We start from the raw sequence: 454,924 nt of genomic DNA on the forward strand, positions 1-454,924 counted from the left end.
CCTGCCTTGCACAGGACATTCTTCTGCAGAGTCCGGTGTGATGCTTTAGTGATTTGCATACCTTACTTTTCTTTTGCTTCTTTTTAAAGATAGTGTTGTTTGTTCAGTATCCATCCACACTGTTTACAGATGGCAAACAGGCAGATGAAGGACAAAGTGCTTGTGGAGGGGGCAATGGTAAGAATATTGTTACACACCACTGCAATCCCTGAGCAGTGAGAGACTCTGCAGGTTCCAAGCACTTACCCAGTGTTCATTTTCTGGGGAATGAGGGTCAGTGGAGACTGTGGTGTCTTTAGGATATATGGTTTTATTAACCCATGTATATAACCTGAGCATAGGATGGTGGGGCTCACAGCATTAACACTGCCATAGATATTGCTTTCCCCTTAGGTTTCCAGGGGAGCCCCAGCACAGAGCAAGACCTGTCTCTCTGTAGCTACTGTTTTCATATACAGTGGTATCTCGGGTTAAGTACTTGATTCGTTCCGGAGGTCCGTTCTTAACCTGAAACTGTTTTTAACCTGAAGCACCACTTTAGCTAATGGGGCCTCCTGCTGCTGATGCGCTGCCGGTGCCCGATTTCTGTTCTCATCCTGAAGCAAAGTTCTTAACCCGAGGTACTATTTCTGGGTTAGTGGAGCCTTTAACCTGAAGTGTATGTAACCCAAGGTACCACTGTATATACGTATCTATATATATGTATCACACACAAAGACTACTGGTATATTTTTCTCCTATAGTCTGCTTAGGTGAGGGGTGCAGGAAAGGCTCACCTATTTGTTCTGTGAGCAACTTTTTTGGTTATGCTAAATTGTGCTATTTAACTAGTCAGTCCAAACCATTACCTTGAAAGAAGGAAATGGTTTGGCTGGTTTCCCCTTGTACATTCTACCTTCACAGATACAGGATTGCAGATTCTGGAGGGGCACCCAAGGTCCCATCCAGGCTGACCCTGCAAACTCATAACATTATGGAAGGTCTTGGTGGAGGAGAGAACTGTTGCAAAGTTGGCAATTGAGAAAGGTGAAGACAAAGGTTGCTCCCTTCCACACCAAACCCCTTTGGAGTCACTGTCACTGCTCTTCTGCAATTAGTTGGGAGCAGAACTCAAGGCCAAGATCCTTTTGTAATGCTTACTCACAAGCCAAGTCTTGTTCAACAGAGATCCCTGGCAACATCACTTCACAGTTTATTGCTTTCTGTGTTTGTTGGGGACTTTGCTTCACTAGAAGGATTTCAGAATGGAACCAATTTCCCAATAAATGCTTTTTGGGGTGTGGAGTGGGATTGCAGACTGAGTGTGGACTACAAAGAAAAATTAAGTACTCTGTGTCTACTGATTCCAAAATAAAATGTGTGAATGCAGCCTAAGAATGTCTTAAGAACTGGGGCCTCAATTTGCTTGTTTTCCTTCCCCACCTCACCTTCCTTTTCTCTCATGTATCTTAGATTATAAACTTGATGGAAAGGACAATTTTATTTTTTTTAACCTTTGTACAGCGCCTGGGAAACTTTGGCACCTTATAAATTTTATATTTTTTTATTAATAATACACATGTAATGTTTTGAACTGTCACAATCTGCTATACATTCACTCATGCTATATAAAATTTTTAACTGTTTATGACAAGATTTCTCATCTATCTTTTTCTGCTCTATATCTGGAGACCTGCTATAGGTTAAACGAGAAATTTTTACAGATGAACATGTGTGATTTTTTGACCTCTTTACATGGGGCAACCTTTGCACTGACCCTTTGCAAAACTGTGTGCACAGAGAGTTAATTTTTTACATTAAATTGGTGTTCCCCCGCAGGGGTACGCATGCCCCCTAAACATTTTTTGAATCTAAGTTTGGCCTCATTGAGGGACGGTATTTCAATATAAGTAGGAAAACGAGAGTGTCCCTAAACATTTTTTAAAAAGAAAAAAAGCACTGCCTTAAATTATACACTGGGTATATAGAATTCGCTTTGAATAATAATATTTAAAAATGCCTTGAACTGATAAATGAGGTTATGGACAGTGTTTGTCAAACACTGATTTGCTTGGGAAAAGCAGAGAATCCCAGGGCCCTGCCATGGTTGACAGAAACTTAAAACATCAACCAATCTAGTATGGCATAATACATGTGGAGGAATAAAATCTACATGAAGTGTTATTTGCAGTTATTAGGTGTAGAAGTTGGAGGGACCTTATAAGTTTCTGTAGATGAGAGTTCCCATCAATAGATATGTGAACTGTTATTTTCATGAAGTGGACTGTAGCCCATGAAAGGTTATGCTGAATTGTTAGCCTTTTATGATGCCACATACAGTGGTACCTCAGGTTAAGTACTTAATTCGTTCCAGAGGTCCTTACTTAACCTGAAACTGTTCTTAACCTGAAGCACCACTTTAGCTAATGGGGCCTCCTGCTGCTGCCGCGCTGCTGGAGCACCATTTCCGTTCTCATCCTGAAGCAAAGTTCTTAACCTAAGCACTATTTCTGGGTTAGCGGAGTCTGTAACCTGAAGCGTATGTAACCTGAAGCGTATGTAACCTGAGGTACCACTGTAGTTCCCCCTCTCTCTGAATTTGTAACCAGTGAGGCCAAAAGACAATGAATCACAATGGAAAGCTGCAGTTCAGTTACATTTGTATACATAATTCAACATACGCACCAGCTGTCCCAGTTTACCAGAAACAGTACCCTTTTCTTGCTACACTTGCCTTGCAAATTACTATCCCTGTTCTGGCCATTTGCAGATGCCATTTCAATTATTATTATTTTGCATGAGATACCACGCTTCCAGCTCCAGCTCTTTACCTAGGATCTCTAGTTACACCCACAACCTACATTTACAGCACATGGCTTCTCCTGAATAATCCTGGGAACTGTAGTTTCTTAAATGTGCTGGGTATTTAGTTGTGTGAGGGGTAAACCATAGTTCCCTGGAGTGTTTTTTTGGGGGGGCGGGCAACCATGTGCTTCAGATGAATGGCACTGGATGTGGTGCTGCTATCCTAGTGAGATTTACTTCTTGAGTAAACATGAGTAAGAGTGTGCTGCCTATAGACACATGGCTAGACAATTTGTCTACCTGGCTTTGTCAATGCCTTAGAGATTTTTATGTATTTATTTATTTTATTAAGTGGTCTATAAGTCTGGTTAAATAAGCAAATAAAATAAAAACAGAATGGTATTTGTACAAAAGCTCACGTTGGACTAAATTGGTTCACCTTTAAGGTGCTACAAGATAAATTATTTTGCTTTCGTACTGACCAGCACCAGCTTTCCAGGTTTTCAGACAGGAGCCTTTCCCAGCCCTGGGACCTTTTGCATGTAAAGTAGGTGCTCTGTCACAGAGCTAGACCTTCTTCCACATTTCTGACTGGTTTTAACACCAAGCCAGTTCCTCCATGTTGTTCAATGTATAGGACTAAGATATGGGAGACTATGATTCCAGTCTAACCTACCTCACAGGGTTGTTGTGCAGATAAAATGGGAAGAGGGAGAACAGTGAATGCCAGCTTGAGGCCCTTGGAAGAAAGGCAGGGTATTAATGTGATAAAATGAAAATAATTATGTCTCTCTCCCTGTATATGTAATGTATCGGTCTCTGTCTATGTGTTTGAGCCACACACACATCATATATACAAAATCACGCTACATGCTTATTGAGGCTTTGAGCAATATTTGCCGGGAATGACAATCCGTGAAAACATGACCTAACCATCGCTCTGCTTTATTTCTGCCGCCTGGTGGCCTTAAGCTTTCAAACTCTGAGCCCAAAGCATCATTGAGCTTTACAACTACACTCCCCAGCGTCCACTTCTTCTTTCCCTGGTTACTACAACTCCCAGCATGCCTCGGGAGAAGCGGGCTTCACGGGAGTCCCCCGCGCGCAAGGCCCTCCGGGACGTGTAGTCCACCCATTCGCCGGCTGGAGGCTCTGGCGTTGGGTTGGCTGCCGTGGACCAAAGGTGGGAGCCCTTCAGCGCGCGTGCGCGGCGCCTCGAGGCAGTCGAAGGGGAGCGGCGGGGCTTTGTGGCGCCTGCGCAGTGGCGACTCTGGAGGATCTCTCGCGAGGAAGGACGCCATTATCGCAGCCGCCCGACCAAACACCACGAGAATTCGGCAAGGCAAACGGTAACCTCGCTCTCCCCCGCGGCTGGGCGGCTGGCTCGGGCTGGAGCTCCTCGGCGCGGGCCTCGCGCGGCTCCCTCACGACGCCGGAAAACCCGCTCGGTTTCCCTCACAGCGCCTCGGCCGCTGGGCCGCGAGGGGGAGGCGGGAGGAGGGCGAGCGAGGGGCGGGGCTTCACTCTCAGCCTCTCACTCCCCCCCCCGCGCCGCCGCCGCGAGCCGCTTGGCCCCTCCCCTCCTGGAACGGGAGGCGGGATTTCCCTCCTGATCTCTTTCACCGCCCCACCGCCTTGCACGAATTTAGATGATAAGACACCATTTATTTAGGATTATAAATGTTAAATATGTGTGCGTGTATCTGTCTGTTAGCTTCCTGATTTGCATATATTTGCATACCTCAATTATTCGCATTTAACTCGCATTTAAACGAGTAAAACTACTCGTTTAAAAACGTAGGGTTGCAACTTTTTGATTTTCTAGATAATATTGATTGATCCTTATGGTTTCATCAGCGCGTGTGCTGGTGCCTTTTAAAAAAACGAACAACAGCAACAAAATACAGATCCTTGCCCGGAAGGGCATGCATACCTACTAGACACAACACAGAGATAAGGTTATAATCTAATCTGCTTTCCCACAGAAGAACAGCGTTCAAGGTGGATTGTAGTATAGGAAGTGAAAAACCACAACAAGCATGTGTGATTGAGTAAAAACAAATTTGAATAGGTTGAAAATGTGTTCTTAATTTGGTGGGAAGCCACTTAAATATATGTATTTACATATCAATGGGGTATTTTAGCCTATGGAAGCCAGGTGTCAGTCCTGCCACCAAGGTTTTCCTCTGTTGCTGTGCCTAGGCTCTGGAGTATCAGCTACCTCCCTGACAAAATTTGTCATCACTTGAAGATTGCTCTGTTCTGAGAAGCATTTGGCTTGTTTTTGATTATTTTTTGATTATTTGCTGTTTCTGTTGTATTTCTGTTTTTCAGTATGTGTTTACACACACACACACACACACACACACACACGGGATCTCCCAACCTTAGAACTTAATAATAATGATAATAGGATGCTTAATTAATCTTGTCATGATGGAGTCTGAGTGGATAATGTTTAGAAACACATTCAAACTACCTCTTGTTTTGTAGTCATCCTCTTATTAACTCCCAGATTCCTCCTTTGCTACCAAAGTTTAATTGCCAGTTTCGTTCATTTTAACCTGATGAATTTTTTTTACACTTGTTCAGTTATTGTCAAAAGGCTAATTGAACGTTACAATTTCAGTAATGCGCACATGTTGGAACAACAACCACATGAAATTTTGATTGTGACACTATGCAAAGAAAAATCCAATGAAAACATGTTTAATATTTTGGAACCATATTTATCCTTGGCTGGACTTGAAGTGAATGCACTCCTTTTGATTAAGCTTGACGTGAATACAATACATAATCTAGTTTTAGGACAAGGATAGGGAATCTGTGGCCCTCTGGATGTTCATTTGGGAGGATGGAAGTTGTAGTCCAACAAAATCTCCTGGAGGGCCACAGGTTCCCTATGCTTGCTGTAGGGCAAGCACATGTTTTCTAGGCTCTCACTCCCCATTGTTGATATAAGCTAAACTTCAGTGATCTCCAGGCTACTTTACAATTTTGCAAAGTTGTAACCGGCAAGCTTTGCATATAACTGGGATAGGCAACTTGTTTAGTGCTATTAGAAAGTGAGATGGGCCACAATGGAGCTTGCTGCAAGTTTATTATAGGTAACATTATTAATACATAATATTATTTAGATAATTTCTCACAACCTAGTTAAATGCCAGGCGTGGCATGTAAATGTGTTGTATTTCTGTTTTCTATAATGCAGAACTTGTTTATACTGTGCTCTCAGTATGCATGAAGATATGATAATAGAGAAAAAGGGAGCTTACAATTTATCCAACCAGAGCAGGAGAAGCAACAGAATAAGTCTGGAAATGGAAGTGACAAGTGTTGCAAACAGTAGCCCTTAAGGCATCCTCATGGGTCATAATATGGGATTACAGTGGTACCTCTAGATGTGAACGGGGTCCGTTCTGGAGCGCTGTTCGCATCTAGAAGCAAACATAACTAGTGATGGCACGTCTGCGCGTGTCGCTTTTCGCCATTTCTGCGCATGCGCGTGACATCATTTTGAGCATCTGCGCATGCACAAGCGGCGAAACACGGAAGTAACGTGCTCCGTTACTTCCAGGTTGCCGCGGAGCGCAACTCGAACGCGCTCATCCCAAAGCACATTCAACCCGAGGTATGACTGTACAAGTGAATTGTTGCACCCTGTTTACATTTCTTAAGTGCCATAACATTTGCCCTCAAACTACACGTTGCCAGGGAGTGAAGTCAGTTGCATGAAACTGTTTAAATTCTTAACCCCAAACACACGAACAATGAAATGAGATTTGAAAGCAAGAAAATTAGTTCAGTTGCCATTGCAAAACCTTCTTGGAACCAGGGTTTGTGGGAAATTCAAATACTATTTATTGTACATATATTTATGGTCTAAAAAGGAACATGAAACTGCCCTCCCTGCTGGAGCCATGCAGGTCTGGGTCAGATCAGTACCTGCAAACCACACGTCTGCCACTTGGAGTTCTATGATGGAAGAAAGACAGGCTATAAATATAAGAAAAATAAATTAGGGGGAAGGAGGCAGATTACTGTTCTTTGAATATTGATGAATTGGGAGGTATACAGAAGAATAGCTCAGAGGTAGTTTTTGCCTGCTTTGTGTGCAGACAGGCCCAGCTTCAATCGCTGAGGAATCTGATTGAATCGGGGTCAGTGGGAATGCTGGTGGGAATGACTCTTCTGATTGCCTGAAACCACCCAGAGAGCTTCTGGTCACACAAGACCAGAGTGTACTAAATGGACAAATAATCTGGCCTAATAAAAGGCAACTTCCTACATTCCTGTGAAAACTAGTCTGTCCATCCTTGCTGAAATAATATTTCTTTTTTCCTTGGATCCATTCCTCCTTTTCACTGGTTTAGGGTCAAGATAATCTGCCTTATGTTGTTGCTTCTTATTCACTGCTTCTTTCTGTTCACACCATTATCCTTTACCATCTTAAACAGAAAAAGTGTAACAAAAGAGTGCTATTTGGATTTGCAGCTGCATAGTTCACCTGTTTTGTTTGTTTGGTTTGCTGCTCAAGACACTTGTGATGCATTCTGCAAGGACATACTGGTTTTTCACCAGATGGCGCTCTTCCCTTGAAAATTATGAGCAGCAAATGTATTACTGTACAGTATATTCAGTGCTATTTTTCTAGAAAAAGAGGTGCTGGAACCATGAACACCTCCCTCATTCCCTTAGAATGGCAAATGGCGCCCACCTGAGTGGTGCCGGAACTGAGTTCCTGAGTTCCCCCTGAAAAAAATCCCTGATTATATTGATAATGCAATACAAATTTGACATACTAGCCAATCATTGGATCTAGCAATTGCTTTCAAACAGCTTCAGTCTTGTGGGTTCTTTTTTAAACTGTTGGAAACCTTCCGAAGGATATTTAAAGCACAACCTTTGTTAAAATAAATATTTAAACTCAGAACTGTTATGTTGTGTAATTTGTTTTGATGATGTCAATCCAATCAGTTTGGCAAAGTTACTCCATAATCTGTGTTCGGAATCCCTGAAGTGGATTTAGAAGTACAAGCAATTTCTGTTCTCCCTGCTCAGTGATCTGCATTGTTAAAATAACTATGCAGAATCCAAGTGTGACTTTTGCAATTGGATCTTGTCCTTTCTAACTTATACGTAAATTTCTGAGAAAAACAAAAACTGCTCCCTATAGGTGTGTTAAGGATTGCAGCCTTAGTTTTTCTTCTTTGTTCCTTCTTTTTGTACTGTTCATTAACTTGGGGTGAAAGGGGGTTAGACATATGGTTTAAAGTGTTGAAACAGTATATTGGAAATGTGTGAGAGCACGCCCTTGGCAGCCTAAATCAGTAATGGCATATAGTGCTTGGGTTTGTTTTAGATGGCTGAAGGCTGTGAAGCAGGCTGAAGTACTGGAACTCAGCTCTCTCTCTCCATGTGGGGCTGGGTTCCAGTCCCACAAGATTCCCTACAGCTGTGCTTCCCAAACTTAGAATAACCGCATAATGCTTTTGAGAGTTTAGTCTCACTGGCATACCCTTTCTCTGGCAAAGATAACTTGGAGGTAGTTTTAATAATACTATTTTATCTAGACCAGAACAAATTCTGCCATATACCCTTTGAAAGCCTTTTGAATATGCCTGAGAGTATACCACACTTTGCGGAACTTCACTACAGGATAGGAGCTTGCCCTCTCTGCTCTCCTCCCCACGAAAGGTGTATTGCGGGGGGGGGGGGCTTTTGCTGTCTCTAGATACTGTGTGCTCCCAGCCCCATCTATATATGTGGGTCAGGGTTTGGAGTATGCAAATACCATTGGGGAAAAGTTAAGCAGAGTTCCATTGTGGGACTTGCTTCGTCATTCTCCCAGTCCATTGGTTTAATCTTCATAACACAGATGGACAGTGATACTCTTGAGTGCAGCAAACACAATACCATCTTCTCGCTCCTATTAATTGATAACGTGTGTCAGATGGTCACACTTTTTAGTAAAAAACTAAAAAAGAATACACCGAATTCTATTTTAAAGTGGCAATCTTCTTATATTTGTTTAAAGTTTCTACAGTTCTCTCCCAAGCACTGCCCACCCCCATATATGGCAAGCACCCATATCCCCCCAAAGTATTAGTTTTCTGCAGCATTCTAAAAAGAGGTCCTTTATTTAAAGAGTTAGTGTAAATTCTTTGGATAATTTGAAGTAAGATGTATCCAGGTTGTTTGCACTTCAATCAGCATGTACAAATATTTTGATTTACAGGCAAGTTGACTGCCGAGAAATGTTTCTTTGCCTTTGCTGTAAACATCTAAATAGTCAAGAACATTTGGTAAATATAAACCATTTGTCCACCACAACTCCTTCCCTTTCTGCACCAGTCATACAATCTTATTTTCTGCTAATATTTTGTAGGCACTTCTGTTTGAAGGCTGTTCACATTAAAGGCTAATGAGGCAGCCTCTGTAAAGGGTTGAGATGGAGCAGGAGTTTTGTTTGTGTTCTTCCTATGTACCTGTGACCCTGTGCCTGTGATGATACTGCGTGACGTTGCCCTGTGTCCATGGGCTGGTGTGGTGCCAGGAAGAGAGACTTATCAAATCATGAGGCCATGTAGATTCACAGTATACCATATTTTTCTGTGTATAACATGCCCCCATGTATGACACCTCCTATTTTTGGGGACTCCAAATTAAGAAAATGGGAGATTGCCCAGAGTTGGGGGGGGGGCTCAGACTTGTTGAGATTTTTTGTGGGGGGAATGCCAAATTTTGCTCACCTAACTGCTACTTGCACATGGTGCAAAAGCTGCCTATCGTCTGTCCCCTCGCCGGCAGAAGCCGGCAGCCACCCAACCAATTGCCGTAGCGACAGCCAGTAAAAACTAGCCCTTGATGCAACCACCAACAATAGCATGCCCAATAGCTGCTGATAATCTCCAGCTCATGGCAGCAACCAATCCTAAGTCCCCCCATGCACATTCCGTGTATAAGACAACCCCCAATTTTTAACATTTTAAAATAAACCTCGTCTTATACACAGAAAAGTACAGTAGTTTAAAACTGCAGTTTGGGTTCCTAAGAAAATTACAATGATGTTTGCCCTTTTAGACCTCCCCAGTGCCAGAGAAGCACAAGTGACCTTACAAAGGGAGCATAACATGGAGTGGATAATGCACGTTTAGATTTCTGCATAGGAGTGAAATAGCATTACACTTTGCACAAATGAATGTATAGGGTAGATGTATTTTACCCTTAAAGCAAAATGAGGTAATGAGTGCAAAGGCTATGGTTGTTGATAAATGGTTTCTTTTAATTGCCATTTATCAACTTGGAGAGGTTGAGGGTTCTTGACCACTTCAAAGGCCACACAGTAAGCTTTGTGACTGAATGGGGAGCAGTGTAGAACATGACTCTGAAACTTTGTTCAGTGTCTCAGTCTCCCCTAGTGCAGAGAGAAGAAATGCCTTAGTGCACCTGCAGCAGCGAAACCCGACTCCTTCATCTACCCCACCTGCAAAACATACATTTTTCTCATATCGGTCTCTACAGCTGCATCAGACGCTGTAACTCTCCTAATGGTTTGACTTCACTCTTGAATGCACACTCTACCATAGTCTCCTGAGACAGATGCCAACAACCATGTACATATTCCGCAGCAGTCCTACAAACACTTACTTGGGAATAGGTTCTGTTGAACTTTATGGGAATATCTTCCATGTAGGCTACATCTATGTAAGCCAAAAGAGGCATTGGTTGCCTCTTGGTATCTTTTTGGCATATCAAGGCCTGTAAATGGAAGCTTCCAAAAGCACAGCTGTAGTTTCACATGACAACTCTGTCAGATCAGGCCAAGGCCCTTCCAGTATGGCATTCTGGTCTCAGACTAAATGTCGATTTATGTTCTGCACCATGCAGGCCTTTGATGAATTTTTGATGATTATAGTTGTGATTAAAATTAGTAAGAATCTGAAGTAGGCAAATGAGGATTGGAAGAACACATTAAATTCTGAAGAGCCAACATTTAGGGGAAAATGCTTCATGGAACTGAGAAAACATCAACATGAATGACTAGTTGCCTAGGGTTTTCCCAGTCCAGATGCAAGCAATTTGAAAAATAGCTCTATATGGAGGCAAGAAGGAAGGCAAAAACTAAGAAGAACTGCAGTTCTGTAATCTTGAGACTGGACACGTTTGGGTTCCCTTTGTAGTTTTATGAGGGTGCCTGTGTAGCATGAAATCTCTCTTTCCAATGAGAATCCTTTTGAGGTTCTACATCTTAATTCTACCCTTAAAAGTCATGCAGAAAAGGCCCTCGGAGAGCTGGCAGGGCTCCTGCTTACAATGCGGTTGACCTTCTTTTACTAAAGGGCTGCTTTTTATTATGTTATGCCTATTAATCAATGTTACAATATGTTGACATATGATGTAATTGGTTAGGGAGCAATGGGCTAGCATGAGATGACTAAGATCTAGCTGCCAACAGGTCTGCCGATAGGAGCCAAGTGTAAGGTTTATAAAGTTAGAACAAATCACAGAGGTGACTGGGTTTGTAAAATAGCGTTCTTAGCTGTTTATGTCAGAGCTGGATGAAGGGCAAGTGGGCTACTAAAGGAAGAATTGGCTGTCATTTGGTGCCTGGGAAAGGAAAAATGATGCATTGAATAACCATGACAGCTATGTGTTAGAATGTTCGTAAATTCTCACTTCACACTGGACTTATTTAATCTTAAGTTTTTGGGTTTTTTTTAATACCAGGAAAGAATTTCTGTTTGTGCAGTAAATTACTACAGTACCACAAACATGCATGATAGAAGAAAATTGGTTCGGAAGGCAGTTAGTTATGTGACTAGAAAAGCCAAGAATTACACTTCAATTAAATACCCTTTAAGTACTGGAAAAACCTTTGTATCTTGACACGTAGCTTCTTTTTATTAATTTTAGTTTATTTTGTATGTTTTAGAATAACTGTGACAGGTTTCAAATGCTGAGTATAGTTTTTTGGATTAAGATGTTGACAGAATGTTATGATTGTACTTTGTAAGCTGTAAAAATGTTTGGGCAGTTCTATTTTTAAACTGATACGGCTTTTGATACCTAGTTTTATTTTGGAATAGGAAATAATTACAGATTCTTAGATGACATTATCAAGTATTTAGGTGCCCACACTGAAAAAGCAGAGGCCATTGTTCCTAGGTGCCCGGGATCTCTCTCTACTCATGTTTTTTGCCCTTAAAACAGCAAAGGATGGCAGCTGTGAAGGATGTACAGGATTTATTAGAGTTTCCCCCTATATTTCTATTACTGTTATAGCTGTCACTTGGAACCAAAGTTAATAGACAGAGACATTGTTGTAAATATGGATCCCGACCCAGATTTTTAAAGCCGCCAAAAATATGACAGCATGAGTATTCATTGACCTTTTCTGCTTTTGTGAAATATATTGTGGGCTTTAGCCCACATATGTTTACACCGTGCTAACTATGAAACCTTAAACATGCTTCTTCAGAAGTAAATCCCACAGAACAGACATACAGTGGTGCCTCGCAAGACGAAATTAATCCGTTCCACGAGTCTCTTCGTCTAGCGGTTTTTTCATCTTGCAACCCTATTAGCGGATTAGCGCTATTAGCGGTTTAGCGGCTATTAAAGGCTTAGGGGATTAGCGGCTAAAAGGCTATTAGCAGCTTAGCGGCTTAGAAAAAGGGGGGGAAGCGGGGAAAAATCGGAACACTCGCAAGACGTTTTCGTTTTGCAAAGCAAGCCCATAGGGAAAATCGTCTTGCGAAGCAGCTCAAAAACGGAAAACCCTTTCGTCTAGCGGGTTTTCCGTCTTGCGAGGCATTCGTCTTGCAGGGCACCACTGTACTCCCTATTTGCAGCGGCCAGCAAACTTTTTCAGCAGGGGGCCGGTCCACTGTCCCTCAGACCTTGTGGGGGGCCAGACTATATTTTGAAAAAATAATAATGAACGAGTTCCTATGCCCCACAAATAACCCAGAGATGCAATTTAAATAAAAGCACACATTCTACTCATGTAAAAACACCAGGCAGGTCCCACAAATAACGCAGAGATGCATTTTAAATAAAAGTACACATTCTACTCATGTAAAAACACGCTGATTCCTGGACCGTCCGTGGGCTGGATGTAGAAGGCGATTGGGCTGGATATGGCCCCTGGGCCTTAGTTTGCCCACCCATGCCCTAGTGAATGTATTGGGGATTGAAGCTTACAATTCCTTAAACCTCAATGGTGACACAAGACCCTCTAATTCTCTGCAACAGACTTACATGACTGCCTCTGGGTTCACTGTTAGTGTTCTCTTACCTTAGTATGTAAGCTATTTTTCAGGCTGAGGACTGCATTTCCTTGCAGGTAACCCCCAGGGTAGGGGTGGGAGGCAGAACACGTTAGTAATAGGTGGGGCCAGAGGTGAAGTAGAGTGGACCGACAGGTGCAACTCTCATCTTTGTACAATGGCAAACATTCTGGCCTTGTGAGGGCTCATGGTTTCTACTGAGGGCATGGCACCCAAAATTGGGATGTCACATTTCAACTGGGACAGTTGAGGGTTATGGGACACATTCCAGTTTTGCAAAAGCACTTAAATGCCTGGATAAGGGCTGCTGAGGGGTGGCTTGTTGAAAGAAGTGTGGGGCCTGGGAAGATTTCTTAGGGCCTGGTAGAGAGCCCTAGAGTGTTCATTCTGCTCCTGGGCCAAACATTCTCCATCCCTCATATAAACTGTCGTTTCAGTTTTACAAAATGTGTAGATGGCCAGAAGATGTAAATTGGTAGAATTCTGTGTGATACATCCCAATGATGTCATTTGCCGAATACCTGATGATTTTCATGGATTTTGATTTTTTCTTTTAAACTGTGACCCAAAGCATGCTTGGTTGAAAGTTAGTTCAGTTTAAGAGGTTATTGCCAAGTTGCATATGTTTTTAGGATTGAGGTTCCAGTAAGGAATGGATAACTGACAGCTCACAAATCAACTCAGGCCCAATTTTTCTTGGCCTTCGGACACTTAATGAAATTGAAATAATTTTCAGTTTTCATTAAAATGAAAAGCAAACACCTCAGTACTGCATAGAATAATAAGCTATTTTTGTGGCTTTGGAGCAAAGTGTGGAAAACACATCTGTGACAAAGCCCAAGGCAAGATTTCTTGAATTGGGAAAAAGACTCAGCTGAGTGCTATCCGCATATGGTACCAAGTTGAATTTGAAATGGATAAACCAATCTTATGCATAAAAATCATCTTACCATGAAAAGGAGGGGAAATGCCTTTCTTATAACTAAACAAACAAAACTAAGCATGGGTAACAAAACAATGTAGTGTTTTCAAAATGTTTTGGGAAGTAACCCAAAGCAGTCCCATGCATTGCCCTTCTGGTGGGGGGCTGCCAGGAACTCATTGCCACATTGAGTCCTCTATGTTGGGACAGCTATTGGCAAGGCTGCTATGTGGCATTTCAAAGGCACTCTATCTTGTCTGTGGGCTTTCCATGAGGCATTAGGTTGCATCTTATGGACCTTTAATCTGATCTAGGAAAGCTCTTATGTTCTTAAGTTCTGTTCAAGATATGCTGGCCAAAAAGAGAACCTGCACAAGAGCCCAAATATTCCCCAATTTGTTCCAAAAGTTGTGTAATCAGGCAGGAGACACTTGTGAGTGCACCTATAAAATTGCAAAAGGTACTTGACATGAAGAAGAGCATAAACTGAAAAATGGAGCAGGACCAGCTGGTCTTAATGTGCAGTACTATAATATGCTTTATATGATTCAAACTTTCCATTTTTTATTTTTAAGAAAAGTAGGGGACTAGGCTGATTTCTTCTCCCTTGGCAGGATGCAAAATTGATTCCTAAGCCTGATAATTACCCAGCATTGCTTGAGAACTGTCTGTCTATCTCTCTTAGTGTAGATAATAAAATACCAACCTCTGCATAATAAGCCATTACTAAAACATTTATTATTTTATTTTATTTTATTTTATTTTATTTTATTTTATTTTATTTTATTTTATTTTATTTTATTGCAGAGGAGGAACATATTATAAAATACAAAACATATAGTGGTGTTTGTCACTGCAGAAAAGGCCTTTGATAGGCTGGAATGCAAGTAAGCAGAGAATGCAACTTATCCTAAATAATATAGGGATTATCTTTTAAACATAAATACCTAGGATGAACAGTACATTTTCAAATTGTATTTTAAACTTCAAGCTAAAAAACCCAAGGATAAAAGGACACTGTAAAAATGGGTGTGACCTCTTGGTGAACTGCTCTGCATGTGGAACACTGACTACAACTTTATATGATTTTGGACTCTCTGGTTGGTCACCAGAACCTGCAGTATGGTGATTGTAAAATACACATGCATACATATGTCAATATTACTTTAAATTGTGGGACATGTATTGTGTTAATCTGTGTGAATTTTGATTTTCTTACGAGTAAAGGAAGATGAAAAGCGGGTGGGGGATTTTGACTTGTTCTTTCCCTTTTCTTAATGCATGGATTGAAATATTCTTTCCCTTCAAGTTCAGGGCAGGGCTTCCAATAGCTTGCAGTTAGTGACAATATGAAACAGTAATCCTAGCACAGCTGTTTTATTATGTTACGACTGGCTATTTTCCAGGACTTCTGAGAAATGGCAAACTTAATTTGCCAAAGTGATAGAAATGGCAACCACATGCCCTAAATCTCTTGCTAGGTTACTTGGGCATGCTGCCACAGCGAATGCAATCACAATAGTTTTCACGGTGATCCGAATTTCAAATGAATCTCTTGGCAGCAGAAGTGTTTTGAGTAAATGCCTCCAATACCGTGTAGTGTCCTCATTTGGAAGAATCTAGAATGCATATATTTTTTGTAATGAGCAGCTGCTGCCTTGGCTGGTCCAGGAACCTGGGCGATGCTGTGGTGTTCTCCACCTGCCTGTTTTAATTGCATTCTTATATTTGAGCAGAAGAAGGGAAAAGTCGTTGTGTGCAGTTGGCTTTGATTCAGTGCTAGTGGTTAATGATAAATTGCCATTTCCACTGGCAAATGAAGTTTATTTCCCCAATATTTTTTTTGCTTCAGGTATTGTAAAATCCCCTCAATCTGCCTGTTCTTCTCTCTCTCTCTCTCTCTCTCTCTCTCTCTCTCTCTCTCTCTCCATTTCTCCCCCTCCCCCAAGTGTGGGAAATGCAGATGTGAATTGCTCCAGCAATTTTAATTCAGCTTTTGGAGGCTGGAGATTTCCTTTAATAAGACCTCTAACAATCCCTGACAGGGAACTCCAGGGGGACAGTGCTGAAAAATGTTTGGCTCTAGAACCAGAGCTGAATGCTGGGATTGGAACTGAATATTGCAGGAGCTGAATTGTGGAAACTCTGGAGACTGGAGAGAGAAAACTGATTTAATTCAAACCAAAGCAGCTTCCAAATCTCATTTTGTGCTGACAAAGAGAGCCTATGACAGCCTTCCTCAACCAGGTGCCCTTCAGATGTTTTGGATGCTGCTGCATGATGCTAGGGCTGATGGCAGTCGTAGTCCCAAAAAATCTGGAGAGCACCAGTTTGGAGAAGACTGGTTTATGAGAATGTCTCACTTTTTGGCATAATTCCTCATATATCTGTGTGTACAGATGTACTGGATCAGTCCAGGACAAGGAAAGAGGACTTAGGGAAGGAAGTGGCAGAGTGCAAGCCACTCTATCACTTGATTGCAGTAAAGACTAGTCCCATCCTCTCCTCTTTCCTGCAATCCACCATGCTGCCCCAATCTGCTCTAGAGAGTTGGTATATTCTCCAAGACAGTCCGGGGGGTGGGGTGGAGGGCTGCAGGGGGCGGGGGTGGTGAGGAGAGGAAGGGAGAATCCTATTGTAGAAGTGGAAGTCTGCTTGTGGGACATTTGAGTTCACCTCTTACTTTAATTTTCAATCTTTTGTCTGCTTTGAATATTATTGATTTGTTAGTCTCCCTTGGGGATAAGGTGGGGTAGAATATTAATAAATAAATGCCGTCTTGCTTAGAAGAGAATAATAGAATCATAGAATTATGTCGGTGTTAAGAGTATGCATGTTACAGTGTCTGCATCATCTAAAAACAAAGTTCCTGCTTTAGAACTATTGCTTGCCTCCATATACACATTTAATTTTCTAGAACTCTGCTGACTTACTAGGAAGCAAGCACCATTGAACTTAGTGGGACTTAACGTCTGAGTTGACAAGTATAGAATTTCACTGTTAAGCTAAAAAAAGGAAGACGTCAGCTATCATTTCTTTAACTGTCCTAGAATCTTAATATATAAGCATGAAAATGGTGGGAAAAATATGCCTACCACTATTTACGCACCTCTTATGGTTTACATTAGAAGGCTAATTGTGCAAGTATGTTGTGGTAACTAATTTCAAGATGAAGAGCTTTTGAGACTGTCCTCACAATGAGTCATCCAAGGGTAAGAAAAGGGTAGCTTTTTCTTCCCTTTTCTTCCTTTTTCTTCTTATGAGTGCAGTGGGAAATTCTAACCTTAGCATTTAGTAATTGTGAATATTGAGTTTCTCTTTCTCTCTCTCTCTCTCTTTGTGTGTAGAGAGAGATTTCAGATTGCTATAGTAATATAATTATGTATATGCAGCATGAATTATCTGCCTATTGTTGCTGTTGGAGACAGTGCTGTACTAAATGACCGATGGAAACCTGGTTCTTTATGAGGATCAAGGGGATGTTTTCTAAAAAAAAGAGAAATGAATAAAAATCTTTTTGAAAAAGCTCATAAATATGATTTGAACATACTCTTACCCCCTTGTGACATATGGTGACTCTTGCATCCACTGTGTTTATTACAATTTCTTCTTAACAATGTTTTACAGGATCAGATTTGCATGAACTGATACATCTCTTCAGGACCAGCGCTGCTGCCTGTTTCTGAATGATGACAGAACAGGATTTAGCTGAGGTGGTTCAAATTGCTGTTGAGGACTTGAATCCGGATCATCCAGGTATGCTGTTGGAGGGGACACACAGTGGGAGATGTAACACAGAGAGGAATAAATGCTAAGGCACCCTATATTTTGCTGTTGGTTGCATGTATGTTTTATTATATGACTTGTACAAATGAAGAATGATGAAGAAATGCTCTATAGAATCTCATGTTTCTTTGGGACTAAATAAAATAGTGCTTTAGTAGTACAGGCTACCACACACCCAGAGTTTATGTGCTCTTTTTCCAGTCCCTACTTCCTGTGTCTCATATTGTACTATGCCCTAAACATTTCTTATGATACTGAAGCATGGCAACTGAGACTGAGGTGCTGGCAGCCACCAGCAACAGAATCCATGTTAGGATTCAACATGTCTGAAGATGGTTGGCAAGCCTGATGTAGACTGTGGCTTGGCCTGTTTGGGAGCATGGATCTAGAGCTTATCTCAGTCTGAATCAACCATTGAAACACCCTCGGATAGGAGGTAGCTTCAGCTGTTAAAATAGGATTGGAGAAAGGTATTTCCTTGCATGTACTCAAGTGGCAACTTTGCATTCAAAGGCTGTATTTAATTTGTACTGGTTGTGCAGTGTCCTTTCTGGAAATTCTGAAAATAGCTTCTCTGTTTTTGTTTTGCAGTTGTGTTGGAAAATCATGATGTGACAGAGGAAGATGTAGACCCCCCTATAAAGCGTCAACGGATCGAAATTAATTGCCAGGATCCCTCAATTAAGGTGCCTGTGGACATTTGTTGTTATTTACTACATGTTGTCAATTATTGGATGGACAAGGGTAGGTTCTGTTACTGCAGGGATGGGGACTTTGTGGCCCTCCAGATGTTGTAGCATTCCATTTCCCATCAGTGCCAGCCATCATAACCAATGGTGATGGGAGTTGTAGCTAAGCAACATCTGGAGGTCCACAGGTTCCCCATCTCTGTATTGTGGGCTAAAGACTTCTAAATTGTCTGCAGCTGCAGGTTTCTTGTTCTCCTTAAGACAGAGACAGATGCTTCAGAAGCTAACCCAAGAATCTTGCCACAGCAGATTGACTCCATACTCCTAGTACTAGGTGCTTCTTTATGGGGCTATTGGGCAGATAGTAGAGGTGGTTGCATCAAAAGCCCTCCAGGGGCTAGATTTTATTGTATGCTTTAGCTCCTTCTGTAGGGAAATGGCTTAATATTTTGTTAACTAGTTAATTTAAGCATTGTATTTTTTCCAAGCTGTTTTTTCTATCTTGAATAACTAACCTAACGGGCTAAATTTGCTGCTTCTGTGTAACTTTTAATTAAAGTCCACCAGGGGGCACAATAGAAATTTCTTTAAGTAAATTGCAACAGAGTGAAAATCAAAACAAAAATATTTCATAGTGTGGGGAAGGTTCTTCTTAATGCTGCTCTTTTGTTATTTCTTTAGGAAATTAATCACAGTAATTGCACAAAGGGTGTGTGTATGTATATTTACCAAACTTGCTTCAGAACCCAAAACTTTGGGAATTGATTATAAAATATTTATATCCCTCCTTTGTTTCCAAAAACAACCAAAGTGCCGCTTAGTTTAAAACCTATTGGAACATCAGATTAAAAATTACTTTAGTGGGAGGCGTAGGAGAACAGATCAGATATCAAGCCCTAGGGCCTGCTAGAGCAATATAGAATCTAGATCTTACCTGAGATTCGGGTATCATTAAGAAAAAATATTTCCACAGCCTAGTACAGTGGAAATGGCCTCTCCACATGTCCCCACCACTTGTGTTTCTAGAAGTGGTGGACATGTGTTTTACAAAGACCTAAGTGATCTGCTTAGTTGAATGTTTTATGTTAAAATGAAAAGATTTCATTAATAATAATAGTAATAATAATTTTTATTTATACCCGGCCCTCCCCAGCCAAGACCGGGCTCAGGTCAGCTAACATCAGGTATAATAACAATTGATTCAAATACAACTTAAAAACAGGATTAAAGTACAACTTAAAATGCAGCCTCATTTCAGTGGACGCCCAGATCAAAACTGGGGGAGAAAACGTGAAATCTTCACCAAGGCCAACTATCCAGATTGGTCCTACGTGGGCCAGAAAAAAGCCAGGGAAGTGCCCAAATAGGGGTTTCATCACAGAAGGAAAAGGAAAGAGGGGGAGGGGATCAGGCTGATTCCAAGCCGAAGGCCAGGCGGAACAACTCTGTCTTACAGGCCCTGCGGAAAGAAATCAGATCCCACAGGGCCCTGGTTTCACGAGACAGAGTGTTCCACCAGGCTGGAGCCAGTGTTGAAAAGGCCCTGGCCCTGGTTGAAGCTAATATGACTTCCTTAGGGCCCAGGACCTCTAGAGTGTTGCTATTTATGGACCTTAAGGTCCTCTGCGGGGCATACCAGGAGAGGCGGTCCTGTAGGTACGAGGGTCCAAGGCAGACATAGGTATTATAACCATTTTCTGGAAATCATTGCATCTGATTTGATGACTGCATATCCTCAGAGACACCCATATTAAGGGTAAAGTAATGGCATTGAAAACAAGGTTCTGGAGTTTGACCTCAAATTCAGAGCCTTCTAAACTGAGACTTGCAGGTAAGCCTCAATAATGCTGTGATATTCCATCAACTTTGCGAATGATCATACTTAGAGACTGGGTGGCCTGATAGTGCTCCTTTAGTAAACGGGGCATTTAGTTGAATATTGATGTGTGTGTGTTCTTTGAAGATATATATACCACTGTTTTATTTGGCTGCTTCTCTTCCCTAGTCGTTCCTGTATTCCATTAATCAGACAATATGCCTGCGATTGGATAGTATTGAAGCAAAGCTGCTAGCCCTAGAAGCTACTTGCAAATCACTGGAAGAGAAACTGGACCTTGTCATGAACAAGCAGCATAGCCCTATCCAAGTCCCCATGGTGGCAGGTTCCCCGCTTGGTGCTACACAGACATGCAACAAAGTGAGATGGTAAGACATTAATGTGTGAGGACAGCCTGTGCTGTCTCCAGAGCATCTGCTTGGCATGAACAAGCTGGGCAGCTTTTTGGATAACTCTCAGGAGCTTGGTATGCAGTTTAGAATGACAAATGAATTCCTCTCAGGGGCTATTGCACTGTCAGGTTCACAGTGTTGCTTTCTGTGAGACAGAGACTGAACACGCCCCCTTACTTTGTGAATGACTTGGAAATGCTACCACATTTTGCCTTAGCTTTTGCCTGGGTGTAGGGTACATTACAGATGGAGTGGCTTGGCTTCTGTTTTAGCTTGGTGGCAGATCGCTCCTGGTTTATCCTGGGGCAATTGGCTGGGATTTCATTTTTATCCTTTCAATGAAGAATTCAGCATTCTGAGAATTTATTTATATAACATAAATACAAAGACTAGGGTGATATACAAAAATAAATACCAATAATAAAAGATTACAATCAGTGAAGAACAGTTAATTAACTACATGCTGTGGTCCAGACATATGCATCAAAGGCCTGATGAAAAATATGGTTTCACAATTTGAGCATTTGCTTTTTAAAGCAAACTTCTAGCTCTTAGGGCTCGCTAATGCATCTGTCAACAGCCATGGCCTTTCAGATGTTGGACAACAGCTTGCATCATCCCTCACCAGGGCTGGAGGGACTTGGAGGACCAGATGTTCCCCATCCATAGTGTAATGACTAGCAATCTCTTGGAAGCCTGAGCAGGCAGTGGTTAGAAGGCATGACTTTGGGGCTCTGTATAGATTCTGGCTACTCCACACTAACTTTGTATAAATAGCACAATTAGATTTGCATAATTATTTTTGTCACAGAATTAAGCTTTCTTTGGTGCTGAATTTGGGATGTATTGGTACTGATTTGGTATGTATTTTAGTGTGGTTCACAGCCCCTTTTCCTTTAGTCTCATAGATAATATGGTCCAGTCAGAGGGCAGGAAGCCAAAATGCATCAGACATATAAAATGAAGACATAATATGGGTTGAAGAGAGCATGCTTGCACCTGGAGAGCCAAATGTTTCCCACACCTGTTTTAAAGCAGCCAATGAATTTCTGTTATCCCTTTATTTGAAGGGTTTTCTGTAGTATAATACTTTTGATTCTTAGGGAGGTTCTTCCCAACCAATTCTGAACAATAACCACTTTTTTGCTTTGACCTTTGTACTTCATTTGTTTATACTCTCCTTTGCTTTTACTGTCTTAAATAGCTGCGTTTGAGCAGTTACTTCTTTCTACACCTGGGTGTATTTTCTATCTGTATAATATATCTATATCTATATCTGTATCTGTATCTATATATATCTTTAAAATTCATTGGCGAACTCTGCAAGTTTCTGAATATTTTTCTGGTATGTGATGCTAGAAAGTGATCTCAGTATTGCAGGTGCCCTGGATACTCACAGAAAGAAGCTGTTCTCTTCTGGCTTCATAATGACAGGCTTGCACATCAGTAGCACAGAACATCTTTTGTTGACATACAAATCCTTTCCTATCTGATTTGGCATCCATGTTTAGCCCTAATCCTTTACTGGATGGCTTCTTCTTTGGTTTCTTTCCAACTCACGCTCCTCTCATTTTTTTATATAACATTTCATTCCTTACAGATACTAGCAGATATACTCAGTGGAATCTATATATTTCATGAATGTACAATTCATAGCTTTGCTACTTTTTAATGCACATGTTAAAATGATACTGGACTTTTTACAGTGCTGATCATCTCAGCCATCTCAGTCTATGATTCCATACCCCAAGTATTATATAAACATAATACTAGTAACCATGTATCCCTCTGTGGAAGGATTATTGTGAGTGAATCACTGGTGAAAGCATTCCCCTGCATTGGCAGCAAGACTAGCGTGTGCTGCATTGTGGTCAAGCTGCTGCTGTGCCATAAACTTCAGTTTGTCTCTATCTGCTTACCCTCCTATAGAAAAGGATCTTTCCAAATATTCTGGATGTTTGTCAGGATGGTTTCACCCAACCCTAAGAAAGTCTGCTTGTGTCCCTATTGGAGCTAGAACTGTGAACTTTGGTGTGCCTTCTTATCTTGCATGAAAAACAGAAATTAGGTTGCATTGATCCAGTTCTTACATAATGCTAAGCCAAACCATGGCTTAGTGCAAACGTACAGGTTCTGAAGAGATCACAGGCTTCCATGCCCTGCTGCTGCATTGCTGCGACCTAATCCATGGTTTGTGTAGTATGTAGTCCAAACACAGGCTTGTGGTTTGACTCATTTCAGACAAACTGCAAACTATAACCAAGGGTTGTTCTTAGTTTACAGCTTGTGGTTTGCCTGGAGAAGATTAACCACGAGCCTGGTTTTGGATGACACACTATACTAAACTATTGCTCAGTACATCAGCAGCAGTACATCTGGAGGAGGAACAAAGTGGCTGCAATCTCCTCTCCAGGGATATGCATGCTTGCACATTTGCGCTAAGCCATAGTTTGGGTTAGTGTTACAGGCAAACTTAGCCATTTCCTATCCATAATTTACTAGCAAGAAGCAGTTTTAAATGTGTTGTATTACTACTTGTGTGTATACCCTGTCTTGTATAATCTTTCCTCTTGCGTTGGCCTTTTTGCTGAAAATGCACTATGAAGGAGATTTCTTGAGGCGAATAACTTGGTTAGGAACCCAATAATGCATGTCCAGCGAATGTCACTCTTCACCAGCTTTTACTAATTAGACTCTCTGACAGATTTAGCATGTGCCCCAAGGCTGCGCTTTGCCTTCTGAAGACTTGGGGGCCTTTGATAGGCATTCTGATGGAGCTTCACAATTAATCTCTCACCTGGGGAAGTACTTTTATTGAAAATGTTTTCTTCCCAGGTGGAAAGAACACAGTTTTGTTAGTTGAGATATATGTTATATAGTGATGATATATGGTCTTGCTCTGCTTTCCATTGCCATTAAATGCCAGCGAAATGAGCCTTGCTGTTTTATGGGCTCATCATAAATATCAGCTTCCATAAAAGAAAGTAGAAATTTATGCTCTTCAAGACAGAAGCGGTGCTGTAGGTAGGGAAAGAGCAGGAGAGAGTTGTTATCACTTGCCTTATCTTTAAGAGTCTTTAATTAGATTTGTATGCTTTACTAAATTACTTTTTCCTTTGGGCTTAAAGGAAAACTGGTTCGGGATTTCCCCTTCTAAGAAGCATTTCTCTTTCTAGGTAGCAACCACATTTCTTTTGTTATCTATATTAATGAAATATGAGTGAGAGGTGTAGCATAGAACCTTCTCCAGCCCCTTCCAACCTGGTGACTTTTGACTGCAGGTTAAAAAAAAAGTTGTGCTGTCCCCAGGGTAAAAGAAAAGTAATGAAGGCATTTACTTCCTCTGTTCACCATAGAGGTGATGGAAAGACTCGTGAAAATGATAACTGCAGTCCCATGAGTTGGTGTGCATATGGAAGTTGATGTGCCATTGTTCTTTTCAGTCACTTTGATGGTGAGGGTGAATTCACTTGGGCATCTTCGGATCAAAACCTAGGACTGATAATGTTTAGCATAAGTTTAGAACCTGCAGTTCAATTCTCGGTCTCAGTTTGATGGCTGCTGAAGCAGCACCAGAGCTCTACTCTCCTGTAGTGTAGCCAAATGCCCAGCACCTAGCCTGAGTCTTGTTGCGACTTCCATCTAGCCTGAGCCTGGCCTGAGATCAGTTCTTGCTTCACAATAGTTATTTCTAGTAGAAACCTGACACTGTTGCGTTTGCCTTTTCTCTTTTTGTTCCCATCCTCTGCCTTGAGTGTCGACTGTAGTGGATACGTGCCAATTTCAGTAGGCATTTTTTTCATTTAGGTGCTCAGCTTCTTTACCTGAGTGAGAGGGATCCCTACCTTCTCTGCTGCTTGCCATAATTATGGCGGTTAACGTTCCTCTCCCCCAATCTGTAACACAAACTTTGGGTGTTCTAGTGAGCAAAAAGGTGTAGGACAGATGGTTTTAAGCCCAACAACACTGTCTTGATTGAGTGCCCCAAAAAACAAGCTTGCTCTTTCCCCCCTCAAAAATAAACACTTATACATGTTATGGTATTTTATTTCCAGTGCCTGCAAACTTTGTTGGAGTTATATGTCAGTTAACTGCTTACAATGATGTGACATGCATTTTTCATAATCAAGACCTGAGCCAGTTTTACTGCTTTAGGCTGCTCTTTTTTATTACATTTTTTTTAAAAAAAGTGATACTGTTTAAGTGTATTCCTTTTGGCATATTAGTTTCCCAGTCAGCAGTCTCAATCTCTGGTGGCAGAGCCCTTTTTTAGATGTTGCAATCTAGAAATTTGTGATTCTCAGGTCATAGCATTGTTTAAATTTGCATGAACATCCCCTAGGCAGGATGGGACTGCTCACATGGATGAAAATGTATTATGTAAATTGTCCTTAGAATCATAGGGTTGGATCCAGTCTTAGTTGTACTCGGAGTCGATCTATTGAAGTTTACAAGCAGAACATGAACACAACAGCACTCCCTTTTTAGTTTTCCATAGCATCATGAATTTCAGCATTACACGGTCACTTTCCAAAAAGTTCCTACTACGTTATCTCATTGGTTGAGATTTAGTCAAGGATAGCTGATCTCCTCATTCCTTTCTGCCCCTTACTGAAAGAAAAAGTTGTCAGCAAAGCATGGCAGGAATTTGTTGGAGATTCTGTGCTTAGCGGTGTTCGTTGCCCAACAGATATCAGAGTAGTTGAAGTCCCAGATTGCTACTGACTATCTGAAACATGTGTAATTTGAGACAAGAAAGCGTCATTGACATCCTTACCTTGGCTTTGCAAACTATTGTGGAATGCGGCTACAATGTTGTTTTATTTCTATTTCCATTTATTTTACCCAAATGGGATACCCTGTTCACTCTCTTGAATTTCTGAGAAGGCATACACATTTGACATATAATGTTATGTCCTCTCCTTTTCTTTTGCATCTATATTTTATTTATTTATTGACCAACATGAGTCATCCCCATCAAGTCTGTTATTCCTATCAAAAAATACTTACTGTCCTGAAGTAGTAGTTGCTGCTCATCTTGTTTTCCATACCTGTTAGTGTATAGACACAGAAAGCACTGAATATTCTGCTCTGAGTTTCCCCTACTACGGTATCTTAGTGTTGAGTTTGGCACCTACAGTACCTCCTGGTTTTTGCTGTAGCGTCATAGTCCTTGTCTTTAGTGAACTTACCTTCAGGCTGTTTTCTCTTTCCCTATAGGAATTAGTTTAAAGTCCTCTTGATCAGATTCATCATGCTCTGCCAATCATCTTCATGAGATGCTGCCCATCTCCTGACAAGTAGGAACATATAGACTGTGGTCCTAGAAACTGAACCTCTCTTATTGACATTTTCTTTGTGGGTGGTCATTTGCCTGAAGTACTCTTCTCTCTCTTTGTAGTCCTCTACCTTTTGCAAGAAGAATGGATGAGCACAAGGTCTGAGCTCAATCTCATCAGTTCTTCCTCAGATGATTATCTGTTGGGCATAAGGGTGATTCCTGTATATCTGGGTATGTTTGTTGTAGCAAAACCAGCAAAGAACCTGAGACAAAGCAAGAGCTCAAGAGCCCAAGAAAGAAAGGATAATGATACAATAATTACGTTGATATTTAAAGTGCCGAAGGGCATTGATTTTATTCCACTGTCCACTCCATCTTTCTGTGCCAACTTGGTGTTGCAGTGTGCTGGCTTTAGAAGAACAATTTAATTTACACATCCCAGCTTTTCATTCCTTTTGGATTGTGATATAGAATGTCCGAGTCTTCTGATGCTGCACTTTGCAGTAGAATTTCCTTCCTTTTCAAAATTTTGATTGAGTAATTCTAGACTGTAGAAGCCCCTGCCTGAGAAATGCCCATCCTTTCCTGTATAGTGACAAGGGGCCCATGAGTTTCAAGGTTTTGTGTAGAAAATGAGTGGAATTGAAAGGGGTCCATGCCTTATTGATCAGAAAGTGAGAAGGTGTTACACACAGAGAGACTATCTCCACTCTCATGCACATTCTTTTAAAAAACAGTCACTTAATGGCCCATAACTAAGGAGAGTTGTAATAATGATTAAATAAATAGGTGGGAAATAAATATGTAGCTTTTAGTCTTATCTACCAAGCCAGGCCTGTGGCCCTCTAATACTATGTGGATGTTTTTATGTGCTCTATTTATTTTTGTTGCTAAATTAATATACTAGAGAGGGAGCTGTTTTCAGATTTGTGTTTTACCATGGAGCTTTAAATCAGCCAAGAACTGTGTACTTTTTTTCTCTGGGAAAGAGAGGAAGAGAGAGGTGTGTATCAATAAGAAATATGACTACTATGTTCATCTGCGGCAAAAACAAAGAGTTTTACGGCACCTGAAAGACTTAATTTGTTGGTTGTGAGCTGAGCTTTTGTGGGCATATGCCTGCATCATTGGATGAAGTGCATGTTTTAAATATTTTAATATATTTGGAGTATTCTCAGCCTCACTTAGCTTTCTTCAGCTCTGTTCATCTTTTCATCCTGCCTGTTCCCGACATGCATTATCTGGCCTTGGGCCGCAGTCTCTTTAATTTCCTAAACGTCTGGCTCCAGAATTATCTTATCCTTCAAGGAAATATGCTGACCACAGCTTCCAACATGATAATTGACAGCCATGTTTTCTTTTTACTGCAGTATGACATCAGATTTCATCATATTGTAACCATCATGATTCTGTTAATGTGCTAGAAAATGTGCAGTGGCACACAGAATCAAAGCTCTGATATACCAAGTCCAATGTGTTGGCCATGATCCATCCAGGTGGCACCAGTAGTTCTGCTTGCCCAGCAAGCTTTTATTTCTAGAAGCTTTTGCTCTGTAGTGTAGATTCTTTATCTGTTTTAAAAATGGGTCTAAACTACAAAACACTTAGGAAACGTTGACTTGACTTGTTGTGTGTCTTGGATTTGTTTTCAGCACAGCAGCAAAGGAATAGTTGCCCTTTCAGTTGCCAAATGTAACCAAGCATTTATCATGTGTGTTTCATAAAAGGAATCTGGTGACTGCCACTTTATGTAACCTTGGTATGTGTGCATTTTGTAGGTGTAGCTTTGTGATATGCAATGTGTCTTGCTCTCAGGATTCAGCAGATTTGGATGTGTTAGGTTTTGATTGATGGGATACATCTTGTGCCATATCTCTGGTATGCCAGCTGGAACGGTTCATTGGCTGGTGTACTGGTATAATTCAATAATGCAGGGCGAGGGAAGTTGCTGTGTATATTGCCCTTAGGAAAGTAATATGCAAATATGAACAAGAATATATAGACTCAATAAATAAAATAAATGAAAGTTTAGAATCCTAAGGGGAAAGTAATTAAGTTATACATATATACATTTGCATCAACACCAATACATTAGCTAGGCTATCTTCTGGCTGTCAGCAGCAAACCTTGGTGCGTGTCCTTCCCCCCCTTTTCTTTATATTTGAATCGTAAAGATTTTCATTGATTGCAATAAACTATCCCACAGGCTTGGCCATGTGGTTTAAAATAGGAAAATGGGTTGTAGTTTTAATCACAAAACTTTGATGGCTTAGTCTCTGGGGTGTGCGCTAATCCTCCTTTTCCAGCACTTAAGAGTAGCAGATGTGGAAATTCATTGGATAATGTATTCAGCCCTCAAAAATTTGGTTTACGTATGAATTCTCTTCCTTTTACCCTTTTACCTTCCTTCCTTACTCTAGAGCACCAAGTATGCAGATACAGGTTCTTTTCAACATTCAGGATAGGAGCTTGTTCCCATCCTTGCTGAATCAATGTACTTGAAAATTCTTTGGATGTCTGTCTGCTGCAATTTCTCATAATTCTAACCATTACTATTAGGACTAGCTGATGGTCAATTGCTGACTGCGTGAGTAACAACTTAATTTATATAACACATAGACATTGCAAAGTGCTTTACAGTTAAACTTATTTATGGCAAGCATCCTTGCTCCATTATTAAGCATGCAAAAGGTCAAAGGTTGAGTTATTGGCATCTGCACGTAGAGTTGGGAAGGTTGCTTCCAGTTGTCACTGAAGTCATTTCTGAGCTAAATTGGTTATGGTTTGACTCTGTAAAAGGCAGCTTCCTATGCTCCTACAAGTACAATGGCTTGGGAAGTCATTATTCTTCCCATTTTATCTATGGGGAATTGAGTCTGAGAGTGACCTGCCAAAGACTGTGCTCCAGATTCGTGTGCTCAAGGGAGTGTGTGAGTGTCCCCTGAGAGAAGACTGTAAGCTTCAGACAAGAGGAGAGTTGCCTCCTTAAATTGGTTCAGCACTTGTTCTGTCTGAAATCTCACATTCTTCCATTCTTGCACTTAAAGGTGAAGGAGCCAAGGATTCAATAGTTTGGTGCTGACATATTACAAGTCCTGGAAAAACATAGCCCTTTCCAATATGAGCACTGGTGTTGAGTTTCACAAGGTCAGTTTATAGAATTAAGAATTAAAGCCAATGCTGCTTATGGGACTGATAGTGGAGTCCAATCATTCATGCAAACACATTGCAGAATTACATTTGTCAAACCTTCTTGAACTGACCGAGATCTGAACTGCACTGCATTTACTCCATGTTTTCAAAGCCAGCTGCTATTGTTTTCTAATAAGCCATTTATTTTAGGATTGTTGAAGGCTTCATGTAACAAGTCAAGTGCTTCAAGCAACTGATAGATAAATAATAAGATCAAATGCAACTTGCCAGGTTTTTTTTATACATGGCTTGGGGGGGCGGACTAAAGGGATTGTATCTGAATTTTTAATCACGTATCTTAAGGCAAAGAACAATAACAAGCTTCATGTTGCAAGCGATTACTGTAAAAAGATCTTGTAAAATCTTAACATCTCTGCAAGCCAGAAAACTTTATAAAAGATTTCAAAGAAGAACGTAAATTAACAAGGTGATAACTATAACCAGAAAAGAAGAAATATGAAAGCAACAAAACCAGAGATGTTTGAGTTCTGATGTTCCTTTAGAATGATTGTGATCCATCCTGAACAGTCAGGAATAGCAAATAGTAAGGTGGAAGCAGAATTGATCTAGCTTTCATAAATCAGAATTGGTTTTCAATTTGTGTGATTATCAAACTGTAATCCTATACACTTTCCCAGTAGTGATATAAAGAAGGCTGATCGCCGAAGAATTGATGCTTTTGAATTATGGTGCTGGAGGAGACTCTTGAGAGTCCCATGGACTGCAAGAAGATCAAACCTATCCATTCTTAAGGAAATCAGTCCTGAGTGCTCACTGGAAGGACAGATCCTGAAGCTGAGACTCCAATACTTTGGCCACCTCATGAGAAGAGAAGACTCCCTGGAAAAGACCCTGATGTTGGGAAAGATGGAGGGCACAAGGAGAAGGGGATGACAGAGGACGAGATGGTTGGATAGTGTTCTCGAAGCTACCAACATGAGTTTGACTAAATTGTGGGAGGCAGTGGAAGACAGAAGTGCCTGGCATGCTCTGGTCCATGGGGTCACGAAGAGTCGGACACGACTAAACGACTAAACAACATCAAATCCTATACACATTCCTGTGGAAGGACTGATTGCCACATTATACTCCTTATGAGGGAATTTGTGTATGGGGTGTGTGTGTTTGAGCTCCCTTCTGTCTATTTTGAGGTCCCAAAGAATGGAGCAGATGTTCACTAATTCAGGTTAAGGGGGTTGAAGACAGTTTCTAGAGAGGAGATGGTATCTCTCTTTGCAAAGTATGCAGTGCATTGCCATAGGTTGTGCACATGTTTATAGAAGTGTAACTTTTTGCAGTATATATATATATGAGCAAGGAGGTCTAATCTCTGTTAAGTTGTCATCTCCTTTGTTTTAAAGAGATCTAACACTTTAGCCACTGACTCATGCTGGCTTCCATTTGCTGTGCCCTTTAAAACAAAACACACCATTTTAGGGTACTTAGCAGCTTCGCCACATGTTTGATTTTGGGGTATGATCTAGAAACTTCATGTGCAAGCCATATTATTCTTATGGAACTTGCATCCATATCAGTGAGGTCCATAGTGCAAAGTACAAGTGAAGATACCAGAAACCATCATTTTGGAATTGACCTCTGTGCTGGTAATTCTGGATATCTTAGTAAATGTTTGAAAGCATTTTTCTCAAATTCAATGAGTTGCATGAGATTTTTCTTGGTTTAGTTAATAGTAAACAGAAGGGGGCAGAAAAGTATTATATATAAAGCTGAACCTTTGGCACTTATGAGCTCAAAATACTTGGCATGTATCTAATTTTTGCATATGGGGATCAGGTTGAAAATGCAAGCTTTAAAAGCCACCTTGTAGTAAGTTGGGGTGCATGACAGTAGGGGTGTCCTTTAAGAATAAGACTGAGGAGAACCTGTATGTAAATTATGACTGGAAAGGATGGATGTGGCGTGTTACCTGTATGTGTGTGTGTGCGTGTGCGTGTGTGTGTGCGCGCACACACATACACGTATACCCCCACAGAGTGCTAAATAAGTGGTAAGGTGCTTTGGGTTGTCCTGAGCACGATAAATCAACTAACAAATGTTAAAAACGAAGAAATAAAAAAGCTGACTTACCTCAACATGGACATTGTCCAGGTTTATTTCTCTTCTTTACCAGCTTCATAGCCTGCATTAAAAGCTGGGGCCAAAGGGTTATTTAGAGACCTTTACATTTAGGGATGTAAATTTCATTATCAAAGCTTTTTGGCCATGTTTAAAAATAACAGCTCATAACAGGGAATGTATGAGCAAGTTCCTTTTTTAAAAAAAACCAACTATGTCTAGGTATTGTAAAACAGCAGCAAGCTTCTCTTTCCCAGTCTTGGAATCAGTGAGTCATAGAAGCGTCAGACGGACAATTGCTCCATAAATGAACCTTTTGCAAGTGAATGCAGTATTTTTTTCATGAATGGTTACAGTGGGCAATGCCTCTGTGTTAAATGGCCTCCCCCAGAGGAAAACAAACCGCAACAGACTTTATTTAAACAGGCTTTCCGTATTGGTTGCTGAAGTTGGACTTGAAACCATTAAATCATCCCTATGTGCTTGTCTGCCCATTCAAAGGGACTCTTTGTAGAGCTAGGGCTGAGGGGATAAACCCCAGCATAAATGTCTTCTGTAGCTTAGAGAAAGCCACAGTTTTTTGTGCATATCTGAACTGAAAGGTGCTTTTTTAGAAACATACTCGGAATGTTTTTGCTGTTTTAATAAATGCTGCTTTTTTGCCTGTTCATTTTGCAAATTGACCACAACTTCATAAATCTTTCAAGTTCATGAGTCACATTGGGAGGATGGCTGGTATGTTTTGGCTTCTGACCATAAAGTGACTTTAATAATTAGGCTATCATTATAATGTCTGCCTTGTTGTGATGCTCCAGATACTTGGGACCCAAAGTGAAGTTTCAAGGTGTGAAATTAAGAGCTGCATTTGGCAAACACAAACACTGTTTGCCCCACCTATTCAGTCAGCTGCAACCAGGGAGACCAGTCATGCTAATGAAATCAAGCACTGTGAAGGTTTTTCCAGTGCAGTTGTCCTTCTACCATGACTTGTGCTGCCACTTAAAGGACCCCCTCATTTGTGTGGGGCTTGTATACTTGTGATCCTTTAGAAGGCAATTGTCTCCCTTGGCTTCAGTTTCCCACATCCATAGCCTGGGCATATCTGAAGCATTGCCTCTTTTCTCTGTCCTGTTGCAGCTTGAGGGCCATGGCCAGATAATCTTAATAGATGTGCAACCCCCCCGCACCCCATGTTGGAACATGAAAAGGACCTGCCTCTTAGGGCTGGTCTGTATATGCAACAGAATGAGGTAGTATAGAGGATTGTCTCTCTTCAGAATGCAGGTGTGTGTGGGAAATCTGCCTATAAGTAGAAAGCTAGCTCTTCAGGGAGAGGGCAGGGGTAGAATCTTTTTCTCCTGAGGTGCTGAAAAGTTAAAGGTAAAGGGACCCCTGACAATCAGGTCCAGTCGTGGCCGACTCTGGGGTTGCAGCACTCATTTGCTTTATTGGCTGAGGGAGCTGGCGTACAGCTTCTGAGTCATGTGGCCAGCATGACTAAGCCGCTTCTGGTGAACCAGAGCAGTGCACAGAAACGCTGTTTACCTTCCCGCCGGAGCGGTACCTATTTATCTACTTGCACTTTGACATGCTTTCGAACTGCTAGGTTGGCAGGAGCAGGGACCAAGCAATGGGAGCTTACCCCATTGCGGGGATTCAAACCGCTGACCTTCTGATCGGCAAGTCCTAGGCTCTGTGGTTTAACCCACAGTGCCACCCGCGTCCCCCTGAGATGCTTAGCTTCTTGCTAATGGGGGCCTTTGGTTTGTTTTTACTTGTTTATTAATGCAAGCTTTCAGAAATGGTACTGATTGAAAACTGTGTGGGCAGGTCATAAGAGCCCTGCTGCATCAGACGAAAGGTCTGTCTAGCCTAATATCCTGATTCCCTTAGTGGCCAATCAGATTCCTCTGAGAAGCCCAAAGATGGACATGCAGGCTGTAGCTCTCTTCTGCTGTTGCCACTGCTACTCCCCACAAGTGGTATCTTTTCATATCTTTACATATATGTCAGGACAGTGGGATAACGATATAATAAAATAAATTCCCAGCTCTTGTGCTACCATCTGATTCTGATGCTAATGTCGGCTAGAACTGTGGTCAGTATCGGAGCAAACAAAGTTGGTACTCTACAAGCCTAGCAAAAACAGTTGGCTCAAATTCTATTATCTAGTATTGCATACAGATATCGGCACTGACAACTGGTGCAGACGCTGAGAAGCAATATAGCAAGCCAATTAATTTGTAAGCGTGGTTTAAGTAATGAAACAGTTTCACTGGTCACCCTTGAAAGTGTGTGTGTGTGTGTGTGTGTGTGTGTGTGTGTGTGTGTGTATACAGTCTTGAAAATAGAGACAATGCATGTACTTTTGTAACCCAAGAAATAAAAACAACAGTAAAAAAGGAAAACAGACTGTACTTATAACTGTGTTTAAGGAAAGGCGTGTATCCACTGTACTGCATATTTGATGTGAGTGCATCTAGGATTGTGTTTATAAAGAATGAACAAAGAATACATTTCAAGCCAGGTCCTGGAAATCTCGCTGCCCCTCCTTCATCTCTTTCACCCGGCGAAGTATTTCTATAAATAGCCCATTGATCTGAGCTGTGAGAGGAATCAGCTCCTTGCCCAAAGTGTTCCTGTGTGAGTTTTCCCATAACACCAGTCTGACCCAACTCCTTTGATCATTTACCTTGAGGGAGGTGAAATGTCAGTTGGTTCCTTCTGGTTTCCTTCTGGTTTCCTTCTGCCCCACCCAATTCCTTCTCTTCCAGAGTAATGCAGTCTGGAGGGTGCCAACAGTCCTCTTCTTTTACTGACTGCCTCCTGGGTAAGTGACAGGTTGTTGGCCAAGAAAAGCGAAATGCTGATGGTGATGGATATGAGTCACACATGCTCTTTCCATGTTAAAACTTACCTCTGGCAGGAACTTAATTGTGAAGTACAAACACTTTTTCAAAACAGAGGCCAAAATATGAGAGCCTGAAAAGCCAAGTCCCACAACTTTATTAATGGCATAAATAACTGGTTGAGGCATTTATGCTTTTAATAAACCTGTGCTTTATTTTTCCTCATACTGAGACATAGAAAAATATCCCATATTGTGCAAACCCCTTCCCCTTCTTCTCTTCCCTATTGTAACCCTGTGCCCACCCCACCCCCCTTGGATCTGTAGGGTCCTCCAACTCTCCTGAGCAGATTTAGGAAGTGCATAGAGCAGATGAGAGGAAGAAAAGTCATGTTGCCTGAGCAGAAGTCCATTCCACTTGCACCACTTGGATATCACCCATAAGCAATACAGCTTATTCTAAAAGTGTTTGTAGTTAGTATATCCAGAATAAACAGACGTCTCAAATTTTTCAGTATATACTGAAGGACTGAACAATGTCCTCTGCCTGAATGCAACGTTGTGTGTCTTTCTCTTCCTCCATTCTGTAGTTTGCTTCCAAATGTTTCCAATTCCCAAGTTATTTTGGTGAAGCTATGCTGGCAGCTCTTCTAGGAAGAACCTTCTTACATTGGGTTTGTACAGACAGAAATGTTTTTAGTTGATGCTGATTAGCTCAGATGACAGGCCTTCTGGCTGACCTTCCTATGATCAGTGGAATCTTCTTCTTCTAACTGAGAATTTTTTTAAAAGATCTGATACCACCTGCAATTAACCTTTATTCTGATTCTTTGGGGGGGGGGAGAGGGCTTGTTTGTTTGTTTGTTGTGGTTTTATGCTTTGTTTTGTTAAAAGGTAGAATTGCTTTCACCACATCCTGCTCTCTGATTTAGGTTGTTCCTTCTACCACGTGTGCCATGATATATAATTAATTTTAGCACTCTTAACTATCTACAGGATTTTGTTTAATCAATACATTTTTAGTTTTTTGCTCATGTGTATTAAGTATTTTGGTTGTAGTTTGTAGCTAATTGTGTTTGCCTTTTAATATCTGTTTTACCCCCCCCCCCAAAAAAAAGCATTTGAATGCAAATTGCTTCTTTGGGTCAAGTCCTTTGTGTCCATCAGATAGTACAATTATATGTACAGGAAAAAGAATCTTGGCAGAAGCTTGAGAACCCAACTTAAGCAACTGATATCATGTAGACTTAAGCATTCCTGTCGTCTTAAAAATAGTACCAGGCCCTGTGCAATTAGGATGTGCTTGCTTTCAGACACAATGTTGGCATCTGCCTGTCTCAAGAGACAGTGGAGTGCACCTCCAAGGATGCTCCTTTAGCAGCACAGAAATGACCACAGGGCGCAAGCCTGGGCAGTGTGGATGGAGGACCTGGACTGCCCAGATAACAAAAAGCCCTCTGGGTATCTCTGATGTGGTTCAAAGGAAAGCAGAACAATACGTTTGGCACCAGCTTGGTTGCAGGAACTGCCAGAAGTCCCAAACTCACTGCATGCAACATGTTTAGTTTTATGTCTGAACTACCAAATTGATTTTGTTGCCTACATCTTGGATAGTTCTGTCCCAAATGTTTTATGCATAGTCATAGCTCTGGATTTTGCCTCTGACTAGAGAATGAAACCATCTCAAACTATCCTGTTCTGAACACCTGACCCTGGTAAGTTGGGAGATAAACCTCCAAAGCCACAATGTCCATTTCTGATGGGCCTTCGGGAATAGTTTCCACCAGATGTTATCAAAGAGCTCCTTAACCCAAGAAATAATACTGGTCTCTTGTGCTAACCCTCTCATCTTGCATGTGTCTTCTTGGCACCTGTGCATACCTGAAGCAACACACACACATGAACGCTCCCCCTCTGCATCCCAAGAGCTGCTTCTCAATACCTCCTGCAACTTCCCACTTGAATAGCACATTCAAGCAGTGTACGTGAAGAGCCATTTCAGCTGAAAGAATTTTCCTCCAGATCTGTTAATGAATCCAGCACATGCAGTATCAATGGCTACATTTAGAAGTTCACCCGTTCACGGAACTTCCACACCAACTTGAATCTTGGCACCTCTGTTTGTACAAATGAAGCTGTGAGTAAATGCATCCTGCACGTAGCTCCAGTCGCTTGGAAGTTCCTTTTGCCAGAGATTTTACTGAGTAGAAGAAGGAAAAATGTGGCCTAATTCAGTGTCACTTTGGAAAAGGGCACAGCTAAAGACAGCTGGGGCTGGGGACAAGTGGTACTTGGTGAGACCACGTTCTCTGCAGTGCAGAGGACCCATAACCCTTTGTGCTCGTTAAATTAATTACTAATGGCTTATATCAGGGCATTTCTTCTCCTTTCATTTTTAAGTTGTTTTAAGTTAATTAAATGCCATCAGGCACACTTTAAAATGGTCTACAAAAATGAATTAGTTCTTTTCTTAAAAAAAGGACTTTCCCATTTTATATCAATTTTCATTTTAAAGATTTTTCTATTCAAAGGAAACTACAGAATGAGCAAAAGCCTGAGGTCTCCATAAATGGAAGCTTAATTTTATTGCATTTATCTCTATTGCTGCAATTAATTATTCAGAGTGTTCATTAAAAATTGCAGCCTTGGTAAGTGACACTTTTTAAACAGGCATTCTGAGTTTATTGAAATTGAGGGATGTGGGTGATAAAGAATTGGACATCCAAAGGAATGGCATTAAAGTGTCTCAAAGAAGGTTCAGAATGTCATTTAAAACTCACAAGTCAAATTGTAGAATACCTGAAAAGTTCTGGGGGAACATGAAATAGAGCAGATAAGTGTGGTGTTTTGTTGTGACCCCTTTAAGCCAAAGGGCTTCCTTCGAGCATGCAAATGGATGCATGGTTGGAGTTGACCCTTTTGTTGGAATGAAATGGAGAAGACTGTTTGTGCAAGAGTATCATGTGTACAACAGCACATGCGGGTTCCTGGACGCTGTGTGTAGTGCATCCTTTAGCGTTACCTAAGCTAAATCTGCAAATGCTTTATTCATCTTTTTCTCTCTGCCCCTTAACTTTTCCTACTTCTTTTAGTTAAAGGGACCCACAACTGGAGTTCCTGTGTTGAGCTGAAAAGGAGAAAGGAGAACATCAAGCAGACTCCCCCCCCTTGTGTGTACTTTGAGTTGATAACAAAAATTGAATACTTTTGCTAGAGGTCAGAAAACATTACATAATTCCACAGAAACAGTCAGCCCCTTGAAAGAATTATGAGTTCTAGGAATGGTACAGAGATCAAAATATGATGGATTACAAGCCTTAACAACTGATACATATTAAACAGCCTTGAAACCAAAGAAGGGGAATAACCCAACACATCCGTGGAAGAACTCATTAAAATACCAATTGTGGCTTAATGAATGGCAGAAGAGCTTTTGACTTTCATTCTGTTTATTCTTCTTTCCTCTACATTTATTGTCTTTACAGTGTTGTCCCTCAGACCACAGTAATCCTCAACAATGATCGTCAGAATTCGATTGTAGCCAAGATGGTAGGACAGGAAGAGCCATTGACCAGACCAGCGGATTCACTGGAAAACATCCTTAGCACGTTAGTAATTGCAACTAAGCAATGCTCTTCCCTCAGTGTACATAGGAAATTTCTTTATACTGAGTCAAGCCTTTGGTCCACCTGACTCAATATTGTCTACACTGAACCGGCAGAGGCTCTCCAGGGTGAATTGTTGTGAGGTTGAAAGGAGTGGAAGGGATGTGAGACATACCCTTGCAACTTAATGCCCTGGAATTATTTTAGCTCCCTGTATTGGAGTTCATTTGCTTGCTATTCGCCTGTGGCGCTCAGGGCCATGGACATTACATGAATGTATTTATGTTTGCAGTATTGCAGAGAAAATGCTGTTCTGGATGAGTTGATATATGCATGTGACATACCATGGTATGGTATGTTATGTTATTGATGTATTTTTAAATTATTTCTATACTGTCCTTCGTGAAATATGATTCCAGAGCTGTTTACAACAGTGCAGATATCCCTGTACAATAAAACCAGCATATTAAAATATAGTAATATTCCAACCACAGCAAACCTGTCAGATTTCTAACCATAAGCTCAGTATTAACAACCAACTAATATGGCCCAGATAAAGTGCTTTTTAGACTGAGCTTAAGACTCTGGTTTGCCTAAAGGGAAGTGAGTAAAAAGAGCACAGCAAAGGCAACAGAGCAGCTCACCTCTGGCACAGCTGCTCCCTCTCTGCCCTTGGTCAGTAAAAACACTTGCAGCCTTCAGGCAAAGGAGCAAGGATACCCAGTCAGGCAATGGACCACCTTGATTGCCTGCAGGATGAAAGCTGAAGGGAATAGCTACAAGGATCTACTGAGAGCCAAGGTTTTGGGTGGGAGCATATGCCTTGGGTCGTCTTCAAGATTGAAAGGCAGGATAGATATCTAACAAAATAAAATATATTCAGAGATTTTATTTTGAGTTCCTTTATATAGTATGTTGTTGGCATATGTCTGTCTCAGGAGACAATGGAGGAGTGCGCCTTTTGGGGTGAAGTCAAACTGTTGGAAGGTTGCAGTGCCTTCCGTGGCTGTAGAGACTGATACGGGCTGTGCTGCTACAGATGCACCGCAGTGTTTCTGCTCTTTGCGCTCCTTCTGGTGGTCATTCCTCCTCTGGTCACTGCTTTGGATACATGACCAGTCTCCAGGCATTGCAGTTGTCTGCAAGGGATTCCCACATGTTATGGTTGATGTTGCTAGCTGCCTTGTCACATTTGCAGGCATCTTTGTAACAGAGAGTTGCTAGTGGGCCTGGTGCCTGAAGCCTGTTCCCTGTAGAGCACACCCTTGGGGATCCTCTCATCTTCTGTTCTGTGTGCATCACCAAGCCAGTGCAGACGTCACTGAAACAGAAGTGTGAATGTGCTGGGAATGTGGGCTTGGGAGATAGCCTGTCGGTAGAGCATGAGACTCTCGAGGTTGTGTGTTTGAGCCCCATGTTGAGCAGAAGATTCCTGCATTGCAGAGGGATGGACTAGATGACACTCATGGACCTTCCAACTCTATGATTCTATTATCTGTACTTGAAATTCTGTCCTGCCATGTGATACCCAAAATCATCCTGATACAGCACATGTGGAAGGCATTGAGGCGTACCTGCTTTTCATGCAAAAGGTCCAGATTCAATGCCTGGCATCTCCAGGTAGGGCTGGGAGAGATTCCCTGTCTGAATTCCTGGAGAGTTTTTGGCAGTCAGGGTAGGCAATCTTGAGCCAGATGGACCAATGATCTGATTTGTTATAAGGCAGCTTCCTATAGTCTTGTGTTCCTATACATGTTGCTGTCCTCCTGTTACATAGAAAGCTCACTTGATAAACTTAGTGTTCTGTAGCACCATGCTGAAATCAGTAAAGCTGTGCAAATATGATTTCCTCAAATTGTATGAATTTCTCCCACTTCCTCAGTGCTGTTCCTGGACGGAGGCAGAATACCATTGTTGTGAAGGTGCCGGGGCATGAAGACAGCCATAATGAGGATGGGGAGAGTGGTTCTGAAGCCAGTGACTCAGTTTCCAACAGTGGCCAATTAGGAAGCCAGAATATTGGGAACAATGTTACCCTTATTACACTGAATTCTGAAGGTAAGCAGATAATAGTTAAGTTCTTTGTCCAAATTAGGGTTGATTTGAATGTTGGAGCCGTAACAGTCTGGTACGGTGCAATCTTTCTGTTCTAGGAGAGGCATGCACAAAGTAGTTTTCCTGTTTCAAAAAAACTTTATAGTTGCCTTTCCTCCCTATTTTTGGCTTGTAGTCTACAGCACTCTTGTATTTAGCACACCTGCGGTCCCCACTTGCTCTTTTTCAAATGGCATTAGCATCTAAAGAACTATTTGCTCTGGTTTTGTTCAAGGAGCACTGGGTTAACTGAATAGTACTAAAGTGTATTGATGTGTTCTCTGGTTATTTCTTAAACTGCCAATTGGGGATGTATTGCTTTGTTTTCTTCAAGCAGCAGGTGATGGGCAGCTCCTAAAATGCCAGGGAAATTCACCCCCTTCCACTAGGGTTTGATGTCACCCATACTCTATGTTCTGTAGTTTTTAAAGTGGCAGATATTATAACAAACCAGCTTTTTTTCATTACTTGCTTTTATTGGTCCAAACAGGCGTTGTGTTCCTGGGACATATCCAGAACAGAATAATTTTTTCAAGTGATTCTGGTAGTCTAACAGATCAAGAACACTTGATTTCAAAAAGTATATAAGGCTTTCAGAACTGTGACTTAATTCTGTGGTTGTGCCTAGAGTTGAAACACAGTCCTATGAAAACAGCTTCATTTCTCTAAGAAGCAACATAATGTACCAGCATGCTGCCTCCTGTAACTCATTATGCCCTTCTGTTAATGTGGAACTCTTCTGAAAGTAAACAGTTACTTTGGCAACTCTAAACAATATTTTTAAAAACAGGAAATTCCCATCAAAAATGTATTGTTTATAGGATAGCCTTGTCAGCAATTTCTTAGTTTCCAAAACTCTGTTCTGGTCTTCAAATATCTGAAAATCAACATTGCTGGAATGCAACCATTTGGAATATGTCTCTAATAATCCTTTTTTCCCTTCATTGTATATTGAGTCCATATATAATTCCAAATGAAAAATAGGTGCAGCAATCAATAGACGTGGCAAACAATACAGAGTGTGGCAACTTAGAGGAGCAGCCTTGTGTAATTTGAGGCAGTCAGTCTGTGTCTGGGTTGGGGAGGGGGCCTTCCATGATAGTGTTCCTTCTTCGTACACAAAGTGTTCCTTCATGGATAAAACTCTCGTGTTGAGAAGAAGACTAGGCTTTTACTATTCTTCCTACCATACCCATTTTCTGTATGGAGGAGCCCTTACTGGAGTGGTACAGCCTAGAACAGTTGTGGCAGATGGGCTAGATACAGAGGTATCTCAGGTAACTGGAGAGCCAGCCAGTCATTAGCACTTAATGCAGTTGCTTTATCCCTTGAAGTATTAAGAGGTTGCCAGGGATTGATGCATAGGTGATCTTGTTAGGACTATGATCAGAAGGTGACTCTTGTGGGATTCTAAAGTTAAGAGGTGTGGTGATAAATAACTGCAGCAAGATGTGTTGTGGGTGACAGAGAGGAGGATGGTGGTGAATGAACTGGAGTGAAGAATTTGTCATTAAAGATGTTTCTGAATGGTGGTGTGCCCCCATTCCCATAATGAAGGTGTAACTGCAGAAGCAAAATTCAAATTCTTCATTCCAGTCCATGGGAACATTTTAAAACTCAGAAGTAAATAATACTTAAGAAAATTGGTGGAATGTTTTATGTCTTTTGAAAAAGCTCAAATATGAACAGGATCTCCTCCCCCACTTCCTTATGAGAATTGGGATGTTTGTCACGTTGTAGTCAAATTTTCTAAGCAGTAGACTACAGTTAAAATTTTCTGCCCGCAGTATATATTGGAAAAGGCAATAATTTTGAGTAATTCTCTCAGCTGTTTATTTAAGGGAAGCAATTTCTAATGGAGTAAAAAGAGGTTGTAGCAGTCTGACCTTTTCAACATGATTCTTTGGCACAGATTTTCATGCAGACAGATGTTGGACTTTTAATAGGAATCTTGTATATATAAATGCTGGTGAAACCGCCTTTGGGACATCCATCCAGTAAAGCTCGCACCAAGATTTATGAACGCTTTGAGAACAAAGATTAGTTATAGGAATTGCCCTCCAGGCCCCACCCTTGTGTCTCTTGCCTTAAAAGTCTAGAGGTGACTTTGCTCAGCTGTAGAGAAGGCTCAGAAGATAAATTCACTGCATGTCAAATTACTGGGCATAGCTTAACACACATAATGTGCCGTGTAGTTTACCGTGTCTATCATGACAGAAATGTGAGAGAAACACTACAACAGACCCATCATTCAGAAGGAAAACTGGGACTGACCCTGACCAAACTGAACAAATGGTTGCAGAGAAGTGTAGGTCGGGCCTATTCAGTTTCCTCATTCAGTATACAAGATTTCATTCTCCCTCCTGCCTGGTTTCCTGATTTCCCTTTGCCAGCAGTCAGACAGCTTTCTGGTCCCATGGAACATGCTCAGTCCTCATTTTATTAGGGGTCTCTCTCGTCTAGGTCCCCCTCCCCAGATATTTTTGTATACCTATGCAAACTTCTGGATTTCCCCAAACCTGCTGATATCTCCCTCTTGTGTGTTGGTAGTATGGTTTTAGGCTATAAAAGCCACACCACTTCTGCCTCAGCATTGGAGATAAAGGGAAAGGTATGACTAGCACGCTCTCTCTCTCTCTCCCACCCCCCACCCCACGTGGCCTCCAGTGCTGCATCATAAGTTGCTTTTAAATTTGGGATAGCTATTTGCAAAATGCACCAGGATATGCAAGGAAGAGTTAAGGTTAAAATGGCTGAAGAAAGTTCTGATTTGGTCACAAAATGTTCATTTCTTTGTTAATGAATAGGAAGATGTTGTGGTCCAAATAAACATGTAGGGACACAGAGTACGGAGCACAATCTGTCACGTCAAAGGAATCATGTGCATTTCAGTTGATTTCTGAAACAAGGTTTCAGATTGGTTTTAAGAAGATGAAACAGGTAAAGTCATTTACTAGCCTTGGATTGCTTATACTGAACTCATCAAATGCCCTGTTTATTTTTTGGGGTCTATATCAGTCAACAACTACTTTTTAAAAAGCAGAGTAACACTTAACTGGGGTGCTAGAAGCAGATGAGAATTTTTCTTCTTCTTACTAATCAGTACAAAGCAGTGCTTTTAAAACCAACAGTTCTATAGCATTATTTTATACTGCAGGGGGAGCTCTATGTCAAGTGAACTTGAAAACATTCTCTGTGTATCTGTGTGCGAGTGTGAGTGTGCACATGTGTTAGTGGTATTTTACAGATAAGGGGTCATTTTCTTCACCACTTTGAAACCTGGAAAATGATGTCACTTTAAAAGTGTTTGTAAACCTACCCAATCAACCTATTTTTTATGATTTTTATAGGCATGATACAGCTTAGTACCTTAAAATAGTTTATATCAGAGGTTTTCAACCTTTTTGAGTCCACTGCTTCCTTGACCAGCTACACTCTTGAAGAAACATACAACGAGCCTCAAAAGGCCAGTTATGTCACCCCTTGCCTGCAAAGGCGGCAAGCTCCTCACCCCTTTTTGAACACCCTCCCTTGTGGAGTGTTCCCTCAGCCTCCTCTCCCCTCTCCTTGGCAGTCCCCCCACCTCAAAAAGAGGTGCCTCATCATGCCGCCACACAGGGGCCTGGGAAGAAGATGCCCGCAGCCTTAATGGCCCAACAAGAGGAAGGGAAGGGAAGAGGGATGGAAGCCAGTGTTGCCCGTGGCACCCTTGACCATCTTTCGAGCCACCCCAGGGTGCCACGGCACACTGGTTGAAAACCATTGGTTTATATGTTTCTACTGTAACCTTCACTTTTAAATTTATTCTTATTTTATGTATTTAATACATTTATCACTTACCTCAAGAAGATTTTCCAATGAGGGCTCCGGGTTTTCTAATTTTAATATTAATACACACAAAGAGAAAATGATATATATGTCTCTTGAGAAGTGAATTCTACTAAATTCACTGGGGTTCACTCCCAGGTAAGTGTCTACAAAATTGCAGCCTAAGAAACAAATAAAAAGACCCCCACTTTTTATCCCTCTTGGCAAAATGTCTGGACAACTTAAAATTCTGTGCATTTCTTCTGGCTGTAACTGAAGATTTGGTGAATTCCCAAATTTACAAGCCTCCATTTGTGCTTGGTACATAAAAGGGATCGTGGAGAATGTTGAATTTTAGATTGTAACCTCTTCAAGACAGAGGCCTGACTTCTTGTCATTTCTCTATAAACCACCATGCACCCTGATTGTTCTATATGAACAATAATTTAAGAAGCCACTCTGAACCCGTCACCCCTTGGATGTGTTGGGGCCAAGCTGGAAACTTGTACCTGTGCTTGCATTTCCGTGGCAGAAAGCCACCAATGTAATATTCACATCTTCTCCCCTGAAGTGTTTTTAAGTAAGTGGCAATGTAATGGGCTACAAGACAATAATTCCAAAAGTCTTCATTATCACTACTCTGGGATCACTACTCTAAATGAATAGTTTATGGTTGAAACTCCAGCCGGCAGGAAACTTCCTTGTGTTTTTGATAGAGGTAAAAAGCACTGCCAAACAGAAGCCTGTTGCAACTGAACAACAGTTGAAAACTTTGTTATCTGAGAATTACTTACCTCACACATCGTTTTCCTTGGATGCAGTTGTTGGGTGGAAGCATAACACTTTATCTTCAGGTGAATCTCCTTATAGTTAGTGAATTAGTATGAGTTAGTAAAATGGTTTGTTTGGGGAAAACACTATTGCTTTATAAAACTGAGATCGGTTTTACTTGCCTCATGTTTGCATTTGCATTGAATTCAATCTCCCCCCCATCCCCAGCTGTGTTCTATTTCATTTTCTGTCAGGTGAAACTTTTATAGGCATCAGGGGAACATAGGAAGTGAATCTTGTGAGTGGATCCCTGGGCGCACTTGTGGGTTTTTTGGACCTTCTTATCCCCACATGTCCTCACAATGTTTACTGCAAATGAATTCCATGGTCCCAAGAGTGCCATGGTGCTTCTTCCAGTGGACCTTTGGTGGTAACTCATTCCATATGTTTAGAACCCTTTGGGTGATACTGTTTTGCCAAAATAATTTGCGTTCCCAGTTTCCTAAGGTTGAGATCATTTTCCTTGGATTTGTTTTCTTGATCATTTTTGAAGAGTTTGTCAGTTTCATAAATCTTCTCTACAATGTAAGGAAAAAAACAATTAAGTCACCAGCAATCCATTTGTCTTGGCCAAAGATAATACATTGAACAGACGAGCAGCCAGTGTTACAGTAGAACTTGGAACCAGTGCTTGGTTGGAAATCACGGAAAGGCCTGTATGTGCTGCGTTTGGGATGAACATTTGGGCAAGTTAACTGAAGAATGAGGCTTCGAAGTTAATTCTTTCACAAATAGTAGTAGTTTTGCTGGGGCCAGGAATTTAAAGTTGAACAAGTGGCTGAGATGGGCAACCCTTAGTTTTGTTCAGATATGGAGTTGCTCTTATATCTGACAGGATATGTGTTAAATGAATCTAAGAGTCCCAGATTTGTTTACAGCTAGGCTGTCTTTCATCTTGAACCTTCGGATTAGTTTGCCACTGAATACCAGTTACTAGGAACATAAAACCAAGGAGAACTATTGCCTTCATGCCCTGATTCCCTGAGGCGCCCACTAGGAAGAAGGATGCAGGGCTGTTGTTATGTTTTTAAGCATGTATACATTGACGACAGTACCAATCAAGATAATTATGCATAAAGTACACAGATTAGATGAGGCAATCCAACAGAAATATGTTTTCAAGGTTTTCTTACTAATGGCCTTCAGAGAGAGAGTGAGAGTGTCAAGTGCTTGGAGCCACACCCAGGGCTAGAGCTACTTTCCTGCAGTTTGTTTTCATGCCATTATCCTCCTGATAAGTTTTTCCATTTCCCGATGTACCTGTCAACACCTTACAGGGGAAAGATGCATCATGAGAAGAGAGCTGGATTTTACTGCAATGAAAATAATTTTGGTCACTGTGTCAGGGGAAAGCTTGGGAATATCTCGCTTGTTTAGATTCTCCATCGAGGAATTCTTTTGGTGGAGGGGTTCTCTCCGAATTGCCTTTCTGCTCTTAAAGCACCTGTTTTCCCCTGTCACAGGTATTTTGGTGAGCTTCCAGTCTGAGGAAGAGTCCCCTGTTTCAGTGCTCTCAGCATACAAACTGGGCAGACTAGGTAGTGTTTATATCATCCCGGCTTCAAGTTATATGGATGACATCAGTGGGAGAAAACTGTTGGAAAAGGTTCATAGACTGTACTCAAAATGGCAACACTTGGCTGACCTGCAAGCCCATAATGAATAGGCAGCACTTTTTGTTGAGGAGTCTCCATGGTCTTACGTCTGGCAGCATCTCACCTGCATCAGTTTCTCCGGACCTAGCCACAGGTCTGACCTTTCTGTTCCATGCTAGTGCCTTGATTCATCTGCCCTCCCAAGTTTGTAGCACCTGTTAGAGTCTATCTCCAATTAAGAAGGCAACTGTGGAACCCCCATATTTGTCACAGCCCAATGGTTTGCCTAGCACCAGAGATACTTGTTGCTACAAAGCCCTCCTGTGTGGAACTTTGTTGTGTTGGGGGTTTGGCAATCAACAGCCTTGGGGTTCTGGTTACAAGGCAGCAGCTCATGAATAGTAGGGATTTGTTAATGGCCAGTTCAAGCCTTTGGATATGAATCCTGGGGAAATAGACCGTAGCCGTATGCTGCTGGATTTCTTTGTGCCAAATGTCATATTGCTTAAACTTTTTTATTACCTTAATAAGCATTGTGACATTTCTCTCCCACTTACTCTTCAGTGTTGACTCTTAAAATGAGTTCTATCAACCTGTTTGATAAAATGTTTAGGATGTTGGGATATGTGTACAGTTGACTTCTTGTCTATCCCAAGATATTTCAACTACTTATTGTTAACATTTTGGCGAGTATTTAGCATGCTTTCTGCCTTTTATTTGCAGGTCTTGATTTAAAACTTTATGAAGGGCAGTATGCAGGCAAAGAGGATAATCTGCACACTGAGGAACTGCACTGACTCTTCTTGCCAGTGCTAGCGCAAGCGTCGGAACCTTGGTAGAAACATCAGGTGTACCTGAGTTCCAGCACAAGCCAATCAGCAAAGCAGTTATAGCCCAGGAAACAACATGTTGGTTAAGATTGTTTTATAGAACAGAATGTATGCAGTTAAAGTAGGACTTGTAGTTTGATAGACAAAGAGAGTTGTGCTTTCCTATGTGAGATGCATTATCATTCCATCATTCCTAATGCATAAGTAGTGAGGAGTGACTGCTGCTTATGGGAGGGTCAACACACCCAAACAATCTGGGATGTTGATTTCAGAGACAGAGGGAGCCTGTGCTGCTGTAGCATTTACAGGCCCAGAATGTATGTGAGCAAATGTCTGCCCCATGGGTGTAGCGGGGGGGGGGGAGGGCAGGGAGGGGCAGCTGCCCCCCCAATCAAGAAAAATCAAGAAAAATACATAGAAAACTGAGGTTCTGCCCCCCTAACAAAAATACTGGCTACGCCTATGGTCTGCCACTCTGCCCCCTTAAACATACTGCAATGTCTGGCTGTTAATACAAATTAGGAAATCAGAAACATCAAGAAGTTAAATGAAGAAAACTAAAAGAAGCACTGCATCTGGATTGTTATTGGGTTGTGCTTTCTTTGTCAGTACCAGCTTTCTTTGTTGTGTGGAAATAATTTTGATACCTCCCCCTCCTTGATGAATGAGGATCCAGTATTTGTTGGTCTTATCTCTCTGTGTGTATTTAGATATGTATGTATACATCTACATATTTTTGCCATATCCACTGAAGTGTTTTGGCTGCAGTGTAAAATTTCATGAAACAGTAGTGCTGAATTTGATGCTCCTAAAAAGGTTAGAGTCCATCATGCCTTTTTTCAGAATCTATTTCAATGACAATAAATGGACTTCTTGTTCCCTTGTATATAAGGGATAAAAATCAGCACGACCTATCCTGTTTATACCACACGAGTGTCCCAAAGAAAAACATATCTCTGTTAGTTCTATTATGCTTGATTAAAAGGAGTTTTTAAAAAGTCTAAACAGATTTAAAAGAAGAAGAAGCTGAAAGGAGTTTTACATTTCAAAGAAAGATGATATTGAACTAAAAATGTTTGCTCATGAGGCACTGCACTAAAAATGTGTGTGCATGAATAAAGTGAAGGTGCTGTTTTATTTTTGAAAATCAGCACTATTTATGTAGTTTAGCAGCTCAGGAAAAACCATAGGGAGTTTAAGTTTCAGTTCCATGTGCTTTAAAAGGTTTTCAGAGTGAAACATACTGGAAATGAGCTTCTGAGAACAAAATAAGCTGTGGGGTTTTGGGGGGTAAAGTACTTTGTAAAGCATTTTTGATTTTGCGCATGTGTAAAAGGTTTGGCACAAATTTCATGATCGGTGTCAACCTGAAATAATCCTGCGTGACAAAGGCAGGCTTTGTGTGTGATCTGTTCATACAAATTCAAAATCATGAGCGCTTTGTATTCCTGTAGTATTGTGACTTCTGCTACATCAGAAAAAAGCATCCTCTCCTGATTTCTTAAATATTGGCATTTTGGCTGTCTCTTGCTCCCCTCCCCCTTCGACTCAGCCCCAGATTCTTGTGTCTCAGAAGTGAAGTTCAAGCTAAATCCTAGTTGACATTGGTTTGTGGAATGCAATAAGAACAGCGTTTGTTTTAACTCCTCAGTGACATACAAAAGCCAAATAAAACCAAAGAAACTGAATTCTTCCGGCCAAACTGTTCTCTCAAGATTCCCTTTTTGTTTTTAAATGCATTATGTTTGTTTTCAGATCAAGAGGAACATACAAATTGGTATTGGTTTTAAAGAGGGATTCCTTTCTGTTTGTTTATTTTTAATAACACCTGGAGTAGCAGCATGTGCAAAGGATGATTATCACTGTGCAGGTTAAGCTAGAAAGAGTGAGGGGCTTAGTAGTGGCTGTTCTAAACTTAATATCCTTGAGGGTAGAAAAGGCAGGGTAAAAATAAGTTAAATAAAATAAACCAACTCATGCTTTTATTTGGCTAACCTGCTAGCCTCAAAATCTACCCTTCATACCTTTTAACTCTGTCCTTCCCACCTACATGCCTTTCTATCTGCAGAGTCATGTTATAGACTTGGGAATTCTAGACTGAAATCTTTGCTGAAAATACCCATTAACTCTTTCAGTTCAGGTTTTTCTGGTCTAAGGTTAAAAGGTAAAGGTAACGGGACCCCTGACCATTAGGTCCAGTCACGAACGACTCTGGGGTTGCAGCGCTCATCTTGCTTTATTGGCCGAGGGAGCCGGCGTACAGCTTCCGGGTTATGTGGCCAGCATGACTAAGCCGCTTCTGGCGAACCAGAGCAGCGCACGGAAATGCCGTTTACCTTCCCACCGGAGCGGTACCTATTTATCTACTTGCACGTGCTTTCAAACTGCTAGGTTGGCAGGATAGACATCCTTAATGATCGGTTCTCTCAAACAATATTCAATGTTTTCAACTTTCTCATTGGAAAAAAGAATGGCTGATGGCAGTTTATGTTACATTTAAAAAAGGATCTACAATTTTGCCAAGAGATTATTTAATTGTGTGGTGTTATATTTTTAGTGTTCTGTTTAAGATTATTTCTGTGTTCTGCCTTTCTGGTGCAACTACCAGCTTGACTGCCAGACTTGCACCCAGCTTTGGTTCATCAAATAAATAGCAACTGTTTTGACAAATGGAACCAGTTAATTATCTAAATATTTACATGGGCAAGTGTTTAGTTGGCTTTCCCTTTGTTTTAAAGAGTTGATTGATGGCACCTCAAAGTGAGAAATCTCTGGAATTTTCCTTCTAGATCTTGGTGATGTTCATATGTCAGACAAGTTAAGGGAATGTTTCCTGGTGGATTAAAGCGAGTAGCAAGGCCAGGTCAACAATCTCCTTAGGAGAGGAGAAAATGTGCACATGCAGATGTAGGAAAAGCCTTCTAAAAAGGCTGTTTTTTGGTGATGCAAGTCTTGCATCTATCCAGAATTTAGGCTATCCCTGGTGGTTTTCTTCCACAGCAACAAATTTTCTTTGACTACCCTCATTCCTCCCACCTTTGCAGACATGCGTCACAGCAGGTAGCCACCTGACTTGTGAGTGAGAGCGCAGTAAACTTAATACCTCTTGGAAGGATCGGTTTTGTGAAGCAAATGATTTTCCTCTTTGTGCAGGGTCAGAAATAAAACATCTGACTCAGGATTGAGATTGAGTGGAACCTGTGTGCACGCGTGGGGGTGTGTGGCATAGGCAAGCATTAAAATGATGATTTATGGGTACTTTCCTCCCTCTTTAACTAAATGCTTTAAAGATAGTGGAGCCTGCTGGAATGCCTCGTCTATCTCATGCTTTTCATGAATGCCCTGTGTCTTTTGTACATTCTGGGAGCTTGTGTACTTTAAGCCGAGGAGATCAAGCAATGTGTTCCTTTTACAAAAAGGGAAGAAGTCTTCCCTCCTCTCCTATAATTTGAGCAGCAAGTTCTCACAGAAGTAACTGAGGGCTGGAAAAAAGAAAACCACTTTTATATCAGGCTGCATTATTTTAACTCTAGGCATTTTCCAGCACTGAAGCCCTATTTCAAATGCAGCTCTCTTGATGTGGGAAAATTAAAGAGTGTGACATGTTCAAGCCAATCTTGTTTTAACTGAGCCAAAGAGAGGCTATTGAAAGTTTCAGGATAAAGTAGCAAAGAAGTAGTGGCAGTAATAGTATATTATTGCAGTTATAACTACACTGCAAATGCATACAGGATTTAAACTGGTCTAACTATTATGCTTTCGTCTAGGGAGAAAGTAGGCAAAAGAAGCCAGTGGAAGCCACCTCCATCTCTGTGACCAGTCCAAGTGGTCTGGGGATTCCTTGACTGAGCTAGCAGTTTCAGTGCTGGTCATTTCTGGCTTGGACTGGGGGGAGGGGGAAGCAAAGAACCAGTAGTGTAAATAGCACTCTCCTAGCCTGAAACACCAGTGATTGGTAATGGTTTTTATAATGGTTTGAAGAACATTAGCAGATGTAACTCTCTTCCACTGAAATCAGTGGCTGGCTGAATTTTTTTAAATTCTCCACAACAACCCTTCGAGATTGATTGTTAATATTCTAGTTATCTAGATGGAGAGATGAGATTAAGAGATTTGAACCCAGCATCCCTGTCCAACATACTCCAAACATTGGCTTCCAAAGGTATTGGGGGAGGGATGCTTTTTTTCTTTGGAAAAAACAAAACAAAAAACAATTCCTGCAAAAAAAATCTAGTGGAAGACTTCAAAAGCTGTTTAGCATTTCATGTTATCACAGTTCACCTGTGTTAAACTTGGATCTACTGATAGTTACATCATTATGCCTTTGATGAGGTGTTAGACAAATGATCCTGAGCATCAGGCCTGCCTCTTGGGCTAGACGTTTATTGCTTTCTTCCTGGCATTCTATCTAACAGAATGCAGGCCATTTAACTTGAGCCAATGGCAGGAAATAAAGATCGTGCTTTTTAGGGGTCATGCATGTGCATTCAGCCTGGAAAAGGCTCCTCTATCTGAACTCTGCATGGCTTAGAGCTTTCAAATAGGATAGGCATGAAAAACAGGAATTTGTGACTTGGTGTTTATGGGGTGGTCTGCCTATGTCCAGCCAGATGAAGGATGTTTTTCTCCCCGCTCCTGTTTGCCTCCCGCTACCGCCAGCAGCTGATATTTAGAGGGAAACTACCTGTAAGCTGGGGTGGGGGGGTAGGGGGAGGTTCCATTTTAGCTGTCAGGTCTGTTACCTATAGATAGACCTCTCCGCTTCATTAAATTGACAGTAAGAGCTGTTCGACAGTGGAATTTGCTGCCAAGGAGTGTGGTGGAGTCTCCTTCTTTGGAGGTCTTTGAGCAGAGGCTTGACAACCATATGTCAGGAGTGCTCTGATGGTGTTTCCTGCTTGGCAGGGGGTTGGACTCGATGGCCCTTGTGGTCTCCTTCAACTCTATGATTCTATGAAATTTATCTGAACCCCATTTAAAGCCATTGGCAGCCCACCATATTCTGTTGGCAGTGAATCTCATAAGATACCGTATTTTTCGCCCTATAGGACGCACTTTCCCCCCTCCAAAAATGAAGGGGAAATCTGTGTGCATCCTATGGGGCGAATACAGGCTTTTGCTGAAGCTTGGAGAGCAAGAGGGGTCGGAGTTCCCGCAGGGCTCCCTAGGCTGCGGATAGCAGCCTGCTGTCCGGCGTGCGGGCGCCCTGAAGCAGAGTGCCCATCGCGCCGGGCAGATATCCGCAGCCTGGATAGCAGCCTGCTGTCCGGCGTGCGGGCGCCCTGAAGCAGAGCGCCCATTGCGCCGGGCAGATATCCGCAGCCTGGATAGCAGTCTGCTGTCCAGCGCGCGGGTGCCCTGAAGCAGAGCGCCCCTCGCGCCGGGCAGATATCCGCAGCCTGGGGAGCCCTGCGGGAGTTCCTGCAGGGCTCCTTAGGCTGCAGATAGCAGCCTGCTGCACGGAGCGCGGGGTGCGCTGAAGCAGAGCGCCCCGCGCTTCGGGCAGACATTGGCCAGCCCCACAAGCTCGGGGGACAGCGGAGAGGCGCAGCGCCACCATCCCGCTGTTCCTCGACCTGGTTTGGTTTCCCTGACCTGGTTTTGGGGGGGAAATAAAGGAAAAATTTTTTCCCTTTATTTCCCCCCAAAAAAACTAGGTAGTTCTGTAGCTTGAAGAAATACTTTCCTCTGTCCTGAATTTACTACTGCCAGTCAATTTAATTGGGTGACTCTAAATGTTAGTACTATATTTTTAAAGATGTAGAAAAGTACTTTGATCCTCTTTCTTCACATCATGCATTACTTTGCAAAAAACATGACCATGTCTTTTAATCATCTCCCCCCACCGCCTGTACAAACTTTAGGGGGAAAGACCCCTAAATACTTCAGCCATTCATTGCAAGGAGAACCTCCAGTCTCTTGAGCATTTTGAGCAACCTTTTCTCATCATCAATTTATTGCAGTCAGCTGCAGTCAAATATATTAAGTAGGCATTGGACAGTGTGTGGTATGGAGGTGGCAGGAAAAAGAAGAAAGTGATAATAGCAGGAGCTGTAGGACAGGGAGAGAAAATGGTCCTAGGAGTTTGGCTCTGCCATGGGCCTTCATTCTGCATCTTGGTCTTGACAATATAAAGTTGAAGTAAAAAGACCAGGTTTCCCATGTATACTGCTCCTTTTGTGAAATCGTGACAAACGAAGTAAGCATATTTCTTCAGCTGAGTTACTTATTATATATTAAATATCAGGACTGTATGAAAAATAAGGCAAAAATGGTCTTGAAATAAAAGCCAAGTTGCTGTGCCTGTAGCTTGAGAATAAGCCGTCCTCTTCCTCTGTCCCTGCCACTTATAAGTATTATTTGCCGACATAATAAAATACGCTTTCTGCTCCTTTTGATGACCTCAGCTTTCAGATGCACTTGGGAGATGAACTATGGTGATTCATTTTCAGTGCTGGGGTCTGCCGATTTGGTAAATGACGTGTTTAGGAAATAATGCAGGCTCCCATTCAGTAAGTCTGAAAGAAAATGCAAATCCATTTCCATTTGGGAGCTTTGGTTCCAGTTGAGTGACTTCCTTTAATAAACCCTGCTAGTAATTAATCAAGTAAATTGCCACTTGCTGCTGCTCATGTGCTGCATTTTCCAAGTTGTTCCCAGCTCCTGCTGAGTCAACAGTCCTGTTCCCACAACGGTTGTGACTCATATCTCTACGTTTGCTGACTAAGATTCCATCAGTTTTTTGTAGACAGCTCTGAGCAGTGAGCGACTTCTGTTTATCTCTAAAGTGGTTTTCAGTAGTTGGGATGTTAGTGTATTGTAGACATGTTGTAAATCATTGAACTGGTTGAAGAACGTTTATAAAATGTCACTCTGCAAAGAGTTCAAATTTCTAATGTGTTATGCAGAATTCACCAAGTTTACTTCTGCCCCCGTGTGTCTTATTCTCACTGGTGATAATAATAATAAATAATAAAAAGTGGTTCCCTGAGTTAAGGCAATACAGAAAATACTTTTAAAAGTGAAAGTGGAAACTTTTAATATCCTTGCAACTGCAAGGAGAGGGGGGGGGAGCATGTAAGCTTGCTGTGGTTCTTTCATGTAGCACAGGGCTGGGGAACCTGTGCCCCTATATATGTTGTAGGGCACAATATTTTTTAAAAAATGTTTTAAATATAATTTTACATGGGCGCTTTTTCTTGTTGTTGCCCAGTTTGGGGATCTACAGTTGTGTGGAAAGGAAGGATAGAAATGCGAGAAACAAGAATAATAAATATTAATTAGTTCACATGCTATCATAGCTTCCCAAAAATTCTAGGGGGGAAATGGGAAATACCAAGAGTCTGGCTACTCTCTAATAATGTGATATAAAATATCCTGTATGTGTATTTTTTAGAGGATTATCCCAGTGGGACGTGGCTGGGAGATGAAATCAACCCTGAGATGCGGGTGCGTTGCCCCATCACGCCAGCAGACATGCTGCACATTAGCACCAACTGCCGCACTGCTGAGAAGATGGCGCTGACGCTGCTTGATTACCTCTTTCACCGGGAAATCCAGGCCATCTCCAACCTTTCAGGGCAGGGGAAGCATGGGAAGAAACAACTAGATCCTCTCATGATTTACGGCATCCGTTGTAAGTATACGTTCCCTTAGGAATTTGGAACTCCTTCCATTAGTACATACTTTACAATTTGTTTTTGGGCAGTTCAGAGAGACAGATGAAGTTAGATATGTAGCAAATATAGATTAGAATGTTTTCCTATTTCCTTCTGTTTGTGTGTGTGGTGTATTTGTGTGTAATTATTGTATTGCTCAGTGGGTTCTTTCCAAGTATCATACGGTCCAGGCTTACAGAGGACCTTTGCCAGCAGCCCTGTCATGATGGTGCAGAATGGCTGTTGTCTCCCAGAACCACTCTGATATTTCTGCACCAGTCCCACTGAAATTTGTTTGGAAGATGTATCGGACTTGACTGGGAGGAAGTTTGAGACCAACTCTGTTTTGCGGTGATGTGTGCTCTGGGTTAGCAATTGCGTGGCTGACGTCTAGACCAAAGACTTCATCAGTCTGGGCATACATGACCTATCAGTTTCCCACCTGCCGCTGTGGAAAGCATCAGAAGTTGGTGGCTATGCAGGGGGTTTGCTTTGTAATTTCTGAAATCAGTGAATCACATTTAAAGGATTCAGCTGCCTGAGATGATCAGATTCCAGCTCTGCATTTTTGCAGATGTTGGAAACTGGTTTGTTTCCCCTTACCTCCAGGCAGATGTTTTGCTAGCTTCTTTTAAAGGCAAGTTCCTCAAGGACCAATTAGGGTTGTAATGCACTCAATGGCTCCCCTGTAGCAGCATCTCAAGTCCTGTTTCGGTTCATGCTGTCACTCTGAATTCATTTTAGCTTGGAGTTAGAGAACATACCCAGGTGTAGCACACATTCCTGATGGAGGAGGTGATTGAAAAAATGAAACCTAGTAGTAATAATAGCTGCATCTCAAAACACAGATGTTGCTCAAGTATTCAGGATAGCCACAGATTGGAAACAGCAGCCAAAGCAGTCAAAGCAGATACGTTCTCTGTTTTGAGCTGATCAGAAACAGAGATCCAAACAGGACAAGCTCATTTAATTCTTGTTTTCCACATGCATCATTTCAAAAGATTGAATGTTGATCATGTTGAAATGCACAGAACTAGAGCAAATTTCACTGCTGCTCGTAAAACTATATATTCCTCTGCTTAAGGAAAAACTTAAACTGACATACAACTTCAATAAAACCCTCTTAAGAGCTGAAGTCTGTGTTTTCTGTCCAGCTAGAAATGAATACTTAGGAGGTGGTTAAGTTCTGCTAGTTAGGAAGAATGCAAAGTCAGGTTTGGAAGGTAGGGTTCAGGTTTTTACAGGGGTGCCTGGAATGCCCCCAAGCAATCACAGGAGGAGGAAGATTAAGGCCTGCAAGGAACAGTCCGTTACCTGATAAGGCAACACAGCAGGGATAATACTAAGCAAGGAGAGGGTGAATTTCAAGAGCACGTAGCTCCCACTTCCACCCTGTAATTGTTGTGTGTATTCGTTGGCCCCTTAGCCACTGTATTTCCTCATTCTTTGCTCTTGCTTTTGAGAGGAGAAGTAAAGGTCACTATGGCTTTCTTATCCTAGGACAGAGTGGGGAATGATAGGAGAAATGATGTGAGTTGCAGTCCAGCAATATCTGTAGGGTCATAGGTCCCCTATTCTTGCCCCAGGGAAAAGGGAAACCACTAACTAAATTTGCACATCACACCAAACCATGGTTAATGAAGATTTTTTTTTGTTTTGCTATGATGTCTGAATTGGGAAGCAACAGTTTGTAATTGGGCAGCAAACTAGAATAAAAAAGCATGGTTTGAAGTGGGCTTGTTATCCATGCATTAACTAATGTTTGGTGTGATGCCTCCATTGACAAACTATAATTTCAGCCGTTACAGTGGTACCTCTAGTTACGAACTTAATTCGTTCCGGTGGTCCGTTCTTAACCTGAAACTGTTCTTAACTAGAGGCGTGCTTTCGCTAATGGGGCCTCTTGCTGCCGCTGCGCCACCGGCACACGATTTCTGTTCTCATCCTGGGGCAAAGTTCTCAACTCAAGGTAACTCTTCCAGGTTAGTGGAGTTTGTAACCTGAGGTATTTGTAACCTGAGGCATTTGTAACTCGAGGTACCACTGTACTGAGTGCTGATAGAAGGGAAAATGAAAGCAGACAAGTAGCTCTAAACAATGGTTTATTGTACATCTAGAAGCTCAAAACTATGGTTTGGGTTCTGAATCACAGTCAGCGCAAGCCATGGTTTGGTATGTGGACTCTGTACCCTGCTGTTTCCAGAGTTTCCTTGGAATAAGATAAGACTGTTGGCTTCTAGCAGAGATCTGGCAACATGTGCTGGAAGATTTCTGGTTACAACTTTTGGTTCATATACCATTTTCAAGGGCAGTGGGAGATCCACCAGCAACTCTGAAAATACCACTTGAATATTATGGAAGTCGAAGCATCCAGTGTGGTGTAGTGGTTAAGAGCGGTAGACTCGTAATCTGGTGAACAGGGTTTGCATCTCTGCTCCTCCACATGCAGCTGCTGAGTGACCTTGGGCTAGTCACACTTCTTTGAAGTCTCTCAGCCCCACTCACCTCACAGAGTGTTTGTTGTGGGGGAGGAAGAGAAAGGAGAATGTTAGCCGCTTTGAGACTCCTTCGGGTAGTGATAAAGCAGGATATCAAATCCAAACTACTACTACTACTACTACTACTACTACTACTACTACTACTACTCTTCTTCTTCTTCATCATCATCATCATCATCATCATCATTCCTGGGAACCTCTTTTGTACTGGTCCCTCTCTGGACCTCCTGACCCATAATGGACATGTTCAAGTTGTATGTGGGTCAGTCTGGTCCTACTTTGCACCTTTCTCTAGAATGGCACTCCCACCATGCTATTTTCAGCTTGGATGCTGAATGAATGTCATCACCAAATGCCAGCCACACAGCGTGATTGCCAAAGTCGCCTTTTACTCAAGTCTCTTCTTTCAGCTTGTCAGTGGAAAGATTTTTGTCCCTTTCCTTGTTCTGGGAAAAGAGCCCCCAACCAAATCTGTATTTAATAGAAAATATTTTGAAAAGTATATAGTACTCCGAAGCCACACTTTCCAAACTCAGGGAAATATGCTTATTAAAAATTCTTGATATACTGCATAAGCTTTCCCACAAAGCATTTATCTTCTTGAGGTATATGCTTTCATTTGGTTGTTGCTGTAATGGCAGTGGAGGTTGCAGAGAGAAACTTTGGGGCAATTAATTGATGTCTGTATGATTCAGGCAAACAGTATGGTTTTAGTAACTCGTTACATCAATGCTACTAAAATAAGGGGATTTGGGGATGGGGGTGAAATCTGATAGGCAGCAGTTAGGAGTATATGTGTAATTGAAAATATAGGCTTGGATATTTTGATATTTGACAAGAACCACTGCAAATTTGTGCCTTTAAAAAAGTCCAGCCTCAATGTTTAAAGAAAATGATACATTGCCTATGCAACTTGGGATTGGAGTATCTTAAGGACCACCTGCTCCCAAGTGTAGCTAACCATCCTCTAAGGACTGCATCAGCGGCTCTTTTCCAGGTGCTGGGCTGCCTTTGTGGCAGCACCCCCAATAGAGGCATGGTCTTTCCAGGAATGCTCATCCAGTGTTGACTTTTTATTAGCTTTCAAGCATCAGGTGAAGATAATTTTATTATCCTGACAGTTTAGTATATACTACTTTAATGTTCTCCTTGTTTTATTGCTATTTACAGCTTTTCTGACTGCTGATTATTTTTGGTTGTTTTTTTTTATCGCTTCCCTTTGGTGTATGTTACGTATTTTTGTACTGAAAGGCGGGATAGAAATGTTTTAGATTAAAATAAATAATGCTTAGATAAGTATTCCAGATGCTAGTTAGAAAAGTTGAGGTTGATAAGGAATTGTTGTTGCTTCTGGTACAGGGGAAGTCACTTAACAGATAATGCTGAGATTTTAAATTATCTCCTTGGCAATATAGAGGATGACCGTTCATATTTTTATTGATGGGCCATGGCAAAATGACACAGCTTCCTCTGGACATAAAATGTCACTCATGTTGTACATGGCATACATACTTCAGTGGTCTTCCAAACAAAAAGGGAAAGGGTGGGGGGAGTTTGTGGAGGATCCTGAAATCAGCAGTTGTAAGTTTTACCAAATTCTGAGTAGTTATCTCATGGTGTTGCAGTTTTGCTTTCTTCAGCAATATAACGAAGAAGTAGGAAAGAGTATATTAAAGGAGAGGTTGGGGTGTTACGGGGAGCATGACTTGAGGCACTAAGAGAGAGCATGATAGCCATGCTTGGCATCCTCCCCAGGGGACATTTACAAAAAGTTAAACTCCTTTGGCAAAGGTGCTGAAAAATTCCAGAAGTGGACACCAGAACCACAGAACAGCTATTGTCAGCACAGCAGAAAGAAATAGCAATTTTTAAAATGCATCTTTATAAAATTATTATTAATAATAATAATCTGTATAATGTCAAACAGAGTGTAACAGCCTGGCCCTCTATATTGAACCTGTTATCGGCTTAATTCATCTGCTCTTGGGTGTGTTTCATCTGGAACCCATCAGTGTTTAAAGTAGCCCAGACAGACTGCTGCAACCTAAAACTCAGATTACGCAACCCTATCAAAATAGAACAAGGAAAATAAGCTTCTACGTTCTTCCTGTTAAATCAGAATGAACTTCATCTAAGGGTGTATGATTTGCAGGTACTATAGAACTATTCCTTCTAATGTTGATCTTGTTTAAAACACCAGGATAGCATAAAAAAGAAGAGGGAAAATCTTGGGAGGATCGAACTGTATAGTATAAAGCTTAGAACTGTATAGTATAAAGCTGACAATAGAAAAGATAATGCTTTCACAGATAGGCAAGCTGTCCTAGAGATATGAAAAAAATGTCAAGTGGATTGGGAGTGAGCATTCCTCAGAAGAGGTGTGAGCTGCTCCTGTGTGATGAAGTACCCTACTCCTTTTCTGCTAAGTTGCAGACCACCCAAATGGATTTAATGGGGAACACATTTGAATCCTGCTTGATTTTTCATAGAATATTCACTTCAGTGTTCTCTTCCATCTTGTGAAATTGTCCATCTGTTTATTTGCCCACTGTCCAGGCTTCTTGCATACATTGTAATATAAGAAGCCAGTCAGTCGAAGCTTAGATAACAAATATATGGTCAGTTGTTTTGTTGGAAGCCACCCAGAATTGCTGGAGTAATCTAGTCAGATGGATGGCATATAAAATAATAATAATAATAATAATAATAATAATAATAATAATAATAATAATAATAATAATAATAATATTCATTTCACCCCAAAAAAGGGCTGTTAGGTCAGAGTCCCTTGAGTGCATCACAGTTTCAGTTAGATTCATTTCCAATTACCCAAGTATCAGTCTCATTTTCTGCTCTGCACTTGATGGTAGTTTCTATTAAGTCCTAACATTTGTTGCATGTTCTGCTCAACCAGAGTGCTATTAATAAAAATCTATTTGAGCACATGCTGTAACTCATAATGTTCATATTTCTGCTATTAACCTGGGGAGTTGTTCCTACTCCCTTGCTTTCCACTAAGCATCCCTGGGCCAGGTGTTAAATCTGGAAACTGATGAGGCTCACCACAACAGCCTCTGCTTGATGAACTGTAATAAGAAGCCAAGCTGAGCCAGAGGAAACGGGCGCGCCTGCCATTTCTGAGCCTTACCACTAATAAAACTGTGCACGGAACACTTGGATTCCATCTGCGGAACCAAAAATGAAAGCTGTTCTCATGCTGAACTTGCTATCTTGTTTTACTCAAATGCTCGGTAAGCATCCTTAACCAACTTGTTGAACAAATCTTTATTTTGCTCACACCAGATGAGCTGTTGAAAGTTACTCCCTGTTGGTCTTGGGGACCCCCTGCCCAACTTTCTTTAAAGAACAGGAGTGTATGAAATTATACCTGAGTGCCCAGAAACATGAATGCTGAAAACATACTTAAAATTAATAGTGATTTTTTTAATCGACATTCCAAATCTAGCAAGAGTGGGTTAGCTTCAACAAGGTTTGCTGGATCTGTGTGGAACCATTTCTAATATTACAGACTTAATAAACAATATGTTTTCTTTACAATTCTCTATACATATTCTCAGAAATCTACAATTTTGCTTACCATGGTGAGTGCTCCACCACCTTTTTGCAAGCTTGCCATGCCCTATGTTTACTCCCATCTTTTGGGTTGGGCAGGCGGCAGGGATTTCTCTACTATGCAGTTGGCTGTGTTTTAGAGGCACTGGGTGCAATTGTGGGGACATTCCTACCCTTTCCTGGAAACCTGGGGTTTGTATTGGCACCACACTTCCCTGGTACAGTCATACTTGGGGTTGCGAATGCTGCGGGTTGCGCGTTTTCGGGTTATGGACGCACCGAACCCAGAAGTACCGGAACGGGTTACTTCCAGGTTTCGGCGCTCACACATGCGCAGAAACACTAAATCACGCTTTGCGCATGCGCAGAAGTGTTGAATTGCGTCACACGCGTGCACAGACACAACACCGTGGGTTGCAAACGCTGCGGGTTGCAAACGTGCCTCCCGCACGGATCATGTTTGCAACCCAAGGTTCCACTGTACTTGAAGGTATGAGGTGGAGAGGGAGGTGGGACTTGTTTTTTGCATCTCCACACAGCGCAATTCCAGGAACAAACCAGTGTCCCAACTCCCAGCCCTAAGCTTAGGGTTAGCAATGGTAGCAAGAGAGTGTCACTGCTTCTTTGCTGCATTTTTGGACAAGGTTTTCCCCTTGTCAAGGTCTAGGTGACCACAGATTGGTGTTGGCCACCAAGGTCAGCCAAAATTTGTGAACTCTGCTTTTCTTGAACTTAATTCTTTCAAATATGCAATGTCATAATGAGGCATAAAACAGCCCAAGTGTTTTGTGAATAGCATCTTTGGTGTGTTCAGAAGAGGAAGTCTCCAAGGCTTGCAGGAGTCAGCTGGTCCATATGTCCAGAACTGAAGCATCCAAACTCCCGCCTCCAACATCTGTACAGCCAACTGCCCTGAAGTAGGAGCCTGGATTGCTGTTGTGGTGCTTCTCTGCAAACACTTTCTCCTCTTTATTGAAGCTGCCAGAACCTGGCTTCAATTTCAAACAGCTCTTTGTAAATCAGTTCAGTCCTGCCATATGGAGGGAGGCAGTCACACATTTCAAGGCGAGGGGAAAAGATAGATGCAAATGATGAAGGCCGCAGCCCTCTGCATGCCAAAACCCCTTGGAATCCAACAGGCTTTGCATTTGAGTGAACGTGCTCAGGATTGCGCTGCATGTTCTCTCCAACTGTAGTTCTGTGGAAAACCATATGGACTGACAACTTGATATAAACCATGGGTAGGCAAACTGAGGCCCGGGGACCGGATGCAGCCCAATCGCCTTCTCAATCCGGCCTGTGGACGGTCCAGGAATCGGTGTGTTTTTACAAGAGTAGAGAGTGTCCTTTTATTTAAAATGCATCTCTGGATTATTTGTGGGGCATAGGAATTCGTTCATCCCCCTTCCCCCAATATAGTCCGGCCCCCGACAAGATCTGAGGGACAGTGGACCGGCCCCCTGCTGAAAAAGTTTGCTGACCCCTGTAAACTCATTAAATGTTGCTGTCTGGCATCTTCCCATTTTGCCCCCCTGTTCTTGCTTCCATGTGGTGTCACTGACTAGTTGCAGTTTGAAACAAGTGGAGCAATATAAGGAAATGAATAACTGGCAGTGGTGCATTGTACCCTTGCCTCCCCCAGCACATTTACCACAAGCTGTCCATCATTCAAGAATGCAAAATAAATGAATTTAACTCTCTAGTTATTTCCTACTAGCAGTTTTCTTGGTTGTTGGTCACAAACAGAATATTGTTCCACTCAATCATGCAGAATATTATATCAAGAAGCCCCTCGGTTCCTAGAAAAACAAGAAATGGAAAGAAGTGGTCTTAAACATGGTTTGCTCTAAATCATTTATTATAATTTATATTCATAAAATTTGTATATCACTTTTCACCAGTGAGATTGTCCCAAAGTGGCTTCATTTGCTCTTCAGTGCTCTCTCCCATTTGGTTTTAAATTAGGTTCTCCTCTGTTCCAAGGAGGTAATCAATACAGGTTTAATATAAGTACCACTGTGCTCTTAATAACTTAAAACGTGCCCCTCTGATCAGAGCAGAGTTCATCTAATCCAGTGTTCTCTTGGTAACCAGATTCCTCCAGGGAAAAAACCCACCATCTAGACATGGGGGCAGCAGCACTCTCTTGTTGCTCCCCAGCAATTGCTTCCCAGAGATACTCTGCTTCTAAAAGGAAGGATCCATTTAACCATCACAACTAAGAGCCATGAATAGACCATTCGACTTCCATGAAATTGTCTAAATGTGGCACTCAGTTGGATAAATTAAGTGTATGCTATAGAGCATTTTGTGTGTGCTTTCAATAAGCTTCACTGGATGACCCTGAGTTCTAGTATTTTAAGAGAGGAAGAAAAGCTTACCCAACTCCTATTCATTTCAGTGGTCCTTGTGCTGGAGATCTTCTTAAGGGTTTGAACCCCATTAATACAGAACCTGACCAAAATCTAGGAAGCCATAACAGCATTGTTATGCTTGCCTTGATCTGTTCATCACCATCTCATATCTCTGCAGTTCTGTGAAAACTGCTTTGATGGAAAAGCAGCTAGAGCATGTGGATGTGTTCTGAGGGGTGTCTGTGTAGTTTTGAGTCTCTTATTTTCTGCTTGTCCCACTAGTTGGACACCCACACCAACCTCTTTACAGTGGCTCATTAGCCCATCTGTTTTTACTGCTTGCACAACCTTTTCCTCATTTGCTGGGATTCTCATCCCTTCTCAATCTTCCCAGTGATGTGTGCTGTGCATCTTTTTTTATGGTGATGTTTGCTAACGTACAGTACAACAGTGTGTTCCTTTCAAGCTTTGGAAACCTACTATTTTTTCAGTTGTTTTTGCCATATTCAAAACTTTATCCAGCCACTGACTCTCTGCCTTTTAATTTACAATGAACACTCATACTGCCAAGTGGTGAAATGTCCTTGGCAGTGTAGGCATAGTGATATCTTAAAAGACACTAAGCGGTTGATCATTGGTTCAGAACTGTAACTATTTCTTCCCTTGGAGAGGCAAGAGCCCCTCAAGATATGGGTCCTGGCCAAGAAGCTCATTTTTGCAGGTGGTAGGGGTCACTGTCAAATGCTTTGTGCACCTACAAGAGATCCAAGTGGTTGTATTACAACTCCAGTTTTAATTGCCCAGTTTTCATTTTTGCATACCTATGAGCGGAGCTTGGTGTATATGATTTATAGCAAGTAGCGCTAGGTCCTTCGTAGACTTTGTCATCCTCCTGCTTCTTCCTGTCTTGCCTTCTGTTGCAGCAGAAGGACAGGGACTGAGTTATTGGGTACCTGACAGGATGGGACTCTTCTTATTGCAATTCCTACCTTCCTCTGTGGATGAAAAAGCAGGTGGGAAAAGAGTGGTGGATGAATTTCTTTGCATCCTGGTTTGTTCCAGATCGTTATGGCTGTAGCGTCTGGCATGTGATTTTTCTCTTATAGGATTTAGAAGTCAGAAGGCATCCCTGGAATCACTTAATCCCTGTTGTCATTGAGAGAGGAAAAACAGTCTCGCCGCTGAATGCGAGCTGTTGCCTTGCGTGAGAATTAATGTACAGCTCATCTGGAAAATACATTGCGTGATTCAAGGAAAGTGATGAGTTCATGAACACTCGTAAATTGAATTCCAGAAAGTTGCATTGCCCATTCTTTTCAGACACACTCTCTTTGTCACCCTGAAAGAGTTAAACCATCAAGAGTTGGAGCTGCTGGTACCATTGTTGGCAAAATGTAAATAATTTTATGTATCCATTGGTTTTCTGTCACGCCAGGGCTTTCCAAGGCCGCAAGCTCCTTTGGAAGGGGAGAAATTTGTGTTGTTGATTCCTAAGTTAGTTTTTCTTGGCGGCACATAGGGTGGCTTTTGCCATCCAGCTGGAATTCTGTGATGCTGTGGAAAAGAGCTTATGTAACAGGATGTCTCAAGAAGGCTTTTACATTTTTAAGATATATATTTATGGGGGGGGCGGGAGCAAGAGCACACACAAATTAGTGGGGGGTGGAAATATCTCCCTTCATTTTTTTCCATCTACAGATTCTGAGATGTCAAAATTGAATCAGGTTTCCTTTAAAAATATAAACATTGTTTGTTTACTAATTTATTGCTACAGACTGGAAAGTCAGACATGACAATGTGCAAGTTGCCAGTACATTAGTGATAGGTTTGTTGAGGTACTTGTTTTGTTTTTAAAAGGTGTTTTAGCTTGGTTGAGAATACCATAGTGCAATTAGATGAGACAGCGGGAAATACATGGTAGGATCTCCTGTGATTTGTTTTCAAAAAGAGAAAATCAAGCTGTGGGACACAGATTTGATAGGGAATGATAAACACACACACACACACACACACACACACACACACACACAGTTGGCACAAGAAATTTTGGTGCCTGAGGCGCATCCCCACCCCACCCCACCAGGGAAGAAGGGGTGAAGATCTACATTAGAAATGTGTGTGTGGGGGGGAGATCAAATTAACCTTACTCAATGGTTGAAGTGGAAATCAAAGGCCATTTGGGGGGTGAGGGCTGCTTTGAATCACACTGGATGGGTGCAGTGCCCAGGAGACCCCAGAAGGCAGCCCCCACCATTTTTTCCTTAGGAGTGGGAGGAGAGCAGTAGTGCCTCCTACTTGCCAAGAGGCTGCTCTAGAGGTGGCATTTGGGTGGGGGCTGCTGAGGAGGAGGCAGATCTGACCTCCAAGGAGGATGCTGCAACCGTTGCTGTTACTGTGGCTGCGGCAGCAGCAGTGGATGGTGCATTCCTTAGAGGCCACATCTGCTGCCCCTGTGGATACTACTGCCTGAGATGATCACCCTAACTTGCCTCATGGGTGGGCCGGCCCTGCACGCGCACACACACACACACACACACACAACATTATTGGGTATCCTATGACTATCCGTCTGTTTGGCTGTTTCACCTTTATGTGCAACCACGTGTGCCATTTGAAAAGGGGTGAAAAGCAAAGTTCACACTGCAAGCGTTTATGTACAGATTCAAAAAGTCCTTCCAGTAGCACCTTAGAGACCAGCTAAGTTAGTTATTGGCATGAGCTTTCGTGTGCATGCACACTTCTTCAGATATCTGGGTATCTGAAGAAGTGTGCATGCACACAAAAGCTCATACCAATCTTAGCTGGTCTCTAAGGTGCTACTGGAAGGACTTTTTTATTTTGTTTTGACTACGGCAGGCCAACATGGCTACCTACCTGTGTCTGAAACTGTGGAAGTGCACAGATTGTCTTTAAAAGTGCCAGCTGCAGGTTCAAACAAAGTAAATAAGTTTGCTAGTTTCATATTTCACTTTAGGCTTTGCCCATATTCATCCAGATGCACTTAGGGATGGGAATGCACATACAGTGATATGTACATTCCATTGAAAGTAATGCAGTGTATTCACACAGCTGTGTATTCATGTACAGTCTATGGTTTTTCTCCCTCTCTGCTTAGCTTGCACAAGCGTTTGCACACGTATCTTCCAATGATTACTTCCCCTCACATTCCCCAGAAAGGAAATTTGAGGAGAATTGGACAGAAGGAAGGTTTGGAGTAATTATTCATATCCATAGAGCCACCAAGTGCACCTGATGGATCCCTTGTCAGTGAAGAGCAGCATAGCTTTGGTCAGGTTGGATACATAATAAAAGTTATATAAGTGCTTGAGAACACTTTCAGCCTTCAGAATGATGGGTGGAAACAGGATTCCTCAGATAATTTATGAGTTTTCCCTTCTACCTGCTACCTAAATCCCATTTTGAAACTGCCAAGCATAATATTGATTGGTTGTTGAAGGTCTTCCTTTTCTGTCTTCTGCTATTGGACATTCTGTCTGTTCACCTCGGTTCAGTGATCATATATGCATCTGGAATCTCTCTCTGGTTTTGCTGAAACTTCTGGTTCTTTCTCTTTGCCCTTATACTTGGACTGATGCTACACTTCTTCCCAAAATTGGTACACAAGTCTGCAAGACCGCTAAATGTGGCCAATATGTGCCTTCAAATACTTAATCATATACCAAGAAATCCTAAAATCCCTGGTGGAGCTTACTTTTGAGTCGACATACTTCTGAGTAAGATTGTTCTGTTATGTTCTCTATCATATTCCATTATGACTGGGGGCGGGGAGGACTACACAGGTAATCCATTTTGACACAATGCCCACTCTTTTGAACTTATGACATGTAGAAGAAGCATTCCTGTGAATGTCAAATAATTGCATGAACCTGCTTTTAGACAGCAGATGAGAAGGTCCCTCCCTAGTCTTGATAAGGTCAACAATGTCATGAAGCATAGGTTCATGAGTTTTAGATGGCTATGTTGTTCAGATTCCTTGAAAGAGAATTATGTTCGCGCGCGCGCACACACCCCACACCAGTTTTGGTATAAACTAAGCAACAAATACTTGCAATGCACTAACAATTATTCTCTTCAAAATGATTTCAATATGAGAGTGATGCATGACCAGCACGGAAGAATTGAAGCCTCCAGGCAAAGGACCAGCGTCAGCCGTGTTTATGCCTCTTTGTTTTTTATTATTACTATCTACTGCTCTCTGAATTCTATTGTCAAATGTTATTAGTTTAATATAAGAATTTGTTATTGCCTTCTATGTTCCTTCTTAACGTAATTTTCTGTGTAACAACTGTTGAGCCTGACCAACTGCTGCTTCTGGAAGGATTCTGAGTGTAAAAAAAAAATAATGAGAAAGGCCCTGCAGGATCAGGCCAGTGGCCCATCTAGTCCAGCATCCTGTTCTCACAGTGGCCAATGAGGTGCCTGTGGGAAACCCTCTAGCAGAACCTGAGTGCAATAGTGCTCTCCCTTTCTGTGGTTCCCAGCAAGTGGTCTTCAGAAGCATTACAGCCTCCAACTGTGGAGGACAGAGCATGGCCATTGTGGCTAGTAGCCGCTGATAGCCTTATCCTCCATGAATTTGTCCAGTCCTCCCATAAAGCCATTCGAGTTGGTGGCCATCACTGCCTCCTTTATGTTATCCACCCCAAATCTTCCAATATTCAGCTTCATTAGATGTCCATGTAGTGTTACCTACCTCTATCTACTTTCTCCATGCCATGCATAATGTTAAAAACTTCTCTCACTTGCCTTAATGCAGAATAGCATTTATAGGTGCTATTGTTGTATTGTTCAAGGGAGCATTTTACATTTCATTCAGATGGACAGTATGCTCAATATGGGCATGAGGCCTGGATCTGCCAGCATTTTCTATCCTTTGGAAAGGGTTACCAAAGTGCTATGTAGGACCAGAATATTTATCTCTCTAGCCCATTATTGTTTACAGTGGTACCTCTAGATGCGAACGGGATCCATTCCGGAGCCCTGTTCGCATCTAGAAGAAAACGTAACTAGCGAGGGCACATCTGCGCACACGCACGCTGCTTCTCGCCGCTTCTGCGCATGCGCGTGACGTCATTCTGAATGTCTGCGCATGCGCAAGTGGCGAAACCTGGAAGTAACGTGCTCCGTTACTTCCGGGTTGCCGCGGAGTGCAACTCGAACGCGCTCATCCCGAAGCACATTCAACCCGAGGTATGACTGTACTCTGACTGGCAGCAGTGGGGCTCAGGCAGAGAGAGATTCCTCCCATTGCCTGCTGCCTGATCCTTCTAAATGAAGTCTTGCTGGGCTTTGAACCGGAGACCTTCTGCTGATCCCTGATGCTGGCTTTGCCATCTGCATATAAAGGATATGCTCTACTGAGCATATACAGTCCTTTCCTGAAGGGAGGAAGCTCACCACTCTCGCTATTGCCCTGGGAGTCTCATTCCAACCTCTCCTGCTGTCTAAATCTGCAACAGAAACTGCGTCCCCGTATTTCTCTGGCAGAAAGAAGTACAGAAGTATCTTTTAAAATATGCTTTGCATTCCCTATGTATGGTGTGATGGTGGAATCCAATTCTCGGCCCCTCAGTTCCTGGTGTGATCCTGGCCATTCCAATGTGTAGCTGTGCCACATGTAGCTGAGACATGCCCTGCTGTAATTTCTAGCAAGAAATTGGCCCGCTTATTGTGGGTACTGTGACATGATGCTTTAATTAAAATAGCAAGATGGGTTTTAACTGGGAACTTCTGAAATGCTGACTGTGTCTAATGCATTAGTTTTCCATTTATTTTTTTGATGGTACTCTCCTGGAAGCTTAAGCCATGGGTTCCTTCCACATTTGCTGTGGTCGCTCTCTTTTCAGACTTGGCCTTTGTTTATACTATTGTCAGCCCTGGTGGAGCTGGCTGCAGTCATTGCTGAGGCAAGCATTGCCCAGTGTTGCTGTTCCTTCCTCTCAGTTGCTAAGGACCCCTCAGCTGGTATCAGGATGTAAGACCTGCTTTTGAAAACAAGGGACACTTCCTTGCATTTATCAGTTCTGCAACTGTTGCCTAGTGAGGGCAATATATTTCTCTTTATACTGGGCTAGGATGGGTTGGGTGATCAGTTTGCAGGGACATGGAATCCTTTCTTCTGCCATGTGGAGGCAGCTGCAGTGGAGCAAATGTCATGTGTGCCACAAGTGGTAGCTGCTTTATGTTCACCAGGTAAACTGTGGGAGTATTTTGTGTGGGGCAGTGTTTGGGTACAGGGCCTTGCAAAGCTGTCAGAAGCTCCCTCATCCTCAGTCTGGCCCATCTAGCCCATGCTCTGATTTGCATTTTCTCTCCAGGGTCTCCTTTAACTGGACTAGAGCCTGGGACATTATATATGCAAAACAAATGTTCTGTCACTGAGCTATGAAGTTGCCCAGAAGAGTGGTGAAATTTCCTTCTCTGGAAATTTTGAAGAAGAGACACTATGTGCAGTTCTGACAGGCCTGGTGCTCGTCTAAGGCATCCTGCTGTTGAGGGAAACTGGCTGTAGGCATCATCATGCTTAAACTGGTTTATTAAACATTCCAGAGAACTGTAGTTTAGTTCTTAGTTCATTAACCTGGTAATCTTATGTCCAAGGCCCTTAAGTCTCTTCCATGTCCCTTCCGCAGATCTTCTTCATATTTACACCTGTACTTTACTTTGTCTCCTGGTCCTTTCACTCATGGAAACTCCAACTTGACAGTATTTTTGTCCCTTCTCGACAGATCAGCCCCTTTTCCATAGTCCACACTGAACTCCATGTGGTATTTAAAAGCATGTTTCAAGGTCCCTCCAGAGTTGAGGACCCCCACAACCCCAAACTCCTCACGGCCCATTGCCAGACTTGAAAAGTCAAGACATCCCTGCATAGGGGGGGGTCTATCCAGCCCCCCATCTCCAAGCCAAACAAAACTCTATCTCTCCAAATCTGGCTTTTTCCAAGTTCATTTGTCAGATCCAACAACTCATGTTCCTGCTGGGCCACAGCTCCCTCCATCTCTGCCACCCGAGGTCCAGCAACAACCTTCTCCCTCATCTGATCTGTCAGAGCACACTCCTGAGTTGATTCCTGGGTGGGCTCTATATAGATACCCACTACCTGTCCAAAATTTCTAATCGCAACAGTCATCAAATCCGTCTTCTCATGTAACTGTTCCAGTATGGCACTTGTCTTGCAGAAAGCATGCACCAGAGCCTCTGAATACATTGTTATGCAAGGTCAGAAGTCTGTTCCCACGATCTTAATCTGTTTGCAGCTGCGAAGCTCCCTAGTTCAAATTTAATAACAGTTTCACAAGCTCCCTCTAGGGGAAGAACTTCTATTTGTATCACTCTCTTTTCTTCCCCCCCTTTTTTTAACAGCAGATCTAACAACAAAGTTTCCTTTTTCAGATATTTTGTCAATATTTGTTCCTTTAAAATGCGAAAGAGAACAATGGAATCACTATGTTTCTCTTCTTTTAACTGTCTGTCAAAAACATTTGTCTATAGTCAATGAACTTCCCAAAAACATCTGTCCTGACACCCCGCTCCCAGGTTCAAGGCAGTGGAAAATTACTTTTCTTTACACTCTTTTCTGCAGGTTTAAACAGTCCGGAAAAAATCCCCCCTCTTCTCCTGCTTCCAAAGGGGGTTCAGTAGTTTTAGATGATGAAAGTTGATCCTTTAGAAACAATTTTCTAAACTCTAGTTTGCCATGTCTTTGCTTTAATCTATCTACAAGAAATGGAAAGCTGACTTCCTGTTTAGACCTTCCCACTTCAGTGCCAGATTAAGAGGAATTTCTTAATCCAATTTTCCGTTCTACTCACAGATCGTTGTTTAAAATCCAATTGTCCAAATTTAATCTGCTCACGGGTAGTTGTTTTTGTAGCCAAATTGTCCCAGGAAAAAGGTAGCGCTCTCCGGCAATGGCTGTGCGGCTTCGCTCCACGGAAGAAGCAGTTGACTCTCAGCACCGCGCCACTAGCCCCTCTTCGCTCCGGAGCCCGTAATTGGGTTCCTTTACTAATTGGGGGGGGCGCGAAAGGTGCCCGCCGAGTCCCATGGTCACAGGCTTCATCCGCCTGTGATTTTTTAAAGGGTCCCCGCTTCGCCGTAGTGGAACAGACCCGTTTTCCGTGGAGCCAGTCCCTCCGGATCAGAGGGAATCCGCCATTACTGATGGCGCCACCCCGGAAGTCCCAACATAAGTTTGTTTTCATATGAGCTCTGAGTGCCTTTGTGCTGGGTATGCAGGTATGATCCATATATGTACAAAATGGAAGTGGCAGAAGTTGGCTTAGGTGGCCATCACATGTTTCTAAATCTGCAGCCCATTAATTGAAGCCCACAAACTGTAAAATATGGATTTTGGCATAGTGCATTTTTTTTTGCTTTGCAGGTCACCTTTTCTATAAGTTTGGAATCACAGAGTCTGACTGGTACCGGATCAAGCAGAGCATAGATTCCAAGTGCCGGACAGCTTGGCGGCGAAAGCAGCGAGGCCAGAGTCTGGCAGTGAAAAGCTTTTCAAGACGGACACCTTCCTCATCCTCTTATAGCGGCTCAGGTAAAAAGCATCCTCCTTTGCTGGAAATTAGCAAACTTCTGATCTTCCTTATTTAATTTTATTAGGGTTAACAGTATTCTAAAAAAAACCAAAACCCACTTTCCCTTCAAACAAAACTTAGAATGTGAAAATAATTAAGAACATTGTCAAAACACAATAAAAGAGCACGTAAACAACAGCAATAACAAGACAGCTCCATGCTGCTGATGTATCCACGGCTACTGTTCACTGCGACTTGCCACTATAGACCACCTTTCTCTTCCTGGAGAAAAGAAAAAAATATTGGGAAGCCACATCAGGAAGTGCATTTAGATATGTTTCATTTGCGTTTTCTTCATGCCAAATTTAGGAGCACTTTTTTGTTTGAACAGCCCCTGCTAATATACAGGGGAGGGGGAACTATTATCACTAAAACTAGGATCTTGCAATGTCTAGTAAATACAGGCCACTAGATAAAGGCTGTGAGTGAGTAAAAGTTTTTATCCTAATCGTATGTGTTCCTTTTGTTAAATGTACTGCTGCTCCTGAGGAATTACTCCTGTGGATGAGCCGAGGGTTGAGTGGGGTTGGTGGGGATATCTGAATAAAGGATCCCTTAATACTGCATTCCAATCAAGGAAGCATTTCTATCATGTATTGTTATTTTGACCCCTGATTATTCAATGTCAAGTTTGTTTATACTATTTCTAACTTGCCCTTCTCCAACTCATCCAAAGTTCTGTCATCTGTCTCCGCTCTCTCCTTTCCACAATGTGTTTCTAGAGGGTATTGTGTGTGTTCCTTTTTTGCCCACATCTAGATCATGAATGCTTCTGCCATGATAAATCTGTTAGACTTTGTGTTGCAGGTGTTTCATGGAACAGTTTATATTTATCAGTGGTTTCAGTTTATAATAGGAACCGAGTCAGGCACATTTTATTTATTAGTATATGCTTAATTTCATTCAGAAAAAAACTTTTTCCACTACCACCACCCCTCCAAGAAATGTACACATTCTCACAAATCTTGTGAGCTGCTCAGCTTTCTACATAGATTTAAGCATGAATGATAAATGGCAAAATATTGACCCAAGGAATGTCCTCTCGGGACCCTTCTGGCTCATGCTTATATTAAAAGCAGGGCTGTGGGATGTTTGTATATCATATATTAAAAGCAGGGGTTTGGAATGGAGCCGAAAAGAGAGGAAATAAATTTATTTGCCCACATGAAGGTTTGGGTTACATGTTAACACTAACCACTATATAGTAGGCAAGGAATGACAAAATCTGCTTTTGCTGGAAAATTCTGATATATGATCAACTTGATAGCCTTTACCCAAATGACAGCTAATTAGCACTGTGTCCTCACTGACTATATCTATTGTAATGGTTCTAGGGGTTGCTCGTGCGTAAATCGGCGCCACACCTGGCTGGGTTGCCTGAGTGAACCCTTTCTGTCTGGACAGCCACTCGCCCGTGGCTGTCTCAATCGCTGGCAGAATCCCTCAGTGGGCGTTTCTTGAACTTCTTCCAGCAAAGAAGCTCTTTGACGCCTAGTCTCCGCCTAGTCTCCCTGCGCGGAAGCCTTCTGCACAGGGAGGGTGTGGGCAGCGGAGGACCCGTGCTCTCCCCGCTGGTCCCCGGCAAGGAGTCATGGAGCCACCTCGCCAATTCCCCCATCTGCCCCCCTTCTCCACTGGTGCTACGCTGATTTCCTTCCCCAGAAGATGTGCTGCTTCTCTCCCTCCCGGGACGCTCTCCAGAACCCCTCTGGAGCCCTCCCTCTCCCTCTGGCTCTGATGGCAGTTCCCTGACATCCATGGTGGGGATTTTTCTTCTAAGCTTCTACTTCTTTGCTTTGTGGATCCAATAGGCATGTACTTATTTGTCTGTGCATGCCGATGATACATACACTGGAAAGTCTTTTTATCTGTAGGATGATGTTGGAACCACACACCAATATGGTCCTATTAGAAGTGTACCAAGAAGAAACTCACCTAGGGGTGGCCCTCTCTCCAGCTACAAAAAAGACACCACAAATGTGCCACTGAGACAGTTTGCAAATGGAGCATGTCGGTTTTTCATTTTCTCTTCCTGCTTTTATTTATTTATTTAGTTAGTTAGGTGAAGGCATATTAGACAACTGATAAAAAATGGCAAAATGTGGGAATTAAAACAAAATAACAGCTGCAGAATTAATGCAGCAGCATTAATTTTAAAACAAAAATTTAAAAGGTATGCTTTGCATTTCTCCCTAAAAACTTTAAAGTGCTGTGCACAGGGGTGCTGTCCCTGGGCGTTGGGGCTGTAGTGGGAAAGGCCCTGCTTCTTGCTTGAAGTCTTCTATGGCCTGGTCTAAGCATGTAGCAGAATGGAGTGGTAGAGTGCTGAGAAGAGAGAGTAGACTCTCTGGTTTAAAATGCTGCACCTTCCCCATAACAAAAACGCCCTGCAAATAGAAGGCCCTCTTTCCATAGAAAATACTTACCACACAACTCACAGCTAAACCATGGCATTTATTGCTACATGATGTGGGGATACCAACCATCTGGATGACTTTAAGAGGGGATTCGACCAAATCCACGAAGGAGAATAAGACCCATGATAGCCCATATGGAGCCTCCAGGTTCAGAGATGACATACCTCTGAATCAGTGGCTGGTGGACAGCATGAAAGAAGGCCATTGCCTTCATGCCCAGATTGTGATCTTCTCAGTTGCTGCTGTTTGTCTGCCATAGGAAGTAGGATGCTGGACAAGGTGGACCTTTGGTCTGACACAGCAGAGGTTCTTCCATTTATTAGGAGTGTAGGAAGCTGCTTTCTACCAAGCCAGTCCACTGGTCCATCTAGATTAGTAAACAGCATTGTCTACACTGTATTGGCAGCGGCTCTGCAGACGGGAATCCTTCCTAACCCTACCTGCAGATGTCGTGGACTGAACCCATGACCTACTGAATGCAAGGCAGGTGCTGTACCACTGAGCTACTTGAAGCAAGATATGGTTGCTTCTTGAAGAGCAGGCATCCCATGCCATGTAGCAAACCACTTTTGAAACTACACAAGTAGCTTGTACCATGACTCTGTGTGTGTGTGTTTTCATGGTACTTAAAGAGAAAAAGTAGAAAGTTCCACTGGGTCTGCCTGTACCCAAGGGTGTACCTATAATAGAACTGTAAAACCTAATTGCTGTTTATCAGGTCTCACAATTCACCAGTCAAGTTTGTGAGCCTGCAGGAGACCAATCTGATGGTTGTAGATGTGCCTTGTGAAGTAGAAGCTTCTAGCACTGAAAAAGAAGCTGGGAGCACCTGAGAAACCATGTGAGGGGTACTCCCTGCATTAAACCCGTGTGAGTGAAGCACATCTTTTTCAGGTGCAAAGTCCCAGATTCCATCCCTAGCCATTGCTGCTGGAGGATCCCAGGGTTACATAAGACCTTGAAGAGCTGCTGCAGTCAGAATAGACAACACTGGGCTAGACATGCCAATGATCTGACTCAGTATAAAGCAGCTCCTTTTGTCACAGTGCCAGTGTTCTGTTATAGTCCACTTCAGATCAAAATTTGCCTGCCTCACTCAGTTGGTAAGGCTGCTGCTGACTCTCCTTTTTAGGGCCCATCCTTTTATCTTCCAGCCAACAAACTTGTCTTTCTGATGCTCACACAAGATAAGGGGGGGGGGATGATGGCTGAGTATAGTAGTAGCATTTACTTTCTGTGACCAGTTTTGGTATGGAAAATAGTTGTTGAAACAAGAAATGTTTTGGAAATCTCACTCCACCCTGAAAATGAGCCTGCAGGAGAACAAAAGAAATGGTAGCGATCCAGTTCACAGAACAATTTTAAACCCAATACATAAATAAAAGCAACAAATGAAAATAGTTATTCTGAATGTGCTTCTCTTGATGTGGAGGGATGGCTGGATTGGGCTCTAACCAAATGGACTCCCTGCCATGATTTTAATGGTCTGCTGCTGCCCTATTGTGTAAAGGGGGCCTAGTTTATTCTTTCATAGGACTCTAAATGATCTGTAGCTTGGAACAGCTCTATCCTGTTGACTGGCAGAAAGGAGGATAAATGTGAAAGGATGTACCTAACGGGATGATGGCAAATCTGATAGCCCGAAGCCTGAATCTCAGACCTATAAGATTTTTCAGTACAGTACAGGATCCCCATGTTCTTTCATTCCAAAGGGACAGCCATGTTAGCCTTTACGGTGCAGCAGGACTTGCTTTTTAAACCCTGGCATCAGGCCCTGGCCCTAACCTGTATGACTGGTAGACCTGTGGCAGATTGAGTAACAAAGTGTAGGACTGCTTCCCTACTGGTCCCAATTGGCAGCCATCAATCATGGAACTAAATTGAAGAAAAGCTAATGTGCAATTCCAGGCAGAAAATGCCCAATGAAAATAATGCAACTCCCCACCCGCCTTGCTGTCATGTCCTTCCTCCACCTACCCCACAAAATGTTTATTAAGGTTGCTCTCTGTTTAACTGACTGAGCAAGTTTACAACTGTCACAAGATTTACTAGTTTATTCTCATAGTAACCAGAGCTGGGTTACCCCCCGCTCGCCCATTTCTTTTGGCACAGTTGCTCTAAAAATATTGCTTTTTGTGCTGGAGGTATTGATTACTGTGGTTTGGGCTATGTTCCCCAGAATCAGGCTTCTAGCTTCTGCCTTTCTGTGTGTTTTAGTTTTGTGTTTTTCCTGATGGGGGTGGCAAGAGAGGCTGCTGGAATTATTTCACCAGGTACCCTTTCCAATAGCTCATTTTTAAGAGCCAGGAACAGGGCTCGGATTTGGGATGCTGCTTTCCTCTCCATCTTTTAAAATTTGCTGTTGCAGGCACCCCCAAATTCCCCAGTTAGGTTTGATATAGCTCTATGTTTCCCCGAATTCCCTCTAGTGAGATGTGCTCGTCTCCCACCCAAATTAAAACTGGAGGTACTTTTACCTCTGTAAAAAAAGTGAGGGAGTGTAATAGACTCCCTCCCCTGGTGCCTATATGTGGGATCCTGTGCTGGGAATGCTACCTTCAAGGGCTGGTAATTCTGCAGCATGAAGAGTAATTGGATGACCCAGTCACACCAAATGCACCAGACCCTCCAAGTGTCCCTATTTTCCAGGGACAGTCCTAGATTTACAAAAGCCCTCCCAGTTCCTGATTTGATCCCAGAATTACCCTCTTTTCCTTAGGCCATCCCTATTTTCATAAGAGAAATGTTGGAGGGTATGAATGCACAGATTCAGCATATAAAAAGCCCACTGACAGTGGAAGCTTCTTGAAAGGAGACAAGACTGGAGGAAAGGAGACTTAGACTGAGTCACAGTGGGCAGCCCGGACTCAGAGTCTTTAGTGATGTTCCTAGCACACTTGTCTGCCCCTGTAGAAACGGTAGAAAGAACTGCAATGCCTTAGGGCAGGCTTGTATTTGAGCCATCACCTGGTCACTTTTCGTCAGCCTGAGGATCACAGAGTCAGGCTGTTGCTACAACTCTGTTTCCTTCTTTAACATAGAGGCAGGGTTACAAGAGAGCAGGATGAAGTGACATCAGTGAGTGGAGGAACCTGGGGCAGTGTGCAGGAAGGCAGATGAAGGGCAAGCTGGTGGTAGTTCTTTTGCTAAATTCATTTTTATGAAACATCTGTGTGAATGGAGCTGAACTGCCAGCCAGGACTCATTTTTGCAGCTGAAGACACATAAGTCAGCTATGCACAAAGCTGCTCTTGGTCCAAGAAACCAACTTTACCCGTTTACTAAAAGGAGATGACTTTGAACAGACGTGGGGTTTGCCATGGTTTTGAGCAGCTGATTAATATCAGATGGTCTTGGGAAGACAACTTCTGACCTTTTAGATTTTATGGGGTTCTTTCAGCCCCTACATAAACCTTTAGAACGATTAGGCCTAGATTATTTTAAGAGGCAATGAAGAAATGGAAAAATGGAAAAAGCTATGTGGCAACAGCCAGAGGTTTCGTCTTTGGGGTGAAGAATGTTCATATTTTCACAGTTTGAAAGCTAAAAACACTCACTTTTGAAACAGTTACAAACTACTTTTGTCTGACAAATCTTCCTGTTCTGACTTTTGAAGGAGGTGTACCTTTTGGAGACAGGCCACAGAAGTGTGTCTATGTCTACAATGAATATTTTTCCAAAATGTTTAAAACTAGCTTGATGAGTATCATTTTTTAAATGAAACAAAATATCTTTACCCTGGCTTCGTTCTTCTAATTCATTGGGGCCCTTGTTTTGAAATGAGAATATTTTAAAGAAATCTGACTATTGCAGTTTTTCTCTCTACTTTGTTATCCTCTATCTGTAGAAATTCAGGACCTAGTTTGCTAAAGGGCTGTTTCATTTTTGGCTGTTCCAACACTTTCCTGGAAAGAAGGATGCTGCAGATATAAGCTTGTTACCTGCATTGCCACAACAGTGTTCAGTTGGGTTTTTTTTGACACTGGCCCAATGTAATTTCTGTTTTATAAGCAGCACATTAGAATGTTTTAAATACAACAGCTCTCCTCCAAGCCATGGATTTTTCAGTATATCAAAGCCGCAAAAGAGAGGCCAGATTGCTTACATTTTGACGATCCGTAACTATGGATGTGTCCCTTCCATTCAAGCTGCCTGCAGTATTCATATTCCTTTTTATGTTGAAAATAAATAAATTTTACTTCTGCCTATTCTCACAGGTTTTTTTATGTGGTGGTGCATCCGGCAATTATGCATGACTGATGATTTCAGGGTTTAGATATGGATAAATCCTCTCTTTCCCTTTTCTATCTAGGGCCATGACATTGCTGACAGATGCTGAAATTCTGTTTATAAGCAAACTTGCTTCTTTCGAGATGTAGTTGTGAATGCATGACTTTTTTTTAGTGTTATGTTTGCGGCATTCACCAGTACACTACTTTAACCCGGGAGATGTGAAAATAGTGTTTAAACATCTGTAGAGAAGCAGCTGGCCAGCAACAAATATGGGTCTCTTTGTGTTGTTCCATTACAAACAAATTTCAGTGCTGCTTTAATGTGCTGTAGGTCTTGTTACTCAAGCACATTCATGGATTAATGGGACATTTCTGGTCAGTAAGTAAACCTGTTGGGAGTCTCTTTTCCCAGGCACACAGCACCACCAAAAAATGCAGTTTGAACATGGGTTGGGAGCTAGCTCAATGCCGAGGATAGCTCCATTGTCTGGCTCACACTCATTATGATAAAAACAATGGCTTAAAATGGCATTATAAAACTCAAAACAGGCTATGCTGGTAAATCCAATTTAGAAATATACTTCCAAAATGTAGTCTCATGTCCTGCCACCAATATATGTTTGCCCAAACAGGAAATACTTGCTTTTGGAAGATGCCTGCTGGAGCATTGCAGCTTCATTGCTTATTTTAATGGCATCTGTTTGGTGCATAAATAGCATGACTTAGTATGCTCTTCTGCATTGGTTTGGTAGACTTCAGGTTGTGAGGAACATATTCACACATTTGTGTACATGTATACTGTACACAGAGAGAGAGAGAGGGAGGGAGGGAAGGAGAGAGATGCATGTAGTTATGGGACTTCCCCACAGTACAATTCCACGCTGCTACAGAATGTAGTTCTGAGATAGTAGTAAGTGAATGTGGTGTGGAAACATTTTCTACATGGATTTAGAAACACAGGGGATCTGACCATCTCTCTTTATTTTGGAATCTCTAACAGATTTAGAACCCCATTTTAATAAAAATGAGGAGTCTAATAATATGTCCCATAAGCTGCTTGAAAGCATCTCCTGCTTTGCATGTAGATTATAGGTGATGCATTCCCTTTGCTTCTCCTCTTCCAACTCTGTACTGAGGCAATATTAAATACTTGGGTACTTCCAAACTGGCAATCTTTTTATGCGTGAGACACTTTTTTATGCTATCCTTCAGTTGTGTTGGGAGTTTGGCACCTATTGGGAGGAGGGAAAAGTGGGAACATTTGGGATTATAGATTTGGACATGCAGAACTGGCCAGCTGTTAAGTTGTAGGGTGGGTTTGAACGGCATATTGGAAACATGAAGTCACAACTGGATGGACTCAAAGTAATCAGTGCATTGAAGAAGAAAAAAGGGGGGGGGAATAAAACTTATTTTCCAAATTGGAAACTATGTTAATTAATCTGGAACCATTCATAGGTTAATAAAGCAGAGCTGGTAGAAACGTGAACTTACAGAAAGTTTAAGTTTATGCAGCTGGGTGAAAAAGTGCCTTATAATTTTTATCTCCCCGGGAAGTGTTTTACTCAATCAGTCAGTCTATCAGACATCATCGGCTGCACACATTTTGGTTAGCCCTTTTCATTACAGATGAAGGATCAATCCCTTTCTTTTAACTGTAGTTCTAGAATGACCAACAGCACCTTCCTCATTCTGCTTCCCTGCAGTTTCCAAGTGTTCTTAATGGCCACAAGCAGACAGATTCCTAATGAATAATGCTGAGCTTTGGTTTGTTTTCCAGAGAGTGCTCAGAGTACCACATCGGCACCAAATGAAATTCAGGCCAACCAGCCACAAGCGCTTCACTACGCCCTGGCCAATGCCCAGCAAGTCCAGATCCACCAGATAGGAGAAGATGGCCAAGTCCAAGTAGTATGTACTCATTCTTTACAATCTCTTCTTGTCTCCTGAGCAGCTTTCAGTTTTATGTACTTGCAGCTTAGCTTCAACTTTTCCTTGCTTCCAAAAATACTTTTTTTGTTTTGTTTTTAAATAATGTATATTCTGCTGCTAGTTGTACACATGCAAAATATAGGTGCACCACTGATATGAATAACTAGTGATTTTGTGTGGATATATGAATTTGCAAGCAAATGATCACCTACACTTTCCAGTTCTTCCTTCCACATTCAGGGCACATTCACAGGGGATTATGCATTTGTACCCCCAGCCCCTGAAGTACTAGTAGTCTGGAAATCCATTTTAGATTCATTTAGCCTCATTTTTTCCAAAGTGTGTTCTGAAGCATTTTTCAACATCTGTTAGCTGAATTCCTTACATGTGTATCCATTTAAATTCATGTATATAAGCAAAGCTTATAAACATTGACATTAAATTCTTCTTTCAAAAAGTTTAAATAAAGTTAACACTTTGACCCAAAACCCACAGAAGACAGGAAGTTTAAAAGTTAAGCGTGACACTCTTGCCATTACTCAAGCTTTTGTGTTTCTTTTTTTTAAGATTGCGCTGGTGGGCCATGGAAAAGCTTGCATTGGCTTCTGTAGCTTTGCTTCGTATCATTAAATCAAATGCAATGTTGCATGGAACTTAAATATGATCCCCACAGTTAGGTGGAGGGAATGCATACTTCGCCTACTGATATTTTCATAAGTTTCCAAGTAGTGTAGTTTTCTCCAGCAGTGGCGAATGTGATTGGCAGACAACTAGTTCACTGCGGTTGGCTGAGTACTGTCCCTTCTAGGTCCAGCAGGAAAGCTCTCAATCCTTGTCGATCCCACTTTAGTCTAAAGCAGGGGTCTGCAACCTTTAAGACAAAAAGAGCCACTTGGACCCGTTTCCGAAGGGAAAAAAAACTGGGAGCCGCAAAACCACTGCGACATTTAAAACAAATATATCTCCGGAGCTGCGATCTGACAGCGGGCAGGAAGGTGATGTCGGGACGGTGCGTGACTAACGCATGCACCGCCCCCATGCGACGTCACAGCCAGTACAGTGCCCGCCACAGTGGGGAGTGTCGGGGTGCACAATGCGCCTCCTCCCCTCGCTAGTATCCACCCCGGAGCCACTGCAAAGGTGTAAAAGAGCCACATGCGGCTCCGGAGCCGCGGGTTGCAGACCCCTGGTCTAAAGCTACCAGGCCAGTTCAGTAATCCCCTCACTCATCCACGGACTGCGGGGTGGTTTATCCATTTGCGTGATTTGGGGCTTTATTGTTGTCCACTATATTTACATGTGAGGATTTTTTAATAAAACAACAACCAATAACAACACCTGGGTATATATGACCCACACTTTACTGCTTTTCTGTTTTGAAGTTCATTCATTCTCAGACCTGTGATAGCAGCAGTGCTAGCATCTCCACTTAGAACCAGGAGTGCCAACTTGCCCCCACAACTGTGGGGGCCAGAGATCATGGTGCTATGCAGCGTGCATGGCCCCGGCACCGAAAATTGTGGGTGCCTGGCCCCTTCATGGGGAATTTTGTGGGTGCTTAGGCACCCAGGGTCCCAGGGAGTTGGCACCTATGCTTAGAGCTGAGATGGCCACTTGTTTTCTGATGGCCTAGAGACTGGCAACATCTGAACCTGATGGGAAGGTATGAGTGGCTCACAGTGTGAGGAACATCCCTCAGGTGTGTAGTTTATGTGCAGCCATTTTGAATGAAGCTGGCTTTATATTTACGATGAGCCACTTCAAAAGGCTGTACATTCTAGCCAGAAAATATTCAAGTCAATCCAGTACTTGAAATTGCTTGTACATCACAGCACTAAGAACTGGACTGGAGTATCTTCCCTCTGATTCTTTTACTTGTACATAATATTTGAAGGTGTCCAAGATAACAACAAAATAGGTTTTGCACACATGAATGAACAAATGATTTGAATAAAGAAGACTTTTTTCATGCATACCATGGAAAGCCCTTTTCCATATCCATCATGATCCACTGAGAATGTCATACTGATTATTCCAGTTCTGTGCCATATTCACATCTTAGGGATAAACTAGCCACCTTGAGCACCCTTGGATGGAAAACTGGAGTATAAATTTACCATGTTGAATAATAAACAAACAAACAATATGAAATGGTTGTGAAAAGGACCTCCCATTTAGTTTGCTATTTTTCATAGCAACCTATTTAGTTCAGGACTATGGCACTGAGTGAGGATTAAAAACAAAGAACAGAAGCACATTTTTCACCCTTGCTTGTTTCTCAATGTAAACCACCCCTCAACATTGCTATTTGCCTGGGGTGGGTGGAGGAAGAAACATACAGGTATGGAAACCTTCCTTTTTCCCACCTCCTTTGAAAATTTTGTGTGACTTGCAAACAGCTTAATGAGATTAAAATAATAATAAAAACCAACCAACCAAACGTTTTGAACATTTCCCCCTAGAAGCCAGTAAGAGCTTATCATTGTGAAGGGAAGGCGATTTGATCTCGACATGGATTGGATCTGTGGTCTAATTTTATATACAGTTCTTATTGTCGTTTTGATACTTTCGGCATGCTGCTTCTCCCTATAAATAGACAGTTTCCTTCCAAAGGAAATGAAACTGTTTGAAATAGAAGGGCCTGTGTTTCTTTGAAATTCATGTGCAATTGTTGGTACGTTATAATATAAGGAAGGCCTTTGACAAAATTCCACATGGATATCTTTAATCTTGGTTTCCTACACAGGCATGTGAAAATGAACACAAAAGACTTTTACAAACCAAAGTAGCAGCCAGTTTGCCAGCAGGTAAATTTCTCTTGCAAAGGGCCAGTCAGGATTTGGGAGGAAGTTTCTTTGCCTTCCTTGATCAATTTTTTTCCTTTTTAAATCAAGTGATATGCTTGATTTTATTGCCGAGGTAGTTGTACAGGTCAGTGATGTATAGTAGCGATTTCTTTAATATATTAAAACTCTTCAGGCTAGATTCTCTGCAGTTGTTATCTGGCACAACTTCAATAGAGAATGATTGGACAGCTGCCATTCTACACCAGTGGAAATGTTGTCCTTTAGTGTTTGTGTGTGTGTGGGGGGGGGTGTAGTGCTCTTCTCCTCTCCATACAGAGCAAAGGGCATAGACAATTTATCACATGAATACTATGGCGGTAATTATTCAGTGATGGTGGCAGTGATCTTAAAGGGAAGCTTTCAAGTATACTTCTCACCCTGTGCCAAAGCCATGGTGTTCCTAGTGAGCGTTGCTTTGTGATAATTCTTTGTGGGGTGGGAAATGCCTGAATGGTAACCAGTGTCATTTGCAACATAGGGTTGGAAATACAAGACGGGGCAAACATTTAATTCATTAATTTAAAAACACACACATTCATATCTGGCTTTCAAAGAAATATGAGACTCTGCAGAACAATTAGACAATGGAAAAATGTGACAATAAAAACTATCAATAAGACAGCAAAACATAACTCTTGATTACAGTAACTAAGGGTGCCAGGAGCTGGTATTAACAGCCAGGGTGCTGTGTATCAGTATCAGTATCAAACTTTATTTCGGTCACATATCAGCATAAGATAAAACATATGGATAAACGAAACACATAAGACTTAAAACAGGTAAGGGATAAAAGCTAATAATTAAAAGGTGATAATACCATACATAACTTAAAAAGATAAAAACAAGGACAGATAGTTGAAAGCGACTTTAAGGGAGGGAACCATCTTTCTATCCCTTTAAATAATTTGTCCTGTTTCTCAGCATCCTATTGCAATTAAAATGTTCATGAACATTCCATGGCACCTCTGTAGCTCAGCTTTGTTGAAACAATCCCTCCCTCTCCCTCTCTCTCCCTCCCTCTCTCTCTCTCTCTCTCTGTGTGTGTGTGTGTGTGTGTGTGTGTGTGTTTTGTTGGGGCAGGGGTTGTTTCAATATTGTCAAATCAACTGAGGGCCTGGGATCTATAACCTCTTGTTTTAATACAGTAATTGATACAGGATGACTGTGTGTTCAGGTGCTTGTCCAGTAGTCACATGCCAGGAAAGGTCAGGGTGTACCTGTAGCTTATTCTCTCCTTATGGAGGGATAAAGCTTTCCTAAAGAGCTTGACCTTGCACTTCCCAAACAAGCCATGCCTCAGTGGATATTTTCCAGGCTCTATACCAGGGAGACAACTCTGAATTCTCTTTTGTTGTTGTTTAGTCGTTTAGTCGTGACCGACTCTTCGTGACCCCATGGACTAGAGCACGCCAGGCACTCCTATCTTCCACTGCCTCCCGCAGTTTGGTCAGACTCATGAATTCTCTACAAGCATCTAAATTATACTCTTTCTGTCACCACCAGAGTCGGAAAATCTCTAGATACTGAGAAAATAAAACCTTGGATAATTTAGTCATGTACCACCCAGGGCTCAGCAATCCCATCTGTACTTGAAATGGAATGCTGTTAAAGTGTGCGTGCAGCAAGTATTCCGAAACAAGAGGCATTGACTTCTTCTGTGTCTGCTGAGTTGATTTGCTTTGAGCCTATTGTATTCCACTGATTTTGACTGATGCTTCTTGTGTTTCTTTCCCTCCGCTCATGGATCCCACAGGGTCACCTCCACATAGCCCAGGTGCCACAAGGAGAGCAGGTCCAGATCACGCAAGACAGCGAGGTGAGTCATAGACTGAGTGGCCAGCTGGGTAAAACCTGTCCTGCAGTTGTAGTGATCTTACAATTCTTAGCATGGCTAACATGTTGATAGAAGGAGGCAACAAGGATGAAGTTAAACTTATGGCATTGTAAAGGAAAGCAGCACATTCCAGTCCTAGGCATGCACCATTGAAATGAAGATATGTAGGACATTGCATATGCCCTTAGTTTATTCTCCCCACCCTTGGTTTCCAGCTGTATTAAAAACACAGCAGGATGAACCAAGGATCACATTCCACTTTATACATTTATATACACAGATCCACACTTCTTTATAATGTAATGTATGAGCATTCATGCAGGGGTTTCCTTTTCAGCTCAGTATACATGACTAGAAGCTGATCTGTATTTGTGTCTTCAGCTATTTTTGCTTAAAAGGTGAAAGTAGGAAAGTAGTGCCAGAAGCTGCTCTAAAACTACGGTATGTGTATTCAGAACTAGCCATGTATAGCCTAATGATAGTTACTCTGGATCTCATGTGGTGCTGAGGAAACTCCAGAGAGGCTTTGTCTCTTGCGATGTTAACAAATTACGGGAAGAGTCTGTTCCTGCACGCCCATATGACTTAAGAGGGAGTTGTCTTGGACATGAAGGAAAGCAGGATCAGGTCCTTCTTTCATCCATGTGGATAGAAAACATCTGGATTGGAGTTTATTCCAGTTTATTCTCCATTCCTTTGGATGGAAGCAGAATAGTTGCTGACAGCATGAAAAGGATGACAACTGACTACCCCCCTCTTAGAGGAATACTCATTTTGCCTCTTACATGTGAAAAATCTATGGGAAATTACCTTTCCCCCTTTCCCCTTGCCTTGTTTCAGGCAGCTACTAAGAGCGTAATTGCAGATTGCATTGAAATGTCTTCCTGTGCTTCATTTCTTCCTTTATGCTTCTAGACCCAGAGGCTTCTCCCAAAATCAGCTGCAACATTTAGAATCTTTTATAACTGATGTCTTTTGTGACTTCCATAATGGAGCCCCTGTTTGCCTGTGGAACCGAGTTTTGACAAAAAGAAGAGAAATAGTTGCTAGCTAATAGAAATGACAGCCCCAGTATAGCAAATATTGTATCCATTTAGGAGAGTTGCATTCTGTTCCAGCCAAAGCTGTGCCATATTACTCTGCTAATTTTAGGCTGATAGACATTTTGATTTTAGGTATGTCTGCATGTTTGCAAATCTGAGCAAATAAACAAAGGATGCTATTGCTTAAAAGCTAGAACAAACAACAACAACACCACTGTATGTTGATCAGCCACACTTTCCAGAGAATCACCAGCAGGGCTTTGCATAGTTTGCAAGGCATGAACAGAGAAATTCCTGTTGGGTATAGTTTATAGCACCCTGAAGTTCTCGGCTTTTATTAAAAGCAACAATGAAGTTTCTAGCCCTCATGGCTGCAAATAAAGTTCAAAAACTTATGAGGAATGGTAGATAAAGCCTTAGAAAACAGAAGCAGTCTGAGTAGTTGTGATGCACTCCTTCTAACCTCCCCATAGCAGGTAGCAAAAACTGAACACTTAATTCAGGCAGTGACAAAAGTCTGGTGCCCCCGCTTTGGGGGGGACATGCAGCTGTGCTTGGGAATAGTTGCTTAGAGCTGGGAGATTTGTGGCAGGTTTTTAAAAAAGTATTTTAATTTTCATTGACTACCAAATGCTTGGGAGGAGAGATAGGCTACGGCAGAATAGAGACCCATAAGAGAATGAGCGGGATGGGAAGTTGAGAATTTAAAATTGCATTTAAAATGTTGTATAATACCACTGTAGGGACCTGAGAGTTGAAAAGTGAGTAGGACCTAAATAAATAAATCAGCTCATTTGCTTAGTGTATTTAGAGGCACCATTCTTGGTGCAGAATATACACATTTATAGCCATTAGCCCTGTCCATGGGTTGGATAGCTTTGTGTATATAAAACAAGGGTTTTATATGGTTCTTACTGCCAGGCACGATAATTCACTTCTAAAACTGGGTGAATTTCCTTAAGTAAAGTAATGAAGAACACTAATAAGGTACAGAAATGTGCCCTTTTTGCAGTCTTCCTTCCTCTTAATTCCTGGCTTACATTTAATGTATAATTTTTTCCCCCAGGGTAACTTGCAGATACATCAGGTTCATGTCGGACAAGATGGCCAGGTAGGGATTCACCTCTTGAATGAACTTCTAAGAAGCATTTGTGATTTTGTTGGTGGGAAGCACACTTTTCCTGCATCCTCCTGAGACTAGGCAGTGTGTTTTTTTTTATGTAAACAAATTTGAAATGTAATCCAGCTTGTAGCAAATGTGGCTGCCTGACATCCTTCTGTCAGTATATCTTAAAACTTCCTTGAGTGCTGGTTGCCCTGGTGTTGTGCTGAATGGAAAGGATGTTCCTCCTTCCTTATCATCGGCTGTCAGCATGGCCAGATGTGATCAACAAATTCTCCAGACATGGGGATGTTTGATGCTAAGATGATAACGGACACTTGACTTAATCACCATCGTGAGAAAGAGAAGCCTTTCCACATCTGCTTTCATTTATTTCAGTAACTGCAAACTTTTTTCTGTAATTCTCAGATGCTTGGGGATATGGTTAGGGATTCTGCACATGCTTAAACAGCTCTCTTCTTACTGTTTTATATGTCCCAGAGCAGTTTCATGACTGTGGTGAGTCTTTTTACCATGGGAATTTCCAGTCAATAGCCTAAAATATGAACATACCCTCACAAGGACCTTTGAACCTAGTCCATAAAACTATAATCTGCAGAATTGTCTTAAGATTGCGCAGATGTGTGGCACAAGGTGCTAGAAAATCTTACCTAGGAAATATTAACCCAGAGAAAAGATAGCCAAGCTCTAGTCTGTAGAAGTGCTTGTAGTATCAGCGTCTCTGGTGTCACCAGTTGTGCGTCTTCCTCCATTCTCTCTCTCTCTCTCTCTCTCTCTCTCTCTCTCTCTCTCTCTCTCTCTCTCCCCGCCCCCCGCGCCCTTGTAATTTTTTTGTCCTGGTAGTTGCTTTGGATTTAGGTCTTGTTTTTCTGGCATGATAGTCCATGGAACCAACAAAATCCTGCCAAAAAGAACTCTCTCTACCTCCACATGTGTTCTATTAGCTTAACGTTTCATATTTCAGTGCACGTTTAATAGAAATACCAAACTGCAGAAATAATTAAACGTCGTATTTTAGCTAATGGAGTGTATACAAGTCTTCAGAACAATGGGAGGGTTCAGTTCTTGGCAACAGATATAGATTCTCCCAGAGGTTTCCTCATTGTCTGTCTTTGTTCTTTTTTGACCTCCATCTACTCTTCTGCTGCTGCCCAAACCTCCCCCTCCCCACTCTTCTTCCTAATGCTGAACTTCAGGGAGTGACCAGGCCCCACAGGTATTGGATGTGTCTATCCTACACAAGGCATGTGGAGATAAGCCCTCAATGTCCTGTACAAGGAGGAGAGCAGAGCATGTTAATAAATGCCTTCCACTTATTTTCTCTGCCATTTCCTTTGTGCAGCCCAGCAACAGCCCACCTCTTCTAATAACAGAAAATTTAGCATGACTCTAGAAAAATAGAAGTTGGCTAAAACATTAGATTTTTCAACCTGCTCAGAGTTTGCTTGCAAATTCTGGCTTTTCAGAAATTGGAAATCAATGATAGGGAGACTTAATGCCCACCGGAGCACTCTTCCATTGTCTCCCGAGACAGATGGATGCCAGCCAGCCAACCAACCAACCAACCAACCAACCAGATTTAGTGAGCTCCACCTCTTCAATCTTGAGCAAGAGGTGGAACCTGCATAGAGCTTTCAAAAGGTTTCCTGAGAGCAAGGAGAACAGGGAAGAGAAAAACGTGTTGAAACTGTGTGTCTGGTGTTCCTAGATGGAAGCGCTGAGTGCTTTGAAAAAGATCCCCTTTTGTGGTGTTTGAGGATGGATTGATGCGGGGTGTGTGAATGAGAGAGAGAGAGAGAGTGCGCAAAAGCAAGCATGTGAAGTGGTGATGCATCACCTCAGTTTCTCAGCACTCACAGTGTGGGGTGGGGGGTGAGCAAGAGCAAGGCTCTGTCTCGTCTACTTTCCTCACGCAGTTCCCAGCAGGATACAGAGGTTTGCAAACTTTTCATGTTGGTGACACATTTTAGACATGCATCATTTTGTGACACAGTAATTCAGTTTTACTAGCAAACCAGAGGTTAAGCTAGCCCCTTTGCAGCCCTGGGAGGAGCGTGGGGAGCGTTTGTGCAGCACACCTACACACTGTAGCTGACACACTAACGTGTCGCGACACACAGTTTGGAAAGCTCTGTTCTACACTACAGGAATACACACTTGATTTGAAGTGGGGTGGGGAAATTTTCCCACCTTTCTGTAAACAGCCTGCTGTTAGCATGCAAATAAATGGGAAATCTGGTTGCAGAATCTAATCTTCCTACACTCCAAATTTAGACTCCTTTTCTTCAGAATTAGGAAATGATTTGGTAGAAGTTTCACAGGCCTTTGTTACCCTTGAAAGAAGGCAAAATGTATTGACAAGTCTTGCTAAAACAGCTGCTTGTGGTGCCATAACAGATGCATGCTCCTCTGCAACCTCTTGTTCGTTTTAAGGAGGCTTCTGCAGGATAAGATCCCAGATGATAATTGTCCCTGATGTGATGCTGTGAGGTCTGTGACATTTGGGTCTTCCTGCTGCACACCAGAGCTGAATTTACAGCATCTGTTCCCAGCATGATCTGCCATAGGAAGCTGAACAGTTGCTATGTGAAGTGCAGTGTGGACGAGTTAGTGTGTTCTTGTGACCTCACAGCCTTATCAGGAACTTCCAAATGCAGTTATCTGTGGGAGGACAATCTGTACATCTTAGGGCACGGGTGTCAAACACAAGGCCCCCGGGCCAAATCCGGCCCGCCAGACCTCGTCATGTGGCCCGTGGCATCAAGGGCGAGGAAGCGAGCTTCTCATCCTTTTTACTGGTCCCGACCCAGATTTTAGGGTCTGCACTCCGGCGGAGGCTCTCTGCCTTTCTAAAAAGTGACCCATGCAAACAGCCTTCCCTGCCTGCTTGCAGACAGGGCTCCAACCGAAGCGCCCCGTCGGCGCTGCCTACCGGCCGGTCCCACAACTTTCGCCTGCCTTGCGGGCCGGGCAAAGAGGCTTTCTGCTCACTCGGTCCAGTCCGGGGCTCGCTGCGGAGGAGGCGGTCCCGCGAAGCCGAGCTTGGAGCCGGCTGCCTCCGCCCCTCGAAGCCTCCCAGGCGCGGCTGCTTGAGGGGGCGGGTTGCGCGCGCCACAACTTTTGGAGCGCGAGGGAGCCGCGGAGGCTGGCAGCGAGGGCAGGGAGCGAGAGCCACGCTTGGGACGCCGCTCGCTCACTCGCTCGGGCCGCAAGAAGAGGCCACTGCGGCGCTGCAGCTGGCGAGGAGATGGCTGGGGGCGCGGGCGGCGGGGCCAGGGGCTGGCTGGAGGTCGCCCTGGTGGATAAGTAGCGGGCCGGCAGGCAGGGAAGGGAACGGTGGAGGCGAGTGGAGAGCGGGGACCCAGCACAGGTCTTGCTGCAGGCGGCGCGCCCCCGCTGGGCTGGAAGAGGCGAAGCTGCTGCCGGTTCAGCTGCGCAGAGTGGGGTGGAGGGAGGCGGGCGGGCGGTGTGCCACACCGCAAAGCAGGGGCGCCTCCCACCCCGAAGAGGACCGCGCCAGCATCTGGGCGGCTGGAGCAAAGTGGGAGCCTGCCAGCAACTTGGCTGCGGGAGCCTGGCTACGAAACACCGCCCCCCTCCCCACGCCAACACATCGGCTTTCTCCGGGCCGGAGGACTTGGCAGATAGCCCCCTCCCCGGGAGCAACTGCAGCAGCTCGGGGCCCCAGCAGGACATCCTGGCCACCTGCGCTCGCGGTGCCGCTGGGGCTCCCTTGCAAGGAAGAAACTGCTGCTGCCCAAACTGCAGCTCCGTATCCTCCGACTCCTGAGTGCGGTGGCAGGGCGGGGGGAGGCAACATTTGCTTCTGCTCTGCTCTGTTGGGACAGGCTCCTGTCTCCTCCCCGTTGGAGCTCCAGTCTGCCTGGAAGCCCATCTCGTCATCTTTTTTAAAAATCATTATTATTTCTTCTTCTATTCTTATTTAAAATCGTACTGGAATAGGTATATTAAATAGTGTATAGGTTCAAGACAACACACACCAGTGCCTAAGGAAAAATAACTTTGATAAAGTCCTACAGATACAACCGGCCCTTTGAGGGTGACCAAACTGTTGATGTGGCCCCCGATGAATTTGAGTTTGACACCCCTGTCTTAGGGGAAGACTAAAGGGAAAAAACAAGGGGCCCACAAAGGATGTCTATTTTCTCTGCCAGTCACTGCACTCTAGAAGCTGTTTATTTGCAATTAGCTTATGCCAAGAGGCAAATTTGCTTGTTCACAGAGAGATCCAACTATTCACAGAAAAGTCTCAAACCAGTCCTGTTTTAACATTAGCTTTTCATGATACATGTCCCCTTCCTTCTCTTCAAATAATACTGATTGCATCTTGCATTTGATTCGTATCAAAGAGGCATCTCATTGGTTGGAGTTTGTTTAATATCTAGTTTTATCCTGTAATAGCAAGTTTGTTGCAGATGTTGAAAAAAATAAATATACCAGCCTCACACTGTCATTTTTTAAAAATGAGACTTGCTTTGACTGACCAAGTTTAACATAACCAGTCCATGGGCTAGGAATATCTCCCTGGTTCAGAAAGAAAGCAAAAGCAAAACAACCTTCGCTTTTCTCGTTGAAATAGCTTTCTGGCTTAATATATATGTTTTATTTTTCTGTTTGTGCAATGGTATATGGCTTCCAGGATTAAATGCAGTGTCCTACACAGGAATAATAAAGGGGACATGGGTGGCGCTGTGGGTTAAACCACAGAGTCTAGGACTTGCCGATCAGAAGGTTCGCAGTTTGAATCCCCGCTGCAGGGTGAGCTCCTGTTGTTCGGTCCCAGCTCCTGCCAACCTAGCAGTTCGAAAGTGCTGCTCTGGTTCACCAGAAGCAGCTTAGTCATGCTAGCCACATGACCCGGAGGCTGTCTGCGGACAAATGCCGGCTCCCTCGGCCAATAAAGTGAGATGAGCACCGCAACCCCAGAGTCGGTTACGACTGGACCTAATGGTCAGGGGTCCCTTTATCTTTACCTTTTACACAGGAATAAAAAACAACCAAACAATCAAAACCCCTGTAGCAAATACATGTATTGGTCTTAACCGCAGAGTTGATCAGCACATGAAAAGTGTTAACTTGCATACTCTCTTTACACTGTTCCTGCTTAATTCTGAGATCACCTTACTCCACCCCAAACTCCTTCAGCTACAGAGCCTCTGATTTAAAAATGTCTGTTGTGCTCCTTTTTTATTTTAATATTTTATTTAATATTTTAATGTTTTATTTTAATAAAAGTCTTTGTTTTTCTCTTTTCCCCTGCCCCGGATGACAGAACTCTGTTATGTGTCCCATGCATAGCCAGGTTTAAATAGGGTTAGGGTTGCAGGATAAGAACAAAGAAACCAGATAACTAAACAATAGCCAACACATCTGCTTAAATATAAGCAAGAAGCAGCAGCAGCAGCAGAACAACCTGGAAAAAACCAGTTGCACCAACTAGCTAGGGATGTTGCAAATCATTCAAAGATCCAACAAAACAGACTTAAATTTACAAAGCAGGAGATTGCCTGTAGTATGGGAGTCTCATACAGATCTTCAAGCGGGGCGGCGGGGGGGGGGGTGTTCTATAACTGGGCACTGCTACTGAAAAGGTTTTGTCCAATGGCTCTACTAGCAGCACATCTGGCAGTGGTGGGAAGAAGGCCTCTGCATCCAAACCATACAGCTTGAAAGAGAGTGACCAACGTTTTGAGTTATGCTCAAAAATGAATTGGCAGAAACCCCACACTCATTCACACAATGTAGAGCGATGCCGAAACTACTGAGCTCTAGTTAGCTTCCAGACATTGGCTGAAACATGCGCTCTGTTTTCGTGCATATCTGTTCAATGGAAGATTCTCCCTCATCAAATGTGCAAATTTCTATAAGAAAAGTGAAGCTTGTGAGAATTTGGTTCAGCTTGAAACATTGTATAGTTTCAGCTTTAAAAGACTGCTGCTTGCCCTGATATCTTCTTGATCAGGCAGTTAAAATAAATGCATGCACAACTTTCAAAGTTTTTTTCTTCTTCAGATTATGAAACATAAGGTTGCTAAGCACCCAAATGTAATCCTTTTAATTCTCTTTACTGACAGCTCAAGTTTGGTTTCTCTCGGGATGCAATTAGGTGGGTGCTTTAAATATAGGCCAGTTCAGTAATTTTTGTTTTGTAAATACTATCTTGACACTCACTCGTGGGGATAGTCTTTTATTATAATGTAGGAATGTTAATAATGTTTCTTGTGTTTTGGCCTTTTGTGGCATCCATGCCAAAGAGCTGATTCTGCTGGAATCTCTCTCGCTCTCCTGGGCCCTTCTGTTATTTGCGTGTGACCAACAGAGGGCAGTGCTAGTAAGATCTTTGTTGCACACTTTTCTAAAGGTTTGAAGAAACAGAGAGGAAACGGAGACACTGGACATCTCCTGCATCCTCTAACTCCGTGTTAGGGGGACACAGGCATTCAGAAGGTGGTTGTTCCAGCTCCTCCAATGCCAGAGGCTCTTTCGCTCTTTTGTGTACACGAAAACTGTTTGCCTGTTTCAGCACATCTGCTTTGAATAATCAAGGCGGAGAAACAAACAAGATTGTTAGGAGAAAAACAACAAAATGAAAAACTAAACGCTGTGCAGCTGGAAACAAGAAACTGCTCGCCTTTTTAAAGAAAAAAAATTGAAAAGGAGAAAAATTAGCGTCATTACTGGCAATTCGTTGATAAATGATTGCAAACAGCTTTTCCTGGATTTGCCCTAGTTCTTAGAAACTAAAATATTAATTTGAAGTGAAGAGCTTTAAAACTGTGTTCATAGGAGCTTACAGACAATTCTTTTTTTGATGAAATCTTTTGCAGTTTTCATTCTTGAAAACAGTTTCCACATAAACTTTAGTGGTTTTTAACTTTCCAAAATTGGGAGCTGTCTTATCCCTATGTTCCTGGGATAAAGTATTCCGAACGGGCATCTCCTTGGCACTCACTTTTTTTAGTGAATAATTTTGCAGTGTTTCCATGCACACTTGGAACTCTTTGTGCGGAGCAGCTTTTTGTTTATTTCTCCATTTCAGGAAGGTGGAGCTTGGAGCTCTAAGGGAGCACAGAGCTTATGGCTTCCATCCCTTCCTGACTCAGAAATGGGTCTTGATCTAGGCAGGTCCTTATATGTGTTTTCCCCCAGCTCCTGCATAGCCCCACATCAGCTAGCCAGGAACTTCATCAATAGCCCTGATGTTCCTGCCATGGTTTGCTGTCATTGCTGCAGCCCTGGGGTCGATGAGAGTAAGAGCCAGCCAGAAACCCATGTGGCAGGAGTTGTGCCTCTAGGGTACAGGCCATAACTCAGTGGCAAAGCACCCACTTTGCATGCAGAAGGTCCCTGGTTCTGTCCTCAGTCTTTTCCAGGCAGGACTGGAACCCTGGAGAGCTGCTGCCAAACAGTGCATACAGTACTGCTCCAGATGGACCCAATGGTCTGATTCCATATAAAGCAGCTTTCTATGTTCCATGTTCTTTCCATCTGCTACTGAACTGGGTCTGCCACATCCTTCTTGTTGAAACTCTCCTAAATACAGATGCTAAGGAGTAAGTGTCGCTGAACACAGTAAACGTACTTCAGTCTTTATATGTATAGGATTGAAATGCATGTCTAAGATGTTATATCTCCATTGTAGTTAAGTAGTTTTGATTGATTATCAACCGGTCTTTTAACTGATTATTCAAATCAACACACAAATAAATTTCTGTATCTCCAAAAATTCAGTTTTGGTGCCTTGTTGACATATTGAAGGTAATGCAGAATAACATAAGCAAAAGATTATTTCTCATTGTTAATGTGGGGTTTGTGCAGTAGTTAGTTAAGGGTGGATTGGTTCCTTGTTTTCCCAGCTTATTAGAACCTGAAGTTAATTGTTTAGTATATGATAGATATGCTTCATTATCTGTACGGTCCGTTTTCATACTTCTAAGTTGGGGGGAAGCCATTGCAGAAAGAGCAGCCGTTTAGCATTTTACAAATTGCTGAAACTATTTACAGTTCAGGTTTTAGCAGTTTCTGTTTGAGCATTAAAATAGAACTATAACTGTGCCTCCACAGTGTAAGTTCTTTTTAAGTTTTAGTTTCTTTTTTTAAGGCAAATTATGAAGGCATATCAGATGTACATAACTTCTGTCCAATTTTGCAAGCGAAGGTTGTTGCCGTCCTCCTTTTACATGCTATTTGTCATGGCAGAGAAAGCAGCAAAAAACTCTATCCTCCCGTGAAGTTACTGCTTTGGAATAACAGCTCTGGGTGCTGTATAATGGCTTGTGATATTAAGTTGAATGTAAAATGTCTACTACAGGTTATAAAATTTGATGGCTGCTCTGCAAAATTGTTCATGCTTTAATGGGAAGGGTAAATGCTTAATACTGTGATTGTTATAAGTGTTCCAACACAAGAGAGTGAGTCACACTTCAGCAAATTAGGGCAGGTGCTGGTATTCAAGATAATTTCAGCAGCTGGGCATACTATAAGCTCTCAGAAGTAAGCAGCAGGAATCGGTGTACTCTTCAGTCTGGAGTGTAGTTTGCTAAGTATGCTTTAATGGCAGCTTCACCAGACACAATTCAAAGTAGGTTAAACACATTTAAAGTCCCTTGGAAATAAAATGAGGCTTTCAGCCCTTAACTACGTGCTAAAGCCCTGTTGATTACAATGGCAACTAAATTTGGTTTGATATTTATTTATTTGTGGGGCTGTCACCTGATTAAAGAAATATTGGTCTATGAATCATATAAGGTTTAGTGAATCAAGTGAATTCTGCCTAAGTTTGCACATGAGAAAACCTTAGCTCTGAAGAAAAAGCTTTCTAAGTTTATTTTTAGGTAATGCATATGTGTGCCATAGCAGGCATTGTCTTAGATGTGTCTCCTTTTCTCTGTCACATAAGGAGTCGATGCCTTTTTAAAGATGGTGCATGTACTGTGTTCATAAGTGTTTCTGTTAGAATCATTTTACAGATTTTTAAAATAGGCAGATTAATCAGTGGGCGCCTTTTCAGTCAACCAGAATGGTTTTTAACCAGCTAATGTAACTTGTTGCCATTAAGCATTATAGCCATATTTACTGATCGCTTGTCCCCTCCTGAAAGTGCAGAGTGGGTTGCCATTTTAAAAGCATAAAGTCCATTAGGATACTGTCATGCAGTTGAGCCATTCTTGCCCCCAACCAATCCACTCTCTGAATAAACATTCATGCTGCCTGACTGAGAAGATAAAAAAGTTCAGATGTATACAGCCAGGACTGTATTGATAAGAAAGTGATACTTCCACACCCAATATGTGAAATATTTCAACCCATGCTGGTTGCTCTCTGGCTGCCTGTGATCAGTGCCGGGCCAGTGTATTTCCTGCTGTAAGGGGCAAATATGAAAGTGTCATAAAGAGAAAAGCGCCATCCCCATAAAATAGATGCACTCTATGCTTTATGAGACTGCCCAGAGTACATAGGAAGCTGAGTATTGCTGCATATAGCTCAGTACTATCTACACTGACTAGCAGTGACTCTCCAGGGTTTCAGGCAGGGTTCTCTCCCAGCCCTACCTTGAGATGCCAGGGATTGAATCTGGGACACCTGCATACAAAGCAGATGCACTGCCACTGAGTCATGGCCCTTCCCAAACTGTAGAGGAAACTTGTTGCTTCTTCTGTTGTGGCAGCTAGTCAGAATAGATGAATGCCTTTTCTCTAAGAATATCAGCTCTCTTTTTATCCATCTTTTTATATCTCAAGTAGCAGCATTCGTAGATCACCACACCATTAGTTTAACTGCACTTGTTAATACAATACATGTTTACAATTTTGTAATTGTTCCACACCATTAGTTTAACTGCACTTGTTAATTTAAGTTGCTATTTTTAATCTCATGAATCTTTTTAACATGTATTGTATTTTAATGCCAATGCCATCCTGCTTTTAAGAAACTTGACAGATGGAAGGAACTATTTTAGGAAGGAAGGTATTGAGCAAGTATTATTAACTTCACCTCCCCCAAAAAACTCTCTTATCCTTTCTTTCTCTATTATATCCTCATGGCCATCACTACTTTGTTTAGATTAGTGCTGTTATGGCTCAGTAGCTAAGATGTCTGAGTCAGGAAGCCCCCAGTTTAAATGTTGCCCCAGCTACAAGACCCCAAAAAGGATCAAGGCAAGACACCTGTTTTTTTTTAAAAAATGTTGTTTAAACATTTAAACAACACTTGGCTCACTATGATCCAAAGACCTGCAAGTTGGCTCTGCTGGCTTTGGTTTCAGATGTGCATGCACTAAGGGAAGGTATAGGGGACAGCTTCTTCTTTTGAAATGAACAAGGGGTTCACCAGAGTTCCGCCATGCTCACTGGATCCTATACCATTCATGGTACACATGGACAGTTTCATGGGACCGTACAGCTCATATCCTGCAGGTGCCTGCTTTGGGTGGGGTTTCTGAGTGTCAGAGTCCATGGACTAGTCTCTGGTGAAGCAGAATGAGCTTTCTGGAAAAGGATAATTCCTCTGTCATATTTTTGGCATTCTCCTAAGAGGATGGGTTGTGCCATTAAAATTCCTCTCACGGAGCCGGGAGTATTTACAGTGCTTTAAAGGATCTGTTCTTTACTTGGAGTATATTATGTTCTTTATTCACCCAAATCTTGTTTTAATATTGCTGTAAACGTAATAAGGAGAGATATGATAAGACAGGGTAATCTTTTAAAATGAAGGGGAAATAATTTTCTTTGCTTTCAAAGGTGATGTCTGGGCCTAGAATTCATCTCATTACAATTTTTTTTTTGTAATAAAAACTGTCCTCTGTGTGGAATAGCAATGATTACAAAGCTATCTTTCTAGGGAAATCTATCCCTAATCTATGGAAATAATTCTCTCTCTCTCCCTCCTTTTAAAAAAGCATTCTTCATTTGTGATTCTCTGATTATCTGATGAGAACTCTCCCTTAACACTTTTGTACTTGGCCACATGCTACCTCATTTTACCCGTATAAAAATCTGAATCCCTGACCTTTCGCTTCTACTCCCCCTGCTTCCAGCAACCTTTGTTGTCGTTTCTATGTCTTTCCATGCTGTGCCTGCTACAGCCTATAGTCATGCTTCCTTATTTTCACATAAATGTGTACACTGTATTGCAATGCCCCAGTTTGGCTGGCTCTGAGCTGCTAGTAGCCTTTCAAAATGCACAACCCCAGGGGTGGAGGGCTCTCCCCCCCCCCAATTAATTAGTGCTCTCCTAAAGAACCTGATGCACTGGTTTTCTCAGGCCTGGGATATACAGTGGGATTGATCCAAAGGTTGCTTCTTTGCAGCATCCATTGCTGAACAGATCACCCAGTTCCCTCTTACAAGCAAAACTTTCAGTGAAAGGCAAGTCCCGCCTTTCATTGCTTTTACCAGGCTCAATTTGCTTTTCATTGAATTAGAGTGTGGCTCTGTGAGCATGAAAGGTAGAGGATGCAGGAAGGGCAGCAGACGGTTGCGCAGAGTTGGCACATGGTTGGCTTCCAGATTGGGATCTATAGCCCAGTTCATAATCAGGCTGTCGGAGGACATCAGATGGCCTGGCTGAGCCTCTCCAGTTGGCTGTTGGGTCCCCTGCCATCTCCATTGCCCTGCACTTCTCTTTTAACCCTGATTGCACTGCTGTCCAGCTACCATGTCCCTTGTTTTCCTTATGTGAGTATTGTAAAGGAACCTGTAAAGTGTGCGCAGGACAGGCTGTAAAACACAATCTGAAGAGTGCTACCCTAAAAGGAGGAAACAAATATATTTCTGCTTTTAGCCAGCTTGAATCTGTGTGATAATGAGTGTGCTACCCTGTGTAACAAATACACCAAAATGTGCACTTGTCTTGCTTGTTTGCACAGCATCACATGTCTTGAGTGTTGAAGAAGAAAGGGGTGTGGGACTGGTTACAGGGCTTTGGGGTCCTTGTGAGATTTGGCTAATAGGAGAGAGAAAACTTGAAGAACTGTACACTGATGAATTTTAATTCACATACTTAATTGTTGAACTAGAAGATCCTGAAACTTACTTTGGTTTATGAGAAGCTCAAGTGGTGTCCTAGCATCTGCATTCCTCACAGCATAATTGCTTTTTGGAGGAAAGTGGGGGTGAAGTACAGGAGGTTACATGAGGCACAGGAAATATTTTATTGTTAATTAAAACATTCTACAAATGAATAACACACTTGTCTTGGGAGGAAAGGACTGGCTAGTGGGTGCCAATTTTTCAGCTCTGCCAAAGCAGGCATGTGAGGATCAAATTAATTGACTTTCTGTTGTTCATTTGCTTAATTCTTTCTATTACTGCTGGTGTGTGTGTATGCTTTAATTCAGTCAAAAGAGGGCAACATTCCTTCCTTTTTCATTGTCTTTTTCTCTCATCACCGCATTGTGTATTCAATAATTAATTTTTTTCATAAATCAATATAGCATTTGTGTCTTCCCCGCCTCCCAGTGCTTCTGAAACATAGCAAAATATTTGTGTTTAGAACAGCCACCGCAAAGTAGAACAAAGGGCTAGCTTATACCAAAAAGCTTTTCCCCCAATCCCTTTTTTCCAAGTTGGTGTGATGTTTTAGTTCAGTGTTTTGACAAACTCTGGCTTGAGCTGCAATGGGAGAGTGTGCCAGTCATGAAGAACCCAGACAAAAGCTGATTTGTTTTCAGTACAGCTCATCTCTCCTGTCTTTTTTTTTTTTAACCCTTCTAAGAGTTTGTGGGCTTTATTTAGTTGGTACAACCATATGGTTTGCCAAAAGTAGTGTATTCCTTGTTTAGTTGTTTAGTGGAAACCTTCAGTTGTTCGTTTGAGCCAAAGGCTTTGGTCTTTGGCAGTGGTGCATTGCTGCAAGGATGTAAGTGACATTATTGCTGTGACTGTGAAACTCCGAATAAAGACCATGCCAGCTGCTCCTTTATTTCAAACTAGCAAAATATCTGTAATAAATGTGGGGTGGAGTGTGTATATGTGTAGTAGGTAGGTTTGTTGGAGAATTTGGATGGGAAGAAAATGGAAATTGCTGCAGTTTGCATGTTCTACTGTGATCAGGAATAGAAATCAGTCAAACGAAAATGAGTGGTATTCATTCATGTAGTATTATCCTCTTGGGCTTCCTGATCAGAAGGTCGACGGTTCGAATCCCTGCAACAGGGTGAGCTCCTGTTGCTCTGTCCCAGCTCCTGCCAACCTAGCAGTTTGAAAGCATTCCAGTGCAAGTTGATAAATAGGTACCGCTGCGTCAGGAAGGTAAACGGCGTTTCCGTGCGCTCTGGCACTTGTCATGGTCCTCCGTGCACCAGTAGCAGTTTAGTCATGATGGCCACATGACCTGGAAAACTGTCTGTGGACAAACGCCGGCTCCCTTGGCCTGAAAGCAAGATGAGCACCGCAACCCCAGAGTCGCCTTTGACTGGACTTAACCATCCAGGAGTCCTTTACCTTTACCTTTCACCTTACTAGAGGGAGTTGGACAATATGGTCTTTGGGGGTAATCTTTCCAGTTGTCTTATTCTATAACACCAAAAATATAATACAGCAGGGAACTGGGAAGCACCTCTGAGCTCTCTTGGTTATACCCAAATGTTGTGCAGGTGGAAGGCCACTCAAACAACACCTCCCTCCCAATGCAGTCTGCATAACCTGCCCTGCCTCTGTTGGGAGTTGTTAGTAATGAAGTGGGCAGGTTTGTGCTTGCTGAAAGTCTGAGCTAGGTGAGGCACTGCCCCTTCTGTCCCAAAGGTCCAGCCTCCATAAATAGGTTTTCAAAGCCCATCGAAAAATGTGAAAAGAGGAAAGCCATTCAAGCCAGGGGCTATGCACAACAACTAGTGGTAGTGAATTCTGCAAATTCATTATGCATTGTGTAAGGAAGGGACTTCAATGGAATTTAGAGGCGGAGAAGTGTAGGAGTTAGTCTAAGGTATAAGCAGTACAACATACTATTGCATTGTAATTAAGGCTATGCAGTGCCTTATAGTGAACATAGTAACTGCTACCTCCCTCTTGAAGAAATGTACGAAGTTCACATTATACGGGGAAAGTGGTTTTGTGAAGGCATTTACCACAGTAAAAGAGCCTGTAGGAGCCCCCACTTGAGTGCCACAAGACGAGGCAGTTTGAATCTGAGGGTGAGACTCACTGTGAGGAGTACGTAGTCCAGAAGAAATGTTAAAATGGGAGTTCTTCTACACTTTGTTGACACTGCTTGTGTTTCCATTGAAGAGCAATTTGAGCAGCTTGAATTTCACAGGAATACATGGGGATTCTTGTACAACCTTGAAAAGCTACCACAAGAGATGCTTACCTCTACTGCATGGATCCACATAGAGCTTTCACTGAATACAAGCACTCCAACAATGGTGATGCAACTCTTTGTATTGTAATCTTTGTCACATTCTGTCTCCTGGAAAAGGTTCACCGTGAGGTACATCCATGATACCAAAATAACTGATGTATAGCTGATACCAAAATAACTGATGTCCTCCCACATGTTTGGGTAGCACTATTAATTCCCTCCACATTTCCAGTTATAGTTGCCAGTGGCAAGCATAGGTTTCCAAAGTTAAAGCTCATCAAAGCATGCTTGCAATCTTCCATGGTGGATGAGAGGTTCACATCATTTGATAGCCTATCCATCGAGAGCAGCAGTGCTCAAAACACTGACCTCTCAACCGCTACAGTTTGCACAAGCCAGAGCTAAAAAAGCCACATTCTGAGTAGTGGCAGTGCACTAAGCAACACAGAACTATCACAAGTTTTGCCTCAAATATTTTTTGTTTTGTATGTAGCCGTGCCTATCTTTTGGTAAGCATTCTTTATTTTAAAATAACAATTCATTTTATCTTTATAAATAATAAAGACGTTATAAATAAAAAGGCATCCAGCTGACCTCTTACAGCTTATGCCTTTATTTTATTATTATCTATATAGTGCTTATAGTGCTTATAATATTTGAAGTGCTCAGTAACATTGCCTCAAAGTAAAGCTGTGTTCCACTGATTTTTACCTAGCAAAAATGACATCTAACTGGAAATTGTAAAAGAAACATACTTTAAAGCTAATTGAATCTCAGGGTTTTAGCCCCATGTTGGGCAAATATTTCTGCATTGCAGGGGGTTTGACTAGATGACCCTTGTGGTCTCTTTCAACTCTATAATTCTGTGAAGGAATATCCTTTTTGTAGCCAGTACCTAAACAACCTATAGAACTTGGAAAAAAGGTTACAGATATTTGCTTTTTCCCACCCTAGTTCACTGTAGACAGTACATGCCATGTAACTCAGTTTTGTGCTCCCCACTCAGTTTGGCATACCAGGTGACTGCCCAGTTCACCCATCCCTAAGGCTTACCCTTTATTCCAGGCTCAAAAGCTGTGTCACACCCCAGTTTCCAAGGTCAAAGTTATGTAGATAAAGGAAGTCTTTTGCTAAATGAAAATATTTTGTTTCAATGAACATGAAGTTTTACAGCCTAATAAAAAGAGCTCTAGGGCAAATATGGGGGGAGAGTCAAATTGGGGAGTTGGCATTTCTCTTTATTTCATTTAAAAAGTTCTGGCTGTGAAATCACTTTAGCTAACTATGAGCCATTGTTTCTATATGTTATTAAACAGCCATCTCTAGTCCAAAGTTGTATAACTTTTTGAACTTTAGGAGCAAGTTGACATTTAGGAAATATGGACATGCCACTTTTGGAAAAGGCAAATGAAGGACCAGTTTCGTCAACCTCTCCAGCTGTCTGCACAGATGACCTGAGGCTGCAAAGAGTATCAGGAAGGATGTGCTTAATAAATCTGCTTTTCTCTCTCATCCCCTTCCTCACTTTCCTTGAGCCTTATGTCTGCGAATCGCATGCACTTCTGGGGCTGATCTTCTTATTGTTTCCCCTTTAAAACAAATCCTGATATTACCCCCAATCCCTTTGACTGCGGCTAATGGGATTAGGCAAAACTGTGCCTCTGAAACTGCATGTAGTTCCCAGGCCGTTGAGTTACATCCCCAAACTGCGTGAAGGTAAGGAAAGTTAATGTAGGAGTGCCAAGTGCAAATGTGTGGTGGAGAGTACTGAAGAGTTCCTTTCCTTTCTCATTGCCACATAATGGGGAAAGTGGTGGCCACAACAGGACAAGGTCTTGCCCCAGAGCAGAAAACCCTTGTTACTACTTCCATGTGGTTATTTACGCAGAGCTAATTGCAGTTGACAAGCCTGGGATAGAAAAGCTGGTGGAGCATCAGATTTTTTTTTCATTTCCCATCTGTTCTTTTGGTAGTTCTGTGTGAAATGTAATCTGGGTTTGATTGCATTAATTTTGTCTTTTTCCATCCTCAGCATACTCCCTGGGTGTTCCTATAAAGTGTTGGTTAGCCTTGTGCCATATGTTCATGCTTGACATTTGCTTGGAGACAGGGAACTCTCTGAGCCCTTCTGCTTTATGAGAGAATGAATGTAAGATGGCATAGGGCTTCCAACATAATTAGCTACCAGCTAATAAAAGAACTGGTTGTTTCATGATTTTCTACCATGAACACAGTTTTTTTTGGGTAAAATAAGCTTGAGACCCCTTCAGAAAGAGAAAGAGAGAGGTTACTAATTAGTTTGCAGGCCCCACTACACTGGTATGCTTCAGGCACTCCTGTTTCTGGGGCCTGTGTTATTTTGCATACCAGTGAATCTGGTCCTAATATGTTAGTTCCTGATATATATGGTTGTATCCAGTGCTGTTGTTCTTCTTGCACCACAAACCTAGTCATTCTTCCCTGCACCACCCTGCACCTCCTCAAAATCTTATTCTCAAGAGCAGATTGTGGAGGGGGGGGGAGTAGAAAGGGGAAGTCTCATTTCATGAGTGGAACTCCATGCACACAGTGTTGGATACAACCTGTAATATCTACAGCATCTTTTTACTTTCACCTTGGAGTAAACTTCTCATTGCTTTTGTCCAGAGCAGGGCAGTCCAAACTTTCATACCAAGTGGGCCATAAGAATACTTCAACATGGAACTCTCAGGCCACACACTGCCTTGTTGCGTGGGAGTGGGAAGCGATCCCAAAATTTGACACACACCCCATCCCTCATGCTGCCTTCCCAAAGCTGACTAAGCAAGGCACCAAGTTTGAGAAGGAGACAAAAGGCTCTAGCAGGGTCCTAGAGCCCTCCCATCTCCTTCCCAGTGTTGGGAAAGCACCAATTAGGCCTTCGGAAGGAGGATGGAGGACTCTAGTAAGGACCCTGTCAGAGCTTTTACACCTCTTTCCCATAGCCTGGCACTTTGCTTACCTGGCTTTAGGAAAGCAGTACAATGGCTGGGGCAGGGGGAGGCCTGGAGGGTCATGTGTTGGACTGCTGTGGTCCAAAGGATGTTGTTTGCTTGTTTATTGTAAAATATGTCTTCCACATTTCCTCCAACTCTGGCCGGCCTGTCTCAGTGAATTTCATAAATGAGGGCCAGTATCAAGAAGTGGATCTCTCAGAGCCACTTTCCCTTGGCCACTTCTACAGACCTCAATGTCTTATGCATTTTATGGACTGAACGAGCTGAAAGTTTACAGCTTCCTGTGCAGCCTTGAAAAACAACAACCAAAAACATCCAAGGCAAGAGCAATAAAAATATTTAAGTCCACACCCATTTCAGATGATGTAAATGAAGCAGTCCAATTTCTACCAACTAGCATTTAACTTAAAAATAGCAGTGTTCAGGATTGCATGCTGTGCCAGCCATGTTTTTTTTTAAAAAAGAGTCTTCATGTTATTAGCAAACATTTCTAGAGCGGAGTAGAGGAGAGTAGTCTAGCAGCTTTAACTTGTATCTTTTGAATTTGGGTGGGTTACACCAGTAATTTTATTTACTGAGCGTTGTCCTTCCCCAACCTTAGTGTTCCAGCCAGTCTCCATCCAGTTATCTCTTTAGCAGATTTTATTCATTAAGTCACTTTAAGCTGCAGAGCTGATCGCAGCATACGAAGCTTTGCAAAACAGCATAAACAAAGACAACTCTGTGGTCACAACTATCTGATGTGTTCTCCCAGCAAGGCTGGGAGTTATTGGATTCACGTTCTCATCATTATTGTGGCTTTTAATTCCCATTGCTTGCAGGCTAGCTGGAGCAATCGACCTCCATATGGAAGACACCATAAACATCTCAAAATTTAAATGTTGGTGGGAGTGTTTGTGAATCATTTCTTTTTTCAACCCACTTATAAAGGAAAACAGGACCCAAGCCTGATGTGAAAAATGTGCAAGATCAGATTCTCTTCTTTTCTCTTTCCCCTCCCCTTTTCCCTGTGGTTGCTGTTGTTTCAATCTGTTCAGTACATTGTTTGGTCATGTTGAGGAGGCTAGGATGTTTAAATTTCTATTTAACACCTGCAAAATTATATACTGGACTCTTATCTTTTTTTAAATGGAGTTACAAAGGAATATTTCACTAAGCGTGCTTCATAGACAGAATTGAAAGTTCATCCAAGATACAGTTGAAATGATTAGTTCCCTGGATATATATATTGCACAGGCAAACTGGCAAATGGTTGTTGGCCCAGTTTACAGCTTTAATGGTTGGGAAAGCATAATACGTTTTTTTGACACTGTAGTGGGAGTCTTCCCCTTGTCTGTGTTTCCTGGGGCCAATGCAACATGTCAGCCATATGTCGAAGATCACAGATCATACGAGATGGGATGAGCTTTAGGTGACACATCTTTTCTTTATTAAGCAAGTTGTGGTACAGGAAAACCCAGTCCCTGGCTTTGTGGTCCAGAAATGCAGCACTGGGGATGGTTTTCTCTCTGCTCATGGAGTTCTAATTTTCTTCATAGAGAAAATTATGTATCACTGACAGACAAAACCCCCTTCCTACCCTCCAGTATCAAGATGAGAACCCCTATAATTCTGGTGGACCATGAAAGGGAGTGTCAGCAGGAACAGCTGAAAACATAAAGACATGGTAAACATGAATCCTTCTTGTGCCTGACACATTTAAAAATTACATACAGAGTTTATTATCTTTCATTTTCTGTTGCATCGAATATGGGACAACCATATTAGTGTGCAGTATCACCTTTTTCAGAACCCTCTTGGAGTTGTACAAGAGCAGTACCATTTGAAAAATAGCACAGGGGGATTTTTTTTTTAATGCCTGTGCTCCAGAGAGAATGAAGAAATGTACATGCATGGGATGCAGAGGCAGGGAGAAGGAAGAGTTAAAAAAATAACCATAATAAAATGAAAAAAATAACATCATCACTACTGTTGTCTGTCTTTCCACCTCTTCTGTATTAAATATCCATTAAATGAATGTTAGATGTGGTTCAAAAAACTGAAATGACATGACCAGTTTCCAGAAGATTTAGGCTGCATTAGCAGGACATAAGGAACAGAGGGGGAAAGCTGGGGACTGAAGGATGGTGGAGTGGCAGGCAAGGCGGGGTTAGAGTGGATGGTTCAGACATGGACAAAAAGTTGGTCTTGAGGGTGGGACATAGGAAGCACTTGGACTGCATAACCTGTTAAATCTCTTACAGCTTTGCAGTTCCAGAGGAAGCTGCCTTATACCTGCTTAAGGCTCTGTTGCGAATCACCACTTAAAATGTTCTACCCTGTTTGTAGCCAGAGAAATTTGGGGAAGGGGGAAACCGTTTCAAAAGATGAGAGCATCTTTTATGTTTTTGCTGCTTGATCCTTTTTAACTGTCTATGCCATGGGCTGAACCTGGAACCTTCAGCATGCAAAGCTGGTATTCTGCCCACTGTGTTGTGGTCCTTTCCTCATTCTACCAGATTTTCCATGACTAGCTTGTGAGATGATTCTTTAAAAAATGATAGCTGATTCACATTTGCAAACTTGGAATTCTTACTATTTCTTTGTACAAAAACTAGTGCTAAGGTTTAGTTAGTTTCCAAATATGCATTAGAAGGTTTGTTTTGTTTTTGTCTTTTTAGTGCATAACTCACCCTCTTGTATTGTCTAGATTTTTGCATTGAGAAAATAAAACTGTTTTGGCTTGCATTTGGCTTCTGCAACTTGGACGAGTTTCCGTGAGGGATTCTATTGGCAAAGCTCGGAGGGAAGTGTGGGTCTTTTCTTGAGGTTATCTGTCACAATGTACAAAAGGTTAAAAGAGAATACAAAAATAGTACGTCTACAGGGCCAGAATTATTTCTGAGAGTAGACAGTTGGCTTCAGCAAGTCCTGAAAGGGATAAACTTTCAGCCTCTGATTGCAACATGTTGATTAGAAATGCTGTAACTCAGTGATGGGGAACATGTGGCCCTCTAGATGCTGTTGGACTCCAGTTCCCATCATCTCCAGACAGTGTTGCCAATGGCCAGGGCTTTTGGGAGTTACAGTTCAGCTAAAATACCTGGAGTGCCACAGACTCCCTTTCGCTGCCGTAAATCAAACACTTGTGTATGCTTCATTGTTCACATGATACTTCTTTAACATGTACTTGGGCATCTGAATCTGAGTACAGCAAGAAGCAGCCTCCAAACGATACTCCAAATGTGTGAACCAGTTACAAATCTGCTATCACTGAAACTGTAGCTCCATCACCAGCAGTAGGAGTTGACATGGTGTGTGAGATTCTGTGTGTTTTTGTGTGTGTAACTATATATCTATAGCTACATCTATCTCTCCATAGTTTGTTCAAACAATTTGATGTGGGACCCCCCTGACCCTTGCTTCACTAGGACTTCACCCATCATTTTGCTAGGGGGAGCAACAGAGCATGTAGGGGCTACCCTTCCATTATATTTATTTCATCTCAAAAAATGCCTAAAAGCTTGTATGAGCCAATGAAGAGCAAGGTGAAACTAAGGAGGTGTGGAGCCTGATCAGTGCATGAGTGGTTGACCTCTGGGAGCTCCATGTAAACCACTTTCAATAGAAGAGCAGGATATAAGTGTATCAAGTACACAAAAATATAATATAACCAAACCACATATAATATAATATAATATAATTAGCACAGCATTTGAACCACAGTATCCAAAGCCAACCAGTGATTATTCCAGTAATAATACACCACCACCAGCACCCCAACCAATGAAACACCACCTTCAGTGGCAGCATGTGCACAGAAGTTCCATGTGCGCATCAGTGTTCACATGGCTGTGGATCAGGGCAGCTGTGTGAACCTCTACCATATTGTTGTTACTATTGTTGACTTTATGTAGCCAATGGTGTGACAGTAGCAAAAAGTCCCATTTCCTGTTTCCCCCTCCCCCCAATACTGTGGTGTGATGATCATCTGTTCTTGAAATGAGTGAAGGTTGTATGTTGTCACCATTGGGACCTGCAGGGAGTAGCAAAAAGAAACTGGTCCATTTTGTTGTCAATAGCTGCTTTGTTTGCACATCTACATTAGAACCTTTGACCTGACTAATTGAACCTACTTAAATTGCACTCAAATGTGTTAATGTTAGATACTGAATGGGCATGGAGTTTTTTGGAATCTTTACCTACACAATTGCTTGCATTGTTATTTTTGAGCAAAATGAACTGTTGCTTTAAAGCATTTGTGTGGTCTTTAATCAGAGCATCTCCTTTCTCCATATTTTTTAATTTTATTTTTAAAAAGGTACTATCCATTGCAAAGGTCCTAAACAATTATTCTCCAGTGGCAAAGTCTTCATTTATTTTTAGACAATTGGCATCAAATACATGCTGGCCTTAGAATGCTTCTTTGATGACAGTCTGTGATCCAGCTGGGTTTACTGAACTCCTGAATAAACAAAGACAGGGAAGAAAATGGGGAAAAGAAACAGCTTTTTTTTAATGTATTTGAAAAGTTGGCTTTTAGCAAGCTGCAGGTTTGATTTTTAAATGCCCAGCTTGAACAGCCTTATGACTGTCAAGTGGCCTTTGATTTATCATTGTGGACTGCCAAAGGTTATAGAAAGGTTAGTCACACAGTCCAGAAGATCTACACAGGAATGGCACAAAGCCACACATTCTGTAATTCACAGACTGCCTAAACGCTTGTGCGTATACTTAAGCTAGTTTAGTCCCAACAGCTGAATTTCAAGGATTGGGCTTAAGTGGCTTGTATACCATGAAGAGTTGAGATGAACACAGACAGTCAATGTGTATTATAAAACAGGGGTGGGCATGGTTTGGTTGCGTTTTTTCTGTTGAGAGCCACATTCGCTCAGGGTTAATTTGGGCAGAGCCAGGGTCAAAACACTTCTGGATTAACCAATTATGACTAATGACTGCGGTGCTTAATTTTTCACCATAGCTAACTTAGATTAGAATTCCCGAGTCTACTTAGAAAGTAACCCCCCCGAACTTCCGGGTTGGCCCCATCGCCGAATGGCGGACTCCCTCCGAGCTCCGGAGGGAGTCTGCTCGGCAGGGGCTGGGTCCTACCGCGCCGGCGACGCGGGGACCCTCAAAAACCACGGGCACGGAGCCCGTGGACCTGGTGACTCGGCTGGCACCGATAGCGCCCTCCCGACTCGTGAAGGAGCCTTTTTAAAGGCTTCCGATCGGGTGCCGGGGAGTGGCGTGGTGCTGTGAGTCCTTCGCTTCCCCTGCCGAGCGCAGCCGCATGCCATTCGACGGAGAGCGCTGGCTTCTTCCATTGGAAATTCGGACTTTTAACAACAACCCGTGAGTAATTGGGAAACCGGGTATAAAAGGAGAAAAAAAGAATTTTTTTTCGGATTCGGCACGAGCGGGGGGGATCTAAAAAGGAAGTCAGTCCCCTCCTGATCGTAAACATGCTAAAACAAGGACTGGGTAACCAAGATCGATCCAGAAGTTTACTGCTGATAAAAATTATAAATTCCACGATGGGAAACTACAAGAATTGTGCTGGAGGAGAAGAGTGGAGGGCGAGAGGGAAAAGGCAACCCCCCCTGGGAACCGGGGCGATTCGTAGAACCTGGCGAAGAGAGACGGAGAATTTGACAGCTGTCAAAGTAGCTGTCAAATCTTGAGAATATAAAGAGGACTTTGTTACAAGTATTTTGCTGGTTAATTCTGTTACAATTTGATATAATATGGATACAAACTGTCGGGAAAAGAAAAGAAACAACTATTTGACTTTTGGATTAGAGGATACAAAGTTACTGCAATCCCCCTAGAGGGGTTTCGGGACATTACAAGTGGTCGTATGTGGAAAATTACTCTGGGATGTGTACAGGTCTTATCCTCTGGGAAAGCTGCAAAACTGAAACAGTATTTTGTCTACAGAGGTGTTTACATTAAAAGGAGACAATAGAATTTTCTATTGAAGAAAGGAAGGGACTGGACGCAAGTTTTTGTTCCTGAATAACAAACCTCTGTAGAGATACCAGATCTCGGAATAAGAACGTTTTAGTAGCTGAACAAGACAAGAAACCTGAGAAAGTAAGGAATAAAAAGAACAAAGGACCAACTACGACACTGAAAGAACAATGGGAGGAGCAACAAAGACCAAGGAAACTAAAGGCCTCTATTAGACTGGATTTTTGAAGTTAAACATCATTGAAACAAACAAATTAAAAGAAAACCGGCAAGGTAGAATGGGAAAAATTTGACTATGGACTTGAGACCTCCAGGCTAACAACAAACAGACTGATGGACATGGGGAATTCAAACCGGGGAAGGGAGGGGGAATCTTGGAATCCAAAGGCTATGTAACCAACTTTTTGAATCTTCTTATATCTTTTGTCTTCTATTTCTTTATATAACTTTGGTATTTTGATTTAACATGTTTAAAAAAAAGGGGGGGAACTCGTGGAAGGAAATTGGGGCAGATCTTGGTGGAAAAATCTTTTTACTTTTTCTGTTAAAGACGAGGAGTGATGGTAAGATTGTATAAATTTTGGCTAATGGGTTAAACATACAGTGGTGCCTCGCAAGACGAAATTAATTCGTTCCGCAAGTCTCTTCGTCTTGCGAGTTTTTCGTCTTGCGATGCACGGTTTCCCATAGGAATGCATTGAAAATCAATTAATGCGTTCCTTCAGACCAGGTCCGGGGACAGTCTGTCCCCGGACCTCTTCTGAAGGCTGGGGGGGGGGACAAGGGCTTTTCTTCCCACCCCCAGCATTTTAAAAAACCCCGGGACAGCGGAGGACTTCTCCGCTGTCCAGGCGATCTTAAAATGCTGGCGGGCGGCATTTTAAAATCGCCCCGGACAGCGGAGGACTTCTCCGCTGTCCGGGGCGATTTAAAAGCCCCTGGGAAGGCAGGCAGGGGGGACAAAGACTTTCGCCCCCTGCCCGCCTTCAGAGGGTGTTCCCGCCCCCAGCCCCGCTTCGGAACAGCGTTCCGAAGCGGGGCGGCTGGGGTAGCTGTTCCCGCCCCCCCTCCCCGCTTCGGAACAGCGTTCCGAAGCGGGGCGGCTGGGGCAGCTGTTCCCGCCCCCCCTCCCCGCTTCGGAACAGCGTTCCGAAGCGGGGCGGCTGGGGCAGCTGTTCCCGCCCCCCCTCCCCGCTTCGGAACAGCGTTCCGAAGTGGGGCGGCTGGGGCAGCTGTTCCCGCCCCCCCTCCCCGCTTCGGAACAGCGTTCCGAAGTGGGGCGGCTGGGGCAGCTGTTCCCGCCCCCCCTCCCCGCTTCGGAACAGCGTTCCGAAGTGGGGCGGCTGGGGCAGCTGTTCCCGCCCCCCCTCCCCACTTCGGAACAGCGTTTTAAAATGCTGGGGGTCGGCAGCGAAGCGTTCGCTCCCGACCCCCAGCATTTTAAAATCTCCCCGGGACAGGGGAGGGGGGGAAGTGGAGATGCCATTCCGGGACAGAGCTAGTGACGGCAGAGGCAGTTCTCGCCAACGTCAATGCAAAAGCAGGGAGGGCGAGCCCCCAGCATTTTAAAATCTCCCCGGGACACGGGGAGATTTTAAAATGCTCCCGACTTCTCTGCTGTCCCGGGGAGATTTTAAAATGCTGGGGGTCGGCAGCGAACGCTTCGCTCCCGCCCGCCAGCATTTTAAGATCGCCCAGGGCAGGCGGGGGGAAGGCAGGCGGGGGGGGAGCAATGACTTTTGCCCCCCGCCGGCCTTCAGAAGAGGTCCTCTTCTGAAGGCCGGCTGTGGGCGAAAGTCTTTGCTCCCGACTGCCAGCATTTCCCTATGGGCTTTCGTCTTGCAATGCAAGCCCATAGGGAAATTCGTCTTGCGAAGCGCCTCCAAAACAGAAAACCCTTTCGTCTTGCGGGTTTTCCGTCTTGCAAGGCATTCGTCTTGCGGGGTACCACTGTATTGGTTTTAAATTGGGAATGAGAGCTTGTGGAACCAACTTAAGGAAAGGGGAATACAGTAGGGAGGGGAAGGAGGGAGTCCTAGAAAGAAGGTTATGAAAGTAAGGATTTAAGCTTCTCTTTCTTTTTCTTTCTTTCTCTATCTTTTCTATTTTTCTTATTCTGTTATTATTGGAAATTTTAATAAATATGATTATATATAAAAAAGAAAGTAACCCCCCCCCAGGTCTGATGAATTGCCTTCAAATTAGCATACAGAATAATTATATTTTAAAGCACACACCAATACAGCTACTGCTCTGGAAAGCAAGTAAAGTAATTTTGATTTCAGGGTTCACATTCTCTCTGTGTACAAACACACACCAATGGGGTAGCAGCTGGGGCACTGAAAGCGTCTTTCCTCCAAGCCATAAAACCAGAAAAAGTTCTGAAAAATCAGTTTACTTTTATTGTACAAAATACTGTTTTTTCAGTTCTGAAATTATATAGAAGGAAAGGGAACGTCTGGGAAAATAAAGAGTACATAAATAGAAAAGAAGGATGGAGCAATGGGGCAGCTTCAGGAGGAACGGGGAGGGGGGCTGCATAAAACGAGACTGCAGTACGCCCACCTAAGTTCCGTATAAAATGTGGGATGCTCAACAGTAAATTGAGACATGCTTGAGGGCTGCTCATGGCACTGTAGCTGTCTTTGTTGCTTTCAGAGAATAGCAAAGGGAGGCTGTTACTCAGAGCCAGGGAGTTACCCAGTGGTACTCTGCAGGGATCCATCACCCCCCTCACCCCCTCTGCTGTTGTTTAACACCTATATAAAACTTTTGGAAGACACCAACAGGAGATTTGGAGTCAGTTGTCACTAATATGAAGATGTTCTACATCAGTGCTGGGCTGGTTGTTGGGCAGTAGATTAGAACAAGATGGAGGTGTTATGGGTCTGAGGGATGGGGAGAAATCTGCTCTGAACAGGGTTGCACTCTCATGCAAGGAGCAGGTGCATAGCTTGGGAGTTCTATTGGATCCAGCTTTGTCACTAAAGCCTCAAGTAGCCTCTGGCTTATTTCTAGCTATGCAGCCAAAGGCCCTTTTGGACAGAGATGACAAAATTCCCATAAACCACTCTTTTCCACTGGCCCTACAGGAGGGATGTGAAACCTGTGGCCCTCCAGCATGGCCAATGGTCAGGTGTGATGGTGCTGTAGTCCATCAACACCTGGAGGGCCAATGGTTCTCTTTCCCTGACCTAAAGCCTTGTGTCCATCCATGTGCATGCTGTGTTCCTAGTTTATTTCAATGAAGGAAGAAGATCTGTGCATGGAAAAGTACACATATGCAGGGCTGAATGGGTAAAATCTTGAAGGTGGGAAAAAGTCTATATCTTTTTGTTTACTTTCTGTGCACTTTTCTATATAAACTCAGTGGTGATAGCAAAACCACATAACTGAGATGATGACAGACTCACAGCAGCCTTGCCTATAAGAGAGACCATCTTGGCTGCAAGACCTAGAAGACCTTCTTCCTGCCTTGCAGGCCTTTTCCCACCTGGCCTGGGAGGGCGGGGTCTTGACTGACTCCAGCTACAAAAGCTGCAGCTGCTGAACAGATGCTTGGACTGGGGTGTTTGGGGTGTCTTGTTGGGGCAGGGGTTATTGCTGAGTTTTTTAATATCTTTATTTTAGATCTTGTGATTTATGTGGAAAAGTTTCAGGTTGGTTGTGTATATCTGAATGTTTTACTTATTGTTTATAATGACTTTTGATATTTTGCAGTTATGTATTCTTTCATGTTGTAAGTCACCCTTAGCATGGTTTGAACTGTGGAAAGGCAGCATACAAATAAAATTATGTAGGTAGGTACATACGTAAGTCCACATCCTTTTTTCTTTTTTTTTACTAATCAGTTTGTCCAAGGTATTTCAGTACATATGATCTGCAGCCTGGAAAAAATACACTTCTGCAAAAACATCTGTGACTGCTTCCCTGGAGACTATTTTTTACTCCTCATTAGATGAGTGAATAACAGCAACTCTATTCAGTAATTCATTTATTTATAAACCACTTATTTTGTATAGTGCTTTTTGAGTGTTTTTGACCTTCCATTGTCTGGTTGTAAATCTTAACAATATTCCTGTTACTGTAAGGAAAGCCAGCATTATCCCCATACTGCAGATGGAAAGCTGAGAGAAAGTGGCTTGCTGAGGGTGAGATGCAAACTGGGGCCTTAATTAAAAACCTTAATTAGAAAGTGTGCTTTTGCCTTCTCTATCTCTGCTTGTTTTCATGCAACCATGAAAAGATTTAAGAAGGGAAATGTATGCAATTTAAAATAAAATAATAATAATAATAATTTTACTTATTATTCCCCTTATTATTCATTTCTTGGGAACTCCTTTGGGAATTGGTAGCCTGCTTGCAACAGAGGCCTGCAGAAACCCCTGCTTTGAAGGCTTTAGTAGCAACTAGGCCCATGGAAATTCAAACATTTTCACTATAAAAATATTTTTTCAGGGCAGAGTTGCAGCACAAAAGTTGTGCAAATATTTTTACTTTGCAAATAAGCTGGTTCTGCAATGTATTTTATTAGTGATCTCTGGGTGTTCACATTAGAAGCCATTTTTAAATGTACCTAAAGTAGGTGGCCTGCTGGGATTCAGGGTTGAAGTCCAGCTGTCTTGTCAACATGAGAGGTTGTTTCTACCGTATGGAACAATTAAGGTGGCTGAAGAAAACTCTGCAGGAACTTTCTTCTAATAATCATATTTGTCTTGGATTAGCAGCTCTCAATCCGTTTATTTTGAATATTTTCTCTTTCCCTCATTTAAACGCTGAGAATGGCCTTTTGCAAAGCAAATGCTGTACTTGGTCTGAATTATTGCCTCCCAACTTACAGAAAGACTGAGGTCACCACCAAATGTTTTTGTGCCATAAACTATTTATCTTGAATGTGTTTTTTTAACTGCTTTATCAAAATCAGCTCTTGCCAGATTGGGTGGATATAGAAGATTATTTGGCCCAGGAAAGAGTAGGAGTAAAGTCCGCTTGAGACTAGTTAAACCTGGAGACTTCTAAAGTAGTCAGACTTTCTCTGACCTTTCCTTAGAAAGACTTAGAAAGGCTAGCTGACTTCCCCTTAAGTTCCCTCTTTTTGACCCCACATCCCTCAAGACCCTTCCGGACTCTCTACAGGCTGGAATCGTGGTGTGCGTGTTGTGAAAACACGTGTTAGAAAGGGGGGGGGAGGGAATTGCCTTGTTTTCCTGCACTGCAGTGCAGTTTCACTGGGGAACATGAGATGAAGTAAATGTGAGTGCACTATTTCTGTTAACGTGAGTCTGGCCACTGGAAATGGCTGCAGCTCAAAACCCGTTGAAATGCAATAATTAAAAAGTACTTTTGTGACTGTTATTCATTCCAATGGAACTTGAGAAGAGACAGTTCCATCTCTGTAACAATAAATTATACTTAGTAAGAATAAGTTATAAATATTTAAAGAATGCTGTTGACTCTGGTAAAGCTTCTATGATTTAGATGGCAATAAGCTGGCCAGGCGAATGATAATTTGGGTCAGAGTGCTCCAGCTTAGGGCCAAAATGATTGCTCAGATTTTGTGCTTTCAAATTAATCTTGTTGAGTCCAAAATCCCCACCTGTTTCAGTTCCAAGGAAAACATCCGGTCATTTAGACCAAACAGTCAGCAAGGGTGTAGTTACTCAGGGCTGTCTAATATGTTAGCCCTAAACTTTCAGTTCAATGCCGGATATAAATGTCATACCCATTCGTCTAGAATGCCCCTAACATGATTTGAACAATAACCCCCTTTAAAAAAAAATAAATCATCAGATTACAAAACATTTCTCTAGCTGAGAAGACTTTTTTTAAAAATAACTTTTCCCTAGAACGAAAAAAAAATCATTTGCATTACAATATACAGTACTGGTGCTTTTTGTTCATCAGAATAAATTGCATAAGCTTTACCTTTTGGATCAAAGAAATGGAATGACTCCTGCATCAATGAATGGAGTATAATTTGTTTTTACTGGTTTGCTTTTGGAAGGGGGGATTCTGAATCCTCTTAATCTTTGCCCAGAAATTTAAAAAAAACCCCTGAAATGTCACCATGAATTGGATTACCTTGCATTAAAGTAAATTGTGTTTGTAAAGTTCTAGCTGAGGATCTGGAATATATGACTAGTTCTTAGTAACTCTAAGAAAGTCAGCAGCTGAAGGCTGAAGCATTTTTGTATGAATTAAGGCTTCATTTCCAAGCCTTTTCCAAGCTTTTGTGTTCAGGGTTAGGTTGCTGTGGTCCAAACATGTGCATGCTCAAGTCAGTGCTGAATTTTATTTATTATTTATGATTAGCCCACTAAAGATTTGGAGTAATGTTTCTGTACTTAAAAAAAAAAAGTCTAGTAGCAGCCCATGAAAGTCTGGAAATGAAGGGACAATTCTCCCACGCATGCCCATGTTATTTTACATTGGATGACTGACTCTTGTACTTGAAGCTTTATCTGTGGTGTTAGAGGAGTGAAAGCAAGTCATCATCACTGAATGTTGCACCCACCAAGTGTTGAAATGTATCCACGTGAACTAGCTATAACATATTGACTGAATGTTGTAGAAATGAATACTTTAGTGCAAAAGTATCACAGGCAGGAGTTTGTTGCATTTCTGAACAGCAGTTCAGCAGCTCAGCAGTTCTGGCATATTTGAGACTCCACTCCTGCCCCTCCTGCCCTCTACTTTTGACTTCTCCCCAATTCAATTCACTTGGAAAGACCACATCAGTGCAGTTGGTGCTGCATCTGTATTTCAGTGTGTGCTACAGTGAGCACTATCTTATAGTTTAGACTTGATTTGTGGCAAGTTTGCCAAAAGGGTAGGCTGTCTGTTCCTTTGCTAGTTGGTGAAAACAGAACTGTGTGAAATTTGCCTGATCTCTACAAGCATGGGCGATCACTGTCCGCCTATCTCAATTTTGCAATAACTCCTACAGCCACCTCTCTTTTAAGAAGGGAAAATACAAATGGAATTACCTCTTGTTTTAAAACAAGCATAATTCTGCAGAGATCTGGGCAGCTCTTCCAAGAGAGGCTTCTTATTCTTTGCGTTCAGATCATTTTGAGCAGCCTTCCAACAATAGCACTGGCATCCTTAACCTTGTGTCCTTGCACTATTAAAAAAACATTTTTCATAACTCTTTTAAAACAATCTTTCCCATTAAATAATACCTTGGAAGCATAGAGGGGAAAATTTTTAGGACGAGTGGGAATGGTCAGTGATTTTTACATTTCAGTCAAGATATTCCATTTTTCTTGGCTTTGGGGCAGGGGCTTCCCCCCAAATGTTTTTTACCTCCTTTGGTAGCTTGTCACATCAGGGAAAATATACTTAATTTTACAGACAGCACACTGTGTCACTTTTCTCCTAATAAAAGTGTTCCTTTGTTGGATGCCAGAACAAAAACAGGAATCTTGGAGTGGCTAGGTAGCGGAGGGAATTGATCCCTTATGAAAAACCCTTTCCCTACCCAGACAAATGGAAAATATCTTTTAAACCATAAAAGGGTGTAAGTGAGAGGGCTCTGAGGTTGATCAGTTCCAAGAAGCATCCCTGAGAAGTCGCAAAAAAAACCAACAACAACTGCACATCAAATGTAGGTTGACTTGAAAAGGAAAGCCCATCCAAAAGAGGCCCAGGATGGAGTGAGCTTGACAAATAGACAAGGCTCACTGCTGCTTATTGTGCATTGTGTGGGCTCTCTCTCCTTTGAATAGGGAAGTGGAGCGAGTCTGCTTTCTGTTGGCTATGAAATCCGTGCAGGCTGATATGGCGCTGAGCATTTGAAAATATTGACATTTTCTTACAATCCCCAAGTGAGGCAAAAGCTGCCTCTGATTTGAATGCCAGAGAGAAGCAGAGAAGCAGCCAAATGATTATGACATTCCAGAAGGCAGTTGGTACGTCCTTCATTTAGTGTTGTCTCATATTCTCAACACCTTATCTCTGCTGCTTCACTCAGTAGCACAGGGTCAGTGCAGGGGCAACAGTTTTGAACCCCCGTCTGAAACTATTTCAGCTCCATTTGAAACCTCTCATTTTGCAGATTATAAAAGGAGCAGTTTTGAAAGGCTGAAATACCCATTTTTCTGGTTCTGAGTTCTGGGCTTCTGCTGCTGAACTGCATCTTTCTGTAATGCACAGAAATTACCTCAATGGTGAAATGCAGCATCCAAGGCAGTGGACGAGATACTACACCTGTGACATGGGGTCTCTCCCCCCCCCCACCCCGGAAGCTGTAGCGTGATACATTGAAATAAGATTTTCCTTTACATGTTATGCCCTGGGTGTTATAAGTTACTTATAAGAATGAGGTTTAAACTCAGCTTAAAGCAGTTTCCTGTTTTCAAATGTAAATGATACCCACCGACCCCACAAATTCCTGGCCATTTGGAAGGTCACAGACTTTCTCAAAAAGAAGGGAAAACATTTTTATTAATTCATATTATTCGTTAGACGTCTGTACTGCCTTTCAGTATAAAGATTAACCAGGGCAGTTTGGAGTAAGGGGAAAAAAGCAGTTAATGACACTTTACGTGTGTGTGTGTGTGTGTGTGTGTGTGTGTGCACGTGCGTGTGTCCATCCTGCCCCTTCCAGTTCCTCGTTCCCGAGACTGTTGAAAACGTGTGGACATGCCTTGACAGCTATGTTAAAATATTCACTGCATGTGGCTGTTTAGGTAGCCTGAGTGATTTTTAGGTATGCTTTGGCAGCTTTCCAAGAGTTTGCCGTTTGATAAATGGTGAACGTGAGCAGGGTTTGTAACAGGCTTTCATCTGTTGCATGAGCGTGTGTGGCTTAAGAGCCTTTGGCATGCTCCTCTTAAACCTTGAGAATATATATTATACTTTAGATTATGATAAAGTCATGGGACAATTGAGAACAGAGTGCTTAATATTGTGTTACTGAAATATATTGATGCATGCATCTATCTCTTTGTGGAAATTTAAAGGCTCTGCTCTCAATAGCTAAACTCAGCACCTATTAGTAATGCAATGCATTCAAACTCATGGATATTGTTAGAATAAGGGGTGTGGGCTGGTTAATCCCCGAGGACAGTTGCAGTGGAAACCCACCAATGTAAAACTACACACAAGTTTGATGACTTCTTCCTTACCAAGGGACCCTTTGTCTGACGTTGCTATGAAGCTAAAGCACCTCTTTAATTACAATAAATTAAAAAATAAAAATTGTCCAGTAGCACCTTAGAGACCAACTAAGTTTTTTCTGGGTATAAGCTTTCATGTGCATGCTGGACAATTTTTTAATTTATTTCCACTGCTTTAGACCAACATGGCTACCAACCTGAATCTTTAATTACAGTTAACCATAATATAGTTTTATATTCTCAAATACTCATATGGGACAGGTCTGGCTCCTGTGTATCTCTGCAGAATGGGTGTAATTTCTGTGAGATGGGAATCCCATGCTGCAGTATTAATGTCAAGAATTGGAGAGCAAATGATTCATTTTTCCACCAGTGTTGCAAATCTCCAAAGAAGTAGCCATGACACCCGCCATATCTGCACAGCTGCAGTTTCAAATGTTACAAAAGCGCAAACTATTCCAGAGGTGTATGCATGAATCAATCAATCAATCAATCAATCAATCAATCAATTCTTTGAATTCCTTCTTCATTCATGTGTAAAGGTATTTTCCACTCTCCTGAGTACAGGCGCCTGCCCACTTATGTGCATCCCACTCATGCACGGCCGCATTTACGTGGATCAGCGCAAAATAAATAGATTGGCCGCCTCTTGTTTGGGTCTGCTTTTATCAACCAATGGAGCAGGTGGGAGGTGCCTTCTCTATGACTTCACTGCTCCATTGCATGTCCACTCTCCCATCCTGGCACCAGTTCTGCTGGGCTCCCTTCTCGGCCCTTGCCCTCCGTGGCCAGCTGCTGCACACACTGACTCCCCTCAGGCAAGCAGGCAGGCTCGGGGAAGGCTAGGCAGTGCCTCCCGTGATCTTCCAAATAACAATGCTTTAATATCAGAGAAGTAATAGAGTGAAAGAGAGAACGCTCTTCAGGTACCCCTGGCAAACAAGGAGTGGAAGCATTATTGTGAGGCACAAATGCAAAAGAAGAAACCCCTCCAGTTGGAAGATGAGCTTCACATAAATTATTAGGAACCAACATTCTTTTCACTCATCTTGAGGATGGAAGAATATATTTAACAGAACATGTAGCTGATACCATTGTCACAACAAGATTGTTCTTTTCAACGTGTTGCCAAGAGTTTGTCCAATTCATTTTTCAGCACATGGTGGCGGTGGCTTTGTTTCAGCCACAATGTATTCATTTCTGGCAGCAGTTAGTGTGCACAAAGAAACAGTGTGGGAAGAATGCAGAGAGACTTCCTTGGATGGAGATAGCAACACACATAGGGTGATTGGACAGCCCAGTGCCAAATCTGAGAAGCTTATAATGGATAGTTGGGCTATTAGTGAGGAAAAGAATGTAACTTAGGAGCCAGTTGGCGCCTGTAAAAATCATGCACAAACATGCATATTGCAGGGCATGATCTGTTAGGAAAGCCTCTACTGAAGCCCCACAGAAATGAAAGGACTTTGTGCAGGAGCACAAAAAATATATATGCCACTTTGCTTTTATAATTAAACAATCCCATCTGCACAATTAGCCCTGTTTTGTGTTGGCCTCTGTTACTCTAGTGTGGACCTAACATTGGAATCCTCTCAGTCTAGTGTGGACTACATAGAAGTCTCCATTAAAGCTGGCTCCAATGATATCAGAGAGAAACTGGAGCAGAGCATTAGAATTGGCTTTTACAAGCCATAAAGATGTGGGAAAGTGTTTTCAGAGGCCAGAATGAGGGAACAGTAAGAAGGAAATGAAGGATCAATGGGATTTGGAGTAGCTCATATGTTAAAATGAGCAAGGGATTACATGAAAGAGTTGTTTGCTTTATGAATAAAGACTGTACCTTATAGTCGCCATCCCATCCCTGGCCATGTGTGAAAGATCTAAGTTTCCTCTTTAAAAACAACAGTAACAAAACACTCCTATAGCGCAAAGTCCATGTAAAAAGTCTCAAATCAAACCCAACAACAACAGCACTGCTATTCAGAAGATGCTGATAACTGGCTTTTAATATATAATGATCTATCTTGCATATGCAGTTAATAAACATCATGCATGTGAGTGAGACCAGCATTTCTCTGGCCAGCCTTCTGTGGGGTTTATGAGTATATTTTGATTTATACAACATTCATTTTACAGCTGTAACTGTAACCAGCGCACCAGTGCTGCCAGCATGTCACCAAAGGCATTGGGTCAGTATAACTGTCTTGCAACGGTCAAGTAGCTTTGCAAAATGTCTTATGCCTGTTTTAACAGAATGATGAATAATCCTTGAGATTCAGTGGAAGCAATATCATACGTGCGGTTTTAATACTCAAGTTCTCTAGTGTTTAACTGCCCTTGATTTAAAAGCCACTGACAAGTCTGCTATAATTCTGCCAGCAACTGCTTTCACACTTTTCTTAGCAACTGTCTAATAACACAAGATGTTGCCATCTAATAGGCCCAATGCATAAAGGAGCAAAAAAGCTGTTCATGTAGGTGGTTTCAAGTGGCATCTCTTCTTACACTCCGCGGATGAACAGAAGCTGATCTTATAACTAAAAGTATGTTACGTAAAAATTTGCTGCTCTTAGGCTCTCTTGAGGACTGTCCTTTCAACTGAATTTTGTGGGATTGATTCCTAGCTTTGGTTCTGTTTGTGGTGTCTGTACATTCTTGAGTAGCAAACATCTGAGATTGGAGTCAGGGTGAATTTCACAGGAGGGACTGAGTTATCATTTCCCTATATTACAAGAGCTCTCCCCTCCCAAACCTTGGTTGTGTGTTGTATAGCTCACAACTGGAGTTGCGGGAAATGGTCTTGGAGAAGGGAGGAACTTATTTTTATTTCTGCCCTTATTATGTTGTCATATTACATGGACAGCACAATCTGCACTGTGGAGTTAAGAGTAAATACTATGAGGGATATTTGTGTAGCTTGGTGGTTCAAACACAACATAGTAAACAGACATTTCTGGAGTGAGAAGCCTGTGCCAACCCCCCAACCCCCAGTTGCTAGCTATGACTCCCATAATCCCTGATTGTTTGCCATATTGGCTGTTGCTTAAGGGACAGCCACGGGTTCCCTCTCCCTTCTCTGATTATTGTTGTGTTTAACTTGTTAGTAATGTGTGTTATTATTTTGGGTTTTAAAAGTAGAGGGTTGTATAATAAACCACTTCCTCTTACTTGCTTTATCACTTTTTTTTGAAATAGGAATAATCACCACACTCCAGAAATAGACAGTTTTGCCTTTTCACATTCATGGATAGTATAAAATTTTGGTAGTGCTCTGCATCTGTCTAGTCCTGTTGTGAGCTAAAAGAATTCTCCCCCTCAAGTTGGCTTGGTAGTGATCTGTTGATTGTGTGTGGGGTGTGTGGGTGTGTTTTCTCTTTGTAGTGTGCCTTTGGCTCACCATGGATTATTCACCCTTCTTTCCCCACAGCACCTGCTTGGGCAGGGCCAACTGGGTGACTTAGGTTGCTTTGGAGTTGGACAGTTGTTGCCTTTTCTTGCCTTGCAAAGAGTTGGAATTTGGTGGGCTGCCTTGCCTGCTTTCCACTCTTCTTTCTTTCCACTCTTCCTCTGATCTTTCTGCTGAACTTCTTGACTTTATTTCTTCTCTGAATTTCATAGTCATAGCTAAGAAATAGAAACCAGCCATGAAGCGTTTCTCAGGCATTCCATTTTGTTCTCTCAGAATGAGTAAATGTGGAGAAATGTGCAGCTTTGTTTCTTTGCCTTGGTACTTTGGTGGTCCACTCTGGGTGTTATCTAACAGAATTCCAAACAAACCCAACTTTAAAAAAAAATGCGTCTCCCATTCCATATCAAGCTTGTTTTGGTTACTCCTAATATCATGTGCTCTTTTGGAGAAGCAGAGGCTGGTGGATATAATCAACTGGAAAAACATAATTTATGTAACTTCTTTAAAAGCCAACACTCCAGATATTTTCCCTCTTTCTTTCTTTCTTTCTTTCTTTCTTTCTTTCACCCTGATCCTTTATATCTCAGCTATGTCTAATTCGTAGTTTCTGAGAAAGTTTAGGACTGTCACACCCATTGGATGTCTGTTTAATAGCACATAATTTAGCATGAGCTTCATCCTTCATTACCCAGACTGGAACCCTCTCTCACTCCTTTAGTTTAATGGGTCAGTTTCATTGCTGTGTTTCCCTTGGCTGGAAGCCTCATGCTGCAATCAAATTTGGGAATAAACAAAGATTCATCTTTAAAAATGAACCTCAAAAGAGTTCCCTACCCTCTTGGGCAATAAACTGTTGTTTGCAGATTATAGAAGCAGAAGGCATAAGCCTGACAATAGTAAGATAGAACTTGGCCATTCTCTCCACCCCACTTGCCTACAAACCAATAGGCATTATCTTTAAAGTACAGATGTAAAACAAATTGCTACAAATGAATTCTCTCAAGATGACTCTGCAATATATTTATTTGTAATATGTACATACTGTATTACTGATTTGAGCATATGCACCCAAACAAGTGACATCTTGTTTTAGTGTTGGCATTGACCTGTAGATAGTACACCAGGGCCTTGCATGTCCTAGTTGAAACTGAGGTTTTGCAATGGACTTTTGGAATAGGCTTGAGCAAAAAACTGCATTCTAGGTTTGCTATTAATTATAATGAGTCTACCTCATAAAACAGTTGGGGGATGGAATAGTGAGAATACTAGCACATTGTGATATAGCTATAATATAGCCTTTAGCTAATTAAACAATTGCTGGCCTTCTAAATTGTAAGGGGGTATTGTTTTTGTTTGTTACTATGTTAGGTCTTTTTGTGTTTTTATATTGTAAATCATGTGTGTGTTTGTGTGTTTTAAATCCACACATTAGGGTGTTGAAACCGATCCGGAACTCTCTCCCTGACTGATTTATTTACTGGGTCCAGTTTAAGTAGTGGGTTCAATATCTCTGCTTAATGGTATGGTGCGGTACCATTAAGGTCTCTGGATGCAGGATCTTGGTTGCAATGTAGAATTAAGGGTACCTTTTTCACTCTACTGAAAACCAGACATTGTTTGCATTACAGTGGGTGAAAACATTTTTCTCACATTTTTCTCATATATCTCTCTAGAAGTAGCATATAAAACTCCCATGAGAGTGTCCGAGTGAATATTGTTTTTCCCAACATGCTGGAGTGAAGGCCTTTTTTGTGTGAGAAGCACCCACTTCCAGACCTGGAAGTGAAACCATCTAAAAATGTGTTGTTACACTGCCCCACCAGCTGCTGCTAGCAATGAGTAACCCATCCAGAGTTCCCTTGTGGCTGCTGATCTACCTGTTGCACATTCCTCTAGCCTTCTAGTACCCACCCATTCACCCCAGTTCACATGGACTTTGCATCACGTTTTCTGCATGTCTTGATAGGCCAGCCATTAATCCTTGAATGTCAGAGGCAAGGGTCCTGCTCTTGCATTGTGAAACCCCACTGATTTGTAATCATTTCAAGAAGGGCATCAATCTCTGTGGAACTTGGCACTGCAATCAAAAGAATTCTTTGTAAATAAAGCATGTAATGAGTGTAGCACAGGCCTGTGTGGGCCCCTGAAAAGAACACAGTAAATGTCATTAGGAGCAAAGCACAATTATCTGCACAGAATGACAGTATGTTTGTACATCAGTGGGAATTAACACTGTGGCAAATTTTGAACCCAGTACAGAAATACCAAGGGTCGTCAAAGGTTCATTCCATAGTATGTCCCTTGTAAACATTACTCATAGCTAGTTTTTTCCACACAAAGGCATACATTTCTTAGCAAAAGTGATGGCACACTTTCCCCAACTTTCCGTCGAAGAAAATAGGTGCCCTTATTCTATATTATGACTGCATCCAGTGATGCATACTGGTTCTGGTGACTTCAGTAATATTGTGCCGGCCAAATAAGTCCAAAAGTCAGGTGGGGTTCCTTGCACTGTACCATTTCACTGGCAGAGAAAACATTTGGAAGAGTACAGTCAGTGTCTGGGAAAGGGTTAGGTGCTCAGCTAGTGAAGTTCTCCTTGTATCCTTGCCTCATGGCCTCTGGCTGCATTCCCCTGCTCCAAAGCCCTCCTGATTTCCCTCAGGCACACTACCTCCTTCTGCTGCCCATATTGGCCCTTGCCAAAAGAAAAAAATCCATTTTTGGCAAACTAATATCTGATTCATTGTAAAACAGGAAGATTACATCAGCTCATACGTTTCTCTAATTTGCCAAATTTATTTAAAACCATCACTTTCCTTTTTTATATATTTATTAAATTTTATTAAAGATACATGCTAGGAGGTTCATATGCTGAATTTGGTGGCGGGGATGACAGAGTATGAACATAAGGTGAAAGAAGCCAGAGGGCAGCCATCAATCCATGTAGAGAATTCAAGGCAGAAGCCAGGGTTGAAGCAGATGAAACGTATTATAAAAATATCAAAATCTCATAGAAAGTCCCATATGTCAAATACTCATAAAAATGTGAGCAGCCTTACTAATGACACAGCTGACTGGAGAGTGAGAGCAAGAGAGAGCTTTCATAAACTGCGAATTTCCTAGAGAGTTATATATTTGATTACTACCATACCCAATTCCAACAGCTGTTTATTATGTGCTTGCCCTAACAACCCTGTGAGGTGGATCACTAGTATTCCTTACCAGCTGTCAACTAAGAATATTAGTTGATTAATTATCTACTCTTAGACTGCTGAGCAAATTAAATGTGCATAAAACAACACTCAGTATTACGTAACTCAAGAAAATGATCTCAAACCTATCAAGATTAAATATCTGACCTATCAATTAATATTTGCTCACTAAGTTATAAATTAAGTTTTAAACTGATGGACTAAACAGTTTGAGACTGCAGCTCTATTATTCTCCTGTACAGATTAGGAGCTGAGGCCAAGAGATCTGATGTGACAATCAGACCTGCCAGTTTCAAATCGGCCTCTCTCTGTCCTCTGGGTCATGCGAGCTCCCAATTTTTCATATCCTCTGGTTGTTGCACAATGCAGTGCCAGATTTTAAGAGATGCTTCACCTAGAGCCAATTTGGAGCACAATTTGAAGGGGAGCCATCAACTGAGCACCCCTCTACATTTTTTTAAAAATAGTTATTAAATTCCCATACTACTTCACAGCAATAATAATAATAAATTTTATTTATATCCCGCCCTCCCCAGCCGAAGCTGGGCTCAGGGCGGCTAACAACAATCAAAATAATCCAACGTTCTAAAAACATTTCATTAAAAAAATTAATTAAAATCAAATTGATGGCAACCATTAAGCAAAATTCTGTGCAGATTGCCAGAGGAGGGGGTCAGGCTGTGCCCTGACCAAAGGCCTGGTGGAACAGCTCTGTCTTGCAGGCCCTGCGGAAAGATGTCAGGTCCCGCAGGGCCCTAGTCTCTTGTGACAGAGCGCTCCACCAGATTGGAGCTGCGGCCGAGAAAGCCCTCGCTCTAGTTGAGGCCAGCCTAACCTCTCTGTGGCCTGGGATCTTCAGGATGTTTTTATTTGCAGACCGTGAGTTCCTCTGTGGGACATACCAGGAGAGGCGGTCCCGTATATACGAGGGTCCTAGGCCGTATAGGGCTTTAAAGGTTAAAACCAGCACCTTAAACCTGATCCTGTACTCCACCAGGAGCCAGTGCAGCTGGTATAGTACCGGATGAATGTGATCACGCAGCGAAGAGTCTCGCCGCGGCATTCTGCACTCGCTGGAGTTTCTGGGTCAGTCTCAAGGGCAGCCCCACGTAGAGCGAGTTACAATAATCCAGTCTGGAGGTGACCGTCGCGTGGATCACAGTGGCTAGGTCAGGGCGAGAGAGATAAGGAGCCAACTGCTTAGCTTGGCGGAGATGAAAAAATGCCGCCTTTGTTATAGCTGTAATCTGCGCCTCCATAGAGAGGGAGGTATCAAAGATCACACCCAAACTCTTAACAGACGATGCTGGCACTAATTGCACCCCCGCAAGAGATGGGAGTTGCCCCCTCAATCCCATATCGTCCTGTCCCAGCCAGAGGACCTCTGTCTTCGAAGGATTTAACTTCAACTGGCTCCCACGTAACCATCCAGCCACAGCTTCCAGACATCTGGTCAGTGTGTCTGGGGCCGAGTCAGTATGGCCATCCATCAACAGATAGAGTTGGGTGTCATCGGCATACTGATGCCCAAAACTCCGGGCAAGCTGGGTGAGGGGGCGCATAAAGATGTTAAAAAGCATCGGGGAGAGAATCGCACCCTGAGGCACTCCACACACCAAGGAGTGGCGCGATGACAATTCCCCCCCAAGCGCCACCCTCTGTCCCTGACCAGAGAGAAATGAGCGCAGCCATTGAAGGACTGTGCCCTGGATCACCACGTCGGCAAGGCGGTGCTCCAGGAGTTCGTGATCGACCATGTTGAAGGCTGCTGACAGGTCTAGAAGAATCAGCAGCCCCAACCCACCTCGATCCAGCTGCCTGCGGAGATCATCTGTTAGGGCGACCAGAGCCGTCTCGGTCCCATGACCAGCGGGGAAGCTGGACTGGAATGGATCCAATGATTTCTGAGTGCTTTACAGTACAGGACTGAACAATGAAATACACATGCACGCACACATGCACACAGATCATCTGATAAAATGTCACCCAAGACCAGAATTAACTCTGCGTGCGCTCTCTCTCTCTCTCTCGCTCTCTCTCTCTCTCTCTCTCTCTCTCTCTCTCTCTCTCTCTCTCTCTCATCAATTTTTGTGCAAGGAGCTTGGTGGTAGATTATGTCCCTGTTAGTTTCTTTTGGAAAACTTAGAAAATTGCTATGCTGTAATAACCGGTCAAAATAGGTTGTTCTTCTTTTCCTTCAGGATAGGCTAGTGATTCACTACTTGTGATCAACTGTCAATGCTGCGTGCAAGTACTGCAAATAAGAGCTGGATTTTGAGCAGGTCACATAGTGTAAGGTCATGTAGCATGAAATTTGGAGATCTCTTTCCATGAATGCCATGATTTATAGCAAGACATAACCAGATGAAGAATTTCTGCACAGGAAGGCTTGGGACACAGGGAACAGACTTGTTTCTGGGAATTCCGTTTTTATTTGGAAGGGAAGGGAAATATAGTTGGAATGATACCTAAATGTCTCTTCTGTGCATTAACTGCAAACGTATGGCTAGATTCTTCCTGTCCTATCTACCCAGAGGGGCTTTTTTTTAGCCCTCTTAAGTCAGCACAACTGCTAGAGTGGGGCAAGTAGTCCAGCATGGGGAAGAGCATGAAGACCTTGGAAACAGAAATGGATGGTGGTTTTTCCACACAGCTGTACCATGTTCTCACCTACATATGGAGGACCGTTTTTCGGTCCCAAGGCAGTTGCAGAAACTATATGATAGCTGCAAATCTAATTGCACTGTAATCTGTACGAAAACCAGATTTTATACACTCCAAATGGGCTTCTCCCCCATTTAAAAAACTTAATCTATTTTAAGGAGCTCAGCAATACTAGCTATATAGGTCTGCAATGAAAGGTTACATTTAGGAGATTTCATGAAAATGTTTTTTGAGTTTACAGATCTACATTAGATAAATTAAAACTGCAGCTGGAAAGGGGAGTATAAAATATACCAGCTGCAGTGTTCTTGGACTTCTATAGTTTTGTGTGTTTCTTAAATATGGCTCTTGGTTTCTTCTTATTTTAAAGCTTATGGATTTTAAGAGGAAAACGGGGAGACGGTGAAGCCCCAAATCCTAGATTTTGTGTATGTAAAATGAAAGAAGGATTGCAACCTCTGTAGCATTAATTAGTTTCTCAGACTTTTAACATGCTCAAGTTGCAACCTGTCAGTGTTGATTGCTGGCCATTTCCCCTGAAAATAGAGTAAAACTTTCTGGCTGGTGAAAGACAATTTTGTTTAGCAAGCAGGGGACAATTGGTACTACATGCTAGTGTTTTATGCATTTTATTCATTTATATAGGGCTTTTTGTTTTCTAATTGTGAGAAAACTAGTTTTCTCAAAGTCTTCTTTTTGTGTGCAAAAGAAAAGATACCTTTCTTGCATCTTCAAAACTCCATTTCTGCATTTTATGCTTTTATACAAAAGTAGCATTTCTCATTAGTAAATATTAGTTGGTTAGTTCAGCTAGTTACAAGTGTTGCTTGAACCCAAATTAGTGCTTCTTGCCTTTATTTTTGGTTCCATTCTAGTTTTATATTCTCCCAGTTGGGTATTCAACTGAGTTACAGAACTGGCAGTATACTGGGGAAAGCCAGATGTGTACACTAAGAAAACAACAGTTTTGGGTCCAGAACTTTCATAGAATCTGCTTCAAATTCACACCCCATATTGCTCTCTCTGCTTCCCATAAAGAAACTGGGAGACATTCAAAAAACTTTTCTTTAAAAGACAATCATCTGCCTATTGGAAAACTTACCATGCATGCTGGACACTAATCGGATAAGACATCAGAGAGACTTTGGCTGGCCCAGTGGGTCAGGTGATAGCAAAATATATTTTTGTATTGTGAGGGGGCTGTCTCAAGGTCAGCCACAGGCCAGGAATAGCTGACTGGGACTGTCATTTGGGCCAGTGCAAAGCTCTACAGCAAAGCAAGGTGGAGTTGTAGACTTTTCAACACTTGTGATGGGCCACAAAGGAACTAGAGATGCTGGCGGGTCTGCTGCAGCTGCACATAAAGAGTATAACAAGTTGTCTTTAGCAAAGTCCTGGTCTACCCAGCCCAATTACTTGGCAGCAGACCTCCTCAGGACTCTCTTGAAGACTTGTTTTGTTCAGTTTTGATAACTGAGCACCCTTCAATACAACTTAAGCTATTGGACCAACGAAAGCAAATATTCTTTCACATAGGGATTTGCAAAGGCTAGTGGCTGATGCAAATAAATATTTATATTTTCCACAGAGGAATTCTCATTTCATAAGCTTCTGGGAAGTCTTTTTGTAAGTAAACTCTTTTATTAATGCACAAATATCTTTACATCCATATCTGAGCTTCATGTCTAATTTATAATATATTCACTTGAGCTCAGATAAAGGTATACTATCCTGGTTTTCACCAACTGTTAATAACTGCTGTGCACATGAAACATTTTTTGTAAGTAACACCACTGAGTGGGCACTCCTCTGTAGCAACTAAGTAATTAGGAATAAAGTTTAAGAGAGGGAGAGACCACATGGCTCTGAGATAACACATTGTCACAGCCAGGATTATCCTGCTGTTTATGATATGGATACTTTTGTTCATTAGTGACAGCAGGATAAAAATGTTACATAAACCGTTGATCAAGCTTACATTTCAAGGAGAGTTGCCATGTTGGGACTTGAAGTCCAGAATAGCTTGGAAAATAGCCTAGCATTAACAAGTTTTGGGTTTGTCTAGGATCCAATATGTGACAGTTAGCCCAATACCAGGAATCCACCTGAACTCTTTTGGATCCAGTTTCTCTCATGCAATCAACCCATTGAACTCTAAAATCCTGACTAGAACAAAGAAGTTTTCACTTGATTTTCCCAGTGGGAAGTTTAACTGAATCCAAATTCACTTTTTAAAGGAGCTATATAGTGTTAACATGTCAGATTATTGGCATTAAGTTAAATAAGCTTGATTGGGGAAGAGGACGATAATGTCTTCAACTACAGAGCCTTGCATAAATGGGAAGCCACCATCTGTGTAACCTTAACATTTAGAACAAGACGTAGCCAAACAATCTGATAGCCTTCTAGGATTCATTCTCTCCTTAAGGCTTTAAAATAAGAAATAATATGTTTGGATCATTAGGCTGGTGTGAAAGACACATCCTTTCATCCTTCACCAGGGGATAATAAACATTTGTCCAGTCTTTGCTGCGATGAAAGAGAAAGCAGATGTGTGGTGCATTTATGGCAGGCTCTTCCCTGCTCTGTGCTGTGAAAGAGTTGGATGAAAATAATGGGGTTTGCCTACTTAGGGGTCTAAAATATGAGCCTCAAGCTGGCATTCCAAAGAGAAAGCACTTTTCCCCTGTAAAGCAGATATTATATCAATAGTCAAATGAGTTTCAATAAAGACCATCCTTCTGAAGGGACAAAAAAAATATATTCCTGCTGCTCCTTCCTTTAACTATCTGATCAGTTGAATCAATTGATTAGAAAGCCATTAAAGTGGGCAAAAACAGCTCATGGCAGGCACCATCTTAGAAAAAGCATTATTGCTGCACACAAGGGAATGTCTTTTTTTATTTATAATGGTGGCTGCGTTTAAAAACAAACCAAAATAAGTTTTTGTTTTTGTTTTGTTTTAGTCATATTCATATTTAATCAGTCCATGGATGAACTGAAATTCCTTCAAGTAATGAGAATATTTATTTAAGCATCACCCCTTCTTAGGACAAAGGGCCACTGGGAGGCTGCACCCCTTTCCTCCCAGGAAGAACATCATGGCTAGTTGGGAGACCAACTGGGCCCAATCTGCTGGCCAGAGAAGAAGCAGCATCTGGGACCTTGCTGTGCCCCACCCCCCAAATCTGGCAGAAAGAATGCTTGGATCCAGTTGCTACCCTGTTTCCCCGAAAATAAGACAGTGTCTTATATTAATTTTTGCTCCCAAAGATGCACTAGGTCTTATTTTCAGGGGATGTCTTATTTTTCCATGAAGAAGAATACGGTACACATTTATTGTCTAATTGTGAGTCAGCCAGACTCCGTCAGGGCAGAGCGAGCAGCAGGCGGCAGATTGTCCTGGCGGCGGCTCGGGCTCTGTGATATAAAGAGACCTTGCACTGCCTGAACAGTGGCCAGTCAGTGAGCTGCATGGCAGCCCCCACTGCTACAGTCCAGAGGAGTCAGATGCCTTACGGTAGCTTCGGGGGCCTTATATTCCGGGGAGGCCTTATGTTCGGGGGAGGCCTTATTATCGGGGAGGTCTTATTTTCGGGAGATGTCTTACCGGTATATTACAGCGAGAGGCAAAACTGGAAGTAGGTCTTATTTTGGGGGGATGTCTTACTTTTGGGGAAACAGGGTAGTTGCCCTAGGGCTGAAGAAGCAGTTGTAAGGGAACCACTTCTGCCATGCATTTGCCTTGCAAAAAAAAAAAAAAAAAAAAATAGAGGCACTGAATGGGAACACAAAAACAGTAGCAATGGAAGTTTAGTTTGGCCCAGATTGCGTATCAATGCTTGTAGCTTACCACTTTGTCTTGGCCTTGAAGGGCTGATCTTCCTTTTTCTTTTCTCTTCCACTCCTCTTCCCTTGTGTGTTTTATCTTTCTAGTGTGTAAGCCTGATGGCAGGGCCCATGTCACTCTCTTTTCATTGAGATGAACCATTTTGGGAGAATGAATACTGGGATAAAAATATAGTAAACAGTAACAACTAAAATTCCTTCTCAAGGCCTGCCTAGAACCTTTCTTAATGGACTTTATGAGGCTGATAGCACTGAATGCACACCTGCCATCATTGCCCTCTATGATTTTATTAAGATGTATGTTTCTTCATCTTAGATATATTGCCCTATAAATCTTAGAAAGCATGCAGAGAGAGAGAATGGGTGAAAAACTTTTCTCTGAGAGCTGGGTTTGGGATCTAGACACTATATGAGAACACACTTTCAACCAAAATGAAAAAAAATATCTGATTTTTAAAGGCACAATAGAATAATCCCACTTCATTTTTTCCATCTTTGCAAAGGGGATGTGATTGGCAGCAAATGCCCTGCACTTTTTGTTGGGAGAAGCAGTGGCACCACTCTTTCCTCCTTCCCTCCTTCTTGGCTGGCTAGGTGAGCAAGCGGTGTTGGGGTGCTTATTGGTTCATGTTACAAAGCTCCCTGGGCTGCCTGGGACCCTGAACCTGTGCCCAGTAGTCCAACTTTCATGACATCCTTTGTTGGCAAAGAGATGTGAGGCATCTGCCTGTTGGTTTAATTAAAGCAACTTCTGTGTGCTTTTCATTATTTTTCTAATTGCTGATTCTCTTCTCATGCAGCAACCAGAGTGGCAGATGTGCGTATTTTGTAAAGTGCTGGGGCCTTTTTGGCTCTTTGTGACCAGTACAAAGGGCACTTTAGTTTCTGATTTCATATCCAAGTTGGGCCAATTTGTATAATTGCTCAGGTAAAGCTCAGGAGATGCTGCATTTATTTCCTTCTCTTGAACTTGCAAGGGAAACACAGCTGTCCTGTCCTTTTGCTCACATGAGATTTGAATCACTGTCAGCTCTTCCTTCAAATTTCTACCAGCTTTGTGCTGCTCTGTAACATGCTGTTGGAACAATGTTTTGTTACCCTGACAACAAAAGCCATATTTTATATGCTGTTTTGCCTGTAATTCTCTTTTGAAAACTCCTCCTGCCAGTTATGATGTAAATTAAAACATTTGTAAAGTTTACTTACTTTTACTACTTGTTTCTGCTTTCCCCCCCTAGTGGAATTTGGCATATCCCTGATGTTTTGAATGTAAACCAAAGGGCTACTTTAGTTTTTCTAAGACTAGGATACTGTGCCCAAGTAATGCTAGTGAACTTTGGAAGATCAGCACAGCTTTGCAGTGTAAAATTATTAGTGGATTCCAAGTACCTTCAACAAACTACAGTTACCATAATTCCTTGGCACGAGCAATGATAATTACCTAGTTAAAAGTGAGTTTATTTTGATGTGATTTTAATGATAAATATGGGCTGAACACAAACATGATTTGGTTTGCTTGCCTTTTGAGGTTGACAAAAGGCAGCACTGAACAAGATTCACATTCAGTGGTTAGATGGCAAATAAATAATGAAGTTCATTCCACAAGAATTTTCACCACCTTGCCATTGTCATCCTACTGCTTGCTTGTCTGAACACAAAGCACACTATTCTTGCCAGATGTCTTTTCCTGGCTCCCTCAGTTCCAGCTTGTAGCTATAAGATAACGGATAGCTGGTCCTTTTCTTGAGCAACCTTAGGACCACTTCTGAACTATGTGGGACTTGCATGTGGGCTCCCACACCATGCTTGAACTTTCTTAAGAAATATTAACTTGCCTAAATCCACCTAGTGAGCTTTGTAGGCTGGTAAGGATTTAAACCAAGATCCCAAACAAGAAATCCCAGTAAAAGACTCGGGTCTACTACCCTATGCTAGCCCACTACTGAGCTATGAAGTTGCAAGTTGTAACCTTTTACTGTTACTTCTCCGGATAAGAGTTCATGTCTAGGTACCAGCAGTTCCTGGTTGAAAGCCAAAGACCCCTGGCTGTGAATGTTTTCCCCTATCCATTCTTTTCATCAGAGTGTATAATCAGTTTTTGCTGATAAGATGCTGCACAAAAATTGGTTAGGATGTTATTTCCTCTTGAACTTTGTGCAGACTTTGGCAGACATCCATATTTCTTGCCTTTAAGCCCTTTAACTGAGCTCTTGCACTCTGATGAAACTAATTCCATAAGGAATTTCTCAAGGGGCAAATCAGACATGACTTAGACCCCTTGTTCACATTTATTGGTCTAGAAGGCACTTTTGTGTAAATTTATACAAAAGGAATAAGTCCTCCTTGACCTTGAAGTATATTTGGCAATCATTTTCCACTTTGGCTACATCGTGTTGCAACCGGATGTTTCCCGCTAGCCAGCCAGTTTGGCAAGTCACTACTTATAAGTCACTGCAGAGCCCATATTGGGGAGAAGTGGGGGAAGCAATTGGGCCATTGCCATTTAGCTTGGTCCTTACCCTTCTGTTGTATTTCCAACAGCTAAGTCCTGATTACACTTCCCTGATCTTGGTTTATTCACTTCCATGAGAAGTCAGTTTCTTTAGCAAGGCTTTACTGTAGGTTTGTACAACCCCACCTCCCAAAGTAACAAGTCGTAGACAAACATTTAAGCTGTCTTCTGTATGTTTCTCAGAACAGAGACTAATTATAGAATCTGGCTCAGGTTGTACTTCAAAATGAAAGGTTCAAGGGATATTTGTGCATGGGTTTTTTATTTTTATTTTTAAGCAGCCTCAGATTTTTGGCTGCTTTTATTAGAAGCCTTTGGCCAGTCAATGTATCAGCTCAGTTTCAAACACTGTAGTTTGGCTCATTTTTGGTAATGGTCTGAGAGTTCAGTAAAAGAGCCTCTTGGGGCAAGAAGTAGTCCATTAAACATCTGTTACTGTTGGTGTATGAGCAAGTCTGCCAGCCTACTGAAGCCAGTTTATGCAGAGTCTTCCTTAACTGCTTAAGCCAACTTGAGCCTGAACTATGACCAGCCAATTAGCTTTTGGCAGTGGCTCCAAAGAAAACAACTTAACAGAAGAAGTAGAGGCTTTGCAACGCACATTCTCCAGGATCCACAATGGCTTGTAGCTTTGTGTATTGATGTAGAATTTGCCTTCACTGACCAGGAAAGCTTTTCTCCTTGTGGCCTCATCCTTCACTTCCAGTCCATGTGGAATGTTTGCTGTAATAAGGGATACCCCATAGTGAATCTATGTAAAACTGCACTTCATCTTCACATGCAAAGCTAATTATTACGGGTTCAGTTCAGCTTCGCAGGTGCAAGAGTAGTTCCCAATGGGATTGTTTGCTTTTGTTAGTAGGTATCAAGTATTCTGTTAGAACTTTGACATTCAAAATTAAATAATCTTCCTATAAGTATAAACTTAAACAATTTTGGAACAGGGATTATATTTGCTCTGGGGTAATGGTCTTTGACAGCACTGTAGTACAGAGCCCACACATGCTCACATTTTTAAAAGGCATAATAGGATCTGGAACAGTATGTAAAATTCTCAAATTCCAAATTTTGGAATATAGAGTCTATAAAGCAACACAGAGAGGAGGAGTTTTTCTTGGAATATTTCACATTCTAAAACACAGCATTAAGTGTTTTTTATATGCCTAGTCAAACAAGCACCTGGTATTTTCCCATTCTTGACCTTAAATATAGGAATGGCAAAAAATGTGTTACCTTTAAAGAAGAAAAGAAAAAGAAAGTCAGAGGTATTGGACATTTAGGACAAGAATCCAGAAAATTGTCTTTGTTATACAGTGATGCTGTAAATCCTCACCAGAATCACATACAGTAAGAGCTTCTGAAGAAATTATCCAGTTGCATAATTGGAGAAAATAAAACTTTCTTGAAACCGTGATGCATAATTAAATTTATATATATATATAAAACCCAACTTTCCTGGTGATGAACCTGACGCTGCTAGCATAACTTGGATTCAGATCTCTTCCCCCTAGAATAGCCTCTGTAATGGTTTACAGACAAGGGACCTAGATGAGGTAACTTTTCCTCCAGCAACTAGATAATATCCTGAAATTGCGTTCCCACTTTAATCAATTATTCATTAGAAAGCGTGCCTTTGTATGAATGCCAGTTTTCCAATCTGATTTCCAACATGAAGTGTTTGTTTTGTCTTATTGTTTGGTGCATCATAATTGCTTGTTGTCTTTTCTTTTTAACTGTTGTGGGGCCCTGATGATTCCTGGTTAAACTGTGTGTGTGAGAGAGAGAGAGAGGGGGGGGGGGAGAGATTTTTTTTATTTCAGCAGTAAATAGACCCTGTCCTAAACTGCCTGTGATGAGGTGGGAAATCCACATTTATCCTTTATTTAGCACATCTCACTTGCTTAGACTCCACTGTGCAAAATTAACAATTTTTACTTGGAAGTAGTTCTCATTGTATTCAGTGGAGCTTATTCCCAAATAAGTGTGCACAACATTGCTACCTTGGTGTAGCATCTTGCCATATTCTCCAGTATTCTCCCTTCCAGGAGCAATGCATTATTTCTAAAGTTTACGTTTTAGGGTGTTTCTGCTTTCTAGTAAAATTGCAAAAGGGTGCAAAGCCGAGCATGTTATCTGGGTAGGGGGTGGCTACATGCAGCTCAATTTATCCTTCAGATTTATAGGTCATAAAGAAAAACTGCCCCCATCTGTGAGCAAAGGTGGTCTCTGCCTAAAACCCCATTAACAGTATCATTTAAAAAAGACCCTACTATGTCATTATGTACTAGCAAATACACATTATTATGGTTGGTGGTGTCTATGTACAGAAAGGACTGGTACACTACATTGCCTTCCTCTTTCAAAGATGTCAGGGATGGAGGGAAAGTCTTTCCTCTCACTGCAGCAAGGTCCCAAGAACAGTGCTTTCATCCACAGGATTGAATGGGTACCATTACTAATATGAGTGAAAGTTACAGATGGGTAGCCGTGTTGGTCTGCCATAGTCCAAATAAAAAAATTCCTTCCTGTAGCACCTTAAAGACCAACTAAGTTAGTTCTTGGTATAAGCTTTCGTGTGCATGCACACTTCTTCAGATACACAGAAGAAGTGTGTATCTGAAGTGTGTATCTGAAGAAGTGTGCATGCACACGAAAGCTTATACCAAGAACTAACTTAGTTGGTCTTTAAGGTGCTACAGGAAGGAATTTTTTTATTTGTAATATGAGTGAAAGTAAAGGGAGCACATCACTGAAAGCCAAACCAATTTATGTCCTTTAAGTCTCCAAGCCACTTTGAAATTATTTCTTTATTTATTGCATTTATATCCCACCTTTTTCTCAAAGGAGTGCAAGGTGGCACAGATACCCCTCCTCATTTCATCCCAGTGACAAACCTGTGAAGTTTGTTAGGCTGGGGGGGGGGGGTAATGACTGGCTCAAAGTCACCCAGTGAGCTTCATGACTGAGTGGGAGGATTTGAACCCTGGTCTCTCAGGTCCTAGTCCAGCACTCTGTCCAGTACATCACACTGACCTATGGTGGAAAGCTGGGAACTGTTATAAATAAAGAGCAAATCAGAGAAGTTTGCATTTTAACACAAAAACACAAGAAACACAAAATCCAAGTTTGTAATATCGTCAGCTTAGAGGTGCATTTAAAACATGAAAGTTAAGGAGGAGCTGGACATGCAGAAGCCAGTACATTCTCTGCATTGGAATCCACTGATAGCACAGCCTGTCAGTTGATGTGCCGTTGCAGCTTTGAAACCCTTTCAGCTGAGCTAATAGTTCACAGATTGGTTTTTAATTATTGTGATTATTCTTGTTCCTCAAGAGCCCAGGATCCCCTGGAAGCTATTTGTCTTTGCTTTTGGTTCTTATGCCGCAGCTGTTGCTCCTGCTGCTGAACATACGTTGCATTTTTTGGCTTGCTGGTGTTCTCCAAAGAGGCCTGGGGAACATCTTTTGGTTGCTCCTTTGAGGCCTTTGCATGAGGTTTGCCCTAACAACCAGGCGTAACAGGAAGAGAAGGAAAATGTTTTGGTACATGGGGCAGGAGGCCTTAATGTAATGATTTGTTTGTTTAAAGGTGCATGTCTTCCATCCATTTTGTATATCATGTTTAAGCATTAGAATGCATATTCTGTCTAGCTAACTGACCCCATGGGCTGCTTTCAAGAAGCACAGAGCCAAACATGGTTTTAAAGAGCTGCTGTTGCTCTTTGGCTCCTTGGTAGGCTCTTGCTGGCCCTGCATCCTAGCCGTGGTGGGAAAAAATGTCCACAAATTTTCTAGATTTCCAGCATATATTTTCTGGGTCATAGATGCAGTATGATCTATGAGATTAGTATTATATGCTTGTACGGTGGTATCAGTTCTATTTTTTGAGCTGCCAGAATTCACCATGAACACTTTCCTTGTTCTCTTATAATGGCAATGGCATTCCTGTAAGTTCCGGCTGAAAAAAAGCCCTGGGTAGTATGTTGTTATTCATAAAGTAGCAAATCCAAAAAGATGCCAGCTGTTGGATCACAGCAGAGCACAAAGGCAAGTCCTGGGCTTGTTGGTTGCCCACTAGAGTTGCCAGCTCCTGCCCCTGAAATGGTTTCTGTTCCTTTTCAGAGCTCCAGAGTCTTCATGCTAGACAGTAAGAGAACAACTCTTATTTGAAGGCTGCACGTGGTTACAATATAATAAGCCATGGCATGCCAGTTGTTGTCTATCTCAGGTCAGTCATGCTTGCCCCAAATAGGTATTTCACATTAATTTTGTACAGGGCTATTTTTCTAGAAGAAAGAGGTGCCCAAACTCACCATGAACACCTCCCTTTTTCTCTTATAATGGCAATGGCACCCACCTGACAGGTGCCAGAACTGAGTTCCAGCTGGGGAAAAACCCCTGGTTTTGTATCGTTAACCATAACGTAATGGACTTCATGTTTCTTGGACATGCTGAGAGCAATATAGAGCAAAACTTTACCAAATCAATTGCTACTGATGATATGTGAAAACTAAAAGCAGATGATAATCTTGAGGGTCAGGTGGTAATATTTATTACACCAGGAAAGAGTCAAGATAATGAATAATATCTGCACAATTATTGGTTTCCTTTTCTACCTCCTGGTAGAGTTAAAAAAGGTTTCAGTTTTCATGGCATGTTGGCTAAGGAATCCAGGAAAGGAAAACTAAACTAGATTAGTGGAAGTTAAGCAAATTGCATCTTGACAGATTTAGAGCCTAAGCAGAATTAGGTTGATGATAGCACACTTTAAACTACTTAACCATCACTTTGGTGGCAAGTATTTGGTTGCAAATATTAGTCCAAATTTCAGTACAGTATATCCGAACTTAAATATATGTAAGAAATACTTCCCACGTTAGAAAGGCAAGCACTCTCTCTTCCTTGTGAAAATGTGAGATCAGATGGGTTAACAGGTATGTTTCTTTTGCAAAAATACAGAAGCTCCCCAAGTACTCTTTGGAAATAATGGATCCATTCTAGAACATATTTTTTCTCTCCTGTTTTCTTGCTCAGCTGCTTCTGTTTCCTTGCAATTTCTCCAGAAGAAGGAACCTTAGTCCTGAAATTATATTAGAGGTCAATCAGAGCAGGCTTTACAGGATCCAAAGGTCTACCAGCAGCCCTGAATTTTTTCAGCCATAGTAGACTTCCAGACTTTTAAAGGCTTGCTTTGCAGTCCACAAAAGCTGGTCCATGACACCATATTTCTTCTGTCCCCTCCCTGCACTTTAAAAAAAAGTCCATGCAGAAATTATTGAAGCTGTTATTTGCATTGTTGAATATTTCAGTTATGAATGGTTTATAAATAGCTGTACACAAAATAATTAGAATCTTATGTGTAAAAGGAACAATTTCTTTTATTGCACCATAATCTAGGAGACAGGAAGGAATAATGAGAAGATAAAATGAGAGCAGTCCTGTTGTGCATTTCTGAGTTCCTAATTTTTAAAAAAGGAAACAAATTTGGGATTTGCACAACCTAATTAAAAACAACAACACACCACTCAAAGAAGCAGTAACAAAAATGTATACCCAATATAGCTTTGGCTGCAGAGAGACTGAAGAACTTGTCCTTTTGAGAGAACAGGTTTTTGTTCCTTAGAACTATCCTCCTGCATGGAAATACTTAAAGTTAAAAATGAACATATATATGGTGGCTCCCTGAAGAATAATTGTGAGCAGTAAATATTAATGAACCAAATATGTGACCTGAGCAGTTACTAGCGTTTGGAAGCTTTGCCTTCAGAGAGAACTAGGGAGGCAAGGGAAAGAAGAAGGAAAATGTATTACCTTTTAATACTTTTTTCCTGGTCTGATAGTTAAATGCTAATTGGGAGCTATTCGTTGCAGATGGAAACTATTTTTTAAAGGAATGAAGGGTAGGGGCAGAGAAAGATGTGCATTCTGGCTCATGCCATTTCCTCCCCTAATTTTACTATTTCTCTAGAATTCATAATGCAACCGCCTTCATAGTGCCATTGTTGTGAGAATGTGCAAAAAGTCAGGTGTTGAGGGGCTTTCATCCACCCATCAGAATAATTGACATTGGGTTGTATCTAATGCTGGTCCTATTCAGAATAGACCAATTGAAATTGATGGACGTGACCAACTGAAGTCCCATAATTCCAGTGGGCTGATAGTCAAATATAGCTGGATACAACCCATTGTGCAGCAGTTGTCCATGCTCCAACAATATGTGGAATATGCAGAAGAGGGATGGAGAACCTTACCTTTCTTCATAGAATCCAGCATGTTCTAAACAACTGTAGGGGAATGGCTGTAGTTCTGTGGTGGAATGCATTCTTTGCATACAAGAGGTTCCAGGTTCAATCTCTGGCATTTCCAGGCTGGGAAATACAGTGGTACCTCGGGTTGCAGATGCTTCAGGTTACAGATCCTTCAGGATACAGACTCCGCTAACCCAGAAATAGTACCTTGGGTTAAGAACTTTACTTCAGGATGAGAACAGAAATTGTGCGGCGGCAGCGGGAGGCCCCATTAGCTAAAGTGGTACCTCAGGTTAAGGACAGTTTCAGGTTAGGAACAAATTAAGTTCTTAACCCAAGGTACCACTGTATTCTTGTATCAGCCTCAAAGAGCCGTTGCCTATTAGTGTAGTTTGGGGTGTGAGACCTGTGGCCTTCCATATGCTGGACTGCAATAACAAAAGTAAATGGAAACCAAAATTATTTTTTCCCATAAAGTCACAGCATATCTCTTCTTTGACCTTCTAAAATTGATTTTCTCTCTCTTCAAAGCTGGGCCTAAAGTGTTGAACTCCTTTTCTGCTCCTAAGCTGGGGGGGGGGGGCAGGGGAGAGAGGAGCATCTTCACAGCATTTTCCCCCTCCCCACTTTTCCATTTGTCTATAAGTATCTTGTTAAACTGGAAGGGCACTTCTATTTTCTTTGGTTTTATTGACCATCTTATATTACCTATTTTGTATCAGTGTGAAAGGATGTCTAAGAAGCCCTCTGGAACTGCAAAAGAAAGTTCAGCCTTGGGGCAAGCTGTTTGTTTAGCGTTTTTCATAGAAGGGTTCCTTTTGTATTTTAAGGTCAGCAGCAGGTAAGGAATACAGAACTGAACTGGTGGTCTAGAGATCCTATGAACGGCCGGACAAAGGCAGTATTCTTGCTCAGGAACCACTTGCCAAAGTTCTCACATAGATCTCCAGGCTTTTTTGCTGTGCAAGAACAAAGACTTCCTTGCATTTGTAGACTCAGCATAATTGTGCCATGGTTATTAGTATTTATCTGTTATCCTTTCCTGTCTCCTTTAAATGTTTTTGGAAACTTCTGAGCAGGAATGTATTTCTTTTAAAAAGCTCATAAACTTCCATACAGTGGGCGCTCCCTCTTCAGTTCCCAGTCTCACACTGTGCACTCCTCCATCCAGATCTAGATGTCCAAAGACAGAGAAAATCTGCTTTCTCCATTGAAACAAAACAGGGCAAGACTTTGCAAGCAAGTAGCATCTTGCGCTCACTGGAGCTTCTGCGCCTGGCAGAACTATCTAAGCGGTTGCTTGGGGCAAGATCTTATTTTCCAGGATTCTTTGCACTGTGATTGGATTGTTCACAGCATCCAGTTAGGCCCTGGGAACTTTGGCAACATTGGAAAGGGCCCTGGGGCGAACCTCCCAGGCTGGGCAATGCAGCCACTTGCAAGAAATAGTTGCACCAGGGCAACCTGTGTAGACACTCCTGCCATAACCTGGCATTGTCAGCCTGAAGAAGGATGGGATGAGCACTGTGAATCACACTTTCCCCTCTAATTATGCTCATTGATTTGTCAGGGGTGATGCAACAGATCCCTAGTGAATTTTGGCAAACCAGTCTTACCTGAACTTATTTTCCCATCTTGCAAAATCGCAAAAAATAAAAAATCTCTGCTGACTTTTTAAGCTACATTTTAGCTACCACAGCTCTGTAGTTTGAGTCCAAAAATCCCTGAAAGAATTCTTAGCACTGTAACTGTATGATTTGCAGAAACACAGTCTCGCATTATCTGTGAGAATGGTTGTTCCCTGAAGGTGGCCTGCCACCATCCAGTACCCGTTAAAGAAGCATTTAAAAGATTTAGGGATTCAGCACAGCTGTGTTAATATTTTATTGCTTGTAAAAGCACATCTCTAAATATTCTCTGAAGTCCTGATGAGAAATGGGGGATGTTTGAATGTGTTTCTTTGTAGAGCTTGGTGGTTATTTGCATTGTCTGCTGAAGACAGTGTGGCTGGTGGGGGCAGTGGTGCTTTTGGACTATACGGTAGGTCCTCTTTGTCATTTGATAACAAAAAGGAGATCCTGAGCCAACTGGAGAGGAGTGAAATGTACTGAGCTGTGACTGAGTCTGGACTGGCCCACACTTTGGCTCAGCAAATTCAAAAATAATACACTGCAACACTATACTGGCTTCCTTTTCACATTCTTCTTCGGTAAAAGGACGAGCTAGGGGGAAAAGAAGTCTCTTTTTTATCAGTGTTCTTATCTGTCTCAGTAATAATTCCACAGGCAGGACAGTAGTTTTGAACAGCTGTAAAATAAATTAGATTAGAATCTCTACACTCTGCTTGCTCCCTGGTCCTATAACTTCATCATAGTCAGATGGTTTAATTAAGAGGCATCTCCTTCCTTTCCATCCCAGTATGTCTAGAGGCTGTTGCTTTGCATGCTCTTTTTTCAATCTCTTAAGAAACAAGGGACTTTAAAAAAGAAAACAAAACATAATACATATTATTCAGGGATTTGTGTGGAGGAGGAACCCATCAGTTATTCTCAGCATTCCACTTGTGTCTACAGTTTACTTACAAACAAGTCTGGTATTTTTTTACTGTTAGCAAAATATTTAACCAGTTACTTATGACAGTTCATACAAATTTACAAAGCGGGAGTACTGTAGTGTTGGAAGCCCTGTAATTAAAGGTGTTATTACGACACATGAAAATGATCCATTGCTGTGAAAGAATTGGTCCATCTTCAGAATAATACAAATATTTAAGAAATACATTGACATTAAAAGTTTGCTTTGCCAGCTATGACACCAGATCCTCTCATCTGTATTCCTTTTGTGCCTCAAACAGAAAATAGCAATTTGATCCTTTTTGTTGCAAATACCAGGCTAAGAAAGGAGGTTCTAGGCATTGGGTATAATAATGGTATTTTTCAGAGTTTAGTACATTTGTGTTCTTTCTGCATTAAAAAGAAATCCACAAAAAGAAATCGAACCTCTCATTTCTTGTTCTGATCTAAATGAGAGGTAGAGCTGGGTACCATCCGCATACTGGTGAACATCCAACCCAACCCTCCCGGTGGCTTCATATAGAGTTGAAAAGCATGGGAGAGAGGACGGAGCCCTGTGGCACCCAACAAGTGAGAGTCCAGGGGTCTGAACACTCACCCCCCAACACCACTTTCTGGACGCAGCACAGGAGGAAGGAACGGAACCACTGCACAAGAGTTCTTCCAGCTCCCAACTCGCCTCGACAGTCCAGAAAGATAACCATGGGCAATGGCATCAAAAGCTAGCAGAACCAGGAAACAGCTTTTCCCTCTATCCCTAGCCCACCAGAGTTCATCAACCAGCACAACCAAAGCACTTTCAGTCCCATGATGGGCCTTAATCCCGATTGGAAGGGATCCAAATGATCCCTTCAATGACCACCCACTCGAGTCACCTTGCCCAGGAATGGGACATTTGCAAGACCTTGGAAATAAACAGTGTTTTCAGCACATTTTTTTCCTCTAACTAGAGGAGCTATTTTATTGGATTAACAGGAAAATCTGGTAAAATTAATCTGAATACATAGTCCAGGAATGCAAATGCATTCTCTTTAAACATGAGTATACACTATCTATCCCCCCCCCCAGGTCCAGTTAGTTCACAAGATGTTGCTTTTGTCCATATGAGCAATCCAGATATTTCGATAGAATGCTCTCACTTGGCCAGAGCTTGTCATGCCCACCAGGTGACTGTGGAAGTGGCCCCAGCAAGTTCTTGGAAGTGCTTATTGAAAGAGCTGCTGAGACCATGAGGATTTAATCTCGAATGCTTCCATGCCTGAAAAAAGTATTGCGTGAATGAATGATTCCTCAATTAAAATAGGACTTGATGAGCACTAATTTTGTTAAATCTGCTATGAATGGTCCTTATGAGAAGCTGGTGAAATTATCAGAGTGGTGATGGAAAATATGATGTGCTTATTACCAAGGGCAGGATTTCAACAGTTTGAGGGAAATTGGTTCCTTGTTGTTCCTAAAATATTGCCACCTTACCAGTTGCAAAGAAATGTCTAGCTAGATTTGTATAAATAAAAGATAAAACTGGCACAATAAATCTTAACACAATGGACTTCGTTGTTATATTAATCATGAAAATCAAGATGTTTTCATCCAATGGAAAAAGCTTTGGATTTTAGACCATAAGAGAGATAAAGCATTATATGCCTATTGAGCTAGGGAAAAAAAATATTTTTTCATCAAGTCTTTCAGACAAGGACAATATTTTCCTCTCCTTCTGGGAACTCTTGTAGTCTAACTTAATAGTTACTGACTAAAGGGTTGGTTGAGCTTTTGGGGGGCTTGTATCTGTTCTTGGTCTTCCAGATGTTTCATGATACCTTTGTGGTGATGTCTGCTTACAGGATCTCTCTCTATTGGTTTGTCTGCAGGTGCTGCCGGGCGCTCGATTGATTGCTGTTGCCTCACCAGCTGATCCTGCAGCTGGTGGCGTTGATGGATCTCCACTCCAAGGGAGTGATATCCAAGTCCAGTATGTCCAGCTGGCACCTGTGACGGACCACTCAGCTGCTAATCAAGTACGTAGATCTTTTCTCTGTTTGAAAAGGAATGATGGGCATTTGTCTCCCGCTGGTCCTGTAATTCTCAGTTTTTGTAAAAGTGTTGCCTATAGTAAGTGAAATCTTTTATATTTAATGATAACTATCTCTCTCCTGCCTCAGTTTCCAGTTTAGTGGATTTGCCCTATGATAGCATCTGGAATCTATGCCTTGGATACCATTTGTATACATTTCTTTATTTTGCACAGTTTGTCCTGTTTTTCATAGCATCAGAGTGGGGGACTTCCCTTATGTTTTTAATCTTGTCTTTGCTATCATAACCCTTGCAATTGCACAGTATTTGAATCGGAAGTTGTATTTTGTGCTCAGTATGATTGCTGGTGTTTCTGAATAGATAGAACATAAGAAAAGCCCTGCTGGATCTCAGGCCCATATCGTCTCACATCCTGTTCTCAGGGTGGCCAACCAGCTGCCTATGGGAAGCCCACAAGTTGGATCTTGAATGCACAGAAGTAGCTTCATCCCCAGCACACCCAATCATTAATCTCCGGGTGGCTTTAAATTCTTGAGGGATAAGGTTATCACTGGCAACTAGCTATTATGGCTATGTTCTGCCTTCAGTGTTGGAGGCAGTAAGCCTCTGAATATCAGTTCCTACGAAACACAAGTGAGGAGAGTGCTGTTGTGCTGCTTGTGGGCTTCCTATTAGGGCCTCTGGTTGGCCAATGTGAAAACAGGATGCTAGACTAGATGGGACTTTGGCCTGATCCAACAGGGCCCTTTTTATCTTATTATGGTCTTACTGTAGGTAGGAGGAGGACATATGCCTAAATATTTCCACCAGCCCTGAGTGAGGAAGCCCATGAGTTATACTTAGAATCTGAGGCTCCCTTTCGAAAAATAAATAAAAGTATGATGATTATTTAAAGGGTCTCACTTAAGAGTTTTATGTATTTTCATGAAAGACTGAGCTGTTGATCCAGGAGTTTCCCAAAGTTTCTTAAGCTGAACTTCATTCTTGGTGCACATGCCAAGGCTGGCTACTGCTGCTTAAGTGAAATGTGCCCCAGCATCTTTGGCACTGTATCTTAATAGTGTCCTTGGAAGCAATGTGGAAATTAAGCCAGGGTTCCAAGTCAAGCTGGTTTCAGGCCAAGTCCCCCAAAGCAAGAGGCAGATCCAGGCAGACTCAAGAGCTACTTGTTACCCAAGGGTGAGCTGGAGGCAGGTTCAAGAGTGCTGGGGGTCAGAGCCAGGAAATCAAGTCAGCCCAAGGTGAGTCACTCCAGAGCTTGGCAGTTCCCAGAGCCAAGAACATTCTGTACTCTTTCCATAGCCAAATGGGGGAAGCAAACTTTGGCCTCAAAACCAAAGGATATGACCCCAGACTCTAAATCAGCATGTGTAGGCCTCTAGCTTTTTCTTGGATTGTGATGTGGCCTGAATGTGCTCCCCAGCCCTGGTGCAGATGAAGTGACCGGGGAGAACACAAGGACGAGTTGTGGTTATATCTCTTTTACACACTACCAAGCCATAATACTACTGATACAGTATTGCCGCTTATGGTGCTTCCATTCCTAGAGTTCAGATTGTCAGCTTTTCCATTCCCAGCCCCTGTTTTGTAGCTATTTCTAACCTGGCTGCAACCATTGGCTCAGAATAGTGTGTTCCATGATTTAAGTTAGAATGGTACTCTTCGACTTGACATGCTTCTACACGTTTTTGCCAGCTTGAGGTGCCTTTCTCTATATAAATTATAGCTCTGCAATGGTTTGCCCCCCTTTTTTTCTTCTTTCTTTTGCAAGCCAAAGGTTTCAGGGACCTCCTTTTGGAAGCAACTCCATTAAGGGGCAGTAGAGTGGTTTGGAATGTCCAAAAGACAGTTGTCTTGTACCTCCTTTTTGGATAGAGACAGAGCAGGTAGAGCAACCTGGAGCACGCAAAGCCTTTTTTTTCATTAGGCAGCATAAAAATGTATAGAATTCTTGGTGAAAGAAGGAGCAGGGTGGCTGGTTGTATGTTACAAATATCTATAGACAATTTGGCTGCTTTATACTCTTCATTGCAAAACATTTGACACTATAATCTTGCATAACACTATATCTGTCCACAAATATTCAAACTGTTTTGTGGAAACCTGGGGTTCCCTGTTGTAAAGATAAGGAATGATGAACCCGCTCCCCCTGAAAGAAATCTTGCCTGTCATTGCCCATTCCCCCCTGTAGCTCCAGGGAGCTTGGGATGTACTTGAGGTTAGGAGTGGGTGAATCTGTCCATTTTTGTTTTTCTCAGTTTCTAATTTTTCCACGCTTAAGTTAAATTATCCGCATTTCCACATCAGTTTGTGATTTATTTATTTTAAGTCCTCATGACAATTCTTCAGCAAATTTCTAATATCGCAATTTTTCCTACTAGACACATATTTAAAGCAGTTTTTCCCAACACTGCACTTTTATGTATGTTATTTCCACTAACACATACATTTATATGCACACTTTACCCTAACATATGCATTTTTGTACACATTGCTTTGCTGGAGAATTGCATTGCAAAATTCGGAGAATGGTGAATTTCAAATTGTCACTTGCTGGTACTGTTTGTTTGCAAGAGTGTGTATCAAACATGGAGCAACCCCTTCTCAAACCCATAATTCTTTATTTCTGGGAGCTGAATGGTCCTAGCACTGTTGATAATACACAGGATGCATGCAGTATTGTAGGCCTGAGAATAGCTAAAGGAGTACAATTAAACACATTTCTCAATGAAGAAGGAATATATGGGCTGGCCAGTTACTTAAAGCTGGTGTGAAGTTCCAGTCAGTCCCCACCCACAACTGGCAGTACACAAAACTACCCTCATTAATAATAAAAAGTCCCCCTCCTCTCCAATCCCTTCCCGGTCTGAAATGTGCTTTTAGAGATGATCGGGCTGTTGTGGAATATTATATAACCTTTGGTGTTGATGCCTTCTGGGTGGGGGATCACAAGCAACAAGAGGGAAGGCAGCATGAACTCAAGAGGGTGTGCAGGTCATCTATTGAACAACATGTGTCATATCTTGCCAAGCCTCTCTTGTCAGCTGTACAGTGTCAAGTTCAAACTTGTTATGTTGGCAAACCCTTTTCAACATCAGCTTGTCTGCAGAAAAGCCCTGCTCATTGCAGAGAACTCACATCTATATAGCATGCTGCTCAGGCCCCACAGGTCACTCTGCATGAATTGAGAGCATATCCTCAAAAATGCCCAGTTCTGCAGGGAAAGTTCAGTTGTTGAACTTCCCCTATCAAACTACCTTTCATTGGGAGTTGGTTCGCCATAAGAATCAGTGTGTTGAGGAGCCCTAGATTCCCTGGAGCAAGTGGAACATAGTTCATGTATTCATTTAGGCACCTTCGCTCTGGAACTACCTTCCAAGGAATGTTAGACTGTCCCCAAAAGTAGGAGCAGGAGGGTCTTGAAATATAGTGGCGGAACACCCCCCCCAACACATGCAACACAGGAGTGTGGGTTTCTCAAGAACTTCCCACTTAGCTCTTGGATACTGCTCAGCAGTGGGGGGAGAAGTATTTGCATAAGGCAGTGAGTGATTTCCCCCACTGAAAACATTTTAATGCTACCATTCTGTGGGATCATAAGAGAAAAAAAGTGAGCGTCACCATGAAAGTGTTACTTATTGGAACAAATCCAAATGGATCTCAGATTTTCTGTGTGTGCCAAACGACTGCTGCTAAATAAAGCAGCTATGGCAATAGCCCATCCTTTCTCTAAGGCACTAGGACTCTTTCCAAATGTCCCTCAGACATACGGAAGGCAAAAACCTCCACTGTCATCTGAGTTGATCCCCTAGACGGTTGTCTTCACAGCAGGAGAGTCCTGCTTTCTTAAGTTTGCTTTTTGACCTAGAAAGTGTTCCGCAGACATCTATTGCTGCTGGAGTGATGAAGGGTTCACGCATCATATAATCAGAAGTGTTCTCTTTTAGCAAACTGCCCTCCTGGTTCCTGGCCTCTGAATTTTCCCATAAATTACCTTCCAACCGGGTGAGAGGCACTGCTTGCGACTTGATCCTCCCCTTTTGCTGCTCAGAGTTTGACAGGAGTCGGCCGTTTTGAATCCAGCGATAAATCTTTACATCTGTCTCCCACACCATTGGCAGCGACAGTGGAATTGCTCTCTTTCAGACACTTTGCGCCGTGTTAGCTTTTAATATTGTGGTTAACCACAGAGATTATACCATGCTGAAGATAAACTGAAAGGAATGTTGAAACTTAAATGAAGGAGTGGGGTATGTTAAAATGCAGACAAGGGTAGAGATGGCTTTGCTGGACCTGGCAGGGCCGTCCTTGCAAAGGAGACAAATCAATATGGGCAGCCCATGAAAACAGTTTGATTTCTGAATAAAAAGAGAGGACGTTGAAGGGTTGGTGCTGCAGTAAAGCTGATGCAGGAAACGTGCACTGGATTATACCTTCCTTCGGGGAGTTTTTACTCCTGGGTTTCCTGCTTAGCACTACAGCCACAACCTGAGAAGCACAGGAAAGGGCCATCAAATGCACCCTTTTGGTACAGCTTCAGTTGCTGTGAGGATATATGTTTTTTTGAGTTGCGCAGAATTTTTCACCAGTTAGACAACCTTGCCTAACTCCAGCACTTGCATGCTTCCATCCCAATGAAGGCTTGCTGACTTACAGTTTGTATCTTTTGCTCAGTGTAAACAAAGCTATAGTTAGCACTGTTTAACGTGCTCCACAGCAATTGTGGTCTCAACAGGCACCATTTAGCACTTTCTGGATTCAATGCAAAACACAGATATTAATAACCGCCCACCTGAGGACCTGTGGCCCACAAATTAGGTGCTTAGGTGGCTAATGGATAACATTCTTGTGGCGGAGTATGAACAAGGCAGCTTCAGGCGTGAACAGATGCCAGCTTGCAACCCATCTCACGTCCAGGCTCCTTGTTTATTTTCACGCGCTGATTAAGTTCTTTCCTTACAGAAGTTCTAATGGTTCCTGACATGTTAAATTACAGCAATAACATTGGGAGTACCACACAAGAATTGTTTTTCCTTCTCTCTGCTGAAATTGGTGCGAGGGGAAATGGCTTCCACTTTAAAGCCAGCCCTTCGAAAGCCTTTCACATCTGGCTAAATTTTGGATAATTAAGCCTGGGTTTGCAAAGAAGCTGTTTTAGAGAGTTCTTTCTTCCAGGTGTTTGGGTGGCCACTTCAGCTGCAGACAAACTGTTGTTGTGAATGTTCATATTGGTAACTTAAAAAAATAAAGAATAAAGTAAGCATTACCCAAATGGTCTGTAAAATTGAAGGCGGGTGGGGGGAGGTGTTGGGAAGTCTGTAGCTGGCAGGAGAACAAACAGAAGTAGGCAGTAATTCATTTTAATGTGTGTGACCTTAATTTGAGAACAAAGTGTTGCCATTTTGAACTTCATAGGCTCTCTGTATTAATAAGCTAATCATTCACCACACAAGGGAGGAAAATCATTAGTTGGACTTTTATTCACTGGACAGTGAACCCTTTTCAGCTAGGACTCCCTGGCCCCATTTTCAGAGATTGCAAAGAGGTGATGGAAGAGTTGGACTATTAAATTTAAAAACAGATAGCCACTGTGCATTGGTTAGAACATAACTCCTACTGGCTTAACACTTGGCCACATAAAACCTGGTTCTGTAAAACCTAAAACGTTTATGTTGCCTCTGAAAATGCTGGTGCTTTGGTGTGGGCTTCATGGGAAAATAATTTCTGGGGGACAGCAGGGAAATTGACAGAGACTGATTTCTTTACGTGGGATGCAAGTGAAAAAGCTAAAATCTATCTTCTTTGCCTGTACTCATAGTCACAATGGAATGTAGCATAGAAGGTGTCATTTTAAGCCGGGGTGAGCTGACTTCACACTTGTCAAATTTACCTAGGTTTTTTTTTTAATGCCCCCCCCCCCTCGATCTACCAACTGGAGATAATTGGAAAAGACATACAGTATGAATTAAAGAACAGGATGCCTCTGAGCACTGTGAAATTGTTTTTTGTACCAGTCCTTTCACACAATGGTCCACTCCAGGTTAACCCTGAACATTCTTGATTTTAGCACCCTAATTTAGATGGGAAAAGTCATTTCCTTAATGGCTTTTTTCAACAGTCACAAGTCAGAAACGCTCGCTGGGCTGCTGCAGATCAGTCAGAAATATACCTGTAAATCCTGATCTACCTTCTGATCATCTCTGTCTTAAGCTATGTGGCATTAAGACAGGGGTGGGGACCTGGATGTGGCAGGTGGGCCAAATTGTTATTTCCCCGACCCTTTGTGGGTGGGGCCAGTCGCCAGCATTGCAGTGATATCAAGTGACTTGCTTGTAGAGCTCCTTTCAAAGGACTATCTTGTGGAGTGCTTTGAAAGGGACCTAGTGATTGGTGGGTCTTACTTAGCCCCACTCAAAGTGTTTTGCAGGCACTGGCGACCAGCTGCTTTCAGCTGTATACGGCTTCAGAGCAGAACAAGTGGGCATGGCTTGGCTGAAATAACCCTTGTGGGTCAAATGGGGAGAGCGAGGACTGCGGCTAATTAGGCCTATGAAGATAGCATCAACTCTGTGTGTCTTCTTTTTCACATAGCAGAAATTCCTTCCCAGATTAACTTCAGCAATACTTTTGTATTGTTTGGTAAGCAGCCCAGGGAATATTTATTGATTATTTATTGAAAATTTATTGACTAAATCTAATAAATGTGTGGTGGTGGGGATGATGATGATAATAGTGGCTATTTTAGTATGTTGCCTTCGATTGAATAAGAGAGTGAAGAGGATGCTGCTTCTGAAAAGGGATAGCTCTTTCTGTCCAAGAAGGCTGAAATAGTTACATTCAGCTCCTGAATTATTTGCCTCTATCTGCACTGCTGCTTGAAAGAGGCAAAGCAAAATAATTCAGGAGTGGAATGTAACTCTTTCAGCTAATAAGAGCCAGCTACTCCTTAATCTCATACAAGTAGTTGTGTTTGATCCAAATAGTGCTGAAAGCACTCCTGGGGCCTTTTCTGGAACTTCCCAAAGTCTCTCACTGTATCACGTTATAGCAAAACGTGTATTTCCCCAATCTCTGGCAACTTTCCTACTTGTTTTCTAGAAGTAATACAGTAAGGTGGCAGTAAGGTCTCTGGGGTCCTTTGGAGTGTTCTTACCTTGGCACCCCAGGGAGTTGCAAGGCAAACAAAAATACATGGGTGTCTCGTTGCTCCAGTTTTATTACTCAGATTAGTTCCACCACCTGCTGGGTTTAAGAGGAGTAGAGCTCTTCTTTATTACAAGGAGGCAGTCTAAATGGAGTACCAACTCTGCCAGCTTCTGGTCTCCAGCCACTCTCCTAGAAGATTGGCATACATTTTCTGACACTGTTGGCAGAGTCAGATACATTATGTCTTCATGTGACTATAGAGGTGTCATAGCAGACATAGCTGCTCCAAGGCATAGCTGCTCCAAGGCACAGAGCTTCTGCTGACTCCAGACCTGAAGACCCTTAATCAAAGATTTGGATGTGGAAACATGGCTATGAAAAGAGGGCATCCTCTGCTTTATGAATGGTTTTCTGATGTAGGATCTAGGGCAGAGTAAGCCTGGGATTTCCTGGTCTATTTCACAAGATTATATTGGCTGATTCAGCAGAATTAGTCAGAGCCCAGGTGGTACATTTAAATAAAGATTTACTAAGGATTGCCTGTAACACCAAAATTAATGGCCACCAGAGCCTGGGGATAGGCAACCAAGGATGAGATTGTACCAGACAGTTCGTCTTAGAGCCAGATGGTTGGACCTAAATGGGCCTTGGTTTTGACATAGCACAGGAATTATTCCATTGACAGCACAGGAATTCTAGGATTTCTTGTTGTTGGCAGCGGTTGCTTGGACAGGATAGAAGGTCTTAAGCACCCTTGAACTGAGTGGCCAAGCCTACTAATAATGGTAAACCTGTGGCATGTTTGTTTGTTTGTCTGTCTGTCTCTCTCTCTTGTGCAGAGCACAGATTCTCTTCAGTCAGCCATCCAGCCGGAAATGCAGATAGACCACGGAGGCATTCAGATTCAGTGAAATGGAGTCAGTGAGAAGCAGAAGCACCACCACCACCAAACTCCACTCCAGCCACCTTGTCTGGCAGCTGAAGATCTTCTCCCTACCCTCTCCTGTACATAAGAGTGTGAGCCAGCTCCATTGAACTGATTGTTTGGAACCCCCTCCCACAGGTCCTCATATGAAGGAGCTCCCTAGAATCTGATGTGCGGATGAAGAGAACTGCCATCATTTTCACTCCAGTGCAAAAGACTCCTAATGGACGTGGTTTAGCCATACCTGAAAGAAAAAGATGTTTTTGCAGAAGATGAAAGCTAGCTAACCTTAATTAATCAAAAGATTACAAGTGAATTGATGTGCCACCTTTCATCTCCGTGACTCATCCTTGTAAACGTCTCTAGATACCTTATCAGACTCTTGCCTGTCTTGCAGTACATACCTTACCACACAGAAAGAATCAAGAGTGCAAATATATTTTGCTGTTGAAAGAAGAATTTTTTAATTTGCTATGTTTATAACGAGAGAGAGAGAGAGATGGATGTATTTAAGAAAGAAAATGGGGGGAAGCCCATTATCACAATTGTTAGCTTTTTTGCTGCTGTTTTTTCTGTTTTGTTTCAGTGTAACCGAAATTAATTTTTTTAAAAAGGAAAAGAACAAATTTCCATACACATACAACCCTTGCCTTTTTTGTTGATATTGTTGCTTAACTACTTTTCTAAAGAGGGGTTAACTACTATCCAACACTTGTAATTATGCATTTCTAAAGAAATAAATGTGTATTTATGAAGAGCATCCTTCTCTTGCCTGTCTGTGGAATATAACTCTTCTGAAAGACTTGCCTTTTCACATAGCAGTGCTTTACTCCCACATTAATTTTACTCAGACATTCTCCATCCAGGATGAAAAGCCCCCTCACTCTCATTGCCACCTGCCTCAGTGACAGGGCCACCTGGAACAGAGCATCTGAAGATGATCTTAACATCCAAGGCTGATGTGAAGACAATTGATCCTTTAGCTCATTAAAAGTAGGTCTCTAAACTTTGAGTTGAGATTGAAGCCAGTGTTACTGTTTAAACACAGAGGTGATAGGACCCCAAAGCCCAGGTACACTTAGCACCCTAGCAACTATGTTTTGGACTAAATACAGTCATAATGCATCACCTCCTACAGTCCCAGTAATATGTAAGGATAGATTCCAACATTTCTTTTACAAGTAAAAAATAAAATAAAATTGGGGCTTTGGAACATGGATACTTGGATTAGGGCTTTTCACCGAAAGAAACATTCCTTGCTGGGATGAATAGGGGTTCCCTCAGCTCATAGCTGCAGAATTAGATCACATCACACCTCAGATTTGAAGCACTTCAGGTTGCTTTGCCTCTTCTTCCAAAACCTTGGATTGTAGGCCATAAAGGGTGTGTGTGTCAATAATTGTATGCAGTTGGCAGAATTGGATTAAATTTGCAGGCATAGGCATCCCTATTGTATGCATGAACATGGCATACAACTTAAAGGTGTTCCTAGGCACTGCTGCTGATATGTTACTTCTGCATCCCTTCCAAAAACACTGTAAATTGGAAGGAAAGAGAGAGCCCTGCTATAGTTGCTGAAAGCTAGACCTGCCAGTCACAGAACTACACTCCCCTCCCCAGCCTCTCCCTTCCCCTCTGCCAGGCATTTTCCAGTTTTGGTGAGGTTGGAGGAATGTACAAAAGAGTATCAAACTAGTAAACTAAACAAAAAAAATAGAAGCCCCCCCCCCCCAGCTCTGAGTTGGTTCTAAAGCTTCAGAACTAGCCTGCTTTCTTTCATACTACCTCATATCTCTGAAATGAGCCTCAGACTCATGCTTCGTCTGAAGTGAATACATAGTCATAATTGGGTTGGGCCCAGCTGCCCCCCTATCTAGGCAGGGATAGTCTAACTTCTGTAATGATTCAGAAACCAGCTGGTACAGAATTCAGCAGCCAGGTTGCTCACCAGGGCAAGACGGTTTGAACATATTACACTGTTCCTGGCCCGACTGCACTGGCTGCCAGTTAATTTCCAGGCCCAATTCAAAGTACAGTGGTACCCCGCAAGACGAACGCCTCGCAAGACGGAAAACCCGCTAGACGAAAGGGTTTTCCGTTTTGGAGGCGCTTCGCAAAACGAATTTCCCTATGGGCTTGCTTCGCAAGACGACAGCCCATAGGGAAATCTCCGGGACAGCGGGGAAGCGCAGCGCGTCTTCCCCACTGTCCTCGGACCTCCTCCCGCCGCCGGACATCGGAACGAAGCTCCGATGTCCGGCGGGGGGGGAACGTCTCCTCCCGCCGTCGGACATCGGAACGAAGCTCCGATGTCCGGCGGGGGGGGGGACGTCTCCTCCCGCCGCTGGACATCGGAACGAAGCTCCAATGCCGGGCGGGGGGGGGAACGTCTCCTCCCTCCAACGGACATCGGAACGAAGCTCCGATGTCCGGCGGGGCGGGGACGTCTCCTCCCGCCGCCGGACATCGGAACGAAGCTCCGATGTCCGGCGGGGGGGGAACGTCTCCTCCCGCCGCCGGACATCGGAACGAAGCTCCGATGTCCGGCGGGGGGGGGGAACGTCTCCTCCTGCCCCCGGACATCGGAACGAAGCTCCAATGCCGGGCGGGGGGGGGAACGCCTCCTCCCGCAGCCCGGCATCGGATGGCTGTCCTGAAGACTTGGGGTGGGAGGAGGGTTTTCCTTCCCACCGCCAACATTCAGAATGCTGTTCTGAATGTTGGCGGTGGGGAGGAAAAACCCTCCTCCCACGCAAGCCCCGGGAACAGAGGGAAAGCGCTGCGCGCCTTCCCCTCTGTTCCCGTACCTGTCCTGAAGGCTTGCGGTGCGGAGAAAAGCCCTTCTCCGCACCGCCAGCCTGGCAAGCGGTTTCCCTAGGAACGCATTAATTGATTTTCAATGCATTCCTATGGGAAACCGTGCTTCGCAAGACGAAAAACTCGCAAGAAGAAAGAATTTGCGGAACGAATTAATTTCGTCTTGCGAGGCACCACTGTACTGGTTTTGACCTATAAAGCCTCAAATGGCTCAGGCCTGCAGTACCTGAAGGAATGCTTCTCCCCATATGAACTGACATGAACCCTGCGACCTGAGGCCCTTCTTTGTGTACCCCTTTCATGAGAGGGCCGGAGAGTGGCAACACGAGAACGGACCTTTTCTGTGGTGGCTTCCTATTTGTGGGATGCTCTCCCCTGGAATGCTCTCACCGGCACCAAAATTACTTCTTTGGTGATCACCCGTAGTCGAGTAAGATTGTCTGGTGCCAGGCAAAAGCATTTCTCTTTTCCTAGGTCTTAGGATAATTAAACCATCTATGGCCCTTTAAATTGTGTGGAGATGGTTTATTGTTTTGTTTGTTCCTATGTTATGTATTTTTGTATCTTTGTATTGCTAACCACTCTGTGATCCTCAGATGAAGGGCAGTATAGACATAATAATGATAATGATGATGATGTCACTAAAGTGGGTGCCAGGCCATTTCAAGCCATGTATGTCATGGGCAGGTCTATGAGTTGCAGCCAGGCATCTAAATGCATCCTAGTTCATTGCATGCCTTGAGGCCCACCTCCTCCTGGAGACAGGTCATTAGGAAATACAAAGTAGTACATTCCATTTTGAAAATGATTGCAGACTGATTTTACCCATATACCTCTTGGCAATCAAGTATTTCTTCTTCCCCCACTTTCCCCCTCACTTTTGGTTATATTGCTCCTGAAAACTGGCTTTAGCAACATGAAAAATAACTATTGCACACTTGTGGGATGTCTTTCTTCCAAACAGATCTCAAAGCAGTTAGTTGAGATTTCTTTTTTTCCTGAATGCAAGGGCGTGTGTTTGTGCATGCATACGCAAAGATTCCTGGAAAATGATGCTTTGAATTTTGGTTGGGGGGGGGTTGCATTTGTAGTATGCTGGAATGAGCAAGAGATGCAATTGCGCTGAGCCAATTGGGATCATCTGGTAGCACAGTAAATTAGTGTTACTTGATACATGCAAAGGGCAACAGTGGAGAATCCAGCAAGGGGAATTTTGCACGGTGGAATGCAATTAGCCATTTACAACATGGCAAGAAATACAAGGTTAACACCCTTGTTCTTGTAAAATAGCATTTTGGGAATTTTCAGTAATGTTCTCTCCTGCAGTATAATGAATTAGTCTGGAAGAGAATTTTACAAAGGAACACTTTGCTCTCAGCAGCAGATATGCATGGGAAATTGCAATTGGGGAAAAATATTTTGACTTGAAACAAAAATGTGATCTGGGCTTGACAATTCTGTTCTGGTAGTGTATTCCTCCCCCCCCCCCCGCCGCCTTAATAATAAATTAAAGCGTAGTTAAATAGAAAGCTAGGCTGAGCAAATTTGACAGATTGCTACGTACCCTAATCTAGAAGAAGGAAGATTAAGAGTTTTGGTTTGCCAAGTCTTTCCCAGACTTCCTGCCTGACCTTGACTTCATCACTTACCTCTGGGACTGTGTAAAACGGAAGAAAAAATGGCTTTTGAAATTCCATCTCCCATGCCTAGAACAGCCATATTCCTGTACCAGATTAAATTATGTGACTTAAAACTTTGCCTACATTTGCTGATTGGTGAAATTACAGGAGGGAAATTCTCTCATTTCGAGGCAAGTAGGAAAAAAAGTATTATTTGCATGTCCAGCAAGATTATAGAGTTCTGTGGTGGGACAGAATAGACATTATCTAGAAATGACAACATTTCAAAAACCCAACTTTTCTAGATTCTATCAATGAGAAACAACTGCTTTAAAGTGGAATCAACCAGGCAACCGTAAAGTAGGCTCCCTGCAAAACAAGGTAAGAAAAGCCAACACTTTACTTTTCTTTTTTTTCTGATGCAGTCTGGATCCCTATATTTAATTTGTTTTAGGAGGGGGAGAATGGGTTTATCCTGTTTTCAAGCAATGCTAATTTATGCTTGCCTTTATTTCCCTGAGTCATCGTTCATTTGATTAAGACATTTGTATAGGGTCGTACCTTGGTTTTCAAACAGTTCTCAAACGTTTTGGCTCCCAAACGCCGCAAACCCAGAAGTGACTGTTCCAGTTTGCAAACTATTTTTGGAAGTCAAATGTCCGACGGGGCTGCCACGGCTTCTGATTAGCTGAAAGAGCTTCCTGCAGCCAATCAGAAGCCACACTTTGGTTTCCAAACGTTTTGGAAGTCGAACGGACTTCCAGAACGAATTCTGTTCGACTTCCAAGGTATGACTGGGCTGCTTTTCCAGAAGCTCAAAGTGGTTAACACTGCAAAGGAACAACAAACATGGGGAGAGGGAGGTGATTTTAGCAAATCCTTTTCTCTTGAAGCTCCCTCTGTATCACCTTGTAATGCTGTTCAAAAGGGACACAACTGGATTATACCCATGAAGCCAAACTATTATGAATCACAATTTAAAAACCGCATCTGAAACAGTGCAGCCTTGGAAAACTTAAAGTCTCGACAAAATGCAAAAGGTGTTTGAAGCACCTTTGAAAATATGGCAGTTCTGGAACCTTCCTAATTATTACTATTTGTTTATTAAATTTGTTTTTTTTTAAATAATATTTATTAATTTTTCAACAGTTAAAACACAACACTACAGAAAACCAAAAAAACCCCCAACAACAATACAACAATACAATACAAAAAAACACTACAAAACACTAACACACAACTAACAAAACAAAACAAAAACCATTTAAAACACAATCCAATTTCAATATCTTATCTTTCATTCACTTATTTCCACGACCTCCTCACACCTCCCTTTTTGTATTCCACTTCTATTGTTTCAGCAATTCCTTTCCATCTTCCTCTGTTTTCTATCCTATAATTATCTTAACACATTCTAACCTTATTTTTCCATTTAATACTCTATTAATCTATCTATACTTAATTCCTTATAACATTTCTACTAAAGCCATATAACTTCATTCCAACATTTTTCTAACATTCATTAATTTTACAGTATTTCTGTAAGTAGTCTTTAAACTTTTTCCAGTCTTCTTCCACCGATTCTTCTCCCTGGTCTCGGATTCTGCCAGTCATTTCCGCCAGTTCCATATAGTCCATCAACTTCATCTGCCATTCTTCTTGGGTGGGTAAATCTTGTGTCTTCCAATACTTCACGATGAGTATTCTTGCTGCTGTTGTTGCACACATTAAAAAAATTCTATCCTTCTTTGGCACCAATTGGCCGACCATGACCAGGAGAAAGGCCTCTGGTTTCTTCAGAAAAGTATATTTAAAGATATTTTTCATTTCGCTATAAATCATCTCCCAGAATGTCTTAATCCTTGGGCATGCCCACCAAAGGTGAAAAAATGTACCTTCAGTCTCATTACATTTCCAACATTTATTGTCGGGCAAATGGTAAATTTTTGCAAGCTTGACTGGTGTCATGTACCACCTATAAATCATTTTCATTAAATTTTCTCTTAAGGCATTACATGCCGTGAATTTCATACCTGTGGTCCATAGCTGTTCCCAGTCAGCCATCATTATGTTATGTCCAACATCTTGTGCCCATTTAATCATAGCTGATTTCACCGTTTCATCCTGAGTATTCCATTTCAACAGCAAGTTATACATTCTGTTTATTAAATTTGTTAGTCACAATCCAAAGTGACTTAAAACAACAATATTCCTTCGGGAATGAGGTTCCAAGTCGATCCGGGGGCTGTGAAAAAGCCTGATACACACCAAGCCAGCACTCTCTAAACCTGTTGTGGGGATGGGATGGACAACAAGGACAGCTGACTGGGATTCATATAAGGAAAGGTGGCCCTTAAGCCATTGCTAAAACCAAACAGTCAAAAGTCATTGGCTGTGAGATGATACGTTTCAGGAAGCACATCATCGAAATGTATGGAGTAACTCAGCAAGGAAAAATGCACCCTGAACATAGAATCCTAGAATTGTGCAGCCGGAAAGGACCCTAAGGGTCATTTGGTCCAATGCTCAGCAACATTCCCTATTTATTTTTGTGTGTGTTCTTTTGTATCCTGCCATTCTATAGACAACAAGATAACTACCACAATGGTAATAAGACAATAATAAAATAACTTTCTCCCCCCTCGTCACAGTCCATGGCTTAATTTGAAGTTCATGTGGGATCATCAGTCTCAAGGCACAGAAAAGCCGGCAGGGCTGGAAACAATCTCCACCGGAGCATTTAGACCAAGGGAGATTGCAGGATTTGGGAATTTTTAGGTTAGAGAAGAGGCAATGTAACAGAATTGTATAAAATTATAAAATTATAAACGGCATGGAGAAACTAGATAGAGAAAAGTTTCTCTCCCTTCTTTTGCAACATTTGATCTCGTGGACATCCAGTGAAGCTGAATGTCGGAAGATTTGGAACAAGTGATAGAAAGTACTTCTTCATGCAGTGCATAGTTAAGCTATGGAACCCACTCCCACAGGAGGCAGAGATGTTCACCAAGTTGGATGGCTTTAAAAGGGGATTAGACAAATTCATAGAGGAGAGGGCTATTGGTGTCTACTAGCCTTGAGGCCTACGCTTTGCCTCCATGGGCAAAGGCATACTGTCAGAGGTAGTATTCCTCTGAATATAAGCTGCTGGGAAGTGCAGGTGGGCAGAGTGCCGCTGTGCTCACGTCACATTCGAAAGCTTCCCACAGTCATCTGGTTAGTTACTAGGAAAACAGGATCCTAAGCTAGATGGGTCATCTGATCCAACAGGTTCATCTTATATTTTTACAGCAGTATATTTTGTGTTTTTATTTTGTATGTTTATGTTGAGAACTGCCCTGAGATTTTGGATGAAGGGTGTTATACAAAATTATAAAAAAGAAAATTTTAAAAAATGAATAAAGTGCTCTTGTACTTGGGACCTGCTTGTGCGTTTTCTACAGGTATCTGGTTGGCCACTGTGAGTACAGGATGCCAGGCTAGATGAGCCCCTGGTCTGATCCAGCAGACTCTTCTTATGTTCTAAGTGCTGTGTGGCTTTAGCTTTAATTGGTACTGACTCCTGTTAAGTCCCCTTGAAAGAGAAAAAAGATAAGCTCCTCTTCTCCCTCTAAAAAAAGGGGCGGGGAAAAGGATTCAACATCAACCATGGAATAACAATCTTCTTTAAGATATATACTAAAATGTGTGATAGTCTTATTGGAGAATTAGAGAGCAGCTGGGTGCAGGGCCATCAGAGGCAGTCACTGCTGGACCAGGCCTAGATTCTGAGCTTTCATTAAAGAAAAGTAAGTAAGTAGACCTTTTGGAATGAAAGTTATGAAGCAAAAAGTGCAGACACCATTCATAGCAATTGCCTTGTGAGAGATGAGCCTGCTCCTTGCTTTCAATGTCTTTAGCTGGTTTTGAAATGGCAACATAGGAAGCTGCCTTATACTGGGAGTCAAACCATTGTCTATCCAGCGCAATGTTGTCTACACTGACTGGCAGTGTCTCTCTAGGATTTCAGGTAAAGGACATTCTGATCCCTACCTGAAAACACTGGGAACTGAACCAGGAACCCGCACGCAAAGCAAATGCCGTGTCACTGAGCTGTGGCTCTTCCCCTATGTAACGTAATATCGACAAAACTACAACAGCTGAATTAAACTGCGGGTTCTTCATGTGTATGTGTGTGTAACAGAGCTGAGCCGGAAAAGCAGAAATGTCTTAATGCTTTCTCCCAACATTGCACTCCCCTCCTCATTCTCCTCTTGCCTTTGGGAATCTGCAGAGAGTATCTTTCCTGATTGTGTCCAGGAGGAGGAGGGTTAAGAATGCAGAGAGGAGGGTGGGAAGGGAATCCCTCGCTTGGAACTTGAGACTTTCCAGCTGAGAGGGGGATGCAGACGTCACTCTCCTCACTGCTGCGCTCAGCTCCCATGTCAAAGGAAGTCCAGGGAAAGAGCATCAAGGAATCCAGCACCACTGAGAATACAGATATGTAATGCCATCACTTCCGACTTCGGTGAGTAGAGAGAAAAGTGTCAGTCTGTGAAATAGCTTTGCAAAAGTTTTGAAACTTTCTCTTCGGAGACGGCCTCAGGACCGGATACGGGAATCAATTTAAGAACAGAAGCCTGCTTTGCTACCAGGGGCTCAAGAACAGCCTAATACAGCTTATGCAAATGCTGTTACGATCCGGTGAAATCAAGTCAAAGAAATGTCCTGGGATGGTTATCTGTGATACATGCACACCTGCCAAGAACCCAGAACAAAAGAGAGAGAGAGAGAGAGAGAGAGAGAGAGAGAGAGAGAGAGAGAGAGAGAGAAATACACAGGGCTCTTAATCTGTGAATGTTCAGGCAGCTTCTGGAAAAGGCTCTTTTCTTTTTGGTTTGGATAGCTGCCTGCTTTGGTCATCCCATGCCTTGAGACCGTTTGATGCTATGCTTATTAAGCTTGTGACCTTTAAGCATTAGGGGTTTCCTCAGATGGTGGGGGGATGTCAAGTCATCCACTTTAACCCAATGTGGGGATGCATTGGAAAGAAGTAACAGGGGGCATTGCCCATCTGTAGGTCCCTTTGCCCTGCCTTAAAAAAGTAAAGTGTGGCCATGAATCTCCTCCCAACACAGAGACTATGAATTTATCATAAATTAAATGTCTAAACAATCTATGGCCTTTTAAACCGAGGGGTGGGGGGGTTGTTTGGTTTTGTTTGTTGCTACGGTGTGTATTTTTGTGTTTTTATATTATAAACCTCCCTGCAATGAAGGGTGGTATAGAAATTTAATAAACGATAATGATAATGTTACAGCTGAATGGTTTTCTGAATGAACAATAGTGCTGTGGTGGGTCAAAGTTTTTGCATTCGTGTTTGTCCCTCAGAATGAGAAAGGCAGCCAATATCTTTCCTCTGGGTCAAGCAAGATGCAAGCTTTCAAGCTGCACAGGAGTCTTCAGGCTGCATCTTTTGAGAGTGTGGGTGTTTGTGTGTGAAAGACACATTTTTTTGTGTCTGGTCATGATGCTTACTCATCCTATGTCTAATTATTCAAAAGGACTCTTCTGTGGATTTTGCTTTACACTGCACAACAAATTGGCTTGGGGAAAATACCAGCATACTTCTTTCTTTAAATGTGGTTTCTGCAAGGAAAGAGAAAGAAATACCTGATGAAATTTTGGAAACTGGGGGGAAGAGGGGCAGTCAGAGAAGGGAATAATGAAAATACGTGTATTTTCATGCTACTTATGAACAGAGGAAGCAGAATAGATTATGAGAAATGAATAAGCTTATGTATATTTGCATTTGCTACTCAGGCTTTCAAGTTTTTTGTTTTTAGTCACAGGGTGGTGATGGGGTTGGGGGTAGTGCAGGCCAAGAGATAGGCTTTGACACCCTCTTCCTTAAATTGGTTAAGAAAGGATTCTCAGCTGAAACTGCAATAGTCCAAATCAATTGCCCTACCTCTCTTCCCTCTCTTGGCTCCAGTCATATCCCTCTGAAATCTAAAATGCTCAAAGATCAAATGCAGTCGCTATCAAATACAAGATCAAATACAAGTATCTTCCTGCTAAAAGCCTCTGATGATGACACAAACATCACCTGGTGCTTAAGGGCTTCACTAGCTACATATTCAAGCCCTTAAGTATGTTTTTTGAAAAAATTTAAAATTAAAAACCAAACTGCCAGCATGGAGGGCCTGATCCAAATTGGGACCCTAGTGGGTGGGTCCTTGGGTGGGAGCTAGACTTCAACTCTGATGCCTCTGGGAAGCCTGCAAGCAGGGCCTTGGGATAACTGGGTGCTAGCCTGTCTAGGGATTTAAAGGTCAAACTTTTAAAAGCTGCCAACCAACCAGGAAAAAATAAGAAACTTCATCTGCCTGGTGGTTTTGCATTTTGGTCCACTTACCAGGAAATAAAAATGATCAGTGGGGCCAGAAGCAAAGGAAGAAAAGTGAGCACTGGATGGGATGAACACATGATAGAACATTCTACGAGCCTGGGGTGGAGGAAGTGAAGTCCCCCCCCCCCCAATTCCCATGGAAAAAGCAATTTCACACTCACCCTTAACTATCCCCTGGTCCTCTGCTATACACTGTACAATGGCACCTCGGATTAAGAACTTAATTCATTCTGGAGGTCCATTCTTAACCTGAAACTGTTCTTAACCTGAAGCACCACTTTAGCTAATGGGGCCTCCCACTGCTGCCGCACCGCCACCGCGCAATTTCTGTTCTCATCCTGAAGCAAAGTTCTTAGCCCCAGGTACTATTTCTGGGTTAGCGGAATCTGTAGCCTGAAGTGTCTGTAACCCAAGGTACCACTGTAGTGGAATGAGCAGATTTTATATCAGGCTCCTCCCCCAATTTGATGGGGGCCTCACAACACTGGACTCCACCCTACTAGGCCCCACCCCCTTGCTCAACTCCCAGACCCACTCTTGACCCTGACCCCAAAGGCTCCACCTCTGTCCCGCCCAGATACGACAATCATTATTTTCTATTTTGAGGTTTGGCAATGCTCTCCGGGTGGTCTCTGTTTTTGATTTCCGCTCTTGTCTCTTCCCCCATGCTGCTTTTGTTAAGTGCATGTTTTCCATTACAAAGCTTTGAGACAGGCTAATGGGACAGCCACATTTTCCTAGTATAAATGTACCCCCCCCCATTCCTTAGAAGCCATAAATTCCAGCTGTGCATCTCAGAAGGAGCCATATTTGAGGCAGGTAGATTTACGAGTGTGGCAGGCTTCTCTCAGTGAGGTCTCCCTTGCAGGGAGAGGAGAGGCCTCTGGGGGGTCAAGTGAGACTATTTGTTGTGGCTGTGGTGGTGGTCATGTGGGAGACTTGAGACCTCTCCAGATGGTTTTAACGGCTCTTGATTCTGTTTGCACTAAGCTTGATCCGGTGGGAGTTTTGGGGAGAGATGCTTTGAGTGGAAATGCATCACCAGAAGAAAGGAAGCAAATTAGCATTAAAAATTGTGTACTTTTTAAAAATAAGTATAGATGCCTGCTGGATCAGGCCAGTGGCCCTTCTAGTCCAGTGTCCCCTTCCCCAGTGGCCAACCAGATGCATGTGGGAAGCCCTTAAGCAGGACCTGAGCACCAGAGCCCTCTCTCCTCCTGTAATCTCCAGCAACTGGTATTCAGAAGCATTACTGCCTCAGACTGTGAAGGCAGAACAATAGCCATCCTGGCTAGTAGCCACTGATAGCCTTCTCCTTCGTGAATTTGTCTAATCCTCTTTTAAAGCCATGGTCATCACTGCTTCCTGTGGGAGTAAGTTCCTTAGTTTAACTGTGCATTGCCTGTGGAAGTACAGTGGTGCCTCGCAAGACGAAAAGAATCCGTTCTGTGATTCTCTTCGTCTAGCGGTTTTTTCGTCTTGCGAAGCAAGCCCATTGACGGATTAGCACTATTAGCGGCTTTTAGCGGCTTATCTGCTGATCGGATCAGCTGATAAGCGGCTTAGCAGCTTAGAAAAAGGGGGGAAGGAAAAAAACCCAGCAGGAACTCGCAAGACATTGTCGTCTTGTGAAGCAAGCCCATAGGAAATTCATTTTGCGAAGCACCTCCAAAACGGAAAACTCTTTCGTCTAGCGAGTTTTCCGTCTTGCGAGGCATTCGTCTTGCGGGGCACCACTGTATTTTGTCTGTTTTATCTGCCCTGAATCTTCAAACATTCAGCTTTGCTGTATGTCCATGAGTTTTAGTGTTACAAGAGAGGGAGAAAAACATTTCTCTATCCACTTTTTCTGTGCCATGCATAATTTTATGCACTTCTATCATGTCACTTCTTACTTGCCTTTCTCTAAACTGAAAAGTGCCAAACACTGCAACCTTTCTTCCTAGGAGAGCTGCTCCATCCCCCTGGTCATTTTGGTTTCCAACTCGACAATATCCTTTTCAGGGTGAGATGGCCAGAACCGTACACAGCTTTCCAAATGTGGTCACACCATTTGTATAATGGCATTATGATACTGACAGATTTATTTTCGATTTCTTTCCTAATGATTCCTAATATGAAATTTGTTTAGATATGTATGTTGAGCATACTGGTTGTACCTTTTATGACTATTTGTGGTTGTTTTGTGTTGATTGTTTTGATCTTGTTGTCAGAAGCTTTGGGTTTCCTTTCAGACAAAAAAAGCAGGGTACAAATATGAAGTGAAATGAATTGGTTGGTGGAGAGATTGGGTGTTCAGGGTGAAGGAAACAGGTACATGTTGGATGTGCACAGGAAAAGCCTATTAATATGGTTGGCTCCAGTTCGTGGCCTATCTCCTGTCCCCCACAAAGAATTTGGCACTAGTTAGGGGCCTAGTTTTTCTATTGCTTCTCTACAGGCCCTCTAAACTGCACCCTCTGCCTAGTGGTGGAGAACGCACGGATGGCTTGCAGTGGGCTAGGGAGAGTTATCACATCAGATGGAGCCTTTTCCTGCAACTGTCACATGTCCAGTGATTGTACAAACAGGCCCTGGCAGAGGAGGATTTAGGGGAGTGCAACTAGTTTGGTTACACTGGATGCAAAGCCTCCGGGGTGCTGCTAGGGGGGGCCCACAAGTATGATTTACAATGGGCACCAAATGTAGGTGTTGCACAGGGTGCTGCTGAAATGTGAGACCCCCAAGATCTTCCACTGGCCCTGAAGTTTGTACTCAAAGAGCCACAATGCAACACAAAATTTGGTGGGTCTAGTTAAGTCACCTAGTTTAAACATGCTTAACTCTGTTTTTTAAATTTGGAGCGCAAGATAAAACCCTGAAGCAGAGCTCTTTTGACATGTTGGTTACTGATAGTTTTCCAGGTTCCATTCAAGGTTTTGACCTTTAAGGCCTTAAATGGCTTGCGATCTGGTTCTCTGTCTTGTTATGAGTCTGATTGGGTGAGATCTGCAGGAGAGGCTCTTTTGAGACGGTTACCCTTACAAAGAAGAGAGGAATAGCAACGCCGCTCTCAGTGAATCAGAAGCTGCATATGTTTTGCTAGCATAACACCTCCACTTGCAGAAGCCAGCTTAATGGGCTTGCGTGGAGAGGGCTTTCTCCAGTGCCGCTCCACAATGTGGAATGATGCACTCCCCTGTAGTTCGTTCTGGTTCACTCTGCTTTCACGTCTTTTTAATTTGGCCAGTCCAGTTGCTTTTAGTATGCTGCTTTGGTGTTATACAGAAAGGCACTGTGATAATAAAGTCTATTCACTCAATTTTTTCTATCCTTAATCAGCAAATATATATATATTTTAAAAATAGTTCCTAACTTTGCACATTGAGGAAACAAGGTGCAGGAACACCAGAGCATATATTTAAGTAGGCTGCCTCTCTGACCCGTTCACCTGCAGTGCTGGACTCAGAGGCATTTGATCCGAAGTGCGGTCTAAGATTTGCAGTGGCCGAAGAACGAGCCTTTTCCAGTTATTCTTGTAAACCTTCAGAAAGTTTGTTTAGATTTCTGCTTTTTATTTCCTTTTCCTTTTTGCATGGGCACGCACCCCAAGCCTGTGTACATGTGGAGAAGGCAAAATGAATCCATTTCATGGTTTAGTCATGGTGGAAATTTCATCAGATTTTACGGTTTCTCATGAATGCGGGGGCGGCGAATCACATTATAGTGCATACCTAATGATTATGTAGCATGCAAAAGATTTTCAATGGTTGCATATTAAAAGCTGATAAGATGGCAGTTGTGTTGTGATAATGGTTTTTTGGACGGACAATGAAACGATGTGTGGCGTGAGCAGTCTTATTTGTCAATGCGTCATAGCTGGTTGCTGTACCTCTGCGCCTATGTAATCCTTTGCAGAAATGACAACTGGTCTGAGAAATTACCTTTCCCCTCTCTGGATGGCTTTGTGCCTCTCTAGGCTAAGAACTGTTGTTTTAAGAAAAGTTGAAGATATGAATTACCGGCGGGCTGGGCGGGCTGTGGTGAGCACAAGTAATAATGATGGTTCCTGGCTTAATCCCAAGTAAAGGTAGCACTGAAGTAGTTCCCTCCCTCCCTCCCTAGTATTTATAACCAGCTCTTTCCTAAAACTATGGAATATGCTCCCACAGGATGTACAGTAGTGATGGCCACCAACTTGAGTGCCTTTCCAAGAGGATTACACAAATGGTGTCCACAAGGCATCAGTGGACCTTCGGCTAGGCTCTGTCACCTTCCTTCTGGTGCCACCCACATGTGCTGTTCCTGCTGAACCTCCAAGACTGCAGAACCAGCCTGCCTGAGCATTCTTTCTTCCGGCTTGGCCCCACAGGCCAATCCATGCTCACCAAGCTCTAGACATACCCACCACTGGTCCCTCTGTCCCTTGCTTGCTGCTCTAGAATTTGGCTTCTGCCTCTTTTGGACCATGCATCTGCTTGTGTACCACTTTGACTGCCTGCCCCTTCTCCCAGACCCTGCAACTTGATAGGGTCCATAGAATTATGGCCATTCTTAGGGAAGCGTGATGGATGATGGGGACTATGGAATAAGTCATTTCCAGTCAATTTTGGGAGGCTGCTGTCTAGATACATTTTTTTTTTTTAATGGTTGAAAGACACCGGTTCCTGTTTTCCCATCCACTTGGGCTGGCTGTGTTCTCTGGCTCTGTGCTAAGGGCTTATAAAAGGGTCAGTGTAAACAGAGCCGAGGAGGACTTAATTATGTGAGCTTGTTGGGATATTTACCTTTTTCACTCTCTCTTTTATTAAAAAAGTCCAAACTCTTGATTGGTTTGGATGCACAACGTGACTGGGACTGAAGGAAGTCAAACTTGCAGCCCCAAAGTTCTTTGGTTGGTTTTGAGCCATGTGTCCCCCCCCTTTCTTTTGCCTGGTGGTCCTATGTGGCTGGTATTTCTAACTAGCTTCCTGTTTCCTGGGAAATAAAGTTGACATGCTTGGATTGTCCTGCCGCAAAACGGCTTCCTTCCCCCACCTTTTCTCTTGCTTTAATGCTGACCCAGACTTTGCAGAGAGACCTGTCTAGCACTGCTTGCTCTTTACAATGTTAGATTCCCCCCCAGGACCTAGTGCTCACATTGAGGCTCAGATTATTGATGCAGCCCACAGAGTGCTAAGCAGTACTGAAAAAGAAAGTGCTTTTGAGCATGTGCAAAATGACAGTTTGGGGTAGGAGGCTTCATAGATCAGAGGTCTATCAGAGGTCTAGACCAGATGCTGGGCAGATTTTAGGCTTTCAGGGTTTACTTTTTTTTTTTTACTAGGATCCTCGATAGCCCCCCCCCATCAGCTGGAGCCAGTTGCTAAATAGTGTCCCATTGAAGTTAGATTCAGAACGAATCACAGAATTGTAGAGCTGGAAGGGACTCCCTGCAATGCAGGAATCTCAGCTAGATCATCCATGACAGTTGGCCATCCAACCTCTGCTTAAAAACCTCCAAGGAAGGAGAGTCCACCACCTTCTGTGAGAATTCATTCCACTGTTGAACAGCTCTTACTGTCAGAAAGTTCTTCCTGGTGTTTAGTCAGAATCTGTTGTCTTGTAACTTGAATCCATTGGTTCAGGTCCTAGCCTCTGCTCTATCTTCCATGTGACAGCCCTTTAGATATTTGAAGATGCCTATCATATCTCCTCTCAGTCTCGTCTTATCCAGACTCAACATACCCAACTCCCTCAACTGTTCCTCATAAGGCTTGGTTTCCAGACCCTTTGTCATCTTGGTTGCCCTTCTCTGTACATGTTCCAGCTTGTCAATATCCTTCTTACATTGTGCAGGCCAGAACTGGACACAGTACTCCAGGTGTGGTCTGACCAAGGCAGAATTGAGTGGGACTATTTCTTCTCTTGATCTGGACACTAGACTTCTGTTAATGCAGTCTAGAATAGCATTAGGGGTCGTCCCCCGGCACGCTGCATCACACGGTTGGTTCAGGTTAAGCTTGTGGCCTACCAGACCCCTAGATCCTTTTCACATGTACTACTGGCAAGCCAGCTGCCCCCATCTTATATTGGTGCAGTTGGTTCTTCCTGCTTAAGTGTAGAACCTGACAATGAAATGGTTGAATCTGTAAATCCTGATTTTGCAGTTTTCTGATTCTTTCAAGGCTGATTGAGCCGTTGAATATGCAAGCATCTTGGAAACCAACATGAGTTTATGGGTTGTTTTCCCACAATAATGTACACTTGGCATGTAAAAGCTGAAAACTAATAAAAGGGGGAGGGCACAGGGCCATAATCCCCGGGAAATGTCTCCCGCTGAAGCCTTGTTTGGTGGGAACTCTGCAGGAGCATTTGCTGGCTAGCCTTGCACCTTCAAGAGCCTGCAAAATTCCCACCACCCATGACTGGTGTGTGGTGATTGCAATTCTAGTTTAGGTATCTGAAGTGAGACATAAATCTGAATGCGTTTGAGCATGGTGCTGTCTTCAGGATGCGCTATTTGCAAAGCTGAGTCCATTTTCTTAGCTGAGTTTCTGTTGCGGACACCCATTAGTCATGAAGCAGGTGATGGATGAGTTTGTTTATGGGCTTTTAAGTTTTCACACAATTGCGTCAGCACCTTCCAAAGGGACTTGAGAGATGGCTACAGGATTTTAAACGGGAATGACATCTAAATGCACTAAATGTTAATCAGAGACAGCTGTGAGTGGCTCCAAGGAGGCCTCCCCCTTCCCCCTTCAGATTAGAAAGCGTTAATAGCAGTTTAATGTTGCTGCAGCAGCCATGGCAGCCAGTCCTTTGCCTTGCCATCTTGGCCAGCCTTTCCTGATCTGATAATGTGCTGCTTGGAGAGAGCTTTGAGCAAAGGGCAGGGCCTCCTTGTGAACCCCCAGCTCAGGGGCTGCATCCAGATGTGAGTCAGCATCTGTCCTGAGGGTGGGTTTGGGTTGGGTGTGCAAGAGCCTCTCATTCTTGTCAAGAAAAGGACTTCAACCCAAACATGACAAGCTGGGCGCGAGAAGCAGTGTCTTGGCGCTGGGTGTGTTTGCTTGCAGAGCAATCTGGGTCTTGACAACAACGGCTGGCAAGGAAACAGGCACTCCCCCACCCCACCATCAGCTTTTGACATCAGCCTCCCTCTGTGCTCTTCCAAACCTGAGAGCAGAAAAGGTTTTATTTGCTCTCCTTTCCAAGCATTCCCCGGGGGCCCTTTCTGACTGCCCATGCTCTGCACGCAAGATCCCCACCTGCTGCTCTTGCTGCTGCTGCTGCCTGGAATGGAGTGGCCTGAGAGGAGACAGATGGCTGCAGTTACCTCTCTCCACCCTTTCCTGAAGAGGAAGCCGAATGCTCCAAATGAATGCATGGGAATGAATAGGAAGAGGCAGAACCACCTGCTTGATGGGTCCCTTTTGCAAAAAAGGAATCTCCTTTCCCAGAGCAAGGAGTAGCTTGGGGATCTGACGGGGGAAGAAAATTCACATGGCCTTGGTGCAGATGATGTGAAATTTTCACATCTTTTGTGGGGGATTCAGCTGGCTTGTGGTGGGGTTTGTGTTAGCATACAAAGCCCGGCGTCCCTCGTGTGAGCCTCCCTCCAGAGGAAAGAAAAACATGGAAGGCTTGTGCTGCTCTTCCTAAGAATTTTGCATTGAAATAGTGACCCCACCCCACCCCAACCCTCCACCTAAATCATAAGAGCGTAAGAGTCAATGCTAGATTTAAGGCAGTGTAGGTGGTTCCCCTGCACAGGGCGCAGAATCATAATCATGATAAATAACTTATTTTTATATGGGGGGAATCAAATTTTGTCCTTGCTCAGGGCACCATATTACCAAAGTCCTCCCTGGAAGATTCTTGAAGCCGGTAGTCCAGCATCCAGTGGCCAGCCTAATACCCTAATGGAAAGCCTGTAAGCAGGACCTGCCATCAGCCTGATTACCCAGCCATTGTCTGCTGTGGTCAGCAGGGGCTTTCTGAGGACCCAGGGAGAGAGGCATCATTTCCAGCCAGGTTACCTGAGAGTCTTTAACTGGAGGTGGCAGGGATTGGATCTAGGAGCCATGGTGTCTGCCACTGAGTTGTGGGTGCTTCCCATGCTCAGGAGAGACCCGTATGGACAGCTTGTGGATATTCTAATCGTTTCAGAAGATGGTTGCATCTGAACCTATTGCATGGTGCACCTACCATCAAAATCTGCAGTTCCTTTGATCCAAATGCTGCTTTTCCTTCTGGCTTATACTGAGCAGCTTGGCTGTTGTTCAGCCTCCTCCTTTCTGTAGACTCGCAGCCTTGAGAGCAGTTGTTCAGAAAGGCTGAGAGGGGAAAAGGTTGCTGTGAGGGGAGGGGGAGTACAAAAGAGGAGGGGTGGGGGAAGAAATTCATTTTGGTCCGCATTTAAAGGTGAATGTACCTAATTTGCACTTTCTGAAACAATGCACAAACTGAAACGCAGCCATCTATCAGAATTCACAACTCCTCCAAATTTTGCAAGCCACTTCTCCATCCAAATGCATATGCTAGAGCAGGGGTAGGCAACCTAAGGCCCAGGGGCCGGATGCGGCCCAATCGCCTTCTCAATTCGGCCCGCGGACGGTCCAGGAATCAGCGTGTTTTTACATGAGTAGAATGTGTCCCTTTTATTTAAAATGCATCTCTGGATTATTTGTGGGGCCTGTCTGGTGTTTTTACATGAGTAGAATGTGTGCTTTTATTTAAAATGCACCTGTGGGATATTTGTGGAGCATAAGAATTTGTTCATTCCCCCCCCCCAAAAAAAAATATAGTCCGGCCCACCACATGGTCTGAGGGACGGTGGACTGGCCCATGGCTGAAAAAGGTTGCTGACCCCTGTGCTAGAGTAATGTGTACATCAAAATGTATGTGTCGTTGAAAGTAACATTCAAGAAGTGCATTATATAAGGGGAAGTTGCTTTGCAAAAATGTCTGTGCTAGGCAAAACGGCATGCAAAAATGTGTTTATTAAGAGAACTTGGCACTAAAATACTGCTGAATTTTTATGAGGGCTTTTTTAAGATCTGCAAACTGATGTGGAAATGTGGACAACTAAACTTTAGAGTGGAAATGTAGGAAATGGGGATAAATTAAATTTGAAAATAATTGCCCATCCCTACTGAAGTGGAATCTTGGTGTTGAAAACACAGGCCTCTGCATTGCCCCCACCCTCTTGCCCTCCTCCTGGCTGGCGAGAGCAAGACACATCAGATCAGGAGGGAGAAAGAGCAAAGCTGCTTAACGTGCACCATCTATTCAGTGGGCTGGACCTGAATCTCCTTGGGGCCAAAGCAGGACATGCATGGAGCCCCTCCCCTCCCCAGCATTGCAGGCAGGTTCCTCCAGAGAGCCCTGGCTTCCATTAACCCTTCTGTTTCCTTGGTTTGGCCCTTTCCCCATCCCAACAGCAGGTGACCATGTGTTTGGCACCAGGCAGCTGCCCAGCCCTCACATGTTTGCCTCTTGGCGGTGGCGGCTCCTCCTGCCATCTGGAACGGCCTCCGCCTTTATCTCTCTTCAAATCTCGGTCGAAAACATGTCTGTTCTTCTTTGCCTGGGATGCCTAATGTGTCTCTCCTCCTGCTACTATTTACGACTTAGCTCCATCCCTTTTCGCTCTCAGTTAATGAAGCTGAGGGCTGCACAGCTTCATTTCTATGGGCAGCCGGGGAAGCAGTAAACCCTTGCTCTGTGCTTCATTGGTTTGCAAAAGGGGTGCTTTGATGCTAAGCTACCAGGCGCAATGTACACATTTTAAAATTAAAATTTCCCCAAATCCCACATCTTACGTGGTACAAGCAGCCTATACAGGTGTTGTTTAGTTTAAAATGTGCAAACAGAGCAGGAGACTCTTCAGCATTGAAAGGACCACAAGATGAAGCATCTTAAATGTTGTTTTACGCAGTATGCACAAAAGGATGAATGACTACAAATGTTGACACATTGCACACGCGCAAGTGCACGCGCGCGCACACACACAGAGCAAATACTTGAGCCTGCAACAATTGTGTTCTCCATCCAGGCCAGGCATACACTTGTTTTACTAGTGTGTTGTAATTTGCTGATTTCATTCTCTCCATATGCTGCTGCCACTGCTGCTGGCCAAACCTTCGCTCACACAACCAACCCAAACACTCTTCCTCCTCTGAAATCTCCATTGTATGGAAGCCAAAACAAAGGAACTGGAAACATTCACTTTCTAGAAGTATTGGGTATTAATCCCACTGCTATTGCCCTGATGTTGTTTGCACATTAGGAAAGCTTATTTACGTAAGCACACTGAGCCTTTGAAGCCCCTGGGGCTATGCTGTGTAAGAAAGAGGGGGCAGACAAGTGTGCTAAACTGCAGGAGTGTGTTGTGTTAAACGATGGCACTCACTCCCACATGAGGCATTGATGGCGACCAACTTAGACGGCTTTAAAAGAGGATTAAACAAATTCATGGGGGGAAAGGCTATCGACTGGCTGTGCTCTGGCTCCACAGTCAGAAACTGTAATGTTTCTGAATATCAGTTGCTGGAAACTACAGGAGAAGAGAGTGCTCTACTGCTCAGATCCTGCTTGAGGGTTCCCCAGAGGCATCTGGCTGGCCACTGTGAGAACAGGATGCTGGACTGGATGGGCCCTTGACCTGATCCAGCAGGTCCTTCTCATGCTCTTACTGAATGTGTTCTGTCTTTTGCTTTTATTCTTTTACCCACGGTAATTATTATTTTTGCCTTGAGGAAGTAACCTCGAAGTCTCTGAGAAAAAGTCAGACACTTACCCGTTATTTTTGTTCCCTCTGTCTCCTTTGGCCAACTTCATGTGTTGGGACTGGAGACCTGGACACCAGTCATGACCAGCCACCAATAGCTTGAGATGATCTCCCTCCTAAGGTTTGCAAATCAAAAAGAGCAAAATACTAGCTCCTCTGCTGACCTACAAGTTCCCTCCGGCTTGTCTCTATGTGACAGAAAGAGGGTTTTAAGGTTGTGGTAGAAGCCAGCAAGCAGACTTGGGCTTCCCCTGAAAAGCACTGCTGGCCCTGAAGAGTTAAAGCTAAATGCCAGCAGAGCATTATTGGTTGTCATGGCAGGACTCTTCAGGCCTTTGGTCAAAGGGCAGGAATGCCAGCAACCCACTTCCCCGAAAATAACCCTGGCACCTTGTGGAAAGGGGACAAGGTGACAGCCACAGCCTAGCTAACCTTACCTATTTGACCCTTGGGGTTGGGGGCAGGGAGATATGAATCCAGTCATTAGGCCGGATCCAGTCCCCCCAACTCTAACATATTAGTTGGAGGTAAGGCTCAAACAAATTGTTAAGTGTGTTGTTGTTGTTGTTTAGTTGTTTAGTCGTGTCCGACTCTTTGTGACCCCATGGACCAGAGCACGCCAGGCACTCCTGTCTTCCACTGTCTCCCGCAGTTTGGTCAGACTCATGTTTGTAGCTTCGAGAACACTGTCCAACCATCTCGTCCTCTGTCGTCCCCTTCTCCTTGTGCCCTCCATCTTTCCCAACATCAGGGTCTTTTCCAGGGAGTCTTCTCTTCTCATGAGGTGGCCAAAGTATTGGAGCCTCAGCTTCACGATCTGTCCTTCCAGTGAGCACTCAGGGCTAATTTCCTTAAGAATGGATGCGTTTGATCTTCTTGCAGTCCATGGGACTCTCAAGAGTCTCCTCCAGCACCATAATTCAAAAGCATCAATTCTTCGGCGATCAGCCTTCTTTATGGTCCAGCTCTCACTTCCATACATCACTATTGGGAAAACCATGGCTTTAACTATACGGACCTTTGTTGGCAAGGTGATGTCTCTGCTTTTTAAGATGTTGTCTAGGTTTGCCATCGCCTTTCTCCCAAGGAGCAGGCGTCTTTTAATTTCGTGACTGCTGTCACCATCTGCAGTGATCATGGAGCCCAAGAAAGTAAAATCTCTCACTGCCTCCATTTCTTCCCCTTCTATTTGCCAGGAGGTGATGGGACCAGTGGCCATGATCTTCGTTTTTTTGATGTTGAGCTTCAGACCATATTTTGCGCTCTCCTCTTTCACCCCCATTAAAAGGTTCTTTAATTCCTCCTCACTTTCTGCCATCAAGGTTGTGTCATCTGCATATCTGAGGTTGTTGATATTTCTTCCGGCAATCTTAATTCCAGTTTGGGATTCATCCAGCCCAGCCTTTTGCATGATTAATTCTGCATATAAGTTAAATAAGCAGGGAGACAATATACAGCCTTGTCGTACTCCTTTCCCAATTTTGAACCAATCAGTTGTTCCATATCCAGTTCTAACTGTAGCTTCTTGTCCCACATAGAGATTTCTCAGGCGACAGATGAGGTGATCAGGCACTCCCATTTCTTTAAGAACTTGCCATAGTTTGCTGTGGTCGACATAGTCAAAGGCTTTTGCATAGTCAATGAAGCAAAAGTAGATGTCTTTCTGGAACTCTCTAGCTTTCTCCATAATCCAGCGCATGTTTGCAATTTGGTTAAGTGTGTTAATGTTGATTATTGAGCTGAGATGTTGTGTATAGGAGGGGAAACACGGTGCAATCAAGTCAAGCTTAGGGGATGGAAACAAAGCACATAAAAACATGCTATTTCCATTGGCTTTTGTGTCATTGGAAGCCTCTGGTCTTGTTTTGGAACTGGCTCAGTTTGTTGGTTAAAAGCTGGATTTTGTGGCCAGCAGGACACCCCTCAGTTAGGTTGAGTGTTGGGAACTTTTGACCCTCCAGAACCTCTGAAATGCAACTCCCATCATCCCTGGCCATTGGGATTTATAGTTCAGCAACATCTGGAGAGCCAAAGGTTCCCCACACCTAGACTACAGAGAAAGGAGGGGTCTGGGTAAGAAGTGAGCAAGGAATGACCTGCTGGTACCTTGGAGAGGCATAATGGCCAGATTGTGGCCAGATATGAGCAGAGTGAAAGTAAGGTCCATTTTGAATTCCCCAGCCTGTGATTAGCACCCCCAGAGTTAATATGAAAAGCTTGTCTAAAGTTCAGTGAAGCAAGAAGACTGTTCTCTCCCCGCCCTTCATTATTTCATTATCTTGTTTGTTTGGGCTGATTTCTGTTGAAAGAGTTATTTAGAGTTTGAACCTGTTATTAATGAATGTTTATACTTTGATTCCATTCCCAGTATGGTTCAAAGGTTGATATGATCCCTAAATTTGAGTTTCTCTATTATCTCATTGTACAGGCTGAAGTTCAGGCTCTCAACCTGGGAATCAAAATAATTACTTTTAAAAAACATCCATGTACACTTGAGGGTACACTGGTTACTGAGAAATGGTGGCTGTGTAATCTTACATATCTATGTTGGGGGGGGTGTTGTTGCTCTTTATTCTACTTGGCTGTGCCATCTTTGCTTCTCTCTCCACCTTCACAAGCCTTGGACCCTCTAAAGTTTGTTTTTCTAGAGCCTAAACTGTTAGCGGCATGAATGGGAATAAGCCCATTTGTTTCTCCTGATTGACCAGCGAAATCTGACTGTGTGCCCTCTGGGGGATGAGCGGTTGACAATGAACGATCTGCTTAATTTCTTGTGCATTTCATTAGCCACCTGTTAAGTGGCTCATTGACTGTTGAGTAATGTTAAGTGGCAGGCTCAAAGGCTCAGGGGCAAGCGTATCAACAAGGGGCGCCAGCTGAATGCAAGAATGGTTTGGAGTAAGGCAGTGGATAGCCAGCCTTGCATCTCAAGTGTCCTAAAAGTGGCACAGGCAGTGGGAGTTTGCTGCACACTTGCATATCAGCAGTAGGCACTGATTAGCCAGTGGGAAACAGGATGCTGGAATGGGGTGAACCCACCTTCTTCTGGTCCTTTGGGGCTCTTCTACTTAGGCTCCCCTTGCTTCTATCTAGTATTGCTGTCCCCCCTGTTTGGGAACTGCCACCGCTGGCCCAGGTTCACAGGAGTTTGAGACTGAGGCATGTGAGTCTTACAAATCATTTGGAATACTGGGTGAACTTCTGGTCGCCTCACCTCAAAAAGGGTAATGTGGAGCTGGAAAATGTTCAGAAAAGGGCAATCTAAATGACCAAGGAGATGGAGCGACTCCCCTACAAGGAAATATTGCAGTGTTTGGGATTTTTTAGTTTAGTGAAAAGTTAAGTAAGAAGCGACCTGATAAAATTTCATAAAAATTATTCATAGCGAGGAGAAAGTGGACAGAGGAAAGTTTTTCTACCTCTGTCATAACACTGGAACTCATGGATAGCCAATGCAGCATAATGCTGGAGGATTCATGATAGGCAAAAGAAAATACTTCATGCGGTGCATAGCTAAACTATGGAACTCACTGCCACAGGAGGCAGTGGTGGCAACCAACCTAAATGGCTTTAAAGGGGGATGGGACAAATTCATGGAGCAGAGGCCTATCAATAGCAACTAGTGAGCAGGGTTGGAGCCAAAACAAGGTGAGGCGTCCCCTTTTTCTCTTTTTGTCACCCCCCCCTCTCTGCTACCTGTGGGTGACTAGGCTGAGGGCCACAGGTTACTCACTTCTGGGCAAGACTGGCAAGTACTTTGCCCTGGGTGTAAACATGGCAGCATGTTCTGCTCCTTTGCCTGTGATTCAAGAGACCCGAGGGTTGGGCTCAGCTGGGGTCCTTGGGCTGCTGAGCCCCACAGTTCTGGCCGCAGCTTTCCCCTTTGCTCTGGTTTTGGATCTGGCCTTTGCCGTCTCCGTCCTTCTCCCAGACTGCCGAACAGATGCTCCGCAGGCCCTCTGCCGATTTGCCTACTCCATGTGCAATGTGACCTCTGTTAAACAAATAGCCGCAGTAATCGCCTCCAGATCTTCCGCTCACTTTGATCAGCTTAAGTATCGGTTTATCTTATGATATAAATATGTAAAATATCCCACTTGTTTTTCCTTGCTGGATGCAAATAAATCATTGCCTCAATTTATATACACCAGTGGGGGAGTGCAGAAGGGCGGGTGGGTGGGTCGGTCGGAGAGGGCCCATAACTCATGAGAGGTGGAGACTTGAAGGTCAATACTTCATGAATGTTGATGGGTCCCTTTCCAGCACGTCTGCACTCAGCGTTATTTAACGGTGCTACTCTCCATCATAGGCTCTGACTGCAGCAGCAATTGCAAAAGGCGTGTCACCAAGAGGCTTCTGCTGGGTTCACTTTGACTTTTTGCATTGAGTTTGCTTGCAGCGTTGCTGTGATGGATTGCAGCACCTTGGTGAGTCGCAGCAATGCCTGGCTGGATGGCAGACTTGGCCCCAGCACGGGCCCACCCTGAAGCAATTCTCTCTGTTAACTCTTTCCAGAGGGGCAGCTGTGTGAGACTCTTGCAGCTAAAACAGCAGGGAGTCTGGTGGCATCAGAAAGATACAATGTCAGGGTGCCTGTGTTATCACCAGCAACTGTTTTGTGGATGACTACTGTTTACATGGGGACACGGGTGGCGCTGTGGGTTAAACCACAGAGCCGAGGGCTTGCCGATCGGAAGGTTGGCGGTTCGAATCCCCGTGACGGGGTGAGCTCCCGTTGCTCGGTCCCAGCTCCTGCCAACCTAGCAGTTTGAAAGCACATCAAAGTGCAAGTAGATAAATACTTCCAGCGGGAAGGTAAACAGCGTTTCCGTGTGCTGCTCTGGTTCGCCAGAAGCGGCTTAGTCATGCTGGCCACATGACCCGGAAGCTGTACGCCGGCTCCCTCGACCAATAAAGCGAGATGAACGCCGCAACCCCAGAGTCAGTCACGACTGGACTTAATGGTCAGGGGTCCCTTTACCTTTACCTTTTACTGTTTACATTATTATCACTTTGCTTTCTGCATTGCATTTTGCTCTGACCTCACCGTTTGCAATGCCCTTCCAACCATTTATATCCAGGATAATACTTTTGCATCTGCTAATATAAACTGTGGTCCACCCATGTTTTATATTTAAGGTGCTACAAAACCTCTTTTTTGCTTATTTTTTTCGATGTGAGTGAGAGCCTGTGCCACCACTGAAAAGGAGCAACAACCTTCCTTTGTTGTTAAATATGGCTGACAAAACAAACTGATGCCATTTTTTTTGGTACAGGCTTTTGGTACTGCCAATTTTTCCATTATTTGCACTAGAAATGTTAGGGGCAATAGAAATCCAGCGTGTGTGTTCATGCTTGCCTGTACTGGTGAGGCATCTTATGATACTTTGCACATGCCCAGATGCATCATCTTCTTTGGAATTACTTCTCTTGTTCCGAGGCTGAAACTTAAGCATTCAAAGATGCTGTAAGATAGAGCTCAGGTAAGATGGAGCCCAGGCTCAAGAGAAGCCCTGACCAGTTCCTGTTGCCTCTGAGAGTAGCAAAGGTGCTATGCAGACTGGCCCAGATGCAAAGGAAGACGCTAGGCTGCCTGTTCTTTAATAGGGGCATAGAAAAAGGGATTTTTGCACATGCCTCTGGTCTCACTCTGATTTCAGCCTCACCACCCCAATTCCATTTTTGTCACAGACACCCAGAGGCTCCCCTTTGCAGCGGCTCAGCTGATAGCAGTCCGTTGTTTCATATAACAACCATGTCCCTTAAATGTATGGTGTGTGTGTGCAGCCAAGGCTTCTCCAAAATAATCCCAGGAACTATAGTTTGTCAAGGGGGCTGGGAATTGTAACACAGTGAGGTGTAAATGGCAGTTCCAATGATTAATTTTGGGGGGATGGGAGGTGGGGAAGAAGTCTTGTGCTATTAAATGTACGGTGATCTGAGCTTAATGGCTGTTGCAACAAGAGTTCCCTTTAGATTTCCCGGTACCAGTGACATTGATCTCGGGGAATGGGCACCATTCCAATATCAGCCAGCCAGTGAGATCTGTTGCCAAAAGTACCACTTTCTCCATACCTCTGTTGCTTTGCCTCTGAGTTTGGCAGCTAGGGGAACCCAGGGACATCTCTCAGGGGCCCAGGCTTGGCCCCTTGATGCCCCAGTTGCTGACAGAGCGGTGATGGCTGTGTTTTCAAAAACCGAACAAGGAGAGAAACGGCGACTCCCCTGAAAGGAGTTGGATATTGAAAACAGGTGGGGGCTTGATTATATGATCATTTCCCCATGTTTATTTTAATAGGGGATTGCCGATGATTTGTGGCCTAACAGTTTATAATAATTATCGCAATGTTTTGACAGTTTGAATTGCACACTCTCCTGTCAGTAAAATAATACAATATAAAAGTGGGAAGTAAAACACAGCAAAGATAACGGACTCCGTTTTTGTGAGTGTTATTGCAAATGCGCTTAATTGCTGCCCAAATAAGGGGGGGGGGGATCCAAAATATGTAGAAATCCACATATTTTGTCTTCCAGTTGTAAAGCCTGGGTTTGTTCAATACTTTCTTTCAGAATGCTAATGCCCCCCCCCCCCGGGCACCCTCTTAGAAGATTCAGTTTCTTGCATTATTTTTTCTGGTTCCTTTGATAATCTTGGATACCTGCACCCCATGGTAACAGCCATCATGAAATTGTCTTTTGGGAATTCCCGCTTGCACTATTTGACCAGTTCTGTTTGACAAGCTCATGAAAACCTTTCATTGGGGGAAAACCAGATTCTGTGCCTTTGCTTCAAGTCATCTGTATTTATTTTATGAATTATATGAAGGCCAGGGAAAATTGCAGATGCAAATGTTTGGATACTTTCTGAGAATGGTTGCTAGAATGATGACGGAGAATTGGGTTTACAGCAACTTCTAGTTTGATATTTTTGATACAATTGCTCTGCTGGACAGGAAACCTCAAGGACTTCTGGCTGGGGATTTTTCTGGGCCCCCAAACTTGAGAACCATTTTTTTAAAAATCTGGAAATTCCAAAGATTGGACTTCTGGATGCAATGCATGTGTTCTAAGTACTGATATACTGTAAGCTCCCCTGGGCAGCACAGGTGGGATTGGGGAGTGCGTTCTGACATGTACCTGTATTTGGAACTGAGTAGATTGTGGCATAAATTGAACTTTCTGTGAATAAGTTTTATATCCATCAATCTCTCTCTGTGTATGTATGTACCCACCCACCAATCTGCCCTTTAATCTATTTGCATCCATTTATCCACCCATCTATCCATCATACAGCACTTAGGACAAGTTTGTTCTGGATCCTGGTAGCATGCAGTGAATCACAGAAATCATACATTGGTTACACTGACCAACAAACCAGAGATCAATTCTTCATGGCAAAATGTTTGGGCTTCTGCAAGTGCTTTGATGTACAGGATCTGCTTTTATATACATGCTTGCGCAATTTATTTATAGAATTTCTATAGCACTCCTCATCATAAGTTATCCTGGGGCAGATCACAACAATATAAAAGCTACCTAATGATAAAAGTACAATTAAAATATTCCGGCAGAAATGCATCCACCTTTCACATCTCTTCCAAATATTCAAAAACAAAACAAAACAGAGATCCGCATTTTGGGTACCACAGGTAGAATTGGGGTGGGGTGAGTGCCTCTGTTCTGAACTGAGCAAAATTCCAGCAGAAATCCAACCCCCTAGGAACATGCTTTGGGTCCATCAGTTAAATATTAATAATGCTTAATCCATATTTTATTGGCGTAACTGTAGCTTTGTGATGTCCTATGGAGTGAGCTCAGGAGTGATCCCAAGATAAGATATCCTGCATAAAAGGGCATGGGAAGATTAATGAAACACATTTGCCCTGGTGAGTGAGATATCGCAGGCAGTGTCAACAATATTTATATTGTGTTTTAAATATTCTTCTTATTCCAATAGTATTTTGCTATCTCTCGGTGCTCAAGGACAGATGGAAAAGCTGATGAGAGCAATGTCAAAAATTTGAAATCTTCCCTGGCTTAATTTTATTCTTTGATCAGAAAGATTCATTCCCCCATTGCGTGGTTTTGTGTCTCTTGTTGCTTAGTCTTTGCATCTTGCAAAAGTACGGTCAGTTTCGCAAATGAGGCCTTTGCTCTTTCCAGGATTCTTAAGATATTGGAAGCGGGAGTGGCCATCACTTATATCTCTTTTAAAGAACCATGAGCTGCCATAGCAGCTGCTTGCAAAATTGTTTTCTTCTTTGCTTTTCTTTGCTTTTGCACTGGACAAATGGGCGGGGGACAGAGCACCCTAAGTAGCGGCTTCAGTGCAGCATTGTGGACGAAATAGGAATGATAATCCTCATCCATTTGTAAGAAACACTGAGGTGATATCTACACAAAAAGTTAAGGTAGTCTTGCTAGCCCAGAATCAAAATCCCAAACCCCATGTTACAAAATAACCAGCAAGCATTTGAGTTCTCCAGAATTCTTAATCTGGCTAGATTATAAACTGAGCTAGGAAGATGGTGAAGAGTTCTGGAGAGCTTGAAGCTTGCACACTATTTTGTGATATTTGGTAGAATTGTAGTTTGCAATTTGAAATAGGGCAGCCTAGCATGATGGGAATTGTGGTTTGCAGTGAACTCTGCTGAAAATGGTGTCAAGTCAGTTTCACCAAACATTTTCTTTTTTTAAGAGGGGGTGGAAAGGCGGTCTCTGTCCATGTACATCTGGAGAATTCTCCAAAAGATTTTCATAGGGTTGCATTAAATGAACAAGCAAAACTCAGGCAAAAATGATTCTGCAACTTGATAGACTGATTTGTTCACTTTCAGCTACGAAGGGGGATTAAGAAGTAATTAGTTGCAATTTATTTAATTGCCATTTAATTAAGCCACCTTTAATTGGGCTCTCATTTAATTAACCTAAATTGCACAATGCAACACTGTGCTTCCTGTAAGATACCTGCTAATTGCATTGGCCCGGGTAGGATAAAACTCAAAACATTCCTGGCAATTAAAAACAGTGCTCATCTATGATTTGTAGTTTCTATTAAGCCAGCACTGGGCTTCTTTTCCTCCCCCCCCCCCGCTCTCTCTCTCTCTTCTCCCTACCCCCAAGATGTAAACAGTGGCAGGAAACATCTCAGCTGACACATGGGCATTCACTTGCTTTCTTTCCAAAGATCAGCTTACACAGCCTGAAAGCTGAAATGAAATACTCTGCAGCAATACTGGCGGATTGACCTTTTCCTGCTTCTCTGGATATTGTGTTTTATACCCCTTTAACACCCACACCTCCCCTCTGGCTCCTTAGCAGTGGTTTGACAGATCCTTGCGTTGGTGCAAGCCAAGCCTGGAGAGCATTGTTTTTTTTAATAAAATAAAATTGTGCTTTCCATCTCCCCATCTGCTCTCCCCATCACCCTTGACGGCCAGCCTGCCTTGTGGCGTTTGGATGTCTCCATATATGCCGAAAAGCGCAAAGCAGACAGCACACAGGTAGCAGGTTTTATGGGATCCCCTCCTCCCTGCTGGGGAAGTGTTTTGTCCCAGTTCTCAGAAAATATACATTTCATTGCTATTTAAATCACCGAGGATGGTGAGTGAGTCTTCACAGCGAGTGCTCTTGGCTGGATATGAAGACCATAGACACGGCACTGAGCCAGTGCCTCCCTCCCCAAAGCAGGCTTGCTGCTCGTCCTGCCTGTTTTCTGAATCTGGTAAAATGAGGCTGTCAGGTCACCTGCAAGGTTTAGCAGACGGGCGCATAGAGGCACACAATGAAACATAAGGATTTCTTTCAGACCAGACTTTGGAGTTTGTGGGTAGTGGGGACGAGGGAGGGCTCCAGCTAGATGGCTCTCTGAGACAGGAATGGCCCTTGCTACTGCACCACATCTCTGGGTGCATAGGGGGAAGAGTGTTGTGTCCTCACCCACTTACCCTGCAAATGTTTTCTTGACTGCAGACCCTTTTCATAGAATCATAGAATCATAGAGTTGGAATAGACCACAAGGGCCATCGAGTCCAACCCCCTGCCAAGCAGGAAACACCATCAGAGCACTCCTGACATCAAGCCTCTGCTTAAAGACCTCCAAAGAAGGAGACTCCACCACACTCCTTGGCAGCAAATTCCACTGTGGAACAGCTCTTACTGTCAGGAAATTCTTCCTAATGTTTAGGTGGAATCTTCTTTCTTGTAGTTTGGATCCATTGCTCCGTGTCCGCTTCTCTGGAGCAGCAGAAAACAACCTTTCTCCCTCCTCTATGTGACATCCTTTTATATATTTGAACATGGCTATCATATCACCCCTTAACCTCCTCTTCTCTTTTCCTTGGTCCATAAATGAATGGAGTATAAGGAAGGGTCTGCAAGTGGGAAACTTATTGGGGAATCATAGAGCCAACCATAGACCCAACTGTTGAGAGATCCTGGCAGGGGGAAACTCTCTTGAGCGCGTTGTTGTTGTTGTTGTTGTTGTTGTTGTTGTTGTTGTTAATTAACATTTTAATCCTAAACTTTTGCCAAGCACCCCAGAACTAGTACAGCCCCCCACACCACTGTTCCATTTTATCCTCACAACAGCTGCTGTGAGGAAAATGAGCTGGGGAGAAATGGGCTGGCCCAAAATCGCCCAGTGAACTTCAGGGCTGAATGGGGTCCGTTTGGCCTGACTCTAACGTCCTAACTCAGTGTTGTCTGGTGCCCATTGGGACTGGTAGGGTGGAAAACAGGGAGGCTAACAGTAGGTGAGGCCAGGACAGGCAGAACCAACACATTCTAGCTTAGGCCCCATTTGTCTTCTCCCTGCTGAGTTCCACAAGGGAAATTCTGAGAGTAAGGAGGAGGTAACTGATAGGCAGGGCTGCCCCCTGGACTGATTGTAAGAAGGCAGACGGGCTGGCTGAGGTCCTGCTGAGGTTGGCGGGACAATGCCCCTTTTGCCCTGATGGGCTGGCCTGCTCTACACTGACTCTTCTCAAAGGAGCCCAAAGCCTCCTGAATTCCGATACTTGAGGCATCAGAATATTGCCCATTGAGTCCTAGCCGGTGTGCTTTTTCCAGCTGGAACTCACTGGAATTCAGTTCCCGCACCTCTCCGGTGGGTGTCATTGCCATTACAAGTGTGATTTCATGGAGAGTTTCAACACCAGTTTTTCTAGAAAAATAGCAAGAGTCCTGGCAATTATGATTTAATTTTTGTTTTTAATGACAAAGGTCATATTTGCACGACCACTGTGTTTTTTGTTGATGTTGCGCTTGTAAAAAAACTCTGCTTGTGGTGAAACTGTCATTGGACCAGCCTGTTGTAAGCACAGAGGCAAATATATTGGACTCCACACTTCCAAGCTACTTTAGGAAAGCGTCACAGTGGCATGAGTCAGTAATTACTCCCTAAAACACGACCATTGGAAGTGGCCCCCTACTGAGTCAGACACTTGGTCCCACTAGTTGATTATTGTTGACACTGACTGGCAGCAGCTCTCTAGGGTTTCATGCAAGCATCTCTCAGAGCCCCACCTGGAGATGCTGGGGATTGAACCTGGGACCTTCTGCATGCCAGGCATGTGCTCTGCTCCTGAGCCACAGCCTTTTCCTATCCTGTTGTTGATACAGCTGTTTTTAGTGACTGCTTTATTTGGCACTTCTGTAACCTCCCGGAACGTTCTGCTCTGGATGGTGGGTTAGGACGGGCAGCCACAGTATGTTGAGCTTGTTGCCTTTTCACATGGAAAGTTCTAGTTCCTTCCAGCTTCCTCCTTATCTTTTAGGTAACGGAAGCCAATCTCTTATTGTGACCAGGCCGCCAGTCCTCCCTGCTTCCTTTCCCACAAGCGCGAGCCCAGACCTATGCCAAGAAACAGAATATTGTTGCCCAGCTTTTTCCTCTGCCAGGGCTTTGTCCCTCAAGTTGCTTGTCCAAGAATGTCCTCCGATTTCCCAGTGGACAAATTGGCTTGGCTGCTTTGGCTGTGAATGCCTTTTGGATTTGCCAAAGGTTTGGCTTGGAGTGCCTCTTTCAGCCTTGATGTGCCATTAAGCTCACTTGGCCCGCGGGCTGCCATTTCAAACAGCAGGAGGCGTGGAGATTCTGGAGCCCTTGCTGGGTAATTTTGCCTCTACAGGATGTCTTCTTGTAGACATCCAAGATGCAGAGGTGGAACTGCAAGCCAGCAATCCTCGCCGTAACTCTTTTGTGTTTGAGCAGAGGGTGGAAAAGGAGAGCTTCATTGCATAAGTGCATCCAAACAAAAACAGGTGATGAGTATTAATAAATATAAATCTTTTATTCTTTGGTATGTTATTACATAATCGGTCGTGTGTCAGAGCAGGAGCCAAAAATAAAGAGTTCCAAATAACACTTAAATAAGGAGATATTCTGCTGTCCAGAGTTAAAGTAAACACAAAGGGCTGGAGCTAACTGAACCTTACTCAGAGTAAACCCACTGAAATAAATGGACTTAAGACTAGTTGCCTCCATGAAATTCAGTGGGTTTATTCTGAACAAACCAGTGGGTTGGATCCTAGTAGAATCATAGAACAGTAGAGTTGGAAGGGCCCTTGAGGGTCATCTATTCCAACCCCCTGCAATGCAGAGATATGCAGCTGCTCCATATGGTGTTTGAACCTGCAACCTTGCCATTATCAGCACCATGCTCTAACCAACTGAGCTATTATTCTTAGCGATACACTGATTTCACTGGGCCTATTTTAAACATACCAAGGCCCCATTTGCACTACACATTTAAAGCAGTATTATTGCAATTTAACAGTCATGGCTTCTCCCAAAGAATCCTGGGAACTATAGTTTGCTAAGGTGCTGGGAGTTGTCAAGAGACCCCGTATTCCGTTCCCAGGGCTACAGTTCCCAGAGTTCCCTGGGAAGGGAGACTGATCGTTAAACCACTCTGGGAACTGCAGCTGGGGGGGGGGGGTGTGGGGTCTCCTAACAACTCTCAGTGCTCCTAATGAATTCCAGTTCCCAGGATTCTTTGGGAGAAGCCATGACAGTTAATTTGCAAGTTTTTAAAGTGGCATGATACTGCTTTTAATGTATAGTGCAGACAGGGCCTGAGGCTGGATTCCATGGATCACATCCAATCCCCTCATTCCACAACTTGCCTAATGAGAAGGGCAGCTACCCAAATGCCTTGGACAGTGATCATGACTGGTCTGTAGACCAGGGTAGGGGACCTGCAGCCCCACCAGATGCTGTTGGCTCCTAAGACCCCCAGTCATCATGGCCAATAGTCAGTTATGTAACACTGCCTCATGGGACGTGATTCATAAATGAAATGATAAGAATAAGAATGATGAGGATGTCCGTATCAGTGAACAGGGCCGCCTTGGGCACACACTGGCACCAGCATCGGATGGGAATGCTCCTGCTCTCGCCTCTTTTCTTGTAGTGCCATCTTTACAGTTGTCCTCCCTGGGTGGTGCACTTTGCATCCCTCTCCCTGCTGTTGCTGCTGCTGCTGCTGCTGCTGCTGCTGCTCCTCCTCCTCCTCCTCCTCCTCCTCCTCCTCCTTCTCCTCCTCCTCCTCCTCCTCCTCCTCCTCCTCCTCCTCCTCCTCCTCCTCCTTCTTCTTCTTCTTCTTCTTCTTCTTCTTCTTCTTCTTCTTCTTCTTCTTCAAATGTGTGGGTTTTTCACACACTGCATTCCTTGAGTTTGTGGTCTGTGTATTCAAAGAGTTGAGATCTTGTACCTGGCTGCAGCTCTGTGTGCTCAAAAGTGCTAATTTTTATGGCCGCTGATTTACGGCCCTATGAAATTGGCTTTTCGTCTTGGAAAAATAATGCATATGTGGTGTGGATCCCGGGATTAGCGCCGCTCGCTTTCCATCACCCGCTCCAGCATTCCGAAAGATCCGCTCTGGAGGGGTGTCATCACAGCTGCTTCCTTCGCAACTGTCTGAAAAAAAAGGAAAAGAAACACCCCCAAAAAAACATTGTGCTGGGAAAGCAAGACTTTTCGCAGATTCCAATTCTTTTGTTTCATCTCCGAAGTCAGAATCGTTATTCTCAGTATGCTGTGAGTGAACTTGCTGTTAGGAGCTGCACTCCGCATGTGTGTTTTAAATATATATTTTTAATATCACAACTTTAATAGTACAAAACAATCCCCTCCTCATCTTGTAGAGGGATACAAGGAGTGTCTAAAGTAAAACAAAAACAAAAAAACCACCAAAATCATTAATCTTGTCAGTACATCCCATCAGAAAGTATAACAATTAAAGAACACCATGTTCATAGCAGCCAGAAAGCTTTGTTTGCTGCTGGAATATGTCTCTGTTTCACTTTTGGTTGCACAAATCTCAAAAGAGCACTAATATGCTAATTAGACTCCTCATATTTTGTTCCTTTAGCCAAACGTAGGTTATTTGTTAATTCCTTCATCAAAACAACTCATCAAGTCATCTTATACCAATTAGCTATTTTAGTGCCATTTAGGTCCTTCCTTCCAATATTGAGCAACAAACTAGCTGGGCAGCTGCAAGAATATAACCAACTAGAGGTTTGAAATGGCAAACCCTGTTGTTGCTCTGAAAAACGCTTAATCTGGAGATTACAATAGTTGCTGTCCAGTCATTTTAGTAATTTTTGCAAAGACCACAGTCCAAAACACCCAACACTTTTGATGAGTCTGTCACATATAGGAGATGCTCCTTTTAAGAGATGTAACACTGGAAAAGGGCTGTCAGCTTCAGCATTTTAAGGCTGAAACTGATAATCAGTTTCATTGGGCAGTTTTGTCTTGACACTATAGCTTTGGGAGAGCTATAAACCTCTTTAATACCTTTTTGCTGTTGCTTTATTTCCACCATTCTTCTTCTGTTCTTGAACAAGTTGGGGTATGTGTGTGTCTACTGAACTTTCTCCTTCCTAGAGCGTCCCTAGCCAATCAGAGATCACTTAGCGAATGTGAGAATGTCATGCTGTCATGTAGCTCATCAGATTTGGCTAAGTGAGGACATTCCTGATAGCAAAGGTGACTGAGAATGAATCTTCACCTGGGTGATTCCAGCCAATCACATCACCAATCCCTCACCCCATCTCACGTGGCAAATGTTATGGCTACCAGTAGTTTTTGTAAAAGATTTTCCCATTTGACTTAACTTCCCCCCTCCACATTTTTTTCCTGAGAAGCACAGTTGAGGGAGAGGCTAGATAAAAGTTTATAGCTTCTTGTTTCTGACATTATTCAGTTCTTGGAAAGTGAAAAATATCCCAGGAAAGTGCCTTTTTCCAGGGGGCTGTTTTGGCAGGAAGGCTTTGTTCTGCAGTTAAAAGGTACTTACAGTAACTTACTGTGTGGGGAGGAGGAGGAGGAGGAGGAGGAGAGAACCCCTCTGTGCAAACCAATATGTAGAAAGAAATGCAAAGTGACAAATGATGTCAAAGGTTCCCTCTCACCAGCACGTGGCTTAATTTTGTGTGTGTCTACAGATGTGTCCAATTTAGTTTCACAAGCCTCTTTTGGGGAATCCAGATGGCCTTTGAACAGGGTGACTACAGACCTTATCCAGCCAGGGAGATGTGTCTGGACAGGTGCCTGGATGCAAAATATCCGTTTTAAAATTCAGAGAGTTTTGTGACCAGCTCTTTCAACTTTTCACTGCATTATCTATTGTCTACTGCTCAATTGAAAAATGCAGTTCTGTATATCCCTCTCTACTTGTTCACTCCCTCTGGAACCTCAATACAGTGGTACCTCGGGTTGTATACGCTTCAGGTTACATACGCTTCAGGTTGCACACTCCGCTAACCTAGAAATAGTGCTTCAGGTTAAGAACTTTGCTTCAGGATAAGAACAGAAATCAGGCTCCGGCGGCGCGGCGGCAGCAGGAGGCCCCATTAGCTAAAGTGGTGCTTCAGGTTAAGAACAGTTTCAGGTTAAGAACAGACCTCCAGAACGAATTAAGTACTTAACCCGAGGTACCACTGTAGTGGTGTGTTTTTGGAGGGGGGAGATATAGCTGAATGTTAGAACATCCTTTTTGCATACAAAAGATTCTAGGTTCAGTCTTCAGCATCTTCAGACAGGACTGGGAAAGACACCTTCCTCTCGCCTGAAACCCCAGACAGCCACTGCCAGTCAGTGTAGACGATACTAAGCCTATGCAGTATAGAGCAATAAAATGTCTCAGCTTGAAGCAGCTTCCAGTGTTCCTATGAAATGTTCCTCACACAAGCTGCTGTTGAAATCCGAACAACTGCATCTAAATGGTTTAACCTCAAGGTTTTGCTTAAATGCTCTGCTCTTACGCTTTCCTTTAAAACCCTGTTGAAATGTCAGCCTTGCAGCTGTGAAGTCTCCACGGGTAGCCAGTTCTCGTGCTTTGCCTACAGCGAGGGGTAAACCCTCTATTTTTGTTTTGTGAGTGAAAGATCTACTGTTTTTCCACTGTCCTCTTCCAGGAGGGTCTTCTTATCCGAACGACACTAAAGGTGTCTGCAAATATTTTCTCTCCTCTCCAAGGGGGCTCTCTTTATCACTTCCTGATCCTGGCAGGTGGATTTGGTAAAGCTCTTACCGTTTATGGCTGCCACATGTTAACAGTGCACTCCTTTGGTCCCCCTTCTGGTGTCCTTCTGAGGAATGGATTTTCTTCTTACTCTTCTCAAAAAGGACAACAGCCCACATAAAATTAAGCAGCTATTTTTGCAGCATTCTTTTATGAACTGCTCTTTCAGTTTCTTAACTCACCATTGGGTTGCAAAGATGTGACTCACAGCCTTTTACCCATGAATTGCCCGCATGAGACTCTCTGCCTTCAAATACATTTTGGGAGCCTCTGTTGGCCCAGAATGTGGCAGCCAGGATGTCAGCTGGAGCTGGCGGATTAGAGGAATGGAACACCAGGAATTTAGGACGATGCCTTATACCAAGTCAGACCATTGGCTCACTTAGCTCAGTGTTTTCTACACTGACTGGCAGCAGGTATTCAGGACTTCAGCCTAGGGAGGTTTTCCAGCTCCACCTAGAGATACCAGGGTTGGAACTTGGGACCTTCTACATGCAGAGCAGATGTTCTATCACTGAGCTACAGCCTTCCCCAACCAAGTCATTGATCAATCTAGAATAGCGTTGCCCTCTCTGACTGGCAGTGATTCTCTAGGACTCTCCTGCACTTTGAACCTTTTTAAACTGGAAATGCCAGGGACGTTCTGCCTGCAAAGCAAGTGCTCCATCCAGTGAGTTGTGGTCTTCCTCTCCTCTTTGGAATAAATAGCACTGGTATCCATATCATCTGCATTAGCTTCCAGTTTGTGGCAGACTAATTCCAAAGTTTTGAGTTTATTTATTTCGTTCCTAAATTTCTCTCCCACCCGGAAGGTGGGAGCCCAACGGAGCCCAGAGCGGTAAACATCAAAAGGTTAAAATAATACAATTAAAGGTGTGTTTTTTAATCACATATTCAAAACATTTGAAAACCATCTCAAAACAGTTTAGAACATCTAAAAGATTCAAAGGCAATCCTGTTCCCTCATAGTTGCTAATGTCCAGTGTCCTTCAGCTATCAAATGTTTTTAAATGTCTCCTGAAAGTCAATAACGAGCAGGACAGACACACCCAACCAGTGGGTGCATTTCACAAATGGGGAGTCACCACTGAGAAGGCCACCAAACCAGGCAGCAGCCAGAGGGCGCACCTTTAATAACCCTTAAGTGGCCTGGGATCAGCTGATGTCCTCCTGTACTAATCATTGTGGTATACCTCTGGGATCTTCCCATGATCCCCTCCTGCCATTGGAAGTGCAGTTGGTGCAGGGAAAAGATAGTGTTGTGGGTCCTGGGGCTGCTCCAGGTTTTGTTTTATATCCGACAGCTGCTTGGCTAGACCTGGCATGGACTTCTGGGGGCTGCTCTAGGCCTTGTGTTGCCTCTGGAGGCTGCCAGGCCTGGCACGGCCTTCCCAGGGCCACTTAGGCTCACGTCGTCTGGAGACACATCGCCTCATGAGCAGGAAGCCAAAGATAGCAGGGATAAGGAGGGGGAAGGGGGGGAGAGCAGGAGGGCCAGGGAGGGGGAGTTGCAGGATGGTTGGGGGGGGGATGCCCTGAATTTTCCTCACAAAATGTTGAAGGGTATGTCATTCTCATTTTAAATTGCAATTATTAAATATTTCAATACAGCTTTTACACTATTACTACTATTCATTGTTAAAGCCCTCTGAGAATTGCCACTCTGTGAGGGGAATAAGGGCCTCTTAACATAGGGTTGCCGTATTTCAAAAAGTAAAAACCAGGACACCCCGAAATTGATGAGCTTTTTTTAGACAACCCCAAGTTGTTAGGCCAAAAAAACATGACTGACTTGCCTAAGATCCAGGACAAAGTGCCACCTTTTGGAACCACCCCCCCAACGTCAATTCTGCCTTCGAAATCCTGGTATTGTCCGGGAAAATCTGAACGTATTGCAGCTGTATCCTAACAGTGCTTGACCCCCTTAACCAACTACAGGGGGAAGCCATGGCTATTTAAAATGGTTCCACAGTGCTTAAAATGTGTGGTGTGAATGTGGATTCTCTCACTCTCACTCTCTCTGTACATAGATAAAGACATTCTGAACCAAGAGTCACCACTTTTGCTGTAAAAGCTTTCCAGCCTCAGGAAATGGTAAAATGCGGTCTTGACTATGCTACCACTCAGTGGATTTGTAACTGGCTGACTGACCGAACCCAAAGGGTGCTCATCAATGGTTCCTCTTCATCCTGGAGAAGAGTGACTAGTGGGGTGCCACAGGGTTCTGTCTTGGGCCCGGTCTTATTCAACATCTTTATCAACGACTTGGATGATGGACTCAACGGCATCCTGATCAAATTTGCAGATGACACCAAACTGGGAGGGGTGGCTAACACCCCAGAGGACAGGATCACACTTCAAAATGACCTTGACAGATTAGAGAACTGGGCCAAAACAAACAAGATGAACTTTAACAGGGAGAAATGTAAAGTATTGCACTTGGGCAAAAAAAAATGAGAGGCACAAATACAAGATGGGGGACACCTGGCTTGAGAGCAGTACATGTGAAAAGGATCTAGGAGTCTTGGTTGACCACAAACTTGACATGAGCCAACAGTGTGACGCGGCAGCTAAAAAAGCCAATGCAATTCTGGGCTGCATCAATAGGAGTATAGCATCTAGATCAAGGGAAGTAATAGTGCCACTGTATTCTGCTCTGGTCAGACCTCACCTGGAGTACTGTGTCCAGTTCTGGGCACCACAGTTCAAGAAGGACACTGACAAACTGGAACGTGTCTAGAGGAGGGCAACCAAAATGGTCAAAGGCCTGGAAACGATGCCTTATGAGGAACGGCTAAGGGAGCTGGGCATGTTTAGCCTGGAGAAGAGGAGGTTAAGGGGTGATATGATAGCCATGTTCAAATATATAAAAGGATGTCACATAGAGGAGGGAGAAAGGTTGTTTTCTGCTGCTCCAGAAAAGCGGACACAGAGCAATGGATCCAAACTACAAGAAAGAAGATTCCACCTAAACATTAGGAAGAACTTCCTGACAGTAAGAGCTGTTTGACAGTGGAATTTGCTGCCAAGGAGTGTGGTGGAGTCTCCTACTTTGGAGGTCTTTAAGCAGAGACTTGACAACCATATGTCAGGAGTGCTCTGATGGTGTTTCCTGCTTGGCAGGGGGTTGGACTCGATGGCCCTTGTGGTCTCTTCCAACTCTATGATTCTATGATTCTATGAAATGTGGCTTTGATTGTGACAGTCCTCACTCACTGGCACCTCTCCCCCCCCCCCTCTTCAGCTGGCAGCCATTACATTTTTATGCTACCTATCAATGACCATTTTGATATGCGGTTTTATTTTGATGCATTTGTTTTATGCTTTGGTGACAGTAGAATAGATAAGATAAAAACATCATAAATAGAGCCTTTAGTCAAAGACCTAGTGTGGTGTAGTGGTTCGAGTGCTGGACTAGGACCTGGGGGACCAGGGTTTAATCCCCACAGCCATGAAGCTCACTGGGGCCAGTCACTGCCTCTTATCCACCTCACAGGTTTGTTGTGGGGATGGGAACTATGTGCACCACCCTGAGCTGTGTCCTTGAGCTCTTTGGAGGAAAGCTAGAATATACATGTAGACATATTCAGTTATTCTTTTTATTGCACTTTGTATACAAGGAAACGTTTTGGATAGCCACAGGCAGCCTTTCTGGCCCGCACCCTGCCCCACACCCACTCAGAGCAAACACTGAGCCGGCATTCAGTGCTTCCCTCCCTATGCAATTGTACTCTGCAAACAAATTATTCTGTGACATTAGCTTGATATTCTCAAATCCAGTAAGTGTTGAGTGAAAGCTGAATCGGCATAGGAAGCAGGTAAAATGATTATATTGTGGAGCTAATGCTCGGCCTATTTAACGTCTTGTTCTCAAAAGGAGATGGCTGCCATGTTGATTATCGGAAAGACTCACTCTAATGGAGTCTGTGCAATAAAAGGAAAAATAAGATGAAAACCAGGCGGGATTCAGTACATGTGATTGAATCCTGGCCTTTTTGTGATTAGAGTTCCTTTGTTGCTGATGAAGCAGGATTGGTGAATAGCCAACCCTGATGCAGGAACCAGCTAAGGTATCATTAGGCACTTCATTCAGTCCAAGCTCAGCCTTCCCTCCTTTCAAGAGGGAAGAGAGCATCCTCTTTGTTGATGAGCACAATTTGAACATTTGATACTTTAAACTCACTTTTCTTTGCTGATGAGCTATTTATACCAGAGCAAAATCAATGGAAAGGGAGGGTCCCTGCTTTGGTGCAGTGCCAAGATTGTGGTGGGGGGGGGGGCTGAAGTTCAAGTTAGGTTTTACTCATTTCTTAATTTCAAGCATTTGGTATTGTAGCAGTGGAGTTTCCCCCATTGTTTGTAAGTGGACCCACACCCTGAGTTTCTCATTATTTGGGTTTGGGATTCATTAGCTAATAGCACCATGATTGCAATCTCAGAGCCTCTGGAAAAAAATACTTGGGAACAGAAAGAAATGAATCATTTAAAATAAAAAGAATAAATCTAGATACAAATAGCAAAAGAGCAGGGTCAAACCACTTGGAATCAGATGTGGATGTTTAATTATCCACTTTTGCATGGCAGATTGTTCTGTTGCTCAGTTGTTTAATGAACCTGCTGAAGACTGCCTGCTCTTCATTATTTTATGTCTCTTTTTCTCTTGGGGGGACAAAAAAACCAAACACTTCCAGATATATAATCTCAAGAAATTTTAAAGCAGTTTAGAACAAATATATAGAGTCATAGAGCTGGAGGATCATCTGGTCCAAACCTCTGCAAGGCAGGAATATGCAGCTAGCTGTCCTGTATGGGGATCAAACATGCAACCTTGGCGTTATCTGCACCTACACTTGTAACCCGCTTTGAGGTGTTGTTGCTGCTGCTGCTGCTGCTGTTAATCAAATTGTATAAATTTTATTAAATAAGACAAACAAATTAATAAAACAGCATTATTCCTTCAAAAAAACTCTCTAATACAATAAAAGTAGTAGCTAAGCAGTAAATAGCATATATAAAATATTAATTGTGTTTAATATATGCTTCTTATTGTGCCCTTCCCTGAAATCCCAATATAAGAAGTGACCAAGAAATTTAAATATACTGTATAAAGCTCACAGGAAAAGCATAAAATGCACATCAGGTTATGCACTTTAAAAGCCTGAGCAATTTCGCCATCAAGGTGTGGTTGGCTTCACCTGTGCTGCTCTACCCTCCGGCCCTTGAAGCCTTCAGAAGGGAGTTGTTTAATGGATACTTTGACTTGGTCTGCTGGTAAGCTGTATGCTTACTTAAACGTTTATGTGGGTTAAATGAACTGTTCGTTGTTGATTTTTAGTTTCCCCCCAGGATTATGTTCCTGTGATATTATATGTCTTAGTATGTATTGTTATTGTATTACTGGAATAGATACTAGATACTAGAAACTGCTTCTGGGTTTTGTTTGTAGGGCAGCAGATTGTACTATAAGTACAAAGCTAAGGGATTTCAGCAAATGAGGGGAGAAGTTCTGCAACTGAGAGGTGCAGTTTGGTCCCAGTACATTTTGAACTGTGGTGGTTTCTTTATAATGGGGAAACCTCTTTTTCCTTTCTTTGCTTTGGTGTGTGGGTTTATCATCACTTTATAATAATACAATCACAGCATAATAATAAGCATTTCAGAAAATCATCTAATGCATTCTTCTTCGTACTCAAAATTTTCAGAAATATAATACATGAGTTATATTTTTCTGAAAACAATAGATTCCAAAAACCAATTCCAGCAATAAAGTCCATCTTACAGCTCAGTGGTGGCTATAATTTTCTGATTTTGGAGGGGGGGGGGTGTAACATTCATTTTGAAGATAAATATTGGTAGCTATTCAGAGATTCCCTCCCCCATGTTTAATGCTTTTTAAAAATCGTATTCACACAGAAGTCCCTCTATACATGTATTTTGTTTTATTTTTTCTATTTAAGGTTGGTTCTGGAAGCAGCAGGGATGATTCCTTCTCAACAAAACCACTTCTTCAAGAATCCTGAACTAGGCATGCCCTCACTATGAGGAAAAGTAAGCCACATTTTTCTCTCTCTTACCTGTGCTATACGGAAGGGAATATACTCTACCTTACTCTCACATAATTATGTATAACCTCTAAAAGCTTTCAGTTTTCTGCTTTCCCTCTTGCCCTTGGATGAGTAAAATCTTGTTTGTTTTATTTTATTTTAATTAAATATTTTATTAAGGATTTTCTTGTTTTACAGAAGTGAGCGTAATGCCTTGTATATATTTTTTTCCCATGTAACATTTTTACAAATCCGTTTCATTTGTTGAGGCATTAGGGGGAGAAGAAAAAAGAAGAAAAAAGAAGGGGGGTGGAGGGAGGGAGGATGGATAGGGGTGGGGTCGGGTGGCGGTGTTTCTATTATGTTTAATGTATGTAGAGTTTAGTGTCAGCGTTGCTTGTGTTGTTCACTTGTGTTCCTTTGGTGGTGAGAGAGGTTGGGGTTGGCCTAGGGTGTGATTGTTTGTTTGTGATTGGCTGTGGTGATCTTTGTTTTTATGTGTGAGTGAGGTGGTCCGCAATCAAAAAACAATGGGAGAATGACATAGGCTATGAGATTAACCCCACTCAATGGACCAGAATGTGGTCTAAACCCCCCCTTTAAATCCATATCAACAAAAAGAAAAGAACTCACACTGAAATTCACCTACAGGTGGTACCTAACACCAAGGAATCTTGTTTGTTTTAAAAGAATTGTGTAAAACAACCTGGCTTTTAGTTTTTCTCAGTTGATCTAATCTTGGTGCCTAAATGCCGTTGTACCTAAGCGGAAGGAAAGTTCTCAGTGATGCTGTTATTAAGCTGAAGGGAAAACATTATTTCCACAGGATTGCGTGCAAATGTTACATGCACCTCATTCTCTCAGCAGTTAGGAAACAAAGGGGGCTTGGTGCATCCCTTGGCTTTGCTTTTGTTGGAAGGAAGGTCTCTAGAAGCTTGTCTTTGTGATGTGTGGTTTTATTTGCTCTTATATACAGGCAGAACGTAAGAGAGATGGTTCATAGTATTAACACTCCCCAGCAGATCTTAGCTTCCCCCCAGTCAATTAGGCATAGCTTTGGGTTCTCACAGAGAACAAAATCCAACCCTCCTTGTGCTTTCTAGCCCCCACTGACAAAACTGTGTGCTCAGTTCCACTTTTCTCTTACAGTCACTGACTTTTGCAGCCAGAGGAGAGGAGAGGACTTCTCCTCTGCAACTTACCTTCTAGAAATCTCTCCAGCTATTTAGTTCCTACACAACACTTTTGCCCAAGCTTAGCATAACAAAGCCAACATTTAGCAAACTTGGCTAGGTCCATTAACATAACAAAGTGTCTGTTTTGACCTACTTTAGCAGTTTCTATTACTTTACAGAAATCCCATCTTACAGATATACAGTTTCAGGTTTGGAGGGAACCCCAAAGATGACATCTAGAGGAAGCATTAGCAGGACCATCCTATAAAAGCATAAAAACCAATGGCCCATCTAGTCCAGCATCCTGTTCTCACAGTGCCAGCCAGGTGCCTATAGGAAACCTGCAAGCAGGACCTGGACACAAGAGTGCTCTCCTCTCCTGCGGTTTTCAGCAACTGATATTCAGAAGCATTGATGCTTCCAATAGTAGAGGGCAGGGAACATAGCTGTAGTAGCTAGTAGCTATTGAAAGCAATGCCATCCAGGAATTTATCTAATCCTCTTTTAAAGCCGTCAGAGTTGGTGGCCATCACTGCCTCCTAAGGGATCCAGTTTCATAGTTTAACGATGCTCCGCATGAAGTACTTCCTTTTATCTGTCCCAAACTTTCCATCATTCAGCTTCATTGCATGTCCACCACTTCTAGTATATCATGAGAGAGGGATGCATTTTCCATAAGCCTGAATGATTTTTGCTGGATCCACACATGCAATTAAAGATTGTTCATGTGCAACAAGTCATGCAAGCTGGAGCAGATCACATGAGCTTCTGATTCTGCACCATTTTCTGAATGGCTTGGAATCTGATCTATGGCTTGATGGGATGGGAAGCTGCTGGATGCGGTTTTGAAGGAAGAGCAGTGTGGCAGCAACTTATAAATTCATTGCAATGTGCCCTACCGAGAGAGAGAGAGAGAGAGAGAGAGAGAGAGAGAGAGAGAGAGGGAGGGAGAGGAACATCTGTTGCAGGCATACCATCATTTTTCACTACAAGCCTGTAATGTTTCATGGCTTCCCCCTTGAGGATGGACTCGTGACTTCTCAGAGCTCCATTCATTTCCCAGCTGCTCTCTATCCTCACACACTGAACATGTGTAAGAAGAAAAAGCCTCCCCTTCCCCCTCTAAGAGATCCTGAATTTCTGACATGCTTGCGATGCTTTCTCAGCCCTTGGAATCCCAGCCTCTGGTCCATCCCTGCTTGCATTAATGGCCCACAGCTGCATCACATTCACAAGTGACCGCAACACTCCTGGGAGAAGGGAGAGGTTTTGGCTATGCCACCGATGGAGGCTCAAGTGTTCCCCTTGCTTATGTGAGATGCGCCATGACCCTGGCTGGCTGTTTATGGCCCTGGATGTTATTTACAACTTGGAGAGGCAAAATTATTCTTTGAGAAAGGAGCCAACATTTTAAAAGTGTCTTGAGTGAAGCCACTTCCCTGGAGAGGGGGAGAGAGAGCCAGCACACGATGTGTTTGTCACAGTCTCCCATCCTTGGGTGAAACCAAAGCAACACAAAGGCCTCATATTGGCACCAAGACAGTGGTTGAATTGTTTCCAAATAGTACTCACTGTTTGTTTCATCGTTGTTTGTGTTTATTATCCAGCTCTCTCCGGAAGCTTTCAGTGGCAGAAATAATTGTGAAAGGTGGAATTAATGTGCATGGCGAGGTTAGGGTGCCAGAGAGACAACTGGCATTTGACCCCCACTCAGAGTATATAGATTAAAAAGGCCTGCACTGATCCATGGATCAGTGAGATTAGATGGTTAAAAATGAAAATCTTGTTGACTTAGCTGAAATCTTTAGAATCTGTCAATCTTCTGTTTCATCAGTGTCCTATGTGAGGTTGATGGGCAAAATGCTGTTTTTAAAACAATTTTCCTTCTTTGTTTGCTTTCTCTCAAATCACTAAATCTTACTTAATTATTTTGGGACTTGCAAGAAATGGATGGTGGCACTTGCTCTTTCCTTGGCAACCCAGTGTGACTTTGGAAGACAGAACTGTTGCATTCTTCTGAGGATGCTTCTTTTTGCATGGTTTTTGGTGTGTGTGTGTTCGCGCTCATGCACATGAACCAGAGGTGCCATGTTCAGTTCCACTTCCAATAATACCAGTGTTGGATCAGTGCCTCAGTCCATAGACACCCGTAGCTGCCTGCCTGCACATGCACTCAAGGGAAGACAGGATAGACATTTAATAAATAGTTAGAGGAGGATCTGCACCTGTGGAACAGTTGCCTGGCACTGGATCATCAGATGCCCAAGAGACAAGACTTTTAGAAAGGGTTCCAAGGGTGGGAGGGAAAATCTGTCAGTTTGAGTGTCTCTCAGTTTCTCATTGTCCCAATCTTAAATTCAGTTCTCCACATTTCCACGGAAAATCGTGATTATTATTATTATTATTTAAAAAAAACCTCTTGAAACTTTTCCAGCATTTAAGTAATAATTAAGAAAAAAACAACAACAAATGCACCAAGCAACATCAGCAGGAAAATATAGTAACAAGGAGCCATACACAACACACACACACAGTAAGAGGGGGGGGGGAGAAGACTGAGCAGCCAAAGGATCTGATCCATATCAGATTCTGTTCTGATGAGGTGAGAGCCCAGGTGGAAGACAAAGCTGTGAGTTGGAGTTGACCTGAAGCCAAAGGACACCCAAAAATACCGAAGGTGGTAGTCCAGAGACCAGTGGCTAGGTTTCAGAACCATGGCTAGTGATCCTGCAGCAAAGGCAAGAAGTTTGGGACACAATCCTCCCTTGTTTGAGCACCCAGTTTATAAAGTCGCACAATTTGTTTGTCGGCAAATTGCGTGTCAGTTTGTGGGTACCAACCACAAAGCTCAATCTGGGGTTGGATTTGGCCACGTAAAAGTGTCCTGGGCACTTAGCCACGTGTGGTGTGGAAATGGCATCTCAGCCGCCAATTAATATCACCCTGTACTTCCATCATTGGTTGGAAATCATTTATATCCATCTGTTCCTGCGTTTGGTCTTGGAAGAAAGAGAATAATATAAAATATATAATTCTGTGGGCCTCTTCCCCCCCCCCCGCCCGGCCCCAGCCATTAAATGTAAACAGATGTTTGAGACATCCTTATGATATATACACATGGTGGAATAACAACTCTGTGGTAATCACTTTAAAGCGGCGGCCAGGGAGATATGAATCTTCCGGTGGATGTGGAATGCAGTGCTGAACTTCTTATTTGTAATCTTGGAAGGGAACATGACATTCACAGGCCGCTTAAGGACAGCGGACGTCCATGGTATGTCCTTATTGACATGCAAAGTTTTATGGAGCTGAAAATTGGTTCAGGCTAATTATCCTGGATCGATCTCTGCCAACGATGCAGTGGGACACAGGGTGGGGGGCATTTAAGATGAGACGAAGCTCTGCTCTTAGGGATTTAGTCTGAAGTTTTCAGGGCTAAAAAGCAGCAGCTCAGAATGGGATCATACAGTGATATATATAAAACCCACATATATGTATATATTAAAACAGCAGCATAGATATTGCAGTCTAGGCCAGAGAATGACTCTCGGTATAACAATGGAAAAAACCAACAAGAGTTTTGGGAACTCCAGCCCGGCATCATCAGTTAAAAGCAGATCAGAACAAAAAGATGTTTAAGGCCCCTTGAAACTCATATAATAAGAGAGCCAAATGTGCATCCAAGTGGGAAGCAGTTCCACAAGGATGGGCCTGTGCCACTGAAAAACAACAACTGTCAGGATTCAGCCTGGCTCAGATTTGGGACATGGGGTCTCCTTGGAGAAGGAACAGCAGAAGACCCTAGGTGATCTACACACTTCCAGTGACCCTGAGAAGCCAGCAGATGCAGGCATTCCTGCCTCTGGATCAGAGATCTCCACACCAGTTGTCTGGATGAGTTCCTGACTGGTGGTTGTTCCTCCCCATCACCCCCAGGAGGGCTACAGGCAGTGGCCGACTTTCAGCTCTAAAATTTCAGCAGCACCCTGTGTGACGCTAAAATATGGCACCTCCCCACCTCTCGTGCTCCATTCAGCAGCGTTGTTGTGGTGCCCCCTGAAGTGTGCTGCCCAGTGCTACCCTAACAGGGTATAGATGAGATGGCAAAATAGGCAGGATCCAGGAAAGGGCGAAGTCTCCAGCCCATATATCATCAGTGAGTCTGATTACCTTCACTGCTATAGCAACAGTTAATTTAGAGCTCTGCCTTCCTGAGCTGGGGAAATGGAAAAAGGCCCCGTTAATTCACCATGCCTCAAAAAATCCTATGTTCTCTCTACACTGTTTTCAATGTATTTTGGAATTCTTTGCTTCTGAAATCTATGCAGTCAAACTGGGGTTAGATACTAGCAAATTATATAAATGTATACTATGTCTCTTAGAGACACCAGGACCTGAACCTTCTGCATGAAAAACACATGCTCAACCACTGGGCTTGATAGTCTCCCCTTTTAAAATGGGTCTAAAAGAAGAAACTGAAGAGTAAATGAATGCTCTATACAGAAAGCAGAGCAGATCCTGGGGAAGGGCTGTAGCCCAGTGGAAGAGTGTCAGCTCTGCATGCAAAGTCCCAGGTTATCTTCAGCTAGGGCTGCAAGGTCAACCCTGTCTGAAACCCTGGAGAGCTACTGCCAGTCAGCGTAGACAGTGCTGAGCTAGATGGACCCATGACATTCTGTCAAGCTTCCTGTTCCTAATCTTCAGCAATGTGCAATTAGGGTGTGTGTGTGTGTGTGTGTGTGTGTGTGTGTGTCTGGTGGTTCAGGAGCTGGGATGTGACAAGGCTGTCCTTATTTTTATCTATTGGAGAAGATCATATCCTCACTGGCCGTCCTTTCCCTTTCCTTGGCCTCCTGCGTCATGTTGCTTTTGTAATAAAACAAAACAAACTATTCCAAACCCACAAAATATCACATAATGTAAGCATGTAAATTGAGCAGATTTAATCTGATTTTATATACCAGGCGGATATTCACATAATTTATTTGGAGGGCTGGATGTCAGTACAAGATATGGGGTTCCTTGGGAGGGAGAGAGGGGAAAGTTACACATCCATTAAAATATTTTTATATGTTATATGCTCTTAATTTTTGCACAGCCGCAAAATGTCAGCTGAGGACAAATCTGACACTGCTCGGGGGAGACACCTGTTTTTCTCAGTCTTTCCCTTTCTATTGCCATTCATGTAGCACTTCTGCGTCAGCCTTGAATCTGACCCAAGGCACTTTGGTTAAGGTTCAAATAATCCCTGAAGCATTTGGCTCCTTTTCCAAAGTATAGTCAAATCTTGGAACTTTTCTTTAATAATAATAAAAAAGACACCCACCCCAAAGCAACATTTTCAGTGTCCTGGATGCATCCTTTTGCCTCTGAATTCTGGATTTTCAGCATTCACTAGCAAAGAACCTGCAATGCCTGTAATTGCTGAGTGTCAAGTTTGTTACACAGAGACTAATGATTAAACACTGAGAAAAACTGATAAAAGTGGTGAGATAAGGGCGATTTGGCTTTTCAGATGGAAATGCCTTTGGGGAGGCTGGCTGTTTGAAGTGGAGGATAATCATCTAAGACACGAGACTGTGGGAGCTGTTGGCTGTTTTGCTCTGGATCACGTCTAATGACTTGGGGCTAGCCAAGCACAGGAGAGGAGTGGGCTATTTGGATTATGGGTAACTGAAGCACTTTCTCTCTCTAACTCTCTCCTACTGAGCTAAAGTACACTGCCCTCTGGTGTAAGTATGAATGGTGATGTTTTGTGCAATCTAGTATTTTTCTTCTACTCTGCTGATTAAGATAACCACTTTGGAGGAAAATGGGGCTCCTCTTCATTTAATTGTTGCATAGAAAATTGGGTTTTGTTTTTTTCTACTCACAAGCCCAGTCTCACCTGCCAAAATCCCACCTTCTGCCCACCTGGCGAGCTCTACACAGTCAGTCTCCTTCCTATCTCTCGGTCTTAGGGGTCCTGCTATAGAGCTAGTATTTTTTATTGTATTGCTTATATTTGTAGTTTCAGATTGTCCATCCTTTGGGTTGAATTCCTCACTTTAATTCTATGTACATCAGAGACACCATATGAATAAATGCTAATGCTAACAACAACAACAACAACAACAACAACAACAACAACAACAACAACAACAATTAATAGCGACTTGTCAAAGGCACCACAGCCTTGTCCTCTCAGACCCAGATCTTGGTGGGTGGGTGCATTAAAAAGTGTCCTGGCTCTCACTCTCAGACACAATTTTCAGCCTGAGATTCCTGGAGGCTTTACTTCAAAGTCAGCACACAGTTAAGGTGTAGATGAAGTCATTACATCAGATGCAGACCTCTAAGATGCACAGCAAGGTGCAAGCTAAGACACCTCAACCCCTGACATGCCCCTTTTGTTCTCTTTGTGAAGAGCAGAGTGGGCACAGTCATTTGCACATTTGGTTCTTGTTCCAAGCAAGTGGACACTCCTGGGAGTAGTCTGGGTCTGCCAGTGGAACTTCAAAGATGGGACTTGGGTCTCCTTGACCAGCAAACCTAACTTACTTTGTGGCAGTAGGGATGGGTGAATCAGTCCATTTCGGTTTCTTTGCTTCTCATTTGTACAATCTTAAATTCAGTTCTCTACATTTCAGCAGGAATTTGTGATTCATTTTTTTTAAAAAACCCTCTTGAAAAACCGTCAACTTTTTAGTACAAATTTCTCCTAATACTCACATTTTTGCAAAGCAGTACAATCCCAAATACAATGTAATTTTGTGTGTTATTTCCCCTAATGTAATCCATTTTAATGCGCACTTTACACTGACATGGTCCAAAGGAAAGCAGAGCAATACATTTGGCAGCTGCTTGGCTCCAGAAGTTGACGGAAGGAGGCGTGCAAGGCACCATCCAACCATCTTAGGTACTCTCCAGTGGCACAATACATCTGGCTGTTAAACAGAAGGTTGGTTGTTCAAGCCCACCCAGGGACTGCTGTGGGCAGGATTCCTACATTGCTGGGGGTTGGACTAGTTGACCCTTGGGTTCCCTTCCAACTGTACAATTGTATGATTCTAGGGTTTACTCCTTAGCTGCCTCTTCTCTCAAATATGTGCCTCAAGGCAGTGAGTACAGATTTTTTCTTGGGACTTCCTGGTGCACATCTCCCCAGGGGTTTTGCTAGGTACTCAAAGCACGCAATGGGCGGGGTGACAGGCCCATAACACCAGTTTGCATATATGTATAACAAATTAAGACTGTGAGTGGCTGTGAGAGGAGTCTCACCAGCGCTGCACTTTGCAGGGTATATTGCAAAGTGAAAAGTTTGGAACCCACTCAGCAGGAATACAGTTGGAATCAGCAGAACCATAGAGTCAGAAGGGACCCAAAGAGTCATATTGTCCAACCCTCTGCAATGCAACTGCTGTCCCAACCGTTTCTTTGGTCTTTCTTTCCTTTCCTTTTGAATCAATCAGAAAAGCCATCCTGGAGGTTTTCCAGTGAAAACAGTATAAAAACTATTTGAGAGAGAGAGAGAGAGAGATGCTACTAGTACATTTTGGAAAGATCTAATGGAAGGCATCACAAATGACAACAAAGAATTATTTTTCAGAAATTTGCAGTGCCAGGGTTTAGGCAAAGGAAAGCAGTGATGGAGGGACAAAGTCCAATGTCAAAATTGTTCTTATGTTTTGAAAATATGGCTTTGTTCAAGAGGCTCCAACAATGCCTATTGCGGCGAGGACAACTTTTGAGATGTTATCGTATTGGCCGCTGGTTAGCAAACCAGAAGCAAAGTTCCTTTTCGAGAGACTGCTCCCCAAGGCCACCCACTCTTCCCCAAAGCCCTGCAGAGGCATGCTATACCATTCTGATTTATGACTAGTGACACACAAACGTACAGAACTGCTGAACTTTTCAGGACCCTCAGAAATGCAGACTTGGTGTGCTTTTTTTATTCTTTAAGGAATGCTGATGTGCGCATGAATTGGTAATATCATAGTGGACTTTGGCTGGTCTTGATATGAACGTCCTCCTAGTTCTATGTGTTTTGGGCCAGAAGAACTCTGAGACCACCGGGTCTCAGCTATGCTCTTGGTTACACCTCGGTGCAATGTACAGATGACTCACTTGTGAGCTGGGTGGGCTCCCTCCTTTGCAATCAGAATTGAGAATAATAATTCAAGGATGGAGAATTGGAAAGGGTTGGTGAGAATATCCTTGTTTGGGGAGAAGGAGGGCCAACTTTGGCTGTTCCGGAAGGGGAGATGGACAAGCCCTTTAGTTTTTGGAATGGGGTTTTCAGAGGCTTTAGTAGATTGGCCATTGTGTTTCAGGGATGCTTAAAAAACCAAGCTCAAGTAAACATGCAGCCAATAAAGTGTTCAGGCATTATTTCCCTGAACAGAAAGAAGATAAAAGAGAAAAATGATTATATTAATCAGTGCAATACAATTTGAGCTGACTGTTGCTCAAGCTGAGATTGATCCTGATGGTTCTTGGTGTTGAGGTTTCTTTTGTATAGGTAGACTTGGCATCAGCATTTCACAGTGGGGTATTTCTGCACTGTGTGCCACTTTCCTGGATGTTTATGTCAATTCCACTCCATTTTTGCATTAATTTGCATGTTTTAACCCCCCCATCCTTATTTAAACATGCATATCTAGATATGCATTTTATCTCAGTGTATACATTTCTAAAATAGCACATTCTGAGTACGTTTCCTGAGCCAAGAACTGTATTGCAAAATTCCGAGAAGTGCAAAATCTATGGGGTAATTACATTCTGATCCAGAAGCTGCAGTTAGCACAGAATGCTGCAGAATAGTTGCTGACAGGTGTGAGATTCTGTCAGCATATATTACCCCTTTTCAGAGATCTGCATCAGCTGCTGATTTGTTACCGGGCCAAGTTCAATGTGTTAGTAAATAAATCCCTTAACAGCTTGGAATCAGTTTTCTTGAAGGATTGCATTTATCCCATATATGCCCACTTGACTGCTTTGATCTGTGGCAGTATTACAACTGACCCATCATGTTCATTTCACACTTATAAGGATCTCTTAGTGTGGCAGCTCCTACACTTTGGAACTCCCTGCCTACTGACATTAGACAAGTACGTTCGCTGTTGTCTTTCCAACGCATACTAAAAAATGTATGTATTTAGGCAAGCCTATCCAGCCATATAACGCAGACATATATTAACTTATATTGAATATACTTGCAGATTTTTTTCTTTTTTATAAACTTATTTTCAATGTTGATTTTTTAAATCGACAATTTAATATTATTTGTAAATTGCTTAGAGGTTTTATTGACAGTTAAACAGCATTAACATTTTAACCAACCAAACAAAATACATAGTATTAGTCCAAAAGATGTGAATTAGGCCAGTTCATTTCAAGTGTGGGTCAGTTCGCATTCTCCCCCATCGTTAGGTGGGAGCCATTTGTTTAAAAAGTCAAATACTTAATATGTAGCTAGAAAATAGTGAAATGAATGGAATCCCCCACATCAGTCTTGAGTTTCCTTCTTAGGTTTGTCTTCTTTTCTGTTTGTACAATGGCTACATTATTTTATTAAAATATTCCTTCAAATGAATAATGTGAATATATTTTAAAAATCTAAAACACTTTTAAAAAGACAATTAAAACACAGTTTAGACATTAGGCTGATATTGTGTATTTTCTACCTCTTTTTGGACAACATTGAGTAACACCAGATTTGCAGTTATTTAGATAAATGTAATCATCAAGACAGGATCCTTCAACTCAGATAAAAATCTTTTTAACAAATGAGCACATGCTGGATATTTAGAGGGTGTTGCTGGTTACCAAAACTTTTTAACTGCTGGAAAAAACCACTCCTGTCTTTTTGCAAATTAGAGTAAATTGAATTTTATTTCCATTCATGTGAGGGCTTACTTACTAGTAAATTGCATTAGACGCTCACAACCTCCCTTTCTCTTGCTCAAAGGCTTATTTGAGGCCTGTTGGATTTCAGCTTGGAAAATGAGCTGCAAATTACGTAAGCTCAGGGGTTGGGGGTTCGAGACGGCAAGCTGAACGCATCCAAACGGTGGTTTGTAAACACAGTTTAGAGTTTAACAAGAGTTTAATTCCAGACTGTATACATTTCTAACATCTGTGCAATTGGAACCAGACATGGGTGCTTTATTAATAGAGATCTATAGGGAGAGTTTTGTAAAAGAAAAAAAAATTCCATAGCTAATTTGCTTGTTTTCAAATGTGGGTTTGGGGCCTCTTTTTGTTTTGGAATAAATTTCCTCATTGGGCTCCAAAATTTCTCTTTAATAATGCAAGGGAAGAACTGGTCTTGAAAATAGAACATCTCAGGGCAGCAAGCCATTGAATTCAATATAAGATTATGGAAAGACCCCAATGCTAGCTAGGCAAGCTCCTCTGAAGCTTTCTGGGCTGTTGAATCTCACTTCAGCACTGGCGATGGGATAAGATGGCACCTGAGGACAGGAAGTGTCAGGAGTGTATGGCAGCCCTGGTGGGATGCACAGCTAGCTGTCTTCCAAAAGAGGGGAACGGATGGGGGGACCCCAGAGGGATGGTGTGTGTGGCAGGGGTGGGGGTGGGGTTGTCTGCCACTGCTGCCCCAACAGTTCTTGCTGCTTGAAGCAGTTGCCGCACTGCAAATCTGCAGTTTTGACTAAGGTACTGTTTTTGTAAGCAATTTCCCCTGATATTTTTGTGGATACACTCCTTTTTAGGCACACATTTCTCTAATATGTATATTTTCATTGTTTGGAGAACTGCATTGCAAAATTTTGGATAAGTGTGAATTTCAGAGGAGGGCTGTGTTTCAGTTTTCGTATTGTTTTGGAAAGTGTGAATGTAATAGATACAGCATTGGCACAGTACTCGACCGTGCGTGTTTCCTGCTCACTATGCATGGTCCCCTTTGCCTTTTCTCCAGCCCCAGTGTAGAATCCAGCCATTTGTCAGTATGGAAATTGGTTTTAAATGCATCTAACGCAGGGACAGTGTTGGCAGAGAGGAGCGTGTTGGAAAACTGGGCACCTTGAAACTTTATTATATGCAAAGGGAAGCCATATGCGGAGTGTGAAATGAAATCCTCTGAACCAGTAACTAGCGATTACGATTTATGTGACTGGGTGTTAAATGAGAGGATTGTTCCTTTCAGCATCATCAAACCAGTGTTGTTTCTGGTTTCAGCTTGCTCGGACTAAACAATGCTTTGGAAATGTGAGTCTCTTTCAGTTCTGTTATCAGGCTCCAAAAGAGCAGGGGCTGGTGATATCCAAATTCAGGGCACGAGACTAGCCATCTTCAATTTAGAGGTCTCTTACTTAGCATCATGCCTCCGATTGTGGGCAGCATCTCACGACTTAGAAGATTCTGTGGTCTGAGGAGAAGGAATGTAGATCAGTGACAGACTGTCCCTGGTTTGATACCTGACATCTCTACATTTTTTAAAAAAGGACCAGGGAGCAGGTGGTGGGGGAAAGGCCTCTTTATTCCTGTGACCCTGGGAAGAGGCTGCCAGCCAGAATAGACAATGCTGGCATACAAGAACAACTTAAAGCTGCTCCTTAGACTCCCAGAGTAAATAACAAGGTGTGACTAGTGACCAGTATTTGTCATATTCGTTAAAAGCCTGTTAACGTCTTCTTCTCTGTTTTAGCATTCTCAGATTCTGTATTTCAAAACCATCACTCAGGTCCCCAGGCTCTGAGCTTGCATGGAGCTTTTGAAAGTCTGAAGATCTCAAACACCTGGATTTTGAAAGTGATATTTGGGTTCTATGAGCCTATTGCCAGTTTTGGGGATTGATTTTCATTCTTGATAAACCACAGTTGTTGTGGTCAAGTTTTTGGGAGAAGATCCTGCTAGCAAGGGAAGTCTGCCCCCCATCATAGGCTGTGTGTGAGGTATAACTGCTTGGCCCCACTTGCTCTGAGGACCTCACTGGGCTTCTGCCTGGTAGGTGGAAGGCAAAGGGCAACACCAAGAAAGAGGGCAGGAAATGCCAGCTGAACAATCCTGGCACCATATGGGCACCATTATATTTCTATTCGTCTCATCACACTTGAATGGGATTTTGTAATCTTTTGTAAGCCACTATAAGAAGCTCAGGGGAAAGAAATACTCAGAAGCAATAGTTTGTGAAACAAGGTATTTCTGTTCCCCAAAACACTGTGTAATCCCAGGACACAGGCACAGAACAGCATCAACCCATCATGCTGACAAAGAACACAAACTCTGTGATCTTCTAGTCCTTGCATGGTCTCTCTTTGCACATTGGCACCACTGTCCTAGTGACACATCCAACACAGTGGAAGATCTCCATGTAGGCGTTCTCTCCCTGTGCTCCCGTTCTGAAGCGCCTCCTTTCTCTAAGTTGGTTTTCCATTCCTCTTCTCCCACAGTTAACAAGTGTGCTTACGGAATCCATGAGTTCATTGGAATCCTGTTGTTAGATCCATTTCCAGGAAGTCCTCCCCCCCCCCCAATGCACCAGGCTGTCTCCATTACCCTCTGGAACGAACAGTGTTAATGGATGCTGCGAGGTTTAGCCCCGTAGGCGAAGGTGGTTTGGTGTACGTGTTTTGCAAAGGGGGCAGGGGTCGGGAATTAAGCCATACAGAAATGTAGTCAGCTGCTTTGGCCTCTGCCTTCTGCTGTTTATCCCCAGACCGCCTCATGGTTTGAGTAACCACCAACAGCCACAATCGCAGTGCACACAAAAGCTGTCTGAGAACAGCCCACCAAGAAAACATCTGGAAGCAGCAGTGAGCAAATCACATGCTTTCCACCACCAGGGCTTGAAACTTAGAACCACAAGACATGTGAGTGGACAGCCAGCCAGGAGTTGGGTTTCTTTGTTTTTTGAATACAGATTTGGGGAGGTAGTATCTATGTGTGTGTGATTTGCCATCCCTCTGCAGCCAGTAAGAAGGGGATGTTGTTTGGCTTTTCCTGGTGGCTGGAAACAAGAGGTGAAGCTTGGAAAGCATCCTGACTACTACCTTTGGTCAAAAATCTCAGACTCTTGCCTGGGAAACCCCAAAAGCCTTATTGATAAAAGTGGCACATGGTCTCACATTAGCTCCAAGTGCAGGATACAGGGTTCACAAGCAGAGTTCTGGCATAAGCAAATATATTGTCCCAACATCTGACTAATTATTTCCACTGCTTTGAAAGAGCAAGGTGAGTCCTCCTACAGGGGGCGCTGCTGGGTCTGTTCATGCCATCACAGACTATGGCACATCCTTGGTGATGGGATGTGAGTTCAACCCTCCACCTCTCCCTCTGCTTCCATCTCAGCCAGCTCCTCTGATTGGCCACTTGCCTCTTTGGCTTCTTTGGGACCTCTGTTCTCAGGAGGCACAATAGGGACTGGTCCAGCCAATGCTCCCTCCCTCACCTAAGAACATATGAACATGTTGGATCAGGCCATGTCCATGAACTCTAGTGTGAGGAAAGAGGGAGAAAAACTGTTCTCTATCCACTTTCTGCATGCCATGCATAATTTTTATAAACTTCTACCAGAACCCAATTAAATACAGAACCAAGCCTCAGAGGATTGTGAGCTCGTAATTTAAGGGGTCTGAGTCACAGGAACATCTATGAACTCATATATGTGCTCTGGAGTACTGGAGGTCCTCAAGCTGCTGGCATGAATGGTACATGTTCCAAGAATGGGTGGTTCCCGGTATAAGATGTGAAAGTGCTCTTCATCCATGTTTGTCCAGGTGAGGTCAATCACCTGAAGCGTTTTCTTGTTGAGGTTCAGGGTGGCCCTCTTTATAGGAGAGGGGAGCAGAGAGCCATGATATGAGTATGTCAGCAGCCTGGGAAAGTGGGGCTTCAGATTTCCTGGATGGCTTTCACTGGTCCTTGCTGTGGACCGTGTAACAGCCAATGCTGTAGATCTGATGAGCACTGCATTTTGCTCCAAAACGGAGCAGCTTCTGAAGTGTCTCACTGTCACTCTGGAAAACTGGATCCCTGCTTAAGTGAAGCAATACAAAAGCAGCTGACTGTAATATTTTTTGCTTGTTAAAGTTACGGAGTTTCCACTTTGGGGGCTGGCAAGGAAATCTCTGAGAATCTCAGGGCCTGGAGTGTGCGCCTCTGCCCCTTTCCAAAAGAAACCTCAGTATGCGCCAGTTCTCATTATTTATAATGTTCAAAGCGTCCGAGCCTTTGAAAAAAGGTATTATTGAGAGAGCTGGGCTTAACAAATAGATCATTTTCATGGGATTAAGCTGTTCGAAGCAGAGAAGGGTCCCTTTGCACAGAGAGAATGTGTCCCATTGCCTGGATTACATGCTGAAGTTTACTGGAAACTTCCTGGCTTAAAAAGAAAAATGCAAAGGAGTTTATAATTTTCAAGAAAATAATATCCAGATATCTAACCTCAAGCCACAGTGGAGAAAAAATCTGACTGAACTCTTTGATTCATCACCTGATTATATTTAGTCATTGAGTGTTGTGTGGGTTTTTTTAATCAACGGGTTTTTTTTGCAGATAGCTGGGAAGAATTTGGGATGACCTATAAAATGGGATTAGGATTAACAAACAGGACCAGCAGTAAAAATGTTGCCATATGAAGTGCTCCTGTTCAGGGTTCCAGCCAGCCGGCCAGCCAGCCAGCCAGCCAGGACACTTTTGATGATACTCCATTCCACCCCCACTCCAGTTTTTGTCCCTCCTCCAAAAAAAAGAAATTGATCAGAATTCAGTGCCCATTGATTATGCTGAATCCTCATTGGACTGTTCAGGGTCCCCCACTCAATATTTTAAAGAGACTTTTTGTACTTTTTCAAACCTTGAGGCTCCCACAAGACGTTGGTGCTTCCTGCTTTTGTATGTATATGGTGTTGATTTGCTACATATGGATAGGCAGTTGAAGAATAGCCTTCCTCAGGTCCTGGGGTGAGGCTTAGTACTGTGAAGAACGTCAGGGTAGTGGCAGCTGGTGCCCCTTGGGACTGGTATTGCAGAAGGCAGGGAGGTCAATAGTAGGTGGAGCCAGAGCCAATGACAGGCAGAGTCAACCGGTTCTCATTTTGTCTTCCTCCTCTTCCCTGCTGAGTTCTGCAAGGACAGCACTTGAGAATGAAGAGGAAGCTGACATCCTGTGCTGGTTGTAAGTAAGAAGCCAGGCAGGATGACCGATGGCAGAAAGAGCTTGGAAAGGCAGCACCCACCCCATTTCCCCTTATGGGAAGCGTGTGCACACAAGTCTGTCCGCCAACACCCACACATGTGGAGACCTTTGTGCATTGAGTGTGAACATCCTGAGGTGGTGTCTCTGCATAATTCATTTTGCTGAGTGCACACAGAGAAACCTCTGTGATGGGGAACCCGGATGAGGCAAGGTTCCCGATTGCGCTGAGGCTTCTAAGCAGATTCAGCTAATTGCAGACAGAACCCCCCTTCAGACCTCCATGCTAAAGACACAAAGGTCTGAGAGGAGCACCCCATACATGGGGACATTGGTGGAGGCCTGTCAGACATGCCCCACCACCCCCTGCACATTTTTGACCTTTGCATGTGTCAGCGAAAACCTGAAGAGAGCTTTCTCTGGATGGAAGTGTGTGTGTGAGAGAGAGAGGGGGGGATTGTAGGTGTTTACTGGAATTTGGAAGATCGTTCCTGGTTCTAGCTGAGGGATGCGCAGTTGCAAAATGTCAGAAATACTTTGGAAGGAGTAAAGAGAATGCCTGCTCAAGCCTGTGGGTGGGAACCACTTGAAGGAGATAAGCTACTGACACAGAGAGATAAGAGGCTGATAAACAGGAGAGTTAATGTCAGTTCTGTAAGAACAGAAGAAATTAAGAAGAGCCTTGCTGTATCCAAGCCAGTGCCCCATCTAGACCAGCATCCTGTTCTCACAGTGGCCAGCCTTATGCCTGTGGGAAGCCTGCAAACAGCACCTGAGTGCAACAGCACTCTGCCCACCTGCGTTCCCAGTACAGTGGTGCCTCGCAAGACGAATGCCTCGCAAGACGAAAAACTCGCAAGATGAAAGAGTTCTTTGAGTTGCTTCGCAATACGAATTTCCCTATGGGCTTGCTTCACAAGACGAAAACGTCTTGCAAGTTTGTTTCCTTTTTCTTAAAACCGTTTCCTATGGGAAACCGTGCTTCGCAAGACGAAAAATTCGCAAGACGAAAAAACTCGCAGAACGAATTAATTTCGTCTTGCGAGGCACCACTATAACTGGTATTCAGAGGCCTAATGCCTCTGACAGTGACTCATAGCCATTATTGTTAGTAGCTGTTAGCTATTGGCTTGATTTTAACTGGGCCCATTTCTATGTGGACAGACCCCTTGAAGTTTGGTGTATGCCACTTATACTGCTGCTGCACAGTGACAAACTCCCCCCACCCTTGTAGTTTTTTTAACTATAAGGAGCAGCAACACTCCAGAACGGCTGCCTCCTGGCACCTGCCATTTTCTCCCTGCCCCTTCCCAGTGCAATGGACTGATGCAAAGTCTGGTGCATTGTGGGAGAAAGCAATATGGTGGTTTGCAGCTTGATTGTATCTGCTGCCTGGATCTCCATCCTTGAGATGGTGAAGACAGGCAGCATGGAGGGATCTGCCAGAGTATAGTGGGCTCTGCATGACAGGTTCCCACGGATGCTATCCAGTAAACCCTGGGCTCAGTTTCTCCCCAGAGGTGTGTGATGTGTGCTGGTATAGAGCTGACTAATTATTTTGTGTAAAAAAAATTAAACCCTGATCATTTGAATGGTCATCATTTATCGTCATCTGATAGGCCTGGTTGCAAGCTGCTTGGAGAACCTTAATCCCTACAGATAGTGGTGTCTATGTAGCCTTTAGATGGGAGGGTTTTGATCGGAGCTGCCTTCTGTCTCCACCTTAAAATGTCTTATTTTGTTTATGGAGGAATTGGAGAGAGGGACAGCGTGAGAAGTTGGGAAAACATCCCTCGCTTTGGACAGCTTCTCCAGTGATATAAAACACAGATAAGGCCAATTGCCTTGTAACTCATACATGGAGGATGGAGGCAGCTTTCTCTCCATTTTCCACATATGTGAATTCTCCTGTGAGCCTGCAGATTCATAACAAGGTTTCCAGCCAAAGGGGCTTGGAGTGTGTGGGACCATTTTGAGCCTGAGAAGGAGAGCATCTTAAAAGTTTTAATGGAGTCACAAGCCGAGGCTCTGATGATGTAACAGGAGTTGGTTCCAACAGCTGACAGAGTACGTTTTGCTGTCATTTATTTTGTTATTCACACATTATCTCTCATTTCTAGTAGGGTTTTCTAGTAACCCATCTCTTTCCATTCCTTCCTTCCTCTTTTTATATCTCAGCGCGACCAGTTCACATAAGCAGTAATCATGAAATGGTATGTTGTGAACTGACTTCAGCTACTGATTAATGTTTACATATTTCACACTCTAACCCTCTAACCAATTAAAATATAGTTTGCCCTGCCAGCAGCCCAGTCATTAGACACCTCAGTTTCCAAAGGCCTGTCTGAAGAGGAAGGTCTTAGCCTGCTGGCAGATGGATAACAGAGAGGAAACCAATCTAACCTCTCTTGGGAGGGAATTCTGCAATATGGGAGCAGCCACAGAAAAGGCTCTCTCTCATTGTCACCACCAACCATGCTTCTGACGTTGGGAATGAGATGAATGAGATGGGAAAGAGATGAAGTTGCTCACGCAAATACCTTAGTACCCATGATCCCCCCCCCGATGACTACTTGGAAATATGTTGGAAATATTAAATTCTTTTCATTCCCCCCCTTTCTCTTTCTCTTTTGGTGCTCTTCTCTGCTGTTGCCCTAAACACGAGCTTAGTCTGCCTGTTGGCTGATCCATCTAACTCAATATTATCCACACTAATGAAAAGCAACTGCCCAGGGTTTCTTCTTTCACTACCCTAGCTGGTGATGTTGGGGGTTGGCCCTGAGACCTTCTGTGTACTAAGGATGTGCTTCACCACCAACTTATGGCCCCTGCTGACTCCAACCTTCCTGTGTGACGTATGAGGGGGAAACCCATCCATCAGGCCTCTAGGACGAGATTTATTGTGGTTTATTGTGGCCCCTTAACCTCAAGCACAGCCCACCCACTAGCCCATCTCTACTTTTGGCTCTTTCTCCAGTATCCTCTTTTAATTCCCTTGTGAGTTTCTGTCCAAAGAAAATGGACAACTGGTTTGTTTGGTCGGAATGAGAAATCAAATGGTCATTCAAGAAAATGGTGATTAGCAGGCATCAGGGGTATGAATGAGGAAAGCAGGAGTGTCAGTTGGGGAAAAGTCAGCATTAGGAAGAACCTCCTGACAGTAAGAGCTGTCTGACAGTGGAGCGGACTACCCTGGAAGGTGGTGGACCCTCCTTCATTGGACATTTCTAACAGAGCCTGGATGGCCATTTGTCAGGGATTCTTGACCTGCGATTCCTGCATTGCAGGGGATTGAACTAGATGACCCTTGGGGTGTGACCCAACTCAACAGTTCTATAATTCTATGAATGTACTACCTCCTTGTTAATAATCCAGCAAAAACGTTTGCTGACTTTTCCATCTGATCGCATCAGCTCCAGAATTGCCATTTTTGGTTCCATTTTCCATCTGAGAAAAACAGTGGAGCAGTTTGGAAATCGTAGTTGGAAAAAAAACAACACACGGGCAAACCCCCTCAACAGCAGACATATCTCTGGCTTGGCCACACGTCAACCAGACACTTGAGTACATGTGGCTCTCAAGCCAACCCAGTCAACAGTGAGGCTGTCCAGATGAATTTCCCATAAGTTGCCGCCTGGCCGAGAAACGTTTGTGGTCTCCTCAATGGGTAGCTGTTCTGTCAGGTGAACTCGAAGGAAGGAATCCTCCTGCCAAATAGTGTGTGGAATTTTGCTATGTGTGGGATGTTACCCTGCATACCTCTCCAGGGAAGGGCTGCAACAGCTCAATGTTACGATATCATAATGCCGTTATACAAATTTATGGTGCGACCACATTTGGAATACTCTACAGTTCTGATTGCCTCACCTTGAAAAGGATGTTATAGACTGGGAAAAGATTCAGAAACGAGTAAGCAAAATGATCAGGGAGATGGAGTGGCTTCCTTATGCAGCGTTTGGGACTTTTTAATTTAGAGTAAAGGTAACTGATGACATGGTAGACGTTATAAAATTGTGCATGGCATGGAGAAAATAGAAAAAAGGAATTTGTGGGCATCCAGAGAAGCTGAATGTTGTTTGTTGGCCGAGTGGCCAACTTCTAAAGACAAGGCAAGGGACCGCAACAGGACAGCCACAGATGTCTTTCCCAGGTGGTTCATCTATCTAATCACCAGTGTGATGTAGCGGTTAGAGCAAGGGTCCCCAAACCAAGGCCCGTGGGCCAGATAAGGCCTGTGGGACTCGTTTATCTGGCCTGTGGCGACCCCTGCCGGTGCACATCCGGGTCGGAGGAGGCCCGTGCACATGCGCACAAGCTATTTCTGGTGCTCCTCCAACTCGGAAGTGCGCCGAAAATAGTGTGTGCACACGCGTATGGGCACGCGCTCCCTCGCCCTCCGGCACGCCGTGCGATTGGCACTGGAGACACCGGCCCGAGGTGCAGTAAGTTTGCTGACCCCTGGGTTAGAGGGTTGGACTAGGACTTGGGAGGCCAGGGTTTACTGGTTGACCTTGGGCCAGATATTGCCTCTCAGCCTAAGCTCATATGACTGTTGTGTGGATCAAATGAGGATTGGGGTGAAACCATGTATGCCACCTTGAGCTCCTTCAATAAAAAGGTGGGATATTAATCAGTTAGTCAATCAGTGGCCTCACCTCACACTCTAGTTTTTTTTTTTTTAAATGGCAGGGGAGTGAAAATAAAAGTATTCCCGGCTTCTATTTTTATTTTTCCTTGACTTTGTGGTCTTAAACAAGCAACACCCCCCCAATCGCATCATCTTTCATATAACCATTTTGTTTTGCTCTGCTTTTTACTCTCCTCTGTGGAAAAATCCTCTCTCTGTTAGACCAGATTATCAATGGGGAAAACCGAGGCGGCTTCCAGAGCAGGGCTGTTGCCTCTTCCCCCTCATCTCTTGCCAGTTGGCGTCCAATGCGGAGGGCTGCCAGGGCCGCTGCAGCAGCAGCATATTTTGGGGGATGCTCTGAGGTTTCTCCTGTTCCCTGAGGTTTGCTGCTCTATACTTGAATTTCAATGCAAATCTTGAGCACAAACACACACACACAGGCACATAGACAGCCGCCTTTAATTGGGCCAGCAACTGGGAATGAGCTGATACGGTGCCACTGAACCACCTCTGATCCTCTTTTCCTGTCCTCCTCGCATTGTTGCTGAGGAAAGCATCCTTTCCCCATTCGGTGGTTGGTTTGCTGCTATCCTCCTTTGATAAGGCAGCCGATGTTTTGTCTCTCCAACGGCAGCAGACAATGCTGTTTTGTTTAGATTCCTGTGTTTTTATCTGTGTACCAAATACCGTACACGGAGAGCACAAAGGGACCCCAGCACGGTATTAATATTCTTCATATTCTTATTTTTCTTCCTTCATTTCCTGACCCAGCTGTGGTTTTGTTCCCGATCGTTTGGGACGCCAGATGTGCTCAGAAGTGAAGTGTCAGCTGAATTAAAATGAAAATGAGGGCACTTTTATGTGACCACTCTTTGTAGCAATTATGGAAATTATTATGGCTCCGGTGACTGAAGGCTCCTTTGTTTGTGTCCACAGGATCTGGACCATCAGGCCACCTTGCTGTGCTGTTCCCCCCCCTCTCTCCCCCATTGCTTTGGCCTTGAACTTTCTTGCCAGGCCTGTGGATCAGCATGTTTGTCATTATTCATTATGGCCATGTATATGGAGACTCCAGGTTCAGGAATAGTCTAGCTCTGATTTACCAGTTACTGGGAACTAAACAGAGAGGGGGCTCTCTTGCCTTCATTTCCTGCTTCTGGGTTTCCACTGGCCATCACGACAAGCTGGATGTATTGGACCTTACATTTTTTTTTCTCCCCCCCCTCTCTGTTAAAAAACCCTAACAACCATCAAACTTAATGAACACCTAATTTAAGTAAGGAGAGTAAATGATGCAAATTTGCAGAAATGTATTTAATTTTTATCATTGGGATTTCCTAAGTTCAAGAGTTGGCCTTTTGTTTGATGCAAGAAAACGCCCTGAACCTGGGAATGGTTCCTTTGGCGAGCAGCAGGAGGACAATTGGGTAACAAGGAAGTTTCTGCAGGAGTCAGATTCAATAAATTGCTCTGGTGGGGTGGCTGTGAGCAATACGTGGGCGCAGCTTGTGCACACGTTGTATTTAAGAGAGCAGGAATGAATAACTGGAACTTGCCACATGGGCTTTGGAAGTACAGCTGATGGCTCTCTGAACCCCTATTACATTACTTTCCACAGATCAAGAACAGATTCACTTTAAAATAACACTGCTACACCATACTGGTATCATTTTTCATGTAAGGTGTCTGAATTAATAAATATTTATTCATAACATACCGATCATCAGATGGTGATAATTACATTTGGTTTAACTGGGAAAGCTGAGAACTTCGGAAAGAGCTGCCAGTCACCATGTGGGTTTTTTTTTTTTTTATTTGTGAGTGTTTGCGCCCCATGGGTTTCGTACACTAAGGAAGCTCTGAAGAGTTTTCAGTGTTCAGTTTCAGCTTCTCCTCTCTTGGCAAGGAAGATGTAGCTTTTTGCCTGAAATGGGGAAGGGGTTTGCGAAAGGATCTTGAACCTTCAGTGCTCTGGCCCCCAATATCCCTTCTCACAGGCTGTGTACATGCCATACTTTATGAGCGCCCCCATTCAAAAATCCAGGGAACTGTAGCTTCCCCCCCTCACAGAGCTACAATTCCCATCTCCCTTAAAAAACTACAGTTCTTATGATTCTTTGCAAGGGAAGGGAATGCACTTTGAATGTGCACCTGTCATTTGATGGTGCATTGTCAGCCTGGATAGATCATCTGGTTAGAGTGTGGTGCCAAGGTTGCAGGCCACATATTCCTGCTTTGCAGGGGTTGAATTAGATGATCCGCAGGGTCCCTTCCAACTCTACAATTCTATGATTCTGTGATCTGGCCTTGCCTGCCTGCCTGCCCCTACTCTTTTTTCATGAAACACTCCTTTGGGTGAACCTAAACCACAAACAAGGTGCAACCGTGCCTGTAAAATCGTATCCCTGGTTTTCTGACACAAAGGGATGGGCAAAAGTTCAGTAGTCAGTGCACAGCCACACATCTTAGTGTTGCAGTCTTTCAGCAGATATGGCAGTGGTAAGTTTTTTTAAGTGGGGTTGGAGGGAAAGAGTTTCTCACTCTCCTGAACAGTCAGTCCACTTCGCTCAAGGAGCAGTTTTCAAATAAACTTCTAATTCCCAGCAATAAAAAGAGATGGGTTTTGGAAAGTACAAACAAATTAAGATTATGTGCTGCTGACTTCTTCCAAATAGTATGTTTGTGAAATGAATTCCCAAGTTTTGCTGAAGAAACAACATCCTTGCAGATGTTGTGAATAATTTAAATTTTGAACAAATGAACCTCTTGATCTGTTTTGTTGATCATTCTTTCTTTTCTGAAGGATGGGAACACTTACCAGTGCCTTAAAGGAATGTCCATGACAGATACTGTCTGAAGAGTGAGACTCACAGCTAGGTCATTTTAGACCTCTCTCTTCCCCCTCTCACCTTTAGATTGCCCTAGTATGTATTATTGCAATTAACATTTTGTTTCCCTTCCCAGGCTTGCAACCTTTGTTCCATGCTTTACAACTGCTGCTACATCTACTATATGTTTTGGGAAGTGGTTTCTTCACTATGGATTTGGACACATCTTAACCAAATTTTGTATGGTGGTTCCCAATATTAAGCAGCAAGGTTTTTTTTGAGGCAGGGCTTATTACTAACCAGACTATACCTTTAGACCCTAAACTTGCTTTTTTTTTGTTCTTTGACTCCAATGTTCTGGATCTGTCTCAAAAGGACCTTATTTTTCATCTTACAATGGCGTCGTGGCTCACCATTTTGAATCATTGACAGGCTCTCAGAAGTGCGAAGTCTGGTTGACAAAATTATCAATAGATAAGTTGACAGATAAGGGTATGTAGGGGCAGTAATCAAACCAACACTTTTGCTACTACATGGTTCAGTTTTATTTCTTGTAAGCTTGGCTGGTTGATAATAACCAATTTAATGCGGGTATGGTCACATTTTGATCATACACATGACTTCCTCCAAAGAATCCTGGAAACTGAGCTTTGTTAAGGGTGCAGGAGATTGTAGCTCTGTGTGGGCCAAACTACAAGTCCCAGGATTCTTTGAGGAAATTCCATGCTTTAAATGTATTTGTGGGTAAATATGTGTGGGATATACATAAAAACACGGCTCAAATTGTGTAAGCATTCACATTTCCCCCTCTTGTTCAGCACCATTCTCCGCACCCACCCCCATGGCTGTAAGCTTCTGGATGGGCCACTGTTGCGATCCTTCCCAAGCGGGATTGTGATGCAATGAATATGAGGACGTTACAACACTATATAGCCTGTCTGATGAGTTCACTGGGTTCATGCGGGGAGCAATATATATGGCTAAGTGAACATTTTCACAAGGATTGCCAAAAAATCTGTCGAAAGGGTAGGCTCCCTCCCCTCTTTTGCCCTGCCAAAAATGTTCCCTAAATTTGTATGTGGTTTTGGCTTGGCTCTAATCTAATGCAGGAGTCATTAGAAAAATATATCTCTGTGGCGGATATTAGACCTAAGATAGCAGCCAGAGGTGATTCCAAGAAACCCTCTGACCTTACATGGAGTCCTAATCATCTGACATTAGCAGTGTTTGTTCCATTAGTGAGGTCTTTTATTGTGTAAGGCACAGTGGGAGTGCAAGAACAGTTTTTCACTTCCTCTGAGCCTAATCCAGAATGAGCCTGCTAAAACAAAGATTTGCATTTATTTTTTTTTATTTATTTTTTAAAAAAATTATTTGGTTTTCTGCTTTTATAAAAACAAAACACACACAAAGAAAAGACACAAAACAAAAACATGTATAAAGTCAGCATATCCCCATTTCATAACCTTGTTCCCTGACTTCCCCCCACCCCCCCTCGTGCATCCCAGTTCCCAAGATTATATCAGCAAGTTGGTGTTTCTCCTCTTAACCATCTTATTCATCTTATTACCTCTTTTATAATAAAAATTGATTTTCCTAAGTCGGACTTAAGTTCTCTTCCATCGATTTTCATTTTGTCTTAATTAAGAGTCATATTAACCAAACCTAAAAGTCTTAAGAGTTTTTAAAAATCTCCTCTTCCCTCCCTCCCATCCCCGGTTTTTGTCCCTTCCCAATAGAAATCCAAATTCGAGATTCTCAGCCTGGGTTCCTCACGTCCGAGGCTTTCAAGTCTATTTCAGTCCCTCTCCGCCTGTCTTGTTGGTAGTCCTTTATGTCAGTCGTCGAGTCTGGAAAAAGTTCTTTCACCATCAAAGTGTATTCTCTTCCCACAAGGAGATTTGAAAGTAACTGCTGAAAATTTTCCACAAAGCCTGTATCTTCAGAATCAAAGTCCAAACGGAGGCCCCAGTCATATTTCTTTATTTTAAGTTCCTGTATTCCATATTGTCCCGGGACCTCCTCCTTCTTCTTCTGTGTCTTTCGCAGACTTGTGGTAGATAAGTTCCCAGCGTCTCCTTGCTTGTGTTCCACAGATGTCAGCTTTTGGTTGTTACTTCCCAAAGTTACTTCTTCTTTTTCTTGTTGTTTAGTCTCTTCCACCTCTGTAGATATTGTTTCCCATTCAGCTGTGGATTCTTTCTCATTCAGGTCCTCAATACAGAGAGCAGAGCTGCCTGTTCCCAAGGTCATAGTCACAAGTTGTTTATTCATGGCCAAACTCTGCTCTTGTAAGGTTCCCACCAATTGAAACATCCTTTCGATTTCCACTAGTAACTTTCCTTCCACAGCCATTGTATCCATTGTAGTTTCACAGAGTTCCCCCTAGAGGGAATCTGGTTACTTATTAGTCTTTTCTCCAACAGTCCTTTAACAAATTATTATTACTTTGTTTCCAACAATTTTGGCTCAATTATAACTCATCTTAGTCCAGAGGGATCTTAGATAGCGATTTTTCCACTTTAAACCGCCCGTTTGACAGCTTTGACAGCTGTCAAACTCCGCAGCTCTTACACAGGCACAAAGGCAGGACTTTCCCGAGCCCGGGAGGGGGGGGTTGTTTAAAACAAAAAGAAGGTTTCCAAAACTCCACTCTCCAGCCCAAAATTTCCTTTAGCCAAATCTTGAAAGTTAGTGTCCTTTTTAACTCACCCCACCAAGGGTAGGCTCTCCAGCTTAGCTCTTATGTCGTTGCTTAGATCGTCTGCAAGGGGGGGGTGCGGACTTCCTTTTAGCACACCCCCGGTCGTCTCCAATTCAGGGTAAATTTTTTAAAGTCCCAATCCGTCTTACTCACGGGTGATTCTTTCAGTCCAAATTTTCAAGGAAGGAAGTCAGCGCTCTCTGGTCATGGCTCGCGGCTTCACTCCACCGAGGTAGCGATCGACTCTCAGTGCCACGCCACCCCCGTATCCTCTCCGCAGCCTTTAAAAAGGCTCTTCGTGGATCAGGGGGGGCGCTTAAGGCACCCGCTGAGTCTTCAGTCCGCAGGCATCCGCGCCCGCGGTTTTTAAGGGTCCCCGCGTCGCCGGCGCGGCAAAGACCCGTCCTCGGTAGAGCCGATTCCCTCCGCAGCTCGGAGGGAATCCGCCATTTCCAGATCGCGTCAACCCGGAAGTCCCAAAGATTTGCATTTAGCTGGGTAGAGGCCTAGTGCTTAATGCGTGTGGCTGTGTTCTCTGTGTGTGTTTGTGTAAAGGCACAAACTTTGCCTCAGGTGGTTTGCGGGTGTGCAAGTAAAGCTGCCTTTTCCTGACAGCCCAATCCTAGGATCTGCTATAAACAGCACAATCCTCTATGTGTCTGCTCAGGATAAACTCCCTTTGGGTGCCTGCCTTCCCCCTAGGTGAGTGAGTATGGGAGTGAGCATCCCACCCATACACATACTACTAGCTGCTCCTGCCCTACTCATCTGCTTTTGCTTGGTTGGAAAGTGATGACCCCTTTTCCATGCCCGGATGGTGTACAGAGAGATGGGGATGTAGAGACTGCTGACTTTTGCGTGGCTGGAATAAGTGCCATGCCCATTGCTCCACCCACCCCTGGCATGCAGCCCCAATATGTTTGCTCATGAAATGATGCAGCCTGTGGGCTCAAAAGCTTCTCCATCACTACAGGATGCAGTGTAGGGTTGACATGTGAATGTGGGTCCTGCCCAGGCCACCAACAACAGAGGCTCGTACTTGAGAGTAAGGGAGAAATATTGACTGAGGTGGAGAATACAGATAGGCTCAGCAATTGTAATGAATGGCAGCAGCCGCTACGCTCAAGCTAGGGGACCAGAAAGCTGAGAGGCTAGCCAGCCTAGAAGTAGCAGTCCAAGCTTACGGAGTCCAAGATCGGGGCAAGGAGTTTGGAACTGAATGGAGTTGTTCCAATGGGTTTGCAAGCCCACCCACCACACTTTTAAAGACGGAGCAAGGCTAGCTCACTTGTGAGGCTCTCATGGCTTGTGAGACGGTTGAGTGTGCAGATGCTCACCGGGAGGAATTACTTGTTCCCAGTGATGGGAGCACTGTGGAGTCCTTGCTGACTAGGTTGGGCCCTCCCCTTCTTACTCTGGTTCCTCCAACCCGGTGGTCGGTTGACACCCTTCCTGGTTCCCTAGAAGAGAAGAAGGGAAATGGGAGTCCTGCTTCCCCTTCTTTTGTTATTCTCCTGTTCTCTCTCTTCATCTGCCTCAGGACTCCTGAGAGGAGGCACCATCTCCACCTGCATATATGCATGACTCTAGCCTTAGTTGGGCATTTTGCTTTGGCGTTTTATCAGTGCATTATGGGCATAGAGCAGCTGTCTTAAACCTTTTCAGACGCAGGACCCACTTTTAACCCAAAGACGTATTTGGGGACCCATTTCTTAAACTTTTATCATGTATTTGCATGGAGGTAGTGTTCCTGTTGCGACCCACCTTGGATCACGCTGTGACACGCTAGTGGGTCAGAACACACCAGTTGAAGACTAGCAGTGTAGAGCATGGATGAGCACAGAAATTCTGCCTCACCTTCGTTGGGAGAAATAACACCTGCAATGAGGAATCATTGCTCTCTCCCCCCCCCCCCGTGTCATAGTTTGGAACGTGGTGCTCTAGCTACAGCCTGTCTCCAGTGCTTGCTGTCTGGAAGGGACATTTAAACCATGCTTCAATTTTACACCTTTTGATGTATGTTTTAACTGGAGCTGCTCAGAGAATGTTGAAGAAAACAGAGGAGTTTCCTGGAAAAGAAAATTTCCCAGCAATGGCTCCACTTTCCATTTAGCTGTACTCTTAGCCTTTAAAAGAAACACAAACCCACAGGAGCTGAACCTCTCTCCCCACCTCACCTATTCCATTTTCTTTCTGGAATGGCAGAGCATCCTTCACAGAGAACAGCTGTGTGCATGTGTGTAGTGGTTTGTGTGTGTGTGGTTACTGGCCTTTGAAGATATTATTGTTTTCCAAGAAGGCTTCCTTTCCTTTGTAAGGTGGAGCCAGCAGTCCTGGCTGTTTACCCTCTGCACCCACAGATGAAGCCATCGCAAGCCATCCGTGGATGTAATTAAATCTGTTTTCCAATCAGATAAGAGCGGAGACGATTAGGCCTTTCATTTGCTGTGACTAGTGGGGGAGGTGGGAGTTTACAAGGAATAAACAAAGGGGGCTGCGCTGAAAATCTATTAATACATTTCCATCCTTTCCAGAAGATACAAGCGATAAAGATGTAGGCCCAGATGTGCAAAACCGTATGGCGATTAGCATTCCTCTCGCGCGGCGGGCTGGGGGCAGACAAAAGAAGTTGCATTGCAAAATATAGCCCTGTGGCCACCCAACATTAATCTCTCTATATATAATGCAATGCATGGAAAAAGTGGCTAGAGAAAGTATTTCTCCCCCCCTCATAACACTTGAATTTGTGGACATCCAATGAAGCTGAATGTTGGAGGATTTGAGACAGGTAAAAGAAAGTGCTTCTTTATGCAGTGCACAGTTAAATTAAGGAGGCAGTGATGGCCACCAACCTAAAAAGGTAAAGGTAAAGGACCCCTGACAGTTAAGTCCAGTTGCGAATGACTCTGGGGTTGCGGCGCTCATCTCGCTTTACTGGTCGAGGGAGCCAATGTTTGTCCACAGACAGCTTTCCGAGGTCATGTGGCCAGCATGACTAAGCCGTTTCTGGCAAAACCAGAGCAGCTCACAGAAACACCATTTACTTTCCCGCTGCAGTGGTACCTATTTATCTACTTGCACTGGCATGCTTTCGAACGGCTAGGTTGGGACCGAGCAACAGGAGCTCATCCTGTTGTGGGGATTCGAACTGCTGACCTTCAAATCGGCAAGCCCTAGGCTCAGTGGTTTAGACCACGAGGCGTCCCACGAGTCCACCAACCTTGATGGCTTTAAAAGAGGGTTGGACAAATTCATGGAGCTATCATGGAGGGTTGGACAAATTCATGGAGAGAGAGCTATCAATGGCTGCTTAGGGTTGCCATATGTCCTTTTTTTCAGGACATGTCCTCTTTTTCATGGGTTTGTAAAATGAGAGTCATCACAGCGATCCATAGTTAAAAGCAGAAGTCAGCAAATGTGTCCTCTTTTTTGCTCTTAAAAACATGGCAACCCTATGATGACTATTTTGTGTTTCTATGATAAGAAGCAGTAGTGCTTCTGAATGCCAGTTGCTGGAAACCACATGAGGGTAAAGTGTTCTCCTTCAGAGTTTCCCACAAGCATTTGAGAACAGGATGCTGTATGATCCAGTCGGCTCTTCTTATGTTCACAGCTATATTCGAACAGTGGTAGCCATGGCAGCAGCTGTAGATGGTCCAATTGATTTTCATGCATGACCAAGGTAGCCGAAGAGCCTGGCTTTTGTTGAGGAAGCAGCTGTTGGCATACAAAAGACCCACCAAGCCAGCTTTCCTGCATCCTTCCCTTCTTCCTCTGTGTCTAGCATCCCACCCTGTCTTCTGAAACCCTGGGAGCAGAGGCAGCCCAGCCAAGGGTCATGGCTCTCCTTGTTGCAGCCAGCACAATCTACAAGCCTGGTCCAAAGGGAGAAGAACATGAGTGGGAGACTTGAGAAAATTTGGCAGCTCCCTGGAATTGTTTTCTTCCCCCCCGCTTCCAAAGTTGTCTTAATTATTTTTCACTCTGCTCTGTGAGCTGGGAGTTTGCCTATAGTATTTTGGTGGTCTGACTTTCCTCCTTCCTTTCTTGTCAATGAATCAAGAGGCCTTTTGTTTTCTCACAACACACTGCAAAACTGCAAATGAGCACAGTCATTTACAGCAGGCATGAGGGACATCTGCGGCCCTCCAGGAAATGATGCTGGACTCCAGCACCCAGCAGCCCCTGCATACCCAATGGTCAGGGAAGATGAGTGTAGTAGTTCCCCCAATCCTTTTTCTGAGTCTGCAAACTGCACACTGCCTGCTTTGATTTTCTGATTCACCCAGATTAGGTTTGATGTTCCTTTCACATTTACCTTGAAAAACTAACCTTTTCTTTAAAACAATAATAGATCAACAGAAAATAAGCTTAAAACAGAATTTGTCACTCTCTCCATTGAGAATGGTCTCCCCTGCCAAATAGCAGGCTTTGTCTAAGAAAGCCACTGCAGCCTAGAGAGCCCCCCCCCCAGCAGATCTTAACATTGTCTTGTTGCATTCAGTGGGATTTCTCACCTACACTGATTTTTCCTGCACAAAGAGTTTGCAAGTTCTTGGTCTCAGTTTTTGGTTTTGTTTCATGGAGCAAAAGAAGAGATTGATTTAGAGAGAGACTTAGCAGAATGCTCTTCAATGTTATGGGGGAAATAGAGTTTTCTTGGGGGTTGAGAGAAGATAAGTTTCCTTGTAGTCTGGGCCATTCTGTAGTTTACTGGGGAGCACAGTGTATGATAGTTGAAGTTCAGTTCAATCACTAGGCGTTCCTTGTTCTGATGAATAAGATGTGAATCAAAGCATTTTTTTTTTAAAAAAGTAACTTCCCCAAAAGCTGCCCTTGGGACTTTCTGACCAATCTGACCTCCAGGAATGACTAAGAGCCATTTCTTAATGGAGATGAGCAAGATGGACCATTGATTCTGGCGCAACAGATTCTGTTCCGGTCTCACATGAATCATTCAGGCCTTAGTTAGTTAGTTCATTGTCTCTTTCTCTTATTACATGAAGGAGATCTGCTGACTGTTCCTGGAGTGGTCAAGAAAGAATGGTGCAAGCCCCTTGAGGAATGTGATTGCACGGTGACTAGACACAGCTGGAGTCATATAAACAAACCAGAGTGTATCTGATGTTGTCTTGTTCCAGGCACGACTTGAACCCCATTCATATAAATGAGGGGTGATGGAATGGCCATTGTCAATGACACAGATGTTGCCTAGCACAGGAAGTGGCTTGTACACGATTGCTAGACTTGCAAATCAAGGGATCACCAATACAAACCACCTCCAAAGTCCGACTTGGCTTAGGACCAGGACTGCAAAGCTGCATTGAGCTGGAGGGCCCAATCCCTATTTCACCCAATCCCTATTTCTGTAAGCCAAGACAGGCAGGTGGGTGGTTCCACCCACCTGTCAATCACCTGGTGTCACAATGACATCAGGTATCCTGGTATTACCTAGTGCAGGCATCCCCAAACTCTGCCCTCCAGTTGTTTTGGGACTACAATTCCCATCATCCCTGACCACAAGTCCTGTTAGCTAGGGATGATGGGAGTTGTAGTTCCAAAACAGCTGGAGGGCTGAGTTTGGGGATGCCTGACTTAGTGCTTCGCAAGCCTTTGTCTGCCAGATGAACAAATCAGCTGGCCTGTTAGAGCCGTGGGCCTAGCCAAGGGGGCGGCAGGGAGAGGCAGCTGCCCCCCTAAATAAATAAAACTGACTGAGGTTCTGCCCCCTCCCAACAAAAGGCCTGCCCCCCTAACAAAAATCCTGGCTATGTCCATGGAACTTAGAGCTGCTTAGCAGTTGCAGTGCTAAACCTTGGATATCAGGGAGGGAGGGAATGGAGGAGGGGAGGAAAGCAGGATGGAAGGAGGGAGGGAGTGAAGGATGTGCCTGCTGGAGGGTTCCTCCTTTTCCCTAGAACTTCACTGTACACTGCTAGGTGTCTTGCATCACCCAGGGGGCTTCCCTCCCAGCTTGAGAACCACAGTGCTATCTGTTTAGCAAGATGTCACAACTGTTCCTTGTGTTGCTCAACAATATAATCCAGATTTTTTTAAAAAGCAACAAAACACTACTACAATGCTCCTAAACAAGCACCACTTTGTGACACTTTGTGACAAGGAGTGGGAAGAGGCATTCTGCCAGGTTGTGCTTCTTGTGAAATGTGTTTCTAGCTATGATTTGTTATAATACACCCTGCTTTTGTTTTTTTGGACAAAACAAAGCTTTATTCCTGACGTTTTTAATTCTGGCCATCTTGGTGAGAAGTGACGTGATTTTGCAAAACTGGCAGGGGTCACATGGCTCCCCCCCCCCCCGGCTTATGAGATCATAAACCAAATTCTATTTGGCTTCGTCCTTTTTCAGTAAGACAAGATGTTAAACTGTGTATGCACACAAATTTAATTTTTTTAAAAAAATTAGGGGACAGGATTACGATGAAATAGCTGAGTTCTTTATTCCCTGGTTGAGTCTCACCCACAGAAAAGGCTTCAGGCACATTCTGCTTCTGGTGCTGGAAATGGGGAACATTGCGGAAAGCATTGTGTGCTTGTGGATGTACACACTTCTGCACCGCAACTATTTGGACTGGAATGGTTGACGCCCCACTTTCTGACACAAGCAAAAAGGAAATCTGGTTTTCAGCCTTCTCTTTAATATAGGACTTGGGTGATAAATTCATTTCTTTAACTCGGCATGACCTCGCTTTTTGTGCAATGAACAAGGCATTTGGGAGAAATCGTCCTTGCCTCTCTTTCCAGCTAAGGCTTTAACTTCCTTGTTCAATTTCTCTGAAAGTGCTATAGTTCCAATTTTTTGTTTCCATTGCATCATTTGCAAATGCTCCAAAGATTTCCAATTTGGGGCAACATGATGTCGGGCTACTAAAATGAAAGTAAACAATCTGTTGTATCTCAGATTGACATTTTCATTTTAAAAGCCAGGTATGTTTTTCTTGAAGGGCTAAATTTCACACATTGCTCCACCAGTGTGTAATGTTGATATCGGAAAAGTTTTCCATTTTCAAACTATTGTGCAATTAATAGCTATTAATAAAAACATTAATAGATCCTTTGCCTTAATTTATTCATTTATTCAAACGAAGAAAGCAAAACCAACTTGGGTGAGAACTGAATCTGATAATCTTCAGTATTTCTGCAAAAACCAAAATAGTTGCACCAGTGGGCACTTCCACCACAAATGGAAATAGGGACCCTTGTTCCTGCATCCCCTCCAGAACAAAGAAGAGCTGGAAGCAATGCAGGAACACTTTATGGGAGTATAATACTATCTGTGGTACATTTTTAAAGCCTGCATGTATCAGCGGAGATAGCCTTAAAAGGACAGCCTCTCTATGCTCTCCCCCATTTTCCTTCATCAGTACTCTTCTCCAGGTCTGTCCTGTCATCTCTTGACATGTGCCCTGTCTGTCTGTCATTGCTGTGGTGTGAGAATCACAACAGTCTAGCTCTGAAATGATCAGTACAACAAATTAATGGGCCACTCAACTCATTAGGAGCATCACTTTCCTGGGGTCTATCTGCTTTATACGTCAGTGAGTTTAATTGCCTGTGGCATTTGTTGTTGTTGTAGTTGTCGTTTTAAGAACCATGCTTTAATTCCCTATTTGAAAAGTGTGTGTTGGATTATTTCCTCTTTGTTTACGCAAAGTAATTATGAGCATATTCTGGGAACGTCTCTGGAGCAAAGATCTGGAAATAGTGGAAGCGGAGCAGGAATGTGCAGGCTTTGAAACTGGCATCCTCAAACAAGTTTTTAAAAGGACAGGAATAAAAATAAATGTGCAGCTCCAAACAGCAACATGTGGTTGCTCTTCTGCTTCTTTCTCTGCTGTCAGGTGAGTGATTTACACAGGATCAGAGTCGTTCCAGAAATTGAGCGCAGATTAGCATGTCTTTTGAAGATGCACAAAGCTCTAATATGTTTTTCTAAAGGTGTGGCATGCCTACGGTGCTGTGATTGACAGTTTCCCATAGAGAGCACATTCTTGCCCCCAACCCTGGGATTTGTAGCCACATGGACATGCCTGCTTATATCCACAGTGAGGTAGCACAAGGGCACAGGAGTCTGCCTTATACTGAGAAAGATCATTGGTCCGTCTAGCTCAGTATTGCTTACACTGACTGGCAGTGGCTCTCCAGGGTTTCAGATAAGGGGACATTCCCAGCCCTGCCTGGAGATGCCCAGGACTGAACCTGAGACCTTCTGCATGCGGAGCAACTGCATGCAGTTCTACCATTCACCTGTGGCCCTTCAGTAACCTCTTGTGCTAAGTGGGCAGGGGTGCAGTTTGGTAATGTTGGCCTCCTGTCTTAGGCTGAGTCTTAACCCTCTGATCATAGAATCATAGAATTGTAGAGTTGGAAGGGACCACGAGGATCACCTAGTCCAACCCCCTGCAGTGCAGCAATCTTTTTGTCGAGCATGGGGCTCAAGCACAGGATCCTGAGATTAAGAGTTTTTTGCTCTACCGACAGAGCTACCCCTCCTGGAAGTCGCCGCGGGTAACCTGAATGGGGAGGCAACTGGGAAGTGTTTTTCTAAATAGCATTTTATCCTAAAATACACATTGGAAACACATTTTGTTACATTTTTTGAGCTGTAAACTCTCTCACAAAATCTAGAGAACTGCAGAATCTGATGGATAATTGTGTTCTGATCTGCACATTAGTCCAATATTATTATTACTCACCTACCATTTTCTAAGCACATGTATTTAAAGATAAGACAGTCCTTGTCTGAAAGCTCACAATCAAATAGACATGATTCAAAAGGAAAAATGAATGGGGAGGGGAGAGGAAAGCAAGTGTTGGAGCAGCTACACCTTTACTGGGCGAAGGATGGGCAAGGCTGGCCTCCCCTCTGTCCCTTGCCAGGATGACATCAAGAACTGACCTCTTCATTTTGGGGCCATCTACCTTTGATCTCTGGGGCAGAGATGGCATAGGAAAAAGAATGAAAAGGGGGATTGAAGGACTACAGTGAAGAAACTGTAGCTACATACAGTATATGTAAACTTTGTTACAGTTGGAGATTAGGTCTCCAAGATTAATGGATTTAGATTCTAAGAGAATTGTAATCCAGCACTTGACTAATGTGGAATTGCTGGAGGGTTAATAACTGAAGCCAACCTATATATGCCCCCCTTGTTCTTAAAGCAGCCTCCTCCCAGAACAATAGTTTGGAGAGCTACATGTTGATAAATAACCAGAAACCCCCCATAAGCCAGTCCCCTAAACAACTCTGCAAAAATGGCTTCATTGCTTGAGACTCAGGCTGCTTTACAGTTTAATCTCTCTCATAAAGACAAGACTGTGGAAGTTAAATGAGTGAGGCTTGGATATTTGTTCACAGTTCTAGCTAAAATAGGATTGAACACCTGGTTGGCATCTGTATACCAGTATTTTATTTCTGTGCTTTAAAAGAAAGGAATCGTTCTGCACAGGCCCCATTGAAATGAAGTGGGTTCTATGCAAGATGAAAGGCAGTGTGCACTGAAATGTCACTGCCCTTCAGGGAGCAAAGACCAGAGCTCTGTTGTCCCACTTATAGACTCCTAAAAAACCCAGAGACAGGCCTATAATTTTTCATTTCAAGGATTTTTAATTTCAAGGATTTTTAATCCTGCTCATTAGCCAAAGCAGGCCTATATAGCAGCTGGAACATCACTAAGTAAATAATATTTACACAGCAGCTTACAGATCACTAATAAAAAATATGTTGCCCTGATGCTTGCCATCTAAGAAGTCACAGCATGAAAGGAAAATGGATTGGGAGGGAAGAGGCAATGTTATGCAAACTCAGCTACAAGTTTTTAGTTTTGATTACCAGTCCAAGAGAAGGAGGTGCTAAAAGTTGCTGGCCTCTCAGCTTCACTAGTGGAGTGACCCTATTTCCTTCCTCGGCTGCAGCTTGATATAATGGCTGATGGAGGCAGGAATTATCATATGTGTATAAATGTTGCATATGTTTGTATGGTTGTTGTTGACTGCAGCCCATTTTTCTGCTTGTGTAACGTTTTCCCCACCCCACTCTGCAAGATAAAAGTCTTCCAGCTTGCTTGTGTCCTGACAATTTTGGTCAAACCTTGAAAGAGCTGCAAATCAGAAGCAGCCAATGCACAGCGGGTTACCTGGCTGAGGGCTGCCCACATTCCAGCTATAAAAACACACCACTTGTTCCGTTCACGCAAAATGTGCAGATGCACGGCGAGTGACTGCCAAGTAGGGTTGGGAGGAAGTGCCATTTGGATATGAAAGGAGAGCAACTGTGCATCTCATCCCAAAAGGGGGGAAAATACTACTTTGCAATGCAGTCAAAAAATGCTGCTGGCAAGAAGAGGCAAAGGATGGGGAGCACATTAAGATATTTCCTTGGTTTGGCCCACATCGATGTTATTGTGTCCACTGATTCTGGCAATGCTCTGTTGCCATAACTCACCGTGACTTTCATGGAGCCCAGCTCTGGATGGAGCATAAAATTGTATTTCCACTGATTTCAATTCCTGCAGACAGGACTGAGGATGAGACTCGACACATCCACCTAATCCCAGGAGCAGGATTTTGATCACGAGTCTATAAAATTCTAGATGTGGAACAGAATCAAAATCACTGCTCTTTAGCTCACAAGAAGCCCAGCACCAGATGGAAGTGAGAGCTCAGCTGCACTCTGCCTCTCCAAGCCAAATAAAATGCTCCATGTGAGCCACCCGCAATCATAGAATTGTAGAGTCGGAAGGGACCCTGAGGGTCATCTAGTCCAACCCCCTGCAATGCAGGAATCTGTCAGGGGCTGGGCAGAGGAGGAAGAGTGGTGGAGACCACCTCCCTATCCTGATCCTTCCAGGGAGGAGGAAGAGGAAGACAGTATAGATTTACAACAGTAGTCTGCAGGAGGTCACATCTCAGAGGCAGATGAAGGGAAAAGTTGGGAAATAATGGGAGACGAAGAGCAGGCAGAGCCGGAGCAGCAGCTGACTAACATGTTGTCACTAGAGAGCATTCCAGACCCACCATCTCCCAGAGCCCAGCAAGCCTTAAAAGAAGGCACTTAGTGGCACCCGTAGAGGAGATGATGATGATGATGATGATGAATGAGGAAGTGGGAGAGAAGGGGGGCTGGAGATTCACTCGGGAAAATGCCGTTATCCAAGAGGCTGGTTTCTATAGCCTCTCTCTGTAAAGTTTGAAATAAAAAAGTACTGTAAGAAACTTTTCCTTGTCTTTATAATTTCCTGGGCAACCAGGCGGGAGCTGCTGACAGCACCCTGACAGAATCTCAACTAAAGCATCAATGACAGATGGCCATCCAACCTCTCGTAGGAAGTCTTCAGGTCCAAATCAGCTTGGAGGTCTGAAATGTACACTGTGTGAAAAAGTCTCCCTTTTGTAGATTGGGAATAACACAAATCAGATCAGCAGTTACAGTGGTGCCCCGCAAGACAAATGCCTCGCAAGATGGAAAACTCGCTAGACGAAAGAGTTTTCCGTTTTGGAGGTGCTTCGCAAAACGAATCTCCTATGGGCTTGCTTCGCAAGACGAAAATGTCTTGCAAGTTCCTGCGGGTTTTTCCCCTCCCCCCTTTTCTAAGCCGCTAAGCCGCTTATCAGCTGATCCGATAAGCCGATAAGCCGCTAAAAGCCGCTAAAAGCCGCTAATAGCGCTAATCCGCTAATCCGTCAATGGGCTTGCTTCACAAGACGAAAAAACCGCTAGACGAAGAGAATCACAGAACGGATTCTTTTCGTCTTGCGAGGCACCACTGTATGAAGAAATATGCAGAGTTCTGGTCCCGGTGATGCATGCAATGCCTCAGAGGCAGAGCACCATAGTATCCAGGAGAGGTGGTTGAGATGCTAGACTGGTACTTTGAGGTGATAATTTAAATAAATTGGTGTGGTCTAATAAATTGAGGCTGAATCCTGGAAAAACAGAGGTGTTAAGTGTCCTGATTTTTTGAGAGTGGGTGGCGAGATGGCCTGTTCTGGATGGGGTTGCACTCCCCTGGAAGGAGCATAGCACGGGGGCACTCCTGGCTCCAACATTGTCACTGGAGGCTCAGAAACACAAAATACAGATTCACACATCCAACCTAGACTTAGGCAAGCTTCAAAATGGCCAGTGGACAGCTTACTAAGTGACCAACAAATGCATCACTGGGAAGCTTACACTTTGGAAAATAGACATCTGTATCAACCACAGGAAATTTACAGAGCGAGGGACCTAGGAAGCTAGGAGACTTTTTGTACGATTGAGCAATCCTCTCATCCAACACTTTGCAAGACAGTGGAAAACAGAGGAGCCAAGTCTCTGACCTCTGATGATGCAGCCTCCAAGTTATATTGCATTAAATTGCCATCCGTCATGCGAGGTCATGTGGTGTACCATCCAAAAAGGCCTGCAACTCCAGACACAACATGTTATTCCACCTGCCTCTGGTTACAGGAGGGAGCATACAGCTTGGCGCGTCAATTGACTCCATCCTGAAATTCCCTGAGAACAATCAGGCGACCCTCTGTGGGATACTGAGTTGTGTTTGTGTTGGATAGTCTACCTGCACAGCAGCTTGTCTTGGTTCCTGGTGGTATCTCACTGTGAAGTGACTGGGGCGGGGAGGGTGGGAATCAGCTTACAGCAAGAGGGAAATGGTTGTGTGAATCTATCCAAGGGTCAAAGTCCAAGAATCCACAGTGCAATTCTTTGATTTCCTTTTCTCCTTATTCCCTATTAATCTTTGGAGAGAGAAAGGGAGATTTCTCAATTTCAGTACAGCAGAAGTAATTGTTCATCTGTATTAGTTCTAAGAAATCCATAGCATCACCCTGAACCCAGGAGCACTTTGTGGAATAACATCAACCTGAGGACAGATTCCCACTCCAGGAATATTTCAATTAGGCCTGGAATACAGGGAGAAGGGTCTGATAATACGAACTACATTTTTTAATATTGAATCATCAAGTTATCAAACAAATCAAGGGGATGATCAAGGGGGGTGGAGCAACTCCCTTGTGAGGAAAGTTTACAGCATTTGAACCTTTTCAGATTCTAGAAAAGGTGAGGAAGAGGTGAAGTGAAAGAGGCATATAAAATTATGCATGGTGTGGAAAGTGGATAGAGTAAAGGTTTTCTCCCTCTCATAACACTAGAAGTCAGGGACATCCAATGAAGCTGAATGTTGAGACATCTGGGACAGACAAAAGGAAGTACTTCATGCAGCTTATAGTTAAACTATCAAATTTGCTCTCACCAGGAGGCAGTGATGGCAATTCTAACAGAGGATTAGACAAATTCATAGAAGAGGAGGCTATCAATGGCTCCTAGCCACAATGGCTATGTTCTGCCCAGTGGCATAGCATGGGGAGGGGACCACAGGGGCTGTTCCCCTGGGTGCAAAATTGTTAGGGGCACAAACTTTCAACACTCAGTGCTGCCTCAGTACAGCTATGCACTTCCGTCACTGGGCTCCATTGAAAATGACTTCTCCATGCAAACCAGGAAATGATCTCTCCAGACAACAGAATAATTCTTCTTTTCTTACCTTTGTGGCTGTGGTCTTCTGGGTGCTGTTAGGCAGTTGAATGTGCATACGTACTCTGTCCATTTCCCTCTCTCTGTGCGGCCCCAGGCATGGGCAACCTATGCTATACCACTGGTTCTACCCCTCCCCATCAGAGGCAGTAATGCTTCAGAATACGAGTTGCTTGGAACTGCAGAAAAGGAAAGTGCAGCTGGGCTCAGGTCCCAGTTTTGTGCTTCTCATAGGCATCGGGTTGGCTTGACTAGGTGGGCCAATAGCCTGATCCTGCAGGCTCCTCTTATGTTCTTAAACAATCTGAAGTTAGCCAGTGTTCTAATCAGAGAGAATATCTTCAAACATAAATCATGCACTATACTCATTCTCTCAAGCAATTTCCCTTTCCTGACTTTGGCAGTGGCAAATTCTTAAATTGCTCCAAGTGGCTCAAGCCCTGGGGGTCACTCCAGGACTTGAGGTCACAAGGCTGCCTAGGTAGAGGCTACAGCACAAGTGGGGGAACATTTGATTCCCCCCTCATATCTTGCTGAACTACAACTCCCATCTGCCCTAATAAGTAGCCATGGATGATGGGAGTTGCTTTTCAGTGACATCAGGAGGTTCAAAGGTTCTCGACCCCTGGACTACAGCAGGCAGGTAAGTGGCTTAGCATATGGGGGCACCTATGCACAGGCCCAAAGGTTCCAGGTTTAAGTCCAGACAGCTTCTGAATCAGCTCATCTTTCTTTTCCCTCCTTGGTTCTTTTCTCATCATGCCATTCTAGATTGTAAATGATTATTGTAAACTGTAAACTGCATGAAATGCTTGGGGAGAAATGTGGTATAGAAATACACACAAATAAATGGATAATGTTTGATTTCCAGTGGGATAGCCTGGTCTATCCCAGAAATCAGCACCCACCTGGACAGAATAGGGAAGGATGCAGGAGGGATCCCTTGGATGGCCATGACTGCCTGGGAGAATGTTTCTGGGGCTGTGCGAATTTGCTCTTGGCTCAGCTCAGGGGCAAGATAGTTGCTGCAGGGTGAGGCAGGGGAGCAATACATACATTTTCTTCCCATAAAAGATTGAAAGCTAAGTATGAAGTGAACGGTCTTAGGAATAACACAAATCCCAATGAACTCTGACCCTTTGCTTGATGCGCTTCCAAAGCAAACTGTCTTGATGTCATATCATTTGTTCATTGCCACAACTGGAGGCCACACAGCCTCACACAAAAAGTGTGGGAACTGTCTAGAGATGGGGCCGGCTTGGTTTGTTAAATTGAAAGGTTGCCAGTCTTCTTCTGGTTCGGTCATGGGCAGTGCGATTTATTGACCCTACTCCAAAAGAAAAGAAAAACACACACCATATTTTGTGCCCCAGAATAAATGTATGCATTGGGAGTAAATTAATGCACAAACGCTTATCTTGCATGTGTAATTTGAGTTCCAAAATTAAGGTTTTCTAAGAATTTAGGGTTGTTTCTATCCAGAGTGGACCTGTTGAAGTTAGTGGACCTCAGCTTGTTTATTTTTTAAATTTTTTTACATATGTATTTATCATCCACACTTTTCTAAAACATGTTTCATGACAGATAGCAACATAGGAGAATAAAATCAGCATAAAGGCTTCATTAAAAACATAAATAAATACTGATTGGTTAAAAAATAAAAGCCCTGTCAAAATAGTATACACTTTATTGTTTCAGAGGTCTGCCCCAAACTTTGTTTTGTTTTGACCAGATTGCCTTGACAAACGATTTAGTTTCTTATATTCGGTTTGAAAATTGTATTGATTTTTATGCATCTGTTAATGATTATGGTTTTATGTACATTTGCTGCTTAGCAAATGAAACAGTTATTTTATCTACAAAACTGTGATTCATCTACAGTTTTATCTGTGCCCTGCTTGGAGAGCTATTTTTTTATCAAGCAGTTTATAAATCTTCTAAATAAGTAATCAACTAACTAGCCAGTTTGATGGACCTTAGGTGTGATGTGAGATTATCGCACTGGGGATGAAAATGGCCGTACTGTTGTCTGCCCCTTGCAAACTGAAGAATCGTTGTTTTCTTTTCATTTTAAAACGAGTTTCAAGATATCTAGATGGATAAACTTCTTGTTTTGGCATGCCAAGTCATTTTGTTTTGGTCTGAGTTTCTGACATTTGTCTTTTTCCGCGAGAGCTTTCAGCACTTCCAGCTCAAGGGAGAAACGGATATTTGAAATGTCGTCATTTTTGCAACGCAAATCTAAAAACATTTGGCTGATCCATACAAAAAGCAACAACACGAGGCTGCTGACACCTTTGGGGTGCCAAGGGCGGAGTCTGTGACTTGGATTCTTTTGCACAGGAGGTTTTTGAGGAGAGCTGGTTGCTTTCTAGGTGTGTATCTGAGTAATTCTGCACCTTCTCTCCCAACATCTCACTCCCTGGACTTTGAGTGTTCAAGCCAAGCTCTGATCTGTGTTCATTCCTTGCACTTGAAGGAAAGCACACAGAAGTCACTAGAATAGCCATAGACCAGGGTTTCTTTCCTTGACCATGGATTTGGTAGTTCTTGATTTGTCAGAGTCCAACATCTCAACTCATAATCTCAGCTTGTGACCCAAACATTCTCTTGCAATCACAAACGTCAAAACTCAGCTTCAGATTCTTTGTTTCAGTTATCGTGTTAGTCTGATGAATCATATCACTAAAGTTGAGCAAATGATTAAAGCAAAGAACTCCCCCCACCCTGATCTGTCTCCCTTTAAACAAACCTCAGAGAGATACCAAACTATATTAAGAAACTTTGGATACCAAACTATATTATAAATCAGTCATCCATCTGTCATGTATTTTCCCCCCACAAAGCAAACAAAGGCACAGCTTTGCAACTTGACTATCTAATGAAATCATAGTAATATTTATTACATTTTCTTGCTTACTTTGAGAAAGCAAGGCTGGACTTGCTTGTGTTACGATCCCTCCCCCTATTCGGGAGGAATTGATTAATTTCCTCCTCCTTTTCTTGGTGACATGAAACATTCATGCAGATACCAAACTTGTTACACTCAACAGAGGAGGCACATTCATCCTGTATGGCAATTAATTTGAGGCTTCATCAACTTATAGAAGGGGTTTTCCAGGAAGAAATCCCACCACCCCACCACTGCTAGTCTTTTGTGAACATAAATGCACCTATATTTTCCTGTATGTTTGTTCATTTGATCTCTTTGGGTATGGTTTCTAATTAAGAGAAACTTCAGTCGTGTGCCCAGCCCTGAGCACTGACTTAGACAAAGACCCTATGGAAGCAGGATCAGAGCCAGCCTGAGGCAGCGGCTAGAGTGTTGTGCCAGGATTTAGGATAGCCAAGCTCAGATCCTGAGTCAGCTATGAAGGTCACAGGTTGATTTGGTTCAGTCAGTATCTCTCAGTCTAACCGACCTCACAGGGTTGTTGTGGGGATAAAATGAGAAGTGAAGGACCACACGTGCTACTTGGAGCTCCTTGAAGAGAGGCAGGATATAGATATAATAAATAAGTAAATACATGTCTGTATAATCCAAAGGTTAGTGGTACTTCCATCTGAAAAGGAACACATAGCAGTCCTCAGTACAGAAGGCGACAGACCCACATCTTAAGCTCAGGAATTCAGACAATCTGAGTGACCAACTCAAGCTCTCATGTGACTTGGCCTATTCAATGCCTAAAGCTCCTGCAGATCTTTTTCCTAAGACACCAGCAGGACCTACTTTAAACCTACTGAGGGCAGAATGCAATTTACAAGAAAATATAAAATAATATTAAAAAATTAAAAGCAGCCATTTAAAACCTTCAAAACTATTTAAAACCCACAGTAAGATTGAAAAACATGTCAACATTCTAGTTATCTGGGTAGACTTGTGTTAAACAAAAACTTATTTAGCAGGCACCAAAAAGAATACAGCAAAGGCACCTTGTCTGGTGTCAATAGGCAGGGAGTTCCAAAGTGTGGGGGCTGCCACACTAAAAGTTTGATTCCTTACAACTGGTGCCAGGTAGGGAAGGGAAGGGTGGTTTTTACCTCCCCTCCCACCCCATCACCATTTCCCTAAACAAAATTACCCTTGCCTGGCTGCTGCTTGCCTTTGGCGGGTGGAGGGAGGAGTGCAGTTCTGGTCTGGTAAAAGGGAATCTCTCTCTCCCCCCTCCTCTTGCTGCTCCAGACTGGCATCATTTCCCTATGGCTGCACTTTAGCAAAAACAAACCAGACCTCACACATAACTCATCTTGGTCCTCATCAGAGCCATCCTTCTTGGCTCTTGGAGCTGTCCAGGGTCTGGCAGAGCCCCTCTGCGACCTGAGACTCTTCCCCATGATTCTGCTTTTCAAGCTGACCACTGTTTGTCCCTCCTTCCAGTGGGCTTCCTTCCTTCCTTCTTTCTTTCTTTCTTTCTTTCTTTCTTTCTTTCTTTCTTTCTTTCTTTCTTTCTTTCTTTCCCCTACCCCATCTCTCTTTCTATTTTTTTTTAAAAAATGATATTTATTAGAGGTTTGAAAGTTACAGAAAAAAGAAGAAAGAAACAATAAAAAGTTAAACAAAACAGAACAATACCTTACAATACATCAAAAATAAAAACAAAAAACAAAAAACAGTACAGCAAAACAACCAGAAAAACAAAAACATTTAAAAACACATCCAATATTTCCGTGTCTTTACCTTTCATCTACTTGTTTCATCGACCTCCTCACACCTCCCTTTTTTGTATTCTAGTTCAATTAGCTATTTCAGCAAATCCTTTTCATCTTTCTCAATTTTTGTTCTATAATTTATCTTAACACAATCTAACCTTAAATTTTCCACTTTGGTCCATTAACAATCTATTTTTACTTATTCTTTATAACATTTCTGCTAAAGCCATATAACTTCATTCCAGCATCCTTCTAACATTCATTAATTTTGCAATATTTCTGTAAATCTTCCAATCTTCTTCCACCGACTCTTCTCCCTGGTCTCGGATTCTGCCAGTCATTTGCGCCAATTCCATGTAGTCCATCACCTTCATCTGCCATTCTTCCCGGGTGGGTAGATCTTGTGTCTTCCAATGCTTTGTGATAAGTATTCTTGCTGCTGTTGTAGCATACATAAAAAAAGTTCTATCCTTCTTTGGCACCAATTGGCCGACCATGCCCAGGAGAAAGGCCTCTGGTTTCTTCAGGAAGGTATATTTAAATACCTTTTTCATTTCATTATAAATCATCTCCCAGAAATTCTTAATCCTTGGGCATGTCCACCAAAGGTGAAAGAATGTACCTTCAGCCCATCTCTCTTTCTAAAGAGACCAAGGCGACGAACAAGCAGTAACACACACAGATTCAAAAGAAACATAAAACCCTTAAAAAACTCCAAACATACACTCAGATTAACAAGACCCTCAACTAATAATTGTGTCTTTGATTGTCTACAAAGGCAGTGGCTGAAAATGAATAGCCAGAAATTTATGCAGGTTTGAATGTATTTTTCCGCTTCTTCAATCAGGCTCTTTTGGCTGCCCGTCTCTCACATGCCTGCATGCTGAACTAGGCTTGCCAGGTCAAGAGCACCTCAGACCCTGATTTTCCAAGGCCCACACCTGAGACCTAGGGGCAGCCCCTGGTGATGTCCCAGGAGAGGGAGCTGAGGAGGGCAGATCCCTTGCAGCAGTTCTCAACCTGTGGGTCTCCAGATGTTGTTGGACTACAAGTCCCATCATCCCTGAGCTCTGGCCTTGCTAGCTAGGGGTGATGGGAGTTGTAGTTCAACAACATCTGGGGACCCACAGGTTGAGAAAGGCTGCCTTAGAGTGTATATACTATAATTTGCTGCCAGCTCCTGCCGGGCTGAAGCTTGCAAGGTGAATGCATAGTCTTCTTAATTTTTAAAAAAATTAAAAGCACACTCATCCAGCTGGAGATTTAAGCTCTTCACTTGTCACCTGGAGAGGGCCAGGCCTACTCCTTTTAACTAAGTGTAGCTTTTATACTGCATGCTGCTGCCTTTTTCTAATACGTATCTTGTTTTCTCTGCTGTCTTGTAAATGCCAGTCAGCAGCTGGATAAGTCTTTCTTCCACCACCTTCTCTGTCCCAGCCCTCTGCCTGGGACCCAGCTGGTTTTCCTTGGCCCAGGGAAGTGCTACAGTTCAGGAAGTCAGAGGTGGACCGGATTATCCCAACCTTGTAAAGAAGGCAGTGCTGTGCACACTAAAGACCTGCAGGGTTTTGGCAAGTGAGAAGGTACGTGAAGCTCCTCTGCTGGCCCGTTCCCATGCAAGATGTGCAAACTTCCCGATGCAGCTGTCTTTCGGATGCATTGTGGTAGATTGACATGAAGTCTCAGCGCTCTGCAGCTCTGAGGTGGCCTGTGATTAAGGGATGATGACAGCATGACGCCAACTCTTGGCAGCCAAAAGGATTAGCCTTGCGGACTTTTGCTGTGTGTGCATCATAATAAGATCTTACATTAATTTCTCTGAAAGAGCATCTCGGAGCCAGGAGCTGGTGGGGGGAACCACACCAACCCTCCCCCTTCCTTTTGGCCCTGTTCAATCTGCCTTATTAATTTGCCTCCTGAGGTACATGAATGTGGGAGGCAAGCATGTGAGTGCAGGTCCTGGGGGGGGGGGGTTGTGACTGAGAGAGAAGCCCGTTTTCAGCCTATTGAATCCCTTGGTTGTCTCATGAGTTTGAATATTGCAGTAGAGTAGGTAAGGAACCGAGCAGTAAATGGCACAAAGGCAAGAGCCAATTCATTGAACAGGGAATGAATGTGTGGTGTCAGAAGTGTGATCTATGGCTAAGGCTGAATTGAGCTGAAGGGACAGCTGCTGGGGCCTGAGTTTGAAGTGCAAGGTGCCAGCTTACAAGAAGTCAAGAACAGTGATACCTCGGGTTACAGACGCTTCAGGTTACAGACTCCACTAACCCAGAAATAGTACCTCGGGTTAAGAACTTTGCTTCAGGATGAGAACAGAAATCACGCGGCAGCAGGAGGTCCCATTAGCTAAAGTGGTGCTTCAGGTTAAGAACAGTTTCAGGTTAAGAACGGACCTCCAGAATGAATTAAGTTCTTAACCCGAGGTACCACTGTACTAGATACAAGATAGTAGAAAGTAGAGGAAAGAAGCAAACATGTTTCCCATAGGTCAACACTAAGCAATGACCGAGGAGGGGAAGAGGCATCTAGTGACCTTAGGAGGCCAGATAACATCCCCATTTCCTAGCTGCATAAGCCATTATGGGCCTCTGTATGAGACAGTGTGGCACTTGCAATATGCTTCTGACACCATGAAGGCTGGTGCAATGATCTCCCTCCCCCCTCCCCCTCCCTCCCTCCCTCCCTCTCTCTCTCTCTCTGATAGCCAGTGGTGGCTGGTGCCCATTGGGACTAGTGGGGCGGAGGCAGGGAGGTGGAGCCAGAGCCAATGATTGGCTGAGCCAGAGCCAATGACAAGCAGAGCCAACAAATATTCTAGCTGGCATCCTTCTGCCTTGAGAGACAATGGAGTGCACCAACAGGGGTGAAGTCAAGCAGCTGTGTTAGCAGCACTGAAGTGACCTCCCTAGGACGCAAGCCTGGGCAGTGTGTATGGAGGTTCTGAACTGCCCAAACAACAAGACCCCACACTTGGCCTCATTGATATGGTCAAAAGGAAAGCAGAGCAATACATTGGCACCAGCTTGATTGCAGGAGTTGCTGGAAGGAGGCGTACAAGGCACTATCCAACCGTCTTAGGGATTCCACTCTGGATTTATGTAGCATTTACTCCTTAGCCCTTTCTTGCAGAATAACTAAAGGTCTGAGTCACTGTTGCATGCAAGTGACTTAATTGCCCAACAGCTTGTAGATCCAGTTGCTGCCTTTCATTTTGCAAATCTGACAACCAGGATTCTCAAACTCTGTTGGTTGTTCAGGAAATGTATCCAGAAGAGCAGATAGTTGGTTTTCACATTGGAAGAAAAAAACAAAAACTACCCTTGTAGCATTCCCTATGTGGCATTGTCCAAAGAAACGTCTGATTGGGGATTTTATCTGGTGATGTGGAGGTCACACACAGCTTAGGAATGCAACGTAAGCTCCAAGCCAAGCCTCAGAGCCTCTTAGATTGCTTCTCTGTGCAGGTTTTCCATAGAATTTGGCAGCTGTTTGAAAGCTTTGAGAATGAGCAAGGAAGACAAAGGCTGCCTTCCTCTTGAGCTTAGTTGTTGGCTCCTGTTTTACTCTGCCTGGAGGTTAGAAAGGAGAGGAATGATGTCATCAGAGGCTGCAGGGCGGGGAGTAGCTCCTTTCCCTGGTCCCAGCATGCATTTCTCTTTTAGAACTCTCACCCACTTTGGATGAAAAGCCTGCACACACCATACATTTAAAGCACATGACTCCCCCCAGAGAATTCTGGGAACTCTAGTTTACACCTTACAGAACTACAATTCCCAGCAACCTTAACAAACTACAGTTCCCAGGATCTTTGGGTTTTTTATGGTGCTTTAAATATATGATGTGTATGTAGCCATGGCTTCCCTCAAAGCATCCTGGGAACTGTAGTTTGTTAAGGATGCAGGGAATTGTAGCCCTGTAAGTGGTGAACTACAGTTCCTTGGATTCTCAGGGTTGTTATGTGATTTAAATGCCTGGTGTGTACGCAGTCATGAAGCTAAGTGGTGAATGTGTCCAGTTGATGGGTGAAACTGTTTTATTTTTTATTACATGCCCGCCCTCATTGGGCTGTTGCCATTGACATTACAAGCTTTACTTTTGAAAATGAGTCTTTAAAAGTGCTTCAGATTCTACCATCCCATTAATAACTCAGACAGACATTACAGCTCGTTATTAGTTTTGTCAGATCGCTAATAAAAACAGATGGGAGCAGCCAGGAGGGAAACTTGGGGTGGTGAGCTGGGGAGGGGAAACAATGAAAGGCGGTGGTTTTTCAAGGTCTGAGAGAGGATTTCAGTTATGGAATGGACTCGATTTCACCCACCGCAAACTGGCAGGTTCTGGCATTTGGGGAAGGGGTGTCACTGCTGGGCTTATGATGGAGAGAAGGGCCTCCTCTCCTCTCCAGCTCCAAAGATCATTTCCATAACCATAGTGTCTCAGGTTTGGAAGTGCTTTTTCCATGGTGGATCCTAAATGTGGAATTTCCTCCCTCCTGAGGTGCACCTGGCCCCATCTCTCCCTATATACAGGTGCTTAGCTAAGACACACCTTTTTCAGGTGGCATTTGGAGGAGGAGGATTCACTCCCTGGTATCTCCAGACAGGGCTGGGAGAGACCCCTGTCTGAAACCCTAGAAGCCACTGCCAGTCGGTCTATTGAGCCTGATTGCCCAATGGTCTGACTCATTGTAAGGCAGCACCCTATGTTCCTATAAGCAGTGTGTGCTGGTTCTGAGAGCCAGCTGGCAACCAGCATGAGAATAGGAGGGTCACCACCATGTGGTCAAAACTATGAAAGAAAGACATGAACTAGGCCGCCTAGTGTTCAGTAGAGGTGAGATGATTTAAGACAATAGAAGACCTGAGAGGAGGAGATTGCATCGTCTAGGCAAGAAATGACCAGGTACCAACCAGAGTTTTTGTTGAGGGAGAACAAGGGAAGGGTTGCTGTAGAAGGGAGAATACATGATTTGGAGTGTGTTTATGAGTGCTGGACAGAAAATTCCCTCCTGTGTTCGAGCATCCAACATCAATTATTGAGGAAAGAAATGGCACCCCATAATTATCAAAGGGAAGAGAAGATTATAGTGAAATCCTCATGGGTGGGGTCAGTGATGGGCTTTTGTTGTGTTTCTTTTATTTTCATAGGGTTTCGTGACCGCCTTTTCTTTCATTCTTCAAAAAATCACTGCAGCAGGCTCTGTTCTGCAATCTTGCTGGGTGTCTGCTCTTCCTGGAAATTTCATGGTATCCTTTGCTGGGCTTTCCTGTAAGTGGGGGAAATCCAATGGCTGGTTTTTCTTTTTTCACCAGTCTATGAGATTGGATGTCATTCCAGCAAACTCTCCGAACTGTGTTTAGAGGGGTGTGTGTGTATGCACAGCACCATCACACAACCTGCCGTGTTTATGAAGCAGACCTTTCTGTAACATCAGTGACTAATGGTGTTAGGAATGCTTGGCATCCCCTTTCTTGTAACGCTAGACCCCCATTTGGAGTTCCTTTTCACTATTCATCCAGCAAGACAGCCAGGGGAAGTAGGGGAAAGTGAAAACAAAACAGCACATTAGCAACCAGGGCAATGTCCCAAGCATGTGTGAGGTTCCTGCTGCTTGAGAGATGTGTGAGAAGTAGAAGAAGAAGGGTTGAACAGTGTCCCTACATGGGTAGAACATGAGGGAATTTATTTATTGACCTTGCATTCTTGGGAGTCTCTTCTGCCATTCTCAGAGAATCACTGGATCTTCACAGCACCCCCACCCCTGAAATAGCTGAAAACTATTAGAAGTTTGGGTGCATCTCAGCTTGCCAAGAGAAGTTTGCATGGGTTAAGACAGGTAGAGTAAGGGACTACCAGATTCCCAGAATCTTTATGCTGATTTCTATCTGTTTGATGTTTAGACTGATAAGTCTTAGGTTGCATCCAGTTCACAGCTTCCTGCTCCTCCTCTCAAACTTTCTCTGGACCTCAAAACAAGAGGCCACCTTGGATAGATCTTCTGATTACAAAGGTACTGGCCAAAGGTGAATGCGGCCCTCAGGCCAAAATCAGGGGTTGCTCTCATTTTGCCCCTTTGTTGAATTATTTTCCCCATTCATCCTGAATTCCAATTTAACCAGGGTGATTTATTTTTTTAAAAAATTACATCCTTTCTTAAATATAAAAGTACTACAATGACATGATATGAGATGCAGTTTAGAACAACAGAGCATCTAAATGAACAAATTAGCATCCAGGCAATAAATCATAATAATTAGGAATAGTAAAAGGTACAGCAAAGTTTTACCTTGATGTTTGCAGAAAATAATTCAGCAAAATGCATAACATCTCATTGGACTGCTAATGTAGTGTCGAAAAATATCTGACTGGCCTTTTGGATTTCCAGTCAGCCACTCCAAAGACGTTTTGAGCCAGGCAGCATTTCCCAGTAAAGTCGTCATTGAATTTGGGACTAGCTCAAGCTGGACCCTTTAATTGATGCGTGAGAGTATCAATAGTTAATATTTCCCATAACTTGTCATACAGTCTTTGAATAGTAGGATCCACCCCCCACCCATTTTGTTGCAGTTTGGAATCAGAGGTGGATTTAAAGGAGCACAACTGATTTGGTCGTACTGGGCTGGGTGCAGAGCCTCGGGGGCACTACAACTATGATGTTGAATGGAAGTGGAGAGAGCAGGCCCCCCCCCCTGAATTTTGGTGTTGCACAGGGTGCGACAGAAATTTGAGACCACCCAGGTCCGCCATTGTTGTAATGTTGCTGTTAAAGGAAGGGCAACCGGGTCTCTCTTAATTAAGGTTACCAGATTTTCCAATGAATCCGGGGACACTTTTCAACTTCAATGGATTTTGTATGGGGACTGATTTGTAAATCCAGGGACTGTCCCCGGGAAACGGGGACGTCTGGTAACCTTACTCTTAATTCTGTTCAGCTCCCTTTTAACTCAGCCTGACTATTTGCAGGAATCAAAGAGCGAGAAACACCCTTTGCATTTCTTAATGTGGACAAGAATCCTTTCCCAGTTACTAGGACCATTGAAATGAATGGGGTAGGGTAGCGAATCAACAATGTAATTTATGTAAGTTATGCAAGTTACATAATTAGCTACGCTAATTTCACAAGTTACATAATTTCACCACAGACCACAGTGACACACATTACGTTATTTTTTGTGGAAGATAAACTGCAGCAGAATGGAAACAATGGAGCATGCCACAAATAGAAGTCAGAATGAAAAATGGTGCTCTGCTTGCTGTTGGGCTCCCTGCCTTCCAGGTTGTCAATCTCAGTGGTCACCAGCCACCACTGCTTGGGTGTTATTCCTGCTGGGTTCCCCCTAACTCACAATACAATGCCTGTTCTTCATGATAGTTAGCCAGAACCTGGGGGTCCTGCAGATTCAAGAGGTAGCAGCCAGAACAGGGTAGATGGATTCTGTCTCTAGCATATTGTGAGTCTGGAGGGTCTTTAAAATAACACCAGCCCAAATTTTCCAAGGAATCAAAACTTTTATCTGACTGAGTACATTGTTTTGTTTTTATGTGTACTACTGGATGTTGTACAATCAGGTTATTCTAAGCTGGAGCTTCTGGCCGGTTGGGGCTTTGGAAAGATCCTTGTCTGGAAATGGCAAACTTGCACATGGACTGGAAATGCTTTCTTCCAACTCAACCTTATTACAGCTGGCCCCGATAGGGCTTTCTGTACTTCTTTTACTACATCCACTTTGATTTCTCCGGACTCGTTCCCGACGCTCAGAAGGTTCCTGACTTTCCTTTTCTCCTTTGCCCTCTCCTTGCTGCGTGTTTCAGGACCATAAACATGATTGATCGCCATTCTCTGTGACCTGCTGAATTATTTACGGATCTGCTGGGACCTCGGGGCTGCCAACGAACAGGCGTGCTTGGCCAGGGGAGCAAGGGGGCCAAGGGTTGAAAGGGAAAACCTCAGCGCATCCTGGAACCTGCTTGGAGCAGAGTTGAGATGCAGTGCCAGTGACCTCCCAAAGAGCTTTTATCTTGCACTTAATCGAAAGGGGTGTTTCGCGCGGGGAATCTCTGAACAGTATCGGCTTGGAGGCTTTTATGCCTGGACTGTGGGGTGTGCATATTAAGGGGGTTATTTTTATTCTTATTTTAGTGTTGTGCAAATTCACTCCAGACGGAGAACCAAAAAAAGGCTTCATCTCCCTATTAACTCTCTCACCCAATTGCTCTGAAGCCGCATGCTAGACTGAGCTGGCGGTGGTTGCATATGTGGTTAGGGTACCCGGTGAGTAAAGTACCGTCAAGCCAGGATCATGTGGCCCCTTTCTCTATGTGGCGCAGCTTCTCCATCTGGTGGGGATGAGTCCATGTTGAACGCTGACATGGCATTCTGCTGTCCACATAATGTTTATTCTGGGGTGGGTCTGGGAAGGTGCTTCCTTCCTGGGAGAGCTGCAAGAAAACTATACTGCAGCTGTGGCATGCAGAAAAGTAATAGGAAAGCTGGTAAAGAGAGGAAGACAAATGCTAAATGGGAGGTCCTACTTCACCTTCTCTCTCCCACTTCGGTGATTTAACTGAGGCCCCCCCTGGAAAGGAGGAAGAAAAATGGAATGAGGGAGCAGGGCTGCACCTTTGTTTTTGAGGGCTGGGATGATACAGAATGTCTCAGTAATTAAATAAATTAAGGTGACAACATTGTTTTTTTATTATAAATATTTTTCTTCCTTTCATTTTATAACACATATTAACAGAGAAAACAATTCAAACAACAGATAAAGATTAAAGCAGAAAAAAACAAAACCATTAGACAAGCAAAGTTACATATGGGTTAAGTAATAAAGTCCAGGTCATAAAAGGGAAAAAAAGAATAAAAGTTGTCTTCACATAAAGAAAGGATATGAATGTTATTTGACAAAATTCTATACAATTTTGTTTCTGGATATTAGCAGCTTTGCAGTGTTTAATGAATAAGTAATTGGTTAGAGTCATCAGTTACAAATTCAACTAAGGTTCACAAAAAGGACATCCCTGCTGACCCAGGCAGCAGATTTTGCTGAGGATGTCAGTGTTCCCTGCTTAGAAACCAACCTGCCTTTATCTGTGCCCCTAAAAACCCTGCTGCCCTATGAGGGATGACTTAGGGTTCCTCGGACAACTGCCCTTCTTCCCCACTTTTCTTCCACTTCCTGTGCAGTCAGTTGCCATGCAATTAAACTGATAAAATGAGATTTGCCACAAAGAAGCTGTGAGTGATTAACAGCATCGGTGGGCAGGCTTTTGCTGAGCTGTTAAAACCCATTGAGCTAATGACTGCTTTGGGAAAGCAGTGAAAGTCATGCCTTCTTCCTAGCAGCAAAGATAGGTCACTACTAGAATTTAGTATCTTCAAAGCCAAATGGTAGGGAGGGGAAGGGAGGCTCCAGAAGGATGGACCTGGGTACAAAGTGTGAAAGAAATTTGATTGTTTGCATTTACTTCATTTGCACTTTTGAAAACAAAAGTGACACAAAACCCAGCCATCTGAATTTTGCAGTTCTTTGAATTTTGCAATGCAGTTCTCCAGCCAAGTGACATTTAGAAAAATGGAATGTGTGCATAAATACATATTGTTAAAAGTGTGGCGGGTCAGTCTGGATGATATCTTGGGTCCCTTCCAGGCCTGTAGTCCTATATCCAGTGAGGTTTAAAATCTATTAGAAGAGGCCGCTGAACTAGGCAGACAAGTTTCTTTGTAAAATAATGGCCTTAACTGGTTGGTTAAGTACTGCCATTTATGTGTACACAAGACATGTTGTCATAGAGATAAATGGGTGGATCTTTCCCTACCTGATTTGACTGGAGGCCACATCATCCTAGGCTGCAGAGCAAAAGACCAAGGAGGCACTGTGTATGAGAGTTTTGGCTGATGCTGAAAGCTGGAGACACATCTTGCTCTGCGCTGGACCCAGAGTGCCAGCTTCTGAAAAAGGTTTGTGGGAGCCCAATGCGATGTCCTTACATTATACATGTGAAGTTGCGAGGAGTCATGGAACGGAGGTGAACACAGCAGCAGCACAGCCCCCCCCCCGACCACTGAGCCACACCTCTGTCTATCTATCTATCTATCTATCTATCTATCTATCTATCTATCTATCTATCTATCATCTATCTATCATCTATCTGCAGTGACAAGGAAATGTGGAACACTGAACTTAACATTGAAAAATGAGAAATTGTGAGATACTGAAATTGGCAGACTTGCTCATCCATAGCTGAGCAATGGCCGAGGCTGAAGATGAACTCATGCTTTCCTCTGCAACTTACACCATCAAAGAAAGGTGTGTGGGGTTGCCTCAGTTAGGGCATAACTACTCAACAGAACCCATTCCCTCCTTGCCCCGGGGAACCCTCAGAGCTATGAAGGAAGTGGCTGTGGATCTTGGACAGAGAACCCTTCACGCCCTTCTTTTGGGTGAAGCCGCAACAGTGAAACAGGAGTAAGCCTAACCCATTTTGTACAAAACCTCATTTTCTCCAGGAGCGGCTGCAACTTTGGATGCCTCCCTTGGAGATGAAAGATGTGAGGAGCATCTGGAAGCTTCTAGGACTCCGGGTGCTCTGGTTGAAGATTTATGGAGGGCAAACAATTGAAAGGCAGATTTCCACCATTTCTAGCCAGGAGGCTGATTACGCTAGCAGGGGAAAATCTTTGTAGTTGCTTCAGAAATAAGGCTGCTAAAAAAAAATAAAAAATGCTTGGATGGATGGTTTGTTTGTTGGTCCATGTTTTTAAAATGATTTTTAAGAGTATCTCATTGTTAGGAACATAGAAATCTGCCTTATATCAAGTCACACCAGTGGTCTGTCTAAACTAGATTTTACTTAAATCATAATTTGAGTAGGGACTTGTGGACCTCTGTCTGCCCAGCCCAAGAGCTGAGCCAAAAGAGGATTCCAGAGCAATCTGAAAGACATAGCACAAAAAGAAAAGGGGCAGGAGGAGATGAGGAAAACAAACAAACTCAGGCACTTGTTCTTCGTTACATAACCCTTATAATAATTGGCTGGAATTGACGGAACCATGTGAAAGCACAACTCTCCTGTGTGACATCAGCAGTACAGAAAGAGGAAGGAAAGCTGCAAAATGATCCAGTTTAAATTGTGATTTGCTTTGTAAAGCTGAGAAGAGATACTAGGGGTTGCTGTTGTTTCCCTGCTGATCTCCTTCAAAATAATGGGGCTGAGCTTGTAATTGTTAAGTCTAATTGCATCCCTGCTAGGCTTTGTAGGTGGGATCAAAGTGCTCCCCCTCCCCCCCTCCCCCAATTTTCTTTTGCTGGGCTCAAGAGTTGCCAGCTGATCCGAGGCCAGTTCCCAATGGCTGCCATTAACCTTAAAACAGTCTCATATTGTTGGCTTAATGAGTCACCCTTGTATCAACAGAGAGGCCAGCCAAAGATATCATTTCTTCAAGGGGAAATTACTGGAAAAGACAATCCCTTCTTAAAATCTAGCCTCACCTCCCGCACTGGCACCCAGTAGCCAACCTCGGCCCTGACTTGGCAGAGCGCTATGAGGTTGGACGGGTGTTGTATGAGGGAAGAGGAACGAAGCTGCATGCAAAGGAAAATGGAGATTGCCCCCCTCCGTCTTTCTTAAAATATACTCTGATGTCACCCACTCCTTGGGTGAGGAGCATGTTTTGTGTCTTGAAAGGGAAGGGGGAAATATATGAAGATTGCAGTGTGTTCCCCTTTGATTAGGGCTTTGCAGGAGAGAAATGTCTGCCTCTCCTTTAAGAGCCAGTGTGATGTAGCAGTCAGAGTAGACCAGAATGCAAATCCGTACTTGGGCATGAAACTCATTTGGGTGACCTAGCGCCAGTCACCACCTCTGGGCCTAACTTACCTCACAAGTTTGTTGTGGGGATCAGATGAGAATAGGGAGCACTGTGTACACCACCTTGAGTGGGATATTAATGCAAATAAATAAGAAAAAGCAAAAGAAAAATAACACAGTTGCCTCAGTCCAATGACCCATCTAGTCCATCATCCTGTTCTCACAGTGGCTAAACAGATGCCAGGACACAAACACAACAGTACTCCGTGCCCCTGCCATGGCTTCCAGCAACTGGTGTTGAGAAGCATTGCTGCCTCTGACAGTGGAGGTAGAATGTAGCCATTGTGGCTAGTAGCCACTGAAAGCTTCCTCTTTCATTAATGTGTCCAGTCCTCTTTAAAAGTCATCCAGGTTGGTGGCCACCACTGCCTCCTCAGGAAGGGAGTTCCATAGTTTAGCTATGTGCTGAGTGAAGAAATCCTTCTTTTTCCCTGTCCTGAGTTTTCCAACATTCATCTTCATTGGATGCCCATGAGTTCTGGTGTTACAAGAGAGGGAGAAAAACTTTTCTCTAGCCTCTTTAGAGGGGGAGAAAGTTTCTCTTCTCTACGTTTCAAGGCTAAGCTAGCAAGCTGAAGCTGCTGCCCAATTAACAAAACCCCTAAGCCCCATAGCTTCTCCCATAGCTTTGTCAAAATGAGTATATTAGAAAAAAATGTATTCACTCAGTTGATTTCGATTATGAAAAATGACTAATAAGTGAGACAATCAATTTCTGTTCCTGGTTTATTTTATTTCAGAATTCTCTGACATCCCTATTGACAACATAGCATAGGACAATTATATTTTCCCACCATACCATATGTTTAGCCTGGAGAAGAGAAGACTTGAAGGTGATATGCTAGCCATCTTCAAATACGAAGGACTGTTACATGGAAGAAGGAGCAAGCTTGTTTTCTGCTGCTCCAGTGGGTAGGACCCAAACCAATGCATTCAAATTACAAGGAAGGAGATTCTGAGTCAACATTAGAAAGACCTTTCTGGCTGTAAGATCTGTTCAAAAGTGGAAGCGACTACCTCAGAAGATGGTGGACTCCCATTTGTTGGAAGTATTTAAACAGAGGCTGAATGGCTATCTGCTAGGGAGTCTTTAGCTGTGATTCCTGCATTGCACGGGACTGGACTAGACCACTCTTGAGATCCCCTCCAACTCTACAATTCTATCATTCTGAAAATTGCCTCATTGCCTTTTACATCAGTGGAGGACAACTCATGACAGAATGAGTGGGTGAATGCAGCATCATAATCAGGGTAAAAGACTGACAGCAGGGCCATCCAGGCAGGACTATGGGGCAGAGATCCAGAGCACCCTACTCAGTAGAATGAACAGGAGAACTCCCAAGCATTGTAGGACTGGCACACCACAGAAGGAAGCAAGTGAAGTAATACTGTACACATGGCTGTCTAAACAGACACCCCCCCAAGACCATTAAGTCCAGGATCCAAAGCTACCAAACAGCGCCACTGACGAATGGTGGGGCATGCTAATCAAGATGTGGTGGGGCATGCTAATCAAGAGAATGGTGGGGCATGCTAATCAAGAGAAAGCGCAAAGAAACGGACTTCACAGGGAAAATTCCCTCAGAGATGCTGATGCATCATTCCAGAGTTTCTTCCTTCTGGCATCTGGTTGGTTTTAAAAGTGGGTCACTGTGTGTGTGCATGGGTTAGAGGACATCAGCAGTGGTGCACTAGGGACATACCGGAGGTCCCTTTAATCCGGCATCCTGCCTCTGATGTTGCCGGTGTTGTGTGTTTAAGAACATGTAAACTCTCCATAATGCACCTAATTGTGCAATATTCCCCTATGGGAGAGGCTGCTTCCTAGACCCAGCTGGCGCATCTGTGCTCCGTGCGTGAGCCTCATCTTGATCTAATATTCGCTCCTTGGCTCTTCCAATAATGAACTCAGAGCAATTTCCCTCATGCTTTCACCTTTTAAACATGCTCTCGTGTCTTTGAGTGCACTTTCCGTCCGTCTGTCTCCAGAAGCTTTAACTTGTCCAAGAAGTAAAACACGCTCCCTGGAGGTCCCAGGCTCTCTAGCAAAGAGAGCAACGAGGGAAGGAAAGGCGAGTTTGAAGGTTGAGAGATGGGCTTCCTGGACACGAAAAGATTCCCCTCTTTTGTCTGCGCAGCCTTGGCGTTCAAATGAAGTCAATAACTCTGTTTGAAGGGCTGCTGCAAGATGTTTCCATAATTGGGGTTTGGGGGTGGGGGTGGGGAGAAAGAACAGGCTGGATAACTCAGAAGAGCATTTGTAGCAGGACACGGGGTCAGAACAAGGTCAGTTCTTTAGTTGCATCTACAGTGCAAAAGACAAGACACCCAAGGCCTGATTTGGGTGTTGAGGATGCTTTCTGTTCTGTTATGGCCACAATTAAAAATGGCTAAACAGACCCCCCGCCCCTCATGCGGATCTTATCTGATGTCCTTGTGGAGAGCTTTTCCTCTCTGGTGCAATCTCCCAGCCTGACCCCTGTCTCCTTCTACTGCACCTGATTGAACTTAATTCCCCAGTGGAGCTGTCCATGCTTCAGCTTCCTGCCTTCTGCTGCTTCTTTCATTGGCTCTTGGGCAATATATCAGGAGCACTGGAGGAGACTGGAAGTATCTACTCTTCAGTTGCCCCTTCTGCTTTAAATTATGACCCTGAAACATCTCCTTGTCTCCACATATCACAGATTTCATCAGGTTAATTCTATCACCAAATAGTCTCACAGTTCATTCTGTTGTCCCGCAAACTGCAGTTAAAATGTGTACCTGCCTGCTAATGAAGCGGCTTTCTCCCTGCCCTCAGTTTCTTCCCCCTGCCATGTATTAATATTAGCAATTTCTGCAGTTAATTTTCTTTCAGTTTAGAAAAGTGCAGACACAAGAGCTGAATCTGGGAGTTGGGGTTGCCATTCTCTTTAATATTGGGGAAACCTTTAACAGAAGGGAAACTGCTGGCATTCTGCCTGGCACACCATCCTTTGAGAGCAAGGGCAACATTTCTCCCACTTTCGCTTTCTCATATATATTTTCTTTCTCCCCCTCTTATAACACTAGACCTCATGAACAACCGATGAAGCTAAATGTTGAAAGAATTCAAGACAGAGAAAACAAAGTGCCCCTTAACACAGCGCACAGTTAAACTCTGGATCCTACTCCCATATGAGTCAGTGATGGACACCAATGTGAAAGGCTTTAAAAGAAAATTAGACAAATTCATGGAAGATAATGCTGTCAATGCACTTGGAGACACAATGACTATGTGTCTACCTCCATTCTCAGAGGCAGCATGCTTCTGGATGCCAGTTGCCAGAAACCGCAGGAGGGGAGAGTTGCTGCTGCACTCAGGTCCTGCTTTTGGGCATCTGCTCTCACTGGGAGAGCAGGATGCTGGACCCCCTTTGACCAGGCTCTTCTTACATTTTTATGTTCTTAATTCAGTGGAACTTTCCCATGTTAAACTTGGTGTCAGTGCAACAGACCTAGTCAATGAGGTGGCACTGGATTATTGCAAGGAACAGAACTTCTGCACGTCTCTGCTGGGTGACTCATCATTGTTTATAGCAGGCTGCTTGGAGGACACTAATGGAGTGCAGAATTCTCTTACTGCAGTCTGGTTATTATTATTGCACCAATGTTGGGGGGTGTTACTGAGATCCCTAATCTTGGTTTATTTATGGAGTTGGCTTTAGTTGCTTAAAAAACCCCATTTCATCTGTGATTATGGCTGTCCTTTGTCAAGAGAAAGACTTTGGCACCGTCTTGCTTCCCTTTTGGATATTACAATCCTGGCTGTTTTGATATCTCTGACTTGAAGCCTCATCTTTAAGGGATGGACAGTGCTCATCAATTCCAGCCAGCCATCGGGGGAGACCAGGCTAAATTCCAAAAATGATTTGCAAATGTTCTCTTCATGTTTTCTCAATAACCTTAGCATATTCTGAGGGAATGCAGTGTACCAAGGTAGTGTTCTTGGTTTTTTTTAGCTTGATAAAAGAGGGACCATTTCTTAGTGGGGCAACCCCTCCTTTGCATGCAGAAGACCCCAGACTCATTTCCTGGAATCACCAAGTTTAAAAAAATAAAAATCAAGTAGGACATGATGGGGTAACACTCAGCTGGTCAGTCTAAAGAGCTGCTGCCAGTCAGAGTAGACCTTGGGATCAAAAAGGACCTAGGAGTAGAAGAGGCATTTTAAAAGTACAGTGGTACCTCGGAAGTCGAACAGAATCAGTTCCAAAAGTGTGTTTGACTTCCAAAATGTTCGGAAATCAAGATGCGGCTTCCAGTTGGCTGCAGGAAGCTCCTGCAGCCGATCGGAAGCTGTGAAAGCTGCATTGGACGTTTGGGTTCCAAAGAAGGTTCGCAAAATGGAACACTGACTTGTGGGTTTGCGGCATTCAGGAGTCAAAACATTTGAGTCACAAGGTGTTTGTTAACCAAGATGCGACAGTATAGTGCAAAAAAGTCTGAGACTCAGAAACAAAACATATGGGCATGTACAAAGTGTACATTCCTTGCCAATGAGGAATCTCTGTATTTAGTAAGCTAATTCCACAACACAACAGTATTCCTTAATTTTTCTTTACATTGTATGGTTCCTAGTAATGGCGACTGGTGATTAATAACTGTTGGTTATGTATTGATATTTCTTGACTTCACATTCTTATGAATTTGGTTTGGGGCTGATGGCAACTTTATAAGCTCATCAAGGCATCAATGAACTCAGAGGTTTGGGAAGCCTAGTGTGTGAAGATGGGAGAAAGTTTCAGAGACCTTTCCATCTGGAACCCTGATGTGCAGTATAAGGGGTCAATCTGTGTTGGTGTCTGTTAGGCTGTTGGATATGTGGGGGACACTTTGACAAAGCTTGAGGCTCAGGAGAGCAGGGGAAAGCTATTGAGCTCGAACACTGAGGATATCCAGGGTCCATGCTTACAAATTCCAAGGTGTACCTTTAAGTGGAGACCACTGGTGTCGCTTTAACCAGAGTTTGCTGCTCTGATCCTTAACTCTTATTGAATACTCTCACGCAGCACCTCTTTTGTTTCAACTTTTATTATTTTCAATTATAATTCAAAGCAGAAGCCTTCAGCATACTTAGTGGTGTGGACTACGCAAAATAAACACATTCACTTTCTTGTGACACTTACAATATCATAATTTTTCAATATGAATTAGCTGATAGTTTATTTTGGACAGTATCTTGGCTGCATCTGCCCTTGTAGGAGATTTATGCCAAATGCAATCTTTTTGATATCAAATATTACTAAGCAACTGAAACCCCAGATGGGCTTGGACAGGAGTGGCTGAGTAGGATTATATTGTTATCACATTCCCTACATTAGTAGGTGAGGAATGCTTAAAAACAACAACACAAAAACCTCCTCATATGTGTTAGTGCAGTTTAAATCAATGGGGGGGGGGAGTAGAATCTGGTATTGTTCAGATACCTTTCAGTCTCCCATTAGTCCTGCCTGAAATAATGTTCTGTGTGATCTAAAAGTTTGCCAGTGGGTTTTAGCAAAAACAGGGGACGCGGGTGGCACTGTGGGTTAAACCACAGAGCCTAGGACTTGCTGATCAGAAGGTCGGCAGTTCGAATCCCCGCGACAGGGTGAGCTCCCGTTGCTTGGTCCTTGCTCCTGCCAACCTAGCTGTTCGGAAGCATGTCAAAGTAGATAAATAGGTACTGCTCTGGCGGGAAGGTAAACGGCATTTCTGTATGCTGCTCTGGTTCACCAGAAGCGGCTTAGTCATGCTGGCCACATATATACAGTCAAGCTGTACGCCAGCTCCCTCAGCCAATAAAGCGAGATGAGCACCATAACCCCAGAGTCGGCCACGACTGGACCTAATGGTCAGGGGTCCCTTTACCTTTACCTACCTGTTTTTCTAAGAAGCACAAACATTGCAATAACCTGTGTGTAGCTGTTGTGAAACCCATAGAATTGTAAAGTAGAGATGGACACCCGAGTCCTAGACAGGCTAAGTAGAAGTGAACCCCATGGAAGCCAGAGGCACCTTTCTGGTGTGGGCACACAAATGGAACCCTTTCTGGTGTGGGCACACAAATGGAATCCCTGTACACAGGTAATTTGTAGCCCCAGAACATGTGCAGCGCACCTTGTGGATCTGTGTAGTGAGCAGGATTGTGTCTATGACGAGGACCAGGAGTTTAGGGTCAAGACTGTAGCTCAGAAGACAACCAACAAAAATGGATTTCATAAGTCCTTGTGGTTGTTAAGAGACTTCAAGCCTGGAAGGATAAATACACACTATCTGTTACACAGGGGTTTGAAGACCTTAACACCCTGGCTGCATTTGAACATGCTTAAAAAAATTAAATTAAATTAAAATTAAACACCAACTTTCTTTGGATACCTCTTTGGACATCTGGATGGCATATAATGGGATGCAGCTAGACTGGCAGAGAAAATGATTTATATGCTTTGTATATGCGACATAACATTGTGCCACCAGATGGCAATGTGGAATCCCATTTTTCTCTACCCGTTTTCCCTGTTTAAATTTATGCTTTAAACTGAAACACTTCTCTGATGTGTCTAGTTCCAGCCTTGATTTGTATGTGTAAACTTTAGAAGAATGTACTGGTGCTTATTGTATTGGTAATGGGAGCTCCCTGCCCCCCCCTCTCTCCATTTTGTTTTCTTCTTTAATAACTTTGATTGAAAAAAACTGTATCTCAGAGCACATGCTTTGCTCATGAAGAAGGTTGCCTCTCGTTTTGATCAGCATAATGAGTTGAAGATGGAGCTGTCTTTGAAGATGATCCAGAAATTGCAGTTAGCACAGGATATGGCTCCTTGACTAGAAACTGGTTCTAGTTGTTCGGGTCATATTATATATGCCTGTACTTTCTCATTCTCACTGGCTCCCAATCTGTTTCTAGTCCAGTTGTGACAGAATCAGGAGTGCCAACTTGGACCAATGACAGTGAGTGCCCGGGGCCATGGGTGCCATGCAGTGTGCATGGCCCTGGCACCAAAATTTGTGTGCCCAGCCCCTTCATGGGGAATTTTGTGGGTGCTCAGGTACCCAGTGCCCTAGGGGGTTGGCATCTATGCTCTGAATAGCCACTTATTTCCATACATACCAACCCAGTGCCCTGAGATCATCACTGGAGGCTCAACTCTGTGTACCTCACAAGCTGAGATATGGAAGGTGACTATCACTGGATTTACTCTGGCTGATTTGCAACAGATTGGCAAGGATTCTGGTTTAAGAAATAGCAGCAACAATATGACACACACATGCCCCAAATGTATGCTCTGAATTGAAGAGAGGTTGGGGTAACCAGGAGTGGGGTTTTGTCTGGAGGTTCTGCTCAGATCTAGGACTCAGAACAAATTCCTGGGCTCAGAATTCTCAAATTCTAAATTTATGTTGTGTGCTGCCTGAAATCTAGGAGAGCCGTTGCCACTTGCCAGGCTGTGTTGCCAGTATAGAGCTAGGTGAACCCAATAGTCTGGCTTGGTCTGAAGCAGGTTCTCACATTATGAGCATGAATGGGCAAAAAAAATGCTAGAAAATTGCCATGGAATTGTCACTGCAGCACAAACTTTAGGAACCTTTTAAAAAATAAAAATGCAGAAACTGCATTTTCTTCTTCCTGCCCCTTCCCATCTGCTTTCTCTGAATCAGTTTCCAGCTTGTAAATCTTATTCCCAGTAGGCTCTATACTAATTAGGTAACTAATAAAATTTAGCAAACACCAGGCATATTATGAGAGTGATTGCGTGATTGCTGAAATATGCCTCATTAACACGCGGCAGGCACATCCCTTTGCTACAAAAATAAGCAATCACAGCAAAGGCCTTGCAAGTGGCGGTGAGGATAATTGTCCTCCTTGCAAATGAACTTCAGAGGCCTGTTCAGCAAATGGATTCTTTGGCGATGTTGCACTTGGTGAGGTGTCTCAAAACGTGGCACCCTGGTCATGCACAGTCCCTATATGTGAGCAGGCGCTCATACTTTGGGCTTCCAGTTCAGACAACCATGGGCATTGTTTAAGGAATTGTTTAAGGAAGGAGGCACGACATTAGAGGTGAAGCTAGGAACATGGCCTCACCCCCATGTAAACATGGCAGTGCCTTACATATGAGTAATGTGTTGCCATGCAACCACTGGTCCATTACAGAGAGTTTAAGCAAACTTAATCTGTCCCCATCTAGCCCCTACCAACCTGTTTCCTTACTTGTAACCAGCCGAAGGGGGGCACTCCTGAGTGTCAGAATTGCCACGGTAAAACTCTGCATAGAGGAGGATGAGGCAAGACTAGAATTAGCTGGTTCTGCCTGTTGTTGGCTCTGCTTCTATCTACTGTGAACTCTCTGCCTTGTGCCGTACCAGTTCTAATAGGCAACAGCCACCGTTGCCATGCAGACTTTCTAGGGGTCCTGTTAAGATCTTACTTAAGAAGAGCCTGCTAGATGAGGCCAGTGGCTCATTTGATCCTGCATCCTGTTCTCACAGTTGCCAAGCAGGTGCCTCTGGAAAACCTGCAAGCAGGTGCGTTCTCCCCTCCTGTGGTTTTTAGCAAACTGGCATTCAGAAGCATTGCTGCCTCCAACCTTGGAGTCAGAGCATAGCCACCATGGATAATAGCCATTGATAGCCTTCTCCATGAATTTGTGTAATCCTCTTTTAAAATTGATGGCCACCACTGCTTTCTGTGGGTGCAAGTTCTGCAGTTTAACTGGATAGCTTTGCTTTCCAGCTCAAGTATACTTCCAGGGCTGCTTAGGTCTGCCTGATGGAAAGGTTCCCACATAGCCGTGGCAGGGGGAGGCGGGGGGCAGCAACCCACAAATGAACAGATAAATCACAGTTTGTGTATTTTCCACCTACCTTTTTTGTTTATTTATGCATGTCCTTACATCATTTTAACTGCCTTTCAGCTTAAAATACACTGCTCAACATGCCAGGGTATTGAAAAACAGCCGAATCAGCGCTCCTGATCTTTTTGACACATATATGTTTTGGAATTATTATTATTGTTTAAATCTTTCTGTGTATGCCAGAATTTGTACTATGTGTTGTGGTGAAGAATCAGAAACCTCAAATGGTGAAAAAATCGTTTTGTGTCAAATGCTTGTCCTTGAGTTTGGTAATGAAACTTTCAGACTTCTGTCATTGCGGCTCTAAATAAAATTAAATGTACCGTGTGCAGGGGAGACCACAAAAGCAGAATTTTTTCTTTTGGGGCGAAATGCTCAACAATTTGTTTAGCAGCTCCACTTAAACTAATAGCCATAATTGGGAAGTTGCCTCCTCCCCCAATCCAGTTCTCTGATTACTAATAAGAAAATGACAGATCTGTGTTCTTTTGCTTCTGAATTCTATTGGTTGAAATGTCAGCTGCCCTGCTGGGTCAGAATAAATATCCATTTAGTTGTCAGGATTCAGTCCTGTCAAAACGTAGAATCTGGAATCTCCTCAAGAGGAGGAGCCAAGGGAAAAGGATCTCTCAGAGGATCTCCGCACCACCAAGCAACGCTGAGGAGTTGGTCAAATCCAGGCATTCCTGGCCCAGGCCCAGATTAAGACCTTTAGACGCCCTTAAGCACTAGAAAGATTATGGTGCCTCCCATATGCAATTCAAAATAAAAACAATATTAAACCATTCAATAAAATTTTAACAAACAAAACATGAATTTACTGAAACACTTGACAAGATCAGATTTCCTCACACTATTTCATTCTATGTCAGTAGGATGCCCCTGTGGTTTAGGTGGGGATACTTAATAAAAAGCAGAACAGGAAATATTGGAGAGGAGTGTGGAGTAGTGCATAAAGAAGGCTAATGAAGTTCTGATTTTCCTCATGGTGACTACTTTGATGTTGTTGAGTTTTTATAAAAAATATCAAACTCTTTCATTCATTTGTTGTTGTTGTTTAGTCGTTTAGTCGTGTCCAACTCTTCGTGACACACACACACACACACACACACACACACACACACGGTGTCCCTGCTTTGACGGGACTCTAACCAAGAGTTTAGTCCGCCTATTGGGGACTAAATGCATTCATTCATTCATTCATTCATTCATTCATTTTTTCTCTCTCTCCCCACATCAGCTTTTGCCAACCTGGTGCCCTCTAGACGTTTTAAGACTGCAACTCCCATCAGCCACAGCCAGCTGGTTGTCAGTTCCTTGTTTTGGAAAGCCACACTGACATGATGTTTGTGAACTTTCTTGTAATAATAATAATAATAATAATAATAATAATAATAATAATAATAATACAGATCTCAGCTGAATGAGCTGATATTGTGACTCAGATTTCATGCAGCTGCTCCTACCTTTTCTGCCAGGGAAACTTGACAGAGAGAGTGACAGACAACCTGTCTTTTGCTTTGACTTTTCCGATAAAACACATGGCTAGTGAGGCAAAAACCCCACATCTTTTTTGGGGCCCACATCTTGCAGTCTTTGAACATGCTCCAATTTGAGAAGAAAGGGGGTGGCTATTGAATGCATGAGCCAAGCATGCAGAGTCTGTGTTTCAGAAGATAACAGGTCATTGCCAGGGTGGTTCTTTGCTTGAAGGAGGCAGTCTCCCACCACCAGGCAAATTCCTTGGCCAGCAGTGGCCTTGGTTTCTCCCGTTCCTTTGGCTAGTGCTCTGCCTTTCCAGATGTGAAGTGATGAGTGACTCACTAGCTGTCATTGTCCCACCTTCTCCAAGCTCTTCTGAAGCCTTCTCTGTCTGCCCTCTAGGGTCCATGTAACACCTTCCTACAGATGCAACTGGAATGGGGGTAAAGCAGGGGGCAAATCTGGTCCCTGGCTCATTTACTTCTAAACCAAAAGGAGCTGGTGTGTGTGTGGGGGGGGGGATCCAGAGAATGTTCTTTAGAAGCAATAATGATAAGATTAGTTATTAGGGGTGGGAAGAACTTACCCTGAGTAGTTTTTCATCTTTTTTTCTTCTTTGTTGAGCTGACTGGTGGCTGCTTTCAGATGAGGAGGCAATTTGGTTTGCCAGGACCACTGACTCTGTCACCTTGCCCTTGTGGAGACCTTGTAGGGCTGCATCTTCATTGCCAAGGCTAGGGAGATAGTAGACTTGCGGAAGTGGGTAGAGAGCAGTAGTGGGACTCTCCCCAGACCAAACCCATCAATGGCCCTTGCTTCATACTTCAAGTGTTTTTGTCCAACTGGAATGTGTCTTTGAACTCTGATCATGCCTCTTAGGAACATAGGAAGCTGCCTTATACCAAGTCAGGTCCATCTAGCTCAATATCCTCTACACTGACTGGCAGCAGCAGCTCTCCAGGATTTCAGGCAGAAGTCTCTCCAAGCCCTACATGGAGATGCCATTGGGGATTGAACCTGGGACCTTCTGCTTGCAAGGCAGATGCTCTACCACTGAGCTATGCTTAGGGCCTTTAAATCATGCCTCTTGCTTGCCCAGATGCAAGATAGAGAGGGATGTGTCAAGTGTGTGTAGGAACTAGCCTTCTGTAAAAAAGGTGATTTTGGGGGGGATAACCAGCCACAAATAACCAACATGCTTAAGCCTAATTAATGTGTGAAGGGGTTAATGCCATAGAGTAAGATTCCTGCCTCTCTCCCTCACCTTGGGTAATCAAGCCTATCGCTCCCCTTCAGTCTACCTGAGAAGCTCAGTGTGTAAAGAGGTCTGAGCTGGTTGCTCCAAGCTCAGCCCACATGGCTCTTACAAGATTCTCTTGTGTTCCTATACCAATAATTTGGGAACTTTCACCCTTGTAACAAAGCCAAGTTTTACTGCCTGTGCAACTTTTTCTGAATGTTGTGTGGAAAAAGCACATGATTCTGACGTTTGGAGAGTTTGTAAGTAAAACATTTGAAACTTACCAAACATTTAGTCTTTTTCTACGTTATGTAAGAGGGAAGCTTTGGAACTCACATGGACATATTTTAAAGGTCTAACTGCCTATATTTCCATGCTTTGCTGCATATTGTGATTTTAAATCTCCTGTAGCTTTCTCGCCAAAGAGTACTTGCCCCAAACCTAGATCTTGGAATCCTCCTTTTCCTATTTTGCCACCAACAAAATCTGCATTTTTTTTGCTCTGCCCTCTTTTACTTCTGGTCCTGCCCACCATGGACATGTGGCCATTGGAAGTTTGCCCATAAGGGAAAGTGTCCCTCAGGCTTGAAACAGCATTGCTCTGATGTCAGTGTTGCAGTACATTGATTGGGTGTCCTAACCTGGGCTGCTTGACAGCATTGACCTGTAAGCATAAAGTGCTCACTGTTGGCAGCTGCCTGATGGTGGAGGCCAGAAATTGTAGTATAGGCCACTTAAGTAAAACACTGATCTCAAGAAGAATCGACTTGGAAGCCAGTGTTCAAGAGCATGTGCTACAAAATGGTCTTCAACCAGAGCTCTCTCATCTAGGGACTGGGAGGGACCAGGCAATTCTTACACTCGAAGAAAGGCCTTGGCAAGGATATTTATAAGCCTTGTGTATTCAGCAGCTCTTGGAAGAGAATGGAGAGGCATGGCTCAGTCCTGGATCTAATATTTTTTGTGGCATCCCAAGTGCTTCTTTCTTCTTCATCTTCCTCATCCACAACTTTTCATGAACAATGTGCCCTAGCTGCAAAGCCTGGAATGGGATGTAGGACTCATCGGATGTTTAGAAGTCTGATTTTGGCTTGGGAGACCCATCAGCCTTTGTCAATAACTTCCATTCTCAAAGTTTACAAAGCAGCGGGAGTTTGTTGTTGGCTCTGCCAGTTAGGCCTGGCAGCCTCAACTGTTCCCGCTGCTGCTTATCACTTCTAGACTTCATTCAGTGCTGGCAGTCTCAGGTCCTCCATCTGGACACCAGATTTGGCTGGGACCCTTTGGCGGATGATGCATGAGGCGGAACAGAGTATGAGAGCCCTCCTAGCTCCCTCCTTCTCCAGCCTTGTTGGCTTCTGACAAGAGTGAAATCTGCAAAGTATTAGCAGATAGGGATAGGGACCCAAGGGGGACGTGTAAGGACAACAGCTGAGACATCAGTTAAAAGTCACAGCCAACTTAATCTTTGGGAGGATCCCAACGAGGAACCTTGAATGTGGGACCTAAGCAGATTTTGCAGGTTTTGTTTTCCATGTGATTTCTTCCACTGCCACCCAGTTTGGACTACAAGTTCTGGGGGGCCCTTGGGCAAGGGGCTTCCAATTGGTCCTTCCCCATTGTGAGTGGACCAATATCCTCCTTGCCCATTTGCTTGCCCGCTTCCTCTGGGCCCAGTCCACACAACCACATGGAAGGAGAGTGCAAGAGAAGGGGATGAGGAGGCTTTCTTTCTTCAGGCCTCAGGTTCATGCCCAGTTAAGCTGGAAAATATCCCCTGCTTGAAACCCTGGAGAGCTGCTGCCAGTCAGTGTAGGCAATACTGGTCTGTCTCTTTACTGCAGCTCCCTATGTTCCCAGGTAGATGGAAGAGAAGCAGCAGCAGAGTCTGGGGGTCAGTCATGGCCCCTCTGCAGGGTTGTGGGCATTGACAGGGGCCCAGCAATGCCAACTGCTGATGCTGGCTCTGTCTTGGGATCTGCTGCATGAAAGTTGTCCTACACCCTCTAGCCTGCTGAGGGCTAGCCTGCTGCCATTTGAGGATGTTGAAGTAAGGTTCAACAACCTCAAGGTGGCATCCTGCCCTTTGTTTGACTCATGCAGCAAAATGCTTTGGGCCAGCCCAGGGTTAAACTGAGTCAGATCAGACTATGGCTATTCTCTGTGACTAATACTGGCTGAAGGTCTTGCAGGTTTACATTTATTTATTGAAAAAAAGACTTTTATACTGCCTATTAGTCCCAACAAGGGCCCCTAAAGCTGTTTACACAAAATAACCAAGTCAAACACCATCAAGGAACATGAATTGAAACCCATGAATCAAAAGGAGCAGCGTTAAAACCTTCACTCAACGCTTAAAATGCCGCATGGGATAGGCATCTTTTCAGCGCTCGCGTAAAGGCCCTCAGGGATGAGGCTGATCTCACAGCTGGGTGTTGCCACAGAAAAGGTCCCATCTTATGTTCTCTCCAGCTGAATCTGTTCTGGCATTGGGACTTCTAACCAGGCTTTTGAAGGTTATCTTAGCCCATGAGGAGGTTCATGGTTTTTGAAGCAATGCAAAACCCTGGAAGTTCTGTTTACCAGAGGTGAAAATGTGATGGCTGCCCACCATGCTGCAAGCAGTGATTTGCTCTCAAAATGCCTTCAGTTATCCACCCATTGCCTGTTTGCAGAACTATTGTCTATTAAAACATATTTTTGTGTCCAGCGAAATATACATTTCCTATCTTTTAAAACCTTCTTCTTCTTCTTTTCACAGATGTCCCAGCACACATGCAAATCCAGGCATTTAAATATTTCTTGCTAACTGATGACAACTTTTAAAGGTAAGCACAAAACATCACTATATGAATTGTTTCTATTAACTACACTGTTTCAGTTATTTATTTCACTTGGGAGTGAAGATCAAGTGCAAAAGGGGGTAAAAATACCAGTTCTCTGGTCATACCTATTAGATAAAAGTCTTTGGTTGCAGAAATAAGTATATTCAGAGCCAAAGGCAATATGTGAATTGTGTTAATGGAGTGATAGAGATGGAAGCTGACTATGACATTCATGGTATTCAGAAATGACTGGAGACGTGAGACTCAGGTTTTCGGATTCAGTATGTCTCATGGCCTCTGATCTTGTGTGCGATTTGTGCTTCTGCCCAGATATGGGAGTTGTAAACCTGACTTCCATCAGCAGTGTACATCAGGCTGTGCTGTTAATAAAGCCTCAGGATGACGTGTCATTGTGGTATGTAAATGTGGGTAGGCACGAAGGTGTCACTAGGAAGGTGCCTTGAAGATAGGAAAGGTGGGGAGGCAGGTGGAGAGAAATTAATTCAGTTCACATCTTAATGCAAACCTACGCAATTCACAGTTCCTGAAAAAATACCAGAACCAAATGCAGTTATCCTTCGAAATTCACACTTCTCTGAATTTTGCAATGCAGTTCTTCAACCAAAAAACACCTATGAAAAATGTGTACGTTGGAGGGAAGTGCACACAACAATGGGTGTATTGGCATACTGTATTTGGAAAAATTCTTTGCAGAAATGCATATATTACAAAAAAGGATATGTTAAGAAAAATGCCTATGAAAATGCGTAGGAATGCATAGACTTTAGAATGGAGAAATTAAAAACTGAGCAAATCCGAAATTGTCAACTTTGTCCCTTCCTCCTTGAAGGCACTGAGCAATGGGTTGGCTGCCATAGCTTTGGTGTTCTGTTTCATGGCATTGCCTTGTTTTGCGCATCATCCATCCAGCTTGGGCAGTTGGCAGCAGGAGTTAGGATTGTTGGTTGTGGTCCAGAGTTAGCAGCTGTCTCTTTTTCTGTTATCTGGTGAAGATTCAGTTATCTCCCTACTACTTTGTATAGTGTTGAACCAGAGGAATTAAATCTTTGTGGGTTGCTTATGAACAGGGTTGATGTGCATCTCCCAGACTAGTGTGCAGATCAGAAGTTAGACTATTAACCAGCATTTGCACATCTTGATTGTTCCAGCGTAGTTGTTGGTTCAACGACAACAACAAAATCAACCTGCATTTTAAAAAGCACAAGTTTTGGCATGTATTTGCATGGAAGCTCAGTTCAGATATTGGAAGGAGCACACAGTTTGGAATGTATATTTGTATACAGAATCTAAGAAACATATTTTTTTTTTAAAAAAATAATCTTTTGAAATATAATTTGTTCTGAAACCTATTTCAAGAGAACATGTCTGTATGCATTTAAATGTGAATCTTTACAATGAATTTTTTTTGGTAAAGAAGTTGATAAATGCAGAAAAATGGGACAGAAGAGATTGACAAATGCATGCATGTAAAAGAGATGCAGATTGAGAATAGGCTGGTCAGTCTGTCTTAAGCTTCAGAGAATACATGGGCTCTGCCTGCTGTTTGTTCGCCTTGGCCCTTGATGGACCAAGATCACCGTTTCTACTACACCATCTTTTTGCCACCTCCAGGCATTTGTTACTTTTTAGTTTAGGGGAAAGGCGAGTAAGAGGTGACATGATAGAAGTTTGTAAAATTATACATGGCACGAAGAAAGCGTACATATAATTATTTATTTTCTCTATCTCTCATAACACTAGAACTTGTGGCCATCCAATGAAGCTGAATGTTGGAATATTCAGAAGGACAAATAAAAGAAAGTCCTTCTTCACACAGCGCATAGTTAAACTATGGACTCACTCCTACAGGAGGCAGTGATGGCCACCAATTTGAATGGCTTTAAAAGAGGATTAGACAAATTCATGGAGAAGAAGGCTATCAATGATTACTAGTCATGATGACTATGCTTTGCCTTCACAGCTGGAGGCAGCAATGCTTCTAAATACCAGTTGCTGGAAACCACGGGAAGGGGGAGCGCTCTTGTGGTCAGTTCCTGCTTGCAGGCTTCCTATGGGCATCTGGTTTGCTACTGTGAGAGCAGGTTGCTGAGGCAGATGGGCCTCCCTTCAGACCTCCCCCATCTCCCAAGTGCTACAGCAGCTGCCTGTGGGGACTGCGCTTGCTAGCTTAATTCCCACCATTTGTGCTCAGGTTAGATTCAATTCATTGATTTCCTGTTCAATGAAGCCATCATCCGTGCATATGCTGTTGCTCCTGGATGTGCAACAGATGTCAGAACTGTAACAAAGAGCTTAACTCTTGTGATTTCAAATCTGGTGGAAGATGGTGTGAGGGAAAAGTCTTCAGAAGTATTTCTCAAGAAACTATAGGGATACCTATGGATTGTGGCTAACAACATGTGGACTTGGTTTCACATACCAGCGGTGGGTATGCAATGGAGCCAGAGTAAAGGGTACTATATACACAGCTTCTATCTGCAGTTCCAAGGCTTACTACATGGGGCAGCTCCACACACAGATCCTGGCATCTCCTGCCAACTTCTAACTCCTGCAATTTATTTCTTCCATTTAACTGTACCGGCTCAATTGCACCATGATGCATTTTTTAAAAAAATGCTATGGAAAAGCAATATGTGCCACTTAAGAAGGGCAAAATACAGGAAGCCATCAGCCAACTAAAATAGTCTTGCGAAAGGATCCAGTAAATTTTACAATGTCTGGCTGCCATTTTTAGAATCTGAAACCAAAAACTATAACATAATACTAAGCTAGGCAGACTGTAATGAGTGGATTTTTGGAATGTGTTCCTCAGGTTCAATGTTTATTACCATTTCATTTTTGCATTGTTTTTCAATTTGAATTTTGCGGCAAATTAGAATAATGAAGTGGGTTTTTTTGTTTTTTTTTTAAAAAATAACAATCCTATTTTTAGCAAGAATTAGCCAGCTATTGTGTTGAAAGTATCCTGGATTTTGTAGCTTCTATACCCCAAAGGCAGTTGACCTGGAGGGAATGTATGTATTTGCAGTGGGGTGCACGTGTGTGTGTGTGATCGTGTTCATTGTGTAAAAACAGACAGAGAGGCAGAGGCACCGGCATGTGCACTGAAATAAGTTTCTTTGGTTTCTACCCTGCTTTACAGTCAGGATTGATTCCCTAAGCAAATTATAAAGGAAACCCACACAAATTGATATCAGCACATCTTGTGTGTTTGTGTGTAGGGGAGAATAGTTCTGACCCCTAGCATTTGGTGATGCTATCCAGGTTCCAGGGATGTGGGTGGCGCTTTGGGTAAAACCACAGTGCCTAGGGATTGCCGATCGTATGGTCGGCGGTTTGAATCCCCGCGGCGGGGTGAGCTCCCGTCTTTCAGTCCCAGCTCCTGCCCACCTAGCAGTTCGAAAGCACCCCTAAGTGCAAGTAGATAAATAGGTACCGCTTTATAGCGGGAAGGTAAACGGCGTTTCCGTGTGCTGCTCAGGTGCTGGTTCGCCAGAGCAGCTTCGTCACGCTGGCCATGTGAGCCGGAAGTGTCTCCGGACAGCGCTGGCCCCCGGCCTCTTAAGTGAGATGGGCGCACAACCCTAGAGTCTGTCAAGACTGGCCCGTACGGGCAGGGGTGCCTTTACCCTTTACCTTTATCCAGGTTCCAGTGCTGAGTGAAGCTGATGGGAGTCAGATGTCCAAAACAACTGAAGAGCTAGAGGAATTGCTCTAGAGAAATAATAATAATAATAATAATAATAATAATAATAATAATAATAATAATCCTTCCCAGAGAAGGATCTGGGTTGAGTGGTGTCAAGTGGGAAGAGGGCTGTTGCATTCGTGTCCTGCCTGCAGGCTTCCCCTGGGGGCATCTAGTTGCCTCCTTTGAGAACAGGACTTTGCTCTAGATGGGCCACTGGCCTGATTCACCTGCAGGATCATGTACCTTCAGACCATTATTATTGTTCCTTATTAAGCTCTTTAGTTCTTTTTTGCCAGTGCAACCTGGAATCATTAAAATTATCATAAAACAAAGTATAGCAAAATACAAAACACATCCATATTTTTCAAAGGCAGGATTAAAAGATTCCACCCGCTAAAGTTGGTGTTATATGCTGAAACCATCTTGCCCCGGTGAGCAATCTGGCTGCTGAGTTCTGCACCAACTGCGGAACGGTCTTCAAAGGCAGCCCTGTGTATCATGCGTTGCGGCAATTAACCTACAGGTTACTGGAGTGTAGTGACCAGAAGTGGCAGAGAAGGGTCTGTCCCTCAACTGCTTCCTGGGACCATTTCAAGCTTGAACTTTGAACTCAGGACTTCCTTATGCAAGCCATGTGCTCTACCACAAAGCCAAAAAGACAGGAAGGCGCGTGGAGCTGTCATTGAAACCAAAGGGGTTTCCAATATCTTTATTTCATTATTCTACAAGATATATGTGTGTGCGTATGTGTCTCAGATTGCTTTATGGTTTGATGCTGCTTGTTTTAAAGCCATTCAAGGCTGGTGTGCCGGCAAGGCTGGGTGCCAGCCAGGAAATTCCATGAAACTAAAGATGGACCCTGTACAAACAGCCTAACATGCCTCAGATGTCTTTTAAATATCGGAAAATGGAGGGTAATAAGGAGCACATGGGCGCTGCAAATAATGAGATTATTAACAAATATACTGAAATAAAGACATTTGACTGCACCATTTAAGCAACAACAAGAGCAACACCCTGCAAGGCTCCCCCCTCCCACCACGTTTCATCTGGGGTTACTTTCTCTTCCTCTCTGCTTCTCTCTTTAATGGGGATTCTCACAGTTTATAGCTCCATAATCGCTTGTAGACATATATATTTAGATGTTCCTTCCCTTGCAGACAGAAGAAAGCTGAGTCTAGCACAGAGAATTGCATAAAGATGGAGTGGTTGGAAGCGATTCTAGTAAAACAGAGAGTGGAAAACGAGCCCTGGGTCTGAAATGGAGAAGAGGGTCTTCTGGAAGGAAACAAGTGAACCAAGTGAAAAGGAAAACATATAAAGGATGGAATAAAAAAAATTCCTTAAAGTAGCACCTTAAAGACCAACTAAGTTAGTTCTTGGTATGAGCTTTCGTGTGCATGCACACTTCTTCAGATACACTGAAACAGAAGTTGCCAGATCCTTCTATATAGTGAGAAGGTGGGGAGGGGTATTACTCAGAAGGGTGGTGGGAATGGGAGATTGGCAGATAGCTGAGATGAGCCTGTTGACGACTCTTAATGACTGTAATAGGTCTTACAGGAAAAGGCAAGGGGTGAGAAGGTGAGAAATGGCTTAGTCATGTATAATGGGATAAGAATCCAATGTCTTTGTTCAAACCAGGTCTCTCCATGGTTTTAAGTTTGGTAATGAGTTGCAATTCAGCAGCTTCTCTTTCCAGTCTATTTCTGAAATTCCTTTGTAGTAAAACAGCTACTTTGAGATCTTGTATAGAATGTCCTGGGAGATTGAAGTGTTCTCCTACTGGTTTCTCTGTTCTGTGATTCTTGATGTCAGATTTATGTCCGTTTATTCTTTGGCGTAAGGTTTGGCCTGTTTGTCCAATATAGAGAGCTGAAGGACACTGTTGGCATTTGATGGCATACACAATGTTAGACGATGAGCAATTGAATAGTCCCGAGATGGTATGTGTGATGTTGTTGGGGCCAGTAATGGTGTTGTCCGGGTGTATGTGGCAGCAAAGTTGGCATATAAAGGATGGGTGAGAGTTCAGCAACAAGCCCATGGCTGGAGGCTGCAATGCTTCTGAATGCCAGCTGCTGGAAACCACAGGAGGGGACAGGCTCTTGTGCTCAGGTCCTGCTTGCGGGTTTTCCTACAGGCTTCTGGTTGGTCACTGTGAGAAAAGGATGCGGGACTAGATGGGCCATTGGCCTGATCCAGCAAAACCTCCTTATGTTGTTAAGATATTATTATACAGAAATGAACTTTATTGCGTTCTCAGTCATCTAAGAGTGAGGGCAATTAAGGCAAGAGTTTCTAACCATAAAAAACCTACATAGGATGAGATGTTACATAAGACAAAAGCCATATTGCACTCTCTGTAAAAATGGAAAGAGAGACCTAAGTCCATTAAAGAGTCCTGCACCTTTACCAGGCGAGTTTAAAGATGTTCCCATCAAAATCTCTGTAGCAATTAAAATGGCTTCGTCTTCACCTTACGGCTTTCATTGGCTTCATTCTGCTGCTTTTATGGAGCAACTGCTTTCTTTTATTCTGGTTCTTTGGCTTTTTTCCATTGTCAGTTTAATTTTTTGTTGTAAGCATCCTTGAGGATCTTTATAATGGAAAGGTGAGGTTCTAACAACAGTGGTAAGCAAACCAATGGTACCTTCACATTGTCAGTCTGTGACCTCCTTTTCTAGTCAGCAGTGGGTGTCCATCAGGTTGCCAACCTAAGATTCAGGGAACAAGTGAGACCATTCCAAAGTGGCTTATAAAATCTTCTTGAAGCCACCTAATCAAGCCAGTATGAATCTGGTTTGATTCAGTGGATCTTGATCTATAAGTAGCCTTACAGGAAGTCCGCCTTCCTCTTTTGTAAATAGATTGAAGCAAAGACATTGCAAGCTAAAGTCTGGAAAGCTTTTTGTAAAGGATTAAATCTCCATCGGTTAAAATTACTAAACCCCCCTTGGAAGCAGGAGAAGAGGGGGGAAATTTTAGATCGCCTAAGCCTGCAGGAGAGAGAGTGAAGAAAGATAAATTACCACCGTTTTGAACCTGGGAATGGGCTGCCAGTAAGATCAACGTTTTGGGAAAGTTCATTGACTGAATAAAACGTATGTTGACAGATAGTTAAATAAGAGAAATATATTGTTTCCATTGTTTCCTTTTGCACTTAAAAAGGAGCAAAAAGGTAACTGAAAATCGAAACTAACTTTGTTGCTGGATCTGTGCTTAAAAGGACAGATACAAATAGAAATTGTTTCCCCTAGAGGGAGCTTTTGAAACTGTTGCAGGAGTGGAGCTGGGGAATTTTCCAGCTTCAGAGATTAAAGACCGTGAGAATCAGAGATTGACCTTGGACAAGAATGTTGACAGAAGAAGCCTTAGTGATTGCATTTTGCAAGACAAGTGCTTTATTGGAACAGCTTCATGAGAAGATGGATGTGATGATTATTAAAATTGACAATTTGGGACAAAAAATGACTGATTTGGGACAAAAAGTGAATACCTATACAGAAACTACTCAGGAATTGATTCAGGAATCTGTTTTGACATGGCAAGTTGTGGAGAAGACGAAGGAGAAAGTTGTTGCTGAACCTCAAGTAATTCAAGTGGAGAGAGCCCCGGCCTTACAGAGGCAATTTGATGAACATAAGCTGTTGCCTTTTACGATTGAATCTAGAGAAAGGCAGATTTGGTGGGATGGAGCCCCGCTTGGATTGGAGAAGGAAAGTTGGATAGATCCCCTTATGCAGGGATGTTCTGGCTTTTGGGATCTGGATTTGGGTCAGGGGGAGATTGGAGTTGTGGGGGCCTTTAGCTTTGGAGGGACTCTGAAACACGCTCTGAAATATCTTTTGGACAGTTCTGACTATGGAGAATGGGCTGACCTGTCAAGAAGGAATAAAGACATTGTTAGGTTGGAGTTTCCCTGAGATCTACTCCTCAGTGCCAAAGGAAGGAAATTAAGAACAGAAGATCTGCAGAAGGGACATGGAAAAGAGTTAAGAGCCTCGGACAGAAGATCACCAGGTTGATGGACCATATGGAATTGATAGAAAAGACTGACAGAATCCGAGACCAGGGAGAAGAGACGGTGGAAGAAGATTGGAAAAAAAGTTTAATAATAATAATAAATTTATTTAGAGAAATATTGCAAAATTAATGAGTGTTAGAAAAATGTTGGAATGAAATTATACGGCTTTAGTAGAAATGTTATAAGGAGTTAAGTATAAATAAGTTTTAGGGTTTTAATGGTAAGATAAGGTTAAAATAAATTAAGATAATTAAATGACAGAAAACAGTGAAAGATGGAAAGGATTTGCTGGAATAATTAATAACTAGAACACAAAAAGGGAGGTGTGAGGAGGTCGATGAAACAAGTTAATGAAAGATAAAGATATGGAAATATTGGATGTGTTTTTGAATTGTTTTTGCTTTTGTTTTTGTTTTGATGTATTGTGTCTTTTGTTTTTTTTATACAGTGGTACCCCGCAAGACGAACGCCTCGCGAGACGAAAAACTCGCAAAACGAAAGTTTTTTTCGTTTTCGAGTTGCCTCGCAAGACGAATTTCCCTATGGGCTTGCTTCGCAAAACGAAGCTTGCCCCGCAAGCTCCGGGGACAGCGGGTCTTCCCGCTGTCCCCGGACCTCTTTTGAAGCAAGGGGCGGCGTGGAGAAGCGATCTCCCCGCAGCCCCTTGCTTCAAAAGAGGTCTGGGGACAGCGGGGAAGAAGCGATCTTCTCCCCGCAGCCCCAGGTCCGGGGACAGCGGGAAGCACTTCCCGCTGTCCCCGGACCTCTTTTGAAGCAAGGGGCGGCGGGGAGAAGTCCTCCGCTGTCCCGGGGTTTTTTAAAATGCTGGGGGTGGGAAGAAAAGCCCTTGTCCCCCCCCAGCCTTCAGAAGAGGTCCGGGGACAGTCTGTCCCCGGACCTGGTCTGAAGGCGGTTTCCCTAGGAACGCATTAATTGATTTTCAATGCATTCCTATGGGAAACCGTGCATCACAAGACGAAAAACTCGCAAGACGAAGAGACTTGTGGAACGAATTAATTTCGTCTTGCGAGGCACCACTGTATGTACTGTAATGTATTGATTTGTATTGTTTACTTTTTCTCTTTCTTTTTTACTTCTTTCTGTAATTCTTAAACTTTTAATAAATATTATTTTTTAAAAAAATATATAAGTAGCCTTAAAACAACGGAATTCTATCCTGAAATGTCAGTGGTGTGTTTCACAAATGACATCATTCTTCTGACAAGTGTTACAAATGACATTTATTTATTTGTTTGTTTTATTTAACAAGACATACATGGCTGCTTAATCACCCCCCCAATCCCTCTAAAAGAGCAATCCTAATCATGTCTACTCAGAAGTCAGCCCTATTGAATACAATGGGGCTTACTCCTACAATGGGAGGTTTAGGGTGGCATTCAAAGTGGTTTGCATAAAATAATATAAAATGTTCACAAGAAAATGTTGATAAAATCAACTGGCATTTAAAAGAAAGGAGACATAACAACACTGTCAAAGCACAGATACAACCAACAGTTCTACAGAACAAATATGCATCATAAAATTACATGTCTAAGTAAGCTTGCCTGAACAGAAAAGTTTTTAGCAGGCATCGAAAACAGCACAATGAAGTTGGCTACCTCATATTAATGGGCAGAGAGTTCCAGAGAATAGCTGCTACCATAACAAAAGCCCGATTCCTCGCAAGTGCAAAAGGAATGTTATACAGCACTTGTCCATAATGCTGGTATTAGTGTTATTTCTAGGAAATTAGAAAGGCTATTTCTGAAGAGCACCTTGTCACCAGGTTTTCATGCCCTTTATCTGAGCCCTGAATCATGAGAACTAAGTGGGAATTGGAGAGGACGAGAAACATGATTTTAGCATTACCTCGCTGGCCTTGAGTAAGTTTTTTATGGAGCAATTTTCCTTTGGACAGCACACTTGTAAGGATCATCATTACATCTGCTTGCTCCAGATTGTCCCGGAGAATTTAGTTCTTCCTTTTGATAAACTAATAGTTTTCACGTTGCATTAGTATTGGGGTTTTGGAAAGGGGTACGGAAATGGCAGATGTGCCAAAGGAAAATAAAAGAATAGATTTGTTGGAAAGAGGCCTCCTTTGTTTGACGGAGACCTACAGATGTTGCAAGCCATCACATGGGCTTGCCTATCCTGAGTTCTTTCCCAGCAGAAAGGATGAGTAGTTTTGCAAGAGAGGTCATGATGATCCTGCCTCCCATATATACTTTCTGGCCCCACTACTTTGTAAAGACACAAAATTTCAAGAGGTGTACCCTTTATCTGATTGATGACTTCAATTAATCTCTTAAAAGCCATTTTAAACAACGAAAGAGGTGCATCTGACTAATCAGGCAACATATCTTTTTTAAAAAATGCTTATTTTAAAAAGAAGCACTTATATGCTTAAAAATACTACTACTACTACTACTACTACTACTACTACTACTACTATTTTGGGACACAGGTGCGGCTGTGGGTTAAACCACAGAGCCTAGGATTTGCCGATTAGAAGGCCGGTGGTTCGAATCCCCGCGACGGGGTGAGCTCCCGTTGCTCGGTCCCTGCTCCTGCCAGTTCAAAAGCACAAAGTGCAAGTAGATAAATAGGTACAGCTCTGTCGGGAATGTAAACAGCGTTTTCGTGTGCTGCTCTGGTTCGCCAGAAGCGGCTTAGTCATGCTGGCCACATGACCCGGAAGCTGAACGTTGGCTCCCTTGGCCAATAAAGCGAGATGAGCGCCGCAACCCCAGAGTCGGCCACGACTGGACCTAATGGTCAGGGGTCCCTTTACCTTTACCTTACTATTACTGTTTATTACCTGCCCTTCACCCTAAGGTTCTGGGGAAGGTTACAATGATTAAAAATAACATTCATATTAAAATACAATATTAGACAAATTAAGAACAGTGTACAACAACTCTGTTGTGGATGCATCATCCCCATATTCATTTTCTCCCTCTCTTCAGCAACAATCGTTTCTCAACCTGCTGAATTCTCTATCAGCTCCTATGGATGCATAGAATAAATGCAGCCTCCTGGCTTAAGTTTCTAGTCCTCATTGTGCTACCTGGATATAGGTTCTGCCGGTGCAAACACCAAGACTTTGAACAGCATAGAGTGCAGAAAAGGATGGCTGTTAATCATCCATTGCTACTTCTAGTAACATTCCCATCTCTACAGAGCAATTTCCCTTTGTCTGGTCTGCTGGACCCTGGGTTGCAGTCGTGTCATTAAGCTCAAGTACTAAAAATATCTCCAGGCACCGGGGAGGAAACTGTTGCTAGTGCAGGTAACCAGATCCACACTTTCTTGGCTTTGTCTCCTGAAAGGAAATGACATAGGAAAGAGAGAGAGAGAGCAGAGAAGGGGCCCTGTTACAGATTTGATTTATCAAGCCCAATACTGCCTTGACAAATAGGTTTTCAATTGAGCCTCTTTTTGAAATAAGGAGTTTCGAAATCAAGGTGAAAACCAGCAGGCCATGCATGTGATGTGAGTGCCTTCACAGGACACCTGTCACATATATTTGCTGTGATGTCATCCCGCTGGCCCAGTTGTGCTAGCCAGGATGTGCCATAGCCTCAGGAGGTTCATGAAATGGGGTGTTTGGTGGATGGCTCCAGAGAGTGGAGTAGTGTGTTTGCAAAGCATCCTCTGATTTCACTGGAGATAATGCAGGGATGCTCCCATATGAACACAAGAAGGGCCTATTGGCTGGATCAGACCAATGGCTCCTCTAGTCCAGCATCCTGTTCTCACAGTGACCTCCCAGATGCCCCATTAGTAGGTTCTGAGTTGTGATTATAGTATTCAGAGGCACACTGCATCCAACAATAGATGCAGAACACAGGCATCATGGCTAGTAGTCACTGATTTCTGATCTCACTGGGAGGACCCCTGACAGCCCTTCCAAGACTTCTGAAACAATGCTGATCTTTGACCTTCAATGACTCTTCCCCCTGGTGATAGCATGCAGTTGCTCCCATGTGCAGGATGGTTGTTTTCTGTATTAGTACCACAAAAACACCATAAACATGAGTTAATGGTGATGTGCTAAATTGCAGTGCTGTGCCTGGTGGCGGCTGCACAATACTGGCTCTCTGCAGCGAAAGTGCCAATGCAAACCCTGATTTTAAACAGCCATAGTGTGCCCAGATAGTTATGCAACTTGCAGTCCAAATTAAGTAACATCACACAATTTGCATGATTTAGTCTACCCTTGATGAACTGGAATAAGAAGTCAGGCTTTGAGCAGCAAATTTTATGCTTTTTGGCTTGCATTAAACATGGCTGCACATGTTTATTCCTAGAGAGCTGGGATCAGGTACCACCTTCCTATAAAATGTAGGCTTTGTTCTCCAAACTCCTTGTAGCTGAAGGGGAATAATTCTCAGAAACAAACAAAATTAGCTCTGCATGCTTTGCTCAAAACAATAAAGCTCTCCCATTCCCCAAACACTTCATCTTATATAGACATTCCCCCCCACCCTTCTGTGACATAAGAGCCATTTTTGTATTCCTGTTAAGCAAGAATGGAATTACAGGGGTTTTCCTTTTCAATGGGGCCACATGGATTTGCTTATGGAGGGCAACTCTAGGAAGGGCCAGAGATCCTTCAGCCTGAGTCTCAGAGCTTGCAGTCAGTAAAGTCATTGACATGCTTCTCAGTAGATAAACAAACATTCTTTTTTCTTTTCTTTCTTTCTTCCTTTTTTTTTTTTTTTTTTTTGGAGACAGACAGGAAGGATGGAAAATGATTCATAGGAAAATGGAGTATAAAATATACGCTAGCATTAGGTATTACATGTGCTGAGTTTTTGTTGGCTGCCCAAGAATGCTGAGGTTTCTCTCAAAGGCTGATGCCATTCTGGAACAATGTCATTGTGGAGAGTTTGGTCAAGATGAGACAATCGTGTCTGGCCAGTGCTCACCAGCGAGAGGACTAATGTGTTATTTGGCATTTGGAAACTCTTTGGCAGGCAAGATTTCTTGAGTGTCTACTCATCCAGTCGGCTGTGGCATTTTGCAAAGAGAGCTGGCCACTGTGCTGAGAATGCCCACCCCCACCTTGGTGGCCTGGCTTATTTTCTTTCCTCCCTCCACAGTAGCCACAGAACCAGCCCCGAGTCACCATGTAACATCCTTGGCCAGTTGGCAGGGGCCCTGGTGCCCCAAAGAGCTGGGCAGCTGCTGTTTAAATTTCCCACAATGCCTCAGAACAATAGTACATCAGGGTGACTGTCTCTTGAAACAAGCATGGAGGACCTGTGGCTCTCCAGGGGATGCTGTTGGACTACATTTCCCATCATCCCTGATGTTTGACCATGCTGCTGGGAATTGGAGTCCAACAGTATCTGGAGGGCCACAGGTCAAACCTCAACCCCCCTATAATTTTTGTGATAGGTTTTCTACAGTGCTTGTGGGCAGAGGCAGAAGCCCACCAGCTGCCTCACCAGAATCTTAACCCCCAAACTAAAATTGTTTGTGGGGATATTGCAGCATGTTTGCTGTCTCTGTATCTACACAAGGTTCTGACTACATAGAGAAAAGTCAAAATTTGCAAGTGGGGCCCACTGTTGAATGCATTTTACAGTAGGTGCACACACTTCTTTATAAATGACTTGGATGAAGGAATTGAGGGCATACTCATCAAATTTGCAGATGACACCAAACTGGGAAGGGTGACTAATGCTGCAGAAGACAGAATTGGGGTTCAAGATGACCTTAACAGATTGGAGAACTGGGCCCATACCAACAACATGTATTTCAATAGGGACAAATGTCAGGTTCTACTCTTAGAACCAGCTGCACCAATATAAGATGGGGGACACATGGCTTGCCAATAGTACATATAAAAAGGATCTAGGGGTCTTAGTAGCTTAACTAGAGGCAACAGTGTGATGCAGTGGCAAAAAAACTGTAGGCTGCATCTACAGTATAGTGCCTCAACCAAGGGAAGTCATAGTACTACTCTATTCTGCCTTGGTCAGGTCACACCAGGAGTACTGTGTCCTATTCTGGGCACCATAATTTTAGAAGGATATTGACAAGCTGGAATGTGTGCAAAGGAGGGTGACTAAGATGATCTGGAAACCAAGCTTTATAAGGAACACTTGAGGAAGTGAGGTATCTGTAGCCTGGAAAAGAAGAGATTGAGAGGATATACGAGCGATATCTTCAAATATCTAAAGAGCTATCACATGGAAGATGCAGAAAGCTTGTTTCCTTCTGATCTGGAAACTAGGACATGAACCAATGGCTTCAAGTTACAAGAAAGGAGATTCCAATTAAACATCACCAAGAACTTTCTGACAGTAAAAGCTGTTTGGCAGTGGAGCGCACTTCCCTGGAAGGTGGCGGACTCTCCTTCCTTGGAAGTTTTCAGGCAGAGGTTGGATGGTCGTTTGTCATGGATGCTTTAGTTGAGATCCCTGCATAGCAAGGAGTTAGACTAGGTGACTCTCAGGGTCTCTTCCAACTCTACTATTCTATGATTCCACATCATCTGTTTAACATTTCGTAATCCTGTGTTGGTAGTCCACTGTAAATCACTATTCCTAGCCCTGCCAAAAGCTTTGCAAACTGTTGGACAGCTGCCCCTTTGCCTCTACTCTCTCTCACTGTCTCCCAAAAAGTTAATTCATACCCTTTGGGGCATAAACCTTCATTAGCGTGATTAGTTCCCATTTAAGTCAACTCAACGGCAGCTCGGCATATGGCGTTTGGCAGCACCGAGACCTCGACTCGCTGCCAGACCAATGGCAGCCGTCGAGTGAAGTCACCGGCGGATCTTTTGGAGAAGGGGGGCTCCATTTGTTTGCTTTGGCAAGGTGAGCACCTGCCTGAAGGGAGCCGAATATGAAAGAGTGACATTAATTGTTTTATTTTTAAAGGGCCAGGCCAAGCCTTTGGCAGTGGCCAGAGAGCCTTAATTAATCCCCTTTGTATTCTGACTGACGTGCATTGAAATGGCTCTGGAAAAGTCTGATCCATGCCGAAGCAGCATTAAGTGCTTGAAAGGGAGATGGCGGGAAGAGACAGGCAAGGTGGAGAAGGGGATGGGGAGCAGATCAGAATCAAGAAGAACAAGATTTCTGGAATTTTCTGCCGTTTTCCTTCCAAATCCTTCAGGTTGCCTGTTTATGGGAAGATGTCAGAGCACCATTTGCACACATCCTTCTCCCAGCTACATGTAGCGGAGTGGCCCATGCCCATCTCAGGGGCAGGGAGTCTGGAGGGAGGGGTGTAGAAGAATTTCAGTGAAAGCAGAAACAGGAGAGGAAATTGCCGACATTGACTAATTCGTCCCATGCCCGAAACAGATATCAATCCAGTGAATATGGTCGGTATTCGTTCTTGTTGCTTTCAGTTCATGAATGATACATAATGGACTATGCCCACCCCCATTTGCACTGTGTTTCCTTTGCATTGAAACAAATGGGGCAGAATAACATAATTTATGCATTTAATTACATACATCCTGTAAGTTACATGATTTTGCCACAGCAGAGAGTACAACAAGCAACATAGTTTTGAGTGGAAGATGAACTGCAGCAAAACGGAAACAGTGCTGCATGCTGCAGCTACAGGGCAGAATGAGAGATGATGCTTTGTTACAACCCTAGCTGGAAGACAAGAGAGTTATTCCAGTGGTGCAGCTGGGCAGTGAGCTGGAGTCCTGCTGCTGCTGTTCTCCACCTGGTCTGCTCCTGAGCCATAAATTAAGGGGCCTGGTGTGGTCCTCTGCACTGTTGTCACTTAGGCTGTGAGTTAGAATTTTCCAGCAATTCTGCCTCTGTGATTGGGCTGGGAAGCCTTCTATTAAGGACTTGCTTGAAGGGCTGAAGCTGAGATCAGCATCAGACCACTTTCACTCCCCCAAGCCAATCCTCCAGCCTATGTCAGCTCCAGGTTCTGAGAATGGGGTGCTGGAGCAGGTGGGCCATCAACCTGACCCAGCAGGCTCTTCTTATTTTCTTATGGCAGCCAGAAAACTGTAAGTGGGACCCACCATGGATCTTATTTACATTTTCCCATTCACATCATCTATTGAACTTCATGGAGGTTTGAATTAACATATTTTGAAATTAATGTCAGACACATGAGCACATGCCACATGTTCTGCAAGAATGTGACTCATTGAACACACATTCTGGATCCATGAGAATCCTTGTTCTCCTGGCTATTTCTGTTAGCACATGCCTCAAAAGTTCCCTAACAAAAAGCTGATCTAATACAGCTATGCTTTTCTCCCCCAAAACAGCATTGTGTGTGTGTGTGGGGGGGGAGTGTCTATTGTATGGTTTTGTGTTTAGGACCCCAGAAAGCGGTGAGTGTTTCTTTTTAAGCTATAGAGAACTTCATCACTGAATCTATGGCCTCAACCATAAACTTGTTTTCAGTGCATAGGCGCAGCCCCAGAAGAAGTTAATAAATAAGTAAGAAAAGAAGGCCTCTAAACATGCACACAATACTTTTCTCTTAGGAATAATGACAGCCTGCTTCATATGAGCTAGAAGCAAAGTCTTTCAGGTGCTAGGGATTCCAGACTGATTTGAACAGAGAACCGTTAGGTAGAAACAAGCTGAATAGGGACCCCCCCCCAATTGCCTGCAGGTATGGAGTGGCTGGAGAGAACTTGCTGGGTGTGCTTGGACCCCAGTCACCATCTCACAGCCAACCTACCTTACAGGGTTGTTGCCATGATAAAACAGAGCAGGACACACCATGTACAAACATTGAGCTCTTTGGAGAAGAAGCCAGATACAAATGGAATAAGAAGAGGTCTACAGAGAGCTTCTCCAAAGGCAAATGTTCAGTAGGCAAAAGTAAGGGGAGAAATTTGGGGGTGTTTGGGACAGAGCAGGATGATGGTCCTCATGAGGTTTGGGTTAGGAAGGTTCTAGTGCATACTGTTTCCTGGGGTGACCTGAAGTGTTGGCTGCTTTACACTTTTTCTTTACTGTTGAAAGGAAGCTGCAGTTTGGGGTCAGAGGGCCCTGCAGTGTAACCCTATGCTTGGGAACTGGGATCACTTAAACCCCTGTCAACCATAATATACACTGCCATGATATTGCTAGGGGCACTGGCTGTCCTCACCATGGCCAGCCCTTGGACCACCTTGTCAAAGTGTTAGTAAATACTACAATCTCTTTCAATGTGGATTTACCCTCCCCCCTGCCTCCTCAATAAACCTTGACTTTGCAAATAATTTACAAAAGCCTGTGGAAACATTTGCACACTGGTGTTTTGCAAATCCCTAGTTACTTCCTCTCCATCTAGTTGTCTAAGTGCTTGGGAAAACACTGAGATTCACACAGTGTATAGTTAAAACTCTGGTATTTGCTCCTACAAGAGGAAGTGATGGGCACCAACATGGAAGGTTTTAAAAAGAGGATTAGACAAATTCATGGAGGCTATGTTTTACCTCCATTGTTGGAGGAGTCAGTATATCCTTCTGAATACCAGTTGTTGGAAACTGCAGGAATGGAGAGTGCCATTGCGCTTGTGGGCTTCCCATAATAGGCATCTGGTTGGCCGCTGTGAGAACAGGATACTGAACTAGATGAGCCCCCTCTGTCTCTTCTTATGTTCTTACATTGTGCTGAATTCAGCAGTAAGACTGGGGTGGGGACTGGTCCTTTCCTCCCACATGGGAAGGCAAAACAGAGTCAAGGGCCAGCATCCTTTTCTGATGACTAACAACTCAGGTGAGTAATGGAGCAATTGCAGGAAAGTTTTTAACTCTGAAGCCAGCTTTGTTTGATCTGCATCTGGGTGAGTACAGAGAGTCATGAGAATTGCCACCCCCCCTTCCCTTCATTTTGGATATGTTTGTTAATCACATGTGACACATCCTCTGCTTTGAAAACAAACATGAATGAACGAACGCTGCAATTAGAAGATGAGAAAGAAAGCCATTGGAAGAAAGTTGCGGTTCTAAGCCCTTTGTTAATGATACTTGCCAATGATCCAAATTACTCTGTGGCTTTAATCGGTTGTTTGCTGTGACGGATCCTTGCGAGCTTTGCCAATACAGTCTCCCACCTTCAGAATGGTCTCAGAACTCTGGTCGCGCACGAGGCAGATTTATGGTTCCAATGCATTAATGTATCTAAAGGATCTTTCAGAGAGCAAAGGATTAGTTTGCGGTTTGAGCGCTTTGTGAGTCATACATGCTTATATGGCTGTTTACATGATTATGGATTAACTTTAATGATGGAATCAAATCTTGCTTATTTGAGACAAACATGATTATAGAGGCCTTAATTCTTCCTTTTACACACACGTGCAGTTTGAGACAGCAAAGTTAACAATTTATGCACATTTCAGACTCAGATTTGTCAAAAAGTGATTTGGTATAGTGCATGGATGGGCGAACATCAGACTTGGGAACCAGATGTGGTAAGACTTTATGTCTGGCCCCCAGGAAGCTCCTTGGGTTACACCCCCTACTCAGCCACCAGACTCACTTTGCACCCTCCTTGGGTATTTTGTCTGGTTGGAATGTGGCTTGGAACTCTGATAATGGTGCTTCTTATCCTGGTTTCTTAATGCTGGTCATTGAGTGTAATAATAAAGATTTGCTTTGCTGCCTGCAACAAATACAGGGCTGAATGGAAAATGATGCCGTCTTACATCTCAACCTGTACCACAGACTTATTATAAGCCAATCATCAGATTGCTCTCTCTCTGTCTTGGTTTCTTCATAACACAAGATAAATAATGGTCTTCATTAGAAGATGGCTTCTATGGGATACATAGTAAAGATTTCAGCTGTTCAATCCTCTATGTGTCTACTCAAAAGTAAAATTCCAGAGGCTTACTCTCTGGTAAGTGGATACAGGATTGCAGAATTATCGCAAGCATGCCATCAGGAACATACACTGTGTGTAGCACAATTATATCATTAATGTGTTATTTATATTATTATTTTTAAAAATACCAAATAAACTTGCTTTCCTTAATCAGAATAAACCCCAAGAAGTGGATGTAAAGTTTAATAAAAACAACAACACTTTAATAGCACTTTAACTATAAGTACAGTTACACAACGGCAGATGAAACTATTGACCTGCGATTTGAACTTGCTGCAGACCATAGCATTCAAGGAATCCTAAATCTCTGTTTGCTGTGAATAGATTGGAAGATGCAGCCCTGCTCTTGTCCAAATGAATGCTTGAGATGGACTGAATTCTGCAGCCCTCCGCCCCGCTCTCCCGCTTACAAACTCTGCCTTGTGGGCTTTTCTTAATTGAAAAAGTCATCACGAATCACCTGTAGGCTCTATTGAGGAACCCATTTTTGGTTGATTGGAGATGCCTTCCTATTAGCCATGACAGAATGTGTGCCCAGTGGTCTGGAAACAAACTCTTGGCTGTCAAAAGAATTGAGGCTCCTCTCCCTCAGTTTCAGCCTGAACATTCATCCCTGTCTGGTTACTGCCATAACTAGAGGGAAAATCCAGTCTACTGCTCCATCCATTATAGCATCATCTTCCTTCTTGACTTCTGACTGGGGAGAGGGAATGTGCATGGACTCTGCGAGATACTTTGTCAAATTGTAATGAATCTACAGACCTTTCGGATCTGTATCATCAGAGGAACAGAGCTAGGAAATTGCAATGGCTTGTTCATGATCTGTTATCCTTGGATTGCAATCCTCAACTCAGTTCAAACTATGATTTAATATGCTCCTCCCAGAGGGGGAATTGGAGACCCTAAGCGACACAGGATCAGAATCTTTTGATACATCCTCCTCCTCCTCCTTCTTCTTCCTGGGATAAGCAGTCATGTAGTCAGGTACATGGTTCTGTGGTAAAGCACACACTTGAATGCAGAAGGTCCTGGGTCCAGTTCCTGGCATCTCCAGAGAGCAAGGCTGGGTGGGGGACCTTTTCTCTGCCTCTGAGACCTTGGAGAGTCCCTGCCAATCAGGGAAGACGATACTGGACCAATAACCTCACATTTTATAAGGCAGCTTCATGTGTTCAAATGCCTGGAGTGTTGCTGGTGGGATGTGGTTTGTAGCCTGTGATGTGTCAGCCATAGGCTTCGTTCATACATCCATCTGGCTTGAATAGAACTGGCTCTCAAAATGTCTGGGGAGAAACTCACACCATAAGTAAAGTGACTACATCTCCTCCTCCACAGAAGACAGTCCCCTGTTTCTAAGCATCCTCTGTTAGAAAAGCTATCTGGGTCAAACCTGTTTTCTAGATAAAGAACCCTAAGATGGACAGACCAGGTGTGTGTGTGTGTGTGTGTGTGTGTGTGTACGTGCATGTGTGTGTGTGTGCGCACACACACACACACACACACACACACACAGGTGGGCCAATTGTCATGGGCCTATTATTTTGAGGGGGGCTACTCTGATTCCCCCTGGTAATAGGGGAGCCTTTGGTAAAGATTATTGAAATGGAGCCTACATTTCCCATCTGGTCTTGGCCTGTTACCACATACCTTCCAATATCCAGGTGATCCAAATCAGGATGCTTGCTTTTTTGTTCCTGAGCTTTCACAGGAACCAGCTGACTTGGGCTAGAGTGCCAGACCAAAGAGCAGGACATTCTGGGATCAAATCAGCAGCCTGGAATGGCTTCTGTAATTCCAAGATGTCCCACTTAAATCGGGACAGCTGAACGGAATGTTACAAGCTTTGCACAGCCCTGAAGATGGGAGAGCAGGAGAGGCGGTGTGTGTGTGTGTGTGTGTGTGTGTGTGTGTGTGTGTGTGTCTACAGTGAGCACCTGGACAGAAGACTGTGCAGGCACACTGTTCACTTGGCCACAGGCAACCCCCTTCTCTTCTCTCCACTGTCCCTTGCCAACTGAGTCTTGCAGTGTGTATCATCAGTGATCAGGCTGTTACAGGATTCACCTCTTAACACCTCCAAGTAGCAAAGGGCGGTGGTGCTGGTGTTCACGCAGCCTTAAAATCCATCACCCTGCAGGGAACTTAAGAGACATAACTGAAGAAATCTGAGAGAAGGCCATACTCAAAAAGTGATCCCTGAGCCCCTCCCTGCCATCTGCAGACTTTCTGTACAGCAACTTGGTTCATAGCCCCTCGTAAAATCTTGCCAAAGACAAGTCATTAGACAGCAGTGAAACCCTAGACTTCCTTCCCATCTGTCTCTCTTAGACGCTTGGAGAACGTTTGTGGCTTGCTGCTATTTCAAAACATTTTGTTCACCCCCATTCTTTCCCACCTCTTTCTGATATATCTACCAACAGTTGCAAGGTATTATTTCATTCAAGGGACTGTGGGGAGAGGAAGTCCTCAGTGTAAATCCAGTACTACCAGTCCATCTATTGCAGCTTGCAAGTTCTGAGGCCAGTCTTAGGCAGATTGCTGGAGTTTACTCTGTGGTGTGTTCAGTGCTGGATTACCCAGTAGCTGGACTAGCATGTGCCTAGGGTACAAGCAAAGCAGGGGTCCCAAAAGTAAGTAAGTAAGTACAACTTTAAAAATGATATATGTATATATTAGAATTTTGACATTTGATATTTCAAAAAAGGCATCAAAGTAATCATCATGGAGGGAAATCAAAACTTTGTTAGAATTTCTTACACTCCGCTGCAACTCCCCCCCCATTTTTTTCTTATCATTTTATTACTGATCCCCCCCCCAAACCAGGGAGCATCCTACTAACATAGATCAAAATAATGCAAGGAAATAAGATCCTGTCTGCAAATGTGATATGAAGGCTGGCAACATTAATTCCACTGTATGGGAATCCCTTGCAGACGACCACAGTGGCTAGAGACACTCAGGTTGTGTATCCACAGCAGTGACCAGAGGAGGAATGACCGCTGGGAGGAGCACAGGGAGAAGAAATGCCATGGTACATCTGCAGCAGCAGACCTGGACACCTTCATCCGCCCCACCTGCAGTAAAACAGATCTCTCTTCTGTTGGTTTCTACAGCCACAGCAGGCGCTGTAACTCTCCAACGGTTTGACATCACCCCTGAATGTGCACTCTTCCATTGTTTCCTGAGACAGACGGATGCCAACAACAATTAAAAGCAACAAACATCAAGTTACCCCTTTTATTTCAAATTTGGTGGTTAAGTCGCATGCCCTTCAGTCATTGACATCATTTTAAAGTGTAATTTTGAACACAACTGAATGATCAAAGAAAAATACTGATACCTTATAAAATAATTAAAGTGCTGACTATTGGACAATGCTAATCAGTCAAACAATAATGGGAAACAGACCTAGGTACTGAAATTGAAGCAGTAGACTGGAATAATAACCCTCTAAGTTTGGTGTCAACCTGCATAAGAGAAAATTCTTTTAAGTTAATATATAGAAGGCATTTAACTCCATTAAGATGCAGCTGCATTAACAAAACATCCTAACCAATGTTCTGGAAAGGGTGTAACACAGTTGATATGACATTCCATCTGTGGTGGTCATGCGAACATGTGCAGCCATTCTGGGAGAGAGCATTTGTGGAAATAAGCAATATTACAAATCAGCATGTACAATATAATCCAAGTCTGAATTTACTGACAATATGCAAAGAAGAACAGCGCAATTTACAGTGCAAGGAACTACTTTTCTTTCGGTGGTGGCATGACTCCTCATAGCACAGAACTAGAAAGTACTTGAATATCTACATATCACACAATGCAGAGAATGTATGGACAACTGCTTTATCAGAAGAAATGACACAACGGATGTCGCCTTGAACAGCACACGTGATACATCTGACTTAATTGAAATATGGTGCCTTTTTATAAGATTTTCTAACAAACATTGCAACGACTGGCATCCACTGAGTTCACAAACACAAATGTTGACAAGGCTTGCTTGCCACTGTCTCATGTGGCTCCCTCCCTCTCTTGCCTCCTCAGGAGGGTTTTCCACCCTCAAGTCTTATTTGCTCCTTCCTTTATTTTTTTGGCCTCTTCTCCTTCTTATCTGATTGACTTTGTCTGCACTGTTGTTTGTTTTGGTAGCAAAAGCTTCATTTTTAATTTGGAGAAGTTCATTTCCGCCTTTAGGCATTCTCACAGTTTGTTCCTGTAAGTGAGAAGAGGGCTGCTCCTTCCAAGAGTATTTTGCCTTAGTTCCTGAAATTCTTCCGCTCTTGGCTTAGGGGGAATCAGGATTTCTGTTTCTGCCCTTTAAAATCTACTTCTGAACACTATTTACCAGAGGATTCCCACTCTGCAAGAAAGGCTTTGTGTGTGGTGAGGGGCACTATTTTAGGTGGAGAGGGGTGGGGGGAAGATGAGCTTAACAAATTGTAAGGATGGATTTGTTTTTGATACGAGAAGCAGATCACTGCACAGTGTGACCAAATGCAGAAATATTTCGATGGGGGTTCTTTGTGTTCTGTTTTGCTTCTGCAGAAGTGCAAAGTACATCTTGAGATGATCATCTTTAATTTTTCTTTCCTTTATCTTTTCATAAAGATAGAGTTGAAAGCCTCAACTCAATGCAGAAGTAGCAAGGAGAAAGCTTTTAAGGAAAGCAGCAGTAGCCCAGAAAAGCCTCAGCGGTGATTTGCCTGCCCACACTGGGAAGGCTGATACTGCATTTGTGTTTGATTGCAAATAAATACTTTCCCCCCTGCCACAGATGTAGCTTAAAAACAGACAGGATGATGGCACAGAAAATACCACCGTGCAACAATTTGATGCTGTCTGAATTCTCCGAGTGAACAAAGAAGATCTATTCCAGATAAACTGGGTAGCAAACACAACCAGTTGGAGAAGCAGGGAGAGAAGGAGAAAGTAGCAACTATCATTAGCAGAGAAGCCTATAAAAGCAGAAGGGAGGATAGGGTGAAGCTTGCATGCCAAACCCCTCCACCCACCTCGCCAGACCTTTTAACTGGCCTCTCGCTTTCTTTGTTGGACCAACCTCATTGACGTCCTCTTCCTTCTGTCTCCAGCGAGTTGTCTAGAGAGACAGGAAGAAAAAAGGGAAACAAGGGAAGTCTCCCAAATCAGGTGTGAATTGGATTCCTCGATGCTGTTCCTATGTTATCCTAGCAACCAAGCCGCTTCAGTTGTGTTCCAGACAGACCGGCCCAAAATAGAAGACTGGGGAGTACCCAAATGCAGGTGGTTGTCATGGCAACTGGACTGTTTGGGTCATGAGCTTTAAGACATTTTGGAAATGAACAGATTAATGAGAGAAGCTGGCCAAATGTTCTGGCTAGGGTTTGCCCGGGTGTGGCCTGTTTGCTGATAGATGATGAAGCTCTCAGTGTTAACAGCAATTCAGTTTGCTGCTCTGCAATCCCATCCTACCTCTTGAGAAGATAACCCAAATTTTTATTTCACTTCACTTTTAATTTGTATACCGCCTTTCTGTATTGCTGTACACAAGGCAGTTTTCGAGCCATAGAAACACATCCTATATGCACATCCTATAATAATCCGATCTAGTGCAAATAAATCATAATAAAAATATGACTTTATGAATTAAGAGACTCCCCCACCCACATCTTTTTGTGAATGTATGCTAAAAATATCTTACCTCATTATTGTGATTTAATATACTATACGATAACAGCTGCACAGAGTTAGGTCAGGTTTTGGACAGTGTTAAAAGCATTGTCAGTGACTAAATGGGAGGACAAATTATATGATATATTTATAAATCATATTTGGCTAAATAAATAAAATAGCTTTATTCAAAATCCACCTAGCAGTTCGAAAGCACATCAAAGTGGAAGTAGATAAATAGGTATTGCTCTGGCAGGAAGGTAAACGGCATTTCCGTGCGCTGCTCTGGTTTGCCAGAAGCGGCTTAGTCATGCTGGCCATATGACCTGGAAGCTGTACGCTGGCTCCCTTGGCCAATAAAGTGAGATGAGCGCCGCAACCCCAGAGTCCGCAACTGGACCTAACAGTTGGGGGTCCCTTTACCTTTTCTCACTGATCACTTAAAGGACTGGAACACACTTGTCTAATGAAGTTGCATTTGCTTTGAATTTATTGTGAAACTAAGGAGATAGGGGTGTGTGTGTGTTAGAATACTAGAGTAAGTATTGCTTAAGGTTTGCATGTTTATTAGTTGTACATTTTGATAGGCATCTATATCTTCAAATTGGATAATGCTGGTGTTAGGGATTGGATAAAACTAGCAATTTTGCTTTCTCACCGTTTCTCCTTTTTCCAGTCTTAAGTTCAGTTCAGTTCACCTCAGTCCCACAGCAATTTCCTTCCTTCCTTCCTTCCTTCCTTCCTTCCTTCCTTCCTTCCTTCCTTCCTTCCTTCCTTCCTTCCTTTTTTAAAAAAAGCTTACATGAAAATTCATTAGCATTTTAATGCACCTTTCTCCTAAAATGATATGCATGTTTTAAATGCATTTTTGCATAATAAAATGTTTTTGCAAGTGAGGTCTTTTAATAGGATGCACCTATATAAACTTTATTTGCAGTAATACTGTATATGTATTTTTTGGCACATACCCCTCCCAATACAATGCATTTTTGTATACTTTTTTGGTTGGAGAATGTTGCATCCCAACATTCAAATAAGTGTGAATTCCAAAGAAATGCTGCATTTTAGTTTACATATTGCTTTGGGAAAGGGCAAATTAGGTATGTCTTCATTAAGATTCAAAGTGAGCCAAATCCCCCTTCCTTACCCCTATCCACTGTGCCTTAGCAATTATGTCCTTCAGTTTTCTCCCCATTGTGTTTGGTGTATTTGCCTGCAGTGATAAAATGCAAGAAAGCAGTTTTCTTAATATTATCTTATGCATTATTTTTCTGTGGAGACTTACTGATGTGCCCCTGTGGATGGCTACACCACCACATTAAAGGAGTCTTGACTGGGACTTGGGGAGCAGCAGTGATCTGGCCAAAATGTTGTGAAACTGCCCAGTAATTATTTTTTAAAAAACAATTTCACGAATTTGTCTTACCCCAACTTTATTTCACTAAATTCTCCAGCAGGTTTAGTTAGCAGATTCATACCATATAACTAAATTTTATTTAATTGCTGCATTTCTATCCCACCTTTTCTCCAAGTAACTCAAGTGCCTTTTTATTTCTAACAAAGCTTGCTTCAGTCGCTGCCTTTTCTTTAGAGTGGGCCCATATTGAATTCCCCAGAAGTCAAATAGTACCTCAGAATGCATATTTCTGCGAGAGAAAAAGGCAGCTGTTCCAGTTCCCTTCCCTCCAAAGAATTTTACCTCAGCCCTGAAATATGGTTGGCACAAAACAGCTGATTTCAAGGTGGTGGAAATGACTACAAAATGGTCCTTGCCACGAGCCCAGACCTGGATTTGATATAACTATACATGCAATGGAATCGAGGTTAGGTTAGATAATTTTGATCATATTTTATCAGTGCACATAGGCAGCTATGGTAAACTACACCCTGACAAAATTCAGAAGAAGAAAAGCTGCAATAGAAAAGCAGCAGACCTCTAGTGTGTCCATTCCATTTTGGAAAGCGGATGAGATAATCTGGAACTCCAAAGGTCTAGAGAAAATGAGGAGAAGAATTTAAGAAGCAACCCAAGTTTCGAAATGATCTGCCTCTGAAGTGTGCAAAAAAGCCATCCATCACACAAGCACACTGTCTGTTCTCTGGATTGCTCCACTGTCTAAAAATAAGCTGCTTGTCGAAAATAGAAAGGTTTAGAAAACTGACAGCTTTGCAGAGCAGTCAGGTGAAATCTGTCAGCCGCTTCTTGTATCTTGCTGTTTATGGTGATGACAGGCTAGATAGCAGCTGTGTCTAACTGGCGAAATTCTCGTCTTTTCCTTTAAACAGTTCGCCAAAAGGTCAGTGCAGGCAAGATTGGATTCTTCTTCTCCCCTGCCCTTCCCAATTTTAACAGAGAAAAGATTCCTCCAGTTACTCTTATCCTGGAATCAAAATTGGCAATAATGTCCAGTCAGCTTCCCTTGGCCCCAAGATAAGCCTGGTTCCACACGCATGTCAAGGTGTGGCAGCCATGCTTAATGGACATCAGACATGACAGCTCAGGTCTTATCAAGGCTGTCACCTGAAGGTGTTTTCTTTCAGCAAAGGAATAAAGGCATCTCAAGGAGAACTTCCAGAAAGTGCGCCAACGTGTCTCTGGAAACCATCTCCCTTTGGGCTCCATGTAACACAAAGGTTTGTCAGCAACTAACATGATTTGGAAAATGCAAAAAGCTGGTTTCTGCAGCCAATTCTCAAAGCCAGGGATAAATAATTCTTAGAGTCGTCATGGGCCCAAAGCACTCTAGGGAGCCATAACATAAAGTTGTCTATGAATTGCACTGCTGGCTTGTTATTCCATACTACAAAGTTGATTTATGTTTGTATGATATAGCTATATCTATCTATAAGAACATAAGAAGAGCCTGTTGTATCAGACCAATGGCTTATGTAGTCTAGCATTTCCCACCAAGGCATCTGGCTGGGCACTGTGAGAACAGGATGCTGGAATAGATTCAGCAGGCTCTTCCTATGTTCTTATCCTCTTCTCACAGTGGCCAACCAGAGGCCTGTGGGAAACTGGCAAGCAGGAGCCAACCACAAGAGCACTCTCCCCTCCTGTGCCTTCCAGCAACTAGTATTCAAAATTATTGTTGCTTCTGACTATGGAGTAATCAATAGTAATATTGATGATTAGTTGAATTCAGGGCTTTTTGTACTAAGGATTTCTTCCTTAAGCCCATCCCCCTTCCAATTCTGCAACATCCCTTCCTGTATTGTAAACAAAAAATCAGTTTATGAGAATTTCTTCCAAAATACTTCCTATAAGGCATTTCAACTGTGTTAATAAAAGTCTGCTAGAATGCTTGGGCAACCCAGTCAGATGGGTGGGGTACAAATAAATTACAGTCGCACCTTGGATCCCGAACGCCTTGATACTCGAACGTTTTGGCTCCCAAACACCGCAAACCCGGGAGTGAGTGTTCCGGTTTGCAAACATTCTTTGGAACCTGAACGTCGAGCGGGGCTTCCGTGGCTTCCGATTAGCTGCAGGAGCTTCCTGCAGCCAATCAGAAGCCACACTTTGGTTTCCGAACATTTTGGAAGTAAAACAGACTTCTGGAATGGATTCCGTTCAACCTCCAAGGTATAACATCACCATCATCACCATTATTATTATTATTATTATTATTATTATTATTATTATTATTACTATTATCTAGAAATTCATGTTTTTAAGAAGAGAGGAGTGTCTTCCTTTCCTTTCCTTTCCTTTCCTTTCCCTTTCCCTTTTCCTTTTCCTTTCCTTTCCCTTAGTCCTTGTGGCCCCTCTAAGCAAAAGATTAATGAATACATGAGATCATCATATATCTACCAAGCACCATATTGCTGAAGTGTTATCTGTATGGTAGCTGTTCTGGCTACTTTTTGCACTGAAGAAGAAGCAGTGGTGAGAGGTACCCTCTCACCTTCCCACACCTCCCACTTTCCCACTGAAGTTCCTACTCCACAGTTATCTTCCCCAGCATAGGATCCCAGACATACGCTTAACATTTGGGGAGGGAGGAGAGTGTCTTTGGGATGATAGCAGAGGTGTGGTAGAAAAGCAGTGGTTGGGTAGAGGATTACACATGGCATCTCCACTGAAAATTACACACACACAACTGCCCAAGGCAACTTGCTCTCCGCAGCTTGCTCTCTAAGTAAATTGGCTCACTGGGACTTAGCAATGCATATGGTTGTTTGTGGTGTGTAGTATGGCCCTGAGCACTGACAGAGAGCAGAGGGATTGAGCTTTTGAAGCAGTGTGCCCATCAGACCAGCAGCCTCCTCAAGCCCAGGTGCTGTTAGAGTCAATTTATGGAAGCTGTGCTCCAACACATTCTGGCACTCATTAGGTTCCCATTCACTCTTCATCAGCTGCAGAAAATGAGAGAAAGTTTTCATGTTATCACTGTGATCAGGAAGATGATTGACGGGTCTCCAGTTCACCATTGCGCAACACCTGCAGGGAGCAGATGTTTCCCAAATGCCAAGAGATTCTCTAATGAGCAAATGCAGATCTCACCAGCTGCCTCTTTCCCAGTTTTGCAGCCGTGGCTTCTGATGAAGCAGAGGGGAAGGAAACACCTCAAATAAGCCTGCTCCTTTGCCAGCAGATGGGCTTGATGGGCATAGTTACTCATCTGTGTTGTCTCTAAAATGCATCCCAATGAAGCCCCCATGCAAGTACCAGTTATGGGGGATTTTTCTGTCAAGTTTTACCAAGCCCTCCTTATTACAATCTTGGCTGAAAGCTGGGTCTCAGTCTTCCCATTTTCTCTCTCTGCCTTTTTCATGTGGCTGCTGGTTTCTGACCTGTTTGCTTTTACAGTTGTTTTATGGGGATTGTGCATGTGTTTTGCTTTACTGTATATTAGAAACTCTTTTTCTAAGCTGATTTGTATATTTTCAAATGGAAAAGTGACAGTAACACTCCTTCTATACTTATACAAAAAACCATGTAAATAATAATACAAACTATTAATTAGTTGTATTAATTAACACCAGTTTCTAATAATATGAAAGCTTTACCATATTCTCATACCTTGTTGAATATCAGACCGCCTGCTCCTGTAATACACTAGTGTTGGAAGTTTGGGTGAAACTCCATTTGCAGAAGAGGGGTATGCATGGGTTAAGACAGACAGAGATGGGCAGGTTGATTCCTAGACTACCCTTCTATCTTTAATCTCTTGAGCTGACCTCTCTATCTCTTCTTTGATGTTGGACGGATATTATCTGGTTGCATCCTGTTTACGGCTTCTTCCTCCTCTCAAACTTCTCTTGTGGCCCTCAAGATGAAAGAGCTAAGCAGCAAGCCTTGCTCTTCTCTAGATTAGTGAGTTAGGTTAGAACTAAAAACTTTTCTATGCAAGTTATGCACTTCCAACAATAAACAACTTTTATTATTTTCTTGCCAGCAAATATCTCTGTGTGTGCAATTGCAACAAGTATAGTCTACTCTTCAACCAAGAGGTACTCACCAAATGCTGCTAACTTTGGATACAAATGGGTTTCAATAGGTAATTGACTCAGTTAATCCCAACACTTTGATCATCTGGGGAAATTCTATAGGCGGTACTACACCCTACAGAATATCATGGACCCAAAAACAGGCATTTTCCACTCCTGCCCCTGTACTATGAAATGCACTTTCCTTTGCCATGTGCAAAGTAGAAACCATCAGACATATCTTTTTGCCCAGGCTTTCCCTGAGCCATAAGATCAGGCCCTGCTTTTATTTATTTTTTTGAGTTCCCTGAATTCCTGTTTTTTTCTGTACTTTTACACTACTGTTCTTTACTGGTTTTATGTTGCATTTTTAAAAATGACATTGTTTATTGTTTTCATTCTGTACGCTGCTTAGAGATTTCCATGTCAATTGTAGGTGTGGCCAAAAGTAGACACAGCCACCTCACATTCTCATGCAAACACTATCATGCATGCACAATATATATTTATTTATAAACCTATTTGTATACCGCTATACCAAAAATAAATAAACAAAGAAATAAATCCCTGCAGATCAGCTGGAGCGGGATGTTATCGCTCCCTCTGTGCTAACCAAAACCATTAATCTGATTATTTGTGGGGACAGGGGACGGAGAGATGATTCACATCCTAATCAGGGCACTGGTCACCAAAATCAGTGACATCCATTTCCCCCAGTCCAGTTGTCCATGTTTCTTTCCTTAGCTGGAGAACTGCATTACAACGTTTGAAAGTACGCAAATTTCAGAGGATGTCTGTGTATTGTTTTGGTCAAATTGGGTAGGTTGACCCGCAAATGTGAACTGAATTGAACACCCCATCCCTGCCCCCAGTATGGATGTAGGGAGGAGGAGGAGCAAAATTGTGCCAGCTGCATCCAAAGCTGTGAATAGCACCTGTGTTCACATGCAACATGCGAATGCTGCTCAGGAAAGTGCTTGCATCAGGGATCCTGACTGGCTGCTGCTCTCTGTCCAGGGCCAAACTAGGGTGGACTGAGTGGCACTGCAATGTGTGGAGCACTTCTCAAGAGCCTGCCAAAGCCTTCTTGACTCTGCTAGTTGACAGCTAGATTATTAGCAGCTTTTGAATCTTTTCCTTGTTCTTAAATCATACAAATGAAGCTTTCGAAAAGCCTCGTTGATAAGATCTCGGCTTCCCTTGGTGAAGTCATTAATTCAATATACTTGGAATGCCATTCCAATTAGCTCGCAGAATGGCCCCGAGAGCCAAGATGATCGTTTTATGTTTTGGGATTATTACGTAACTTGCACGCTGCATATAATTCTGCCCTTTATCTCCCTGAGCCCTGCTCTATATCATGGGCAACAAATGTGCAGCCCCCTCTCACTTTTTCCTTTGGGGATCAAGTCAATTGTCCCAGCTTAAATACATTAAAACAACGCTGTCACTGTTAAGTCCCCCCCCCAAAAAAAAGCCAGGGAAAAGCAGGCTTAAGGCAGATTTTAATTGCCTGTGCTTCCTGCCTGCTATTACAAACCCTCAAGGAAAGCACATAATACTGCTTGCCATTATGTCATGAGGTTCCTGCGTCTTTCTGCTGGAGATGAGAGGAGAGGGTATCTCCATGCAGACCTCTTAAACACTGGATGGCTAAGACCTGCCTGCTATGTGTCTCCCAGACTCCTGGAATCAAGGCTTGTTTTGAGCCTAAGATGAGTCCCAGGAACATGCTACAAGAACACATGAAGAGGAACACATGAAGAGAATGCTCTGTAGCACTGTGCTGAATGCCCTGGAGCATTTACAGAGGGCACGAGCACCTCGTTTTGCTGTTAGGGTAGGGTACTGCTGGATCAGATGGTGTGTCTTCCTGGTGGAGAGTTGCACCCCAAGATCTTTCTTTTTTCAGTTCATATTGATGGATGTAGTGCAGAGGAGCCAATGTGGTGACTTCCATAAGAACATAAAAGAGTCCTGCTGGATCAGACCAAAGGCCCATCTAGCCCAGTACCCTGTAACCATTCAGGTGCCCATGGGAAGTCTGCAAGCAGGACCTGATCACAACAGCACTGTCCCCTTCTACCGTTTCTAGCAGCTGGTATTGCAGGACTGGGCATCGGACTTCCCATACCCCAAGCCGTATAATAAGAGACCAATAAGACTGAGTTTGGAGTCAAAGCGGGACACAACCTTATTGAATACAGATGAAAGAGGTTTGGCTTGGGCATGAGGCAATCTAAATACTTCCAGCCCGCCCACCAGAAGTGATGCCTGGTCAATTCAGGGAGGGGTTCCTAAGACTTACATCCCATAGGGTGACCCCCGCAGGGACTGCTGTCTGGGTGAGTGCCTTCAGCCCCCCCCAGGGCACATGGCCACTTCCACCCGGATGCCTTTAACGGGATACCCCAGCATTTGGAGGGGCAGGCGGAGACTACCAGGCAGAGGGCCTTCTCAGTAGTGTTGCCCGCCCTGTGGAATGCCCTCCCATTAGATGTCAAGGAAATTAACAACTATCTGACTTTTAGAAGACATCTGAAGGCAGCTCTGTTTAGGGAAGTTGTTAATGGTTGCTGTTTTATTGTATTTTTAATATTTTGTTGGAAACTGCCCAGAGAGGCTCGGGAAACACAGCCAGATGGGCGGGGTATAAATAAATAAATATTATGATTATTATGATTATGATTATGATTATTACAATCTCCCCTCCATCCAAAACAAAGGATTGACCCAATGCCCACCCAGTTGTGATGATTGCTATGAGGTAGGCAAAACCACCGGGTCAGTGCCAATTAGCCTGGTGGGCAAATTCTTACCCAGCCCCTTGAAGGACGGCGACCACCGTAGCCACAGCAAAGTCATTGACTATCAGTTTAACCTGTGGGTGGGTGGGATGGAAAACCCGGCACAGGAACAAACAGGCTGAGCCCCAGCTGCTGCCTGCTTAAGTGGGCAAGGGGCAGATCCAAGGGAAGCCCACTGTCAGCTCCCTTGGCGTCGCTCCCGGCACAGCCCAAGTCCCAGCCTGCAGCCCCATTTGCCAAAGCAGGGTGCAGGCTAGGATCTGGTTCCTGATAGGTGGAGGGGGCTCATGCCCCCTCCGCCTATCAGGAAGGACACAGCAGTTTGAATTCCCATGTTGGGGCCCCAGTGAAGCCTCCTCTGTCCTGCAATGCTGCCGCACACTAAGGGGTGAGCGGGCTTCAGAGACAGACTACCTTCAACAGTGGGGCTATATTGTTGGACTCCAACTCCCTCATCCCTCACCATTGCCCTTGCTGGCTGGTGTTGATGTCCAACAACATCTGGGGGACACCACCTTGGCTAAACTCTGGTGTAGAGTATATTCTAAGCTGTACCAATGAAGTGTGTGCATGGGAGTATGTGAGAATGTCCACCACCTTCCAAGGTAGTCTGTTCCACTGTCAAACAGCAATTACCACCAGAACATGCTTGTTTAGTTCGAATGTCCTTCACTGCCTCTTGACTTTGAACTGTGCTGAGAAAGTTTCAAAAAGTCTTCTAAATTAGTGCAACCTCTCCACTTCTCTCCCCTGTGAACCAAATACGTAGGAATGTCAGGCAACCTTTATATTCCAGCTGCAGCTGCAGCAGCCTTCTTTATCGTAGAATATAAACGGCAAACCACAAAGAGGCTGTTTTTGACTCTCTATAAGTCAGATCGTGTACCATAGGGTTACAAGTCAGCAAGAGAGGAACTCCTAAACTCCTCTAAACCATCATGCCAAGCAAATTACAGGATGAGGCAGACGGCGTAACCAGAGAAAAGTTGACATAAGATGGTGTGTTTACCAAAGTGTGACTGGAGCATGTCAGAAAGGATGTGATTTACAAGGCACTTTCCTGCTTCAGCCATCAAAATAAGATGTCGTAAAGGATTACTCGGCGTGTCAGTGGAAAGCTGTGTATGGAATGTCTTAAATGACACATGAATGAACACAGTGGATGTTCTCTTTATCCCTGTCAGCCTATCAAAATCAGTGGCAGCGGAACAAAACGATGATTGTAAAGTTTCCATATTAAATCATGTGATGTGTAAATCCCAGATTGTTTATGATATCCCAAAGAGATCTATTTCAGTGCCTTACATTTCAGTAGGGTTTTCTTGCTGTTGCTACTGTCAGAATTGCAAAAGATGTGGAAACTTGTTATTGCTTACAGGATTGAGCAAAGACATATTTCTAGATACAATAGAAAGCATTTGTTCAGGTAGGTAACCATGCAATGAATCCTTTTGCTAAGTTTTTTCAAAATTAATTCTTAGGCACAGGTAATTAACACAGCTGCTCACCCATTCCTGTGTTAATTACCTCATTGCACTGAAAGCTCATTCACCCCCGGGTGTGAGAACTGCATGTGGGCTTTCAGAATCTCACTCTGCATGTGCTCAGGGGCAGATTCTTCTTTATCATTTACCTGTTACTCACAGGCTGGCCTGGCGGATTTGAAGCCAACCAGTTTACCAGCAACTTCTTATGCATTTTGTTGTGCAAAAACAACATTCTGCTTGTGCACAACATCTCACTGGTGGAAAAGGTATACTGCAAATTGACCTTAACTTAGTGTAATACTGGATAGAACACTGCTTTGTTTTTAAAATGCAACAACATTCATCTCTAAATATGGATTTTATTGCATATTTATATAAAATGCATTTAAATATACCTTTTATTTCAAGTCAGACATTTCTACATGTACTGAATCCTAAAATGCACATTATTTCGTGGTGCATTTTGGTACATTTTGGGGGCTGAGAAACTTCACAAATTTCAGAGGAGTGCAGAATTGAAAAGATAAGTGTACATCCTAATCCAAAGGCTGCTCTAGGAGGTGCTAATCAAGTCAGTTTCATTTTAGAAACTGCAGAATTTTTCAAGCATCCCTATTGAGAACGGATGCCATCTAAATCTTGAATACCTGCCTACAAGAGACAAATTCTTAGCTATTCTTAGCCTGGGGTAGCTGCTGGATTGCAAGAGGAGGGAATGTGTGAGATTGTCTCGCACCAAGCCCCATTTTGGTCTCTCTAGCTTAATATTGTCTGTGTCATGGGTGGAGGACATGTGGCCCTCCAGATGTTATTGGACTCCAACTCCCATCAGCTCCAGCCACCATGGCCCAGTGGTCAGGGATGGTGAAAGTTGTACCCCAGCAATATCTGGGAAACCACAGTTCTAGCCATCATGACCCCCTCGCCAGATGCCAGGGGCTCCGAGGGCAGTGAGTCCCCCACTTCCTCTTGGTACAGCTGCCTCATATGGTGAGCCACTAGGGTTACAGGAAGGCTGGAGCATCTACCAAGGCACAAACTCATGTCTAGCTTATGATCTGCACTTACGGACAAGGAGATCTATCTGTTTCATTTTCTCATAAATCTAATATTTAATTTGGTTTTCCACATACCCACACCAGTGTGCAGTTTTATTTTAAAAGTTCTCATGAAAATTCATCAGTACTTCACTGTGAATTTCTCCTACTATCCACGTTTTCATATGCAATCTTGTATTGCATATAATACAAGATTAAATTTTCCCTAATACAATGCATTTTGTATGATGTTATGTTCGCTTTTGTATATGCATTTCTATGCATACTTCACTGTAGTTGCATGCATTTTTGCACACATTACTTGGCTGGAGAACTGCATTGCAACATTTGGAAAATTGCAAAGTAAAGGATCCCTGTTCCTGACTTTACCTGGTTACTAATATTTCTGGGCTTTTGAAATAAAACAGAGGCCTGTGCTTTTGAAACCCCTGGAAGAAGTCAGAGCCTCCTGGCAAAATAGTGGGTCTTCTGGGCCAGTTGCCTGGGCATGGATGCATTCCTATTCTTTGCTTCCTATCCTGGTGGTGCTTGCAGACCTACAGCACTCACTTCTAAAACAAATGGGGCTATTAGCCTCTTAATGTGTGTGTCATGGGATTCATCCTAATTTTCTAATCTGACATAGTGCAAATACTTTATTACATAGTGTGGCCTCTTTCCAACCATAGAGTGAAATGAGGGGGGGGGGGGTGCCTCTCTGAACTGTTCCCAACCTCCTTCCCCAAATGGGCTGATGGCTTTCTTTCCAATTAATGGGGAATGAGAAGCGTATGGGAGATGCCATTGGGGCATTGCAAAGTGATGAGGTTAGTTAGAAACTAAGGCACACAAAGCAGAGTAATCCCTCATAGCCAATGCTGAAAAGATGGTATCTCCCTCCAAGCCTATCTGTTCTGATGCTGGGCTGTCAGCTCAGGATTTTGGCTCCAGCCTTCAAAGCATACTTGCTTTAATTGTTGCTGCTCTCTTTCTGCCAAATGAGAAGCCACAGAGAGGTTTCTTCTCCTTGCTGTAAACTGGGAAGTTATTAGGAACTGAGCCCAAGCTGTGCTTGCTTCTTACATGGGCATTATCCCTTGCAAATCTCCCCACTTAAGATCTTTGCTTCTTGGAGAAAGCTGCCCATCTTTTCTTTAATCTTGCAACACTATCTGTTTAATCTTGATAATACGCCTTCAGCCCACTTCCTCCTTTTTCCTTAATGGCTTCTGTTTGCAGTTTCTCAGGATGAGGCTCGTTGCTAGTGCCCAAAATGAGCACAACTCATCTAAGCCCCTTCTTTCATTTAAGTGGCTTGGAGAGTTATTTTGCAAATGTGTCTCTGCCCCATAAGATGCAATACAGAGAGTAAGCATGGGTTTCTTGAAGAAACTCTTTCTGTGGGATGTCCGTGTTGGTGGCTGTCCAGAGGCATGAGAATGGGGTTGCTGCTGGATTGAAAGAGGAGGGAATGTGTGAGGATGTCTCACACCAAGCCCCATTTTTGGTTTATCTAGCTCAGTATTTTCTGTGTTGGGGTGGAAGTCGTGTGGCCCTCCAGATGCTCTTGGACTCCAACTCCCATCAGCTCCAGCCACCATGGCCCAGTGGTCAGGGATGGTGGAAGTTGTAGCCCAGCAATATCTGGGAGACCACAGGTTCATCACTTCTAGTCTACGCACACTGGAAGGCTTCCAAGCAGGGATCTTTCACAGCCCTACCTGAAGATGCCAGAGATTTCACTTATAACCTTTTTGCATGTTCTCTCCCACTAAGCCACAATCCTTCTCCAAAAGGTACCACCACTCTATCACCCTGGACAGGAAGTGAGGATCATAGGTCCCTCCCCAACAAACCTGATCAAGAATAAGATTGGGATTTAAATGGGCAAATTTGCTAAAATTTCTGAGACCACCCTTTTTCTTTAATTCATCCAAATTCATATTGTTTTGGTTAAGGGCCATAGCTCAGTGGCAGAGCATCTGTTTTGAGTACAGAAGGCCCCAGGTTCAATACCTGGAATTCTTAGGTAAGGCAGGAAGAGACTTCTGTCTGAAACCTTGGGGAAGTGCTGCCAGTTAGTGTTGACAAGACTGAGCTGGATGGACCAGTGGTCTGAGTTGGTGTGAGGCTGATTCCTGTGCTCCTCAGTTGCATGCAAGTAGTGATTTCAGCACCACAGCAGCAAATTAGAGCATAAGGATAGGCCAGGTCAATGGCCTATCTAGTCTGGCATCCTGATCTAACAATGGCCAGCCGAATGCCTGTTGGAAACTCTCAAGCGCAACAGCACTCTTCCCTCCTGTGGTTTCTAGCAACTGGTATTCAGAAGCATACTCATGCAGTATTCATGCAACCTCTGACCATGCAAGGAGAGGATAGCCTTCCTGGCTAGCAGCCATTGATAGTCTTTATCTTCATGAAATTGTCTGACCTTTTAAAGCCATACAAGTTGGTAGCCATCACTGCCTCCTGTGAACATGAAATCAATAGTTTAACTTTGCACTGTGTGAAGAAGTACAGTGGTACCTCTGGTTACAAACTTAATTTGTTCCGGAGGTCCGTTCTTAATCTGAGGTGCCACTTTAGCTAATGGGGGCTTCTGCTGCCGGCACGCCGGCGGCGCATGATTTCTGTTCTCATCCTGAGGTAAAGTTCTTAACCCGAGGTAGTACTTCTGGGTTAGTGGAGTCTGTAACCTGAAGTGTTTCCAACCCGAGGTGTTTGTAACCCGAAGTGTTTGTAACCCGAGGTCCCACTGTACTTTCTTTTATCTGTCCCGAATCCTCCAACATTCAGCTTCCCTGGATGGCTACAAGTTGTAGTGTCATGAGAGAGGGATTAGAAACTTTTTCTATCCACTTCCTCCATTCTGTACATTACGTTATACAATTCTCCTATGTCACCTCTTACTTGTATTTTCTTTAAACTTAATAAGCTGCAAATCCTGCAACCTTTTGTCATTGGGCATACCTTCCAGAAAGGGGATAATTAGCATTCTCATGATCTCGCCCCCTTTTCAATAGTCCAGAGTAACCCTTCTAATCTAATTCATCTTTGTGGTACCATATTTCCAGTGGGTTTTTTTAAAAAAAAATGTTTAGGGGTACTCTCATTTTCCTACTCATATTGAAATACTGCCTCTCAATGAGGCCAAACTTAGATTCACAAAATGTTGAGGGGTATGCGTACCCCTGCGTCCCCCCAGAAAAAAGCACTGCATATTTCCTTCCCAACATCAGTTTAAAATTGTCAGTGGGTGTAGGAAAGAAGGTGTCTGGGGATCTCAGGAGACATTTTTCACAACAAAATTGTGAACTATTCCAAGAGGACATTATGGTACTTTAAGACGACAACCCTATAACATAGTGTGACCTTAAATGAAATACACATTTGTGAGACGTAGAAGCCAATGTAGAACCATCAGAATTGTATTCACTGAACCATGAAAAATGTCTCCTGAGATCCCCAGACACCTTCTTTCCTACACCCACTGACAGGAAGCACACCAGAATAATGATGAGTCCATTACTCACTGCACAGTTAATATCACTGCAGGAGACTGGAGGGATATCTAGAGAGACATTCTTTTTAAATAAAAACTATTTTCCCTGTGCTTGGGAGGCAATATTTTATACAAGGAGCTCTGCATTTGTTTTGCTTGCTGTAAGAAAACACAATAAAGGAGAGTGCTCTGTTTTTATCCTTATTTTATGGGTGGATATATGGCTGCAGAGTGTGCAAGGAATGGATTTTTCAAAAATTGTTTCTGTGGTTAGCAAGCCAGGCAGCAAATTCCACAGCTGAGGCCTACTTACACCTTGACCGCAGTCATGACTAACACTGACGAGGTGTTTGAAAACAAAGAGGCGTCCTTCCCTGCCCTTTCCTTCCTTTCCTCTCCTGCCCACTCCACAACCAGGAGTTAACTTTAGAACACACAGCTGTTGGCCTCCATTCATGAATCAGTGTTTCCTTTCAGAGCTCACTCGAATAGCTGAGGAATGTTTCCTGAAATATCGGAAGCAGAGCACTAGAACTGCCTGTTTCTGAGGAAGATAGGGTGGGGAGGTAAGCAAAAGGGTGGAACGCCCATGCCAAAAGGTAAACTCTATAATACCATTTCACAGAATCTTGAGGTCACTAGCCTGTTGGAATGCAAAATTTTGATCATTTTGCAAAGGAGGTATTGTATTCAAGAGTCCATCTGTGCCAACCTTGTGTGTATGATCTTTTCCCTTCCACTGGGAATTGGGTTAGAGAACCCAGCAACCTGGCCCTTCCACTCACACCTCCAGGTTCCACCTTGGTTGGTCGTTTGCCTGTCTCTGTCCATCTGTGTAACCCCTCTAAATCCACCACACTTTAAAAACAGCAGTGTTTTCACACAACTGGGTATTGCTGCTTACTTATACTCAGACAGGCCATTTGTCTAGCTAGCTTGGAATTATTTGACACTGATCATTTAGTCAAATTTGGGGATGGGTACCTTGCTTCATCAGCTAACAAGCAGCCTGTAGCACAACATAAGGACATAAGGAGATCAGACCTATCTAAGCCCATCTTCTCCAGCATCCTCTTTCTGACAGTGGCCAACCTCTTAGAAACTAAAAAGCCAGACATGAGCATGACAGCACCCTCCCACTGGAGCTCACCAGCAACTGGTATTCATAGGCATTCCACCAAACAGGGGGTAACCATTGACAGCTTTATCTTCCATCAGGTGAATGTGTGTAATACCTTTGTTTGGATGCATGCAATACATTATTAGTCTTAATATGCCTGAAGAGTGCTCATCTCCCATCTTCCCTTGAGAATCTACCTCTTTACTTTGGGCCACACCTGGTAAGAAATGCATGTTGCTTGAAGGTGTGTGTGGAGAGGAGTTGTTTCTTAATCTTTTGGGATCCTCTGTTCATTCCCCCCCTCCCCGTATTTCCATAATATGTAAAGGTGAGAAATGTGGTTTGCTTATGCAACAAGTTGTTTTCTTTCATTTCATCTTACTGCTGGTTTGCTATTTGATTTTCCTTGTGATATTTCAAGAGCTCAATAAAAATACATTTAAAAAGGCATGCTGTAGTTTCACTGTAGGAAGTAGGTTATCCTTTACAAGTGGCATCCTTCCCCTCCCCTCACTCTGGTGCCCAATAAATCTGTAATCAACCTGTGAAAACTGACTTTAAAGAGTATGAAAGCCAACAGTTGCACTGGCACATCCAGGCTTGAGCTAATATAATGCCCCTCCACCTTTATTACAAGGGAACTCTTCAGTAGGTTGTATATAGGTTTCACATGTGGAAGGGTGTGATTTTTCTTTGACAGGGAGTTTATGCAATGAACTTAATGCACTTGTAGCTGAGGGAGCCAGAAGTGCTCTTAGTGACATGAGAGAGGTTTGCATGGAGTTAGGATCAGACTTTACGTTGATGTTATGAGCTGTGTTGCTGGTGGACATTACCTTTCATGCTAGACTTAGAGATAGTCATATCGAGCCTGAGCAGAGTTACTGCACAAGTAAAGTTATGGATTAAATATATTTGTGACACACCCTGACCCTTTGGGGAATGATGGTAAGGAGACCATCAGTCAGCAACTAAAATTTCAACAGAAGCCATATCTTCAGCTGAGCCGAGCCTCAATGGTCAGCAAAATTGGCTCTGGCCCTTGATCTGACTCCCCCATGAGCAAGGACAAAAGGCTTGTACACACATTGCACTGAATGCAGGTGCAAGCTGCCTCTACACAAGTGTTTGTGTGAAAGAGTGTACACATGTAGATTTATGCAGCTCAGCTGTTACATACGCAAAATTCACACTTGTTTGACATTGCATGTGAATAACTATACGAGTGTACAGCTCAACTGGGAACAAAAGATTGTACACTTGTTGCAGGCATTCAGCGTCACTGGTCTCATGCTGTGGAACACTCTTCCAGCAGAGAGTCAGCAGGCATTCTCGCTTTTGACTTTCAGGCATCTCCCCCCGAAAATGTTCAAGTGCCACTTGAGTGCACTTAAAAGCCCTGGAATAGAAATGTGTTTGTGTGTGTGTGTGGGGGGGGTGTTTTAGCAGAACTCTTGTGAGTTGTGGCTGCTTTCCCAGTCCACTGCTAATTTTACTATCATGCGGTGTCACCCGTCCTATTTATAGGCCTGCCTTAGGACGCCGCAGCACAGCGAGCGATCATGCTGTTTTGTGCTTTTGTCATCAGGACTTTCTGTTATTACATTTTGTGCCAAAGTTACAGAGAAGCAATTATTGGCAGGACTTTGGAGGACTGAGGAGGAGGAAGAGGATGAAGGAGGAGGAGAGTACTTCTTTATGCAGTACACAGACAGTGAAACTCAGTCCTGCAGGTGGCAATGATGTCCACCAACCTGGATGACTTTAAAAGAGGATTGGACAAATTAATGGAAGAGAGTGTTATCAATGACTACTAGCCACACTGTCTATGCTCTGCCTCCACAGTTGGAGGCAGTAATGCTTCTGAATACCAGCTGCTAGAAACCTCAGGAGTGGGGAGTGCCCTGATGCTCAGGTCCTGCTTGAGGGTTTCCTACAGGCACCTTGTTGGCTACTGTGGGAACAGGATGCTGGACTAGATGGACCATCGGCCTGATCCTGCAGGCTCTGCTCATGTTCTTAAAAGAGGGACACACAAAACATAATCAAGAAGCAGAGACGAGAGGAGAAATTGCCACTCTCTGTAAAAGCAAGGGAGAATGAGCTCTGCTGAATTTGGACATCCCAAATGTGAAAATTGTTAAGTTCTTCTCCAGCATCCCAGCCTCAAGGGCCAAGCCCAGCATCAGCATGTAACACCCTCAGGTGTCTCCTGGAGCCGTGTTAAAATATTAATTTCATGTGGGTTTGAAGTTCTAGATCCTGATCATTTGGATTCTAGCCAAATCACAGAAAGTATAACCCAATCTGCTACTGCTTTTCAGCTGCATTATTATTATTGGGTTGCATCCAATTAAGTTCTACTCAGAGTAGTACCACTGAAATTAATGAGCCCAGGTTGGTCATTTCTATTACTGTCAATGGATCTACTCTGAATAGAAGTATTTTTTTCTTTTCTTTTCACATGACCCTCAAGGGCATCTACAATCATACAATAAAAGCAACTAAAATTGATTTTTTAAAAACAATACAAAAAAACCCCTATCATCTCCTGCTAAATTTTATGGCAACAGAGCCTAGGTCTTGCTAGGTCTGCCTGTGAGAATTCGGATGGGAATGGAGAACCTATGGTCCTCCAGATGTTGCTGGACTCCCAGCGTAGCCAACCTGGAATGAGGGAAGTTGTCATCCAGCAACATCTGGAGAGCCTCAGGTTCCACATCCCTGCTTTACACCTTTGCATATAACACCTTGGGTTTAGCATAGTTTATCTTAATTGCTTTGCTGAAAAAGCGAGACCTTACAAGTCTTTGATCAGGATTCCGTTTTGTATAGCTGATATGGTGTGTGTGCGTGCAACTGTAATAAAGTGTGTAGAACAATAACCACATTTAGATCCAATTCTACAAATTATTGGGCTTGCATTGCTCTGAAATTTGTCACTTGGGCGGTGGCTGAACATAAGGGAAGCTGTCGACTGCAGAGGCTTGGGTGGCGGCAGCTCAGCGCTTGATCATAGAGCCCCATCTGTTTGTCCCACCATCTCTTTCCCGTCATTCCTGTTCTGTACATTAATGAGGTCCCGTGCCAGAGAGTGATCTGAAGGTTCCACTATTTCTGCTTTTCCTTCTTCATTTTTTTTTTATAAATATGAACAATCTTGACTTGCACGTTAATGTAGTATCAGAATAGCCTGGCAAAAAGGAGATGCTGGAAGTAAGTCAGGAAAGTTCCTTTTTCAATCTGTTTCCATTATTCTTGGAAAGACACAGGAGTGTAGAAGGCAAGCCTTGCAGTGTATGTCTCTGTGTGTGATGGAACCTACTTTGCAGCCTCTTGGCTTGTCTTGGGCCTGGGATTAGTATCTGGGAGCACAAGGAGAGACTTATTATTGACAGCACCCCTTTTTGGGCACAAATGAAGTATTTACACTGGCAGCCTCCGGGGGCAGAATCAAGACAGTTGTTTGTTAGGTTGAAACCTTGGTGGCTTTGCCTCTTGGATGCAATAGCTTTGTGCTCCACCAGTGTCCATGGGCACCAGCCACCATATCTCAAATGGTTCCTACACCTTCTTGAAGTGCACCATGTATGTTGCAATAGTTGCTGCTGCACTGAATTCCTGTTTTCAGCCGTCACATTAAGAACCTAAGAAAAGCAACAAAAAGAACATCTGGTCCAGCACCCTGTTCTCACAGTGGCCAACCACATGCTGGTGGGAAACTCGTAAGCAGGACCTGAGCAGAAGAGCACTCTCTCCCCCCTCCTGCAGCTTCAGCAACTGGTGCTCAGAAGTGTCGCTGCCTCCAGCTATGGAGACAGAGCATAGCTATTGTGTCATTAAGTGCTAGGCAAAAACATCAGGTCTTGGGCTTTTCATTATCTGTGGCCGTTTTGAGTGGGCTGTTTTAATCATTAAAAAAAAATATATCCAGAATAATATTTTAGGTTAGATAGTGGCCATCACTGCCTCTTGTGGGAGCAAATTCCATAATTTGGCTACGTGAAGAAGTCCTTTCTTTTATCTGTCCTGAATCTTCTAACATTCAGCTTCATTGGACGCCCGTGAGTTCTAGTGTTAGGGCATCTGGCTGGCCACTGTGAGAACAGGATGTTGGACTGGGTGGGCCACTGACCTGATCCAGCAGGCTCTTGCTATGTTCTTGGCATCTAGTTCTTTAGCTGGGACTCACAGCCATGCCAACCTTGGGTCCTCCAGATGTTGTTAGTTCACATCAGCCGCAGCATCATATAGCAGTGCCGGCTGGGGCTGAAGAAAGTTGTAGTCCACCAAAAGCTGGATGGTCCCAAGCTGACAAAGGCTAATTTCGTATGGTCGGATTTTATTCATCCTTTGTTTGCTTTTTATCTGTAGAAGGCAGCTCATTTCTTTGTGCATGGAACTATCTCCAAATGGCTTTTCTATCAACAGTACCAGGTCTTCGGGGGGGGGCACTTTTGTGACCCCAAGTTTATTGCTGCCCTTTCTTGCTGTTTATTTTTTAAATATAGATTTTAAAAATTATCATTTCTTTGGTTTGGCATGTGTCAAGCGGCTGAAATCTTTGCAGGCCCCAACACGCCAGGGGAGCCTTGCGGGCAGGAGGAGCTTAGAGCAGGTGTGATTGGAAACAATGGCCCACGCTAGAGAGGTTCAAATGAAAAACTATAGCCACAGGCCGTTAGAATGTTTGCTGCTATGCAGACTAGAAAGGTGCAGGGTTTGGCAGGGAGCCACTGGTGACAGCCGCTCACTCTCTAGGGGGAATCACCTGCCCTTTCTGAGCCAAGGCTTCTGAGCAGTTTCATCTGCCTCCCTGCGAAAGCCCACCCCTTCTCTTCCCCGCAGCAGCCGCTCTCGAGGAAGAGCCGAGTCCTGACCTGCCTTAGCGGAAGCATCCGAGAATCCTGTGCATGTCAATGTGATAAATAAATAGCAATAAACTCATCCTGATCCCCTGCAGAAACCTGTGGAGCTGAATGAAAATGCCTTTCTCACAGCCCCAGATGCATGCTGGTTGAATTTTGGCTGGTTTTGGTGGGGCAAAATTCACAAAGAGGGATGCCATTACAAAGCTTGGCTCCTAGGGGCTGTTGATAAAGGAAGGTGGCAGATACCAGTGACAGCTGTCATGAAACACTCAGGAAGCTGCAGTGACATACCCTCCAATATTTAACTCGTGAAAATAGGGACATCCCATTTCATAATGATAATTTTACTATTTATACCCCACACATCTTACTAGGTTGCCCCAACCACTCTGGGCAGCTTCCAGCATATATAAAATTATAATAAAACATTAAACATGAAAAAGAAAACTTCCCTATACAGGATTGCCTTCAGACAGGTTGGGGGTTGGATAACTCCATACCAAATAGGGACATCCTAAGGAAAAGTGGGACATTCTAGAATCAAAAAAGAAACTGGAACAACTTCACTAAATCAGGGACGTCCCTGGAAAACAGGGACACTTGGAGGGTCTGCAGTGAGTTTTGCCCTCACATGACTTGCAATCTCCTGTTCCTGAAAACTGAGCTGGGCGGGGGGCGGGGCGGAGAGGAGAGACATTGGTCTCTGTTTATATTCCTGCACCCCTTCCCCTAAAACAAACTGAAAACATTTCCAGTATAGTGGTACCTCAGGCTAAGTACTTAATTCGTTCTGGAGGTCGGTTCTTAACCTGAAGCTGTTCTTAACCTGAAGCACCACTTTAGCTAATGGGGCCTCCTGCTGCTGCCGCGCCGCCGGAGCACGATTTCTGTTCTCATCCTGAAGCAAAGTTCTTCACCCGAGGTACTATTTCTGGGTCAGCGGAGTCTGTAACCTGAAGCGTATGTAACCTGAAGCATATGTAACCAGAGGTACCACTGTACTTATGATTCACACTGTCTCCCCACAACCTGTTCTTTATTGCCCTTACCTCACTTTCCCCTTTCTGTCAGCAAGTGCCAACCACTGCCCCATGTGGTGAGTCTGGTAACTACAGCCTCTTACGGAATAACCTTCCAGATCTGGCCTGGCTCCACTCACCCAAACTGGCTACTCGGACTCGAAGGAGTATAAAGTACATCCTGTCCAAGCAAAGCATTGGTGAAGCAATAAGGTCTACTGGTGTATTATGTTGGCTAGCCTAACACAGTGGAACGAACCCCCAGCTTGTACTTGTTTTCCCTCTGCTCCTGATTGCTATTTTGTCTCAATTCCTGGCATGTTTCCAGGTCCTACTTCCAATCTTAATGGCCCTTCAGTCCTGGCTGCAAAGGAGGCATTAATGGTGAGCTCCAGCACCTCTTTTTCTAGAAAAATAGCACTGCTTTTGTTTGTCCAGAATCTTCCAACATTCTGTTCCATTAAAAGGCCTTGAGCTGTAGTATCATGAAACAGGGAGAAAAACCTCTCCCTATCAACTTACTCCACACCATGCACCATCATTTTTTAAGCCTCTGCCATGTCCCCACTTGCCTTTTCTGTAAATCAAAACCTCCCAAGTGTGGGTTGAGTGGTGTGTGTGCAGCTTGGGAGCCTAGCCAGGCTGGCACCATCAGTAGCTACAGCACAAATGTTATGACACCCTGCAAGTTGCCAGTTGATTCGGAGACCTGATTGGTGATGTGTCTTGCGTCATGTTTATTTATGGACTGAAGGCATCATCCCCCCTCACCGGCCTCCTTTCACAAAGGAGTTCAGGAATCCCCCTGAAATCTGTTGCTTTTTGGACCGTGCTAGCTCATTTGAGACTATGGGCTTGTGGCTTTTACTGCTAGGCAGGATGGCTGAGCCAATTAGGAATATAATAAGCAGACAGCCCAGAGAGCCTGAGAGCTGGCCTAAGCTGCAAACAAAAGCTTTGAACCAAATTGAGCTTGACTCTCCATAAAGAGCTTTTTTGGAGACATTGGGCCTTGTTTACATCAAACGCTATCATGGGACAATCACCTATTTTTTCCGAGAGACTCTGTAGCCAGGATCGCATCATGCAAGTGTGAGATTTGGCACCAGATGCTGGGTCCAGTATCCTGAGAATCTCGAAATGAGCTTCTAGCGCTTAACAGCCACAGAGATAAGGCTGGGAATGATTGGGAAATGCCTGGTGGAATTTCTGAAACCAGACTGGGACTGAACTTGGCTGGCGGAGGCCAGTAGACTGCATCCGACCTCTCCCTGCTCCAGTGTGGCTCACAGGAGCAGAAGAACAAAAAATGTTTACATATTCAGGATGTATAATTCAACTTTTTGGTGTGGAGCAGCGGAGTAGCCCTATAGATGTTACTAGATTCCAGTTCTTATCATTTCTGACCAGTGGCCAATCTGGCTGGGGTTGATGGGAGCTGAGTAACCTCCAGAATGCAGGAGTTTGGCTACCCCGGTGAAGAGTCTGGATTTTTTTCGGTCAGTGTCTGTCCATGACTGAGACTAATTTCGTGATAAAGTGAGTGTGTGTTTCCTTTCAACTTAAGGTTGCTTGGCTCTTTCATTGTTCTAGGGTTACAAGTTCTCTCTCTATATTTTCATCTCGCAGAAGCATCCTCCCACTCCAGCACTGCTAGGAGCCGCCCCTACCATCAGGCAAAGTGAGGCCACAGTCTCAGGCAGCTGATTTTGGGTGTTATGAAAGAGCAGGAAGTTGTTAGCTATTTCATTTTTCATTTTTGTGTTTTAACTGCTGAGGAGATAAAGAGCAGTACCGTCTCAGGTATGAAGCGGACACGGAGCAATGGATCCAAACTACAAGAAAGAAGATTCCACCTAAACATTAGGAAGAACTTCCTGACAGTAAGAGCTGTTTGACAGTGGAATTTGCTGCCAAGGAGTGTGGTGGAGTCTCCTTCTTTGGAGGTCTTTAAGCAGAGGCTTGACAACCATATGTCAGGAGTGCTCTGATGGTGTTTCCTGCTTGGCAGGGGGTTGGACTCGATGGCCCTTGTGGTCTATTCCAACTCTATGATTCTATGAAGATAAAGCGGTCGGCCTTGGATGCTTTGTGCCATGAAGAATGGAGTGAGTGGCAGTTCAGGCAGCAGAATGACTAGTGATGGCCCTCTCCAGGAGTGTGGCAAATATTTATTGTGGGGTTGAGGGCTCACCACATTCTTTCTCCTCTCTCTAAATCTAAGGCCAGACTAGTAGATAGATCAGCCTAGTATCTGTGCCCTTAAGTGCAAGGTGGCTTTTTTTAAAAAGAACTCAAATCACCAGTGTGCTCAATGCATATTGGGACCCAAGCATAGTGGGATAAATTCTGCTGTGTGGCCCCAGTGTGGATCCCACCACCATCATTAATCTGCATAGAAAAATACCTTCCCATTTGCTTCATGGAAGCTCCTCACCCCCATCCATCAAATTGCTGCTGCAATTTGCCCCTGATGTGGACTGAGATCCTAGCAGCATTAAGAGGTGCAAAAAGTTACCCCCCTACCCCTATGCTAGATTCATGATCCAGATTACGCCCTTCTCACACTGGCAATTTGTATCTAAACCCCCTGCACTTAAGTGTATAGGAATAGAACTAAACTATTGTATAAAGTTTGGCTCTCAGTTCATACGAACGTAAGGAGAGCCTGAATGCTAGACCAGGCCAAAGGGGACCCATCTAGTCCATCAGGCTTACAGTGATCACCCACATGCCCATGGGAAGCCTGCAAGCAGGAACTAAAAGTACTTGTGACTCCCAGCAACTGGTATTCAGAGCCTTACTACCTCTGACAATGGAGGGAGAACATAGTCATCGTGGCCTTCTCCTCCATGAATTTGTCCAGTCCTCTTTTAAAGGTGTACAAGTTGGTGGCCCTCACTACATCATCTAGGAGCAAACTCCACAAATTAACTATGTACTCTGTGAAGAAGGACCTTCTTTTGTCTGTCCTGAACCTTCCAGGTTGTAATTTGGAATTCCAACATATGAGTTCTTTATTTTGATCAAGATAGATGGAGGGATACCTAGTGGGAAATGCACCAGCTGATTCAGTGTGTTTCCTCTCTCAACCCACTCCAGGCTTTCATTTTCTAATTCCTTGAGAAAGCTACCATGATGCCCACTGCTGAGGATCTATGAATGGGGGGCTCAAAACAGAGCTGAGCCAACACTTCTCAGAAGACTCCCCCTCCCCGAAAAAGCATCTGAAATTTGTTTTTTCTCCCCTTGAAAAAGAAGGCTACTTTGCAGAATTTTCTCTGAGTAGTCTCCGTTACGATATCCTGCAACAATGTTAGATTCAGGGTATTTGTGAAGGATGCCAACTGGTGCCTAGGCTTCCAGCACAATTGCTGCTGCTCAATATTGTAGCAGTGCCACCCTCCTCCCCTAAAAAAAAGACTTGGGGGGAAAAAGAAGAAGATTCTGCTGCTACCACTGCTAATAGTGAGCCCCACAATGAAACCAGAGAAGGAGAAGGACCATAGTTCAGTGGTGGAGCATCTGCTTTGCATGCAGAAGGTCCTAGGTCCAATCCCCAGCATCTCCAGCTCGGGCTGGGAATTCATTCTAGTCTGAAACCCTGCAGAGCTGCTGCCAGTCAGTGTAGCCAATACTGAGTTAGATTTGGCAAAGTTCTTATACAGGCATACCTCGGGTTACAGAAGCGTCGGGTTGCGTGATTTCGGGTTGCGCACCGTGCCGAACCAGAAAGTACCGGAATGGGTTACTTCCAGGTTTCGGTGCTTGCGCATGTGCAGAAGTGCTAAATCGCACTTTGCGCATGCGCAGAAGCACTGAATCGCGACCCGCACGTGCGCAGATGCGGCACTGCAGGTTGCAAACGCTATGGGTTGCGAACGTGCTTCCCGCATGGATCACGTTCACAATCCGAGCGTCCACTGTACTTGGAATAAGACAGCTTCACATGTTCTTATTGGAGAATTTTTCTGCCTCCTGGATAAATTCAGTGTAATGGACACCCCATTTCCCCATGTGTCTTTGCCTCCAAATAGGGAGGAGGATTTCCAGAGCCGCCTTGGTGCACCACTCTATTTGCAGAGTTTGGCTGCAGGGATGGAATTGCCACAGGTTGGTTGATAAGCTGTGGGTGACTCACCCTTTGGCAGCAAGTGTGTTATGAGTATGAATGTCAGTTTGTCAGAGTCTTTAAAGCTGTTTTAACATATGAGTGAAGGGTTTGTTTTTTACAAAAAAACAACAACCCTAATTTCTCTGTTTTTAACAGTAGTGTGCTCCAAAAAAAGGGAAAGTGCCAAGGGGCAGATGGATGGGAGGGAGGGAGGGAGACTGAAGCTGTGCCCAGTTTCAAAAGGAAGTTGTGGCCATTCTCCAACTAGGCTGCCAAGTAGTTCAGATAGGAGTCCAAAATGTTGGGAGGCGGGGAGAAAAAAACACTGAGTTTTCTCGAAAGGAATTTCGCCCATCAGGAATGCTTGGCTTATGTGGCTGGAAGGGCAAACATTTGCCCCTGGAGCATCAAGGAACTGCAGAGATACAGTGAATAGGCCATGATGGCTAGGCTCTGCCTCCACAGTTGGAGGCAGTAATGCTTCCAAATGCCAGTTGCTGGAAGCCGCAGGAGAGGAGAGTGGTTTTGTGCTTGAATCCTGCATGTGGGTTTCTTGCAGAAATCTGGTTGGCCACTGTGAGAACAGGGTGCTGGACTACATGGGCCACAGGCCTGATCCACCAGGCTGTTCTTAAGTTCTTAACATCAGAGAGAGTTTCTTCCATGCTAGACTTTTGGGGTTGGCCAATGAGTCTCCACATACCACACCAGTATCTGTCACTTGCCTTCCACACCTTCAGCTTTTATCATTCTCACCCCTACCTTTCCAGCTCTTCTGGCGAAGAGATAGAATATGTTCCACTTGTTCAGATGGGCTTTCGTTGGTTGATTGCTTTCTGGCAGCTTTTTAATTTCATCTGCTGATCCTCTTTGTCTCTTTTTATAGCCCGAATTCCCTCTCTCCATCCCTGTTCCATCACTCCTGCAAAGCCAAGAGCATGTTCCTTGCATTTGTTGGCCCAGCCTGGCTCTGGAGTCACGCTTCATTGCGTGCACACAATTTCATGACAGCATCTTGCTTGGCTCTCTTGCACACCAGCCCTCATGTGACCTGCAGCAGCAGCAGCAGCGCTGGTGTGGAGGGCGCCCAGCTCTGGTGAGGCACGTGACCATCACTTCGGCATTTTCCTTTGCTGAAATGGAGGGGGACAGGCGGACTCGCCCAGTGCTGCTGCTGCAAGTCTCCTTTTGGATGTAAATTTGGAAGCAAACAAACCCAGGGTGGAATCTTGCCGTCTGTTGTGAATTTTTCAAATAACGCTCGGTAAATGACTGAGAAAGCTCTCAGAGTAGACTGAGAAATCAGTACAATATGTCCATGAAACCCAGACTTGCCTGGGAACATCCTCCATGGTGTACAGTCTCTCTCTCTCTCTCTCTCTCTCTCTCTCTCTTTCTCTCTCTCTCTCTCTCTCTCTCTCTCTCTCTCTCACACACACACACACACACACACACACACGACGTGCTGTCCTTAATTAAGTACAGCCACTAGCGATTCTTTGACCAATTTTTAATTAATGGTCTCCCCACTTCCTTGCAGCTAAGCTGCATGAAATGTATACAGCACATTCCCATCTCCTGGCCACTTCCTGGTAAGGAATATCTACCTCATAACTAAATGTGCCACCCTTTCCCTGGAACAGGTAAACCTGTCATTGTCACACCCTTCACCATAGGGTCCCATGGTGGGTTACAATAATATCATAATACAATACTGAAATCAGTTAAAACAATTTGCAACCAGGATGCAAACCAGTCCAGAGAGACAGAGTGGATGGGTGCAGAGCAGAAAGCTGTTTCTGTCTCCTCACCCACAACAGACTCCAGCAAGTGAGCTAAGCCTCACATTATGTTTGGGTTGCCTTCATCCAGTAGGTTGGGGCCCTCAGGTGGATCATGAGGTCATCCCAGGCGAGTTGTGGCAAAGCTGTTGCTGCCATATTAGACTCCAGCTAAGGCTGACCAAACTAAAGGAGCACTTACATGCGGTGCCTGGATAAAATGCCTTCTCCTGATGACACACACATTTGATCAATTTCCATGAGTGCTGCAAAGTGGCAGGAGAGAGGCAAGAGCATTTTTCAGTAAGAAAGATATTTTTGGCCAGCTGTATGCAAGGAAGCTCTCTGTGGAGCAGGGACATTCTGTTCACTTTCTAGTCTGTTTCTTTGGTTTTCTAGATTGCTCCCAGAAGTGTCTACTGCTCTGGGTAGCTTGGCTGTGCAGTGCTTGCCATCATTAAAAAAAACAAAAACTACTGGTTTTCAGTAGTTTCTCAGTCTTTCAGCTACGAACAAGTGTAAAAATCACCAATTTTCATTTAGTAGCAATCCTAAGGCAACACTATGTCTATTGCTCGGTGAATTGTCATTTTAGGATTAATAATGTTCAATTAAGTATAACTCAACAGTGAATATGAGAAAGTGGATCCCATGTCACAGGCTGTCATTGGGCAACAAACTGGCTGCACACTACACACCATACATCCAAAGAATCGAGGAAACTGTTGTTTACCCCTCCCAGAACTACAGTTCTCATCACAAATTACAGTTCTTGTGATTCTTGTGCCTTAAAGGTGCCTTAAATGCAGTGCTATTTTTCTAGATAAAGAGGTGCCGGAACTCATCATGTACACCTTCCTTGTTCTCTTAAAATGGCCATGGTGCCCACCTGAGAAGTGCCAGAACTGAGTTCCAGTGAGTTCGAGCTGAAAAAAGCCCAGCTTAAATGTATGGTGTGTATGCAGCCACTATGAGTTTTGGACAGTCTGTTAGTCTGCCTGCATGTCTGGCACGCTCTTGCCTGATACAGCATGGTTTATTTGCAAGCACTATTTTGTGGATACCATGTTTTAACTCACATCCCCCTAACACCACCAAGTCTTTTGTAGTCTTTAAAAAAGAATGTGTTGGCCTGGCTCTCTCCTGTGTATTTATTCTAAAGTTGCCTTTGTTGCAAGTGAAGGAAGGAAGAGAAGATTTGTCTGCTGGGTTCTGCAAGGACAAAAAGTGGAGAGGTGTGAGGGAGGGAGCTACCTTGACCAGCTCATCATATTCTGCTGATTCCATCACTTTCTGTATTTTCTCAAAGACAGAGGTAGCACCTATCTACTGCCCCATTCACATCATACATTTAAAGCACTACAAGCCCACTTTAAACAGTCCTGGGTTCCTCCAAACAATTATGGAGGCTGTGGTTTGTTATGGGTATTGAGAAGTGTTAGGAGACCCCCTATTCCTTTCAGAAAGCAACATTTCCCAGAGTGGTTTAACAATTCATAGAATCATAGAATCATAGAGTTGGAAGAGACCACAAGGGCCATCGAGTCCAATTGATCCCTCTTCACAGGGAACTCTGGGGATTGTAGCTCTGTGAGGGGAATGGGGGTCTCCCAACAACTCTCAGCACCCTTTAGAAAATGCAGCCCCCATAATTCTTTGGGGAATGACTTTAAAGTGGTATCGTACTGTTTTACATGTATGATGTGGCTTGAGTTGTACTCAAGCAGACCCACTGAAATTAATGGGCCTATGTTAGTCAGGGGCATTGTTTACTTTGAGTAGGAATAGCATCGCATGCAATCCACAGTCTTTGTGGTTAACTGGGCTGGCTGTGTTTGCTTTTGGGGCAGGTGGTCATTCTCCAGAGTGCGTTGTTGGTGAAATACCTGCCATCGTAATTATACCCACGCTATTGCTGCAGATTTGTTACGGTGATGCAGATTTGATGGTTAGCTCAGGGCTGTTTCCATTCTTGATTTGCCTTCCTTCTGCTTTCACAAGTTATGCAAGATTGGCTGGAAGCAGGAGACAGGGCGAAGGAAACGGAACTGTTGGCTCCAGCTGAGGAACAGCATCTGAATGCCAGTTGCTGTGAATCACCCCTGGAGGGAGCTGCTGCAGTTGTGTTCAAGTCCTGCTTGTGGGATTTCCAGAGGAGCCATCTGGCTGGCCACTGTGGTAAGAGGATGGTAGACTAGAGAGGCCTCTTTTGGCCTGATGCTGCTGTAGGGCTCTTCTTCTGGTCCTAGGCATCACGAGCTTCAAGGCTATTTCCTTCCCATCAGGAGTAGGAGGAGGCTGAGCAGTGCCAGTCAATTCTTGGGTGATGCTATGGTTGTGTTGTACTCATGCTGGTCAATAAACAAAGCAATTATGCTGGTGATTCTCTGTGGCCTTTTGCTTCTCGTATACTTACTGGCTTCATGGCTGCTGCATTTTGTTTTTGTTTTTTTAAAAAACAAATAGCTCACTCCTTTTTCTGCTAAAGGCACTTGGGTTAGTCATAATTAATAAACCCCTGTCAGTCAAATATCATCAATAAAGTGTGAGTGCAGTAAAGAGAAATATATTATATTGCTGCATTTCCCACAGTAAAACTGCATACCCTCCAACATGGCATCCTATTCAATAATACTGTAATAATAATACCCCACCCGTCTGGCTAGGTTGATTCAGTCATTCTGGGTAGCTTCCAACATATATAAAAACATTAAAAATTAAAAATTTCCCTATACAGGACTGCCTTCAGATGGCTCAGGGGTCGTATAACTCCATACCCTCTAGCATTTATCCAATGAAATAGGGACATCCTACTATACCCTCCAATATTTCTCCGATAAAAATAGGGATGTTAAGACAAAAAGGGACATTTTGGGAACAAATCAGAAAGTGGGACAGCTTCTGTAAATCCAGAACTGTCCCTGGAAAATAGTGACACTTGGAGGGTCTGAAACTGTTGTTAAATGCCTGCCTAGATCAGTATGTTTTCGTAGTACTTTTGAAGCTATACAATAGTTGGGGGGGGTTGAGGGGGGTCTCAAAGTAGGTAACTGTGACTTTCTTTGTAGCACTGCATAGGAAAGAACTGCAATTCAGTTGTAAGGCATCTGCTTTGCTTGCCAAAGGGTCCCGGGTTCAATCCCTGGTGCTTCCACGTTGGAATCAAAAAGACACACACTGCAGCTGCCTGAAACCCTGGAGAGCTCTTTGGAGTTGCTTCTCCCTGCAAAAAAAGGAACAAGTTCGGCCATCTTTTTTAAACACACGCACACACAAACCACAAAAATCATCAAGCTTCTAGTCCCTAGTTAGGAATGTGGGCCCCATCCCATAGCTAAGCCTAGTTCAAAGCAAGGGCTTATTCATATTTCCTTTGCTCTTTAGCTCTCAATAGAGCAAAAGGCAATTTGAGTTATCTCCAGATTGACATTTGCTCCGATTTAGCAATGAAAAGTGGGTTTTCCCTGGGAATGGAGTGGGGCAAGGGGAAAACTGCTTGAACCCGTGCTTTCTAGGCATGGGATAAGCAGAAGTGTGGATGAGCCCTAAGCCTATTTGTATTGCATCCTCCTGTGGGTCAGACTGGACAGCCCTGGGCTCTCTCCTGACAGCTCCTTGACTCTTTGTCCACCCCAGAATGCCGGATCATGGGCAGAATACCAAACCCCACCCTTGTGTGATAATCCTGCAGGCATGCAGAATACTCCCTTAAGAGCTGGCTGCATGCTGGAATGGTTTCCCCCCTCCTTTACATACCAGGGCTGCACTTACACCAGGTGTGAAGCTGACAGGTCCTTCAACTGCATTGGATTTCTTGGGAACTGAGGAAGCTTCGCTGCACCCCAGGATGTTTGGGCTGGCGTCCATGAAATGCAGCTGGAAAACTTGCAAGAGAACTCTTGCGGCAACCTGCTGAGAAACCCGGGTGTGAGGGAAAGATGTCCTCGCTGACGCACTCTGTAAAATATGTGACCTGCACGGGCAGACTGCTATGGACAACAGAGCCAGCCCATGGCTCCATCTTCAAAAGAAAGGCAAAATATTTGAGATGAAGGGTCTGTTGGGCTGAGTGTTCTGCCAGTGCAGAATGTAATCCTGGGCACAGAATCCAGCACCCCAAACATTTCAGCTTCAAATAAAGAAAAGAAAGAAAGTTCAAGTTTCTAGTCCCTGACGAGCAGAAGGTTGGGCTAGAAGCCTGTTTTGAACATGGCCTCTAATCCCGTCGCTCCTCCTCCCCTCTTTTTATACCTCGCTGTGGTAGATCATTCATCCACACTCTTTTTCTTTTACTTCTTGGTTTGCAGCTGGTGGGGGGAGGGGGAGGCAGTCAGGGGCTGGATTTGGTGTAAGGAACTCCAGTTGCTGATTCATATTCCATCCTTTTTTATGCCTTCAAATATAAACCTGAAAGTATGTGCGATGCCTTCTGGCTCCCAGTGTCACAGTCATCATGTATCTGCTGTGCAATGCCTCTGTATCATAATTGAACTTTGGGGGCCGAAAGGGAGAGTGCTGTTGCACTCAGGATCTGCTTTGGAGCTTCCCATGGGTGTCTGGTTGGTCACTTTGAGAACAGGATGCTGGACCAAATGGGCCACTGGCCCAATCCAGACTGAGAGCTCTTCTTATGCTGTTATTTGATGCGTTGAAACCAGAAATGAGAATGAAAAAGGGGAGCACTGAGCAGTATTCATGGTCATCAGGAGATGGCACAGTGTACCTTCCTTTATGGAACATATTAGTGCATCTAGCTCAGTTTTGTGTACAACTTGGTGTTTTGGGCTGTAGTTCAACATCAGTCCCAGTCAGAACAGCGATGGTTCGATTCAAAGCATGAGTGCGCTACCTTTGAGCTATGTTCCTTCCCTGCACTAAGTTTCTTCTTTCCCATGGCTAGCAGAAGCCAAAATTAATTTTATGCATGTTTGCACATGTTATAGAGGCTGAAAAATTAAGATTTCTGGTGCACAGAATCAGCATGGTGTTTTGCATAGCGTATACACAAAGTGATGGAAAGATGGAGGCTGGGAGTCCCAAAAATGTATTGTTCCTCAGGAACCAGGAATGGGGTTCTGTAGTAAGAGTGGAGTGTTTGGGTGGGTCATGCTGTAGCGTGAGCTTCCCGTAGATGACAGCGGCACAGTCAGGGTGCCATAGCGCTGGTTCGTACATCTTTGATCTGTCTTGAATCTCCAGTGTGGCACTACGGACCTCCTTCCCCTGCTCTTGCCTCCAGCCTGTCATCCTAGGGGGGGAAATACCTGGATGGTTTTGCTCCCAAATCATAAACTACCTCACAGGATTGTTGTGAGGATTAAATGAACCATGTATGCCACCTTGAGCTAACGGGAGAAAAAGTTGAGATATAAACCCAATAAATAATAATAGGTAATATTATAAGATATAACAGTAACAGCTACTACTTCCAAATCTTAAGCTTGCCACTTATTTATTTATTTAGATTTCAATTATTTGAAAACATTCATACACCACTTAATTTTTTTTTTAATCTCCAAATGGTGTACAATATAGGAGCAGTGATACCAGTAAAAGTGAAAGTACAACTTAGAACCAATAAAATAGCAGCATAAAAATAAGAATTCAGATGATTCAAATGCATGAATATGTAAAACAGAATCCAGTAGTCTTATGAGTAATTTCATCAGACTTCATGTCTGTTTAGCACCTGTGCGAAGGATAGAAATTCAACTGGCAGAGTGTTTGCCAGTGTAGCATGACCATGACTGTGAAAAGGGTCATCTGTTGAACTATGTCACACTTATGCTGCCAGGGGAGGAAGTAAAAGGAATGCTTGTGAACTCTGCAGGTGAGGTTTCCTACACGTCAGGCCTGTAGTTTAACACAGGCTGCATTTCCTGCCAGAGAAATCCTCAGCAAGCCTGAGGTGGGGGGTGGGGGGGTGGGAGCGATCCATGCGTTAGGAGTGAAACACTTTAGACTCTCCAGGTTTCCATTCCAGAGGGAGCCCCACATCTCCCTAACCTTGGATTCCTCTCAGCCTCTCAGAGCATCTCAGCGCACAGCTGAGGCTGTGAATCAGTTGTCAAATATGTGGGTCATCTCCTGTGCAGTGAAATGGATGTCCAAGAGAGCCTCGCTTCCCTGAGGTCATTCCTGTTCCGTCCGAACACGGCCTCCAGTATTGCCGGGTCCCGCAGCTGTTCTTCTCACCATTGCGCCTTTATGCGCTCTCACCGCTCCTGCACATGAGGCCTCGATTAGGTTTCAAAGCTTCCCGGGGGCCAGTTTTTGTTTTGTTTTGGGTAGGTTTTTTTTGTAGCATTTGTAGCGGAGGGGTGCTAATTGAATAAGAGTGTGGGAGGGACTGTGTTTTTGTTGTAATGCTAATCGGGTGACATTAATGCTTCCAGGGTTGATGGTGTTGGCCCAAAGCTGTGATAGTTCTGGGCAGATCGCCCAGTGCCACATGTGTGGAAGAGGGTGCATATGAGCACACACACACATGCCAGTTGTGTGGTGCTTTTGAGTCATGCTGGCAGTATGTGACAGTTGTAAGTTGATCACACTGATTTAGAGCTGGAAGAAACTCAAAGGCAGATTTATTATAATTATTAATTAAAATTGAATTATTAATTAAATTATTGATTAATATTAATATTATTTAATATTGTTGAAGGAATCGTCTAGTCGCCTTCCAGTCCTCCTTTGTTAACCCACTGCTTCCTTCACCTTCCAGTGTGAACTGATTGTACAGTTTCGTTCGGTGTTAACTGAGCCAAAATTTATCAGAATGGAACTTTCTGAGAATTTTTTTTTTTTTTTTTTTGCCATATACCTGATTGTTAGAGAATTCTACCTTCCGTTGACAAATATTTGGCCAAATCCCCTCCTCTGCCTGTAAACAGGGTGAAGATTTTTTTGGGAGGGTTTTCTTTTTTCTTTTTTTAGCTCAGAACGCCTAGTCCTGATTACCGTTCAAACAAATATAATCAAATTTAGTGATAAATTGCTCTTCAGAAGTTTAAATTGGCATCTCCTGCCAAAGTTCTCTTGGTGTCATTTGGGTCAGCAACAGAGTGCCCCTGAAGACTGAAATATTCTCCCACTTCTTTCTGGAAGTTGCCATATTAATGTTCTGTAACAGGGTTGCTTGAGAGGATATAGGCACTGGCGGAGGAAGAGGAGTGCAGGAGGAGCATACCGCCCCCAGCAGCGCGATCCCAGCAGGGTGCCATCGCGGCTGCCCCCCGCCTGCTCTGGGTGCCCCACAGGTGGCGTGGCCTGCCCCCAGGACGCGTGCCAGCCCTGCCCCCGCCTGCTCTCCGCCCCCCGATGCCGGAGCATGAAGCTCTGCCACTGGACATAAGGATAGAGTTTGCCATCTGCGTTTCTTCACAGGGCCTGGTCATTTTTGTTTACCCCTTTTTGTTGACCTTTCATAGCTGCTGAGTGTTCTTAAAAAAAAAATTAAAAAAAATTAGGGGGATGTTGAATCAGATTTAGAGCTAGAAATTGCAGTTTGTGGAAAACGTGATTTGACCACTGTTCTCTAGCCAGGTGGGGGAGAAATCAAAATGTATCTAATCCACATGATGCAAATAAAAGCGAACAACATGTGATACTCCTGGAGGGGATGTTTCAAGAGGGCATTCCATACATCTGTACTGTTTACACACAATTTAAAAGCTGAGTGCTGAGTGCCGTCTTGGATCACATTCAAGGACATTTTAACTGTTGCAGCCATGTGGTGTGACACGTGGCCTTGATGCTGTGGCATGGCTGTCACGTTTAAATGTCTGCAACCGCACAGCATTGGATCATTACCCCCCCCCCCGATACTGGGATGGGCAACACTTTCATGTTAATGATGCATGTTTCTATTGATTTATTCTTGATTAAATTTCTATTCCACCCTTCCTTTCCAAAGGAGCTCAGCAAACAAAAGTAGCAAAATAATTAAACATAAAATGAAAACACATTTAAAACTTTTAAAAACATCAAAGGACATCTCAAAACTTTTTAAAACAGTCTCTCTCGCAGCTAATAATTTGCAGGTTATCAGCAGTGGTATGTTTCAGCCATCAAACGCCTGGGTGAACAGGAATGTTTTAAAATTCTTCCTGAATGTTAATAACAAGGGAGGCACACACACTTCGCCAAGGAGGGCATTCCACAAATGGAGAGCCACCAACAAGAAGGCCCTGTTGTGAGTCAATGCCAACTGTGCAACATTGGTCATGGCCTTTCAGTTCCAAGCTTTTGAATGTTTCAGCCATGTGGGTGGGTGGGTGGGGAGCAGAATCCACAGGAAGCTGGCCCTCACAGAAGCATCTGTTTAAAGAGGACTTTGCTGATGCAATATTGGGATATCCTGTAATTTTCCTGAGTTCTACTTCCTGAAGCATAAGGAGAGCTTGTTTCAATAGGTTGACAAAGACACCCTGAAAAGGGAAGAGGGATCTGTATTTATGCAGCGTTCAGGACCCAAAATCTTTTCCATTCTAGTCTCTTAAAGGTTAATATCATTCTTCAATTGATTCCACTCTCCAGGGTTGATTAAAATATTCAGAAGTTTCCTCTGGCCTCTCATAGGATGTGTCATCTCATTAGAAATTGCTCCTTTGGAAGTCAGGAAACCCTCTGTGTTGACAAGTGACATGTCAAGTCAGGATGAGTGGGGTGTCCAGAGGCATTCAGAATATTACCTGTCAGCTGGAGCTGTGGGCAGTGGGCTGGGAACAGAGCCAGACCATTGTTCCATCTAGCAAGGCTTTTCCTGGGATCAAGGCCAGCCCTTCCTTTAGACAGGGTGAGGTGACTGCCTCAGGTGACACCAACTGGGAGTGGTGACCTCCCGGCTGTTTCTCCTGAGCACTTTGGCTGTTTGAGGGCAGGGCTGTGTGTGCCACATTATCTGTCCTGCTGTCTTTGGGTATTGGACTGAGATTGAACTACCAGCCCAGTTGGCTTCTGCACATGGAATGATGCAGGTACCATCTTGTCCTTCACCCCAGAGTAGCAAAATGTTTTGGGCTAGACCTGCCAGGGTTTCAAGCGGGGTGGTGGTGGTGTCTTTCCCAGCCCTGCCTGAGATGTTGGTAATTGAACCTGAGAACTTCTGTGTTCAAAGTTACTTTGACGTAGTCCCTCCTTGAATTTGGGGGAAGCCCACCAGCAAGAGCTGGATTAGTGGCAAGGCTACTATAGAACGGATGATGGGTACTTGTCACAATGTCTATGTTCTACCTTCACGACTGGTTTTCAGTGGCCACATGGCTGACTGTGAACATTCAGAAGCCTGATCGGCCTGCCGGGAAGGGGCTGATTTTGGCATCTCCATGCTAGAAATGCAGTAAGAGATTGTACGGGTCAAAGAGTTACGATGCAAGGCCCCAGAACATAGTCTAGCACCAGTCTGCCCCTGTCTCATTTCAGCCACCTTTGGGTTAGGAATATGTTTCCAGGCGATGAGCCATGGACATCGATAGGATTTATTGCTCTTGGCCCATGTGCTGGAGCTTGAGCTCTCACTCTTGTGTTCTTCTCCCCACCTTCACCCAATGCTCCCTTCTGCTCACCTCACTGGAATTTTGCCTCTCCTCTCAGAGTGAGGAAATGGTTAAGCACTCCAGAATTTTGATTAGCAGAGAGTCTTAAAGTCAGTTTAAAAAAAGAAAGCAGAAAAGACAGTCTGAGGGAACTATCAGAAGCATGCTAATGAGGTGAAGTCATCAGCAGACACCAGAGAGGCTTTTTCATGCCTCTTCCTCTGAGGACGAGGACGACGGTCACACTGTAGGACCTGTGGAAGGATGGCTGCAGGTGGGCTGCCCTCCAGAAGAGCGATGGGCAGAAGCCTGCCATGGGGAGAGACTCCCTGCCTTCTCGGAAACCTGGACTCCGGTGCTTTTTAACTCAGTGGTCTCTCTCTCTCCAGAATCTGAGTGCTTTCCCCCAGTCCTGAAGGCTGTCGCAGGCAGGGAATAGCACCAGGCAAAAGGCAGAACGTGGGTCTGCAAAACAGAGGGAAGTGGGAGCATTGTTTTGGAAGGAAGAGCTCCTCACCGCTGCTGGGTGGATTGTGGAACGGCCTGGGGTGAGCGCTTGCTGCTCCAAATGTTTTTGTATATTTTTTAAAATAAAAAAGTAAAAATCTGCAAACGGCAAGGCTCCCCATAAGCTGTGCACCTGGAAATCTACCCCTGCTGCAAAAGAAGCCCCGTGGCTTCTGTAAGGCAACACCGGGCGAAGGAGCACCGCTCACTGATGTTATCCGCTAAGCCTGAGCAGGTAGGGGAATTAACTCCCATGCCAGACAGTCAGGGGGGAATCCCCACTCCGTACTTCAGAAGGGAGCGCATCAAGGAAATAGACCAGAAAGGTAATTAAAATCTGGTTTGTATGTTGCAGATTTGGAAATTAGCTTGTGTTACCTCTTGGGGATAAATACCAGGAATTTATCAGGTCCTCGGAAATAAGCATCTGTATCCCGTCTGAGGTTGCTGTTTTTTAAATAGACTTTCCTGTTAATGTGCACTGCATGCATGAAATGAAGAACTGTAAAATCACTTCTCTCTTCCCGCTTTCTCCCCCCTCCCCCCTTCCTTTCTTAAAAAGTGCTGCAGGGTTAATAGTTCAGTTCAGGGGTTAAAAGCCAAAGAAAATGTTTTCATTCAAGTCAAGGGAGCCAATCCCTCAGGGACCTTCTCCTCTGCAAGCTCCGTTGCAATTAATGGGCTACAGCACAGCAGGGGTGCCATTCATTCCCACGAGTAGGAGAAGTTATTGATGGACGGATTGGGCTCGATGGGTGCAGGCCAATTTAGTTGCACTTAGTTCCTACTGAAATCAAGGAGACTTGAGTTGCAGCTAACTTTTGCCCCATGGGTTTCAACGGGGCTTTAAGTTCAGCTGACTGTGTCTGGATCCAGCCCACTGTCTGCGTGCTAAAGCCAGTAGAGCACAGATGCTTTCAAAGAAACCTCTGCAGCACTTTTCAGTTCCTAGATTACCGTACCTCACTAGACATTCCCTTTTTGCAGGCGTGCATTTTCTGCCGCTTAAGCTTGTGAAGCAAAAATGTACCAACAAGAAGCGTGCCATTTAACCCACACCTATGTGTCAATTAAATGGATATGCTTAAGTTCACCAGGCATGTGTAACTGTGGCCTGGACGGCTGCCAAGGATTCCGCTTTTCAATTAGCTTGCATTAACCCTTTGGGGAACCCTGAGCATTTTGAATTTATTTATTAGAATTCCTGGTTTTATTATTTTTCGAGGTTCCCATTGCTTGTCGGTGCTTAGGAGAAAAGAAAAACAACCCCTTTTGAAATCAAGCTAGCATCTCTTCAGGGCAGCAAGTGAATATATTTTAGGAAACCATTTGCAATATTGTTATTCAAAATAACAAATTGTTAAACACTTACAAAAACAAACAAACAATTTTGCTTTTTATAGATCGTATCAAACAGGCTATTTTCTTATAGTTGCCATAAAGCATACAAATAATTTTATTTCCAAACAGTTTGTGATGGTGCATTGGGCAGACAGTGTTTAGATATTAACATTCCTTAAAAAGAACATGTGCTTGTAAGAGTTATGAGCTGATATCTGATTTTTGTATACAGGGAAACTTTTGTTTTTAATAAAAGTGTTACTCAATTGCAGGGTCTAAACACGCTATGGAAACTTTTGTTTGCTTTGAAGAGAGAGAAAATCAGATTCCACCACCTGCAATTGATGAGGCTATATCTGATGTGTTGTTGCTAGTAAAGGCATTTCAAATATAAACTTTTAATAATATAGCATTGCCAGTTACTTAGGAGGGATTTTGGAGGTGGTGACTGGGATTAATATTTTTCTATTAAAAATGGAAGTTAGTTGCCATTCCTATGGCAGCAGGATTTGACGCACGGTCCAGTGGGGAGACAATGGGAAATATGCATGATATAACCACATTAATACAACTTCCAAAGAGGTGGACACACTTGTTGTTTCTACTGCAACAGATTAAGGGTGGTTCCAGGAGACCTGTTTATTGAGAATTTATTCTGGATTCTTTGCATGGAGATTAAGTGATGTTGACTATTTAATGAGCATTCACTCTTTTTTTTTTTTTTGGCGGGAAGCATAGATGACATTGTATTATCGCACATTTCCCGAGGCCTTTTTCTGTCACTTTCCTTATTGCAAAACAAACAATAACGAAAACAGCCACGTTTGGGGAAAGTGGGTTTCATTGTGGAAGACTTCCCAATCAACCCTAATTCTGCAACCTGAATTTTCCACTACGTGATTGAATCCCAGCCCCAAATAGTGACCGTTTGGAAGTATTATTAAGAGCCTTACAGCACTTCAAGACTACCCCATTTGTTCCATCATAAGCTTTTGTCTGGGTTGAGTTTCTCTGAACCCAGAAGTTGCCTCTGATCCACATGCTGGATTGCAATCCATCAGGATGTTTCTTTTCATCCCCACCTAAACTGCACCTTTGAACACCTCCAAATCATTACCGTGCAGTTCCTGTAGGAGTAGCTCTACCTGCTGCCCAACTCCCTCCAGTGTGGGCTGCCCACATTGCCACATTAGAAAACTCCCATCCAAAATGCCATTGCTAGCTACCAAACATCAGGCCGAGTTCGATTAATGATGGGAGGTGGGGTTTTACGCTGCATACAGATCCTAAAAAGTGAAATTTGCACCAAGGTTTGTATCCAGCTAAGCCCTACTCAGAGCAAACCCACTGAAATGATTAGAATTAAGTTAGTCGTATCCATCAACTTCAGTGTGGGTCTACTCTGAGCAGGAACTAGCATTGGATGTTCCAAACTTTTCATTGTGGTGAGGAAGGTTTGATGGTTTCTGTCCTCAGAGCAAAAGCGAACTGTGCCGGATGACTTTAAGCAAATTTCTGTTTCTAAGGCAGGAGGATGGACTTTTGGGGGTCTTCTTCATCCAGACACTCAATAAAAGTAATATTTAGGAATGAGGATTATGGAGGCTTTTGACAAGGAGAGTTTTGGTTATAAATCTTGCTTATGGCAGAGTTTTAACCTGTGAAATCTCATCCAGGGCAAGCGTCTAAGATTCTGCCGGGGGAAATGCTGCCAGTTTGGTCCCTAGCAGGTTTTGCTCAGTAACAACCGCTGTTAATTAATTCACAAGGTCAAAATAGTCACAGGGCCATATCCAACTAACCTCTACACAGAGTAGACCCAGTGAAACTAATGACATTAAGTTAGTCATGTCTATTAATTTCAGTGGATCTAACTGTGAGTAGGACTAGCTTTTGCTCCAGCCCACACTCAAGGATCTCCCATGTAAGATTTGTCGGATCTATTTCAGAGAGTTGACTTGATTCACAAGTGAACTCCATATCAAAATGCTCCAGCATGCGTGGAGCATCACACATGGGGCAGTTGCCACATTACCTTTCACAGATCATGTCAAATCTCTCCATGTGCACTGTGGAGATTTCTCGCACTGTGTTGTAGATGAAGAATTTCTTTGCCTAGGAGAGAACTAGACGAGCACTCTGTCCGTGCATCAGACTCTCGCAGTAACGTTCCAAAGCTATTGCGGTTTTCATGGCTGCTGAGTTTGCCATTGTTATTTTGCTCTGTTATTATTATCCTTCTGTAGCCATTTTTATTAACTTAAAGTTTGTTTTTATGGCTGTTTGCACCCACTGTGTAGGTTTTATCCTTTTATTCGAAAGCTGGCAGAAAACAAGGTGTTCTTTTTTACAGACCTGTTTAATAATAGTTTAATAGTTTTTAAAACAACAGCAACAAATGGATTTTTTGCTTGTTTGTTTGTTTTGTAAGGAGCTTTGGGAGCCAGATGGTCCCAAAGCAGGGTATGCCTTTTTAAATGAAATAAAGAAAACCAAACACAAATAAATTCAGATATTTCCCCACTGCAACAGATGTTGAGAGTGAGCACATTGCCACGGTTAAGTTCCAAAACTGCCTATTTAGGTTTAGCAAGGCCGTCTTCTCCCAGCCTCAGTCTTCTCTTTCTGTAATATGGGGATACTGGCCCAACAGAAGTGGCAAGTTTGAAGATTACTGCGATGATGTGTGTGAAATGTGTTGAGAACTCTGAAACCTTCTATATAAATGCTAGTTTATGTATTTAAGAAATGTTTTAGGCTGCAGGGCATAACAGTGATAAAACAGCAGTGTGTAAAACTGCAATTAAAACAGATGTGGTTCAATCGAGACAGCAATAAAATAAAATAAACAAAGCAGATAAAACAGTGTTAACACCCACTCCTATTACATGCTGGAATGCATAGGCAAATAAAAATGTCCTTCCTGGAATAAAACCACAGTTGCGCCAAGGAAGCCTCCCTGAAGAGGGCATTCCAAAGGGCAAGAGATGCTATTGCTGAAAAGCATCTCTCTCCAGACATTGCCTACTTAATTTCAGGTAGATGGGGGACCCAAGAGGGCCCCTTCAGATAATGAATGCAGGGTCCCTCCCAAATGTTCATGTTTCCCCCACCACCATGCCCAGCGAAATGTGGCCTGGCTATCTTTATAGAGGCATGCATAGGGATGGGCGAATCTGTCAATTTCAGTTTCTCTCAGTTGCTTTAAGTTCAGTTCTTTACATCTCCACATATGTTTGTGCATTTGGTTTGTTTCTGGGGGGGGGGGATGATGTCCTCATGAATATTTGTAAGCATTGTAGTGTGAATGGGACCTAATATGCACATTTTTTTGCAAGGCAGTTTCTTTTAATGTAATGCTTTTCTGTATGTTCTTTTCACTAATATATTAGTAATATGCACTAATATGCATTTTTATGTATGTTGAACCTTAATGTATGCCTTTCTGTACACATTACGTGGCTGGAGAACTGTGTTGCAAAATTCAGGAAAGTGAATTTTTAGGGAAATTCACAGTAAAATTCTGTGGGAAAGTGAAGAACTGAACTTAAAATCGGAAAAATGAGAAACAAAGAAACTGAAACTGACAGATTCAGCCATCCTTAGAACACAGGTTCATTTTCGGGGTGCAGTCAAGCTCGTGGCCAACATGTTTTATGGCAGAACTGCCAAGGCAACAACAGAGCAGTTGACTTGTTGGAGAAGAAACAAATGCATCATTATGTTTTGATGTTGAAGCAGCAGTGGAAAGTGGGAGCTAATCTCTTTGAGAGGAGGCATCTCCCCCAATGAATTATGTCGGGAAGCTGGAGGCTGGGATCTTCCGGTGGCTTTTGGCACACCTGCCTTGCGTTCATTCTATCTAGAGCACAATGTCTTTAAGTTGAAATAATGCCAATAGAACTTTATAGCTCTGCTGAAGCAACAGGCTCTTTTGCGCATAAGGGGAGGCCTTTCACAGGCCTTCTGGGAAGCCTGGCAGAAATCTGCTAGGGTTGTGGTAAGTGGGAGGGTCACTTCCCCCTCCCCAAATACAGTGGATTTGTGGAGGCAAATATCCTAACAGATAACTCATGAGATTTATTTCCTTGGGACAATGAGGAGGAATTAGGAGGACTCTGGTGTCCTCCTATGCATGAATGGATCCTGTCTGGTGAGGGTTGGGATGGATGCGGCCAGTTTTCATATATTTTTGTAATGTGAAGGCCTCATTGCAGAATTTTTTATTATGCCAATAACGTCCTATAAGAATTATGTGTTTTCTCTATACGCGCAGAGTTGGTTCACCTAACGTTCATGATTCTACAAGTGGAAGTTTCATCCTTTTTGATTTTCAGGCCAACCTGAGGATCAGAAAGAATCCATATTCCAGCCTCCACCTCCATATCTGTATGCAAGTAACCAAACAACCCATCTTTCTTCACAAGATCTGTACCTTTGGCACTGTAGACAAACATGTTTCTGGGGTTTCCCTGCAGATGTGGTGCTCTCAAGTGCCAGCTGCAAAACTATGGCATGCTGAATCCAGTGATTCTTTCTTGCGTTCCTAAGGAAGCAGTGAAGGTTTTTCAGAACAGAAATGTGCCTCTCCTCTCTAAGGGCTGAGTTTTTATATGCAAACCAGAGTATAATTTCAGATGCAGTGCAGTTGTAATTGACTATTTGCATTATTCCCATCCAGAATTAAATTCGCCAGGAAATGACATTTTATCCTGATTGTTAGCTGGTTTGCTCTGTCCATCAGTTTCTCTCTCTCTCTCTTTTTCCCGGAAAATAAAAGGATTCACAATGGCTCTGAATGCAAGGTTGTATCATCCTGGCATCTTGAATGGCCTCTGGGTAAAACTGCCTGTGGATTCTGAACATCTGCCCAGCTTGCCTTAGGGCTGATAGAGGAAAGAGAGGTCTGGGGGATGGTGCCTGGCCCTCCTCTAAGCAACAGTTACCAACAACCTCAAGCAAATAAAAATATGTGTGATTATGAAAGCAGAGGAAGCAGAGGAACACTCCATGCTTTCTCCCAGCACCACTTCAATATGAGCTAGTATCTTTCTGCTTTGCTGGCAGAAAGTGATTGAAGCATCGGATCCATAAATGCTCATAGCAGATTCAGAATTCCTGGTGCTATGCAAGTTCCCAGGATCGTTCTCTTTGCAAGCTGCTTCAAGTAACACGAGTAAGAAGAAGTTAACTTGCTTCTCTCTCTCTCTCTCTCTCTCTCTCTCTCTCTCTCTCCCTTGTAAAATTCTTGAGTCAGATGTGGGATTTTTTTCCCTTTTCTCTTAACAATGCCAACTCTAACAATCCAATGAAGCCCAGAATGATCAGCAACAGGATTGGGCCACTGAATATGAATTGCAGATTTGGATAAGAAACAGAAGGATGTCTTGTGGATTATAAACAGGAGCGTTTTTTGGTTAGTTCCCCCTGGGTATATAACACTATAGGGGATGTGCCCAGGAATGCATGCAAAGAAAGGACTTTTAACAGCTGCTCTTGGAAAAATCCTGAATCCAAGGGAATTGTTCCAAGTGTAGTTTTCAAGGGACAGCTAAAGCGAAGTGTCTTGTAGAAGTTGAGAGTCCAGAAGTAGACTCAGTAAAACTCAATCTGATTGGGGGTGGTGAGTCTGGCTCAGTGGTAGAGCATCTGCTTTGCACACAGAAGGTCCCAGGTTCAAATCCTGGAATCTCCAGGTAGGGTTAGGAATGGCTCTTCTCTGACACCTCAGAAAGAGCCATTGCCAAGCCATTGCCACTCAGTATAGACAGTATGGAACTAGATGGATAAGGGTCTGACTTGAGATAAGGCAACTTTATATGCGCCACAGTGAAGAGGCCCCAAATTGTGATGAGGCTCTGTGCAGGAGATGCTGCCAGTGGGTCACAGCCACCCTTCTCCCTCCCTGCCACCCCAAAGATGGAGGCCTCATCTAATTTTAAAATGAGGTTGATTCTGATGGGGAGATCTGTGTACAGCTTGGCTCCAAGGCCTTTCCTCCCTCATCCCCATTTACAAGTGCTTCCTGAAGTGTAGTCCTTTCCCCTTTAACCATATCTGTGTTTTTGATTTCTGCATATCCCATACCATCTTGCTATCTGCTCCTCCACCGCCAAATCCACTTCAAAGCCTGATAACTTCAGACTTAACCACCCAGACTTGCTTGCATTGGTTGTCTGTCTTCCTGGTGGTTTGCTGTTTATGTTGATTCATTAATTAAGGACACAATCCACTGGGAAGATGGCCAGCTTCTCTGGCACCAGCAAGTTCCTTGGGTGGCTCTGGATTGCACATACTGTTTTGTAACATCTCCTCCAGGTTTAAAACATAAAAATGAAAATGGAGGATTCCTTCCTTGCAGTGCTGGAGCAGATGGGATTTTTGCTGTCATTCCCTGCTGAGAGGAGGCTTCAGGCGGTAACTGCAAACAGAACCTAGGGCATGTGGCTATGGTGAGATCAAGCAGGGAATAATTGCATCAAACGAATTTCTGGAAGAGGTTCTGAGCTCCACCGAAGATGAAGCAAAGGCAGAGTTTGGGGGCTGAGTTAACCCTGCAGGCAAAACACAGCACAGCCTCTGTTCCCTGTGTGGGCCAAAGGAGAGTATAGGGGTACCTTGCTTTGATTCCACTCCTTGCTTGCAGTAATTGTGGGTGGGGGGAAACCCTTCTGCCTCCTGCTTCTAATCTGGACTAAGAAGGCCCACAGCATCTGCCTTAGACCTAAATAAACCTTACACTGCATAGAGGAGAGTCTTTAATCCTAATTGTCCCTGCATTCTGGCTGAAGCCAAATAAATCATTCCTGAATAGCCCTTGCTTTAGATCTGAAAGTCAGAAAATATTATAATGCAGGTGAGAATGCCTCTGTGCATGTTCAGTGTGCACCTATAGCTGAATAACCGGGCAGCCTCTTTGTATGCAGGCGATGGCCACAAGCTTTCACACTGGAGACTGTAGCTGTTCAACCCTGTCTTACAAACAAAGCACTTTGCAGACCTGGTTAGAAAATGAGTCCAGTCGCTTGCAGGCCTTGAAATACATTCTAAGGTATTAGAGCAGGGTTCATTTGATTTGTCAAAATTATGCAGATAAAGCTGAAGGAAATGGATTTAGCCTCAGGTGTGCCTTATTTGTTGAACTTTCTCCATTTAATTTTGGAACAATTGAGTGAAATCCTACACCGCTTGTAGATGGTTACCATATGCATGACAATAATGATTATGTGTCACGGTGGACATTAATGCAAACCAACACAAGGATGGGATGTTATAGCTATGGTTGGTTTTTGTTGCTATTGTTGATTTTCCATTTTTGTTTATGTATAATTGAAACTTTTGGATGGTGATCTTCACTACCCTAAATAACTTTTTGTTTTCCCAGGCTTCCCTTCTCTTTTTTAGCTTCTAAACTGACACCTCATATTTGCCAAATAGTTTCTGCTGCTTTTATATTTCTCCATATAGCCATCCTGGGAACTGTCTATAAATGCTTAGAATAAACCAGCACATAGCTAATGAATGACCCAATCCTATGCATGTTTACTCAGTCCTAGTGACCTAGTGAAGTCAGTGGAACTTACTCTCAGGAAACTAGGATTGCAGCCACAGTTTACCATCTTAATATACTAACCTAGAAATAAGTTCCACTGAAGTCGACAGGGCTTACTTCTGAGAAGACGTTGCACAGGCTGGCTTGCTGCAAATGTGTTAAAGAGAGGGATAGAGATGCTTTAAAGAAATAAAGCTTTCCTCTTCCCCAAGCCCAAGCATCACTGGTGTCCTAGACACTGAGCAGCCATATAATCTAGGGTTTCCCAAACCTCTGAGCTCATTGAACCCTTGGTGAGCATATAAAGTTACTGACCACAACCAAATTCCTAGGAATGTAAATGAAACAAAGTCATGAAATATATAATCAGTGTTTAATAATCATCAATCACCATTACTTTAGGAATCATGAAATGTAAAAAAGAATAAGACTGTATGACAATAAAGAAGCATGGACTGAGAATACAGTGGTAGTGTGGAATTATCTTATTAAATGCAGAGGCAACTCTCCATTTAAAAGCTTGGCATGAGGGGAGATGTCTCAGGACATCTCTGTATCTTCTGTTTGGCTATGAATATCTTGCCTTGCTCATGTACCTTTGAATCTTGACTTCTGGACCTCATGCTTGCTGCTGAGCCTGTTCTGCAAGTAGCCTTAATAAGTATCTCTTCCTTGCTTTCAAGTAAGAATCACTGTCATTGTGTTTTGGGGTGGGAGCCTGACACACACACCCCTACACACACACACACATCCTGTATATCATAGTTCTGTATCCTATCAAATATTAGTTCTGGTTAAAGGTGAGTTAGAAACAGATTGCATGAATAAACAAATAAATATATGCAAATATTGATGCTTAAAATCCTAAGGTTAACTGGGTTTCAAGATTAAGTCTAAATAATGTGTGGTTGATCTTGCAAGCAAACTTCTAGTCTGCTTTTATACAAGGTGCCCGGTTCAGTCATCATGCAGGGCTGGGAATGTCCCCTGCCTGAAATCTTGGAGAGCCGCTGCCCATTCGTGTAGAAAGTTCTGAGCTAAGATGGATCATTGGGTCTGTGTTGGTGTAAAACAACTTCCTAGGTTCTTCCTACCTTGGTCTGATTTCATACTACAGCCTAGAGTATGCTATGAGCAAAATGGGACTGAATTCTGAATAAACACTCATAGGTTTGCACCATTAGAAATTGGCCGTCTAGATATGCAAGGAATAGGAAATGCTTTTCAGTTCAAGGGTCACATTCCCTTCTGGGGGCCACATGCAGTGTCAGGTGGGGCCTGGGGTAATGGTGGCTGGAACAAGAAGGGCACATTTTTACCTTTGTACAGCAAGCAGATTTCTACACACACACTTCTCTATCCCCCATCCAGGCAAGCAGCAGTACAGTGGTACCTCAGGTTACAGGTGCTTCAGGTTACCGGTGCTTCAGGTTACAGACTCCACTAACCCAGAAATAGTAACTCAGGTTAAGAGCTTTGCTTCAGGATGAGAACAGAAATTGTGCTCTGGCAGTGCGGCGGCAGCGGGACGCCCCATTAGCTAATGTGGTGCTTCAGTTTAAGAACAGTTTCAGATTAAAAAACGGACCTCTGGAACGAATTAAGTTCTTAACCCGAGGTTACCACTGTACTATCAGATGTCAGGGACCCATTTCTGCCAGGCAAAAGCACACAAGGACAGTGCAGAGCAGGGCTGGTGAGGGGTGTGGCTGGAGAAAGTCTCAAGAGCCAGATAAAGAGGCTTGGCGGGCCATATTTTGCTCCTTGGCCTGAAATTCCCCACCCAATATACAGTAATTACTCCAAATATTTTACCTATGGAAGCACCTTATGTTTACCATGCTTAGAACCAGCCGTACTTTCTTCCACCGCTTTGTTCTCATGCAGATAAATGGCGTCTTCATCTCCACGAGGGATTCCATCCAAATGGGATCTTTTACTGTGCATATTCTGACGTGGTCAAATGGTCTCCTGGAGGTTTTTACACCATCCCGACATGACGGGTGAATCTGTCTTCCTTGCTTGGGTCAGCCTCTGGCTTGGGGTGACCTGTGAGTTGAGCTAGAAGCCATTTCAGGCGCTCCATGGTGGGCCACCCTGTCCGCCTCTTCTAGGCACTCACTATATGTGCCCCATAACTCATCTCTCCTTCATTGACAGCATTCGCTCCTCTTAGCTTTCCCCCACACCCCCACACACCAAGGGCCGTCCACCCCCGCAGCTTCTATTTCAGTCTTTTGTTGCATCTTGGTGCCAATGAAACCCAAGGCTCCTTTGGCTTGGTCCTTCATACTGCTGTTCAACTTGGCCTGTGCACTCGCGCTTGGATCCTGCCAGCCAAAAGCACGCTGGCAGAAACCTTCTGACGCCTTCTGGCAGGGCCTGACCTGTTAGACAAAGCGATTGCAAGAGAAGCCGCTTGCAACGGCAGGCCAGGAAGAAACTCTGTCCCTGGCAGAGCTGCGCCAAACCTTCCTTGGCATTGCTCGGTTTTGGCAATTTGGGGGGTTGGGAAAAATTGTCTGAATTTGTGGGGGGGGGGGTTCTTGGAAAATCTCAGGGCATTTGGAAGTTATCTCAGTGTAAAATGAGGTGGCCAAGAGTTCCACTCCCACCTCTTTTGACAGTTTTTAAAGAGCACAACCAGATCTGCTTGTAGCGGGTGATAGGCAGTGGTGTTTGGGGTCCAGAGTGGTAATTGGAGGAGGGGTGTCAAAGACCTGTTTCTATTTCTGAAGCAGGGTCCCTGTCTCTAGCATCCTAGAGCTGCCCAATCAGCACGAAAGGGGAGCACTTAGCCAAACTGTGTTGCAGTGCTAAGCATTTAGGAACACAGAAAACACAGGGTGCTTCAGTTCCAAGAGAAGGGTGTGCAAGTTCTGTTACATACCGTGGAACTTCATGGCAAACACAATTAATCCACTCCAGAAGAAGAATCCAAATCATTTGCCCACATACGTGCATAGAAAATATTAGCTCTAAATGAAAGGCAACACATGGAGATCTGCATTAATCATTGCAACGTATCACTAATTATTATTACTTCATAATTAGAAGATCATTGTATCATATTAGAAGGTGTATGGCTGTGAGGGGCTATGGCTGTGATGATCATGATGGGACTCTGCACTTCTGAATTTTCAACTACACTTCTGGTGATGCGTCTGTAGCATCATTTGTTTCCTGATGACTGGGCTTCAGTAATGCCTGGGAACACAATTCTAGTGGAGTCTTGGGTTGTCTTACAATCAAACAGAGTTATTCGTTATTAAAGTCCCTTTTGTCAAATGCATGAAGTGTCAGAGGGCTGTGAAACCGTAAACATGACTGACCATCTTATGTGATGTGCCTACCCTGCTTTTTTCACTTCTTCAAAGGAGTGCACAAATCCTGTTGGTTCTCGTTTGCTGTTCTTATGCAGCCCATGGGCCATGGGGCTGAATGTTGTGAGCACAAACCACAAGTCTGCACACTGCCGTGCTGTGGATTGCAAAATGTCTGCGGCTGCTTACAGCAAATCGTTACATTTGGATTTAATTTGCCCTGAGCCTAGCCCAATATGAGTGTGTGAGAGAGATCAGAGCAGTCCAATCCTGTCTATCAGCAGATGGTTGGTCAGAGCGCAACTATCTCCCAGCTTCATTTTTGCAACCGCATCATTGTGCTTGTGAAACAGCCACTGCATTTCTTGAAAGTTTTCTTTCCAAAAAAACCACTTTTTCCAAAATCTCTCACTTCTCCCTGCAGCACAGATAGATGGCTGAGACCTTTCTAAAGGATGAATATCTTGGAACCGGTTGTTTTAATCAGCCCAGGAGGGACAGCAAATATGTTAACATTCCAGGGGGAAGAATAGACTGCTCTTAAAAAAACAACAACAAACAAAACACTGTGAAGATTGCAAAGGTCTAGAGGTGCTACTGGAGGTAGATAGCTAAATAGCGAAGAGCTTATTTTTCCTTTACAGAGCAATAAAATTTTGGAGAGCAACACCGCCACCTGTTAGGCACAACAGAATGTGCAGCTCTGAAAAGCAGCTCAGTCAGTGAGGCGAGGGATGGAGAGGCACGGTGCCTCTGCAGAAGCCCGTAATCAGCGTAATCCAGTGGAGGGCAAGCTAGGCTGTATCCTGAAAGCTTTGGGTTCAAGTCCTCCTCCTACTCACTTGGATCCATGCCAAGTATGCATGCTAATAATAGAAAGAGTAGAGACTGAAGGATCAAAAAAGTGACATCGCTATGAATGCTTGGTGTCTGGAGGCAGTTGGAGGATGGATGGCAGCTAACAGATTGGGGTTGAATTCTGACAAGACAGAAGTACTTTTTGGGTGGGACAGGGGTTGAGCAGGTGTGGAGGACTCCCTGGTTCTGAATGGGGTAACTCTGCCCCTGAAGAACCAGGTGTGCAGCCTGGGAGTCATTCTGGGCTCACAGCTGTCCATGGAGGCACAGGTCAGTTCTGTGTCCAGGGCAGCTGTCTACCAGCTCCATCTGGTACGCAAGCTGAGACCCTACCTGCCAGCAGACTGTCTCACCATGCATGCTCTGGTTATCTCCCGCTTGGACTACTGCAATGTACCCTATGTGGGGCTGCTTTTGAAGGTGACTCAGAAACTACAACTAATCCAGAATGTCGCAGCTAGATGGGTGACCGGGAATCACCGCTGGAACCATATAACACCAGTTCTAAAGGATCTTCATTGGCTCCCAGTGCATTTCCGAACACAATTCAAAGTGTTGGTGCTAACCTTTAAAGCCCTAAACGGCCTTGGCCCAGTATACCTGAAGGAACGTCTCCACCCCCATCGCTTAGCTCAGACACTGAGGTCCTCCAAGTGTCTTCTGCTAGTTGCCTCACTGCGAAAAGCGAGGTTACAGGGAACCAGGCAGAGAGCCTTCTCAGTAGTGGCACCCTCCCTGTGGAACACCTTCCATTCAGATGTCAAGGAGATAAAGAACTATACAGTGGTACCTCGGGTTGCAGATGCTTCAGGTTACAGATGCTTCAGGTTACAGACTCTGCTAACCCAGAAATAGTACCTCAGGTTAAGAACTTTGCTTCAGGATAAGAACAGAAATCGCTCAGTGGCAGCGCAGCAGCAGTGGGAGGCCCCATTAGCTAAAGTGGTACCTCAGCTTAAGAACAGTTTCAGGTTAAGAATGGACCTCCGGAATGAATTAAGTTCTTAACCCGAGGTACCACTGTACAACTTTTAGAAGACATCTGAATGCAGCCCTGAATCAGGCAGTTTTTAATGTTTGATGTTTTATTATGTTTTATATATTCTGTAAGCTGCCCAGAGTGGCTGGGGAAACCCATCCAGATGGGCAGGGCATAAATAATAAAATTATTATTATTATTTGGTCCCCACAAGCCAGCTACCCCTGTGGCATGGGCATAGCCAAGGGGGAGCAGGGGGGCAGCTGCCCCCCTAAATCGAGTAAATAAATAAATATACTTACCGTAACTTGCTGACCAATCGCATCACAGATAGCTTGGTTCTGCCCCCTCCCCCAACATAAAGCCTGCCCGCTAACATAAATCCTGGCTGTGCCCATGCCCTGTGGTCACTTTTCTGACACCTCCTGCTTGGTTGCACCACTTCTCCATTTGCAAAATGTGACCCATTTCACAGGGTTCAATTCGCTTCAGTTTAGCTGTGCTGTAAAAATGACAGAATTTGTTAGTTTAGAACAGGCAGTGTTTTCTAGCCAAAGCGGCCTGAGAGCAGAGCCCTCCTCATGCTGTCAAGAGGAAGAAGAGTGCAAGGCAGGCAGGCCAGAGAATGTCAGGGCCTGCTCCAGTCAGATGGCTTCCCCACCCCAACCCCAGCTAACTTAGACTGGAACGCTTTAATCCTTTAAAATTGTAAACTACCTTGGGTGGCATATAGTGGTAAACTACCTTGGCCAGAAAGGTGGAATATAAATGCAATGCAAAAATAATAAATAATAATAATAATAGTACCTGATAGATGCCAGTGCACTGAAGAATCGGTCTTCAGCAGCTGAAAGGAATACAGTGGTACCTCGGGTTACATACGCTTCAGGTTACATACGCTTCAGGTTACAGACTCCTCTAACCCAGAAATAGTGCTTCAGGTTAAGAACTTTGCTTCAGGATGAGAACAGAAATCGTGCTCTGGCGGCACAGCGGCAGCAGGAGGCCCCATTAGCTAAAGTGGTGCTTCAGGTTAAGAACGGTTTCAGGTTAAGTAAAGACCTCTGGAACGAATTAAGTACTTAACCCGAGGTACCACTGTAATTGAAAGAGGCAGTTGCTCTACAGAGATCAAGGAAGAAAAGATCAGAGGAGGAGGAGGCCTCTCTTGAGCTAATGTGGCCTTTGGGTGTTTGAAGAAAAGACAGGTTTATGGGGTGAGTTTAGCGCTCTGTTCCGTTCCTCCTGTGGTTGTGTATTTCAGTAGCACTGTCTTTCTTTTTTATGTTTTTATTACCGACTCCAGAGATGTGCACTACACACACCCCATATTGAGCTTCTCCTCGGCAGCTGCTTGGCCACTGTGAGAGCAGAATGCTGGGCTAGACAAGCCCTCTTGGGCCCAGTTCATCAGCCAGACTCTTGGGCTCTTATGGGCTTCCTTTCATTAATGACCCTTAGTTCTGTGCACCAGTTTAGGTTGTTATGGCACACTCCTATAGAACAACTTTTTCTTTCATTTTCATCCCATGATCAGCCATGTCAATTTTTCAACTTTGACTTACACACACACACATTTCTCAAACCTCATTATCTACATCTTTCTCTGGCAGTTGCTTTTTAGCAGTTATGTGCTAACAAAATGCATCATTTACTAAACATTCCAATTATGAAGCTGTATGTTAATTCCTTTTTCCCCTTTGCAATGGCAATTCATTTTATTTGAATATAAATTATTGTCTCTGTTATATGTTACGATAGGCATCAAACAGTAATGATGGGGTCTTTTGTGAACTCAAATAACATTTTGATTTGAGGGGAGTGGGGGAGAGAAACTCAACCCAACAATTTAGAACCTCCAAAAGAAGGACTGTGGGAAGATAGTGATCCACCCATGCAAACAATCCATGCCCCCACCCCTGTGCCTCTTTCCAGCTGGAACTTCCAGTTCTGTGAGCACTGAGTTCCTGGTTTATTTATAATCGGTATACACATACATATACATATGCACTTGTGCTTTGGGCCCAAAGCTACAATTTTTAGAGTAGCAAAAAAAATTACAGGGTTCCGTTTTGTTTGCTCGTCTCTTTTCAGACAGCTGTAACTTCAAAGCAAAAATTGGTTTAACTCTTAGGTTCTGAAGAGCCTTGTCATTATGAAACATATATTTGGGGTCAAGGTTGACCTGGGATATGACTCTATGACATTAGTGCTACATACTTGAGCCCTGGCAACATTGCTAAAGAGAGAAGGAAATCATCTTGACCCCTTGTTCCTCTTGCTAGTCCAGATTTAGGGAAGGGGTAGGGAATGTGGTGCCCTTCAAATAGGGAGGGGCTGTAGCTCCATGGTAGAGCATCTGCGTTGCATGCAGAAGGTCCTGTGTTTGATCCCCAGGTAGGGCTGGGAGAGACCCTTTGTCTGAAACCCTGGAAAACCACTGCCAGTCAGTGTAGATTATACTGAGCAAGATGGACTCTTGGGCTGAGTTGGTATAAGGCAGCTTTGAAAGTTCCTATGTTGTTGGACTACAGCTCCCATCTGCCACAGCCAGCATGGCCAATAGTCTGCTCCAACCACCACCTTCAGTGGTGAGTCTGTTGGGGACCAGAAAGAGGAACTTATCCAGTGTCAATAGTATCCGCGTTTGGAAATCCTCTCCCCAGTGACTAGGAGCTGGCATGTACAGTGGTGTCTCGCAAGACGAAAATAATCCGTTCTGCGAGTCTCTTCGTCTAGCAGTTTTTTGTCTTGCAAAGCAACCCTATTAGCGGCTTAGCGGATTAGCGCTATTAGCGGTTTAGCGGATTAGTGACTATTAAAGGCTTAGCAGCTTAGTGGCTAAAAGGCTATTAGCGGCTTAGCGGCTTAGAAAAAGGGGGGGAAGCGGGGGGAAATCGGAACACTCGCAAGACGTTTTCGTCTTGCGAAGCAAGACCATAGGGAAATTCGTCTTGCGAAGCAGCTCAAAAACGGAAAACCCTTTCGTCTAGCGGGTTTTCCGTCTTGCGAGGCATTCGTCTTGCGGGGCACCACTGTACCACTAATTGTTTTGGAAGGAAATGATGCAGGCTTCCTTTATCTGAGCTTTTAATGGATGGCAGATTATCTCCTTCCAATTTCTCTGCTTTTATTGCTGTTTTGCTTTGTTTATTTTGTCACTGAATGTTGATTGTTGAATTTTTGTGTTTGTACCACTGGTTGCCTTGGAAAGCAATTGCTGAAAGTCGGTAGAGGGATCTTTCAGACAAATGCATAAATATCCCAGGCTTCTGGGCTTGCCCAAATTCCGGCATTGTGCTATGCAACAGTGACTCTACAATAGTCCTAGCAGTGCCATAAATGTCACTTTGCACACATATAAAGAAACTCCCACACTGTTTTAAACTGCAGGCCACAGGCCCATGCACATGGTCCAAAGATCCTTGGATGTGATGGATTTTAGAGCATTCCTTCATTTGAAAGTCTTGGAAGTGGGAAGGGGTAAATTAAGTTTGTTTGTTTGTTTGCAAGCTGGCAGAGACCAGTAATTAGGGTTGACTTTTCTTTTTCTTTTGAGTCACAGTGATTCTCCTGGCTAGAAAGGGAAAAAAGAAGGGAGTTATATGATGCTTGACTTTTACTTCTCTCCCCCTCAAGGAAATAGTCACAACAACCTTGAGGCCAGACAGTAAAATTGTGGCTCAGCAAAGTAGCAGGACTAAACTCTGACTCAATTGATTAATATTTTTTTTTGGGGGGGGATGGTGTGGGGAAGGACACAGAAAGGGGGCTGAGCACAAATGTGCTACAGGAAGATGAGAGGGTTAGAAATTGTAATCGGAAGAGATGGTAAAGGCTGAGGGCAACAGCACTGCCCACTTCCCAGAACTTGCTGCTGTACAAGGCAATGCAGCAAACAAACCAAAAGTGAACATTACCACATGGCAATAGCTTAATGGCGGAGTGTACTGCAATCGCCTTGAGGTCCCCAAGCAGGCCCTTTGCCATGCTGGCCATAACTGTACAACACCATCTGCTGCTTGCTGATGTTCTCCAGCCAGAGAACCTGCCCTACTCACGACACTTGCTCCCTCACCCAGAAATCCAGCTGGAAATCCAGTCCCTGCTTATGGCTGACATCATCCTTGATTCGGGGTGAGGTGAATGCCCTTCCCAATGTTCCCAGTTTTATGAACTCCTTCCTCCTGGTTCCTTATGCAGGCAACTCACTGGGGTCCCTTGTAAAGTCAAACAAACCTCAGCCCCTCACCTTCCCTTCTGCTTTTTACATGTAAGCATTCTTAGCACAGTTTCCAAACCAGAGTGGCTGGAATTGGAGCCCCCCACCCACCCTAGGGGAGATGGGAAGCAAACACGCTCAATAAAAGCTTGATTGTCTTGGCTGTTATCAAGCCCATGGCAGTTATTTGCTGAGTCTTTGATGGGCGACCCTGATGCAACCCAACACCTGAAGCCACGTTGATATCCATCTGTAATGCATCACTTCAGCGGCATCGAACCCGGCCACATGTGATAGAGCAGCGATGCCAAGGAGTGCCTTCTCCTGTTGCACCAGACAAAGTATTGCCAGGAGGTGGGATGTCAAACGTGACATTCCTGGCATAGCTGTATGCAGTAAACATGTCCTTCTGGGCACCTCGGCCTTCGGCGAGCGGCAGGCTGCTGGCCTGCGTGTTATGTCATCCTTTAGATTCCATTGCTGAAATCTCCCCTGTGAAGAAAGTTTGCAACGTTTGGGACTTTGGGGTTTAGAGAAAAAGCAAGTGAGAAGTGGCATTATGGAAGTTTATATAATTATGCATGGCATGGAGAAGGTGATAGAGAATGCTTTTCTCCCTCTCTCATAACACTAGAGCTCAGGGACTTTCGATGAAGCTGAATGTTGAAAGTCTCAGGCCAGATAGAAGGCTTCTTCCTGCAGCGCATAGTTAAACGCTGGAACTTGTCCCCCATAGGAGGCAGTGATGGCCACCAACTTGGGTGGCTTTTAAAAAGGGTTAGACAAATACGTGGAGGAGAGGGCTATCAATAGTCACTAGCCATGATGGCTATGCCCTGCCTCCACAGTTGGAGGCCACAATGCTTCTGAATGCCAGTTGCTGGAAGCCGCAGGAGGGGAGAGGGCTCTGCTGCTGAAATCCTGTTTGCAGGTTTCCCAGATGCATCTGGCTGGCCACTGTGAGAACAGGATGCAGGGCTAAATGGGTCATGGGCCTGATCCAGCATGCTCTTCTTATGTTCTTATGTATTTTTCTGGGTCTCTGTCTCTGAAAATAACCAATTCTTATACTCCCACCGAGGAGTGACAGGTTTGGGACGGTCCATAACTCTATTTATACATATGAATAGTGTCATTTTTTTGGTCCCCAACAATTTAAATTAGTGAGTTGGTTGTTGAAATACAAATATATTGCCTGGAAGGTGGACGTTTTGTCACATTAAGTTGCCTAAGAGGAGGGGGTTCTCCATGGTTAGCTCCAGGGAGTAGGTATAACTGCCTCTGAACATGGAGGTTTTATTTTGCCAGTGGGGGAAGGGTGAGTAGATTCAGGACTATCTTTAGATCTTCTGAGATGCCCATCAGAACCCTGGGAAATGCAGGAAAGAAAAAAGGAAGTACTTTTTCACACAGTGCATAAGCTACGGAATTGGCTTACAGAAGAGGTAGTGATGGCCACCAACTAGGATGGCTTTAAAAGGGGTTAGACAAATTCATGGAAAAGGCTATACAAAGGAGGACCAAGGCTGGGTTGGGTGGGGAATAGAGATCTACATTGGGATCTGCTTTCCCTGTGAATCGTACCACTTGAGGCGGTTACCTCATGAGTGTTTAAGTTTGTTGATTTGTGCAGCTCAGCTGTTGTGGGCACACACTGTACGCTCATTGGCTGTGATGTGTGAACCCAGCTACTGAGTCAGACCTTTGATTCATCTAGTCCAGTACTGTCCGATTGGCAGTTGCTCTCAAGGGTCTTAGACTGGGGGTCTCTTCCAGACCTGCATGGAAACGCCAGGGGTTGAATGTAAAACAGATGCTCTGCCACTGAGCTATAGCCCTTCCTCATCTTCAAACCCTTCATGATCACATCTCCCTAATTCACCAGTCTCTCTGCTCTTATACTGAATAGTTCAAACTTTTAGTCCATCTAACCCAGTATTGTCTACTCTGACTGACAGCAGCTCTCCCGGGTTTCAGAAGGAAGCACTTCCCATCACCTGCTTAACTGGAGATGCTGCCAGAGATTGGACCTGTTGCTCTGCCACTGAGCTCTGTATGGCCTCTCCCGGCTCCGCATGGCTGGGTGTGGGCACCTATCCTTGTTTGTCTCTGGCATCTGATGTGCCAAAGGATTTTCTGTTCCATTTCCTCAAACTGGCACCTTTCAGTTTGTTTAGAGTCTAAACTTTAGACTCTGGCACACTTCCTCTTGGTAAAAATGTGCCTGGCATGTGCCATCTTTCCATCCCACTCCGCAGCATCTTGGTAGACTGTTGTCTCTTTCGCCTCCGCAATGCATTTTGTTACAAAGTCAGTCTGAAAAACCTGCCTGCAATTCCCCCCCGCCTGCCCGTTTACTTGAAAGTGCCAGAGTTTAGCGTCTCCTTGCGCTGCGTCAGAAGGAGAAAGCTGACATTGTTCCGTCCTGAACACCCGCCAGCGTCACTGCGCCCTGAATTCTGGAACTGGTTCAGTCATGCATGTTTGCATATGTTAAAAATATTTAGTCCAGTGCTTAAAAAAATATTATGCCCCAAGATCTGGGCCAGCTAAACATAATGCCATCTATGTGTCTAGCTGAACTGGAAACCGTGCAGCACAAAGCAACACTATCTTCATGCAGGGTTTGACACGGCCATGTATTTAACTATTGAGTGTGAACGAAAGATATTCCCCTTTAGGATTTCTAGCATGCTGACTCCAAAAGGTTTCAAGAATTACCTTCTCGCCCGCCGCCCCCCTGCTCCCCTGTGCTTTATTTAAACAACCTACAAGCCTGTTGTCCTCTGAGAAAAAAGACGGCACGCTTCTCGAGAGGTCAAAGATCGCCCAGAGTTTCTACCCTATTGACCTCCGTCTGCTAAAACTGGTGTTAAATTGGTGCTCTGGAGCAAAGCTTTAAGCGATGAGTGACAGGAACAATTTCAGAGCCCTCTTGCTCTGTTGCGTCCCTCCTGCCACATGCGGTTTGGGTGGTAATGACTTTTCTCCATCCAAGTTTAGTTTTTGCAATTTCCTTTGAACAGCCCTCTATAGGTTGGGAGATTGCAGCCCAGAATCTTTCCTTCACAGCCTGATAGTGGCATTTGTAATGCAAGGCTATGTGGGTGGGTCCACAGTTCAAGGACTCTTGTGCCGGTGTCTGTGATGTTGTACCTTGTGATTTTGCACCAATGGAGTTAAACTCCAAATATACTAGTTGCCATATGCGCTAATTTACAATATCCATCAAAGTTGTTACAGAAGTCACAGGAAACTTAACTCACAGACTTTGTGTACTTGAAGGCAAAGAACCTGAGGAAAACTTTTTGGTGACTTGGTGGGACTTTATATCATATGCATCAGCTAACAATTTGCATGACTCCTTACCCGCATCTAGAAAAGAAATATGGACTTCCTGATGAATTTGTCTGCTTAAATTGGATTAATAGAATTGTACTTACCTATAATGTATGAGCATCTTCTAAATGACTTTGCAGGTTTTGGGGTTGGATTTTCTTTGTTTCATTTTTGTTATCTACAGGGAAAAGGTGGTAAATGCAATAAAAAAGGTATTTATATATATAGAAAGGCCATTACACAAGTCAGATGTGAATGGAGGAGGAGTGTGACCCACACAAAGTGGGAAGGTGGAGTTCACTTTGGCAACTTTAGTCACCATCTCATCCACAGCAAGCAGAACCACGGAAGCATCCATTGCACTGGCACAAGTTTGTGATCAAAAGCATCGGAATACTGCATTTGTCATCTGGGCTCTTTCTCTGTGTGCTCCTTCCAAAGGAGGTGCAGAGGGTGGCAACACAAGAACAGACCTCCCCAGTAGTGGCTCCCCATTTGTGGCATGCTGTCCTCAGGGAGGCTCACCTGGCACCGTTACTTTCTGTTTTTAGGCACCTTGCAAAATCATATTTATACACCTAGGCCTTTGGACTTTCTGTTTCTCTTTCAGTGGAGTCGGTTGAGTTGAGTTGGATCTGCTCTTTCATACATGTGATTAGTGAGCATTTTAGGTTGTTTCTACATTTGTTTTTAATGTTTGCTTAAGTTGCTTTTAGTTTACATTTTTAAAAGAAAAAAGACCACTAAATAATAGCAGTGGAAATAGTACTTATTAACTCAAAAATGTGGGTGCTGATGTGGAACAGGATGCTGCCCTGAGCCACTAGGATGAATGCCACTACAGTGGTACCTTGGTTCCCGAACAAATAGGCTACCGAACACCGCAAACCCGGAAGTAAGTGTTCCAGTTTGTGAACATTTTGGAAGTCAAACAGACTTCCAGAATGAATTGAGTTCGGGAATCAAGGTACCACTGTACTGAATAATTATTATTTGTGCTAATCACACCCTATATCAGAACCTCAATACTGTTACAATAGAATCAACACTGCCCCTGGGGTCACTAATATTCATCTTCCCAACAACAACAAACCATCCTTCAGATCTTAATTTTTCATTTCAAAGGTGTGATGAATGAATGAAATGGACCAACTAACAGCGGTGGAAGGTTCTGTCAGTTTAAGTTCTCTCCATTTCTTATTTTTCTATTCTTAAGTCCAGTGCTCTCCATTTTGCAGCAATTTGTGTGGTTTTTGTTTTGTTTTTTCAAAATCTGGATAAGGGCAAATTTCAAAGAATGGCTGTGTATCGGTTAGCATAGCAAAGTATGGATTTGATAGAGTTGACTTTAAATACACACTGAATCAAATTTCCCCTCCATCCCTTCCAACTAATCAGGTAATGTTTTCAGCCTAGCTTTGGGACAGTGGTGATGCTACCGATTTTCCAGGAATCATTTTCCTCTGAAATGCAAAACAGGAAGAAGTCAATTTTGCCTGCACTGCAATGACAACATTGGGTGGCTTACAATTTATTTCTGTACAAGCATATTGAGAAATAATAATAATAATAATAATAATAATAATAATAATAATAATAATAATAATGTGTAAAAATCAGAGAGAGGGAGACACTGAAGGGATCTTTATTCCTTCCTCCACACACCTCATTTCCTGCAGGCATTTTGAGAGCAACTGTAAAAGTCTATCCGGTACACTGTAGCTATTCATGTCTCAGTTGGGGGCCAAAGTGCGTCTGAAGTATATATAGAAAGGGAAAGGGTGAAAAATGTGTGTGTGTTGTTTATATATATATATATATAAGGTGCACACAGACAGGCATGGCTAAGAGAATGACTTGTTCACAATGTGACCAAGGGGCATAATGAGTCAGTTGTTTTAACAGCGCAGTATATGTAGAGGCTGGCATTGAGAAGCAGAGAGGCGGCTTGCTAAGGAGGCTGTTAAATCAGCTGGACGGAACTGGCAGCAAAGTAACTGTTAAGTTATCCCTTGGAGACAGAATTATAGGAGGGGTGGGGAGGGGGAGGAAGATGGAGAATAGTTTGGCTTTGCCCATTTAGAAATGCGGGAGCTTTTCCTCTTCATCAAAGGAATAGTGATGCATATTTCACCCAGTTCTTCACCATCAGAATGTCAGATCTTGAGAAATGTTGCAAGCAAATGCTGAATTTTGGGGGAAAAAATGTCTTAAATATAGACATGCTTGCCTGGTGATATGAGTGTAGCTTGGCGGCAGAGCACCTACTTTGCATTGAAGTAGGTCCCAAGACTGAGCCATCACCACTGATTGGTATTGCCAGGCACCTGCCAGGGCCCCCAACACTTCAGGGGCCCACCGCTGACTCCAGATCCCCCAAGCCCTTATCCTGTTGCTACCTAGGAAACTGCATTATGCTTAGTCAGACCGCTGGTCCATTGAGCTCAGTATTGGCCACACTGACTGGCAGACATTTTCCCCAATCCTACTTGGAGATGCTGTTGGGGATTGAACCTGAGATCTTCTGCATGCAGTTGCTACCTATTCACCTCCCACCCAGAGACCAGAGTGAAGAAAGGGAGTATTTTTATCCCCTTCTCTTTCACTCTCCTGGGTAGTTGTGTGGATTGGGGCCAGAGGAAGAGGGAAAGCAGAAGGGGTTGCAGTGATGGTAGGAAGGAGGAGACTGCACCTGAGGGCAGGAGGCTATCTTAGGGGGCGCAGGGCACAGATCTCTCTCTGCCTCTCTGTCCCTGCTGCATGATATGGCTGCCTCACTCTGTCTCTTGATAGGACCATCCTTACATAAGTATATCATAAGGGAACTTTGAATGTTCAGACAGTCACATACAGCTCTAATTTTTCCTCATTCATTCCAATGGAAGGAGGAATGACTCTGCTTGAAATAGACAGGCTGGAGACATCTGTGTGGACTGCTGAAATGGAATTGCTCCCTGAAAGGCTTCTCTGACTCACCAATTGCAAATTCATAAGATGGATATTCACCTAATATTTTCTGGAAATTCTAGTGATTCCCAAACATATGCTGGTCAACCTCAATATTCCATGTCTGGGTGTATCTTGATATGTGGCAATAGTGGATGGTACTGATGGTATTTGACAGAACGTTGCATTTCCATTTTGCCTTTCCTCTGAGACACTCAGGACAACATCCTCTGAGACACTTCACCCCTCCTACCAATTTCTGTCCTCACAGCAATCCTGCGAGGTAGGTTAAAAAGTGACCAAGGTCACACAGAGAACATAATTTGGCTGAGTGCAGATTTGAATGGGTCTCCCCAATTCTAGTCTGATGCCCTAGCCACTACAGCATTGTGCATCTCTTTAATAAGTAGAAAGGTCTTCCTTAAGCAGATAGGGTTGTACATGAGCTGTGATCTGACAAGTCCCCTGCCTGGAGTCTCACCTTGGCCTCAACATCTCTAGATGGGTATAATAATGCCAGTCAACTTCACAAAGCTGTTGTAAGGAGTGCTGTGACACAGACATAAAGAGTAGAGCATGGATAGGCAAACTAGGGCCCGGGGGCCATATCTGGCCCAATTGGCTTCTAAATCTGGTCTGCGGACGGTCTGGGAATCAGCGTGTTTTTACATGAGTAGAATGTGTCCTTTTATTTAAAATGCATCTCTGGGTTATTTGTGGGGCATAGGAATTCGTTCATTATTATTTTTTTCAAAATATAGTGCAGCCTCCTGAAAAAGTTTGCTGACCCCTGGAGTAGAGGAACTGCAAACAGTGGAAAGAGGCATACAAATGCCACAGATAGTAGCTCAGTAGTAGAGCATCTGCCTTGCATCCAGAACATCCCAGGTTCAGTCTCTGGTTGGACTTGGATTATCCAGTGCCTGAAACCCTGGAGAGCTGCTTTCAGTCAGTGCAGACAATACTGAGTTCAATTGACAAGTGGCCTGGCTCAGTATAAGGCAGTTTCCCAAGTTCCTTTCTAAGGGCCCAATACAGTTGTATGTGCAGGACAGCTGTTGACAAAAGAAGCAGGGGTAAATGGCGAGGGACTCCCTCACAGGGAGCAAAGCACACATAAAGGGGGGGGAGGCAAACTGACCCCTAAGCATGATTCATATGCAACCTTTCCAGTGTTGCATTTTTGGTGGAAGAGAGGTGGGCAATGCATGCAGATTGCCTTCCTGGGGTCTTTCCCAAAGATCTGAAAACTGTCCTGCATCCACCTCCTCCTTAACCTTCTTCCAGGGCAAAGTAATTCCTCCTTTTCCTTTGGCATTTCCCTCCTAGACTCAGCCTTCAATAATCATTTTCATAGTCCCGCCCCCCCATACAACTCCTTTCCAATTTGTCAACATTTTTGTCAACTTGTCAACAGATATCTGTGCTTCACCCTTTCATCTCCCATGACAGCACTGTCTGCTTGCGGGTGCTGAGAGGAGCGTGGCCTGGCCCCCCCCCCCATGAGAGGCTGAGCCTGCTAATTAAAGGAAAGTTCTGTCTCCTTATTCCTGGAGTGTTAATGGATTCTGCTGCCCAGTTTGGATGTACAGGAGTCTTTGAATTCCACAAGCTTGTGTGCCACCGGCTTTCTCTGGACCACAGTGAAAGCTTCCATTCATGCCGCCAGCCCGGCCTTCTTAAATTACCACACCCCAGGCCTCTGCTCCTCAGCCTCGCACTGTTTTCCTTTCATTAACAGGATTCCCAGATTGAATGTCTATGAGAAGCTGGGAAGAGATGGTGTTGCTGTATTTGCTCTCAAGGGCTGTGCAAAAGGGCTCTCCATTGGAGGGAGTCTGGCTGCTGCTTATCAGGTGGTGGAAAGAGAGCAAGACATTTTTATTTTTATTTAATCCAGCTCCAGCTTTGCTTTGTGCATATTATTTTTTCCTTAAATGTGGATTTAAAATGGAATGTATCATTTAGAACAGTGGTTGTATGGGATGAAAGGAGGGAGAGGAAGAAACACCAGGTCTTGGGTCAAACTTTCCAAGTCCTCCTGGCTGAGAACTTGATATGATGGTCCCATTTTTGTTATGAAGCTGTGTTGTAGGAAGGCAGACTGCTCCCCTTTTTAACTCAGTATAGTCTACTGTGACTTGGAGTAGCCAGGTCCTCTGAGAGGCAGATACAGGGGCTACTGATGAACCAGATCCAGAACTAGCAGATGGCACAGGTGTTGAGCTTTCTTTTTCTTTGTTTTTAAAGTATAGAAAGCCCTCCTAGAAAGAAAGTTATGAAGCAAAATGTGTAGGTACCCTTCTTGGCGATTTCTGGGGGATGAGTTTGCCCGGTTGCTCCCACCTCTCAGTTTGGCAAGGCTACAATGGAGGCCTTGTGAACTTCTAAATCAGACTCCTATAATGCATTCTGTGTGGGGCTGCCCGCAAGGGATGAAGGTTTAAACATTTCAACTGGTACAGGATGCTGCTACCCAACCAGGGACTAGTGTAAGTCAGCCAAGCCCCATTACACCTGCAGAAATGACAGCATTGGTTACCTGTGGGTTTCCATGTCCTATTTGAGTCACTTTCTTTGAAGTGTGCCTCTGGGTACCAGTTGTTGGGACACCTGAGTGGAAGGAGCCACTGCCCTCAGTCCCTGCTTGTCTCTTCCCCACAAGAGAAATCTGGTTGGCCGCTGTGGGAACAGAATGCTGGACTAGAGAGAGGCCTTTGGTCTGATCCAGCTGTGGTGTTCTTCTGATGTTCCCTCCACAGTTGGAGGCAGGAAGCCTCTAAATACCAGTTGCTAGGAATCACAAGTGGGGGAAAGCACTGTGGTCTCCAATTAGGAGGGTCAAGGACTAGTTGATAGGGAAAGCTCAGAAACGTTTTCTTTTAGAATAAATGAAGCCCCATGCTTTGCCACAGACTTTGCATTGCTCATCAGCACTGGGGTGTCCATTGAGGAAACCATCTATCTGCTGTGAGCTTTGGCATCCTCTCCAAAAGTCATGGTGGCAGTGCTATGCGCTGGTCTCATACAGTCTTGCTCCAGCAGTTTTCTTTTGAACTGCTCAGGGTTCGCTCCCAAGGGTGGCAAAGCTGGGCATTTGCAGGGGACCCAACACCAGCCAAGAGCTCCTGCCCAAACAGTACCTTCATTGTAGTATCCCCAAAAGGCCCAAGGCAGAATTCTCAGTTTGCACACCTCATACCTTCCAGATTGAGAGGGCCCATTACTGTGGCCTCCAGGCTTTTGCAGGAGGGAATCAAGTGCATTCCACAATTTAAGTGTTGCACAATTAAAATGGATTAAACTGGGATTAAACTGGATTAAAGTGGATCATTTGTGGTTAAAAATGTGACAAGAAAACGCACTGCAAATCTGGGACAAATGATGGCTAGAAATATGTATAATGCTAGTCAAGCAAATTAGGATGACTGCTTGTTGCCATATAACTGTCCTGCAAACAACAAAAATTCCAGTACAAAAGCTCAATGAAAGCACCAGGAAGGTTGTCAGCAAGGAGAAGAAACGAGGGATAAAGTTAAGATGCAATGAAGTCAAACTCCATTATATATGGGTTTTAAAAGCAAATAATTTTACAAGTTTTCTGAACCAGAAAACGTAAGACTAGTTCTTTAATTAATGGCATACAAATATAAGCATCTTGAAGCATTTACGATTACCTTATGGGTTTTATAGCCCATTATTATTTACGGCAAATACCATGAACAAAATGGGAAATTGGCATGGATAGATGTTTACTTCGTGATGATTTGAAATTCAGTCTCAAACCTACATAACATGTTAGCAGTCTTATTTGTCAGTTTTATCTTTCATTAATTATTTTATTTCTCTTTCATTTATTTTTCTTTCTTCCTATCTAGGCAAGCTATATAAAGTGTGAGATTCATTCAGGCTGAATTTATTGACAGCATTTGGTGATTTGGGATACATTGTATACATTATTTTGATTTTCAGGAAATACATTTTTTTAAAAAAAAAAAGGCAGGGAGGGGGTGAATGAAAGCTCAATAAAGACTGGACACAGCCTAGCCTCCACCTATTTTATGCAGGCAAATCAACAAACAGGCCATCTGGAGAAGCCCTAAGTGAACACTGCTTGACTCCAGCCCACTTCAATGTGGATCTTCTTACCTCTGGGCTGAGGACAGGAGTGTGTGCATTGCCAAGTGAATGGTCTACTTTAAAAGTCATGCTCATGTCCATCTGTGCACATCATGCACACTGCATGAGACCTTTAGAGTCAGGGTGGTTTAGTGACTGGAGTGGAAAGCAGTGCCTAGCATGTTGGATTAGGATGGACAAGACCCAAGTTCAACCCCCCCCCCCCGCACAGTGAAGCTCATTGCCTGACCTTGGGCTGCTACCATCTCAGCCTAACCTACTTCGCAGGGCTCTTGTGAAGATAAAATAGAGAAGCAGGGAGTCATGTATGCAATTGTAATAAAAAGTTCTTTGGTTCCTTGGAGGAAAGGCAAGGTATAAATGTAATAAATAAAAGTAATGCACAAGATTTGCATTTCAGTGTATGGTGGAAGCAGCGGCCAAAAATGTCTTTGGCAGACAACCGGGAGAAGAACTGGTTGTCAAAATGCACCTCCTAATTTGGGAAAAATTCCACAGAGGTTTTAAGATTAGACCCCTTGCTTTTCTTCTCTCTCCCCTCCCCAGCATGCCTGTAAAATGTAAATATTTTTTGTTAAACAATTAAAGTGTTCCACTGGCCGGTCTTAACAATGTGCAGTGTGTGTTTATGTGTGCAGTGTGTGTGTGTGTGTGTGTGTGTGTGTGTACATACACATACATACACACAGAATTCTGTATACTGAAGAGAATGGTCCAGGGTGAGACGGAAGTGTATATTAGGCACTTCTTGAACTTGGCTCAGTAGCACACAGGCTGCCAGTGCAGGGCTTTCAGAATAAGTGAAATGCAATTCCAGCATGCTGCCCCACTTCATAGCTTGGCCACAGCTTTCTGCACCAGCTGCAGCTTCCAAACCTTCTTCAAGGGTAGCCCCACATAAAGTGCATTGCAGTAGTGCAGCCATGAGGTTATCTGAGCATGGGTTCCTGAGGCCAAGCTGCCCCTGTCATCCAGGAATGTCTGCAGATGGTGTACTGACCTCTCCTTCTGCTTAGAGATATTTCCTGATATAAAAGAGCAGTCTGAAGCAGTACAGTTGGTTTACCTCCTCTGACTGCTTCCAGTGAGAAAAAGCCTTTGAGCCAAGACGTGCAGGGTTAATGCATAGCTGGCTTGGGAAGAGATCAGTGAGTGGTCAGAAGTGAGGGTCCTTTAACAGACGGGTTTGCACAATGTGTGTGCTTCTTGGTTGCCTGTTGGGATGACACTACAACTCAGCAATGTTTGGTTGCTTCTGAGGCCGCCTAAACTAGAAGATAAATGTGAGCTATTAGAAACCACACATGTTTTATTACAAACAAAGCTAAAAGTCATCCCAGCCCTGATATTACAAACAACAAAACCCAAGCCCTCGTCACCCTCCCCCGAATCATATTGCAGTTATCTCTGGTAATAAACGTATAGACACAGAGGGGAAGCCTTTCCCCTTGGAAGAGCTGGTTGGCTGGGCTCTTTATCCTGTCTAAGACTTTTATTGAAATTCCACTTGATTGTCAAGATTAGATGGCAAATAACTGTCTGCATTTATGGGGCTACATAAATAACTAGCATCTGAGAAGGAATTTGATCGCATCCTATAGAGATTTGTATTGCCCCATGTGGGGGTTTCAAACGATCAGCATCTCTCCTTCCACTAGGAAGTGGGTACCTTCAGTCTGCTAATATTCTTCCTGCTTTTCACAGTGGAAAATCCAGAGCAGGGTTTTGTTTCAGCCAGGCAAACACACTGTGTGGTTTGTTCAAAGGAGGCCAGCCTGTGTCTGTCCCTCCCACCTTCTTTATTTTGGTGTAAATTGAGAAGAGGTGATTGCTCCTTTTAAAATGTGAAGCACTAAAGGTGAAACCTGCCTTGTGACCTGGAAAATGAGCATCCTTATCCTGGGTCTATGGGAAATTGTCTGTGTTTACTTGTCAGTGATGGGAAATGAATTCTGCATATGCCCAGAGACACTTTCCTTTATCATTGCATTTCATATTCCTGGGCTCAATCCTGGATTAAAAAACAAACAAAACAGATACTGGGACACTACTTTACTGAGCCAAGAGAGGAACAGTGCCCAAACCCTGGGGGAGGGGTGCAATCCTGATTAATCCTCCATGCTAGGACAGTTATAGTACAGGTGAAATTGCATCCTTACAGAGGCAACTTTATTATTCAAAACACTGAATGCTTTTTAACCAGACGTATTCTTTGTTGGCCACCAATGTTCATTGTGCACACAAAATAGAGTTGTTTGTGCTGTGTTTGTTTTGAGGACTAGCTGCTTGGCATAACTGCACACGTATTGTTCGCTGTACTTTAGATTAGTTCTGATTTGCACTTCTCAAACCAAGACCTGAACTGAAATGGCTATCCTTTGAAATTTCCCCTTCTCCTGATGTCTCATTGGAGTTCTCCAACTAATGTATGTGTCCAAAGATGCATGCATTAGGAGGAAATGTGCACACAGGTGCCTATTTGGGTGAGAATAACATGCAAAAATGCATTATAAGGGGGGGGGATGCTTGCCAAAATGTGTACTTTAGTCCAAACAGCATACAAAAACATGCATATTAAGAAAGCTGTGTGTTTATTGGGATTTGTTCCCAGTTGCTGGGAATCACAAGTAGGCAGAATGCTGCTGTTGAGCTTGGGTCCTGCTTCCGGGCTTCCTATTAAGGCACCTGGTGAGGACAGGATGCTGGGCTAGTTGAGTCCAGCTGCAGTTCTCAGAAATTTGCACTTGAGTGCTGATGAATTGTCAAGAGGGTTTCAAAAATCAAAGCAAGCAAGGTCTTCGTGAATTGCTGCTGAAGCGTGGATAACTTAACTGGGGGGCGGGAGAGAGAATGAGGAACAGTGAGAGCCAGACTGGACAGAGGCCTTCCATCCCTCGCTTCCATTCCTTCCCAAAGGGTGAGATGTTCCCACACACCTTGGCCCTGCCACTTCTGGACTCTGTCTCTCTCTGCCTGCCTTCTTTCTCTCTGGGTTGTGCCTGGTGCTGCTGCTGCTGCTGCCTCCTTCTCCTCCTGGAGCCTTGACTTCTGTTTGCTACTGGCTGGTGCAGCGGAGAGGAGGCGTGCGCTGCCTGCGAGGAGAGGCTCCCTCCGTGCCTGTGGTCAGTCATGAAACATTTCTCTTTTCCTCCGCAGATTACTAAGCAACTGCACAGCGCAAGGCGCTCACTGGATTTGCCCGTCTGCCTGCCTTTGCCTTTCCAGAGCTGCTACCAGCCTCCCCCTCCCAGGCCAGTCCCTCCAAAGGCTCAGCCTTGCAGCACTCTGCAACTCTATAATGAGGTAAGCCTCCTTCTCTTTGTCTCTGGTGCAGTGGAAATGCTCTGTGTGGTTGTATGTGTGTGTGAGAGAGGAGTACAGTAGGGGTTGAAATTGCAGCTCATCCCCCCCCAATATATGAGGTTTGGGGTTCTGTCCTCAGATCTTCCAGCTTTTGCTCTCAGAGTTATTCATTTATTGCAATTTTTTTACAAATTGTGGTGCAGTTGTTGTTATTATCCTCCTCCTCTCTGTCTCTCTCTTTCTGCATTCTGCAATAAAAAAAAGTTGCATCAGTATTTTGGCAGGAAGGGGGGGAAATGAGTTGCTCTGTGCAGTCTGTTGAACTTTTTCATTCAGTCTCCCAGCAAAAAAAAGGGAAGGAGACTTTGCAGGAGTTAAAAGAGCAGAGCCAGGGGATGCGTCTCTCACGCACCCCTGAAATATTCCAGCTATTTGTGTCATCTCTCTCAGACCTCTGCAAGAAAGTAGACCAGCCTTTCCATCTGCCCCCTTGCCATAGAAGTGTGTGAGTTCTTGGAGGAGCTCAGGCTCTTGAGTATGGCACCAAGAGGAGCTTGACTTGTGCTGCTGAGGTCTACCAGGAAGGGGGTTCTCAGAGATGCTTAGAGACCCCTCCCTCCTCCCCCCCACCCTGTGGCTCTGAGGATGTCAGGTTGCTGGGAGGTGAGGAGTTAATACCTCATCTTTCCTCTCCTCCCTCCCCCTTCCCATCTCTTGGATTCATCTGTAAAAAATAAAAAGTGAAGATAGATCTGATCATCTGCTGAGCAGAGAAGCTGCCTTTGATCTGAGCTGTTCCTCCTCTTCTTTTTCTCTATGGGTGTCTCTCTTTTTAACCCTTTTTCCTGGTGGCTTCTGGTTGTGTTTAAGGAACCACATAATTTGCCTGGGAAGATGCATCAGTAACCTTAGATCACACAGGTGGGATAGGGTCCTGCTTTGCAGAGCTGCCAGGGGACAGTCCTCTGTCTCAAAGCATCTTCTACTGGAAGGGCTGTGTCCAGTCCAAGTCCAGTTTGAAGATAAGGAACCCCAAGAAGGGAGAGCAGGAGGGAGTCTTGACATTTCCCATCTTCAGTGGGTACCTGGGTGGCAGACAGGCACTCAGTTGGTCACCTGCTCACAGCCTTCCCAGCCCAGCCCACCCTGGTGAGATGTATTGTATTTCTATTTCAATCATAGTAATTCTTTATAAATTTGCATCTAGACATACCTATAAGCATATACATATTTTATGCAATTCTGTGTGCCCTTTTGTTCTTTTTGTGGTTGGGCATTTGTGACTTTCTGGCTATGTGACACCTTAAGGTGCAGTGTAATATCTTAGAATATAAAGACATTTAAAGTGCTGGAAGTTGGTTTGGGGGCAGCAGAGAGGATCCAGGATGCACGATTCCTGCATGTTTCTTTACAGTGCTAAATAAGAGAATTCCTCTGAGCATGTACCGAAAGTGGACAGGGACTGCTGGCTGCCATGAACCTAGGGTTGGAGGGAGATTATTTTTATTAGCAAGCTGTTAGCTTGTTTGAATGCCAGCACCTGTTTGTTTATGGTGGTTTTTAGGAACTAAGCACTGTGACAATGAGATGAGTTTCCATCATATTGTGTTTTTCGTTGTCCCCGAGAGGGGGCAATGACAATAAATATATTATTATTATTATTATTATTATTGTTATTATTATTATTATTATTATTATTATTATTATTATTATTTTCGCAGTTCTAGAAGAAGCCAATAAAATACACCCTTGTCATTGCAAATGTGTACAAACCTACCAGTACAAATGGTAGATTGACAGTACATGCTTATATATGGCTGCTCAGAAGTGAGCCCCATGGAGTTCAACAGAGCTTTCTTCTGGGGAAGAGTGTATAGGATTGCACTCTAACTTGTTCTTTCATTCAAACAATTGGGGCAAATGAACAAATTGCTTTGTGCATGACTAGTCTCTTCCATTCACCTTTTATACCCACTCAACCGGAGGTAAGCTCCCTTGAACTCAGTGGGATTCACTTCTGTTCTGAGTAGCAGGCACATCTAGAATTGCACTGTAAAGCTGTGCCTTTGCACTTTATTACGTTTCTATCTCACCTTCCCTCCATGGAGCAAAAGGAGACAGATTGTGCCACTTTCCTCCCTTTACCTGCACAACAACCCTGCAAGGTAGGTGAGGCTAAAACATCAGTTCACTAGCCGAAGGTTGCCCAGTGAGCTTCATAGCGGAAGTGGGGAGACCTTGGCTCTCCCCATTCCTAGTCCAGCATTTCAACCACTGTGCTGGGCTCACCCAGATCAAACTCAATCTTGTGAATAACCTGGCCACGTCTGTACCAACCTCTGTACCTCAAATAAAATAAAGTAAAAAGCAAAAAAGCAAAACAGAGAATGGGTTGATGTGGAAGGAGAGCATTCCAAGAGCACATCTCTCAATGCCATGCAAACACTAGAACCACCTTTTGATTGCCACAGCCTGCAATGTGGTCTCTGAAACTTGATGGGAGTCTTGTGGGCCACTGGGTAGCCCATGTAGAAGCAGCCTGTGTAAGGGCACCAATGAGTGGAATGCTGAAGGAACATCTATCCCACCATCCTCTTCCAGTACATGGTCTGGCTTTTAGATCCTCATAGTGCTTCATTCCTAAATCAGGAGATGCCACCAAGGCCCCCACTGGCCTTGAACTGACTGACTCCCTTCCACAAACGTTTGAGTCTGTGATTGCATCCCAGGTTAGGGTGGCCACTTACGCATCACCACCCCCAATGGAAATGCATCCTCAAAATGAAGAGAAAATATGGCACAGACTTGCAAAAACCAAAACCAAAAGGTGTATATGAACTTAAATGTATGGCTGTAGATTTAGAAATGCTTACCCTAGTTCAGTAAGAAATGCTGTACATCTTACCATGGTGGGAAAGACTATGAGAAGCTGAGTTGTGTGTGCTGGCTCAGTCCACTCTCCAGGTGCTCCCTGTTGATGGGCAACTTCCAGTTTTGCCTCCCTGCTCCAAGGGCTCTCCCTTCATAGGAGTCTTTATCCTATAAACCAAAGTTGGATGGGAGTGGCCTTCAGATCAAGGACTGTCCTCTCTCAAGTTGGACGCATATCTGGAGTTTGATTGCAGGGGGGTGGAAGTGGGAAATATGATCTGCACGTGCTCAGGGATACTATCTTCTTTACTTTACATGATCCAGGGTTGAACTTCTGCATTGGTCCAATGCTGACTTGACATTGTTAAGGGCTGTGGTTTGGAAAGCACCTTCCTGGTCAAGTTCTGAGGATGTTTGACAACCATCTGTATGCACCCAGGTGCGTAGTATAGTGTATTGTAGGGCCAGGATGGTGCAGTGGTCAAGAGTGTCAGACTAGAACCTGGGAGACTGGAGTTCAGATTTCCCCACTCAGCCATGAAGCTCACCAGGGTGACGTTGGGCCAGACACAGCCTCTCAGCCTAACCTATGTACCTCATAAGGTGGTTGTGAGGATAAAATGAGGAGGGGGAGAAACCATGCACACCACAATGAGTCCTTTGGAGAGAGAGAAAAAGCTGGAATGTAAATGCAATAAGTGTGAAATGTGAAGCAGTGCTTCCAAGGAGACACCTTCCCTCCAGACCCTGCGTGGATGCTCATAATCCTGTGAGCCGTCTCCTCCTGCAGACGTCTCTGGATCTAGAGGAGCACTCAGAGAGATAAGATAGTGAAGAGAGGCAGACAGGGGGCTTTGGCACTGGGCCGCCATGAACCTGTTTTGCCTTTGCTCATTGCAACACTGTGCAACAGTGAACTTGCTGTGGTCGCACCGTTCCCTGCTGCTGCACTTCTCCTTGACCAGGGAAACAGCGCCCTGCCACTTTAACGCGGGATCCCCCTTTAAGTGACTTTCCATTTGCTGCGCACAGAGTGCTGAGAAGTGTGGTTTTACAGATATCTTTTGAATTGTGAGCTACAGAGCAGAAAGAAAGAAAGAAAGCCTTGCTCAACCACTGTTGTTGTAGTACTCATCATCCTTCCCTCCCTCCCACCAGGCTGGCGGGGAATGGGGGAGGCATCCTGGGGCAGAGGGATCCTCCTGACTAGTCACTTGGCATCTGTCCTTTTATGTGGGCCGAGGAGTAGATGGGAACACTGTGATTCAGAGGCCCTAGAAAGCAGTTTAAACACAGGTCAAGCAATCTGTGCCTTAAACATACCAATAAGAAGACCCTGAAGGAGATAAATGGTCAGTTAAATTGTGTTTATTTTGTCTCCCTCACCTCCCCAGTGTTGTAAATTCCAGATGTTTTTACTTTGCTCTTACTGGTTCCCCTCTGTTTTTATTTCCTTGCTTGACAGTGTGACCTAGCAGTTAGAATTGTCAAGCCGGGAGTGGGGAGACCTGGGCACAAACCCTCACTGAGCCACAAACCTGCCTGGCTGACGTTGGGCAGCTTAGCCTGCCTGGCTAAGCTGAACCCACCTGACAGGATTGTTGTGAGGAAAAAAGGGTCAAGGGGCCATGTCTGCAGACTGGAGCTCTCTATAAAGGGCAGGATAAAAATGTTGGCCTGCCATGTGTCAGTGAGGCTGTCATTGCAAATCTTGTGCTGAGGAGCAGGGTTGGGCTTGATGACTTTAAGGACCCTTCCAGCTCTATAATTTCACGATTCTGTGATTATCAACCCCTCCCCCTTTCCTGGCCAAAAGAGAAGTGGCAGAAACTGCTCACTGCAAAAAGCCCATTTGGGCCTGTTTCTTCTTTAAAAAAGAGAAGGGTGGACTCTTTGCCCCTCATAGATCAGGTGTGCTTTTGCGGTGTTGTGTTTCGTGGCGGCATGCACCCAGGGTTTGTGCGTTGCTGGCAAGAGCCAAGTTCCCACCAGCTGGAATGTGTCATAAATTACTTGAGGGTTGACCAAAATTAATTTTCATTTTATTTTCATAATGTCTGCTGCTGGAAACTGAGCAGGCAGCTCGGCGGAGGCAGCGGATGAGGCAGAGGGAAGGGTTCTGTTTCCTCACTTAACTAGGATTTGCCTTCCTCCCCCTGACAAACGGAAGGCAGCCCTTTCAGCCTCTGGATTTGTGAAACTTTCTCCGAGTGCCAGCTCTGCTTAGATGGGGGGACTTCTGAGTGTTAGTGGGAGAAATCCGAGTCTTTGGCTTTCTGCTTAACTCTTTCGAGGCTCGGCTGCCTCTGTGTGCCACCTTTTTAAAGGAAGAATTGGCAACATGCTTGAGGATTTGGCAGGGAACACTTGGAACTGAATTTCGCCATGGTTAGGCCTGATCTAGCAAAGGATCAGACATTTTTATTCATTTGTTTATTTCAGAATTTATATGCTGCCTTTCAGGGCAAAACCCTACCAATAATGCAGTAATGGAGAAATACGAAACTTGCTAAAACTGGTTGCTTTTTTGCTTTTAAAAGGGAAAGGGGGGAAGGGAAGGGCCATGGCTCAATGGCAGAGTGCCTGCTTTACATGCAGAACGTCTCAGGTTCAAGCCTTGGCATCTCTAGGGAGGGCTGGGAAGGAACCCTGCCTGAAGTCCTGGAGTGCTGCTGCCAGTCAGTGTAGAAAATGCTGAGGTAGATGGACACAATATACATCTGATATTTCACCTGCTTTCATTATTATAGGGCTGGTGTGTTTAAACTTTTTGTTAGGTCAGGACTGTTGCTTAGTGGTAGAGCACCTACTTTGCATGCAAAGGGTCCCAGATTCAATTCCTGGCATCTCCATGTAGGAGGGGAGAGACTCCATCAGGCAAGGCCTCCTTCCACCTGCCTTGCCCCACGCTCTGGCCCTAGGAGTCCTCATAAGGGAGCTGGTCCTGGAGGAAGAACTGTGAGGGGAGAGACTCCATCAAGCAAGGCCTCTTTCCACCTGCCTTGCCCCACGCTCTGGCCCTAGGAGTCCTCATAAGGGAGCTGGTCCTGGAGGAAGAACTGTGAGGGGAGAGACTCCATCAAGCAAGGCCTCTTTCCACCTGCCTTGCCCCACGCTCTGGCCCTAGGAGTCCTCATAAGGGAGCTGGTCCTGGAGGAAGAACTGTGAGGGGAGAGACTCCATCAAGCAAGGCCTCTTTCCACCTGCCTTGCCCCACGCTCTGGCCCTAGGAGTCCTCATAAGGGAGCTGGTCCTGGAGGAAGAACTGTGAGGGGAGAGACTCCATCAGGCAAGGCCTCTTTCCACCTGCCTTGCCCCACGCTCTGGCCCTAGGAGTCCTCATAAGGGAGCTGGTCCTGGAGGAAGAACTGTGAGGGGAGAGACTCCATCAAGCAAGGCCTCTTTCCACCTGCCTTGCCCCACGCTCTGGCCCTAGGAGTCCTCATAAGGGAGCTGGTCCTGGAGGAAGAACTGTGAGGGGAGAGACTCCATCAAGCAAGGCCTCTTTCCACCTGCCTTGCTCTACCCTCTAGTCTCTGCTTCTCAATGTGTATTGCATTATTTAATGTACTGTGGATTGCCGTTTTATTGATTATAGTTTAGATATTATTTATTGTAACTGTTGAGTGGATTTCTGTTTAACTTTTATATGATTGTTGAATGTTACTTTTTTGATGTAGGTTGCCTATTTTAAAGTTATGTTTTATTATCACATTTTTGTATTGCATTAGATTGTTATAAGATGTACATTTTGTGTTTCTTCAGCTTGTAAACCGCCTTGAGTATTGTAAGATAGAAAGACGGTATACAAATTAAAAATGATGATGCTGATGATGCTGAGGACAAGCCTGAACCCCTGGAGAGCTGCTGCCAGACCCTGTAGACAGTACTGGGCTAGATGGACCAGTAGTCTGATTCTGTATAAGGCTGCTTCCCTTTGTTGCTAGGCAAAGCTTATTATTTCACAGACGCATACAGAGAACTTCCAGTGAACTGTGCCCTTCCATGTTTATTAAAGCATCTCTTTACCAAGAATGGGCAATGTTGGAGCAAGGAGATGCAAGCTGGCAGTCAGCTTGATGGCCCAGTAGCAGCAGCACATTCAGAGCCACCCTCCTGACACTGTCATTGCTGCTACTTACCTGGATGGGGTGGGGCAGCAGAGAAACCAAGGCCACATGGTTGCACCAGCAGGAGTACTGGATTACCCAGCAGCAATCCTGCCATGCAACCACCTCCAAGGAAGTAGCAGCAAGCTGGTGTTGGGAGGGCAGCTTTGCTCCACCCCCACATCACTACTGAGATGGAGAAGGGTATGGCTCAGTGGTAGACACCTGGCTTGCTCGCAGAAGGTCTCGAGTTCAATCCCTGGCAGCTCCAGGTAGAACTGGGAAAGATTCCTGTCTGGAATACTTCAAGCCTAAAACCCTGACAATACTGAGATAGATGGACCAGTGGTATAAAGCAACGACCTACATCCCAATGAAGTGCCCCTTCTCTGAACCGAAGTACAGCGCATAAATGGCTTTCAATGGCTTTTAGACAACTTAAAGGAGAATAAGGCAACCAATGGCTACTGACCCTGGTGGCTGTGACCTGCCTCCACTGTTGGAGGCAGCATGCTTCTGAATACCAGTTGCTGGAAACTGCAGGAGGAGAGAGTTGCTGTGGCGCTCAGGTGCATCTTGTAGGCCTCCCATTCTGCAATTCACAATTTCTCCTTTAAAGAACATAAGATATCATTGCTAAATAACACAGTGATTTTTAAAAAATGCATAAAATTAACACTGAAATGCTTTTGCAATAACTAAACTTTGTAAACCTTAAACTGGGCAGGCCGCAGGCCGGGTCTTCCTGTTATATACCTGCTGGGATTGACAAGGCCTCTGACCTTCACCCGAATCTCATAGCTCTCCTGACAAGTGCTTTGGTCTGTTACAATCCTCTTCTCAATTAAGTAATCAGTTTTAATCTAGAATTTAAATTCTCAAAACTTTCCTATTTGTTAATTCGAGCAAGTAAACTACTGCTCTCACTTCATTACAAACAGTATTTCTACCCGCAACACACTTGCAATTAATCAGCTAGAAGGATTACTGCTAATAGCACCAGTTTTTCTATAACTTGATATTGCTGGATAGTTTTGATGAACTGCAAAAGCATTTTTAGTTTGCTTTCTGTTGCCACCCTGGAACTTTTCTTTATTAGTGCCACTTTGTTTTATACGATTCCTTGCAAATGAAGGAAAACAACTTTTCTGCTTGTATATGTTGATAATATAATTTTGGTTACTGAGGACAAACAAGATTGTACAAAAACAAGATTGGGTGCAGGCCTGGCCAGGACGTAGGCGTCCTGGCTGTGACAAAGGTGACCTGTGTGCTTGCTTGCTTGCTTGCTTGCCTAACAGCTGTTGGAAACTTCAGGGTCCCTGCTCTCCCTTCTTATGGTCTTTGTACTGGACCTGGAGACTCCAATAGAGAGCATTCCATGTCAAGAAGGAGGGCAAGTGGGCCCCCTATCAAATAACAGGGCAGGAGCTACATGGAGCAGGGCCTTTTCACTGGGGGTGCCCATTGTATGCCTCACTCTTCCCAGACCTCCTCTCTTTTGGCCTGTATTTTGGAGCTTTATAATTTAGGAACACCTTGGAAGAACTGGTTGACAAGTCTTATCAGTCGCTGACGTATGAGCGGATTTTATTTGCTGCTATTCTGGGCTTCTGGTTTACATCATGCCAGAAGAGATACTATTTACCAGCTTTCTCTATTATCTGCACAGCAGAGGGTGTTCAGTCAACAGTGCAAAGGCTGAGCTGAAGCGTTCCCTGCTGGTTACCTGCTTTCAGCAATAGGGATCACTGTTTTATGGCACCCAATTGTTTTCATATCACCCAATTGGTCAGATTCTAGAGCTCCCTATTGGTGGCTCTTAGGTAATTCACGAAATACAGAGTCCATTCATAAAACACAGTGTTCATTAATAAATCTCCATTGCTACATAATGGATGTATATTTCAGCAGTTGAACGCACAGGGATATGGTCATGCTGTAGTGTAGTGCTTATGCGACTGAATAAAAAGTGGCTGGGCTCATTGTCTCAGGGTTGGGGGGGGGGGAGAGGTGACAAAACTGATTTCCAATAAGTGCCTCCCTTCCCTCCCCCCATAACAAGTCCTTGAGTCTCTACTCTGAATAGTGACACCAGGGACCTAGAAGGTGCAGGGCTTGTCAGTCCACCCCCTGCAAGTCTCCTCAGGGCTGACCTTAAGGCAATTGGAGCAATTGGGCCAAATTGGGCCCCGCATGCCGCTCTTAAGGGGTCCCCGCAGCAGGGCAATCTAGATAGATTTTATATAACATTTTGCGGACTTTGGCTGTGAACTGGGGCCCTACAAAAAAAAAAAAAATCAAGTTGTGCCCCACTGCTTCAAATTGGGCCTCACTGGCTAGCCCTGAGTCTCATAGTTGCTGGGCCTGAGTTGCCCTGCCCTTGCATGAAGTCTTGGGTTTACAATTTTGGGAGAGGGGAGACTGCGGCACTGGGGAGTGGGCAGGCTGGCAAGGCCCCCTAGATTTAGAGGCCGTAGGCTTCAGCCTACTTAGCCTATACATAAATCCAGCACTGACTGCCAGCCCCACTGTGGCTTTGCCCACACCACTACCATTGCCACCATTGCACCCTTGCCCTCCATGCTAAGGCTGCGCCTTCACTGCTGCATTGTGGGGCCAGTGTAGCTGCAAGCAAGGGTGCAGTTGCAGCAACAGGGCCAGAAACAGCACAAGTGCAATGGCAGGGGCAGAGTTTAGAACACCCTCCAACATTTCCCAGACATTCAATGAAGCTGAATGTTGGACAGAGAAGAGAAAATCCTTCCTTCATGCAGTGCATACTTAAACTGTGAAATTTGCTTTCTGCAGGAGGCAGTAATGGCCGCCAACTTGGCTAATAAGTTTCTCAAAGGCTACTACTCATCATGGCTTTCTGACTGCTCATTCCCTCATCCCCATGCCTGATCTCCAATTTCAGATATTGTGATCTATCGGAATATTGTGATGTTTAGCTGCTGATATATCACAATGTTGAAAACCAGATATCACTCAACCCTAGTCTGTTTTTTATTATACCTAAAATCCTTTGCTTATTAGGGGCTACCCCACATTTTGTTCAAAAAAATGCTTTGCAGACGTAACTATCCTAAGAGTTAACAAAATTTTCAAAAGTAGGGGAGCCTGTGGCTTAGCTGTTGAAAAAACTGGGGGTCCTCAGTAATTAGCTAATTGGGAACCACTGCCCTAAAGTGAAGCCCCCAAGCAGGAACTGAGTGCAATAACTTGTGATTCTCACCAATTGTTATTCTAATTGTTGTCTTCTTTTTGCCCTTCAGCCTAGTGCAGTGAGCATGGTGGCTGCTTCCTTGGTGGTGCTGAAGGGGCAGCTGCCTGCTTTTCAGTTGCAGGAAAGGTCCAGGCAGGACACACCTCTACCATTCCATTGATTTGGAGACTTATAAGTAACATGAATGAGAAGTGAAAGCAAGCAGGGTGGGGGAAAGCAAAAATGCCTTCCTTGTGCATTTCTTTTCTCAAACAAGACCTAAGAGACACCCAATAAAAATCTGCAGACTGTAGAAAACAGACCACTCGTTCAGCAACCAGCCACCTCCTTTGTCCTGCCATGAACTCAATATATGGGCTTCATTTGTCTTGGGTTGCTGACTAGCAGCTTCTGATTCAGGCAACCCAAATCCCACCAGCCAGGAACACAGGAAGAGGCCATATATTTGTCTGTATACCTCTTCACATAGCACATAGTTAAACTAGGGAATTCCCTCCCACAAAATGTACTGTTGGCCCCCAACTAGGAAGGCTTTAAAAGGGGATTATTCATGGAGAGTAAGGCTAGCAATGACTACCAGCCATGATGGGTATGGTCCATTGTTGGAGACTGGACGCCTTTGATTACTAGTTGCTGGGATTCACAAGTGTTGTGCTCAAGTCTTGCTTGCAAGCTTCTCCCTGGGGCTTCTCTCTGGTTGGCCACTGTGAGAACAGGATGTTTGACTAGATAGGCCTTGTCCTGATCTAGCTGCAGGGCTCTCCTTGTTTTCTTATCTAGACTAGATATTTCTCCTCTGACTGGCAGGGCTGCTACTCAAGAGCCTTGTAACTTGAGACACTGGGCAGGGATTGAACCTGGGACCTCCTGCATGCAAAACAGGTGCTCTGTCACACTGAGCTGTGGTCTATAACTCCCTTTCCCCCTCTGCAGTGCTAAGGCTCTTCCTGTATTGTGCTGAATATTTGTAGAATGAGATTGCAGTGCAAAACTGTTCTCTGTAATCTCCCATGAAGGTCACTTATTGCCAGACAGCAGAAGCCTGATTGTGCGATACCAGCCGCCTTAATAGCTGCTTCCAACATTACCTTTTTCGCTTGTCATTTTTCAAAAGTGTGTAGGGAGGTGACTAGGCATAACCCACCTTTGTAAGCACAGGAATCATCCAATGTAGGTATGAAGCAGGCATTAGGTAGACCTTCTCTGGAGTTTGTGAACAGGGTACCTGGATCAGTTCTAATCAGTTTCATTTGTCATCTACCGTGCAGTCAATGCAGATTCCTCCAGCAAAGCCATAGGCGCCGACTCCATGGGGCTTGAGGGGGCCCGAGCCCCCTCAAAAATTTGTTTGGGGGGGCTCAGCCCCCCCAATAATCTCGGGCGGCGGTGGGCGCGTCCGCGGCTTTTATAGGGCGCCCGGCGCGCACCAGCTCGATAACGGGCACCGGCGCGGCGGGGGGCGCCGGGCCGGGGGAGGGGGGCGGCCGGCCTGTCTCCTTGGCAACCCCATTGAGCAGCGCCGGCTCCCCCGGGAGGGCCATCCCCCCGCGCCGCCGATCGCCAACACCGCCGACGCTGTGGCTGCCCGAGCCCGAGCCTGAGCCCGAGCCCGACCCGAAGCCCGAGCCCGAGCCAGAGCCAGAGCCCGCCAGTCAGTCAGGAAGGAAGGAGAAATGGGGAGGGAGACGAGGGAGGAAAATTGCGCGCAGGGTGAAGAAAGGAGAAGGGCGAACGAGACGAGCTTCCAACCCAAAAAAGGGCTGGAAGACTGGGAGGATGCAGGATCGGGAAAGAAAGCGACGCCTTCCCCGCCCGTGACGTCGCCCGCTTGTCATTGGCAGCGCAGCGGGCGCCCAGAGGGGCTGGGCACCGGCGCAGGGCCGCTCCGCAGCCGCGGAGGACAGCTGTGCGGCTAGCAAGGTGCGCCGCGTAGAGCGCGGCCCTTGTGTGGCCCGGTGGCCAGGCAAGCTTGGGCGGGGACCCCCATGCGAATCTAAGACGGGAGAAGAGGGCAGAGCAAAGGGGGTCCCTTCCCCAACCTCCGGCTCTGAGACTTCCCTGCGCCCCAGAAAAGCGAAAGGATTTTCTCTTCTTCTTTTTTTATAAATATTTTATTAAGTTTTCAAATACAAAGTTAGAAACATACACTGAAGAAAAAAGTAAAAGAACAAGAAAAAGAAGAAAAGAAAACCAACCATTCAACACATTTTTTATATAACTAACTGGACTTCCTCGCATCTCCCTTACCCTGCATTCTTTATAATAAAGATATCAGCAAATTATTACCTTGTTTTGTACCTTATTTTGTACTTTTCAAATACTATACCTCTAAATTTAACATACTTTTCATCAGTTACTTATATCTTAAATCAAACATAGTATTACCTTAGATTTTGACCTTTTCTTACTTAAAATATAATTTCCTGTTTCCCAAATCTAATTGCTGAAGCTATAGTTTCCGAATCGTGTAAATTTTTAACATTCATACAACTTATATTGTTTTTGTAAATAGTCCTTAAATTTTTTCCAGTCCTCTTCCGTTGTTTCTTCTCCCAAATCTCGGATTCTGCCAGTCATTTCAGCCAGTTCCATGTAGTCCATCAATTGCGTCTGCCACTCTTCCAGTGTGGGCAAATCTTGTGTCTTCCAATATTTTGCGATAAGTATTCTTGCTGCTGTAGTTGCATACATAAAGAAAGTTCTATCCTTCTTTAACACTTTCTGGCCAACAATTCCCAAGAGGAAGGCCTCTGGTTTCTTGGGAAAGGTATACTTAAATACCTTTTTTAACTCATTATAGATCATTTCCCAGAAGGCCTTCACTTTTGGACAAGTCCACCAGAGGTGAAAGAATGTCCCTTCAGCCTCCTTACATTTCCAACATTTATTATCAGACAGGTGATATATTTTTGCAAGCTTGACTGGGGTCATGTACCACCTATAAATCATTTTCATAATATTTTCCTTCAAGGCATTACATGCCGTGAATTTCATTCCGGTGGTCCATAACCTTTCCCAGTCCTCAAACATGATGTTATACCCAATATCCTGAGCCCATTTTATCATGGCTGATTTGACTGTCTCATCCTGAGTGATTTTCTCTTCAACCTGCCCTCCATCCTCTTGCAGAAAACTCTTTGCCTGCCCTGCCCGTATCTCGTTTTTGCTTTTTAATTCCACACGCGCACCCTTCGGACTTCGTGGCAATCGGGCGCGCGGGTGCGTTTCCTAAGAGAGTGAGGACCCCTGCCTCCTCCCCACCTGCTCCCTCGCCAGCCAGCCAGCCGCGCGCCCTAGCCGGAGAGCCCCGGCCGTCCCCATCGCGCAATCGGCTGGATCTCCCTTCAGCAGGCCGTGCTCACAACTCGGCCCAGGGACCCCCAGCAGCGGATCTCCGGCCCAGCTGAAGAATCCGGCAACAAGCCCCCTCCTCCCCAATCGCTCCGCCGAAATGCTCTCCAAAACCCGCCAGATAGGCCGCCGGCCGCCAAGTCTTGTGGCGCCCTGAGCGAGGGTCTCTCCCCAACACTGCCACCTCGAACTGCGTTCTCCCGGCTACCCGAGCGAACCAGCGGCAGGACCCCGGTATGGGCCCCCCCAATATTTTTTATAAGTCGGCGCCCCTGAGCAAAGCTCTTGAAGGAAAGTTCCTGGAAGCTGGTTTGCAAAATGAAATATTAGCATATTGCTCTTTGCAAGGAGCTCATCTGTGCTGTTGAAAAGCTGCCTTGCAAGAGATCTAGCAATTCAGGGCTGCACAAAGTTCACTTCACAAACTGACTTCTCAGGAAGCCCTTGACTGTGATGGTTTAAAGCAGGGCCAGCCCAACACATTTTGGCACCTGAGGCAGACCCCAAAATGGTGTTCCTCTCCCCACCAGGGAAGGATGGAGTCAGGGAAAATCTACATCAGGAACAAGGGTGAGGAAGAAAGAAAGATTGACATTGGGATCTGCTGCCCCTGTGGACCCTGCTACTGAGTCAGCCCTGGTTTAAAGATAAAACTTCAAATTAAGAAAAGTTAGTCCAATTGTATATTTTGCATACATGTATGCAGATTGCAGAGTTCAACTTTTTGGTACAGAATTCTGAGTGCAGAATTTGAATGTGTTCTATATGCAGTCATGCCCACTGAGCAGTTCTCAAATTTTACTGGGCCAGGTGTTGCCCCCCTAGCTTTTTGCAATGCCCTCTTTCTGCTAGTGGTTTAGAAGGCTTTGGGGAACATGATGTGCCTGCTACCTGTATTCCAGGCTTCGGTGTGTGCCTGCACTCCCACTGCCCAGAGCCACACCATGTCTTCCTGTGTTCTTGCACCTGTCTGCATTGATTTCTTTTCTCAGGTTGCCAACTCAGAATTCCAGATACACCCAAGTTCAGTCAGTGCCTGACTGATCCCCCAATACCTACTGTTTTGAGAGTGCAACAAGGGCTCACAATTTTTCTAACACCTTGAAAAGTCAGGGGTTGGAGTTTGTAGATTTCACAAAGACCTTCCGCCACCTTTCCCCCACCCGCTGTTTAAAACACGGTTCTGGGGTACTTCCAGTTGTACGTCAGTGGTAGAGCATTTGGCTTTACATTCAGAAGGTTCCGGATTCAGTCCCCAGCATCTCCAGAGAGAGACCCACATTTGAAACCCTGAAGAGCTGCTGCCAGTCAGTGTAGACAATATTAGGCTAGATGGTCCAATGGTTTGATCTATATAAGGCAGCTTCCTATGTCCCTTTGCCAACCATTCCATTACAGTGTTTTAATGGGTCTGTGTAGGACGCAGCATAGAGGCCGTGTGGTCTCTGGGCCGTAGCACACAATGACCCAGTGGAGGTTTCAGCGGAAGAACCTTCCCTCAAATGAGCTGAGTTCCAAACAATTCTTCATTATCTCGTTTTCCTGTCGTTCAGAGCTGCAAATCGCTTTGGCTCTAAATGGTTGAGGATGATGAGTCATATTGCAAGATGGGGTTTGGCGTTTTTAATGATGCTCTCCGGGGTTTTACGCCCCCTCCCTTAATAGTGACTTCCTGGGAAATCTGATACAGATTTTGCATCTTTGTTATCGTAAATGAAACAAAGGAATTTTCTTGTGTCGGTGCGGGTGGGGGTGGGGGATAGTGAAACAAAACAGCCTCCTTCTTCCAACTTCCTCTTGGACTGAAGAACTGGGCTGGTGTTCATGAGCATCTCAGTCTGATTCTCATCTCTCCACCCACCCAAACCATTTGGGTCCTACAACACTGGAGGTCTTCTGGGAATGTTTGGTAAGATTTTTCCCTTATTGAACTCTGCAGGCTCTATCAGGCCTTCCAACATTTTACAAATGAATCGCCGAGCCATAAAAGTTGAAGCGGGCTTTGGCGGTCATCTTGACCAACCCGTTGCTCAGGGCAGAACCTGCAATCTCAGCGGCAACAGAGAACAGTGTCTGCTCCATCCTTTGTGAGAGGAAAGCTTGCTTTGCAATGCAAACTGTAGTGATGTAGTAAGAGGGGCTCTACCTGGATTCTGAAGTGACCTCAACAGAGGGCAAAGAGTTACCGTAAATTCCCCAACCTCTACAATGAGGCCTGATATGCTGTGTGTGTGTGTGTGTGTGTGTGTGTGTGAGAGAGAGAGAGAGAGAGAGAGAGAGAGAGAATAACCTCCAGAGAAGCGGACACGGAGCAATGGATCCAAACTACAAGAAAGAAGATTCCACCTAAACATTAGGAAGAACTTCCTGACAGTAAGAGCTGTTCAACAGTGGAATTTGCTGCCAAGGAGTGTGGTGGAGTCTCCTACTTTGGAGGTCTTTAAGCAGAGGCTTGACAACCATATGTCAGGAGTGCTCTGATGGTGTTTCCTGCTTGGCAGGGGGTTGGACTCGATGGCCCTTGTGGTCTCTTCCAACTCTATGATTCTATGATTCTATGATTCTATGATAACCTAGCTTTCAAGGGCAAAACTCTGCACAATTAAGGCCACATGTAATTTGGCTCTAAGACTGTATACATATTCTCCCTTTCATTCTGCATCAAGCATTCCCACCACTGGCTTAGAAAGTAATGTATACATGGTGTTAGCCACAGTCCATATCTATCCTATATCTTTCCTGCTGTTTCTTGCAGAAGTCTGAAAGCTTTGGTTGAGATTCTGCCTTTTTCCTGACTCCCAGATATCCCACTGATATGACCTCTGTTGGTTTTCTGCAGATTGAAAAAGCATTGTGTCATTAAAGGTTTTTTCTTTTTTGGTGGAGGGAATTAGGGCAATGGTAAAATGTCCCTTTGGAAAAGGAGTGTTTTCTTCCAGCTGTTTTTGAGTGGCAGATTTATTAAGCCCCCTCTCCATTGCAAATAGCAATAGCATCTTCCTTTGTCACACCCCCAGGGGTCAACAGGCATTTAATTGCCAGCCCGTCAACCTGTCCTATTTAATGAGCACCCTTCTGACTCATGTGCAGGTTTAAAAGCATATTTTGTCAAAGATGTAGTGGTAGATTTTGAAGTGCAGAAGCTCATCATGACAGCTCCATAGCAACACACTCCAAAGGAGCGTCCAAAAACTCTACCAGCTGTGTTGCTCCATTATTACACACATCCATGCAATCCTTAAAGAGCATCAGTACATATAATCCCCAGTTTTTTAGGATCAGCATGGCTGCAATCCCGTGCATAGTAAACTGCTTTGGCTGTAACTTCTGATTGCATAGAGTCAGGGTACAAAACTCACCACGTTTTAAGCAAAGATCTTCTGCCAGTTGAAATCCAATCTGTAGCTTTTAATTAGAAATGTGAACAATTTTGCAAAGAAGTGTTTTCCATTTCAACTGCTAGCATGGGGTAGGAACCTCATTAAAGAAAAGGAAAGAAGTAGCCACCCCCTGCTTGGTTGTTTGGCTCCTTCCCTGACTTCCTCTGTGCTAATCTGTCATGAATAGTACCTAGTAAAAAGTGAAAGCCTTACCATCACCTCATTCATTTGCCAGGGCACTGGAAGAGGTGTCAGTCAATTAGCGTGACACTGGGAGATAGCACTTTACAAAAAAAGTTTCAGAGTTGCACACCTCTGCCTTCCCCTCCCCTCCGCTATACTACTACTCTGCCTTGGTGACAGATTAGGTTGTGTTGTTCTGGGGGTCTCTCACTTGGGCCTTGAGGAAATCCCTCCAAGGGCCATGGGATATAAGGTAGCACAGTACTTGATTCACCTTTTCAGCAGCGAAGGGAAGCCAGCAATCCTCTAATGGGGAAAGAAGCCTGCTCAGATCCACCCTTGCCAGCTGACCCTGAGCTAGTTGACTGCAGACCAATAAATCACTCATATTTGTGCTTCCCCCCTAAACAAAATCCTCCTTTTTTTCTTTTTTAGCAGCAACAAAGCCTTGAACTGTACTTCAAAGTTGGGTTTTCGGAGAGAGTTGCATACCTTTTTAAAAATAGCTTCCACCCATTGCCAAGTGCTAAATGAGTTGCAGGGAGATGAGGAGGGGGTGAGGGAAGATGAGTTCTTTCACATGGCGTTTTAATACAACCAGTCTGGAAGGGGGCTGTGTCACAGTCTTTCTTTTTCTGTAACCTAAAGCTTAGAAAGTTAATGTTTAGGTGCCCCATCCCACATATAAAGAGAATTCTACAAATGTACTGATTTTGTCATTTCCATGCCATGGAATCATATGGTGGCGGTGGCTGATGGGGTGCCATCAATTGAAACTAAGCCAACTAACCTATTGCAGCCCTTTGATGTGCAGCTTGTGAATCTGGCTCTGACTTTACCTCTTGCAGCCACACACAGAGAGGTGCTTGCTGAGTAGGAAAACTACAGAGTAGTCTATTATAGGAAGTACATAACTTGTATAGAAAAAGGTTCCTAGTTCTCACCTAACTGATCTAGAGAAGGCAAAGGCACCAATGCTTGCTCCTTTGTTCTCAGAGGGCAGATCCAAGGTGACCTCTCACCTTGAGGTCTGGGAGAAAAGTGTGAGGAGGAGCACCTATGCATGCCTTGCTGCTAAGTTCCTTAAAGGAAAAAGGAGTGCTGTTGGACACACTCTCTCTCATGTCCAGGGTGGGGCAGGTTACCAACAGAAGTGAATACTTCTGGCTTTGAATAAGGGCCTTCAAAACCAACACCGGCAAATTGCTATCTGCCCTCAGTGGAGCTTGGCTCCCGAGGAAGAGGGAGACTGCATTTAAGTCTGGGAACAGCTCTCCCAGCCTGCCGTCTGCTTTTCTTGGAAGGCTATGCTGTACTTATGTAGGCTAGTATGTTGAATAGTAATTAGAATCTCATCCTGGGCTCTCGGCGGATGGCTTTTCCATCTGAGATGTTGACAACATGGACGAATGAGCTACCTATGCCCCTTGCAGCCAGAAGCTTTCCAAACAAGAGCAAGAACAAGCCGGATCTCCTGGGGGTGCAGATGACTCTTAAAGGGCTGGTCTGGGCATGTGGGTGCATCGCCTGGCTTCCCATCACTAGGGTTCTCAGCATTTGATGACTTGTATCTGATGGTATAGCTTGTGCATCAATGGGGAAGGGCCATAGTTCACTGCCTTACATGGAGAAGATCCCAGGTTCAGTCCTGTCAATCAGGTAACATCCCTCTCTGAACCCTGGAGAGTTGCTGCCACTGGTCTTCATTGCAAGCAATTCTGTGCTTCATGGACCATTGGTCTGACTTGGGTATAAGGCGGCATCTCCTAAATTCCTAGAAAACTCCAGGCAGGATCTGCAAAGGAGATGATCACATAATGCATGGCACTGGGAGGGCTGTAGCTTAGGAGGAAGGGCCATAGGTCAGTGGCTGAGTATCTGCTTTGCATGCAAATGGTCCCCAGATCAATCTCCAGGCAGGGCTGAAATCCTGGGAGAGATGCTGCCAGTCAGGGCAGGCAGTTACTGAGCCAGTTGTCCTAAGGGTCTGATCTGGTACAAAACAGATGAGATTATTTCCTTTGTTCAATTTCCATTGTCTCAAAGGTTTGCTCTGCCTTGTGTTCCCAGTACTCATGAAGTAACTAGGAGGATTTCTTTTCATGAATTGTAGAGTGCACAGCTCTCCGTTCGTGGACATATTTGTTCTCTGCTGTATTACTGATACATTAATAAAAACTGCAAAGAGAGAGAAAGAGACAAACAGTCTCAATGGGATTGAGCATACGATTGTATAAGAATTATATTTTGTGTGGTGTTTTATGAATATGTACACACTACAGTCATACCTCGGGTTACAGACACTTCAGGTTGCGTTTTTTCGGGTTACGGACCACTGAAACCCGGAAGTCCTGGAACGGGTTACTTCCGGGTTTTGGTGGTCGCGCAAGCGCAGAAGCGCTAAATTGTGCTTTGTGTGTGCGCAGAAGCGCCAAATCGCAACCCATGTGTGCGCAGACACGCCGTTGTGGGTTGCGAATGTGCATCCCACACAGATCACATTTGCAACCCAAGCGTCCACTGTATCCTGCACTTTGGTAAAGCAGCACAGAATCACGTTGTTCTTGCTTTTTCCTTTGTTGTTCAATCACTGTGCACAACTGTGCATGTGTAAAACCATGCATCTGTAAACACCACACAAAAAGGACCTTGGTGCAGTTGTGTATATCATTACCTTAAGATTCCAGGCTGCAACACCTTGAGCAAGTTGTGTGTCTGGTATGTGCAGAACTGAGCATGGATTAGTGGAGGACCTAGGGGCAAAAAGGTCTCCCTTGGCATGCCGGAAGTCTCCAGTCCTGCATGGTTAGTGTAGTGGCTATTCAGAAGTGTACTATACTCACCATCCGTATATTTGTGGACTAGCTCAGAACCAGCTCTGTACCCACTCTAGAAACACATCTGACTCAGGTCTGTAATCTGTTTGAGAGGGAAATCTAGTGGATCCATCTGCCTCCTTTTAACAAGAACAGAGACCCCGTTTTCATGCTGCTTGCTGCTAGTGCAAGTTGCTATTCTTCAGGACCTCATTTCCTCCCAGGGGTCTTAGCAGTGTAATCTTTCCCCTAGTCCACATGTAAGACCATGTAATATGCTCCCTAATATTAGAGACACAGCTGCCACTGAGGCATATTTTGAATTGAGTGCTAACATACTGGAGGCAGTAGCCTTTTTACGTTGTGGCATCTTTAAGCAAAAAAATGAAAGTCCCCTTGGTGTTTAAATTAGAGGAGGGCAGGGTAACTGCAGAATAAATGAATACAGCAAGCAGACGTTAGAACATAGCCTCTGTTGTTATGTAATATTGGGGTACAGGGCTTGGGCCCTGCTCCTGGGTAATAGAATTGGTAGGTGTTACAGAAGTATGCCCCATTGTTCATTTGTGAACTGTCACAGTGTCTGCACATCTGTTTTCACATGCACAAGCTCAACATCAATCAGCTAGGATGACCACTTATGCATTGCTAGGAAAGTGGAAAGGTATCAACCCCCCCCCCAAAGAAAAGAGGGCACAGATTTGCATAAAAAGTGTGTGTGTGTGTGAGTGTGTGTGTGTGTGTGTGTGTGTGAGAGAGAGAGAGAGAGAGAGAGAGAGAGAGAGAGAGCGCAGATGTACAGAGGCAAATTTAGAAATAACGACTATAGTTTAAATAGGAATACAGGACATCTCACTGTACTTGAGGTTATTGAGGTTATTCTGGGACCGGGTGACCGGCTCTGCCAGCTCAGTCTGCTGTCCAGGTGTCGCTAACTGTTGATGTGCAACTTCAGCCTCTGATGGTCTGCCTTCTTAGGGATTTCTAAGCCAGACTTGGATCACAGTCCTCTTCAAATAGAGGACTCCTTTACACAGAGGGCTTTCTATAGTGAAGTAAGCTGCAGAAAAAAGGGCAGCATTTTCGGTGGTAAGCTCTAATCATAGAATCATATAATTATAGGGTCAAGAGGGACACCAACAGTCATCTAGTCCAACCCCACAATGCAGGAATCAAACATCAGTACTTCTGAGTTCCACCCACAGGACAGAGGGCCACGCAGCTGGCTGAATTTCAGGTGTTAACCTCAGAATGTGCTGATGAAAAAAGCAGTTCTGCCATTGGGGCCATGTGAGTGTAGGAGGAATCAAGGAAGAGCTGGGCACAGGAAAACTCACCATGCCATTTTGACGTGCACAAACAACTGCTTCTCCCCACCCGCCATACTGAAGGGGTGACGCCCTGGCCTGTATCTGTCGTCATCATCCTCTCACACTTTCTCTCTCACTCTCCAAAGGTCCCTCTTTGCAAGCCCACAGGCTGAGGCAGGATGCCCAGATGGAATGGATTAAACATCTGCTCTGCTGTAGCCTCTGATTAAGACAGTGTGCTGATGGGGGGCTGCGGAGCTGGAGGAGAAGACAGTAGCTTGATGATCAAAACAGCAAGGCAGGCGTCTTGGGGTGGAAGAAGGCAGCTGCTAGAATGACCAGGTTTGCCATCGCTTGAAAACCAAACGCCTGGTGCCAGCGTGCAAGGCATGTGGGCAGAATGTGTAGCTTTGGGGCAGGGAAACTTTGTAATTTTGATTGGTCTAGGATAAGGGTGAGGGAGAGATTTGATTCAGTTCACATTTAAAGGTGAAACCAACCACATGTGCACTTTCCGCAACAATGCATGAACCAAAATACAGTCATTCCTGGAATTTTGCGCTTCTCCAGATTTGGCAATGCAGTTCTGCAGCCAAGTAGTATGTGCATTAAACTGTATATATTCCCAGAATTAAATTGCAGAAGTGCATTATATTAGGGAGAACTGCTTGACAAAAATGTATTTACAGTGGTACCTTGGGTTACATACGCTTCAGGTTACATACGCTTCAGGTTACAGACTCCGCTAACCCAGAAATAGTACCTCGGGTTAAGAACTTTGCTTCAGGATGAGAACAAAAATCGTGCTCCAGCAGTGCGGCGGCAGCAGGAGGTCCCATTAGCTAAAGTGGTGCTTCAGGTTAAGAACAGTTTCAGGTTGAGAATGGACCTCCGGAACGAATTAAGTACTTAACCCGAGGTACCACTGTATTAGGAAAAATGCACGCTAAGATTTAATGAATTTTCACAATGGGTTTTTTAAAAAAACAACAACACAAAAACACAAACTGCTATGGGGATTTGGAGAACTAAACTTAAGATTGGAAAAATGAGAAACTGAGAGAAACCAAAATTCTCCTAACACTGTATGCACATTTTTATATGCAATTGTGCCTAACAAACACATTTTGTAAAGCAATGTCACCAAAAGTAAGCCACTTTTGTATGTTATTTTCTTATCCATTTTTGTATGCATTACTTTGCTGTAGAATGGCACTTCAGAGAAGTGTGAAATTTTGAAAAGGGGCTGTGTTTCAGTTGGCGCATTGTGTCAGAAAGTTTGAATTATGAAGTAAGTGAGGATTTGCTGAAACAAATTTGGAAATTGGGATGCAGAAAGGGAAGGTACGGGGAAGTCGCTGAAGTAAGGTTTAAGAAAAAAGGATCTGAAATTATACATGTTTGTTTATGTGTTTGTTTGTTTGTATTGTTTTGTGTTTATATAAATTGTGAAAAACCAATAAAAATCTTTATTAAAAAAAAAGAAAGTTTGAATTATGAAGGTCCTCCTTTAAATGTGAACTGAATCAAATGTCTCCCCTTCCCTATGCATGAAGCAGCCACCTCCTTCTGCCTCATAGTAGGGGCAGGCCTCTTCCTCTCCATCTCCCCCACCCTCCCGGATGAATACTTTTATGTCTCTGTACTATTTCCGACTCACTCCATCACACTTTTTGGAGGGGAAGCTCCAAAGCCCTGAATGTTCTTTTGTCTTTCCTTTTAGGGAAGGTGCACTGGTCATTTGGGTTGTTCTTTGCTGCATCCACCTGACTGCAAAAGCCTGATGTATGTATGTATGTCATCCGAGCCAACTTGCAGTGCCTAACTGTGGCCAGCAGGGGATGTCTGCAGTGGTCCAGCAACCCTTGATGAAGCCCAGTAATAAGTGCAATATATACCAATGGCATCCTGTCTTTTTGAAAAAATCCTTTTCTTTTTTCTTTTTGAATAGGTGATACAAAACTCACTTTTATTGTCATAGATCTGTAATTCCCTGAAGGTCATGTTCTTTTGTGATTCAGTGCTAAAAAACATTGCAAGCATTTCTCTTAGCAGGTATTTTTGCAAGGAGCGAGTTAGATTCTGATTGTACGTTAGCGTTTCTCTGTCAGTTGCTGGTCAGGTCTTGCATTACTAATGGAGGTCAAAGAAAGTTCAGGAAGGGTGGAGAACCCGGGATTCTTTTCTGTTTTACCTGGTGAAGAGTCTTATGTGACTCACAAATGTATGTATTCATATTGCAACAGAAAGAAATATATAAGGTATCACCACAGCCATTTTGCATTGATTAGTTTGAACAGTGGCAAAACTAGCAAATCTTGTCTGAACAGACTGCTTTCCTCCATTTACATGCCTGAAATTTAGCCACCTTAGCATTCTGCCTGACAAAGACTTCTGTGTAACTCAAAAGCTTGCAATGATCAGTCTACCTAATGAGAGATACCACCTTCCTCCTCTTTCCTCCAAGGAGCTCAGGATAGTGTACCCAGCTCTTCCCCAACTCATTTTATCCTCTCCATTTCAACCCCAGTGGGCTTTGTGACGAAGCAGAGATTGAATCTGGGTCTCGGTCCCAGTCTCACGTTCCAACTTCCACACTATGGATTTAAGGGGGTTTTCTTTCAGTTTTGGGATCTAATAACAGACAGCTGTTAATTTATAGCCTAGGAGTGCACTTTTCATATATCTTCTGTCTCCCCTGCCTCCTTAATAATGCATATTTTAATCAGCGTCTTGTCGCCGCTGCTCATGTCTCTTTATTTTGATTTGGTGGTTTCCTTGCGCTGACCTTCTTCCGAAGCGTAGCGGCTGAGATTTTAATAAGACCAAGCAAATTATAGATGTCAAACGGTGGGAATTGGTTAAAATATTAGCCCTTTGCTTCCATGGAATTGCTTTTATGCTGTAGACAAGGTCTCTGTGGGGCTATAATAACTTGGTTCTCAGGACTTTGCTTCTCTCCCGACTCTGCTCTGCAAGTTTTCTCTACTTGCCAACAGATTCCAGTGGGGGAAGGTTGACCTGCCTTGCACCTACTGCTCATCTTTTGTGGCAGAAGCCCAAGGCCAAAAGGCTCTGTGTCTGGGGGGCCTTTGTCAAAAGCCTGATCTCAAGGGAAGCTTGCATTTCTCATTTGCATTGTACCCATGTTGAATCAGAAGCAAGGTTCAAATTTGAACCCAGGTCTCGCCAGTCCAGATCCATCGATGCTGGTCTTCCACGGGTGGATCATTGCCTGACTTAAGGTGGGCCAGGCTCTGGTAGGAACACCAGTTTCTTTTTTGTTTGTTGGTATGTTTTTAAAAAGAAGCCTCAACATGGAGAAAAGTGAATGCAAAAGAGAGAGAGAAAGGAAGAGGACTGGACACCAAACTCCTTTACTAAAAAGAGTTTCAGCAGGAGTATGGCAAGCAGCGTCAATTAACTTGTAGAACTCATTGCCACAGGAGGTGCTGATGTATTTTTTAAAGGGTTAGGCATATGCTTGGAAAAGGATAGTCAAGTCAAGTCATTACTTGATCGAATGATTTATATGATCATTCAGTTTCCAGATGGGTTCCAGACATGCTCATCTCTTTTAGCAAACATGACAAGTGTCTTGTCACACCTAAAAGATTGTTAGTTGTCACCATTGCTAGTTCTGCTAAGAGTAGAGCCTTTGAAGCTAATGAACATGAATGGCTTAGGTTCGTTAATTTCAGCGGGTTTACTCTGACATAGTAAACTGTGACATAGTTATTACAGCAAATGTCTTTGTGGACAACAGTCCTCTTCGTCAGATGCATGGTGTGAGATCCTCAGTTGTGTTGGCTATGTATATAGATAGGTTTTTGCGGGGTGAGGGGAGAGACTGTAAAGAGTGATATCAGAGGGCCTTCTTGGTAGCTGCCCCCAGACTTGGGAATTTGGGAACTCCTCGTGAGGCTCGACAACTCCCTCCTTCATTGTCCTTCCACTGGCAGGGGAAAACTGTCTTCTTCCAACAGGCTTTATGTAATTAACAGTGACCATTAAAAAACACACCAATTGTTGGTAACGCAGATTAAGGTATGTTTAAACTGGTGATGAAAAATTCAAACTTGTCAGCAGAACCCCATATTGAAGTCATGTCAGGTGTTCAACTCAGGTTGCAGTCTTGTAGGTCAAACTGTTGAATGCCTGCCTGCATGAGCTTCTTGTCCTCCACCCTGGTCCTCTGAAAGTTGCATCTTCCTACCTCTGGTATCTTGCCTTGCAGTTTTAAAGACATTCTTTGAGCAATCTTCTAACTTGTAACTCCCTGGGGGAAACTCTGTGGAAAGGTCAAGTATTTATTTTGGATTATTTCATTGCAAATGCCCCTGCTAGCTTGGGCCGGCAAAACTTCTCACTTTTTCTTCTTCCCCTGAGAGATTACCAATTTACCCTTGTCACTGAACATTAGCATTTGCTTAGTCAGCCCTATCATCTCACCAAGCTGACAGTTCATTAGAGCCTCCCCCCCCCCCGCCCCCAGCAGCCTGCCTGGTCCTGCTGTTCATTTGCTGCTGGGACTTGGGAATGGGGCAAGGAGAGACTTAGGAACAGCTTTTGCTGGCAAGGTGGAATGGCATGTCCGAAAATCCTTTTCAGTAGCGGCTCCTTGCAATCGGAAACATCTGTTTAAAAGGCAGCCGGTGATAGCTTTTAGGCTAACGAAAACGAAAGGCTCCCTAGGTAACTGCTCTGTATGCAGTTATCATTCCTACAGCATCTAATATGAAACATGAATTATGTGCGAGCGTCTGATTATTGGCATTTCTCGTGGGCTCCTGTCAGGCAGTTCCTTTGCTTGGATATACAGAAGGCTCATTCAATTACGGAACCGCCTCCCCAGGGTGATCTCCACAGTAGCCCCGCTTGAAGGAATCCATGCCTTCCCTTAAGCTCCTGAGTTCAACCCTGTGTCCCCCCCCCCACTTCACCCCCAACCATTGTCAGCTTTGATTTGCAGCAAGATTCCTGGCATCTGTTTTTCATATGAGGTATTTTGAATACGGAGAGGCTGCTCTCCCTGCTGCTGCCACTGCTGCTACTGCCCAGACCTATTCAACTGGGCGGTTGGAACAGGGCTGGCACCAAAGTTAGGGATAGCCAGGCATCTGCCAAGGGTCTACACCCCAGCTCCAACAGTCTGTCCATCCACCCCCCTGCTTTTCACCATAGCAGCCTGCTGGCTTGTTCATCCACCTCTCACCTTGACTCAGATAAGGATGGTGGGAAGAAGGAGCAAAGTGCCTATGTCCACTTTGGTTGAAATGTCTCTGCCTAAGCCAGGACCCTGATGGGGATGCAAATCAACCCTTGACAGCCTTCCTAACTGATTTGTCCAGATCAGCTGAGGGTGGGGTGTGTGTGTGTGTGTGTGTGTGTGTGTGTAAGAGTGTGGGGTGACCAGAGTCACCACTAGCATGTGACCTCTGGAAGGTTTGAATGTGGCCAGGGAAAAAAAGCTAATCACCTCTGGACTATGGCTCCAAAGGCGACAGTACAGTATATGGTAAAAAATTAAGAAAGGGGTCCCCAAATGCATGTTTGGGTTAAAGGTGGTCCGTTTATTTGAAAAGGTTGAAGACTACTGTTCTGTCTAATATACCATGAATATGGCTCACTGAGTCCTTACTGGTAAAGAGGTAAGAGGCAGTTTCCATTCTGACCTGTATTTACAATCACAATCAAAACCCCCACTGTTTCCATTCTGCTGCAGTTCAGTTTCCACCAAATTCTACCTTATGCATTTCACTGTCTGTTAAAAACAACAACAATGGTGTGAATGAATACCAATATTTGCTGGACCAATTTTCATTCCTGACCACAGACAAACACCCAAACTGCAGCAATTTCCACTTTCTTTTCTGTTTGGGTTGGAATTCTCTGACATCCCTATTCATCAGCTTGCTATATCGAGGTCATCAGCAGAGGCTTGTGTCTGTGCACCTGCCTGAATGCGCCTTGCATCTTTGGGGTTTCCCAAAATTGGCAGTTATGCAATGCCTTTGCTATCACAGCTGTTAAAAACTGCTGGAGAGAGAACAAGCCAGAGAGGAAAAAACAGTGACTGCCCCAGCAGGAAAGATTTGCTTCTTTTTTGGGGGGGGGGGAATCCCTGTTTTTTGACACTTTAATTAGTGGCCTGATCCATGTGGCTGCAGCATTGTGAGATTGACTTCCTTGCAAAGCACTGGATGAGTAATACTGGCTCTGCCTATGGAGCAAGCGTCCAATTTGTCATTTGTTATTAAAGGTCAGATTCCTTGAGGAAGCCTCTCCTGCGCTGAGGCCCTCTTAAGTGAGGCAAGAGTCTACATTATCCTGATGATAATTTGCAGTTGAGAGTAGATTTCCCTTGCGTGTGCAGAACCAATTTCTTCAGATCTTTTCCAACCAGGGCAAAATGCTCAGAATACAGAAAGCTTCTCCAGTCTGATCCCAACCATATAACCAGATTAAGTGGAGAGGCTTCTGGGAGTACATTCAATACGCCCTACCTTCACTCCCCTTTTTTTGGAGAACCAGGCTGAGCCGAGGGCCAACGGAGGTAGTGGTGCAACAAGCTCTGTTGACAGTGCTGCTCTGTTTCCTCTTCAATATGGGAGGTGTCTTCTCATGGTTATCTGAGAAACAGAGACCGTTTTTGTTCTCCTTATGATGGTGTCAGATTGTTTCATTGCCTCACCTGGGAACCTTCCAAGGTGATTGCAATCACTGCTGGGTTGAGTTGCTCAGTCAGAGCAAATGCTTTGTATGGCATAGTTAACCTATGACAGTTGCTTCCCAAAGCTATTGTGATGGCCGCTGCTTTAGATGGAGGCTAAATCTATCAGCAGCTACTGGACATGGTGGTTGTGTCATACTTCAAGTGTGAGAGGCAGCCTGCCTCTGGATGCCAGTTGTTGGGTAGCATGGATGCGAAAAAGGCTAGTGCGCACATATCCAACTTATGGGCTTCCCATTAAACCTGGGCGATTAGAGTATCTGGCTGGCAGTTGTGGGAACAGGATGCTGGACCGGATAGGTCTTTGGTCTGATCCTGCATGGCTCTACTCAGGGTTCATATGTCCTTGAAAAATGTGACGTTAGTAATGCTGCTGAAATCAAACTTAGATTGTTTGTAAGTTGAATCTAATATGTTTGGAGTTCTAGAATGTATAATGAGCCATGACTTGGATCCAACTTCAATATTTTTGTAATTTTAGCAGACTGATTTAGCAGATTGATTACAAATTAACTTACCATTTAGGCGAGGTCTTAGTAAAGTTACAGAAATACAGGGTAGTTCAAGGGCATTTAAACTATTTGCCACTTATTTTTCTTCACCTTCCTTAAACTTGGATTGCTTTAAAGGAGGATTAAGCAAATTTAGGGAAGACAGGACTGTCCATAGCTGCTAGCCATGATTGTTATGTCTACCTTCACTGTCAGGGGCAAGTTGCCTCTGAATACCAGTTGCTGGGAATCACAGGCAGGAAGAGTGCTGTTGCTCTCAGGTCCTGCTTTTGGGCTTCCCATTGTGGCATCTGGTTGGCTACTTTGAGAGCAGGGTGGGCTTTAGGCCTGATCCAGCAGGACTTCTCTTATGTTCCTGTGTAAGGAGGAGCATTCAGCCATGCAAGGACCCCACCTGTCATTTGCAAGTGACACAGTCCAGACACAACATTGCCTCCCCATCTTCTTTTTGTGAAAGCCTCAGCCTGAGATGAACAGCTTTTCCTGGTGTGTTTGACCTGTGCTGTCATCACTGTGCTTTGAAAATCAGTAGAAACACTTCACCTGATGAGTTATGGGCTTCGAAGTCAGCAACCAATCTGAGCAGCTTATCCAGTAGGCCTTGGCTGTGGAGTTTATTGCATAATATTGGTTGCTACAAATTATTGAAAGTATGCACACTGGAGACGGGAGTATAAACAAAGCGATGTTACTCTTAACCCTGACACGCCAGTTAATGTAGCTCCTGTCTGATGTTGTTCCATTTACCAGAAGTTCACTTAGGTCCATCTTCCTGTACTACTAGACACTTTAATTCTTATATTGCCAGAGCAATCCTCAATGTGTTTGCTCAGAGGTACGTCTCACTGAGTTTATTTCCCAGTAAGTGTGTTTATGATGGCAGCCTGTGCCATTTCAAGGCTTACCTGGAACCTGCAAGTGTTTGAATACTGCATACAGTTACTGACTCACACCTGTGTGCATGAAATAGTTAACTTGAGCCCAGAGCTCAGGTTATAAGTAGGTGTGGCTTAGCAGGCTCTCGCAGGATCTGGTCCCCAACTTCCCAGTCTCTTCCTGCTTCCTGGGACAAGTAAAGAAGGAGCGTACAGAAAGAGCAGAAAGATAAAGGGCATTAGCTTCCCCATCAATGGAGGAAAGGACACCACCACACTCATTCACAAAAAAAGTGTGTTGCCCCTCTCCTCAGAGCAGAAGGGAAGGTTGGTGCCCAATCCTGGCATCCACTGAAATGCAAGCATGTTTAAGGGGACATGTTTTAATGTAGGAGAGGCCAAGCCAGGGCAAACAGGAAACTGAGGAGGAAGAACAAAATGCCCCTCGTGCACTGTGAACTTTTGAGGAGATAGTAACTGAGGACTTTTGTGGAAGTCATCAGTGCCAAATTTAGGGTGGTGTGGGTGGTTCGCCTCAACAGGGCGCTGAGCTGAGGGGGCACAAAATAATAATAATAATAATAATAATAATAATAATAATACCTACATTAATATGAGTACCTGATGAGAAGATCCATAAAAAGCAACTGTATCAAAAGGTATTATTGTGAAAATAGAAATATTTGTGGGAGCGCCAAATTTTGTGTTCGCTTAGGGCACCATATTACCAAGGTCCACCCCCAGAAGTCATAGGGAAGTACCAGTGGGCACCCTGGCACCTGAGGGCCCTGTTGTCAACCCCTGTCTAAAAATACAAATGAAAGTGATTTGAAAAAACTGATCCCTCGTTTTTAAAGTACAATGAAAAAATAATAGGAGAGGTTGATTCAAGAGATGTCTACATGTCGGTATCTGTATGCACAATGGCCAACTGATAATCCTGTGATGAGAAAGTGGGACAGATTTTGACACCCCGGCCTCCTTTATTTAGGCCTGTGCTGTCCTTTTTGGCCAACTGGAGAGCTTTAAAGGAACAGATTTTATTTTTGGCCTTTTCCTCTATTGGGGCCCCGAGAAAGAAGCCTTTGATTCTACCTCCTGATGTTATCGGGTAGGAAGCTGCAGTTCTTTGAAGTGGTTCTATTTAAGGGATTCTCATTATTATCTTTGAACTATCTGGGGGCTTCCAAGGCTTCGGTCAAAGGCATGTTCTTCCAGGAATATCCTTGCGCCATCAGATTTTGTTTGTGAGAGGGACCCAAAGTGGGACTCAGGGGGCAGACTTGAGGAAGGGGCCTGAAAGAGGTTGGACACCAGCCAGGGAAGATGGAGCTTAGTATCTTTAATTGAGCCAAACACCTTGAAGAAGATGAGAGTTCATTTGTAATTCTTCACGGCTAATTACCATAATGTACTCTGTGTGGGGCAATTTTCAAGGCAGGGGGGAAACGTTTGGGAACCACTGCTCTGCACCACGCTGGAAAGACATGCTGCCCTCTCAATGTGCCTTTAGCAAGCCTGAGATCAGACCACAGAAAGTCACCTCTGCTCAGAGTAGACGTCCCTAGTCTAGATGGACTAATGGTCCCACTTAGTCTGTCTGTTTCATCAGTTCACATGTGTCTCCAGGAGCAGATGTCCCTGGGGGAAGCTGAACTCATGACTGGAGAATAGAGGATGAACAGCACATGGCACACATTCCTTTCTCCCATTGTTTATTGCACAGACAACGAGAAGAGTGCTCAGGTAGCCTGATTTTCAGGGGGCCTCCCACTGTTGGCAGAGCTTCCTGATCTAAGCCTGGTTTAAATATAAAGGATGCAAAGAAGGATGACGTGTTTTGGTTTGTGTATTGTTCCACAAAGTGTGAATTAAGTAGGTTCGATGCAAACTGAAGCGAAATTCTCCCCCATGGCACATAGCAATCTGGATAGAATGGGGGGGGGTCTCTTTGAGAGAGGGCTGGCAGCAGGTCTGTGCCTCTTCCAGGCAGCTCCCTTGTTCTGTGAATTCTCTGTCACTGACCTCTCTTATGGCCCTCTTATTCCCCCATTTTACCCTCACAACAACCCTCTATGGTAAATTCAGGAGATAGTGTCTGGCCCAAGACCACCCAATGAGTGATTCGCAGATAAGATGTGTGATTAGAACTTGGGTCCTTCCCTAACCTAAACTTCCTCAATCGAGAGCCCTCCAGCTGCTTTGGACTATAACTCCCATCAGCGCCAGTCTACATGGCCATATGATTCTGGGGTAATGGGATCTGTCCAAATCTTTTGGGGTGGGAGCACCAGGTTTGAGAGAGTTGCTCTGTAGGCTGATAGTTGTTCAAGTGAGAGCTTCCCTTCTGCCAGCATTCTGGGCTTTCCATTGAGTACTAAGTGGAAGCAAATGGTTTAAGAGGAAATTAAATTTACAGCTCTATTTTTTTCTTCCTTTCTTTAAAAAAATGCATTTTATTGCTTTGCTTTTGTCATTCCATCAAGGCCAGGAGATAAAGGAATGTTCTGCATTTGTTCCTCATTTAGCGGCCCAGAGGCAAAAAATGAAATAAAAAAGTTTTAAATAAAAAAAAATACCCACCCCACCCCCAGTCACACAATGATGGGGGCATTGCCAAAAACACAATTCCAAAAAGGACAATGGCTACTCTTTGTTGACTAAGTGCTGTGATTTTCAAACTTTGTAGCTTCAGGGTATGCTTTCCACATTGACTTATCTGCTAACAGATATCTGTGGGTCATGGGCGGGGGCCGGGGGGGAGGATTCTGGGATATGGTCCCAGGGTCATTCTCATACCATGTGAGGAACTAGCCTGGCTTGCAGAGCCTCACGATGCCTATCTGTAGCTATGTTCACACCACTATGATACCACTTTAACTAGTCATGGTTTCCCCCAAGGAATCCTGGGACCTGTAGTTTGTTACAGGTGCTGAGAGTTGTTAAGAGGCTCCCCTATTCCCCTCATAGAATTACAATTCCTGGAGTGGTTTAACTATCAGTTCTTGTTCCCAGGTAACTCTGAGGATTGTAGGCCAGTGTAGGACTACAGGTCTCCTGACACCTCTCAGCACCCTTAATAGACTGCAGCTCCCAAAATTCTTTGGCTGAAGCCATGGCTGTTTAAAGTGGTAGCATAGTGCTTTGAACGTATAGAGTGAATGTGGCCTGTGACAGGGCTGGGTAGCTTGTGGTCCTCCAGATGTTGCAGCGCTCCATCTCCCATCATCATTCCTGACCACTGGCCATGCCCCTAGGGCTGGTGAGAGTTGAAGTCTAGCAGCATCCATAGGGCCAGTGCTGGTTCCAGTGCTTTCAAAGAGCTAGCCTCTTTTTTCTGAAGAAAGGAGCCAATGCCTTGAATATGCTTTGCATTTATCAACTAACCCTTGATTCTAAATGGGGCGCCTATAATAAAGCTACTACCTCAAATTACATTGGAGGCAGGGAGCGAGAATAATTATATACAGAGCACATTTTTTATTCATTTTTAGAAGGGAATCTAAATGTTGCCAAATGATAGATGTCTCCTATTAAAATGTCACAGTATTCATAATGCTTCTTCAAGAAAATAATGATTTTTTATTTTTTTATTTTTGCTGGGGTGGGGGTTGATAATGGTAGGAGGCCACAGTGGTAGGAGGCCGGCTTGTTTCACTTGCAGACAGCTGGAGGATTCCTACCCCCCCAAAAAAAAATCCCTTTGTGGAATAAGCTACTGGATGCACTGCCAGACTCCATGGGAGGTGCTTGTTCACACTGCTGGGGTGCTGTACCCCACTCTAAAGAGCTTCTCTCATTCCTGTAATGCAAGCCAGGTGTGCTTCGTTTCATCTGGTCAGCCTTGGGAGGGTTATGCATTCAGGTTATGGTGCAGAGAATGAACATCTGGTTGTTCTCTGTCATCGGCATCCTGCTGTTCCAGACACAGACAAAGAAGAGACCTAAGGGCAAGGGTTAATTTGAGCCAGGACTCACCGGGACTTAGACCCATCACATTTTCCCCATGCTTGCAAAAAGAAGAAGCCCTTAGCCCCAGGATTTGTGAAATGACGCTAAATACATGGGAGTGCCTGAGCACGTGCAAAGTGCATTTTTTTAAACACAGAATGAAAACACAGCCATGCATTTGGGATGGTTGATCGTTACCACAGCATCTGTTTTGCATGCAAAAGGTCCCAAGTTCAGTACCCCAGCATCCCCAAGTAGGGCTCAGAAAGAACCCTCTGTCTGCAACCCCAGAGAGCTGCTTCCAGTCGCTGTAGACAGTGCTGAACTAGATGGACTCATAGTCTGGCTCTGTATAAGGCAGCTTCCTACGTGAAAGGGAAGGGCCAGGGTTCAGAGGTAGAACACTTTCTTTACTTTCAAAAGTTCAATTCTAGCATCTCCAGTGAGCCAGTGTGGTGTAGTGGTTAAGAGCGGTAGATTCATAATCTGGGGAACCGGGTTTGCGTCTCCGCTCCTCCACATGCAGCTGCTGGGTGGCCCTGAGCCAGTCACACTTCTCTGAAGTCTCTCAGCCCCACTCACCTCACAGAGTGTTTGTTGTGGGGGAGGAAGGGAAAGGAGATTGTTGGCCGCTTTGAGACTCCTTAGGGTAGTGATAAAGCGGGATATCAAATCCAAACTCCTCCTCCTCCTCCTCCTCCTCCTCCTCCTCCTCCTCCTCCTCCTCCTCTTCTTCTTCTTCTTCTCCAGGTAGGACTGGTCACCTAGCCCTGATCCAACAGGATTCATCTGGCATAGACCACATTCACCCCATAAACACTATGATATCACTTCAAACAGTCATGGCTTCCCCCAAAGAATTCTGAGACCTGTAGTTCATTAAGAGTGCTGCTGAGAGTTGTTCGGAAATGCTTGTTCTCCTCCCAGAGGTATAGTTGCCAGAGTGGTTTAACCATCAGTCCCTCTTTGCAGGCAATTTTAGCTCAGGGAGATGAATGGGGGCCTCCAAACTTCTTCCCAGGGTGCTTTGGGGGAAACCATGACTATCTAAAGTGGTATTGTAGAGCTTCAAATGTATGGTGTGAATATGGCCATATTTAAGCCTGGTGATGGCTTTGGCCTAGATCTAAGAAGGAACAGCATGGTGTTTTCCCCATTGACCTCAGTTGCATCCTACAGCACACTTGGAGGTTCAGATCACCTCCCAGCCCCCTTCTTTGGTGAGGAGGAAGGGGGAGGTCTTCTGAGTGCATTGTACAGGAGAGCAAGAGAAATGGACTGCCTTACAGAGCAGCTGGGCGTGAACGCCCACCACGTGGGATGAGGAACGCCTCTGCCCCAGCTCCCGTTCCTCCTTCCCAGCTGTGTCAATAGACTCAGAGGAAACAGAGCACTCTGTCTTCTTTTGTTTGGATGGCGGGGCGGTTGGGTTGTGACATTCACTGGCCAGCAGAGCCACGCGCTGGAGTTGGCCTGGACAGCTGCGTCCTTCGGGGAGTCCTCGAACAATGGAAACCATAGCAGTGCCGTATAAAGGGGGGGGGGGGAGGCCCACATATGTTTCATATCTTTACTGCATAGAGAGGCGATGCCGGGACATCAAAAGGAGTGCCAGGGTGCAGGATAAGGGCACCACCCCCTCCTACGAATGCACATGCAAAGCTTTCAAACTAACCACAGGTTGCAGCTGGGTAGGAAGCAGCGGGCAAGGCAAACTTTATAGGGCAGCTGCAACATCGGCTCTCACTGGCCCCTCACCTCACGCTGGTGCTGTTTCACCCCTCCTGTTGTTGGTTTTGGCCTCAGATGACTCGGGACGGTTGCGGGCTCTATTGCCCCCTCCCACAACCGATGCAGCAAACTGTTTTTGTGTCTATTTAAAGATGGCTATCTTTTTTCTTTTGCTTCCAGGTTGCAGCCATTTGAACTTGTGCATCTAACCCAGAAGCAATATGTTGCATGCTTTGGGTGGTGGGCTTATGCATTAGAATAATAAAATCATAGAACTGTAGAGCTGGAAGGGACAAAGAGGGTCATCTAGTCCAACCCCCTGCAATGCAGGGATATTTTGCTCACTGTGGGGCTCGAATCCGCAACCCTGACATTAAGCGTCTTGTTCTCTACCAACTGAGCTATTAGTTTGTAGGGTGTGCTGGTAACATGGCCAGTCTTAATTTGTTTTTGTGTGAAGTTGTGGGCAGTGAAGGGGGCATCCTACTAAAGTAGATCGAAATAATTTTGCAATCAGAAAATTTAGGGCGGGGGGGAGCTATTTTGTTGCTATTATTCTACTCTGTTCTCCAATTTAGAAATTCTGGCAAACTGAAGGTTTGTGATATAGATCTTTTTCAGATAGATAGATAGATAGATAGATAGATAGATAGATAGATAGATAGATAGATAGGAACAATCTGTGGCATTTTGCCTTGTACAAATAAATGAAGGACTGTGACACGGAAGATGGGGGCAGGCTTGGACAGTGTACAGCTGTACACACCACAAGGCTTCCCCCAAAGAATCCTGGGAACGGCAGATTATGCCTCACAGGGGGTTGGACACAGCCCTGCTGGATTATGAAATGTAGGCTAGGGCTAGAACCAAGGGCTGGAAAATATAGGGCAGTGGGTTTTAGCTCAACATTAGCAGAAATTTCCTAAAGGCAAGAGTTGTTTGACAGTAGAGCAGATGGCCAAGAAGGGGTGGGTCCTCCTTTTCCAGAGGTGTTTATGCAATGCCTGGCTGGCCACCACTTGGGATACTGGAGTTGCAAGGTTCCTTCACTGCGCCATGGGCTGGATCAGAGGACTTTCATGGTTCTATAATTGGATTCTATAATTGGAGGGGAAATCCGTTTTCAGGACTGATAACCAGCATCTTGCACTTAATGCACAAGTTTACAAATCCATGGTTTGAACGGTTTCCTGTGTTTCCAGATCAATAAGTTATTTTTCAGTTTTAAACATGGGTTGTTTAGAACATGCAGACATGACCAGGACAATGCATTTTCAATCTTAGCAGATATGTGGGGGGAAAGCAATCTAGGATTGAAAAGCAAACTGCTATTATCACGTCAGTCTCTCCTGCGGAAGCTCTTCATAGCTGTTTGGACATCTCTGTTTGGACACCAGTCTGTTCAGATTTAGCTATAATCTCCAAATCAGCTGGGCATGCAGCACGGCTTCAGTCACGAGCCCACTTCCCAAAACATAGCACTATACCATGTACTTCCTCTGCTTTCTAAGTTTGGTGTCTGTAATTGCAGCTGAAGGATCCAGGGAGCATCTGGGCTCTGCTTCTGGCCTTTCAGGGATTAGGGCTTGGCTGGCTAAGTCTCATGCTGAAACCTGGCACTCTGCACCAAGAAAGGGAAAAGGCAAGGGAGAGTGGGGGGAGAAAAAGATGTTGTATTTTGGGGGCTGTAATTCCCTGCTGAACCTCTTCCAATGAGTCTGCTGTGCACTGCCCAGTCACAGGAACATATCAAAAAGGGAAACCCTAAATGATCGAGGGGATGGAACAACTGCCCTATGAGGAAAGGTTGTAGCCAGGCTCATGCAGAGTGGAGGACAGCTGGGTACACTTGTCCCAGGCCTTTGAGGACTACACCAGCCAGGACCCCCTGCCATGCCTTCTAGGATGAAACTGAAAAGAAGCACAGTGGAAGATATAGGACTCCTACCCTGGGCCCCAGACAAGCTCTGCACAGGCCTGGCTGCAGCATTTGGGACTTTTTAGTTTAGAGAAAATATGAGCAAGAAGTGACATGATAGAAGTGTATGAAATGGCACAGAGAAAGTGGGTGTAGAAAAGCTCCCCCCCCCCATCCCCACCCCATAACACTAGTACTCATGGACATCCAATGAAGCTGAATATTGGAAGATTTAGGACAGATAAAAGAAAGTGCTTCTTCACGCAGTGCATAGGTAAACTATGGAACACTCTCCCACAGGAGGCAGTGATGGCCACCAGCCTAGGTAGCTTTGAAAGGGCATTGGACAAATTCGCGGAGGATGAGGCGCCAGGCATGATGTCTGTTCTCTGCCACCATGGTTGGAGGGAGTGATGCTTCTGAATACCAGCTGCTGGAAACCACAGAAGGGGAGAATGCTCTTGAGTTTGAGTCCTGCCTGAGGACTGCCACAGGCATCTGGATGGCCACTGTGAGAACAGGATGCTGGACCAGATGGTCCATTGGCCTGATCTAGCAGGCTCTTATGTGATTATGAAACTGGCCGAAGGACCAAATGGGAAGGCATGAAGGTAGCTAAACAAGGCTGAGTGGGAAGTGTTTGAGCACTGATAGGACTTTCCTCATATCTTCATTGTTTTTTATTGGTGTTGTTGTTAGCCATCTTAGACTCTTTGGGTAAGGCAGGGTATATATCTTTTTAATTAAGCAAAACATTGGGGTGCTTCCATACCTTTGTCAGGTGGGATCCAGTCACATAACGGCACGTTCAGGTTGCAGAAGATTTTGCGCTCTTGTGTGAGAAAGTTGCTTCCTCAAGAAACCGACTTTGCTCTGCTGCAATGTTGTTTCGCCTCCCTGCAAACATGTCAATAAATATCCAATGCTGTTTAACCTCCTTCGCCACCCCAAAGAAAAACCAACAGCTTTTGGACAAACAAGTCAAAATGAACACTCAATAGACAGGTCATCTGAAAGTGACTATGCTTGTTCTCATGCGAGTGTGATGGTGCCACAATTAATTTGATTGCCTACAAAAAAGTTTTTGCTGAAGGGGTCTTCATGGCTGTAAGCATGAAAGAAAAATTTGCAGCTGTCAAAAAGAAAGAAAGGGAGGACGGGAGGACGGGAGGAAGGAAGGAAGGAAGGAAGGAAGGAAGGAAGGAAGGAAGGAAGGAAGGAAGGAAGGAAAAAAAGATTTTGGTGCTATCTCTGCCCTGGTTCCTCTTTGTCAGTCTCAATTTAGCAACATGTGGAGAGGAAGATTAAAGGGTGCTGTGTGTTGAGGCTGGAGTCGGAGGAGCAGCAGGTCTCTCCAACTCTATTCCTGCCCCAACAGCTGTTGCTCTGAGCAGCTACTTCCCTTCCTTTTCTCTGGGGAGCAAAAAAGCTTAATTGAATAACTGCCTCTGAGCACTCTTGGCTTGTTGTTCCGGAGACCGTGTGTCCTTTTTATGTTTTCACAGCGGGGTGTGTGTGTTAGGAATGAGGAAGAAATTTGTTCCCATTTCAGCACAGGCCTTCCTAATTAGCACTTCCTGGACCACAAGCGAGGAGAGCGCTCAGATCCTGTTTGTGGGCTTCCCTCTGGGGCATCCGGTTGGCCAGTGGAACTAGATGGGCCACTGAACTGATGCAGCAGGCTCTTCTTGTAGTGTTATGTTCCCATAGGCATCCAGGTGGCCACTGTGAGAGAAGGGTGCTGGACTAGACAGACCCCACTTTGGCCGGATCCAGCTCCAGAGCTCTTCTGATGTTCTGGCAAATAACAGCAAAGGAGGGGCTCTTGCCTTAATATGGTTGGGCTTCCTATTTAGGCATCTGATAAGCTGCTGCACAAACACACCGCTGGACTAGTTGGGCTCACATTAGCCTAGTTCAGCAGCCAGGCTCTTCTGAGAAATATCTCCTCTTAAAAGGCTTCTAGAAGACAAAGGTCTCCTCAGTAGGCTCTGAAAAAGCAGCAGAGATTGCATGTGTCTAATATTCAAGGGGAAGGAATTCCAGAGGGTAGGTGTCACCACAATAAAGGCCCAATTCCTACATTGCGTAGAATAGGCCTTCTGAAATACTGTGTCTGCAGGAGTACCTCAGCTGCACTGCACCGTTTGACAGGGCATAGAAGGGGTGAGACGATATTTCAGGTATGTTTCAGATGTTGCACATTTGCTTGAGGAAGTTAGAAAGTAAAGAGGAGACTTTATTTCTGCAGAGAGAGATTTTGGACCCTTCCTGTGCTTGTTTTGCTCACTTTGTTTTCTTAGGCCACATTCACACCATTGTTGGCATTCGTCTGTCATGAGAGATAGTGGAAGAGTGCGCCATCAGGGTTAAGGTCAAACCACTGGAGAGTTACAGCTCCTGCAGCATGGTGTTCCTTTTCTCTGGACTCTAGTCACCGCTGTGGATATATGACCTGTCTGTCTCCAGGCACTGCGGTTGGCTTCAAGGGATTCCCATATGGTGGGGTTAATGTTGTCAGCATTCATGTCTCATTTGTAAACATCTTTGTAGCACAGAGTTGGTCTGCCAAAAGGCTTGGTACCTGAGGCCAGCTGCCCATTCATACCATACATACTATGATACCAATTTAAACAGTCACATCTTCCTCAAAGAATTCTGGGAGCTGTGGTTTGTTAAGGGTGTTGAGAATGGTTAAGAGACCCCTATATTTCCCTCTTAGAGCTACAGTTCCTAGAGAGGATTAACAATCAATCCCTCTTCACAGGGTTCAATCCCCGGGCTCTCCAGTTCAGCTGAGAGGAAAAGACCTGTTGCCTGACACCACTGGAGAGCTTCTGCCAGTCAGAGTAGACAATGCTGGGCTAGATGGAACAATGGCCTGACTTGGTATGAGGCAGGAGGTCCCAGATTCAAGGCTCAAACAGTAACAAGTGGGAAAGGCTGCAGACTGGGACCCCAGAGAGCTGCTCTTTATTCAACATACAATCAAAAGTTTGGCTAGAAAGCAGAAGTGGGAGAGTTAACTTTTAATATAAAAAACCACCCCCTCCTTACCTCCCCACACATCATTACGACATCCAGCCTCCTCCCCCCAACTCTGCTTTGCTACTAGAAATTTTGGGCTGTTTTTTTGACAGTGAAGAGGTACTTAGGGGTCGAGGCAGGTTTCCCAGAGACTGCTTTGGTTACATGTGGGTTTGCCCAGGCAGGAAGCATCAGGAGGGGAAAGTGATGCCCCCTCCCAGCCTAGTGATATTTTTCAGACACAACCCCCCTCCCATTCTTCAGCCTGACAGCTGGCAGGCGATTAACTAATGACATAAACATCTCCTTTGCGGCAGCCTTGGCAGCATGTGGGGAAGTGATTGGTGACGAGGTCTCCATGGCAACTGAAGGAAGCCTGGTCAGTCAGATTCTGTTCCCTGATTGTTGCCAGAATCCTTCCCAATGTGATCCATATCAATTCTGGTAGCTTTGCAAATTTGCCTTTAAATCTTCATTCGACCAGGCACAGAATTTCAGGACTTGAGTTTTTCTTTGCTGCAAATGAGTTTTTAGAGAGAGGGAATTCTAACCCCATTGTTAGAGTTCAGCTTCCGTTGTGTCACAGACATGAGCCACACTTAAGCATGGAGTGGACTTGTTTGCTCAAATTTGCAGTTACGGAACCCAATCAATGAACCGAAACTCAGCTATCCTCTGAAATTTGCACTTCTCCAAATTTTGTGATGCTGTCCTCCAGTCAAAAGATGTGCATTGTACTAGGAGAAATAGCTTGCAAAAATGTGTTTTAGTCAGTGAAATGCACGTGTAAATGTGTACAAAATGTTGTTAACACCCAACAACAAGTACTACAAACTGATGTGGAAATGGAGAGAATGAAACTTAGGATTCAAACTGTGAGAAACTGAGAGAAACCTGAAATGGCAGATTCATCCATCCATAGCCACAATGTTGGAAGAAGGGACTTGTGGAAGCTGGCTCTGTCCGCCACCATCCCATCAAGACCCTTCTTGAGGGCTTGCTATTATGTATTGCCAGTGCAGATTGGCAATGCCTGCCACAGCCCTTCTGTCCCATGATTGATTGTCATCTATATAGTGCCATCAATGTGCAGCTTTGTAGCAATGTGCAGCAATGTGTAGCTTTACAGAACCCAAGAAGACAGATCCCTGCCCTGAGGAGCCTGCAAATCTATAAATTTGAGACATGATAGATGACAGGCTACATGCGTGTTCTTGCATGACACAGACATTGTATGGTAAAGGCAAGCGAGCAGCTGTCAGTACCTGCAAGCATTTGAATAGGCCTGGACATAGAGATCCTCTTTGGTGAGGCTGGAGTTCTAAAACAAAAGGAGTCAGGGATTAACCCTCTGCCATGAAACCCTTCCTCCAGTGTGGTTGTGGAAGGAAGGAAAGCACTCTGCTCATGCTCAGAAGCATCATTCTTTATACCTCGTATTTTCTAGGATATCAGGTGGGGGGGGGGTAGAGATCCCCAATGACCATTCATTCATTTAATATACCACCTTTTTCTTCAAGGAGCTCAGGGTGGCATACATGGTTCCCCCCTTCTAATTTAACCCCTACACAGGAACTCTGTGAGGTAGGTTAGGTTGAGAGGCAGCGCATGGCCTAAAGTCACCCAGTGAGCATCACAGCCAAGTGGGGATTGGAACCCTGGCCTCCCAGCTCCTAAGCCAACATTCTAACCACTACACCACACTGGCTCTAATTATATTGCATTCTTTCAGTTACCAGGACTATTGGGCTGCCCATCTGAGTTGGGAGGGATTGGGGAGCCATTTTGAGAGTTGGAGGGGTGGATGTGGGAGGGAAAAGCAGCACACAAAATCAGAAGCAGCTTGCCATTTGGGGCAGAGCCACTACACTAGCTCCCTGGCAGGTGGGTCACTGTTGTTTATCAGCAGGGAGAGGGGCCAGGGAGGCCAGTGTAGTGTAGATGCGCCAGCAGAGCCAATCTGCTGCTCCTTTCAGTGTCTTTGCACCATGCCAGTATCCCCTTCCCTGAAAGCAACAGAGACCCACCGGCCGGGAGGTGAGCACCTGGTGAGCCATTTTGGCAGAAAATCCTCCATCCTCAGACCAAAGAAGCAGTCCAGAAATAGAAGTCTTTTACAGAACATGACCCCAGAGGCGTGTGGCCCAGGGTCAGGAATGTGCCATAGTCCTGAGATCACCCTGAGGCCTCACAGAGGGATGGCACCCTGAGCAAAGACAGAACACTCTGGCAACTAGCGGGCATGTGGTGCAACCCTAGTTGTGGTCACTTGGAAGCAAATGCCAACCTGTTCAATGGAGCTTATTCCCTGGTAAGCATCTCTGTGTGCACAAGGGTACGTAAGGTTGGGCAGTAAATCTCGTGAAATCATCAGTACTGGGGTGGGGAACCTCTCCAGGATTGTCTTTCTGGCCCTCAAAACTCTCCCCAGGCCTCATCCCTTGCTCCTCCCAGGCTGTATCAGGCCAGTGGACCATGGAATCCAGCATCCTGTTGCCGCAGTGGGCAACCACAAGTAAGCAAGATTTGAGCACCAGAGCCCTCTCCCCTCATGTGGTTTCCGGCAACTGGTATTCAGAAGCATTGCAGCTTCCAGCTGGGGAGGCAGAGCATAGCCATTGTGGCTAGTAGCCATTAATAGCCCTCTCCTCCATGAATTTGTCTAATCCCTCCAATTGGTGGCCATCACTACCTCCTGTGGGATCAAACTCCATAGTTTAACATTGTGCTGCACAAAGAAGTACTTTCTCCTATCTGCCCCAAATCTGAATGTTTTTGCCATTTTGGAATGTGTCCTTGCAGTCTGAAAATGTATCTTGCTTGCCTGGCTGGAGGAGAGAGGGGGTTGTGTGTGAGTTTGTGTAGAAACAAGCCAAGTGTACAGAAGTAAAAATCTGCATTTGTTGCTTTGCCCACTTTTGCCGCTGGCTCTCTGATCTAGAGCTCGAATGTCCAGCTGCAAATGCCCAACCTGTTGCCCTTCCAGGTGAGATATGAGGACCCAAGGAGGAGCCACTGGTAGATGCAGTTGGCCATTTGGCCTTTTACGAAAGCCGCAAGCAGCAGCCACAACTTGTCAGGAGGGCTTAACTTTAGTGGGAAGGTGCAGCAAGGAGGGCAGGAAGAGTCATGACAGTGTGTGAGCATTGCTGCTGACAACCGTCAGGACCTATTTTTCCTTGCAGTTGCTTTAATTCAGCCTTTTAAATCATTTCTAGATTGACCTTTCCTATTCTTCCTCCCTGCCCAGCACACTCTCTCTCTCTCTCTCTCTCTCTCTCTCTCTCTCTCTCTCTCTCTCTCACACACACACACACACACACACACACACACTATGCTTTTCAAAAGGAGGAATGCAGAAGCTGACCCACACTGCAGCCTCCCGAACAGTGGCCCTTACACAACGCCTGGCGCTCACAGGCCTCCTGCCCTTTATTATCTAACGTCAGGCTTGGCGTGCCGGAATAGAGAGAGTCATCATTGTGCCGAAAATACTTCTTTGGCTTGCGCGGTGGCAGCGCAAGGAAAATATTTTCACAGCCCCCTTTCTCCAGGCCCTCTGAAATATTCCATTTTCATTTTTTGAGCCGATGGAAGAAAAATACACAAGGCTGCAAAGGGAGGGGACTTTGATTTGCCGGAGAAAGTAGCCACCCAGCCAAACAGAGGACGGGCTTGTCTGGCTGATGAATATCGGTTTTATTCGATCACCCTCTCTTGTGGACGGGGCCTGTTTTCAGAAACCCCAGGCATCTCCAGCATTTCCCTTCCTCGGGATCTTTGGGTCTGTAGCGTGCCATTGTTGGGAGATAGTGATTTTATGAAAGGCCGGGTCTGTGCTCGCCTGGTCTGCTGCTGGCAGCCGGGGCAGTTTATGAAGTGTGTGTTTACTCGCCGCGAGAAATGTTTTCCTAGACAGATCTACGATTCACACTTTATTTCATTGATGGACAAGGCGAGTGGCTGCGAGAGAAGGGATCCTTTCCCTGGAAGGGGAGGGGAGGAGGAAGGGCTGCTTAATTGCTGTCACATTTTCTGTTGGGGGAATGGTCTGTGTGTTCTTTTTTGTTGTTGCTGTTTTGAGTTTTTGTAGGCTTGCGAACCGGCTGGAAGGCACAGAGGTGACTTTTGTGCCATGCGCTCATTAGCTTTGTTTTGATGCCAAGCAAATTGCAGTCTCTAGCCGATTCCTGTCATGCTATGCCCAACGGGCATTGGCCTGCATAGCTTTTCCATGGCCTAATAACCACTAATAAGACTGGGGGGGGTGCTAACTTGGCTACCCATGGCCCCAACCTCCAAGAAGAAGAAGAAGCAGGTTGCTGGAGAGCAGGCTGGTGCTTCTGTTTCAGAGGGATGTGTATGAGCCCTCCAGAGAAGCCCCTATTGCCCTTGGGCACCTACCCTTCCTGACTCATTTGGAAACTTGAAGCTAGCCACCTGATGTTTGCCCAGTTGCCTTTGCTTTCTGACTTTCGGTAGTCTCTCTCGATCCCTAGGTTTTTGGATGCAGTTCCGTCATACTTCTGTCCTAAACTCCCTTACATTGTGGCACATCATCTGAAAATGACCACATTTTGCTGGACCTTCTGCCCTTGATTCTGCTTTGCCTTCACTGCTGGGTTACCCACCGAGAAGCCAAAGCAGGGAACCAGCGAAGCAGGGCCACAAAAAGAGAGTTTTGGTTTTTTTAAGAACTTGACATTTGATTATTTTTTTTAAAAGCATCAAAGTAGTCATTATGGGAAAAATCAAAACTATGTTAGGTTTCCTTACCCTCAATAACCCCCCCCCCACATTTTTCCGTTCTTTTTTTGTTACTTATCCCCACCTAAATTGGGGAGGGGGATCTCACTAACAAAGATGGAAATAATATGTGGAAATCAGATGCTGTCTGCGTTGCGCATTTTCAGCATGCATGGAACTTTTGCGTCATTTCAAAGAACATTATTTTATTTTAATTATTGTTTTTATTTTGAATGATATCCAGGGCAGCGGCACCATAATCTTTTCAGTGCTTAGGACCTCTAAAGGTCCGAATCTGGCCCTGGGTCTGCTTTTGCACAAAATGTGATCCTGCCCACTTTTCCCTGGGCCTGGACTTGTAAAAGCTCTAGAGCTGGTTCCCCTAAACCCACCCATGGCCCCACATTTGCCAGCCCCATTTTTGGCATGTATCCCCCTCCCCTGCACCTTGAAATCATCCCTGTTAACCTCCAGTGTCCTTTTCTGGGATGCAGCTGAAAGGCATCACTGCCTGGTGTTCAGAGGCAGAGTTTGGGGGTTAGGGCTGGATGGCACAGAGCCTGACACTCCATGCTTGTTTTGGACACTGGACTGAGATTCAGCTCAATGTAGGCAGGGCTGGTGATTTGAGGGACCACGTAGGAACCATCAAGTTTGCACAACGGACTTGGCAGGGGCTGCAGCATTCATGGCTAAGCAGGAGATATTGCCCAGCTAAGCCGGCCGTGCAGTATTAATTTTTGGCAGAAGGGGAAAGAGAATTCGACAAACTGCAGAGCTGGAATAGTGTGTGTGCGTGTGTGCATGTGTGAGAGAGTTGCATATAGTGTGCCCTCTTCTCACGCCAGATGATGGTCTGGATATTGTACATAAAAACAGCACAGCAGGGGGGGGGACCTTTTTTAAGGGGGAAAATGCTCTAAAAGGAAAGCATTGCTGGATCACGTCAAAGCACCTGGGAAACAGACAAAGCCTTCAGGTAGTTCTTAACTGTTAAAACGGAACGAGATCGAGATCTGGAGGAGGAATAGTCTCCAGACTGGGGAGTCTGCTGTAGCAGTGATCACTCACTGACTGATAGCATAATAGCACACACACATACACTCCACAGCCCAGGCTTTCTAAGAGAGGGGCAAGGAGAGCAGAGCAGGCCGTAGAGGTGGGTTTGCCCTGTGCCAGGCTAATACTGTGTTCCTTCCTTCTTAAGAGCTACCTTGTTGAATTGAGCTTCCTTCCTTGGCCTGCTAGAAGCCCCCCAAGACCCCACTGATGAAGGCAGCAGCCCTTTCCTGATGCTACCTGCTGGCAAATTGTATTCAGAGATATACTGTTTCTGAACATGGAGGTTCTATTTTGCCATCACAGCTTTCCTCCTCCATGCATTTGCCTGATCCCCTTCTAAAGCCACCTCTAAGAATAGTCAGGGATTCCGGTATGCCAGTGGTGAACTTTTCACCAGCAGTGGACTAAACCAGCGCACCATGCCAACAAGCTATTTATTCATTGGTCACAATCTAATAGACGCAACATAAAAGGAAAAAAACGGAGTCCAAGGAGGAGGGACAGGAAACGAAGGACTGGAGCAGTGGTTCTCAAAGGGTGTGGTGCACCACATTGTTGTGGCAAGAGAGGATAGCAAGTGTAGCATGAAGATTCAAGAACAATCAATATATTTTGAGAATGATTCATGTTCTTATGTAGTTGCATTGTTTTATACTTTCTGGATGCCTCATGATCATATTATAAAGTAGTTGTGTTCTATGTTATAAATCAGGCACTGCTAGGAGTTGTTTCTTTTTGTTTCCCAAGGTATTTCATATCAATAATAATAATAATAAATCAGTGTGGAGCAAGCAATTTTTTATTCTGAAAGTGTGGCCCAGAGAAAAAAGTTTGAGAACCACTGGAATGGAGAAACTGCTGTTTCAGTGGCTGAAGGATGGTGAGCGAATTCCTCTCCATCCGCACCCTATATCAACTGTGGAACTCACTTCCACAACAGACAGTGACACATGCTTGCATGGCTTTAAAAGATTATTCAAGGAAGATAAGGCTATCGATGACTACTAATGGTTGTGTTCTCCCTCCACTGTCAGAGGCACTGTGCTTCTGAATACTAGTTGCTAGGGGAGAGTGTTGTTGTGCTTTTGAGAGTAGGATGTTGGACTAGATGGGTCTTTCCATCAGGCCTCCTTTCCTCGTGCAAAACCCTGTTGGATGTATCCCCCGCCTAAAATGATCACGCAAAGCGAGAGAAGATAGCAAGGTGTGGGGAGAGGATGGAATCCAGAGCATGACTTCATTTCCAGCTCCATGTTGGGCCATGGCCCTCCTGCAAAGAAAACAGTCTTGAATTGCTGGGGATTGTCTTTTTGAGAAGGAGCCAGGGAATCACGGCACAAAGTCCTAGCATTTAGTCCTGCTGATGAGAAGAAAAGATAGCCAAACCAGTTTGTTTATAGCAGGGATGTGGTTGGCCAGTGGCCCTCCAGATGTTGTTTGACTCCAGTTTCCAGCATCCCTGACCACTGACTGCACTGATGGGAGCTGTAATCTAATAACATCTAGAGGACCACAGGCTGGTTTAGAGCATCAGTACAAGTTGGAATGAAGAACAGTAAAGATGGACAGATCATTCTGTCCTGGCCCATGTCAGTTTTGCTTGTGCATGAGTCCATCCCTCGGGGAAGGAGCTCAGCTCAGTGTGGCGGTGGAGCATCCACTGTAGGTCCCTGGTTCAATCTCCAGGTGGGGCTGGGAGAGATCCCTGCTTCAAATCCTGGATAGCCTCTACTAGTCAGTGTAGACAATACTGGTCTAGTTGCACTAATAATCTGATCCAGTATAACACAGTTTCCAACATTCTCACATTTTTGTTTCCATATCACTCTTTGATTAGAAACCAAGTAAAAAAGTTCTGTGACTTTTGATTGATTTTTGTCCTGCAGCATACATCTTTGTGTGCATTTGAATTTAAAATACCCATTTTTATTCATATACCCATTTTGCTATGTTTTAAAGGCAAGAGCAGAGGAGTATGAAAACCAAAGGGTAACTCTTCTGATCTGTCCAGGAATTGTAAATTGGGTCAGTTTGCTTAAGCTTTTGGACCGAACAAAAGCCTTGACTATAGACAAGAACGCCTGTCTCTTGACACCCACTAGGTGTGTTCTGCTTCTCCTCCAAATTCACTGCTCAGCTGATTCTCAGCTGAAGCCTCTCAGAAATGTCTAGGCAGAATTTCTCCTGGCTTTGGTCTTTGGGCCACACCATGCCAGAGACTACCAGTGTGAGGCTCCCCCTGTCAGTCAGATGAAATGAAATGAGATCTAGCCAGCCCAAATGAAACGGCAACCCTGTGAGTTTGCTTTTCTGTTTTTCTCTCAGCTTGGGAATTCTCTCGGTCTGAATGAAGACCTTGGTTCTTCATGAGGAATTCAACAAAGTCCAGCTGGACCTATTGTGAAGGAGTGCGCATGGCTTGTGCTGGTGTCAGTGTGCCCCACCAGCTCTGACTTGATGGGAAGTAAACATGCGTGGGGTAGTTTGAGGCAGCCTCAGCAAAAATATTACGCATGCTCTGTCCTGCCCCCTATCTGCATATAGAGGGGGAAGCACGGCCAGAAGAAGAGGAGGAGGAGGATTAAGCTTCAAACACAGCAGTAGGGAATGACCTAATAAGAAGACCCTGCTGGATGAAGGATGGAGAGACAGAGACAAGAAACTAGGCAACTGTACAAAGGGAAAATGTACATCTGCTGGTTCACCTGCTCTGGCCTCTGTCCCTGACCACTACTCAAAAGGTTGCCGAGAAAGGAATGCATCTCTCAGGCTAAGAAAGGACCCCCACCCTTAGGCTAAATATTGTTCATGTCTCTTTTCAGCACTGACATATCGGAGTCCCAAAATAAAGCCCAGAAAGTATGGGTTTCACCAGCTTGTTTCACCAGGTGCATTGCTGTCATCTGCTCTGACGGCTGTTTGGTGGCAGGGGGTGGGGTAGATTCTGAAGACCTGCTTGAACATCTTCTGCAATCTAGTTTCTTCCAACCCCATGGGCAGAAGGGCTTCAGTCAGGTGCGGAGGCCATTCAGAGGGGCTGGATCTGCAGGGTCCCTGCCTCCGCACTTCCCCATCACCTGGAGCGCAAATTCCTTTCCGCACACTCTGCTCTTTCATGGAGAGGCTGAAGTGGGGGCACTGGAGCCATAAATCCACCAGCGCCCAGGCAGGCTGGCCTCGCATTCCTTTCAGAAACGGTTGTCATTAAGAGCTTTCCTTCCAGCTGTGATGTGCGCGCTGGCCTCGTGTGGGGCTCTGCTTTCCTTCCTCGCAGAGTTCCTCCGCTCTTGGCGCTGTGCTTGCCTAAACGCAGGAGAAATTAGAAGAAGTAGGAGGATGCTAACTGGAGAAGCGGTTAGAAAGAGAAAATCTGAGGACAAGCCATTGGTGGTTGGGGAGTTATTATGCCTTCCGTCTGGAGATCTGATTTTTCTCCGTGCGCTACAACAGCAAGCTGCCTTATATTGTGTTAGCCCATTGTCCCATTGCTGTTTGCACTGACTGGCAGCTGCTGTCCAGGGCTGAGCTTGAATCGGAGGCCTTTTGCAGGAAAAGCAGACTCTTATCACTATCCTTTAACCCAGGAAGCTGCTTTGCCCTGAGACAGACCAGTAGCTCATACAGCTAAGTATTGTTGACACTGGCTGGCAGCAGATCTCCAGGGGCCCTGCGTAGTGATGCCAGGGATTGAACCTGGAACCTTCTGCCTGAAAAGCAAGTGCTTTGCCGCTGAGCCACAGCCATTTCCACTGTGGGAGGGGGTTAAAATTACTTACTCCCACTGAAAGGACCTTTGTGGGACCACCCCTACCATTACGCAGAGTAAAGTGGAAGGTGCAAACCGGGTGGAGGTGGTGAGTTGCTGAAGGACAGAGAGAGTTGCTGGAGGACAGAAAGATACTCTCCCACTCTCCCCTGTACTGAAGTCAGATTAAACGCCTTTTGTACCATGGGAGGGAGCATCATCTTCCATTGCCTCAGGAAGCAAAACGCCTTGGGCCAGCCGTGTGTGCGCAGCAGAGGCTGTGACTTATTGCTTGTGCATAGTGTCTAACTGCATGGATTGCAGCTTTTGCACGAAAAGAGTGTCTTTGCCATCACCAGCTGCTGCAGGGAACATCCTGTGATGGCGAGGAGACCAACAAGGACAGGCAGCATCTGCCTGGCAGCTGTTCCATGAATGACAGGCCTGCAAATCCCAGTTGTGTGGTTTTCTAAATCATATTTGCAAAGCACATTTCAGACCACTGAGGCAATGTGAGAGGGGAAGGTGAATACATTCTCCTCTTTCTCCAAATGTCCCTACATGTTTTTGAGACTATGACTTGGTATTGAAACCACAGAGATCATTGCAACCTCTCTCTCTCTCTCTCTCTCTTTCTCTGGGTGTGTGTGAAAATGCATAGAAATATATAGAAAAATATTTTCCACAATTTTCCATAGTGGAAACTTCATTTCAAACTTTGTTTGAGGGGTTCTGATTAGTTGATTTGCTAACTGAGTGATTAAAAAGCAGATTAGTGAACTAGGATTTCTTTTAACAAGGCTAATCGCATAAATTTTCGAAGTTTGCACTAACCGCAGGAAATTCAATTCAGCTGGCTTTGGCGCCATCTGCTGGAAATGTGTATCAATTGCAACCCTGTTCTTCCCGCCCGCCCTGCCCCCCTCTGCCCAAATTTCCTGGGTCTTCTTTATTATTACCTTCTTATACCACTTTTTCCTTCAAGGAGCTTAAGGTGGTGAATGTGGCTTCCCCCCTTCTCATTTTATCCTCACAACAACCCTATGAGGGAGATGAGAGCATGAAAGAGTGACTGGTTCTGCAAGAACTGCTTATTCAGTTTAAAATGTTTTTTTAAGTCAACTTTTCTTTTGTAGACTAAATTATAATCATTTTAATTGATTTCCGCCTCCCTTATTTTAAGCTGATAACATTTTGAGCTAAATTTCTGGGTCAGAATAATTAATGGGGTAATGAAACCACACTTGAAATGCTCGTTAATCGTGCTTTATAGAAACAAGTTCTCAAAGAGAGAAACAACGAAAGCTCACTTACAAAATTGGCAAAAAGTATAGGAGCATAATTAGGATGGGCGTAGCTTGGGATAGGCGTGGCTCAGTATCAGAGCATCTGCTTGGAGTGCAGAAGGTCTCTGGTTCAATCCTTGGCATCTACAGGTAGAATCACAGAATGGTAGTTGGAAGGGACCCTGAGGGTCATCTAGTCTAACCCCCTGCAATGCAGGAATGAAGGTAGTGTAGAGAAAGACTCCCATCCGAAATCCTGGGAGTTGCTGCCAGTCAGTGCTGGCAGTACTGACCTAGGTGGGAAGGGCTGTAGTATTGAGGTAGCACATCTGCTTTGTGCTGCAGATCTAGTTGGACACAGCCTACCGATCCAAAGGACTGTTTCATCCTCACAGTGACCCTGTGAGATAGGGTTAGAATGAGGGTGACTGGCCCAAAGCCTACTAGGGCACTTTATGGTGGAGAAGGGACCTTTAAAACAAAAAAACAAAAAAAAACCCATTTGTCTTCCTGTATACATAAAAATGTAATGTTGTCGTCATGCTGCTGTTTGTGTGGCTGCTGATTGGCGGCTGTGCCAACTCCAGTGTAATGACAGAACAGCAGGCAGGCAGGTGGCAGGCCGGCCAGGCAAGCTTTTTAACAGATGCAGGAGAGACTCTTTAGAGAGTGGCTTGCCAAACTGCACTCTGAAGCTCCTCCTCCTTTAAATGTGGCTATAGAATGGTTTAATTGGGGGGGGGGTGCTTCAGAGAGCAGTTTGACAGACCTGAAGCACCTACCACCCTCCTTTAAAGGGGGTTGGAGGTTGGGGTGAGCTGTGAGAGGATGAAGGGCTTGGGGTGAGCTGTGAAGGGCAGGGTGGGACGAGGGGTGAGGGAAGTGGCCAGGTATAAAGGGAGGAGCGTTTGGCCAGGTGTGGGGAAAGGGGGCTTGGCAGGTAGATGGGGCTGGCCAGCAGAGCAGGAAGGGATGGCATCCCCTAGTTAAATGTGTAATTCATAACACAAAACACACCTGAAGCAAAATAAAAGAAACCACTAGGGGGGAAATGAACCCACATGTTTAGCCATTTCAAACAACGATAACTGAAGAGAATATCGGTATAAAGTATTATTTTATGTCTTATGTGCCAAAGTGGCTTCTAATGGCATCTGGAAAGTATAAAATACAGTGACATAAGCTCAAATAATAGATCCCAGGTGTAGGGACCATGTTATCCTCACAACAACCCTGTGAGGTAGGTTAACCTGAGAGGGATGGTGACTGCCTCAAAGATACAATGCAAATTTCTTGGCTGAGCAGGGACTTGAACCTCCTTGGTAAAAGAACCAGAGCATATCCTGAGCTGGTCCTGAGCACAGCTCCTCTGGTCCCCTCCCAGCACACTCCTTGCTATTTCCCATCCTTGAACTCCACCTGGAGGTCCCCCCAACCCCCCCCCCAAAGTCCTGTCCCTTTTATCTCCCTTAAATGATCTCAAATATGTGATATGATAAAGACAAGCGCCCATTCAATTTAACTCACCCTAATGCCAGATTCTACTTTTACCAAAGTAATTAAGATAAATGCAGCTGATAATTTAGGAAGCATTCTTAAATGTACCTTTCCTGGGAGCATCTGAGATATACTTTTACCTTAGAAGATTTATCAGCATACTTAGGTAACAGATAATTCCTCAGCGAATGGCAGCATTTAGAAGCAAAACGAGAGATAAATATTTCTTAAATAAATGTCAAAATAACTCAGTCTTTATTACAGTCCCTTAAAGGAGTTGCAGTCAATCCTGCGCCTCTAGACAATTTCTGTACGATATCAAAACCTGCAGCGGTTGGGTGGTGTCATTCGTACCAAATGTAATTGTTTGCACACAGTTCTTTATGGTTTGGGGTTCTGAAATAAATAAAGGAATTAATTTAATGCTGGCAGAAAGTCTTCAAGCCGAGAGCCCTGAAAAATGATCTGTGCGCTACAAACCCTTTCATAATTGCCCTGAGCCAAATGAATTGATCTAAAGTTCAAGACATACCTAACAAGAGAGATGTGTGTTTGCGATTAAAGAGTTGATGACTGTATCGAGGAGGCGAATTAAGCTGCTACTTAATTTATCGTTGAGTCCCACCGTATGTGACACTTATGTGCATATAGCTTCATTTGCTCACATCTATCTCACCTTCCTCCTCCCCACTGTCAAAAAAGTAGATGTGAAGTTCCTAAACATTAGAAAGAACTTTCTGACAGCAAAACCTGTTTGGTAGCAGAACAGACTTCCTTAAAAGGTGGAGGACACTCCTTAATTGGAGGTTTTTAGACAGAGCCATCTGCCAGGGATTCTTCAGCTGTGGTTCCAGCACTGCACAAGGTTGGACTAGATGACTGCCACAGACTGGTTGGATGCAGAGGAATAGTTGGGAGAATGAGCTGGGGAACCCCCAAGGGAAGATGGCTCTGAGCCTAGGAATTGGTGGTGGGACAACAATGAGTGGCCAGAGGGAGAAGAGAGATCAGACTGGGAGGAGAGAAACTGAAGTGGTAACAGGACTTAGTGAGTGGGGGGAGTCTGTGGCAGAGAGAAGTCCAAAATCAGAGGCAGAAGCTGAAGTAGGAGAGTGGGGGGAGAGGAGTCAGTCTGGTAAAGAGGCACAGCTGCCTCTCCCTCCTGCTGTGAGAAGCTCCCTTCCCTTTGTCTACCAGAACCAGGAGCGGCATTAAGTGCGAGGAGCAGAGACTGGCATACATGCTCAGTCTCAAAAGTCACCCATCCTCTGAAATTCCTTCTGTGAATTTTGTGATGCAGTTCTGCAAACCCTTCCTCTGAAAGAGTGAACCAAAATACATATAATATTAGGGGAAAGGATGTATAAAAGTGCATATAAGATACAAAAAATGCAAAAAGTGATTGGAAAAGATGTATACACTAGTTAAAATCGCAAACAAAAATGTGTAAATTAGGATAAATGCACACTAAAAAAAACCTGACAGATTTTCGTAAAGACCAAATCTGAAATGGACAGCTTTGCCTGTGAAGGACATCCCTCTCTCTGAGCTGGGACAGCCACGGCTGCCCTGATTTCGCTCTAAAGACTTTGGAAGTGGCTCTGGGAATCAATCAGTCTCCGGGTCTCCCTTGCCTGTGCTGAGGACAGATGCTCTGAAATGGCAGCCACTGATGGAGAATGGGCAGCCAGCACCTCTGAACTGCCCTGCGAAGTGTGTGCTGAGAAGCCAGCTCAGTTGAATCACTCGGAGCCGGCAGCCGAGCACATCTGTACATTAGTCTCCTGGGAGCACCCATTCCCAGCACGTCCAACAGCACAGCCGGAGGAGAACGCGCCTTTCACGTCCAGCTCTGGCAAGGTGCTTGAATGAGCTTGTGATCTGTGGCGGCCATGGCAGCCAAGCCAAACAAAAATTCCTGACATATTTTTCACTTTGCTTGCAGCCAAGAAATTCATATTTCACGGGAAGTTAAGCCAAGACCCAGCAGTAGCTGAGTGACGGAAGTTTTCCAAGGTATGGCGAGTTGACAAGTGGTGGCTGTGGGAGGGGGAGGGGCTGTTTGACTTTTTAAAGCAAATGTTCTGAATTTCTTTTTTAATCCCCCAGCAGACTGGAATAATCCCCTTGCGCCTCTCACCCATATATTTCTCCTTCTAGGGCCCATCAAAAAATAGAAAACCCAATTCAGGGCCTGTTAAAGGATAGACTGATTTAAAAACACACACACCACCACCACCATCAACAACAACAATTGAGTGTATTTGTGGTGGAATAACCATTTCACAAGTGATTTTTTCCCCACAACCATAGCCAAACTTTTGGTTTCAGAAGCTTCAGTTTAACCTGCCTGGATATAATTTAAATCTTGATGAGCCACTCAAATAGTCTTCTGTATACTTGCCATGCACAAAATATAAGGATTTGCTTCATTATTAACCCTCCCTCCCTTCCTCCCCCCCCCCAGGGGGAAAAATTGCTTAAAACTAATAAGTTGGTGGAGGAAGTCAAAGAGGCACTCAGAGGCAGCTTTGGTTTCAGTGGCTACTTTTCTGCTGCGTGGGATCTGTTTTTTCTCTGCTGAAAAGGCACTGAGCACCTTTTCACCTGGATGGCTGAAGCCTCCTCCCACCTCCCTCCTCAGCATGCTGGCTGGGGGCCCCTACTTGAATCTATGGGGAATGTTTTGGAATCATTCTAAAAGTGCCATTGTTTGAATCAATGGGGAATGCTTTCGGAATAATCCATGGGTGTCAGGTTTATCCACCCAGCTACCAGGCTTCTTTTTCAGCTTCCAGAGTGGCAGGTGTCTTTAAGTCTGGTGCAGTTGTCAGAGTGGAAAAAGGTTCAGAAAAGGGCAATGCAAAATGATCACGGGGATGGCAACTAGGCAACCGGCGGGCAGGGCCCGAGCTCAAGAGCCCTATCCGCTCCTGTGGTTTCCAGCAACTGGTATTCAGCATTACATTACAGCCTCTGGCTGTGGAAGCAGAGCAGAGCCACCATGGCTAGCAGCCGGTCGATAGCCCTCTCTTCCATGAATTTGTCTAATCCTCTTTGAAAGCCTTCCAGTTTGTTGGCCATCACTGCCTCCTGTGGGACTAAGTTTCATTGTTTAGCTATGCGCTGCATGAAGAAGCACTTTCTTCTGTCTGCTGGGTGTCTTCCAACATTCAGATTCATTGGGTGTCCCGGAGTTCTAGTGTTATGGGAGAGGGAGAAAACCTTTTCTCTATTCACTTTCTGCATGCCATGCATAATTTTATACAGTTCCATCATGTCGCCTCTCACTCGCCTTTTCTCTAAACTCAAAAGTCCCAAATGCTGCAGCCTTCCTTTGTAGAGGAGTCACTCCATCCCCTTAATAATCTGTGTTGCCCTTTTCCAACTCTACAGCATCCTTTTAGCGGTGAGGCAGCCAGGAGCATGCATTGTCACTCCGATCCTTCCCTAGCTTGCCATCTTCCCCTGTGTTTCTCTTCCACACACCCTCCACGTATCCATTCATGGAATCAACTGCTTGAGTTGGAAGCCAAGCATTTATGTCTTCTGGCTGCCTGCAATAATGCAGCCGTCAGCCTAGGCCCCAGCAATGCAAATGTTGCAAGTTTTATTGAATCCCCACGAGAAGGCTTTAAAAAAAATAATCCTTCCAAAAGGCCTTCTTTATGTGGCTGAGTGAACCCAACTGTGATAATGTAACTAGCTCTGGTTTTGTCGGTTGTTTTATCTTGGCAAGGTACCTTTGCAAATTTCAGCAGCAGTAAACAGGCTTGCCCGTCGTGGCTCCAAACGGCATATAAGTGGCACACTGTTGGCTGGCAGAGAGGGAGAGCAATAGGACCCTCTCAGCTACCTCTATCGGGCTGGGATTTGTTTTGCTTAGCCAAGTGTGAAACTGTGGAGAGGTGTTTTTTGTTTTTGTTTTTTTAAAAAAGGCTGTCAAGGTTGCATCAGACTCTGTCCTGGTTGATGGACAGGGCTGATAAAATGGGCAGATCAAAGAGGCAGCGGCCAGTGACCTCAGGCAACCCCTTCTGCAACATTTTGGTTCCCAAGCTGGGAGTAGAAGCAGCAGGAAGGAAAGTGGCCGAGGTTAGATCTCTTGGTGGAATACTTGTCCATCAGCCCAGTTGCCTAGCTGGAGATTTTGACAGCCCCACATATGTCCCCCCCCCCCAAGCTTCAAAATGAGAGCTGAAAGAAAATCCAAGTTTCCAGAGAATACACTTGGAAATAACCAATCTAAGCTGCTTTGGCACCTTTGCTTTACACTTAAAGTTAATGTCAGCTGAGGAATTAGCACCAAATTACTCCCACTCAAATGCTGAGCCTATAGTAAGGGCAAATGAAGCTGTTGATGCCCACTGCAAATGTCCAAAGGAAGTTCTCTTACTGGACCATTGCTCTATCTAGGTCAGTACTAGCTACACTGATTGGCAGCAGCTCTCTAGGGTTTCAGGCTGGGGACATTCGCAGTCCCACCTGAAGATGCCATGGACTGAACCTGGAGCCTTCTGCATGAAAGGCAGATGCTGCACCAGTGAGCTACAGCCTTTCCCCATCAATTGTGGTACCCTTGCTAAGAGGAAGCATGAAGTACTTTCCAAATAGCTGTGGGTTCAAGTTGCATATATTTTACCATCATCACAACATGTGACCTCACAGTGCAATTTTGGCTGCAAAATTTAGCATCCTGAGCATCCTTATTTATTTTTTGCTTTAAGGTGCTAGTCCTTAAGATTGCAAAGTTAAGCTGAAAGAGTGTGGGCACTGATGACCAGAAATCTTACTTGGCAATCTCTTTGGCTTCTGAGATTTCACCGTACAGTGCCTACACATTTTTGAGTGCCTCCTCAAGATCCTGCTTTGTGCTATTTCTGGGCCAATCAGGAGACTAAGCCAGAGACTCTCACAAGATTGATAACAGAAGTCTTTAGCAAAAGAGAATAAATACATTTGAGAGGGGTTACTTATACAGTATCTCAAAAAGCAGGCCTTTTGATGCAGTGGGCAGGACTGCTTCGCTCAGACAAAAGCCCTCAGCTGGCTGCATGATGTAAATGCACGTGCCTGTGGTCAAATCCATGCCATCCATTCCATGCACTCATATGCCACTTCAACAGTTATGGCATCCCCGAAAGTATTCTGGGAACCATAGCTTGTTACGGGTGCTGAGGGCTCTTACAAGACCCAGAACTAGCTGCCATTCCAAGGATATTTTGGAGGAAAACATGACTCTGGTGTAAGAGCTTTAAGTGCATAGTGTAGATGTGACATATTGCGCAGGAAGCTGCGATCTGAATCAGGCCATTGGATCCTTACATTTTTTGGTCTACTCCAGAGGTTTTCAACCTTTTTGAGTCCACAGCTCCTTTGACCAACTACATTCTTTCTGTGGAACCCCTGTGGGGCTCAGGAGCCCAGTTATGTCACCCCTTGCCTGCAGAGCTGGCAGCCTCTCACCTTTTTCAAACTCCCTCCCTTGTGGAGTGTTCCCTCAGCCTCCTCTCCTCAGGAGTTCTCTGGGCAGCAACAGCTGCCCCCCTGGTCTCTGAGCTGCCCCACCCCACCCCAAAGAGAGGTGCCTCCTCACAATGCCCTCCAGGTGTCTGAGAAGCTTCCCCTGGCCAGCCCTAGAGGAGCTTGTAGCCAGGGCCACTGCAATAAACAGCCACGCAAGCCAGAGCCAGAGATGCAAGAGGGCATCAGAGGAAGAAGGGACAGAGGCCAATGTTGCCCTTGGCACCCCCGACCATTGTTCAAGGCACCCCAGAGTAAACCACTGGTCTGCTCTGACCAGAAGCAGCTCTTTAAGGTCAGAAGGAAGCCTTTCCCATCTCCTCCTGCCTGATGGTTTCAACCAGTGACGCTGGAGATTGAACCTGGGACCTTTTGCATGAAAAATGTCTGTCGCTATGGGACCCTCCTTTGAGCATCAAACATCCAGGTGGTTGTGGCTTCCCTTGTGTAACTCAGCGGGCTTTTCAACAGCTGCCACCCAACATCTGGAGGTTACTATGTTGGCTAATCCTGGAAAAGAGGATGACTTTTGGGGAGGCCCCAAATGACCCTGAAATATCTTCCATGTCATCTCAGAAATTGTCTCCCCCCCAAAAAAAAGTCAACAGGCAATAAAACATATTATGTGCCCCTCTGAGGCCCCATGTCCAGATATTTGCATTTGGGGGGCCTGCCCATCTTTCCACACATGGGTGCCTAGTGCCGAAGACTGGCACATGTATTTGAGCCAATCCAACAGTTGTAACATCACAGACTAAGGGACCCTTGGTGCTCGTGTGCTGCTTACAGGCACCATTGGAGCATTCCTGTGAGAACAGGATGCTGGACTAGAGGAGACCCCCTTTGGCCCCATGTAGGTGCTGCCGGGCTCTGCAAGTGTCCTTCACTTTTGCATGCAAGTCAAGTCACCTTCTGCGCAAGGCCTTGCACCAATGGAGGCTGTGCTGCCATTCAGCTGCCAGCAATCAAGCGGAAGAAAAGGGCAGAGCAGCTGTTTCTGGACATAAAATGATGATCGGTGCCAGGAGAGAATCTGAGGGGTGGGGTGAAGGGAGAAATCCAGAGAGCCCAGCTTAAGAAATCAAAGGTAGAGCTTTCCCCTGACTATAAGCCATAGGCGGGGCACTTCTGTCATCTGCTCCTGCTAAGAGAAATATCGTTTTAAGGCAATAAAAATGCCACCCTCAGCAGGTTTTAGCCAGAAGTAAATTACTTATAATAACCTTTGAAGTGCTGGAGGGATGCTGGTGGGGGTGGGAGTAGGGGACTGGTTGCCGCAGCTGGATATATCTGTCAGGAGTGTGGACTCCCCCCCCCCCCCGTAAGGCCTGTAAACAGCTTGGGTTTCTCAAAGGTACTTTTGCTTGGTCCTTCCTACTATTCTCACCTGGGCAGGATGGAAAGGCCCTAAACGCTGAAAATATTATGGTATTCCCCCCTCATAAGTAATTCAAAACACAAATAATAGTAAATTATAAAATAATTCCCCCCCCCCAAAAAAAAATGACACAAATGATACATGTATGCTGAAATGTGCATGCATATAGTTCATGTGCAGCACCTGACAGAATCTGATTTCCTGGCATTATTTCCGCCTATGTTAGTAGGACACCCCACTCCTGGTTTAGCTGGGGATAAGTAATAAAATAGAACAGAAAAATAGGGAAAGAATGTGGAGTATAAGGAAGTCTTAGAAAGTTCAGATTTTTCCTGTGATGCTTAAAAACCCCCCAAACCAATTGTCAGATTATTTCAAAAAATTCTCATTTGCTGGTGCCCTGAGCTTGTGCTTTTTCTGCCTCTTGGTAACACAGTTCCCTGGTTCTCACCCAGGATGGGGCCAGTGCTAACCCTAATAGGCAGTAAGTGACAGGGGACTCTGTCCATTTCCTGACATGGCCAACTCTTCCCTCGAAGCACCCTGCTGATTCCTGGAATCAACTCATTCCAATCTCAAGCAAAGTTTCAGTCTTGGACATGAGTTTGATATGTTTTTGCTTACATTCTGCTATCAGGGAGAAGCAGCCTTAGTCCTTGGGTTTTGTCACCAAATATTGTAAACGTTTAAATATTTGAACATTGTAATATGAGACTGCAGAGCTGCTGAATCTCACGAGGCTTTTCTCTCTTGCAGGTCCCATGTGGAATCCTGAGATGAACCCCCAACAGGCCTCATACGCAAGTCCTGCCCCATAGCCAGGATGGAACTGGGAGCTGTCCGAGAGGTTGAGGTGCCTCACAGCTGCTGGAGAAGAAGGGATGATGGTTGCCATGGAGGGCTCCCGTGCTGAGGGGCTGAAGGAAACCAGTTCCTTTTAGGCCTGGTCCTTAATACCATGATGGGAGAGACACAGCATGCTTATGCCACCAACGATACTGAGCCCAGCGCCCAAGACAAAGATACTGGCTTTGAGCAATTTGGCAAGAAAGACGTGGGCGAATTTGATGGTCAGCTCCAGGAAAGCTCAGAGTCATGTCTCCACACTGGGACTGAGAATGGGTCCAGCTTCACTGGTGTCAAGGACAAGGAGCCACACAATCAAAGGGAAGCTGTGATCCGGCCTCAGCAAGCAGGCAAGATAGACTTCAAGTCCCTCCACAACAGGTCCAAGTTCCTTAGCGATGGCCCTTGGGGTTCTGTCAAAGGAAGCCCCCAGTCTCCCCCTGGAAAGAGCAGAGCGAGGGATAAGAACAAGCGGTCCGGAAAAGGAGAGCGTGGCCACCAGCAGCTCTATAGACTTACTATCAGCAATGCCAGACCAAACCCCACCATTGGTATTGCTTATCCCCAGCAGAAGGTCACCCCACCCAAGAAGGTCGAAGTGGGCCGGGGACCCATCTCGGGGAGCTACAGGTTCCACGTCCCCAGCATCCCTGAGAGAGAGGTAGAACTGCAGCAGGAAGACCTCAGTTTTGCACGGTGTTTTCCTGAGGCCCCCTCAAGCCATATCTCCAGCAACTTTACCTCCCCGACACCAACCGTGCGCCCAGCCCATGGTGCAAAGCTTCAGCTGCCAGCCGGTGTTCCTCATGAAAACTCTGGCACCAACGGGCAGCTGCATTATGTGGAGTTCCAGGGTAATGGGAATAGCTCGTGGCCTTTGCCAGAGAAAAGCCTCCCAGGTGCTAACAATGGACTCTCTGCCCCCAAAGCTTGCCCCTTGTTTCCCGAGAGCAGCAAACCTAGCGCACACTGTGTGGGGCCCTTGTCGTTCCAGTACCCCTTCCAGACTTTGCACAGCTCTGCTGCGGACCCTTTCCAAGGCGACATTCATGCTCAAGATTACATCGATGTGTCGCTGGCTGCCAGTCAGGCTTCTCATGGTGCTTTTGCCTTCCATCCTTCCTCCAGGGAATGGAAAGAGGAAGCTCTCGCCGGTGGCTCCTATGACCATGTTGGCCCGGAGGGCAGGATGTACGGGTTGGCTCCCCAACAAGCTCCCTTCCTCCCGTCACAGACTCAAGGGCATTTGCCTTGCTACAAAGGAAGGAATGAACATTCCACTGACCACAATGGTGCTATTTCTCCTTCTGGTGCTATCGACCAAACTTCAAGCACTTTCCAAGAAAACCAAGGCGTTTTCCCACCCAGTTTACACGTCTCTAGTTTGCCAAAGCCGACCGGGAAGAGGCAGTCCTTGTTGACAGACAACGTAGCTAGTCAAAGGATACTGGATCCCGGTGGTGCTCTGAGAAGGAACATGCCACAGGTCTCTCTACCCCAAGTGCACTTTCAGAACAAGCCTTATGGTGACCCCACGGCCAGTGCTGCCAGCCTGGGCTCAGTGCCTTTCGAGAAGAGCCTTCCCACTCCTGTGCAGGCCCAACCCCGGCTCTTGCAGTCTTGGGAGGGAGGCAAGAAGGCTTACCCTCCCGTGGAACAAAGCTCAACCGTGTACCCAAGCCCTGCTGGGAACCAGCTCTCGTTTGGGTGCCACCCAGGGGCAGAACAGAGGCAGCACATAAAGAAGGCCTGGCAGCAGCTGCGCCTCACCTCCGCAATGCCCGGCCAAGACCGAATTGAGCTGTCAAGGAAGCTGGCCAGCCAGAAGCCACCTTTCCCCCTTGGGGCATCAGACTGGGACAGCAGCAGCAAGGTTCAGAAGAATTCCACTCCCAGCTATCCAAGTAAAGCCCTGCTGTCTGGGGAGGGGGTCGTCAGGCAGCAGCATGATCCGGGATCAAAGAACTGCACTCCGGCCAACGCTTTTGGCTTTGACGGGGCAAAGGACACAGAACTTCCTGGCATGTGTGTTTCCAGGGGCAAGCCCCTCTTCTTCAGCGTGAGCCAAGCACTGCCGCTAACTTCCTCTCGTCTCTCTTCCAACCCAGCTTTGGTGTTGCCACCATCGGCCTTGACTGTCTCCCCATCCGATTCTCCCCTCCCATCGCCTGCCCCCCACCCGGCCAGCAGCGGCAGCACCTGCTCATCCCTCTCGCCCACGTCAAGCAGCCCAAACAGCCACAGTTTTGAAGATGGCGCTGTGCTGACCACGTCGCCCTTCTTTCACCACCAGTGCCACCCAAAGGATGCCAGTGAGCCTTTCCATGCCTCCGACTCACTGAGCTCCACCGCAATCCACTACCAGGCAGCAGACCCTCTCAAGGGCTTTCATCTCTCCCAAGGTGCCTCAAAGGATGAACTCCTCTACAGAGGCGTCCCTGTGGACAGCCACGTCCACAAGCCAGAAGCAGGTGCCTCCAAAGGGTGTCTGGAGGGCTTTGAGGCTGAGCTGCCTCCACCGCCTTATTCCTCACATCACTTCCTGGCAAGCACACTGAGCAGCACCAGCCTCGACCAGCTGGATGTCTTCCTGACCTGCAAGCAATGTGACCAGAACTTCAGCACTCTCTCCTCTTTCCTGGACCACCGTCAGTTCTGCAGTTCTCACGCAGCTCTCCAGGGCCCATCAAAAGGCTCTTCCCGGGGGGCGGAGATCCGGAGGCAACACCTGGTGCCTCCCGAGTCCACAAAGCATCCGCAAGCTGGCCTGGGCCTCCTGCTGCCTCCTGTTGATTTTGCAGATGGAGAGAGCAAAGGGGAATCCAAGGAGGACCCTCTGAAGGCGAGTCAACTTAACGGCCTTGCCCCAAACCCCATGCCGCTTAGCGCTTCTGACTTGGAGATAGACGACGCCAAGCTCGACAGTTTGATCACGGAAGCTCTGAACGGACTTGGGTACCAGTCAGATAACCCTGAGATTGACAGCAGCTTCATCGATGTGTTTGCTGATGAAGAATTGGCCTCTGTGAAGGTCCCCAATGGTGGGACCACTTACAAAGCAAAAGAGAGCGTTGCTTCGGGGAAGAAAACGAAGCAGCACCCAGGGATGGAGGAGAATGTGAAAATGTTGAGCTGCTATGATGATCATCCCGGCATGGACTTGACAAAAAGGAAACCACCCGAGAAGCAAAATGGGCATAAAGAGAGAGTGGCGAGCTGGTTTCCAGACCAGGGAGAGGAAAGGCTCGAAACACAGAGCAGCAGGGAGTCTGCTCAGAACAAGGCTAGTGACCTGGCAATGTATGGTGAGGCCAATGTTGATGCAAATGCCAAAACGAAGGTCAGAAGGAAAAACTGCAGGAGCCCCTTTATGCCTCTAAGGCAGGAGGCCAAAACCATGTCAGAGCTGAAGCAGACCAAGAGCCTGAACCGCCCTCCTTCTCCAGGGAACAGCCTGCTCTCTGCGAAGGATGCCAAGAAGCGCAAGCTGCGGAGCGGCACCTGGAGCAAGGAGCTCATCCACAAGATTGTCCAGCAGAAGAACAAGCTGCACAAGCTGCACAGCAAGGGTGGCAAAGCCGTGCCACTCTCCTTGCTTGCTGAGCGGATGCTCCCCGAAGCCAAGGACAGCAAGTTTGGCGAGTACGAATACATCTCAGAATCGGACGACGAGCGCGTGGAATACGCCAAGCAGCACTGCAGGAGGAAGGCGGGGCAGCGGTTCAACGGGAGGCTGAGGAGCAGCCTCAGTCGGAGGCGCCAAGGGAGAGCAGGGAGGGAGAAGGACAAGGAGCCAGCGTGGAGGTACGGTCAGAGGAGGGGCAGAGAGGAGCCCGAAAGGGCTGCCAGCAAAGAGCCCGGAAGTAAAAACGAATGCACGGGCAGAGTGTGGCGCAGGTGCAGCCGCTCTTCCACCAGCAGCTGCCAGAGCACCAGCCTGTCCAGTGAGACGAGCAACAGTCCTCAAAGCACCGAGAGGGCCGATTCTGACACTGAGAAGGAAAGTGAAGAGAGGAAGAGGTTGCTGCATGCCACACCACATCCACGAGAGCAGCCGGACATTCCTGAGAAAGAAGTGGTAGGAGGAAGAAGCCAAAGAATGACATCTGAGTTGTCCAGAGAGCAAGGCAGCGTCAACTCACCCCCAGTTCAGACAGCAGGTTTCCAGGTGCATCAAAGCCCCAGCATGTCCCCAATCCCTTGCACAAATGGAGATGAAGGTTTGCTCCGGGCCAAGGGGAAGAGCTATCACAGCAGTGGCCTTCTTAACCAGAACCCCACTGGGCTCTTTGGCACTGAGGATGCAGAACAATCCCACGGGGGATCAAGGCACAATGATGATAAGCCCCTGGCTGCACCGAAAGATGCTGAGCAGTGTTCACTGGAAAGGAATCAGTGCTGGCCCCAGTTTGCTACCTACAATGGAGAGGCCTTGAAATACCACCTGGATGAGCTCAGTGGCCCATCCTCTGATGGCAGCCATGACATCCCCAGTGACAAGAGCAACAGCTATGAACAAGTAGACCTCAAGTGTTCAAAGAAACCATTGATTGTGGCTCCAATCAGCTGTTTCCGAGACAATCCCATGGGCATAGGGATAGCCAGGAAAGGAGCTGCTGCGCTCGTTGATGCTGCTGGTGCATTCTATGACTGCAAAGGGTTATCTAACAGCTTTGAGTCATCGGGCCTTTTCTCGGATGCTGCAGGTGTGGAACCATCACACAGCAGCAATGTGTTCCTGTGCCAGGGGGGCATTGACCTCAGCTCATTCAAACAGAAGCACCCTGAGATCACGCCCTACGAAGGTGATAATCATGAACAAAGCAAAGTCCCCTCACCTCTTAGCTTTGATTCTTCATCGGTATTCGGGGAGCTGCCTGTGGCCGAGTTTGACGCCACCTTATATGATGGTGTGGTATCAAGCAAGGACAATTACGTGGCCTTTGAGTGTACTGGCCATCATCAGCTCAGCAAAACCACCCCCTTTGACCAGCAGTATTCGCCATTCCCACAAGAGAAAGACTGGAATCTGATGGAGGGGACATCCCCAGTTTTGCCAGAAGACATTGCCCAGTTTCACAGCCTCCCTGTTGAAAAAACAGTCGCTAAAAGGTACCCTGGCGAGATCAACCAAATCCCTTTACCCGAAAGGATGGCAGATTACAGTATGGCTTTCATGAGCACTATCTCAGATGACGAGCTCGAGATCAAAAGGTTAGTCACTGAGTTGGAAAGCCAGCTGCAAGCAAACAAGCTGAACATGGAAGTATCCAATGAACACCAAGCCCCCAGACAACCTACCAGCACAGATAAGAAGGAAGCCACCCACCAGTTTTCACTCTTAACCCTCGACCAGGAAAGCAATGGGAAAGGGCTGTTCCTAACAGAAGCCGAGTTTGAGAAAGCAAGCCTCCTTTCTACAAAAGCCTGTGTCTGTGAAAACTCAGGGAATGAGAAAAGTCTCCTTGCAACTTTAGATAGCAAGTACAGAAGCCACAGGGACCCTTGGCCATGTCCGGTGCCATTCAGCCCAATACACTCCACCATGCACACACCATCTGCCACTGATCTGATTTTGGGAGGTCCTTTTAACTCCAAAGAGGACCAAGACAAGCTTCATGACAACCTGAAGGGTATTGAAATCTCCGAGGAAGATGACTTCAGTGAAATGCAGGCTGCACCTGCCAGAATCATGGCAGATCCATGCTCTTCAGGCATCTCTGACGATTTGCGAGTTCCAAGCTACACAGAGCATTTGATACAAAGCCCTGATCCATTGTTCCCTAAAACTCTGGAGGCAGCTGAGCTAAATGTGCATGAGCCTTTGCCTCTGAGAGGGGAGGCGTTTGCAGAACTGCCACCAAAGGAAAAAACTTTTGATGGTGCTGCTGAGTTGGAAACATACGGGCAGCAAGTTCTGTGTTTGAAGCCAGATTTTGGACTACAAGATGTTGGTGGTCCAGAACTTGATGGCAACTTGCCCTCTAGTGCCCAAAGCATCAAGGACCCAGAAATGCTGGAGAGCATCACACTCTTCCCAAGGGATGAGGATGGATCTGCCCTTCTGGATAAGTCCCGACAGACTGTTTGCCACTCTCCAGCCCTACACAATAAAGCTGGAGATGGGAAAATGCTGGTTTTTGACACATTGCCATTTTCAAAGGAGATGAATGGGGAGGTAGAAGATGTGTCCACTCCCCAAGAGAAGGCAGGCAACCCATTGCAGCAGCTGCAGTTGTTTGTGGCCAGGACGGCCAAAAGCAACGAGGAGGACTTGCTGATGCCATGCTTCCCAGCCCTGCAGCCCACCTGCCACTTGCCTGCAAGTGTTGACATTCAGTCTGAACAGGAAGAGGCATCTATGGGCCCTGTTGCAAGTGAGGAGGTGGCTGAAAGCCCCACAGTGAAGGAAAGGAAGAGGTCCCTGGCAGACGAATCTGAGAACAGGACCAAGACATCTGATTCAACTGAACTATTTTTTGAACCAGGCAAACAGGCAGAATATCTTGGTGAAAGGGCTCCCTGCACAACAGAGCAATCAGCCCTTCAGAGCCCTGAAAGACACAATCCCAATGGAGAGGAGAAGGAGCAGCAGCACCACCTAAAAGATGACTGTTTTGAGGTGGTGGGTGACATTAAACTGTGTGCAGGTGGCATTTCCCCAGAGCACAGACATCTCTCACCACTCAGCGGCTCAATGGTGACCTCATTGCTAAGGGAAGAGAGAACGCAAGGTTGTCAAGGTACAGGAGAGGTGGTAGAAGATCAGCAGAATGCAACCCTGGCATTTAGGAGCCACAGAAAATCCCCCTTAAGCTCTGGATCATTTGAAAATGAAACACCAGGCTGTGCTTTGCCAGCCACGCTCAAGGGACTTGTGGCTCACTGCACACCTTGGGGCGAAACCTGCTGTGAGGATCAAGTGTTGTGTGCTACAGAAGTCCACCAGATGGAAAGGAGTGGTGATCAGGTGGGACAGTTGCAATGTCATGTGACTTTGGCTCCCAGCAACTCACCTGAAAATCAACATCAGGATGATTACTCCTTGCACGGGAGAGGTTTCTGCTTGGGAACCAGCCCAGTTTCAGAAGAAGGCCAGAACTTGGAGGCGCAAGCCAGCCACTGTGCAGAAGCTTTGTCGCTGGAAGTCAGCTTGGCTAGTCAGAAAGAAGTGCTGAAAAGTGACACAGGCAGCGTAACACTCTCTGACTTTGGAGTACCACCATCTGAAGAGAGTCCGACTGCTGCTGGGGAGCAGCAGATTCCCCTTGTGTGCAGGTGCTCCTCTAGTGCTGAGAAGACTGTTGTTGGGAATCCCATGCAGGATTATTCGGAGCACCAAGAATGGACAGAAGCACCACAATTTCTACCCAGCATGCTCCCTTGTGGTGCCACCTCTCCTTTGCTGTCAGATATGATCAATAGTAGTCAACAGCACATTGAAGAAGGTGCCACCAGCACCTTGGCAGAACCTGAAAAGGTTGTCTGTACACCGCCTGCCTCTTCCCTGTGCTCTGGCGACCTGGCAGCTCCTCCTGTAGAGATACAAATACCCTTGAAATTACAAGCCAACAGCTGCACATCTCCCAGCCTGCTACCTTCTAAAAATAATGATATTCCCGAAGAACTATCCAAGCATCCAGGTCATGAAGACAGTGGCATGTGCTCTGTGACGGATGTGATTACCTGTTCTCAGTCAGCATCCTTGCAAAACATCATGCTTGACCAGCCTGCATCAGAGACAGATTCTGCTCAGCTTACAAATACAAAGACGAATCAAAACAGGGAGTTAATGTCAAAGCCTCAGGGGCCAAAGGAGGCTCAGATTTGCCTCCAGAAAGACAGCAAAGATCACACTCAACCAGAGATCCTTAATGATCAAGAGATGGCCACTGCTGACCTTGCAGGAACAGCTAATGCCAGTGAGGTTCACCTTAGTGCTGGCCAATTTCCAGAGACCACAGAGACTGGGATCAAGAAGGCTTCACAAGACATGGACAGCACAGGCGACAGTTTGAAGAATGAAGGCTCTGAGAGTGTGAAAGGGTACATTAGCTACGCAGAACAAGAGGAGGGCAATGATGAAAGTCTGAAAGATGATTTCAAGACCAAGCAAGCAAAAGAAAAGAAGGAGAAAGGACTGCAAGTCACCTGTGATATTTGCACAGTTCGTTTTAGAACCAAAACTGGGTTGATGAGGCACAAAACTGTGAAACATCAGGATAAAAAGGAGACCACTCCGTTACCAGGCCTGGACTGTGCTCCACTGGAAAAGGCATTCACGGCAAGCAAGCAACTCTCCCGGAGAAACAGCAGGGCTTCCATCAAAGAGAGAGCAGGCAGCTCACACCTGTCAAAAGCGGGTGTTAGCCAACCATTTCCCAAATCCTGCAGGAGCCAAAGGAAAGAGCCCAGTCCAGAGATCCAAGAAGTTGTTAGTAAGGTGCTCAGTGACCTAAGTGTGATTTCATTTGATGTAACCCAGGAACTCCAAAGTACAGATGTTCCAAATGAAGACATGAAAACGACGTCGCTAAGGACAGAGGCAGAGAGATTGGGCAAATCAGCACCTGGCTCTAAACCAGGGCCAGACACAGGAGGGAAAGACAAAGAGGCTGGTGCTGGTGGGTTGGGCAGTTTTGCCAGGAAGAAATTGAAGGAAAAGGCAAGAAAAGCCAAAGTATTTCCCAATGAAACCATCAAATCTTCTCATCTAGAGAGTGAGATCCCTGAGCTTCGCTCCACAATGATTCCCTGCACTGTCAACCTCCTTCTGACCACTGTCTCTAAAGAACTGGAGAGCAGCACTCCATCACCTGGCCTCCAAGAACAGGCAAGGGCACAGTCACCATTGCCACTTCACCCTCCAATAGTCAAGGACTTGGAAGAAGTTGGTGAAAAGACATCATCAGCCCAAGAGATGGCTGGGCAAGAGCTTCTTCAGGATGTAGGGAGCTGTAATGAGCAATTGGTGGATCCAGGGTTGAAAGGACACTTGCCAGAGAAGTGGATGAGCAGGTACCCAAAACAAGTTGAGGAAAGGTTGAGCAATGTCTGTGAAGAACCAGGTGAGGATATCAGCATGGAAAAACCAGAGTCATCAGAAGAGAATCCACCCAAAGAGATTTGCTGTAGAAATCAAAAGAGGCCATCAATGTATACACCAAGTCCCAACAGCCTCCAGCAGTCCTGCCATGCTGGAGCAGTTGAAGAGGACTTCCCTGAAATCATATCAGAAAAAGCTTCCAGTGGTGTCCCTTATCCCACAGAGTCCAAGCCTTTGAGGATGGAAGAGCTTCAGATGAGGAATGAATCTCAGGGGGATGAGGGGGGTGCCATGGGTCCAGACCTGCAGAGTTTGTTTGATGATGACTCCACGTTTTCACAACTTTTCCCCAGGAATGACCGGTTTGCCCATCGGAAGTGCAGGCGGGTATATGGAAAGCGGACCAAGAAGCCCAAACCTGTCATAGAAGTGAACCCCAGGCCAGAAGGCATGGCGGGTCTCTTTACAACCAGGATGGCTTCAGATCTAGGAGAAACCAGCTCTTTCTGTGTCACCAGGGAGGACCCTTGTGAGTACGACACCATCTCCATTGATGACGCTCTGACTCTCAACATGTGTCATGGCAGCAAAGCAATAGCAAGTGATGTCAATTCCGGATCTACCAAAAAAGTTCTGCAGCCAGACGATGCCAGGCAGAGGGAGGACATTACTGATTTGAAGAGCGATGACACAATAAGGAGTCAAACAGAGGATCTTCCAAGCTTGAGTAGTTGGGGTAGTCTTGAGAAGAAGACGGAAGGCATTTCTGTTGACAGAACATTGCTCAGCTCATCCATGGAACTGACAAATGGCCAATCATCAATGGCTCCCAGTCCAGAACCTCCTGACCTGGAAGAAGAATCCTATGACACTAGGATGAATGAAAATCCTGGCTTGTCTGAGTTTCATACAATTGATATGGATATGTTGAACACAAAGTTTGAGATGAGAGATGTATGCTTCTACAGCATTGGGGAAGATCATCTCAGCCACACTGATGATGAATGCACCTCACGGTTCAAGCCACCGTCACCAGCCCAGCAAGGCAGACCCATCAAAAATAAGCTAGGAGAAGGAAAGCAGGGGAAAACCCGTAGCGACTTGAATCTCAAGGCTAAAGACAAGCAATACAAGTGCAAGGTGTGTTTCCAGTGGTTCCTCACTTTAGGGGAGCTGGACTTCCACAAGCTCACTCACAACCCTTCTCCTCCACCAACATGCTACATGTGTGTCCAGAGGAAGTTCAGCTCCCGGGAGCAGCTAAGGGACCATTTGAAGGAGAAGCATGCCAAGAACAAAGCCGGCTTGTGGGCCTGTGGGATGTGCCTGAAGGAAATATCTGACGTCTGGATGTACAATGAGCACTTACGAGAGCATGCCACTCAGTTTGCCCGGAAAGGCCAGGCTCAGAAATCTGTCCTGGGTGGGTTGCCCAGCTGCTTCAGTGATGATGATGATGCTGTCACGCATTTCCTGAACTCTATCATATGCCGGAAACCCAACAAATCAGTCAAGCATCCTGAGCCTGGCAGCAAAGCACCTGCTTGCAAAGAGAGCAAAAGTCCCAAGGAGCCCCAAGGAGGACAAGAAGTGGCTGTCAACAGGGACACCTTGGAGGTCCCACTAAGAACCAAGCCAACTGTTGCTTCTCCCAAAGCAACAGCCCCATCTCCCGACCCTGCCCCTAAAGCCGAAGGGGCTCCAAAGTTGGCTCCCATGCACCCAGAATGCAAAGATCCCTCTCGAGATTGCCATCACTGTGGAAAGCAGTTCCCCAAGCCCTTCAAGCTCCAGCGCCACCTGGTGGTGCACAGCTTGCAGAAGATCTACTTGTGCCACAAATGCCCAATGTTTTACCAGGAAACCAAAGAGCTTCGGAACCACCTCAGCCAAGAGCATGGAACGGCTGAGGAAGCAGACATCAAGCACACCACGCTCTATGCCTGTGAGCTCTGTGCGGATGTCATGCATGTCATCAAGAAGTCTTTCATCTGCAGCACCTGCAACTACACCTTCTCCAAAAAGGAGCAGTATGACCGGCACATGGAGAAGCACCTGGTGGGGAGCAGCAAGACCTTCCGATTCCGAGGAGTGATGCGGCCAGGAGTCTTGGCCAAGGATGGGGATAAGAAAGTAAAAGAGGAAGGACACCTGCGGGAAGACATACCAGCAGCCAAAAAGAAAAAGATGGTCCATCGCAACACCTTGCTTGCACCAGGCTTACCTGTGCAGGCAGATTGCACCTGTGTCCCCCAACTAGGGAGTGAACCTCTGCTGTCTCCAAATGAGCCTCTATCCACAGCAGCCAATGTGGCCACAACACCTCGACCCCAGACCTCCGTAAAAACAGAAGACCTGGTGGGCCGCTACTCCAGTCTCCTGGGTGAAATTGCAAAAACCCAATGTGATGGTCTGCCTCCACCTCTACCAGTTTTGCCCCAGGATGAATCAGGTGGCCCAGAACTCAAGCCCACCACTGCACTTTCTGCAAGACAGCTGGTGAAAGGCGACTCCCTCGGCGACACTCCACCTCCTTCCATAGACTCTCCTGATGCAGTTAGTATTGATCTGGCCAGCTTAACACATAAGCAAACAGCACCACCAACACAAAAGCTGCCTCCAATTCATCTCTCTGAGAAGCACAGCAAGGAGGCAGTGGCCCCAGAAAAAGTCACCTCTAATGGCAAAAGTGAACATGCCATGGGAACCTGGGACAGCCCACATTTCCAAGAAGAACCCGTGAGCAAGAGGCCTGACCTTTCTGCTGCAAATATGGGGGCAACAGAATGCAGGGGGGCTCCCAAAACAGAGTGGAGCGGCAATCCTGATCTAAGTGATACAGCTCCTCAGGAAAGTGCCACCAAGATGCACTTACCTGAAGCGACCTTCCACATGCTCCTGCTGAAGGACAAGACCTCCTCACTTGCCCTCAACCGGTCTGCCAAAGAGATGCCTTCAAAGAAGGTCACAGGTGGGCAGACCTATGCCGAGAACGACCCCAGTGTCCATTGCTCCCTGGGCAGTGCAGAAGAGGCTCAGAAGCCACCACCCTTAAAAGACAAGGCCCTCCCAGAGATGGGTGCTGCTTATTCCAGAGACAACGGCACCAGTGTTGGCATCAAAGAGATGGGAAGCAACCCCGTCAAACCTGTGAGCGGCCACCTCCGGAGCGAGGTAGGGAGTGCCCAGGCAAAGCACAGCCACCCTGACCTGAGCAAATGCCCAGAGAGACCCATCGCTAATGGGCTGACCAAGCTTCATCCCAAAAAGCGGAAAGAACACAAATCCGCTCACAAAGGAAGCTCAGCCTCCCGCGAGAACATTGAGGGGGATGGCAACAAGAAGAAAAAAGCCCGGACGCCGGATGCTGGGAGGAGCGACGCCGCTGGAGGGTTCAAAAGGGCTGATTGGCCCAACAGTGATGCTTTTGCTCTTTCCCCCCGGAGGAGGGACCCTCACTGCAACAAACTGAGCCCTACGCTCAAGGTGTCCATGGCTGGCGGCCAGCTCAAAAAGATGGTGCTTGACCAATGCTTTCAGAAGAAGGCAGAGATCCGCCATGCCAATGGAGACCTGAAACGCAAGAAGGACCTTTTGGCCGGCAAGGCCTTCCACCACCCCCTTTTAGCCAAAGACCCCTCTGCCTCCCTGCCAGGCTCTTTGAGCCGGCACAGAGCTGTCCAAGGTGCTAAGCTGCCCGACTCTCACAATTACAGGACAGCTGAATCCCAGAACAATCTCCTAAGCCAACTGTTTGGGCAGAAATTAAGTAGCTTTAAAATTCCTTTAAGAAGAGATACTTCTGAGTAATTTATGAAAGTGACTTATGGTGATCCTTCGCTGCTTTCATTGGGGTTTGCAGGGGGGAGAGAGAAATTATCAAAGCATTAAATTCGTTTGTGTAGCGTGATTTCTCTGTCTAGCTTAAATGAACTTGCACTGCAGCCTCTGAAATAGTTTTGCTTTGTGTCTTGCTAATCTACTTTAATTCACCTGATTTATCATGCAAATGCTAGAACTTTGATGTTGCTGATGATGTTCATGAACTAAAACTGTAATCGCTTTGGGCAGAGTGAAGCGTCAAGAGGAAATGCTTTATTGGAGAAGTGCTGAGGTTATAAGGATACTTGCAAATCCCAGCCCCTTTTCAGACTGTGTCTCTGTTATCTTTGTACAAAGTACTTGAAGAGATGAACTTCATTCCAGAGACGTCTTATTCATAAGGTGCAGCACACTGTAGAAAGCATTTTTTTCCTCCTCCCAAAGATTTTGCACAAATAATCCCGAACGATTTCATTTAATTGGGAGCCAGCCTAAGAAATAACAATTTTAAAAAATTAAATTAAGAAGGAAGCAGGCCACAGTTTTGACAGACAGACATTTCCAAGAATGTGGCATTAAGAACTGCCATGCAGCATTTGGAAAGTTACTGCCTTTATTAGACCACTGTAGATGTTGCTAAAAGAGGGTTATATTTTTTATTTTTGCAAAGAGAAATGTACACGCCTTCCCCTCTAACCTAGCTAAACTGCACCTTGAAGATTTGTGACATAGTTTTTTATTATTGTTTTTAATTATTAATATTTTCCAGTGAGAAAACTGCCAACTTACATCTTCCCCACTCCCCTGCAGTACTGTGTCTCAAGGACCTGTAAGGTATCATTTTTATATTAAAAACAAACCAACAAACTCTTACTGTATTGAGGTAGTTGCTAGACTTGGTATGGGCTTTACACTATGCAGTTAAACTGGTGCTATTTTTATTTTCATAATGTGAATACAGACAGGAACACACACACACACACACACACACACGAGTCAAGGAAGAGGGAGAAACTTGTGAAAGAAGTAAACAGTTGCCTGTCTAAACCTAACACGGAGAGTGCAGGATGGTGTTCTGACAATGCTCCTCCTGCGACGCTAATACTCTGCAGTGTATGCAGCAAAGGTTACATCTTGAGGCTTGAATCTCAGGTGCAAAAGGCGACTTGGAGGATAATCAGCTGTTAATAGGGACCTCCATGTTTGAGAAAGAGGAGGAGACAGTGCACTGAAGGGGTTAAGGGGGCACGCTCTCAGAGTACTTTGCGTGTGTCTTGCAAACTATATGTGTTTCATTTTTTTAAAAGGAATTAAATGGCTTTATCCTGTTAATATGTACCTTTACAGTTCTTTGTGTAAAAAAAAAAAAAAGTAGGTTAATTAAACGTCAGGTGCAATGCATTATGTTAAAAGTTTTTATTTTGATATTTGTCAGAGAACAGAGAAAAGTACAGAAGATGCCATTTTTTAAATAATAAAAAAGATGTTGTAAAGGTGCTATTTGAGCGCCTCTGCCTCTTTTAATATTGTTGAATAAAGTATGAGATGAACATAATGCTGTGGTACTGTAAAACGGGGCCCGGATTTATCTTCTCAAATATAGTCCAATATTTTCACAGAAGCTTACCGGTCTGTGTGGCGTTTTTCAGACAGTCTGCCTTCTATTCATTTCTTGTCCTTTGGGGATGCAGTGAGCATGGGAAGGTGGTTGCCTGGTAGGCAGGACTGGACTACCATGTAACAACTGAAATTGCGTTACAGGGGGTTGGACTAGATGACCCCGTGGGGTCCCTTCCAACTCTACAGTTCTATGATTCTGTGAAACCATTCTGGGTTAGTGTTCTTCTGTTCATAGAATAGAATCATAGAATCATAGAATCATAGAATCATAGAATCATAGAATCATAGAATCATAGAGTTGGAAGAGACCACAAGGGCCATCGAGTCCAACCCCCTGCCAAGCAGGAAACACCATCAGAGCACTCCTGACATATGGTTGTCAAGCCTCTGCTTAAAGACCTCCAAAGACCAAGAGCAGCCAGCACATGACTGGGGGTGTTGTGATGCCATTGTCAAAAATATAAAAGGTTTTCAAATGACTTTCAGATGGTTAGCCAAGAGCAGATCTTCCATTTTCAGAGACAATGGAAAGTTGTGGTGCTAACATGTCTCTGAGCCCTAAGAGGAAGGGTAGCCTGGTACAATAACCAGCCCTCACTCCCACTTGCACTGCTAATGTTCTCCAGCATGCTTGGCCCACAGTTTATTTGTGCTTCTACAACATACCCCAGCATTTCTGAACACTGATTGTTTGGGCTTTGCTATGCGAGTCTGAATCCTTGACTGCTTGGCTCCCTGGTGGACATCACCCTGACTCCTGTTCCCTAACTCCACCCTTCACACATCTCTTCCTATCCCTGAAATGATGTACTTAAAATATCCCCAAATCTGCTTCCCAGCATCCCAAATGCAACACAAGAATCTGCCAATTAATCACATGTGCCCTAATTCTGTCCGTGAGCAGTCCCCTGTACAGAGAAGAGAGGAGCAGTTTTGGCTTCCCTTAGTGACTGTCCACTCCCCTGTATTCTCAAGGGGCTTTGTTGCATCGTGAGCCACCGTCTCAGCTTGTCAGGTTTAGCAACAGGAGCATTCTGTTGCATTAGTGGAATGCAGAAAGTAATAAAATAATAATAATAATAATAATAATAATAATAATAATAATAATAATAATAATAATAATAATAATACCAGCACTTGGTAGAGAAAAGCTTGACCAGGACTCTCCTGGTCAGTCTGCCTTTGTCCTCAAGATGACCTCTGTGTGAGTCTCCCTGAGTTCCAAAGGCACGGAGGCCGCCGCAAAGCGACGGGTATATTATATTCTTTAATTACTGTTGCAATCATAACATTTAAACACTGTCAACGAGAGATAGCTCATAACCGCAGGCTAGAATCCTGCCACTTGGGGCTTGTAACTCAAACTGCAGGATTAATTTGATTAATTGATAGAATTATTTTCCAAACCACTCTTTTGTTTATGGCGGCTTTAAATGCTCACCGCCCGCACCCTCCCTGAGTGTTGCGAAGGAGAGATAAAGCCAGCTGAAAATAATTAGTATGGCTTAATTTAGGCAGGGGGGGGGGGGCGTGAGGAAATAACCTCAAAAAGAATTTTGTCAGGAAATTTACAGCGGCGCATATTTTGCAAGCGGGTGCCGGGAGGAAATATGACGGGCTTGAAAATGGAACTCTGGCGCCGCGTCTCTGATATATTTCGCTGTGGATACAAAAGCATCAGGCAGAGGCATAGTTTGTACCTGCTTGTTCCAGATTTCTCCCTCCTCCAGATTAATAGCATTAAGTGCTTTTGAAAACAACAGGCTCCTGTGGAAGGGAGTCCTCCGGCAGGCTTAGAAACAGTCACTTCCAGGTGGCCAGTGACATTTGAAAGCAGCTGGGATCTCATGTTCCTTATCTTTTTTTTAAAAAAAAGAAAAAATATACTAGGAGAGTGGCAGCTCAAGCTGTCCTGTAAGCCACACCCAGCCAACGTTTTTTCTTCTCCAGACCGTTTGGGAGCACCAGCTGGGATTACTCAGCAACAAAGAGAAGGCACTCTGTGTGCGCTTTGGCGCACCCTCGGCTATTACTTCACATTTTCCCAAATGAAACAGGTTCTGGGGTTAAGCCCCGTCAAGTTAACCCTGCTATTGTCTTCATGTTGTGTTTGCAGGGCTCCAGCAGGAAACAGATGCTGGCCTAGATGAGTCCTTGCTCTGATCCAGCGTGGCTCATCTTTCAGTGGAGACTGGCCTCTTAGTCCTATCAGGGCCCTTCCCCACCAGCATCAGCCTGCAAGTCAGCCAGCCTACTTTCCTACCTTCTCGCTTTCAATGAGTCCAGGCGGTGGCACTCCCTGTCCTACCTCCCCATTCTTAGTCTCACTGTTGCCCTTGTAGAACTCAGCAAAGAGGAGAAGGGTGGAGACAAAGCCTCAATGAGTTGGCTCTGCCTGTCTTGGGCTCCCTGCCTTCTGCCCTACCAGTTGCCAAAACAGTTCTTATGAAGGGTGGCAGGGAAATCTCAGCACCTATGAGCAGAAAACACCCTAGAGAGCCCAGGAGAACCAGCCCATCTTTCATCTTATTGCTCTGTAGCTGTGCAGTTGAGAGACAACGTTCTGGCCCTTGTCACCAGCCGATGAACTCATGCTCAGGTTTCTTTCCCTGCCAAATCCTTTAATGCATAAAACCGAGTAATGGATAGGCAACGGTTAAGGGCACAGCAGGGGGGTTGCATGGCGAAGCAGGAGCCAAGATGTTCTTTATTTCATAAAATGTATACAGCTCTTGATTGGGTTGTTAAAAACAACAACCCTCAAAGCAGTTGACCAACAAGCTCTTCCTTTTGAAGAGTGGGGCAGACGTAGTGGTTAGAGTACCAGACTCTTACCTGGGAGACCACAGTTTCAACTCCCCTCTTAGCCATGAAGTTTACTTGGTGACACAGAGGGTAAATTACCTCACAGGCTTGCTGTGGGATTAAATGAGGTGGGGAACAGAACCATGGATGCCATATTGAGCTCCTTGGTGGGTAAAGGTGAGCTATAAATGCAATAAAATAATAACCAACAGGCATCTCTTCTCTGGGTCAGCAAGTGGACACTTCTGGGAGTGGGCTGGGCCTGTGAGGTTTGTTCACACTAGCACAGACATTTCTGTTTCCTTGGCGACAGGAGGTGCCAACTCAGTACCCTGCTTACTCTCAGGCACCTCCCATGGAAGAGGCTCCTTATCAACAGGAGTGATGGGGGAGCTGGCAGTAGCTGGGGCCTCCTATGAGGTGCCTGGCTAGAGGGGTCCAATGCCACAGGGTTGGGACACCTCTCTTGACACTTGAGCCTGCCTCTCTCTCCCCAGTTCCTGATGCTTGATCACTGGTCCCCTTCTCCAGCTCAGATATTTATTGGGCCCCATTTCACCTCCCTAAAACACTCTCCCAGGTCATTTACCTCCGCCTCTCTGATCTGCCCCCCTCCGCCTTCCTCATGATCTGCCCATCCCCTCCATGACATCTCCACAGGACCCATAACATATCACACAGGTCTGGAAGCATGGTCTGGGGTTTGTCTTTTGAAGACAGGTGGAGCTCATGGGGCAGGCAGGGGAAGAAACCCAGTGAGACTGTGCAAGATGGTCTTCACCAACCTGCTGCCCTCCAGAAGTTTTGAACTACAGGTCCCATCAGCCCCAGCCAGCATGGCTATATGGTGCTGGGGCTGGTGGGAGTTGCAGTTCAAAGCAACATCCTTGCCATTGTCTTCCCTTCTGTGAGGGCCTTGAGCATGTCTCAAAGGCCAGGGAGGTTGCCAACCACACCCCATCTCTTATAGGCCTCAGTAAGTCTGTAGTCTTTTTATTTGTATGCCACCTTTGGACCCCAAAAAGGCCCCGAGGCGGCTGACAAACAAAAAACAAATAAATGCAAATACTGTACAAAAATAATGCCAATGCAAACCATACAAGTAAGAAACATTCCCAACAAGGTCATGACATTTCCAAAGTAAAAACCCAATACAGCCATGTTCCTGCCAAAAGGACAAAGAGCACTCCCCATAAAAATGTTAATAGGACAAAAGTAAATACAGTACTTAAACAGCAGCTCTACCTCATAAAGATCCCAAGTGGGGTTGGGTGGAGCAATGCAGGTGGAAAAGGTTGTCCTTGATAGGTCCAGCACTCCCTCCCCCCCCCTCTAGTAATGGCTGCCAAGCAGCAGCTGCTCCTTATAAGGTCCAAGGCAGGTGGAAATATTTGTCCCTTGATGGTTCCAGCAGTCTCTTCCCTGTAGTCTTGGATCTGAACACCAATGGGCCACTCTGTCCTGATGCTTGAGGGTGGCACCCAGCCACCATAGGAGGTAAGTGCTTTTGGAACTTATTTATTACTTTAAACAGCTGTGGGGAGCCTGTGTTGCTGGACCCACCCCCAACTTCCCTCTCCCCCAGCCAGCATGGCCAGCTATTGGGGTTGATGGCTACTGCAGTCCAGCAACCACCCACTGGTTTAAAACCTATATGTTGCCCTTTGCCCTTAGCCACAGTTTGCATTCACTGTAATCTGTGGTTAACATTAGCTAAGGTTTAAAAACCAGCTAATGAGCGACCTTTAACCATAGCAAAGAAGCCATAGTTAAACTGCTGGGTTGTGTTCACACATACTGCTAAGTCATGATTTAGTAAGCCATAGTTTAATGAACCACCATTTAATGTTAAGTCTGAACTGTGCCCCCATGTGCCTTAGAACATGTCCAGTCATACAAGGGCTCCATTGGAGGCAGTAGAGCAAGGAGTTCCTGAATAAAAGTTTAAAAAGTCTCTCTTGGACTATCTATCACACTGATTTGGGAAGGCTGGGCATTGCCAGCCACTTCCACGGAAGCAGCACACAGGTTTACATGTAGGCCTCCATCCCTTACCCATGCTGCTGCTAATATAGTTTTTGGCTCCTTTGACATTGCTTTGGTATGGCAGACAAGATGATATTTCCAGACTGGGAGCTACTTAGCCTCCCTATTTTCTCTCTGTGTCATTTTTCTCCCCCTGGAAGATATTGATGATCCACGTCTTTTGCAGCTTGGCAGAAATCTGTTGGCGCATAATAAGGAGATTTGCAGGACCTCTGCCAGAGCAGGTGATCTGCCCAGATTGAGCTCTTGCCTGGGAAAAGAGGAAAGGAAAAGAAAGAGAGAGAGAAAGAAAAACCCCTGTCCATCAGTCAGACTCAGCTCCACAAAGCCCTCAAGTTTGCTGAGCCTTGCTTTATCACTGAGCATTTCGGGCGCTTTTGACACTTGGAAGATTGCAGGATGCCGCCGTAATTCCAACGAGGAAGGGAAAGCAGGATGGCTTTGAGCGGCTGCAGATTAACATGAGTTGCGCTGTGGGTGTGCAGTGGCCAGGGAGAGGAGAGGAGAGGGAGAAAGCGGGGAATAGGGCCAGGAAAGGAGAAATGGATGGGGATTATTTGGGGTGATGGGGGAGCCACAGTGCAATTTGTATAGCAACCAGTGCTCTGCATGCAATAAAAAGGGAGCTGGCCTGGAGCTGAGCCTGACTAAAGATACCCTATCCAGATGATACAGGAGGCCAGAGCCCAAGCTGAGACCTCAGTGGTCTGGATCTGGCCCCTTGGCTGCATGCCCAAAATACAGAGCCTCACAACTGCACCCTGGGTTGATCAGATTGTTTGGGTTACAAATTGTTCAGGCCACCTTTAGTGATTTCAAATTATTGCATAAATACCACTTCCTGCCCCCGTTCAAGCATTACACTATCTAATAATACTGGGCAATATCTAATGCTTGTCATACTTAGAGTAGACCCACTGAAATGGATGATTGTAACTAACTTGGGTGTATTGATTAAACTGAGTCTGCTCTGAGTGAAACTTCACTTGATACAATCTATTATTATTATTATTATTATTACTACTACTATAACTACCAGTAGTAGTACATTTGTAACATTCTCCACATGCATTATGTACAGTAGTTGTAATTCAAACAACAAGCCTGTAAAGTAAGCCAAGTTCATTATCCTCCTGTATTGCAGATGGGGGCACTGAGGCTGAGCGGGACTTGCTTGCCTAAAGCCAACTAGTGAGTAGTTCAGGCTGGATTTTTGAAGCAAAGACTTCCTGCATTCCTACCTTTTAGCCACTGCACCAAGAATGAGGAACCTGTGGTCCTCCATCAGCCCCAGGTAGCATGGCCAGGGGTGCCAGGAGTTGTAACCCAGCAAAGGAGAGTTCTGGGCTCTCTTTCTCTGCGCTGCAATTTCCCAGTGCACTAGCAGTTGTAATGCATGGATTTTCACCCCAAAAACCTCCAGCATGGAGAGAGAATGATGCCATTGCATCAGCCTTTTTCACACTGGTGTCCTCCAGAGGTTTGATACTGCACTTCCCAGAAGTGTTGCTTGCTGGGGATGATGGGAATTGTATTCCAAAGCCACCAGTTTGGGGCTTTTTTCAGCGAGAACTCAGTTCTGGCACCTCTCCAGTGGGTGCCATTGCCAGGTGGGCACCATAAGAGAACAAAGGAGGCATTCATGGAGATTTCCAGCACCTCTTTTTCTAGAATAAATAGTGCTGGAAGGCTGTATTAAATTATAGCTCTATCCTCTAGGCTCCTGTAGCTGTGCCATCTTCAGCTGAAACCTGTTGTATTGCAATACCTTCCTGGTGGTGGGGCCCCAGCTTTTTAGACTCTCCCTCCTCCACTGCTCTGAGATATGGCTGGCACCTACTTTTTTCAGTTTTTACATCAGCTGAAGACCTGGTACTTTGCCCCAAAGCTAGAACTTCCTGGTTTCCAGATCATTCACTTAGCTACTGTACCAATAATGGGGGTCCTGTGTCCCTCCTGGTGTTGCAGGGATGTAATTTGCCCAGACTTTTAGTGGATTCTGATGTCAGGTTAGCTAAAAGTATCTGCTCCACTTTTTAAACAACTGTTATTATGCATGTTAGATTTGTTTTAATTGCAACCCTCTTTGGAACTGCATTTGGAATGAAGAGCAGGTAAAAAATATGCTTTGATTGAAATATTAATTTAAATAAATGCAGTGCTATAAAGAGGCACCTTATACCAAGTCATGCAATTGCCTACTTGAATGAGCAGTGTGTCTCCATGGTCTTAGATAGAAAAGGGCCTTTTCGAGGGTGGCACCTTCCCAATAGCTCAGAGGTGGAGAATCTGCTTTACATGCAGAAGGTCCTAGGTTCAATCCCCAGCATCTCCAGGTAGGGCTGAGAGAGGCTCCCTTTCTGAAACCCTGGAAAACTGCTGCCAGCCAGTGTAGGTAATAATGAGTTAGATGGATCAATGGCAATGCATGTTTCCTATGTTCAATGGTGCAGGATCCACACATTCCCAAACATGGGCTTGCTGTGGTCTTATGTTGCATTTTAAAATGTATGGTACATGTACCTGGGATGCAGATGGCACTGTGGGTTAAACCACAGAGCCTAGGACTTGCCGATCAGAAGGTCAGCGGTTCGAATCCCCGCGACGGGGTGAGCTCCCGTTGCTCAGTCCCTGCTTCGAAAGCACGAAGTGCAAGTAGATAAATAGGTACCACTCTGGCGGGAAGGTAAACGGCGTTTTCATGCACTGCTCTGGTTCTCCAGAAGCGGCTTAGTCATGCTGGCCACATGACCTGGAAGCTGTATGCCGGCTCCCTCGGCCAATAAAGCGAGATGAGCGCCGCAACCCCAAAGTCGGTCATGAAAAATGGTCAGGGGTCCCTTTACCTTTACATGTGCCATATATTAAAAAGAAAAGTCATGTGGGAAGAGGCCCAGAACCGCCCTGTGATCAATGGATTTAATAAATAATAACAATAACTTTATTTCCCCAGAACTCTGCACATCATTGTCTTCAAACAGTGTAAGAGTCTCTGCCCCAAGAGCTTACAATCTGATTTTCCCCCACATAGGGGAATAATGATAGAAATGGGCAGAAGGGGGCAATGAGGGTAACCTGGGAGGGATCCGTAACTTTCAAGTGTTCAAATGAAATAATAAACAAATAGCCAGCCTCAAAGGCAGGTTCCTGAGAAATCACACATTGAGACCTAACCAGTAGGTGGCAGACTAAACTCCTTAACTCCTAACCATTCCCCATCCCATCCTTCCTTTTAAAAACAAGCAAACCCATAAAACCTTAATAAAAATTTATTGAAGGTGTTTCGCGGATCCTAAACTGCAGCCACACACCTCTGGGTTTCAGAGTCTGTGACTTCCAGAGTAAAGAGATTAACTTGAGAACCCCTCTTTGTAAAGTGAGCTGAATTTGGGCACCTTGTGCTATTTGTTTTATTTTGTATATTTACTTAGAAGATTTGGCCCTGCTCTAGGGGGCAGATGTGTGGGCTCTCTGGATTTCCTCCATTGACCAGTGTGCAGGTAAAGGCCCCCCCCCTCCAATTTTATGACAATAATTAATGAAGGAATAAATAACTATTTCCACATACATTATTTCAGTAGGCCTTACAGCAGCCTTGTAGTGTGTTAATTAATTAATTATTTTATGAGTCTGATTGCTGCACTCCAGTGCCTCAAAGTGATGTACACAGTAAAAATAAAATAGTCAAAGACATTATAACTGGATAAAGCCAGCAAAAAAACTACAACTAAAACACACATCTGACAATACATTTGAAAGGAACAAGTCCTACCTTCCCCACTTAACGGAGGGGTGGCTATATTATTCCATAGTTATTAGAACTGCCTTGTCGGGTAGGTTTTATTCTTCATCATCATCATCATTATCGTGTATTCATTATTACTTAGTGAACCTTTTGCATCCTTAAGTGATTTTCTGGCCAGACTCCCTATGTCATTAAAAAAAAAAATCTAATGAAACATCATCTAGTCCAGTGTTATTCAAGGCTGGGTCCCAGATGTTGTTGGACTATAACTCCCATCATCCCTGATCACTGGCTAAGTTAGTTAGGGAAGATGAGAGTTGGTAGTCCAACAACAACTGAGGGCCCAAGGTTGAATAACACTGTTCTAGACCACAGTTCTTCAACCCTGGGTCCCCAGGTGTTGTTGGGCTACAGCTACCATCATCTCCAGCCAGCTTGGTCCCTTTCCTCAGCCAATGGTCAGGGATGATGGGAGTTGTAGTCCAACAGGATCTGAGGATCCAAGGTGGAAGACCTGTGCTGTAGACACCAAGCAAGGGTTTAGACACATACCACATGCTTCTCTAGGCTTCTCTAGCCCTGGCCACATGGCAAATGCCTGAGTGGCTGAAGTCAGCCCTGTTATGTCCTAAGATATCCGGCCAAATGGTGTGTGTGTGTGTGTGTGTGTGTGTGTGTTTTAGCAGGGCATTCCATCAGAGCATCTCTGGCTTCCAGCTGCCCCTTCCTCTATCTCCCCCCCTCCCTTTCCCCTTAGCCTTTGGAGCCTTGCATTCCTCTGCTCAGCTGCTCCTTGCCACCCCCAGCTTCCCCCACCCCCAAGGCACCTTCTCTCTGCGTTGCTTCTAATATCGCCCCTGATTAATTGGCACTAATACAAATGTACACAGCTCCATAAAAAGATGTCACTTTGCACACAATGGGAGTCGCACATTATCTCTCCACTGCAGGCATGTAATTCAGTCCGCGGGAAAACATTCTATTTATTCTGGGGCGTTATGACAATCTCTCTGCAAACACAACTCAAGCAGGGACACACACACACACACACTCTTTCACATGCCTGCGCGCGCACACACACACACACACACACACATATGACAGAGCTACACTAAGTCACTTAAAAAGTGCCATTAGTAGCGGGAGGAAGAACATTCAGCCCCACCAGAGATCAGAAGTGCACCACATCCTAGGGATTAAAAGAGAAACCAAATGGAGCAAACAGCCCTGTGGTGATCGTGCGCTTTTGCTGCTAGAAGCTCTGCACAGCAGTTGCTTAAAAGGAGGTGAGTGTGTGGGGCTCATGATGGAAGGGTAAGGGTTCTCCTTGCATCAGAACAGTAGAGTCCTCTCCAACAGTGTAGTGGCAAATTCAGGCAAGCCACGCCCCCCACCACACCCCCTCCTAAGATTATACAATACACTCAAAATAATACAATAATAATTATTAGGGATGTGTTGAGACGATCGATGCAGATCTTCACGTGTTGCCTTTCACCTAGATCTACTATTTTCTGTGCACATACCTGGGCAAATGCTTTGATTGGGTCTCCCTCCTCCATGAATTTGTTTAATCCTCTTTTAAAGCCATCCAAGTTGTTGGCCATGACTGCATTACTGTGGGATTCCATAGAGAGCACAGTGCCTTGAGCTAACCTATGGTCTGACTTGGAGGATTTTCTACCTCATAGCACACATTCGTGAAGCATAGTGGTACATCAACTCCAGACCCTCCAAGTGTTTGTTTTCCAGGGATGTCCCTGATTTAGAGAAGCCCTCCCGGTTTGTGATTTGATCTTGGAATGTCCCACTTTTCCTTAGGATGTCCCTATTATCATTGGAGAAATGTTGGAAGGGTATATGGAGTTATCCGACACCCGAGCTGCCTGAAGACAAGGGGTTTTTTTAATGTTTAATGTTTTATTATGTTTTTATATATTTTGGAAGCTGCCCAGAGTGTCTGGGGCAACCCAGTAAGATAGGTGGGGTATAAACAGTAAAATTATCTTTATGGAATGAGACATCCTTATTTTCATCAGAGAGGGTATGCAACTCAAATAATGTCCTCCTTTCCCTGCTGTGCAACTCCCCAAACAGGATACAGACCTGAAGCACTAGAATCTGGTCCAAAGTTCTATGCCAGTTTGTGCTTTTCTGTCCCTTCCAAAATGGTGGCCATTGGTTTGTCTGGTTTTTTTCACAGCACAAGGAGCTTCTTTTGAGATAGCAGCTGCTAAGGAGGCCTACAGACTGTCATTTCTTTCCAGGAGGGATTCAAGTGCATACCAGAGATTTAGATTTGTGCAATTAAACTTGCTTCAAGGGCTCTGCCACCCTGACCAATGCAACAAATATACAGTACTTTTTATATTAAAAAAAAAAACTTCTTGTGGTTAGGAAAATGGCAGGGAAATGCACCGAGAAGTGTGAGGTGAATATATGATTCATGAGAAGGCACACAAACATCGCAGAAACAAATCAGGATGAGTGCTCATTGCCCCACAGTGTCCCCACAAACAAATCAGAGTGAATGCTCAGTAAAGGCTAAGCGTTGTCTAACCCAGGCATAGGCAAACTCCGGCCCTCTAGATGTTTGGGACTACAGTTCCCATCGTCCCTGACCACTGGTCCTGTTAGCTAGGGATGATGGGAATTGTAGTCCCAAACATCTGGAGGGCCAGAGTTTGCCTATGCCTGATCTAACCTGTGCATAAGCTTTGTGCAATCAAATCAGGATGAGTGTGTAATGAACAGGTCATCTGGAAGGGCCCTAAGAGACCGTGGACCTCAAAGAAATCAAACCTTCTCCACTGTGCTTGGTTAGGCTCTCAGGGCAGGACTTTGGGGCAGAAGTCCAGTGTTCCACGTAGCAGAAAGACTCCTGGACACAGCAGGGCTGACTTCCCACCTGCTGAAGGCATACCCTGCAACATTTCTCTGATGAAAATAGGGGCACCCTATTCCATAATAATAATAATAATAATAATAATAATAATAATAAATAAATAAATAAATAAATTTACTATTCTGTGGGTAGCTCATTGTCAGAGCATCTTTGCATGCCGTAAGGTCAGGGTTCAATCTGCAGTGGCATCACCAGGTATGACTGGGAAAGACCCCTGCCTGAAATGCTTGAGAGCCAGTCTGTGTAGGCAACACTGAGCTAGTTAATGGTCTGACTTAGTGTAAGGCAGCTGCTGTCTATGTTCTAGGTTTGAGGTCCAGCTGCCTGTCTGTTTGCAGAGGGGGAGCGGGCAACATCCTGTCCTTTGCCTCGGACAGCAAAATGTCTTGTGCCACCTCTGGCCTCAACGCTCCTGAAAGGAAACTGTATGGACCCCCCTCCCCTTAAATCTTCTTGGTGCAGGAGGGGGGCAAGACTCCGCAGCAGCCTGAGCGCTGGCTCCATTTTGCGGCCTCCTAGCTGCTCCTCTGTTCCTTTTCTCAAGGAAGACGCTCACCTCCGCAAACGTGCAAGGTGTTCAAGTAAATAATGCTCCGCTCATCTGCATTTATTTATTTATTATGATAAAATGATGGGAAATTTATATGCAAATAGGCCGTAGCCCCTGGGGTTCTGGCACAACGCCAAGGCAGCCTGCCTCTCTCCCACCACCTGTCATTCTAGGATTTTTTAAACCTTTGCTGCATTAGCAAGATTCCAGCCTCATCCAAGAGAGACGAAAACACACACAGAGAGAAAGAAAGAATATCTGCATTTCATTTACCCCTCAAAAACTACCACTGGTCCCTATAACATGAGGTCCTAGTCAAGGCAGGGCTATAGCTCCCTAGGAGAGCACCTGTTTTCAGCCCTTTGAATCCAGAAGGTCCCAGATTCGATCCCTGGCATCTCCAACCATAACAGATCAGGTGATGGGGAAGGCATATGAATCTAGGAAGCTGCCTTATACTAGGTCCTTGAGACCAGTATGGATTAGCAGCAGCTCTCCAGGTTTTCAGGTGCGGGACATTCCCAGCCTTACCTGTAGCTGCTGGGAAGTGGACCTTCTGCATGGAAAGAAGATGCTCCTCTCCCTGGAGAGAGACAGATTGTTGGAATGGACAGTACTGGCCTAGGTGGAATAATAGCTTGATCCAGTAAAGGTCCAGGATGTTCCTTAGGCTTTTGAGTGGTGGTGGCAGTGGTGACAGCAGCAGCAGCAACAACAACAACAACAACAGGGGTGTTACCAGTTTGAAAATGAAAGGATGGTCTGGTCTTTGAGGCCTGGAAGCCACTGCCACCAAATGTGGAGAGGGGCTTTGCTTTCCACCATGAGACCCCTCTCTCGCATTGCTGCACTTCTTTGCTGGAAACTTTCCCCCTGGTTCCTAACTTAATTTATGTCAAAATCCTCCCTGCATAGCTTGACCTCTTTCCTGGAGTCATGTGGTGCTTAAAACTCATTATTCCTCCATTGAAACAAGAAGTTAATTAAAAACCCTTTATATGCTTAAAAAAAAGTTTTGATGAGTTGTCAGCAGTCTTGCCTTGCTGGACTAGAGATAGCACAACATGCAAAAGTTTAGCAGGCGATTGGGAGATGCCTGCAATTCCCGTCGCTTTGCAAGAGGAGTGCTGAGGGCGCAGCATGCAAAGCCATTTTTGCAGCTGCCATCAGCTCCATGGGCCCACCTCCAGCAATGCAGATCTCTCAGCTTCTTGCCGTTGGGTGAAGAGCTCTGCTCTCCCCTTCTTCTGAGGTGCAAGCTTCCCAGAGGAACTTCCCAGAGTGCAAAGTTTTTATCTCTGCATCTTTTAGGGTTTTGGAAAGCCAGAAAAACAAATCAAAAATCTCACATCAGGCAGGGTAGCCAAATAGGGTTGTTGTGGTTGGATTGCAGTACCCATCACACCCAGCCAACAGATACAATGGTCAGGAATGAAAGGTGTTGTAGCCCAGCAAAGTCCCGGGGGGCACCACGTTGGCTATCCCTGTGTTACATGTGAGCCCCCTTTCCATACCGTTTGCACCTGCAGATGTTTCAAGGTGGACATACTACTTCATTTTTATGCATGTCCCAGAACTTGTTGCTGAAATCATGTAACTTTTCTTACTACAAATGTCCCAGGAGGTGTTTTTTTTCCTTGTTTTTTTGGGGGGGGGTTGTCCCTCTTTCATTGCACTATATAGCACAAGAGTGCCCCTCCAAATGGCAAAAATGTGGTAGCATTGGGGAAGCATTGCAGAATGACTCATAAAGCAGAATGATGTGTGGATGGTCCTGTATAAATCCCTTGCTAATGCACTGTTATGGTGTCAATGACGTTGCAGAATACATCCATTAAGAGGCACCAGCCTGGAAGGGCCCTCTGAAGTCATTGCTGGGCTTAACCCCAACACACCCATTGTTGCCTGCTTCTTCCAGCTCTCAGAGAAGGAGAGTGGAGTGCTGGCTGGTTTAATTTGCACGCCAGCTACCCAGAACCATCTCCAGTCCAATCCACAGCTATGATTTCAGAACAGTTTGGCTTCCCAGCTCTGGAAGCAGGTTGTTTTCTTGGCATTGCCTGGAGTTATCCTTCTGTTGCATTATTGCCCTTCTGCATGCATTGGGTGTCAACAGAAGGCTGCGGGGAAATAAAATGTCACACCCCACCATAAGGAAGAACGTGATTGTTCAGTGTGTCAATCTGATTGGCAGGAGTTGAGCAGGTTTAGGGTTAACTTTAAAATCTTATATGTAACAGAAACAGCAAGTATAATTTACTGAATTTGGGATTCACCCCAAAGGTTTGAAAGCACCTGTCATTTTATATCAACACGCTTTCTTTCTTTCTTTAAGCGCTGTTTTCATTGTATGCTACACACGCCAGGTGGCTTGGGAAGCATGTTAAATGAAGCTCAAATTATTTACATTGAACTGATTCCACCTAGGCTCTTGTGATGCCCAATTGCACTTTGGTTGCTAGGCAAAGGCTTTCCCAACAGATTAAGGTGGTGGGTGGACAGCGCCCTGTGGTAACTCATAGTATGCAAAGTCTGTGGGTTTGGGAGCAAGCCTGTCTACTGAAATGATCCTTCCTAGCAGCATTTACCCATTACATGGGTGGAAGCAGAAAGGGAAGCCCTGTTACTCCAAAGGGAGTGGTGCTATGTTTATGCTTCATATTGTGATGGGAGGAGCCATTGCTGAGTGCTGGGGCTCCTACTTTGCATGCAGAAGGTCGCAGGTTCAATCCCCAACATCTCCAGGTAGGGGTCCTCTCTAAAACTCCAGAGAGATAGGTAGGGATGTTAGGGATTGAACCTTGGACCTTCTGCATCCCAAGCAGATGCTCTACCACTGAGCTTTGGCCCTTCTCCTAAGCCATCCCAGTATAATTGCAGACTGGGAAAGATATGTCATTGAGAGTATTGAGGGAAGAGGAAGGTCTTCAGCAGGAGTTCCCATTCCACACACCTGCACCGTGCAAAGCTGGTAATAGGCCCAGACCAGATGGGAGATGTAGACCCCATTGTAGGCCCATGCCAATTACACCCACCCAGCCACCCCATTGTTTTGCCACACACTTACCAGTTTTCTGTTTGGAGGGTGGAAATGAGAGAACTGGCTTCCTCTCTGGTGGTCTTCCTGATTGTGGCATGCCTTCCCCATCTGGCAAAAACCTCATCATCCTTCCTGCACCAGGCAAAGTTGTTTTGATTCTCTCTGGTATTTGGACAGTGCTAATGGTCTGACTTACGAATGTTTATATTTCAATGCTTGTGCAATTGTAGTTGAAACTTGTAAACCATTTAGAAGCCTATTTTGGCGTTAGGCAGTAATAGTAATAGTAATAATTTATTAAATCTCTATACTGCCCTTCATCTGAAGATCACAGGGCACTGTACAAATAATAATAATAATTAATAATAATAATAAATAATAAAAATCCATAAGAAAATCTTCTGGTTTTATGTATGTGCTGAATATGTTTTCCCAAATTGCTCTATAAGAAGGGGAAATGTTCATTCTAAATGGGCAGTGAGGGAACTCTGATGAGGAAGACGGAGAAGAGAAGTGAGTTAGAGAAGAGCTAGGGAGGTTTGCTTTGGTGCATTTCCATTTTGATTCAGGTTGTTCCTCCTCTCCCTTCTTTGGTCCCATCTCCCACATTCTTCTTCCCTTGGGTTAACTCAGAGTAACACAGTTTGGCAAGCTTGGATTTCTTCACCTGTCCTCATCCTGCCAGACGTCTGCTTTGAGATGTATTATTAATATTGATATTTTGCAAAAGCTGCCTGTACACTTTTGTTTCCTTAAGTCAATGAGGACTAGAAAGCTGCTATTTAAACTTGTGTGCGTTTTGTATCAACAGGCTAGATTTTAGCATGTGAAAGGGCAATCAGGAGTTCTGTGGAGTCCTAAGTGCCTTTGAGCTTGACAGAATATGACTCATTATGATGATTCTGGAATTTCTGGCAATTTTATGATGTCCTTGGGTGGGGTGGAATGACAGATTTTATTTTGGAAGCAGGTGACTTCCTTCCTGAAATCTCCTGGGCAGTTCGTCAGGGCCATGGGAACATTTGCCAGGAGGCATTGCTCCATCTGTCCCTGCTTGGCTCTCAGGGGGCAACATTTTTTGCTTGCAGTTTTTGTTTGCTGCTGTTGTAGCATTTGAAATCACATTTTGTGCTCTTTGAATTTGCCTGCACAAGGCAACTGGGTCACATCCAGCTCTGTTTATTTATAACAGCATCCAGGCCATCTTTAGGTCTCGTAACTGGACTTATTAAGAGTTTCTTGACGTTCCTTGCAGAGATGGAGCAAATGAGGGGTGAGGTGAAGTCCCCAGATAGAAAACAGCTTAACAGGGAATACGATCCCCAGTGTCTCTAGGTAGGGCTGGGGAAAGATCCTGAGGCCCTAGGGAACCCCTGACAGTCAGTGTAGGCAATGCTGAGCTAGATGGACCAATGGACAGCATAATGCAGCTTCCTATGTTTATATCCAGAGCACCAGTTTCTTCAACATACAGCTCAATGTTTTTTTTAACAAAAGAGACCTTTGGAGATTGGGCAATGTTGTATTAATTCAAATCTATTTCTTACCCAACACTTGTTCCCGTCTCCTATTTAGAGCTGCAACCTTTAATTCATCACTTTAATTGGGGATCAGGCAACACCTATCTAAGTAATGTTAATATGTATTCAAACCCATAGCTGGGTTGCCAGACCTCTAGGCTTCAGTCTGGCTGAAAATTATAGCATAAACACTCAGGCAGGGGGTTGTCCTCTCCCTCCACTCCCTCCCCTCTCCCAATTAACCTCCATCTCCAGGAACTTCCCCCATGACATCGCCAGGGGCCACCCCTAGGTCTGAATTTGGGCCCTGGAATATCAGGGTCTGAGATGCTCCTGACCTTGCAGCCCTCTGCACAGCAGGGTCCCATCTTCTTTCCTAGGATTAAGGGTATGTGTGGGGCTGTCAACTGAATTAACAGTTCATCTAGAGGTTCAGAACCTGTGGCTTGAATCAGGAGGGTAAAGTGTTTAAAATAAGCAATGCCACACTACAGGTGGTGACCAGTGGGGTGGATGAACTGAGAAGAGGTGGGAATAGAGGCCTCCTTTTGTCCTGTTCTTCCTTGAAAAGGGCTGTGCACAAAATTATGCCTTGTTCCATTTCCTTTAGGGAGAACAGAAAGGAGGAATGTGTTGCGAAGAGCTGCACTTCCACAATTTGTCTGCTCCATAAACTTGTTTTCAAGAGCAAGGCTCTTGATTTCACTTTTTTATTCTTTAAATGATTTTTATTTAAACATTTATTCCAGGTTAAATCCTACAAAAAACAAAATAACAGCAATAAAAGCACTTTGTCAGAGAATGGGGGTGGGAAATACGGAAAACAAAGGAATATGTAGAGGAAAGGAAGGAGGAAAAATAGTCTATTGAACATCACAAATCAAAAAATGATCACACTGTGAATTAAAACTACCATTCTCTAAGAGATTTTAGGGCAATTGTGGGGAACTTTTGGCCCTCGATGTTGCTGAATTATAATTCCAATCATCCCTAGTTTATTGGCCATGCTTGCTGGGTCTGATGGGAGTTGTAGTTCAGTAACATCTGGAGGACCAGAGGTTCCCCACAACTGTTCTAGAGAGGACATTTTTACTGATAATTTTATGGGGGGGTTGGTAAACCATTTTGAGGTTTTATTACAATCAAGGGGTGTATTAATCTTCTGAAACAAATTTGGCTCTATGGAGTCTACATTGGAACAAACAGGTGCAGAGCTGCCTTGTGGGTACTCCTCACCTATAAATGGTTGTTGGAGCTCCAGGCAACTTCAGTGGCAAAGAGTGTTT

The 454,924-nt window shown here is 44.2% G+C and overlaps 2 protein-coding genes and 1 long non-coding RNA gene across 13 annotated transcripts; 2 read left to right on the plus strand and 1 right to left on the minus strand.

Moving 5' to 3' along the window:
* Positions 1-3,711: 3,711 nt before the first annotated feature.
* On the plus strand, positions 3,712-154,677 carry BANP (BTG3 associated nuclear protein). Of its 3 annotated transcripts, XM_081202604.1 has the most exons (13): positions 3,715-4,133; positions 17,626-17,754; positions 18,376-18,470; positions 20,479-20,678; positions 37,585-37,707; positions 39,587-39,762; positions 54,258-54,497; positions 71,352-71,519; positions 79,989-80,119; positions 84,740-84,802; positions 86,930-86,974; positions 145,689-145,835; positions 153,837-154,677. In XM_081202604.1, the coding sequence occupies exons 2-13, from the start codon at positions 17,685-17,687 to the stop codon at positions 153,906-153,908; spliced, it is 1,530 nt and encodes a 509-aa protein (XP_081058730.1). In that variant the 5' UTR covers positions 3,715-4,133; positions 17,626-17,684; the 3' UTR covers positions 153,909-154,677. The 3 variants fall into 3 exon arrangements, with proteins under 3 accessions (XP_081058731.1, XP_081058730.1, XP_081058732.1); XM_081202605.1 differs by lacking the exons at positions 84,740-84,802; positions 86,930-86,974; positions 145,689-145,835; positions 153,837-154,677 and adding an exon at positions 82,887-83,072 and having other exon boundaries at positions 3,712-4,133; XM_081202606.1 differs by lacking the exons at positions 3,715-4,133; positions 17,626-17,754; positions 18,376-18,470 and having other exon boundaries at positions 84,731-84,802.
* Positions 62,097-65,308, minus strand: LOC308590815. Its single transcript, XR_014009916.1, has 3 exons — positions 65,092-65,308; positions 62,972-64,498; positions 62,097-62,389 (listed from the first exon to the last, which is right to left on the minus strand). It is a non-coding gene; the product is annotated as an uncharacterized lncRNA (long non-coding RNA).
* Positions 154,678-158,719: 4,042 nt separating the features above from the next.
* Positions 158,720-436,962, plus strand: ZNF469 (zinc finger protein 469). Of its 9 annotated transcripts, none has more exons than XM_081202588.1 (6): positions 158,720-158,739; positions 197,995-198,085; positions 268,966-269,032; positions 362,314-362,460; positions 416,738-416,808; positions 422,450-436,962. In XM_081202588.1, exon 6 carries the CDS (start codon positions 422,652-422,654, stop codon positions 435,393-435,395), a length of 12,744 nt encoding a protein of 4,247 aa, XP_081058714.1. In that variant the 5' UTR covers positions 158,720-158,739; positions 197,995-198,085; positions 268,966-269,032; positions 362,314-362,460; positions 416,738-416,808; positions 422,450-422,651; the 3' UTR covers positions 435,396-436,962. The 9 variants fall into 9 exon arrangements, with proteins under 9 accessions (XP_081058714.1, XP_081058712.1, XP_081058717.1 ...); XM_081202586.1 differs by lacking the exon at positions 158,720-158,739 and adding an exon at positions 162,757-162,865; XM_081202589.1 differs by lacking the exon at positions 158,720-158,739 and adding an exon at positions 181,736-181,754.
* Positions 436,963-454,924: the final 17,962 nt, after the last annotated feature.

This window comes from Podarcis bocagei, assembly GCF_964188305.1.
Source record: "Podarcis bocagei genome assembly, chromosome: 7".
In the NCBI taxonomy this organism is placed as follows: domain Eukaryota; kingdom Metazoa; phylum Chordata; class Lepidosauria; order Squamata; family Lacertidae; genus Podarcis; species Podarcis bocagei.

Excerpts from the sequence above, each read along its gene's own strand:
- BANP (XM_081202604.1), top strand. The coding sequence starts at position 17,685 with ATGATGACAGAACAGGATTTAGCTGAGGTGGTTCAAATTGCTGTTGAG. Across the intron at positions 54,498-71,351 it reads CATGATTTACGGCATCCGTT|GTCACCTTTTCTATAAGTTT; the intron begins GTAAGTATACGT and ends TTTGCTTTGCAG. Across the intron at positions 80,120-84,739 it reads AAGATGGCCAAGTCCAAGTA|GGTCACCTCCACATAGCCCA; the intron begins GTATGTACTCAT and ends TGGATCCCACAG.
- ZNF469 (XM_081202588.1), top strand. The coding sequence starts at position 422,652 with ATGATGGGAGAGACACAGCATGCTTATGCCACCAACGATACTGAGCCC.